Source organism: Lissotriton helveticus, chromosome 9, assembly GCF_964261635.1.
Source record: "Lissotriton helveticus chromosome 9, aLisHel1.1, whole genome shotgun sequence".
Lineage (NCBI taxonomy): Eukaryota > Metazoa > Chordata > Amphibia > Caudata > Salamandridae > Lissotriton > Lissotriton helveticus.
Window position 1 is genome coordinate 523,702,572 of NC_136070.1, and position 491,430 is coordinate 524,194,001.

Here is a 491,430-nt window from a genome sequence, read left to right on the forward strand (position 1 = left end):
TGTTACGGCCATGATTCTGCAGTAATATGGTTTATAAATAGTATTGTGCCTCGACGAGTAGGCTGTAACGGCCAGATTTTGTTTCATTTATTTAAAACACATGAAAGATGCCAATTAGCAACTTTAAAATGCTGTGAAGTAAAGAAGAGTGACAAGAAAAAGGGTTTAATAAACCTTTTTTTTTTTTTCTTTTTCTTTTATAAAGAGAAATCCAGGGTAATGTAGCCAGGTACTTTACAGCCTACAAAGGCTGGAAACTCTGCTCATGAAACTGGCCTCCACGTATGTCTCATCACAGACAGTATGTATGTTCCTTTTTATGCATATAAAGGATCCATTGTATTTAAGAAACTGTCTTTGTTCACTCCTCCGGGAAGGAGGAAGTGTTGCTTATTACTTTATTGAAGATTCCCCTGGAGGAGAACGAGGGTTATAGCCAAGTAACTTTTCCTTCTGTATTGTAGTATCTCCACTGAAGTCACTGGCCCTGGAAGATTCCTGTGACTTTGTAGCTATCCTAGAAAACTCGAAATTCAAAAATCGGAATGAGGTAGTAATTTTAACAGGCTCATTTCTCTATAATTTGTTTTTTTCAGTTCAGTAAAACATAAGCTGCCACTTTAGCATGAAACCAAATGTGCAGACTAGAAGAATGTGTGTAAAAGCGCATATTAATCTTTTTACAACTACCCTTAACCCAAATTAGATGAATGATGTGTGGTATGGAGCCCTGAAAGAGGGAATTTTGCAGCAACAGAATCAGCATGTGGGAGTTTCAGAGGGACATGGTAAGTGTATTTTGTGTCTTACTGGGTTGGGTTTTAGTTGATACATTGAGAGAAGCATTGTTGTAGGACAGATGAATCCACTAGAATTGTTACCATTAATGTAGCCAAGATCAATACACTTGCTGTCAATTAAGAATGTAGAATATTGTTAGGGAATGGTATGTGGTGTTTTCAGGGTGTCTGTTCTTCACATTTTTGCTCCTGAGAACTTTAACTCTAATGCATCTTTGTTACAGTCTTCCTGGGCCCTAAATTAAGTGTTTCACAAACTTCTTTTACAATGAAGTAAAATCCTAATCATGTGCTGATAGGTAACTCAAATTCACTTTAGATGTCTTTAGGTTGTTTACTTCTCTTTTCACTCAATTAGCTTCTGTTCGATCAATTCCCAAGGTTTCTCAGGTAGTGACTGTTACTGTGCGATTATGCCTATAAAAACACTATCTGAAATATGCCAGGGGTGAGAAAATGAAGAGTAGCAACAGTGAGAGGGATCGAGAAATTTGGAGAATAAAGGACGATTCAAGAAAAACTCATGAGCAAAAACTTGCAGATACAAAGGTATGGTACTTGGAGCGCAACAATGAGTACCTGAGCACTGTGCAAAGGATTGACAAAGAAGCAACAAGAGAAGGGATGAAGGTGTCATTTTGAAACTACTGCCTATCTCTATTTTTTTCAATTATCCACAATGATTGATCATCCCCTTCTATCCTCTGCATCGGGTTATAATTGACTTCCTTTTAAAAGAAAAGTGGAATTTAATTTGTTGCCTTTATAGAGAACGGAAGACCTGTGTGTGTAATTGTCTTTTTATGTTTATCAGATGTGACTATTTCTATTGCTTACAACGCAGTGGTTTTGCAGCGTGAATCTTTCTGGATTCACTATGCTGTACATTATTCTGCCATCTAGTGATTGGGTCCGGAATTGTTGTATTTCAATTTTTTCCCCCCGTGGCCCAGGTGGGTGCCGACATACCACCATTTGGTGCCCTATCTGTGACGTCGATACTCTTCCTCCGGAAGCTCCCACCTTTTGTCGTCATCTTCAGATTCTTTTTTCCCGCCGTTGAATCTGGATCGTCAGTGAAGGAGCTCCACAACTTTGGAGAGAAGAATCCACGGAAAACAGGAAAATCGAAAAATCACCTTAGAACATACCGGACGACGAGTCGCATAACTGGGACGAAGATAAGAAAAACATCGAGAACTAAGACATTTCTACAGAGAATGCACACACAGTGGGCTCCCTGGGCGTGGTGATGGACATAACACCCTTTAAATTCTGCACCAACTGCCACCACAAGTACGCGCAGAAGGACCAACACCCAGTTTGTAATCTCTGCCTGCCGCTCGACCACCGAAGCGAGGACTGCAATGCCTGCACGGCATTCACTCCGAAGACGCTCGGAGTAAGAGAGGCAAAGAAGGGCAAAATACAACAGGCAGGGGGCACCCCCATTGCTCCGAGATTTGGGCCTCTCCAGTGGAGAAGAGGACCGCATCACTGGAGGACGCCGCAGTCGTTGAGGTCGAAAAGTAAACACTGAAGGAGGTAAGAGTTGTCGATATCCAGGCACTCCACTGATACTGGAAAGGAGCATTGCTGTCGAAACACTAGGCATCCGCAACTGCATCCAAGGACAAACAGCCTGTTGGTTCCTTAAACAAGGACTCCCAGATGGCGAAAACACAAGATAAGGCAAAGGCATCAAAGAGCAATCTCGAAAGGGACTCTTTGACGTAGAAAAATGAAGGGTTGAAAGCGGCTACGACTTCGACAACCGTGAAGAGAAAGGCCGAAACTCTCGAGGACAAGCTCGCGTCCGAGATGGAGAAGAAAAGGAAAAACTCTAGGCCGAAATGGCAAGTATCTTGCAACGCAAGAGGGACTTTGACGAAAAAATAAAACAGTACACTATTCCGCCAAAGCCCAAAGGTGCGTCAAGGACCTCAACCACAGACAACACCAGAACCAGTCGAGGGACACCTGTATTACAGCGATGCCGAAAGTGAGGAACACTAACAAACTTATCAGGGCTCGACATCCTCTGAGGCGCAGGACCTGCAATGGTAGGATCTCGACGTCGAATGCCCGGAAGAGGGAGTAGAATCCTGAGGCCTTCGCCGCCGCACGGCGTAGGAATCTATAACCAGGTCATTAAGAGGGCTGCCGACATGTATGGAGCGCAGCTAGAGGAGGAGAAGCCTCAATCTTGCTTCCTGTTGGAAACATTGTTCCCATCCCAGACGAGAAGAGAGTTCCTACCCATTCTCCCAAGTGTGCTGGACCAGGGGACGGAGGCCTTCAAGGAACTGCTAGGTGTCAAGCAGTAACTCCAAGGACTGAGAAAAAATACAAACATTCTTCTAAAGGACCCCATGTATATTAGGGGATCAGTACCGCCGGATTCAATAATAACATCTGCGGCTAGGAAGAGGGCCAATATACCCACAAATACAGGACCACCTCCAGACAAGGAGAACAGGAGAATGGACCTAATGGGGAGGAAAATGCAAAGGGGTGTTGCAATCCAATGGTGCATCACCAATTCTAATGCGCTCATCTGATAGTTTACTAGCCGCAGATTCCTTCACGTAGAATATCCCCAGGCGTGAGACTGGATCCGGAAACTTTTTTTGCCACAGCATTCCTGCGTGCCGGGACGACATCACGTGCCTCCACCCAGGCGTCGTCCGCGCAAGTGAATTCAGCGAAGTCACATTAGACCCTCCCTGGTGCGCCTACTTCAGTTTTTTACTTTTCCGCGTGCAATGCAGATCCGGCCTGTTTTGGGCCCTTTTTTCTCCCATTTCTTTTGGTGGTACAGTGTGCAAATGCCTTCGGGCTTCAAAACTTGTACGTTTTGTGGGCGTGTTGTCGGCGACGGACCTGCACCTCATTTGTATGTGATGTTTGGGGGGAGGATCACGGCACCACTGACTTTGAGGCCTGTCAATAGTTGAAGCCGAACTTTTCTCGGCGTGTCTCTCCAGGTCGACGTCCTCCCCTCTGTCTGCTTTGGCCGACGGCTTCAGGTACGGCCGTCATCCTCGCCCTTCTCCGATGTCACGTGAGCGTCGCTTCCTGGTTGGTAAATGTCGCAGTTTGTCCCTGGGGGCTGGTTTCCGGCCTGCTGGGGGCGTGGACTCTACGCGGGTGATGCGGCCCCGCCTGTCGTCCTATCCACAGTTTCCCAGTGTTTGGGCGTCGAGAGTCCAAATGGAGACATGCGGCGGCTTTGCAGGCCTCGCTGGCGTCTTCCCCTCCTGGGGCGTCGGCGGACCCCTCGCCTCGCGCAGGGCCCTCCGGCGCCAACTGGTTTGAATCCAGGCTCGGAGGACGTGGTGCTGTTGGGGAGCAGCTCCTCTGGGGTACCTCCTTCAGGGCACCTCCTTCAGGGCACGGCGTCTCTGCCTCGCTGCAAACTCCTGTGGGAGTCCCTGTGGTGTCCCAGGAGGTCGCCGGGGCTCGGGTCGAATCCCCGAGCCCCTCTCGGTCTTTTGACAAGGTGGTCCTATATAAGGCCGAGGTGACGCCGCTACGGTGCTGGCAGCAGCTGGACCGCGCAGAGCCACAGGGGTCGGTGCACCCTCTTAATCCTGCTCTGGGTCGGGTGCGGCCCCCTCGTCCCTCTCCGGGCCCCTCTCGTCCCTCCCCACAGGCGGCTGCCTCGACAGAGGGCGAGTCCGAGGTTGAATTGTCCCTGGCACCGCCTCATGGGTTGCCAAGCGATCTATGCCTCATTCTGGGCCGTGGCTGGCAGAGGGCTTCGTGCCACTCTCCAGGCCCGTCTTATTCCTACCTCGACAGGGGACGGGTCGGCGCCGCCCCTGGGCCAGTTCGACTCCAGCTCCGCTCTGCTCCGGTCTTCGGTGTGGGGCTACTTGGAGGAACCTTGTCCGGCGACGTCGGATGGTGCCGACAACCTGCCTCAGGCTGCGGACTCTACGGCTCCGCGCAGGAGTCGTACCTCGGATTCGTCTTCGGAGGCTCCTTCTCCGGAGGATGGCTGTATTTTGGTGTCATCCTCCCCGGAGACTGGTCGCTTTGTGGTGTCTTTTTCACCCACGTCGAAGGGCGGCTCCCCGCCCTTCCTGAGGCAGAGGTGTTCGTCGTAAGAGCGGCAGGTCCCTCATTCTTCGGCTCCTTCTGACTTTCAGGTCTGGCCCTTGCCCATCCCGCTTGGCCTTGGGGACGGCCGCCTTAGTTTGCAGCCTTTGCTCACTGAGGAGCTGCTTTTCCCACCAGTAGGAGGACGGATAAAACAAGTTTTCTGTACTTTACATTTCCCCCTCATTTAAAAACATTACTGCAACAATACAGTTATAAATATGGCACAGTGGCTACTGGCCACTGGGAGCAAGAAGCCTGCTGTTTGTAAATGTGACACTTTGAAATGAGAGAAAATTAAAATGAAGAGTTGAAAGCATTCAGAAACATCATTTTGTTCAGCTCCAATACGGAGTTAACAAGGACTTTTATTTAAGGGTTAAATACCTTTGTGCTTCAGTTATTCACCTCAGTGCCCCAGCCTGGGTCACAAACCTGAGTGAGGACTGCTCATTATCAAGCCTTGCTATCTGCAGGCTGATGATAATAAAGTAAAATAAACAGCCTTCCCTTAACTTTAAAAGGAAAATATAACCTTGTGCTTATTTAAAAACGAGCTCAAGGCTGTGAGCTACTTTGAATGTGTCTGGGAGTTACTGGCAGCGCATGATAAACTGGTTGTACACACCCAAGTCTATAACCAATTCAAGATGTTTATCATGTGCATAGTGCAGCCAAACACACAACCATAGAATGTAAACAATGCATGGTTTGTGCCTGATACAAACTAAATAATGCTGTATTTGCATCATAAGTTTAATCCAGTCAGACACACAAACCGCCTTTTTGACATTGTTGTATGTGCCTGGTGCAGCCACACCCAGGTTGTAATCATGCCACTCTGTATCATATGCCAAGTGTAGATATGCATCTGCTCTAAACACTGCACTGTTTATATCATGTTTTTTTTAATAGTAAAACAAGTGTCTGAAAGAGGGCACTAGTTGAGTCCTGTGCTATTTAGTCCGGCAGACAGTCTGTAAACAGTGCACTAGTTGCATTTAGTGCAGTCAGACTTACATGAATCCTGTAAACAGTGGTGCATTAGTCTGTAAATGCTGCACTGTGTGTAGCTTATCTGTAGTGCAATCATACACATTCTTAGCAGTCTACTATCTGTCACATGTTTTGTAGCACTATTTGTACCATGTGAAGTTTGTGGGTTGGCACACAGAATGTAGACAGTGCACTATTTGCATCATGTGCTTAGAGCAGGGCAGCAGCCACTGCAGTGTTTGTCATGTGCCTCCTTTAGCCACAGAAACATTCTGTAAACTGTGCATTATTGAATCATAATAGGCTTACAGCAGCCAGCAATCGCTACCTTGTGTCATGTGTACCTACACAAACAATGTAAACACTGCACTATTTGCATCATGTACTTTCAGCAGTCAGGAAGAGGCTACAACCAAGCAAATTAGAATGAATATATATATATATATATATATATATATATATATATATATATATATATATATATATATATATATTAATTAATTACATATTACCTACTGGCGGTCGCCAGTAGGTATATATAGTTAGAATTTTCAAAAATCCCATAGAGAAAAAATCCTTTGTCTAATAACTTTGGCGTTTGTGGACGGAATTGGCTGAAATTTTCAGGAAAATGGCACATTTTGTTTCTGAGCAGCCCTTGAAAATTTGGGGGGGGTTCGTCAAGGGGGGGCCGAGAAAAAAGGGGGGTCCCAAAACGTGTTTTTAACATTGAGTTTTCCATAGGGCGGTTGGCCTCACTTTTAGCCCGAACGGCTGAATGGATTTGCATGAAACTTGGCAAAATTGTAGGGACTGGTAGCCCGATGTGCCTTTTGTAGGTCTCAATATATGTGCTACAGTGGATTTTGAGAAATTAACGTTTAAAAAAAGATATATATCTGTAACAGCGGACCGGGCAGCGCTCCAGGACGCCTACTTTTCGCGCAACGGAGCTTTGTGAAGCGAAGCTGATTGGTTCTCCGGCGTCTGTCAACATTCCAAACAGTCCGTAGCGGCCGCCATCTTGTCTCTCGGTAGGATCGAGAGACAAGAGGAGGCGAAAGCGAAGGGGCAAATGACCATAAGGGGGAATAGTAGATCCTCGCTGACCCCCTAGGTTTGATGTGGAGGTTTTAAAAGGGCCCCGCGGGGCAAAAAAAAATAATAATAATAATAATCGAACGGCTGAATGGATTTGCACGAAACTTGGTAAAATATTAGGGACTGGTAGCCCGATGTGCCTTTGCTAGGTCTCAATATATGTGCTCCAGTGGATTTTGAGAAATTAACGTTCAAAAAAAGATATATATCTGTAACAGCGCTCCGCTTCGCGTAACGGAGGTTTGCGACGCTGATTGGTCATTCTGTCACTGGGCTATAGTTGGGCTACATCTGGCTGATATTTGGGCTACATTTGTTTTTTTTCGTCTCTGGCGGCCATCTTTGGGCTACATTGGGCTACATTGGGCTACATTGGGCTTCATTGGGCTACATTTGGGCTCCAACATATATATAGGCCAATGTAGCCCAATATATATTTTTCAAAGTTAATTTTCGTAAAAACCACTGGAGCATATATCTTGAGACATAGCAAAGGCACATCGGGCTACCAGTCCCTACAATTTTGCCAAGTTTCGTGGAAATCCATTCAGCCGTTCGAGCTAAAAGTGAGTCCAACCGCCCTATGGAAATGAAGGAAATGAATGGGTAATTTGTAATTAGCAAATAGCTCATCGCAAACTAGGAATGGTAAAGAATCGCTATTTATTCGTTAAAGTTCGCTATTTAGGAAATGCAAAAAACTTTGATGATACATATGGCGGTTCATCTCTAACAAGATAAGAAGCATAGGGATAGATTTATGATGACTGGCGCATCACCAGGGATGTGTTAGTCATTCTGTGCCGCTGTTCCGTCACCTATGGTGTGCTGCATTTACAATGCGGCGCATCATGGGGCAAAAACAGCACAGATGCGTGATGTATCTGTGCCGTAAAGGTGGCGCATTGCTGGAGTTGTATCGCAAGTGTGATGAAGCTCCAGCAAGGGTCGGGGGTGCCCCTGTCGCAGGGTTTCTGTTCTCACACAGAACTGTGGACAGAGGATTGGAACCTCGGCGAATTAGGGTGCCCCAAAACTCACCTTAGTAATCAAAAACCCCTTAGCAAGCTAGGTACAGTGTCACATTGGATATAACAAACTCTCAATGTTTAGACAATCCAGAATATGAAATTATAGTACCTCAGGATACGTGGAACTCATGAACAGTCGGTCGTTATATATTTCTTAGAAACCAGAACATGGAGTTAAGAAGAACACATGTGTATTTGAAGTGTTTATTTACTAATGCCGTCTTCTCAGGCGTAGTATCTTAGATAATACAAGTACACATATTATCAGTAGCAAAATTACCAGCATAGTTACTAGTACATAAAAAGCGAATGGTGACAGTATGTTAACATGCTGTAAATGAATAAGAGTTAGCAACACTTATAAGCAGCCACGGGCCGTGGAGGGAGTTACGGTGGGGCAGGGAGGCGGGGAGGGGGAGGGGCAGGGTGGAGAGGGCTCCACCCTGCTTCTCCCCCTCCCCGCCTCCCTGCCTCACCGTAACTCCCCCCGCGGCTGCTTATATCTCACCCTCCCTAATACACATATTAAATTATTTGCTAAGAAGGTCTCTTTGTGTTGGTTTAGGGCGTGCCCATACTTTAGTGTCTTAGATTTGAAGGAATCACATCAGCATACACCAGCTCTCTCTTCATGTGAACCGCATCAACTGTTGTGTATGTGTGTTCGGCAAAGCAATATAAAACCCGCCTCATGCCCAGAATTGGCAGAAGTTGCACTTATGTTATGAGTATGAAGTCGTGGAGATCAGACCTCATAACAATTCTGTATCGTGTTGTTCTTGAAACTTCAGCACTCGCTGTACAGATATAGTTTAACAAGCAAAGCAGATAGTAGAGCAATAACATATTATTCTCATGTAAACCACGATGAACTACTAGGTTGAAAGCTAAAGCAACAACTAAGTGTCGTGTGCAGAAGTTGCAAAAAAGGAAAAATGGCGTTTAAACCGGTAATGAGCCCATGCTAACTTAACACGGTGTAAAGATATCCAGGACCTAGATGACACCTCCCCATGATCCGGAAACGAACTGAATAAGATAATAGAAGTGCCATCTCATGAGAGCAGATTGCAAGTTTATATGTGGACGGTCCGCAAGGTAAAACATTAAAAACTAGGAAAATTTAATGCTAAAGAAAAATAAAACAGCCAAGTACTTTATCGAGTCTTAAGCCAATAGGCAAGCTAAATAATAAAAACTTGACAAATAAGTCAATGAATTGTCAATGAAATGCTAGTACTCAGCATATCAAACATGAAAAAGGTCTATGACATAACTGTGTATGCAAAATAAGCTGCAACAGCCTCCAATAGGAAGTCACCGTCTTCATCCGAAAAGAGTTCAGCCATCCAATTTAAAAGCGGAAAAGAACATACGTGCTCTCCCAGCACCGGATCCTCTATCACCATCAGAGGACAGCTCGGTGGGTTTTCAAGAAAGCTCTGTTCCAAGAAAGACTGTGTTGCCGCCAGTAAATTCCAGGGACCAATTAGTCCATGCATCAATGCCACAGCCATAATCCTTTCGCCAGGACAAACCAACTCGTGAGTAATGATAGGAGTCATCAGCTGATTAAAGTCGACGTCAGGAGAAACCGGTCCGCAGAGACACAAATCAATGGCCCAATCGAAATCACAGGTCAGGCAGTGAAATACAGGCTGGACACAGGTGAAGTAGGAGAATCGAAAAGATAATCCATATGCCGTGCTTAATATCGCCAACGGCATTGTGCCATAATATTCTAGCATGCGATTGCGGAACAGTGTCAGCAGCTGCAGGGCGGGAGCTTGCAGAGGAGGGACATCCATATTTAAAAATGTAAAAAAGCACAAGAGCGTCCGCTGGTAATGCAAGTAAAAATGGGAATCCACGAAGCAGAGTGGAAAAAATAGAATGAAAGAAAGCAGGGATGACTCCAAAGATTTTCTCAAATGAAGTCACGAGACCACTGGTAACTACTTTAAAAAAGTGCGCCAGGGCCTTTGTGGAGGACGCGTTAAAGATAGTCCGAACCATCTTGCTGAAATGGAAAGGCAAATCTGTATTGAAAAGGGTCTGCACCTCTGTACGGGTGTTCGCTATGTGAAGCACGAAAGTTTCACGGGCCGAACTCAAGGCCACCTCTCTGAGACAAAAGAGCTCTTATTCTTGCCATCCCGTTGAAATCTGCTCCCAAGGTTGGTATTTGTGGCGAGATTGAAAACTCCCTATGTTCATGTGTGGGAGGAAATAGAACATTTCTGCAGCAAATAACCCGTTCACTTACTGTTACGATAAAAGGAATACTTTTAATTAACCTAGAACAATCTTCATTATTGAGCATCAAATAACTACCATTTTCCAAGAACTTGAACGTGGGGATGATAGCAGGAACTGGCGTGCCTTGCAACACGCAAGCCATATTTGGTCGGTGTTTGTTGCATGAACCGTGTAACTGTATGTGCCTACACATTAGTGAATGATCTGGCGTCTCAGTGCATTCCTCTCCATTCAGATAAACTTCTTGATCATCTTTGAAACATCTGTATGTGTATGGAAGCGACCAGACCTCATGAAGAAAAGCACTACCTAAAGGTTCATAACGACCTATTGGTATATATTTCATACAATTTGAAAACTTATATAAAGCAAAAGGCAGCGTTATTAAACCGTGGATAAGGCACGTTGCCAAAAAACCCGCAATCCTCTGCTGATGATGTCACTGAGCATGTCATGAATGATGTAATATGTGACATCATCAGCAGTGGATTACGGGTAATAGTATCTCTAGTTTACTCCCCTATAGCTGTCTTTCTTTTAACATAAGTGTCTGTTTCCTTCCCTTATACTTACTGTTCTTTTTTTAAAAAAAAATTTTTGGTTCACTTCCGGTTCGCGTACCGGCGAGCGAACTACGAGAAATAGAGGTTGGCACAGTTCCAAATATTGTACCAATTTTTTAATAACGGGGAGGTAGTTCTGAAAAGAACTTTTTTTTTATTGTTTTTGTTGTTTTATATATTTTTTATTATTTTTCTGAACATATTTTTACTTTTTTTGAATTTTTCTGAACAGTTTTATATTTTTTTGGTTTTTTCTTGGAGGGGGCAATGAAAACGATTCATTGTAAAGGGCTCAACAGGAGCAACAAAACAAAAAAAAAGTATTTATTATTTGGGGCGTTTCGTACAAACTTGCATATGATAGTCAATAGCTCTGTTGATCAGAGTGATGCTTCTTTCTCCGTAGCAAATGAATCCACTGCAATGTACGCAGACTTGTTTTACTTCACCAAATCTCATTTGTATATTTGGCACCATCTCCCTGCCCTCTGGTCCCGTTACTTCCGGTACAACAGATCTTCTGGCCATAATAGGGAGATTATCTAGGTCGTTCCGAAACTGTGCAGCACTGTAGTTGTTAGGATGCCACCTAGTCATATGGCGATGCATTGTGTAGTTTCCGAAGCTGTATTTTTTGTCGGTCCCTCTGGACAGTCTATCTTGACATATAAGGCAAGTTACGTATCTTGCATTTACTTTTTTCTGACCTTTGGGAATTTTAAAAAATTGCCAAATGAAGTTTTCTTTCCGGTGAGACGTCCTGGGCTCCTCAGGCAAAAACTGCCTCTCTTCGTGCTCGTCGTCCTGTTCCTCTTCTTCCTCTTCTTGTTGAATTATAACTTGAGCAGGTGGTCCACTCTTCCTTGGATGTGGTGGAGGTGGTGGGGAAGCACCAGCTGAAGCTACTAAAGAAGCCATTGCTCACTGGTAACAAAGGGTCTTTCTCTCACAATGATGAAAGTCAGAGTGAGGAAAGAAGGAGGGATTTTCATCATTTGGGAAAAACAAGAGTTCTCAACCAATGAAAAGTGTTCATTTTAGATTATATGACCTAGTCTTACATCATTAGGAAACCAAAAGTGAAATGAACCAATGAAAAGTGTTATTACCAAGTCACATGACCTGCTGTGTTTACGTTAAGCGCTTTGCAGGGCCCCCCGGTTTGCTTCCAGAAACCTGCGCTTTGCGACTCGCTTCGCGTACCAGTTCGCTAACGTAGCACGTCATATGACGTATCACGCGACAACGTGAAACGTCATGCGGACGGGAGGCGTCACGATGTTGTTTTCTAACGCGGCAGTTGCGGTAAAGAAACGTTTACCGGCTCGCGGTCTATTTCGCGGCATCAAGGTCAGCTAACGGGAAGCTTCCCGATTCGCGAAGCGGGGACGAAGAAAAAAAAATATTAAAAAAAAAAAATTATTCATAAACATATAAAATATATTTTTGGATTTAAAGAAGAATACATTTTACAGCTACAGATATTAGCTGTTAAAAAACCAATGAAATTCACTGAAAAAACCATAGGTTATAGACCATATATAGTTAGGAATTAGCATTTACAAAACCTTGAAAATTCACTGAAAAAACCATAGGTTATAGACCATATATAGTTAGGAATTAGCATTTACAAAACCTTATTTTACTCACACAAAACCATTGAAATTCCATATATAGTTAGTTGCACTAACTATATATCGCGCACCCGCAATCCACTGCTGATGATGTCACATATTACATCATTCATGACATGGTCAGTGACATCACTGATGACATCTCAAATGACATCACTGATGACATCACTGATGACATCTCATTTGACATCAATGACCACATCACTGATGATATCATTCATGTGACAATACAATGCATCTCCTCACATTTTAATATAACCTCTGTTTCACCCAGTGTTAAATACAGAGTATAATTTTTGAAACCATTGACACACCAATACTAGTTACTACATACGCACTCACTGATTCCTATGTCTACACACACATTCACTCATTCACCCATACAATCATTCATACATACAATCACTCATCTTTACAACACTATCATATGCACTCATACACCTATACAGACACTCAGTCTGCCACTCATCCATGGAGTTACTCACACACCTAGTCAGTCCTGTAAAGAATCAATGACACTTCCATTTTCTTGTCTATACAGTTAAACATAGAGCACCTTACATTTTCAAACATATACTAACACATACTTACCTTCTTATACAATCATTGATACAAGTACACATTGATCTGCACAGAGTCACACACCTCCCAGCCAGCCACACACACACACACACACACACACACACACTCAGTCTCCCATACAAATACTTGGATAATCAATCAGTAACCCATATAGTTAATCATATAGCTACTGATCAACACATGCAGCAGTTTACAGAACAACAGACATAATGATGCACAAATTAAGACAGTTTAGTCACTAACCCATGCACTCAGTGAGACACATTTAATCACTCACTCATACATTCAGTCATGCACCTACTAAATCCTTTGTCCAGACACTTATACTTCCACTCATTCTTCAATATGTAAGACACATTTTAACTTTACAGAAACATACAGTCACTGGATGTTGTCATCAGTGATGTCATTTGAGATGTCATCAGTGATGTCACTGACCATGTCATGAATGATGTAATATGTGACATCATCAGCAGTGGATTGCGGGTGCGCGATATATAGTTAGTGCAACTAACTATATATGGAATTTCAATGGTTTTGTGTGAGTAAAATAAGGTTTTGTAAATGCTAATTCCTAACTATATATGGTCTATAACCTATGGTTTTTTCAGTGAATATATATATATATATATATAGACACACACACACACACACATATATATATATATATATATATATATATATATATATATATATATATATATATATATATATATATACATACATACACACCCCTACCAACTTGCGGTCGCCAGTAGGTAGTTCTAGTTAGGACCATGTTGCCATAGGAAAAGCATTTTTTTTACTTGCCTATTTATTTGGTGCCGTTTAAAAGTTCTTCACAAATGTTTCCCCAAAAAAGTGTGCCAGTGATTCTTGTTGCTAATGGATAGTTTCGGGGTGGTCAGGCAGGGGTGAGAAAGGGGGAGACTGCGTTCATGGATAATGTGTGACGAATCTCAAGTGAATGCACCAACAGGAGTGCTGTGATATACTGGCCACAACCTGAACAGAGTTGCGGCTGCCAGTCGCCGGGGCTTAAACAAAATAGCAGAAAGTGGTCAGGTTGGATATGACCTGACCTCATGTCTGTAATATAGGGGTGTATGAAGGACTTCTTATGTTTATCTTATTTTTATTTATTTTATTTTAAGAGTTTTATATAGCGCTGGCTAGACCCGGAGGTATCAGAGCGATTTACATGAGGTTCCACAAGGTTACAAGATTACATCAGTTCCAATTTACATCAGTTGCTAGACAAACAATTACAAGAGCATAGAAAACGAGATAGGTGAAGTGTAGAGGGGAAGGGTAAAGGGGTGGGAGGGAGATACGGCAGAAAGACGAAGGAAAGTCTGCCCAAAGTCCGGCTGGGTAGGGGACGGTCGAGGGGGGAAGTCCCAAAACCCATCTCCTCTATAGCTATCAGGTAGCTCCATCGGGCTTTGGCCAAATAGCTAGGCCTCCAAAGGAAACATTTAAAGAACATGGAGGGCAAAATAAACGGAGCGTAGAGGGGAGGGAACAGGGAAGGTGAGAAAGGGAGGATAGGGGAAGAGACCAAAAGGAGAGACGAAATTAAGTCTGTCTAAAGGCCGACTGGGTAGGTGACGACCAAGGAGGGAGTCCACTGCCCATCTCCCCTATAGCTAAACCAGGTAGCTCCATCGGGCATCAGACAAAATAGTTCAGTCTCAATACATTGAGAGAGGAGAGAAAGAGAGACATAAATAGAGGGAGGATGCGAGAAGAGACGACAGGAGAGACGAAAGGAAGTCTGGCTAAAGACCAACTGGGTAGGTGACGTCCAAGGAGGGAATCCCCGACCTGTCTCCCCTATAGCTAAACCAGGTAGCTCCATCGGGCATCAGACAAAATAGCTAGATCTCAAATGACGAGGGAAAATTCACAGGTAAACAGGGTGGGGACTAGGGCCAGGACAGGTGAGGGCAGAGGTCAGTAGCAGGAAAGTGGAGAGGAGTAGAGCGGGTAGGGGGGTAGGTAGTTCGGTAAAAGTTGCATGGTTACAAACAGTTACTGGAGCATGGTGATGCATACTCAAAAAAGACAAATGCAATGTTACACAGGTACATGATACTAGACGAATGTGGCATGGGAGGGAGAGGGGTGAGGTTAGGGATCAGAGGTAGGGGTAGAGACGAGGAGAAATATGTCCAAGGTCTGGCTGGGTAGGTGACGGCCAAGGGGGTGACCCAGAGTCGATCTCCTCTATAGCTGTCTAGGCAGCTCCACCGGACAACGACCTAGTTGATCAGTCTCTTTGTGCTTAGGAGTTTGTGTAAAATTTCGTTTGTGGGGGAGGCTCAGGCTCACTTATTTCTTGCATTCTCTGCTGTGTGATTGGGTAGTGAGTTGATTATTCAAAGTTTGCCGAGGCCACTAAGCTGATCCCCATATTCGGTTATGCATTCGGCAGGGGAAGGCTTCCATTTTTAGGGGCAGGCATCATCCTTCCAGGACCTGGAGTGCTGCTGCTTTTGGGCAATAGCCTGGCTGACTGGTGACTGCCGCACTCCTGAGGCCATGTGGCCATGTGAAATAGTCTCAAGACGTCCCCTCCTTGCCCGCTGGGAGGGTCGTAACCTGCTTTCGGCGGGGGGTCAGTTACCATTTTAGGATCCGGTATGATCCTTCCTGGACCCTTTATACTGCTGCTTTTAGGTCGAAAACAACGGATAGCTCCACGTGTCAGTGGCGGCCATCTTAGGGTCAGGCATTGTATGTCGAGAAGGATTGCGTTACATACCCCGTAAGCATCTGTTCTTGGAATGTAGTGCTGTAAATTCACGTGCTTTTCATACTCCTGCAATTTAATGTTGGGCTTTTCTTCAAAGAAGTCTTCCGATTCACAAGGTAAGGTGACTCCTCCTCTTGGTGATAACGCACATGGGCATCTACTCCATTGTTAGATTGTTTTCCAGCAGGAGGTTGAGAATAGAGTATAATTAAGTATCAGTAAAGAGACATCAGTAGTTATTATTGTATCTGATGTAACTTGTAACGCAACAATCCTAAATGTAAAGCGCTCTGATACCCTCATGGGTGAAGTTCGCGCTATAGAAAACTTTATAAATAAATATGAAAGTATAAATAGGAACTGCAATGACCATAGGTGTCCGAGGAGGAGGGTGGGTGCATGTGAATCTACAGAACTAAATGCCAAGAACAGATGCTTACCGGGTAAATAACATATTCGGTTTGAGGTAGGTGTGGCTGTAGATACACCTGCTTTGCATAGACTGTATAGCAGTGCCCCCCCCACCCAAAAGCAGTGGCTAACTAGTGAGCACTGCAGTTTTTTGAAAAAATGTGGGTAGCAGCGCTTGTTCTACATTAGCTTGTTGGCATGCTAGAACATCCACACAATAGTGCTTAGTAAAAGTGTGTGGTGTAGAGCATGTAGCTGCTTTACAAATGTCAGCTATGGGGATGTTGCCCAAGAAAGCCATAGATGCCCCGATTTTGTGAGTAGTGTGTGCTCTAGGGGGTATAGTCAAAGTTCTTTTAGCTTTGATATAGCATTTCTGAATACATTTAACGATTCATCTTAGAAATACCAGATTTAGAAATGGGCTTTCCTTTATGAAGGGGTGCAAAAGCAACAGAGTGGTTTAGTTTTGCGAAATTCTTTGGTTCTTTCAATATAATAAACTAATGCTCTTTTGACATCTAGTGCATGAAGAGCACTTTCTGCCACTGAATCTGGTTCAGGGAAGAATACAGGTAGTTCAACCGACTTGTTAAGGTGGAAAGGGGACACGGGACACTCCCTTTGGAAGGAATTTTGGGTTGGTACAAAGAACCACCCTTTCCATCCCTATGTAGTTGGAAGACCGGTTCTTCTAAATTTAGTGCCTGGAGTTTACCAACAGGCCTACGTAAAGTGATGGCAATTAAGAAAGTAACCTTCCACAATAGAAATTGGAGAGAGCAATTGTGTAATTTGTTGAAAGGGTGGAAGCATACGTCGTTTGAACAATATTGAGATTCCACACGGGTGCAGCTGGGACTCTAGGTGGAATTACTCTTTTAAGGCCTTCCATGAATGCCTTAATAACTGACACTTTGAACAAAAATAAGTGTTGCGTATTTTGTAGATGGGCAGCTCCTACTGCAAGATGTAAACCTATGGAAATATAAGCAAGGCCAGAGCGCTGTAAATGCAAAAGGTACCAAATAATGTTCTGTACAGATGCTTTGAATGGTTCGATATTTTGGTTACGACAGGAAAAAAATATATCTTTTCCACTTGGCTGCATAACAAGTTCTATTGGTAGGCTTATGTGCTTCCTTAAGACTGGTCATCCACTCTGGTGACAAATTTGAGTATGGAAATTCTATTACTTCAGGAGACTAATCACAAGGTGTAGCTCTGTAGGGTTAGGATGTCTGGTTTCACCATGATCTGAGCGAGAAGATCCAGGTTGAAGTGCAGCTTCTCGTATGGAACTACTGAGAGTTCGAGGAGTGTGGTGAACCAAGGTTGACAATCTCATAGGGGAGCCACCAGAATGAGGGTGAGAGACGTTTGCCTGAGCTTCTGAACCAGAAACAGAAGAGGAAGAAAAGAGTAGCCAAATATTCCTGATCAACTCTTTCATAGTGAATGGCCTTTGGATAGGGGGTGCAGGAAACGAGGCCAAGTTAGGGCATTTTGCTGTCTGTGCTTTTGCAAAGAGGTCTATTTGTGGAAACACCCATTTATGGAAGTATGGGGGGAGGGGGAGGAGTTCCTTCCTACTCATAGACTTGTTGCCGTATCCTGCGGAGGTCAGCAAAATCATTGTCTGTACCCAGATGATGTTCCACTAACATTATTTTTGAGATGTATCTCCCCGTTTTTGTACATAGTACATGGCTGTCATATGGTCTTTCCGGACTACGACAATATTGCCTATGAAATGAGGTAGAAATGATCAGGTGAAGCATGAAATGCTAGGCGAACAGCTTGAATCTCTAAGTAGTTGATGTGGAGATTGTGGTGTTTTCTTTGACAGAGACCCTGAACTGTTAGATCTTGTAGATGAACATCCCACCCTATGAGGGATGTATCTGGTGTTGGCACAATCTGTGGAATAGGGTTGATGAACTTCTGCCCTTTTAACAGGTTTTGTGTGCTCTGCCGCTGCTGAGCGTGATAAGTGCGGCTGTCTACCAACACTAGATCATCCAGTTTACCCTGTGACTGAGTCCATTGTTGTGCTAAACATTCTTGTATAGGACACATGTGCAGTCTTGCATGAGGCACTATGGTAATGCACCATGCCATTATTCCCAAAAGATACATGAACGTTTTGACTGTCAAGTATTGATTAATTTCAACGTTTTCAAACGCTGCTACCACATTTTCAATTCTGACTGCATTTGGACAAGCTAAACCGGAGTGTTGAGCATAGCTCCTAGATATGGCTGCAGCAAAGAAGATTGAACTTTTGGACATTGTGAGTAAACAGTGTGTTGACAACACAAAGTGTCTATGGGCTTTGATAATCCAGTCGTCTAGAAACTGGAAGACATGAATGTTTTGTCTGTGTAGATGCGCTGCTACCACTGCTTGGTATTTGGTGAACACTGGGTGTAGTGGTTGCTCCAAATGGAAGGACCATGAATTGGTAGTGTTTTCCTGCTATCACTAACCGGAGGTATTTGCGATGTGCTGTGTGAATGGGGATGTGAAAGTAAGTGTCCTTTAAGTCTACTGCTGACATGAAGGCACCTTGCTCTAGGAGTGGAAGCACCTGTTGAAGTGTGATCATATGGAAGTGATTTAGAGGCCGTAGATCTAAAATAAACCATAGGGAGCAGTCCTTTTGGGGGAGGGGGCGTGGGGGGGGAAGGTACAGGGAGTAGACCCTTTATGTTGCAAAGGGACTGGCTGCATAGCACCTTTGAGTAACAGAGCTTGCACTTCTGCTTTGAGCAGCTGTGATGCTCCAGAGTGAGTCTGTGGGAGAAAGCTGGAATATTGAGAGAAGTGATGATGAGCTCCAGGCAAGAACCATGTTGGATAAAGTCCAACACCCCTGATCCAATGTTAAAGACTGCCAGGTGAGAAGAAACTGCTGCAATCAACCCCCGATAGGTGTAGGGTGATCAAAGGAAGAAGTCACAGTTTATTACCGCAGGAGTCATTAAGGTTGGTGTACCTTTGCAGTTGTTACCTCTGTAGTTGCCTCTGAAACACCTTCTAGATGGAGCGGTACAAGTTTGTGATCTGTAGGGGGATGTAGAAGCATCTATAGATGCTGCTGTGGGATCTGCTCTATAAGAGGAGCGACAAAAGGAACCACGAGTAGCAGGTGTTTGAAGTGCCACCATGGATTTGACAACCTCAGTGTCCTTCATTTTATCTAAAGCCTCATCTACCTGTGGGCCGAAGAGGTGCTCTTTATCAAAAGAGACATTTAAGTGAAGTCTGTTGGACTTCTGGCTTAAACTCAGAGATTCACTGCCAGGCATGCCTGCGTAAGAAGACACTAGTATTAATACATCTGGTGGCAGTATTTGCAGTGTCAAAAGCACATCTAATGGAAGAACTGGAAATTAACGTCCCTTCCAGAACTAGTTCCTGCCTTTTCTTCTTATGTTCCTCTGAGAGATATTGGAGGAGTTCTATCGTATTTAGCCAAGAACCCTTGTGTGTTTGCAATCCACCAATGATTAGTGGACTGTGCAGCAAATTGCTTGCCTGACATATCAATAAGTTTAGATTCCTTATCAGAAGGATGTGTGTCTGCTGTAGTCAGAATTAGCCTGTTAACAGACATGTGAGACAACTAGGGAGTCAGGTGGAAGCTGGCCTCGAATAAAAATTGGGTAAGATGGTGCGGCCTCATTTTTTATTTTTTTTTATCCTGCCCTAGGGCTGATAATGCGAGCCTGTGACGTATCCTTTAAGATATCATCTGTGTGACGCATCTTTTTAAGCACTGGTAGAGGCTTAGAAGCTATGTGTGGGGTGCACAATGTCTCAAACGACAAATCTTCCTCCATGGATTATTAATGTAGTGTAACCCCCATGGTATGCTGCTGCCCTAGCAATAAACTCTTGATATAATGTATCATCAGGAGGTGAGAGGTTGGCAGGGTATATACCTGGATCAGTATCCCCAGGGGGGTGTCTGTCGTAATCCGGTCAAGGGTCTGGTGGTTATGATGCGCCGTAAGTAGCATAACACCCCCCTCCCCTGTATATATATATATATATATATATATATATATCCACACAATCCAACCAATTCGGTCGAGAAAAAACGGCAAGCACTCCGGTGTCAAGATGTTTTAAAGTCTATTTATTCTCCAAACCCCCTTCACCCCCGACAGACGCGTTTCGCAAGTAAGCTTCGTCAGTGTCAGTTTGTGCAAACATACGATTACCATTTTAAACCCACCGCCCTTAATCATTTCATCAACATAGAAGATGGTAAATTCTATGGAAATGGCGGCCATCTTGTAGTGTAGTATTACAAAGATTCTTCATTGGTTAAAATAGCAAAAGTAAAGTGCTCTAGTGCAGTATTAAAATCGTTGACAACAACAAACATTACATAGTTAATGTGCACACTCTGTTCATGTATATATTTTCCATAATACTGTATACATTCCTGTCTGTTTATATATATATATTTATATATATATATATATATATATATATATATCTCCCAGAGGTGTAGTATTTAAGGGCTCCTGTGGTGAGTGATGTGCAGAAGGTACAAATGATGGTATGTGAGATGGAGAAGTAGGAAGAATAGGGTGCAGGGGACTGGCCGCCTTGTCTTTTTTCTTCGTATGCAGTGCCAAATTAATGGTGCCTTGAAAAGAAGATTGCTGCTTTGAAGAAGAAGGCACTGACCCAGTCTTTGCAATACTGCGGCAAATATAAGGATGGATATGGATCTGTTTGGTATCGAGCCTCTCCAGCATGGTTTACAAAATAGGCTCTGGAAGCGTAACGGGAGACAATTTTGTTTTGGGTACTGAAGATTTTGGAACAACCCTATTTTGGCTTTCGGAACTGAAGTGGTCTGAGTCGACGAGGTGGAGTCTCGGCTTGGAAACGCAGAACTCCGCAAAGTGCAAAAAAAAAAAAAAAGCTGCCGCGATACGCGGAGCTCCACAAGCGGCGAAGTGCGGTGGATAAATGCCGTTCGCAGTGATTTTCAGTGCTAGGTGCTTGTCTGCACTGTGCAATTATCGCGAATGGCACCATGCACAGCGCAAGTAGGCGCTGCTTCTTTTCTGCCGCTCAAGTAGATTTTTACTCTAGCGGCAGCTTTCTCAACAAGAGAGGAACACTTTCTCAACGCGAGCATACGCGACCACTCGCTTGAGAAATCACTCTGGGAGGTTGATTTTCCGCGCTCGCCAATTTGACGTGGACTAACGTGAGCAAGGGAAATAACTAGCAGGGCGGATTTTTTTAGAACTCTGCAAGCTCTGCGTAACGCGGAAATCTGCGCCAGCGGAGTTCACCGCCCAGACTTAAAATGAAGTACAGTGCTTTCAATATTAATCTAATCTACACTTCAAAGTCTTGTCTCAAAACGGGACCAGTTGCGGTGATGCCTCACTGATGGTGCAACTCTACAATGTACAGCATCAGAGGAGGGTAAGTTGGGTTTATGTTAAGAAGGGAATGCTGGTCTAAAGTTTCTTCTTTCCAGTCCTTAAATTCATCAAAATACAATAAAAAAAAATTTAATGACCAAGTGATATTTAGTATACTGCAGGAACTTGTCAGTGCCTCAACTGCTAGTTGATTCTGACGGAAGCTGCGCCCTCACAGGCGTGGACAATTTGTGTCACTCATTCATTTCTACCAAAGTCCACCTAATCTGAGGGATGGCAGATAGCCCATGATTAGTTTACTTCCCTCTTGAATCCTTGTTACCCACGCGTGTTTTTTGTCGAACACTGTTCCACATTTTACCATCGAGAGGACAGTCACAGGGATTTCCCCTAGGACCTCTGCCTGTTGGGCCATCTTGGTTACCTCCAAAGTACTAACATTCCTGGACTTAGATCTGTGGATACATTTTGACTTCTGTCCGACACCAAGACACTCTGGTTCGCCTACGTTTTTAGCACGCTGAAAAAGGTGCAACCCATTTGTTAGGTCAAATATCGAAACGCGCGTCGGCGCACTAAAGAGACCACCTTAAACAGAAACGTTGTAGAAGACACTCCCCGTAGCAATGATAAATATTGTCACTCAGAACTGTACTTCGCCAGGATACTGAATCATCCCCATTGTGATACAACAGCCTTATTGTTAGCTTTTGACATAAGTGTAAGATACTGAGACCAATCTAACAATACATAAGATGCTCTTTTATCCTGGGTTAAACTTGTATTATAGTACTAGGATGGTCCCCGTAAAGTGGTTTATTTCTTCATGTTGTTTTTAGGTCTCGCTAGCGAACGCAGCGCATGCGCTTCACGCACTCCACAGAGTAAACAACAACATTTTATGAGATCAGATTTGTGCTTGCAGTACGACGTCCAGTGATGTTGTAGGCGCAAGCATTCTTTAGTAGAGGGGATGAATATTTTCAACCTAGCAGGTGGAAAACTAACAGATAATCCGGATTTGCATTGTCCAATTAATTAATTTATTTAAAAGTTCTTCCTTATCCCATCCCTTAAAAACATTAAGCGGCCTTTCGTCACCAACAGAAAACTATGTATTTCTTTCCTCCCCTGTGTTGCATCCGCGAGCAGTGATCCATATCTACACATCCAAACTCCCAGATGAGCCATGTCAGCCCCAGCCCTGAGTGTGGATTGTAATTACACTGGAAAAAGTTGCAGCACCGAAGCAAGTGCCTGCTAACGTGACATGGGCCCCAGTATCATTTACATTTGTTATTGCCAGGGCCACTGCAATTATGCGGCAGGGGTGAGTAAATTGTGACAAGAAAAACAAATAAAACAGCATCTTTTGACACATTTTGTAATTGTATTACTTCATTATTTTGTCATTTTCAAACTTGTTAACATTGTCTGGACCTCATTACTACCAGTTCAAACCCCAAATATAGCAATAAGCAACACAAATGTACTAGTCAACCTTTGCAAAGGGCAGTTCAATGCATTTTAAGTAAGTTTGAGCTACAAACCATTTTTTTTGTTGTTAATCTGCTGAATGTGGAAGATGATGGATTATGTGGCAAATGCAGCAAATTTATAGTTATTGCAAAAAAACACTGTGGCCGCACTTCACATAATTCCAGTAGCCCTGGGTAGGCATGGGTGCATCAGTTTAGAGGAAAATAACTGACAAGGTTTGCATGACTACTTGCAGTGGGGCCGGCCCGTTTGTTGTCTAACATGGTTACTCAGTTGTGGTTTTGGTTACTACTTCCAGGCCTCAGTGGACTATCTTTCCCCCCTGTCCACTGGTCCCTAACTGCTGTAACACACCCTAGAGCACTTAAGCCTGAAAGCCATTGGCCACATTTTGGTTTGTAGCGCTAAAAACATTCTTTACCACACATCCATTCCTATATGTGACCTGTAGAGCCACGTTTTAAAGTTCTGTAGCTTTCGGAGCCTCTCTGCCTTGTACATTTTTGTAGCCCTGCCTGAAAGTCACACCGAAGTCCTGTAGAGCCAGACCCAACCTTCGAGACTGAGCCATCACTTCTAGGGTGCAAGACGCCTGGAAACTTGGCTGAAGATATCGTGTCATCAGTTTATCACCTCCCAGCCCTAACACATATCTTTTTCACGTACATGAGTGGAAGCTTTGTGTGCCTGGAAAATAACCTGTTTCTAAATGCCCACTACCCTGATAACCCACTTTTAGCGCCTGGTCTGTATAGCAAACAGCATGTCGGTGCTTAATGCATTATAGTTACTTACAACCCCCATCCCCAAACCCACCAATAGCATTTAAAGTATTGATGAAGTCCTGTGTGTGAATGATGCAAAGTTAATCATCCTTCTGGGAGGCTGTTACTTTTGATAGCTTGGAGAAGTTTTGAGTACATCTTTATGGCCATTTTGCTAGCCCAGCACCCATGTCTTTAAAAGATGTAGGAAGGGCATTGTCTCTGCCCTATATATCAATCCATGGCCACTAAGAAGCATTTGCAATACAATAGGTCTCACTTTTGCAAGAGTTTGAACTATTCGCATTGTAAATGACAATGCCTTTTATTTGTGTTTTGAAAACTTGCAAGTGGTGCCGAAACATGCACTCTGTACTTATAGCCGTTGCTTATGAGAAGCAAGGCTGGCAATAACTGCGCCTCTTTTACTGCCAGCCTTGCTTCTTGTAAGCAAGCACTATCGTGTTTACGCACTGCTTGCAGGTTTTCAAAACACATAAATAAAAGGCATTGTCATTTACAATGTCAATAGCTCAAACTCTTGCAAATGCGAGACCTATTGCATTGCAAATGCTTGTTAGAATGTGGTATGTTTGAAAGTGTGAGATCAGATATGGAGATTTTTTTTCTGTGTCTTGGTGTCATTGTCTCTATTAATGAACTCACTGTATTATGTTTTTTTATCATATGCTTAGTTTGATTGCTTTGATATGAATAAAAATAAGAACAATCTTTGCTTATGTGCTGTGACCCATTTGAACGGATTCCACTGTACTTTCATTAGCCAAATACCCTGTGATCAGAATCCTGCTAGGCTCATGTTGTTATTCGTTAGAGCACTTTATAGACCTGTTTTTCCGTCATTCGAAGCATTTTGCGGACAGGGTCATTCTTTTCTTCTAGTACTGCAGGGACTTGACCCAAGCCCTTGCAGTCGGAGGTTCAGGACGGGCAGAGTTACGGCCAGAGCTGCAGACAATGGTGCTGAGAAACTGGGTTCGAGTTATGGCGTCGGCACATCCTGTGCAAATCACTTAATCTCCCTGTTCCTCCAAAAAAAATACATGTCCTTGTGTAAAGTAACGGACGCTCATGTATAGAGCTCTAATACATTCGGTTGGTGTTTGTACTATACAGAACTGCATTTAAAAGGTTAAATAGAGATACTTAGTGTACTGCAGTACATTGACTCAAGCCCTTGTAGTTGGTTGTTCAGGACAGGCAGAGTTACAGAACCATTCCATTTGGGAGGATGCATGGCAAAATGCGGCGGTCAACACATACCATTTGAATAGAAAAAACAGCTTAACTGCCAGAGGAACTAAGAAAAATGAAAAAGTAATCCCAAAACAATGCCTTATAATGGCCGCTGCATATGTCTAACAGTGGTGAGACAGATCTCTCAGGCAGGGCTTAACACCAAAGAGGCACAACGTATGCATGCCCTTGACAAATGGGGAGAAGGCAAAATGGATCAACAATGGTGCCAGCAAATAGGAAGCCACTGGGCGGGCTGTAACCCATGATGTAGATACAGTGCATGCACGAGCAGTCTAGAGCGGAGACCAAAAAATGTAAGATCGGGTTTTATTTTCTGCACTATCAGAGAGTGCAAAGTTGAAAAGGCTACAGTCAATGGTTGCTTTTAAAACAAAGGAAAGAAATGTGGGAGGAGGTTTTTGCAAAAAAGATTGTTACCCAAAAATTGCACACTTTCAGCTTGAAGGTGCTTTCACACAGAGAAATAGGTTTCTATGAGTGTTCGGACCGCTTGAGCTCAGCTAGTTTGTCCTCAAAGGCGAGGGAAATTGTATGGTTAAGTGTATGTCTTACAAGCAGTTGAAACAGAGTACTAAAGTATTTTTCAGAAATACAGTACCTCGCAGAATTTGATTTAAAAAGTAGAGATATTCTGAAAGCTAATATGTTGGATACATACTGCCCAAGAAGAAGTCCACATCTTGAAAACATGTAGCTCTTTCAAGTACTTCAATATTACACATATAGAAGCAATGTTACTGAATACATAGAAGAAGGAAGATATGCAGTACTTGGATGTTAAGGATCTTTGGTGAGACACACCAAAGGAAATCTAATTAACCACCTGAAACTTAGTTGCCAAACCCCAGAACAAAGAGCTTTAGTACTTAGCACTTTTGCAGTTATTTAAGCCATGGCGTGCTGAATCAGATTTACTCTGACAATATGACTCTTTCAACTCTCTGAAAGACAGCTTTGAGTGTTCAATCTTTCCAACCTATTTGCAAATGTTAAAAAAGATTAAATTGAACAGGAAGAAACCATTGCTGTTGAGATAGCTAAGAAGAGTTCACAAAGTTCTGCACCATTCAGTCGAGATCCTCTAGGAGAACCAATAATTCAAAATGAAGCAGCTATAGTAATGCATGAGGTGGAGAATACAATGCAGAAAGCAAGAGGACACTGGATTTTGAACAGTTACTAGTACAACTTAAAAATGAACCATAAGAAATGTACAACAAAGTTAAATAGAGCATGAATTGCTCAACTAGAAGAAACAATGTGAATGTTTTCATATAACCCAATATTACTTATCAGTGGTCAAGCTGGCACTGGAAAAAGCTTTCTAATAAAAGTTCTCACAGATTATCTACAGACTCAAATTTGTCATGTGTTAGGAACAGTACCAACAGGATTAGCTGCACATAATATTAAAGGAATTACTCTACATTGATTACTAATGCTTCCTGTTGAACATGACTAACTGGAGTATCAGAAATTATCTGGTGATGCTTGCCATGAGGTATCAAGAGTACTAAAGAAATTGAAGCTTCTAATCATTGATGAATTGAGCATGGTATTCTTGCCTCCATACACGTAAGAATGCAGCAGATTTTAAGAAACTACTATCTACTCTTTGGAGAAAAGCATTGAATTGTGTTTGGTGACCTACTGCAACTTACTCCAGTGAAAAGACAGCCTGTTTACAAAACACTTGTGCATAATGAAACAAGAAATTCCTTGGAGAGTATTGGCAATGTAAATATTTGGTTATACTTCGAATATAAGGAACTAGTAAAAAAAAAAAAAACATCAAGCATCTGATGTGGAATATGGAGATTATACTAAAGGACATTATAGTAGGAGTTCTGACAAAAGAGGAGAATCGTGCTTTGGGATGTTGCCTTATCAAGACATTATTTCCATCTAACATTAGAGCACCAGAACAAATGTACACATTTATTAAAGAACAGAATTCTATTGTTTGTTTAATGGCTTCACTTGAAGATTGCTACATCTTTAATGAAAAATTACTACAACTGGAGAAGGAAGATATTTTGGAAATTACAGCGGTTGATAAAATGGAACATCAGGGAGTCAGGATATTACTTGGACATAAACTAGTCAATATCCAAAACAGCAGGACTAGAAAAACGTTTACGTATCAGTAAAAATTGGCGAGTAATTTTGCACCGTAATTTAAATGCAGAAGGGCTAGTAAATGGTGCAATTGTTAAAGTTATTGATTTCATTAGTTTTCCAAATAGAGATCAGGCTCAATACCTGGTCATAAAACTTGGTCAAATTGATTACGTGAAGCAGATTGGTCCATGTATTGTACGTTTTTGTCAGTGAAAGACTTCTATGTAAGGCGCCAGCAGTTCTCACTCTCTCTAGCGTATGCTGGTTTAAGTGTAGATGCAGCTTTTGCTAACATTTGTAGTACTGTCTTGAAAGAAGGAATGTCACATGTAGCACTGTCGCGAGTATGAACATTGACAAGTTTGATTTTGAGGATAGTTAGTGTTGATGCAAACTGTGTAAGAAAGTACAATCTGTTAAGAAGTGTCTACGCTCCTCATTTAGGCCAATACCCTGTTCCTGAGAAACGGATAATATGTCCAAATCAGAATATTATAAAAGTGTACAGATGCTGAAGAAAGGAAACAAGGAAAATCTAGAAATTGTTAAGAAGAGAAAACTAGAAAATGACAGATTGTAGGTTACCATTTGGAAAACAGTTCAGGTGTCAACTGCCATTGAAATATTGTTCTCAATGTACTGTTTCATTTACCACATCTAGTGACTCAAATTGAACAAAAACAACATAAGAAACTGTGCTTCACTGTATCACTTATTCCAAAGTTTACTGACAGAACTGTAATTCATTCTGTTTCAGGTATTCAAGATAAAAAGACAATATATATGTGCAGGATCAGTAAGGCTTACTTTCAACAGTCAACAAAACACACACAAATTTATTATGGTTACATTTCGAATTTTAGAAGACTATGTTGATGTAAATAATTATTTTTTCAGACTGAATTACACGTGAAACTAGGACTGTGAAGATTGTGATTATTCATCTACCACTCAAATAGATTCAGAGCGTTCTCCATTCAACATTACCAGATTCCAAAACTGTTGAAGAAGGCTAACCAAAATATGACGTGCCCAAACTGCAGATCAGAGGTTAGGTGTACGTTTATCCTAACAACTGGGAAATACCTTATAGTAATGCTACAACAATGCAGAGCAGATGGTTCCAAATTGGAATTCAAATTACAAACTTCAAAGCTGGACATATATCTATGGCTGGAAGAACTTTTACTACTTTTGCCATACTCTTTCACGTAGGAATGAATACAACAGCTGGACACTGCACAGTCTATTTAAAGAGTGAAGCTGGATGGACGGAATGTAGGACAATAACCTAAAATTCAATCCATAACGTCCTTCCAAACGACCCAACGCTTATATTTTCTATCTTCAACCAAAGTTCTAACGCAAATTTGGATTTGAAAAAAAAAGTGGTATACAGTGTTTCTTCTACAAAGTTCATCAGTCTTTTAGACCGTATTCAGCTTATTGGGGGTAATGTCTTTAAAAAAAGTCTTAAAAATTCAACAGTCCTATCTTGCACAAAGGAGTTCATGCCACATCTAAATACTACACGGTCTAATTAAAGTCTGAAACTGAATAGGCATAATCCAATTACATCTGCCTTAACTTGAAAGCAAATACTATTTTTGCAAGTAAAAATAAATGGAGCCCTTGCGTTTCATCAACCAGACTTACCAAATAAATACAGCATGGGATCATCAGCATTTTTACATATCATGTACCAGGCGTGATGTTTTCGAAAGTATCAACAACAAAAAAGTGTGCTTTATATTCATTTCTAATATTGTATCAGATATAATATAAGAAATATTTTACAGGTTTGCCTAGATTACTGTACAACAGTAGAAAAAGCAAGTCTTGGATTCTCCAGATGGGATTGTATATAAAAATTTTTTTTTTTGTTTTTTTCAAATCAGACGCAATACTTTGCCTTTTAGCTGCAGGCCCCCTTATCACCAATCTTCCGGTTGTTCCTCCTGCTCCTCTGGCTGCTGTGGCACCGCCTGATTACTGCCTCCTGTTACCATTTTAGATGGTCAAAAAAAAAAAAACCCTAAGCTCATTTCTGCAGTAGTAGCACAGGACAGCTCCAAAGAATGATCCAGATATGAATTGGAAGATTCAAGAAGAGAGGAATGGGTTGGAACTTCCTTTGAAGATTAATGAAAATCTGTCTTCTCCAATCATATCCCTCTGTTTCCGGGTCACACCATGATCTTCGCAAATATCGACGGCATCGAAAATACATTAAATACATTTTTAAAGTTCTTCACATTAAAAATGATTAGCGACTTAGATGTTTAAACACTATATCAGTAAACAGCCTTTACCAAACAATTACAATATGTGTATATAGGAATTTTACACTTTTCCAATAACACACAGTGTTCGCGACTTTTCAGAGAAACTGAAACATACGTATCACGACGAATAAAAAATCTAGGAAAAAAAACAATTATTGATCCACTAACACAAGGAATAACAGAAAAATATATAAATGTGTAGTCCATTATGCAGGTGTAGTGTAGAATGTGTAGTAGACATTTGCACAATGACTAAATAGTAACTAATTTCCCAATACTAAGTAACGCAGAGAAGTGCATTTCTTCTAGAAAACCGTGGACACTTCTTATAAATAAAATAGATAGATTAAAAAAAATAATAATAATTGCATTAAGATACTGATGTTAATTTCAGATAAATTATACCTTGATGGGAAATACTTACCAATATAAACAGCAGCAGGCGCCCCAGGTAAAGCTCCACTTGAGTAAAATGGAAACAAATCTAACTTCTTAGGCTTGGTGAATAGAAAGCTAAAACGTTCTCTCTAAAATGCCATTTAGAAAAACAGAAGTGAATGCATCGTAAATATATTGGAGCATAATCTGAATTTCAGTGAGGGTGACAAATTAATTCTTTAATGACATTTCCTTCCAAGAGCAGATAGCATGGTTCTGACCTTTAGATACACTAAGTATGGAAATCCGCAAAAACCATAGCACCATTCACACAACTACTCAGACCCATAAAATCACTAAGATACCCACCCACAGATGCAAAGCAGCACTCACACTGCCACTCACAGACACACACACAGAGACTTTGACACACCCACAGAGGTATTCACACAGTCACTCACGGACCACCTCAGATAGCCTGACACACTCATAGACCCACCCACACACAGACAGACTGACACCCACTAACAGACATGCACAGGTGCGCACACATTCACTGTGAAACATTACAGGTAACCGTTATTATTTTGTTTTTATTAAAACCTTAGAAATTCATTGCAAAGAAACAAAAGTTACAGGGACATCCAAGTTACGCTCAGATTGCACTCCTACAAAACCATTGAAATTCAGCAGTTATTACCTGAGCAAACTATAACTTACCCTCTGCAATGAACTGCTCATGACCTCATATTACATCACTCTTTAGATAGTCAGTGACATCACTGATGTCATCATCCACAGAACCACTAGTTGTTAAAGGCCCTGAACAAGAGTCGGTGAGCACCTATAACGAGGGAGGGTGCTTTAACAACCAGTATAGCCTGGGTTACAAAGGCTATAAGAACATTACACCCACTGAGGATAGAATGTTCAAATTAAAAAGCGAGAAACAGGAGGACAAACATTGGAATGTCGGAGCAGAAGGCCAATATCTGCCATTATAAACCCAGAGCTACCCAATGGTCTTCAATGAGCTCCCAACATTTCAATATTCTAATAAGTGCTTCAAGAACCAAGTGCGGCTCACAAAGGTTTTGCACGTTGGCTTTTGACTATACTGAAAACATGTTGGTTCTATCACCAATGAAATTAAGCCCCCATTTGCATGTAGCCAGCATTAGATGCCTGACAGCTGTGTGCCAGAGGTGTGGGTGTTTTTACCGAGCAAGTGAATTACAATGGGGAACGACAGATCGGCGACAGCCTGGCCAAAGTTGGGCAGCAGTTTATGCAGTGGCTTTGTGCAAATATTAAAACCAGCACTGCAAGTGGGCTGAATCTTGAGAGAAGTCGAGAGTTTGTTAGGGGTGGAAGTCTTTGCCCACAATGAGTACCACCTATCTGCCAGCAAAGATGGCAATTATCTTCCCGTTATCTATGTGGATGTTATGTCTGACAACATCCAAGCGAAATTAACAAAATCCAGTTATTTTTGCAAAATTAGTAAAACGCAGGGCCACCCAAGATATTCATAGTATGCTTTAACTACAAAAGTCACAACCTTTGTCCTTGTGAAGCCGGATACTCCTCCCGTAAGCAACCATGTCCATCCATGACTAACATAGATATTGAAGGTAGTTTTCTTTTTTACGTCTTGCTTAACCTACAGCGCACCCGCCTTTATTTTTTTAGTTTAACCCTTCCCCAGAACCTACTCCTCTGTTTGCCCCAGCCCAATTTCAACAGAAAATGCCTACAAGCTCCAGGTGTGCTTTCTGCTCCTCAGACTTACTCTGACTGGGCCACTCTCACCAGTCGCAGTACAAGTCAAGGGCCACCATCCTTGCTTCTTGCTTCAGGGGGACAAGGTCACTCCGTTCTGCCATCAAATCAGGAGCGCCCACACAGAGCGAACTCCACAATGTCCTGTAACTTTTCTGATGGAGGTGAGGACCCCACTGCACGCACCAATGTCCTGAAGGCCACATCTCACTTTTTTTTTGTTGATTATTCAGCAATGGTAAAAAGTGCACCACTCCCCTCCCCCTCCCCCACCTCCCCATTCCTTAAATAACTTGTAGCTAGAACACCATGTTACTCCTCGATACGAAGTACTGCGTGTCCAGATCCTCTTGTGGTAAGCAACATGACACCGGGACCAATCAAAAACTCCAGTCTCACATCATCAGCTACCTCCGAGAGGTGTTGGACTTCTGGAAATATAGATGCCGGCCTAGCACCTGCCTAAGGGTGCTTCCAATGGCAAACTCTCCATTAATCTGAACATATCAGTTTTCGTGAATTTTGATCACAGACTTTCATTACAGCTTTTTTGTGTATCGTCACTGCTCAGAACATCAGCTTACCCTGGACACTGTTTGGTTCCAGGTGTACTATGTGATAGGGCGGTGAGGCTTTATCATGGAGTACACTCGTAGATAGCATCTTGGGTCCAGTCAGTATTGTTTACTTGTAGCTGTCGCTGCAAGCAGTAAGGCTTGGCAAATGAACTTTATGTGAAGCATTTAACAGCATCAAAAAATTAAATAAAATCACAAATTGATGATAAAAAAAAGACATCACAATTTATAAAAATAGCATATTTTTAGAGACCTTGATCATGAAAATACACCAAAGGATTCTGGAGATACAGATTTTAGAAGTTTGTAGCACTTAATGCAACAGAAAATAAGAATTGGTCAATAAAAACCTTTATAAACTTTTCAAGAGTTTGGAAAAGTTTGTGTGGGTACTCCTGCCAGAGTTGGGTGACCAAATCCAACACGGACGAGGTCTAGGGGGCCAGTATGGATGCTATCGACAGTTACCTGGCCACCTGAGTGTTTTTAGATCAAGTATCTAACTTTACAGCACAAATTCCATAGTAGTCAATGGAGTGGTCCTGATGCTAAGGGATGCAGGCAAAGATGCTCAAAAGGATGCTCCGGTTGTGGTTCCTCGGACCACTGGTGTTGTGGGGTGACTGACCACGAAGATCATGGTCCCTCAAAGTCCTCTACGGTGCAATAGTTGGACCGTCGATGCTGCATTACTGGTCCCATAGCACTGTGGTTGGATGCGGCCTCTTAGGTAAGGGGTGGGTGCGACGGATGCAGCCTCTTTGGTAAGGGGCGGTTGTCCTGGAGGTGCGACCAATCCAGCCTCTGATAGCACTCCTGGGTCCAGCAAACTCAGGTGCAAGATTTAGCTATCTACAGTGGCTACCAACTTGTCAGTTTGGGCTCTGTCAGCTCTTGTTGTCCTGGAGCTGGTTCCAGGAGATCAGTAGACTGATCCACTGCTGTTGGTGAAGATGGGAAATCGACTTTTCCCCCTTATCAGGTGTCACAGTTCTAGTCTCCCTAGCCCCTTAGTGCAGCACGTGCAGTCATCATGATGGTGCAGCCTCTCTGTGCAGCAGAGCAGTCCTTTTCACCAGGGCGAACCAAGAGGAAGGATACCAGGGGTGGGTTGAGGGGACCATGTGGTCACTAGCCAATGAGCTACTGGGTACCCTCCTCTTGTGATTAAGTTCCTGTAATTTTGGGATACGAGTGCCCCATTCAAGATGGCACAACCCTTCTTCAGTCACCTGGAACAGGGTTGCCCCCACCCTATAGGTGTAGCTACCAGTGGGCTACACGCCCAGGAAAAATAGGTTTGGCCACAGGTTTTCCTTCCTCTGCTCTGTTTCCTGATTTTCTGCAGTAACAAAAGGCATCCTGCGATGTTGTCACAAGTGGCTCATCAAAGGCTGTTTTACCTTTGAAGCTTGCCTTTTGGGCTAACACCCAGAGTGGCTATCCTGGGAGAGGAGGTTACACCTAGCTCTGTGGCAACTGCTTTTGTTCCTGGTCAGGGTGTCGCTTACAGGCAGTCAGAAACATGTAAACGTTTTAGGGCATTTGTGAGGCCACTGTATAAGCTGGAATGCAGAGTGGCAACTTTGCATAAGTTGATTAAATTTAATAGGGATTTTAAATCTGGCCTGGGCATCAGGTCGGATTTAATGCCTCAATTAATTTTATAGCTTACTCGACCTTATTAGGCAGTCCCATTCAGACGTTTGCCAGTTTGAGGTGCCAGCCGGTCACCCAGTGTTACCCAATTGGGATCCTAACATTTCCACCCCAAAACGACAATTTAGAATTGTTGCTACTAAGACATATTGAAAACCATGCGTCTTACTTCAGTATATAGACTCCCTACCAGGGCTTCATAGGCCTTCCTTAGGGGAGACTTAAATATATCCTCAAGGGAAGTGGTGGTGTCAAACACTGCGCCTTCAAACTGTATTGGCAGGCTGGCGTCCATTTTAGTTCCGTCACATGCAGGGTGGCACAAACAGTGTTGCAGCCATGAGTGAACACTCTGCTTTACATGCTCTTGGTACCATATACTACAGACTTATAAGTAAGTCAGTCCTTGCCAAATCGGTCTATCCAATTTAAACAGATTAGTGTAGGGTTATAACACTGGCACCAAGGCTTGGTTAGTAGGCTCAGTGCACTATCAGTCTCGAAAAACTAGCAGCATCAGTCCAAAAACATGGGGGTGAACATGCAAAAATAAGTATTTCCTTAAAAACACTATGTACTTTCTACTCCCTTGCCGAACACTGCCAAGGCGTTTAATCCCCCTCACCCACCTGCTTACCTGTGAGCCTACTCCTCAAAGCAAAAGTATTACCACACATGTAGATCAGTTTGCCGCCATCTGTTACCGTCTCCTAAACGCCGATTTCTTTAATATGACCCTTGAGCTTATCTTAATGGTTTGCAGGAATACAGTTTGACACAAAGATGTACTTTAATTTTAACCAAGAACCTATTTATTTTCCACTACAAATCCTTCTTGAACCCCAACCCTTACAGCGACAAATTGTACAACACAGTGGATGTTAACATTTCTCACTTGGGCATTGTGCCTGGTAGAGGGGTGCAGTGCGAACTCACTGTACTGCTTCTATTTAGGGTTTTAACTCTCAACTATTCAAAAGCCCGGTAGGTGGCATCACTGTGCAGGAATATGTTCTCTTTTAATATGCTTCCTGTGGCGGTATTGTAACCCTGCTGTCAGTCATCCAAATTGCAGTGGCAGCCGCCACAAATGTTTATGTGATTTTTAAAGCGCGTGACCACCCTTGGGCATTTCAGCGCTGACAGATAAAGGTAAAGACCGTCCACACTTAATCCAATGGGAAAAGCCAGGTCTTGAGCCTTTTTTTAAAAGCCAGTTCATTTTCAATGAGACGGATCTCTGGGTCTAGGCTGTTCCAAAGCATCGGAACCAGATGAGTGAAGGATCTTCCGCCCCATCTGGCTTCTTTGACTGGGACCGCTTTCATCAGAAATTTTAAGCTAGATCGGAGATGCCGATGCAGTAAGTAGTGCGTAATCAGTTTTTGGATGAGGACATGGCCTCTCCCATGCATGGCCCCTGTGAGCCAGACTCCGAGACTTGAATTTAATTCTGGCATGGATCGGGAGCCAATGCATTTCATTTCATTTTCATAAGTCTTCATTGCGATTCTTCATCATAAAAAGACAATAGTTATCAAAAAAATACATTACAAATATCATCCACTAATCATAATCCAAGGTTATAAAAATATAAATTCACAATTACTACACCATCACATTAATAAATACATATATACAGTGACTTGACATTATTAAGATCAATTAAAAAGTATTAAATTTAACCCAGCAAAAAGACTTAGGACATACATTAATATCATAACTATAAAATCTATTTAAAAAACATATTATAAAGTACAATGTAAATGTGAGATCAGGGACCTTACATGATTACTTTACCCACCCTTTTTTTGCACGCAAGAGCCATGCCCAGCTCAGAAACTTAGCAACTCCTACGACTACGTAATGAGTGGGGTCAGATTTCAACAATCTCTTTGCCACCATAGCTGAACTAGTGCCCATAAGCTTACACACAGGTTTCAACCAGGTACTTCTTGGCTTATGGTAGACCAGGCAAACAAATAAGAGGTGGTCTATATCTTCTATCTGATCTTTACAGTACTGGCACTTATTGCTAGTGGCAGTATCCCACATACTTGTAAGCCACCGCAAGGACAAAGTACCAACCCTAAACTGGTGGTATAATTTACGATCTAGTCGTTTCGTTACAAGATCCCAATAGGCCTCCAAATGGGGTTCATCCCTAATATCGAGGTAATCTCTTGACAATGACGGAATAACGTGGGTGGAGAATCTCTTCACTTTGATCAACTCCCAATATGCTGCTTTAAAGAGCTTTTTTGATGGAAATTCTACAGTTTCGGGGTGATCCCGGAGATTTCACATCCCCATGTCCATTAGCAGGGATTTGACACCAGAAAACCATGGGATCCTATGGGAATGGCTTAGCCCCTTAACTTCCAACAGGGCCCTGGCATATAAGTGGAGCTCTGGAGTTGTCCAGAGACGTCTCCAGAATGCCAATGGTCTGTAACGGGCAACGTCTTCCAATGCATGACAACCAAGATCGTGGAGCAGTGGGATTCTAGAAGATTGGGGTAGACCCACTATAGATCTCATGAATTTGTTCTGGGCTGTGGAGAGGGGGGATAAGTTGGTAAAACCCCAAAGTTCGGCTCCATAAAGAATTGCTGGACAGATTTTAGATGTGTAGATATTGCCAATCGGAGCAATAGGCCTGGAAAGGGACAGACTATGTTCCTTAAGCAAGGCACCAGCTAACTGAGCATGTTTTAACGCCAAGATATCTATTTGAGGCTTCCAGCTCAGTTTATCATTAAAGGTAACACCCAGATAGGTGAAAACATCGGTCTGCTCCAAGGGCTCACCATCCATAAGGACACATGCTTTTACTGGCTTAGACCCGTGGAGCACCATGAACTTGGTTTTCCCTACATTGACGACCAACTCATGCTCGCGGCAGAACACCTCAAACCGTGAACGGGCCAGTTGTAATCCCGGTCTTGTTTTTTATATTATCAAGGTGTCGTCCGCAAACATGAGGGGCACTTTCATGCCAGCCGATATCGGCGCATCCGTTGGGTAGTTGGTAAAGTACTGGACCACCCGTTAATATAGAAAACGGGGTGGAGGCAAACACACCCCTGTCGGACACTTTTGTTCACCTCGAATTTTTTGGTGACCTCACCTGGTTTGCCCCATCGTACCTGTGCATTTGTGTGTTCATGCAATTTGACTAGTATGGCAACCAACTCTTTAGACCTCCCACAGCCTTACCCTTGGGACAAGATCGAAGGCGGATTTTGAGTCCACAAATGCAGCAAAGATCATACCCCCGCCTAGAAAGACCTCCTCCAGAAGATCAAAACAAATCTAAAGGCTTGGTTGAGGGTGCCTGTGTGGGACCTAAATCCTGCCTGTAAGGGTGACAAAATATCCTCGTCCATCAACCATCCCTGTATCCTTCCCAAGATCAATTGTGCAACGATCTTTTGCATGGCGTCAATTAAGCTAATGGGCCTATAATTGGCTGGAGCAGGATGGAGGGATAGGGGCTCCTTGGGCAATGGCATTAGCTAAAAGCTTGATGTATGGGACCCATAACTCTAAATCCTGCTTGAATAAATCTGCAGGTATACAGTCAGGGCCTGGTGCCTTTCCACTCTGAATTATTTTCAGGGCAGATTCCACCTCACCATTTGTAAACTCCAGTGGACTGTCAACTTGGATAGACAGGGCAACTTCAGTGTGCTATGCAGTGCCCTAAACTGTGCTTCAAAGAAGGAAACCCAATGCTGGGGCTTAACATGATTTCCCAGGGTTTTAGCCTGCGGGCTGTTCCCCCACTTAAGTAATTCCCAGAATTTAACCATGTTCCTCCCCTGACAAGCATTTAGCAAATCCTTCCAACGGTCCTCATCCCATTCTCTCTTAGCTTGTCTTAATACTGATTTGTAGTTAGTTCTACACTGCTTAAATTGTACCTTGAAACCTTGATTTTATGGCTTCAACCAGACCTTTATGGGCAGTTCTGCACATAATATTGTACCATGATCTTGGTTTCGGCGGGTTGATCTTTTTACGCAAATAATTTTTAATGAAGAACCCTTTCAGCCCACTAAATAGGTCAGTATGAACTCCCAAGTATAGTAGAATTAAGCACTTCCTGGGACTCAAAGGCCACAAGTTTGTCCAAGGACTTTGAAACCATGGCCCTGATCTGTATAACATCTCTATCGTTGGCAGCTATCCGCGGCCACCGAACCCTTCTTAAATCATTAGAAGTAGTTAGAATGTTAGGGCAGCCAGCTTCTTCCAACGCGGGAGAACAAGAAAAGCTTTTATCATCTATTTTACAAACCAAAGGATTGTGATCACTTTCTGGTCTACTCTGTACTGCCATGTCTAGGACTAGGGGCCACAGGTCCACATTGACCAAAATATAATCAATTCGGCTTTCTGACCTACCATTGTCAAAGGTCACGGCACCATGTCTATTGGACTTTGTCCTACCATTAACCGCCCTCAGGCCCGTTCTAAACACAGCCCCTTTAATTGAAGGGCAGCCTCAGACCATTTCCTTATGGGAATGAGGTCCAGATGGGGAATCCCCCATACTGCATCTACGTCTTCACTAAGCCTTCCGTCTTCAGTGCCCAGGAGTTCGAAGGTGGTATTAAAATCACCAGCAATGATCTGTCTACTAGTGTTAACGTCCTGGATCAGGTGGTTTTCTAGGGTTGTGATGACACTAACTCCTGCAACCAGGTTGTCCCCTCGAATACACATTATAAATGGTTATGTCAAGGCCTTTTGTTGAACTAACCCTTGGGGCCAAGATATCTGGGCTATCAATATAAACCTCATCTATCCTTACACCCTCAGATTGGCGAACCCAACAAGTCAGACCTCCTACGGGTCTTCCTCTTTCGCCCCTTATAGCTGCTTTGGAGGTTAAATAGCCTACATGAAAACTCCTTCTACAGACCATGTCTCCTGGAATGCCCAAACATCCGTGCCCTCTATGAACTTGCACCATTCCGGTGACACGGTTTTCGCTTCGAGGCCTGCAATATTCCAAGAGGATAATGTCAAGACCTGCCTCGAGGGGATAGGGCCAGTATTCCCAGTAGAGATCTTTATCTCATTTGTGTTAGGTTCCATAATTAACGGATTGACTGAAGTAGTTGTATGAAGTTGAATCTCAAGGATAGTAGGATCAACCCACCGTACACTTCCTGTGCTTGCACTCCCTAAACCACTTATCAATGTTTTCCTGGAGGAGAGACACCCGCTTTCCTGTGGGCTAGTGATATTGCTTAAAGGATTCTCTAATACCATCATGTTAACCTCTCCATCTATTGCCTGCTTTTCAGTAACACTCCCTCCCAGTCAGTCTATATCTTCAAGAGTTGACAGCAGTTCAAAACGATTGCTAGTCTGGATAGGGAAGTCTAGCCTGTTAAAGGACCCTTGATGGGCACGTGCAACCCTGTTAATGGGTATAGTCCATCGATTATAGAAAAACCAGAGTGGGAGTAATCTAATTTCCTCTGCAGCAGGTGGAAAATGCCCAGCACACTCAAGGATATGACGAACTAAGAGTGGGGACCTAAAGCTTAGAACCACACAGTCACCAACCAGCGATTTGTACGAGTGGCCTACCCAGTTAACACGGCGAACCATTTTAAATTTGTCAAAAAGTTCATGACGAATCCCAGTCCTCTTACTTAGAAAATGTAGGGCCTTATTTTTGAGTGTTGACCAATGCTAGTGTGTATCTGGCGGAAGTGGAGGTACGTTCGCTAAGATGACCGTGTAGGGGGTGGCTTCTGGCAGGAGATGGAGGCTTGGTAACATGGCCAATTCCCCTTCTGAGCCTCGCTCAACTTGTCTGTGGTCGTTAACCGTTGCCCCACGCTGCTGTGTCGGGGGAGGTACATTACCTTTATTAGCACTAATATGGGAAGGACAGACTGAACTCATCAATGGGACTACCCGCTCAGCACTAATTTAAGCATTTTGGAGGCCTACCCGCGGTGTATCATATACTACCCCAGGTGAACTATGTTGTACCTCCACATTTGCATGGGCGGAAGGTTGCTCGCTATCCCTTTGGGCACTACAGGCTAAGCATTGTTCAATCTTGATTAGCCTAGCATCCACTGAGTCAAGACGCTTAAGTGTAGGGTTAATAAGAACAGCCAATTGTTTCCCCAATAAGGAGCATAATTCATCTTGATTGAACATAATATTTGGTTGCCCAGCAGAATTAGGACCAGAGGTAATTTCCTCCGGGTTTCCAAACACAAAGGAACCCACTAGATTCCGTAGTGGCAGACAGTGGTGTTTGTTTAGATGTACCCCGGCCCTTTCTTTTTTTTTTTGTAGGTGGTTCAGTTCCTGTGCCCCCCCCCCCCCACGCCGCTTTCCTTCCCCTAGTTGTTACCATAACAGGGCTATTTGAGCTGTACTGAATTAACGAGGGACCCGGGCATGTGGACGTAACACTTGTTAAGTTGGGAGGAGTTGTATTATCACTGATAATTCCTAGCTCTACAATCGTCTGTGGCAGGGGTAACTGGGCGCTAGGCAAGGAGCCACCCCCCGAGGGTAAGGGTTCAAGAGACTGTATCTCATGTATTAGGACAGACTAAGCCCTATTAAGGAAAGCGTCTAAAGTGCCCACCACCCTGTCCCCCACCTTCCTTTTACTCATAGTAGTAACCTATATACCCAGCCCAATAAAAACAAACTCCCCGTTCACCTATGAGCCCCAAATGCAGCAGTCCACAACTTACAGTTCGGGGTGGATGTAAAATGTTAGTGTTATGGCCCAGCCCGGCCTCCTCCAGGCTCTGACGGGCGCTGCGGGAGGGCCGAGGTGTTAAGCTCCTCCCGGCGCATGCAATGACACGGTGAACTCGCGCCTGGGGACTCTGGGAATTATAGTCCCGGCGCTGGAAATGCAGGCAATAAACGTTGCAGTCCCCCGGACTGGTAATGGGCTGAAGGTTCAGCGTCTAGAAAGAATGGCACACGCAGCAAGGCAGCAATTGGCAGTAAGTGGCAAGTGGCCCCTCCAACGATGTTCGCGTCGCCAATGCAATTTCCGCAGTCCTAACCTGGCTGATTGACGTCTGGGAATGCTCAGCAACATTCGAGCGGCGGCAGTCTGAACCACTTCTAATCTTTTACAACATATTTGGGTGATCCCAGAAAGAGGGAGTTGCCATAGTCCAGTCACGATGTAACTAGGGCCTGAACTATGGTTCTCCTTGCGTCCTCTGGGAGCAGAGACATGATTTTCCTAATCAGACGTATGATTCCAAAACAAGTCCCGGCTAGTTTGTTGGCCTGGACCTCCATTGATTGATATATATATATTTTTATTATTTTTCAAAGAAAAAGAGACAAATAACAGGTGATTTACAACGCGAAAGGATAAGCAGTATACATACAGGGCCCAGTAACTGAAGAAACATCAATAAAGCGTACGCAGCAGCTACACCAGGGATGTGGCCGCACTACATTCAGGATAACCAGACAAATGCCCAAGCCCACCTCCCCGGAAACAGGATAAACATGGAGCAGCAGACCAAAATAGGATGGAGGGGGAGGGTATCGCAGTGAAATGATACGAGGCTACAGCCACATCCCGAATACAACCATATGTTACGTCACCACCGACTGAGTTCTGCAATAATACCTACACCAGAACCCATCCACCCCAAAACACTAACGCGCGCCGCAATGAGACCACCGCCCACAGCCATGCCTCATCAACCCTCCATCAATTGTAGGTCAGGGCAACAACCGCCGTCAAAATCGGGCAAAAAAAAAAAAATAATAATAATTTTCTCCACATCCAGGACCGGACACTGTTGATCACCCACGGCCGATGTTATTCAACTGGAACCCGGCTGGGCCAGTACTCGAGTCCCCGGCTCACAAGCTGGTGTAGGCCCCAAATTAAAACTCGACGTAACTCCGTCCACCAAGCTGGTAAAAATCCCCGGGATCGCTCCAAAGTACAACACGAAAGTTCACACACCCGGAGGCAGGGTGTAAATTCAGGATTTATAGCAGGATTATCCGACGGAGGTCGGCGGAGCCAGGAGCCTATGCGGCCATCTTGGTTGCTAGAGTAGCTCCTCCCCGATGGACCTCCATTATTAAGTTCTGGTCCAGCGTACGCCTAGATCTTTAATGGCTGCCTTGGGGGGGGAGGCGAAGGCCCCTAGCTTGGTGATGGTGTAGTAATTTTTTCAAAAGGAACTTACCTGAAGCTGCCAGCTCTTGCGCTGCACCCCTATGTTCTTCCTGGTCACAGCAGACAGTGGGACAGCAGCACAGACTCCCTGTGCAATCCCTGCGCTGCCGTCATATGAGAACACTACGGCAATTAGCCTGAGTGGGCTGGTTTGACGCTCCGCTCTAGACAGGGAGTCTGTGCTATTTCTCCAACCTGCTAGTACAGTACAGCCTGGTTGGAAAAACCCAAGTGCACGAATGTTTGGCCGACCTAAGATGGCCGGCCAAACTCACACGCTCACTTAGAAGTGCACAAACCCGTCCTCCCCCTCCCATGGCTCCGGCCTACACAAGCTGGCTCAGCCAGCAGGTGAAAAATAAAACTATGATAGAATATAGTTTTCTTTTTCGCCTATTGGGTGACCCTCCTCCACAATGCAGAGGAGCTGCACCTGCAATGGTATCCCTTTGTTTTTTCGATAATGCAGATGCAACAAAACATTCTGCCACAGGAAAATAATTTTAAGGTCTGGCATTTTACCAAGACCTTTTGATTTTACTGTATAATATACCTACTTACTTATAGGGCCTTTCAGCAGCCCTCTACATCCACTGATCTACTATTGTAGTAACGTTTTTATTCTGTACGTTAGGACAAACAGCATGGGCTAACGTGTTACCCACTTCAGCCATTGGGTAATTTCACTGCGAGGGAGGGCATTCTGCTCTTTCACAAGGAGCACACACACAAAATAAGTCCTCCAAGTGATGGAGCAATAAGCAGTCAATAGTTTAAATTGTTTCCCCATTGACGAGCACCCTGTGGTTCCCTCAACAATCAAGTCAAAGGGATGGCAGCCAACACCTGAACGATTGGCTTTGCCAACGCACCTGTGCTTTTTTAACCGCTGCAAACAACGCGGTGGTATTACTTCCCATATTAATGGTACTCAAGGTCACCATGCGGGAACTCTAATTAACAAATGTGCAGTGATGGGCATTCAATTAGTTGAACCAACCATGCCACCAAAAGAACTGAAAATTTGCTGGAAAAAAACTTAACACACACTAAAGATGTGATGCACATGGCGACATTTAGTTCATGGTACATACTCTTTAGGCAGTGCAAGGGATTCATTCACTATTGAGATGTGTAGTCCACGATAAAAGTAGCACGTGTAAAAAAAATGTTTTTTAAAGTATATATATATATATATATATATATACACACACACACACACACACACATTTTATGACAGGCCAAACCTGTGTGCGCAGGAGTCTGTTCAGTCCGGAATCTTAGGAATACGCTGTCTAGTGGTGTGCTTGTGCACGTTTGAGTGTTGCGCGAGCTCCATGACGCCCAGCTTCAGGCTGTTTACACACTAGGAGCCGCACCCGGCCTCATTTCCATGTTAGGAAGTGGGCCTGACACCACAGCAGCGAAGGAAGGGCAGCGTGAGGCTGTACGAACAAGCGAGGCCGTTCCACAACTAGACACGCGACCACGATTTTATTTTCACTTTCAAACAAAACTAGTTTTCTGCAGCCCGTTCCAAAATATTACTGAAGCGATGGACAACTGTTTTTATCGCGACTGATTCAGACGGGATACTCGTGCTATTTCATCGATTCGCTGTTCCCAAGTAACAGTGAAGAGCCCAACTGATAGAACGAATGCCTGTAACACAACTCTGCCGTGTTATGCACATGGAGTAGAACGTTTTTGGAACAAGATCTGTCCGCCTTGTCTTCAAAATAACGACCCTGTCACCTGTATGTAAATGAAGGCTACGATTTTTTCCCCTAAACAACTTCTCCAAAGTGACACCTTAAAATATTTTCGAAAGTTTGCATCACCCCTAGGCTATGTGCAAATCATAAGAATTTTGGATAGGTTAGGAATTCCAGAATGGCATTGTTAGAACAGGCAGTCCAGTATCAGACTCTTTTTGTTGTTGCTGCTAATTCAGATCCATTTTTCACACATGCACATACTTAGACATATGCATGCAGCATTCCCGAGTGCCCTCAACTTCCCTTTATTGTTACAAAACTATAACCTCCATATCTCATTGCAGGGATCAAAACCCTGCTCAATAATTTCGTGATGAACAAGCAAAAGCCTCCTTCGAGGATTCTAGAGACTTGTCCCATCCTCATTGAATACGTTTTCAACCATGTCACCCACCTATTTAAACCACTCACGTTTCCTCCTGTTTACATCACCTATATCTTACATCCTCTAACAGTTCTCCATTAACCCCCCGCTTCTGTCCCATGTTTTTTTAAACATGTTAGTTATTTCCTTTCCATTGCCTTTTAGAAATCGTAAACCACGCAGTCATTCACAGTATGGTCTGGCATAGCAACCAAGGAACGAGTGAAAACAAGCATTGGTAAAGTCAAAAGGTCTGGTATTGGCCACCATCTTTTTGTGATGGTTTGTTTGGTCTTGTCATGGTTTTTGAAAAACGTTACTATTAGGAAAGTTGCTGGGCATTCGTCATAAACAAAAAAAAACACTAAAAACTAAAATACTACTTCAGCATCTAATGGCATATTGCCATTGTAGTCCCTGGCACTTATTGCATGTGGAGGTGTTCATTGTGAAAGGATAGAATGCTGTCACTCTCAGTGAAGTCAGCCAATGGCTGAATTGGGTTAACCTGTTGTCCCATTCTGTATGCTGTACGGATATTGTGGAGTTTTGAGAACTGCCACTGTCATCGCAAGAGTAAACCAAAACTTACAAGGCCTGTTTAGAAGTTACTAAAACCATAACACGTTATATGCCCTTTGTTTCGCACAGTATTGGTGAATGGTTGCGAGTTTCTAGTCTGTTTTACAGGAATGAGCCTTGATTAAAAACCACAAGTCTTATTTAATGTTTCAAAAGCAGCAGGTACAGTACAAGGACGGCAAGGGTGTCAAAATAAGGTAAGTCATTTGTTATTTAAAGTGCATTCTATGATGAGGGCACTTTCATCCTTACATATCTACACATTCTTTAAGGGGGAAGGTGCTCCTTTAACAGAGTTAAGCCCTTTAGTATTGGCTCTATCCAATCTGGGCTTGTGAGAAGCCAGACACATTTATAACAAAGTGCTTGTCTGAACTGGTTTTCCTGTACAAACGTTAATAAACATGGTCCGGCTGCTATAATATGCATAGGGCAAACGTATGCGACCAAATCAAGTGACCACTATTCAATGAATTATCCGGGTTGTTTGCTTTCTAGGAACGTACAGTGCTGCAAAGTTTCCCATGAAATCGTGAGAATAGGAAACGAAATTATATTTTCCTGAATTTTAACAAACTCAGCCACACATTTTTGGAAATGTGTTGGCTTTTTTGGTGACCTATATGCAGGGCCACTGAAATTACAAGATATTGCTCAAACGTTTCAAAAGGTACTAAAAAGGTGGCAACGTGTTTTCCTGCACAGTGAAAGGCCCTTTGCAAAAGTTACTAGGCATCTTTTAGTTGCTATTGCTGCATTTTGCTATGATAAAGGTACTAATGAGGTGAAATCTTTTTCCAGACAGGGTTAACACAAGTAAAAATGAAAAAATAATGAAGATATGTCATTACAAAATTTAATGCACTTTGCCGCATAATTTGCAGTTTCTTGCCATATAATTTGGTCCTCCTCTGCTGCATATGTATATAGCAAGTTAGATTTCAGAGGGGACTGTTTCCAAATTACTTCAACGTACATTTGGGAGAAAAAAAAGTGGCAGGATGTACTGTTCAATAATAAAGTAGTAGCAACAAATATTTTTATATTGAAAATAATTTGCCTTGGATAAGGTCACAACCCTTCCAAGTTTAACTCTGAAATGTATTCCCATCGTCTACTTGCTAAAATCAGTAACTTGCGCCAGTGTTATCAAAAAGCCACAGCAGCACACAATACCTTCAAGTATGACAAACATTTTAATATTCATGTCAATTTAACTCATCATAGATTAAACATGCATTCAAATGAATTGCCTTTACAGAAACATCCAAGCAATGCACATTACAAACTGTGCATAAATAGGCAACAATTTGTTTTAGTTTTTTGCATGAAGTACATTAATACACTGTTCACCCTGGGCCAAAAACAGCATGGGTAACAAAATCAATAAATAAGAAATAATGTGAAAACAGAGAAATGTTTAAAAAAAACTACAATTTGTTTAACAATCCGCCACTCATCAGGACATATGTGTTATCTTAATCAAAATGAGCAAAACAAATCAAATTCTCAGAAAGGTCCCATATGTACTCTCCTTCCTTAGCCACTGTAGATCTGAAGAATCCTTGAGGGGCAATATTCTCAATTCAAAGGTGCTCTAAAACATGGAAAGAAAGATGTGTGTATAAGTCCAGGTACAGGACACTTTAAAACAAATAAATAAAAAGATGTATTCGATTTTTGCATAAAAAGCATACACAGTAAAAATACACATTGCATGATCAGAAACTGAAAACTAAAGCCTTACTATAATTTCATTCAAATTACTATAAAAAAATTCATATAAGAATACATTTTCTTCATTGTATTAAACTTTTTAAATAGGATGCATTTGACCTCGTAAAACATTGTCTAAAAAATGCAGAAATAAAAATGCTGAACGACATTGTCTCAGACCCAGTAACCTTAAGATGGGTAATATCAATCTTTGTATTTCATACAATTTACAGAAAAAATAAATCACACGTATTGTTGATTGCTGATACATGTCATCACATGGGCAGTTGCTCAATATTTCAGACCATTCTTTTGTTGTGGGGAAACTTTTTTAAACGATGAAAAATCCCAAATTTGAAACAGGTCAGTACCAATCTCTTATCCACTTAATATGATTTTTAGGTATTGCTGAATACCACAAGTGGTCAATATCATTTAATTAGACTGTACTGATGGTCCGAATGCCTCTGCTGAGAAGCTATTTCCCTCTAAGTGCGTCATACAATATCTTTTAAAATCCCTTCTGGTGATGGAGATTATAAATGCCTGGTCATCATAATATTCAGGATGCCCAAGATCATTCATAACATCTTTTATATATCTTAACCAAGGGGTGTCAATTGCCAGCTGTAGCTTAAAGCGATCTTCTGTTCTCACGATTAAAAGTAGTTTTTGTAGAAGTCCAAATCCTGTGCCAAAGGAGGACAGGTCGGACTTTTATTAGGTCCAAGATGTACGGGATCCCTAGTTCTGAAAGCCATATATAGGTGGAGGTGCTGCCTGGGACAGCCAATGGGAATTTTAAAAAGGCGCTCACCCAGCTGAATGGGTTTAGGATCCCAGTAACCCCACACACCTGCACTGTATATAGCAGTTGTGACACTTTGCCTGATATATATGCAACAGCTCAACAGGAGGTCTTCTACCCAATTTCCTTGCAAAATTTGCTACGGCAGGCATTGCTTTCATAAATATTAACTTCTTAGTTTTGACTGTCTGGGTCCATGTCCCCTTTTAGTCAAATAAAATACCTTAATAGGGAAATATCTTCGTATATTCCACCTTTTTATTATCGATGATTATGTCCTGGCATTTTGTGCTACCTTTCCCACACTTCATAATAAAAGTTTAAGACGTATTCACTCTAAGACTCACATTTTCCAAATACAGAATATAACTGGTCAGTGCCATTTAGAGCCTCAGCTGCGTTTGGGCCATTAGGACTGCATTGTCAGCGTACAGAAGGGGATGTGGTTTTTTTTTTGGGGGGGGGGGGGGGGGGGGGTTATTTATTTGAGACCAGTCCTGGCACTAGTCCACCAAGTCTTGGCCCAGACCGTTGGTGTAGAGTGTAAATAAAAACAGTGCCAGGACACAGCCCTGCCTCACCCACTCTCCACATTGACAGTGGAGTGCATTTGCCAGTAGCCGCATAACGAACCCTTGCTTTCGCGTCATTGTAGAGCAGCCTCAGAAACCATACTAGTGGAGCTTCTACCCCCACGCCAACTAATATCTTCCATAGTTTACCATGCACTACGCAGTCAAAGGATGCCGTAAGCTCTACGAACGCCAGGTATAATCTACCCTGTTTGGCCAGTGGATATTTCCCCAGTAAGTTGTTACGGTTTAGCCCTTGTTCCACTGTACCGTGACCCTGTCGTAAGCCGAATTGTAACTCAGATATGATGTTATGATTATCTGCTCAGTCCTGTAGCCGATTAGGCACTATACACCCCACAACCTTAAACCAAAGAATCTAATACGGATATTGGCGGTAACAAGCAGGATTTTGGCTGTCACCTTTCTTGGCTATTGGAACCAACATTGATTCTGACCAGGTCTCTGTTAAACCAGTGGAGCAACAAGCTGCTAATACATGTGCTAAAAGAGGGCCGCATAAAGGTAAGTTTGATTTCAAAAGATCTACGGAAACACCATCGGGCCAGGTGCCTTCCCTCCCTTGCTAGCCTCGATTGCACAGTTAACCTCCAAGGTAAAGCAGAGGTCTATAGAATAGTTCACTGGGAGAATTGATCCCTGCAATAGGTGCGAGGAGTTCATAACACACTCATCTAATGTTTGTTTATACATTTTAGAAAAGTATCCCAACCATTGGCGTTAATCTATGGCAATCTCTAAAGTAGGTATATCTTGGGCTGTATCTTTCATGTCGCCTTTGCAAGCTTTCAGGGCCTGTTTATATTCCCCTCGACAAACTTATTTCTTGGCCATTTCTTGATGGTTCATGAAGAGCGCGTTTCATTTTTTTGTAGGCATTTGTGCATCTAGAGTTAAACCAACCTGGATTGTTCTTCTAGACTTTCTTGTTCTCTACCGTTAAAGCATTTTTTCTTTCGCAGGTAAGATTCTAAATTATCTGCGTGGGCTGTAGTTTCCTCAAGGCAAGTTAAAAATGATACTTGACAATTAGGCAGAAATTTTCTCATTAAATTCAATTGGTTGTACCCTAGACCAGCGTATGGCATTGCCATTGATTTTACTCAAGGCTATATTCTGGACAAAATTTGCTCAGTTGTCCTGGGCATTTAGCGCATTGCAGGGGAGAAAGTTATGCTGAGAAGAAAGTAGTCACTCAAGACGTTCTTATGGGTTCCAAAGCCTTTGAGTCTAGTCGTGTCTTTTAGATAGAATTATAAAATCAATAATCAATTTCATACCTATCCAATTGAACGTGTGACTAAAAGGTACTGGTGCAATACATAAATCATTAGTGATTTCTAGGTCAAATGAAAACAAAATCTCATTTAAACAAGCATTTGCAATGCAATAGGTCTCGCATTCACGAGAGTTTGAGCTATTACAATTGCAAATAACAATGCCTTTTATTTTTGTTTTCATTTTAAAAACATAAAGGGCTTTGTCATTTACAAAACCAATAGCTCCAACTTTCCTACTGCGAGACATATTGGCAACGCCAGTGCTTGTTTTTACTTTGTAACTAATTAAGAGATTAAAATAGAATGTATTTAAGGAAAGATCCCCAGCTGACAAGCTTTAAAATCAGGCACTTGCACAGTAGACTGCCAGAAAACGGCTACTTACGGTGTGCAAGAATTTGTATCTCTTTCATATAGCATATGAATCATCAATGTGGGCATACTCATCTGTATTGCTTTCCCATCCAAGGGACCTAATAAATGAACGTGCATTCATGCTATTGGTTCTTGCATCGACTGGTTTGGAGGACACGCTGTTTTGATGTTGTTGGCTCAGGTTGAAGGGAGGCACTCCATTGACCCCTAATTGCGGTGAATCCTGCCCATAAACCACCATCAGCATTATGCTTCTGCCAGGGCTGTGGGAGAGGTTTTCTAGTCAGCACCAAACCGTAATACAATAAACATTGGCAATGTCAGCATGTCTGGCTTTATTGTGCTATTCCATACAACCATGGTACAAAAGGGGGTGGTGATGGACGGAGCATCTGAATCAATCAAACACTCACACCCAGTCAAAAGATCTGGGTTTAATCCATCACTGTTCTTTAGCCCACTCTGCCACCCCAGTTCAGACATGGCTATATGCAAATCAGTCTGACCCTGTGCCTCATGGGAACAGTCCAGCCCGAACTGCCAAGCCATGTGTTCCCTGGACCGGAAACAAGCTTCCGAGGACCGGTTTCTGGCATTCCAGCCGTCTTCAGCCCGGCTTGATTGAATCCTGCCAGTGGCAAAGTGAGCAAGGGACTCACGTCTGAGCATACCCTGCCACACTTATGGCGGCCAAAAGCGGTACAAAAGGAGGTGGTGATGGACGGAGCATCTGAATCAATCAAACACTCACACCCAGTCAAAAGATCTGGGTCTAATCCATCACCGTTCTTTAGCCCACTCTGCCACCCCAGTTCAGACATGGCTATATGCAAATCAGTCTGACCCTGTGCCTCATGGGAACAGTCCAGCCCGAACTGCCAAGCCATGTCTTCCCCGGACCGGAAACAAGCTTCCATACAACCAGCATTTTTATGCCTGTGTCTCTATGCATCACCATGTTAAAGCTAGACCTATAGGTTTGCCAATGCTTGTTTTATGCAGCACGACTGTTTGGCCTTATGCATATGTGTACTCAAATTAGTTTCCTGGTTCATACAACTGTGCTGGAAAAAAACGAAAAAAAAGTACTGTTTTATGTATGCATTACTAGGGTAAGAAATTATAGAAAGGTGTACATGGAAGAATAAGAATATTCATAATAATTAGCAAGAATCCTTATAATGAATCCAGTATTTCTTTCGCATGATCAAAGATGTAAACATGGACTATTAACTATCAGAGTTATTTCGAAAGAAATGAAACGATAAAGATTTTTATCAGCCAACACGTGTTTCGGCTCGTAAGCCTGGGTCTTCCTCAAAAAAGATTATGTATGCAAAACGTAACAAATATGTAGTACAAAACATCAAGACCAGTATGTACAAACCATTTCCATACAGAATGAAAGAATGTGTAACAATAGGTCGGAGACAGCTAGGCTCTCAAGCCAGACCTAATAATAACACTAGCGCAGGTCACTAAGTTTAGTGCACTTCTCTCTGCAATAAAAAACAAGCATTTACAATGCAATGGTCTCGGCTTTGTTAAAGTTAGAGCTATTGGCATTGCAAATGGCATTTTTTCCATTTTTTTGAAAATAAAGTACCAAAAGCCTCAAGCAAAATGGGGTTCACAGAGGGCGCCAGGAGGCATACCCAACAGGGAAACTGAGAAGGAAATGAGGAAGCACTTTAAGGTGCCTGGTGAGGGCCCAAAATGCACTGATGGCAGTCCTACGTCACCCGGAGGTCCCATGCAAAGTATATATACAGAAGCTCTTCACCGCTCCCTAAGGCAGCCTCCAGCATGAGAAAGGACTGCAGAGACCTGTACGGGGCAGTCAGCCAGCTCCGGGAAGATGTGCATCTGCTGCTGCTTGGAATAGTCAAACTAATAATTTTACTTACACAAAAATCAAAAGATGCTAAAAAGCAACGTGACCACATCCTGTAAAGGATTTTGAAATACATCTGCACAAAGAAAAGAAAGCTGGTGAAGAAGGAAAGAAAAGAACAAGGCGAGAAAGAATGAAAAGTGGAGAAAGAAAGAGGGCAAGAAAGATGGGATGGAAGGAAATGGAGGCAAGTAAATAGAAAAGAGACGGGAAGTATTCGAAGGAAAAAGGGAATGCGGAGAAGGGGCGACAAAAGAAAAGAACAAAAGGGTGCCGGGAAAGAGAAAAATGACAAACTTTTTAATTATGTGTTGGTTTTGAAAACAGATAAATAAATGGCATTGTCATTTACAATGCCATTAGCTCAATCTCTCGCAAATGCGAGACCTATTGCATTTGCAATGCAATAGGTCGCGTATTTATGCGAGTTTGAGCTATTGACATTGCAAATAACAATGCCAAAACCAAAACATAATAAAAGATCTCTCACACTGCGGGAGGGAAGTTGAGAGAACGTGGAATATATAGACAGGCAGAGCGAGAGAAAAAAGCTGAGATGGCTGTCCACTCTCCCCAGGGCAGAGAGTGGGTATGGAAGTCGCACTGCTACATCCTGTGCTGCACTAGGCGCGTGTGAGGGTACCGTGCACTCTGGCTGCCACCACCTGCCCTGGACTTGTGCTGTGTGATGGAACTTTCCACCCCCGAGGCCGTGCTATAGGTAGTCGGGAGGGAGGGATGCTCGCGCTGCTGGTCCAGAGCTGCACATCTTCACTGCCTGTCCCGTGGCGCTATGCTGCATACTGTGTCGAAATGTATGCATGCATACCTACAGATGTTGGAACTTTCTACATTCATTTTGCGGGCATGTACCCTGAAGATCTCATCATTTTTAGTTCAACTAAGTATCCCTTCAACAAGCTAACATCTGGTTGTCTTATTATTGCTTTTCCATATTGTGTAACACTCGTATTAAAAACAAAGTTGATACTTCTATTTCTCTTGAATTTACTTTGATAATTTTCTTTTTTTCACTGCTTTTCCCTATTTGCAGAGCGCTGTGATGCTCCTATTGAGGTCTTGCCAAGTGGTATCTGAAAACTGTTAAGCTTAAAAAAGTAAAGGTAAACATTGGCTCCAACACTGCAAGTGCCCATTTTAAAATGATTGGAGAGGCCCGTCAGCTGACCTTCACAGACAGGGAGACACCAGAGTACCTGGGCTCCCCTCATAGGGGTTATCAAAGGAAGGGTCGGGACAGTCTGCCCGCTGCAGCTTGAAAATGTCTCTAATTTAAAAACCATACTCATCGGGAAAATAAATGTAAATTACTGCTGCTGTGTACCTGAAGTGCATTTATTAGAGAAGGCCCGAAGCACTCCACACATACTGAGCACCTGATGTCAAACTATCTACTAGCGAACAAATGCATCAGAGAAGAGCCCCGAGAAGGAGTGAAACAAACAAAGCATGTATAATTTTTTCTGGATCTCCTTAAACTACCCCAGCCACTGAGAAATACATTCCAAGGCTTGCTGTGGAGGAGGAGGTCTGTTTCCTTGTTGGTCGTATATTTTATTTTCAAAATGATATATGGAATTGTTTATTAAAAACAAGTTGTGGATGAGTGAGGCCATTTTGGTGGCATCCAAGAATGAGCATTGGTAGACCTGCAATGCTGGAGCAGCTATGACAGAATAAGAATCTGTGGGAAATCTACAAGCCTGCTTTACACTCCTTTGGGCCCATGTTTGTGCAGAGTGAGCTACAATAGAGGTGCAGCCTACCAGTACCTGAGTCCATAATCTGTGAGTAAGGGTCCCAGGAACAGACGACAACATATATACAGGAATACAGTAGTATTTGATGACCCCGCCCTGTCAAGTGGTATCACAGCAGCACACACATTCTAAGGAGGGCTCCCAGGTTCAGAAGGGCTCTCAGTCCTCACAACTCCACTTACAGAAATTGCAAGGCTCGGACACAGGTGGTGGGTACAACATAAGCCTCTACATACCTCACACTCGACCCCAAAAGAGTTGGGGACCCCAGCCAACAGATTTTGTGATCCTCTTTCTTTAGCTGATTTTTTTCATACATGTATGTTGCTGGCCATAGGCTCAGATTGAAACGCAATACATTTCAGCAATTTTTGGTTGCTTTCATTTTTTTAAAGTTTGATTATTCATTGCATTAATATTTTTGTATTCTATTCGCAATGGTCTAGTTCAAGGGTCTCCTACCAGTAGCTCTCCAGCTACATGTGAGTAGCTCGTAAGTGTGCATCTCAAGCTACTAACACGAAAGCCTGTGCTTGCTTATATTATTATTTGTACGTCAAAATTAAAAAGCATTTATTTGAGATGAAAATGTGTGTATTGTGAGAACTTATAAGCTGATGTTAACGAGAAAAATGGTTCAATTTTCAAAATAAATGTAAAGCTATTATTTGAGTTGGACATTTACTACTCGTATTACCTTGGTGCCGGGGAATTGCAGCTACAGCTGTTATGTATTACCTATGTAGATGCATTCCAAAGTGTTGGTGTTCTTTTACTTTACTGCTGACAACCCTGCCTAATCACTGATGGGATCACTGCCACGGTCTTGGATGGACTGACATCACTTACAGTAGCTCGGGATAATTTTCTTTGAACATAAGTAGCTTTTACTACAGAAACGGTTGGAAACGCCTGGTCTAGTTGCAGAAAAATCTGTATGTAGGAACATGTTTTAAAGTCCCACCGTGTTCTTCAAAATGATTGCTCGTAAAACAAGGTTCTTGGAATAAAGAGTTTGATCTTTTCGCATACGTGTTCTGACCAGAACATTTCTGCACTTGCGTTCTGATGATGCAGACATGTTGTCGGTAGCAAAAATGAGGTACTTAATGGCTGCACGAGTAAGTCCCCACGCTGGCTGCCTTTAGCAACTCGCCAGAGTACTGGTTCGGATGTTTCTGGAGCGCTGACATATGCTTTTAAATCGCAGTACTTCAACGACTGCCATTTAACGCCCAAGGAACATGGTGTGGCAGTGGGACAGCTAGAGCTACAGAAACCTGCTTAATCACTAACAGCGCTCCTAGTAAGGAATTATATTAATTTCACTGCTCCAGCTGGGTGAGGATGTGGTTTATCGGCTACAGCGGCCGACTTTGAAGCTGGGGAACTAGGTTCGAGTCTAGAGGGAGGCTCAAGCATCTTGTGATTCTGAGCAAATCACTTAATCTCCCAGTGCCTAAAAAAATGAATGTACCCCTCTGTAATGCAACTGGTCGTCATATAAAGCGCTCCGATACGTGTGGGCAGAGACCAACCGTCCCCCTCCTCTCCCTCCCTCCAGGGATCCAGCACATCTCTGCAGCACGCCACATACCACCATAGGCTCAAAAACATGCCTCCTGCCTAGAAGCCCCCGTCGGTGCTTGGTGATTTCACCAACCACAGCCTCCTGACATAGGAAGCGCCTCTTAGCGCGATAGGACCAAAGTTGGCAATGCAGTGGCGACGAGACTTTAGGAACACTGGGCACAGCCCATAGGTTTGCATCGTCCGTCCACCAAGCTTCAGTAAAGTCCGGCTCTACATCTGCACAGACTGCCGGGTCTGATGGGCCCGTTGGGTCGGTTTCAAGTGTCTTTTTAGTTCGCAATTAACATGTCTTTATGTATGTGAGACAGACCACCTGCAATCACCTACTTGCTTCTCCGAATACTACTACCAGAACAAAGTCACGGCGTGCCAGAGATGGTCTGCGTGAGTCATGACACGGGCTTTAAAGACAGCGCTGGGACTTCAAACAGCTATTCCTACAACTAACACTATCTTCGAGCTGGTCAAATCTGAGGAGCACGCACAAACCCTCTGCTTAGAAGCCCGCAGTCCTCACGCACGCTTAACGCCGTGTGCTAAAATCACGACCGGCGCCAGTGCAGCCTGCTCCGACAATATTTGTGCTTAAAAAACAACTCGCAGTGAGTGTAAGATTGGTCGCCAAGTCTGTTCAGGAAGTGCACAGAATAAGAGGAAACATGTGTTTGACTGCACAGCAACCACTACCTTAGACTTACTGCTGTTAGTAATGCGGCGGCGCACGCTCGCGTCGTATCCGGATGTGGAAAGCTTCTGCGGTGTCGCTGCCTCCAGGGGGAACACGGGCGCTACAGCACGGGCTTGATCCAGCCAACGCGGGAGGATAAACAATGGGCCCACGGCGGGGATTTCCCTCGCACGCAGTCCCTAAATTTATAGGGTGGGCACGGCAATACACCTTGGAAAATGACTGCTGCGTCACAACTTTAAAACGTGATATTTGGTACACTTTGTACCTCTAACTACCCGAATACCGGTAACCGCAGCCCAGGAATACTGGGTTACTTTACCAATACCCATACTGCGCGTGGATTCAAGGGAGATTGCTGGGGTTTGTATTTCAGTATTCTGAAATTCTGCGAGAGGGAGCCACATCCGATCGGCGCGTGGACTACATTTCCCATCGTGCCTGGCTGAATGTTAGAGAAGTAAACAAATGGAAAAGCAAGGCGGCGGCGGACGTGTTTAAAGGTGTAACCGACGTAAAAGCTGCATAGCCGGTAACGACGTAAAGGCGGCCGCCACCTTCCTTTTGTATTTAATTGCCTGCACACATGAAAAGGAGAAGGAACAAGAGGTAGCAAAAGGTACATTACAGGAGTAATAGACTGGGACCTCGGCGTGAGGGAGGGTGTAACGCCCACTACTAGAAAAGGGGAGGGGCTTAAAAAAAAAAAAAAGAGAAAAACGCCCCCGAATCGCGTTTAGACCGGGCCTGAACTGAGTGACGCCCCTCTCCTCCAATGGCTGGCCAGCATTTACGAGGCCAGCCAATGAAGAAGAGGGGCGGGTTCAAGCCTCAATACTAGACCACATAAAATCTCGGACTCCGCCCACTTCGTGGGACGCTAGTCCGAGACCTAATAAACGCCATAGGTTGAGTGCGGGTAAATATGGTCATCAGCAGAGAGGAGTTCACAATTTTCCCCTCAAATAATTCGGCACAAAGCAGGGTTAAAAACCCCGGCCCCAGACAACAAACATCTTTTACATTATCATTATGCAACTTGTTAAGGTCACTGAGAAGTCTTTTCAATACACCCACAATTTGATCAGGTGGGGAATTATTATAAAAGTTTATCAATATGATACAAGGATATTTATCGATGCGTATGGTGACAAATTGATAATAAATCTCAGATATGGTCAGGATTATCTTGACAGCATTCACATAATTTGATACATACGTACATAGGCCCCCTTTTGGCTCTCCTGGGAGTAGATGGCACCGCAGCAGTATGAAATGTCTTGTAACCGTTAATATGGATAGTATCTACCGCCCAGGTTTCTTGGAAACAGAGAATATAACATTTTCCTACAAACTCTTGCCATATGGGATGTATGAGCTATGTACGAATACCTGCAACATTTCCAGAATAGTACAGCAGTACTATTAACCTTGCCTTTACGATCATCTAGCCCATCAGATATTACTGTGCGGGTCGATGGTGCCTCTTGTATCAGACCACTATCCTGAATGGCTCTTGTACCCGAGCTAGGAGTTAAAGTGTCAGGTTTGAGTGAGTATTGCCTGAGGAACTTTCTAAAAGGTCTGCAATTGAACCATTGTCTGAGTTTATTCCAGGCTCAGAAATATGTCTGTATCCATCTAAGGGTGGATGTGAGCTGTTTATCGTTCGAGATGTGTCTCTGTGGCTGAGATATTTAGTCAGTCAATCTACCTCAGTGTTAGGAGGGAATCAAACCGGTTTTTGTCTGGTACATTTTATGTATAGTGACCATTTTCAAAATTAGCTCTTCTACTAAATCTTGTACATGCACTAAATGATGGCTGGCAAAAATAGCACAATGGCAGTAAGTGAATGCAGTGGGTCGTTATAGTGAGATTTCCCACTCTCCTAAAAATGCTTTCCACTAAATGTTGGGTTTTACAATCTCTGCCAAGCCAGCTGACTCTTCTTGCCATTTTAAACTCCATAAAAAGAGCTTCCGTTAGGCCTGTTTTGGCACCCAGCCAGTGCAAAGCCTCATTTATCAGTGAATCCCAGGATTCGGTTTCCAGGACACTTAAATATACACGTTATAAAAATCAATGGTCAGCAAAAATAAGTTAAATATTTAATGGTAAGCAATAACATTTTGACCACAAAACAAAAAAACCTATAAAAACACAAACACCTTTGTGGTTACAAAGGATGAGTACAATTTATTGATTACCTATTGTACACAACGTTGCCTGGATTTGGGATGATTCAGATATTTGTGCTTAATTAGTTGTCTTCACTTTGAAGCACACATCAACTAAACAAAATGTGCAGAGGGTTTGCACAGTAATAAAATAAGATTAAAAAAAAAAAAAAGAAGTGTAGCAACATTACACAAATGGCTCTGACAAGGCAGCCATTATCACCAGCACATAATGGTTGTAAGTTTGCACCAAAACAACTCTGCCAGTAGTGACAAGAAGCTCCCATGTACGATTACATATGGTGGTAAGGAGATGTATTTGATTCAGCTGCAGCAGATATGGTTATATAAGTTATTATATGCATAGGAGCACAATATTACGATTAACTATATTTTGGACACAATATTTACCACAATACTGTGTCTGTGATCCAGTGTAAAAATGGGTATGTACTATTTAAATTTAATATAACGTTGCTTTCCTGCATTCATTTAAACTTTTAAAAGAGAATTTCCAATTAAGGACCAACTCCCTGGGGTAGGAGCAGGCTGGGATGGGGGGTGGCAGAATAGAACAATTATCGGAGAGACCTCCGTTCCAACTCTCTTCAATTTTATTAAAGGCATTTGAGGTGCTTGATGTTATAACAGGACCGATCCATGATGCTGCAACACCCATTTACGACAGAGTAGAAATAGGTTTGTGGCATCAAAAGAATTCAATACTCTGTTTTTTGCGACCAATTCAGTCTCGATGGACATTATAAAACTTAACTGATTGTATATTATACCCCAATTACAGCTGGCCGATATTTTTTAATGGCATTCAGTTAGGTCAGTAAGTCCATACAAGGCTGAAAATTTGATTTCAGAATGTAGCTAGCAATGAAGCGGGTCGAAGGGCAGGCCAGTAATTGGCAAGAAGATAGATGAGTGATAGCTGGAGTTCATGTGTTTGAGTTCCTGTGTTGCTTTGGGAGGGGTGTTAGGAGGAGACTACGAACAGGTAGAAATAAGTTAAGTACCTGAAGGAAATGAGCGCCGGCTGGTTGGAGTGTAAAATATTGAAAAATGCATAGGCATTTCCACTCTGGAAATCTATAAAGATGACAAACTACCTTAATACAGTGGTACAGATGCTCAAGAAAGGGTATGCACTGTAGTATGAAGAATAAAAAAAAAAAAACTCAATGAGTCCACTCATTCATTGTCTTGAACACGTAACTCTTGCTCTGATAGTCAATTAATTGGCGGCACAGCAAAAAGCACTAACAGGTGTATTAGCATTCATTTATTGCGACAACTGTTTGGTGATCTTCTCCTGCAGCACAATGGCTATGCCTAGCCCGGGGCCATTTCCCATTGAAGATTGGTGTGCATGTTACGGTTCATATTGCCGTTCAGAGTGAAAGATTGTGAACCTAACCATAAACTGCAAATTTTAGTGGTTTTAATTTATAACCAAGGCTGCACTTTTACCATCGTTTTTCAAAGAATGAGTTTTTTTTCTTTCAAGTATGCACACAGGTGTCATAACCCAAGCAAATCATAACTACAATATTAACATTTCTTTTCAGTGACAAGTTTGCTTCGTGTGAGAAAGTGCCTCTTTTGACAGGGTAATTCCACACTTTTTGCCTGGAAAATGACGTGTTTTCGATTGTAGTGCACAGGGTCCCTGCCAATCAGGTTCCCTGTGCCAGTGCTTCTTACCTAAACCTGTACCATGATTGGCAACTACAACCCCCTGAAAATCCCTAGTAAATGGTACCAAGGGCATGGAAAGTGAAGAAGGTCCCCTAGGAACCCCTCACCAAGGCCATGCCACTGCAGCTTGCATGCCTTGGTGCAGTGAAAAACAACAAAGTAGACATGGCACACTACCTGTGTGACATGCCAACACAGCACTGCCTTAGGTATGGACAAGTCACCCCTCTAGCAGGCCTTACAAGCCCTAAGGCAGGGTGGTAATTTATCTCAAGTGTGGGCATATTTGTATGAGTAGATATGCCCCTACAATACATACAAGTGCCAGTGAAGCCAAAGAGAGTACATGGGCTGGAAACTTGACAACTCTGGTTCCCCAGCACCATGATGGTTTTACTGAACAAATGAGTGTTTGGTATCAAACAACTCCCTCAATAAACCCATACTGATGCCAGTGTGGGACTTATTGAAATAGGCATCCAGAGGTCACCTCAGAGGCACCCCCTTAAAACTCACCAACCCTGGTATGGTCGGACAGGCTTTAGGCAGCGTGCCACCACAAGACATGTTTCTGGGCGCCTGGGTGGAGGGCCCCTTCTCTCTGAGGTCAGAAACAAAGCCCATCCTGGGCGACTGAATCTGTAAGTAGAGCACTTACCTGTAAAATTGCATTCTTGTTTTCCTCCACAGGTTAACAGTGCAAAGCCTGAAAATTGCACTGTGTCTACCTTTTAAAGACTAAAGTTTTTTTCCTGAAAAACGTACTTACATTTTTGTGTAAATCATGGTCTTACAATAAAACTTGAAGGAAGCTTATTTTTAGGTCTCACATAGGCAGACATGCATGGTCTGTTCCGTCTATTCCGAGACATGTTGTTCCTAGAATAGGGGTTTTAAGCACAACCCGGGTTTTTCATATGGCTCCTCTTACTGTCCTTTGTAAATGAGGACTTTTGATTGGTGAATAGGCTTGGTAATCCCTCCTTATTGACTTTGGTATCCTCCCATGAGGACTGCCCCCCAGTTACATTTACTCCTACTCTTTAGGTTTCTTCTGAAACTTTGAATGCACTCTTTTTGCCTGCCTCTGCTCATGTTAATTGTTTGGTTTACTTCCTGTATGAAACGTTTGCAGCCGCTTCATTTTTCTGCTTCCCCTTTGCTTAATTTCCCTATGCCACCACCCATACCACTCAACCCTCCGAGAATGCTTGCCTGCCACCCCACCACTCCTCAGAGGTCACTGCTCGTGTCAGTGCTTCTTCAGCTTTGGCGCTCGCTGTGCCATCCCGCCCCTCACTGCTTATAGGCAGCAAGATCATTTGCATCTGTTTCTTCCCGAGTTGCCCCAGCCGCTGAGACGTGGGACTCTTCCTGCGCCGTTGCTGGTTTAAGATTATGCCTGACAACAGGGTATGAATTTGTTTTGCAGAATGCCGATTATTGTTGATCTGGTAATAATATAAAATGCATTATGTGGTTTGCTGTTTTAACCTACTGAGACAAAAGATGCCTAGAAGCACACATACTCAATGAGTTGCATAAAATCCGCTCACTGTCTACAGTAGCATTGTACCATATTGTAAACCTGTGTGTTTTAGTAGTGTGCAAGCTTAGGACCGGTGTTCCTATGCCATACCACAGCGATTTTATGTCGAGCAGGTAGGGGTGACGATCTGACAGACGATCAGATTTTTCCTCCCACGAAGGGGCGGCACAAGTCGCTACCAAGGGACTCTCCACCATTTCACGTTTCCCTGGTTGTCTCGTCGCAGAGGCCACAGAATCGCATAATTCCAGCATCAGTTTAGTAGGACCATAGCCTGGCTCATTGCCACTCTATTAAGTGGCACAGTATCCACCGACTTGACCAGGCACTGCATGGTTCTTCAAATTGGGACATGCAATAGGTCTTGCATTTGCAAGAGTTTAAGCTATTGGCATTGTAAAGGACAATGCTTTTTATTTATCAGATAAAAAAAAAAACACATAAATAAAAGGCAGTCATTTACACTGCCAATAGCTCAAACTCTCATACATGCGAGACCTATTGCATTGCAAATGCTTGTGTGAGATTTAGCTTTCGGCAAGTTGTGTGGACTCTCTTGTTCCAAGTACTTACTTGTATTCTGCTTTGCCCATTTGGATATATATTTGTTGATTTTGAGATTCCATTTGTATATTATTTTTAGATGTGTTTTAATTGAACAAACCATAGTTTCTTACCCTCCACGCTCTATTGAAAGAAGCTGTACCAGTAGCTGCCACAGACCGGGGAAGAAGGGGTATTTTGTGGCAGTGGGTGGATGCTGAAAGGGGGGGCGAGGGGGGGGGGGGGGAGAGAGAAGAGATGAGATGGTTCAGCTCAAGCCAGATCTAATTCTGACTGCACTGGGCTTATTGCATGGAGGTTAAGTAATCTTGGTCAGTCTGGGGAACTTGTCAGTGAGTAAACCTCCCTCTTATACCTGCGTTCATCGTTCTAAGCGCAGTTTTGGGTGTTAATGTACCCAGTCTCCTGCATGTGATTTGTGTCTCCTCTTACCATGCATAAAGGGGCGATGGTTCATTGGCGTGTGTCTGTGTTCAGTACAGAAAGAGTGTTCTTTTCATCGCCCTGCAGATGTCAGTTCTGTTACTTTTCAGTATTTCAAGCATCGGTTGTACTGTGCAGCATCTTTGTTTCTGCCAAGTTCAAGTACAATCTTGGTGGTTTAGGGTTGACTACATCAAATGATTTAGCATCTTCAATGGTCCAGTTTTATCATCTTCTGAGTGTCTACGAGATTCATATGTACTATCGAAGCAGTGGGTCACAGATCGAACCTCTTACATACATACTACATGTAAGCTTCGTAGCTGCTCTCTTCATGTGAGGAAGGGTATGCCCTGTTACATACATACTACATGTAAGCTTCGTAGCTGCTCTCTTCATGTGAGGAAGGGTATGCCCAGAAGTGGGTCCATTGCTCACTAAGCCACTGGAGTCAAGCTATCCTGGCTGAAGACGGCTGATAGCCAGAAACCGGTCCTAGGATGCTTGATTCCGGTCTAGGGAGGACACGGCTTGGTAGTTCGGGCTGGACTGTTCCCATGAGGTACAGGGTCAAGACTGATTTGCATGTGGCCATTTCTGAACTGGGGTGGCTTGGTGAGCAAAATAACGATGGATTAAACCAAGATCTGTGACTGGGGGTGAATGTTTTGCCATTGTGCAACATTCCGTCCACCATCTTCTGTGTTTTGCTCTTCATGTGAAGCATTAGTGCTCTACCGTATCAGACATGTGCTCTTGTCAGACAAAATATAATTTATGGATACTCTCACAATGTTAACTACATGTGAGTAACACACAGCCACGAAGTCGTGAGGTATTGCTGGTTCAGTGGTATAATTCTCGCCTGCCAAGCGGGAGGCCCGGGTTCGATTCCCGGCCAATGCAGCTTAGTTTTTGAATCATTTATTTAGTATTTTTTTAAAGTATTAGATTTTTCCATATGGTTGGCGCTTTATTTGAAAGGGGTATTGGCTATATGAAATAATTTCAGAGTAGCTTTTGGAGCAGTTCTAAAAAATAAAGTTAAAAAAAAAAGGCCCTTAAAGCCCCATGTCGGGTTTTGAGGAATGTAAAGCACAGTGCAGCGACCTCGCTGTTTGAGATTACCCACACCACTGCTCTGATGACTAAACTCATTTTTGTAACAAAAATTATGGTTTGTGCAAATGCGAGATTCGTTGAAGGTGCTTAGACACATTAAAGATGGCCCAAGGCACTAAAGCAGCAAGAGCTCTCACTGTAGGTGGACCCTCCCAATAAATATGCCAGTACATTTTGTTAGGTCTTGCTTAGGCTGCGCTTACGCGGTCTCTTAGAGACATGCTTTATCTTGGCTATGGGCTTGAAAAAACGCCCATTTTTGTATTGGTCCCTCTTGCTATCCTTCCTAAATACCTGAATTCATTGGCTAATATGCCTTGTAGTCCCTACTTTTGTAAGCTCCCATGAGGACTTTCCCTGTTACTGTGCTGTTACTCTTCATGTTAATTTACGGGACTTAAAGAGCACTCTTTTCCTTTTGTTGGCCTGCCTCTGCTCGTTCGTGCATCTTATCTTTACTTGTCTAGGCTGAAAGGCCCCTGGCTGAATCATTAATCAGTACTCCCGCTTCACAGCTGATGCTTGTTCTGCACTTCGCGGGATGTTATTTTTTTTGTTTATTTAAACTTTTACAGGCATTGATTGCACAATGTTAGGTTTTGTTTTGTTGCTTACCCTGTCCTCACTCCTCGCCACTCCCCCTCAGGGTTCCTACTGAGACTCAAACCTGGTTGCCCAGGTCTGAAGTTGGCAGCTGTGGAGCTTACGCCACAGTCCTTCTCCTGCTGGTTTACTTTTGCTTTATTTTGAAAGTTTTATATAGCGCGGACAAGATCTTTGCAGATATCAGAGTGCTTTACACAGAAGGGGTACATGAGGGAACATAGTCAAAAACAGTTAAGTCAGAGGACCATACAGTACAAATAAGTGAGGGCAAAGCCAATCATGTAAATCAGTAAATCAATAATACAAGTATTGCAAATATGCAACGGGGTCGAACAAGTAATACAGATCGGTGCCTATTCTTAAGGAGACCTAATTAACAGTTCATGTGTATTTTGCCATGAGGATAGCTTTTACTTCTTTCCTAAAGAGTGTAGTGGACGAGATGAGCCTAGTTTCGGGGGGGGGGTGAGTTCCAGATTCTGGGTGCCATTCCTGAGAAGGAGCGTTTATATGTTTTTTCCTTCCGGAATCTACGTGGTTTCAGCAGAAGATGGTTTGTGCCTATAGTGTTTCTAGCGCCGCCAGAGATTGTCAACTTCTGAGTGAGGTAGCCGGGAGAGTTCAGGTGTAGCGCCTTGTGAGTCATGCAAGCGATTTTCAGATGTATTCTGGCTTCAAAAGGCAGCCAGTTCAGGGATTTCAAGTCAGGGGTAATATGAGAGTGCTTTTTTGACCCAGTTATGAGCCTCGCTGCAGCGTTTAGAGAAGCTCTTAGGGGTGCGGTAGTAGTTAGCGGGGGAGTCCGCAGAGGGCGACGCTGCCATATTCTATTCGAGGGATGACTAGTGCTTGTACTGCGGTTTGGAAGTCATTGGCTGGGAGGAATGGTTTAAGTTTCCTCAGGGTATTGATTTGGAAATTCGCTCCCTTAGTTGCCTTGTTGATGTGTTGCTGCATGTTGAGATTGGTGTCGAGGGTTATGCCTAGAGATTTTGCTGAATCCACGATGGTGGGTTGGACATTGAGTGCAGCTAGGTGTTTGAGCCAACTTTGAGTGGTGGAGATCTTCGCTGGAGGTGAGATCAGAAGGAACTCTGTTTTCAGAGCATTGAGTTTGAGATGATTATCGGCCAGCCAGGATTGGGTGATTCTGATAGTTGAGTTCAGGAGCAAAATGTCTTTGGGGGATTGTAATTTGAGATATAGTTGGGTGTCATCGGCGTACATGTGAAAGTGTAAGTTGGATGCTTGTAGCAAGGTGGTGAGAGGTTCCATCACTAGGTTGAACAGAGTTGGGGATAGTGAGGATCCTTGGGGGACGCCCAGCGTTACAGGTATTGGCGAGGACATCAGGTTGTTGCTCTTGAATTTCTGCGACCTATTATGAAGAAAGGAAGTGAACCACTTGAGAACAGTTCCAGATAATCCCATTCTAGTGCTTAGTAGTTCGAGTAAGTTCTCATGTTTAACGGTGTCGAATGCTTAAGAGAGATCAAGAAGGATGAGGAGGCAGGTGTCGTTTTGGTCTAGCATTTGAAGTGAGTCGTCAATTATGTGAGTCATAGCAGTTTCTGTACTGTGTCCTGCTCGGAAACCTGATTGAGGAGATCAAATTGTTCAATGTGTTTAGTCAATTGTAGTTGTACGCATTTTTCCAGCAGTTTGGCGAGAGTGGGGATATTAGTGATGGGACGGTAATTGTTCAGATCAGAGGGGTCGGCTGTAGGTTTCTTTAGTAAGGGTGTGACTTGTCCAACTTTGAGGGAGTCAGGTATGGTTCCTTGTTGAAGTGAGCCGTTGATAATTCTAGTCCAGAGTGGGAGAAGCAAAGGGGGCAAAGTCTTTTACAGCGTTAGCAGGAAGGGGATCTGTGAGGTGATTGGATGGTTTCAAGGTGCTGAGCAGTTTGCCAATTTCCTCTTCAGAGTATGTGCCAAAGGCTGACCATGTCGCATTGTTTTTTGGTTCAATGTGTGCTATGCAGTGAGGTTTGGAGTAGAGGCTTGCGTCCGCGAGGAGATCGCTCTTTATATTGTCAGTTTTTTGGATAAAGAAAGCGGAGAAGTCTTCACAGGAGGGAGCTTCACGCACAGTGCAGAGTGGTTGGGGTTGTTCCTTGGATTGTGTTTTGATTAGCTCAAACAGTTTTCTCGGACGGTTTTTTGCTTGGTCAAGCTGGAGGCTGAAGAAGTCTAGTTTTGAGCGTTTTATTTTCCTGAAATAGGCGTTTCTCTTTTTCTTCAGAGTTTGTAGGTGCAGTGCAGAGGGAGCTGATCTCCAGGTGCGTTCTGCCATTCGCATGTCTCGTCTATCCTCATTGAGACTTCCGTCATACCATGGGTTGGACATTTTAGTTGACTCTTTTTAACTGCATAGGTGCCGCTTCATTTATTATTGAGGTCATAGCATTGAGGTAGTGGTCAGTCAGTGATTGAACGTCCTTGACGCCGGGCGGTGGTAGTAGGAGATTGCAGCTGTTAGGAGGCAGAGAGCTTGGGTTGAGTTTTTTCAGGTCTCTTTTCCAGACTTTGGGCTTGGAGGATTGAGCCGGGTTGGATTTAACTTTTACATTGATGAAGAATGTGACAATATGGTGATCTGACCAGTCACAAGGTTGGATAGACTCGAGTTGGATAGAGTCCTCTTTGGAGATAAGGTCGAGGGTAGAGCCTTTCTCGTGGGTCGGGCTGTTGCATATTTGGGTGAGGTCAAGGGCATTGAGGAAACTTTTAAGACAATTTACCACCGCGTCATTGCGATCGTTCCAGTGGAGGTTGAAGTCGCCAAGGTATATTTGGGTGAGCTGCCGTCCGGAGTTGGTTGAGATCATATCCATGATTTGTTGAGAAAAGGTGAGGTTGTCTCTGGGTGGGTGGTAAATGCAGTGTAGAGCGCATATCGGTTTGTCCCCACTGATAATGTCGAGGCAGATGTATTCACAGGATGTTGGGGATGATATGGAGGTGGACTTGCCTTTCAGAACGGAGAGGTTGTTCCTGTGGATGCATGCGATTCCACCACCTATTTTGCCTGGCCTGTCAAGTCTAATTATGTGGTAATTAGGTGGAACCAGAATGTCCATTATAGGTGATGAGGCTTCAGTTAGCCATGTTTCAGTCAGAATGATTAGGTCAAGGTCCAGCGCTAAGAGGAGATCAGCGATGGCGGCGGAATGTTTCGAGGCCGATCTGCAGTTAAGGAGAGTGCATTTGAGACGGGGTGTGTTGAGGGCAGTTGAGGGTTCAAGAGAGAGGGACATTTCTAAGGTTATTGGGGTTGGAGATTCTGCTGTTTAGTGTGGGGGGTCTAAGGGCATTTGAGTGTATCGTGGGAATGGTGAGGTGTGTGGTTGTGTGATTTTGGGGGGTTGGGTCATACTCACGGAGGAGAGTGAGTGTGTCGAGGTCCAAAAGAGGGTTGCAGGGGCGACGAGGGCGGTTGATGCGATTGCTAGCAGGGATTGAAGTCCAGTGTGGGGAGTGTCGAGTGAGAGGGTTAACCAAAGAGGTGGGGGACTCGTTGGGAGGAGAGGTGGAGGTGGGTGAGGGGTTGCAGGGACGACGGGGGCGGTTGTTGCGATTACGAACAGGCATTGAAGTCCGGTGTGTGGAGTGCTGAGTGAGAGTGTCAACCGGTAGGGTAGGGGACATGTTTGGGGTGGAGGTGGAGGTGAGTGAGGGGTGTATGGGGTGTGTGGAGAGTAGTTCTTTGATGCTGTGTATGTCTCCTTTGATCTGGATGAGGGTGGCCATAATCAAGTCCAATGTGGGGTGAGTGATGGAGGTGGGGGTGGAGGTCGAGGGTGGATGACTGACCAAGGAGATGTCGTGCAGGCGGGGTAGTGGGCTGGTGTTGGTGCAGGACTCCGTTATGTTTGTGTACGAGATGGTATTAGGAGGGGGAGAGTGTTTGGGCGGGTTGGGTGTGGATGAGGTGGGGAGGAGGTTGGTGGTATGAGTGTGGGCGTGAGCGTTGTTGGTAGGCGGAGGGATCAAGGTGGAGGATGGGTGTATGTTGGTGGAGCTGGGGATGCAGGAAGGATAATGGGGGCTGAGAGTGGGTGGGGAAATGGGATTGGAGATGGTCCTGTTGTGGGGGGGGGGGGGGGTTAGATTAAGAGAAGAGGTGTGTTCTGCGTAGTTAGATAGAGGGGGATGGGGACTGAGCATGGGGGGGGATAGAGGGTGGGATTTGTCTTTGTGCGTGTCGTGTAGGTGCGGAACTAGGTTAGCCGTGTTAATGTTGGTTGTGATATTCTGGGAGAGAGGCGTGAAAATGATATGTGTGGAGGAACTCGGTCCGGAAGGAGGGGTGGGGGTGCGAGTGTTGTAAGAGGGGGAAGGATCTGTGTCTGTGTTTGAGGCGTGAGTGGTTGTTACCTGGCGCTGAACTGGGAGAGAGGGGTTGTGGGTGGGAGCTGAGTAGTCTGGGGTGGTAGGTGTGTCACGGAATGCTGAGTGTGTAGCAGCTACCTGGTGCTGTGCTAGGTTAGAAGGGTTGTGCGTGGTGGGGGCTATGAGGTCAGGGGTGGTGGGACTGAGGGAAATGTGAATGTCTGACCGCGGATTGGAGAGGTGATCTTTGAAAGTGGGGAACAGGTTGTCTAGTAGTTTCAAGTTCCTGTCTGTGGCTTGAGATAGGACCATCCCGTTATTGTAAATAGTAATGGTGGCTCTACCTGGGAAGAGTTGTGATGGTGTGATGGAGAGAGTTAGGCCATGAGCGGATTTCCTGGTGGTGGAGACTGCAAGTAAGGTCAGGAATGTTTTTCTCCATTGAGCTCTGCGTGTGGTGTGGAAGATGATATCAGTGTTCAGGGATCCATTGACCGGTGAGAAGTAGGTGTCGGCAAAGGGGGTTTCCGGGTGGGATCTCAGGAAGTTGTGCTAATAGCGTTTAGCGGCTTTTTTGGTGAGTGTGGGTAGTTTATTTTATATGTGTGCTTACCGATGGGATCCATGTTAGGATGGCGAGGATGAACTAAAGTGGTACACGTGTGCAAACAACAAAACAGATGCAAACAGTAAGTTACATGGAGCCAAAAGTGATACTATTGAGCAGTCAACATAATCATAATCAGAATCAAAATACCAAAATATAGGAGGTGGTAATTGGTGCAGTCTAAGGAATAAAGTGGAATGGGTGCAGCTTACAACAAAGAAAAAGAGAAAGAAAGATATATAAAAATAAAAATAAAAATAGTAATAATAAAAGTATGAGGTAGCAGTCGGTGCAATACAGAAATAGAGGTAAAAAAGGGTGCAGCTTATAACAGTGTACAGTCTAGAAGTGTAATACTAGTGATACACTAGAAGAAAATACAGGTGTGCACAGAGTGAAATGGAGATCTAAAAATATGAGGTAGCTATCAGTGCAATACTAAATAGAAAGTGCGAAGGGTGCAATATACACATAAAAGTATAATATTAATGATATACCGGGCCAAAATACATATACAGAATACATGTGCAAACAAAAGCAGCATGAGTCAAAAATGACCCTAGTGAGCAGCCAGAAATATATGAGGTAGCGGTCAGTGCATTAAGTACACGTAGAGGTACAATACTGCAATAAACGGCAGACACTCGGTAGTTGAGATTAGTCTAAGGAGGCCAGTTCTTAGGGTATGGTCATATATTGTGAAAGACTAGTCCATGATGGCCACCAAAGAGAGAGAGAGAGAGAGAGAGAGAGAGAGAGAGAGAGAGAGAGTCAGACCACTCAAAAATGGCCGCCAAAATAGGGGAGATAGCTACGATAGTCCTCTGTTAGTTGCTGTTGCTTTAGTCACAGGGAAGGGCCGAGTCAGATTCTAGTTTCTGTTTGAGCAAGCCCAGATCCTATCTTGCTGGGAGGGGGTCTTATCTCTATTTTGGTCTTGTGTGGAGGAGTCAGACCGGGGAGCCTCGTGGGCCTCGTAGATACAGGAGGCGATTTATTACTACTGTTTTATGGCTACAGCCATTTTGAACAAAGGAAGAGGGAAATGTGTACAGGCGATCAGGGTCGATAAATACCTTCTTGTAGATTCTGCTCAGCCAATACTAAGATGTTGCCAGCAAAGTGGTGCAAAGTGAAGCATTTATCGGTCTAGACAGAAAGAAAGAACACCGCTACTGCACCGCCTTCTGGCAGGTTGATGTGTGTGCGCGGCGTGTGTTTTCCCGCGTCTGCCTCAGGGCTCAGGAGACAGACATCTCCTCCGGTCGGCAGCGCAATCCCTACAGTCACCTCAGTTCCGTGTGCAGACGGGGCAGGCTCTGGTCGGTCCGTTTTCCGTTGTCTCCCATTATCCCGTCCGCCTCACGGCTCCATTCCTGCTGCTCTCTGGGCGGCGGCGCCCCACCTCCGGTCACCTCCGACTCTCGTCGTAGGCGGTGCAGGCTCCTGTTGTGCGTCGCTGTTCCCCCGGATCCCGCACGCCTCAGGGCTCCACTCAGCTGCTCCTGTGGCAGCGCAACACGCCTCCGTTCAACTCCTGGCATCTGTGTCGTCCTTCCAGCCCACCTCCGGGATCGCCCGGCGCCTCAGTAGCAGTCAGCCAACCTCTGCAGCCGGTGCCGGTGGTGGCGCCCACAGGCGTACCGGACGCCTCTGATGGTCAGACCGTTACTGGCAGTGGTGTTTGCCGCCAAGTCGGACCCCTCCGGTGCACCGCCATACAGCTCGTCTTGCAGGCAGTCACGGGCAACCACAACGTGCACCCGTCGTCCGCCGCGGGCTCCAAGCAGCAAGCATCCGAGTCGTCGTGCTTCGTCTCAGGCCAGGGGGGGGCCCAGGGTCCGAAGAGGAAGGAGGGGGTGTCTCAGTCTTCGAGGTGTCGCCTCCGGGCAGGTCGGGGATCCTCCGCAGGTTTCGTCCTCCGTCAGACGGGTAAGGAAGCTTAAAGTTACTTTAAATCCAGTTACTCGTACTCCAGTTACGCTGTAATTGCTTTGCACAGAATGGTGAGGGATGCAGCTGGGTGCTAACGGAGATAAAGGCCAAATTGGGATCTCCAGCACTCTGAGCTCTTACCAAGAGCTCCTACCCGGCGGCCATCTTTCTTTCGATCTTGCTTGTTTTATATTCTTATTTACAGCAAGCATTTTGTGTGTTGCGTTTCTCTTGCTCCCTGCCTGCCCCACCCCACACTGCTCCTTCATGTTGGTCTGCAAATGTTGCCAGCTAGCTCTTTAGCAGCATTCCTCTCACAGCTTTTAAAAATCCTTGTTTTCTCTCGTTCCCCTACATGCCCCGTCGCTGCTTCGTTTCACCACCCTGCCCCCCTGTCTGTTTCTTCCCCTACTCCTCCCCCGCATCAACCAGTCCATGACGGCCACTGCCAGGAGGTGGACGGCAGGCACTAAATATGCGGCAAACCAGTAGGTCTAACCATTTTATAAATCAAAGTGCTTCTTCATTGGGTAAACGTGAAAAGTCAATAGTTGGATGTGTGAGTGCGCTGAAGATGAACAAAATGACAGGGTGCAAGACTCGCTGAACATATGCAAGATTAGATGAAAACAGGCTTTAGACAGTGTCACTGTTATAAACAGGACAAGAATTTCTCTGGGCTTCACAAAAAGCATGGCTGTAAATCCAGCATAAACAATCACTGAAACGATACAGAAAATGTGCTCCAGAGTCCATGTAAAGTAAACCATAAAATAACAAGCATTTACAATGCAATGGTCTCGGCAATATTATAGGTAGAGCTATTGGCATTGCTCATAATTTTTTTTTTATCCCTAAATAAAATGGCAGTCATTTCTATTGGCAATAGCTGAATTGTTTGCATATGTGAGACCTATTGCATTAGCAGAGAGAGAGTGAGGTAGTGAGATAGAGAGAGAGTGTGAGGTATTGAAATTGAGAGAGAGTGAGGTAGTGAGAGAGAGAGGTAGATAGAGAGTGAGGTAGGGAGATAGAGAGAGTGAGGTAGTGAAAGAGTGAGGTAGTGAGGGAGAGTGATGTTGTGAGGTAGTGAGATAGAGAGAGTGAAGTAGTGAAAGAGAGTGAAAGTGAGTTAATGAGATAGAAAGAGAGCAAGTGAGGTAGTGAGATAGAGAGTGAGTGAGGTAGTGAGTTAGAGAGAGAGTAAAGTCCAGAGCCATGCTACCTAGATGGAATCACCTACTCTGTAGTGACCCTAAACCTTGAAGTGTACCTTTGATATTGCTTTCCTTCCTGTAACTCCCTGCAGAACCTGTCCTATTAGTGGTGCGAAACATCAGAAGAACAACTGACTCTGTTCTGAAAATGCTTCATTGGTTCGTCCCCTCACTATTCACAAAACAGAATTCTTGGGGCTGCAGATCCTTGATTGATTGTTGCTGTTTTATCAGAGCACTTTACATGGACCCCAGCTGCTTTACGACTAACTGGCAAATAGGAGCCTTTTTGAAGGGATTCCTCCCCGGCTGCTGTGCTTCACCACCTGATGCAGACTCGTCACCGCACACCCCAGCAAGCAGTCAGGCATCCTGCACAGGCATTCACACTACTTGTCACCCACGCCACGTGCACTGCACCTCTAGGGCATATTGGCGCTGCTAAATCGAGGCTATTCGTTACCCAGCTCTGTGGTACTCATTGAACAACCTACACGTCTGTGACCATGATGTAACAGACATATTCGTGGTCAACTGAGTGGATTGGACTGATCGGTAGCAACGTGATATTTACATGTTTGGAAATGGAAGGAGTGTGTCATGTATCACTGCATATACAAGTAATTTCCGAATTGCAGTGATGTTCGGTTATTCCTTTAAATGTGCAATCAAATATAGGGGTCCAAACGTGACAGTGGCAGCGCTCTACTGATGTCACCAAGTCATCCTGAATCTGAAATGGGAGGGTATTTTCGAGTTATTTGAAGCCCCCCTTCCCTCCATCCAGGACAGAAATGGCGAACAATGTTACTGCTGGTCCACTACGGAAGGGCACAGAACCACTCGCCTTTCTTCCCCTGAACTTGCAGCGCAGCATTCAGTGTGATGATGTCTGTCTCCATCGGTACATAGGAAATGCTCCTAGCGAGGCTTTGTTTATGCAATTTCTTGCAGCGCGGACATTACCCCAAGTTGTGAGAGCGCTTACCATAGGATCCCGTACGCAACGTGAGGAGATTTACCCGCTTAAATGCGTTATAAGTACAAACAGACAGTTAAGAAGTAAAATCAAAATTGACTCTAAACATCAAATAGGGCTTCCCCGTGTTACGACTTCCAGGTCCCCTACCATGCATTCCCGCTGTGGTCGGTAAGTTTACCAAGAAGCCCCCGCTTTGAAATAAGACACTGACAACGGAAGGCATTGACACCACTGAATGACAATTATAAAAACTGTATTGAAGCGGTGTCTGCCTACGATGGACTTCAATTTTCTGGCAACAGTCCATAGCCACCAAGCCTGTTCCCGCCTAAGTCCCCATGCCTCGCCCCCCCCCCCCCCTTTGTGAGCCTCGCCGGCGAAGAGCGAAGCGGCATCCATACAATTTACATTCGCTCCCCCTGAGAAGGCAGTTCGCCTGTATGGTGCAATCTGCACAACGATCTCCTGCATACTTTCCGATATCTTGAATATATACTCATGGTCCTTCACGCATTCTAGGTAATTCGAATATACATGTAATACTAATAACCATTAAAGCAGCGAGTAGCCCATACGGGGATTGAACCCACGACCTGGTGAGCCGTATGTAGGTTCTCTTACTTACACTTAAGGGCAGAGAGCCGAGGCAGCTGCATGGTCGCAACAACCAAATGCTGCCTCTTCGATGGAGCCCCCTCCTGGGGACTCGAAGCAGTTATGGCCCACAAGAGCCTCTGGGCTCGAACAGAATGCAGCCTGAGCCTCCCCCTGCCCGTGCACACTCACCGGACTCTCAGGCGGAGGCTCCTCGGTGCAGGCGGCGTCCTCCTCCTCCCCCGGTCCTGCTCCTGGGACCGGGTGCTGGCAATGGCGGGGCTCTCTTCCTCGGGGGAGCCCCGCGGGGGAACCAACACGCTCCCTTTCCCTCTCCAGGCGAGGGCACCGGGCGCAGGGTAGGCTCCTGCTTGCTCCGGTGCTTAAACCGGCCGCGAGTCTTCGGTGGGAGGCGGGATAGGCTCCCGCTCTCCTACTTCCGGTTGGCCTGCCTGACTTCCTGGTCGCGGGCCGGCGGTGATAAGGGAAATCTCGCCGGGTGGGTACCGGCTTCCCAAAATAAAGCGCTCTGTGCGCTATCAATATAATTTAAAAAAGTATTTAATCAAGACTCGCGTAGGGGGACGGGACTGGCGCGGGGGGTTAAAAAATACATTTAAAAAAAATTAAATACTTACCTGACTGCCCGTGTCCGCGTCAGAGCAGAGGAAGCGGCTCTAGTGTGGGTGGAAAGCGGCAGCATAGCCTTACTCGGCGCCGGCTGGGCAACAATGGCTGCCTCAAAGCTTCTGAAATTTTTCGGATTTGGGGGCGTGTTTTGCTGTCCTGAGTGACGGACGACGTCACGAGCTAAAGAACAGCAAAAATGACGCCCCCAAATCCGAAAAAGACGGGGCTTGTTTGGAGTGACTCACTTCTCTTCCAATGGCTGGCCTCTGTTTAGGAAGCCAGCCAATGGAAGCGAACGGAGCTGAGAGGCGGGTCTAAACTGCCCTACTAACTGACATTAATTCTCCGGACCGGAAGCTGCTTCAATGCTTATAGGTCCCGAGACCTAAAAAACAATATTGCACTGAAAATTCATGAATCCATCCATAAGCGATTTCACTCTCGCGCTTTTAGTGACCTGCTCCCCTGCACATGTGGAGGGGGCCTAGCTTTACAGTGATGTGGAATTGTAATCAATCTATTTGCCAAAGTGATTGGTGCCTCATAAGTCTACTTGCCGGGGGCATGGCCAAGATGGCGGTGTGAGCAGACGTACTGTTCCCGAGCTCCCGCTGAGGGAGCTGACACAGCAGCGGCCATGGGGCCGTATTAGCCACGGTCGGGCCATATCCAGGTGCTGGAGAGGTTCCGATACCGGTGGGGCCAGCCCGGAGCGGAGACGGTGCCTGGTTATGCATCATCCCTGAAGAGAGCAGACGGCGCGCAGAGCCGTCAGGGCCGCGCAGGAGTGCTTGGGAGCCGCAGGCGGGACAGGGATGGTCCAGTGAGGCGGAGTTCTGATGTCCGATCTGCCCGGAGGGCGCTGCGGCCCTCAGAACAGACACCGGCCGGGCTGGTGGACAACGGAGCAGTGGGGCCGCAGCGGCAAGAGACCGGTGGGGTGCCACGGTGAGAGGCCCGGCCCGACATTTTGGGAGAGTGGCGTTCCTGACGCTGGGCCCGCGCGGAGGTAGTCGCGGGCCCACCAGCAAACTTTAGCGCTCTCCCGCTGGGGAAATTGCGCTGCGAGCTCGGCGGGGCCGGTGAGTGGAGGGAGCTGCTGCCCAACAAGCTGCCAGGGTGAAGAACGAGCGACGGAGCGGCCGGACCCCAATCTGCATTATTACCGATCATCGTTGGGTGATGGACAATGTGTTCCTATTTACTACTTTTGATTGTTCTTCTTGGTTTTTCTTGGGGATTTTACGGGGGAATCCGGTGTTGCAAGGGCACTTCCTTTTTAGAGTTAGTGTAGCTCCTCATACCCGCAGGGCCCGAGGTTACTGGACTTGCCAGGATTAAATTTGGCGGCTATATCCGTACGATTAGCCTATATGCTGACGATGTGTTAATATCACCTGCTACTCCGAGGAGTGCACTGCCAGCATGTCTGGCGGACTTGGATACCTTCGCACGGGCTGCAGGATTTTAAGTAAACACAGATAAAAATCAATGGCCCTGGACCTGTCCCTATCACGACCCACCCAGGAATATTTGCAAAGCCTGTTTCCCATTCAGTGGACAGCGGACGCGATCCCATATCTGGGGATCCAGCTGGCTCCCTCCCTGCGGTGGTTTCTACCAACTACGCACTATTGCGTGGGGAAATCCATCGGGAACTCGGTCAATGGACGCATTACCCCCTCACATGTCTAGGCAAAATTGTGGCGGTCAAAATGACCGTTTTACCCCAGATCCTCTATCTCTTCCGGACCATCCCTCTACGACCACCCGCAGGCTAGATACAGCAGACGCAAACAGATCTTGCTCAATTCATCTGGCGTGGTCGGAAACCACGGTTGAGGCAGACGCTGGCGATGCTTGCTCTTGAGGGGGGAGGAGTTGGAGTTCGAGATCTTCGGCTGTACTTCCAGGTGGCTCAACTGCAGCACCTGGTTGAGTGGAGCCGATGGGAATTGGAGAAACACTGGCTGTTTCAGGACCAGGCTGCGGCGGCACCCTAATGTATATGCCTCGTATATTACAGGGGTTCCCCTGGAAGTATGGGACGCTACTAATATTATACACAAACTCACAACCTTCCCGTCTCCGCTCACCCCATTAATAGACAACCCTGACTTAACTCCCGGTTTAGATACGGTTGCCTTTGTGAGTTGGGGGCCTGCTGGATGCCGCTTCTTGTATCATATGTACGATGCCGAAGGGGTCATTCCGTTTTCCCAATTTAGGTAGGAATATGGGTTCCCAGAGACGGAGAGGCTTCGATATCTACAAGTCAGGCATTGGGCGCTTCAAACCCAGGTCCGCTCAGAATCAGATAGGCACCTTTCCCCTTACAAAAGATGGCTCATTACACATACCTCAGATAAAAAGATCATCTCTGATTTATATAAGATGCTATAGGTCAAGCATAAACACATATATAATCCCAGCAAAGTGCGGTGGGAGAGGGACCTAGGCAGGACACTCAGCCATAAAGAGTGGGAAGGGATATACTGCGGCCCTGACATTCTGCGTACCACATGGGGCTCACTGAAACTCTCACGAAGGTTGTAACATACTGGTATTATACGCCGGAGCATTTACATGCGATGGACAGCACTCGGGAGGCGACATGTTGGCGTGGCTGTGGCCAAGTAGGCACCTTAGTGCACCTGTTATGGGAGTGTGGCTATGTTCAGCCCTATTGGACTCAGATGTTAGACGAGGTGGACAATAATTTTGAGACCGAGATCCCACGCTTTCCAGCATATATCCTGCTGGATCTTCCCAATCCCCTGACTTACCCACTACGATCTCGCAGAGGCAGACAGATAGCGATTGCGCTTGAGTCAGCGACACAAAACATACTCGCACACTTCTAACACCCCTACAGGCTGGCTATACCGTCTGTGGCATATATTCGGTATGGAGAAGCGGACACTTACCATGGCGGGGGAGGGATCCAGATATGATGAGCTGTGGCAACCCTTTCTGTCACTCTTAGCCACTGAATTCAGGGAGGTCACATGTCCCTGATACCTCAGTCTGCTATGCCTCACGGACTCGCAGCGGACGGTCTGACGAGGGAGGTCAATTATGGTTTAGCTTGGCTGGGGTAGTGGACATGGAACATAGGGGAGGGGGGCCTAAGGGTTTTTTCTCCTATTAAATGTTACCTCAAGTATGTGACAATAGCCTGATATGAGCCCACTGTTGAGTTTGCGCTGCAGTGTCATTGCACTGTTTATTGATAGCTAAACATACGTGGTTATATTTGTGTGTTGCAAACTCAAAGAAATGTAAACCATAAGTCTACTTACCTTGAGTAAAACAAATGTTAGCTTGTCCCTTTTGGTGCCATTCAGGGAGGCAACAAATTATGGCCGTTATCATTATATCAGAGCTCTAATAGATTCTCCGATTATTTTAGGGCACATACTTTTATCAGGGTAGGGCAAGGCTCAGATTCTGGCACGTTTCTGCAAATCCACAGGTAGTAGCTGGAAGTAGGCGAGAAGCACTAGTTACAGGATGGGACTGCAAAAACTGAATTCCGAAACGTTTACTAGGAGTAGTTTCCAGGCCTAATTTTTGTTTAGAATTCATGAAAGTTGTAAACCTGCACCAATGCACGGACATATACCGGTAGTTGGACTTTTGTAACTTTATTTAAGAAGCAGCCCTCAAACGTATTTTTCATTTGCTCATAATGGTTTTACATTAATTCTCCGTAATTAATAAATCTTGCCATGCATCAAAAAAAATTCTAAGTGATGTCTCAGAAAAGGTATTTGAAGGTGCACAATATTTTCGCAAACCTTTTTTGCAAATTCTTTTTTGTGTACATTTTACTTGGAAATCTAACAATTGCCAAACTTGCTTTTATGCTTATAATCAAGGAGCATTCAATTCGCTGAGCACTACAAAACGCTTTAAATTGTTAAATGTGCTCGTTTTTATTCCAGAACCACTGTTAATAATGCAATTCTTATGGCATATACAAGTTTGAACAACTTCTACCTACTGACACAGATCTTGCCTTAATGGAGGACAATCCTCCGTCACAGGTCTATGATGTATTACTGTAAACTGGCTGCCAAAACCTTTGTGCTGTGAAAGGCAGGGCCCACTTGCCCAGTAAACAGTAAATACATGAAAAGATGTGCTCCTTGATCCTAATCAATATGCCCTGGGTGTCAGTGGATAGGAATTCCATACCCCTACTTTTCCAAAGCAGCCAGGACACTTTCCTTTCAAAACAAGGCAGTAAAAAACAAACCATGTTCCCTTCCAGAATAAAACAAGCATTTACAATGCAACGGTCTCGCCTTTGCCAAAGTTAGAGCTATTGGCATTGTAAATGACAACATTTTTATTTATGTGTTGGTTTTGAAAACAGATAAATAAATGGCATTGTCATTTACAATGTCAATAGCCATACAACTTGTAATTGCATTACACACACAGAGGGTCACACGCACACATACAATCTTACTACCACACACAATTTCTCTCTCACACACAGTCTCTCTCTCTCCCACACAATCTGTCAGTCTCTATCGTGCACACACACTTACAATCTCACACAAACGCTCACACATAATCTCTCGATCACACACACAATAATTATCACTTTCTCACATACACACTCTCACACACAATCTTTCTGACGCAAACACTTGCAATTATTTCCACACACACAAATGATCTCTCTCACGCAGACATAATCTGTCTGTCCCATCGGTGCACCCAACAATAACTGGAAATGTGTCAGCGCTGTACAGGAGACCTCTAGCGTGATTTTTTTTAAATTATTTTTTTACAGACACCGCCTTCCAAATATTGCATTTAAAGAGAATAAAAAAATGGAGAGCATTCTATGAACCTTTGTATCTCTGTTTCTTTGTATCTAGTTTCTTTCAATGCGCAGTATATTAAGCCTTTTCTCGAACAATAAAACTCTGTGGAGGGAAAAAAGCTGGAGGCCTCTCTATACTAAAATAATTGAAAACAAAGGGGCAGGAAAACGATGACAACATTTGGAAATCACCCGTTAAATGTAAATAGATATGCGGTACCCCAAAATGAAATATTCACAGCTTACAAGGGAGGCAGGCCCTTGTACACTCGCAGTACTGTTCATTTACATCTAAGCACAGCAACATGAGGCCAGCGCCATGTTCTAAGTTTTGGCCTTTATTAATAGTAAGAGGTAGCAAACAGTGTGTAACAAGTTTGTAACAGTGTGTAAATAAGTCCCCTTTACCTTTGGTGAAGTGACTTATATACGCTGTATGTATGTACACTGTAGTAATGTTAATTGACTAAACAAAAGATTACAAATAAATTGAACTTTATAAGGGCTTCATCACAACATACATTAAGTAATGCACGAAAAGCAACATCCATCAAAGATGGAAGTCTGGCGAAAATCCAAATAACTTGGTTTTGCTCTGAAATCTAAGCCCAATCACAGCCCAAGCAGCAATTCAATGGACTATCTCAGCAAAAAGGAAACGGAGGTCGTGAGTGGGTTTTTTACGTCAATCTATGTTTGCAACTTGTGCGGACCATCAATCATTTCACAGTGACAAGAAAATCCAGCTTAAGTTAAAGAACATGGATCAACATATCGGAGTACAATGCGAGCTTCCAATACACCCCAACCACTGATTTCATTAAATTGAACTTAACCTCTCTGTTCATCCAACTTCCTCATTTTTCAGAATATGTAATCATCAAGCACCAGCCTCCATGTTATCATCAAAGCGGTAAGCAGAACTGGCATTAATATGTGCACTGCAAGAAATTCACTGAGACGCGGCCGCAGAAACGATTTCTGGCAGATCCGTTAAACCAATAAATCATCACAAACAATTGCGGGGTAACTCTCACTCGTGATTAGCCAGGGACCTTCAAAACATCCGAGATGGGGCTGTGGCAACAGAACACATCTCTCTGACCACACATACCATCATTCAAGAATCAAAACTACTCACTGCAGTGGGAATGCCTCGCTACGTATTTATGACACGAAGAATTCTGTGAACCAAAGAGGGAAAAACAACATGCCATGGAGCGTTTTCATGTCCGTGGTCAGGAAAAGCATTTTACACCATGGCGTTACAAAGCTGCTGGACCAAAATGTACTTGTCTTGCACTTTTAAAGCGACACTGGCTTTTCTCAAAACAACAAAAACAAGCGTCCGCGAACTTGAAAAACAAGAGCCTCACCGGAAGTCAGGCAAAGTCGCCTGTGACGGGGGCGGCCCTGCTTCTGGACCGGAAGAGAAGGCGGAGTGAAAGCTTCTAGCGACGCCAGAAGGAGAGCGGAGTCCCTCAGAATTCACCTGGTAAGTTGAAAAGGGCTGGGGGGGCCTCGGTTCCCTCGTTGTGTGTGTGTGTGTGTGTATGTATGTGTGTATGTGTGTATGCATGTGTGCGACGGCGGGGGAGAGGTGCACTCGTGTGTGTGTGCGCGTGTGTGTATGTGAGCGGGGGGGGGGGGGTGGGTGTCTGTATGTATGTGCGTGGGCGCTTGTGTGTGTATGCGCATGCATGTGTGCTTCCCAGGAGACGGTGCCTGACCACAGCGCTCGTTCGCGTGCCAGTTTGGAATCGCCTCCAAGGCGATGCGCGCGGCCAGGATTGTCTCCTGGGAAGCACACATGCCGACAAAAGAGCCTCGGCGGAGACGCGCTTCCGCACGTTCAGCCGAGCCCTAAAAACAACAGCTGTCTCTGCTTGAGGTAGAAAAAAAGGGGAAATTGAGAAGCAACACATGCCTTTCATGTGTACAAACATGCATGCACCAAAAAAATAGTTTTCTGTGTGAGAGGAAAGTGCACAGTGCTAATTTGCTGGTTGGGCCTCACCTGCATTTGTAAGAAGTTTGCAATGTTATGTTATATTTATTTGTACAGCCCACGGCTACTCAGAGTGTCCCAGCGCGTGAAGTGGAAAAGAAAGCTAAAGCCAAGCAGTAACTAGAAGAGAAAGGTTTTACATTTTTTCTTAAAGATTATAGGATCCTGGATGCCACACAATGGCAGTGCGTTCCAGGCCAGGCCAGCTTTCCTAACAAAAGAGCTCCCGCCAAGCCTTTGTCGGTTAAACCTAGGGGTCTGCATCAGTAATTGAGAGGAGAAACGCAGCTGTCTCCATGGGTTATAAAAAGCAAATCTTTTCTGTAGATAGATAGGGCCTGAGCCATTGAGGGCCCTATGGGCAATGGTCAGCATTTTAAATTTTGTCTGAGAATCCAGTGGGAGCAAGTGCAGTGTGTGCAGATGAGCGCACACACCACACCGATTTAACAGACCCAGTAGGAGTCTAGCTGCTGAGTTTTGGACTACTTGCAGTTTCTTTAGGAGGTAGCCAGGGATACCCACAAAGAGTGTGTTAGCATAGTCCAGACGGGACAGGATCAAGGCACGGACCACCGTTTCTTTGGCAGGTCTAGGAAGAAGACGTCTTCAGTGCTTTCAAAGTGCCAAAACAGGTCCAAGGCAGCTTCTTGACCTGTGTTGAAAAGTTCAAATTTTCATTGAACCAAACGCCAAGATTTTTTGCAGCACTTCTCCCTGCACTAGCCAGGGGGCCACAGCCTCTCTCTGAAGTTGGCAGAAAATGAACCGTATAAGAGAACCTCAGGCTTCTCTTCATTACACTTCAGCTGCGCCTGAGCAAGCCAGTGAAAATCAGAGGACAGGCAGTGTTGCGCAGCAAGGACTGAGTCATCGTCCCAACCCTAAGGGAACAGAAGCTGAGTGTCATCCATGTAGGTCATCACCGTAGCCCCTAATGATTCCGCTAGATAAACCGACGGAGTGACATAGATGTTAAAAGAAGAGGGCTAAGGGATGACTTCTGCGGGACGCCAGCGGCCACCTGCTGAGGCACCGGGGCATACGGAGGAAGCCAGACCTGCTGTGACCGGCCCTCCAGGAAAGACCTGATCCAACGCAGCACAGACCCGGATATGCCTATCTCCAAGAGGCGAGCAAGGAGTGTGGCACAGTGTTGAACGCTGCCGAGAGATCTAGCATAACCAGAGCTGCTCTCCCGCAGGGGTCCAGACACTCCTGGACACCTCTAGCAATGCTGACTCTGCTGTAAGATGGCCGGAAACCAGATTGTGCTGGGTGCAACAGACCAGATACCTCCACATGATTGGAAAGCTGATTCGTAACCACTAAGAGTAGGAAATTAGCATGGCTCCCGCCAATGCTCTCTACCTTCTATGTACAAGGGGCACTTACACCCAAGTAAACTTTGCATAACAATCAAATCCGAATGTGGTGGTATTTTGATACTACTACGACACAGTTAATATTTATTGAGGGTCAAAATTGTGTTACAGCAGATTAATGGGTGCCATTTAGGGCACAATATTAATTTGGGTAGCGACCCAATGGCACAAAGAACGCTGATCAAGAAAAACATTTACACACATGCCAATATTTGGAAGCAGATAAGAGGGAGATTAGGGTAAAAGGTATAGACAATGTAATATCCAAATTGAAGTTTCAACTTGTTACTGCAGGTAAGACTCCATCCTCTGAAGCTGCAAATTTGCTGTTTCTCACAAAAGAGGGATTTTGCTCCTGCACTACCGCAGAATTAACATGCCGCCGGCCTATTTACTGTTGCTGTAAATTGCTGCAATGTTGTGTAACAAGATTTTGTTGATTGTAAAGTCTTTTAGGACGTATTTAAAACTGTGACCTAGTGAAGTCATCCGGCCCAGCAATAATCTACAGAAACCCCTAAATACTTAATGTCTTCCTCAGGCACTATTCTACAGTCTGTTTAAGGAATGCTATTTTCAGAAGGTGTAAAAGGTTCATGGACTGGAGGCAATCACACTTCCTCAATGCAATCATTTGGAGATCAACTTGATGACCAACAAATTGACATAGAAGATATTTGGATATTTCAAGACTATTTGTTCCCAAAGCCTTGGGTCTTTTTGCAGCGAAAAAAGACAAACGCTAAGAAAACCAAGGCCCTATCGAGAGAATGTATTGGAGGGAACTCTATGATGACACCCAAGTTAGCCATATTAGTGAGGATATTCTGGATTCAACTTAACTACTTATCTTTTTCATATGGTTAGGCGTTGTTGTCTTGTACAAGAATAGTGGTGTTCTAAATTCCAAATGCAGTAAAAGGGGCTGGTGGGTACTATGCATCTTTCACCCAGACAGGCCCTTCTGGAAATACTGGAGACTTAGTGGGGACCCACGAGGAATTAACTTTGATGTGGCTGGGTGCCCTGATACAAAGGGAAACAGCTAAACGCTGGCAATCAGAGGGGACCCGCCAATGCAGAAATGCACTATGTAAGCGAACTGAAAGCAAACTCTATAAGAGCTTGGGAGGAGAGAAATGGGTGACTATGGGCTAGATGTGGTACAAGATACAAAGATAGGAATATGAGGAGTGAGGAAGAGCGGAAGGCAAAAATCTGAACAATGTAAAGGAAAAAAGTGTGGATAGGCTATGATAGGAAGGTGAGCGTGGACCACCAGCCCTTGAAAAATCATAACAAATGTTACTAGACCTGCAGGTCTAGTAGCTTGAATAATATAAGATTTTGGGATGGGTTGACCCTTAAGGTTCAATTTGAACATGCTGATATATGAGAGTTAAAAATTGGCTAAGCAAGTATAGTACTGTGCTCTACAGACCACCCTTCAAGTAGGGCTCCCTTTAAAGCATTAATCTTAGGCGTGATTACTTATATTTACGCAATGTTTTTTAAAGACACGCTCATAAGCTCCATCTAAAGTTGGCAAAATACCACATTTTAAAATGTTCATACAGCCAACTCTACCATCAAAGCTAATCAGGACTTGCCTACCAGAGACCTCACCTCTGGCACTTATTCCCAGAACACTACTCAAACCAAGAACAAGCATTTGCAATGCAACAGGTCTCGCATTTACGAGAGTTTGAGCTACTGGCAATGCAACAGCTTAAACTCTCGCAAATGCGAGACCTATTGCATTGCAAATATGTGTTTGCTTACTAGCGCCCCTGCTGCGCTTTCACATACACGGAGGCCGCGCCCCTTCCTTTAGGCAAGCAGCGTCTAAAGAAAGGAGAGTGGCCGACATTAAAATGCAGACAAGGCGGTACCAAGGAGTGCAGTGCAAGGCTTTATTGGGCAACATGGTGAAAGGTTATTAAAACGGTTTTAGGGTCTAAAGAACAGGTGTTGACTATTTGATTGCAGTGCAGGCTTGGACTGCTCTACCCACGTTGCAACGAGCCAATCATATGAAAGCTCACACTTGTGCTCTCCTTTGACGCTATGGTGTGCGTCACAAGTACACATTTGTATGATTCTCACTGGTTGGTGGGATATAAAACCTGAGAATCGCATGAGCTGCCTTTGCCAGCCCCTGCATGTGGTGCCTCAGGGCTCCAAATGGAGGTGGTAACACTGAACGGGTTGGGCCCTGCATAACAGCGCATTCCAGTTGTGCGCCACTGAACTAGCCACACGGAAGGCGACAGTCAGCCACAGCAGCAGGTCAGTTGGTGCAGCTTGCCCTCCCTGGACCTCCAGGCAGCACTAACCCAGGGTGTAAAGGTGACCTACCCAACCAATTAACAGGGAGGGCTGAGCCAAGTGTGGGTTCTGGCGCCAAGAGCCCACGTTTGAGCCGAATCTTGAAAATAGCAGACATGCAAATCATTCAACAAAATTGTATATTTAATATGCCAGATTATTTGTATTTATTAAAAGTGAGTGTTTTCAAACATGCCTGCTCTCAGTCTGATGACAATGATATTTGTGATCTAAGAGGCAAGTCATGTGTACCCTATACATGGACTGCATTCTTATGGAGGGAGCAAGATTATAGGTTATTACACACAGAACTTTGTACATATCAAATCCTGAATTCATGCATTTTGTTTGCTGAGAAAGTTGTACGTGTACGGTAAGGTAGGCTGCTTTTCTCATCACATCAGGTCACTACTGCTGTGGTTACAGAGTAAAACCCACAAAACATATGTTAGTAGTGCTTGTTGCATTGTAAAACCACTTCAAAGAACTGAAAGTCACTTAACAGTGAGTGCAGGAAGTAAGAACTAGAAATTGTATATTACGTTATAAATAAGTTGTAGGATTGTGGTTCGTCAGTGTGTGTAAAGAAAGATTGATCCCCGAGTTGAGAGAGGGCAAAAAAGAGGACTGGGGAAGATTCGGATGTGAATAAATGGAATTTTGTTGTTGAAATTTGCTTTTTATATGTGTTTACAGCACAGTCCCATCATATTGGTACTGGCTGTGCAGTATCAAAGAGTGTAAATAAATAAGCGACACCATGTACTTTTCATAAAGTGCACACAGTGCTTTAGGCACTTTATCCATTGCTCTGTTAAACCCAGTCTCATTATTTTATGTTTAGTAACCCACTCCGCAAGTTGTATTTCCTCTTTTAATATTAACAATCACTTGTGTAAAGTCTGTTTGGCTGCAAAGCCACAAAATAAGAGTGATTTGTAGTGTGGGGGCAGGGGGAACACAGGTGATTTGGCTGTGCTTCACAGGGTAGAGCTTCTCACATGCCCCATCCCTGTGCACGGGAACCACGCCGGAAAATGCCAAAAAGATATTAAGGGTTGGAGCTTGAGCACGCTGAGTCAGCAGCTCTCACTTATAAAATGTTTGTGTTGCTCAGGTGGGATGGTACAGGGTTTCATACATCAGTAGCTTCTGTGCTGCTTCATGCGAATACAACAGTTTTTTTAATGCAACAGGGTGGGGTGGTAGCACCCACCAGGGGTGAATTGAAGAAAATGCCCCCTCCAACCCCGTCCCACTAGTTCCTTTTAATTGGCACTGAAGTGTAGGTTCTGCCTGTTCATGGCTGACCACTGTCTCCCACTCTCCTGGGGTCTGATATACAGGACATAGGCCAGGAATGCATACACCCTTTGCTCCCTGTGTCTTCCTGGAATAAAAGTAACAAGCTGTGATGAGCCCTCTGGGACCAATCCACATCTATTTGGGAGAAGAGGTGTTTAATTTGAGGCGCCGGCCTGGTCTGCCGAGGTCATTAGTGGCAGTCCATGCATCACATTTGGTGGCAATTATGGTTGGCCACAATTACTTGGGTCCATGATGCTGCAAATATTTTGAAGAAAATGTATGCGAGACAGTTTGTGGGTCAAGAGTATCGCAGTTCGGTTGGATAGACAATTCAAGTCACAATGCCTGCAGGTCTGGTAATATTTTAAAGATTTTTCAAGACCAGAATGATTAAGATCACAACTTTCACTGTTGTTGAAAAGTTGGTATCATACTTAAATACATAATTAACAGAAGGTATGCTATAATTGACATACAAGCTCTATCCGATACTTCATTATAATTAAAGCCTAGCATCAAATATTTCTTGAGGTAAAACAGGAGCTCTCAATGTCCTAGGTTGCTAACCTGCACAAGCGTCCGAGTACCCCATTTCCCCCAAAAGACTTCGGGAAAAAAGGAAACAAAAGGTATCAGACTGTGTGCCACAAGCAGAATGACAAGCACAATTCTGTTGATTTCAGAACACAACAAGCAGTGGCAAAGCCCATAGGTCTCGCCTGCGCAGGACACATTGGCTTTGCCAATGTGTTTAAGCCATGTTGTACACCAGCGTGGCAGTGGCGCAGAGAGGAGTATCAGAAAACAGTGGTGTGGAATGGAGTAGAGTGGTGGAGAGGAGTGACGTAGTGTACAGTGATGGAGAATAGAGAGTAGTTGTGTAGAGTGCACTGAAGTAGGGTGCAATGGTTAAGAGTAGAGAAGCGTAGAGTGGAGTGAGGTAAAGCAGATTGTTTCAGATTGGTGCAGGGTACAGATTAGAGTGGCATACAGGTGATTGGAGAAGTGTGCAGGGCCACAGAGTTGAGTGTTATAAAGTAAAGTACTGCGGCGTAGAGTGCAGGTTTGCAGAGTAGCATAGAGTGCTGTGGCGTAGAATGGAGTTAGGCAAGGACAACAGGCTTTTATGTCCTAATGCATTCAAACATGGTGCAAATCTGTGCATGTGCCAGCATATTAAACCCAGAAGTAGTGAGGGGTCCCTTTGGATCTTTGTGCTAAAGAATATGGAAAAAAAAAGAAACAGAAAACAAAGCCACCTGTAGAGAACATGTACACTTATGGGGGATAGCTATTTATTTTTGAGATTTTTATTGCGCGACAATTACCCGCAGGTGTCTCGGCGCATGTGACTATTCAGAAGGACCAACACCCAGAAGCCTTACTGGTTGAATAACCATGTTTTAAGAAGCTTACGAAAGCTGACAAGATTCGGAGCTGTTTTAATAGTCAGAGGGAGGGCATTCCATAGCTTAGGTGTTGCTACCATGAAACGCCTGTCCCCCCAGGTCACAGTCCTGGTTCGGGGAACTGGGAGCGAACAAATGTTTGCGGATCTGAGCTGTCTTTTAGGGCTGTAAATCTGAAACCTGGGGCCCATGTTGTGGATAGCCTTGTAAGCAATACAGAGGGCCTTGAACTTGATACGATTTTCCACTTTAAGCCAGTGGAGGTGACGAATGGCTGTGGTGGTCGGATGACGTCGGGGAATGCCTAGCAGAATTCTCGCTGCCGCGTTCTGTATGGACTGAAGTTTATTTAGGACTTGTTTCTGAGTGTTAAGAAAAAGGGCATTCCCATAGTCCATCTTAGAGAATACCAACGTGGTAATAAGGGTTTTTCCTGCAGAAGTCGGAAGATAGGGCATGAGTTTCTTGATTTTCTTTAAGATAAAAAAAGCAGATGAAACAACTTTGTTTACGTGGTGATTGAAAGACAGCTTATTGTCGAAGATAACTCCCAGGTTTCTGACCTTGGCAACCGGGACAGGCGGGGGACCCATCTGACTGGGCCACCAGATGGATGACCAATCCGGGACAAGGTTGCCAAAGGTCATAACCTCGGTCTTATCCGAGTTGAGCTTCAGACAATTCGTAGACATCCAGGAGCAGACCGCAAGCATTGCTTCCTGGAATTTTGCTGCCACCACTGGACCATCCTTGTGCACCGCCAGGACTAATTGGGTGTCGTCAGCATACGATGTCAGACGCAACCCATGGGCTTTTATCACCCTCGCTAAGTCCGTCACATAGATGTTGAATAGCGTCGGACTTAGCGAGGAGCCCTGGGGAACCCCACAGGGGAGCGCAAAGATGGGGGAGTAGAAGTTGCCCAATTTCACTGTCTGCGTTCGACTAGCCAGGAAAGATGAAATGAGATCTCTGGCCAGGCCGACAACCCCCAAAGCTGCGACACGGTCGATCAAAATAGCGTGATCGACCGTGTCGAAAGCCGCGGACAAGTCCAGAAGGATAAGGACTGCCGCTCCTCCTTGGTCCATGATGGATCTAATCTCATCAGAGGCTTTTATTAGTGCAGTCTTGGTCCCATAGCCCTTCCTGAACCCAAATTGAGTATCATCAAGGAGATGGTGCGAGTCGATGAACTCTGAAAGCTGTTGGTTCATCAGTGTTTCACATATTTTGGCTGGGAAGGGGAGGCCAGCAATCGGTCTATAATTGGCCGAAACTGTGGGATCCAGCGACGACTTTTTCAACAGAGGCTTGATGACCGCATTCTTCCAGACCTCTGGGTAGATACCTGTTTGAAAGATGGTGTTGCAGATATCTGTGAGAGGAGAGGAGATCGCCTCGTTTATAGCACTCATCATTACAGGGGGACAGGGGTCAAGAGGGGAGCCCGACTTAGTAGCAGCAATGAGCCTGCTGATCTGGTCCTTAGTGACGGGATGGAAGGAAGGGAAGGCAGTGTGACAGATGGATAATTCAGAGCCTGGCTCCGTAGCCTCCCATCTAAGGATGAGTAGATGTTGGCGACCTTAGTGAAAGAAAAAAAAAAAAAGAGGCCAGTGAATTGCACAGTATTTGTGAAGGTTCGATCCCTGAACCTGAAGGGGGGGGTGGAAAGAGTATTCACCACTAAGAACAATTCCCTAGCCGACTTCTCGGCAGTCTCAATTTGGGCGGAAAAGAAGGCACTTTTTTGAGCAACGATGGCCTTTTTATAGATTGAGAGAGCATCTTTGTAGGATTGCTTGGCCGCCGGGCAGTACTGCTTTCGCCAACGCCTCTCCAGGTTCCGGCAATGCTGCCGATGGAGCCTAAGCTCCTCAGTGTACCATTGTGCTGAGGGAGAAGTTCTGTTGGGGAGAACAAATTTCTCCGGGGCCACCTGGTTAGCTGCATTCCGGATCCAGTCCTGGAATCTAGAGGATAATACATCAGGATTATCGGATCCTGTGTAGGGAGAGGAGGCTAAAATATCCGCAAATCGGGGGATGTCTGCATTTTTCCATGCCCGTATTCCTATCCTAACTCGATGTTTGGGTTGGGGGGATTAATGGCACGGGTTTGTATGGTGAAAATGATGGCCCTATGATCAGACCATACTAGTGGTAGTACATCCGCCACGGTGATATCGGGGTTGTTGGTGAACATGCCGTCCAACGTATGCCCGGCTTGATGGGTAGAACCCTTCACTAACTGTTGCAGTCCCATGATCTGCAAATCGGCAGTGAGCTGTGCAGTGTCATTGTTATCCTGATCTTCAAGGGGAAAATTAAAATCGCCCAAGATCATATACTCGGGTGATCCTATGATATGCTCATTAAGTTCAGGGAGTGTGGCTAAGAAAGAGCTGCGGGGGCCAGGGGGTCGATACAGAAGGATCCCTTTTAGAGCCTGTTTATGGTTGAAGTTAATGGCAAGGTAGCAGCTTCACAGTTTGAACACTGGATAGGGTCAAGTTTAGAGCGATATGTGTCCCTGTAAATAATGGCTAACCCACCGCCTCTTCCTATGGTTCTGTCATGCCTGGCCACACTGTAGCCTTCCGGGCTAGCTAGACAGAAGTCTGGTCCCGAGGCAGCATCCCCCCAGGTTTCCGTGACAAATAGAATGTCCAGGTCCTGGCTAAGGATACATTCCCTAATCTGTAAGCTATGACTGGGGAGAGAGCGCGTGTTAATAAGTGCTGCCCGATATTGGCGCTTGTGTGGCGCTTCAAAGCTGTGGCAGAGAGAGACACGTGATGCACGGGGGGTACAGTGCTTAGATAGGCTGGGTCGGGGCAGTTTGAAGGTACACCCAGGGCACGGGACAGGAGTGTAGGCCACATTGGTAGGGGGGGGGCCTAGCTGTACATTGTCTACCGGTGAGACCTGGATTCAGATCCCTCAATTGGGAGGGAGTGTAACAACATAAAAGACCAGAAGTGTGAGGGGCAGTAGTGCCAGGGGGGGGGGGTGGCCCTAGGCCCGATCGCGGCGCGCTTGTCTTAGGCGCGTCTTCGGCGCGCGCCCGCTGCGCTCGTCCGCTGCGCATCCTGGTTAGCGAGGGCTATATAGCTGCCTCTCGTGAAGTGTCTGAGAGGCTAGAGCGCGTCCCGACCCGTCCCAAGATGGCGGCTGGGCTCGTGGGCGGCTCTGAGAGGGTGGTGCAAATAGCGCGAACGCGGACTGAATAAAACACAGTAAGTTTGACAAATCTAAAAATACACACGTATTAAATCACAGTGTAAAAGGAATAGCAGCAAAGTGTCAGCTGTAATATGGGGGTATACTAGTTCTCCATACAGTTTCTGGACCTCAGTGAAGATTTCAGGAAACCAACCACAAATGGGATACATTCTGGCTTCAACGTTTGTAAACAGCGAAGGGCAGGGCAGACCTGGATAAAATTCAACTTTTATTAAAAGTGGTTTTAAAAAGAACCTCCGGGGAGCAGCATAGAGGTTACAGAAAAACAATAAGTGCAGCAAATCCTGTGGAGACACTCAGTCGCAGCCACAGGGTGCTAGCACCTGGCTTCTATGGCTCCCCTTCGGAACAGCAAGTAAAAGAGGGAAGTAATCCATACGAAACCTGGTCCATAAAAATCGCTTGTGGGCCGACAAAGGCCACAAAAGATATGGCTCCGTGGAGGGAGTAGTTTTGAGCATCACAAATTTACGGATGCCAGGTTTACACAGCTCTAACCCATATCTATTAAGTTTTTTTAGCAAAATAAAAGACTTCTTTACAAACTCCACGTCCGCTGCAGTAATAAGATCAGGCCTAAAAAAAAGGTTCGGCCGCCCCAGCTCGTCAAAACATCCCTTTATATATTTTAGCCATGGGATGTGAATCATGTGATCGAAGCTCGAAACCTCTCTCAGTATCTGGTGGTTCAATCAATCAATCAATCAAGCATTTGTATAGCGCGCTACTCACCCGGAGGGTCTCAAGGCGCTTGGGGGGGGGGGGGGGGGTGTCCTCTACTGTTCGAACAGCCAGGTCTTGAGTTGCTTCCTGAAGCAGAGGTGGTCTTGGGTCAGGCGGAGGTGGATAGGGAGGGAGTTCCACGTCTTGGCAGCCAGGTAGGAGAAGGATCTTCCTCCCGTAGTGGCTCTTCGGATGCGGGGAACGGCGGCGTGGGTGGTCGATCATAGCTGGCGGTGGGAGTGTAGAAGGTCAGGCGGTCGTTGAGGTATCTGGGGCCTGGGTTGTGGAGAGCTTTGTGTGCGTGGGTGAGGAGTCGGAACGTGATTCTCTTGCTGACGGGGAGCCAGTGCAGGTCTCTCAGGTGTCCGGCGATGTGGCTGTGTCGGGGGATGTCCAGGATGAGTCGTGCTGAGGCGTTCTGGATGCGCTGGAGTCTTTTCTGAAGTTTGGCTGTGGTTCCGGCGTAGAGGGAGTTGCCGTAGTCCAGTCGACTGGTGACGAGGGCCTGGGTGACCGTCTTCCTGGTTTCGGTGGGGTTCCACCGGAAGATCTTGCGAAGCATGCGTAGGATGTTGAAGCATGACGAGGAGACAGCGTTGACTTGTCTGGTCATCGAGAGGGAGGAGTCCAGGATGAAGCCCAGGTTGCGTGCGTGGTTCGTTGGTTTGGGTGCGCTGCCCAGGGCAGGGGGCCACCAGGAGTCGTCCCAGGCGGAGGGTGATGATCCCAGGATGAGGACTTCCGTCTTATCTGAGTTTAGTTTCAGGCGGCTGTTCATCATCCACTCGGCTACATCTTTCATCCCTTTGTGTAGGTTGGTTCTGGCGGTTGCGGGGTCGTTGGTGAGGGAGAGGATCAGCTGGGTGTCGTCGGCGTAGGAGATGATGTTGAGGTTGTGTTGGCGTGCGATGTTTGAGGGCTAGGTCTTTATTTAACCAACAATTGAGCCAGAAGAGCAATGGGCGCATTGCCAAGGTGTCACAAATTAATGGTAACCCTGTTTTTTCATGTACTGTTAAATTAGATGTTCCTCTAGGTACTCCCAGGAGCTGTTTTTAAAAAGTATTCTCTGCCACCTCGATACCCTCAGATGCTGCATGTCCCCATAATTCACTACCATAACTGGCAATAGCAACGCTTTTTGCCTGGTATATTTCCAACATTGCCGCAATAGGGCGCTTACTCATTTTTGCGGCAAAGTTTAAAATGGCTGTATTCGCTCTTATCACATCCCCCCTTTTTCCTCTGGACTAGGGCACCCCAATTCAGGTGCTCATCTAGTAAGACACCCAGGTATGAGAAAGTTGAGGTTATGGGCACATTCTCAGCACTCACTTTGAAGGGATACTGCTTCATGGGGCGCAACCCAACTTGCATTATATAGGATTTTGAGTTATTTATGGCTAGGTCGCGTTCAACCATAAAACTTCTAAAGGTGTCAAGCAGGGTCTGCAAACCTCTTGCGGTTCTGGCGAGGAGGACCGTGTCGTCCGCATAAATCAGGACGGGCAAACCCCTTCGCCCCACGTAAGGAAAACCGGCCCCAGTTTCTACCAAAGTCTTATCCAGGTAATTGATGTATAGATTAAAAAGAAACAGGGCGAAAATACACCCCTGCTGTACTCCCCTTTCAATGTTAAAATCCCTAGATACCCTAAGGTCCTGGGCGAATCTAATGTTTGCCTTGGTGTCCTGGTGGAGGTCTCTCAGTAAGCCAACGAGGCTAGCCTCCACCCCCATGGACTGCCACAATTTCCCCTGATTGACAATCAAAAGCGGAGGAAAGATCCATGAACGCCATGTAGATTGTACCCCGGAGGGCAACCGTGTACTTCCCGAGCATCATATATAGGTTGAGGCATTGTGCTAAGGTAGAGTTCCCTGGGCGGAACCCGTATTGGATATCAGTAGTGATCTTATTATCTTCCGTCCATGCGGCCAATCTATTAAACGTCAGTCATACTTTAGTAGAAAAGAAGGAATATATATAAAAACGGGCATTGGCAAAGCCGATGGGACTCGCCTATGGGAAAGCTATTGGATTTGCCTATCAATGTCTTATAGCCATGTTGCGGAGGAGCGAGGCGGCTGCGCAGCATGGCTAAAACTTAGAAAAAAAACATTATGGGTCAGCCAGCGGTAGCAACTTCATTGCAATATTTTTTCTTATGGATGGAGGTGGGCAACGCAAACAATGGGAGGGAGGGTGGTAGGGAACGGGAAGGGAGAGTTGAAGGCAAAGGGACGGTAAAAAAGTGATACGACGCGTTCAGCGCTAAATGTGTTATAGTGCTTTTTTTTCCCCATCGGGCAGGTGGGGGCAAGACAGATAATGGAAGGGTGGGAGTGAATAAGTAACAGAAAACGGGCGGGCGGAGAGTGGAGGCTAGAAGCAACACAGAAAACGGGAGGGCGGGGAGAAGCAGCAACACAGAAAACGGGATCGGGGGAGAAGCAGCAACACAGAAAACGGGATCGGGGGAGAAGCAGCAACACAGAAAACGGGATCGGGGGAGAAGCAGCAACACAGAAAACGGGATCGGGGAGAAGAAGCAACACAGAAAACGGGAGGGTGGAAGCAATGCAGACAAGGGTGGAGGTAGGAGGAAAAGAAGCAGAACAGACTAGCACAACAGAGGGAAAAAAATAGTACCTCAATCATAGCATGAGCAGCGGAAGGACAGTAATCAAGATGAAGCAGTCAGTAATTGGTCCATGCTCCAGATGAAAGAAGAGTAAGTGAAGCCAGCATGCACTGTTCAATTAGGAGTCAGCAAATAAGAGTGACAATGAAGCCAACGAATGGTAAGTAATGGGCAGGCTCCAAGTCCCTTGTTGTACACAATATCTATTGCAAGCAACAGCATATGGGTGCTGTCTTAGGCAAGTCCTAAAAAGGCTAAGAAAAAGAAAACTCAAGTGCTTAAGTAAACAGTAGGGGCATGACAAAGAATTAAATGGGTAATGATAGTGGTCTACTTTTTAGATATAAAATAGTCTCTTGTGAACTGAAACGGAATGTGGAAGGATACAGGCATGCAAACAATGGGAAGTGGATGATGTATATGGGTGAAGCCACAGTCCATATTATGTTAAAGGACAACAGGTCTGCAAACAGATGTGTGGTAAAGCCAAACCTAAAAAGAGTCCCTAACAGAAGCAGGCAACCTCATGAAAGGACCTCGCTTTGACTTGCACTGTAGTAAAAAAAAAAAAAGGTAGCTCACGATATTTTACCATATTAAACAATGAGAACACAAGGAACTCTGTCTCCAGGTGTGAATAGATTAAGAGGAAACAGATCTCCTGTAGCGTGAAAAAGAAGCAGCTGTTCATACTTTAATTGCCCTGCACTCTGGCATTCACAGTTACCTGGGAGTGTTTTTAAGTGTCTTTTCAGTTATTGAGAGAGTATAGCCTTTTTAATGGACAAACAAAAGTTACAAATCATATTATAAAGGCATTGCGCTGCTGTTAAGAATGACCTGTTGTGCCCTCAATCCACTTCCAAGTAGACCGTGAATACAAATAATTGCATGGTCTGTGTTCGCAACTTTTTCTACGACTATACTCGTACGAGAGTATAATAAATCATACGTCAATATCGAGGTGACGGCTAGAATTAGCATACTGAAATCAATAAAATTACTAGAGATATAGACTAGGCATTAGCAGTAAATAGACCCGCTTTAGCAGGGACTACTGCCACGTACTTCAGCAAGCAGAATAGGATGACCACAACGAAGTGACACTTCCATCTAGAGACGACCAGATAAATTTATTAGACAGCACACGGCAATACCGCACTTTAGATCAACCATACGGAAATTAGACTAATTTCCGGAAAACATTAATCTGCTAAATGAACATCGGAGTGAAGAAAAAAGTCGTCTAACCTACAGAGCTTTATAAGTAGATCCCCCAACACGCCTACAAATCACCGCTAAAGAACTTAGCCAGGTACAAGCCGAGTCACGTGACAGTCTTCAGTCTTTGACAGCAAAGTTGGGCGGGGCGGAAACAATCAATTCTGAGCACGTACCATTCGTACGTCATTACGTCAGAGCCCGCTATCGTCCTTCTTAAACCGCTCCATAAATTTAGACCTATAAATACGCCCTAGTCACCGTCAAAATCGATCCAACGTTGTCACGCAGTCCACCAGATCGTAATGACCCGCTCCGCTACCTTCTTCTGACACAACTTACCTAGAATTCAGGGGCTCCGTTTTTCCCCTCCTCCTCCTGTGCTGTAAACAGGATAGAACCCGCACAAAATGGCGTCCAGCGTTTATGTCTCGCGCATGCGCACCAAGTGCCTCAAGTCGGTTTCCAGTCTCCGCCTTGTAGACGAACATGTACTAGCGCTTCTTTTCTCCTGCCTCACTTCCGGCAGCACTTTGGTTAACTGACCAATGGGATAACTGAACCGGTGTTCCGTGCCTCTTGCCTCGCCAATAAGCATTCTCAGGTCCACATCCGGATTCCCATGGCCAGTTACATTTTGGCAAAATCTGAGCTCGCTGGTTCAGAAAACCAATCAGTGTGTTTTTCCCATAGCACCAATAACAATCCACGCTTACATTACCAGCCCTCCTTCTAACCTATCAACATTGACCATTAATTCTGACCAATGGAGATACCCAACACCCAGGCCAATCCGAACTACCGTGCTGAATCTTCAGCGTAATAACTGACCAATGGGGTTCGGGGGACTGCCGTCGGCTCGGGCTCAACAGCTTGTTATGTCTGTAGCTGCTTTCAGCTCAGAGGTGGGGGAGTGCCGCTGAACTTTCCGCCGCTGTCGTGAGGTGGGGGGCGGAGCAGCGAAGACGGGGTGTTGCAGGTAAGTGGGGTTGTCCACACGGAGTAGTACAGGGGCTAGACAGTGCGTACATTCGCGCATAGGGGACTGGAAAGACAAACCGGGGGGAGGGGCAGACCACAGGGGCCGCTGGTAGGAGGGGGGCACTGCACCGGAGACTAGCGGGAAAAGGATTCTCGGCAACAGCCGGGCCTATGTGTGCACCATACATATCTCCAAGTATAGGGGCCGGTAACACTGAACGTCACACCAAATGCTGTTCACACAGGCCATCTCGGTACGGTACGAGAAGATGGTACTTGCTTCCCCAGCACTGTGGGAGGGCCTCTGGCCCCCCGATCTCTCATCTGAACCTTCATACTTCTGCCCCCTTTCAGGTCCCGCATTGCCTACCCTTCCGGGAATCGCACACATCGACTACCTATTGCGGGAATTCGGGGAGGTGGCGACGACAGTGCAAGAGAACAGCACTAAGCTTTTTGCTACCCCCTTCGACCTCCGCCAAGACTGAACCCTTCAGCCTTAGTCGCCACGTTCAAGCCTTTGCTTCTCTTATACCGCGGCCCAGATTGCCATCCGGTCCCAAACACTTTACCCCTATCCCTCACGGATACAACCAGGACCTCATTATAATCGCCGAATAGATCCTCTAAAGCGTTACTTCGCATTAGCGATGAGAAGTAGCCACAGAGAAGCACCGGTCCACCTTCCGGTATCCTTTCGTGGAACAAGTTTTCCCAACTGCTAAGTGACAGTACCGAGAGCGCGGTTGAATCGCTGCAGTTGAAGTTTATTTGTACCTTTAGCGAAGAAGTTAAACGATGTGCCACCGCTACGATCATCTAGCGTCAAAAAGGAATGCAGTTTTCTACACTATGAACAGTGCCCAGAAACCGCACGGCGACATTCGAAGTGTCGTTTATACGTCCCTAACCTCGTTTCGTTCAATCACGGTCAGTATGACTTTCAACAAGCATCTGCTATTTCATTTCCACCTTGCCATAGCGTATGGATCTGATGGTCATTCCCTCTACTGTGCCCTTTAAGAGTGCATCCAACCAACCACAGAAATGCATGTAATTGTATAACTAGTGCTAGTTCTAACACTGTTCACAATAGTTTACGAGAACCAGCAAACCATCCTACTCAGGCACGTCTAAAGGTGACTACATTCACACGGTGTTCCTATAATCCCTGCTCTTTCTTTACGGCCCATTGTCGTTCCCCTGGGCGAATGAAACCAGTGGGTGTCCCTCCACGCAAGTACTTCTTTCCCGTATGCCACATAACATTTTCTTTAACCAACCTTGTGGTTCTCAGTCTGAGGCTTCATTGAATCTACTTCAGTGTCACATGAGGTTAAACGCACACCAGTTTAATTGTATTTCCTTGATCTCTTCTTTTATGTAGGATCCTCACAGTTAATCATTTTGCTAACTCAGCTGTGAAGAGATTGTTTAAAAATATTTCTTGAAGCAGAATAGTTGAGTTTAACTGTATTGGTATGTTTTAGATTTCTAGATCGTAGTTTCACAGATTGATCTTTCCCTTTTTGTTTCTCTTGGTTGCTTTTCCAGCAATATCAAGATAAGTAGTGTTGTGCTGGCCAAGAAAAACTTTTTTTTTGTGGCACCCAGACAGTCAAGGTGGGGGTGACAGCTTTGTAGTTGACGTTAAAGGTCCAGAAGGTGAGGAGTGTCTATGAAGTGCTTCAAATGGAGGTTGGGGGACATCTAGGCATACATGCCCAATCTCCTGAGAAGCATGGCGCAAAGTGCAAGATACTCGTCAGTGGGGTTACCGTAGAATCCAAGATGCTTCCAAGCTAGGCATCGCCACACTCTAGATGCAAGGCGACTTGGCTTAAGGAGTTATGAAAATGGTTTTATAAGTGAATAGTCTGCTTTATGCTACCTAGAATTGTGTATTTATCCAGTATCGACTGTACGCACTTTCCCTAAAGCTGAGAGAGGGAATCTTTACCCTCCTATTGCATCACACAGTTGTGATTCTTTTTAGTGGCATGGTTCAAAGAGCTTTCTTAGTCCCAACGTGCAGTCACCAAATGTTGCATTTTGCCGCCAGCCCTCCGTCTGTCTTCACTGCAGGAGAAAAATGTGTTCTTGATTACGCTTTTTCTGGCTCAACAGTTTTAAAGCCCTTTGTCACACCTATATGCACCAATAATTACCAATCGTTACGTTATCAATTCTAGAACTGCGAACTCGTTTGTTCTAATGCATAGTAACATAACTAAATGTAATTTAACTCCTGCATACGTTTTATATATCAGTTACACAGCCACCGTTTGGCTTCAAACATTAGACCCATAGAGTAAGCAGAGCATAAATGGGGCAGCATGTAGTCCAGTACCTTGCTGATGACTAGATAATTTGTGGTTGCCATACTGCAACACTCTTTCTGAAATGAAAACCCAGAGCATAGTCAACCATAAATTTGCACATGCGCCAATTAGATGAATACAAATTTTGCTTTGCCGGTTACCACTAGGCTCTCTACCGGGTTGTCATTGCACATAAAAATTGACAGCTTAAGTTGATAACTTACAAATAATTAAAACATTTTTATTTCATTTATTTGGGTCCCCCGTAAATAATCTGGTGCAAAAGCAACCAGATACCCAGCACAATTTAGCAATAGTTTTTTTGCAGTCATTATAACTGCCAACCTTAGATTACATTCTAATGCCTTTCACATAGATCAGAAGTGTAAACACCTACTATAAGCACCCTCAAGCAAGCTAAGGATGTGGCACCTTCTTTGCAGTCCTTTGCCCAACCCTGCACTTATTAAACACCTGTAGTATCTCTTGTCAGATCTTCTGCTTTATATGCTGCAGATGCCACAGCTGAACATACTTTTCATCTGCATCTCCTACCTCTGTCCTGAATAACAGTTGTTAATACCATCAACCAAATTCATAATAAACACGTCCAAAAGAAACTTCTTTTCTGACCAGGCATAATCTCCTCCCTTAAGCTGCAGCCTTGGCATAGTAAAGTCGTCTAGCGCCCACTACCCAGAAATTGCTGGTCTCTTCTTTGACCACAAACATCAGCCTGTTTTAAACCATTGCTTAACATGCACTTCCAGTCCATTTACTGGTAATGATCTGGTGCCTCAAAGGCTACCGGATTTTGTTGATCGAGAAATTAAACACAGTATGTGGCATTACCATCATCCAGAAGGAGAACTTCTTGTGCAGATCGGTCTCTACTTTGTCCTCCAAAGCTTTTGGAAGCCATAATTTTTCGATCACTCTTCCTTGCTAAAAGTACCTGCTTGCGCATCCTCTAACATGCTCCCAAATTCAAAGTTAACTTATCAGATCACTTCTTGCAAATGCTGATAAGCTAAATGTAGTTGTGTGTTTCACTGTTGTTTGAGGTAGTCAGAACTCCAAACCTCACAGCATAATAATCTAGTGTCCCTCGGCAACCTCCATCAACACTGCTCACACCCCCACATGCAACAAAGACAAAGTTCCCATCCATATCCCAGCTGACCATGACACCTTGCTCACGTATAGAAATTGATAGGTGAGACCGCTGCTGCTTCCATTTCATATCCTTACCACTAAATCGCACCATTGAGACATCGCGCCACTATAAACAAAAATGAATGTCCAAATATTTTTTTTTATGTACAAATAAAAAAAAACACCTGACAAGTTCTTAGCACTTGTTACATTTAGTCCATTTCTGCAAACGCCAGTGACACATTAAAGAAACATAGTATCCAAGCAATGGTAGTGCCTCTTCAGTTACTGTGTGTAAAAGTCTGAGCCAACTTAAGTTTACTGAATCTCTTTTGCAGTGAAAGAAAATGTAGTGGAACACACATGGCTGAACCCAAATCTATTGTGCTTAATATCAAACAAGCTGAAATCAAACTTCGTCCACAAGCAAAATGACATATCTTCTAACCCTGCATAAGTCAATCAATACGTTTTCTTATTAAGTGGGACTAATCACACGTGAGGGTCTCATGGCGCTTGGGAAAGGGTTGGGGGGGGGGATTGCTGTTCAGTCGAAGAGCATGGTTTTCAGGTCCTTCATGAATTGTTCTGGCATATTCTCTTCAATATAACGCCATCTTCAAATAAACACATTATTTTATTGACTTACTTCCAAATTTAAGAAAATTCTGCTTTTATGTTTTCAAATCCGTCCCCTGTGGCCTACCTAATTCTGCCACAAACAAAGGGGTGTCCCCAAACACTGTAAACATTGGATAGTTCATTCTTTGTCTGTAAAAAATAAAAATAAACCCATGGTCAGATCCTACTTTCATCATGATGTGTTGCATACTAGTTAAACGTCTTCATCACTAAGAAATGCCCACTTGCAGAACATCAATCTGATTTACATTGAAAGTGCCTCACTGTGAGGTTTTGATAATTAGATCATGTGGTATGATTCAAATTGAATTAATTATCTGAGATTTTTCTTCATTTGATGTGTTATACGTAAAACACCCTTGTGGCGCTGGTGCACTGTATTTAAATGTTAAATAATCGAAAGTGTTCACTGAACCACGTTCAGTCTTGCAAACCTCACTCGTGGCCCTTTCTGTTTTTTTTTGTTTGTTTTTTTATTACAAAAGAATTAAGCATCATGGTGGAGGGATTTGCGGAGTCTAAAGGTCCTAATGCCCATTTTTTTTTGTGTGAGTAGACTATTGCAGAATCACCTGTGACTTGCTCATCCACTTTTAAGTGTAACATTTAATATTAAGAAATTGAAGTGGGGCCTGGAGAGAATACTCATCTGTAATACAAGCTTTTGGTTGGCCAATGCAATTTGGAGCGTGCAAGTTTTTTTTTAAAGTATCGTTGATTTTTATTGTAAGATCAAATGGCTTTGGTACTGTTCAACCATTGGTCAACCAGAAATAGCTGAAACAACATTTCTGTACTCAGTCAGCTAACATCTAGTGCTTTTGCCCTGCCTGTACTTGACATCCATGCATTACCAGCTGGACCTTCTTCCAGCTACTATATTGAATTTGCTAGTTCTGTCCTTAAGATTTTAGGGTCATACATTAATGAACAGAAATGATGGATGATGCAAAGCCATCATTTCCATTACAAAGTTGCTCATTGTACCAGAACATTTATTTTCTTTACCACCAATATGTAGAGCATCCTAATCTGTGAACCCATACCTTTGACCAAAATCCACATACTTTCCTCTGTGTCCCTTCCACTATTTTAAATTGTGCCCAGAACTTTTCGGAGCCTTAGCTTCATGAATTGGGAATGTGGCAGAGACTAGCCGCCCAATGCCAGTTCTCGTTTAGCTCACATACATGCTGTGCATTTCAGTCCTTTCATCTGCTTTGTTGCATCATTTTCTTTTACAGTTGGTAACCAGATATCCTTCGAGCTGGAATCCCTCAAATAACCTGTAAAGATGAAGGTAAGCTGGCTGTTCATGAAAGGCAGTACATGGTATAACTTTTCTTATTGTCTAGGCAGTTGTTTTATTTTTAAACACAGCTGTTAACTGTTCAGTGAGGTAAATCCAGCCGTTTGCACGAGTTGCTATCCTGGTAGTGTAATTTAGCTTTGATAATTCTGTGGTCATTGTCGACCATCTTATTTATGTTGGTGACACATTACCTGCATGTTTTGATGATCCCTTGGGTTGATAACTTAGCGTTCTGTCTATCCCCCTTTTTTCCCCTGGGTGATTGAAATCGTGTGGCTTTGCTGTGGTCGTGAGTATCTACACTGCTTAGCTTTGTGGGTCTAGATTACTTAAGAGGAACATAATCTCTGTTGGTGAAATACCATTTGCAAAGTGTGAAGTTTGGCGGTGTTTACATTTATTGTTGGATATGCATTTTTATTTGTATTGGTTAAAACTGCCCGCATAATGCTTTCACTGCGTTTTTGTACTGTATTGCTGCTGAATTTTGTGTTTGTCAGTAGTAATAGATTTCTTGGGGTGCTCTCTGTGTTTTTTCGTATCTATTTTTTTCCATGTAAATGTATTCAGATGCTCAACTAAGCAAATTTCATTTGATAAATTCCACACTTTCATGTTACAGAAATCTCTAGCTGCAAACACAAGAAAAGTGTAGCTAATTTAAAAAAAAATGTTTGGGTGAAACAAAACTATAGATTTGGAAATTGGCCCTTGTATGGTATGTAGTCTGCCATTAATATAGCATCACTTTTCAGTAGTTTGTGGTATAACTTTCCAAATGTTTTGTCAAGGAGTAGTCAGTTGCTAACCTATTTATTTGGTTTGTATGTGGCCGTTTCAGGACTCCAAAAATCCTACAAATGTTACTAGATTTGTAGGTCTAGTGACTTAAATAATCTATTCAACATAATTCTAATGCTCTTACCCCATAAACTGGTTTCAAATTATGTGATCCTGGGCAAGTATTTGAATTCACTGAGACGTCATTTTCTTCTTTATCACATATCCAAGCCCCTTTAAATACGTGAGTTCAGCATGTCTGCTGTACATTAAACTCTTTTGTTCTTTTGTTCAATTTAATAGACTAAACCTTCGTTCCATTTATAATACAAATCAAGCCACATAGGATACACATGACCGCTGACTTCTCTGTTCATTAACGGCATTGTCAACAGTGCTGTGGCAGGAATGTTTCTCAAATCATGTTTTTAAACTGGCACTTTTATTAACTACGTAACTGAAGCATAAAGTAGCGGCACACTTGTCATTTCCACTCAACAGATTTTACATTGAAATGGCCACAGAGTTTCCAGCTGAAATGGGTTTTTAAAACTATATAGTGTGCAATGATGTCTGTTTAGAGTTTATCTTAATCTGTGCGTTTGTGAGGTGGAATGTAGTATATCCTGGATTATAGTAGTATTGTGAGCGCATTGACACCCAACAAGTGTAGAGTGTGTATGTATGCTGTGGCGTTCTAATATATGCCAATAGTCATTATTTAGGTTACATTTGGGTTCTGAGTATTAATACAATGTTGTAGGAGTTGCACACTTTTCTGGAGCATTTCTTGAACGATAATCATAGTCCTAATGATCAAAGGAAGAAAGGATAAAATAGCAAGTATTGCATATTGAGATTTGACTTTGAACCTTATACACGGCAAACAACCCCCAAAATATGGGAGCAAGCTGTTGGGCAGGGATGCATTCATAAGTTATCAGCATTTGTATAGCATCGTCAACCATTGACATGGCACCAGAATACTTTCTTTATCTAAGTCCCCTTTTCATATTGTTGGAAAGCTGGCCTTTGGAGAGACATTGAATTGCATGTGCAGGTCTATCTAATTGCCAAAGTTGGTCCTGTCCGGGATTAAAATGAACTTTCAGTAGTCTGCTTGAAGCATAATAAGCCCAGGAGGGGTGCGTTTGGTGCTTGCACTCCAACAACATCTTGTATTGTTTGTGGATCCAAAGTGATAGATTGACTCCTGCGATATGTGTCTGAGGGAAGGACAGTACAGTAGAAATTCTCAGAGATGGGGAATGACATTTTAAAACGTACACTTGGTTGCTTGAACAGCTGAATGCGAATGCAAGTGAATCTGTGCATTGGTTAGTGTATGGTAAGGAGAGAAAAAATATGGGTAGAAGTGACTGGTAGAGAGCAGATAGAAGCAGTTCACCTTTAAAAGTAACACCTGTAAATGATCAGAAAGGTGCACTTTGTAATTCAAATCCACAGACTGTGATCTTTGTGTAGGTAGTAATGCTAGTCTCCTCTAACATTGAGCATCTTTGTACTCCAAAAATCTTTCTCACATCAGAGCATACCATCATTTTATAGGTTTGCCCCTCCACCTCATCTCCCCACCAACATAGCTGCAACACTGCCGATTTAAGCTCTGTATGCAGTAACGTTTGCTTACATTTCCTGGCTGCTATAATAGGGTGTATTTAATATTTTGTCTTTGTACATTTAAAAAAAAATGATTTTTAATGACACTAGGGTCTGTACGTTCCCTTTTGAGGAGTTGCAGCCTGTTTCATGGAACACGCAGATATTCTAATTATGCTATAGCATTGAATTCAGCCCGCCTGGGGATATGACATTTTTTATTTATTTAGTTATGAGCAAAAATCTCAATTTATGCAATTGAAGACCAGCTCTCTTATTGTCTGTGTGGTCTTGTACTTTTAGATTTCACTTTTCAATGTTTTATCGGACTTTGGGTCAGCATCTGCTTATTGTGATAGAAATAATTAAGCAGTTTGAGAATCCTTTCCTTTCTGTCCCCAGTCCAACCGTTCCCCCAACTAAAATTTCATAAGAATTGACTGTATGAAAAGAAAAATGCGGCACCTGCTGATTGTACACATTTTCTCTCACAACTCTTACCCCCCCTTCTTCTCTAAAACCCAAACTCCTTGGTTGTGTGGTATACTTTGGAGCCCAAAAACTCCTTTAGTGACTAGTAACCTCATGGAGACATGAAAAATTTGGTAGTCCTTTTACCTCCGTGCTGTTAGTACTTTCTGCTTGAACAAACACGAAACGCCACATGAAATATTTCACTTAATGTACTATTCCCCATGTAAGATGACTGTAGCAATATCATGGTCTAATTTATATGTGCATTTTGTAACAAATGTGGTTTCAAATTCATTTGCTTATTCTTGGCACTTGGGTCATCTTGTCTTCTGACCTTTTTCCTAACGAATAATGCTCCATTCTAAGGTTCAACTTGAATCCGTCTTGCCAACTTGCAGGCAGTTGTAAAGCATAAACGTTGTTAATGCGCCACTGATCTGTGTCTTTGTTCTCAATTCGAAGTTACACTTGTGCTTCATGCCAGAGTTAAACACTTTGTTAGTGTCCCCTCTCCTGTTGCAGGTCTGTGAAACCACATTACTTAGGAAATCGTCAAAAGCCACTATGGCAATGATCCAATCACCAAGTTACCACATCTAATTTCTTGAAAAGGGATGTGACCCTACAACTACAGCACCATCTTGATTGATCCCGTTTGCTGCATCTACTTGTTGAACTTTCACCCACACCACCAGCAGATTTGACTACGGAAATGCCCTCTACGGAGGAACGTCGGCCAAACTCCTGAGATGACTGAAACGCATCCAGAACGCCTCGGCACGTCTGATCCTCGACATCCCCCGTCGCAGCCACATCACACCCCACCTGAGAAACCTACACTGGCTCCCCATCAACAAGAGGATAACCTTTAAACTTCTCATCCACGCACACAACGCTCTCTACAACACCGGCCCAGCATACCTCAACAGACTACTCCGCTTCTACCCGCCGGCACCGCCCTCGCCACAGTCTCCTGCATCCGAAGAATGACCGGCGGCGGCAGATCCTTCTCCCACCTCGCCGCCAAGACCTGGAACATCCCCCCCCCCCCCCACCAAGCTACGGCAGACCATAAACTACTGGCCTTCAGAAGACACTCCTCAAGACCTGGCTCTTCGATCAGTAACAGCACCCCCCCCCCCCCCCCCCCCCGGCCAGCTCCTTGAGACCCTCACGGGTAGTGCATTGATTGATTGACACCATGGCACAGAGACAGGCTGTCATTGGCATACCGGACCTCATGCTGCGTATCGTAATGCTGCTTAGAGACTACAACACCATAGCTATTCGGGCAAAAATTAAACGTTTATCTGGTCAGTGCATTTAAATAGTGAAGTCCTATATTTATTCCTTTTGCTTTATTCCATTTTACCCTTATTTACTCTTTCTTGTATTTAAACTTCCTTAATGCTCATCTTAGTGGTTTCTGCGTATCCTTGGACTCAAAGAACTGGAAGTGAATCAACACATGCCTGCCTTGTGTTCTATGTTCTCTCTGTTGTAACCTTAAATGCAAAAAGGTGTGGGAACCCGTAAGGGAAGTGAGAGCTCCACCATACTCTTGCATGTGTTTCGAACATTCTTCCCCTCAGCAGATTAGTTGGGTAGCCCGCTAGTTGATTTCCCTTATAGCTGAGTATCTGAGCTCATGAGTAGACACCTTTTTATTGCTACCATTACATTTGTAGTCTCACAAGCCTAGTAGAGGTGTAGGGTTTTTTCCTTGCCCATGCTATTGCACTCCTCAGGCCTCCACACAAATGTATTCAGAGTTTAAACTATGCCCATTGAAGGTGGAAGGGTGTGAATTGCACTTGCATGTTAATTGTTTATTTGTACACAGCTTACCGTTTCACTTTCAGTAGGTTGCACAAACAACAGTATAAAAAAAGCAAATGAAGTGCAAATGATGTAGTTTACTTGTCCGGAATCAATTAATAATTGCATATGATAGTACTGAGATCAGTAGTGTATTGATAACTAGTGCTGACGTGGTCAGCCGTTCACATCCATATGATTCTACATTCACCACAATCTCTTACACAAGATTTTAATTTGTGGTATAAAACTAAAGATAAACAGAGTAAACCCTCACTGTATCCCCAATCTCTGCTGACGGAGTGTCAGTCCTGAGTTCATAAGGGCAATTAAAGTTTATAATTCCTTATTTGCCCTATTGCTGTAATACTGATTTCACTTTGTCTATTCCCGTATGGGTACATGTAATTTGGGGAAAGCTGAAACGATAGCTCATGATAATCGCACGCATTTGGTGGTTGATCCTTCTGAGCTATAGCTCCATGAGATCAAAGTTATGATGATCTGGCTTCTGTAAAGAATCTTTTGCTCACCCATGGTTGCTTGACTTGAGCAGTAAGGATTTCCTCAGACAGTGTGTGGTAGGTTAAGATATGTAGTCTCAAAGAACTCTTCCTTAAATTAGCACTGCTAAGTTGTGTTATTCTTAAAACATTCTCACCACTTCCTGATACTGTGGTCAGTTGATTCTCTTGAGTTAAAACGCTTCTGCAGTAAAATGGATGTCTTGTGGAGATTTTATTTCTAAATACGTTGTGTTAATAATTGTAATTTGGAAAGTGTGGCAAAAACCAAGTGGGAATGAGTGCTACATTGTTCTGCATCACTGGTTTTAATCTTGAATAACTTTTCTTTCTTTAATAACTAGGCAGCTGATGAGCCTGCCTATCTAACTGTGGGGACGGATGTCAGTGCCAAATACCGAGGTGCCTTCTGTGAGGCAAAGATAAAGACCGTGAAGCGATTGGTGAAACTGAAGGTACACTTAAGACCTTGTATTTAGCATTAGTCACAGGTCTTGTGTTTTGCTTATTGTTAATGTTTTGCTGTAAAAACATATTCCGAAGACTTCTCCCGTAACAACTGTGTCTGACTTACCCAAGTTAATGTATTTCTGCATGTACATTATGTCCCATTGTTTTGGTAATGGTGTTTCTCACACTCAAGGTGGCACTGATGTTAAGTCAAAGCAAGTTACTAAAAAAGATTATGATGAGTTTTTGAGACTTTAATTTTTCTTCTTTAAATTCCCCAGACCAAAAAGGTGTTTTGTATTAATCTTGTTGGTTTTTGGTTCAGGGTTGTTGTGCAGAATATGAATAATTGCAATATGTATGTACCCAGTGTCTGTTAGACAATATTAATACTTATGCTCCTCCATGCCACAGCTGTTTGTGCTAAATTTCAGGTACACCAAAAAAAAAAAAGGAGGCTCTTGGCTGCATGTTGTACTTTCTATATAACCAAAAGTCAAAATCTCAAAAAAAAAAATCCTCTTTCACATCCTAGAGGTACGTCACTTATTGCTACTAAATTTCGATGCATTTTAGATTGGAGCAGTAGTCCTTCTAGACTGAGCCTAGGAATGCCCTGTATGTGGAGGATCTGCAAACTCCAGTCGTACTCCTCCAAAAGTTCAAAATATGGGAGTCCAGCTCTGTAAAGAAGGGCTCCTCTTTCATCTGCCAGAGGAACTCTGCACTGGCTCTCCTTGGAGACGAGTGACTTTCCCCGACCCATCATAATTAACAAAATGAGACCTTACTACCTCATCAGAACACTACGCTCTGAGGGCGGTAACTTTCAAAGTTAAATTAAATGTAAAATAACCACAGTGCGAGAATATAGACTGATATCTTGGAGCTGCTATTGAAACAATCTGCAAGACTTCCTAAGTGAGAACCCTGATTTAGTAAAATTTAAGGTATTTACTTGGGGACCACATCTTGTAACCTCTCCTCTGATGAGCAGTTAATGACCAACACTTATACACAATCTGGTTTCAGGACGGCACTTAATGTACTTCATATTATTTTGTATTTTCTGAAAATTAGATAGGGAGCTTCATCGATCTTTCTTGCTGCTTTTGATTTAATAACTTGTCTTTAATCTTTGGTTGCAAATCAAATTTTCAGGTAATTCTCAAAGAGGATAGCTCCACACTCCTAGTGCAAGATGATCAAGTGAAAGGGCCTTTACGAGTATGTATAAATACATATATATATATATTTTTTTTTTTTTCAGTGCATGACATTGTTACATTTTAAGTTGTTATCAATTTCCGTGTACTTATTGGGCTATTGTTGAATTTTAGGTGGGTGCAACGGTTGAAATGAAGTCCACTGAAGGATTGGTCCAGGAAGCTGTTGTCAGTAAATTGACAGATGCTAGTTGGTATACTGTTGGTGAGTTGACATTTTAAGCCACAACAAAGGTCTGATTGTAAAGGGATAGGTGGGTGCTTTCTCCTAAACTTAACTTGAAATAGCAAAGCTCAAACAGTATCTAAATCCAGGAGGCTGATCAAGGGCTTTAAACTAGCATTTACGTTCCAATGGAGTCGCATAACTGGTGGAAGTGATGCAGAATCCTGGAATTGACAAGCAAAGCTGCATTGCAGTTTAAAAACTCAGAAAATCTTAATAAGGGGAGAAATAATCAAGCCATTGATTTGTATAGAAATTTGGCTCCGGTTCAGTTCTGTGATATCAGCTTGGCTAAACTGTGTTGTAAAGAGTAAGAGTTAGAAAAGATCAGCATTGGACAAAGCAGTGCTGAAGACCTCGAAATGAGCTTATTTGCATGATCAACTGAGCAGTTTCCAGTTGCTTTCTGCAAAGGCGCACATTTTAATTATGGAGTACTTTTTCGTCACAGTGCTTCAAGCTGTAGCTTCTGGATGTGGAGGTTTCATGTTTTGCAAGTAGTCGCGAAGACACGTCCGAAGAGGGCCAGAAATGTATTCACTTAGTATTCATTGCATAGTTTCATTTGACACAATGCTTGTTAACTGGCTGAAGAAATTGTAGGTCCAGGAAAGACATGGCTTGGCAGTTCGGGCTGGACTGTTCACATGAGGCACAGGGTCAAGACTGATTTGCATATAGTTTTCTGAACTGGGGTGGCAAAGTGAGGTAAAGAATGATGATGGATTCAACCCAGATCTGTGATTGGGGGTGAGTATTAAAAAAGTTTCAGCACTCCGTCCATCATGTCCTTGAGTCTGATATTGTAGTAGTACACACTTTTTTTGTTCCCAAAAATGCCACTGTTGTTTTTTTTAAAATGTTTTTTATTTATCCTTGAAGTCTACCTACAGTAATTTTTTGCACTACCATGGTATAGTCTAGTTCTCAAGGGGAATAACTTAAATACCCAGTTGGAGAAGTGTACTAATCATTGGGGCCGCCTCTAGAAATTGTCCTATTAAATGTGCAATGTTTAAATATGTCTAGACTTATTTAATCATTACAGTTATGTTAAACCTTTTAAAAATGCAATAAAATACATGATAGTATGTTTGGCAATTCTGGTTAACTAGGCATTACAAACTTGTAAAATTATCCACAGTATGATTATTATTATTATCCAAATCGGTGGCAGGCACAGTTGAATAATATTTGCCTTTTTGACACATACTCCCAGGCAGATCTAAATGACTCAATGTGTTAGTAATAGCCCAATACAGAGTAGCTTACTGCTGATCATTTGTTTGTAAAAAGAGTAGACACCCCCCAGTATGCCGTGATTGCCCTCTTTGAAGCCAAGAATGACCTCAATTACATTGGGGGCCTACATTAGACGAGAAATATCCTGAGTATGTAATGGCCAGTGACGTTCGCAAACGCATCTTACTCACACTATCTCTCACAGTAAGACTCACTCCCTCTTTCTTTCATGCTCTCACCCTCAATAACTCACTCTCTCACTTACTCATTCTCACTCAAATTTCCTTTCACTCACTGCTCTTCACACCGAAGCGGACTCTCCCAACTGCTGGTGTACATGTGGCGTTGGTTTGAACTCTTGGTTTTCAGTCACTCTGCTTTAATAATTAGAGTCCAGTATGTCCAGCAATGCCCCTTGCCCTGGTGCATTTTCACCTGCTGCAGCATTGATCGCTATGGCCCGACTCACTTCTGTTCTCGTCCCTGCTCTGTCCTCCTGTTATCAAGAGCCTGGAGAGGCTTAGAGCGGACCTGCTCACTGGCATGTTTACAAAAACACTAAAGGAGTGTTTTCATAAACACTATTAATTTAAATAATTAACAGTGTGGACAGAGGCTCTGGGTTTTGTGTGGCAGCTCACAGATGACAGGGCTATGCCCTGATGCCTCTGTTGACAGGCTGACACCGTTACCTGCAACTGGCTAGATTAGCTGGTCTGCTACTGTTAATAGTTTGCAGACCATTTGTAAAATGGTAGGCAATTGTGTTGTGGACTGTTGTGAGGAGGTGACTTTGATGCTTGCATCTCTCAACGTTGTTTAAACACCTCATTTAAAAAACATTACATGACTCTAAAGCTAAGGAGTGATGTTAAGATTTACTTAATCTGAATAATAAACCTGAATCCTCTTCCAGCTTTCTAGATAATGTCATGCAATACAAATAATACCAAAATTGTAATGTCTATAATATTTTACACATTTTTAGTAGACTTTTTTTTTCAAAGTGTTCATCTTACTCGATGGGTGGAGGGGCTTACTAATCTTTGATGTCAATAGAAATACAGTAGTGTGTTAAACCCTTTTATTATTCTTATAGTATTTGATGATGGAGATGAGAGGACGTTAAGGCGAACTTCACTGTGTTTGAAGGGAGAGAGGCATTTTGCAGAAAGTGAGGTAATCCAGGCATTTCCTGCACTAAATCGTTAGTTTATAGTTGTGTGCAGTAGTGCAGGAGTCATCCTAGTTCTTTTTTCCCTCTTTCTGTTAGACTCTTGACCAACTGCCCCTAACCAATCCAGAACATTTTGGCACACCGGTGATTGGTAAGAAATCCAACAGAGGAAGGAGATCATCTCTTCCCATGTAAGTGTTTATAACATGTTGCACTAGCTCTAGAGTTATCTTTTTAATGGTATGAACATGTTACAGTCTAAGCATCCAACGTGGTAGAGGTGTGTGTGGGTTTTTATTTTATTTTCTCTGATGACTCGTGAGAAAGTGCCATCGTTCTTGCCTTGGTATGCCCCCACTTTTTTCTGAACTGCTGATGTACTTTGACTGTGTGTGCCCTGGGTCCCTGCCAATCAGGTACCCAGGGCCTGTGTTCCTTCCCTACAAAGAAAAGCTATGCTGAAACAAAATACCCAATTGGCATCTCTGGCCCCTGTCTGCCCCTAGTAAATGGTACCCTAGGTACTCAGGGCATGGTGACCAGAGAAGACCCCTGAGGGCCACAGCACTTATTGTGCCCCCCTCATGGGCCCTCTACCCTGGCACCCACACACTGCCTTTGCAGGCTGAGTGCCTAAGCACAGAACTAAAGCAAGAGTCGACATGGCACACATCCCCAGTTCGGACTGGATTGTTCCCATGAGGCAAAGGGTCAGAGCTGATTTGCATATAGCCAGTGTCTAACCCAGGGTGGTGTGGAGTGCAAAAAACGATGGATTTAGGCCCAGATCCTTGTACTGGGGTGAATGTATGACATTGTTCTACATTCTGTCCATCAACTGTGTTTTTTGCAATTTTCTCCCCGAGTGGGCTGGGTTTGCTCAGACGTGAGCCCCAGGCTCTCCACACCACTGGAGTCAAGCTATCCAGGCTGAATAAAAAAATAAAATAAAAAAAAAGTCCACATTTGTAAAGCGCACAATCACCCGTAAGGGTCTCTAGGCGCTGGGGGGCCGTCGGGAAGATTAAGCGAGCTATTGCCCAGAGTCACATGGTGCTGGGCTAACCTGCCGCCGGAGCCGGGGATCGAACCGTGGTCCCCAGATTCCAGCGTCAGTCGCCCTGGCCGCGGCGCCACACCTCTCCCACCATGAAGGCTGATAGCCAGAAACCGGTCCTTGGATGCTTGATTCCGGTCTGGGATTAACATGGCTTGGTAGTTCGGACTGGACTGTTCCCATGAGGCACAGGGTCAGAGCTGATTTGCATATAGCCAGTGTCTAACCCAGGGTGGTGTGGAGTGCAAATAAATGATGGATTTAGGCCCAGATCCTTGTACAGGGGTGAATGTATGACATTGTTCCACATTCTGTCCATCAACTGATTTTTTTGCACACATCCCTGTGTGCCATGCCCACAGAACCCACTGCCCTGGCATACTTAAGTCACCCCTCTAGCTGGGTGCCTTATGCCAGAGGTGAGGGCCCAGGTGCATGAGCCCTGTGCCCCTACAGTACCCAGGGCCATTCCTGGGCGCTGTAAGTGCAGTGCTGCCATTTAAGAGTATATGGTGCTGGGAGGTTGTCATTTACGAACTCCACAGCACCATAATGGCTTCACTGAAGACCGACAAGTTTGGTACCAAACTTCTCAGCACATTAAACCCGTACTGAGGCCAGTGTGGGATTTAATGTAAAATGCACGAGAGGGCATCTTAGAGATACCCGAACCGACAATCCACGTCTGGGCTGAGTGGCTGCAGAGGCTGCCACACAGCAGGCATGTTGCCGGACCCCTGGGTGGAGAGCCCCCCCGCTCTCCTGGGTCTGCAACAAAGCACATCCTGGGCGAGGTGCTATGTTTCCTCCCCCAGGATGGACAGGGGGAAGCTTCAAAGGCATACCGCCTCTGAGAGCTTCTCCAGACCATTTGCTGTACCCAGCAACCAGCCCCCCACCAGGCCTACCCCCACTCTGGCGGGAAGACTGGTGGGAAAAACTACGTCAGGAAGGGGGGTGCGCCAACCTGTACCAACTCCACCCCTCAGGTGGAGGAGGCGAGGTGAAGAATGACCCCGGACCCCTGCCATCTTATAGATGGGGAGTTCTGCCCAATCCCAGCTAGGCTCCTGCCCCCCTCCCACAGGAGAAGAGCAGGCTAGGGGGTGTACTCACCCCAGGACAGGGACCCATTGTTCCCTGCCCTTGCCCTACCTGTAAACGCCCCTAAATTTAGTATTTAGGGGCTCCCTGAACCTTCCTTAGATCCCGATACCAACAAGAAGAAAGAAAATCAAGAAAAAGACCCGCCGCGCAGCTGCTAACAGGACCACGACAACTGACTTGGCCCCAGCCCTACTGACCTGTTGATCCTGGAACCTGCTCCTGCCTAATCCCGGCGACCTCCGCGGACAGCAACCTTGGGATACCCAGAGGACCTGCCTACCTTGACCCTCTCGAAGATTGGGACTCCCATCCGCAGAGGCTCTGCTGCAGCAACCCACCTGGTGCCCACCAGGAAGCTCCGGACCAGCCCACTCTGCACCAGCCGGGGCCGGGCCAACCCGAACCAAGACCACAAGGACGTCCCCCCGGCACCTGGGACCCGAAGTCCAGTGCCCAAAGGCCCTCCTCGACGAACCAGCCGACGCCTGCAGACTCAGAACCAGGGGCCACCCCAACCGCGACCAGCCGAGGTTAAGCGTTTCCGACCCCTAAAGACACCCCTGAACCCCGCGGCCCCCTGTGCCTCCCTGTGGGGTACCTACCTGTGCTCCAAGATCCCAACTTACCTCTCGAACTTCTGGTCGCCCCCGGAGAGTCACCGTCCCCGAGCCTGCAGCCTTTGTTCCTTTGCCAAGATCCTCATTGGATAACATTGAGCGCCCGACGGCTCAAAAGCACCCTGCACCCAGCCGCCCGAGTGCAGCTGGCTGTGACCCCTCTGTCCTAATCTACTCGCCCCCCTTCTTGCCCTGAGCAAGTGACCAGGAGCCCAGCTCCCACAGCCGCGTGGCCTGCTAGCCAGCCGCCACCAACCGAAGGCCCCCTACCTCTCATTGACTAACATTGGGCCTAACTACCTCTGCACCCGGCCGCCCCTGTGCCGCTGAGGGTGTACTAACTGTACCTACCTGAGTCTGTGCCCAGAACCTTACCTTCACCAACAAAGTACTCACCTGGAGGCCGGTAATTCACTTACCTGCCATTGGATAACATTGCCCCATTTTTACTCGAAAACTTTCTAAGTGTGAAGTTTTGAAAACTGAAAATATTCCTATAAAATCAGCCAAAGTCCGAGCTCGAAAATACTCACCTGTGGTCAGGAGAGAGCCAGTACTGTACCTTTCAGCCTAGTACTGAACCGCCAAAGTAATCCCTAGCGGGTTTACTAGTAACCTGTATTTTTCTCCATAGGAACCCATTGTCTGCTTTTCTATGAAATTGCTTCTAAGTGTCTACTTTTGAAAACTGCAAATATTCTTAAAAAATCGTACGGAATACTGAAACTCAATTACCTACCTGTTTTGAGTTAAGACCCCAGTGCTGGCCCTATGAGACTAGTGCTGGGTTACAAAAGTAACACAATAGTACTTTATCTGTAACCTGAATTTCCTCCCATTGGATAACATTGTCAGAATCATCTTGAAAAGTTTCTAAGTGTGCACTTTTAAAACTGCGTTATATTCAAGAAAATCCAACACAGTAACTAAAACGTTTTTGCTAATCTGGTTTCAGTTTAGACCCCAGAACTGAATCCAAGACCAAGTCCTGGAACTACCAAAGTAATCCATAAAGTAATCAACTGTACTTTCCTATGAAAAACCTATTGAGCTCAATGCTGGAGTGTGTTTCAGAACTGTATTGCTCATTAGCTATCCTGTAATTATTGTATGTACAAACTTATTGCTCCTTTACAAAGTATTTACATTAGAGTACTCTTATCTCGAAGTATATTTTTATAACTGCCGGTTCTAAAAATAAAACCACTATATCTGAGGATATAATAACAATTGGCCTGGAGTTCAGTTCTTGAGTGTGTGAAACATTTTGCTGACTAGGTGTGTACAAGAAATGCTTTACACAGTCCTCTGGTACTGCCTTACTGCTCGACCAAGCTACCACTTTGGAGAGTAAGGTCAGTTCTGACTTTAACCTCTGTTAAACCTTTGGGGTTTGTGGACTCTATACACACTGTACTGCCTTATTGTCCATTATATATAGAGCCACCTTCTCACAACTCATATACCTAGTTTGTTAAAAGTTTTGTCACAGAAGTGTCCCTTGCTAGTTGGGGTAACCATGTGTATTTAAAAAATATCGCTCCAGTGTATATTAAGTGAGCTGGGTGGGCCTCATCGAGTACCATTCCATCACTAGCATAATATCTATGAGATTTTCTACAGGAGCCTTCACATAAAAATTTCATCCATTCATCTCTGATCGACTTCACCTTTATCCTCCACAAGGGACCCCCAAAATGAGCTGAATCTTTGGCCACTTGAAAACTTAGAAAGCCTTTTTTTTTTTTAAGCTATTGTTAAGCTAAAATCTTTGTCTACCTAAATGATTTCATTAGAATAATTTTTTTTCAGTCCTTCCATTGGAATAGCAGTGTACATCCTAGACACACTTTTGAAGCACAGGTATTATACTAGTGCAGGCACACATGTGATCTATACATTTTCACCCTGATCTTCATAAAGTGAAAATGCCTTTAATGGCAACGCCTTTGAGAATAGTTAGTAGGGAGCGTTGCAATCCTTTTTAACTTTTATGAGTGTATCCTCATTGAGCTAGGGCTTGTACGTGTGCAAAAAACTCCAAGGCAATATTGGTCACATCCTCATATTTGAGCTACCAAAAAAAGAGCCAGTGAATCCTATCTCTGCTTCCACAAACGGAGAAGAGGAAAGGCCTCCCAGTTAGCGATTCATCAAAAATAAGCCTGAATGTCTTAAAGAACAATTCTGCCCTGGTGGGATGAAATTGCAGCCCTCATACAAATGAGTTTTAGGAATAATATTAAAGACCAGTTCTAGTTGTATGAAAGCAGCTTTCCTTAACTTGTATTCCATAGGATTTTTTCCTTGTCCGTACTAGCATTGTCAATCGGTTTCAAACAAACATTTCTTCGGTTTCCAAAAGTTCTATTCTAAATGAGAAATAGCCTGCTCTTTTTCTGGTTTTTTACAAAGGAAGGTGAGGTGTATTCAGGAAACTCAGCAGGGCCTGTCTTACTTTAGTTGCCCAGGGACGCAGCCAACTTAGTAGTATTATAAAAAGGACTGTACTTGTGCAATCCCTCCCCAACTATAATACGTATCTCAATGGTGCTTAATTCACGCCAGCATGATCGTAAGGGGCTTTAACTGATTTGCATTGAGCAAACTTTGCCTTTGAACTCTTATTTGCAATATGGCATGGATAAAAAGGCAAAGAACCTGTTGGTAGGCACACAGACTTTGTCATATAGAGGTGGCACAGTCGTGCATGCCCCCCTGATTCTCCCCCCTCTCCCCTGCCCCAACTTCGTAGGGCACCCATGCGGAAGGTGCTCGGGGGTTAAATGGACCCACCCCCCGACATCCCCTAGAGGCAGGTGCAGTAAAGCAGGTGGATACCTTTCTCCCCCTTGTAAATAGAGACCGGTCTGATACCTGTGAAAGACTGAGGTGTGTGCAATTATTTACCAGGCACATTGTCCTTGTCTGCAACTAATTACAGGTACTCTACTGCACAAATGGGGAAAGTGTGCAAAATGTTTAATTCTGGCCCTGGAGCAATGTTGTATTAGTTATGCTACCATCTGTTTTGAATGTTAGATGGGTTGAAACTAAGGGTTTCATTCATATTGATGTTCCCTGTTTTCCCTAATAGGACAGAAGATGAGAAAGAGGAAGAAAGCAGTGAAGATGAGGATGAAGATCAGAGACGTCTTAATGATGAGCTACTAGGCAAAATTGTGAGCGTGATGTACAACAGTGAACTAACTGAAAATCCAGACTGGTATCCAGCCTTGGTAAGTAGGAACGCTTTTGTCCTTTATCTGGATATGGGTGTTCAGATTCTGTCTTGAGAATGAGTTACATTGATGGCAGCCTTACATATGGTTTCTCGCCTATGGCACAAAGCTAATAATCCCAACTGGTAGAGACTGTTTTTTAAACTCAGGTTGTCATTATTTTTATTTTTGTTTCCCTCCATTTAAAAATAAAATAAAAAATTTATTTAAAAAATCTGTTCCTCATTACAGCTTTTTGCCTTGCAGTGAGGGAAAGGAAAAAAAGGACATCACACTGCTAATTCGGGTAGACAATGTAATGCCCTTCCTTCAACGTCTCCTTCTCTGTTGGAGCAAGCTTTCCATCAACTCAGGAAACAGGGGCTCTGTCGACGGAAAGCTGATGGTTTGCTAAATAGGGCAGACAGGCGCTCATTTTGGCAGATAGGGCACTCCTTTGCAAACTATAAATCACTCCAAAGTCTGAAATTTAATCACCTGTGGTTATGCCTGCATAATGTTTAGACTTAAAACATGTTTTGGGCCCATTTATATATTTGTGTGAGGAGTAGGGGCTGAATGCCATGTTGCCATTTAAGTCTGCAGCAAGCTCTACCAATATATAGAGCTGCATATACATATGTAGTCAATTATTTTATTAACTGCCATAAAAGAAGCTAAAAACGTAATTTCTACAACAAATTTAACAAGGTCGAGCTGTTTTTAGGTCCTACTTGCCCTTTCTGGCGAGTAGGAAAACAAACCAACTTTTGTCCTCTGTCTATGAAAACGGAGCAAATGTGACAAGATAAAGATTTAAAGGCATTTTTATTGCTCACAAAGTTAATGAGCAATAAAGATGCCTTTAAATCTTGTTATCTTGTCACATTTGCACCGCTTTCAGAGACTGAGGTCAAGTAGGTTGCAGTTAGGTCGAGGACATTTTTTAAGGTACTAGTCCTGCAGGACTAGTACCATTTTTTGGGGATTTTTCGAGCCCTGGCTTTAAAAAAAAATATTGCTGTAGTCTATATTCTACTTTTTCAGTTGACCTCCTCACTGGTGTATGTTTCGCTGGTCTTTTCACTGAGTACCAGTAATGTTGTTCCTTCACTCTTCCCTTTAGTCCAATAAAGGTATGTAGTGGCCTGCAAACGTCCGACCATCCTAAGACAATAGTCTTCCTGGGTTCAGCTTCACTCCTGTTTGACAACTGACAAAATTGAATGTTCCTGAAAAGCTCTGTTTGACAACTGACAAAATTGAATGTTCCTGAAAAGCTCTCAAACAAAAAAAAAGTGGCTACTTTTCTCTGTTATGACCGTGGCCCCTGCTGAAAAGGGAAACCTGTTACTTGCCAGCATCTCGTACTGAGAGTTTTGATCCTGCCTCTTCTTTACCCGAGAAAGGGCTTTCAAAAGGGATTTGCCTTGGTGGAGGTCACACAGGCGACCAGCATTTTTTTTTCTGTGAGGTGATGTGACTCATGTCTGGAGTGGTTTGCAATTCACTTTGTTCTTGAAGGAGTGGGCTGTGGATTGAGCTTGCAAGCTTCGATAAGGGTGTCTGTTGCAATTTTATAAAAAAGAATATGGCCTTTTGGGGATATATTCTTTGCTGACTACTATAAAACGTTGATTTCATCACACTCTCATGAAGAACATTGCTATTGGAGAAATCATGCCTGCCATGCCGCGTGAATCTCTGACTCAAAAGACAACTTTCTGGACCCAGATTCTGACTTGAGGGCAGGGAAATCAAGCTCCAACTAGTTTGATATGGTCATGGTGTTTATTCATTACACAGAATGTTGTGACGGTGGCAGTTTTTACTTCAAGAGGGAGAAAATACTTTGAACAAACGAGGATTGAACCCAGGGATGAACAGGTTATCAATGCCTGTGGTGTTTCAAGTGGACAACACGATTCACTCTTGTTGTGAAACATGTATTACACTGTTGTCCCGCCCAAGAATGTTTGCCATGGAACCCAGAGTCTGTACCTTCTAACATATAGGTTATGTAGTCTCTTCACAAGGACAGAGATAAAAATATGTGCTCGTGATTTAATTGCCCTACTGCCCTATATTAGATTACAAATCCCTTGAAATGCCCCTGGTCACCAGAGCTAAGCGGTCTTGAGGAGTAGCTGTGAAGAACGTGGAGTATCGCCAGTGAATTTAAGTTATTGAGTTCACTTGAAGAAACCATGGTAAACGGTAGCAAAGCCTCAGGCCTGATGCAAACCATTTTAATCTTTTAATCTTTTAATTTCAGTTATGTTTCCTTTCCAATAAAGGTCCTCTTCGCCAAAGCGCCGGGACACTCCATTGCGAGTAGCCGTTGCGCTATAGAAGAGCCCAATTAACATAACATAACATAACATTTCCAAATCACAGGGGCTACTTTTGTTTCACCATACCGCGTGTGATGCTCTTGAAATAGATTGTGAAGTTTTCATTTATACGTATATATTTTTGGGGATATTGTGGATGGTTGGATGATGATGATTAATGTCTGCAGGGTTGATTACTCCATTTGTCTATTTAGATCATTTTTGCCAGTCTGAGCTTGTTAGTTAGGTTCCCTCTCAACACTCACCTCTACCTTCCTAGCCACGTGTTCAGTACTTCAGACTTTTGCTTCGTCTGCCCACCTGTCCACTATAAACTAGCATGCACTGCAATCCTTCTCCAATATTCTGCCTTTGAGAAGTTACAAGAAAACTATTTTCTTCCCTTGACACTCTACAATCTTCAGTGTAGCTTCTGTGAACCATGACCACTTATGTATATCCGTGCTTCTTATTTCACAGCAGACCGCACACCCACAATAGAATTTACCTGTTCTCAGTTCGATTGCCTCTTTCCTGAAAACAATCGCACTAGTTCAGTCTCAGAAGCTTCTTTGAAAAGGCTGCTTATCATGCGGCAAGGTGCCACTGGGATCATTATTCGATTTTCCCGGCCCATTCAACATATGCAAGATTCTGGTAGTTAGTCTGACTGCTTCTTGCATCCTACCTGCACAAGATGGTGATATCCTCGATGCCACCACCTCTGCCCTTTGTTAATGTGTTTTCTCCTCCTCTCTTCCCCCTTGAGCTACTTTAGCGCCAGGATGCCTGCTAGGTGACAGTGCGCTTTATAAATTGACTAAATAAATATAATGTGCCATACGACTAGGTCCTATTTGATTCTTACCTGTCCTCCTACTTTAAGTTGACTGTAGTGTTCCAAAGCTTTTCCATTACCTATGCCAGGACAATAAATCAATATATTGCATTGTTAATTTCCATTGTTGATGTTGATATACAACATATCCTGAGTAAAGTAATACGTAAGGTCATAAGCAGTGCATGGCAGAAGCGCAAGTTATAATTAGTTCAATAAACTATAACCGGCGAATATCTATGGTTTTTCTGTTTATAAACTGTAGTTTTTTTTAATTTCAGCACCTATTCAGTGAACGCGTTTGTGTATATGTATATATGTGTGTGTGTGTATGTGTATATATGTGTGTGTGTGTATGTGTATATATATGTATATGTGTATATATATATATATATATATATATATATATATATATATATATATATATATATATATATATGTGTATATATATATAATTATACAATAGGATATCCACATTCGTAAAAAAGGAAATCATCCGGCACTCGAAGGGTATTATTATTTCAGGCTTCTTTAGTTACATCAACGCGTTTCGGGAGTCAAGCTCCCTTGATCACGATGTTTTTGCCGCCATTACGGACTGATTAAATACAAAAAAGTGGTAGTAAACAGTGTAGACGGACATTCAAATCATTGTCAAGCTGTCTCATAGTGCGGTGGCCATTTTAACACTTGTAAAAGAATACATCATTCAGCATTAAAAGGACGTTTCATATCACGGTAAATGCCAATAAATATGTGTTGAAACCTAATATCCCATCTTCAACGTTTCAGAACCAATGGATATATAAACATTCAAAATAAAGTGCAAGTGTGCTTTGAAATAGATTCCATTTTCTAAAAATATATACGTGTGTTAGGGCAAGTGCCCGTATAACACAAAAGTGGAAGGGCATTTACATGTTTTTCTAGAATTCCTTATTGCATGCTGACCAACAAACCTTTACACCTGAACGTAATTATTAACCCTGGGACAGCTAACAATGAATATCAAATTGTTACACAGGGCTTTGTCTATAGGGAAAACTTTAAATGAATGGAATGTGGGCTTTTTGGTAATACAACGGATCTAACACATCCTCATTATTTTCATAAGTGCCAGTGCTTGTATGTAAACAATAATACTCTCTTACTGTAAACAATTACTATTCATATTGCACATAAGCGCAAATAAAGTGCAAGTGCTTTAATGTAAACAATAATACACTATTATATATATAAAATGTATATACATATCCTTTGTTTGACAGCTCAATGGCGTCGGGGCTTTTGGTGCCTCTTGCTGCAGTGCAGATTCCACGGCGGAGCCAAGCCGTGTAATATCCTTCCACCCTCTTTTCAGAAGAAACTGAATCGCACACACGGGCACTTTCGAAGTGTTTTCTTTTATTCTTTCAAAGTAATCTCCGGTCATCGCTAACCAACGCGTTTCAGTGTACTCTGACACCTTGATCACGGTGTCGGAGTACACTGAAACGCGAATTATGCAAATCTATGAAAGATCCAGTGCTGGAGAAGAAAGTTATTTGAGCAAGAGGAGCTCAGTTCATGTAATATGAGCAAAGCCACTGGTGACCCTCGTAACCACAGTGTTCCATTGTCTTCGAGAGAGGCCCACTACACCCAGGGAACATTTGATTGTCATTACTGCAGCTTAGTCTTTAAATTTGTTTGTCTAGTACCTAAAGTATATTGGATCTATATCTGTCCAGCTCTAGTGCTGGTGACGTCCATCCACCAGTTTTTGTCTAATTGATGTGCAACTAATATCTCGGGGAATGGGAATTATTAGCATAGTATTGGAGGACACCTTCCATCCCACAACCCCATGTAGCCGGACACTACTGTTCCTTCATTTACTCCATCTTGAGGGGTGGACAAGGTCTCAAAGTAAGTTGTCCTTCTAACGCAGTACAGAAAGAGTGCCACAGAAAGGCTTCTTTCGCTGTTCCTAAAGCACATATGTTATTATTGTCTTCTAAAATTAGTCCTCCGTTTGACATCCTAATTTAACCTAAAATATTTTAAAATAAAATATGTATCTTTTTTTCCCCCCTCCACTTATTAGGTCGTATCTCCCAGCTGCAGCGATGACAGCCAAACCGTGAAGAAGGACCAGTGTTTAGTTCGATCATTTGCGGATTCCAAATTGTAAGTAATTGGGCATTTGTGTTGTGTGCGTTAGTGTTTTTTTTTTTTTTTATTTATTTTTTTAATAGAAATTTAGTTGGCAGTTCACATTTTTTCCCCTTTGCTTAATGATACGTTATAGTGTAGAAGGGGTTTATACTGGTATGTCCTAGGCAGACTAAACAGATGTGACTCTAAACCAGTGGTAATAAATACATAAATCTGCTAAATTGGTAATGTTTAAATATGTCCAAACATATCTAAACATTGCAGTTGAGCTCTGTTACCCCTTTTTACACTTACCCCCCCACCCCCAGGATATAAGTGACAAAAGTCGTTAGTGATGGCCCATTGCAGGGCAGCTTACTGCAGCTCATGTTTTTAACAGTAAAAACAAAGCCTGATGCTTCTCTTGACACTGCCCTCCCCACCCCCGAGATCACTTAAGCCACCCCCCTCCCCCCGATTGGAAGACCTCTGCTCTAAACGAATGCTCTACTTATTTAGTGCACACTTAGCGGAGAGGCAGTTAGGCTGTCTACAAGTCACAGATCAAAACTAACTGTTCAGATTTGATACATACTTCCATAGACAATTCCATGACATCTGTCTCTCTGCACAATCTGGTGCTTGACACGTAGAGCGAAACCCTACAATAGATTGCTTATCTTCCTTCAGCAGAATCTTTCCACCAAAAAAACATACATCAGTTCTAAACAGTGTTCTGAGCAGTATTGTTCAAGAGTGTCAAGAGTGAGGGCAATGCCCATATAAATCCAAGTGTAATAGCTGGAAATGCTCCGGCTTCCCATCTTGGTTGTACAAACTATAAACAACGGTCCATGCAGTTTTCCAAAATGTGGCACGAAAAAGCTATTGTGTGACTTCCGCTCTGCAATTTCCCCTAATTTAAGCTGCATGAAGTGTAACAACCCCCCCACCAGAAAAGTATTCTTCACTGTTCTATTGCTGTAGTAACTTTTTCCTGGTGTGCATATAGCCTCTCATGGGCACCTAATATTGCCCTTATAGATTTGATGAGCCTTATGAATAAATCTGTCTTTCAACACATCGCATGGAAAGCCTACTTCTTACTGGAATCGCTGTTTCGTGTAGCTTGAGACTCTGCGTCCCCCTGCCACCACACAGTGTGTTCCGCAAAGATACAGTAGTGTTAAAACAGAATCTGTCCCTTGTGCCCAAAGTTGTCTGATTACCACGTAAACTTGACAGGTGATGCGTCTCAGTTTTCTAAAATTGAACGGCTGCAAGACTGATTAGTTTATTTACTGTGTTAATTGGAAGCCTTTGAATATGATTTAACCAACCATTTGTTTCAGAAACAAAACTGTGTTGCTGTCATAGCAGTGCTAGATTATTACAGTAGTGTTTACCAGCAACTCCCCAAGACAATCCTGAGGGTACCTTCAGCTGTTATAGAATACAACTGTTAACAGTTAAAAGAAAATCACCTGTGCTCTTTCATCTTAACTTCTTGCTTGTTCAATGCACTGTACCTCAGTAATAGCTAGGACTAGGCTTCATCAGTAAATTCCACGTCTCTTGTGAAACCTGCATTAATTTTTTTTTTTTTTAAAGCTTTATTTTTCCCAGTTTTACATATAGAAGCAGAGTAAGCAGTACATTGCAGATTATAGCATTGGCAGTAGTTAAAAAAAAAAAATCATGCATAGCAAATCAAGCGTTAAAGGCATACATTTACAAATGTAAAGGGGTAGCTAATTTTTGGCAGAAATCAATGATATCTATCAAAAACGATCAATAAGATGATATTCAATGCTAGGAGACAGTAATTTCTAAGCATCATAGACAACAGCACAAAGTCTGCGGTATTTGACAAAGGCTTATCGACCATACAGGCACCCCTTCCAAAACTCGCGTCTAGCCAACCCCTTCAGGAACAATACCGCTTGCCGTCTGCAACTGTGTATCGGAATGCTTCTTGGCAATGTAATCCCTATATGGGCCCCAGATGTCCACTGGTCTTGACGAGCTAGGGATCAGAGTGGAATATTCTTCGCAGTTTACGTTACAAAAGGCCAAGCTTCTTAGCCGTGCCTGTAGTGTGGGGGTTCTCCTGCTGCCCCACAACAGAGCAACTTCCTTTTTAGCCAACAGGAGGCACAGAGCTGCCAGCCTCCTGACCGTTCAGGGGAAATTGACGACATAACCGAATAGTGCGATCTCAGGGGTAGGCAAAAGATGCATGGAAAGTATGTCACCAAGTGTGGTATGGACCTGGGGCCAGTATTGGTGTATTTTGGGACATGTCCAGGTGAGATGAGCAAAATCAGCATACGGCGCTTTGCATATTTGACAGTGGTGAGGCCTATTGTGGTCAATTCTATGAACGTGCAGGTGTATGATGCATGCTACGAAGAAACTTAAAATTGAGTAGTTTGTGCCTGCTGTTCAAAGAGACCTCCTTGGTAGCCCTACAGCACTGTTTTCATTGGTCGTCAGTAATGGGCCTGCCCAAATCCACCTCCCAAGCCGCACGAACCTTGATGTTAGAAAAAGGCATGGAGGCTCCACATTCTTTTTATAGTTTGGAGATCAAGTGTGCGCCAGTAGGACTCTGAATAAGCAGTCAATGGTGGGGTCGGTTTGGAGCCGCAGGAAATGAAGGGAATGTGGCCCGAAGCATGGAGTGTAATCAAGACAAAAAACCTGCATTAAGTTAACATGAAGGAAGCAACTGCTTGTATATTTTGAAAGCCCAGGTTCCATGCTAAGTCTGTGAAGTTCAAGCAGCTATCTATTGGCACTGTCAATCTCTTGTTTTAATCATGTTCAAATAAATAAATAAATAAGAACGTGGCAGTCTTAGTTGTGCTTGTTCATGAGTTATTAGCTAGATCACCATGGGGATCTCAGATGCTGGTAGAGCTATTTAAGCCTTTGTTTTGTGGGTATATTCTCTCTTTCCCTCCCTCTCTCTCTTTCCCTCTTTCCCTCAGGAAGCAAGGTTCAGGGGTGCCCCTAAATACTAGATTTAGGGGTGTTACAGGTAGGTAAAAGGTAGGGACCAATAGGCCTCTCCCCTGGGGTGGGTACACCCCCTATTATGCCACCCTCCAGTGGGAGGGGAGCATGAGCCTGTCCCTGGTTGGCCGAGTCATCCAACCCCCCTCTGCAAGATGGCAGCTACTGAGAGTTGTGCTTCACCTTGCCTCCCCCACCTGAGGGCTAGAGTTGGCAGAGGTGGGCACACCTATCTTACTCACTTGTTTTTCCAGCCAGTTCTCCCACCCAAAGTGGGGGTCCGAACCAGTGGGGACCAGTTGCTGAAAGCCGCAAGTTGCCTGGGGAAGCTCACAAAAACGGCAAGCCTTTGAAGCTTCCCCTTCGTGAACCCTGCCCATCCTGGGGGTGGAGGCTTTGCACCTCATCCCAGGATGTGCATTGTTTCAGGCCCCAGAGAGCAGCAGGCTTTTGACCCAGGGGACCAGAAAGATGTCTGGTGCTGGCAGCTGAAAGCAGCCACTCCGCCTGGACGCTAGTGGTGGGTTAGTTTTCAGGGGGTATCTCTAAGATGCCCTCTGTGTGCATTTTTCATTAAACACCACACTGGCATCAGTGTGGGTTTAATGTGCTGAGAGGTTTGATACCAGTTTTCAGTGTATCCATTATGGTTCTGTTGAGTTCGTAATGACAAGCTCCGAGCACCGTATACTCTTAATGGCAATTAGACACTGTAAGGGTACAAGGCTCATGCACCTGTACCCTCACCACTGGTATAGTGCACCCAGGTAGAGGGGTGACTGGCATATGCCAGGGCAGTGGATTGTGGTGTGTGTACGTACACACATATACAGGTCCTCTAAGGGCAACAGAAACCCACTTTCCTACTCCAAGCCTCCTTCCCCAAGAGGTGCAGGGTCCACAAAGGGGAAGCTTCGAAGGATTGCTGCCTTTGTGAGCAGCAAGCCTTCGAAAGAAAACCAAGGGAGGTTAGCCCACCTTTGCCAACCCCACCCCTCAGGTGAGGGGGGGGGGGCAAGGTGAAGCACAACTCTGTCCCCGCCATCTTGCAGTTGGGGAGACCCAGCCAACCAGAGTGAGGCATATACCCCCCTCCCACTGGATGGTGGCATAAGAGGGTCTACCCACCCCAAGGATAGGGCCCATTGGCCCCTACCTTCACCTACCTGTAACACCTCTAAATCTAGTAATATGGGGCACCATTGAGCCTTGGCCCTCAGACAAGAAACTAAGAAGAAAAGAAGGACTGAAGAAGCTGAGCTAAAGCTAAGAGGACACCCACTGACTTGGTCCCAGCCCTACTGGCCTGTCCCCACCTCAAACCTGCAGAAGCAAAATCACGGGTGTGTCCTGCAGCCAGCAACTCAAGAACCCAGAGGACCTGCCCTGCCTTCCACAGAAACGACTATCTCCCGTGAGCACCGGATTTGCTCACCCACAGACTCTGGCTCCGGCCACATCTGGGAGTCTGCACCCAACGCCCATGGGCAGAGTTCGAGTAGCCCAACACCATGAGGAGGCCTCCCCGGGGATCCTGACCTGCGATCTGGTGATCTCTGAACTGCCTCGAATCTCCCAGTGAAGCCTGCATTCTCCTCCTCCTTCTGGAGGATCCCCTCCTGACCGGAGCTGGTAAGGAAAATCCGACGCCTGCATCCGAAGTCCCACGGCCTTGGGTGCCTCAACCGCCGATGTCCCAGCATCCCCAGGCATCCCAACTTACCTCTCCAGCCGGTGGTCTCCTCCAGAGGATCTCCGTCCCCGAGCCTGCAGTCTTTGTTGAAACTGGAAAATATTGATTGAAATCAACAGGGCACCTGACACTAAATCAGCACCCTACACCCAGCCGCGCCTGTGCTGCCGCTGGTGTACTTTGGGTGCTAAAATGGATCCCCCTTTGCCCTGAGCCTAACGCCAGGAGCTTTGCTCCCACAATCTTGTGGCCTGCTCGTTAGCAGCCATCAACCGTAGGACTCCTATCCCCCATTGGAGAACATTGGGCCTCTGGACTCGGCCGCCCTAGTGCTGCTGAGGGTGCATCCTCGACCCTGGGGGAACCCTGGTTCTAACCTCAGAATACCAATTCCCACAACAAAATACTTACCTTTTAACAGATCACTTACTTTCTCTCCATAGAAAGAAAATGTTTCAAGGAAAATCAGTCAATGTATAAGTGTGGAGTTGGTTTTGTATGGAAGTTTGAAAAACTGCAAAGAATTAAAGGTTACTTACTTACCTTTTCTCTAGGAAATGTCCCAGTGTCATATCTAGGTGTATCACACGGAGTAAAGAAAGTAATCCAGAAAGTGTTCTGCAAAGTAATCTAATAGTAAAATCCACTGTATTGAAAGCATTTACAAACCTATAACAGTCCTTTTCATTCAGCTTGCTTGTATTGTTCAATCTGCCTTGAAAAGTACCATATACACTTACCTGTGCCAGGCTTGCTTGGTTATAGGAGATAAATACAACTAAATATTTTTATACACATCGAATTGGTCTGAGTTCTGTATTTGAGTGTGTGACATCATTTGCTGATAGAGTGTGTACAATTAATGCTTAACACTACACTCTGATAAAGCCTTACTGCTCGCCCACACTACCACAAATAGAGAGTAAGGTGCTATCTACTTTTACCTCTGCCTACCTTTGGGATTCCATTGGACTCTGTGCACAGTATACCACATTTCTTATACTATATTCTGAGCCAGCTTCCTGCAGTATGCCATCTAAGTTATTGACAGGGGGACTGTGAACTATGTCACATATCAACAGACAGGATATCATCATTAGTTATTTGAAGGTGGACAGAAATGATACCGCAGCATCTCTTGTTGGAGTTTTTGAGGTACATTTGCCATTTGATGCACCTTATAGGACTTTGGTAACCTGTCCAACTTCTCAACCTTTATTGGAGTCCAATTTAGATGCTTCCATGCAGCAGAAGGTGCTTTCCGGTCAGAAGACTCCTTGTGAGATGGTAATCTTTCCTGAAAATGTTTGTTTAGTCTCTGAATTTGATGGGATGCACAATGAGTGGATTCCTTGCCAGATGAGGCCATGTCACTAGCTTTTATTTGAAGCAACTGAAGCAGTCTACCTTCCTGGCCATTCAGACTTCCAGCTGAAATGTTTGGCAAATCTTGCATTCTTAGGCTTGTGCTGTGGATTTAGGCAGTAAAAATCCCCCTTTTGGGTTATCAACAAATGGTTATTTGATTTCACATGTCCTGAAAAGAGCTTAGGATTTATATAAATAAAAAAACAGTAGTTTTCTGAGCAAAGGTGTACTTGAAAGCAACTAGATGAAAACTGTGTGAGTGTCCCTTTTTGACATGGTCACCACCACTTTCTGCCTGGTATCTGATGCAATTTTGACAGAAGTGCACTGGGTTCTTGCTATCCAGGTCCCCAGTGTCAGGTTCTCGTTCCCTAAACTGTACAATTGTTCCCTCAATTGGCAATAACTTTAGCACCCCTTGCGAGTCCCTAGTTAGTAATCCTCTGGGTACCTAGGACAGGGAGGCTGAAGAGGGTCCCTAAGGGCTGAAGCATGTATTGTGCCACCCTAAGGTACCCTTTGGCACCAACATGCTAACTGCCATTACAGGCTGTGTGTGTTGGTGCAGATAAAAGTGACACCATGACATGGCACACATCCCTGTGTACCATGCCTGCAGACACTGCATGCAGAATACTGGTAAGCCACCCTTACAGCAGGCCTTACAGCCCTAAGGCAGGGTGCACTATACTACATGTGTGTACATATCTACATGAGCAGATAAGGCCCCTGTGATGTCTGAGTCAATTCTTCGATATCATGCTAACAGGAAAGTCTTTTAAGTACATGTGTTGGACACTGATAAAAATGAGTTCCCCAGCTACATGATGGCTTGTAAGAAAGTGGCTCTATATATACTGGACCAAAGTAAGGTAGAGTGTGTATAGAGTCCCCAGAGGTTTGGCAGAGGCTAAAGTTGGATATCACCTTACTCACTAAAGTGGTAGCTTGGTCGAGCAGTAAGGCAGTATCAGAGGACAGTGTAAAGCGTTTGTTGTACACATTGTCAGCAAATGGTTTTACACACTCAATAACTGAACTCTAGGCCAATTATTTTCTATCAAAAGATATAGTTGTTTTATTTTAGAACCAACAAAGTATTAAAATATACTTTCTCAGAATGAGTTACTTCAGTTAAATACTTTTAAAATAGGCATTAGACTTTTTGAATGCAATAGTTACAGTTTGTTGCAATCTGCAACACAATTTCAAACACAATGCAACATTGAGCTCAAGGGGAATTTTCAGTTAAATGCAATTAATTACTTTATAGATTACTTTTCTAATCACAAGACTGGATCCTAGATTCAGTCCTGGGACATGTCCTGTAAACAGTTAAGTAAAAGCGTTTTGGTTATAAAAGTGATTTTTATTTAATATTATTGTATTTTAAAAGTTGACAGAAACTTTTTCAGTTGAAATTACCAATGTTAACCTATGGAAGGAAATTCAATTTGTAGGTAAAGTATGTTCACGTTACTATTGTAATCCAGGACTGGACTCCTAGGTTCAGCACGGGGACATCTATCTAAGACAGGTACGTAATTAGGTTTTAGTAGTTGGTACGATTTTTAAGGAATATTTGTAGATTTCAAAAATTGACACTTAGAAGAAATTTCCCAGAATAACTGTCAATGGTTTCCTATGGAAGAAAATTCTGGTTACTGGTAAGTACGGTAAAACTTACTTTTCAGGGTTGGTGCTGGGCTAAAAGAGGCAGCACTGAGGTCTCTCCTGATAACAGGTGAGTAAATCGGAATTCGTTGTTCGGCTGATTATAGGTGAATATTTTAAAGTTCCAAAACTCCACACTTAGAAGAATTCCCAAGTGAAACCATTCAATGTTAGCCTATGGAAGAAAAGTGAGTTATCGGCATTTAGGTAAGTACTTGACTTGCAGAATTAAGGTTCTAGGCATAGACTCGGGTCTCCCAGGGTCAGGTAGGTACAGTTGGTACACCCTCAGCGGCACAGGGGCAGCCGGGTGCAGAGGTAGTTAGGCCCAATGTTATACAATGAGAGGCAGGGGGCCTTCAGTTGGTGGATGCTGGCTAGCAGGCCACGCGGCTGTGGGAGCTGGGCTCCTGGTCACTTGCTCAGGGCAAATGGGGAAGTAGGATAGGACCAAGGTTGCACTGCCAGGGGCACTCTGGCGACTGGGTGCAGGGTGCTTTTGAGCCGTCGGGCGCTCAATGTTATTCAATGAAGATCTTGAAAAGGGAACAAAGGCTGCTGGTTCGGGGACGGAGGATCTTCTGGAGCGACCAACACTTCGATGGGTAAGTTGGGATCTTGGAGGGTAGGTAGGCATCCCGGAGTAGGGCACAAGGGGCCGGGGGGCTCTGGGTGCAGCAGGGGAGTAACACAGGCCCCCTCAGCCCACGCGGTGCGGGGGGTCCTCGAGCTCCAAGGGGCCCCCTCGGCACTGCACTCAGGCCAAAGAGCTCAAGATTGAGCCCGGAGGAGGCCCCTCTACGTACCGTGCAGGGAGGCCCCCCTCCGCTTTAGTTATGCCAGTAGGGTGCAGGGGTGTCTTTTGGCGTCGGGAAATCTTACCATCTGCTGGTTGCGGTTGGGGGGTTCCTGGTTCTGAGGCTGCAGGTGTCATCTGGGTCGTCGAGGAGGGTCCTTGGGCACTGGATTTCAGGTCACAATTGCCGGCGGGACGTCCTCTGGGTCCTTATCCACTCGGGCACAGGCCGGGCACAGCGGGTGCAGAGTGGGCTGGATTTGCGGTTCCTGGCAGGCACCAGGGGTGTTGATGTTTGAGCAGAACCGCTGCTCATGGGAGTCTCAGTCTTTAAGAGGTTCAAGGCAGGCAGGTCCTCCGGGGTTTTCAAGGTTGCTGTCCGCAGGAGATGCCGGGATTTAGCAGCAGCAGGTTCAAGGATAAACAGGCCTGTAGGGCTGGGGCCAAGTCAGTTGGCGGTGTCCTCTTGTTAGCAGTTGCACAGCAGGTCTTCTTTCTTGTTTTCAAATCGTGATCTGGGGAAGGAAGGTTCAGGGTGCTCCTAAATACAAAATTTAGGGGCGTTACAGGTAGGGCAAGGGCAGGGAACAATGGGTCCCTTCCTGGGGTGAATACACCCCCTATCCTGCTCCTCTCCTGTGGGAGGGGAGCAGGAGCGCCTCTCTGATTGGGCAGGGCTCCCCATCCTCAAGATGGCGAGAGCCCGGAGATGTGCTTCATCTCGCTTCCCCTGCCTGAGGGGTGGGGTTGGCAGAGGCTGGCAAACCCCCCCTTTCCTTCCTTCGGGTTTCCTGCCAGTCTTTCTGCCAAACCTGAGTTCAGAACTGGTGGGGGCCAGTTGCGGAGTACATCAAGTAGCCTGGAGGAGCTCACAAAAGGTGGCATGCCTTTGAAGCTTCCCCTGGCCATCCTGGAGGAGGAGACCTAGCACCTCGGCCAGCATGTGCATTGTTGCAGGGCCAGGAGAGCAGATGTCTCTCCACCCAGGGGTCCAGCAACATGTCTGCTGTGTGGCAGCCTCTCAGACAAGACGTGGATTGTAGGTTAGGTTCAGGGGGCAACTCTAAGTTGGGTACCTAGGGTACCATTTACAAGGGGTTGACATGTGGCCAGAGATGCCAATTGGGTTTAGGCTTTATTCAAGTTTAGGGAAGGAACACAGGCCCTGGGTACCTGATTGGCAGGGACCCAGGGCACACCAAGGAAAAGTGCATCAGTTATCAGGCAAAAAGGGGGGGGTTACTGCAACAGAAACCCACTTCCTTACAGTATACTATATAAAGAGCCAGCTTCCTACAAAAACGAGATAACTGTGTAGTGTTGTGCGTGGTCTACCCTGTAGGTAGAATCACTTGTTTGTACATTGAGACTATGCATATTTGTGTACTTTTTTTTCTTTCTTTCTATTTATATCCAAACAGTATTGAAAATAGTTTGATACACATGTTTAAAGATTAAGAACATTTGTTAAAGACTGTTCCTTTATGTTGTCCATTAAAACTAGTTGGTTACAAGCTTATCCTATTGGTGGACACACCAGCCATAAATAGGTTTGTCTGCACAAATGGAGGATGGTCTTTAGTGGAATTCATCCACATTAAATATCTCTGCTCCAAAGCAGGATCCTGCAACAGTTCCAAAGTCCAGGCCGCGGCTGCCTTGTTGGACGCGACTAAGGCATTCGATTCTCTTGAGTGGAAGTTCCTACAGGCACTCTTCACGAGAATGGGGTTCAGTAAGTTGTTTATCCAAAAAATGTGCGTCCTTTACAGTGGCCCCACGGCTAGAGTGAAAGTTAACGGAAAAGTCTCACAGCCTATACGGATCACTAGGGGGACTAGACAGGGATGCCCGTTGTCGCCGCTGCTTTTTGCGATCGCCACAGAGCCGTTAGCGGCGAGATTGAGACAACATAACACCCAGAGAAGTATAGGATTCACCTCCAGGGGTTTATTAGTGTCCATGTACGCGGACGATATAACAATCTTTATGCAAAACCCGGCTGACAATTTTGGCCCCCTGATGAGGGAATTGGTGCGATACAGCGGTTTGACGGGCATTAACGTCAACTGGTCCAAATCCACGCTTTTGCCATTGACTGATGGTACGACGCAATGCCCTACTGAATTTCCCATCACTTGGGTGGAGGATGAGGTGAAATACCTGGGAATACATATAAGCCGCTCGATACAAGACCTCTGGCTTTTCAACTATGGCACCGCCGTGGATTGGCTTGAGACAAAGGTGAAGAAATGGATCACCCTGCCGCTGTCACTGACGGGGCGTATAGCCATAACGAAAATGGTTATACTACCAAAGTTCTTATATCTATTTGCTAATGTGCCCCTGCCACTTACACGATCCTTTTTCAAACGCGTACGATCGGCCCTCCTGGAACTAGTGTGGGCGGGCAGACAGCCCAGAGTGCAGTGGAAAGTATTGACGCTCCCTTTTCGTCAGGATGGTCTGGCGGCTCCTGATTTTGAGTTATATGCCTACTGCGCCCAGGCTCAATATCTACACTTCTGGCACCACCCGGTCCCATATCAGCCCCACGTGGCGATCGAAATGGATGTATCGGCACCCACCCCTTTGAAAACAACGCTATATCACAAATACAAAAGATCGCCTGATGACGTAAACACGGTGGAAACAGTGCGATGGGCCTGGCAGGGCATCGCGAACCGGGCAGGCATCTCCGAGCTGTATGCCCCATCCATGCCGCTGAGCGGCAACCCCTTGCTAGGTCCTCTGACAGATGCGGCGATTTCTGAGAGGGCGCGACAGCGTGGTCTGGTGGTGGCGAGTGACCTATACCCAGACGACACGTTTGTGAACCTAAGGGACATCTGCGAATCGGAAGTACCTACGGCCTCTGACTTGCTGCTATACTACCAACTGCGAGCGGCATGTAAAGCCAGATACCCGATGTTCCCGGCAGTGCCTCCGTCGCTTCAGGCACTGGAGAACGTACTAACCAACGGCTCTCCTAGAAAGCTGATCACCCGGATCTATAAAATAACACAAGAAACGGCGCCGTGGGTGCGACCTACCTCGAAATCGCAATGGGAGACGGAGGCGGGAATCAACATCACCGATAAACAATGGCAATTCTGCTGCGACCAACTGGAGAACTTGTCACCTAACTATAGGCTGCGCTTGATACACTTTAATTTCCTACATAAAACGTATCGCACACCTGTGCAACTCTTTAAAATAGGATTACTGCCTGACTCTCGCTGTTGGAGATGCGGGGCTGTAGAGGCGGACTTCTTTCACCTCACATGGAGTTGCGCGCCGATGCAGCAATATTGGGTGGAGGTTTTTTCACAGTTGGGTCAGATAATAGGAGACACACTGCTTCCTGACCCAATGGTGGCTCTGCTGGGATATGTCGCCGGCATACCCAGTGTCTCAAGGAAATTAGCTGCTTTGTTACTCCTACTGGCGAAGAGACAAATTGCACTACATTGGAAGAGGAAAACTGCTCCAAACACGACGGGGTGGATAAACTCGGCACTATACTGTCGGGATCAACTGACTACGTATTGGGAGCTCCTACCACCGCGGTCTAGACCTACTGATATATGGCTGCCCCTTACGACATGGTTGGCTGGAGCAGAGATAGACGAATGAACCTGGATGTGAGAGGTTGGAGATGCCTGGTAGCGAGGGATGAATGGTGCATGGAGATTGGACATGCGTGGTGTGAGATTTCCCTAGAGGGACATTACTAAGGTTTTTGGCTGTATACAGATGGAAATCGACCATGAGACTACGTGAGTGCTTCTGGGTGGATTGAATTGAATAGTTCGGGTGCTGCGCAATTCCCCCTCACACGTGCAGTTATTCTCCACACGCACATACCCCACCACCTCTTTGACGTTAAGTACTTGGAAAGAGCCCTACTGTAAGTGTCAAAATGCCCTTTATATTGACAAATAATTTATGGCAAATGGCAAAGCGTTGTTGGTTTGGTTGTATAGGTTATTTGATAAGTTACTGACACATGATCCTAGTACATATACATGGTGCAGGACCGCAAAATATGGTCAACATGATACTAACGATGCTGCCTGCCTCCGGGTTGTTGGCTGAATAGCGGTGTACTGCATTTCAATACTGAATAAAAGTTTATAACCCAATAAAAATAAAAAAGGATCCTGCAACAGTTTACTCATTAAACTTTTTTCATTCTTAAGTATTTTGTATTCTAAGTAGGTCATAAAGGTTTTTAGGTCTCGCCTACGCATCGCGCATGCGCTGCATAGAAGGGCCTTTAGCCGTCGCTCTTCACTTTTTCAAGCACTGTACTGGTGCTTGTGGCGGCATCCACCTCGTGGGCTTGTGGCGGCATCCACCTCGGGGCCGCGCGTCTTGTTTTACTTTGCACGCACTTTATGGCTGCTCGGCGTGCCTTTACCTTGCTTCAGCACTCCTCCTCATCTCCCACCACAGAGCGCGTCTACGGAAGATGCAACTTGTTGTTACTTGAAGGCTCCTCACAGAGCTTCATGCTCAGGAGTATTTGAACTGGTTTGCTCTTTGGGTTTTTATTTTCAGTGTTAGCGAAGACTTTCTATCTTTTTTCCATCTAACTTTAATAAGGCCACCACGCCTTCACTTCTAGTGATGTCTTCTCCTTTTTTTAAAAAAAAAATTGTTTTTCAACTATAACACATATCTTCCTACCAGATGATCAGGTTGTGACCTAGTAGCCCTTCTGTCAGACTATGACGAAAATAGCTATTCCGAATGGACAGGGAATTTGCAAGAGAGCTTTCCTGAAATGCCTCCGTAACCTGCAGGCGAGTCTTCATCCAGAAGGAATACTAGAGGAGGCTATGCTTCCATATCAGTGCTGTTCGAGGGGATATTCAACCCTTCTTCTAATATCGGAAAGGAAAAATCGTACCAGCCGCTCCGTCCCGGTTACTGCTGGCTTTGGTCTACCTCTGCTTCAAACCAATCCTGGGGTTGCATACAAAGTTTGGACTAAGGACTTTAGGCCTCAATTCGTAGAGAAAGACTACACATCTATTTTGTGAGATGCAGAAAAGAGTTGGCGCACAAACACTGCAAGCTCCATCAAAAGGAGACCAAAGAAGGTACCACATTATATACCTGACCTCAGACCACTTTCTCATTCCAGAAGGCAGCTAACTGAGGGGAAAGTTCTAAAGATATGATCATGTGTTAAATTCCATTCGTCGTAAAATGCTTTAGGTGAAGCTTTTCTATGACTTCTCATAAAATCAGTTGTCCTGAGTTCCTGAGAACAAAAGCCCCAGCGATGCAACACAAAAAAACAAAGGCCCAGATCACAACATCGAAGGCCTTCAAGAAGATACCTGCTGACATTCCCAACGAACAGCCAGCAGCTCCTAACAATCGCTCAAACTCTTGCATAGGGTAGAGCATTCCAAAACAACTGAAAGAAAGACAAAGAATAACAAGACAAATAGGTGCTCCTTCTTTTCAAGAATGGCTATAATATGAGACTCAAAAACATCAACTCCTGCCAAGGTTAAACATTTGCCATACTCTGAAGTTCTTACTACAACTGTCATAGCAAACAATGGAGCAAGTACTAAGTCTGCTCAGTAAGCAGGGCTTCACTTAACATATTTTCTTGTGAGGAAAATGAGCCCAAAGGAGGCGTTCATGTCCAATTTGTAACTTGAAGCAATCAATATGTTTTTCCTTATTAGTTGGGTGCACTACAATTACAATTTTTTTGGGCCGAATGAAAGTGGGCGATGTGGCTTGGAGGCAGAATGTTTACTATAGTGCGATGCTCAATAGGAAGTGCATACAGGGAAGGGGGCTGCAGGGACTTACACCTTTCACTTAACTGTGATCACTGTAATCTTTTATGTCTAGAATGACACTGTGGTTCTAATAGGCCCTATAACGTCTTTGCAACCTATATGGGTGTGTCAGAATTTTCAAAACACTGTTTGTGAAGTTCTCTACTAAATTCTCCTAGTGCTGATGGCTTATTTGGTACCCCTTCATATTTTATATGTATTTGACTTGCCCCCCTGGTGTGTTGTTCTCAAGTAGCTTGTCCTTGGATGTTGTGATACAGAGCATTATGATGCGATCTGGGGATTGAGTGATGGTAGGTGATGTTGTATGGTAATGCAAGATCTTCGTATGTTGGTGAGGTTTGGTATGATGGTGTGTCACAATTTGTTTGACAGAATGGGAAGCAGTGCAATGGTGCGCTGTTGGATGGTATAGCGTATGATATGTTTTTATAGTGTGATTCAGTCCAATATTTGGTGTGGTTCGTATCACTTGACATATGGTATGGTAGTTTGGGGTGCTGAATGGATGTAGCTGTAAATCGTCGTCCTGGGTTGGTGAAAGTGTTATCTAAGTGAGCACAAAACAAGGGTAGCGCCTGGTCTGAATTGTGGCACACCTGTAGGTAGAGCACTTTTTGTGTACTTGGGTGAATTCTGTCTCATCCTTAAAGGGTAGACAGTCGTCTTGTTCATGTAAAGGGCTGAAATGGGCAGAGAGAAGGCATACTTGATTAGATGTTGGCAAAGGTATATTCACCATCTCAACCCACAAATGTTGAATGCCTTGCTGTTCGTACTGTTTTAACTATATGAACTATATGATATAATGTTTTGCAGCTATTCTGTATCCAGAAGAGACATCGGGCAACTTGATATTCTAAACCTTCTGAAATCCGAGATATCTTCTAATCAAGGTAAATGTAATCATGTATACTTAGATACCATTATAAAAAGTTGCATTACATTTGTTAATTTACTTCTAAGATAATTTGATTCAATATGTGCCATCTTTTATAAAGGCTTATAGTAGTCATTAGATCGGATTCCTATATCCTACAATTAACATTCTCTTTCTAAACCCAATCTGGAACTGTTGGAGCTTACAAAACCCACAGTAGATCCCACAGCATGTTAGTATTGCTCAATCTCCATTGTGTTTTTTTCTTTAATAACTCCACTATGTCAGTGTTCAATTATTTTAATGCCTAACTGTAATGGTGACATTTTCTGTATTCTTTCTTAATGTAATCCAGTAAGAATGACAGATAAACATTGTCCTCTTAAGGGTATTATGATTCTTACGCTTTGAGTGAGCAAAGCCATTCTAGTGTCCTTTGGTACATACAGTTCAGGGGGGGGGGGGGGGGGGGATTTTGGCGGTAAGATGGGTGTAGAGTAAGTTAAGCACGTACCTCTAGTGGCTGAATTGAACAATGTGAAACCAGAAAACCTGAGATTTATCCAGACTGCCCCACTTTACCAAATTCTCTGATCCTAGGCAATTGTTTAGTTGACTTTTCCCTCCGTTTTCTTCATTGACACATATTAGAGCCTCGAAATACGTGACTTTAGGATGTCTGCTGTACATAACCTTCTCCTTTGTTTCATTTAATAAACTATAATGTTGTTCATGTATAATAGGAACCCGAAGGAGTACATATAACTGAGTTCCCTCTTTAGTTCACTATTGGATGGTTGGGGAAGAGGGGGGATTAATGTTTTTTAACTGTTTGGAAACTCACACTTTTAAATTAATACTTCTCAATGCAATGATCTAATCTGATGTACTATGGTGAGAAGGTTCTGCATGCTAATTAAATACTTTTTGAGTTTTGAACAGACTTTCTAATATTTTTACACTTTTGCTGCAAGATGCCTTTAAAAATGAAGGTGATGCTAAAGTTAAGCGGTGCGAGCTCCCTAGTTACTTCATATCTTTAACATCATTTAACCATTAAATAAATAATTGCCTGTTTAATATATTTATATTGTTAGTGCCGAGTCACATTAACAGGAGCCCATCGCTTCTGTTGATCAGGGGGCTGCATGTTGAGGTCAGGAGGCCCGGAAGTGGCCCCTGCGCCGTACTTGGTTATCCATTACCTAAACTGTACCAATCGCAGAACCTTGCAGTTTGTCCTTTTGATCAGGTATTGCACCACTCCAAAAATGGGGATTCTTTGGTCGGTTTTTTCTTCCTTTCTTAGTTCTTCAGGGTCCCATGCCACATCTTCAAATACTAACTGGATAGCTAGTGAGTGCGGGATCCTGGCTTATCCCTGTAACGTAAGTGTATTACCTCGGTGTCTTCAATATCCATTCTACAGTCTCAAATGTGGGGTCTAATTGTGTATCATGCAACCATTCATTTACTGTAATCAGATAGGCTGCTGTATAGTATGAAACAGTATATGCTGCCCCAATCTCCCGTCAATTTGAGCTTTAACGCATTTTACTGAGTCTATTCTGGGAGGACCATCTTGACTATGGCTACTCTACTCATTAAAGAAAAGGGTAGAGGGACCAGAATACAATGTCACTTTGCATTCTGTCTATTTGTGGCTGGGTCTTTGTATGCCATGCAATATCCTGTCCAATGGTCACGTATATTCCCAGGTATGTAAACCCATCCATAGCGATTGTGATGCCCTGTACCCATCTAATAACCTGCTGTACCAAGCCCATCTCATGTGTTTGGCTAGGTTATAAGTGAGAAAAGTAAGCACAGCAAATATAAGGATTTGGAGTCCCCTTCGACATGACCTCTCTGGATCCTGCAGGAAAACAAGACATTCAGTTGCCAATTCCTGCTGCCAATTCAAATTGTGGTTGGCATCCGTGCGTCCATCCGCATACATTCTGCTAATAGTTCTGTGGCAATAGCAGGAGAGGCAGTGAGCAGGCCAGTCTCTTGCCTCTTTTTACTTTTTTTTTTTTTTTTACAAGTCTTTATTGAGGTTTTTTTTTTTTTTTACAAGTCTTTATTGAGGTTTTGTATCTTTTTTTCCAACATCACATTTTTTCGGGTGTATAATAAAGGTCGAAAAAAGTTTTGTAGAACTGAGCTTGTAACTTGGTGGACATTAGGATAGAGCTGGAAAGTTCAAGTGCTTTATGAGCTAGATCCTCTGTAATATCGATCCTATTTTGCCAATTATTTGCATGTTTATCCACATCGTCTGGTAATACAGCCATTAAGTCTTTATAAATATCTCCAATTTTTACCCTTGCCGAGCTGACCACGGTGTTAATTGTGGGGATTTTCTTAAAACAACCATTGAGTTCCCCCCTTTTTGAGAATAAAATCTCTTGATTGCAAAAACTTAAAAAAATCGTGCGAACTCAGCCCGTATTTATTTTTTAGCGATTCAAATGAACAAAAGCCCATGGAATCGTAAAAAGAGCTGAGTTGCGAGATTCCTAAATTAACCCATCGCCGCATACAGGAATCCCGAAAAATTGCTGGAAGATTTGTATTGTTTTCTATCGGAGTATAATATGAAAACCTACCGATCGCCAGATGTTTCCGAACCATGTTCCAAACTGTGTAAATACCCTTGAGTGTTTTAAATCGTTCTTTTTTTAGATGGCAATCATAAGGTAGTTTCCAAAGGTGGTGGTTAGAGTTATTGCCCAAGATTAGTTTCTGTGGAGTTGGAACCGGACAGATGGGCCTTGAGTCTTGTTTGGGGGTTAACAGTAGACGACTGTATTTGATGGTTGTAGCCCACCAATAGAATTTGAAATTAGGGAGGACTAGGCCACCTCCATCCCTCGAGTGTATGATATGTTTATAGGCTCTTCGTGTTTTTCCATAGCCCCAAATGAAGCGAAATAACATATCTATTTCGTTAAAAAGTGATAGGTCAAAATTAAGACAGATTGCCCGGAAGAAGTACAAAAATTTAGGCAGAAAAACCATTTTGATGAGATTGCATCTTCCGATTATTGTTAAATGCAGGTTGTGGAGTCTCAATAAGGTTTTATTTGTCTGTTTCAATAAGGGGTCTACGTTCAGGGCCACTAGATTATTCAGATCGGATGTAATATTAACACCAAGATATAATGCATTATTAGTGACTCTTGCATCGTCCACGCTGATGTTATTATTTATTACAATCTGGGTTTTAGTTTGATTTAGTTTGTACCCCGAAATCTCCCCGAACCTTTTTGCTTCTTCCTCCATTATCCTCGCTGTTGTAATTGGATCGGATGTAACAATCGCAATATCATCTACGAAGGCTAGAGTTTTAGTTTCCTCATTCGATGTCTTAATAGGTAGTATGGATGGGTTCATTTCTAGCTTTGCGATAAAAGGATCGATGTAAATGGCGAAGAGTAGGGGAGAACAAGGACACCCTGGGGTTGGATCGATCTCCTTTTTTAAAAATGGGCGCAATAATACTAGTTGACCAAGTGCTCGGGATGGTTGCATTAGTCAAATTGTTAAAAACATTACACAAAAGGGGAGCCCAAAAGTCCGGTTCATGTTTTATAAGGTCAATAGATAGCCCGTCCGGGCCTGGTGCTTTATTCCCTAGACTTTGTTGTATAGCCTCTTCAACTTCAGATATTGTTATAGTGACCTTTAGGACTTGGGTACAAATATTATTGCTGGTAGTTAAGGAAGCGGTGTAAATTCCAGCAAAGTGCTCCTCCCATAGCTCGCTAGATATGTTACAGCTTATGGGGGTGATATTTGTATCCATGGACTTCATGCTTTTAACTTCCTTCCAGAATCCATTTGTATCCTTTGAGGCAGCCTTGGCTAGATTATCCCAGCGTACTTTCAGTAACTCATCTGAGCGTGTCTTAGTAGCTTTCTTGTAGCAGGCTCTTAATGATCTAACTAGAGTTCTATCCCTGGGTGAAGCCGCTAATGCTTCACGCAGATCTCTATTGGCCCGCGAGCAAGAGCTATCGAACCACCTCGGGTTCTTGCTTATATTAGTAATAGGTTTAGAGATTATAAGTTTAATGCCAGTGCATAAACCTCTGAAAGCCTCAATAATCTCCCCGCCTGTGGAGCTGCTTGACAAACATATATCTACAAGTACGGGATACGTTCTTATCATACGTACAAGGAGGGGTTTATTATCTATCCCCTTCCATATCAACCTGAGCTTGTCGGTAGATACCACCAGGTTTTTAGCCCCTATTTCCCTTTGTGCAATGAATTTAGAGCGAAGTCTAATAGTTGTTAAAATGGGGTTATGGTCGCCTTGGCTAGTACATAAAGCCTTTACCAAAAAAAATTCCAATGAGGATGATATAAAAACATAATCTATGATAGATGAACAGCCACATCCTCTATAGATAGGCAATGGCCCCTCAGTTGGTTTTACACCAGTTTTTTCCATTACATTAATCCAATTACGAGGGGATAGAAAATTACAAAGTTCCTCCCCTCTTCTGTACTCTCCTCTACCACTAATGGAGCACTTGGGTTTGCATTGAACCCTGTACACTTTTTGGAACCCCTGCACTCTGTGCACAGTATTACCATTAACCCTGGGCATAGTTTGGGTAGTAGCGCTACGCGTAGCTACGCAAAGTGCTCTTCGCACTATGCGAACTGCCTAGTTCACTGTGCAAAATGCTGGTCGCACTGATTGCACAGTGTCTGATGCTTGTCCGCACTGTGCAATCATTGCAAACCGCATCTTGCACAGTGCAAGTGGTCGTTTTCTGCCTCTCGAGTAGATTTCTATTCGAGTGGCAGCTTTCTCATCGCGGACTGGTAGTTTTTTATTGCGAGCGGTCGCGAACATACGCGACCTTTCGCAATGAGAAACCTGAACCCCCGCGTTGAGAATCTCGCCGGGAGATTTATTTTCCACGCTCGCGATCGGCAACTTGATGTTGCTTATCGTGAACGAGGAAAAAGTCTCACCGGGATGTCATTTTGCTCGCTTGACGTTGAGGACCGTGAGCAAGCAAAAAATTACCGCTACGCATGTTTGCACTGTGCTACGTGCAATTCGCGTAGTGCGAAGTAGCGCAAACTACGCTAGCGTAGCGTAGTACTTCGCCCAGGGTTAATTACCACCTAGTGATAATTACATATGCAGAGCCAGCTCCACAGTCCTCTTCTCCTTCTCAGGTCCACCCGAGGACCAGCTCTCGAAGTTCTTCCTCCTTGCTGACGCCTGGTAAGTCACACCATAGGCGGTCAGCGCTGCAGCCTTCCGCGACTTTACTGCGTACATGCGGTGTCCCTGACACTCCTCCTATTCCTCCGATTTTTTTGATAAGGAGTGATAATCTCTACGGTACCTTCCGGTGTTTCCCGGCATCGAGGTGACTCAGGCTCAGATAAGGGAATAATATCTCTCCCATCATACCATTTTTGGTTCTCTGCCTCCCTCTGGTGCGTGTCTCAGCCCAAAGGAGGTTTTAGTGAAGCCTTGACTGACTCCAAAACTGTGGCACCTCCCTCTGTCTCAGTGAGGCCCTCTGAATCCGTGATTGAACCCTTATCAGCTCCGTGCGCGTCCCTTCATGGGTCCCACCTGTGACACCAGCACCGATCGCCCCTACTTTGTCTCCTACCAGATGCCGAGGTGACGCCTCTTCGACACCGGTCGACTTTGGGAATGGCTTTGGTTGAACAGTTCTCTTCGGACTACCTTCCTCTGCTTTCAGAGGAGCCCCCCTGCTATTTTCCCCATGCGCCACAGGTATTTTGGCGATGGCATATTTGACATGTTTGAGGCATATGTGCTGTGAAGAGATTGCTTTCTAGTGTTGGGTCCGGATATTTGCACTTTGTTTTTCTCCGGAGAAGTCTTTCTGGTCACGGGGTAGGTGGCTCCTCCTTTCAGTGATAGTGCGCATGGGCATCGACTTCATTGTTAGATTGTGTGGTTTTTTTCTACCATCTGGTTCGGATGTGAATTGTTGCGCTCTGGTACCGTTTCTTCTGATAGATACATCTGCCGTGTGGATTCCTCACCTTGTGAATACCCCTTGCGTCAGCAACATTCGGAAATTCTTTTTTCGTAGCCTCGCGCCGACGTGGACTCCTGACGTCATAGAGACACGACCTCGCTCGCGACTCCGCTGACGTCACCGACGCCTATAATAGGCCCACGCCGGCGTGATGACATCAGTTCCCTTTTTTCCGCGTCGTCGACGCTAACGGTTTCGGGATACTCTGTAGCCTTAGTACATTGTTACTTCGTTTCTTCGTTTTCTCCAATTCTCAGATATTGTCATGTCGACAAAGAAGACCGGTTTTAAGCCTTGCAGAGAATGCGGGAAGATGATGTCCGTTACGGACCCTCACCAAGACTGTATCTGGTGTTTAAGCTCGGATCATGACGTCGATGATTGTTCATCTTGTCAAAAGATGAATCCAAAGGCTCTTCGTGAGAGGGAATCTAAACTTCTTGTTGCCAAACTTAAAGCAAGTAAGGTTAAAAGATCCTCAAAGCATCCGAAGAAGTCGAGATCCAGGTCAAGGTCTCGAGAGGCGTCGGCCTCGAAGTCATCATCCGGTCATGCTTCCGGTTCCCACAAGAAGCATAAGAGGAGACACGGATCACGTCATCATTCCAGATCAAAGTCTCCCAAAAGGATGAAGTCGAAAGTGATTCCTCCTCATGAGTCGGTAGGTGAGGCTTCACCTTCGGAGTCGGTGGTCCATTCTCCGACTCCAGTTCCAGATCCGACTCCGTCTCCGGCTCCATCTCCGGCTCCGGAAGACACCGATGGAGTTCCTGTTGAGGAAGGGGCTTCGAATCCTGTTGAGGAAACAGATTCTAATGTACCTCTAGGTCAGCCTGAGCATCCACCATTTCCGACTCCAGGTCAGGACCCTTCTGCGTTTTTAAACGCGATGTATGGTGTTTTCTCGAGGTCGTGGTACCCCTCTGGAGCACCTTCGGGTCCCATGGGTCCAATGGCTTTCAATTTGGGTGTTCCACACTCATATGCTCCGGCACCCTTCATGCCGTATATGCCGGCTCCGACTCCGTTGTGGCAGTACCAAGCTCCACCGAGGTAGACGCCGATGTCGACGCCGGCTCGGCCGAAGTCGGCGACTCCGGTCCCGGCGTCATCGACTCCCTTGGATTCTATGGGGCAGCCTTCCAAGCCCTCGGAGTCGATTCCAAAGTCGGCTCCGGCGCCGTCGAATTCGGCGTTGGATTCGGCTGCACTTCGAGTCAAAATGAGATCTCGTAGAGAGGCTCAACGGCTTCTGGAGGAGCAGAGAGTTAATGATTCATCTTCTGAGGTGGAGGAAGGTGAACTGAAAGGGGATTGTTTCGAAGACCTGGCGGATGCTAGTGGTCTTGAGTTTTCTCCGGAGTGGTCTTTGCCTTCTGGACCTGATGCTCCCTCCAGAGATGTTCAACCTTATCATGTTGTCATGAAGAAGGCAGCAGGACTTTTAGGTCTGACTTTGCCCTCTGTCGAGTTTAAATCGAATTTGTTGACAGAGGTTCTCCATTCTCCTAGTTCGTCAGTAGAACCTTTGCTCCCATTTAACGATGCCTTGAAGGATCCTATAATGGAAGTTTGGAAAAAGCCTTTTTCTGCTCCTGCGGTTGCAAAAAGTGTGGCTAGGAGGTATAGAGTGGCTCCTGAGGATCCTGCTTTCTTATCTTCGCATCCTTCCCCTGAAAGTTTGGTAATTCAGGCTGCTTGCTCTAAGAAGTCTGTTGGGGCTTTTCCGCAGGTGCCTGGCGACAAAGAAGCCAAGAAACAAGATCAGATCGCGAAGAAGATTTTTTCTTCGTCCAGCATGGCTTTGAAGTCTTCTAACGCCACTTGCCTCATGGGAAGATACATCCATGCTCTTATGGACTCTATAAGTTCTTTGGTCCCTAAGGTTCCTGAGGCTAGTAGAAAGGACTTTGAAGAGGCTTTATCTGACACTCAGGCGGCGGCTCGTCAGGTCATCCAAAGTGGACTTGATACAACAGATTCTGTGGCAAGGATCATGGGCACGGCGGTTGCCACGAGGCGTTCAGCCTGGTTAAAATCCTCTGATTTTTCGGCTGATGTACAGTCTGCTTTGTTGGATCTGCCTTTCGATGGCGAGGGGCTTTTTGGGAAGAAGGCAGACACGGCCTTGGAGAGATTCAAGGACAGCAGGGCAACTGCTAGATCTCTTGGCCTTCAGGTCAGGGGTTCTACGACCAGGAAGTTTAGAGGGTTTGGTCGCTCTTCCTTTCGGTCGTATAGACCCGCTCAGCAGCAGCAGCAGCAACAACAGCAGCAGCAAAATACCTTGTATAGGTCATACAGGGGAAAACAAAGGGCACGTCCTCGAGGGCGTCAAGCCTCTTCCTCCTCCACCTCCTCCAACCCCCCAGCCACAGAAAAGCAGCCCTAGATCCGCCATTCAGGATCATGTGGGTCCAGTGGGGGGTCGGCTTACCTACTTTCTACGAGATTGGGAATCGGTTACATCAGATCTTTGGGTTCTCAATCTCGTAGAAAATGGGTATGCCCTTCCCTTTCGGGAATTCCCTCCCAATTACCCTCCTTGCCAGGGATATTGCTCAGAGGAACATCTGTTACTCCTACAGGAGGAAGTCCAAACACTTTTGAGAAAAGGTGCGATAGAGGTGGTTCCAGAGCAGGAAAGGGGTCAGGGATGCTACTCCCGGTATTTCCTGATTCCCAAGAAGGATGGCAGGCTTCGTCCGATCCTGGATCTCAGGATCTTGAATTTTTATCTGAAGCAGGAGAAATTCAAGATGCTCACCCTTGCTCAGGTTCTTCAGGCTCTGCTGGAAGAAGACTGGATGGTGTCACTCGACTTGCAGGATGCGTACTTTCACATCCCAATCCTGAAGTCGCACAGGAGGTATCTCCGTTTTACGGTTGGATCACAACACTACCAGTTTGCGGTCCTTCCGTTTGGACTTACTACTGCACCTCGGGTCTTCACCAAGGTGATGGCAGTGGTGGCGGCGCATCTCAGAAGATCGGGGATTCCGGTATTCCCGTATCTGGACGATTGGCTGATCAAAGCGGAGTCGTCAGAGGTTGTGCTTCATCATCTGCAGGAGACAACCCAGTTGTTGTACAGGTTGGGTTTTTCAATAAATGTACCCAAGTCTCACCTGGTGCCCTCCCAGCGCAACCTGTTCATAGGTGCAGTACTGGACACAACCGTATGTCGTGCATTCCCTCCCCCTCAAAGGATTCGCGACATACGGGAGATGATTCCTTTATTTTACAATGGAGCGGTCGTTCCAGTCCTGAAGGTCCTTCGCCTGCTCGGTCTGATGGCTTCATGCATTCTGTTGGTCAACCATGCACGCTGGCACATGAGGGCGCTCCAGTGGTGCCTCCGCAGGCAGTGGTATCAGCACAACGGAGATCTCAGGGAGTCGGTGAGGATCTCCAGAGAAGCTGCGGCGGATCTGTCTTGGTGGGGCGTGGAAGGCAATCTGTTCCAAGGGAAGCCTTTTCAACTTCCCCCATCGGTGGCCACGGTGATATCGGATGCATCCACTCTCGGGTGGGGTGCTCATCTGGGGGATCTGGAGGTCAAGGGCCTTTGGTCTCCAGAGGAAAGGTTGCTTCACATCAACCTTCTAGAATTGCGGGCGATACGTTTGGCGCTCAAGGCCTTCCTCCCTTCCCTTCGCGGTCAGTCTGTTCAGGTCCTAACGGACAACACGACCGCGATGTGGTACATCAACAAGCAGGGAGGAGTGGGGTCGCAGTGTCTCTGCAGAGAGGCACTGCGTCTCTGGTCCTGGGCTCAGGACCATCAGATTTGTCTGATGGCAAATCATCTGGCCGGGGTGTTGAATGTTCGTGCAGACAGTCTCAGTCGGCAGTTCTCTGCCGACCACGAGTGGAGGCTTCACCCGGAGGTTGTTCACGACATCTTTCAGATGTGGGGGACTCCTCGGGTGGACCTGTTCGCCACTCACGAGAATGCGCACTGCCTGTTTTTCTGCAGTCTCCAGTATCCGATGCAAGGAGCCTTGGGGGACGCGTTTCAGTTGAGTTGGAAAGGTCAACTCCTTTACGCGTTTCCCCCCATACCTTTGATTCCTCGGGTTCTGAGGAAGATTCGCCAAGACCGGGCCCAAGTCATATTGGTCGCCCCGGATTGGCCAAGAAGGGTGTGGTATACAGATCTACTCCACCTCTCCTCTCACCCGCCGCTCCGTCTCCCTCACAGGGCAGACCTCCTCTCTCAGATGGAGGGGCAGGTTCTACACCCCCACCTCCAGACATTGCACCTTCATGCCTGGAGATTGAGCGGGGCAACCTGATTTCCTTTTCCCTCCCGCCTGACGTTGTGGATGTTATCTTGTCAGCCAGGCGTGACTCCACTAAGTCCATCTATTCTTATAGATGGGCGAAATTTGTCTCGTGGTGTGGGGAAAGGTCTATTGATCCTTTGAAGGCCCATTTGTCTCACGTTCTCCAGTTTGCCCTTTCTCTGGCGCAACAGGGTCTTGCCGTTGCTACAGTGAAGGGCTATCTTTCTGCGCTGTCAGCTTTTCTCTGTTTGCCTGACCAGCCTTCTCTTTTTAAGTCACCTGTGGTTTTAAGGTTTTTAAAGGGCCTTATTATTAAGTTTCCTCCTGTCCCTTTAATTGTGCCTCAGTGGGACTTGAATCTGGTCTTGACCTTTTTGATGGGTGCTCCTTTCGAGCCTCTCCACAATTGTCCCTTGAGGCTTTTTACCCTTAAAACGGTCTTCCTCGTGGCAATAACCTCGGCAAGAAGGGTAAGTGAGCTTCAAGCTCTTTGTCACAAGCCCCCTTTCTTGTCCATACATGCTGATCGAATGGTTCTCAGGACCAGGGCTGCTTTTCTGCCTAAGGTGGTAACTCCCTTCCACCTAGGACAGTCCATTACTTTACCTTCCTTCTATCCTCCCCCCTCACCCTTCTAAGGAGGAAGAGAGACTGCACCGTCTGGACCCTAAGAGGGCGGTGTCCTTTTACTTGGACAGATCCAAGGACTTTCGTTTGGAAGACCAGCTCTTCGTTGGGTTTGCTGGCTGCAAGAAAGGAAGAGCGGTCCATAAAAGAACTTTATCGAGATGGATCGTCCTCTGCATAAAGATCTGCTACTCTTTGGCCGGTAAGGAACCACCAGAGGGTATAAGGGCTCATTCAACTAGAGCTAAATCTTCGACCTCTGCATTGGCTAGAGGTGTGCCTGTAGAGGATATTTGTAGAGCGGCAACTTGGTCTTCCCTCTACACTTTCGCGAAGCATTACTGCTTGGATTCCGAGGTGAGGAGGGACGGTCATTTTGCACGCTCTGTCCTTCAGGATTTCCTGGTCTAGAAGAGTGGACACCCTCCTCCGGGAGTGGGGACTGCTGTGGGACTCTATTCACAAGGTGAGGAATCCACACGGCAGATGTATCTATCAGAAGAACAAGTTACTTACCTTCGGTAACGCTTTTTCTGGTAGATACAATATCTGCCTGTGGATTCCTCACTGACCCACCCGCCTCCCCGTTTGTCCACTCTTCTTTGCCAGAGTTACTGTAATGTAATGTATATATATATATTTTGTTGTCAAGGAAATGTTCCAATTTCTTTCCTGCTTTTGCTTAACACTGTGTGTTTTGCCTTGATTATGGTGTACTGTGTATACTTGTATATTTCTACTGTCATTGGTCCGTCCGTGTGCCTCGATGGCACGGAAAAAAGGGCGGAACTGATGTCATCACGCCGGCGTGGGCCTATTATAGGCGTCGGTGACGTCAGCGGAGTCGCGAGCGAGGTCGTGTCTCTATGACGTCAGGAGTCCACGTCGGCGCGAGGCTACGAAAAAAGAATTTCCGATTGTTGTTGACGCAAGGGGTATTCACAAGGTGAGGAATCCACAGGCAGATATTGTATCTACCAGAAAAAGCGTTACCGAAGGTAAGTAACTTGTTCTTCAGGCCCCCTTCGCGCAGTCCACTCCCCTCGACGGTATTGTTTATCGACCGCGTTACCCATTCTCCGCGTATCGTTTACATTCGAAACCTTCGTCGGAACATTCGAGGAAGGCCGCTGGGCCTACCTGTGCCGGGATCTGTAGCAGTCGATGGAACGGACTCCATTCAACTTCTGTCCAGGGTTTCGCACTAAGTTTCCACGCACCGACTTGCACGAAGTGTGCAACTTTTGCCTATCGCCAGAACACGACCAGAAGGACTGCGACGCATGTTGTTCGTTACGATCGAAGAAAACGCTCCGTGACTGTCTGACTCGAATTCAAGAAATGTACCAGCAAAGTGGCTCCACACCGGATCTCCTCGGAGACTAGTCCGAACACGAAGAGTCACAAGCGCAGGAAGCCGAAATGGAGGAGGAACACATCTCCATGTCTGAAGCCAACTCCGATGCCAAAGACCTCACACCGGGACAAAGGATCTTGAGTAAAGAGACCTCCTTCCCCTATCATCATCATCTCCATAAAAAGGCTCCGGTTACCTCTCTGCCTTCAGGTCAAGGTCGATACCGATAAAAGGTTTTGAGCGCCCGCCTTCGCGCTCGGTACCGAAACATAGATAGCCTTGCGGATCTACTCGTCCCCATGCCGGTGCCGACCCGAAACCTTCTGCGTCGAAATCCAAACACCTTCTTGTATCCGTGCCACCGATCTACAAACCTAAATCTTTGGAGCCGAAAACTTCTGAACTGAAACGTTATACACCAAAACCGGTGTTTAAAGAAAGTACTTTAATATAGAGCCCCGGACTGATATTCCATCTTCGGATCCGAAACTGAAGGATATTGTGATTAATCTAGCAACTGGACTAATTCTTGCCAAACTTCCTGAGAAAAGGAAAATGTGGTTACAAGAAGACTTCCACATTCCTCTAAAAAGGAAAAATGCGAGTACTAAACCATCTCCACCTCCTTCAACCATTGATCCAAATTTACTCATTACACCTACACATTCTCCTTCACCAACATCACCTGACCCACAGGATCCAGGGAGATATAGATGACTACACACCACAGGATACAGACCCATGGAATAATTAGAATGCTGACCGTCAGCCAGATAATGATCCCGACCTATATCCATCCAGACCCTCTTCCCCAGACAATAATATTGGTTATATTGGGCTTGTTAACAGAGCTGCACAATATCCTGGAGTAGAGCTTCATAAAGAAACTTTATGGTTTAAATCTCTTTATTGAAATTTTCCAACATACACAAATATAACCATGCAGGTTTAACTGTCACATCATTGATATTGCGTAACATGTGGCTGAAATGGCCAATCAAGGTCCGCAAAGCAGAACACGGGTTGCGCCAGTGTGTGGGTATATTTTGTATTGCAGAGCCTAGCGGCTTTGCCATCTGGCGGCCTCTACGGGATCGCAGTGGATAAGTCCAAGGGTTTGGGAGGCCCAAAAGGACATATGCTGGGAAGCGTGGAATTTCTGTATTGAAGTGTTTATCCACTTCATCTATCCCCGGTTTCCAATAAGGCTGGATATATTCGCACTCCCGTAATAGGTGTACCAAAGTGCCTACGTGCTCACAGCCCCTCCAACATGTCGCCTCCCGAGTAGGGTTTAATGGGTGAAGACGCTCTGGGGTATAATACCAGTAGGTAGCTACCTTTGTGAGGGTCTCAGTTAGCTCCATTGGTATGCTGAATGGCGGGCCCTATAGTATATCCCTTCCCACTCTTTGTGGCTGAGTGTTCTGCCTAGTTCCCTCTCCCAGCGCACCCGGCCAGAATTGTAAGTGTGAGCATTTCTGGCCTGCAGCATTTTGTACATATCGGAGATTAGCTTTTTATCTGATGTGCGAGTGATAAGCCACCGTTCATAGGTGGAAAGACGTCTATCGGCCTCAGAGTGAACCTGATCGTGAAGTGCCCAATGCCGTGCCTGCAGATAGCGGAGTCTCTCAGTTTCAGGCAGCCCATATTCCTGTTTAAATTGGTGGAACGGAATAACTCCATCCGCGTCATACATATGGTACAAAAATCGGCATCCAGAGGGTCTCCATCTTGCGAAGGCAACCGCGTCCATACCCGGAGTGAAGTCTGGGTTGTCTATCAAAGGGGTGAGCGAAGACGGGAAGGTGGTGAGATCGGCCTGATATTAGTATGACCCCACACTTCTAGGGTGACTCGTGTGATATGTGAGGCATATAAATTGGGGGGGGGTCTATGGCGCTTGCGGAGGAATGGGATTTCTTACAAAGGTCTGGCCGCTACTGCCTGGTCTTGAAACAACCAGTGCTTCTCCGACTCCACTCCACCAGGTGACGCATTTGGGCCGCTTGGAAGTAGAGCCGGAGGTCCGGGATCCCGAGACCACCCCCCTCCGGAGGGAGAGTCGCTAGCATCTGTTTCAGTCGTGGCTTCTGACAGTTCCAGATGAACCGTGCAAGATCGGATTGTGTCTGCTGTATCCAACCTGGAGGCGGTCGGAGAGGGATAGTACGGAACAAATAGAGGATCTGGGGTAGAATGGTAATTTTGACCGCTACTATTTTGCCTAGCCACGAGAGAGGATAATGTTTCCACTGATCAAGCTCTCTGCGAATCTTCCGCCGCAGGTGTGCGTTGTTGGTGGAAACTATGTTCGGGAGAGAGGAAGCCAATTTAATCTCCAGATATGGGATCGTATCCGTCGCCCATTCACCTTAAACTCTGCCACCCGTGCAAAGATTTCTAGGTCTGCTAGCGCGCGACTAGGATTGGATAATGATATCAAAACGTCATCGGCGTAGAGACTGATCGTATGAGTATAGCCGCTGGATTTTATTCAGTGATCGCTGGGTTATGCCGTGTCATCTGGGCCAGAGGCTCCATATAGAAAGCAAAAAGAAGGGGCGACAGAGGGCACCCCTGTCTTGTGCCTCTCTCAATGGGGAATCGGGAGGACGTATGTCCGTTCACACGGACGGTAGCTGTCGGAAACTTATAACGGATCAAGATGTACGTGCAAAATTTTTCCCCTATCCCCACACGCTCCAGAACCTGCTCTAAATAGGGCCAGTGGACTCTATCGAAAGCCTTTTCGGTGTCGACAGCGAGCATCATATATTCTCCCCGTGTTCGCGTGGCTTTCTCAATGAGGTGTAGAGCACGTTTCGTGTTATCAGAGGTTTGGCGCTCTGGGATGAAGCCTGCTTGATCCGGATCAATAAGACGCGGCATATGGGATGCAAGGCGGGCAGTTAGGATCCCTGTATACAATTTGAGATCTATATTCAGAAGGGAGATAGAGCGATATGCTCCGCACGTGTCTTGTTTTTCCCTGGTTTGGGGATCCCCTCTATGGAGGCCTCTAGGAGGTCTCCTGGGATTGCTCCGGGGTCGGAAAGTTACAATGCAGAGTAAGGAGAGGGGCAATCAGGGCACAGAATGTCTTGTAAAAAATAGCAGAGAAGCTATCCGGCCCGGGGGCTTTTGCAAGTTTGAGGCGTGCGATGGCGGCAATGACCTCATCTGTTTGAATGTTTATGTCGAGATAGTCGGCCTGAGCTTGAGTCAGAGCTGGCAAGTCGACGGAGTCAAGGAAGGTGGCTCCATCTAAGCTCTCTAGTGGGGAACTGGCGTAAAGGCTGGCATAAAAATCACTAAACTCCTCGCCGATGTCTCCATCCTCTGAGACCAGTCTACTATCCCCTCTGCGAATCTCCTGGATCCCCTGTTTGTCGAGTCTCGCGTAGTTTGTGGGCGAGAAGGCACCCGCATCTATCTTCCCCTGTATAGTAGGCATGTCGCAGTCTCAATGCTGCAAATTCTGCCCTATCCTGGTTAAGCGCCGCAAGTTGCTGGCGCATGGCTTTAAGCTGACGCCATGCCAGAGGGGTCCCGTCCTTTGGTGCATCTGTTCCAGCTCTTTAGTTTGTTGGGTGAATTCTTCCCATTTGCGCCTGCCCTCTAAATTTTCTGCTGCTGAAATGGCTATCAATTCCCCTCTAATGACCGCCTTTAGTGCTGCCCATTGTGTTGCAAGAGTTATGTCCGTGTTAGCATTGTGGGAGAGGTAGTCTGTGATGGAGCGGTGTATACTTTTAACCACTTCCTCGCGGTGCAGTAGTGTCCCTGAGACGCCATACCTAGGAGGGCTGTTGTATGGGTGGGAGGGTGAGAGTGACAACTACCGGTGCGTGGTCTGAGAGGGAGGCTACTCCTATTTCGACCACTGTCGTCCGCGCATGTACGGTTGTGGATGCCGAAATGTAGTCTAGCCTAGCGTAGATTTTATGAGTGCTGGAGTCCTAAAAGTATTCTCGACTTTAGAGGTTAAAGCTACGCCACAAGTCTCTCAGACCCATTTCGTGCAGATTGGCCAGTCTCTCTGTGGAGAGTGCGCCTGTTTGATGTGTGCGCTAACGAGATCTGTCCATAGTGTTATCGAAAACTAGGTTCAAGTCTCCCCCTAGGAGAACGTTGCGATCTGTCTTGGCTGTTGCTTCAGTGAGGGCGGAGTGCAAGAATTGCTTTTGGCCATCATTCGGGGCGTATAGGGAGCCAATGGTGAATGTTAAGTCCATAGTCTACACCTAATTTCGGCCTCCTTATGTAAGACCTCCCCTTTAAACTGCCGAGCCACCAAGATAGCCACCCCAGCTGATTTAGTTTGGCCTGAGGAAAAACATTGGGTTGGGAATTTTCGTGACCGAAGGCAATGACAGCCCCTGGTTAAGAGGTACGTCTCCTGCAGAGCGAGCGAGAAGGGTGAGCGGAGGCCACAGCAAGCTGCACAAGCGATATCGACCCAAGGGCGAACACGCGGACCCACTTATGGATAAAGGGGGTTCTTTTAACAACAATTTCTTCTACGGGAGCCTGGTATGCACCTCAACATAAGGCTACCTGGTACAATAAAGGGAGAAAATTAATACGAAAAGTGCAAGAAGTACGCTGACCCAGACACAACCCTGATGAAATCGCCGGTAATGTATAACGCGGCGATGAAACATGTTGGTTTTTATTAGAACAGGCACACGGCAAAGAATAAAGTAGAAAGTGCTAGTGGAGCCCAGTTCTTTTCAACCGAATAGGTCCTATAACTCATAACCTGGAGATTAGGCCCTATCACTTAAGTGGGTCATTCACATAACTACACGGAGTTTCTTTTTGTGCACGGTTTTATCCCCTTTATTTTCAAGGTTGGCAACTGCTGATGATGATAAAGCGGGGAGTCAAGCGAGAACCAGTTTGACAAATCCCCCTTGGTGGTTGCTCCCGTGAGGCGTTGCCAACCTCCCCTCCCCTTTTTTCACCAGAGAAGGGTAGAGTAAGAGAGAAGTATAGCACAAGGAATTAGCTTGCACGCACACATGTGGTTTTAGACATGGATATACAAAGAAAGAGTGACATGAGACACTGAAGCTGGTAGTAGGAGTAAGATATACCCACTACTGAGGTTGTTTGAAAAACCCAAGTGAGGGGGGAGGAGCCAAGCTCGCGTCCGAGATGGCCGCGTTTTAGCTCGGCTCCGTTCGCCTGCCTGTTTTTATCATCTATCCTGCCGTTATCCTGCCCCGGGAAGCCCTCTTTGCTGTGCTGTAGTGCTAAGACGCCTTGCAGGCACTCACCTTTTGCTCCGGTGGTCCTGGGTGCCGTGGATCCTGTGCTGCGCTCCCGCTCGCTTCGAGGCCTCCGGGGCGGGCTGGCCTGGACCTTCTCGGCGGCGCCCGGACGGGACGGAGCACGATGATCGGCCCTTGATGGCGCAGTGGACGTGGTCGTGGAGGCCGTTGTGCGTGTAGGCCGGCTGTGCTTGCTGGCCGGCTCCGGTGGGCCGGAGGCCTTGGGTGGAGGCGCTGCTTTCCATTGACGGGGCTACTCGTATATCCGGCTTGCTCCCCCTTTGTTCTCCGGTCCGACCATTTTGATTTCCTCCGCCCGGACTCGGAGAACGGGACCGGCGGCACTGGGGAGCCGGTGAGTCCCCGTCTTCTGGTGGCCCCCCTTCCTGCACCGGGGTGCCCTGCCGCCGGTCGGCTGGTCTTCATTTGCCTCGCTGCTGCCCTGACGGAGGTTGGCGGCCGCCGCGGCCTCGCCGGGCTTCCAAGATGGCGGCCGACCCTGAGTGTCTCGGCCGGGCCTGGACGAGCGCTGGAGGCCCGCCGCATGGCCCGGGTGCCGGATACTGTAAAGGTTTTCCTACACTTAAGGATATCCTGGACGCCCTGTACTCCTGGCGAGCTTCTGTGGCGGTACCCGTCTTCATCCTGGAGGTGGATCCTCTCTTCGGGCCGTTCGGGCCCCCAAAACCGGGCGTGGCTTCACCGTTGCAGGGTGCGGCTGGAACTATCCTAGGAAAAGTGGCCCCGGCGACAGCTGCGTCTGTGGGTGTGCGGTGTTCCGTTGCCCTTCATCGTCCTGTGCTGTCTCCTTTGCCGCTGGTCCGGGGGCCGGATTCCGTCTGGCCTGGACTCGATGACTTTTCCTGCCTCCTTTCGCCTCGACCGACCGGCCATGGTTCCTGTGCCAACCCGGCTGGGCCGGCCTCTCTTGAACTGTCTCTGAAACTGTGCCTGCATTGTGTGCGATGTTCCATGACTTTCCTGGATCTTCCGTGTTTTACTCCACGTGTCTTATCTGGACTGCCGTCTGATCTCCCTGTTCTGTGCCTTCGGTTTTTCGCGGTCTGGTTCTTAGTGGATCGGACCACTACAACTTTGGACAAACAAGGACAGGGCTGATACAAATTTGCCTCTGTGTGCGGTAGTCTTGTACTGGTTGGATGATCGGCATGTAACGGTATGCTTATATGTGACTTTATGGTACTCCTGGAGTGTATCCTGTTACTTTTTGACTTCCCGAGGGCTCTGCCCTTTGTCTCAGGCGGGTGGGTGGGTGCAGATAATACTGTCTCTTGGCCCTCCCCCGTGTGTGTTCTTTTCCCTTTTTCCCTTCCCCTCCCCTCCCCCGTTTTTGTCTTTTGTTTCCGTCTTTTCTTTGTTCTTCTATATTTCGGGTTCTAATTAGGGCGACAGGCACGCTGCTGGGGGGTAGGCCATAGCCTTCTGCAGGTGTGCAGGGTGGGCTTGAGGGGTGGGTGGGGGGGTCTGTCACTTTGGGGGGTCTTTTTCCCCCCCCCTTTTTTTTCTCCCCTTTTTTTTGTTCTATGGCTCTTGAGTATTCGCTTTTTCGGGACCCTGTCTCGTCATGTGTCCCCCTGGGGTGTTTCTGATGCATTGCCCTTCCGGTCCTATTGTGATTATGGTTCGCTATGTGTTCTGTCATCGACTTTTAATGTATGCCGTGTACCGGTTTCTGTTTTCCTGCTTTGTCGCCGGGGGCGCGTGATTGGGTAGGAGTCCCTTCTTTTTTTTTTTTCCTTTTTCTTCCTTCCCCTCCCTCTTTCAAGGGGGGCTTCCTTCCTTTTGTTGGGGTGCGTATCGTACTGTCTTTCATGATGGGGTCTTTTTGCTTAGGTTTGTTTAAGTTGGGTTGTTGCTGTGGTGGGTGGGCGCTGGACGGCGAACGCTATTGCCTCTCCTTGTGGTACTCCAATTGTGCTTGTATTTATCGATATGTTTTCTTCGTGTTGGCTTTCTCCTGTATTTTTATGATCGCCGGATCGCGGCTCACCACGGCCCCTCCCTTGTTGTTTGACTCACTGCCCATCATGATCCTGTACTCCCCGTTCCCGTAAAAGAAAATCAACCTTCCACTATCCTGTCCCTGCTGATTGCTCTATGGCTTTTGGTTTATCTCCTGTGTTTATGCTGTCATATCCTGTGGACGACCTCGTATTGCAAATTTTGCTTCTACTTTGTGGTGGCCAGCCCGTTGGGTTGTAGGCCCGTATTTGTGAGCACTCTTTGTACAATAAAGGTTTTAAAAAAAAAAAAAAAGAAAAACCCAAGTGAAGGGATAGATCCCCTTGTTGTAAGGGCAGGCACAGTGTTTTGAGACGTCTCCTGCAGAAGACAGATGTCTTCTTGGCCTTGTTCTAGACTTGACAGAACCGCTTTGCGCTTCACCGGGTTATTTAGGCCCCTCACATTTAAGGTAAATATTTTAAGCGTGTTGGAAGGCATTCATGGTGGCAGAAAAACAGAAGGCATAGGTAAAGTGCCGGTTCTGGTACTACAGGGGCGAGGAGCAGCCGTTTGTTTTAGAGTGCCATGGTTGTATGTGTCTATGCTATCCCTAAAAGGAGAGTGGACAAGGAACACTGGACCCCCCCCCCCCCCCCCGAAAAATCCCAAAAAGGATAACGATTGAAAAAAGAGAACAGCAACGTAATGTCCATCATCCGTAGGTGATTGGAAATTAGTCAAGTTGGGGTAATCAACGAGGAATCAAATAGCCCCTTTCCCACGAACAGCCCGGGGCATGAAACAACCGGCCAATTGGAACTACAGAGTTCAGCCGGGCTGGGATTTGGCCAGTTCCGCGGAGACAGTCTCGAGAGCTGATTGCTGGCCCTTTGTTATTTGGGCAGGAGGAGGCTTCTTAGGGCGACGTCTTCGGCCCTGTTGGCGCCATCGGGGCATAGTCATCCACGTCGACTTTACGGCCCTCCACTCCGCTTTCCTCCGCGGGGGGCTCCACACCTAGCAGCCGACAAGCCTCTCACAAGGAGCGCAACTGGTACAGCTTGTTGTCCATGCAGAACATCAGGCGGAATGGATGGCCCCAGGTATAAGAAATATTGCGTTGCCGAAGATGTGTTATGATGGGATACGTTTTTGCAGAGGGAGTGCTGACAAGTCCTGGTACAAAACTGGTGTCTGGCCGCGAAACTTCAGTGGGTGCATTTGGCGAGCTTTTTGAAGGATATCTTCTTTGGTGCGGTAGTCCTGAACGCAGACCAGGATGTCTGACGGTGGGGTTGACTTGGCCCGTGGAGGGCCCACTCTGTGCGCTCGGTCTAGGTGTAGTTCCGCCTCGAGAGGTCTACCCAGGATGTGATTGAAGAGTTCCCTTGTGAACCTGAAAAGGTCACTCGTGTCGTCGTCTGTCTTCACACCTCTAATCCCGATATTGTGATGCCGGGAGCTGTTCTCTAGGTGACTGAAGATCTACCTGCTGACCATGAATCCTGAGGACCTCCTGCTGCAGTGCCGCCAGCTCCTTATCTCTCCCGTCACTCTTGTCTTCCAGCTCGGCGACCCTTTCGCTGATACCAACCACGTCCCTGTGGACATCCTTAATCTCTGCAGTGAATTCATGTTTGAGTGTTTGGATATCCTCCCTCAGTGCAACAAACATGGATTCCAGAAAGGCCTTAGTGATCGGTTCCGCGCCGTCGTCCCGCTCGGGTGTGGGGCGTGCAGCGCCCGTTGCCATGTCAGTAGCCGGTTGACCAGCCCGTGCTTTCTCAAACCAGTCCTTCAGAGTTCTGTCTTTGCGCCCCCGGGAGGAGGACATATCGTGCTACGAACCAGGTCCTGGAGAACCCCCTTTCGAGGTGGGACGGCCCCAGCCCCCCAGTTGTGCCCCCCTTCAGCACATGTGGTAATGCTTAGTAGCTGGGCGCTCCCCTTCTCACTGCCACTGGGTGCCCGGGCCCCGATGGAGGCCTTTCCGAGGTCCCGTATCCACTACCTCCGAGGATGCCGAACTCTGCTGTGTCTGGCCTCCCCTCAGCACACGGCGCTGTCTAACTTCGTGGCACAGAGGGAGGCCAGGTTAGGGTAATGCAGTGACTGTATGGCCGACAGCGGGAAACTCGGCACCTCCACCCGTTGGCCGCTTCAAAGAGATTCAGCGCCCCGGCTCCATGCTATCAGGGGCGCCCCGGTCCATTGGTGGCCAACCACTCTCAGCGGTTGTCTCCCTCGCCGCTCCTCCCCGCTGCGTGGGCGTGCTTTAAAGTTGGCACTTGCCTGAGTTAGTCCATTGTTGCCACTTCTCCGTCTGATGGACCGTGAGGCTGGTCTTCCCTCAGATGGGGCCTCACAACTGCAGACTCCGGCGCGTTAGGGCCCCGCTGGACCACTATGGCCCTTGACCAGCTCTGGGCCCGCCCATGTCGCTCTGTGTCGCTCCCCAGTGGCTGGCGGGTGGTGCTCCTCTTGTATCCCCGCTGGGGTCCCCGAGGTCTGGACACCGTGGTGGGCTCGCTGGATTGGGCCGCTCTCCGACCCCACTCAGGGACTCACCCGGCAGGGAGGCCCCAACCGAGCCGTAGGGCTTCCAACAAGTCTCAGCCTCGCCTCCCGGCTCTCCAAAATGGCTGCCGCCTCCTTTCGCGCAGTGCTTGCAGCAGGACTCTGTCTCCACACTCCCGACAGAGTAGTGAGTCCTCTGATGTCAGGCTTACCGCAGCCCGGGTCTCGGGGAGTATGCTTTGTCCGGGGCCCTCCTCCACCTCTCAGGGCTCCGGTATCTCTACTCCGGTGGTCGGTAGCCGCCCAATCCCACGTCCCCTTGTCGTCCTGTTTGGCCGTGGGCAGTTTCACCAGCCGCCCCCTCGACGGCGCCGTAGCGGGAGGGCACCGGTACCGCCACCGGGCCCTCAACCGTTCTTGTGTGTGGCTAGACCAGTGGTCTTCAATCTGTGGGGCGCGACCCCCAGGGGGGCCGTGGCGTCCTGGGAAGGGGGTCGCGCATTCCCCAGCCTTATTGTCTGCACGCAAGGATTGTTGAATGGCATCAGCTCGAGGCGGTTGTCCCAGACAGAGCCTCGCACTGGGCGCTGCTCTGAGAAGCAAACCTATTGTGCACACTCCTCACCAGCTGATGAAGGGGGATGGGTCTTGCTGTGGGGGGTCAAGTACCAGCTTAATTGAGCCCAGCACGCCTGTTAATGTACTGTGTCCACAAAGGAAGATGCGAGCGGGGCTTGGGGGTTGGAGGGGGCCGTTCTCTCTGAGGGGAAAATCGAATGGAAGTCACAGGCCTGAACCACCCAGCCACAAGGTTTTCTTACTGTTTGCCATTTGTTATTGTTCCTGTAGCATTTGAAGGCATGGATTGCTATGATGTAATCAGAACCCCTGGATGCCATTCCCTCTCATGCATCCTATATTTAAAATATCTGCTCCTTGTCGACTTTTTTTGGGTGCTCCAGATGCTTTCGAAAACACTATGAGTACCAATGTCTCCATTTTGGAGAAGACAACAAAGAGCATGTATATGTGTATAATTGTGATGATAACATTTATTCTTGGTAAAACTACTTCCAAACCAACAATACACTTTTATTTGAGGGAAGAAAAAGGCCTTTGCAAGACAAAATTCTCTTGCATCATTAGATGAGTGTTTATTTGCCCGTGCAACTTACATTTCTTATTTTGGAAGCTTTTAGTCGATTTTACCTGTTAGAAAACTGCTTCACAACTGTTCTTAGTTTGAGTGGTACATTCCTTCATTTTCTGGCCTATCTTTTTCGATGGTGGATATTGGCAATGGAAATGTGCTTACAGTCAGTGGTAATTTTACCTTCCAGAGTGGATTTTTGCAGGGAGTGAGTTTCCTTTTTCTGTAATACGCGTTGTTTTATTCTAGTGGCAATCATCAATTGCAGCTGACGGTATTTGCTTTGCATTTTTCCTGTAAAGGGAAGTAGCCCTCTTGTAGTAATGGCGCCTTCTGCATAACTTGGCCTGCATGTAATCCCAGATCCTCCATTTGCAAAAGAGCTGTGTGTTCCTGGACACATTTTTATCTACCTGCGCCACAATTGTTCTATCTACTAGTATTGGAAGCACTTACAAACAGGACAGGATTGCAGGATTGCACACAAAAATTATTGACATTTGCCTCAGGAAAGCACAGCAGGTGCTAAATAAAGGAGTGCGTGGCTATTAAAAAGTAGTTGAAGCACTTTTTGCATAGCTGATCCGGCAAGGCCTTTTTTGGGTGACATTTGCCTTTGCTGGTTTTAGCGAGATATTCATGTAGGTATCTATTTGTAGACAAGGGCATCAAGAGTTCAGGGTTCTAATCCTCCTTTGCCAAATTGAGCACACTGTGCGACCCTGCTCTCATCACCCAGACTCAATGTGCATCGATGTATTTAAAGGTACAGAGCGAATGCGCTTAGAAGCCTGCTAGTCTAAACCCAGCACCAAGCGGCGTTTAAAGTGCACAATTTGTTCAAGAAAGCAACAGGGCCCAGAAAGCAGACCCTTGGCAGTTAACTACGAGACTCGTATTGCCTGCTCATTGTTACCACTGAGAGATGAAGGATGGATGGATGAACGGGTGGATGGATGAATGATGGATGGATGGATGTGTAAAAAGATAGGTGGATGAATGATAGGTGAATGGATGGATGATGGATGTATGGATGGAAGGATGAAAGAGTGGATAGATGAAGGATGAATGTATGGATGGGAGGATGAAAGTGGATGGATGTATGAATGGATAAAAGGTTGCATGGATGAATGATGGGTGGATGGATGGATGTGTGAAAAGGTGGGTGGATGGAAGGGTGGATGGGTTAAGGATGGATGTATGGATGGAAGGATGAAAGGGTGGATGGATGATGGATGTATGGATGGATGGAAGGATGAAAGGGTGGGAGGATGAAGGATATATGGATGAAAGGGTGGATGGATGTATGGATGGATAAAAGGTTGCATGCATGAATGATGGATGGATGAGTGAAAAGGTGGGTGGGTGGATGAATGATGGGTGGATGGATGGAAGGGTGGATGGGTAAAGGATGGATGTATGGATGGGAGGATGAAAGGGTGGATGGATGTATGAATGGATAAAAGGTTGCATGGATGAATGATGGATGGATGAGTGAAAAGGTGGGTGGATGAATGATGGATGGATGGATGGATGGGTAAAGGATGGATGTATGGATGGAAGGATGAAAGGGTGGATGGATGAAGGATGGCTGGAAGGATGAAAGGGTGGATGGAAGTGTGAAAGTGTGGGTGGATGAATGATGGAGGGATGTGATGAGGTCTAACAGGCGCATTTATGGTTGTCAAAAGTTGATGATGAGGAGTACCAGTTTCTAGAAACTTTTGTCGGAAGGGGGTCCTTACGCCTGAAAAGGTTTTACAAGGGGGTCCCGGCATCAAAAAGTTTGAAGACCTCTGGGCTAGACCCTGCAGGGACGATCACAAGATGGTGGGCGAGAGCAGCCCCCACCCCCTGCAGCGCGACCTCCGCTGATGCGCCACTCCAGCACAGACGTCTGCCGTCTCCGCCACGGTGGTACGGAACCACCAATGCCGGCCGCTGCTCCGGTCAGATCTCTCAGGGCTCACCGCTCCGTCGTCCGGACAACACTCTGCACCGCTGAGTATCCCAGGGCCTCACTTCACGGCCTCACGGGACGGTCGCTCCTTCAGCCGCTCACCCCGCGCCACCGGAACTGCGCTCTCCTGAGTTCCTCCACGTAGCAGAAAAGGTTCCCTGCGAGCCCCGCGGCCAGAACAGCCCCGGTGCTCAAGCTAGCCGCAGCTAAAACGGCCAAAAACCGGTGCTTTAGCGGGCCATCCGCGGGAGAGACAGAGCAACACGTCTGCTCACGCCGCCATCTTGGCCACTCCCCCATAAAGAAACTTTAGAAGAGTATTTTTAACGTTTGACACGCTAAGTTCATCTCGGGGCTACATTCCCAATGTTAAAAGGTGTGCTTAAACATACTGACGACATCTTTAGGGACCCTGTAAGAGCGAGAATCATTACGCCCAGGGTAGAGAAAGTACAAATCGGCACCTAATGACCCTGTATAGATCAAAGGTAATTTACCGTTGGACTCTCTGGTAGTTTCCAACGCTCGTAAGAAAGCTAACTCAAAAACAGGGGAAGCTCCTCCTCCTGATAAGAGTCCAAATTTATTGACGCTTCGGGCAAAAGGATAGTGTCACAAGCAGCTAATCATTTGCGCATTGCCAATGCTCAAGCACTATTGGCAAGGTATGACAGAGCTCATTATGATGAGCTTGAAAAGCTAATTGAATTTCTTCCTGATGAACATAAGTCTAGAGGTGGTGCCCTGATTCAAGAGGGAAAATTAATAACTAATACCTCTATCAGGTGTGCTCTAGATCAGGCAGACCAAGCTGCTCGGGCAGTAAACACTAGTGTACTGCTCTGTAGACATGCTTGGTTAAGAATTTCAGGATTCAAGCTTGAGGTACAAGCCTCTATTCTTAACCAACCCTTTGACAAATAACACCTCTTTGGTCCAGCTGTCGCTACATCACTGGAAAAGATGAAAAAAAGGATACTGGCGTTGCTAAGTCCATGGAAGCCTTACAATTGCCTTCTAACGGAGGATCTTTTTGTCACTCATTTTACAGGGCTGGCTCCAAAATGGGTCTACATACAATCCCTCCTCCTGTTACAAGGGAAACAATCAGTCACCCTCTTCAAGAAGTTATTTTAAAGGTGGATATAGAGGAAACATCGGCAAGGGAAGAGACAGAGGTAACTCAACACGCACTTCATCGGCAAACACCAAACAGTGACTTCCTTTCCATGCCCCGACCAATCCACTCCTGTCGGGGGAGGTCTTTCCCAATTTCTACCCATTTGGAATACGATTATATCGGCCAAATGGGTTCTACAAACTATCCAATCTGGTTATTGCCTGGACCTTACAAACACCCCACCGAACATTCCTCCAAGGTCACACCTCGTGTCACAAGAACATCTTACCCTTCTGAAGAAAGAGGTTCTCGCTTTGTTGCAGAAAGGTGCAATAGAACCAGTCCCTTACCAGATCAGGGAGCAGGGGTGTAATCCCTCTACTTTCTGATTCCCAAAAAGGACAGCTCTCTCAGGCCTATATTAGACCTCAAAAAACTAATTTTATACATTGTCAGACCATTTTCATATGGTAACGTTCCAACAAGTGCTGCCCCTTCTTCAGCAAGGCGACTTTCTCTCCACTCTGGGGTTTAAAGGACGCTTACTTTCATATTCCAATACACCATGCGCACCGCAAATACCTCAGATTTGTGGTAGCAAGTCAGCACTATCAATTCAAAGTACTCCCATTAGGAGTAACAACCGCACCCAGGTATATCACAAAATGCTTGGCAGTAGTCGCAGCCCATCTAAGAAGGCCACATATTCATGTCTTCCTGTACTTCAACGTCTGGCTCATAAAGGCCAGCTCGGGCAACAGCTGTCTACGCCACACACCAAAAACTGTGCAATTGCTCCACGAGCTAGGATTCACAGTAAATCTGTCCATATCCCATCTCCATCCATCCACGTCTCAAGCATATATAGGGGCTACTATAAACACACACAAAGCTCTAGCATACCCAACTACTACCAGAGTGCGGACAAACCCTGATGTCTGTTTCAGCCTCAACACTCCTTACCAGCTCGAGTGTTCATGCAGTTACTGGGAATGATGGCGTCTTGCATTTTTATAGTCCCCTACCCAAGACTTCAAATGTGTCCTCTACTGGAATGCTTAGCACGTGAGTGAAATCAAGCTCATGGTCCGTTATCAGATCTAGTGTTTGTAGATGGCTGCACCCATCGCTCTCTGCAGTGGTGGAACACACAAAACCTTTTAAAAGGGCGGCCCTACAGCGACCCGGTTCCACAGATAGTACTGACAACAGACACATCACTGACAGGTTGGGAGCGCATCTCCAAACCAACACAATTCAGGGCATTTGGAGCTTGCAGCAGAAACTTCATATAAATCTAGAGCCACTAGCGATGTTTCTGACGCTGAAAGCATTTCAAGTTCAGTCAGTACGCAAGACTGTCCAAATTCGTACAGACAACATGTCAGCCATGTACTACATACAAAAACAGGGAGGGACACACTCTCTCCAGCTGTCACAGCTAACACAGACCATCTGGAAATGGGCCATACATCACCAAATATATATCCTAGCAGAACACCTTCCAGGAGTCAACAATCAGACGGCAGATTTGCTCAGTCATCAGACACAGCAAATACACGAATGGGAAATACACTGTCAAGTACTCCTCCCATTCTTCCAAATGTGGGGATTCCCACACATAGACCTGTTTGCCACACATCTAAACGCAAAATGCCTAAACTTCACGCCCAGGTATCCACACCCATTGTCCAAAGGCAATGCACCGTGGATGAATTGGTCGGGGATATTTTCTTACGCATTTCTGCCTCTCTCCCTCATTCCATTAGTGGTTCGGAAACTTAAACAAGCGTCCCTAACACTAATCCTAGTAGCTCCTGTAGGAAGGTGGATATCTGACTATGGTTACCCCCAAACTTTTTGCCTAGTGTTTAGCTGGTTTTTGACTTAGTTGGCCTGGGATCCTGCTATTCAGGGCCCCAGGCTAATTGCTCTCTCCTTAAAATGGACTCCATGTACCTTGAGTACATTACCAATTGGAACTGGTTCACCTTATTGGCCCCTGTAACAGTGTACCCTAGGTACCCAGGGCATAGGTGGTTCCAAGGCCTACCAGGGGCTGCAGCACGTATTGTGCCACCCCTGGCCTGGCCTCCATATTTGACACAACTGGCTGATCACTCAGCTGGGGTAAGTCGGTGTAACCACCCCTTACTTAGGTGTAGTATGCCTATACCTAACCCAAAATGGACACATATGTTCCTATCAGCCACTCCTATGGAAGGCCTCATCAATCCTGGAGGCAGAGTGCTTGGAAATATGTGAGATGGTGCTCTGGCATGAGCTGAGCCTGTCTGCAGCTTTCGGAACCATGTCCTTTAGCTGTTTCATGATACTGCCATACCATATACTCTTAAGTGCATTATGAACCTCGCGGTTAAATGCTATCTTTGGTTTGGCTTTATCAAAACATGTCGAGTAAGGTGTCATACGAATTGGAATACTACCCCCTCGCCAGTTCTGGCGACGGGGGTAGCATTCCACCCTTCTAGAGGGATACGACATGTACCTAACCTGAACCCCGGTTAAAGTTAAACAGAGCCTCCGCATCATAAAATGGATGCTGCCACCACAGACACACGTCTGACCTCCTGCTGCTGGGAGTCCTTCCAGCGAGGGAGGTTTGGACAAAGGGTTTCCTGCCTTGGGAGGTGCTAGCACCACCCCAGACAGGGTTTTGTGTATTGGGTAGGACAGGGCTGAATAGAATCAGACATGCCTGGGGCACACAAGGTGTCCCTGTGCATATGCCAGTTCAAACAGGTGCTGGGGCTCTCCAGCCCCAGTCTTGGCGCGAAGCTGGACAAAGGAAAGGGGGTGTAACCACCCCCCTTCCTGGTCCCACCCAGAGGAGGGACCTAGCATGTAACCCGGCCCCTAGATTTGGAATAAGAGTAGGAGCTGTGTCCCAGGACTTCAGATCATCCTGAACTCGACTTGAAACTAAGAAGAAAACTGGACTTCGACATTCTGCTGCACAGAAAACTGAAGAGAATCTCCCTTGTGGCAAAGGAGTGACCACCCTGTGAATACAGGCACCAACCAGCAACTCGACGTCTGCTTTGCCGCCACCTCCCGCCCGAGCCCAGAGCCTGACAAGACCCAGGCTCCCAGACATCTCAGAGCCCGATCCACAGTCACTGAAAAGAAGAGACCCGTGGAGGCACCGAGAGACGTGGGACCGGACATCTTGGAAGACCCCAGAAGAGCTGACTGCGCAGCACCCGAGGCACCCTCGATGCTGTGCTTTGGGGTTTGAGAAGCCCCGACACCGAGCAACATTTGCACCGAAGATCAGCCCCCCAGCATCTCCACGATCTGCGTGGGGCCCATTTTGCACTTTCCACTCGATGCGCCATCCCGGCCACTTGCCACGTGGCTAGCGGCCATCTTGGCGACGAAAACTACGATTTGCACCGCTGGTCTGGTTGCTCCAGACTGGCCCTTGCTCCCCTGAAAAGGAGCACCCGCTCTGACCTTGCTGGTCCGAGTGAGAAGCTTGCATCGATTCCTGCGTGGCTTGCTTTAGCCAAGGCCTGTTTGCTCCAATCAAGTTGCCGACACCGCCATCAGCGAGAGCCTTCGTGGGACAGCTCGTGATCGACTCCTGGACGTCCTTGACCTCTTCGTGTCCACGTCGCTGCAGAGACAATCTTCACTTCATCACCTGTTTGCACCCGACATTGCCTGGTTCCATCCTGGTTCCACGGTAGTCACTGGCTAGTGACTTTGAAAATTGTCCCCTCTGCTTTCAGGTCTTCACCTCTTCAGATCCACCCTTGGATCCACCGGAACTCTCCTCGACGACCCGCCTGCAGCATCTTCAGCTCCAAGCACCATCGACCTGCGTGACGAAACCCGACACTACTTCGCACCTGTGCACCCGCTTCCTGTGGGTGAGGTAACTCAGCAACGCCGGTGTTCCCACACTGGTGTACACCTCTAGTGCCTGTGTCTAAAGTTTTATCCTTGTAGGTCCATCGGAAGGTTCCTAAAACACTAACTTTGTAACTTTTACGCACCATTGACATTGCGTTGGTGCATGCGTGCGCTTTAAGCGCTGCACCCGAGTCCCCCGGGCCTTTCCCGACTTCATCACTGCTAGTCCCGAACAGCTCCAGCGATTCCCCCAGGCCCTAGGCCTCTTTCCTTTCCCCATAGTGGTTCTTATACCACTATTTTAGTATATGGTTTAGGTGGCTCCTAGGGCTCATCCATATTGTGCAACTTTTGTATATTTAAACTGTGTTTTGTTTTAACGCATTTGCTTCTGTGCTCATAAAGAGTATAGGGGATATTTGTAGAAATAAATCTATATATATTTTCAATATATATCTGTGTGGTGTCCTTTCATTTGGTATTCAAGGGGATTGTGTATGGTAAAACAGCTTGCTTCACATGCCTTTACAGAGTTTAGCCTAAGACTGCTTAGTCCATGCTACCCCTAGGATAGCTTGTCTATAAGGTTGACTTTACAACCTCCACCATAAGGGTTGCTTGGCATGGTACAAGATGATCACTAGAACTAGTGACCATCATATACCAGGCCAACTTCTCACAGCTCCCACATCGGCATGTCAACCTTGCTTCACAACCCTATTGGAACTCCCAATAGTTCCTCACCAAAAACTATGTCTTATACCCAATCTCCTCACACAGAGCCATGGAGACATAAGTCATCCAGACCCCAGTCAACTTAATCTGGCTTCTGAAGTCTTAGAGTTTGGCTATCTTAATCTACCGCCAGACTGCATGAATATTATCAGAGGCTAGACGTCCTACCACAAGAGCCTGCCATGCAGCAAAGTGGTAGAGGTTTGTGATTTACTGCAATAACAACCACATCAACCTGCGGGATGCTACTGTACAAAATATTGTTATTTGTTACATCTACAACGCTCCAATTTAGCATACACATCCATTCGCTTGCATCTGGCTGCGAAAACTGCATACCTCCACAATAGACAACATCTATCTCTTATTGGAGTGCCTGTCGTCAAAGTCTTTATGGGGGGACTCAAAAGAGACATTCCCCTGAGACGTCCACCTTCTCCAGTGTGGAATCTTAACATTGTTCTCCCAAGACTAATGGGTCCACCCTTTCAGCCATTGCACAAATGTGAACTGCAATTTCTCACATGGAAAGTCGCTTTCCTTGTTGCTATCACATCACTCAGAAGAGTGGATGAGCTTCACTCATTAACTATAGAAGAACCTTTTTTACAAATGCACCAAAATAAAGTGTTTCTTCGGACTAATCCTAATTTCCTTCCTAAAGTCATTTCTGCTTTTCATATCAATCAATCTGTTGAGTTGCCTGTGTTCTTCCCTCAGCCAGATTCAGTGGCAGAACGTGCCCTACACACATTAGATGTGAAGAGCATTGACTTGTTACATAGAAAGGACAAAACCTTTCCGTAACACAAATCAACTTTTTGTTGCTTTTCTCCACCACATAAAGGCATTCCCAAATCAAAATCGGGTATTGCAAGGTGGCTAGCAAAACGAACACTAATAGTTCCCCCTAGAGCGCACTCTACACGCAAACTGGGGGTTCTATGGCATTCTTAGGAAATATACCCATAGATGACATATGCAAAGCTGCAACATGGTCTACACCTCAGACATTCACAAAACACTATTGTGTAGATGTGTTAGCAAGACTACAAGCTAAAGTGGGGCAGGCAGTTTTACGTACACTATTTCAGACCACTGCAACAGATACAGGTTAGCCACCGCTGTGGGAGATAACTGCTATATAGTCTATGCACAGCTTAAGATCTACAGCTCATATGCCTTAAACGGAAAATGCTACTTACCCATTATGCATCTGTTCTTGGCATATAGAGCTGTAGATTCATATGCGCCCACCCGCCTCCCCGTGTACCTATACCTGTTGCAGTAACATCTTACATGGATTAATACATTCATGGTGTAAGAAACTGGCTCTATGTATATTACACCAAATTGAGGTATAGTGTGTATAGAGACCAAGTGTCCCCAGAGGTAGGCAGGCCAGTAACACTCCTCCCCCCCCCCCCCTCCGCCCACCTCAGTCTAACAGTCTAATATCACCATTGCCATTGCATGGTTAGTGGTAACACTGTCCGCATTGGTGACTGGGTAAGTACGCCCATTCAAATATTGCTCAGGGTTAACCAGTGTCTCTTTCACCATAGTGGCACTGGCAACTGTATCCCTCAGATCCTCTATCCTAGTTCCATTAATCCAAGAGTATTGTAAGTATTTCTTTACGTTGGGTGGCCACACAGCTACAGTGGCAAACTCAACTTCCCCCTCTGAAACTAGAACTGCTTCAGTGTGCAACCTGATTTGCTCTGAGCACACTGTTTATCCCATCTGGAGACTGGCTACACCAGGAGTAGCTGTAGCTACAGGACTAGGGGCCTTCTTGCTAGGGCAAGCCTTGTCTCCAGTTAAGTGTCTTAACTTCCTACAGTTGTTACACTAGGCCTTTGCAGGATCAAAGTTCTTCCTCCTATAGGGCTGTGGAGTATAGGGAGTGTTTTGGGACCCATCCCCCTGTGTAGGTTTTTGGAGCCCTTTAGAAGACTCAGACTTTTTATCTAGGGGATACTCACCACCTTTCCCCTGGGGAGGTTTTGTGACCCCCTTCTTTAGGTCACACCCAGTAGTTGTCTTGGTCACTCTAGTCTTGACCGAGTGGTCTGCCTTCTTTCCCATTTCTTGGGGAGAAATTAGACCTAGTTCTACCAAATGCTGATGTAACTTTTCATTTGTGCAATTACTTAACATATGTTCCTTCAGAAACAGATTGTAAAGTCCATTTAAGTCATGCACACTGTGTCCAGTTAACCACCCATCTAGTGTCTTTACTGAGTAGTCTAAAAAAATCAATCCAGGACTGGTTCTGGGATTTGTGAGCCCCTCTGAATCTAATTCTGTACTCTTCAGTTGTGAGTCCAAATCCCTCAATCCGAGTTCTCTTCATGAGGTCATAAGACCCAGCATCTGGCACAGAGAGGGCCAGGAGTCTGTCTCTGCCTCTGCAGTTACCAGATAACTGTTCCCACAGGAGTGCCCCCAAAGAGGTTTCTTCACCTTTCACATGTCACACGCCCTCTCAAAGGCTGTGAACCATTTAGTGATGGCATCACCCTCCTAAAATTTAGGGGCAATCCCTTTGTCCTTATTATTTGGATTGCTGCCACCATTGTTGGGTGCTAAACCCATCTTCTATATTTCTTTCTCTAGAGCCAGGAGTCTGGACTCTAGATCCAATCTTTTGGCCAGCCTTGCTAAAAGGCTGCCCTCCTCATTGAGGCTGTCCTCCATGCCCTCAGCAGAACCTGAACCACCTGTGTGGCCTCTAGGTCCCCAGAAGTTAACTCTTGGAAGCAAGGGTACAGGGACCCTTTCTTCCTTAGGAGGTGATGGAGGTGGGTACCTATATCCATCCTCCTCACCTCCTTCCTCTCTCTTCTAGTTGGTCATCACCATTCTCAGAAGGGTGGGCCTTAGCATACTCAGCCAACAGCAACTGGAGCCTTTGTTTGTTTGGATGTGGGCCCTTTGCTATGTTTTAAATTCTGCATAGGGACCTTACTTCCTGAAAAGACAAGTGATGGTAAGGGGTGAGGTCAAGCTCCTCAACCATGTCCTCTATGCCATTATGGTTATCTTCACAAATAGCTGGGTTCTTGTTTTGAGACATTCTGACAAAAAAAGTTCTAACCCCTCGACCCTTAACTATAATGACTTTTTATTTTCTAAAATTCTAACTAGACTTAAGCAAGGCCCTAAGAAGACTTTTAGTAGTTTGTTAAAAATGCCAATTTGAAAAAATCTGAATTCTAAAGGCAATTTAAGAGTTCTGTCGTGTGATCAGGTTGTAACCAAGTAGTCTCACAAATGCAAGATGTGTATGCCACCGCTGATCCACCACTGTAAGAAACGGGCTCTATATATACTACATCAAAATGAAGGAATAGAGTCCCCGGAGGTAGGCAGAGGTTAAAGGTAGATAGAGCCTTACTCTCTGATTGTGGTAGCTTTGTCGAGCAGTAAGGCAGTATCAGAGGACAGTTTTGAGCATTTGATGTCCACACTCAGTCAGCAAATGAATTCACACACTCAAGAACTGAACTCTAGGCCAATTGTTTTTGTTTAAAAATATACTGTTTATTTTTAGAACCAAGCAAGCATGGCACAGGTAAGCATTAAATACTTTTCAGTAATAAGTTACTGGATATAGAACAGTTTGAAAATGCAATATAAATTGTACTTTGTTTGATTTACAGGGGAGCAGTAGTATGCAACACTTAGCAAATACAGTGCCTTAAAATGAATAGGCTTTTTCGGTAAATTACAGGTAAGTTACTTTTTATGTTACTTTTCTACCTCAGTGCTGGATACCTAGATTGAACACTGGGACATTTCCTGCAAACAGGTTAAGTAAATACGTTTTGGTTATTCATGCCTATTTTTAAAGAATATTTTCAGATTGTAATACTCCACACTTAGAAAGTTTTTGGAGAAAAAGTGTCAATGTTATCCTATGGAGGAAAACTCGTTAATGGTTCACAGGTAAGTAATCGACTGTGGTAGTTAAGGTTCTGGGGGTTAGACTCGGGGGTCCCCCAGGGTCAGTGATGCACTGTTGTTGCACCCTCAGCGGCACAAGGGCAGCGGGTGCAGAGTGTTGAGGCCCAATGTTATCCAATGGGGGATAGGGGGCCTCCGTTTGGTGGCTGCTGGCAAGTAGGCCACTGAGTTGTGGGAGCAACGCTCCTAAGGTTAAGGTCAGGGCAAATGGGGAAACAAAGTAGCACCAAAGGAGCACCCTCGGCGGCACTGGGGCGGCTGGGTGCAGAGTGCTGTTTCGAGGTCGGGCGCCCTGTTTTCTATGGAGAACCTTCGGTTTGCAAAAGCACTTCAGGCAGGGAGACTAAGTACTTCTGGGTGCGACCACCACTTGGAGAGGTAAGTTGGGAAGTTAAGGGTTGGCTAGGCACCGTCTGTTTGGGCACACGAGACCGTGGGGCGTCTGGTGCAGGAGTGCCTTTTGGGGTCGGATCGTCTTACCAGCTCCTGGTCGCGTTTAGGGGGGGCCCTTCTGGTTTTAGGTTGCAGACGTCAGCTGGAGGCTTGAGGCTGGTGAGTGATTGCCGGATCTCGGGTCAGGATTGCCGGGGTGACCTCCTCGTGGTGTTTTTCCACTCAAGCTCAGGCCGGATTCGGCGGGTGCAGAATGGGCTGGATTCGCGGTGTCCGGCCGGAGCCAGAAGCTGCATTTTGAACAAGTCCGGTGTTCATGGGAGATTCAGTCTTTGAAGTGAAGGCAGCCCTGTCCTCCGGGGTTTTTGAGGTTGCTGGCTGCAGGGCACACCGGGGTTTCGCAGGAGCAGGTTCGAGGGGAGACAGGCTTATAGGGCTGGGGCCAAGTCTGTGGGTGTTGTCCTCTTGTTAGCTCTGCACAGTTCTTCAGTCCTTCTTCTTATCTTCTTTTCTTGTGGTTTCTGGATCTGAGGAAGTAAGGTTCAGGGTGCCCCTAATACTAAATGTAGGGGCATTAGAGGTAGGTAAAGGGCAGAGATCAATGTGTCCCTTCCCTGGGGTGGTTACACCCCCTATTCTGCCACTCTCCAGTGGGAGGGGGGCAGGAGCCTGTCCTGGTTGGCGGGGTCCCCTCCCCCTCCTCATGCTGGCGGGGACTCAAGGTTGTACTTCACCTCGCCTCCCCTACCTGAGGGGTGGAGTTGGCAGAGCTGAGCACACCTCTCTTCCTCTCTTGTTTTTCCTGCCTGTTCTCCCACCCAAAGTGGGGGGTAGAACCAGTTGCTGAAAGCAGCAAATGGTCTGGAGAGACTCACAAAGGCAGCATGCCTTTGAAGCTTCTCCTTCGTGAACCCTGCCCATCCTTTGGGAGGAGGCTTGGCACCTAGTCCCAAGATGTGCAATATTTCAGGCCCCAAGAACAGCTGCTCTCGTCCCAGGGGTCCAGAAACATGTCTAGTGATGGCATCCTAGGCAGCCACTGAGTCGGGTCACTATAAGTTGGTAGAATTTCAGGGGGTATCTCTACGATGCCCTCTATTGTGAATTTTACATTAAATCCCACACTGGCATCAGTGTGGGTTTAATGTGCTGAGAAGTTTGATACCAAACTTCCCAGTCTTCAGTGTAGCGATTATGGTGTTGTGGAGTTCGTAATGACAAACTCCCAGCACCATATACTCTTCATGGCAGCACTGCACTTGCAGTACCCAGGAATGAACTTGGGCACTGTAGAGGTACAGGGCTCATGCACCTGTACCCTCACCACTGGCATAGGGCACCCAGCTAGAGGGGTGACTGATGTATGCCAGGGCAGTGGGGTGTGGTCATGGAACACAGGGATTTGTGCCATGTCGACTCTTCACTTTGTTCTGCACCAAGACACGCAGCCTGCAAAGGCAGTGTGTCAGGGTACAGGGCCTCTAAGGGTGGCACAATAAGTGCTGCAGCCCTTAGAGCCTTTCTCTGGTCATAGTGCCCTGGGTGCCCGTGGTACCATTTACCAGGGGCTGACATGTGGCCAGAGATGCCAACTGGGTTTAGGCTTCAATGCAGTTTTAGGGAAGGAACATAGGCCCTGGGTACCTGATTAGCAGGAGCCCAGGGCACACTCAGTCAAAGAAGATCAGCAATTCAGCAAAAAGTGGGGGCATACCATGCAAGAAAGAGGGCACTTTCTCACACACGGACATCTTCTTTTACTGCTCTTACTAACTCCATTATCACCCTCTGTGGGAAAACAATCTAATAATGGAGTTGATGACCATGCGCACTATTACCGAAGGGTGGAGTCACCTACCTCGTGACTGGAAAGACTTCTTCGAAGAAAAACAAAGTGCAAACATCCGGACCCAACAATAGATGGCGATCTATGCACAGCATAGGTCTCTACAGCTCTATATGCCAAGAACAGATGCATACTGAGTAAGTAGCATTTTCCTTCAGCCTCCTTCCGAGTTTTATTGTGTGTCTGACTTTGGTGAGGCTAGTGGCTTGATTTTTCCTTTCTCCTCATAGCCTCACTTGGGAGTTGCTGTGATTCTGGGACTGTAGCTTCCTTCTTGGAGGTAGCCATTGATCACCTACTTGGGAGGCTTCATCCGGGCAAGATGAAGACTGAACCTGTGCTCCCCTTCAGCAAAGCCCTCTCTGATATTCTGTTGGGCAACTGCTCTAAACCTGTTTCGAGGGCTTCCATGGACCGCTCTATAGATCACATCCTGCCCCTGAAGACCCACTCTGCCTTTTCATAAAGCCTACTCCATGCAGTGTTGTGGTGCAGGCTTATACAGCTGGTCCCTTATAGCTGTCGGTGCCTATATTGCGGATTCATTGTGGCATGATTACAGACTACAACAGATTAGTCGGACGAGCCATGGCTCTTTCTGTAGCCTGTTGCTGCCGTGCCGGACTATGTACCTTTTCTTCTCTGTGGCTGTTCAGTCCGTCTTGGTGGACAGGGCCCTGATGGTCAATATCTGTGGCTCTCAAGCGGACTCTGCTTTATGCCGTTTTTGGTCTGGTTGGGGATGTCTCCTTTATTTCTTCACTCTGTAGGGTGGTGCCTGTTGGCTTCTTCCTTTTTTACTTGTTGCCTCGAGTGGCATCCGGCGTAGTGCTCCTGCACCAGGAGGTGTTTTCCTTTCTTCCTCTCTTAACCTGTCAATGGCAGGTTGTGGTCCCCGGTTGTTTTTTGAGAAAACATCATATTTCTTGGCCTGGTTGGGTTTGTATGCCGGTGGCAGCACTGTGTTCTTTTCCTTTTTTTACTCCAGTTCTCATTCGGATATTTTCACGATATTGTGCGTATGCATTGTTTCCTTGCTCCCTGTCCTACACGGTACTTTGTTTGTATGCCTTACAGCTGTTACTCCATCCTGTTTCTGAAAACGGGAAGGTACCCCTTATCGGGGTTGGAGAGGCCTACACGGGAAACATCCTTTACAACGCAACTTTTACCACGCAGTGCTTTTACATCGCAACTTTTACAACGCAAACCATTACAACGCATTGCGCTGGGGGGGGCGCTCTAGGATAGGGAATAGATTTAATTTACTATCCAACACCTTCCCTACTATCCACGGGAACTGGAGTTGGAATAGTAAATTAAACTATTCACTATCCAGCACCCCAAAGCGCTATGCGTTGTAATGGTATGCGTTGTAAAAGCATGCGATGTAAAAGCATGCGATGTAAAAGCATGCGTTGTAATGTCATACATCCGGCCTACACATGCCGTGCTTTGGGGCAACAGTGCAAGTTGGAAGATAGTGCACAGGGGTCTTTTTCCTCCTCCCCTATCCCCTTTGCTGTTGAGTGTTTCTCCACACTGGTCAAGGAGTTCTTGCATCCTCTCTGACACCCTTCTTCCCTAGCAGACACAAGGGAATGGGTATGGTTCTTGGCTTCAGGTGTTTTCTCTGACCCTGGTCTGGACGGTGTTCCTTTTCTCTCTTCAGGCGGTAGCGCTTCTGGTGCTGGCTCTCGCTATGCACGGGCAAGACTGGCTCCTGCCCCTTCTCTTGTGGATGTGCTGGGTACATATCTTGGCATGGGTGGCCTATTCTGCCAATCATTTCTCTTCTATGCCTCTGCATGGCCAGTTTTAAATCTGCTTCTGCCCTCCGCAAAGCTACTGTTACTTTTTGTTTTGATCGATGTTGTGTTGCTTGAGACGTTTCTATTACACCTCCGATGCCAACCCCTATGTTGGTACTGGCCTGGCTGATCTTCAGTTGTGCCTTCCGCCCCTTTTGGGGTTTGTGGCCATTTTTCATCTTTGTCTCTTCTTGAACATGGATTTCTTGCCATCCCAGTCTGGGTTGGTTTGTACGGAGGTTGGCGATCCCTGGGGATTCTTTTCCGTGGAGTTTTCCCTTGCTTCTCGCAAGCTCGAACACTGTTCCAACCCCCTCAGTGTTTCTCTCTCTCCCCCTGCTTAGGAGCATACCAATTATGATTTTCGGTGACGTCAGGACCCTTACTCATGGTGTCACATGACTTGTCAGGGTACAGGACGTCCTGGGTACCCGGACCTTTCTTTTTCCTTCTAACCCACATCCTCGTTAGGATGCAGGCTCTACCTCTCCATGTTTACTCTAGGTTCTTGGTTTGGACCTTTACTTGTGGCATTGGACTTTCCATGATATTTCCTCCATCCTGTCCGCTGCTTCGGCCACGTTCCTTCCCTGCCTGTTTTTCCTTCAGGCGGGGGACTAGTTATCTGCATTTGCCTCCCTGTGTTGGTCTTGTTCCACTTGATCCTTTTGCAGTTCTCAATAGTGATGGTATTTTAGCTAGATTGTTTCTCTTGCCTTTTTTTTTTTTCCCCCATTGGTCTCTTGGCCACCTTATTATCGACGCTTAGTCAGTGGTGTTTTCTACTACTTTTTCTTTTATGCAAGGCCATGTTGGTTGTCAGCCCGCCACTGTTCCATTCTTGCCCATGCCTGATATGGTGGCCATTTACATGTGCTCTTCTTGGACACCTGTTATATAGTTTTTCTTCTGTGTGTATATATATATATATATATATGTGTGTGTATATGTGTATGTATGTATGTATATATATATATATATATATATATATATGTATATGTATATATATATATATATATATATATATATATATATATATATATATGTGTGTGTGTGTGTGTATGTATATATGTGTATGTGTATGTATGTGTATATATATATGTAGAAGCAAATGTCCCTTACTGGAGAAGGAGCGACCATTCAGCTGGTGCCGGTGCCGAGTCAAGGACAAGACTCGTTTAGACTTTTGCAAAGCAATTTGAAATAAGTCACCGCACTCTTCTAGGATTTGGTTACGCTTTTTTAATCCATCAAGGAAAAAACTTCTTCACCTACGCGTTTCAAACAGATTACTGTTCTTGCTCACGGTACCGTGAGCAAGAACAGTAATCTGTTTGAAACGCGTAGGTGAAGAAGTTTTTTCCTTGATGGATTAAAAAAGCTTAACCAAATCCTAGAAGAGTGCGGTGACTTATTTCAAATTGCTTTGCAAAAATATATATATATATATATATATATATATATAAGTGTATATATTTTACAAAACTTTATACCTCCCTTTGTTAGGTACCACTATAGTGGGTAATCTTCTCCTGCCTCTTACGGAGGAGTGTTTCTGCTTAGGTTGTTGCGCTCTTCCTCCTACTAGGGGAGGCCTCCGCATGTTTGTTGTGTATCTCTCATTCTGTCTCTGTGTCTCTCTCGGTCCGTCTCGATCTGTCAGTCTCTCTCTCCTTCCTCCTACACCGCCCCCCCATTGAATTTTATTTTGATCATTCCCACAGAGGTGTGTTCCCTCTGACCACTTGTGGTCTGTAGCCTTAATTAGCCTAACTCTGGGCTATATCCTTTTTTCAAATTCGCAGACCCTCCTCCGGGATGGTTTTGCTTGTGTATCTTATTCTAAGGTAAGAAATCTGTAGATAGATGTCTCGATCGGATGAATAAGCTAATTACCTTTGGTTAAGCCTTATCTGGTAGAGACCAGATCTAGCTGCAGATTCCTTACAGGCCCACCCATCCTCCCGGCTCCACAAACTGATTCGCTTTCTAAAAAATATATGTATAAAACGGTTTAAAAAAAAGAAGATTCTTTTGGGCACACTGTCCCCATTGCAGTTCCTATATGTGGCTCCGCGTTTTAAGGCAGAAGAAACTGATGTCAGCACATCGGGGGGGCTTATATGTACTCTGCCGGCATTACATCTGGTGGATGACGCTGTGGCTGTTAACTGAACGCCCTCTACCATCGCACAGAGGTACTGCTGTAGAAAAGTTTCCAGCTTCAGTCTGGTCACTGAGGATCATTCTAAGTTAAGGAATCCGTGGCTAGCTCTCATCTCTACTAGATATGGTATTACCTAAGGTAAATAACTTATTCTGTCATCCTGGGACCTCTTAGATAAGAAGTTCAGAAGTCCAGAGAGGGCGGTCTTGGCCATTACAACTACATTAAAACAAAGACATTTTTTTAATTGGTTTTGGACCTGGACTTTTGCAGAGCTGAACGTTCTACAAACGTGCTCCCATGAGCCCATCTCCTTTTTACACCTTTGGTCATTTGGGCCGACCTTGACATATCAAGAATGCATTTTCGATGGGTTGTTATTCATTTGGAACTGCTTATGAAAAGTGGATGTTATATATTGAAATCCTATAATATTATATGTAGTACATCATAGCTTTGAAATATCTCTGAATTTGCCCAGGCCTTGTCTACGTCTCTTGTATGTTTTTACATGGAGAAATCCTGTTTCTTCCATAAATCTATTAATCCTCTGTGATCATAGGTGGGCCCATAAAGTCTGCTATTAGCCAGTAACCATTGCTATGGTGACAGTATTAAAAAACCAAAAAAAATACATTTAGATGAGCCGAATCTGGTCTGATTTTGGGCTAGGCTCTTGATCGATCCCTGGTCAAATAAAATTCTGACTACTAAAATTTACTCATGAGTTCCCATGAGTATTCGTGGATTGTCCTTGATTGGGGTCAATAGCTAGATCTTAATTATTTTTAAGATTTTTTCTCAAAGCATAATACATTTTATATAAGGGCACAGAATCCTTGTCTTATTTTAAAAAAAGTAATAAACTTGGTTTCCTTGGAGTTATGTCGGGAAAGTTGTTGTCTTCATTTAATGGGGTTATTGTACCAATGTGATGTCATGGGGTGACCTGTATCTAGACTGAGTAGGTCTTTCATGATTTGTGATAGTGTTTGTGATCTGTCCCTAGATCGATATGGCGGAATTTTCTTAAGCAGAATAAGTCTTGTCAGTATAAAAGAATTACTTCAATTAAATTTTTTTAAAGAACTGGTGCAGGAATAATGAGCTTGTTGGGTGAATTGACCCATTAAGGCTTTTATACAAAATATTTGTAGTGCATTTTTCAGTTTGCGATTGAATTAACCTGTATAAAACTTTCCAAAAATACGTTGTCACTTTGGGTTTCTCGTGGCAAGTTGTATGCAGGTCTGTTAACCCGGGGTCTAAAAATTGTCCCAAAAGTAACATTCCCCATTTTGAATCTAGCAGGAGTCTTTGCTCATTAACACAGAAAAAAATGAATGTATTTGCATCAAATTTAGGATATAAATACAATGTTACTCAAAATGCATTTGCTTGATATAAGCACATTCAGTAGGTTTTGAGAAATTAGTGTTTTAAGAGTGTTGGTTTGGGCATAAAGAGGTTGTATTTTAGAGATAACTGGACTGTTAATTTGCAGGTCCTCATATTTTCAAAAATAATTACAATCAAGGGACATAATTTGAGTAGGTATCTTTTTCTCTAGTTGAAAATTGCAGATTTGCATATCTGGCAGAGGAGCTTCAAATCTACAGCTCTCTGATTGGCTGGCATTCACAGAAAAATGTATTGAACCAGTCATTACCCATCACGGTGCAACAAGCACCATGTTTGGGGAACAATTGAAATACAACACTGAATAAGGGAGCATGATGAACTTATAATACCCATGCCTGTGTTTGTGCCCAAAAGGAATACTCTAGCAATAAACATAATTTCTTTATTTCTTTTGTATTGGGATTTCTGAGTCCCATGACGGATATACAATGATAGGACCCTCTCTGGCTCCCATGCGCTCCTCTAAGGCCCTAGGATTTGAAAATCCTGGGGAACAATAGGTATTTAGCGGACTATGGCTTTGCCTGGCCAACGGCCAACACAGAGTTTTTTCACAGACTGCAGTTTAGATGCCGGGCCTAGCATGGGTCCCTTCTCTGCTGCCAACCCCGGCTGCCATTATCAAAATGGGGTGACCCAGTGGTCCATAACCTGGGTTATATATGGTACCCAAAACAATGGTCCTGGGCCTTATTCTGTAGATGACAAATCACAGCCTACAATGGACAATTAAATATACTGTTTCTGTAGCCGGTAACCAATTGGCTCATAATAATTGATACAAAACGATCTATCAAAGTGCAACAACCAAGGGATATTTGATTTACAACAGTTTTATTCCATCATAATGTGTGCGACATTATATATCATTGCTGCAATAGTTAGTTGAGAACAGAGGGAGAATGGGGAAGGGGAGGTTGCTCCAAGGGAACGTGCAAAAAGAGGAAGTGCTCTAGTGTGGGGAGGTGAAAGGATTTCAGACAATATGATACACGGAATGGTTACAATGGTTCATTCATTAGACTGATCAAAACTGCGCAGTCTTTTATCTACCTGGCCACATTCACATAATAAAATATCAATTTGTATTTGATTCTCCGATATACAATGCAAGTCTTGTGTGGCACGTTATAGTCCGGGGTACGTGTTCCAGGTTGGATGAATATGGGCGTCGACGTTTCGACCCGACTTGGGGCACAAGGGGTAATTGTGGGTCTCGGCCTGCGGGTCTTCCTCAGGACGGGTAGGCTGTCCCACACCCGCTGATCAAGTGTAGGATGTAGGGATAACTCCAGTTAAGTTGGAGAACCGTCCTCATCCAAAAATAGACTGATAGGATACTGGCTTAGTTCCAGTGCACTGAATGCTGGAGCTGTATGTACAACAATCCTGTGTCCGTGGTCCGCCCGGGATATTGTCCAACCTGGGCACATCAGAAGCCCTGTTACAGTGGAGATTGACCACATGCTGCAGGTTGAGGGCATGGCTTGGCTGCCCAGTGCTGGAGAGGCAGTTTTTAATGCTCCATTACTAGAGTCTGAGACAGCCAATTTAAAACGGGTGCACATTTAAATGTATAGATCTGCCTGAATTTCTATTATAATTTATTAGCCATAATGTTTGTCAATCAAAATGTTACAGTACAAATACAAGCCAGTTGAGGATTCAGGATCATAGTAAAGCTATGAGTTTTGTTTAATGTTCATAATTAAATTTATGCTCTGAAGTTATACTAGTAAATCATACCACCACCACGTATCTCTTTGGATAGAACTGACAGAGCAGAAAATATTGTAAAAGCATGGCTGGAGCACTAATACTCCACTTTAAACATCTGGTGTCCAAAGCGACATTGATGGTTGCATACTACCAGATCTGTTTTAGGTTAAAAGCTTTGAGATGTGTGTGAAAATAAGGATAGTTAACCCCTATTGAACTTATTTCTTGTTAGTTTTAACAATCTTGGAAGTGCTTTGTTGCTTAATGTTTAACTTTGTGCAGTATAACATATGGTAAAACCTAGAGAAATTAAATGTGTGATCAGAAAGTAAGGTTCCAGAGAGGATACCGTCATTATATAGTGCCCAAGCAGCCTCAACAGAAACGTATTTAGAGGTGACCAACACATATTTGAGATTCAATTAGATCACAGAAAAATGGACAACTCTGCTAATACGTATACCGGGTTGCTTACTACAATCATCTGATTATGAATCCCATGTCAGGATTGTGCTGCTTTACCATCTGATACCACTAATTGATTTATAGTGTTATTTGGGTAGTAACCAAAAATCACTGAACACTGCTAAGTACTTTTAATTACTGCATTCAGAATTGTGGATGGGCTGGATAAGAAAAGGATATAGTCTCCATAAACTGCCATCTGTGACATTGGTTAAATCTGTGAAAGACTTCAATTAATTGGTTTCTGTAACTCTGTCAGAAATGTGATTATTTGCATAAAAGCAGGCTGTGTTACATCTGTATAAAAGTGTAGCTACATTTGAACTCTGCTGAAATACCAGGTCATTTTAATTTAGCACAAATAAGGGTCCATTCATGCCTGTCAAATTGTTTTTAGCATGTCTTTTTATCAAGCTAACATTAAATCAAAACTATTGGGAATTAATTTGCTATGGACTTTACAGTTTCGCTGTCCCATCCAACCCCACCACTCTACTATCACTTTTTGGCTACCTTGTTTGATGTGTACTCTCCTGACAGAACTAAACCTGAGCTCTATTCTGCAATATCCTCATGATACGTTCTCAGTAAGTATTGTGGGCCCACTCCTGCCTATCAATTTATCTTCCAAGATAATCTTGCACCTTTGTAACTATTGCTTCCCTGTGGTCTCACTCTGCCACATGAGTGATTCACTGGTGACATCCACCAATAAGGTAAATAGCCTAAGCACCATCAGCGGAACATCAGTCTGAGAAACGTTATGTATAATTTCACGATGGGAAAATGTATCAGCAGCATGGCATTTTAAATTGCATACCACAACAGATTGCAGCCACGGATTTTCATTGTGCTCACACTTTTATCTGGCTGTGCTCCAAAGTTTTGGGAACAAGTTTATACTTTGGAAAAGATAAAGTAGTAAATGGGGGAGAAAAATCCTATGAGTGTTGGTCTTCAACAACCGTGGAGTCTAATCCATTAGTTTACCTGTTACTTAAGTGAATGTACAAGGCAGGTGTTCACCCTGTTGCCTAAATGTCACCCATCTCCCTTAATGTCACATTACCAGTCTTGGTCTACAGAGCATCGCTATTTATTTTAGACAGTTATGTGCTGCCTAGCAGTAATGTATACTTTTTTAGCAGTGCCAGTGTTCCCTTACGTTCTGTCATCCAGTTTTCCTGTCCTTTTACTCTTTCTTTAGCTCTTCTAAACCCCATTTGTGTACATTCAAGCTAGGCGAGAATCTTCCTTTGCTTTTCTACTTTTATTTTTCCAGGAGCCTGGCTACAGGGCCAAAGCTATTTATCAGGAGAAATAAACAAAGTGGACATTAAGCTTCAGTTGTTGATTGTACTGCTAGCAGTTCCCTCTCTCTAGGGAGGTAAAACTATCTGATTACTGAGGAAAATTGCTTACCCTTTCTGCTATGACAGTTCTGCTCTCTGTTTGTTATGTTGAAGTCTTTACACTTTAGAATGTATTAATAATGACTTTCTAATTCAAATATTTCCACATCTTCTAAGCATCTGCCATCTACCTTTCTGAATTGTCATTTCCTTGCTACTACTTGGAAAGGTAAACTTGAATCTTGTACATACTTGAAATCAAATCATCTTTCTCAAACATCTTACTCAATTCAGTACATTGAAGTTTCTTGAAAAAAAAAATGTTCCAAGGTTTCCCCTAATGATGGTGGAGTATCTAATCCGTTAAAGTACAGAAGATTGAGAACTATGGTTACAGTTAAGTATGTTTCTGATAGATAATTCCAACTGCAGATTCCTCACCTTGTCAGCAATTCCACTTGGCACCGCTAGGTGGCATTGTGTGGCTCAGTCTTTTCTGCCCTGGAAGTGATGGTGCTACAATACAATCACCATCGAAGCGCATCAAAATTAATTCCTTTTTTTCTGCACCTTCCAATGCTGATCCGTTGCTTGCTTTCTCAATCACCTGAAAGATATTTTTTTTCTCTCAAAATATTAAATCCTTTCTGTGCTAGAGACTTACCTAAAACAGGTTTTAAACCTGGCAAGGACTGTCACAAGCAGATGTCTGTGACAAATCCTTTGTCTCTGGTATCTGGACTCCTTGCGTTACTCCAGGTTATACAGTGACTGTGCTTGGATGAATTTGAAGGCTATGTGTGACTGTAAGGCTGAGCTTTATATCACCAAGCATTGTAGCAAGGCCTGGTCACAGTCAAGGTATTCCAGAGAGAGGCCTTGGTCCCACTCCAAGTCCTCAAGGAGATCCAAGAAAAAGAAGCTCAAGAAAATGATGCCTTCGGCCCCACAGATCCATGGAAGCCTCCTGTCGAGTTAATACCAACAGTTTCGTTTCCAAACCGCTGTGTTTCTCGACCCAGCTCTGGGGCCTGCTCTGACTCCAGGGTCAGTTCCTGCTCTGACTCTTACGACACCTGGGTCCTGAGCATTGACGTAGCGGACACCAGCGGAAGAGCCTATAGTACTTTCAGACTCAAGAGAATACAATGTGACCTTGACCGAAGTCGCATCCACTCCGATCTCTCCTACAACCTAATTTAGAAATGCTTTATGCAGAATTTTAGATTTTCTGACCCAGAGCCTCTAGATGATTGTGATGATACCTCACAGTTACACGTCAAACAATTTATTTATTTTTTACCTCCCAAGAGGCCTTTGGCCTTGGTACTTCGCAATACATTGGCCTAAACTCCACCTCTACAGAGGAATGCCTCATTTACCTTTGATATTGGGCAAAAGTTGAACTACAACTTGCTTTAGTGGAAGTAAAGAGTAACTTGCTCACAGATGTACTATAGCAAGGAAAGACCTAATTAGAACCCCTTCTGCGGTCAGTGAGGCCTGGGGCTTGCAATCCGTCAACCGCCAAAAACCCAGAAGACAGTTTGGCTCCGAAGGACCAGTTTTCCTCCTGCAGCACCCAGTGCTGAAAAGCCTGGTAGTTCAAGCTTCCACCAGCCAGCTCAATCCCAGCACGTTTTTGACCACCCAGCCAGATAGTTGGAACTCATGGAAGCTTTTGGCCACTGCTTGTTCTTGTCTGCTAATGTTGCCCTCTGGTCCATAAGTTCTAGTTGTCTCCTGGGGTGTTATTCGTATATTCGTTGTGGGACATTGTGGCTGATTTTCCAGCGGTCCAGTGACCGTTTCTTTAACAATATTCCCACTTTAGAGGTTTCTAAAGAGGTTTAAAACCCACACCAGACTTTGCTTCAGCAGCAACAGACCTCCCAAGCATTTCGGGGCAGAAGTCTATGATTTGGCTACCAACATCCAGGTCAGCAGTGGCTGGAAGTACACAATCCCTGGATGAGTTTGAGATCATGGCCTCAACATCATCCTGTTGGAGTTGCGGGCAGCTCTTTGTGTTTCAAACCTTCCTTCCATTCAATAAGGTGTAATTGGTGCAAGTCCTCACAGACCACACTACCGCTATGTGATACTGCCACAAGCAGGGTGGAGTGGTACCGTACCAACAGGCTCTGCACCTCTGAAACTGGCTGGGGTGTCAGGGCTTCTTCTTGGTCATACAATACCTGACCGGATCCTTAAACGCCATGGTGGATGAACTCTGCTCTTGTTGCGTAATGGATGACGAATGGCGGCTGCACTCTGAGGTGGTACAGGGCATCTTTCAATAATGGGGTGAGCCCCGGGTTGATTCTTTCTTCACCGCCGAAAACGTGCAGGGTCTAAAAGTTTGCGTGTTGGAGTTACAACTGCAGTTTTTGCTCAGAAATGCAGTCGGTTAGACTAGAACTACTGGGCTTCTGTACACCTTCTTCAGAATCTTGGACGGGAGGGCTAGAGCTGGGCGGATCAGGAACACTGGGGCCACATCATAGTGCTCTGGATTGGGCCAGGAGAATATGGTACCTGCAAAATGTGTCCACAAACATCAGACTTTGTCACAACAGCAGGGCAGGATCCTGAACCCAAGCGAGCCTGCACAACATACACCTCCATGTGTGGAGATTGAGTGGTGACATTTGCCTGCTTTTATTATCCATCCCTAAGTAGTGAAGGTGATAATTGCATCTAAGCATCCCTCTAAAAAGGCCAGGTATGCGGAACGGTGGTGGCGATTTGATGCTTGATGTTCTCCGCGTATTCAACCCAGTTATCGGATGTTCTTTTTTTTTTTTTTTTTTTTTTTTCCTTGTCTCTTGCCCAGTAAGGTCTTCCTGTGGCAACTGTTAAAGGTTATTTGTAAGACTGTCTTTTTGTCTCGCCCTGCTGTGATGCATTTTTAAGGGCTAACCCGTATGTTCCCACCGAAACCCTTTGAGTTGCCCCAGTGGGACCTGTGTCTGGTTCTTACATTGATGTGTGCTGCATTTGAGCCAGTGCACAGTTGTCACATTATAAACCGTGTTTCTCATTATGACCATGTCAGCTTGTCATGTGAGTGAGCTGCAAGCGCTGTCCAACTGCTTTGCAACACCTTCTTCTCAAACGTTAGTGCTAATGACCAAGGTAGCATTCCTCCCAAAAGTTGTAACACCTTTCCTCATTGGGCGGTCTATCACCATATTGACGTTCTTTACTCCTCCTCCTCTTCCATCCAGGAGCAAGAGAGACTCCATTACTTAGATCCGAACAGAGCTCTGAGCTTTTATATCCGTAACACCAACGGTCACTGGGTGGAAGTCCAACGCTTTGTGGGCTTCTATGGGGCAAAGAAGGGAGAAACTGACAATCTCCAGCTGGATTGTTCTTTCTTTGTAGAAGAGGTCTGCTATGGACTTTCCAACAAACAGCCCCAGAAAGCCTGCGGCTCATTCCTGCAGAGCTAAAGCTGCTGCCACCTCCTGTTTGGGACTTATACCAGGGTGTGACATGGGTGTCAGTTCATGCTTTCACTAAGCTTTACTGCCTGGATAGCTAGGTCTGGTGGGAGGGCACTTTTCCCGCTCACCCCTACAAGTTTCTTGGTCTAAGCCATTCAGCAGACCTACCACCTGGAGGATATCCATTAGAGGACCAAGTTACTTACCTTCAGTAACTATTTTTAGGTCTCGACTATTATATCCCGCAGGGATAAATAGACGAGAGTATAGTAGGCAAACCAAGCTCTGAAACCATTGCGGATTTTGTACAGTTCGTGTGGTTCACTCGTGCAAAACACACATCCACATCAAACCCATCAGCCGCCCTCCCACAGGCATCTGAAGCTTCCCCAGCATGCGCTCTGCCTCAGGCATTCACCCCAGTGCGCGCTCAGCCTCACTTCTCCTCCACCCTAATTCACCCCTGCAGTTTCACTTTCACGGCCGTGAGGCCGTGCTCTCACTTCAAAGGAATTCGCACCCCGCCCCTGCAATGCCGAGAGCATTTCCCGGCCGCTTTGAATTTCATTCCCCCAAGCCGCATCTTGTTCCTCGCACGCTCAATGGTGAACGTGCATGTTGCGTCTCTCTTGCCCCATCCTGATTTCCGCGTCATAAAGTACGTGCCTTTAACTTGTTTTTTTAAAATTTTGGATCCATTTCACTCCAGTCTCTTGCCCCTCGTTCACTATCCCTCCTACATTTCCCCATTCCACCCCATCTCTGCCCTCCCCGTCTCCCATTCAATCCTCTTTCTCACCCACCCGATTTTCTTCTCCTAAGCCCCACCCACGTTTCTTCCACCCCTCTCTCGCTCTCCTCCTCCCTACCTCTCCGCCCCGTTACCCCCCCCCCCCCCCCCCTCTTTCTTTCTTTCTATCGGCATTTCCCCCAATAGCTTTTTAGTGGCAGGCTGTTGTATCTTATGCCGCTTTTACTTTGCCAATCCGCCAGGCTCCGGTTTTGGTCTGTGGTTTCTAAACATTTAAAATGCTTTTGTTTTACCACCCCTTTTTGAAATTATTTTGTTTTACCAGCAGCAGGTTTTGTCGCAAGTTTACTCGTGCTACTGCTCTTGTTTTAGAATTGAAGATGTTGGGTTTACTTTTTGTGAGATTCATGGTGTGGTGGTAAATGTAAGAACTTTTGGCCAGGCTATATGACTGTTGACTTGAATGGCAAAGAAGTGATCTTTGGACAAGACTTCTAGGTTGTCACATATTTCCAGGAAGCTTCTAGAGGAGGCAACAGACTTATTCTCCAACAAGACTTTTTTTATTTTTTTATTTCTGTAATGTTTTATTGTATATAAAATATATATTTACATGGAGCATAGAATATACATGGGTGGAGGGAAAAAGGAAAAGAAAGGAGAAAAAAAAGGGGGGTGAGAAGAGAAAAGAAGAAAACGCCCGGGGGGTGGGGTGGGGGGGGGGGGGGGGGAGTTCGCTACCCGCTTCCAGTCTTATTGGGGTTAGTACGATTGCCAGTCTTTCAAGTTCTGCTTGTCGATGTCGTCCTCCGCCCCTTTGCTTGCTTGGTTGACATCCTTGGTCCCACGCCCCGGAGGATAGAAAGGATAGAGAAAGGTCGAAGAAGAAAACAGAAGTCCTAAGTTACTAGGAGGAGGTTGTGGTGAAGGGCAGGCATCTGAAGCTTTCCCCAGCGTGCGCTCGGCCTCAGGCATTCAAGCGTGAAGCTTCCCCAGCGCGTGCTCTGCCTCACTTCTCCTCCCCCCTAATTCACCCCTGTTGTTGCTTCCCGGCCGCTTTTAATTTCATTATTTTCTTGTTTTTGGCACCACACAAATCTCAATATTCAATGACCTGGTGATTATTATTGTTTGTTCCCGTTACAACCGAACTATATTTACATTTTGCCATTAGATATATAAAACCACAAACATCTTCAAGGCAAGCAGGACTAGTGTTGTATAGACTAACGTTCTAGCAGTTTATTTTAAGGGCCCATATGTCAACTCGTACATCAAGTGTATATCGTGTTGTGTGACTAATGGCATTCTGGGACCCCCTCCGTTATATGACTCACTAATGTGGTCTGATCTGTCGGAGGCTCCCTCTGTTGGCTGAAATGACACTTTACCACCACAGCACCACTCAGCACCACCACAGCATCAACTCAGCACCACCACAGCATCAACTCAGCACCACCACAGCATCACTCAGCAGCACCACAGCATCACTCAGCAGCACCACAGCATCACTCAGCACCACCACAGCATCACTCAGCACCACCACAGCATCACTCCGCACCACCACAGCATCACTCAGCACCACCACAGCATCACTCAGCACCACCACAGCATCACTCAGCAGCACCACAGCATCACTCAGCAGCACCACAGCATCACTCAGCAGCACCACAGCATCACTCAGCAGCATCACTCAGCAGCACCACAGCATCACTCAGCAGCACCACAGCATCACTCAGCAGCACCACAGCATCACTCAGCAGCATCACTCAGCAGCACCACAGCATCACTCAGCAGCACCACAGCATCACTCAGCAGCACCACAGCATCACTCAGCACCACCACAGCATCACTCAGCAGCACCACCACAGCATCACTCAGCAGCACCACCACAGCATCACTCAGCAGCACCACCACAGCATCACTCAGCACCACCACAGCATCACTCAGCACCACCACAGCATCACTCAGCACCACCACATTACCGCTCAGCACCACCACAGCACCGCTCAGCACCACCACAGCACCGCTCAGCACCACCACAGCATCGCTCAGCACCGCTCAGCACCACCACATTATCACTCAGCACCACCACATTATCACACAGCACCGCTCAGCACCACCACAGCATCGCTCAGCACCGCTCAGCACCACCACATTATCACTCAGCACCACCACATTATCACACAGCACCACTCTGCATCACCACAGCACCGCTCCGCACCACCACAGCACCGCTCAGCACCGCTCAGCACCACCACAGCACCGCTCAGCACCACCACAGCACCGCTCAGCACCACCACAGGATCGCTCAGTACCACCACAGCACCGCTCAGCACCACCACAGCACCACTCAGCACCACCACATTATCACTCAGCACCACCACAGCACCAATCTGTGCAACCATTCAACAACTGGTTCAAATATGTTCTCTCAATGTTTCAAGCTTTATTACAAATGTCACAAAAAGATGTTAATATTTCACTTCTGTTCTTGGATTTTCGTCACCATAAAATACACTGAAAATAATCTTCACAAAAGTTATGTACAAAAGTTTAAGCTATTGCCATTATAAATTACAATCACTATTATTTAAGTATTAATTATTTAAAAAAATTAAAAGCCATTGTTATTTGTAATATCAATACATCCAAGTCACGTAAATACAAAACATGTTGCATTACAAATGCTATAGGTGTCACATTTGCGAAAGTTATAACTATTGGCATTGTAAATGACCACTATTAATTTAGCTATTTTCAAAACCACCACATAAATAAAAAAATTGTAATTTACAAGACCAATAGATCAAACTTTCCTAATGCGAGACCTATTGCATTGCAAATGCTTGTTCTGGTTGTTACTCTTATCTAACTGAAGAGTCCTCACTGACTCACCCATCTCCCAATTATGTGGAATGGAATCCTTTGGTCGGTACTAAAGATTTCAGATCTACACGCTGCCACAATCTGGTTACTAAGGGATCTGTGTCTGGCACAGACCGATATTGGAATGAAACTGTCCTTGATGATGGGAGGGTCATATGGAACTGCTGAGAAAAAAAATCTCTTGTTCCAATCTGGAGGCTGGAGTATTCTTTCAAGGCTAGGCATCTGCGGTAAGATATAGTATCCACCAGAAATAGCTTGACTAAAGGTAGGAAACTTGATCTTTTCTACCGTAGCAGTCGAATATTTCTCGTTTAAAAAAAAAAATACAATTTAACATTAAATCCTGTGGTTCGCTAATTGAATTGCAGACTCATTTAGGCTACGAGAGGTGGAGGTTCTAGTGTGCTGCTACATGCAGGGCTAGTTTTCCAACTGCCACCTGTGTGAGATGTCATGCTGATATTGTTGCAGGGCTTATTGTTTATTAGACATGTCTAATGCAGTTAAACATCTCATCTTAATTTGTGCATGTAAGTTTCTGATATTTTTTAACTAACATGTTGAGCATGTTGATCTTTCAGGCTTAGAAGAGGCAAGTTTCTTCTTTAAAACGAGGAGTGTCCCTGATAACTGGAAAATGGACATGAGTGAAATTTTAGAGTCTTCCAGCAGTGATGACGATGATGCTGAGGGTGAAGGAAGTGAAGATGAAAAGAGCAAGGTGGAAGAAGAAGAAAAAGTGGAGGTTGTGGTAAGCGTTGCCAGCAAGTTATGGCTGTATGCATGAATTTTTTAACCTTAAACATGCCATGGGCCTGCCTTATTATTGAATGTACAGTGGATTATGCAGCTTGGGTGACCAGAATATTAAGTGGATTTTTTGACTCCTGGTTAAAAATGTTGAAGTCTCTGGATTGAAAAATAAACTTTATATGTCCAGTGCAATTCTTCTAGGGATAGTTTTTAGTGTAACAAAAGGTATTGTTTTCTGATCTTGCACTATATCTGCTGAATGTACATTTAATGGCCTGCAAATAACTGTAGTTTAACTTTATAGTTAGGAAAGGTTTCTGCATTTATGTATGCTGCTAAATCGTATCTGATCTTGGTAACATCATCCTATGTAACTGATGAGGAGAATTAGATTTTGATTTATCTGTGCTTATGACGTCCTGCATCGTGGGGGGAGTAGGGGGGTCCGCGCCGGTTTAAATATTATTAAAATTAATGTTAATAAAGTACATGCAAAATAAAATAAAGCAAGATTGAGAATGTGAAAACATTTTCTATGTTTGATTGTGAATCCAAAATATTTAAGTATTTGATCAATTGTTTGGTATATACTTCGTAGTTCAAATAATGGAAATTGCCGGAGCCGGGAATCCCTAGGTTCTTATAATGGCCTAGTGGCGGTCCCCAGATTACAGTAATAATTCAGTTGGGGTCCACAGAAGTCAAAGGGTTAAGAAAGACTGCTCTAGATTAATGTGTTGTCCTCTTTATCATTAGCAATCAAAGCATGTCTGTCATGCTGAAACATTGTTTGAAAGCTTGGAAGCATATTTGCCCCTGTCCGTACTAGATTCGAGTACGGCCTGCCTCACTAAAATGTGCTCCTTGGTTCCTTAAGCCTTATCCCTTTCTCTGCTCAAAGGCATCAGACTTGTGTAGGACAAACTGGCATGTACTTGCATGATTTCTCCAGATGTCCTTTGCAACCAGCTTTCTCCTTCCTGAAGGATTAGTTTAATTTCCCTCCCTGCCGTTTATACTATTAGTCACCTGAGGCGAGAAAATATAGGTCCCATCAATCCCATTTTCACAAAACCCACTTGAATTACTTTTGTCTAGACTGCCTGGCTAACGTTTGGTGTTTTTTATTTTCAAATTTTTGTGAAAACTTAGTCATTTACACATTTAGACATTTATTCATTACTTGATGAATATTTCAAGCAACACAAATTTAATTTCCCCATGGAACTTGTATTTGTTACACAACCAGCACAAATTAACCCCTTGCATGCTGATGACGGCCCCCAGCCGTCATGCACTACAGTGCTCGTGTGCGGATGACGGCTGGGGGCCGTCATGACCGCACCTGCGCTGAAATCTTCCGCACAGGAGCAGAATCGCGGCAGCATGGAAGGGGTTAAGATTAGAGGCACGAAACATCTCAGGTGGCCACACTGATGCATAGCTTAATTTTCAAAAAATGAAAGCTCATCAAAGCCTTTCTGAAGTACCTGAGATTGGGGAGGCATCTTACGTGGATAGATCATTCTTTCCGAAGTCCTGAGCCTGACAACCTATGAGCTCTATGGCATTTTAACTTTGCATCTGCTATCTCCTGTAAAGAAAGTTAACTTATTATCTAAGTGCCTGAAAGGTTGTAGAGCTAGATCTTATTTATCAGGATTTTTTTTTCTGCAAGTGCCAGCCTGATTGAGACTTCTGCTTTGCTTCTGTAAAATAAATATAAAAAAGGCGAGGAATAGCTTCAGGTTTAAAAGGTCCATCTTGAGGAATATCTTGCCAGTTGCCTTAAAACGGTCATTCAAAAAAGGTGTTAAAACATGCCTGTCTGATATCGATTAGCCTAATTTTTTTTTCTTGAGGCAAGCGTGGTGCTGAAGGTGTAATTGTTCTTTTACTGTAGCTCCTCTTCATGGGTGGAGGGGTTTGTTTAGCTAAATAAGGGATCTGCTAGATAGAACAAGGTAAGGAAGAAAGAGGTGTCATTTGCTGTTGATAGAACATCCAATAAAACCGCTATAACTCTGTGGGTTCCATATTGTGGTTGGAAGCCCGATTGATATTCACCCAAGAAGCCTTGGACCTCAGCGAGTTCTTGAGACCGATCAACCTCTACCTTTTTCCAATTTAGTAAATAGCCTGTGTAACACTGATGTTGCTAGTCATCCCTGGGACAAAAGGATTGTTTTTATAGGATCGCCTTGTTGGGGAACTCTAGGTGTTGTGGTGTACACAGTGGTAAATGTAACCGTTTAAGTTTGGTTGTTACGATATTGGTGTACGTCTTAGCCACCATTGCCAGGATAGAGTCCACACAGGTTGATTGAAGAACCTTAAGCAACCAGATATCTTTCATGTGTATGCTTCAGCTATCTTTAGTGTGTATGATCCACACAAGGTACAAGACAAGTAGACGTTTGTTTCCACACGCCTCATTCCTGGTGATCAGTTTATCAAGTTCAGAAATGTCTGACTGGCAGCTGCCATGATGTAAACCGTTGCAATTTGGTCACATTGTCCAGTTACTGCAATATGAAAATCTCCTGTAAGGGAAGAGTTTACCATGACCATGCATCATTAACGCTGGATTAGCACAGGGGCTCTGGTGATGGTAAGGCGGAGTGTGTTTGACAAAGTGCAGCTTTCCACAGTTCCTGGGTTTGGTATCAACTTTAGAAAGAGGATTGTGCACCCACAGAGGAGTCCACTCAAATTGCCCAGGATCAGTTGTTGCAGTAATGATCGACAAGACTACATGGGTGGATTGAATAAAAATTTACTTTTTGGACTTAACAACCATGGAGCAAACAGTGGCATGCTGTTTAAGGAGGTGTTCACTGCACTTTGACTTTATGGAAGCCATCAGAATTATGATTTTGATCACCTGAAATGTATTGCCTATTCCCACTCTGTTTTGCAGGGCAGTAATATGCAGCAATTGGAGTGTTTGAGTGTTTCATGGATTCCAGTGCCTCTTAAAACTGTGCTCCTCAAATCTTGAGTTTTCAGAATGGTGAAAACGTGCATGCTGAACCATTAAGGTCGGTACAGAAAAAATGTGTGGCTAGATCACCTGCCAGTATTTATGCAAACCTGAAGGACTAGCCCTCGATACAGAGATACAAAGCCAGCAGCTTGGCTCAAAACATCATATAATGAAGCAGAGCTTAAATGATCCGGAATCACTACTTGAACATGTTTATAATTTTGAAGTGGAGATTGCATATCTTGGTTAAGGAATTGATCAGCTGACTAGCACTCCCTGGCGCTAGATTGCCTAGTGGTATATGAGGCGTCATAATGCCAAGCAGAAACCAGCCTTTACTGAACATGCAGACTGCTTTGCATATAAGGACAAATGTAACTCATGTCACGCGGTAAATAAAGTCTACACATTATATAGTGGATTGATTCATGTGGTGGAATGTGAGGTGGGTTTGACATTCTCACTTTTGTTTCAAGTTTTACTCTGCCTTTTTTTAAATGAATTTAAGGTATTGTAAAATAAAATCTTTCTGTATTTCCAGTTGGTTGATAAATGGAACAACTGTGTAGCTTCTCTGGCTGGACACTGACATCATTTAGATCTTTGGTTACGGAGGCAGTTTGCTTTTTGGTGACACAGGTAGTCCCAGGCATGACTGAATCTAGACTGCAACCAGGGGAACCTGTTTGATCAAGTTTTATATTGTGCTGCTGTGGTAACACTTCTACAGAGGCCACTTAGTCGGAGATTGTGGGTCCTAAATCGGATGGGGTGAGTATTCATGGAACACACAAGGATTTCCATGTGCTTGGGGTGACAGACTGTCTTCAATCCAAATTGAGAGGAGTACCATGGTAGTTTAATTGTTAACATGGGACTTGACTGATTTAGGTAACTAAATTAAGGAGCAGAACGTATTAGCATACATACATGTTTCGGAAGTAAGCATGACTTTCTGATAGAGACTTCTAACCACAGGTTACTCGCCTTTACAATATTCCTCAGGCAGCAGACTGCATCCGGAAACCTTTGCACAGTACCTCTGCATCCCAGTTGATGGCGACATGTGGATCTCCATTGATGGTCTGCTGGGCAAATGTTGTCTGGGGCCAATATAGGCACCACTCCCATGCCCTACGCCACTTACTTTTCTTTTTTTTTTCTGCCAGCAGGTCTGGAGATACCCTCAAAATGACACCGTGTGCAAGGGACTTGTCACCTCATTAGAGGGATGGAGTTTAAACCTTTTAAGGACTGTTGCAAACAAAGGTCTTATAGGTCATCACCAGGTTTGCCTATGGTGAGTGGGGTCAAGTCCCGGTTAAGGCCTGCAATAACTGCATGTCAGTGAACCTGAAAGCTCTTTGAGACTGCGACGCGAAACACTGTTGCCCAGCCCCGGAAGACACAAGTCCCTGCTCCATATAAACTTTCTTGAGCTGGGACCATCTGCTTGGCACTGTAATCCATCCATCCATCCGTCCGTCCCTCCCTCCCTCATGGTATTGCAAAAAAATAAACGTGGAGGGTATTGGGTCTTGTGGCAGTAGTCCCTATGCCACTAGAAATGGCCAGACCATCAAGGAATTTTCCTGGTGGTGAACCACCTGGCAGTACCTTTGAATGTCAGGGCAGATGAGCTCAATCATCGACGCATAGCAGATAACGAGTGTTAGTTGTACCCAGAGGTGGCGTAGGTCTCTTCTGCACATGGGGATCTTGCCTTGATCTATTCACCACCACCAAGAACTCATAATGTCAGAACTTCTACATGTGAGAGTTTCCAAGGTGTGTCGGTCTGAGAGCGTTCTGCCTAGAGTGAAACTCTGGACTCCAGTACACCTTCCCGCTCATACCTCTTCTGCCCTGAGTTTTAAAGAAGATGACGACTGATTGGGCCCAAGTCATCCTTGATTGGGCACGAAGAGTATGGAATGCTGAGTTCTTAGGTATGAACATCTGTCCTCTGGTCAGGCTCTTCTTCCAGGAGGATCTACTGTCTCAGCAACAGGGCAGGGTTCTGTACCCAGGCCTTCGCATTCTCCACCTTCGTGCTTGGAGATTGTGTAGTGACATTTGAACTCCATGGACCTTCTGAAGGCGATTTGTCATCTTGCCAGCCAGGCGTCCCTCAAGTCAGTAAAGGCCTGTTTGGACAACTGTGTGGCTTGGTGCAGCACTTGACAGATCAACCCACTCCTTCAGGCAAAGTTATTTGACGTTTTGTTTGTTTTGCCTCTTGCCTGGTAAGGCTTTGCTCTGGGTACAGTTAAAGCAGTGGTCTTCAAACTTTTTGATGCCGAGACCCCCCCATCCAAATATTTTAGGCGTAAGGACCCCCTCTCGACAAAAACTTCTAGAACCTGGTAGTCCTTATCATTGACTACCATAAGTGTTCTCCAGAGAAACGGTTAATCTGTGGTTGCACCTCGTTAGTACCAGTTTAATACCCAAATATAGCAATAAACATAAAAAAGAGGACTAGTACAGCTTTACAGAGGGCCTCCTACAGAGCGGCAACACCTGTTGCTGCCTTTTAGTAACTTTTAAACCTTTTGAGTAAATACATTTTTTTGTTAAAATCAGGTTATGCAGCAGATGATGGATTATGTGGCAAATGCAGCAAATCTATAATTATGCTAAAATAACAGCTGCCACACAATCACATAATTCCAGTGGCCCTTGGTATAATAGCTGTAATGCATGGGGTGAAACTTTATTGCACGGCAGTAGAGGAAAATCGTACTATATTTCATGGGATGCTGACGGCTTGGCATTTACAGCTGCATGTCACCGGAGGTAGCTGAACATCCTTCATCATAATCAAAACATATGTACGTTTTTTAAGTCTTTCACCATCAGTTAGCTACTTATAAAATAACGAGCAGCTTCAATGAATAATGAATACATTTTTAAAAAGTTGTTACTCAGTGAGAAATGCACTATAATAAATTATGAAACCTCTATTAGTTAATGCACTACAAAAGTCTGTTTGAAACCAGAGAGCCACAGAATGAGCTCGTAGTTAGTGCAGTGGAGAACTGTGACTTGTGTATTTTTAGTGAATATGTAAGTCATTATTTTACCTGCATTACACACAGTATAAGATAGGACGCTACAAAATGTGCAAAATGTTTTAAGATAAAATGATACCTGAAAAATATACGGGCTGCTTCCAAAATATAATGGCTTATTTATAAGCCCTTTGCTCTGCCGTTGCGCCATTTTTTATGATGCTCTGGTTGCGCAGAGAGCAAACCCATATCTACGAGGCCATGCAAAGCCACTTTGCGTGGCTTTTAATGGCCTCCTAGGTATGGTGTAAGGCAACTCAGCACAAGTCTGAGCATTGCTTTACACTGCATAAGGGGGGTGCATTCCAGGGGCGTTGCAGTGGGTTTTCCCATAGGTTTTGACACATTCCCAGATTTACAAGGATCTGCAAACCTGAGGATGCGTCAAAACTACGCTGCCCCAAGGGGATGTGTAATGAGGAGAAATATCTTTATTTTTCCTCAGTTGTTTCCTCTTTCTGTGTAGCACACAGAAAGAGGAAAAGCCCTCCATGGGTTCTTTTTGCACAGGAAGGCGTGCCTTCCTTCACAAAAACAATCCTGCCAACTATGCAGACACCATGGTGCAAGGGTGCCTGCGTTGGCGCTAGGCACCAAATTGTGTGCTGGCAGAAAGGACAGGAGTGCACCTTATCTTAGAAATACAGTCCATTGAATAGGCATAGGGCAGCGCAGCAAACATACTTGTGGAGCTGCGCTACACCATTTCATTGTAAACGAGACACATAGATTTTAGTAAAATCCACACATAGATTTTAGTAAAATCCAGACCCAATGTAATGCAATTTTTTACAGAACTGTCCTTCAACACATTTCTCAGGGATAGTAAGCGCTAAGTAAAAACAACGACATTTAAAAGCAAGTACTTCACAGGTCAGTAAACTCTGTGCACTAATACTCAAAAAGCTTCAAGTGCAACAGCACTCTTCTGAGAAAATCAAAGCCAGACAAACAGCTAAATACACCTTTCTGCCAGTGTGCTGGCCTGAAAGAAACGCAAATGTGCACGAGTTAATCTGCAAATGTAAACTCGTGCACATTTGCATTTCTTTCAGACCAGCAACACATAAGTAGAAAGGCATGTGTAGCTGTCTATCTGGCTCCCATTTCCCAGCACAGGAGAGTCCCTAAACACCACAGGGAAAGCATTTTAACTACTGGTGACCGGCTGGAATGTTTTCTTTTACCAAATGAAGAGCGCGACCCTCATCCCATGCCTTCAGGTCCCCCCTGGGGGTCGCCCCCACAGATTGAAGACCTCTGAGTTAAAGGGTATTGTGTGTCTCTCAGCCTTTTTGCTATTGCCAAACCAGCCCTCCTTGTTCAAATCGCTCGTTGTCATTTCGGTTTCTTCCCTTTCCTTTTGCCGTGCTACACTGGGACCTTAATTTGTCCTCATATTTTCCCTTTAGGCCACTTCACATCTGTCCTTTGCGGTTTCTCACCCTCAAAGTAGTTTTTCTCCGCCATACATTTGCATGGGGAGTGAGTGAGCTTCACGCTCTGTCAACCTGCCGTACGCCACTTTCTTCCGAGACTAACTGGTTCTGTGGCCAAGAGCATCCTCGTAGCAGAAAGTTATGACACCGGTCGATGTTGGTCAAAATATCACCTTACTGGTGTTCTTTGCTCTGCCTCCCCCCTCTGAGGAGAGACTCAATCGCTTGCACCTCAAGAGATCACTTTGATTTTACATTGATCACACCAAAGAACACAGTGTGCAATTAGCTCCTTGAGGTTCACTGGAACCAAAAGGCAAGGCAGTGCAAGAAAGGACCATCTCCTGGTTGATGGTGCTCTGTATTTAGGTCCGCTTCTCATTGGCCAAAAAGCAGCCTCTAGAAGGACTGCACACTCCTTCTACCAGGTCTAAAACTACGACCATTTCATTGGCACGCTTAGTTCCTGTTGTGGACATCTGCCAGGCAATTAGATGGACGTCTTTCCATATGTTCTCAAAGCACTACTGAATGGGCAGACCGGTTCGCCAAAAGGGACATTTTGCCTGCTCCGTCCTACAGGACATTTTGGTTTGAGTCCATTCCCAGGTCCACCACCAAATGGATCCTGCTTTCGTGTTTATTTGAAAGGTGTGGAATCTGTGGTTAGAAGTCTCTAGCAGAAGAACAAGTTAACTTACCTTCCTTGATGCTCTTTATGATAGAGACTAACCGCGGATTCCTCACCGACCCTTCCATCCTCCCTGTTCTGTGAATTTTACTCTATTAAATAACATCCTACGTCTAGGAACCTGCACACTGGTCGAAGCCAATTTGTTGTTGGGGCTCTGCATCTGGGAGTGCGGACAGCCTCAAAAGCAATGGACAGTGCACAAGAGTGGTATTGGCCCCACACCTCAATGCAGAGCTGCATGGCATCACCTACCAGCAACAACATATATTGGGACACCTTTCTGCCCCTAACCATTGGCACAGCTATTTTCAAAATTACAATTGCAATGGTATTTGTCTTCACACATTCCTCTTTTCCGTTTTACAAATCACTATTTTTCTCCACTAATAATCCACACTTTCACTTGAATTAATTATACTCCTCATGCAAGGAAAACACAATTTCCCTAATTTCCAATGCTCCTGCTGGGCCATCCGAACCTCTCTTCAAGAACACGACTAGAGACCAATTAATCCGTAGCAGTTTTATTAGAATCCAATGCATTTCGGGCCTCTGGGGTCCTTCCTGCATACTCTTTCACGTTTTCAGATCATAACTAAGTGAAATTAGTTTTCTCAACTCTGATGACAGCATGCCCTATTAACTAGTGCCACTATTTCCACCCATGTTTCTTTACTCACATTGGTAGTTTATCAGTTGAAAAAGCTTTTTTGAATGAAATACACTTTCAGATATAATTCCTCTCCATCACAAAGATAGATAACTACTCAAGGAAAATTGTTAAAGATTCTGTGGACGTAGAGTAGTGAATTGGATAGAGTTGAAGGTTTTTTTTGAGGGGTCTACAGTGGGTGTAAATTAATATATGGATACAAAATTATATAAAGGTATACATGTATATGGAAAATTATAGTGATATAAAGTTTTATTATATAAAGTTCTATATGTGCTCGTATTGGTAAATATTTAGAAACACACACCTTCAAATGATGTACATATAGCGAATATATTTATTTGTAGTAAAATGTTTGCGTATTTTAATTTTATTTATATTTACATTCATATTTTCTCCAATATTTCAGTAGTGAAGCACTTATAGGTACAGTTGTAATGATCGTATTTACACATTGTGATTGATAAAATAAAATACAACCAAGACCCATAAGCGTATAATCAAATAACTTCTATAATTCATCATACATTGTTATAGATAAAGTACAATAAAAACAGAGTGCCATATAGGCATATATGCTGGGGTTTGAGGTGGGGTGCCAGTCTGAAGCGGAGGTTCCGTTGTACGTATTTGGCGATCTTATTCCTGATGAAAAGTGGTCCTGTTCCAGGTATTATTTTTTGGGTGATACAAAGCAGCTTGAATGTGGATCTTCTGGCAACAGGTAAACAAGGTAGGGCCCTCAAGGCAGGGAGAGGTGGGCTTGTGATTTACACGTAGGAGTAGTCTGGCAGCATAGTTCTGTATTCATTATAGTATTTTCATAGTTGGTAAAGAAATGTGGTAGGGGCCATTGGTGTTATCAAGTTTAGACAGTACACAAGAGATTGTAGCTTGGACATTTTGTGGAAATCGTAGGTGGGGGAAGAGGTGTTGCAGAGTTTTCATAGTAATGCAGCTTGATCTTGCTAACTTACCTACCAGGCATTCATTGATAATGTGTAGTCCCTGGCAATTCCAAGGTTTCTTACTTTCTTGGATGCTTTAAGAGGTGGTCCTAGATAGTCAGCCCAGGCGCAGAGTGGGTCATAATTTTCCCATTCACCACATGTGAGTACTTCAGTTTTAGGCGCATTCAATTTTTTGATGGCTTCATGTCATCCACTGATCAACGGCTCTGAGGCAACTGAAGATTTTTGCGTTTGCAAAGTGTTTAAGGCTTTTCAGTTTAAGAATTATCTGTCTATCTTTCGCCTAGTTATAGCATGTGAGCTGAAATTAATTGACCATTGTTGGTAATGACTTTGTGTAGACGTTGAAAAGCATGGGTGAGATGATAGAGCCTTGATGAACCCCTGAATTTATGAAGTACAGTTTGGATGAGAAAGAAGTGAGTATGGAGGACAACTGTTCTGAAGGTGGGATGTGATCAAGTCAAGGGCAGTCCCCTCTGTGCCGGCTTCTTGGAGTCTATGGACTAGAGTGTCATGATCAACTGTGTCTAAGGCAGCTGAAAGGTCCAAAAGAAGTAGTCGCAACCCCATTGTGGCCTACTGTATTTTTAAGGTCATCCTAGATAACGATTTGGTCAGATTCTTTGCCTCCTCCTGGACTGAATCCTGTTTGAAAGTAGGAAAGTATGGAGTTCTCCTCAATGAATTGTGACATTTGGGTGAATGTTGCTCTTTCCATCAGTTTGCCGATCATGTCGGTCTAGGTTTGTAATTCTTCTGGAGAGAAGGGTTTTTCTCTTGGCTGTCCTTCCATACAAGCTGTAATTGTTCACTCATTTCTGAAAGAATTAACTAAAATCAGTGTTTAACCCTTTTCAAACCGATGAGCAGCAACTATTCTTTTTTAAAGATTGTCAAACCAATCTTTTGAACTTGTATTTGTGTTACCACAAACCTGAATGCTCCATGCCAAATTAACCGTTTCTACAGGTTGTAGTTCTTCCTGATAAGGTAAAAATATGCACTTGATTCAAATTACTTTCTTTACACAATATGGATGCTGTAAAGTTGCACTTAATTTTCCTCATACCAAACTGTGAATGTTGGCTATTATTTTGTATAATAAATTATGTCAACGTAATTTGTGTTTTTATGTCACTCCATACCAAAAGCAATGCCACGTGCATACTTACTCTTCTCATCCTGGGTATGTTTTTAAAGTTTATTTTCATATTCTAGCTTACTCAATTCGAATTTTAGAATATGTGAATCAGCCTTCTTCCAATCAGTCTACAGAAGCTAGTGGTCAGTTTTCTGGGTCCAGCAGGGCTGGGTGCATGGTTTGACCAGTTAGGGTGCAAGTAGTCAAACATCATTTTAAGATGGGGAAACAGAAGTACCAAGGGCTTACTGTCCACTCTGGGGTCCTTAGTGTGTACTAATCTACCTGGGGGTTGAATCTTGGAATGGATCCGTTGTGATCAAGTTTTTCTGTTGGTGGATGGTCAAGCCATGTACTCCAACTGCCCACTGGCACTAAATACTAAGGTTTTCCTTGGGAGCTGGTATTTACAATGTGACTCCAACAATGACTTTAGAAAGCACAGTCTCTTGAACTATATATGCTAGAAAGGAAGTTGAAACCGTTCTGAAATCTGTGATCAGCTGCTGCTAATAGGACACATTCCTGGTGAAGATCAAAAACCTCTTCTTTCAGTGGATAGGGACAGATCACTGGTACTATAAGGGTATTGACGGATCTAGAATTTCAGAATAACCTCTAAAATAGTTCTGGAAGTGTGTGCAGCGCATTAATCACCTGTGATGACTTCAGTTTGAGGTGATTTTGGTCATCTAGGTTGTAGGGAATCTTGTGCTCCCAAGTGACTCAGTCCCATGCGTCTCCATGCAGGTTTGTGGTCATCTTAGCCCTTATGATTGTCTTCCTGCCATTTGGATGAGGGGTATAGTCCTTGTTAGACACTTTAGCTGCCTTTCTTATCAGGTCCCACCAGTAACATGCTTCTGAAAGGTGCTTCCCCATCCTGAAAGGTAAACCACAACCTGCAAGTTCCTTCTGGTGAATGTTTAGTCAGCTCTTCTGTACAAACATCTGTTCAGCTCATGTACAAATTACTGGCTCTGGGAGGGGTGATGAGGAAGATGGTATTATTCACGCTTTGTGGACCGTGGCAGAAAGCCAGACCTAAGGAAATTGCAAGGCTGGTTTGAAGTTCTATTTTCCTCCAATCCGAAAGAAGCCTGTTGACTTTGTTTAGTTAGGGCAGGATTATTCGTGGCAGTAGTGTAGGTTGTTCTGCTCAAGACAAGTGAATGGGGTTTGTGTATTAAAAAAAGATTAGTCTGAATGGTTTACAGGCACACAAAGGGTGCTGGACAAGCCATAGAACTTTGCTGGCAGGTTAAAGCCCACACAACACAGGAGTGGAGTATTGGGGGTCGGGAATCGGAAAAGAGTTGAATGAATAGCAGTGAAGCATGTTCTACTTTATAGATGATGATCCTTCTCTCCTTCATCCCCAAGATTGTTACAGTTTTGGAAAGGTTCCTTAGTAAAGAAAAAAGCAGGATGTGCCATCCCTCAAAACGCTGGAGAACTACCATCTTGTATAACATGTATTTTTTCCCCAAATAGAAACCACTGTCCTTATACAAATCCTGCCACTGAAACCTGAAATAGGCATGCTATAGGTATCTGTGTGTGGAAAGGAAATCACCCTATTTATCGGGAACTGGGTAGACCTATACAAGGATGTGCAGAAGACTATTAAAATTTCTTGCAGTAGCCATCCTCAGAGTGAGGATGGGACCCTGTTCGGTAAGGCTAGGCCTTGCTATCGATTCCCCTCTTATTGGGAAGTGGAGAATCTCTAGTCGTCTCAAAATTGTAGAGTCAACACAGGGGAAAAATATAAAGCGGGACAGAAAAACAAGACTGGAATAGTGGCAGACCTTTTCCCAAATTCTGCAGAGGACTTCTGTCCTAACAATGGCTATGCCGAATTTGTATTGATAAATCAAGCTCCTATTTTCCCAGACACAAGAGATGTTCAAGCCGGTGAAGAGTGAACCACACACACACCTGGATTGTGCCCCATCATGGTCTCTAACTTTAGTATTTTTAAACCAAGTCATTAGCATGTTTATGTAGACCAGTTTTAATGTTGTTGTGCCTGTACAACTGTTGTGATTATTTTGCCCGGGTTTATTTCTTTACAATATGTAGCTAATGTTTATATTTGTTGCGGCAAAAAATGATGGATGGAATGCTAAATAAATCAAACATTCACCCCCATTCAGAATATCTGGGTTAAATCAATCTTTTTTTTTTTCTCACTACACCACCTCAGTTTGGACCCAGCCATATGCAAATCAGTCTTGACCCTGCTCCTCATGGGAACAGTCCTGACCAAACTGCCAAGCAGGGATGTTTGTTTCTCGTCCAGGGAGGACCTGGCCTGGCTGTTTGGTATGCACTGTTCCCATGGGGAGAAGGTTCAAGACTGATTTACACATGGCTGGGTTTAAACTGGAATGGCATGGGGAGCAATGAATCTAGGCCCAGATCTCTTACTGGGGGGAATGTTCGACATTGTTTAGCATTCTGTCCATATATAGTTTATTTGCATAATGTTTATATTTGGCATTTGTGTAGCACATCATCTACCATTGGTATGGTATTGCAGTGATTCGTGGTAATTCGGAAGGTTTTTTTCCCCTGATGGGTACCAATGTTTGCAAAAGAGGCTGGCTTCAGATTAGGTTTGTGGAAATGTGCGGTCAATAAATTGAATTATACTGTAGCTCTTACCTGAATTTGTCAGCAAGCGCTTGATGTAATAGGCCAATGACTATACCAGATAACTCATGAAAGTGAACACTTGGCATGCACAAGCTCCATTGGGTTTCTGGCTTGCAGGTGGTGGTAGAAGTGCTGTTTGGTGCATTAAAAACCACTTAATTTATACATTTCTGCTAAATTGTGTGCATGTTCACAGTTCTAACTTTATTTGTTCTCTTCTAGGATTGGTAGTGGTGAGCTCAAGTCTCCCAGCTCTGGACATTTGCAGAGTTGTTTAATGTCCAGCTCTTACTAGTCAATCTTGCTTGCACTCTCCCACCCTTTCAGCAAATACTCTGCTCTCTTATGCCCCATCTAACTCTCGCATCGGTTCCTTATTCTGTTGGATATTGAATCTGGCATGGCAGTTCTCCGCTTTAAATTTGACCCTCCAGGTGTGTGGTGTAGTTTTTAGCAGGAGACCTTGTTTGCATACTGGTTGTGTATAATTTTAGTAAAGTGAAGTATGGGAAGGCTAAAAGGAATAGCATTTCTCATCAGTGGGTAATTTAAGGCACAGAAGAGTCTTAGGAATTCCGCTAGGGTGTGCACTCCAGAATTCCACAATTTTGTGTATTTTCTTTACTTGAATTTGTGATAGAAGTTATATAGATAAACAGATTTTCACCCACTTTGTGTTTCATGCTTCGTCATATCCTCCCATCTAGCACTGAGATACGAATTTAAGTTTTGTTGTCTAGAATTTTTATTGCATACAACTATTGCTAGTGTGACGTGATCACAAACAGACCTGTATGACGTAGAAGTGCTTGGTTGTAATGGGTGTAATATAATCCATGTGATTAGTTTTGGGTGTAATGTGTCACTCCTACCTTGACAGACTTCTTTCTGCCTACACATAAGATCTTTGTTAAGAAGTCCAAATTAGGCTTTTGTCTATCTCTTCTTGCCTGTGCCTCATTATTACAACTGACTAAAACTGTGTTAGTGGGCACGTGAACATTTACTAATGCGCTCTTGAAGGCAGCCTGAAAAGGCTAAGCAGTGCTGGTCTTTCTTGTGCCTTTAGCATGCTCTATGTGCTAGGCAAGAGCTCTCCTATAGGTAACATTAGCCACCAGTCTGGCCTTATGACGGTCAACAGTTGCCAAAATCCACATTTTTCGACTGTGATAGAAAGTTGGGGGTTGTCGATGACATCTCTGGGACCCATGCCTTGGAAGCTGTGAGTAACTACACTTGCAGATTGAGGTCGAAATCCTTAGTTAAACTTTGCAAAAGTCCCTAAAACATTTCTAGAAAGGCATGACCAAATGAACCACAATGCTAGCTAGCAGGCAACAAGTATCAAAGTGTACATATTTGCTTGAGTCAGTACAAACACAATGGCTCAAACAGAACTAATGAGAAACTCTTCTTGATTATGGTAGTTCTTTGAGAGAATTTTTTCCCCAGAGTTTTATATAACAAGACCTTGACTCGAAGGTATCGGAGCGCTTTAGATGAGCACCAGTTTAGTTTCACAAGGACACGTACATTTTTGTTAGGCGCGGGGAGATTAAGTGATTTTCCCAGAATCTCAGGATGTTTAGCGTCATTGCAGAGACTCGAACCTGGTTCCCCAGATTTGCGGTTGACCGCCCTAGCCATTAGACCACATCCTCTCTTTGATTGGGTGTGTGGAATTCCTGTCGCCCGATGCTCGGGACATATTGCCGGGGCAAAGTGGAACAGCTTTTCATGTTGATTGTGCCTACTGGGCAAGGAGGCTCAAATTCCTGCAGCACTTTGGTTGCCAGTTTGCTGTACCACACTATGAATCTTTGAAAGGAAATTGCCTGGCAAACATGGGAAGGTTTGAATCCATCTGTAGAAGTTGTTGCACTTTGTGTGTATGACTCATTAATACTAAACGATTTACTAGTGAGGCAAGCGCTGTGAGCTCAGCTTGCTTCTTTGACAGTTGTTCCAGTATAAAAACCTGAATGCCTATTTGCAAAATGTAACAATTTGAAGCTACTAAAATGCTTCCAAAGTACTACCTGAAGCATGGAAGGAAGATTGATAATGGTATGCTTTTAAAGTAAAATATACATAACAAATTGCAACTTGGGGGGTGGGGTGGGCGCTTAATTCAGCTGCTGTGTAACTTGAAATAGCATTTCTTAAGCATCATGTAGGAAAACTGATTTGATGCATGCCAATTAAAAAAATTTAATAAAGTACACTGAAGGATCTGTGTAAAACCATTATGGTCAACATGAAAATAAATTGGATGCCCACTTCTTTAAGAAGGTCACAGCATTGCATCTGCTGGTGTATGTCCTTGAACTGTTGTGGCTGTATGGCCTATGTAGATCGATGAGCTATGACTGCCAAAGATTTATCTGATTAGCAGCAGATTCTGCAACCATCTGCGATTCCTTGACCTCTTCAAAATGGAATCCATGATGGTGGCATAGTGCAGCAGCACACTGCTTTGCCTGTAAACACACAATAATTCCTGCTTTAGCCCAGTGCAGAGTTTTTTTGCGCACAAAGCATGTTGAGCACCAACTAAACCTGTCAAACTGTGGTTAATGTCATTAAATAACTTTTTTGTTTATATAAATAAAAGCAGTAACATTGAACACTTGTTTTTTGATACACTTCTACCTGCAGGTTTCTCACATTGTGAGTTTCCCTAGATGCCAGACTGGACTCAGAAGCTTTTACTAGCAATTGTCTCGCCCATAGCCAGGTGACGTAGTGCAATTCCGGGCAGGTCTTTCCTGCCCTCAGATGTAAAATTGGTGCCTTGTATATGCACCGCCTCCTCGCTCTGACATCCGTTCCTGTCTTTCTGTGCCTAGTGACGCGGATTAAATTCTGTCATCTCGACAGGATTTTTAGCTGAAACGAACAGTGTGTAAAGATGTCTATTGCTGAAACTATAGGGTTTAAGGAGTGTTGACTGCCATCGACAGATGTTGGACTAACAGCGATGACATCTGTCTGTGGTGTCTTTGTTTCGAACACAACTCTGCGTTGTGTGAATGCAGTGCAGAGATGAATCGCAAAGCCATCAGCGATTGTGAAGCAACCTTTCAGTCAAACTTCACAAGAAGTCGAAGAAAGGTCCTAGTCTTACTCAAGGTAACTGATGCGCTGTCACTCCGAGGCCGCTCCTGTGTCTGATCGTTGCCAAGGTTATGGGGTATTGGTAAGTCAAAAGTTGTAAAAGAACAAAATGTCCAAAATGGGTCTCCATTGCCCCATCACTTTGAGTCGCTTGATGTCCCAGGCACCTCTGAGCAACAAAGTTGTTCCTCCCACTTCTGAACAGATTCAGGTGTTGATCCTGAGGCCCCCGACTTTTGCCAACAGGGACCCCGCTGCAGCTCCAAGAATTAGTCTTAGGCTCTATCTTTGATGGCCCTATGGGTCCTTTTGACAAACTTTTGGGCCCCAAGAATCATCCAGTGGCTGCTTCCTCTTTCGGGCTTGGCACCACAGACTGTTCCAGAGCAATATCCAACACTGCCTTTGGCAGCATAACTGGCACGCCAATCAGAGCCCTGCTACTGACACTGGAAATAGAACCAATAGTTTTGCTGGCCTTCGAAGCACGAGACTACACCAGTATGCCCATTCGTACCCAGAAACATATGCCCCTCATCATGATGATGATGTTGATGACATTGAGCCTTATTTCTGATGGGACCCTGTTTGGCTTGCAGGATGCCTTTGGCCTGCATACATCGCAACACATTGGTCTTTCCTTCTCAGACCTGACCATGGCAACAAATAATCTGTCTCCTTTGCTTCAGTGATTGGGAGAGCGGCAGAGGTGCTAGACCTACCCTGGGCTAACATCCTCCCTAACCTCTACTACCTTTCAGTGAGGCACTGACTGATGTGCTGGTGGGCACCCGGGCAAAGCCAGGATCTTACCCTAGGCTAATGTGCAAGTGGCACAGCACTATAGACCAGCTTCTGGGGCTCCTGATGTTTTGCTTCAGCACCCCACTATGGAGAGTCTGGTAGTGCAGGCCTCTCTAAGTCGCCTGAACCCCAGTGCTCACACAGACCTCTCTGCCCCAACCCCCGGCCACCCGAGTAGAAAAGGATGAAGCCATTGGCGAAGCGTGTTCTCCCTTACCAGCCTTCTGTCAACACTTCATTGCTACTGTGGTGATATTTCTATGCGGTGTGGGACAAAGTGGCGGGGGTCTTGCCAATGGTCTCGGATGATATATTATGACCACTTCAGCAGTACCTATTTATAGATGGCCAAGATGCAGCAAAATATTCCATTTGCTTGGGTTTGGACACTACAGACTGTCTGGGTGGGACATTTGGGACTAGCATGGTGCTTCGGTGCAACACCTGGATTCGCTTCACAGATTTTTCCTCCGACGTCTAGCAGTTCCTAATGAACATGCCCTTCGATGGCTCTAGACTGTTAAGAGCAAAGGTGAACTCTGCTCTGGAGAGAATCAAGGTGAGCAAAGCCACTGCTCGCTCTCTAGGCCTACCTCTGCCTCTACCTGTTCTGTAGGCCTCCCAATAACTTTGCCCCTTCTGATGCTTTGCCAGGGAATCTCAGCAGAGGAAACAACAAAGTACCTTAAGAGCAGGCCTCCAAGTTCTTTTGAGGTAGAGGCCGTGCTTAAGCAAACAGCATCCAGGCCACCTGGGCCGAAGTTCTAACGATATCCCAGCCCACCTTGCCACAAAACCTCTTTAGATCATTCTCGGCAGCTAAACGTTGCCTGGTGCGAGGACGTATCACTTTCGACCTACACAGGTGAAGAAGCACCACAACCGACCAATGGGGGTCTGACGTGCACCGATAACCACTCGCCGATCTGGTCCTCCTCCTCCGGCGGTGGCGGTGGCCTGCCTTCCGGGGGGAGGCACTTGGGTTTTGGTTACAGGATGGGATGAGACTGTAAGCCTCCGTCCCAACTTCTGCCCTGGGACTGCTGCAGGCAGCAGACTAGCCCTCCTCCTCCCCCCTCTCCTTATCCCCCTTCGCGAGCTGGACCGGTGCTGCTTCACCTACCATTGGTGTGCCAGCTCGCAATGGTGCGGCGGACCACTCTGGGAGTTGCTGGTGGCTCCAGCCGTCCCAGCTTTCTGATTATAGTACGGTGACACATCATCCCAGAGTTGCTGCGGTTGCCTGCTTTGTTGAAGCGTCTGCTGGACTGGGTCTGCTCATGCACTCCCCCACACCACCTACTCAAGAGGTGTCCTAGGTTTGACAACAGTAAACTGTGAGGAGGGCTCCTGCATGATATTCTACTGACCTGCCTGCCACTATGAGGAAGGTGGACACCAAACAGACGAAGATATCTTTTGGCCATCATCGCCAGACGTGTACAGTTGTCCAGACCCTGACGTTGCTCAGTCAAGCCACCCGCAAACAGATGGCCTATCGCAGGAGCCAAATATTACTGGATTTGTAGCATAGCCGAACAGCCATGGACACCAAGATTGATTTGCTAACAGACCGGTTTGACAGCCTAAAGGACAAAGTCAATAAACATGGCGAGCAGATAGTTCAGTTAGAAAGCCATACCTTGGATATAGAGGACAGTCACCAAGCGGCCAGTGAGACACTTTCATGAATGGAAAAGGTACTTGAAGTTATTCAGAATAAAAAGAAGACTTGGAGGTGAGATCTAGAAGAAATAACTTACAATTCGTAGGTATCCCGGAGTCTACGGCAATAGGCAGAATGGAAAATTGTTGAAATCATGTTGCAGGACTTATTTGGGGAAGCCCTCTCCGCTGATCGATGAGTGAGCCCCCCCCCTATCCCCACCTGGTCAACTGAGAGGTCCATACATGCTCACCTTCTAAACTATCGCTCCTACACTATCTTGCGCCTGGCCAGAGAATGACAGCCCTACATTACTAAAGTAATGCAGTCTCAATTTTCCTTGGCGTTACTGTTGTGATGCAGGCAGCCCGGAGAGACTTCCTTTTTCAACAGCTTATTGTAAATGAATAGCAATTATTCCAATCTGAGCAACAGATATTTTACTTAACCTACGCCTTATGCATCAAAATTTACCACCCCTACCCATGAGCCTTAGTTCTGACTGAAATGCCGGGCTTCGTTTTCAAATACTGCTCCAGACATCCCTCCCCTTAAGGCTTGCATTATAGTTGTAATTACGTGTTCCCCGTGATATCTTATATTGGAGTTCATTGTAAGAAACGGCCATTCTCTAATCAGGCAGCACACTAGCTAAGCACAGAATCTTAGTTTACGTCTTCTATACCACGCCATCTAGTACTTGAAAATGCCCCCATTTTGGTTTATATATGTTGTGTGATTTTTATTAATGCCCATTACGAATTTGTTGCATTTCCTTCTGATGCACTATTAAGGGTCTACCTCAAATTATCTGATGAAATCGTAATGTGTAACCTTTAAATCTGCACTCTTAATTTATATACCTCCCTTTATACTTTTGTATGTAATGTCAAACTTGTATTTTTTTATTTTGCTGGTTTCTCGTTTCCTATTACCTCATTGATCTATGTACTTTTTAATCTGCACTATTAATTTATATTACTCACTTTATCCTTTTCGTAATGTGAATCTTGTTCATTTTATTTGCCCTGATTTATTCTCGCTTCCTTTGAACTCACTGATCTCTCTATCAGTACTATCACCACTTCTCTCGAATAGTTTCTCTCCTTGTTGATCCCTTCTCTACTCTCACTTCTCTTAACTTTGACCTTACCTACTACTTCTTCACCTGGAATCTCCCCCCTCTCCCACTCCACCACCTTATTGCCCACCACTTTAATCTTCACTTCTGCGCGATTTGTTCACGCATTACTGAAAACTCTACCTCTCTCAGACATCCTCCCTGTTCCATTCCCGAGCTCCTACTGTCAGGGACTGTCCGGGACTATGTGGGGAACACATTCAGGGACTGGGACAAGGACTGGGAACTGGGTAGAAGACGTACACAAAAAGGAGGAGTACAGTGCTGCCCAGGATCATACAGGGAGTCAGAGGAGAAAAAGGGATCCAAAGGGGAAGCCTGTACAAGTGAACAAGATGGTTAAGACTCAGAAAGGAAGGGCACTCACAAGGCAATTTAGCATTCAGACTAACTACACCCAGGACGGACGTGCCAGACATGTATATAATACAACATTAACAATAAAGGGGGGTGTGGGGTAAAGCACTCAGGAGCTCCACATGGTAAGACTGAAGCTCAGTAAGCTTCTTACCTCAATTTGCTGACTGCAAATACCCACATGTAGCATATGCATGCAAAGGCAGGGTCTGTGGAGCTTATACCTATAGTGATGTTATAAATGTAACTCAAAGACAAAACTCGCAGTGAACAAGAAACACCACCTAGGTAGTCAGCTGAGCCCACGGATCCTGGCGATCAAACAGGAACGCGCAAGGCAGTAACAGCAAAGGGGTAGAACTAAACACAAGCACAATAGACAAGGAGCTAGCAAGAAGGAGTGCTTAACAGGAAAGGAAGGAAATGACAGGGCACACTTGGCAGAAAGCAGATAACAAACATACACGGTAACATAAGTAAGACAGCAGAATAGAAAAGCAGCAAACTAGAACTGAAACCAAGGAAATGGGAAGCAAGGCAGGGACTGGAAACGGATATACAGAAGGGGAGGCTACAAGGGTATACTAGAATAGTGCAGGTTAAGGAATCAAGAAAACAAAGTAACATCGAAGGCAGTGCTGGGGCAGGAACAAGAAGTAAGCTAAGGCTCAGGAGTCAAGGCACCACTGCAGACAGTGCTGGTTCAGGATCAGGGAACTACCAAAGCTTCAGGAGTCAAGGTAGCACTGCAGGCAATACTGGTTCAAGGAAACAGGACATAGCTACAGCTCAGGAAACAAGGAGTCAAGAGAGCAGTGCAAATCAGGAACTAGAAATAGCTACGCCCAGGAACAAAGAATAACTATAGCTCAGGAACTCAGGAAACAAGGTAGCACTGCAGGTAGTGCTAATTCAGGTACAAGGATTAGCTATAGCTCAGGAATCAAGGAACAAGGATTAACTATAGCTCAGGAATCGGGAAACAATGTAGCACTGCAAGAAGTGCTAATTCAGGAGAAGGGAAACTGCTGTAGTTCAGGAACAAGGAATACTAGGGGTCAGGGTAGCACTGCAGCCAGTGCTAATTCAGGAACAGGGAAAACAGCAGCAGGTCAGGAACAAGGCATAATTAAAGCTCAGGAAACAAGAATAGCAAAAGCTCAGGAAACTCTGGAAACAAGGATTGGTCTCACCGGTAAACCGCTACAATGACCAACCTTTGCCTGAAAGGAGCTGGGGCTTAAAAGAGCTCACAGTAATCACATGCAGCTGGTGTGAGCAGGCTAGCAGCAGCCAGCCACAGGTGAGCTGAATTCCTCCACCCATCCTTGGCCTGCAGGGGTGGAGACAAAGCAGTGAGCAGGGAATTCTGGGTAATGGAGTTTCAGGCATGAGTAAGCTGGCTTTAAGTCCAAGCAGGCTGGCTTTCACAAAACCTGGCATGGATTGGGAATGGATGTCAATTCCCAAATAGTGTCCAAATGGCTGGAAGTCGAGAAATGCATGCAGGGGAGTGCCAGGAAGCATATTAGAACACTGGAGAGTCCCACAGTTCAGCCCCCTGGTGGTGGACACGAGAGCACAGGGAGCGAATCGTGACACCTACTCCCCTTCCCCACTTCGCGCCACCCCAATCTTCCCCGCACCTGTTCCTCCCACCCTCCATTCTGACTCAGCTGACTCATCATGCCTCCCCTCATACATACTTCCTTGATGCGCGAATCACCCATCTCCAGACGCAGCCCTAACTCGTGGTCCATCCTTTACCCCTCCAACCTCTCTAAACACGGTAAGATAAATTTTAAACACAAACTTTTTATACTCCATCAAGAAACACAACTATGTGGACAACTACAGTAGCCTATCCTCCACCATAATAACCAACTACATCTTCACCAAACGCCCATCTAAATGGAAAAGCATCTTTCTCCGACACCTCCCTATCACAAATTCCAGCAAAATTCCCTATGGTCTGAAACTCTCCACCACTCCTTCCTATTTTTTTCCTGGTGAAATTGACATCTCTATATTTAAATCTGGAAATATACTTATTCAAGCGTCTGAAAAACACCTCAACATTTTTGAACACCACTTCAGCTCACTATCCCATAATCTTATACCTACTCTGAACACTAACCTCCCAACTGCAAGATACCTTCCTGTCCCCACACTTCACGACCCTCTCGCATCCATTCCCTGACCCAATAACCTTAACTGAAAGCCCTGATTCCCATAGCCACTCACAATCAACCTCGCTATCACTTGATTCTATAATCATTAATGAAAGCCTCACTCCCCAATTTCAACCACCGACTACCTCGCCAGCATCCCCCCTCTATTGATTCTCCGTCAACTCCCTCTGCCTCCCAAACCCACCCTCCTCTATCTACCGCTCCCCTTGATCCGCGATCTACTCCACTCCCCTCCCATGTCCCCCCACGACCCCCTGACATCCTTTCCCTGACTCTTTAACCTTATCTGAAAGTCCTGATCACCATATCCACTCACACGCGACCTCACTAGCTCTTAATTCTATAATCTTTATTGAAAGCCTCACTCCCAAATGTCGCCCCCCGACTACCTCGCCAACATCCCCCCTCTATTGATTCACCTTAAACTCCCTCTGCCTCCCAAACCCACCCTCCTCTATCTACTCCTCCCATAGATCCGCAATCTATTCCACTCCCCTCCCCTCCCTGTAACCCTACAAAATCGCTCCCATCCACACAAAACCTACATCCTCCCCGTTTAACACCTCCCCATATTCCCTCAAAGGCTCCTCCAATATCCCCTATTCCTTCTCCTGTAATCCCCTCTCCCCATTATCTAACCCAAACTCCCAAATTCAACTCCCAGGCCATCCTTACTTCCCCCGAGCCCCACTTTTACTCTAGGAACCCAACCTCTCACCCCTCTACTCCGACTCTACCTCCTCACCTTAACTCCCCTCTCCTCCCCCTCCTGGCTTCCCCCCTCTTCCATATTCCAGACCTCTTCCCCAACCAACATGGACTCTTCACACCTCCTTCCTGATCTACTAGCCCCCCTCCCTATCACACTGCTTACCCAATCACTCCTCAACATTGTACTGCACCTCTCGACCCTCGTATTAGAACTCTCTTCCCTCAGAAATGTAGTCACCCTCCTCACCACTAATAACCCCCCCATCACTCCTACTCCTTAGTCCCCCCTAAAATATCCATGCACCTTATGTCCAAGGAATTGTTTCCCCCACCGTCGACTCTCCTGCTAGATTTACTGACTGTTATAGTTCACTCAGCCCTCCCCTCCACCTGAGCCATCCCCCCCCCCCCCATGACCTCTAGGACCACAATAAAGTTGACCCCGTCCCCACCTCGATTTCGAACTCCCCTCCACCTCATGCATCCAAGTCCAGTCAAGTCAAGTCAAATAATGCTTTATTCGAGGTTCACTCATTAAAGCAAGTACATAAAACAAAAATTAAAATCGTTAACAATCATTACTATTAAAAAATAAGACTTTCATTTAAAATTAAGACTTGTTAGTAAAATACAATTTAGATGCATTTACAATGTAAAGTTATATGCTTAAAATTTGTTAAAAATATACAAGTATAAAAGTTTTTGAGGATAAAAAGTTTTAGATAAAATGACAGTATAAAATGCAGACCGACTAACTAGAAGGAACACAATCAAGTGGCTAACAGTCTCTGTCTAATAGACCACGCCCATCCAAGGTACTTGGCTGTAGCTATTGCTAAAGGCATTAAAGTGCTTGTGCAAATGATACGTAAGGCAACGGTACTACTGGTGGTACCCAAATTTTTACATGTTGGTGCTAGCCAAATACGTCTTGGGTCAGAGTAAGCTGTACAGGAAAATAAAAAATGACCGACTGTTTCTTTGGTGGCACCACAAGCAGGACCGCTATTGTGTAGTCCACCTCCCCACCTTCCCGACAGTGATCTAAGTGGGAGCGCGCCTGCTCTCAGTTGAAAGAGGAGCTTTCTGTCGCCTGGTCTTGTTATAGCGTCCCAGTACGGTTCAAGGCAAGGATATAACTTGGCTTCTAGAAATCCTCCGGCCATGGACGCTGCACTAGAACTACTCCAGGTCCGAACAGCTACCTTCTCCCAGTAAATTTCTTTTATGATTCTTTTTGTTGGGAAGGGGGTACCCGCTGGATCATCCCACAGTGCCTGAAGACCAAGTTCTCTCAAGGTTAGACTAAGAGTTTTAAGCCATCCGATTTTGTGGAGCACATCCCTTTTGATGATATCTAGGAAACCCTCGGCATAATGAGTAAGCTCAGGCGTAGTCCAGAGCCTTCGCCAGTACAAGATCGGACGAAGTCTAACCAAATCTGCAACCGCTTTTCTGCCCAGATTGTACCTGAGAGGCACCAATGGGGTACTCTTAGGGACACCAGTGATAGCCCGGAAAAACTTGTTTTCCGAGGTTTGGAGTGCTGCTACCTTCTCAAATCCCCACAGCTCAGCACCATTAAGTGCAGAGCCGAGAGCCTTAGCTTCATATACCTGCAAGACTGGCTTTATTGGCTTAGTCAAAGATTTTCTATGTTCTACACCAAGAGCGCCAGCCAGTTGCGTATGCCTTAATGAAGCAATATCTATATGCTGGGACCATCTGAGATCGTTAGATACATGGATTCCCAGATATGTAAAAGCATCTACTACCTCTAAAGAACGACCATTCATAGTTAACTTGGATTTAAAGCTACGGTGGGGGTTAAAAGTCATGAGTTTTGTTTCGCTCACGTTAACTTCTAGACCATGCTCCCCACAAAATTGGTTGAAAATAGACAGAGCACGCTGAAGACCGCTCGGCGTCTTCGATAAAATCAACGTGTCGTCTGCAAACATTAAAAAAGGAATTTTTGTGCCAGCTAATGAGGGAGCATCCACATTCGAAGACAACATACGAGCAACAACCCTTTTGATATATAGTGTAAAAAGTGTGGGCGCCATGGAACACCCTTGCCGGACACCACGCACAACTGGGAAATCTGCAGTCACCATTCCCTGACCCCCCCACTGGATCTTAGCGAAGTTAGCTTCGTGGAGTCTCATTATCATTGTCAGCAGCTCTTCTGGTACTCCCCGATTCCTCAACACCAGCCACAGCTTGGACCTAGGAACTAGGTCGAAGGCAGCCCGCAAATCGACAAAAGCCGCGTACAGGCTGCCCCCGCCCAGCAACACAGTCCTCCACTGAAGTAAGGTGAAGCGGAAGACCTGGTCCACCGTACTAGTAGACCTTCGAAATCCCGCTTGGAATGGGGACAGGGCATTGTTCTCCTCGGCCCAGTCAAGGAGCCTGTTTACAACTAGACGACCAACTACCTTTTGAATGGTATTGATGAGGCTTATGGGCCTGTAATTGCCCGGCTGGGATCGGTCACCTTTCTTAAACACAGGTATTATTACTGCACCCTGCCAGGATGATGGTACGGTTGTGCCCCGAGCGATTGCGTTGGTAAGTAGATAAATATACTTGCACCATCGCTCTTTATCGTTAATAAAGATGTCAGCTGGAACACCATCTAATCCTGGAGCTCTGCCACTGGACACTGTGTTGAGGGCAGTCATTATTTCTTTCGTACTAAAAGAGTCATCTTTATAGTAAACGGGACTTAAGTCGACCACCACAGTGGCATAGTGGGTCTCAGCGTATTGGGGCTTAAAATATTTTACCCACTCCTCTTCTGGCACATTATTATTAGGAGGTTCGGGTAGTCCCTCTCTGCCCCATTTTACGATGTTCCAAAAATACCTGGAATCTTTCCTATCACTTGCTGCTTTTAATTCTAACCAGTGGAGCTCGTCCCATGCTTTTTTAGCCTTTATTACACTATCCTTGTATACCTTTCTAGCAGATCGGATAGACATAGGTTGCCTCCCTTTAATAGCGGTTCCTAGAGCTAAACGGGCCTTCCTACATTGGGTATTATACCATTTTGCTGCTTACGGGGTCCCTCTCCCTTGCTACTCACAGGTTTTACAAAGTGCTTCCTAATGGCACAAAAGAGAGTATCATGAATTGCAGCTACACTGCTTGAACCTGGATTGGACAAATTAATTTGTTCAATGGCCAATATAGCTTTATCAGCTTCAGTGTTAATGCTAGCAATAGCCTGTTGATTAGTCACAACATGTGCCCATCTTAGCCTGCGCATGTCATTTGAAGGGACGATCGGAGACTGAAGAGCGCCCTCATTGTTAGAGACCACATTGGTAGAAATCCACCATTTGTGCTCTACACACAGTGGGTTGTGGTCGCTCTCAATCCGCCATTTAACCTCCATGTCACAAACCAGGGACCATATCTTTAAACTACATAAAACATAATCAATTCTGCTTCTGTGCCGCCCATTGTCAAATGTACAGGACCCAACCTTATCACTCAGAGTCCTCCCATTTAATCCTCTCAGACCCTTTTCATAACCTATGGCATTCAGACAGATGACATCCTCGGACCAACGGGAAACTGGTTTCATCTCTAATTTAGGGACTTCCCATTGCCTATCCGCCTCATCCCCAAGGAAGTCATCGTTCATTCACAAGGGTTCAAAGGTTCGGTTTAGGTCACCAGCAATCATAATATTATTATCTTGGGAATGGGTGTCAAGGAGGGAACCCAAGGCCGCTAAAACCTCTGACCTCCCACCCCTGCTATCCCTGACATAAACATTGTAGATATCAAGATGACCCAAGATACCTGAGTCAACTCTAATAAGTTGTATGGCTCCGTTTCTAGTATCTATGACCTTGACAGTTAGCGGAAGACTCTGGCGGACCCAAATGGTTAAGCCACCCATAGGTCTCCCCTTTGCACCCTTGGATGCAGGCACAGAGTAATTTAGGTATCCCTGGGCAAAAGATGGTTCACATAGCCATGTCTCCTGGAATATGCACATATCAAAACTATTAACAAAGCTTACCCATTCCTGAGAGTCTTGTTTGGAACGCAACCCTGCAATGTTCCATGAGACCAACCTCCCCAGACCATCCTTTTTGCAACCAGTCGATTTAGATGTAATAATTACAGGGGGGAGTGTGGACTGACCTTGATCTAATACACTTGGCATCTCTAAATGTGAATTGGTTTTAAAACCAGCCCTACCTCATGCATCCATCCCAGTGATCTTGGGACTTAATAGGATCCCGTCCTCTCCTGTCTCTCCTTCCATACTGACTGACCGTAGTAGCTCACTCAGCCCTCCCCCATCCCTAGCTATCTTTCCCCCATGACCTCACTGACCTCAATAAAATCCATTCTTTCTCCACCTCTTCTGCGAACTACGTCACTCAGCTATCCCAGTGATCACGGGAATTAGCAGGACCCCTTCTTCCCCAGCTTCACCCAGACTCCCTCAACAACTCACTTCTTTCCACTCCTGTTCCTCCTCTAAATACCTTGACTCGAAACCTCTCAACTGCAAGCTGCTTAACTGCCGGTCAGCCTCTTTTCATGCAACGGAAATCACTGAAACCATTCTCAGCGAAAACATTGGCATCGCCTTCTTGTCTGAAACCTGGCTCAACTCCCACTCCTCATCAATCCTTGACATGCTTTCTCCACCGGGGTACTCTGTCCTCAGGAAAGACAGAATTGATAAAATTGGAGGGAGCCTCGCTGTAATTTATAAAGATGAACTTAAACTTTCTCCGGTCCATCACCTTGACCTATCCAATTTGAATACCTCGGTGCTGAACTTACAACTCAGGGTTGCCCTCCCAACAAATACTGGGGTTCTTAATCATTCTTGCTGTCTCTGGCCATGAACTCCTCCTCTATTCACTACTTATACAGGCTCTCCTCTTCCCATAATTCACCTCATCCCTCCCTTCCACAATTTTTACCTAAATCTCTCGCCTTTTTCTAACTACTGACTTACTATATAACTCTTCTCTGTCTTCCTGATCTACTTTCTTCAATTTGCTACATGCTTTTGAATTTCTTAACTTTAGTCACTCTGAAAGCTTGACTGCCGTACCTTATTTTAGCAATTGTACTTAGTTTGGTCTGTTCTCTGTTTAACCAAATCATGAAAAGCACTCTGATACTCTTGGGTCCAGCTAGCGCTATATAAAACCTCTTAAACTAAAATAAAATAAATAAATAAAATAAATGCAACTTTACTTTCATAGTTTTAAGCTGTCCTAAACCATGAAACAACAAAGGGAGTTGACTTACTCTTTCGTGGTAAGCTTTCATGTTGTAATTCACAGAAATCAGTCCCATGTTAGCAGCTGTACTGAAACTGAGCAGACCGACACTTGACACTGTATCTTGAAGCAGCTGGATGGGTGCTTGCACCTTTGTTTTCTCGTCTTTCATTGTTGCTACAAATGAACCTTGAATTTTTATTGGCGGCAATGCAGCCCATATGTACACTCCCATTTTTGATTACCTAAGTTGTGGCATTTGAGATGATTCATTGTATTTCTCTTCAGGCATTGTTTATCGATGTACCACTGTCCATAATGAAAGTTATCAAGCAACCATTTATTTTCAGTGCAATCTTCAGGGACAATGTTTCTATGACTTGGGTGTTTTGGAATGTCTACTTTTCTTTGACAGACTTTTTTTCTTTGCATGTAGCCAGTCAAACATATTTATTTATTTATTATTTATTTATTGCACTTATAGAGCGCGAACGAAGGCCCTTGGGCATCTCGGCGCTAAGATATCTGCTATATTCAGCCAAGGAGGGGGGGGATCACTGATTAAAAAGCCAGGTCTTGAGTTGTTTTCGGAAAGACCAGAGAGACGGGCTGATTTTGATGGCTTGTGGCAGAGTGTTCCAGAGTTTAGGTGCTGACACGAGGAATCTTCTGTCACCCCATGACACCAGTTTGGTACGAGGTACCACTAACTCGTGTGAGTTGGAGGATCGCAAGGATCTGAGGGGACAGTAGGGAACAAGATTTTGAATAAGAAAGGCTGGTCCCTGGTTATGCAAGGCTTTATAAACAATGCAGAGGGTCTTAGATTTTATTCTGTTTCTGATAGAAAGCCAATGGAGTTCTCTGATGATTCCTGACACTGAGTGAAATTTGGGGACACCTCCCAAAAGCCTAGCAGCTGCATTTTGGATAGCTTGCATTTTGTTGAGAACTCTTTCTTGTGTGTTCAGGAAAAGTGCATTGCAATAATCCAAGGTGGACAGTACCAGGGACGTAATCAAGGTTTTGCCTGCTGAAGCCGGAAGGAAAGGGAGAATTTTTTTTATAAGTCGTAGCTTATGAAAAGCAGAGGAGGTGATCTGATTAGCATGCGGGAGAAAAGTGAGACGGTCATCAAACATGACTCCCAGATTCCTTACCCTGCTTACAGGTGCGGGAGGGGGACCTAATGACAGCGGCCACCAGCGGGAGGACCATACCGGGATCAGATTACCGAAGATAACTACTTCGGACTTATCGGAATTCAATTTCAGGCAATTGGAGGCCATCCAGTTCCCTATAGCTTGCATGCCCAGATTAAATTTGTCTGCAATTTTTTGGCCGTCATTTCTGATGGCAAGGACCAGCTGGGTATCGTCAGCGTAGGATGTAAGGCTCATCCCATGGGTTCGGAAGATATTGGCAAGGTCCGACACGTATATATTAAAAAGTGTCGGACTCAGGGATGAGCCTTGGGGTACTCCACATGGCAGTGATAGGGTGGAAGACTGGAACGATCCTATGGTGACCACCTGGTACGTTTCTCTGAGGTTAACATCATCATGGCCCAACCATCTTCCTCACTTTGATTGATATTGAGGCAGAAGAACTGTGTGACAATGAATTGAATGACGATCGGTGTGTCTAATTACCTTAATTGATGTCGCCATTTGGCCTTGTGGATGTGCGTCGAACGTTGCTTCTAGAATGTTCTGGAAGCAATTTTGGATTCGTGCTGTGATGCACTTTTGTTTCCCTTCACTTTCCAACCCAGTACAAAATGGTTCTCTTTCAGACTGCCTTTACAGATCAGTCCAATGGAGGGACATTTACCATTGTGAGGAAATGAAAACCCACATCTAAAACATAACTTCTTTTTACATGTAGACCTCACTTTATGTCCTTCAGTCTTTTGCTTTGGCTTACTTTTTATACTCGTATCTGAATTACTCTGGACATCTCCAGGCTCCATGTCAGCAGCTTGTCTTTCATCACTCTCCTAAGCTCTGGCAACCATCAACACTTGCTCTAGACCAAGTTTTTCTCAGCATTTGCCGTCTGAATGAATCTGGCAAGCATCTATCAATAACTCTAAGACACAGCTTCTTCATCATTAATTTCATTGATTGATTGATTGTGGGTTTCTAAAGCGCTAGAATCGACTCCCGAAGGAGTATCTCTGCGCTGTAGACCACTAGGGAACCCGTCCTGGCTTTCCCTGTGAGATGGTCCCTACTGGGTATCTCCAAGGTGAAACCAGGCATCCCCGGCATATGTGGGGGGGGCCATTGTGAAGATGAGGCAAGCTAATGCCCAGAGTTGCCGAGTGTGATCCCTAGTTAGAGTAGGCACCGAGGCGAGAATTATCGAGTCCGTAGACCCTGGTCCAAGATCATTGAGTTTACAGTGTTTGAGTGTATTGAGTCTCTCCACATATTCATCAGTGGATTTTCCAACTTTTGGGCGTTCTTGACTTAAAATGTATCTTTCGTAATCGGCTTTTGGTATTGGATTGAACTAGAGATTCGGTGTTTCTTTAATCTGACAGTATGTGATTTCTTTCAGTCCACAGTATTTTCTTTGACTTCTTTCACACCATCACCATCAAGGTTTTTGTGATACTTGTTCCTCTTTTTGTTATCCGTCTCTTCATTTGCATCAATGAATTCATCAAATGTCTCTAATCAAGCAGTCCGATCGCCAATATTTAGCTTTTTGGCTATATCAAAAGGCGGTGGCGGTTTCAGTAAGGTACAAAACACTGTAGACCGGGAGCTAATTGAAAGGGAAGGTTGAGTACCAGTGCTCCCAAAGTTAACGTGGTAATCACTAGGGGGTAGCTGTTCCTAATAGAAAAAGAAGGAGAAGCATACCTATTTGGTAGCTGAAAAGGACGTGAGTGAATGCTACTCACAGTAAAGGTTGGATTCGGATGAAGGTGGGGGAATTCCTCCTTTAGGGAAAAAAGTGCCATCACACACCCATGCGGGTGTCATGCTTCATCATCTGGTGTTTGCTCCTCGTGGCGGTGGCGCTGCTGTCCCCTTATGGGCCCCGGGAGAGGGCTATTTGTTAGAAATCTTTTTAGGAGTGACGCTGCAGTTGTGAATGCGGGTGTATGGGTCAAGAAACTGAGTGCGTGAATTAAAATTACCCCCTCTGCACCCGGAAACAGAACTTTATTCAGGAGTCCGAGTGGTAAGATTAAAACAAGCATTTGCAATGCAATAGGGCTCGCAATAGTAAAGTTTGAGGGATTATTATTGTAAATGACACATTTTTTATTTATGTTTTTGTTTTGAAATTTTGGTAAATAATAACTTTGTCATTTACAATGCTAATAGTGTTAACTTGTGGAAATGTGACACCTATAGCATTTGTAATGCAATATGTGTTGTCTTTACATGACTTAGATGTATTAATATTAAAATTAGGACATTTTTTTACCAATATTTAATAGTTAAATTCAATAATTTGTCATATATAATGGCAATAGCTGAAACATTAGCAAATAATTTTGTGGAAGATTATGTTAGCAGCAAATCACAATGTTTTAACAAGAACAGAAGTGAAAACATTTAACATCTTTTTATGACATTTGCAATAAAGCTTGAAACATTGACAGAAAATATTTTAACCAGTTGTTGTTGAATGGTTGCACAGATTGATGCTGTGGTGGCGCTGAGTGATGTTGTTTTGGGGACAAGTGATGCTGTGGCGTTCAGTAATGCTGTTGTAGCGCATAGTGATGTTGTGGTGCCCCTGAGAGATGCTGTAGTGGTGCTGAGTGGTGCTGTGGTGGTGCTGAGGTGGAAGTGTGCACTGCCGGCTAGTGGTGTGTGTGCCTGGTGGAGTTGAAGGGTGTATTTGGAGTTGAAGGGTGTATTTGGAGTTGGAGGGTGTATTTGGAGTTGGAGGGTGTATTTGGAGTTGGAGGGTGTATTTGGAGTTGGAGGGTGTATTTGGAGTTGGAGGGTGTATTTGGAGGGTGTATTTGGAGGGTGTATTTGGAGGGTGTATTTGGAGGGTGGAGTTGGAGGGTGGAGTTGGAGGGTGGAGTTGGAGGGTGGAGTTGGAGGGTGGAGTTGGAGGGTGGAGTTGGAGGGTGGAGTTGGAGGGTGGAGTTGGAGGGTGGAGTTGGAGGGTGGAGTTGGAGGGTGGAGTTGGAGGGTGGAGTTGGAGGGTGGAGTTGGAGGGTGGAGTTGGAGGGTGGAGTTGGAGGGTGGAGTTGGAGGGTGGAGTTGGAGGGTGGAGTTGGAGGGTGGAGTTGGAGGGTGGAGTTGGAGGGTGGAGTTGGAGGGTGGAGTTGGAGGGTGGAGTTGGAGGGTGGAGTTGGAGGGTGGAGTTGGAGGGTGGAGTTGGAGGGTGGAGTTGGAGGGTGGAGTTGGAGGGTGGAGTTGGAGGGTGGAGTTGGAGGGTGGAGGGTGGAGTTGGAGGGTGGAGGGTGGAGTTGGAGGGTGAGGGTGGAGTTGGAGGGTGGAGTTGGAGTTGGAGGGTGGAGTTGGAGTTGGAGGGTGGAGTTGGAGTTGGAGGGTGGAGTTGGAGTTGGAGGGTGGAGTTGGAGTTGGAGGGTGGAGTTGGAGTTGGAGGGTGGAGTTGGAGGGTGGAGTTGGAGGGTGGAGTTGGAGGGTGAAGTTGGAAGTTGGAGGGTGGAGTTGGAAGTTGGAGGGTGGAGTTGGAAGTTGGAGGGTGGAGTTGGAAGTTGGAGGGTGGAGTTGGAAGTTGGAGGGTGGAGGGTGGAGTTGGAGGGTGGAGGGTGGAGTTGGAGGGTGGAGTTGGAAGTTGGAGGGTGGAGTTGGAAGTTGGAGGGTGGATTTGGATTGGGAGGGTGTATTTGGAGGATGGAGTTGGAGGGTGGATTTGGAATTGGAGGGTGGAGTTGTAATGGAGGGTGGAGTTGTATTGGAGGGTGGAGTTGTATTGGAGGGTGGAGTTGTATTGGAGGGTGGAGCTGGAGGGTGGATTTGGAATTGGAGGGTGGAGTTGTATTGGAGGGTGGAGCTGGAGGGTGGATTTGGAATTGGAGGGTGGAGTTGTATTGGAGGGTGGAGTTGTATTGGAGGGTGGAGTTGTATTGGAGGGTGGAGTTGTATTGGAGGGTGGAGCTGGAGGGTGGATTTGGAATTGGAGGGTGGAGTTGGATTGGGAGGGTGGATTTGGAGGATGGAGTTGGAGGGTGGATTTGGAGTTGGAGGGTGGATTTGGAGTTGGAGGGTGGATTTGGAGTTGGAGGGTGGATTTGAAGGGTGGATTTGGAGTTGGAGGGTGGAGTTGGAGGGTGGAGTTGGAGGGTGGAGTTGGAGGGTGGATTTGGAGTTTGAGGGTGTGTGTGCCTGGTGAAAGCGTGCACTGACGTCTGGTGGTCTGTGTCTGCTTGGTGAAAGCGTGCACTGACGTCTGGTGGTGTGTGCCTGGTGAAAGCATGCACAGATGGCTGGTGGTGTGTATGCCTGGTGATTGGAAATGCAATAGGTCTCGCAATAGAAAAGTTTGAACTTTTGGTGTGGAAAATGTAAATATTTTGTGAAGTTTTTTTCATTTTTTTATATAAAAGTATTAATTTTGTTATTAGAAATGCCAATAGTTATGAAATTATCAAATGTTACATGTATAGCATTAGTAAAGGTACATCTTTTGTTTTCCCCTGTCTTACATGTATTGATCTTACAAATCACAATGTTTTAACAAGAACAGAAGTGAAAACATTTAACATTTTTTTTATGACATTTGTAATAAAGCTTGAAACATTGCTAGAAAATATTTGAACGAGTTGTTGTTGAATGTTTGCACAGATTGATGATGTGGTGATGCTGAGTGGCGCTGTGGTGGTGCTGAGTGATGCTGGGGTGATGCTGAGTGATGATGGTGAGTGATGCTGTGGTGGTGCTGTGGTGGTGCTGGGTGGTGCTGTGGTGGTTATGCGGTGGTGCTGAGTGGTGCTGTGGTGGTGCTGTGGTGGTTCTGAGTGGTGATGAGTGATAATGTGGTGGTGCTGAGTGGTGCTGTGGTGGTGCTGAGTGATAATGTGGTGGTGCTGAGTGATAATGTGGTGGTGCTCAGTGATAATGTGGTGGTGCTGAGTGTTGGTGCTGAGTGATGTTGTGGTGGTGCTGAGTGGTGCTGTTGTGGTGCTGAATGATAATGTGGTGGTGCTGAGTGATAATGTGGTGGTGCTGTGGTGGTGCTGAGTGATGCTGGGGTGATGCTGAGTGATGATGAGTGATGATGTGGTGATGCCGAGTGGTGCTGTGGTGGCGCTGAGTGATGCTGTGGTGGTGCTGGGTGGTGCTGGGTGGTGCTGTGGGGGTGCTGTGGTGGTGCTGAGTGGTGCTGTAGTGGTGCTGAGTGATGCTGTGATGGTGCTGAGTGATGCTGTAGTGGTGCTGAGTGATGCTGTGGTGGTGCAGAGTGGTGCTGTGGTGGTGCTAAGTGATAATGTGGTGGTGCTGAGTGATAATGTGGTGGTGCTATAATGTGGTGGTACTGAGTGATAATATGGTGTTACTGAGTGATGAAGTGGTTGCGCGGAGTGATGCTGTGGTTGTGCTGAGTGATGCTGTGGTTGTGCTGAGTGATGCTGTGGTTGTGCTGAGTGATGCTGTGGTTGTGCTGAGTGATGCTGTGGTTGGGCTGAGTGATGCTGTGGTTGCGCTGAGTGATGCTGTGGTTGCGCTGAGTGATGCTGTGGTTGCGCTGAGTGATGCTGTGGTTGCGCTGAGTGATGCTGTGGTTGCGCTGAGTGATGCTGTGGTTGCGCTGAGTGATGCTGTGGTTGCGCTGAGTGATGCTGTGGTTGCGCTGAGTGATGCTGTGGTGGTGCTGAGTGATGCTGTGGTGGTGCTGAGTGATGCTGTGGTGGTGCTGAGTGATACTCTGGTGGTGCTGAGTGATACTCTGGTGGTGCTGAGTGATGCTGTGGTGGTGCTGGGTGGTGCTGTGGTGGTGCTGGGAAAGCGTGAGACAGGGCAAGAAAACAATGAAACAGGCAGAGAGAGCAAGTCAAAAAGAGAGAGCGGGCAGAGATAGAACGTGGAAAAGTGAGAGAGGCAAAGTAGAAAAGAGAGAGACAGCGGGACAGAAAGAGAGACGGGCAGTCAGAGAGAGAGGCTGGTACAGACAGTGGAAGAGATAGAAGCAGGGACAGGCAGGGAAGAGAGAAAGAGGGGCAGAGACAGACACATTGACAAAGAAAGAGAAGCAGCAGAAGCAGAGAGCGGATCAGAGAGGGAAGGAAATACAGGGGAAACGATAGAGGGGCAGAGACAGACACAGTGGAAATCACAGAGACAGGGAGGCTGATACACAGAGCAAGGCAGAGGCGGACTGTGGAAAGATAGATACAGAGACAGACACAATTGAAAAGACAGAGACATTCAGGGGCAAAGATAGAGAGAAGCAAAGAATGACAGTGGAAAAGAGAGGGGCGCAGACTGAGGCACAGAGAGAGTCAGATAGCGACAGCTGAAAAGAGAGGCAGAGACAGGCTCAGTGGAAAAGATACAGAAGCAAAGGCACAGAGAGAGAGAGCGATAGACAGTGGAAAAGAGGGCACGAGAGAGGCAGATATATTAGAGTAGAAAGAGCGGCGAAAGAGAGAGAAAGAGGAGGAGAGACAGAAACAGGAAATATTTCTGCGGTTTGTTTTGGTTCTGGCTGGCGGCACCTCGGCCAAAAATGAAAGATAAAGGGAGAGACTGCGGCATGGGGAGCGGGGCAGAGACGGGCTGCAGAGGAGAGAGCGCGCGAGGGGGGGGGGGTGACAGACAGTCATAGAGAGACCTCCAGCAGAGTCTTACATTTAGGAAACAAAACGTGAAACTATGGTGCAGCCTCGAGAATTGGTAACATTACCTCAGGACCCAGAACATCATATGCTGCCTTCATTGAAAGGGATAATCTAACTCCTGAAATGTTCTTGATTATATAACCCAAGATCAAACAAAAACTAATTAACTATTGGAAGAAAAGCACGAGACCTTTAAAAAACACTTTCCTCCTTCACTAAAACATGAAGGTATACACCAAGTTCAATAAACTGGGTTCTAGAATATTAATTTAATGTAAATATAACTGGTGTGGCTCTGATTTTATACTTTGCTTATACTTTTTTGTTAAACAACTGTGTAAACTAAGTGTTCTGGCATCTAGATGCGACGGACCACACTGTAGAAAACCTCAAATCCAAAACCGTGGCATAATGTAAAGAACAGGAATTATTACCACGATAGCCCATTTTATTGGCTTTATAGCTAAAACAAGCAACTGTTAGATCAGTAAAAGCTAAAAACACATTGGGATTTTAACGAGAACAAAACATTAAGTGCCCACATTTTAAAAATCACTGGGATTGTTATCTCGCTATACTAATGTTTAAGAGGAAAAAAGGTCAATGAAACTCAACTGCGTGTACCAGAGATGAGGAAGAAGAACTGTTAAAGTAAAGTGAAGTAAATAATTACAAGGGAGGAGGGGCGACGAGACGCACGGAGAGCAGCAGCCTTTGATGTGCTGTCCGGCCGTGCAGTGAATAATTAAGGGAGGAGAAATGCTGGCATGTGGCCGAGCGCACGCTGGGGTTTTAGGAGAAAAACAGAGGAGGTGGGCTTAGGATACATGAAAGGAGAGACTGAGGTGGAGTGGACTGGAGGGGAAGGAGAGGCAGAGGGCAGAGAAAGGGCAAATGGAGGCAGAGCAAAGATGGAACGGCGAAAAGAGGAGGGGTGAGGTTACGTTGGGGATGGAGAACCCAGAACGGCGAAAGGCGAGCAGGAGCCTTTATGTAATATGGACTGCAGAGTGCGTTTGCTCCAATTTATATAACATAAGCAGCTAAGGGGTGCAAACAAGCATGTGCGCTATTTTTTGCACCAGTGCCAAATGTATGTGATCTGGCCCGGAAGTTGCTTAAAGAAGAGACACGTGGCTACACTACTATAACAAGGGAGGATACCCGGAGAAAAAAAACGGCAAGCTCGAGGGACAGACAACACGGCATTTTAGGACCAGTAAAGCACTCCAATTACGTTGGTCGAGTTTGCGCTTAATAGGAAAGGACGAGCCCTAAAAATATAATTTGTGGCATCACTCCCAAATAAATAAGGAGAGGAGGCAGTGGTGAAAGGTTTTGGAGTAGTCTGGTCAACATGGCATGTTGAGGGGAAGAAGCGCTGCATAGAGGAAACCAGGATTGACGCTTGTGCTGTTTAATGGGGGGCTGACGAGACGCATGGGGAGCAGCAGCCTTTGATGTGCCGGCCGGCCGGCCGGCCATGCAGTGAATAATTAGGGGAGGAGAAATGCCGGCCTGAGGCCGAGCGCAAAGCAACAGATGGCTTTGATGTGGAGGCAGGCAGCTTGGGCGAATTGAAGCGCGTTCACGAGACCTCATGCACTTGTTGAAAACCGCTTTTTGAGAGCTTAGTTTAGCTCTTAGTTTCACCACAATAGACTCGTCCTATTCATTCCTTGTGGAATGGAATAGGACGAGCCCTAAGCAGTGGACAAGGAATACCTCTTTGAAAAATATTGCAGAGAAGTGAGTATTTTCTTGCTGTTCTCATGTCAGTGAGTGTGATTGCAGGTGATAGTGAGTACATAAGGCCTACATGTTTCGCGCTTCAGTTGGGTCCCTAGTGGATCCTGTTGCGCTTCATCAGGACCGTGGTGGTGTAAAACAATAAAAATAGAAATCTGAGACTGCAACAATCTATATTCCTATGGTACCTAGATTCAGGTTATTCTGCGTCAATGTGCCTATTTGAACGTCCGGTGGGCGTTCCAGGTTCCAACCTAATGAGAAAAAAAGACAATAATATAATAATGGGATGACCGTGAGAGAGCAGGCTAGTTGCTCTGCCCACCACGAGTACATGAACGAAGCCTTCCCATGTGCCAGCAGACTCATCACTAGGTAAACGGGGACCCGGATTGCCACATCGCTGGAGCGAGGGCAAAAGCGCTCCATTTGATCTTAAACCTTTTTTGTAAAACAAAGCAAAACTAGCGCTCTATTATTATTTTTAAATACAGCAAACAGTGTTTTTAACTTTCATAGCACTCACCTGGCATTCTCCCCCCTTCCCCGGTCCATCACTGACGTAGTCAGATTGTTGTGGAGGGATGGCGAGACCGGAAGTGATTACAACTTCCCCTGGCCTGCGGCGCAGGGTAGCAGGCTAGTTGCTCTGCCCTCCACGAGTACATGAACGAAGCCTTCCCACGCGCCGGCAGACTCCTCACTAGGTAAACAGGGACCCGGATTGCCACATCGCTGGAGCGAGGACAAAGGGGCTCCATTTGATCTTAAACCTTTTTTGTAAAACAAAGCAAAACTTGCGCTCTATTATTATTTTTAAATACAGCAAACCGTGCTTTTAACTTTCATAGCGCTCACCTGGCATTCTCCCCCCTTCCCTGGTCCACCACTGACGTAGTCAGATTGTTATGGAGGGAAGGCAGGACCAGAAGTGATTACAACTTCTCCTGGCCTGAGGCGCAGGTTAGCAGGCTAGTTGCTATACCCTTTTCACCATAAAAAAACGATGCCATTCAGTTCGCGCAGCGGGCGCGCCTAAGGCAAGCCCTTCTGCACCCATCCGTGCCAGAACAGGCCCAGGGCCAGGAATAGCTGCCCCCCCCTCCCTCAGCCCCCAGGACCTACACCCGGAATTCACTACTACAATTGAGATATGCTACAAACACTACATGCCTACACTCTGTCTCCCTGGAGGAACGACAGAGAAACTGCACTCATTGCTCCTTCTCTCTATCACCATCACCAAAAACAACCTCACCCCACACCGGACATTTGGTCAGCATGGCCCTTCTGAATTGCAGCTCCCTACCCAAACACTCCATGGAAATTAATATGCTCCTCCAAGACACAGAACTAGATATTCTGTTTCTGACAGAAACCTGGCTGTCCCCAAGCTCGGAGTCAGACATCGTTCAAGCCCTCCCCCCAGGATACCTTTCCCAACACCTTGACAGAACTACTGGGCGGCGGCATCGCAATCATTTACAAAAATCACACCTCCTGCCGCATTCTAGACAGCCCGATTCTTGTTTGTGAAAACGTCCACTTTAACATCCAACTCTCCCTTTTAAAATCACTGTTGGGTATTCCCCTGTACCGCCCACCGGGAGCACAGGGACAGTTCTGCAGTTCCCTGATGGAAGCCATCATCTCGCGTGCCTGCTCCTCCCCTAATTTCACAATACTAGGAGATCTAAACATCCACTTTGATGACCCCTTAGACAAATTGGCAGGGCATCTAATGCTAGACCTGGCCTCATACCATCTTCTTTTGAACAATCACCAAGCCATGCATGTAAAAGGCCATCTATTAGTCCCCATCTTCTCAAACTTGACTGAACTAAAAACGAGTAACCTCCTCCCCACCCCTTGGTCAGACCACTTCTTGGTACCATTCAGCTGGCAAACCTTCACCGAACCTCCCCCGTGGATAATCACCCCGCGTCCCAGAACGCCCCTGGTCAAAATTAGTCCCTGATGACTGGAGACGCGAACTCGAAATCACCACCCCCTCATTCGAACCAGACCCAGTTTTAGCAGATGAACAATTCTCTACCTGGATAGAAAACTATTTAGATCAAGTATTGCCAAAAAAAAAATCCTACCGAAAAAAAGGGAAACCTTTAAATCCCCTTGGTTCACCCCAGAACTCCGCGACCAGAAAAAACATTGCAAAAAACTGGAACGCATTTGGAGGAAGGACTCGGCCAATAACAAAAAAGTAGAATACAAAGCAGCCATCAGATCCTACAAAGCCAAACTTAAAACAACTCAGGCGGCCTTCTTTAAAGAAAAAATTCAAGCCTCCGCCAACTCCTCCAGGGAAACATTTCGTATTGTCAAAACACTGCTGAAAGTTACAGACCCACCTCCTGTCACCTACCCCTCGGGTAGCAGATGCACCGAACTAGCAGAGTTTTTCTCTACTAAAATTCTAAACATTCTTAAAACACTCCCCGTCCACCCCTCGGATTCCCTCCCCCCAGCTCCCGCAATAGACGCCGCCTTCCTGGACTCCTTCTCCCCCTGACAACGGAAACGCTTCCCCAGATCCTAAACTCAATCAAAAGTGGTTCTCCACTCGACCCCGCACCTTTCAACATTCTGAAACTCGTGACACCGACCATCACCCCCCCTATCACCAACCTAATAAACACCTCCCTACAACTGGGCATCGTACCCCCAAACTGGAAAAGGGCTACAGTTAGAGCTCTGATAAAGAAATCCCACCTGGACCCCCTAGAGCTGGGCAACTACCGACCCATCTCATTACTGCCTGGAATCAGCAAGGTGGCGGAGAAATTCGTTAACCAACAGCTCTCCACATTCTTAGAATCCAACAGACTCCTACACCGCTCGCAGAGTGGCTTTCAGCCTGGCCAGGGCATAGACACCGCACTTATGGCAGTGGTCGAAGAGGCACGAATGATCCTGGATGCAGGTGGATCTGCAGCAGTGATCCTCCTGGACCTTAGTGCCGCCTTCGACACGGTGGACCACTCGATCCTTGTCCACCGTTTAAACAGAATAGGAGTTACAGGTTCAGCCCTATCCTGACTCAAATCTTTTCTAGAACACAGAACCTTTCAGGTCGCCGAAGGCAACATTCGCTCCAGAGCTGTCCCACTACAATGCGGGGTACCACAGGGGGTCATCCCTAAGCCCCACACTTTTCAATGTGTACATGTCCCTTCTGGAGGATATTGTAGCCCCATTTGGCATCAACCTGGTTACGTACGCGGAAGATACCCAACTAGTGGTCGCTCTAAACCAGACTGACCACTGCCAGGAAAACCTATGCTCCTGCCTCACAGAAATCTCCAGTTTGATGAGAAAATCTCTCCTCAAACTAAACGGAGATAAATCAGAGATCCTAGTGCTAGGCAATCAATCCAAACCCACCACCAAGCTTTTGTGGCCACCATGTATGGGACCAGTTCCCGCCCCAAAAAAAGAAATAAAAAGCCTGGGTGTCTGGCTCGATCAGGACCTCAATTTTCAAAGACATGATTTGGCCTCCTACGCACCACACGAAAAATCCTCCCCCTCTTACCTTCCCATTCCAGAAAACTGCTCATGCAAGGCCTCATCCTGTCCAGACTGGATTACGGAAACGCCCTACACCTTGGCGCCCCGACATCGGTCATAAACTTCCACTGGTCCAGAATTCAGCGATTAGGCTGCTCACAGGCACAAAAAAACGATCTTGTGCTAAGCCTGCCCTAAGCTCCCTACACTGGCTCCCAATACAGGAGAGAATCAACTTCAAAACCCTCTGTATCACACATAAAATTCTACAAGGCAAGGGCCCCCCAATTCTGCAATCTCTGATCAAATCATACAAAGCCAACAGGAATCTCAGATCCGACCACTTCACGCTAGCAAACGTCCCCTAAATCAAGAAGGCACGGTCAGGAGGACACTCCTTCTCATACAACGCCTCCAAACTCTGGAATTCCCTTCCCCTCAACATTTGCAGGGAAAACGACCTACTAAAATTATGTAAGCTCCTGAAAACATGGATGTTCCCTTAGGTCCCCTCTGCTCCCGAGCTAATTCCATGAGTCCAGCGCTGGAACGGCCCCGGGTAGCTATGCGCTCTATAAATCCATTTCCAATTCCAATGCTCATTCATTCGTGGTTGAATAGAGAATGAGTACCTGGCGTTTATATTCGTAAATGCCACATAGAGGCATGCTGGATCAAACCTACCCCTGTCAACAATGATCATTAAGGCAGTGCACGAAATCATTGCTGCACATGTGTGACCTGTACAAGTTTGGTTGTCACAGAAGGTAGTGGCACCTCAACAAAACACCAAATTGTCGAGGGTAACCCAGTGCATGCATGCAGTACACTCTTGTCATGGATACCCTATGAAGAAGGGGGCACGCCTATATCGTGTGGCAAATCAAAGCGTGGGAGCCATGGTGAGTGTGGCAGTCCATTCTACATAAATTGTAACGTTTAAAGAAATGCGGTATAATGACCATGCGTGCACCTTAAAATCGGTGAGATCAGTGCGATGAGAATGAAGACACACAATGAACATAAAACACAGAAATGTCTCCTACGCCTCAAACAGTAAAGATTGGCCTCATCGGAAAATCAGCACGGTAATGAAGAAGTAAATCTGTGGGTAGTAAAACACACCTATCAATAACCTTAAGACACACAGCTTCTTAATCATTAATTTCATTGAACTTAGTGTTTTAGTGTATCGAGTCTCTCCACATATTCATCAGTGGATTTTCCAACTTTTGGGCATTCTTGACTGAAAATGTCTCTTTCGTAATCAACGTTTGGTATTGGATTGAACTTGAGATTCAGTGTTTCTTTAATCTGACAGTATGTGATTTCTTTCAGTTCACAGTATTTTTTTTGACTTCTTTCACACCATCACCAACGAGGTTTTTGCAATACTTGTTGATCTTTTTGTTATCAGTCTCCTCATTTGCGTCAATGATTTCATCAAATGTCTCAATCCAAGAAGTCCTATCGCCAAAATTTAGCTTTTTGGCTCTATCAAAAGGCGGTGACGGTTTCAGGAAGGTGGCAGCATGATAACTAGTGAGGGTGGAGGTTTTTCTGCTACCGTTGGCTGTCCGTTTGAGCCTGCATCATTTGCTCTGTTTTGAAGGCCTTGAGATAGACCGGCCTCAGTATTGTCATGGGGACAGGAACCTTCTCCTTGGCCTCCATCACTTTCTCCTTCACTTGTAGGAGACCTCTAGAGTTGTTATGAGCCGTCCTCCTAGCAGCTTTGGTGGTGTGCCACTTCAGGTATCAGACCGCTCAATAAGCATAACCATCTTTCTTCTTCTTAAGTCTCTTTGCCTGGTGTTGAGGTCATAAAGCTCTGCTTATCAATGCTCTTGTAAGTGCAATGATAATATATGTCTCTCTTATTTTGTCAGCCAGCGCTTCTAAGTATTTTGTTAGTATTTGACTACTGACTTTTTTTGGGGGCTTTTCCCTGTATCAATCAGTAACTGCCGTTTGCAATATCTCTCCGTATAATGTACAACTTTATCTTGCTTGGCAGCGTGGTAACTTTATGTATGGCCTGACCAGCAGGTTCTCGATCTTCGACGTGTAGATTAATTTGCAACGCTCCCGTTGTCTTCACCTGCTTTGCAGTGGCTGGAGCTGCGCTTTGACTCCTCATGCGTGAAGCGCCGATTCCGTATTTCAGCAGCGACATGTGGCACGCACAGCAATTTGCTTGGACCACTTCAAACTCTCTGGGAGTTCATAGTCGTTCTTAGGGTTACTTGTCCCCTATCTTGTCACCAGTTCTAGCGTCCTCCCATCCTGGGTGCCCGCCAATGACTATGCCACGCACAGAGCTTAATATTACATGTTTTTAGGTCTCGCCTGTCGATGCGCATGCGCATCGAGCTTGCGAGACTATGGGGGCTTAACCACTCTTTACCTAACTTGCAAGGAATCGTGGCGATTCCTTGCAGTGCCCGTGACTTTTAAGCTAAATGCGCATGCGCTTAAAAGCGCGTGCACATGCCCCCAGCCGCCTGCCTGCCCCTGCTGCTTTCACACCCTCTCGCCGTCTGTTCCCCCTGCTGCGTCATCAAAGGCTTTCACGGCCAGCCGGCCGTGCTTTCAGTTTCACTGCCGGCCGGCCGTGTAAAGTGCACTTCAAAGGCCGCTCTCCCCGCTCCGCCCCCTCCCCTGCCCGCCGTGTCGCATTTCTCCTCCTCCCTCCCCTTCTCTGCCTTCCCTCCGTCTTGTATTTTCCCTCTGCTCTTTCCTTTATTCTTTTTCTCTTTCCTTTCAGATTCCGTTTCTTTCCTTCCCTAGTTTGTTTCTTTTTTCCTGTTCCATTTTAAACCTATTTAACAATTCTTCCCTTACTCATCGTTTGTTCGATCCGTGTGACTTTGCCGACTTACACCTCCCCTCCCTACTTTCTGCCCTGGCCCCTCCCCCTCTCCTTGAGGTGAGCTCGGCATCACCCTCGCTCATAGCCTCGAATCCATCGCCCTGCTTCCAGTATGCACACCCCGAGCACGTCCTTCGAAACACATTTCCATTCTGTCCATTCCTATGCATCATTCATTTATCACGCAGACACCTCTCTGATCCGTTTCAAAGCCAAACTGCAACTTTCTTGCATTTCAGTTCTAAATGATTTTGTAACGCAGGGCTGCATACCTAAACTGAATCTGTAGTTCTACAGAATTATGTCGTGCACACTAATTATCTTATTTAGATGAACATTTCTTTTAATACATTCTTTTAACTGCCAAATGTCATGGGGATTTCACAGAAGAATACAACACAGTATGTTTTGCAGCATGTCCAAGTGCAAAGCAAAGATGCACTGTCGTCATGCCCCCCTAATCCGAAACCCGCTCCGCCCCCTCCCCTGCCCGCCGTGTCGCATTTCTCCTCCCCCCTCCCCTTCTCTGCCTTCCCTCCGTCTTGTATTTTCCCTCTGCTCTTTCCTTTATTCTTTTTCTCTTTCCTTTCAGATTCCGTTTCTTTCCTTCCCTAGTTTGTTTCTTTTTTCCTGGTCCATTTTAAACCTATTTAACAATTCTTCCCTTACTCATCGTTTGTTAGATCCGTGTGACTTTGCAGACTTACACCTCCCCTCCCTACTTTCTGCCCTGGCCCCTCCCCCTCTCCTTGAGGTGAGCTCGGCATCACCCTCGCTCATAGCCTCGAATCCATCGCCCTGCTTCCAGTATGCACACACCGAGCACGTCCTTCGAAACACATTTCCATTCTGTCCATTCCTATGCATCATTCATTTATCACGCAGACACCTCTCTGATCCGTTTCAAAGCCAAACTGCAACTTTCTTGCATTTCAGTTCTAAATGATTTTGTAACGCAGGGCTGCATACCTAAACTGAATCTGTAGTTCTACAGAATTATGTCGTGCACACTAATTATCTTATTTAGATGAACATTTCTTTCAATACATTCTTTTAACTGCCAAATGTCATGGGGATTTCACAGAAGAATACAACACAGTATGTTTTGCAGCATGTCCAAGTGCAAAGCAAAAATGCACTGTCGTCATGCCCCCCTAATCCGAAATTGCATTAATAACTTACTTTAGCACATTAAAAAAAAAAGGCACCACCACCGCATCCACCACCACATCCACCACACCCACATCCACCGCATCCACCACCACCACATCCACCACCACCACATCCACCACCACATCCAACACATCCACCACCACTTCCACCACCACCGCATGCACCACCGCATCCACCACCACCGCATCCACCACCACCACCGCATCCACCACCACCACCGCATCCACCACCACCACCGCATCCACCACCACCACATCCACCACCACCACATCCACCACCACCCCCACATCCACCACCTCATCCACCACCGCATCCACCACCACATCCACCACACCCACCATCACTTCCACCACCACATCCACCACCACTTTCACCACATCCACCACCACTTTCACCACATCCACCACCACCACCACATCCACCACCACATCCACCACCACCACCACATCCACCCCCACATCCACCACCATCACCACCACATCCACCATCACCACATCCACCACCACATCCACCACCACCATATCCCCTAGATCCACCACCACCACATCTATATGTGTGTGTGTGTGTGTAGGTGCAAATGCAATGTTCTTGAATTTTCGTCACAATAAAATACACTGAACATAATCTTCACAAAAGTTATTTACAAACGTTTAAGCTATTGCCATTATAAATTACAATACATTTTATTTCAGTATTTATTATTTACAAAATTAAAAGCCATTGTTATTTGTAATATCAATACATCTAAGTCACGTAAATACAACACACATTGCATTACAAATGATATAGGTGTCACATTTGCGAAAGTTAAAACTATTGACATTGTAACTGACAAAGCTATTAATTTTGCTATTTTCAAAACCAACGCCACTCACCCACGCAACGCCACTCACCCACGCAACGCCACTCACCCACGCAACGCCACTCACCCACGCAACGCCACTCACACACGCAACGCCACTCATCCACGCAACGCCACTCATCCACGCAACGCCACTCATCCACGCAACGCCACTCATCCACGCAACGCCACTCATCCACGCAACGCCACTCATCCATTTGCAAAACGAAAAATGTAAAACTCTTCTATTGCGAGACCTATTGCATTTTCAATGCTTGTTATTCTTCTGCGTGTAACTGCGAACCCAAATTCCTAAAACAATCTTTCACTGCGTTCTGCGCTGACACCTACATCACAGCTCTGCAAACTCCGTTTGGAGGTAAAAGGGTTCTGTCCTAAAACACGCAACACACTACAGCATTAGTGGGGAAAGTTTGCCTTGACAATACTGTGGGCTATGTTAATCAAGCTGAGCATGTCTACTCCAAACTTAGACACCCACTTTCACTGGGTGGTTACGTAAAAGCTGTGCTTCCCCCTTATGGGTGTTATAACTCGCGGAAGTACAGAATGCCTGCCAGATAATGCATGAATTATGTTTGCTTAATCAAACTACTTATTTAGCTAATAAACAGTAGCAATTGTTCCTTTGTTGTGAGCTGGGAAAATCGAAAAAGCGGCTCATGGAACACTTTTTTGAGGTCTTGCTCAAATTTGGCTCTTTTATCCACGACGTTATGTTTTTATTCTGTGCATGCGACGCGTGAGGGTCGGTGTCAGCATGCAAAATATTTGCAACAGCACACAGTTTCCATTTACTTTCCAAAGTGCCTGTTATTTTCAGTCTGATGCAGGACTGCTCGTGCTTGGGGGAGGCCTCCACTGTTGCCATGGTAACACACTGTTGGTTTGAGTGAGCATGCTCAGAAGGCACAGGAAGGTTCAGCAGCGCTTGGCAGGCTGCCAGTGGAGGGCTGCCAGATGCTTTGAGATGGGTTGTCTTTTTCTTTCCCCTTCCTTTCATGTAATGTCTGATTTCTCTATATGGGAGCGACTTCAAGTAATGCAGTAGGTGCAAGTGCCGTGCATTCACCGGGGAAGCAGAATGCTCTTCTGAAACGCGCAGGCGATGAATAGTTTAAACCGAAGCAAAATGCAACATTGAAGCTTTAAAAAAATGCAGCATTAGAGGTAAGCTAGCTTCTGTGACATCGATCACTGATCGCGTGGGCCGGATTTTTTTCTTTTCTGAGAGCGTTGTAAGACCTGTACATAAAATCACGTATGTGATATACCATCATCGTCTTGTTGAAAGCTTTAAGATTTGAGCCTTGCTTATTGTCTCGCATGCCTAGCGTTTCCCCACCCAGCCATATTGGCTTTCTGATAGCAGGGGTGAGCTGTTAAATGGGGGGTGATGGCAGACGAATGGGTCTAAAAATGGTAACTATTGGATTTATTCGTATTCTGCAATCTGGTATGAATGGGCCATATACCGAGGAGTTGAAGTGTTGCAGGCTGTAATCGGTTTCCCCCAGCCTTCTCCTCGGAATGGCTCTCACCTAAGGAATGGTGCGTCTGACGGCATACCTCCCCCGCATGTTTTCCACGGGGCTTCAGCGTGCAGGCACTTTGAAACAAGCAATCTCCAAATGAAAGGTGCTTTTACATTTTAACAGGGTGTATCTTGACCAGTGAACATGTGGCTAATCCAGCCAGGAGAGGACTGCAGCAGCTATGTACTGCTTTCTTTGTTTGCAGCATGCGGAGGGGAATGGGAAAAAGTGAAATGAGGTGTACACCTCAAAGTGCACCTTATTAGCCATGGAATCGCTGGTGAGAATGCAGGTTTCTTTCTTTTTCTGGCAGTTAAGGTACATACTAAAAAACACCGTAGTTAATATGTCGAAAGTAGATTCCCGAGTGCTGAGACGTTTTGTACATGAATTGGTTCCAGATGTTTCTTATGAAAGGCTTCTGCGTCTGACTGTGTTTAACTCCACAAGGTAGATCATTCCGATTTTGATTGCACATGAATGTGAAATCCATCCACACCAGCACTGCAAAACCCATTTTGTGGTCTGGCTATCCCCCACAGTACCTGGGCAGCGTAATGGCGACATGTGCCTCGTGACAGTTTCAACACTATGGAACAAAGAGTCATTCTACATGTTTCATCTCATTATATTTAGAAATAATATTTTTTCCTCGTTTGATATTGCAGCTTTCTTGATGTTGATAGATGATGCCATGGGCGGGAGTGTCGTGTTATTGTCCTCATCACTTATCGACCTGATATTGGAGACCAACATGTACTTGGGTCTTTCCTGTTGAGTGGGGATGATCACTAATTTCACCAGGCCAAACTCGGGTGCTGGATGCGGGGCTCTTTAAGTCTGGTTCCTTAAATGTCATGTAAAGTGTCACGGTGTTTTAATCTTGGCTCCTCATGTTAAATAGTATCTTTACTATATGGTGGCAGATTCGACCATCTTTATGCACCGTTAGGCAGATGTATGTATGTTATGTTTCAGTTGTGCAAGCCTAGCAAAAAGGCAGTGGAGCGCTATACACTAATAAAGACTAGCTTCAAGCCAACGATTGAAAGGAGAGGTAGTTGGTTTGTGGCCTTTTGATGTATTGTAATGTGTAGCATTCTTTAATGAGGGTCATCTTCAACTCTTTCCTAAATTGGAGCAGTGTTGAAGCGGTCCATTTGGATACAGGGATGTTCCAGATTCTGGGTGCATGGATGAAAAAGGCCTGTTGCTCAGTTTGTTTTTTATGCTTCTTAGTCTCCAATGTGATGTCCTGGCTGTGGATGTGCCGAGAACCACCAAAGAAGGGGAGCTTGTCTGCAGAGTGTAAGTGGGAGTGCTGGTCGTGATGTCTTTGTAAATGATGCATCTGTTTTTGAAAATGATGTGGGCCAGCAAGGGGGAGCAATGGAGTCCAACGCAGATAACATTCTGCTGTAATGGTGTTGTGTTGCTGGTAGCAATGCCCGAGGAACTGGGATTGACTGTCTCACACCGTCCTAAAATTAATTATTTTGCAACCAGGACTAATGAACACTTTAGGAGCCCCCCCTGTTTTCTAAATGTTGGTTGTGTCCAATTTGCCTGTGTTAATTCTTTATTTCCGCTTCCATTTGAGAGCCTTGAAATTATGAAGTCCAGCATTGGGTCCGTGGGGCGATCAGATGGTGTTTCAGAAGACGTATAGCTAGGCTTAAACTTGAAGTGAGGCAAAGAGTGAGGGATACTATTATTTTGTCTATATTTCCCTTCCTTTTATGTGAATAATATGAGTTGGGAGAGTGTGGGTGTGTAGAGCTACCTGTATGCAAAGAGAAGGATGTCATGCACAAGATCTTGGTGAGTGCTCCAGACATGTAGCAGGAAACCTCTTGCTTCACTAGCACAGGTTTTAGCATTTGTTCTCAAATTTTGAATATAAGAATTTGGGTGTTAAACTATGTCTGCTGTAGGTGGTTGGGAAGGATAGACTGGTTTTAGTGTAGTATCTTTCTCTAAAGTAAAGGAGTCCTCTGTTTAGAAACCGCTGCATCTTACCATCCTTCTTAAATAACAGGTTATCTTAAATGTTACTTATATTTGCAGACAGTGAGTTAAGTAGCACTATCCCATATACGTAAACTGTAAATTACTGATCTGAATTTGACCAATGCTAAGACAACATCCAAATATAGGGGTCACTAATGGCGAAGAAATCCTTGTAGTGAACAAATCTACACATTTTGATGTTTTCGCTGGTTTGTAATTCAAACGTACTGGAATTCCTTGAAATGTATTTTAAAAAGGTAGAGGACAACTGTGAAACTAACAACCTGTTTAACAAGAACACTGATAGGCAGCAGTATTTGGACCTGGAAAATGCAAGACTGGACATCTTACCCGGAATTAGTTTAAATGTCCCTCTGGATAACCTAATGCACACTGAACATATTTTGTTACTGTCATTAGAAAACAAGGAGCAGTAGTAGTTAAGCCCAACTTATTAATAGAAATTCTGCTGTTAATGAGGATTTCCTCATAGCCTTTGGTAACTTTTCAAACATGCCTTGCTATAACCTTTTCCCTCCGCTTGGGAGGAATCTAATTCTAACCCTGTGGCTCAGTTTGAGTGCTGATAGGTCTGCTTCCTTAGACCTCATCATGGACAGTACATTTTACACCAAAACCTGGTATTACCAGTGTCTGCCAAAGCCAGGCCTAAACATTTTTCATTCTGTCCCTTTTGAGTAAAAAAAAAAAAAAAAAGATCCTTTGGGCAAAAACCTTTTTGTTCCGGATAGTCCAGCTGTGAAAATGGCAAACACGTGCTCCCAACTGGCCTTGTACATCGTGTTGGTAAGGGGAAATGGCAGTTCTAACCACCAATAGCATACCACTGAAAATCAAAGATCCTTTTAGCCAACTTATTAAGAAGTGTAAGGAGAGGTGGCAAAACATATATATTTTGGGCACCGGTTTTGATCAAATGTGTTCACGGCCTGGTCTGCGAATACTGTTGTGGTTACCTGCAAGCATGCTAAGAGATTTGTGAGAAAAATATTGCCTGCAAAGATTTAAAACCAATGGAGAGGGCGCTCTTTACTAGGGTCTTGCTCTGCAGCCCAGCTAATTCATCAATGTCTAAAGTTTCATGGCTATTTCAGAACATAGTATGTGAGTCGAGGGCATCCACCTCAAGCATCACCCTGTCAATGTTATTACTTTGGTCTATGCAAAGCAATTTCAGAGGAAGGAAGCTGCAAACCCCCTTGTCTTCTACATTATCTTCCAAGCTAGCAACACGTAAAGCTCTCAAATTTAAATATTTCATTCAGGACCTGCCCATTATTTTCTGGCAAAACAGAGAGCAGATCTTCTCCCTGGGTAGAGGACTTTGGTCTTATGCAAAGCCTGCCAACCCTTTTCTTTCAGGACAGGAGGCACAGACCTGAGTGATTGGACACTACCAATGGATGCATTCAAAGTTTCTTTCACCTCTGAAAGATCGTTCAGCAAAGGAATAAAACTGTGTGTATAGGAAAATGTAATTGTAAAGTGATGCTCTGCTCTCACCCTTTGCATTTCGTAGGCATTGATCCTGGAATTTGCAGTCCCATGACTAAGGACAGACTCACTGTTAACACTCTAGCCTCCAATTATGCTTCTGGTTACGCTGCAGCTTAGTGGTACTCAATTTTTGTCCCCTTGGTTAATACTGTTTTTTAAGGTATCAGAATTTAGCTTTCCCTTAGTGTTTTTTCTTCTCAGTATGGTACTGTCTTTTTTTGATTTGCCACTCGCTTCATATCTCTTCATTCTTCTGATATTAAATATTTCTCCTTCTAAATTGGATTTTTTTTATCGCCATCACTTTAACCAGAATTGTAGAGGAGCACTTCCTGTTTGCTGCTCTCCGCTTCATTTTTAGCTAGACAAGTTCGTTATGGGAGCAGGACTAAGTTTATTTAAGGTTATATCAGGTTTTTATCTGGTCTAGAAAATACACAACTGTATATCTTTCCTCCTCGAGGGAGTACCATCATATATTGGATTCAAAATTGGTTCTCGGATTTTAGGTTGCTCATACCAGAGTTCTGGTCAAAGAAAGAATTGTTTGTGGGCTCCCTGGGGCTAAAGGAAGGCCTCTATCAAAGTTGTACAAATGACGGAAAGAAGGGTTAGGGTAACATTGTGCAGTGAAGCAATGATGCTTGGGTGTTTGCCCACAGACTCTGTATTCAGACTGCCCGTTCAGCCTGGAAAAGCAAGGCTTCAAACCTGTTCACACAAATGCAGTATTCATCCTCATTTATTTACAGTGCATTTCTAAATGTGAGTGTATACGCAAATGGATCTCGTATTTCGCTAGAATGCCTGTACTCCACTATAGAATTTCTAAGGAAGGAGGTGTTCTCTAGGAAACACAGTACTAGTCCCTTAGAATTAACAATCTGGTTTGTTTTACACATTTTGTGTATTATTCAAAAAGTCTTGAGCAGATTCCGAAAATTCAGATACTGAACCTGGTGATTTTGGGTTGGCCCATCTTTAGATGGCCCAGAGGAGTCTGGTGCCAAGGCCTGTAGCCTACCAACAAGGGGATGTCAGGCTTTCAATCTTTCCACTGCTTAGTTTGCAGCCAGGGGAGGAATGACAGACTGCTCCTGCAGATGGACCAAAACATCCTACAATTATGTGTTTGGCTCCTTAGGCAGAGGTAACTTGTACGTTCATTTTTTGACTGCTCAACGTTTTGGATAATGCTGTACAAAAACACAAAAGGGATTTGAATAGTGGAGGGTTTTGCTTTGCAACTACCAAAGAAGGTTTGATGGGGGTCCTCTGTTGGGGCTATCAAATTGCTCTTTCGATTATATTTAGAAAAACTCAGTGAGTCTTATGTTTTTGATTTCTGTATTTTTGTTGTTTTTGAGGCAACTGGTAAACAGATTCACCCTCTTCCTTACATCAGAGATAAGTAGCGTTTCAAATTGATATTTACATAACTAAAGGATCTAGTCTTTAAACCAGTGCAGAGCACTCTTCTCAAGTACCTTACTGTTAACTGATTTCCTTTTGACAAGAGCTTTAACCCTTTTGGTGATTGAGTTGCAGGTCTTGTTGTACTGTTTAACCGGAAAAAACTGGCCTTGGTAAGGGCTTCCAGTCAACTTTTCAGAGCTGTCAAATACACACTGGGCAACTTTATTTTTAGTTATTGCTTATGGGCTTGTTTTTAAAGTAGTGACTGTTGTATAACAGTCAATTTTTAAGAGATTAGTCTCTGCACTAGGCAATTAAAAGCCCCTCAATAGGACTGCAGTTGATTGGGGAAAAAGTGGATCAGTATTATCTATTGTGGACAGTACCAAACCTTAGTGGGGTTACCATTGATTGCCCTACAATTTGCTTGCTTATTCGATACTTTATTTTCAATTCTTGTGTTCTCCCTCTGGAACATATCTTCTTTACCACCCGTTTGATTAGAGGCTTCCTGCTTGTGCCTTACAGGGAATCAACCGCCTCTATCTGGTACAGAGCCTTTTAAATGTTGTAATAAATTTACTGAACTACACTAAAGCGTGACCTTCTTAACATGCTCTTGATTGTCTTCTCCATAGCCTGAAGAAGAGCCCGATCCAGAAGAAAGGGACAACTTCCTCCAACAGCTTTATAAGTTTATGGAAGACCGAGGTACTACATTGTGTGTGTCTTTTGTATATGTACTTATCAACGTATCTTTCTCAAGCGCTGTGTCACTAGCAATCGCCAATAATCAGCGTTCTGGAATGTTTCTTTGATTGAGGTCTGTTGGATTTAGAGACATATAATGTGACCTCATTCACAAGATGGGCCCTTTAACTGAAAATCATCAGTAGAAGGAAAGTTAGGGTTATGATCCAAAACCTAAAAAGCTTTGATGTTCCATAGTTATGGTTGCCTTAACTCCCTTATCGTGGAGAGTATTTAAGACCTCCTATATTACATCGAAGATTACATCTTCTAGACCACCTTTGAGGGATAACCTATTTTTACCCTTTCACATGTTTATACTCATAGTGAAAAATAAATAAAACAGCCTTGACTCTTCATACTTCAAACATCTACCTGTTGAATGTGGTAATTAAATTTAGACTGGGTGCCCTTGGTGCGGTTGACGGCTTCCTGACCTTGTTAATGGAGCCACTGTTTTCATGTGATCTCACAATAACTGTTGACTAGCATTGAAGTTTTTCTTTGATTCAATATCATGAACTCTGATCAGTGTTAAGATAGCAGCTTTTCTATGGCATATCATAGGTCAGCTGGCAGTCAGTGGAAATTCAGTGTTTTATCGTGGTCATGTAATGTAAGATTTATTGTGAGATTTTTGATAATATAAGTGATGTGACCCATTATATCCTTTCCATTGGTGGTGCCATGTTGGAGGGCCGAAATAGCCAGTGGGATATGTATTGATTGTTAAACCGATTTTAGACCATTGCCGTCATGGTCAATCACATAAGGTGTTTTGAAGATTACTTTTTAGTAGCCAATCTGGGTGTCCTTGAAGCCACGTTTTGACTGTGACTGTATTGGTCTGAAATTACAACTCCTTATTTCTGGTTCAGGTCATTATAGGAAAAGTGTACATAGGATCTGTGCACACGTTCATTCCATTGACAGTATGAGTACTGTACGTGAGTAGCAAAATAACAAAATAACACAATGACAGATGTTGATAGATGTATTCTTTCGGTTTGGTTTATTTCAGATGCCCAGCCAACACGTGTTTCGTCAGGGTGTTACCCAAGATTTCTTCAGGGCTATAGGACAGCTATCAAAGCGTTGATAAATACTCTCCTCCCGTTCTACTTCCGTCCCGGCTGTGGCTAAATTCGAACAGTGTTGCCAGACTGGTCTGTCACAAAAACTGGTTAGTGCCAGATAAATGGAGCGCTAATAAAACTCAACTCTCGATCTCCAGCAGCAAGTACGCCGCCGCTATTTCGTATTCCGTGTGTGCCGTGGAAGTGATTCACTCCGGATCCAGTCTGACACTTGGGGGGATAATTCTAAAGGAAGGAATCTATAACTAATCTATTTCTCCTATAGATATATCATTACCGAAGGTAAGTAACATGTTCAAATGCATCGTCGCTGGATTGTGGAGGTCTTCTGAGCGAAGGAGATCAAATGATTCTGGTTTCCAGCAGAGGCCTGCCTCCACATCAACTTGTTGAAGTACTGGTCGATTCACTTGGCACTGAAAGTCCTGCTCCCTGTCCATCAAGGGGGAACTGGTGCTGGTCCTCGCGGACAATATCCGTCATGTGGTAGTGCAATAAGCAGGTTTGAGTGGAGTCATGGCTACTGTGCCAGGAGGCACAGTAGCCATGTAACTAGCCTCTGTAACTGCCTCTGCCTCTGTAACTGTAACTGAACTGTAACTGAACTGTAACTGAACTGTAACTGAACTGAACTGTAACTGAACTGAACTGTAACTGAACTGTAACTGAACTGTAACTGAACTGAACTGTAACTGAACTGAACTGAACTGCCTCTGTAGCCTCTGTAACTGGCTGAGTTGTGAAGGCATTTCTCTGGGTGTACACCAACTAGCAGGATCTTTAAAGCCGGGGCATACAAATTCAGTTGGCGAATGGCAATTACTTGGAAGCAGTGCACGGTGTCTTCTGGCAATGGGGAAAAACTTTACTCCATCTTTTTTAGTAGGTGGCTCTTCCGCAAGGGTACTTTCTGTCTACAGTGGAGCTCTGGAATCCTGTAAGCCTACCCGCCTCTACCTCTCTTGCCCAAAGTTCTGAAAATCAGAAACAAGTTCCAGGTCATCTTCATAGCCACAGATTGGTCTACTACAGTTTGATACCCAGAACATCTGGCCTTGAGCATCTGTTCTCCGATCCGGATACTGTTTTGGGAGGATAGTCTGTCGCAGCAACATGGCAGAGTCCTATATCTAGTTGTGCAGTCTACACCTCCATGCATAGAATGAACGGTGACAGTTAACTGCTTTTGATGTTCCTCCAGTGATAGTGAATGTTAGATTGGCAGCCAGGCCACCATCCACCTAGAGCATCTATGCTGTACCCTTGAAGTTTATCTCTTGGTGTACCTCTCTGCACATATAGCCCTTGCAAATGTATCTGTCCAATGTGGTGGTGTTTGTTCTCTCTCTATGACTCTCAATGACTTGCTGTGACTACTCTTTAAAGGTTATTTGTCTGCCCTCACAGCCTTTCCATGGTGACCTATTAATCCTTAATAGTCCTCCCGAGGCTCAGCCGGGAGAGACCTATGTAGCTCGAACTGCTCTTAATTGGTTTTAAAAATACAATTGGAGAGGTACTACTTTACTTTTTAACCTGATATCGATTTTAAAACGTACTTGCACTGTTTGCACATACCTCGCACCTTCACCGCTCTCGGTTAGAAGTGCACTGCAAGGTCTTAGCGGGACTTCCGACACCGAGGCGGACATCTTGGGGGTAACAGGTCAGCGGGTCCGCTCCCATGCCCCTGACACATTTAAGCACTCTCACCTGCGAGCGCGCAGCGTGCGCACCGACTGCCTGCCAAAGGCTAACCCGTCTGCGCCCGTCCGCACTTGTAACGCGATCAGCGCCCGCCCCCCTGGACTAAACTCCATAGGTATGTCATCATCTATAAGATACTCAGGGGAAGAAATGAAAAAACTCAATCTCCCCTCTAATAACTATAAATGTACCATCTTTCACCCTGAAGCCATACGCCACAGGGACCTTCTCAGATGCACGGGCTGTAACCTTAACATACCCAATCTCAATGCCCAGCCCAGCTCTGGCAGAAGTCATACTCAACCCCCAACTAGCCAGGACGCTTCCAAATCCCCTTGGAAATTTGCTCTTTTTAATCCCAGGTCTCTTGTGAAACATAGTTCAGAAATTGCCTTCCTCATTACGGAGGAGAGAATACACACAGCATTCATTACTGAGAGATGGGCGGATATGGCCTCTGATCCCAATCTCGTCAAAGCTACTCCTCCTGAGTATTTCTGCCACACACTTAATAGACAACAGAAACACGAAGGTGGCCTTGCCATCATTGATCATCACTCTATCACTGTCTCTTTCTCTCCGGTAACTATAGAAGACTGCGAAGCACTCGAGTTTTGTCTTAAACTTTCGTACTGCTATACATGCAAAGGCACCCTCCTTTACAGAGCACCAGGCCCAAGAGGCCCTTTTCCAACACATCTCAGCAGTATTTTAGAAGGGGGGTTATGCTCTAACTCCTACACCATTCTAGGTGATTTTAATAATCTGGAATTGCCCCTGGACCCCGATACCTCTAACCTACTTGATTTCATGAAAGGTGGCAACCTGGAAAAACTGGTCAGGGGCGCCACACATTCAGCTGGCCACACTTTGGATGGCATTTTTTCATATAATCAGCAGATCTCAATAACTAATATTTTGCCACTAATCTGGTCTGATCATTCAGCTACTTTTTTTAAGCTCATCATACCGGACCGTAAAACGTTGAAACTGTCATTGAGTCACACTAAGAATAGAGCCTGGAACAAGATAAAACCTGAGGATTTATCCCAAACTCTAATAGATACCATCACTCCTATTCCCAGTACTCTAGATGAGGAAACCAGAACATACACCAAGAGGCTGGAAACGGCAGGGAACAAGCTAGCCCCTGCAAAAAATGTTTGCCATACCAGACAGCAACCCTCGGCCCCATGGTATTCGAAGGAGCTGAAGGACCAAAAGCTGGCTTGCAAACGTCTGGAGAGAATATGGAGGGGAGGTTACAGGGAAAATAATAAAACTGAATATAAAGCCGGTCTGTCATTATACAAACAACTACTTAAAGACTCGAAAAAGGAATTTTTCAGTAACAAAATTTCATCAGCCAAAAACTCCCCCAAAGAACTTTTTAAAATAGTAAAAGCTCTGGCACGTCCTCAGACACCTCCTATTGTGGCTAGTCAAGAGCTCTGCAACAACAAAGTCAATAATATTTTTTTAACCTTCTCAGACTCATCACCTGACCATGGTATTTACCTAACAGAAGGACAGCAGCCTATTAATTCAGACAAGCCCACTCTTAACCATTTTTCTGGTCTAGAGGTAGCAGATACACACAAACTCCTGGAAAAAGTTAAATCGGGTTCTCCTACTAACCCCTGCCCATGCTCAATTATAAAAATGGCAGCTAGACCTGTTGCAACACAACTGACCCATATCATCAATAGTATATATCAAGAGGGATACTTCCATATGGAATGGAAACACGCTTCTATCCTGCCTCTTCTAAAAAAAAAAAAACGAATTTGGATGCAGGGGATCCCAACAACTTAAGACCCATCTCCAGGTTACCCTTTCCCGCTAAGCTCATAGAAAGTAACCTCAATTCCCAACTCACTAAGTTTTTACAGGACTCACAGGCCCTTGACCCAACCCAGTATGGGTTCAGAGAGGCCCATAGCACTGAAACAGCGTTCCTAAAGTCCACAGACGAAATCAGAACTATTTTAGACCATTGGGGGAGAGCCGTATTGATCATGTTGGACCTATCTGCGGCTTTCGACACGGTCCACCACAAATTGTTGATGGACCGGTTGGATAAGCTAGGAATAAAAAAGAATGCGTGGAAGCTCCTTAATTCATTTCTTACACATAGAACCCAAACTGTGACACTAGAAGGTTTTGAAGCTAAATCCTTTTCCTTGCCATATGGTGTACCGCAGGGCTCGTCATTGAGTCTTACCTTGTTCAATGTTTATGTATCCTCTCTAGCCCCCCTCATCAAGAGTTTCGGGTTCTCTCTTACCTCCTATGCTGATGACACCCAAATAGTGGTGTCCTTACTACCAGAGAACATACATGAAACTGCAATAAGGCTGCAGTAGTGTATGAAAGCAGTGGACGTTTGGATGTTTCAGAACTGCCTGAAGCTTAATTCCAGTAAAACCGAGGTGGTTCTCTTTGGAAATGACTCCACCTTCTGGACCCCTAGCTGTTGGCCAGATGAGATGGGACCACTGCCAGTGCCAATCAAAAAGGTAAAGAATCTGGGCATTCTGACCGACGACAAACTTGAGTTTTAGGAATCAAATCAACCACGTGGTCTCCACTACCTCGTACACGCTTAAATTCTGCAGAGAAATCCCGCCCCTGCTGCCTAAGGAAGCACAACAAATAGTGGTCTTGGCCCTCATAATGTCTAAATTAGACTATTGTAATAGTCTTTATCTAACGGTCCATAAAGGGTCGATGAAAAAGCTACAGATGCTGCAAAATGCTGCAGCTTGACTCATAACAGCTACACCAAAACATAAATCCATCTCATCCAAAATAAAAGAACTGCACTGGCTTACTGTTAGTAAACGTACCCAATTCAAGTCCCTGTGCTTAGTTTTTAAGGCTCTCAATGGCATTGGACCAGATTTTTTACAACAACGCCTCACCTGGTACGTGCCTAAGAGAGTACTATGATCCACTGATCAAAAATTGCCTTGATTCCTCGTATAGAAAGGGCTTGCTGGGGCAGAAGGAGTTTCACGTTTAATGCAGCAAAGGCATGGAACTCTCTACCGCTAAACATCAGAAACATTCCTGACCTTTTGCCTTTCAGAAAGGCTCTAAAAGTTTTCTCTAGTTAACTGGATGTTCCCAAGCTCAGCTCACTGGAAGTCTTCTCATAGCGCCAGGACACCTTCGGGTATCAGTTTGCGCTTTATAAATACAAATAACATTAACATTAACCCAAACCCTTGGTGATGCCACAGTGGGTCTTAATTTGGTCCTCACATTCTTGATGTGCACTCCGTTTGAGCCAATGCATGGTTAACTTTTTTTTTTTCTTTTACTTTGAAACATTGTTCCTCATAAGAAAAACTTTAGTTTACTGCGTTAGTGAGTTTCAAACATTCCACCTTCTTTTCAGGCAAAGGGGTGTGCAGGAATAGAACTGCATTCCTGCCAAAGTTGTAACATGTTTTCATAATTGCACAGTCCATTATCCGTCCGGTTTTGTTTGTTCCACCTCATCTTTTGGAACGGAGGCTACATCTGTTGAATCCCAAAAGAGCTTTTAGCTTATATACTGATCACACCAAAGAACACTGGCTGGATGATGAGCTTTTTGTTGGGTTCGCGGGAGCAAGGGAATGGTTAGGCGATGCAGAAAAGAACATTTTAATGTGGATGGTCTTCTGCATAAAGACCAGTCACACACCACACACTGGCTAAGAAGCAGCCCCCAGAGGGTGTAAGGACTCTCTGTACAAGAGCCTTGCGCTGCCGTGTAGAGTGCCTGTCTTGGACATCTGTCAAGCTGCTACGTGGGTGTCTGTTTACACGTTAATGATGCACAATGTCTTAATGGTGCAGTCTGATTGGAGGGGCACCCTTACCGTTTGGTCTTGCAGGGCATTTTGGTCTAAGCCATTTCACAGACTCACCACCTTGAGAGGAACTGCTTTGGTATCTATTCACAACGTGAAAAATCTACAGTTGGAAGTATCCATCAGAAGAACAAGTTACCTCTCTTTGGTAACGTACTTTCAAGTGGATACTCAGTGTAAAAGCAGGTATCTCGCCCACCCTCCTTTTTCCCTGTTCTGTCGACTGGTCTCTTTTCCACCTAAAAAGGTCCCAAGCTAGACATTTGCATGCAATATGGCTCTTTGTCAGACGGCACAGACGTATTTCAGAAAGAAACTGACAACACGCAGGGGTGGCAGTTATATGTGGCTCCGGTGTCCCTTCCAGGGCAGGACCGAGTCGTGACAAGAGCTGCAAAGCACCATCTGCTAGCATGCAAGAGAATTACTGAGGAAAAATCTCTGGATCTAGTCTGGTGCCTAGGGATATTCTCATGTTGAGGTATCTGCAGTTAGAGTAGCCACAGGAAAGAGTGTTACCGAAGGGAAGTAACTTGTTCGTCTAACACGAAGGAGAGCGCTATCTTGTGCTGAACTCAGATGGATTCCAATGTACTCTGGCCCTAACCAGTCCACATAAACACATAAGAACCAACACCACATTTGTGGCCATTTAATACTGATTTATGTGGTTTCAGCACCCACTGTTGCCTTGGCTCCTATTCAAAAGCTTCACATATAAATGCCTTAAGACAGGTGATTTGATTGTCTTTAAGTGTTTTATAACTAATCCTTTTGCAGCGTGAATCTTTCTGGATTCACTATGCTGTCTATATTCCGCAATCTGGTGGTTTGGTCCGGAATCGTAGTCTGTTTTTTTTTTTTTTTTTTTTCCGTAGCCCAGGTGGGCGTCGACGTCCCACCATTTGGTGTACCTTCGGTGACGTCGGCATGCTTCTGGCGGAAGCTACCACCCTTGGGCGCCATCTTCAGATTCTTTTTTCCGCAGTTGGGTCTGGATCGTCGCGTGAAGCTCCAGAAGTTTTGGAGGAGAAAAGAAGGAAATACAGCAACTCTTCGACGGTAAAGACCTGAGAAGATCGGGAGAAGAGGACCATCAGAGAAGAGACGACGAAGAAAGGAAAGAACTTCAAGATCTTCGACGTCCTTGGAGGAATGCGCACACAGGGGGCCCCCTGAGCACAGACACCCTTTAAATTCTGCAAAAACTGCCACCACAAGTTCGCGCAGAAGGACCAGCACCCGGTCTGCAACCTCTGCCTGCCAATCGACCACGAGAGCAGAGACTGCAACGCCTGCTCCGTCTTCAAGCCGAAGACACTCAAGAGTTCGAGAGAGACCGAGGACAGCTCACCACACGATGCAGGGCAAGGGCCAGGCCCCGACGCTTTACGAACTGGGCCTCTCCACCGACGACGAGGACAACATCGCCGAAGGTCCAGATGACTTCACGGTCGCAGAGACCGATAAGAAAACGCCTGACAAGGTAGGAGAGTCTATGACCCCGAAAACCCCCACAGGGTCTCGAAAGTCAGAGGCAGACTCTCGAAAGTCAGAGCCCAGAGCCACGAAAGGAGCACCGGCGCCGAAAACTTCGACGACCGAAGCTGCATCCTCCGAAAAAGAGCCCAGTGGATCCTTCGAGAAGGACTCCCGGAGGCCGAAGACCAGCACAAAGCATAGGTCATCGAAGCAAGCCCCCGAAAAAGGGACTTTGACTTCGAAGGAAAAGGAGCCGAAGAAAGTTTCGACGACGACGCCGCCGAAAAGAGCAGCCGAAACGCTCGACGACGAGCAGGCCGCAGAGATGCAGAGAAAGAAAAGAAGGCTTGAGGCCGAAATGGAGAATATCCTTCAGAGAAAGGACTTCGACGAAAAAATGAAAAGTTACAGGATCCCCTCGAAGCCGGCACCGACCGTCGCTGAGGTACAGGAGCACGAGGAGTTCGATGTCGAAGAGACGCTGAAAACTCCGGACCCCTCGGAGCACGAAAAGGAAGAAGACCTCTACTACACAGAAGGGGATTACGGGGAGCAGCAGTCAAGCTACGGCTCAGGTTCCTCGACGGTCCAAGACCAGGAATGGCAGGACATCGAGGCCGAAAACCCGGTGGAGGCTCTGGAGACATACCCCTCGAGGCCTTCGCCACCGGACGACATTGGGGCATACAATGAGGTGGTCAGGAAGGCGGCAGCAGCCTATGGAGTTAAGCTGGAAGAGGAGAAGCCAAAAGCAGATTTCCTGCTGGAGACATTGCTCCCCACACAGACAAGAAGCCAGTTCTTGCCCATGCTAAAGAGTGTCACAGACCAGGGGAAGGAAGCCTTCAAGGACCCGGCTACATGCAGATCAGTAACGCCGAGGACGGAGAAGAAATACAAATTCTCCTCCCAGGACCCAGCTTACATCAAGGGATCTGTCACAGCAGACTCAATAATCGCTGCAACGGCCAGAAAAAGGGCAAACGTCCCAACAACATCTGGACCTCCACCTGACAAGGAAAGCAGGAGGATGGATCTAACTGGCAGGAAAATAGAGAGGAACGCCGTAACGCACTGGCGGATGGCGAACTCCAATGCCCTCCTGAAGAGACATTAATACCAGCATTGGGATGAGATGGGCCAATTGCTCAAGCACCTCCCGGAACAATACCGTGAGAGGGCATCAAACCTTGTGGAAGAGGGGAAAAGCATCGCTAACTCGTGCCTCAAGACAGCCTTGGATGGGGCAGAAACAGCCAGCAGACTGATGGCTAGAGGCATCACAGAGAGAAGCCAAGCCTGGCTCAGGATCTCAGGCTTCAAGGCTGAGGTTCAGAACAACATCCTGAGCACACCCTTCAACGGTGAAACACTGTTCGGAGCCCCAGTTGATGAGAAGCTCACCCAACTGAAGGACAACGAGACGGCAAGGTCCATGGGGGCCCTGCAATTCAGGGGGATGAGAAGGGGCACTCCTACACGGAGGCCTAACGGCAGGGGTGGAAGCCAGCAAGGGCAATCACACCAGGCATTCCACCAGGGACAACAGAGTGACAACCAAAGTTACCAGGGCCAGCAGAGGCAAAACTGGAACTACCAGAGCAGGGGCCAGTCCTTTCGATCAAGAGGAAATGGACGGGGCCAGAGAAGGAGAGGCGGTGAACAACCCCCCTCTAAGTGACTTCACACGGAAAAAGGTGCTCTCCCACTCGAACCCTCCGGGGGAGGAGCACGGGAAAACAAACAGGAGAGGGCTACACGGACAAGACACAAAGGAACATGTGACGCCAGTAGGAGGAAGATTGAGATTTTTTCTCCAGGAGTGGAGAAAAATAACAGACAAGTGGATACTCAACATTATGCAGTTCAGATACTGCATAGAGTTGGAAAAGAGACCACCAAACAGAAAGCCAAAGAAAAGAGAGCACTCGGGAAGAGAGCTGCGATTACTCCAAGAGGAAGCTCAAGAACTCCTCCTCAAAGCGGCCATCGAACGGGTTCCATTCAAAGAACGGAACAGGGGAGTGTACTCAAACTACTTCCTGGTGCCAAAAGTGGACAAAAGTCTAAGACCCATCCTGGACCTACGGTTCCTAAACAAATACGTAAAGACTCAAAAATTCAAGATGACGTCCCTACAAGAGGTCATCCCGCAGATAAAGGCCGGGGACTTCTTGTCCACCATAGACCTCAAAGATGCGTACCTGCACATCCCCATGAACAGGCAGCACAATCACATGCTAAGATTCACAGTGAACAAGGATCACTACCAATTCCTAAAGTCCGCACCAAGGGTGTTCACCAAATGCCTCGCGGCAGTGGCCGCACATCTAAGAAGAATGGGGATACACGTGTACCCTTACCTCGACGACTGGCTCGTAAAGGCAAGCTGTTATAGGAAATGCAAAGATCATGCAGAACAGGTCACAAGAACTCTAGCAAGCCTGGGATTCTCCATACACTGGGAAAAATGCTCAATGGAACCAGAGCAAGTGAAAATCTTCCTGGGAGCTCAAATCGACACCGTCCAATGCAGGGTGTTACCCAGCGAAAAGAGAACACTCAGCCTACTGAGGGAGAAACGTCACTACCAGAAGGGGCGAGCTCTGACAGTGAGGACTGTGAGCAAGATCTTGGGGATGATGGCGTCATGCATACACCTGGTCCCCAATGTACGCCTACAAATGAGACCACTCCAAGAGTGGCTGCAACAGCAATGGTCACAAGCTACAGGAAGTTGGGAGGATCTAGTGGTTGTAACGCACAGGGTGCAGGAAGAAATAAGGTGGTGGACCAAGGAAAGAATAACAGTAGGGAAGCCTCTTACACCACCGGACCCAACAGTGACCATCACCACAGTCGCATCCCAGAAGGGATGGGGCGCACACATGAACAGGCTCAGTGTGAGGGGTCTGTGGAGCCCTACAGATGCAGTCAGACACATCAATTACCTGGAACTGAAAACAGTGTTGCTAGCCCTCAAGGCCTTTCAGAAATACCTGTACAGCCAGAAGGTGCTGATACAAACAGACAACACGACAACGATGTTTTACATAAACAAACAGGGGGGAACTCAATCATTCCCTCTGTCAAGCTTGGCACAGGAAATCTGGAGATGGGCAATACCACTCAAAATAGACCTGCTAGCCCTACACCTGCCAGGGAAGGACAATGTAGAAGCGGATTGGCTCAGCAGGCAGACTTCAGCGTCCCACGAGTGGGAACTCAATATTCAGGAAACAGAGAGACTATTCAGGAGATGAGGCACACCAACAATAGACCTGTTTGCAACACGCCGGAATGCAAAATGCCAATACTTTGCATCCAGGCAACCAGAGGCACTATCACAGGGGAATGCCCTATGGATAAGCTGGTCAAAAACATTTGCATACGCTTTTCCCCCGATACTACTGATCCCCAGGGTTCTCAACAAATGCATGACGAGCAACATGACGCTCATCCTGGTGGTACCACAATGGGCCAGGCAGACCTGGTACTCTCAGATAATGGAGATGGCGCAGGGCCCACCCTACAAGTTCTCAAAAAGAAGAGACCTACTCTCCATGGAAAACGGAGAAGTTCTACACCCAGAGCCGGAGAGCCTCAACCTCTCAGCCTGGCTCCTGAGGACTTAGAGTTCGCACATCTAAAACTACCAGAGAGCACCCTGCGGGTGCTGCGTGAGGCAAGAAGGCCCAGCACACGCAAGTGCTATGGGGAAAAATGGAAAAGATTCACTCAATGGTGTTGCAAGAAAAAACTCCATAGAAAACTGACCAGGGAATCTACGGTGCTAAGGTACCTCACGCACCTAATTAAAGCTAAGCTAAGCTCATCCTCGCTGAGGGTGCACCTGGCAGCGATTTTGGCATACACAAGAGGAGAAACCGGGAGAAGCTTCTTTACATCCCAAGTCGTAAAAAGATTCCTGGAAGGGGCAAAAAGAATAGCGCCACCAAAGAGAATGCCGCCACCTGCCTGGAACCTAAATGTGGTACTAACGGAGCTCATGAAAGCACCTTTCGAACCCATCCACAAAGCATCACTGCAAATGCTAACAATGAAAACTGCCTTTCTAGTAGCAATCACCTCGCTACGGAGGGTGAGCGAACTGCAGGCACTCACACTGCAGGAACCCTACATCCAGATACACAGTGACAGGGTCGTGATGAGAACAGACCCACACTTCATGCCAAAGGTGGTGTCGAGGTTCCACATGAACCAGAGTATTCAGATCCCTAGCTTCTTCCAAAACCCCACTACAAGCGCTGAGAGGTTGCTCCACACTCTAGACGCAAGAAGGGCTGTGATGCACTACATTGAAAGGACGAAGGGACACAGGAAAACAAAACAGTTCTTCCTATCCTTCGCAAACAGTTATATGGGCAAACCAGTGACTAAAAACACCATAGCCCGATGGATCGCACAGACAATACAATTCTGCCACAAACAAGCGGGACAGAAGCTAACAGGAGGGGTGCAGGCCCACTCCACCAGGAAGAAAGGAGCAAGAATTGCCTTTCTGGCAACACACCAATTCAGGACATATGCCTGGCGGCAACATGGGCTTCAGTGCACACGTTCACTAAGCACTATTGCGTGGATGTACAAATGAACAAAGAAGCACAAGTAGGACAAAAGGTGCTTCAACATATATTCAACAACCAACGCTCATCTTCCACCCAGCCGCCACAAAAGTAACGAAAACCGCTACAAGATCTATGCACAGCATAGTGAATCCAGAAAGATTCACGCTGCAAAACGAATAGTTTCTTACCTGTCGGTGTAGTTTTGCAGCTTGAAGATCTTTCTGGATTCACTAGCGAACCCACCCGCCTCAGCCAGAAAGATGAGGCTGGAGAAGAAGGTGGAAACGCATAGAAAAGAAAGCAAGTTCAAGCTAACAAGATACGTGAAAAGAATTACGTTGAAAAAAGGATTAACAAACATAGCCATGGATTCACTACAAACACAGAAAAGAAAAATAAAAAAAAAGAGAGAAAAAAAGAATCCGAAGATGGCGCCCAAGGGTGGTAGCTTCCGCCGGAAGCATGCCGACGTCACCGAAGGTACACCAAATGGTGGGACGTCGACGCCCACCTGGGCTACGGAAAAGAAAAAAAAAAGACTAAGATTCCGGACCCAACCACCAGATTGCGGAATATGCACAGCATAGTGAATCCATAAAAATCTTCAAGCTGCAAAACTACACCGACAGGTAAGAAACTATTCGTTTTGAGAGAATGCACAAAATTCCCATTTAGCTATTCTTAAACATCTGTGGATTTGAAAAGTTTGTCAAACAGTCAGATACCACTCTTTTCTGTTATTTCATGTAGATGTTGTGTTAAACGCAATGCATTTTTCCAACAGGTACGCCCATCAATAAGCCACCTGTTTTAGGCTACAAGGACCTTAATCTGTTTAAGCTTTTTCGACTTGTGTATCAACACGGAGGGTGCGACAATGTAAGTATCATTTTCTGACAGTGCTCTAGTTGGGTGATTATTAACCTTTTGTATTCAGTGGAGTCCTACTTTATCAATATTTGAAGTCCGGGACCCTTGCCTAGGCAAATTCTTCTATTTGGACCGTAAATTAAAAAAAAAACAGAAACAAATGTATATCAAACACACAAATAATGAAATTGTTTATTCAATTCATAGACAAATAACTATTCAAAAATTGAAATTTTAATGGAGAGGTTGTAGTATTTCAAAATGTGGTTTTGTTTTAAAAAGATGGAGCGATATGCTAGCCTCTGACAGGGCTTTTTTAAGGATTTATCTGCTAATGTGTCATTTTCTATACTGTTGTCGACCCCCTGTGTCCGTGTCGCAAACTCAGGTTAAGAACCGCTGCTGTAGTGTCTTTCTTACCAGTTTGGGCTGGAAGCACAGTTTTTAGTTTTTAAATAAATAAAAACCCTGTTGGTTTCGTGGGGGGCAGGGGGGGGGGGGAGTCTGAAAATGCCAACTCAACAGCACATTTTTTTATAGTTTGCTATCAAAACAACAATGACTCTGGCCCCAGGTTTAGCAAATGCATGCAAGCGGTCAAATTATGGATGGACAGAAATTGTCTAAAGCTCAGACTGAGGTCTTACTGTTTGGATCCCAAGCCTCCTTCTAGACCCCTTCCTGTTGGCCGCAGGAGCTGGACCCCTTACCATCCCCCACAAAGAAGATCCGCAATGTTGGGGTCTTGATGGATGATAAACTCTTTTACAAACCATGTCAATGTGGTAACCTCCTCTGCTTTTTTTGTATCTTGAGGACCAGTCAAAAGATCCTACCTCTTATTCCAACCCACCTTAAAAAGTCTAGTGACATCTTATTATGAATAAATTGGACTATTAAAATTGTCTATTTCTCACTGCCAACCAATATGTACTAAACAAATTGCAAACTTCACAAAACGTAGCGGGCAAGCTTTTTTTTTTTTTTTTTAGGAGCCCCAAATATCATTCAGTAGCGAACGCCATTAGACAATTGCATTGGCTCCCTATCAGACACAGAATAACATTCAAAGTACTTTGCATCGCTTATAAAGCATTGCACAGACTGGGTCCATTCTCTTTACAACAGAGTTTCATACCTTAAACTCCAAGTAGAACCTTCCGCTGAGCTTCTGCTAAACTAACAGAATCTTCCAGGTTTAAACAGGTAACCTGGGGAGGAAAGAGCATTGTACTTGTAGCCACAAAAGCTTGTAATATACTTCCGCTGCATATTGTGGTGGCTCCCAACGTACTAGGCTTCAGGAAGTTATTGAAATCCAGATTATTCAACTCTCTGTAGCCCTCTTCTGGCCCGATCGTTTACACAGTTTTTTGAGCCAGCGCCAAGACGTCCCTGGGTATTAAAGAGCTTTAGAAAATGATATAACAATGTTTTAAAATAATGCGAATTGTCAAAGGTGAGAATTTTGCTTTTAAAAGGAACAGAATCTTTAAATAACTTCTTGAAAGAAAAGGTTATTCTTTATTTTTACTATTAGCTTCTTTACACGGAATATGTCATTGGGTAGACTGACCCAGAAATTATTTGCGTGTTTCATAAAAACGATATTTGTTTATATGCATTGGGTACGGTCATACTGTTTCTACAAGAAACCATGTCAACTAAATGATACTAAATAACTCAGTTAGTTTATATGGGTACACCTTGGAGATATAGTCTATTGTCCTTTGCTTGGTGATAGAAGACTGACCGAGATTGCAAACCTAGAATACTTACACAGATTATATAAGACACCCTGCTCTTTTACAGCACAGAATTGGAGGGGGGGGGAGTCAGAATGGATGTCTATTTTGAGGAAGGTAGAGTGGGATAGATTTGGGTATTGTCTGCAATGGTCTTTAACTGAGCTTTATAATGCTTTTGACTAATGAACTTATTGCACACATTGCAGCTTTAAAAACCTTGACGAGGTTATCCTGATATATATAAAATATATATACTTTTTTAAAATAAGTTTGGATTTCAGTTTGGGAGAGTACTTGTGCCATGTACTCCATAAAACAGCTTCATCCTCCCTGCTCCCTAGCTTCCATTAAAAGTGTTACTGATGAGCTGAATACGTTTTTATCCAGTATTAGGGGTGTCTTTCATAGATTCACATGCCTGAATCATTCTCCATCGTCGGAATGGGAGTCCCCGGTATATAAATAAAGTAATGTCCCATAGACATTAGTAACCTATCCCTGTCCTTTTGTAGAAAGGACCAAACTCTAGAAAAGAGCTAATCAGCTGTCACCTCCCTCTAGAATCCTTCTGGAAGGAGCCTCAGTCACTCAGATTTTCTACCGCACGTTGTGCTAAAGGAGTCTCCTCTGAGCTCTGCTCCGGTTTTTCTTCACAACTGGTTTCCAGTGTTGTTTGGTATTTTATTCTGTTCCATCTGTGATTGCTGATATCATCATGGCTGAAACACCAAAAAAGGGTCTTTTTAGGTCCTGTGGAAAGAAAAGGCTGCATATAGGTGACCAACATCAAGACTGTCTGAGGTTGCTGTACCTAAATATACAGTAAACAACCTCACACTGCACCCTTTTAACAATACCAGCCGAGGGCTTAATACATTTTTATTTTTCCACACCCTACGAGCCAGGTATTTTTTAAACTATCACGTTTCACCACTCACACTTAACCACTCTCCACACACCGACACATAGTACATCTGAAGTGCTCCTACGCAGCCGTTAGTCGTAGCACACCGCATTCCGTAGAGGGGTGCGAAGACCCCAATGATGGTAGAATGACACCAAGGGGCCTGTTGGTGTGTGAGGGGTATTCTAACAACACGCTGTGCTCCCCACCACTGTAGGGAACAGCATCACTACCAGAGTGGATTCTATTTTGTTTATGTGAATCATCTGGGGAGAACGAATCCACTTTTCTCTCCCTCCCTCCTTTGTTACAAATATGTAATTTAAGAATAAGCATACCAATTCAGTATTCAAGACCTGATCAAATCAACAATTGCTCAAACATTTGAGGTGTACTGCTGTTTTGTTTTGGTTTGATTGCCACTGCATTTATGTAAGCGTGAAGTTTTGTATCTCAAGTGTTCAGCAAAGAGCTATTTTGGGTTTTAGTTTAGGTTTGTAATCCCATTTGGTAAGAGTCAAGTCATGAGTGGATTTGGAATGAGCTCTGTGGAGGGTAGATGAGAAGAATTTCAGTCTTTAGAGGGTTAGGCTCTGGATTGTGAAAACTCATCCACAACTAAGGACCTATATTTTGTAGTGGGCTCCACCCATTATCAGTTTATGGCCCTTCTATTTGGGCTAATATCAGCCCATTGTATTTTCACAAAGGTCATGCTGATGGTTGTGGTGAGTCTTCACAGGTTGAGGATTTGTCTATTGCTATACTTTGATGATTGCCAGCTGAAGATGGCTTGCTGTAGCTGTCCAACTATGTTCAGATCACGAGCACAGTGCTCTTTGACCTGGGATTTGCAATCCAATTCCCCAAGCCTTACCTCTAGCTCCCTCAGCTGCGCTACCATAAAGAGGAGATGCATGGCACTGTGTATCAGACGGGCTTACCTCTTCCCCAACGAGCCAGAGATGTTGAGTTTATGATCCTGACATTTCGGGTGGAAGTTATCCTATCGGCAGCAACAGTCCTATGCTCGCTGCTTGCATTTTGCTGGTTCCCCGTGCTTGGTGGCACATGCAGGCACTTAAATTACGTTTGTATTTTCAGTGTGTTCAGCACTGGGTGGGGAAGTGGAGTAGAGGTGTTCTAACCAGTGCTTAATTTGCCAAACAATTAGTGCTGGGTTCAACGTTTTGGTCCGAAGCCCACAGCCCACTATGAATATTTGGGGTGCCTACTACCAAGGTTGATAGTCTGGATTCCACCTGATGCCTCTTTCATCCACCACAAGACCCCATGTTCCTTTATCTCACTGTTACAGGTTATTTTTTAATCCCTGCTCTCCTTTTGGCACTGTTTTTCTATCAGTCTCTAGGGACAAATGAAGTGTTGACTTTGAGTGGTCCCATAAAGTCTTTGTTAATAAAATCAGTCTATTCTCAAACTTCTTTTGTAGGAAAGTGCCCCTTTTTGCATTGTTGCCCCTATCATTTTGCCAGATATCTGATGCCAACTTGACTGTTTGTGCGGGAACCTGCTAACCAGGCCCCAGCACCTGTGTTCTTTCCTAAAACTGTACCTTTGTATCCTCTATTTGGCACACATTTGTGCCACCTATAAGTCTATTGTAAAAGGTACCCCTGGTACCAAGGACCTTGTGACCAGAGAAGGCCTCTGGGGGCTGCAGCATGTATTATGCCACCCTCCTAGACCTCTCACATTAACATCCCTACCCTGCCAGTGCAAACTGGGTGTTTTGGTGCAGACCAAACCATAGAGTTGGCATGGCACACATTCCTGTGTGTCATGCCAACCAAAACTGCCTGTGGCATGGGTAAGTCCTCCCTTTGGCAGGCATTATAGCCCTAAAGGCAGGGTGCAGGGGTCAGGTGAGGGCATGGCTGCAAGAGCCATATGCTCCTACAGTGTCTGTGCCATTCACAGACATTGCAAGTGCAGTGAAGCCATTTTGAGTAAATGGGCTGGGAGTTTGTCAACACAAACCCCACAGCTCCATGATGGCTTTACTGAAGTCTGGAAGTTTGGTAGCAAACATCCTCGCACATTAAACCCACACTGATGCCACTGTTTGGATTTAATGTAAAATGCACACAGAGGGCATCTTAGAGATGCCCCCTGAAAAACAACCAAGTCTGGTGTGATTTCTGACTGGCTCCCAGGCATCTGCCACCGCAAGCAGGTTTCTGGGCCCCTGGGTTGAGAGCCCTTCCCTCTCTGGGTCCGGGAACAAAGGTGTCCTGCTTCCTCCCCCAGGATGGGCATGGTCCTCTAAGAGGGAGTTTCAAAGGCCTGCTGCCTTTGTTGGCCACTCCCAGACTTGCAAAAACCGACGGGAAAACCTAGCCAGGAAGGGAGGTGTGCAAACCTTTGCCAACCCCACCCCTCGGGTGGAGGAGGCGAGGTGAAGCACACATCTCAGTCCCCACCATCGTGTGGATGGGGGCACCCCTCCAATCAGGAAGGAGATCATTCCCCCCTCCCACTGGAGGGTGGCATACTTGGTGTGGATCCCAGGGAAGGGACTCATTGGTCCCAACCTGCACACCCCGGTAAAGCCCCTAAATCTAGTATTTAGGGGCACCCTCTTCAGATTCGACGTGACAAGAACAAGACCGAAGAGCTGTGATGCAGATGAGGATGACTAGGAAAGCTGCATTGGCACCAGCCCTACTGGCCTGTCTCCTGCTCTGAACTCCTACAAGCTGAACCTGACGTGTGCTGCAGCAAGCAGCCTCCAAGATCCCAGGGGACCTGGCCTGCCTTCTAAAAGAACTCTGATCTGCCGTAGACACCGGATTTGACCAACACTAACCCAGGATTCCAGATCCAGAGAGATCCGCGAGTCCTCACCACTCTGCACCCGATGGCCACGGCCTGAGTCGGAGTGGCCCAACACCCCAGCGAGGTCCCCCCCAGCGATCCTGACCTGAGTGCCAGCGTTAGACGACCACCATCGACCACCTCCACCACACCTGCAGCCTCATCCCGAAGGGTCTCCGCGACTAGAACCAATGAGAAGAATCTGACCTGAAAACACACCCCTGCACCCACAACTCCTGAGGTGCCCGACCGATTGTGTCCTGGTGTCCAGCTACACTTCATGTTCATCCTCCATTCCTTCGTTCCCTTCACCCAGTCTTCGGGCTCCAGCCTGCAGTCCTTTTCTGTGTCCGGCATCCTCCATCGGAAAGCATTGGGCTGCCGGCATGTCCTGAGCACCCTGCACCTGGCCACCCCTGCACCGCTGGTGGTGTGGACTTGGTACCAACCTGGGACCTGCTTTGCCCTTACCTTAACCCTAGGAGCTAGGCTCCTGAGACCTTGTGGCCTGCCTGTGAGCAGTCCCCAACCAAGGTGCCCTACTGGCTAACATTGGCTCCCTGCACTTTGCACCCGGCCACCTTAGTGCCAATGGTGGTGCCCCTTGAGTGCCAACCTGAAACTTGGGGAATCCTGGTTATAACCCCCAAAACTCCAATCCTAAAACCGTTTTACTCACCTGTAAACTTAAAACTTTGTTTTCCCCAAAGGACTGAATGGTGGTTTTCTTTGAAAATTCTTTTAAGTTTTGAACTGTCTTGTACTGCACGAAAAGTAACCTATTGCCTTCACAAGAATTAGCCTGCTTACAAATGTCCTGTGTTGTTTAAACTGTTAGGAGTGTGTTTCATACCAAACTAGAACACTAATCTTAAAAGTACAGTTTACAAATTGTTTTCTCCATAGAAAAAGTAATCTGAATGTTCCTACAAAGTCAGTGTTAACTGTGTTTTAAAAAGTCACATTGTATGAAGAGTTGAACTTACCTGCTACTAGGTAAGTCTTGGTTCTAGAAATAAAACAACAAAGTAACTTTTTATGCAAGCAATTGGTCTGGATTCAGTCTGAGTGTGTGATATCATTTATTGCCTGAGTATGTTCAACAACTGCTTAATGCTACCCACCTGATAAGCCTGACTGCTCAACCACACTACCACAAAAGAGTAAGGTATTCTCTACTTTAGCTTCTGCCATACCTCTGGGAATCCACTAGACTCTGTGCACACTGTTGACTTTAGTGGTCCCCTGCAGTATATTCGCAAACCCCTTGTATATGCAATTTTGAACTAAAGGGCTTAAATCTGTAATTCTAGTAGACTAGTTCCCGTAATTACTTTTTATGTATCCATGAGGTTTCAGGTACTTGTACTTTTGAATTTTGTTATGCACTTTGATTGGATGCAACGCTTGGTATTATGCAAGAATGACAACATTGTGCAATATTTATAGTAATGGTGGTTCAGATGATTTAAGCACTTCCTCTTTAGTGCATCCGTATCTACCAAAATACTTTTCTTTTCCCCAGATTGACAGTGGAGCTGTGTGGAAGCAGATTTATATGGACCTTGGCATCCCTATTCTGAATTCTGCAGCATCTTACAATGTAAAAACTGCTTATAGGAAGTAAGTATTTAAAAATCTGGTTCATATTCTGGAATAAACGCATCTATATTGCATGTGCGTTCTTAATGAGCAAAGTATTTTAATGTATTTTAGGTTAAACAACCCTACATTTTCTACAGTTATTGCCAACACCCAAATGCCAGATTAGAATAACTTGGGGGTGAAGGCGACAGTCTTTCTCATGGATTTTAACTCCAAAGTTTTCATATGTAATTTTTCCCTCTGACCGCAACACACAAATTCCATCCTGACCGGGCCAGAGAATGTGCCTTTGAGATATGAGCAAATTTGGTTAATTCCTTTGATCCGAATGGGGGTGGGGCAAGCAGGGGGGGGCAAGAGGGTGAGTGGGCCTGTGGGAGTAGTTTTGACAACTAGAAACAGTTGGTGCTATACGGATACATTTGCTGCTGCTTAACTTTCCTTATCAGTCCATTGAGTAAATTTTTAATTCTGTACAGTTTGTTGCATGTTTTGTGAAATATTTGTTTTGAAAATTGAGTTTTGCAACATGTTATTCAACAGACATGAGTTCGGTAGTTGCAAGGGTATTGGCAACACTTAGAAGGCCATAAGGCAGATCGAAGGGAGGGCATGATAGGATATGGGAAGAATGGGAGTGTCAAAATATTGATCATGGAAAAGCTAATTAATTCTTTTAATAAACGGTGTGGTCACTGAAAGCGTTGTGACCACTACAGCCTGTTAAATTTAAGTAAACTTTTGTGCATAGTTAAGAATCTTACATTTGGTGTCATTAGATTCAGGCCACCCTGAATCCTTCGATTCAGGGGGTGTTTTTACATGAGTTTCTCGTTCAACAGAATAGATTCTGGTCACCTCTTACGGACCTTGCCAGTAAAATAATCCAGGAAACCAGCCTCACAAGAATTTTAAATAGGTATAATCTAATTTCAAGTTAAGGAGCATGGTCAGAACTAAGCTGGTCAAGAAAGTTTGCTTAAATGTGAAGTCAGACAGCTATCCCTATGTAAAGTGCCTTTCCTCAAGCGCCCTGATAGGCCCCTGAACCTCGCAGTCTCCCCATTTACACGCACCGTGCTGCAGGTGTGGGACACAGTGGCGACTGAATGTGGACTTACCTCCTTCCCCTCGACACTAACGCCCCCCTATTTGACAATCCGGAGTTCATGCCAGGGCTCGAAGAGCGAGCGTTCCCACAATGGCGGGCATCAGCCGGACATCTGTTTGACTTGGAAGGGTTCCTTCAGTTCTCAGAGGTGCCACAAGCATAAGATATCGAGGGACAGAAAAGATTCCAATACTTCCAAATCCTTCACTAGCGATTACACCCTGATGTGCGCCCGATGGTCGGTAGGAAACTGACTGCCTATGAGAAATGGCTCCTAAACAAAACCTCAGATAAGAGGGTGATCTCTGAACTCTATGGGCTGATATGTTCCCCGGGTCGTCCAGGGCCTTCGGCCGGGCAAAGGCGATGGGCACGGGAACTTGGGAAAGAGCTAACCGAAAAGGAATGTCGCGATATCTACTTTCGGGCGAATCACGCGGTCAGGAACACAGCAGACAGAGAAGCTGCGGTCAAGGTGGTGACCTACTGGTACTTGACACCTGCCAGACTGAACAAGGGAAATCCCGACTGCAGCCCTACATGTTGGAGGGGATGTGACGAAGAGGGTACACTGACTCACTTGCTATGGGACTGCAGGGAAGTGACTGGATACTGGACGGCGGTCCTAAACGACATAGACGAACAATTTGACTCAGAAATCCCACGCTTCCCTGCCTACACCTTGCTGGGGCTACCCAATTGGCTTACATACCCACTGAAGTCAGTTAGGGGGAAGCAAATGGGCTTGGCTCTAGGAGCAGAGGTATAACACATTCTCTCCTTATGGGGCACACAGAATAGACCAACATATATGGGATGGCTACACAAACTGTGGTACACTCTAGGCATGGAGGGAATCCAAGCTAGTCTTACACAATCCACAGACTCATTTACTACTATATGGCAACCTCGACTATACCTACTAGCGTTAGAATTCAATGAAATCACATGCCCGAAATACCTTCGCCTTCTGTAACTCACGGAAGCCCAACAACCTGAGGCAGTCTCCTGAGGCATGGTACACATGGACTCTATACGTAACAATCTACCAAAGATTTGTCATGGCACACCGGTTCGGAGAGGGGGGGAGGTGAGACATGGGGAAGGGGGGGTGGGAGTTTTTTATTCTATTAGCCATCGCTTATTGCATGGACAGGCCGGGCCTCTACCCTACCTTGCCGGCTCAAGCAGTTGATTTCCCAACAGAACTGAATGATGGTCCTCAATGCTGAGGGCCGGGTGGCTGGGAGGAGGGATGGTAGAGGACCGAAGGGGCCGAAAAAGGAATAACCTGCTGTATGTAATATGCCTTTTCACTTGTCTGCAACCCATTAAAACAAAGTTAAACATAAATGTGAAGCCGGTTCTTTTCAGAACTGCTGGCCTTGTGGTCTAGGACTGAGGCATTGAAGCAACTCTACAGATTCAAATGTTTGCAGTTTACAGACTTCATACCGTTCAATTTGGTAAATGAAAAAACTTGCTGCCTAGAGAAAATGCCCATATATGTGATATGGCTTAACATGTGCTTTCCCGCAGTGACTTAGTTTTTTGTAGTAGAAAAGTTAGCTTGATTGATAACACTTCAAGCCATTATAGCAACTTCCTTTGTTTGGGACATTTAGATAAGCTAGATTTCTGAAAGGAAGGGAATGGGTGCAATGACGCCACTGAACTTTCAAGGAGCAGATACATCTGGTGGCTTTTGATTACTTGAAGAGGAGCTAAAGCCTCAACTCCCATGTTATTAAGGTAAACACTTGCTTAGACTTTACCAAGGTCTTTAATAATTTTTGACTGAAATCCTTGGTCAGTTAAACTTGTAGCTGGGAGTCTTTTTCTTTGTTTTGGGTGATACTGTCAAAAGTTTTCTCGAGCTTTCATTCAATTGGTTAGATTGAAACCTTCATTTGGTGGAAAAGTGGGGGTGGGCCTTGTTTTAGCTTGGATATTCTCGCACTAAGTTTGACTAAGAGAGGTCTTTTCAGTTCATTTTTATGTGGGGTTTCTCCTAGAACAATGTTTGGCTGGTGACCAATCCTTGCCTTTCGCCAGCTGGTGATCTCAAATGATCTGAACACTAAGGTTCGCCCCTTCCTTTCTGTCTACCTTTGTGTCTCAAAGAGCCAATCATTAGGTCGGAGGGAATGGAAATACCCTAGTAACCCATTTTCTGGTCAGTAAACTGTTACTTAAGGTGTACTTTTTTCGACTGGTTTTGAGCTCCCCAAGCCAACCGCTCTTTGACACAATCTAACTCTGACAGCAACCTGGCCTATTAGGGCCCAACAAGTGTTGATCACTTCCAAACAGCACTTTTCCTTTACTCTCAAGTTTTGGTTAGCCTATACGCCTAGGCTCCTTTTGTACAGCACAGAACAGCCTCTGAAGCAATATGAATGGTCCCACTGCTGTTGCGGCTTCCGCATCTGGTCAAAGCTGCTCCCTTCAGCACTACAAATGTAACATGACTAATCTGCTGAGAGGAGCTGCTGTTTCCAGCATGGATATTGCCTCTAGAGTGCTGGTTTTATTTGCAGCATACTTAACATTAGGTGGCATGCGTTACACATTCCTGCCATCTAGTGTTCGGTCACAGTGCTCCAGGACATAGACTCTGTGTCTGATTGTGGTTATGATTCGGATTGAGGTTCAGACTTCTGCTTCAATGCTCCATTCAGCTGTGCACCAAAGTAAACAACAATTGACACTGAAAAAAACAGCAACATCGGAAAAGAAACCAAAACCATTCAATGCAGGACAAACTTTTGTTGGATTAAGAACTTTCCAGCAGAGTACATTTCAGATCTTTCACCTGTTTTCATCGACTCAGTGAGTGGGTTGTATGAGTGACTCATTTAGGAGGAGGTCCTGGAGAACACACATCTTAAATTTTGCCCATTCTGTAATCCGATTCCCTTAATCAGACTAAAATGGGATCCGTAAAACCTCCAATGGGACCACTAGGGAAGCACAAATTGATGACAATTTGGCACGGAGAAAATCGAAGGGGAGTGCTTTTTATTGAAATGTAAAGACATAACTACCTTGCCACTCAGCCACAGTTGCTGAGGAAGTCAAATAATTTCTCTCTCAAATGGGAAGGTCCTCCGGTAGCCCGAAAGCCAAAAGAGAAGAGTGTTGGACTCAAGAGAATCTCCAGTGACGTTCTGAAAACACACTCACAGGACAAAAACACCACCTCCTGTTTCTACTTCAGTCTGAGGGCTCAGCACCATATGGAGGAGACTGCACCGAAAGGTTTTCAGGATTGACCCTCGGGGTATTTACCTCTAGCTGAGTTTTGAATACAAACTAAGTAATGGCACAGGGTGCCATGCCTTGTTTGAGGATCTGCCCATGAAAAAATAGTCTGCTGCTCCCAGTGAGGTTCGGAGTTGATCAGCACTGAAATGAGTCTAGGAGAAGTCTAGAAACAACTTCACTCAAACGGGCAGGTTTGCTGCTGAAGAGTTTAAAACTTCACGGCGCCAAAACAGCCTTTGAAGCAGAGCTCTTCTACAAAGGTATTTATACTTGCACTGCCTTCTGCTAAACGTGAACAACCGGACAGCACACAATGTACGTCAATCCACAAAGTGACAACCTATTACCATTCCTGTAAACCCTAAACATCATCCCCCCCCTTTTAGTTACCTCAAAGAGCGCTCTTTTGAGGAGCATGTTTTGAAAGAATTGTCGGCTTATTCTCTCCTCCCCACCCCCTACTAAAAAAAGACAGTTCGAGGCATGTGGGCTGCTGAATTCATATCTATAGCATAGATTGCCGCCTAGTGTTGGGTCCGGATGATTGCACATTGTTGTCCTGGAAGAGTCTTCGAAGTATCACGAGATAGGTGGCTCCTCCCCTGGACTACAGTGCGCATGGGCATCGACTCCATCCTCAGATTGTTTTTTTCCGCCATTGGGTTCGGATGTCATTTCCTTCTCTCCAGTTCGGAATAAACATAAACTTTTTCGAGGCCAAAAGGCCTTTTTCGAACCGTCGGTATTGTTTGCGTTCGGTCCCCGGTTCAGTTCCAACTCTGTTCGAGTCGGATATCCAGGGAGTCGTGTGACTCTTCGGTGATCGAGGCCCAGTCGACGCAGCAAGACTTTCGACGGCATGGAACGGAGTCCATTCAAGAAGTGTCCCGTGTGTGGATCGAAGTATCCCCACATTGACGTCCATCCAGTGTGCAATAAGTGCCTGTCGCCGGACCACGACGAGGCCAGCTGTATGGCCTGTTCCAGGTTTCGTTCAAAGAAAACGATTCGGCTTCGGCGCGTGGCGCGCCTCGAGGCCCGGCGCTCGGCCCCGGTGGACATCTTCGACGACGATGAAGCGGACGGACAACAGGTTCAGATGCAGATTTCACCTCCAGCGGTGGACATCGAATACGACTATGAAGCGGATGTCGAAGGCCTACACGTAGAAGTCGTCGACGAGGTAGGAGACGACGATGAGGCCTATGGGGCCATGGAAGATAGCTCAAAGGAAGAGCTATGCCCCGTTCGAACAATTACAAAGGCTCAGGTCGAGAGATCGCCACATGGCCTTACCCAAGACCTTATACCAGAATCCACGGCCCGCCTTCCGGCCCGGCCACGGACACTTCGGCGGAGCCGCCATTGTCGAAACCGAAACTGAAACCATCGGTGTCGACAAAAACAAAGATGGTCGAGGCGCCATCGAAACCGAAGACGTCTGCTCCCCCATCGACGCCATCGTCTTCCGAGGTGTCGGGGCAATCGAAGCCGAAGAAAGCTGTCGACCCGGTCAAGGTGCCGAAAGGGGTCAAGGTCGTCGAGCCGAAAACAAAAAAGGCCGTCGACTCAGAGTCAAGCAAGGCCGTCGAGCCAAAGTCCAAAAAGGCCGTCGAGCCGAAGTCAGGCAAAAGCGTCGAGCCGAAGACCGGAACCCTGACGCCAGTAGTCAAGGCCGCCGATCCGAGACCGTCGGCGTCCACGTCTGCGGCCAAGGACAAAGATCGTAGCGCCCCTAAGGAGGATGCTCCTACGCCTCGATCGGAGAAGCCAAAATCATCGACGCTCGGATCTTCCCCTGGGGGTGGACCGAGGTCAACTGTCGGGTCGACGAAGCCGTCCGCTTCCTTTACGAAGCAGGTCTCGGACTCCCTCAAGCGAATTCGGGACAAGGCTTCAGCGTCGGAACCAAAGACACCTTCCACCCCGAAGCAAGCTGTCCCAACGCCAAAGACTTCGACGCCGATCCTCTTCACGTTGCCGCCGAAGGTGGCGCCGAAGGCCTTTGCACCGCGCTCGGTGCCCAAGGACTCTGTGGTGTCGAAGCCAACTCACCCGGCTGGGAGTTTGTTGCATCGGCAACCCTTACTAGAAGAGCAGTCGGAGCATTTCATCGATGCCGACACCGGGAAGCTTACGCTTTATAAAAGGAAAATCACGGCATCGCAGCCTTTGGAGTCATACACAATTCCTCTAAAGCGCAAAAAGCCTGCTCCAGAATCACCGGTCTTGGTCGAACCAATAGTTCCTCAGACTCCCAAGACTTGCAACACCCTCACCCACTTACTCTGATGGAGAGGATGCAGGAGAACAGGACGAGGAATACAATTTTCCTGCCAACACAGAGCCTGATGAACAACAGGACTCATGGGGTGGGGCAGGTGACCGAGGGGATCAGCACACCGTCCAGGACCCTCAGGTGTACAACGTCAAGACCTCTCCCACTGAGGATTCTGCGGCCTTTAATGCCTTAATTGAGAGAGCAGCTAAAAACCACGACGTGGAAATGCATGCTGACCCTGTGGAGGTGGACTTCCTCTTTGACACTTTCTCAATGAAAAAACTGTAAAGACTCTTCCAATGCTGAAGGGGGTCCTTAAGCATGCTGCGGACATTTTTAAGGAACCCACACGGTCAAGGGTAGTCAACCCTAGAATTGAGAAGAAATACAGACCGGCACCTGGCGATCCTACCTACATCAAGGGCCAGTTGCCATTGGACTCTTTGGTGGTTTCTAATGCCCGCAAAAGAGCAAATTCGCAGACCACCGGTGAAGCTCCTCCCCCAGACAAAGAGTCTAAAGTGCTGGAGGCATCGGGAAAGAGAGTAGCAGCTCAGGCGGCCAATATCTGACGTATCTCTAACACGCAGGCACTCTTGGCTAGATAAGACAGGGCACACTACGACACTCTAGAGACCCTGTTGCAGCATCTACCAGATCAATATAAAGAGGCAGGGGAGATGCTTATCCAAGAAGGGAAGCTCATCTCGAACGCTTCCATCAAATGTGCACTAGATGTTGCGGACACTGCTGCCAGGGCGATTAACACCAGTGTGATGCTAAGACGTCAAGCATGGCTTAGGATCTCCGGGTTTAAACCGGAAATACAAACTACCATCCTTAACCAGCCGGTAAACCCTGACAGATTATTTGGTCCTGAGGTGGATACCACCCTGGAGAAAATAAATAAAGATACTGAGACTGCCAAGTCCATGGGGGCACTCCAGTCCCAGCAGTTTCGGGGGAGCACTTTTCGTCGCTCAGGCAATAGAGGTGTTTCCAGGGGCCAAATGTCACAGCACACACAATTCAACAAGGGTGGTGCGCAATCCTCTTACACCAAGCAGAGTAGGGGAGGATACCGCGGCAACAGCGCCATGGGCAGAGGCAGGGGCAACAACAAGTCCCGTTCCTCCGCCCCCAGCAAACAGTGACTCCCTGTCACTGCCCCCCGACCATCCAACACCTGTCGGGGGGAGGCTCCAGCAGTTCCTGCCAGTTTGGAAATCCATCACCACAGACAGGTGGGTCAGGAAACTTATCCAGTTCGGCTATTGTTTGGAGCTAACATCCACTCCACCCAACATACCACCAAGACACCGTCCTATGTCCACAGAGCATTTGCACTTATTGCAGCAGGAGGTTCTTGTCATGCTGCAAAACGGCGCAATAGAGCTCGTGCCAGTGGAGGAAGAAGGCACAGGGGTGTATTCCCTGTACTTCTTAATCCCAAAGAAGGACGGGTCCCTCAGACCTAGTCTGGACCTAAGGCCCCTAAACCGGTACATTCTCTCAGAACACTTCCACATGCTAACACTGCAGCAGGTTCTTCCATTGCTCAATCAGGGAGACTTCCTCGCAACCTTGGATCTCAAGGATGCTTACTTTCACATCCCACTCCATCCATGCCACAGGAAATACCTCAGGTTCACCATTCAGAATCAGCATTACCAATTCAAGGTCCTTCCTTTCGGGGTGACCACAGCCCCCAGAGTGTTCACGAAATGTCTGGCGACAGTGGCAGCGCACCTCCGGAGACAAAACGTCCATGTCTATCCTTATCTGGACAACTGAATGGTTCAGGCACGGTCAGCCCAGCAGTGCGCCGCCGATATGTCCCACACCATTCACCTTCTTCACGGTCTGGGCTTCTCACTGAACTATCCGAAGTCGCACCTTCAGCCAGCCCATGTGCGGCAGTATCTGGGCGCGACGATAGACACTCTGGCAGCCACGGCTCGGCCGAATTCAGTGAGGATCGACAACATCTGGTCGCTGATCCAAAAGTTCAGACCGCAACACTCACTTCCAGCGAGAGTGTTCATGCAGTTGATAGGCATGATGGCCTCCTGCATCTTCATAGTCCCGCATGCAAGGTTGCATATGCGTCCGCTCCAAGAATGCTTGGCACATCAGTGGACTCAGGCTCAAGGGCAGTTGAACGACCTAGTGTTGGTGACCGGTCGGGCATACAAGTCTCTGCATTGGTGGACTCCACACAACCTTTGCAAGGGCCGAGCGTTCCAAGAGCCTGTGCCACAAATTATCCTGACGACGGACGCATCTCTCCAGGGATGGGGAGCTCATGTGCTCCATTACACGGTGCAGGGACTATGGACGACGCAGCAAAAGAAGATGCACATCAACTACCTAGAACTGATGGCAATCTTCATGGCACTCAAATCCTTCAAAGTACATCTGTGCAACAAAGTCGTGATGATCCGGACGGACAACATGACGGCCATGTACTACATCCAAAAGCAGGGAGGTACACACTCTCCACAGTTGTCTCATCTGGCTCAGAGCATGTGGAAGTGGGCCATTCAGAGGAACATCTTCCTCATGGCGGAACACCTCCCGGGCAAGGATAATCAAATGGCGGATCTGCTCAGCAGGTATAGCCACCAGATGCACGATTGGGAGATACATCCATCAGTACTCCGCCCGTACTTCCAGCTGTGGGGTTATCCAGAGATAGACCTGTTTGCCACAAGGGAAAACGCAAAATGCCAAAGCTTTGCCGCCAGGTTCCCTCACCCACAGTCGCAGGGCAATGCGATATGGATGAACTGGTCAGGCAGATTTGCGTACGCTTTTCCCCCAGCACCTCTCATACCGCTGGTGGCACGAAAGCTAAAGCAGCACTCGATGACACTCATCCTGGTTGCTCCAACGTGGGCACGCCAACCATGGTACACCACGTTTCTAGAACTCTCTGTGGTACCGCATCAAAGGCTGCACCTCACACCCAGGCTCTTGTCGCAGAACCATGGCGAAATTCAGCACCCAGATCCGCAACGGCTCAATCTGGCGATCTGGCTCCTGAGGTCTTAGAATTTGGCTACCTTGATTTGCCTCCTGAATGCATGGACATCATCCGGGAGGCAAGGAAGCCCACTACAAGAGCTTGCTATGCAGCTAAATGGAAGCGGTTTGTCATTTACTGTACTGAACACAACATCAACCCGCTAGATGCATCCATTCCAAATATCATCTGCTATTTGTTACATCTTTACAAATGCAATCTGGCATATGCTTCCATTCGGATACACTTATCCGCTATAGCAGCTTATCTCCAAAACAGGCAGCATCTCTCTGTTTTCAGGGTGCCTGCCATTAAAGCCTTCCTAGAAGGGCTGAAGCGGGTCATCCCTCCCAGGACCCCGCCAGCTCCTGTGTGGAACCTCAACGTGGTCCTCACCAGGTTGATGGGCCCACCTTTTGAGCCTCTCCATTCCTGTGAGATTCAGTTCTTAACATGGAAGGTGGCTTTCCTCATTGCCATTACTTCTCTACGCCGTGTTAGTGAGCTACAGGCGCTCACTGTACAAGAGCCATTTATTCAAATTCATTCCAACAGGGTGGTGCTGCGCACTAACCCTAAATTCCTTCCTAAGGTGGTTTCGCAGTTTCATGTCAATCAGACCATCGAACTGCCCGCGTTCTTTCAGAACCCTGAGACAGTAGCAGAAAGAATGCTCCACACTCTTGATGTCAAAAGAGCGGTCATGTACTACATTGACAGAACCAAGGACTTTAGAAAGACACAACAGCTCTTTGTTGCCTTCTCAGCCCAGCACAAAGGCAACCCCATTTCCAAAGCAGGGATCGCCAGGTGGATCGTTAAGTGTATTCAAATTTGCTATCACAAGGCTAAGCGCACTTTAACAGTCCCCCCCAGAGCCCACTCCACCCGCAAGTTGGGGGCCTCCATGGCGTTCCTGGGTAATATTCCTTTGGAAGATATTTGTAGAGCAGCCACATGGTCTACACCACTCACATTTACTAAACATTACTGCGTAGATGTGCACTCCAAGCAGCAGGCAGCTGTAGGACAGGCTGTTCTTAAAACACTTATTCAGACTTCTGCAGCTGGCACAGGCGGCCGCCGTTAATGGAGGGACTGCTATGTATTCTATGCTATAGATATGAATTCAGCAGCCCACATGCCTCGAACTGAATATGCTACTTACCAGTATGCATCTGTTCTTGGCATGTAGGGCTGCTGACATTCATATCGCCCGGCCCTCCTACCCGGCGCCTGTAGCGGCTGCAGACTTTCTTGCATTTACTCTTAAGCATGTCCATCGCTTACACTATTACACTCCGTCTTTGCCACAATGGCTAAAAACAATCTGAGGATGGAGTCGATGCCCATGCGCATTGTAGTCCAGGGGAGGAGCCACCTATCTCGTGATACTTCGAAGACTCTTCCAGGACAACAATGTGCAATCATCCGGACCCAACACTAGGCGGCGATCTATGCTATAGATATGAATGTCAGCAGCCCTACATGCCAAGAACAGATGCATACTGGTAAGTAGCATATTCATTCCTTTGCCTACTTCACTCCCAAATAAATCACCAAGTGTGCACCCAGATGTACATGCAGACTCTGAAAAAGAACAGGACATGGGACCAGATCTGCACCAAACGTTCCCAAAGCAGCTGCAAGGTGCCAATGCATGTGAAGAAGAGAGTGGGTATTTAATTGAAACACTCTCATAAACTGAACACACAAAACCATTTCAAAACAAAAGACCATTTTAAAAACTGAGAAGGGGGAACAAATAATTACACTTCTCAATGCCCTGTTTTTATTAGGGGACAGGGCAGCTGTGCAAAAAAGATGACGCAGTGTACTGGCAACCCACCTCCTGATAGAATCATTTGCCTGCTAATTTCCTTAAGAGCAGTCCATGGCACTGCTCACCATGTACAACTGATCAGTGAAATGAAATACATGTTAAACCCATTAGGCCTATTCAAACATATCCCTGACACCAATCGTAAAAGAGAGTGTGGAGGAAATACAAGAAATATTGAAGGCAAGTATTTGTTGTGTTGTAGGTGCAGAGGCTTCCCCCTGTGACAAATTTATACAAGCATCGTGTTGGCCTGGTTGAGGGTATCTACTTTTAAAATGGGCTAAAGAGCACCTTATTGGTTTACCCTTAACTGGTGAGTATCTGTTTGGGTGCCAAGTGGATGAGTTATTTTACAAAAACTAAGAAAGACGGACACAGCCAAAGCAGTGGATGTACTTTAATCATGGGTTCAAACATTCACAAATGCTTGTAGGAGTCGAAACAGACTCTAGAACTACAAACCTACAGTACCAGCCTCCATAAAAGGCCTTTCAAGAAAGCCAGCAGGCAGAACACTGCCTAGTATGCCACCTTTTGCAAAAAGCATGACTCCAGACAGTGTGAAATTGTTGGTGGAAGAAGTCCAAGTACTGCTCTGGAAAGGAACAGTAGTGATGGTAGCAGTAAGCGAGGCACAATTATGTACTCGTTATTCTTTCACATTCCAAAACATGGAACTGTGTGCCAAATCTTAGATCTCAAGGCTCTTTATTCATACAGTACTTGCAACTATTTCAGAATGATGATTCTACTGGACATCATTTCCCTCACAGGAAGGCTACATGGCAACACCCGACCTCGAAGAAGGCACATTTCCACATCTGTCTATCCAGCTCACCTTTAGTAGTTGAGGTTTTGTGGTAAGTGAAATGCTTTACCAATTCAAAGATCTACCATTTTGGAGTCACAGCGGCGCTGAGTGAATTCACAAAGTGTCTGGCTGTTGTGCAGGCAAATCTTAAGTGCAGTAAAATGCATGTTTTTCCATACTTGACGAGAAGCTGGAAAAGGAGATGGAACCAACCAGATTGCCTGCTCACACTTAATAGACAATTGCCATTCTACACCAGGTTAATCAAACTTTTGCCCTGAGCGAACACAAGCGATCCTAGTGATCGCATTAAATGCAGTGAGTGCAAAAGCTTATACCAATCTGCAGAGTTAAAAACTTGCACATTCCACTACCCCTTTACCAGCTGTTACAATCTCTGACCGTCACAGCAATCGTCAAACTGCTAAGAATTATGGCATTGCGCATTGTCTTAGAGCCTCATGGTAGGTTACAAGCACACTCACTCCCAAGAGTGTCTATCCAGAGAGTGGTCACATGTTACTGAGGTCTGGGAAGATATAGTGTTGGAGTAACCTAGTACTTAGCTCAAACTACAATGGTAGACTGTAAAGAATTTGTTACAGGCAGGTCATTTCTTGGTCCACGGATGCAACCCTAGTAGTCCAGTGAGCTCACCTGTTTAGACCTCACAGTCTAGGTTTCATGGTCTTGCAGCCATTTATCCTCTGCATCACTATTTTGGAACTGATAACTATGTAGCTAGCTCTCAAAGCCTACTCGCCACAAATCTGTGGCAAGGTTGTGCTGATTTGTACAGATAAACGATGGGAGCGTATTATGTAGTATAAAAAGGGAGCGCACATTCACTGCACCTCTCTTTTAGCATTTAGGACAATACATCATTAGGTTTATTTCTTCACTGTGGGGTGTTGGTGGTCTAGGAAGTGATGGCGCCCTGCTGCTTGTGTGTGTAGTAGGCGAGGTTTCTAGTGCGTATGGTGCTGATAGGTAGGGGAAACATCCTATAACCCCTAGGTATGTAAAGGAAAAGAACCTCCACAGAACAAAGAGCCGAAGTAATATGCACACTTATAACAGTTTGTAGGAGAGTAGGGTCTGCTTCCTATGGTCACCCCCACTTTTTGCTGCGATTTTCTGCTTTTTCGAATTTAGTGTGGCTGTGGGCCTGCTAATCAGACCCACAGCCCAGCTGTTCTCTCTCTAAATTCATACCATGTACTTTAGGTACATATCAGATTGGGTATTGGGTCACCTTTGTGAGCCCCTGTATAGTGTACCATAGGTACCCAGGGCATAGGTGCATCCAAGGCCTACCAGGGGCTGCAGCATGTATTATGCCACCCCTGGCTGGCCCTCCAAACTGACACCACAGGCTGATCACTCGGCTTGGGTAAGGTTGTGTAATCACCCCTTACTTAGATATAGTATACCTATATCTACCTTATATATAGACACATATGCACCTATAAGCCACTCCTATGGTAGGCCTCGACAATCCTGGAGGCAGAGTGCTTGGTTTTATGTGAGAGGGTGCCTTGCATGAGCTGAGCCCCTCTGCAGCTTTCGGAATCATCTCCTTATAGCTGTTCTATGATATAGCCATACCATATACTCTTAAGTGCATTATAATCCTCGCGGTTAATGTTAACTTTGGTTTGGCTTTATCAAAACATGTCGTGTAAGGTGTCAAACACTTTGGATTACTCCCCCCTCGTCAATTCTGGCAGCGGGGGTAGCATGCCACCCTTCTAGAGTGAAAATACATGTATGTTACTGCCCGGTTAAAATTAAACAGAGCCCCAGCATCACAAAATGGATGCTGCTGCCACAGACACAAGTCTCACCTCCTGCTGCTGGACGAAACTTCGGCAGGGGAGGCCTGGCCAATAGGTTTCCTGTCCAGGGAGGTGCCAGCACCTCCCCAGACAGGCAGATGTGTATTGGGACAGGGAGGGCTGCATCAGCAGATGCTTTTTGAGACACTGGCTAGGGCACACAAGGTGCTCCATGCATAGCCTGGTTCAAACCAGTTGCTGGGGCACTCCAGCCCCAGCTCTCTCGCGAAACTGGACAACGGGAAAGGTGTGTAACCACCCCCTTCCCAGGTCCACCCATAGCAGGGACCTAGGCAGGTAATCCAGCCCCTTAGCTTAGTATAAGTATAGGAGCTGTGTCCCCAGGTCTTTAGATTATCCTGAAAAGAAACTTTGATACAGAACATTTGGACCTTAGACATTCTAGTCTGACTAGAAGACTGAAGACCTCTCCCTTGTGGTCAAGGAGTGACCACCCTGTGCAAACAGGCACCACCAGTTTCTTGCCGGTCTGCTTTGTCGAAGCTCCTGCCGGAACCCGAAGACTCACCGACACAGGAACTGGAATCTCAGACTTTTCTTTATCTCCGACCCACATCCACAGCAAAGCTGAGACCCGTGGCGGACACGACAGACGTGGGACCGGACACCCTGGGCATCCTGCATTTTGCTAACTGCTCGACTGCCGAGGTACCCTCGCAGTTGTGCATTGGGGTACGGGAAGCCCCAGACCCGAGCGCCATTTGCACTGAAGCTCAGCTCTCCACACTCCACGAGTGTCGCGTGGGGCCTGCTCTTGCATTTCAGCTCGACGCGTCTTCCCGGTTCCTTGCCCGTTGGCTAGTGAGCCCCCTGAAAACTTTTCTTTTGAACTAAACTGCTTTCCTGGTTGCTCCAGGCTTGCTCCAGCTTCCCTTCAAAGGAGAAGCGCCACAGACCTTGCTGGTCTGCAACAGAGCCAATCTCGACATCCTGCGTGGGTTGCGTTTGCCAAGGCTTTTTGGGTCCAGTCCGGATACCGACACCGCAGTCAACTAGATCCTTCGTCGGACAGTTCGAATTTAGCCTGGTCATCGTCGATGCCTCCTGGACCTCGTGACTGAAGAGACACGCTCACCTTCTTCACCGTCAAGCACGCGACATCACCTGGTTCCTTCCTGGTCACTGGCTAGTGACCCAAACTCTGTCCCCTATACTTTCAGGTTCTTCACATCACTGATCCACCCTTGAATCCACCCGGACACTCTTCCTCTGGTCGCCTGCAGCACTTCTTTGCAGATCTCCAAAGACACCTATGCACCTGGCTTCCCTGGGTGAGGTAACACGAGTACTCCGGGGCTCACGTGGGTCTGGACTCTCGAAGTGTCCTAGTTTAAAAGGGTTCCATCCTAGTCCATCCGGAAGTGTCCTTAAACAGTAACTTTGTAACTTCTTTGTTTCCCATTACAAGTCAATGGTAACTCGCGAATGTGTTTAGACACTGCACGCGTCTCCCGTGGGCCTCCTACTTCCTAACCTTGGTTGTTTAATGTAGTCTCAGCGATTCTACAGGCCCTAGGCCTGCTGTCTAACTCTCACGTGGTTCTTATACCACTTCCTTAGTATATGGTTTGTGAGGCCCCCAGGGCATAACTGTATTTGTGCAACTTATCGTATGCTAATTGAGTAACTTGTGATGTACTTTGACCTCTGACCTCATAAAGAGTACAGAGGGGTTGTGTTAGAAATAAATACATATATATTTGAAATATACCTTGTGTGGTGTCCGTTCATTTGGTATTCAAGGGATTATAATTGGTAAAACAACTTGCTGCACATGCTCTCCGAAGTCTTAGCCTATGACTGCTGGTCCATGCTACCACTAGGATAGCATGTCTATAAGGTTGACTTTACAACCACCATCAATAAGGGTCGATTAGACTGGTGCAAGGTGCCCACTAGAATAGTGGACATCATATGCCAGGCTAACTTCTCACACCGTTCTTAATTCGAGTTCATAAAGTCATATGAGCAAAAGGATTATTAAAGTCCAAGTGGTTCTCTGTTCTATGTCTTTTATTCCATGTAACATCAAAAAGCACCCAGCCAACATGTGTTTCGTCACAATGCGAAATATCCTGCGACTTCTTCAGGGCTGGGACTGATACAATGGGTTGTATATAAACAAACACTGCATCATTTAGAAAAATGGGAGGAATAGTGCCTCTCATCCAAAATATGGTGAGTGTGAATTACCTGATACCGTGGAAACCCTAAACAAATCTTCCAACCGCATACAACAGTATGGTCGTTTAGACAGACCAGAAGTGCAAAAAGAAAAAAATGGCAATTGTATTTTGGTGATATGTGAAGTCCCGTACCTACTATATAGTGTGAACCATATAACCAGCAACAAAAAATGCACAGTTAATTACTTTACGATTCTAACACAGAACGCAAATTTGAAGTTACTATGTATTGTAGTGCACAATTTAGCCAAAAAGGTAGGTGTTTTATTGAAAGGAGTGCTACCTGTATTTCATATGCGATGATTCTTCTACGTCTAAGGCAATGAGATATTAAGACAAACCCTAATTAGGGGAAATTGTACGGAAAAGGGCAAGGAAGAAAAATAATACAGTAAAGTGCCTAAAAAGAAGTGATAAATGCCCTCCCCACTCTGCCAGTGATAATTCCGACCCGGCTGGTCAAATAGATAAAAGCGCTGTGGCAATGCTGTTGAATTAAGTGAGAAATGTCATTGATGGTACCTGAATAAATAAAGAGGTATAATAGAATTTAGAAGACTGCCACTCAGTTGTATACCAATAACTGTCAAAGTAATCTTAGGGATTTATCAAATGTCTATACAGCTCTTACCTAAGTAACGGTAATCTTGTGGGCAGGTTGAAATAATATATGTCAAAGAAAGCACCTAAAAGGATAACGAAGTTGTTTCGATTTAAATTTTAAAAAAAAATACCTATAGATAGTAACATTATAACTACCAGGAAGAGTAAAGGTTGCCAGTCTCTCTATGTCCTTACCTAGTTAACGGTGATGCTGCGTGGACCGTGCCGTAAAGTCAAAGAAGGGTTGGGTAGACCTCATTGTACGTTCCTCGATCTGGAAATTAGATCAGGTCCTTGTTACAAGGACATTCTAAACTATCTAATGCCGAATAGAATCGGCATTACACTTACATTTGGCGATATTGCAGGGCAGGACACTTACCCACAGCGAGTACTCTGAGGTCATCAACAGGTGCGTTCTCTGTTCCGGACCTGGATAGAGAAAGCACTAGGAAGTGACTTTTTATACAGTCACTCGTCTAGCATAACGACTAGAGCGTGTGGCTCCAGAGGGCTGAGTTGACTATTTAAAACTTTATTTGTCAATTGTGAAACTGAGCAGTCCGTAAATTGAGAGAAAGGTGTAATAAGTACTGAGTTTGAAGCGGAGTGGCGGCACCCCCTGGTTGTTAACACAGCGTAGAGCTGAGTGGGATGTGTGTAAAGAAGGGGGCATAAAATGTTTTAAATACTGGCGGAACATCTGCCAAGTGGACTGCAGATTCCACCAGCAGGAATCATCTGCAAACGCATGAATGGAGATAAATCCCTAGGATCTGTTTGCCACACAAGGATGCAAAATACTAAAGCTTTACCTGCAGACACTCTTACCCACGGTTCTTGGGCAATGCTGTATGGATCAACTGGTTGGGATATTTGCGTACCGTTTCTGCCACTAATCTCCTCTATCATAAGGAAAATGCAGCAGGCACCACTGACACTCACTCGTCGCCCCACCATGGGTGAGACCACCACAGTTAGCCTCACTACATGGTATGTCCAGCCACACACACAATGCTGCAGACTTGTGTGGACTTTCTAACTCAACGCTAGACGCTAATGCTCCATCTAGATTCCGAGTTCCCGAATCCAGCTATTTGGTTACGTGGTCTTAAAGGTCAGTGACTAACCGCTCCAAGAGGAGTGGATGAAAATGCTAAAAAACTAGAATACCAGTTGTTCAAGCAGGTTATGATGCAAAATTGAAGCAATTTGTGAATTACTGTACTTGTATCTGTGTACAGCCATTGCATGCAACACTCAAGAATATTGTTTGCTATGTACTATACTGCACTGGCAGAAATCAGAGCTAGCTTACACCTCCAGTAGTGTACATAGAGCTGCAGTAACCGCTTACCTCCAAAACAAAATTCTAATCCATTTTTGTTACCAAAGGCTTAATGAAAGGGCTTAAAAGTGTCTTTCATCTTATACCTCCCACTTATACCTTCATGGAATCTTAACTCTGTTCTTGCAAGCTCTCCTATTAAATCAGTGCACTCATGCGTGCTACAGTTTATTTCTTGGAACATGTAACTTCTTGTAGTGGACTTCCCTTTGCAGGGTCGATGAACTGCAGACCTTGACAGTTGAGAAGTTTTTCTTGAGATACACTAGTATGGGATTGTCAACCTTCTCGCTAAGGGAGTCTCTCCTATTTAAAGTCCATCAAGCTGTTGACCTACTTTCTTATCACGTCCTTAGTGTTATAGTAACGTCATGAAAAGTATATACAACAACTATCAGGATAACAAATCAACGGTTCGTCACTTTTGCACAATCTCTCCCAGGCAACCCAATTGTCATATTGCTAGGGGAATTAAGTACATATAAGTATAGTATGCTAAAACGAAACATGCCCTCTTTTCTTACGGCGCATTCCACTTGTACAAAGGAAGCCAACAAGGACTTGCTAGGCAACATACCATGTACTTGCTAAGAGGTGCAAATGTTACAAACTGTCTTGAAAAAATGTTTTCACACGTCTTCTATTCCTGCTTGCAAGCCACCATTTTAGTGAGAACGCACTGTTTTTTAGTCTGTGAAAAGCATGTCATCCATTCAAGAAGCAGCAAAAGATCTGAATTCCCGGAAATACTGGTCTCTCGTAGCTAAACTAACTGGTACAAAAAAAAAGTTACAAGCAATACCTGTTACTCCAAAGGACTGGGAAAATTATCTAACAGACTTATATAAAGCAAACCTAATTAACTTTGAGGGGAAAAACACAGAACAAGGCAGCGGAGACGTTGACCCTTATATATACAGAGTTACAGCTATCTCAGTGGAATGGAACATAAGAAAAGCAAGGAAAACAGGAGCTTCTGGTCCAGACCAGATCCCGATAAAGATCTATCAGGCAAATCCAATGGAATGGAGTAAATTGTTAACAAATCTATTTAACCATATTTTTAACACTGGTCAAATACCTATATCTTGGCAGGGAAGTACCATCATCCCAATATATAAAAAGGGAAGCAGGACAACCGCAGGAAACTATCGCCAAATCGCCTTAATGGATGCTGCTGGGAAAATATTCGCAGCAGAGGTATTACAAAGATTAAAAGAATGGGCTTTTTCATTGAACAAAATTCCCATGTTTCAAGCTGGCTTTCGGCCAAAACATTCAGTAACGGACAATATTGCTATAATACAAACAATAATAGATAAATACGTAACTGGTAAATCCCAGGCGGTATACGCGGTGTTCGTAGATTATTCAACGGCGTTTGATCGAGTAGATCGCCCTACTCTATGGTATAAACTCAAGGAACTTGGCATTCCAGATTTACTACTCCGAACTATAGTGAACCTCCACACTGATACCTGGTGCCAGGTCCAAATGGGAGGCGAACAGGGATTAACAGAAAGGATAAAAACATCTAATGGCCTAAAGCAAGGGTGTCTCTTGGCCCCACTATTATTTTCCTTATACCTCAGCGATTTACCTAAGCAATTACTTCAAGGCTCAAATCTATCCCCAAAAATTGCTAAACAAAATATACAAGTGCTACTCTACGCCGATGACATCGTGATGTTTGATCTTACTCCCTATGGTCTGCAACAATCCTTGGACATTCTTCATGATTACTCAAAAACTAACTTTTTAGTCCCCAATTTAAACAAAACAAAAATTGTGGTTTTTTCAAAGAAGAAATCTATTGTTAAATATAGATGGAGTATAGGTGGAGAGAAGATAGAAACAGTAAGCGAATATCCATACTTAGGCAGGATTCTCTCAAAAAATATCACGAATCAAAGTCATATAGAAAATCTAATGAGGAAGTCAGAGGTGCATACTGAGGCCCTCTTAAAGCTATATCAGACAACTGGGAATCGGCATTTCTCCTCTTTAATAAAAATATATAAAACAAAAATTCCTCCCGTTTTGTCATATGCAACAGAATACATTCCAATGACACAATGGTCATATATGGATCGCAAGGAGGGGAAAATTTTAAAAAGGATAATGAAAGTCTCTGACTCTACACCAGTTCAAGCATTACGTATAGAATTTTCGATCACGAGCTCCTATGCCACGGCGGTAGCAAATGTAATTAGGTGGAGCTACAATCTACTCCATGCAAAAGAGGGCACATTAAGATATCTGCTGAGTCAAGAAACGTTTGAGGATGCATCAAAAAATCAAACGTTTGTAAAAAATATGACAAATATATTTCAAATGGCAGAGATCACCCCGGAAATGCTAAAAGGCTGGACAAATGCTCAAATGAAACTTTTCTTAAAATGCTTCACTCCAAAGCTAAGCTATCAACTAGACTACCAACATTGTAAGAAATTGTCTATATACAAATCTTTTGTAGACTCCGTGGAATACAAACAAAAACAACCATATATTGGGTTTTCATTGTCACATGGCCCAAGGAGGACGATTACCTTGCTAAGACTGGGCACCTTACCCATACTAACTTACACAGTAAAATGGCAGCCAGGGGGATCCTCGATTTGTCCCCTGTGTGAGGGGGGAGACCAAACCTTAGAGCACCTGTTGTATGTATGCCCCAGTTTAAGGGTAACTACTGCACGGAAAAGATACCTCGCTCCGATCTATCAATCTTGTAGAATTACCCGAGTGAACGAACTAATGGATTTGTGTAAACAGCCTCCAAATGAATTTGTTTGCTATAACTTTTATAAATTTCTTAAATCTTTTTTAACATTGTATTGATTAAAACGTGCAATTACTTCTTAAATTTTTTTTCTTTTACCTATTGTTGTAAATGTAAATTTGTGGTCCTCTGTTGAGTACCTACACAAATAAAAACTTTTTGACTTTGATGTCATCCACAGTTACACATGGGTTTTAAAATGTTACTTACCTGTAACAATTAAAGTGCAACTCGTAGTTCTGTAGATTTACATAAACCCTTCCTGCATCTCGGGATGCTGGTTCACTTAGCAATGTGCAAAATATAATATTCCGACTTGCATAACCTCCCAGTTCAAACTTTTTACTGTTTAACATTTCCACTCTTGCACTTGCCGATGGGAGAAAAGCACAATTCTGTGTCCTGGTGAATTGTGGGTTTCAGGTGCAGATATCACTGGTCAAGAAGAGGTTTAAAGGTAGTAATGCTCTACTTTTATTTTTGGGTACAACGCTTGCACTGTTGTGTGTCTGCGCGCGTGTAACGCTGAGCTGATACACATGCAGTAACTTCTCAGTGCACAAAAGCCAAAATGACCAATGCTTTTTGTTGACTGACTCACATTTTCATCAGTGAATGCTATGTTTTTTGGTCAGCATGCAATGCTCCATGATTTTTACAGCCTAGGTCTTTCTGGAGCATGACATTCGCCAAAGGGTACGTCGTCACAACTCAGTAAGACTACTAGCACCTGATGCGTGGCTGTGGTGTGGCTGTTAAGTAGTAGCATTTTTTAATTTATAGATTCAAGTTTTGTTGACATGTACTCGTGGTGTGGGAGAAGCCTACAATCCATATTCATAAAATGTCCTACAATCCTCTAATAACTTATGTGAGAGGTTAGTGGCGTCCTATGTGTGGATTATAACTTGGAACTTGTGTCCGGGTTAACTGATATGACACTGACGACACATGTACAAAAGTTTTAGTCGTTGGAAACGGAGATTCAGGCTGTTTGCGACCGCTAACTAGCTTGACAGCATTTATCACCCTATTTTGCGAGTCTGTAACCTGTTACAGACTCACAAAATAGGGGTTTCTTGTAGCTATTAGGAAGAGGTGTACGATTGTTTTGCAACCTGAATGCGGTTGCAGAACAATCGCAGTTTACCGCCTACTTCAATAGATGGTCAGCCACTAGTAAACTGGGAGGGGGTCCCAGGGGAATACTTCCCCTTTGTGATTGTTAGTGAAAACGTTTAAGAGCAGGCAGTGATTCCACGGAGCACTGCCTACTCTTGAAAAATGAAACCAACTTTTAATTTGTGTTTTTTAAACGCAGCCCGTTTTTCTTTAAAGAAAACAGGCTGCATTTAATTATTTATTTATTAAGTTGCTTTATTTAAAAAGCAAGCACAGGCATGACAGTCTGCTGTCCCCAGCATGCCACCATCCCTGTGTTATTGCCCATTCCCAATGGGTCGCAAATAGCCTCATGACAATTGATTAGGCAGATCACCTTGGAAATTGCAAAATGTGTCTGAGACACATTAGTACATTCCTTTTGCGACTTGCAAATTGCAAGTTGCTAAAATTCGCAAATTGCAAGTCTCAAAAGGAAATGCTCGTACATGTGCCCTGAGTTCCTTGACAAAAAGGTATTTCCCTGACCAGTTGCTTTTCTCGCTGCACGGCCCCAAACTCCATTCTGTCGCCTGATCCATAGGTGTTTGTGTGTTACATGCCACAGATTTGTTTTCTTTTTTAGCAAGCATTGGAGTCCATGGCAACTACAATTGCCCAGGGCTTCTCCAGTAATCTACATTGATGTTTTCGCCCCACTCCCTCTCATCCATCATAAAGTAGAAGCCTATGCAAAGGTTGAGGAGGCACACTTTTGTCTATTCCCAGTTTCCCACCAGTACTTTCTAATTTGGATAATATTACTCCTTTAAACCTGTACTCTGTGATCTTCTGGGACTGGCTGCACTAGATTTGTTTGCCCACTGAAACCACCCTGTATTTTGCTCTGTTTATTAATTGGTTGGTGTCAAACCCCTGCACTGACATCAATTATTTTGTTTCCACGCCTGCTAAGGCAGATTCGGAGCGCCACAACCAACCTTGTTGATATTCCGAAGATTTCTAAAATGGGTTTGTGTGCAAGGTAACCAATTTCCCCACCTAAATAACAGGCTTCAAACCGTGCTACAACTGCAGAATATAATGTATGTCATGAACCCCCATAAGGTGTCTCTCTGTTCTCATGTATTCATACGCGATCCAGGACTTGGAGGCTGTTCAAGATAGATCAGGAGCATTTTCAGTTTTCTCTACTCACTTTCAGCTACACCAGCTCTTTCTCGACAGGTGTTGACCTACTAAACCACAAAAGTGCAACAAGTCAGTCATGCATGCCGACTTTACCAGGGCGTACAAACATGCAGTGTATCTATTATCTTTTTGTCTCTGACTTGGAACAAAGATATCCAAGGATAGAGATGATCGTGGGAATTGCAATGGATTTCTCTCACTCACTTAAATGATGTCTTCTACATGAATTTGCAAGAAGCAATTAGTCTTGACACCTCTTCTGAGGTAGGGCTTGATTCAACACTGGACCACCAGTGGAAGAAAGTCCCTCATTTGCAATAGTGACCCAGAGGGTAACAGAAATTCTAGAATTGCAGCTGCCTCCAGTTAAGAACAAAACAAATGTACTGACAGAAATTGTTATCTACTTCAGAGCCCTTTTACATGTTTACTATCTCCTCACTAAAACCTTGGGGCCTACTTGGTCAAACTCCTGTTCCTGCCCACTTGTAAATAGGCAGGTGGTTAAACATGAAGACCAGTTCCTGGTGACCCTGATTTTCTTACCAATCATCGTACTGGAGAGAGTGTGAAAGAGAGAGAGGGACTAGTGGTTCAGGCCTCAACCAGTAAAGTGAATCCTAACTCGTTCCTTACCACTCCTCTGGATGGGAAATCCAAAAGAGTTGAGGCTTTTGGCAGGCATATGTTTTCCTCCGCCAGTCTAGCATAGTGTTCAGTAAATGCTGTCCGTTTACTGGGTTGCTGTGCAGATAACCTGTGGGACATGGCCAGTGACATCTTACTGGCAGTCCCAGAAGACCATATTGCCTCTTTCCCTCACACAATGCGTGATGGACAAGAAACAGCCAAATGTTTTTTGCGTTGGTATAAATACTCCTGACTTGGCTAGGGAGGGTCACAGGATTTCCCAGCAATTCCTTCCTCATGGGTATAACCTTTGCTGGGTCACACCTTTTCGGTGCAATAGCAGAGAGGGAAGAAGAGTTACCGCTGTTCCTTAGGTCAGTTGACCCTCTCTGAATAGTTTCCACACCAATTCAAAAAGTTGAACGGCTGATCAGTAGGCAGAGACAGTCTCCCAACCTACTAATACATCAGTGTCACCCCAGTCCTATTGAGGCTTTGGCATGTCTGGTAGACCGCGCACAGGCCAGCAAATACATCACCATTCCGCTTCTCTGTCTGGAGTAACCTTTTTTTTGCCGAACTGAAGTAATTAAGGATAAGAAGCTAAAGCCAAGTAATTAATTGAAGCATCAGCTAATTTCTTCTCATTGGGAATGCACACCAGTAGCTGGGATTAGTGCACAATGCACCATGATCCTCCCTGGTCCAGGCCTTGCACAGCAGTACACACCCCTATTGAGGCATCCTCTTCCACAAAAGCTCCAGTCCGCAGTGGTCTGCCTCCATTCACTTAAGATGAAAAGCCAAAAACGTCTTGGAGAGAAGTTTATGGAGATAGAAAGGGATGGAGACTTTGAGCAAGAAAAGCTTTAAATCGCGCAGATCAGTAAGACTTAGTGAAAGGGACTGGTCTATGGAGTAAGTATATAGCATCTGGAAGTTAAGAAGATCTCATCAGCTCTCAGTGCTCTGTTACCGTGATGGTCATGTTCATGCTTTATGAAACACTATAAATGACGCTGATCTAAGCTCATTAGCAGCTCCAGCCTTGTATTGTCAGTCCTTGTCCCAGTACTACCAAGGGAGTTCCGAGTAGCTCCGCCCTTAAAGGTGGTATGTTAAAATTTAGTTTATAATGTGTTCATGAACAGTATAAAATGAGTTTGAAAAAGAATGCACTAATCCTACTCGGTTGCCCTCCCTGCAGTGGAAATGAATCTGTTAACCAGCAAGGGATGAAGGATAAAGCAAAATGAGTAGATGAAAATGATAGATTGTGCAGTTTGGCCTCACTCCAACCACATACCACAAACATGTTAAGAATGTGAGAAAGCACAAAACTCCTGTGCAACTTGAGATGCATGGGTTGAAGATAAAGTTTGATTATTGGTTGAATGGGATGAGTGCTAGAAATTATACAAACTCTTGTTGACCGAATGACTCATGATGATTAGTCAAAGGCAACACTGCCTGATTAACTCTCAAATTGATAATCCAAGGTAGCCAGCCGTAGAAGTGGGTAAGTGATGTATCAAATGGAATTAGTCAGAACAGGATCAACGGCCAAATATGCTGTGGGCGAGGGAGAAGAATCCATGATGACCTAGCCAAAACCATAATCGCTCTAAAAAGAAGACTAATCTATAAAATCATGTCATTATCTTCTCCTCATGTTCTTTCTCATCTTCTCTACAACAGGCTTTTTATTGTTTATTCAGCTTTATGCTTTAATATTTGGACAACAAGCCAACAGAACACTATTGAAGTTATGTTGAAAGCCGAAATCTTAGCATTCACTGAGTTTAGTCACATGGGACTAAGGTTGTGAATCTGTTTTCCCAACATAACGTTTTACTGATTATATGCATTGTTGTAAACTATATGCTTTGCAAATGGGTCTTAAGCTATCAGTCTGTTTATTTTTATCTTGTAGATGATAGGCCTAAAGTGTAGATATTTAGTGGATTTGTATATCTTATTTGGTGTTGCTTGGCGTGATTTTGAAGATTTAGCAATATGTAAATCTGTTAAATTGGCAGTAAGGAGCTGCTTTGCATGCAATTAGCGAATTATTGCTGTTTAATGGAGTGTATGAGGTAGCTTCCTATTTTTTGAATTTACGGGTTTAGTCCAGTTTGACCAAAAAAACTTCATCCTGAACACACTTACTTTCTGCACATAAATCCTCTTTAATGAGTGTCTGTTTTATTATGGTGCTTTTTGGCGTGATTTATTTTACTCTGTATGAGATTACCATTTGACTAATATTTGTGCGCTTTTTCACATGTAGGTATCTTTATGGATTTGAAGAATACTGTCGCTCTGCAAATATCCAGTTCAGGACTATACACCATAATGATCCTAAACCAGTGCTAGTTGAAGAGGTTAAAGAGGAAGAGCCAATGGAGGACAGAGTCCAAGTAGAACCTGAAATTCCCCCATTAGAAGTAAAGAAAGAAGTTGAAGAAAGTATTGACTCCAGCAGTGAAAGTGAAAAAGAGGAATTAGAATTTCGATCACCACGAGTAAGTATCACTTTTGGATCTTCCACCCTACATACAGTTTAATCTCGATTTACAAATAAAGTATTTTTCAGTCTGCATAAGCTCTTGCAGCAGTCCTCCATCTGTACAGCAGATCATGTTTTTTTTTTTTTGTGCTGCTGGTCTGTTGAATGCACCCATGGTAAAGAAAAGAAGTGTGGCTTAATGAAAATTTCAATTTGGCGCTCTTCATCGCCTTTTCCCAGTTTATACATTGCAGTACCGTTTTTCGGTAGAGTCTGGGCAGCGCATAAGCTGCTCTGCAAGGCTTGCTGTATTGAGGTATGTGTCATAGAAACTCCGCCCATTTCCCGCCCATCTTTTCAATTGGCTCCTGTTACTGTCCTTGCAAAATCGTTGCTTTTAATTTGTGAATAGGCTTAGTAGTCCCGCCTTGGTACCACCTTGTCTTCATTTGTAACCTCACATAACGACTGGACTTATTACTTGTGTTGTTACACGGTCTGTTATGTAATCGGCGAGCACTATTTTCTTTAATGATCTTTCCCCTATTTCATCCACAACCTCTCCGCACGCTTTTATATTCTTAGTAATGTATTTATTTCAATTACAGCGTGGTCCGCTTTAATTATAGCGGCTGCACCTATTTCATTATTTAATTACCAGCGTGGGCCACTTTCACTTTAGCAGTCACGCTACAGAAGCTTTCTTAAAAAATTTTTTTTTAATTCTCCTTTGGATGAAAGTGTCCCATACGCGCTTTCACTTTAATGTTGGCTGCGCCCCTTTCTTTAGACTCTGCTCACTGTAGTCTTAATACGGCAAGCAGCGCCTAAAGAAAGGAGTGCGGCCACCATTAAAGTGGCCTCACATTTGGGAGAGATCGCTATTGGCATTAGAAATAACAATGCCTTTTGTATATGTGTTGCTTTTAAAAACATATCAATAAAAGGCATTGTCATTTTCAATGTCAATAGCTTAATCGCTCCCAAACGCGAGACATATTTCATTGAAAATGCTTGTTTTAGTTTGTGTTATCAAGTAGTCAGTGGCTGGGTGGCTTTAACATTGTACAGTATAGTAGTAATTTTAGATTTTTATTTTTAGGTTGAGCCTAGCGCAGCGTGCATGCGCTGCTCTAGGAGAAGGCTTCTCTTAATCACTTCAGACTTTCTGCAAACTCATGTGTGTGGTGTTTGAATTTTCCACACATGCTATTGGCCTTTGCTTGTGGCTTTCAAAAATGAAAGCACACAATTGGCCAAAGGCGGCTGCATGTCCCACCTTTTCTGAAAATGTTTACTCCCACAGCCTTTAGCTGTTAGGAGCGAGCAGCGGCGCGCAGCGTGCCATCTGTTGTGGGTCATGTTTAATTTCAAGACCTTGCAGCTTTTCTTACAAGGCACGTCCCCTCCACCCCGGCCAAGGGACAGACCCCATTGCCACAGAGTACGCACTTCTTTTTCCAGCACTCTATTTTCATCTAAGTCCGCACTCTCATCCTGCACCATCATCTTTGTATTAGTAGGTTATTGTTAAGACATTTGCTGTACTCTCTAGTTGGCCTCTATATTCGCCTCTTTTTCGGTATCATCTTAAAAATTGACCGCACCTTTTAACATAAGCGTATTTTCACCACGCGTGCTTCCTTTCACACCTGCGCAGCTGTGGTGCGTGCTACCTTTGACATCTCTGAATAGTGCACAGCTGTGGTGTGTGTTTCCTTTCCCCGCATTGCTTTTAGTGCTCGCTCAATCCACGGGCGTAACGCAGGCCCCTGCTGGGGTCTTAATTTGAGCCGGTGTCTGCTGGTGCGCACATGGGCACTTAATTATTAGCACTTGCTTTTTGTGCGTGCTTACTGGCACCGGCTGCTAAATAATGCCTCTGCTTAGCTGAGGTGCGTGCTACCTTTCACATTTCTGCCCAGTGTACATCTCTGCCCAGTGTGGTGTGTGCTTCCTTTCCCTCATTGTACAGTACACAGCTTAAAAATTGACTGCACCTTTTAACATTCACGTTTTTTCAGCACCGTGGTGCGTGCTTCCTTTCACACCTCTGCGCAGCTGTGGTGTGTGCTACCTTTGACATCTCTGCACAGTGCACAGCGGTGGTGCGCGCTTCATTTCCCCCAATTGCACCGTACACAGCTGTGGCGAGTGCTTCCTTTCATCCCACTGCACAGTAGTGGCGCGTGCTTCTTTTCACAACACTGCACAGTGCAGATACCGGGTGTGTGCCTCCTTTCACCCAGTGCACAGCTGTGGTGAGTTGTTCCTTCACCCTACTGCATGTGACCCCTCCATCACACCCACGTGGTTCTCTCGTTTTCTGTTTAATAAACAAATTCCACTCGCGGTTGCCTTGGTTTGCGATGTTAGCATTTGTGTACTCACTGGACCTCGCAGCTTTTCCTCCACCCCGGCCAAGGGACAGACCCCACCGCCATAAGCTGGATTATAAAGCACCCTGGCAGACGCACCAAGGCGCTGGACCTTGCACCTTTCCTTTCAAGGCTTGTCATCTCCACCACAGCCGAGGGACAAACTCATCCGCCACAAGCTGCTGTGATAGTATGATATTATTATTACTTTTTATTATTCCTAGCAACTTTGGCATTGACATTATTGCCCTTTATTACGCTATTTGTTAGTTTTTAAATCCTCAGCAGCAACATTTGTGGCCCTGTGCTGCCCAGACAGGAAGCACACCAGTACCGCCACTGTAAGAGGAGGCAGACCCATCACCCCTCCAACACTTCAACAGACGGCTCTGCAGTAAACAGTCTGTGTATTTCTTATTGCTGCAATTTATCTCCAGTCACTGGCTCCTCACCGGCCCACTTCACTCTTCCCCCTCTCTTCCCCCTCTCTCCCTCCTACTGTCTTCCTCCCCGAGATTGGTGCAACAGACGAAAGTGTTTAGGCTCTGTTAATCTGCAGGAACGTTAATACCCTTAACAGTCCCACGCTGCCACCATTATTTTATTTTTCAGCTACACTGATTATATTGATATGCCAAAGCCATCCAAACATCCAACAAGGTGCCTACTGTACAAAATAAAGGACACAGAGAATTAAAAGATGTTTTGTTTTTGGGAATACTGTTAAATAAAGAGTTTTACGTGGGAGGCCTGCACACGGGGACAGTTCAGAAAGCCAGCGCATTTCACTCTACAGGAGGCCTACAGATCAGCCGCTGCTTACCAGGCGTCCCTTGTATTGCAGCTCCTTTGAGTGTGTTTGTTTGTAGTAGTAGTCCAGGCTTTTGGGGCTCGCTCGATCCAGTTGCGTAACGCAGGCCCTTGCTGGGGTCTTAATTTGAGCCTGTGTCTGCTGGTGCGCACAAGGGCACTTAATTATTAGCAATTTCTTTTTGTGCGTGCTTGCTGGCACCGGCTGCTAAATAATGCCTCTGCATAGCTGTGGTGCGTGCTACCCTTGACATGTCTCTACAGTGCACAGCTGGGGTGCGTGCTTCCTTTCCCCCATTGCACAGTACACAGCATCCTCTCTGCATTAGCACAGCACCATCTCCACATCAGTGCACCACCAGCAGTGCAACACCAGCACAGCATCTGCACAGCCCCACAGCAGCAGCAATTCAGAACCAACACAGCACCACTTCAGCATCAATACAGCAACACCTCAACACAGAACAAAAACAAAATCACTTGGCCCCACATAAGCACCAGTTCAGCTACACAACATCGGCATAAATCACCACCACAACATCACTCAGTACCACCTATATCATTCAGCATCACATAAGCATCACCTCGGAACCAGCACAACACCACTTAAGCATCACCTCAATATCATTCCGAATCACTTGAGCATCACCTCGGCCACTACTCACAACCACCTCAGCATCACTCCACACCACTTCAGTTTGTCATAAAAAATTGACATCTATTAATTCTACACAATTAACTCTCCACTACTCCTATCTAATTAAAAATATTATATCTGATAGGGACATCTAGCTGCAGATTCCTTAACTGAGAATATCCACAGGCATCCGACTGGATCCGGAAAACTTTCTGCAGCAGCACCTCTGCGCGCCGATGGGGCGGCTCCGCCCTGACGTCGTCCGGAGCCATATTTGCCCACGGCGCACTGACGTCAGTTTTTTTTCTTTTCCACTTCCTAGAACGGGTCCATGAAAACCAGCGGTTCCTTAACCTGTTTTTCAGCCTTTTTTGCGACGTCTTCTGTGTCGCGTAACAGTGTGTGATGCCTTCAGGCTTTAAGGCGTGTGAGACCTGCAAAGGTCTGTCACGGATCCACACGTGATTTGTATGTGCTGCCTGGGGGTGCACCACGACTCCGAGTGCGACGGCTGTCAACAGATGAAACCTAAGTCCCTCTAGGAGCATCTTATGAAGCTGCTGGCCGCCCGGATGTCCGGTCCTGCGCCTTCACGCCGCTGATCTCCCTCTAGGGATCGGGCCTCTAGGGATCGGGCCCGCTCACGGGCCGTTCCCGCGGAAGCCGTTCAGAGACGGGTAAGCACAAACGTAAGTCGTGGAGATCGTCCTCCCGGTAGTGTGAGGTTGGGGCCCGCTGCTCTTGGTGCCCAGCAGTCGTTTCCTCCATACCCACCCTTCCCAGGTGTTGGAGCGACACGGAGCCAAATGGAGGCTTATTCAAAGGCTCGCCAGTCTTTCTTTGGGTTACCTCCTCTCCCTGGTGCGCCTACGGGTCCCACAGAGGAAGAAGGTTCTCATGCCGGGTCTTCGCTGGCGGAATCGTCCTCTGCGCCGGCTGAGTGCATCGATTCGGGACACGGCCCGGAGGGGCATCCCAGTCGTCCGTCTAGCCCGCCCGTCCAGTCACCGCATAGCCCCATGCGGCTTCCGGCGCTGGCGTCGACTGCGGCACCGAGTTCGATGCCCTGTCGAACTCTTTCCTCCCCACCGGTGGAGGTAGAGTCGCCGTCCATCCATGCCCGGCTCTACTCTCCTCTGGAGGTTCTCGACGTCCAGCTGACGCCGGTGCCGGCGGCTCCTCTATTGCAGGAGGATGAGCTCCCATTGGGCTCACCAACCCCAGGGTCGTTTCACAGCCCCTTGGTGCAGGTGCCTAGTGTTCCTTGGCCTTCGGATCAACCCCAGGCTGCTCCGCCTTTAATTTCTAGTGGTCGGTGGTTGGGTTAGCTTTCAACCGTCCCCAACCGATGGTTTCTTGTCGCCTCCCAGGCCTGCGACAGAGGCTAGTGCGGCCTTCGCGAGAGCTATTCGCAGGGCTGCAGATATTCTCCGCTTGCAGCCCCTTGGGGTTTCCCTACCCACTGATCCTTTGGATCTACTCCACATGGAGCCTGTTTTGATATCCTGCTTGATACCTGGGCACGGCCCTCCTATGGTGACCCTGTGGATAGAGACTTTGCTCGCCGGCATTGCCCGGCCCCAGACGATCCGTACTGTTTGTTCCTTCACCCTAGGGCTCAGGGTGTAGTTATCCAGGTGGCTTTCGCCTTGCAGCCTACATTCGTTCTGCCATTGCTCCCTCCCACTAGGGAGTCTTGCGGGCTGGAGACATGTGGGCGCAACATTTTTGCCTCTGCCAGTTCGGGCATCCGTGCCTTAAACACGTCTTGCGTGTTAGCACGTGCTTCCTTTGCCCTTTGGGACTTGGTTGAGCCCTTTTCCTTCTCTCCCAGAAGGACCCCGAGCTGACCATCATCATCATCATCTTCTTGATTGGCCGGGGTTGGCACAATATTCCATTCCTTCGGCCCTGGACGCTACCGACTGTTAGTAGAGCAATGGCCCGGTCGGTTGCTTTGTGCTGCCATGCATGGCTGCGCGATAGACGTTTCGCTGAAAAAGTTCGGCACGCTTTGAGGGATCTGCCGGTCAATGGTGTGGACCTTTTTGATTGTCGTTCTGCTTCAGCGGTCTCCCGCCTCATGTCTGGTCTCCTGTGATTATCTGGCCCTTGCGTCTTTCTCGTCTTTGTGACCTGTCTTTCTCACATGTTGTGTGACTTTCTGTTGCTTTTTTTGATAGGCAGCGTTGCCTTCTTTGTTTTGGACCCTGGGTTCATGAGGTAATACCCAGATTGTCAGGGCGGATGCTCCGCCATTTTGCCTTGGTTGGTATAGCTGGTCGGCTGGTTCTACCTTCTTTGAAGTCCTCTGTCTGTGAGCTTTGCTCCAGAGGAGGCCCCCTTGCCGGGGTTCAAGACTAACCCTATGTGGGGTATTTGATGGCTGTTGTGTAGCTGCCTTCCTACGAGGAAGGCTTGGTACGCTCCTATGGAGTGTTTCTAACAGAAGATCTTCTTTGGATCAATCTGTCTTCTCTTTCTGTTGTATGCGACCCACAGGTTGGCGTCGCTCTATAGCACTTTCACTTAGGGTTCTCGTCTACGGTTGTCCGTAGTACTTCGAGGCTCAGTATAGGTTCCTTACTGTGAGTCTTATGCCTCGCCTGTCTTTCCCAGGTGCGTTTTCAGCATCGTTGTGCTCCTCTTTGTCCATGTTGGCTGCTCTTTTTGTCAGCCACTGTCCCTTGGGGCCCTTGTTCTGTTCTGTTCAGGCACAGTTCTTCCACGGCTGACGCCCTGAAATCGTTGGCGCCAGGGCAGAGCCGCTGTGCAGCACGCTTCTTTAGTGTTTGCGCATACTTGGAGTGCACCCTGGTATGATTCACTATCATAGCGTGTTTGTGTTCTTTCTTCCGCTTCTTACCCTCCCCTCTTCGGGATGGGTAATAGTTTCACGTACTTCAGCTCTGCCTGGACTTATTCTTGAAGTTGGAGTCTTCGCTATGTATGTCTATTCTGTACATTTCCTTGTGCCCTCCATTTCTGGGCACTTTCCCAACAGGAATTTTTTCTCTTTCCCTGTTGCTTCTGCACAGGAGTTTTCCACACTCCCGCTTTGGGTTCCTGCTGTCACACTCTCAAGGCGAGTGTTCTCTTCAAGATACTCGCTTCTTGGGTCCCTGGCCCATTAGGTTGGTCCTGACTGTTCCCACTATCATGTCTGGCTCCATCTCCTCATCTGTCTAGCGGAGGACCGTGGCTCCTCCCGGGCGGGTGGCTGATGTCGCTTACGGGTCTGGAAATTGTTCTGTCTAATTCTACTCACATGACTGTTGGTACTTTTGGCGTACCCTAGTTGTTTATTGTGTAACACATATTTTTTTTCGTATATCTTCATCTATATATGCTCTGTGCTCTTCACACAGCAGAGTCGCGCAGGCAACGTTCCTTCCTGCGGTATCCGTGGTCTTCGCCCGGTCTGCTCATACTACGAGCTCTTGTGTGGGTGTCCAGCTTGCCTGATAACACTTTTTGCAGGTTGCCATCTTACTAATGCGTCCTTCGCATCTGGGCTGCTCGCGCTACCCGACAGGTTTTTTTTTTTCCTGTACTTCGTCTGGTTCTAGTGTCCACACGGTATGCTTGTGTGTTCCTGTCTTCCACTTGACTATCATACCTACTGTAGTCCTGTTTTGGGTGCTTCTGCTTGTTGCTGTCAGCCCTCTCTCATGTCTTGTGAAAGAGGGACTGTGTATCGGAGTGTCTTTTTGTTTTTGGTACTACCAGCCCTTTCTGGCCATGGGTCGGCATCCTGCCTATCCTGCACCACGTATTTTGGCTGCTACGGGTCCGACAGTGCTTTTTTCCACGGTTGTGCATACTGAACCGGTATGCGCTGACTCTGTCATACCAGTTTATCATCTCTGTGAGTTTTATTTACAGTCGACACATCGAATCCTGCGAATCAATCACCCTAGGCTCAGTTCCTCTTCTTTGTGAAGCCATGAACACTCCCTTCGTCACTGACACATCTAGCTTATGCTTGCTTTCTCTCACCCGGCATACATACGAGGGTTTTCGTGCTGTTCTTTGACTGCTTCTGTTGCCTTTGCCTCCCATTGTGGTCTGGTGTTCCTGCGCAGGTTTTGCAGTCCCCACTGTGTTTCGTCACCTTGTTGACGGCTAAGTTCTCTCGGGAACTTCATGGGGTTCAATCGCAGACCCGCCTCCTCTAGGGGTATGGCTCTAGTATCTTTTCGAAGTTAAGGAATCTGCGGCTAGATGTCTCTATCAGATGGACGAGTTATTTACCTTCAGTAGCGATGCGTCTGTTAGAGACACAGTCTAACTGCATATTCCTTAATGGCCGCCTGTCCTCCCTTTTCTGCGAGGACCTTTTCAGGTTGGGCTTCCTACATTCGCCTCCCTCTGGGTGGCTTTGTACTTCGGCGGGGTAACATCTTTCACTCTTACACCAAATGCTTCATTCTGTTTTGCTTGCTCTACTCTGCCCTTGTTGTGATTGGGCGGTATGTTCATGTGTCTTTGTACATCCCTACGCCCTGGGTTGTCCAGTGTGGGATCTACTCATTCCACCCCTCCCCACCCCTGCTACCCACTTCTCAATCACCTTGGGGTCTCTTACCTCCCCTGCGGTACATTGGTTTGAAGTCTATTGTCTCTGCCTCGGTCTATAGGTCTCCTACTGGGGATACGACTTTCCTTTCTGGTGCAGTCTTGTGATGGATTGTCTTTAGTCATGTGTTCCGGACTTGTTGTCCTTCAGTTATACATTGTGGTTGCAGACTTTGTCGTCTGCCATGATGGTTTTCACATTTTCTTCTACCTCTGGGGGAGGTTTAGCCTTCACTTTTACAGGGTTCCTTCTCAGAGTGGTGCTCTGCTCTTTCCCTTGACTAGTTTTCAAAATGCAGTGCTTGGCACTGTCCTTTATGGTGCTGTTTTTTCACCATTCCATTTTTTTCTTTTTCATCTTTTTCGCACACTTCCCATATTCTCACAGCTTTTGGTGGTGGCTCCTCGTTGTGGCGCGGAAAAGTTTCTCAGACAAAAACTGACGTCAGCTGGGGGGGCATATATGGTTCCACTGATGTCACATCCGTGGACGACTTCAGGGCGGAGCTGTGTGGCGCCACCGCGCAGAGGTGCTGCTGCAGAAAGTTTTCCAGATCCAGTCTGACATCTGGGGATATTCTAAGTTAAGGAATCTGCGGCCAGACTGTGTCTCTACCAGATACATCGTTACCGAAGGTAAGTAACTCGTCCTTCACAACATCCACCCTCCCGTTGTTTATATCTCACACCTAACAATAAAACTTTAACAAAAATGAATTACAACAAGCAAGGAACAATTGACAGCATTGCATAAACAAATAAACTAGAACACGATTTTTTTTAATTAATTTTGGTTTTTAGTACAATACTTCAGTTGTATATAATGTTTTTTCGGTTAGATATAAGGTGACAAATATAACACTTTTTTATTATAACTTCAACATGCTGCACAACATTCACAATGCTCTACAACACACATTAAAAACGTTAACAAAGCCAATAGCTCTGTCTAAACACTTATAACTCCCCAAAGGTGAGACCTATTGGCTATGCCAATACTTGTTTCTTTAATTCACTTTACACCACAAGCTTTTTTTGCCAATTGCTCCACAAGCAATTTATCCAGATCATCCACTTGGTTAGATCTTTTTTTGAGGTCTCGCGTACATACATCTTAGATTGTGTTTAGTCAAAAATATCAAAAGACCTATTGTGTACAATATCAATACTCCAAGTTGTCTTTGGGTCAGCCCATTGCTTATCATTGGTTGGCTATCATGGCTATCATTTTCTTACTTCTCATTCAATAGATGTGATTCCTTTTCTAGTTTAAACCCCTACCCTGGTGCAAAGATGTTTTACATTGTTTTGGAATTGCAAGAAGCAAAAGGATACATCTCATGCAGTCAAGGAACTGCTTGTGTTTTTTAATTTTAGTTTTACCACTACTTTGGACATATCTTGCATATCTTTTTCATTAATATGTAGGCTTGTTTTGTTTTACCTTTGTGCCCTCGCTTTTGTGCTATGTGTTCTATCGCCCTACGACTGCGACTGCCACCCATTGTTTTTTTTACATTGCTTTTTAGCCTCCTCACTAGTTCCTCCATTGCTCAGCCTTCCTGTCCTGTTCCTCCATTGCCTTTTATCCTCCCAACCCCATCTTCCTACTCGGACCCTTCCTGCTTTTTATTTTTCGAAATTATTTTTTTTACATATGTTTTAGTCATTTTGATAAACTGACTTTATTGAGTTTTGCAGTTAAAATTTAAAAAGATCTATGTAACATATCGGAGAACCAATGCAGCATATGACCACTTACAAGCTATGAAATTATGTGATATGACCTAGAGCAACACCAGTTTGATGCTCCTGAATTGTAACCCTAGGGTAATTATCTGAGCCATTTACACCCCATACTCGACCATGTTTCAGGGGACAACCGGGCTTCATGGACTGTTATTTTGCAAGAGCCCAGCAGCTGCACAACGCCTTTCATTTTTCCGTTCTTATCTTTTTGTTGTTGTAATTTAATTAACATTTAAAAAATGGTCATTGGTGATCTTGCAACAGTAAATAAAAAAATAAAATCCAAAATGACTGCTGGTATGCATGTGTCGCGACAAGCTCATACACTGGTGCCCCCCATAAAAAGGTATTTGTTTCAGAAAAAGTTTTGAAAAGGCTGCTTGTGCATATTTATGTCATGGTGCACAGATTGTATTTGTGTGATTTAAGGAGGCGGCAAAAGAGCTTCTGTAGTTTGGCTCATACTTTCTAATAAAAATGTATTTTTTGTTTTCTTAACCTTATTGGCATCGTTTGACTATGCACAAACATTTTTAATAAAATGCCATCCACTTTGGGTTGCTCGTGGCAAGTCTCATACAGATCTGTCAAGCAGGGGGCCAATAAAAAAGAGAAGGGCCAAAAGTACTGTTTCTTATTTTATTTTCTGTATGATTCATTGCTCCTCAATAACAGAAAAAAACTGTTAAACTGACTTATACCAAATTTGTCATGAAGGTAGACTTTTACTCAGTCATTTTGCTTCATTCCATATAAATCTGTTTAATAGTTTTCAGAAACTGTGCGTTTTAAAAAGGTCGTGGGTTGGATATGAATAGGTTATATTCTATTATATCTCTGCCACCTTTGATACGGTGCCTCATCATTTTGCTTGCTCGACTCTCAAGTGTTGGGATCTCTGGCCAGGCCTGGGATTGGCTCAAATCCTTTCTAGAGGACAGGACCCAACATGTATGGCAGCCCCCGTTCTTCTCGGTCCCCAGACAGGTGACTATGGGAGTGTCACAGGGGTCTACTTTGAGCCCCCAGCTCATTAACATCTACGTCACTCCTCTGATTTACCTGGCAGAGGAGCTGGGAGCGAAGATCCTTTCCCCCGCATTTTTGGGAAACTATTGGCCTACTGATTACCCCCTGCCCAACTCTGTTGGCAACCCTGTTAAGAACCTAGGGGTTTTGTTCAGTGAAGACCTCCGATTTTCTATGCAGATTAAAAAAACTGGCGGGAGTGTGCTTTGGCACGCTAAAATCTCTTAAAGTTTTTTCCCCTGCTGACCCGACCAGCTAAGGAAATGGTGACCCATACTCTTATTCTATCACGTATCGACTGTGCCAATTCCTTATACATTGGCCTGCCCGGTTACCATGTTAGAAGACTGCAAACTATACAGAACGCGGCAGCAAGGGTTTTGCTTGGTATCCCAGGAAGATCAAGCATGAAGCAACATATCCGGGATCTTCATTGGCTTCCTGTGGCCCGTTGGGTTCAGTTCAAAGCTCTCACTTTGGTACATGGAGCTCTGCATGGCGCTGGCCCAATCTATCTTCGGAGACGTTTCTCCTTCTATGTTCCACGAAGGCAGTTGCGCTCCGCTGCTCACCGTTTGGTAGTCATTCCCCGTTTCCACCTCAACCGGATGGGAGGCAGCTCCCTTTCTTTTAAGGCGACTGAAGCCTGGAATTCCCTTCCGATAGAACTGCGCTACATTCAAGACACTAGAGTGTTTAAAAAACATCTTAAAATTCTGCTTTTCAACTAATTCCTGTTCTCTTTGTTTCCTCCACCTCCTTCTACTAGCATTTTGCACCGGGACACTCCTGAGTAGCTGTGCGCGTTATAAATGTGGTATAACATATTTTAAAGCTATGTAGACAGTTAATTTGCAACCTAGCTCCAAAAATGTCATTGGCATGGGAGATTTTCCTTCCCATCTGCTATTGTCGGTTTACAAATGCAGAGTCTGAGCCGCAAAATCAAAACAACCTGATTGGCTCACCGTAACATTGGGGAAAATGTTACACCTGCCATTACATGACATGGGGACTCTGTCTATGCAGCCTGCGAGAAATTTGAAATTCCACTATGGGACTAGTAAATAGTGCAAGACCATACAAAGTAAAACATTTTGGTGTCCGAGCTGCCCACAAATCTTTACAAAGGGTCTGACTCATGTAAGACTTCAGGATTGCACGTTTACCCTCATCTTGATAAATTGTTAAGAAATGCTTCTTCATAACATATGATTCAGTGAGCAGTTTTGATATGTTTGTCCTGTATAGTATTGTATTTTGTATATATTTTGTTTGAAATCTCTGCTGTGATGGCATTGAAAAATCAATGCATTTTTACCCAGGCACAATACATGTTCGATTCAGAAATGACAGCTAAGGTTGTATAAGTGAAATGCTCCCCTTATAAGCATAATTCAACAGTAGCCAAGTGAAGACTCCCAAGCCACCAAAGAATTACTGAATTCCAGAAGAAACTGCAGGAGTAAAGTGCAGTTGGAAAACAATTCTGCTGAACAAATAAAATATTTAAGATTCATAAACACCTGAATCTCCTGCCCCCACCATCAGTAGAATAGTGTCCAAAGATGTAATCCTCATAATTAAAATGCAAAGCTGGGCAAATACCACCTTTGCAGTTGCATTGTCTCCCAAGACATTCATGGTGCATCTACAAAAACCAACTATCTCCACCACTGAGCTATTGGTAGTTATTTCTAAGATCCCTCAGAAGACAATCCAGTCACCTGCATAAAACGCTGAAAAAGTAAGTATACCGATGACCAAGAAATATACACACTCTTGTATTAGCATCAAAAAGGTCTTCATTGGGGCCTCCTTAACCAGCAAATATTGCCACACCAACTCAAGAGACTTGTCACCCCACTCCTTGAAAATTCCCCTTATACGAAGATCACCATGACCAACATCAGAATATCATTGATTTTGCAGCGTGAATCTTTCTGGATTCACTATGCTGTGCATTATTCCGCAGTCTAGTGGTTGGGTCCGGAATCGAAGTCTTTTCTTTCTTTTTTTTTTTTTTTTTTTTTCTGCAGCCCAGGTGGGTGTCGACGTCCCACCTTTTGGTGGACTTCCTGTGACGTGGGCACGCTTCCTGCGGAAGCTCCCACCTTGGGCGCCATCTTCGGATTCTTTTTTCTGCCGTTGGGTCTGGATCGTCACCGAGAGGCTCCAGAGATTTTGGAGGAAAGAAAAGGAAAAAGACACATTTTACACAGAAAAGATTGGAGAAGATACCGAGGAACGACATCACCAAGCCGGGACGACGAAGAAGGAGGAGAACTTTGAGATCTTCAACGTCCAACGGAGAATGCGCACACAGGGGGCCTCTGAGCGCAGGAATGGACAAAATACCTTTTAAATTCTGCCGTAACTGCCACCACAAATATGCGCAAATGCTAACAATGAAGACAGCCTTTCTGGTGGCAATCACCTCACTGCGCAGGGTAAGCGAGCTACAAGCGCTAACACTGCAAGAACCCTACATTTAAATTCACAATGATAAAGTGGTAATGAGAACTGACCCACACTTTATGCCAAAGGTGGTGTCTAGGTGCCACATGAACCAGACAGTACAAATACCAAGCTTCTTTCAGAAACCATCCTCAAGCGCAGAGAGGACACTGCACACTCTGGACGCTAGAAGAGCAGTAATGCATTACATGGAAAGAACTAAGGGGCACAGGAAAACAAAGCAGTTCTTTGTGTCCTTCGCAAGCAGTTTCCTTAGTAGACCAGTAACAAAGGCCACCATCGCATGATGGATCACACAAACTATACAATTCTGCCACAAACAGGCAGGCCAAGAACTAGCAGAGGGGGCACGAACCCACTCTACCAGGAAGAAGGGAGCAACAATAGCCTTCCTGGCTAACACACCCATTCAAGACATATGCCTGGCGGCAACATGGGCTTCAGTGCACACGTTCACTAAGCACTACTGTGTGGATATACAAATGAACAAGGAAGCACAAGTAGGACAGAAGGTGCTTCAACATATATTCAACAACCAACTCTCATCTTCCACCCAGCCGCCACAAACATAACAAACCGCTACAAAGTCTATGCACAGCATAGTGAATCCAGAAAGATTCAGGCTGCAAAACGAATAGTTTCTTACCGATCAGTGTAGTTTTGTAGCATGAAGATCTTTCTCGATTCACTAGCGAACCCACCCACCTCCGCCAGAAAGATGAGGCAGGAGAAAGAGGTGAAAATAAAAGGACAACATACGAAAGACACCTTAAAAGACAATGCTGAGAAATCATTTACTTGTAGGTAAAACTAGAAAACTTTGCCAAAGGATTCACAAACAGAACACAAAAACAAGAAAAAGAATCCGCTGATGGCGCCCAAAGGTGGGAGCTTCCGCAGGAAGTACACCAAAAGGTGGGACGTCGACACCTACCTGGGATACAGAAAAAAAGAAAAATACGATTCTGGACCCAACCACTAGACCGTGGAATAATGCACAGCATAGTGAATCCAGAAAGATCTTCAAGCTGCAAAACTACACCGACAGGTGAACTATTCGATATTAAACATTGGAAATGCTGACAAACACCCAATTAAGCATCCACTTTGTAGCTCAAAACCTACGATGCAATTGGTGGGCAGATTTCAGGCCACGTTGAGGAAGAGCAGTGGGTTTTAATTGATTTGAAAAGGATTTGGCCATCAGTTAAGGAAATACAGCTACTATACAAAGGTATTGTGCTTGCTTGAATCTTTCATCATCGTGTAATTCAAGAATTGTTTTAGTCCGGAAATGGTTATCCTTTTTAACCTGCAGTCCTTCATGTCCCCGTGAATGCATTCAGCTGATCTTAACAGCATCCCAACTTATTGCATGGCCTGGCACAACCTGTATTTTACATTCTGTTTAAAGCCAGTCAATAGGCCTGCTAGTCAACATAGACATGTGGCATGCTAACTGTACCATCAGAACAATCGATGTTTATTGCTGAACACCTAAAGAGGAAAGGGAAATACTGCAAGTAAGTGTAAAAGTGACTTGAAATACACTCTTTCACCTCATCGGCAGAAGATATTAGTTGTCTATTGCTTGGGTAACCATGTGAGGAGTCAAGACAACAATCCATTGCAAAAAAGAGTGAACAAGAATGTCACTTAAAAGCGCCACTTAGACATAAAACAACCTTGAACTGATAAACATCCTAAAGGAAAAATAGTCATAGCTGGGGCAATCGTGTGACCAAAAAGATTATGGTGACATTCTGTATTGCATTGTGTTTACATTTTGTGGCCTAACTTCATAAAGCCCCAAACTTGCAACAGTCAGAACCACATTTCTGCCACAACCACAAATGAAGGGTAAGGCTCATTTTAAGCTGCAGTTTACAAAGTGCTTTGCTATTATCGGGCTTCTTCCCACGACAAATGGTATTCACCATGGAAACAATAAGGTGGAAATTTCCAGCAACGTTTGAAGAGTATGTAGACTTCTCTTTGGGTGTTATCAAATATGTTTCAAAGAAAGTAAAAAAAATTAACTGCAAGATATAATAAGAAAGTGATCACCTGATTGCACCCAACCCACCATTCTAAAGACCGTCATATTAGAAATAAAAAAGCTTTAGGTAACCAAGGATTGAAGGTCTCTATAAATAATATAATGTATGCAGAATCCTCCTGTGACTACTCATTGGACTCTGTGCTTGAAATACATCTTACCTGGCACCACACAAGAATGTCCAGTAAGTTGAGAGGGTTAGTCCCTGGATTGCCATGTCATTCCAAGTAGAACAAGAACCTCAGTACTCCATAGTAATTCGTGCATAGCTCCTCGTTGAGGATTTCAAATTAATCAATTCCATGTTGGCAGTTACATAGACTTTGAAGTGTTCCTCACAATGTTGTTGCATATCTTGACTTGTACCTCACACTTCCCCTGTACCTTGAGGAATTGGGAGGGCAATGACAAGCTATGCAGTAACAATATTCATTGATAGCCGGTCACTTAAGTGCAGAAGACCTCGAGTTATGGAGGATTACACTCTAATGTGGTGTCCCTGATGGTCAGTGATTTGCCAGGAGTAAAAGAAATGCTTGCAACAAAATTGCATGTTGTTAATAATATGCAGCCAGTAAAGAATCCCAGAGTTGGTCAATGATCAAGTCAGATGATTAGTTTATGTATCATGGTGAAGAGCTGGTGTAGGAAATGTACTGTCCTACAATTACCCTACTACTTCGTCCTTCCCTTACGTGTGCCGAAAGTTTGCATTTTTTGGGTCTGCTGCATGTGTCTGACCATAATTACAAGTTAATTCCTGCTCTCCTTGAAGGCTGCCCAAAGGTTTTTTGTTTTTTTAAAAGTGGCTTTCTAGAGTTTGATTTGGATTCTTCCGTCCTTGAATGCAGTGGCCTAAGTCATGGCAGGATACTATGCGAATTTTGTGAGCATTCAATGCAGTATCTACAAGTCCTCTTAGTCTTGTAAGTGTAGGCAATCCTGTTCTTAATGATGAACTAGTTACACCCGTTCATGATTGAATGATCGTTTCCACATCATGTCACAGCAGTTCCCCTTGCTTCAGTCAAGCAGATGATCTATGGTATGCAAACCAGAAGGAGAGTTTTTAAAGAGGCTGATGGGGAAATTTAACCTCTTCTCCCCGTTAATACAACTGAGTTCCTGAATCTCAAACCTGTGTACTTGTGTACCATCTTATTGTGGACAGTTTTGTTGTCAATAACTAGATGAACATTTATCCAAAATGTTACGTTTTGTAAATTACAACCTTCTTACTTGATTTCCCAAGGACAGGGTCATGTTGAGAACTCCAGTTGAACGCAAAGATATTCTATTTCATGGTAACCAAGATCGTGATCTACTTGCATTCCTATTGCATTTGTTGATAGCATAAAGGGCACTTCGTATGCTAAATCACAAGATAGCTTGTAATTCACAAGTGATGTCCTTTGCATGAGGTGAGCATGTCCCTGAACGGTTTGAATAAGCCAAGCTATTTGTGTAGGAAGTGGACGAAAAAGAAGAGCATTAAGTGCCGTTTTAAAATATTGATTTTAGCATGTAAGTAAAATGTTAGCTTAAATGTGTCTTTACGCAAAATTCTTACCTATGGGAGAAAAGGCATGTATAGCAGTTATTTGTGTTCGGTTTTGGGGGGGGGGGGGGTGTTATCCGGGACTTAAGGTCGTAGGCGGCCAAAGTTCTACCAGCAGATTCTGGTTACCTGCCGTGAAGTGTCTGGGGTCTGGGTGCAGAGGTGCTGGTTGTGTTGCTAGCTGAGCGAGCTACACAAGTAAAGTGAAGGGTGGGGGAGGCACCTAGAAACAGGCTGCAGAGGGGCCTTGGGGACTAGCCCAGGGGCTTCCAACGGGGTTTCGGGTCACAAGGGTCCTGGGGGCAAGGGGGCACAGCCGGTTCTTTGGTTCCCGTGCAGAGTAGTAAGGTTGGCTGGGGTCTGTGAGTCTTGGATCCTTGCGGTCTGCCGGTTGAGGGTGCAAAAATAATCAGGAAAGCTGGGTCACTCTGGAAGTGGGTCTCTGCTGTGCTGATGTCCCTCAACGGCTGCTTTGTCTTGGCTGGGCTCTCATGGTCTATGCTTGCTGCAAGGAATCCGGTAGCCCGGGTATTGGTCCTGTGCACCTCTGGTTCTTCCTGGTGTCCTCTCACTTGGTGGGGAACAGATAAGGCCTTCAGGAGCACAGGTCCTCTTCCTGGGGAGCTGCTGTGTCTGGCTGGCCAGGGAGTGGCAACTCGGTAAACCTGACTTTGTGTTTCAGTACCTGCGGACTGCGGGGGAGTAGCTCCTCTAATCCAAGGGAGATTTGCTAGCAATTTACTAAGTGTCCTGGTAGACCACCAGGGTTCTTTGCAGGAGTTCCGCTGCGTGAAGAGTCGCTGGGTTGCAATTGTCAAGACTTAGTGCAACAAAGGGTTTGGCATCAAAAGTCCACAGCAGTCTTCAGTTCTCACTCTTCCTTGCGGTGTCCTTCTCTTCTTGATCTGTCGAATTTGAGATCCTGGTGTCAGGGGTGCTATCTAAATACTCAATTTAGGGGCTTTGCAGGGAGTGACAGGTAGTAGCCAATGGACTACTTACAGCGACTGCTCCTCCGCAATGGCAAAGGAGCTTTGCTCCAGTGGCACAGAGCCAGCAGCTGAAAAATAAACTTTTATTACTGTTTTATTTTTCAGCTGCTGGCTGAACCAAGTGTGTAGGGAGGGGCTGGGCCATGGGAGGGAGATGGAATGGAATGCAATGCAATGGAGTGTAGTGCGCATGTCAGTTTGGCTGGCCATCTTAGACTGGCTAAACAGACCTGAGCAGTTAGGTTTCTCCAACACAGGTGTATTCCACAGCCAGGTGGAGAAAGGGCACAGACTCCCTGTGCCTGAGCAAGGAATAAACCAGCACGCTCAGGCCAATACCTGCACTGCTCTCATGCAGCATGAGCAGCACGGGTATTGGATGGGGAGTCTATGGTGGTGTCCCAGGGTCTGCTGGGAGCAGAAAGCAGAGGAGCACCAAGGCGCTCGGCATCATTGGGTTAACATATATTTTTTTATTAATATTCTGAATCTTCCCCCCCCCCCCCCCCCCCGCCCGCTGCTGCCCCACCATTTTTTGCCAGCAGCTGTGACTGGCTACTTACCTTTAGGGTGTCTACACCCTCTATATGACCACTTCCTGTGGGAAGTGGGCATAACCTTGACCCAGAAAGCCTAATTCTGCCAAAACTAAAATGGTGGAATTTTAAAAGCTGTGTCCACTTCAGGTGCACGTCCCATCCCACCCCTCCCCCCCCTGTCTGGGGAAGCATTGAGTTGCATATCAAAGGCAGCAGAGGCCTTTGAAGCCTCCTGTCTTGATATCCTCATCAATCAACATCTCCAGCCGGAGCAGGCATTGTTTCTGCCCTCAGAACGCGGGCTCTCACTCACCTGCAGGGGTCAGAAACAGATCTGTGGTGGCAGGCTGGTCTACACCAGTCAGCCAGCACACTAGTAGCCAGTAGGTTTTCAGAGGGCACCTCTAAGCTGCTCTCAGGGTACATGTATTAATAAATCCATCATTGGAATCATAGTGGGTTTATTAATACGACATTTTTGATTCCAAACATCTCTGGTTTCAGTGAAGCACCATGAAGCTGGGGTACTTGTAAATCCCAGTGTCTAGCACGTGTACTCAAGATGGCGTCCCTGCTCACTTGTAATATCTAAGTATTGACTTTGACATCACAGGGGCATATCTCCTCATGCAGATATGTTCTTGCATGTAGATATGTTTACACATATAGCACCCTGCCTTAGTGCTGTAATCTCTGCCTTAAGGGTGGCTCACCTATACTGCATGCAGTGTCTGCAGGCATGGCACACAGGAGGTGTACCTTGTTGGGTCTTCATTTTTCTCTGCACCATGGCACGCAGCCTGTAGTGGCAGTTTGCGTGTTGGTGCTGAGCGGGTCCCTTAAGGTGGCATAATATATGCTGCAGGTCTTAGGGACCCTCTTAAGTACTCCATACCCTAGGTACCAGGGGTACCATTTACTAGGCACTTTCAGGGGGTACCAAAGGTATTGCCAATTGGGGAACCATTGTACAGTTTTAGGGAAGGAAATCTTGCACTGAGGGCCTGGTTAGCAGGAACCCAGTGCACTTCTTTCAGAATTGCATCAGATACCAGGCAGAAAGTGGGGGTCGACGATATCAAAAAGGGGCACTTTCCTGCAATGTGGAGATAGATTTATAGGGGGTGGTGACCTTCCGAAGATTTCTTTGCCTAAAATGTCTCTGGTGTCTACAGTAGGCTAGAGGCCAAACTGCAACTGCGCCTTTCTTATGCAGCCAGCCATTCTGCTGGATCTTCAAAGCAGCAACATAGCAATATCCAAACTACCTTTCGCAATAATGCAGACTGTGTTGCCATAAAGGCTGTGATGCAAATTAGCATGTAGTGATGAACTGTTTTAGGAAGTATAAGGCTTGTCACCCACCATTTCAAACCTCATCAGATAGATATTGATTTGTACTTTTAAATAGAAAAAGAAAAGAAATTGTGCTGTTCTGTGAAAGGTTAAATACTAAAGAATACATTTCTTATAACTGTGGTACTCTTCCAGGGGAGCCTCATCAGTAAGCATTGGAATATTCCTGCCTGCGTGTGGGGACCCCAGAGCACATATTAAATATATACCATATATGTATAGCATAAAATATGAAAGTAGTACCTTAAAATGTATATCTTTATATGGGAATATTCAAATGTTTATGACTTTGACGATTACCCTGAAAGAGAACTAGGATTACAGGTATGTAAGTAATCCTTCCCCATTGTTGCTATCTTTCATGTATTGACATGTTGCTCTCTCTCTCTCTCTCTCTCTCTCTCGCTCTCTCTCTCTCGCTCTCTCTCTCTCGCTCTCTCTCTCTCGCTCTCTCTCTCTCGCTCTCTCTCTCTCTCTCTCTATATATATATATATATATATATATATATATATATATATATATATACTGCTTGGAGTTGGTCAGGTTCATGTAATTGTCATGCTTGTCACAGGTAGACATCAGCCATAAGCTCAGAAAGGCTAGTAGTTGATGCCCAGAATGTTTTCCAGGAGTTTGCACCCCAATGCATGAGGGTTTTGTGAGTAGTTAGTGCACCTGTAAAAGATGACAGTGCAGTAAAACAGTTACAGGTCACTTCATGTAGCAGATCTAGATCTTTACTGAAGATAGGAACATTTCTTCCTGGGTTCTAGAAAGGGAGAGCATCTTCATATTACACAGACACTGCATCCCTTTAGAAACAAAGTGCATTTTCCATCATTCAGTAACTCTCTTCTCCTAAATTCTGAGCATCAGTAAAAAGGTAATTAAAAGCTACCTCCCAAGCACCACCACCATTTTCTTAATATTTCCTTGTATCATCCATTGAAAATATTAACATTTGTGAAACGTATGTTTTGATAACTGGTTGGGCTACCAGGAAACCCTGACATATTGATGAGCAATTCACGTGAAAATTATATTGTTTTTTACTGTACGAAATATGTAGTGCTGAGACTTAACTTATTTTTTCTTATTTGTTCAGTTACACACAAAAAAATTTAATATTCAACTTCACAATATCTTCATAACTATAATGTGTTTATAGAACTATTTTAACTATGTATGTATAACATTTGGAAAGTTACTGGTGTTGATTATAGCAAATACCTTAATTTTTTAGATGGTGCTTTCATTGTAATGGATATCTACTGGTGCATTAACCACGACATTATTCAGTGCTTATCTTGCATGGTTCTTGTGGGCATGTACCATGCTATCATATTGCACAAGATGAGGGCTCCAATATGTTGATCCTTACTCCATTCAAGTCTTGAGCACCATAGTGCATTTTTATCCCATTATGAGAGGTACTTACTACACAATTGGTGGTTCATTTGTGATGCCTATGTACTGCATTTAGGCACATGCTTAGAATTCTGTCATGCTATTTTTACATGAGTGCTGTTTTTAATTCAATACATTTTTGCTGTGGATTGTCAGTTCATTTCTTGTTGAACTCTGTTGTCAAGTGTCCTCAAGCATGTTCCTCCCAGGGCCTACGTCTGACATTGGTTGTCACCAGCTCCTTGGATTTAGAGATGTGCATATTTCACAGGCTTTAGAAATGAGCTGGCTCTGGGCAGAACAGAAAGAACTTGTGTAATAAATTGTAAAACTGACAATGTTTGCACACTAATACTGAAGATGTTTACACAGTCAACACAACTGTCATTTAGTATATTGGAATAAAAGATTGGACTCGCTCTTTATTTGTACCGGCTTGTTTCCAGGTGTTTGTTGTCATTAATACCATGAAATATGTAATCGAGCCATTAACCCCTTGCCCGCGGCCGGAATACCGCTCCTGTGCTGGACATTCCGATCGCGGGTGTGGTCATGACTGCCCCCAGCCGTCGTCAGCACACGAGCAGTGTGTGCCATGACGGCTGGGGGCCGTCATCAGCATGGATGGGGTTAATATTGTCCCTGACGGCATCACTGCTTACTCTGCCAGATGCCTGTAACATGGTCTTATTGACAAAGCTTTTCTGATGAATAGCTTGCTGTTCTTAACTTTTGTAGTTGTTAAATCCACATTTGATAGTGTGCCCTCAAACCAAAGGACTACTGAAAGAGATAAAACTGTTATATTGTAATTCCAATACCTGGATCAGAGTGAAGATAGGAAATTTGTAGAGTGAAATATTAAAACATCTACAGGGCTTAAGCAATGCTGTGTGCTTGCTCCACTTCTATTTTACTTGTATCTATCGGAGATGACAATTGCAATGGACCAAACGGATGCCCACCCGTCAAAGTTGGGGGGCAAACTGATATCTCTCTACTGTATGCTGACGATGTGGTCCCAATAAATAAAACCCAAATTGACGTTAAAAGACTTCTTACCCAACTGGGTGTGTACATTAGCATCCTCATCATGGTGGAGATCCTTAGCAGTTAAACTTAAATAATAATCAAAATAAAGATATGAAGGCAAGGGGCCTGGTTTCTGCAAAATCAGTCGGTCGATAAAGTGTCAGAATATAATTATCTGGGTGCGGCCATAGATCGTCTGCAGCAGTTGCGGGCAAAGGCGCATGTGCTTTAACTTCAGCTTTTATTTTGCTTTATAAATCATTGAAAGGTCCTCTTTTACCTCTGATTTTGAAAGTTATGGAAGCAACATTAATTCCTACAATCAGTTAAGGCAGAAAACTACTTCAATGGCACGATGCACACACTTTGGATAAAATTGAATAGAGGTTACCTAATATTATTCCTGTTTCCAAAAGCAGCATCACCAGCAGACATTTGCGGGGAATTTGGAATTGTAAAGCAAGACATTACACGTTCCCTAAATGCTTCTTCAAACTTAAGTCAATTCAAGACCATAGTCTGAGCAAACTGCTATGGATTGATCTAACCAAAGTCAACATAACTCTCCCCGTACATCAATATATGGAAGCAGCACTGACCAATGGTCAAGTGGCAAGCTTATGGAATGCACCTGTCACTTAACAACTTAAATAAAGTAATGTTGTGATTGGTTGTTACATTTTCCTTCATTTTTAATTCTGCTATTGTAAATGCTTTTATCCCTAACGTGTAATGATTTTAAGGAATCAAACATGAATGAATTTCATTTGACATGGTCAAATCAACGCACGTTTGCTAAGCACTTGCATGTAAATGTGCTGTAAATTTTTGTTTTCCTGGAACTCTGCTAGGCAGCCGTATTGATATAGTAGGGTCTTACTAGAGGAATTTTTCAAGTATCCATCAATATGTTGAGTCACTAATGCTACTCCCTCATTGTCATGTTTCCCTGTTTGCTTTAGAAGTATTTCTGTAGTTAAAAAAAGTTAGGAAGGCTATTAACGAGAAGCCCCGTTATTAAGTCAGAAAGGCCTTGTTACACTTCACTGCCTCAACTATTTCACCCTGGATTAGTGTGAAACAAATTGAGGTTGGTGATACTGTATTGGAAAAATAAATAGATATTTTACTCTAGAGGTGGTGCAAGTATGTTACTAAAATTTGTTTGTGGGATATAAACGGAGAAAGTTCTACAAAAGTGGAAACTGAGGAGGCTTCTCCTTTGGAAGTTATTTACTTTTTGGTAGGATTTGTAAATTAGTTGAGCATCCAAAAATGTTTAATTGTATTTCTATGCTGTAGAAATCTTTTTTTTTTTTTTAATGAGGCGACTGTACTTTGCTCTGAGGCTGTGGTGTAATACTGGGAGTTTCACACATCGGAATTTTGGACAGTCAGAGTTTTATAGTGCTGTTTTCCCCTTCTTAAATCTATTGTGGCCAAACCTTTTTATCTGAGCCATATGCATGTTTGGGTTGGGCGCTAATTTCTGTCTTTAACCACTTTCTAAACGGTTTAATATGTACAAGCTAACTATGGATGCGAGTAGCATTTCCTAGGTCATTTGAAATTGTTTCATTGTAAGCTCTTTCTTAACTATAGGGGCGGCGGAAAATATTTCGAGATACAACCCCCACCAACAAGGATTTTGTAGATATTGACCAATTAAAGGAGAGTAACAAAGAAAATAAAGATACAATTGATGACACTGAAAGAAGGGATTTTGAAACACCACTTGGGAGGAGAACCATTTCCAGGTTAAAGGGAGACAGTGAAGAAAAAGAGCAAGAAGAATCCGATGGAGATTTGGATGATGATGATGATGAAGATGATGATGATGATGAAAGGAGCAGAGAAAGGTAGGTATTTGAAATAACAGATGTTCATAATGTTACTGCTTATTGTTGCTCTTTCCCAAGTTGGCAATTTTGACATTATGCTGGTGGTGAGTTGTCAGTTTTTTGTAATTATTTTGGGTTTGGAGTGTGGTGGGTGTAAGACTGATATGTACACACTAGAGAAAGTAGATATTTGTGGTTTGGAGCTATTATAACTTTCCTTTTGCCTTTTCTTTCCCCCACTTATCTATGGCATTGGCAATTGTCAACCTAAGTTATGCATGCACACCTTTTGCCTTGCTACATTTGCTTCATAGTTTGGAATCTGGGAATTACTAACCGCTTTTTGAATCCCCTACAGATAGTGCTTCACCCTGGCTGCAGCACGGTCACTAGTGGTAGCTGATCTTTGTAAACTGTAACACCATTTTGTGGCACTTGATACAGTAGATCACCACATGGTAATTTATTGATAAGATGATCACGGTTTTCATAGCCCAGCACTTCTATGGTGCAGCATTTGTGGTAGCACAGGACTCAGCCAGTGATACACTTTAACATAGTTGTATTCCTCACTGTCTTCTGTGTCTTCTTCTCCAGGGTTCAGTTTTTTCATCTTGATTACTTAATCTTTTACATTCTAATATAGGCCTATCTAATTTAGTTGTTTAGGTAAACCTTGTTAGGTCTTGTGTACAGACAAGCTACAAGTAATTAGTGTGTGTATATGTATGTGTGTGTATATGTGTGTATATGTGTATATATGTGTGTGTGTGTATGTATGTGTTTGTATATATATATATATATGTGTGTATGTGTATATATTAGTGTGTATATGTGTATGTGTGTGTGTATATATATTTTTCCACCTAAACTTGAGAACTACCCAGAGTTCTCTTCTTTTTTGCATAATTTATGCACCCCTCTATGCCTGAAAGAGGGGTGTTATGACTTATACTGGGTGCTCCATTGTGCCTGGACAAATCTATACCTCTTAGGAGCGCTAATGACAGCGAAACACGTGTCCGGGGTTGCTTTTTTTAATTTCAGGTTGGATTGGTTGGTAATTTTTCCAATTCAAAGCTGTAATACTATGCCCAGAGTGGTAAAGGGCTTTTGTCATTTTACAGCTCAGCATGGACAGCACTGTGCTAGTCCTATGATTAAAGGCTTTGCTGTAGAAATGGCAAAAGACTTTGTCCCATTCTATCTCTGCGTGGATGGCACTGTGCTAATCCTATGCTTAAAGCCTTTGATAGAAAAGCAGTTGTTTGAGGTGAGCAGATATAGAGTGTCCCTGGTGTTGAGGGTGCTCTATACAGGCTCTGCTTTCCACCTAAACTTGAGAACTTGTGTGTGTGTGCGTGCAACTGTTGTTAACATTTTTCATCTGTCCTCCAAAACATGATACTATGACTCATCTGTCTTCAGCCATTGGTTGTCTTGCACCATGAGTGACTGCAATTTTTTCTGATCATACGTGCACTTCAGCGCCTGGACTGTTGAGGCCAATCCTTTATTTTGCAAAACTTGTTCTTTCAGTTCTTTGTCCTTTATTGTTTTTTCTAGTTGTGCTTGTGTATAAACTGTCTTCAGGTTACAGTAATTCAAAGTCCATGGTATATTTTCTATAGGCTCATAACATTTTCTTGTGATGTACGTTAAAACTGAGTTTCTATTTCCTAAGTGAATTTGCTTGCTAGGAGGAACTGGGTACTGTTAAATAAAAATTGTATGCGTTGCTTATTTTTAACTTATTTTTTTATATAACCTTATGGTTTCCATGTTTACACCACAGCAGGTTTTACACAGCATTTGTTAAAATAAGTTATCTCCGCCATTCATTATTAGCATTGTATCATCAAACTCAAATATGGGACAGGGATGATGCTGATTACCCAGTAGTGGCCAGTTGAGGTGGTCTGGCCAACTTCATCTGACATGGGGTTTCTCTGCACACTATCTCCCATCAAGGATGACCATCCGAATTCTTCCTCACCGACTTCTGCCTCTGAACTGACTAACTACTCACTAATCCCATGTTATTCCTAGAGTATACCAGCCGATAGACAAAGCAAGTTGGGAGGTTGTGGATTTTAACAAACATTTAGAAATGTTTGTAGTGTACAGCAATCTATTTTCAGCTTTTGACCTTCTGGTAGTAAAAGTCATTCGGGCTCCAACTCAAACTACCGCTATCTTATTTCTGTAACTGCCTCCCAACAATTAATCTCTTTGAAATCAAATTAGTTGTCCGTCTCCAGTTAAAGCAAGTCACCTTTATCTTAATGATCTGGGAGATTTAAAAATCTCGAGATGGTGCTGCTGCAAGACTGACTGTGCTACCCTTGAATAATTGGGTTTTATTCAAAACTCTGCTCCACCTACACCGCAGCTGAAAGGGCATATGCTTGATTGGCTGTTTTTAGGAGTTGATGTTGATCTGACACTAGGTTTAACAAAACTGATCAGATTAAAATATGGTGTCTTTTCAGTTAAAATTAATACGTTTTTTAAGGAAAATGCTCAGAAAGCTGATTATTATATCCAAGAGTTATAAAACTGTCATTGCTCGAAAGCTTAGTGAAGAAGTAATGAAAAGTAAACAGAAGTTGGTTAGTTAGTCAATATCAGTGTAGTGGCAAATGGCTATGATACAATGCAGTTGTCCTTTGTAAAGAATTGACCCTTCAAATGCTTCCATTAAAAAAAAAAATATATATATATATATATATAGTTTCTGGTGCTCCCTTAGTTCCGCACTTGCGGACGAGTGCGTGGTCCTCGAGGAAGCAACGTGGCATGTAATCTCCCAACTCCAAGTAAATCCAGCACTCACAAGGGGTAAGGACAAAACTTTATTTTTCCCTGCAAGACACTGACGCTTTTCGTCACAAACTGCCTTTGTCAATGTCGGCCGGCATTACGCTTTGCATTGCTTTATGTATTGAGGTTTCAAAATCTTTACAACAATATTCATTGAAAAAGTTAAAGGACTACTGATTTGCATTGCTCGAATTGACTGGTATTATGGGCGCCATCTTGGAACTTGTAAAAACATTTGCAAAGGAGTACATTTCATCCTAGAATGTTGCTAAAAAGCTGTCAACATATATATTCCTTGTCATATTTACATATATTCAGTCATACAATGATTTTATCTACAGTTGGCAGCTAATTTACTTCAGAAATGATCTATTCAAAATTTATATTGCCCTCAATGGGCTTCCTTTGCTTAGTAATTTGGCCCTGTATGGTCATTAAACTCTGCATACAGCTCCGGCACCCACCAAACATTTGGATGACCCCTGTGTCCTACCACAGCCTGCTAAATGCTACAGGTGGATTGCTAATTCTTCACTTTTATTCAGACCATTCGGTACTTTCGTTTGCATATCTAGTAAATATCTGGATTCCAGTCGTCGAAGCCTCAACTCCCAGTTACCACCCCTTACTTCACGAGGGACATGTTCCAGACTGAAGAATTGTAATAAATTCCTGTTACTTTTATGATACAACTCAAAGTGTTGGGCTACTGAGTAAGAGCTATCCCGATGGACAATCGCTCTCAGATGCTCCAATATCCGCACCTTCGGGAGTTGCATAGTACTCCCCACGTAGCGGAGTTTACAGAGGTAGACTGAACAATACACGTATAAGGAGTATTATCAATTCATTAATTTGTTGATTTCTTCTGTTCTTTAAGACCGAGGATTTCATAGGTAAGTGTCCTACTGCTATTGGCACATGCCTTGCATTTGAGACAAGGATAGAATCCCTTCACTATTGATAATGGGGTTGCAGTTATTGGACGGGTTAAATGACTTTTCACTAGAGTATCTCTAAGAGATCTCGTTTTTTTAATGTCATTGCTGGGTACCTCGGTATATCTTTACCTATAATCTGGTCTCATCTCAAGATTGCCCAATGTCTGAAGGATCTTTTTCACCGCATTAGCCTTATTGGAAAATTCGGTGATCATCCTAACTGAATTGGTGGTGTCGTCCTGACGCCTTTCTTTCTTGCCCTGCAGTAGGTCTCTTAGTTTCTTGCTATCTACTCTGTTTGGCCCCTTGTAGTGTGCCCTTACTGTACCCTCTCACTTTCAATCTCTCTATGCAGTCTTGTGCTGCTTGTTGATAATCTTTCTCTATTTTGGTATTCCTTTTAATTTGTAACAGTTCCCCACACGGTATGCTTTCCACCAAATTGCACGGATGACTGCTGTTCACATGAAAGACTGCATTGCCCGCAGTTGGTTTTCTATACAATGAGGTGCATATTTTGTTCTCATTGACAAAAACCCGTAAATCCAAGAAGTTGATACAGGTGGGGCTAATCTCATTGGTGATCTGAGATTGATTTTGTTATTATTGAGGGCTGCTATATACTCACTCGCTCACTCCTCTGTCCCCTTCCAGGTAATCAAAAGATCGATATATCTACGCCAACTGATGGCGTTTCCCACCCAGATATCGTACGAGTCCGACCACGCCACCTGCTTCTCCCACCAGCCAACGAAAAGATTTGCGTAGCTGGGGACGAATCAGGTGCATGGCAGTACCCCGAATCTGTCTATACAGTTGATCTTCAAATATGAATGTTATTTAAGCAGAAAGCAGCAAATTCTAGCTACAGTTGGCTATGTTCATGGAATTTTAGTGGACGATCATCCAAAAAGTATCTGATAGCCTTCAGTCCATCAATATGGGCAATGCCTGTATACAGGCTTGAAACGTTCATCACAATCAACTTAAAATCAGGCTCCCACATTATTCCTTCTAGCTGATTCAGGAACTCCTTTGTATCCCAGGTCTAAGAAGCCAAATGAGAGACAAAGGAGAACAAAAAATGGTCAGCATACGATAACATGTTCTCAGTCCGCCAATTAACGAATCAATGGGACGGCCCGGTGGACGAGTTCTATCCTTGTGCACCTTGGGTAGGTGGTAGAATGTTGGTATAGTGGGGTGTGTATTCGTGAGGAATAGCTTTTCCTCTACTGTTAGCATTCCTCTGTGATACCATTTATTTATCAGTAAATGATATTGATTAATGCTCGGGTCATATTCCTTCTGTGTTAATTCAGAACTGATACCATCCACCAATTGTCATCGTGCCTCCCTTGTATAGCATTCTCTCGTATTGTAAAACAATGTCAGTCCGTGTCCCCCCCCCCCCCCCCCCCCCCTTTTATCAGAAGGTTTGCAAATGATGTCTGGATCTTTCTGTAGATTCCTCAATATTTCGCTCTGTTCTTTAGAGAAATTAATATTTGTTGTTTTTTATTTGCAACGCTTTGCAACGCAAAGGGCTAATAAATCATGATTGACACATTCTATAAAGACATCGATGGCATCTGTTGGTAGCTGGGGAATGAATTTAGAGGCTGGTTTGAAGGTGCTAAGTGCGACCACTTGTGTTACACCCAGGTCTGCGATTCTGTCCATGTTTTCCTTTTCCCCTTTGTCACCCAGGATTGGCTCTGCCTGTAGTTCTTCCAGTATGGCCAATGTTTGAATATCTGTTTCACTGCTTGGTATCTGTAGGGGTTTAGACTTTTCTTTATGTTGGAAACATTTCTGAAGTTTAAGTTTTCTTGAGAATTTTAAGAGATCTATCCTGGTTTGAGTGTACTCTAAGTTACCAGATGGGCAGAAACTTGGTCCTAATTTCAGGACATTCTCTTCTGCTGTTGTCAAAATCCTTGGTGTTAGATTAATAACCGTGAGATTCTGTTAGCAGTGTTTTGTTACTCGCTTGCTTCTCGCTCTGCGCGTTGCTGCACTGCTCATCTCATTCCCAGCCACCTCTCCTCGTTGTTTTGTGGTCCCGGTGGTTTCCCTTTTCCGCCCCGGAGCCACATTTGTCTGATCAGGTTGAACTCCTTGTGAAAAGGAGTTAATGAGGATTGCAAGGTTTGAGCTACTGGCCCTTCGTCTCCTGATTGCTCGATATCCCTTACCTCGGATTCATATGTATCGCAACTTTCCGCCAGAGTGCGATTCTTCCTGTTCCTTAATTCTCGACGGGGAGCATCATTTTTCCTTGCGAAGGTTCGTATTCTGCCCTGCTCGTAATCTCTAGCATCACAATCAAATTTCTCTTGTTTATGTTGGTTGTCCTGAATGCTCAGCCCATTCCTCAAGTAACATTGGGTCCGCGTTCTCGTAAGCTAGGACAGTACAAATTCGTAGTCCCCTTGGCGCTCTTCCCACATCGATATAATATTGTAAGGAGGTAGCCTCCCACCATTTTCGCATCTCTCTCTCTCTCTCGTATAATCTCTCCGACTTGGAGAATTTTCCTTTCAGATCATCCAGCCCTCTCGTTGTTGAGGACCCTACTGCTCCAGTTGTTGTAGTTGGTCTACGCCTAAATGTCAGTTGCCTCTTTGCGATGCTCAGCCTCTTTAAACATCATGACAGTGGTGTAAATAATAATCCAATATGTCGCGTCTTCCATGCACCCCTCTCGCTCCTGTCGCACTTCACATAGCAGTCTCTTACCGGGCTTGGGTGGCTGGTTCCACCTCCTCCAGTCGTCCAGTATGCAATCTCCTCGATGCGATGGTGCGGAAACACACGATATGTATAGCATCTGATGCTCCCTTAGTTCCGCACTCGGGTGTGGTCCACGAGGGAGCAACGTGGCATGTAATCTCCCTACTTCAAGTAAATCCAATACTCACGAGGGGTAAGGACAAAACTTTATGTTCGAGGCATATGCACCGCAGATTACACACTGTGCATAGATGGCCACCTAGTGTGGTTTCCAATGTACGCAAAAGAGCAAATTCACACATCAGGTGAAGCTCCCCCACCAGATAAAGAGTCTAAGCTCCTTGACTCATCGGGGAAAAGAACTGCGTCTCAAGCAGCAAACATGTGGCATATTGCCAATACACAAGCATTATTGGCAAGATATGACCGGGCACATTATGACGAATTAGAATCGTTAATGCAGCACCTCCCTGATAAGTACAAAGATAGAGCAAATGAGCTTATCCAAGAAGGGAAAAATATTACAAACACCTCCATTCGTTGTGCACTTGATGCAGCAGACACTGCCTCCAAAGCAGTTAACACCAGTGTTTTGTTACGTAGACATGCCTGGCTATGCATATCAGGGTTCAAACCTGAAGTCCAAAGTGCTATACTTAACCAACCCTTCGACGAGCAACACTTATTCGAACCCAATGTAGATGTATCCCTTGAAAAGATGAAAAAGGATACAGATACGGCCAAATCTATGGGAGCCCTGCAGTCGCAGGCTCCCAGACGTTAATTTCGCCGCTCATCTTACAGAGGCACCACCAGGGGATACTCTTCAGACACACCTACCTCATACAAAGCCCCCACACAATCCACCTATAGTAGGGGCTACCAAAGGGGTGGTTACAGAGGTAACAATAATAAGGGCAGAGGTAAAAACAACAACTCCCTCTCTGCCTCTACCCCTACCCAATGACTCCCCTCCCCTTCCCCCACCCCATTCCACTCCTGTCGGGTGAAGACTACAACAACACTTACCAGCCTGGGAAAACAGCACATCAGACAGGTGGGTGCTTTAAATAATTCAGTCAGGTTACTGTCTAGAACTAACATCCCCCCCCCCCCACATACCACCCAGGCAGCGTCCAATGTCACAGGAACATTTGTCACTGCTCAGGCAGGAAGTGATATCCCTCCTGCACAAAAATGCTATAGAAATAGTCCCGAGGCATCAGCAAAACAAACTCCCTATATTTCTCAATCCCAAAGAAGGACATATCTCTAAGACCTATCCTAGACCTCAGACCTCTAAACCTTTACATAAAGTCGGATCATTTGTATATGGTCACACTCCGTTTACAAAACAACGTCCTTGTCACTGTAGGTCTCAAGGACACCTACTTTCACATTCCTATCCACACAGCACACAGAAAATATCTCAGATTTGTGCTGGACGGGCAGCACTACCAGTTCAAAGTGTTCCCATTTGGAGTCACAACAGCACCAAGGGTGTTTACCAAATTCCTAGCAGTGGTAGCAGCACACTTAAGAAGACCACATATTCACGTCTTCCCATACCCAGACGACTGGCTCATAAAAGCCAGCTCATACAGCCAGTGTGTACAACACACTCACGCTACGATTCAACTGCTCCACGACTTGGGATTCACAGTAAATCACACCAAGTCGCATCTGTACCCTTCATCCATACAACAATATCTCGGCGCTACAATAAACACCCAACTAACACTAGCCTATCCCTCTCCAGCCAGGATAACAAGTGTACAAACTCTCCTAACAAGATTCCAACTACAACACTCGCTTCCAGCTCGAGTGTTCATGCAGCTCATAGGAATGATGGCATCTTGTATATTTATAGTACATCACGCAAGACTGCAAATGCGTCCACTTCAAGAGTGCCTAGCACACCAACGGAACTAGGCTCGTGGTCAATTAACAGACCTAGAGTTGGTAGACAGTCAGACTCATCGCTCTCTGCAATGGTGGAGCACCAAAAACCTTTCAAAGGGCCGATCGTTTCTAGAGCCAGTTCCTCAAATAATCATGACAGCGGACGCATCACTCTCCGGCTGGGGAGCTCACCTACTGCATCACACCATGCAAGGCAGGTGGACACCGCCAAAAAAGTTACTCCACATCAACCACTTGGAGTTACTAGCTGTTTTTCTAGCCCTAAAAGCATTCCAAAAACAAGTATCAGGCAGAGCGGTCTTAATCCGCACAGACAATATGACAGCCATGTACTACATAAACAAACAAGGGGGAACACACACTCTGCAGCTCTCTGTTAGCACAGCAGATATGGAGATGGGCTATACTACTAAAGATCTTCCTCTTAGCCCAACACGTTCCAGGAGTACAAAACACCATGGCAGATCTGCTAAGTCGACAGACACAGCAGATCCACGAGTGGTAACTTCATCCGCAAGTTCTTCAACCATTCTTTCAAATGTGGGGACAACCTCAGACCTCTTCTCCACCCACAAAAAACGCAAAATGCCCAAACTTCGCCGCCAGATATCCACACCCGCTGTCCAAAGGCAATGCGATATGGATGAACTGATCAGGACAATTTGCGTACGCTTTTCCTCCTCTCCCACTACTTCCGTTAGTGGTATGCAAGCTACAGCAACATTCCCTAACACTCGTTCTAGTTGCTCCAACTTGGGCCAGACAACTGTGGTACACCACGCTGCTGCAACTACCTGTGGTTCCACACCAGAAACTAAGCCTATCTCCATGCCTATTAACACAGAACCATTGAGAGATCAGACACCCGGACCCAGCTCCGCTCAACCTAGCGATCTGGCTCCTGAAATCATAGTTTGGTTACCTCAACCTTCCTCCAGAATTTATGAATGTTATTAAAGAAGCTAGACGTCCCACTACTAGAGCGTGGTATGCTGCTAAATGGAAACTGTTTGTGCTATACTGTCAAAACAACCACATAAATCCTTTAGATGTCTATTCAACACATCCTAGGAAACCTATTACACCTTCAAAAGTGTAATTTAGCCTACACGTCTATCAGACTACAACTTGCTGCCATTGTAGCATATTTACAAAATAGACACCATCTATCTCTTTTTAGAGTACCTGCTATTAAAGCTTTCATGGAAGGACTCAAAAGAATAATCCCTCCCAGAACGCCACCTTCACCAGTGTGGAACTTAAACATTGTTCTCACACGGTTAATGGGACCTCCCTTTGAACTGTTAAATAAATGTGAATTGCAATTCCTAACTTGGAAAGTAGCTTTCCTAGTAGCTATTATTCTCTTAGAAGAGTTAGTGAACTACAAGCATTTACCATTCAAGAACCCTTTCTGCAAATGCATCATAACATAGTGGTTCTATGTACTAATCCTAAATTCCTTCCAAAAGTCATTTCACCATTCCATCTAAATTAATCTGTTGAGCTGCCGTATTTTTCTCGCAGCCACAAACAGTCGCAGAAAGAGCTCTACACACCTTAGATGTCAAAAGAGCATTACTGTACTACATCGAAAGGTCACAAACTTTTCGTAAAACTAAACAACTTTTTGTGTCTTTTTCACCACCACATAAAGGCAACCCCATATCAAAATCGGGGATAGCTAGGTGGATTGTTAAATGCATACAAATATGTTACCAGAAAGCCAAACGTACGTTAATTATTCCTCCAAAAGCCCATTCTACAAGGAAAATAGGGGCTTCAATGGCATTCTTGGGGAACATTCCCCTGGATGATATATGCAAAGCAGCTACATGGTCTACACCACACACATTCACAAAACACTATTGTGTAGATGTGCAAACTAAACAACAAGCCACTGTGGGCCAGACTGTACTAAAAACTCTGTTTCAAACAACTGCAACAGATACGGGTAGTCGCCGCTAAAGGTGGGTACTGCTATACAATCTATGCACAGTGTGTAATCTGCAGCTCATATGCCTCGAACGGAAAATTATACTTACCAGTATGCATCTGTTCTTGGCATGTAGAGCTGCAGAGTTACACACGCCCACCCGCCTCCCCGGCTGCCTTTAACTGTTCCAGTATTATCTTAATTAGATACAAATCACATGGACATCACTACTTCTTGTACAGCTCCATCACTTCCCTAATGGCGAAAAACAATCTGGGGATAGAGCCGATGCCCATGCGCAGTATGATCCAAAGGAGGAGTCACCTGTCCCGTGACTTCCAAAGACTTTTCTACAACAAAAACAAACTGCAAACAATTTCGGCCGGCATTACGTTTTACTTTGCTTAATGTATCGCGGTTTCAAAATCATTACAACAGCATTTATTAACATAGCTAAAGGACTACTGATTTGCATTGCTCAAATTGACTGGTATTAGGGGCGCCATCTTGGAACTTGAAGAGACTATACGAGAGAGAGATCCGAAAGTGGTATTAGGCTACCTCCTTACAACATTATATCGATTTGTGAAGAGTGCCAAGGGGACTACGAATTATACAAAATTCCGAATTCTGTCTACCCACAATTTAAAAAATGTGGAGGATGAAAGTGGCAGGATTCCGGGAACGTATGGTGCTGAAGCTCAGGGCAATGAGTAAGCAATAAAAGAATGCAATTATGCAAACACTAAGGCACAAAACTGTAAATGTTCCAGCTTCTCCAGTATCTGTCCCTAGTGGACATAGAGCGGACGACTGCACAATTGACTGTTGTAACTTTGTTCAGGATTACTTTCTACAAAAGTTGTAATGGACTATATTGGGCATCTCCTTGTTAGAGGCTGACCCCAGGAAAACCAAAACTGAGTGATAAGGGCAGATAAAGGCCAGTATTACCTTCCAGGAGGTGACTCTGGAAGATGCTATTCTCCGTATAGAGACCCCAAAGTACAAAAGGGTCATGCAGTGCCAGAGCTGGCGATGCCCAGAATTGCTGGTTTAGTCATTTGCACTGTAAACATTGTGGTTCTTTGTACTTGGCAAGGAAAAGGGTGCATGAAAGTCGAATCCCCCTCTCTATAGAACACAATGAAATGCATCCATGGCTTGAAGTCCCAAGCAATTGATTAGATGCAGGTACCTCTTGGGGTGGTATCCATATATGTTACAATGTGTTTACTTTTATAAATGTAGGCCGCGTGATTTGGGAGGAGCAGACAGCGGTCCAGGTGGGCTGCTTCTTTCTCCCCCTTGATGTCCCTTTTCATCATGGCATTTTATTTTTAAATTGAAGCTTTCTCTGTGTAAATGTCAGGTCTTGCAGACCTGCATTCAGATGAATTATCAAATGAAATGCTGATCTTTCATTAATATTAATAGTACAGGTTTCTGCAAATCCTTCGAATGTCATTTTTGTGTTGTGAATGAGAAGTACATCCATCTCAAAATATTTTGGTATCACATCAGTCTGCAAAAAGCTGCATTTATGATGTGATATGATAATGCTACATCGAGACCGAAGGCTTTTATCCCACATCCTCGGAGGTAAATTCCTGTCCTTTGCGGTAGATGAACTTCCCCCAACGAACAACTGACCTATTTCAATAAATGCTTGAAATGGCAAGCCACTGAGCCTCCAAGAGCACATACAACCAAATGTGCTCCTGGTAGGGAAGCGATCTAGTCTTGTTGGACACTTAAACCTCCATCTTTAGGAATGTTGATTCAGGTTATTTAGCACCATTGATGCTCCTAGACTTTACCACCCTTGACCATCCCAACCTTAATTTTACATGCCAAAATCAGACTATGAAGGAAGTGGGTTAATAATGTAATGGAAAACAGACTAAGGGCATGGTTAGAAGGGCCTTGACCTTTATGGTCTTTGAAGGCCAGCATATTTTACAAGCAGAGTAAGAGATAAGGACATTTCTTCAGTTAAATGTGTAGAATACAATATCGACAGACGTTCGTATTTTGTTTAAATCGGTTTTCCTCTTGACATTTGCATCTAGGGCCTAATTTAAAAGGTATTTGGCTGTTCGATCGCGGGCTTTCTGCGCATACACTATTTTACAACAGTCCACCACAAGAAATTGATAATTTTGTTGTAAGTTGCTCAGGAGAGATTGGTTAGCTAACTTTAACTTGTCTTCTGTAATGTAAGTCTCTGTGCCCTACCCTCTAGTATTTCAAGCAATGTTTTTACATCAGTTCACCTCCGAGCCCTTTAAGGCACCTTTTTTTCAGTTGGCTTAAGTTCTGCCCTCTGTATGGCTCATTTATTATAGTAGCACCATATTAGTATTTCTAGTGCTTAGAAGCTGCCCAAACTGGTGTTAAGCACTTTATATATACATTCTGTGTAAAACTGTTATCTATAGAATTGGGGGCCACATGATCTTTTCATTCGTTTAGTCTTTGACAAGGATGACTTTCTCTTTATTTCGGGTAACACAGGAAAAGACCTGTGTTGGCCGAGCATGACTGCACCACTACTAGTTGGTTTAGAAGTAGATGCCACTGCCTAGACTATGGTAAGATTGTCTTTCAGAAAGGACTTTATTACGCTTAGAACTTGTGGAAATGCTGTGTTCTTAAATTTGAGATCGCTGTACATCTTCGCACCTGAACTGGGCTCGCTTTGAGCTGGATCAGTTTTGTATTCTTGTAAAAGACCAATAAAAAGATTTTGACACAAAAGGGAGTTTATTTTGCTGCAGCAGTCTTTCAAAAGAGAAGTCTGTTAAAGATGTATCCGTTAGAAAAGGAAGGGGCTTTTCTTTGGTAGTACGGTTTCTGGTTGACATTCGATCTTCTGCAAAATCTTGAGTTATCCCATTGTCCAGGCAGGTTCTACACAAATTGAAGTAAGTGATACTCTTTTCACATCTGAAGAAGCGAGCCTTGGACGTGATTAATTTTAAACTTCTCCTTATGTACATGCCTAAACCCCAGCAATTTGGAGTTGGCTGAAAGACAGTGGCATTTCAGTTATTGATTATTGAATCAGCACTTTGTCTGTGTTCTCTAGACCAAGTTTCATTCCAAATGGCGAACATCTGTTTTGGCTTTTCTATTGGAGGCCTTTTGAATTATGACCAGTGACTATCATGGGCCTTTTGCCCCTGCCTGTGGCCTTTGACATCCTGGTCTATCTATTCCAGTAGCTCTGTGTGAAATACTGCAATTTTTGGCCAGTATCAATCACCGCATCATGACTCACTTCTATCTTGCACTTCTGACTTGCAGCAAATTACATGGAGATGACCTGGGGGTGCTCCCTGTACCCAAGGTTGTGCAATCCCATGAATTTCACTGGCTTTCACTTTTACATGTAGTCTGGTGATATTCACCCTTTACAGGAGGTATGGGGAGGGGCAAGCCGGTTGGGTCAGCAGTGCGCAATGGGAATCTGGGACTTACTGGCAGCTGTTGACTCAAACTGAACACACACGTCGGATCATGGTTTGGATGCAGGAGTGCCCATTGGGTCCAACTTCATGCGTACTGAGGAGTAGATAGGTGACTTGGGGATATGAGTGGTGAGGATATGGTGTGAATACCTACTGTGATCTAGCCTGCAAATGAGCAACTTCCCTCCTATTTTTGGAAAAGGATTAAATCTCAAAGACGAGCTTAGACTGAGCTTTTGGACTCTTCCCAGCTCCTTGCTGTACATTTGAACACTGCTGATTTATTGATGGCAGCAGATGCTAGTGTTTTGAACAACTACAGTGTCGGGAAGCAGCTGGCTCATTCATGCACTGCAGTTGCGAGCCTTATTCTCTTGGTTGAGATTGTGACTGCACAAATGCCCTCTCAAAGGATGAAATTCAGTTACTCCTTAGAACAACCACCAATGAATTTGATGTATGCCTTAGTACTAAATTAATTAAATGTTTTATTAAGGTGCTTGGAAGAATGTAAACTACCTTTACCACTCAAAATCAAAGGTGTGTTTCAGCCGGAGTCTTTCCTCTTACGGTGTTGTGTAAGATCTTGCCCTGGCTTGAACATCCTGCTCTGCTTTAGCAGTACTAGAGTTGTGTGCTCATCACAATGACATGAATGCTCTGTACTTCGGGCTCTAAATGTCTTCCATGCTGGTTTCAACTAATTGAAATTCCAGCAGCCTGCCTTTGAGGCGCCGATAAAATTGAGCCGGCTTTGCTACTAATTTGGTTATTGTGTTGGCCTTTTTTGGCCAGCAGAGTTACATTCAAGGTCCTCTCTGGGATACGTAATACCATTTATGGTGCAGTCACACCTTCTTTCGCAAAAAAAACTCCATGTTGATTTGTTGCTTCCTTTCACTGTGGCGTAGGTTACATTGGTAGCATGGCGATTTTGATGATAGAGAAGAGAGGTTCCGGCTCATTTCTGGTCTCTCCCTCGTGGAACAGCCTGTCTCATGTCTTCAGAGCCACCGACAACCTACTGTATGTCAGTAAAAGATTCTAACATTGTCTCTTTGTCTCAAATGCAGAGTTGCTATTAGTCTCTGAAGGAGCCATACGACTAATAGTTTTGGTGCCAAGTGACCACTAGTAATGTGCACTTTGAAAATCTGGAACATCCATATTTATTATTATACTCTTAATGAGATGTCTTAGGCTATCTGAGTCTTCAGTTCTAGAGTAGGGCTGGGAGATTATTTGCATTGTATACCAGGCAAACATCTGCACTGGTTGTGCAAGCATTCCCAGCCTTTGGGGGGGTGCGCTTCAGCCACCAAGATCCCCTGGTGCGACTGATCAACCTTTTTTGGTATTTTTTTTTAGCTTTTCGCTGATCAGTCCTAGTTCATTCCTGGGATATTTCAATAAAAAAGAATACACATTAAGACGTTGAGTCCTTCGGAAATTATGTTTTAACAGTAAGAAACGTGTCCTACTACCGTTTTAAATGAGTCCTGTTCCTTGAGCACACACACACACATCTGGATGCTGTGTAGAAAAAGGACATCCTGTTTTTTTTTTGTTCGTTTGAATTGCTAGTTGGATAAAATGTGTTGGATGATTGTTAAAAGCATTTGTGTAGCTCCTATGGCCTACTTGTATTGTCCTGAAGTGCTTTCGGAGTCTTGGTTCACACTACATGCACTGGAATTTTTGATGACAAGTCACAGCGGGTCAGTGACATTGTCTTTGGTTGCGTTTAGTGATGGCCCTGTGTCCAAAACGTTAAGGGCATACATAACAATGAGGTAACTTACCGTTGTCTGCGCATTAACTCCTTATTTACTTCCATAGTTTAATACCCAGTGTACGGTACATTGTCTTTGGTTGCGTTTAGTGATGGCCCTGTGTCCAAAACGTTAAGGGCATACATAACAATGAGGTAACTTACCGTTGTCTGCGCATTAACTCCTTATTTACTTCCATAGTTTAATACCCAGTGTACGGTTCTGCTTGCAGCAAAGAAACTGAACTCAGAGGGTCGGATGGCGAGGATGACTGCGACGATTCGGACTCTTCCTTAACGGGAACCAAAGTGAAAGTAAAATATGGTCGCGGGAAGACACAGAAAATCTATGAAGCCAACATTAAAAGTACCGAAACGGACAACGGCGAGGTTCTATACTTGGTTCACTACTATGGGTGGAATGTCAGGTAAGGACGGTGCTGGATCTTGTATGTGGAGAGTTTTTCTATTGCGATGCCTCTGACACGTATACTGGTTATTTGGGTAACACTGAATGTGTCAAAAGCTTGTAATAGCGAGCCCCAAAATGTATGGCTTTATAATGTACACAAATGTTTGTCATTGTCGGGGTGAGGCAATCAATAAATCAGTGTTTTTTAGTGCAACTACTCCCCCGTAGTGTCTCGAGGCGCTGGGGGAGGGGATGGGAGAGCAGGGGGTGGGATCTGCTGTTCCATCGAAGAGCCAGGTCTTGAGGTCCTTCCTGGATTGAGGCAGAGATTATTGCCCGAAATGCAGAGGAAGGGAGTTGCAGGTCCTTGCAGCGAGGGATGTTCAGAATTAGTCCGGCGTAGAGTATGTTGCCGTACTAGAGTCTGCTGCTGCCGAGTGCGTGTGTGACTTTTTCCTTGTCACTGTGAAATCCACTAGAAGATCTTTCGGAGCAGGAGGGCGTTTCATTGAGAGCGAGGAGTGAGTGGTCCGTGGGTGTTTTGGGGGGGGGATTCAGAGTGCTGCGTGCCACCAGTAGTCGACCCAGGCAGAGGGGTTTGAGCCTAGGATGAGAACTTTGGTTGTGTCTGCGTTGAGCTTGAGGCAGCTGTCCTTCATCCGGGTGGCTTCTGCCTTCCTTCCGCTGTGGAAGTTCTTCTTGGCAACTGTGGGTTCTTCCGAGAGGGACAGAATTAGCCAAGTGTTGTCAGCGTAGGAGACGGAGTCTGTGGTCTCTAACGATGGTTGCAAGCGGGGCCATGTAAATGTTGAAAAGGGTGGGGCTCAGGGGGGAGCTCTGTGTCACTCCACAGCTAATTTCTGTGGGTTCTGAGAGAAAAGGTGGAAATCTGACTCTATCTGGCCAGTGAGGAAGGAGCGGATCCAGTCAAGGGCTTTGTTGTGGATTCTAACGTTGTTAAGTCTAGTGCAGAAGGTGTCGTGGGAGTCTGTGAAAGTGGCTGTGAGGTCCAAGGGGGATGAGTGCTGCAGTTTTGCCTCTGTTTAGGAGGATACGGATGTAGTCTCTGGCAGTGAAGAGATCGGTCTTCGTGCTGTGGTTGCTTCTGAATCCCCATTGGGAGAGGTCCAGGATGTTGTGTAATTGAATTAACTCTGAGAGTTAGGTGTCGATGGCATTCTCAATGACTTTGGCTGGGAAGGGGAGCAGGGAGAAGGATCTGTAGTTCTTGAGGTCTGTTGGGTCGTCATATGGTTTCTTTGGTAGGGGGTTGATCTTGGTGTGTTTCCCAGTCTTCAAGGAAGGTGGGGGATTCATTGGAGCAGTTGATTGTGCAGCAGAGTTCTGTGCAGTGGAGGCGCTGGCTCTGAATATGTGGTGGGGCAGGGATCTGAGGGGGCTCCAGAGTGAATGCTCTTCATGAACTTGAGGATATCGGCGGTGAGGGAGGTCCAGTTGAGTAGGGTCTGCTGGGGTCTGGGTCCATTGGGTGCGGTGGTTTCGCTTGAGTCGGTGGGTTTGGTTAGTGAACTTGTTGTAGATCGGTTTGATCTTGTGGTGGCCAAGTTGTTGCAGAGGTCTTGGGGTGGGGGGATGTCTATCGTCTCCGTGCTGGGTTTGGTGAACTCTTTGACCAGGGTGAAGATTAGGTTGCCGTTGTGTGCGTTGGCGTTGATGTGTTCTTGTATAGCTGTTTTCTTAGTTGATTTGATGAGGTGGAGGTGGGGGGGAGGGGGGTCTGTGATTGCGTTTTTTTTCGAAGGCCACATTGTGTGTCGAGGCCTTGCTGCTTCCCCACCTTTTTTTGAGCCGTCTGCAGGTGTGCCTGGAATCTCTGAGGGCGGGAGACGACCACCTGGCCTTCTTGGAAGGTTGCTTGTTTGAGGGTTTCCTTAGGGGTGCCAGTGTGTTGGCGCAGTTGAAGATCCATGAGTGGAGGTTGTGTGCAGAGACGTTGGTGTCTGTGGATGTCGGCGGTGAGGGTGGTGGCGAGTTGGTCTTCGGTGACCTTGTTCCAGCTTCTGCGTGGGTGGCAGTGGACGTGCTGGTGTGCGGTGGGTTTGGTGAAGAAGAAATGGACGCAACGGTGATCGGTCAACTGTAGTTAGGAAGTGTGGCTAAAGGATTTGTTGCTGCTTGCGGAGAACATTGGGTTGTGTGTGTCCTGAGAGGGTTGAAGAGGTGACCAGTTGCTTGAGTCCGATGGTGGCGAGGTTCTCCAGTAGGGATGATGTGTTGTGGTCATCAAGGTTGCCCAGGTGGAAATTGATGTCTTCAAAGAATATGTGGTCCGTGGAGGTGAGAGCAGGGTGTAGGATTAAGTCGACTATTTATTTATTTTATTTATTTATTTATTTTTATTTTTGAGATTTTTTATTGCGCGACAATTACCCGAAGGTGTCTCTGCACATGTGACTATTCAGAAGGACCAATACCCAGAAGCCTTACTGGTTGAATAACCATGTTTTAAGAATCTTACGAAAGCTGACAAGATTCGGAGCTGTTTTAATAGTCAGAGGGAGGGCATTCCATAGCTTAGGTGTTGCTACCATGAAACGCCTGTCCCCCCAGGTCACAGTTCTGGTTCGGGGAACTGGGAGCAAACAAATGTTTGCGGATCTGAGCTGTCTTTTAGGGCTGTAAATCTGAAAGGCCTTCATCAGAAACCTGGGGCCCATGTCGTGGATAGCCTTGTAAGCAATACAGAGGGCCTTAAACTTGATACGATTTTCCACTTTAAGCCAGTGGAGGTGACGAATGGCTGTGGTGGTCAGATGACGTCGGGGATGCCTAGCAAAATTCTCGCTGCCGCGTTCTGTATGGACTGAAGTTTATTTAGGACTTGTTTCTGAGTGTTAAGAAAAAGGGCGTTCCCATAGTCCATCTTAGAGACTAGGGATTCGCTGAACGGTGGGGCAGGGCCCGGGAGGTCTGTAGATTAGGGTGATGTTCAGGTTGGTTTGGATCTGGAAGCGGAGGTTCTCCATGGTGGTAGGGTTGTCGTCCGAGCTAGTTGTGATGTTCAGAGTGTTCTTGTGTACGATGGCGATTCCTGGTCAGTGGAGAGGTCCTTGTGGATGATTTTGTAGCCTTCCTGGATGGTGTTGTCTGGGATGAGGTGGCATTCATCCAGGTTGCCGTGATGAAGGCAATGTTGGGGGAGACCGAGTCAGGGAGATCCCACATCTCCATGGCATGTTTGCGTAGGGGGCGTGTGTTGATTAGGATACAGCTGAGGTGATCACGTCTGGTTTGTGTGGGTGGTGCTGTGGGTCGGTTTGGTGTGCGGTGGCAGGCGAAGGTGCCGCTGCAATTGCAACAGGAGAAAGGGCCTGAGTGTCTGTTTTTTGTTGTTGTTTTTTTTTAGTTTTATATAGTGCAAACTTGACCTGTATCGGAGCGCTTTACATAGCACCAGTTGCATTACATGAGGACACATTCATTTTTTGTTAGGCACGTGGAGATTAAGTGATTTGCCCAGAATCACAGGATGCTCAGCGTTATTGCCGAGACTCGAACCCAGTTTCCCAAATTCGAGGTCGACCGCCCTAGCCGTTTGGCGACACGAGTTGGCAGGTGGAGTGGCATCTGATGTTAAGGCCTGGAAGGTGCTGGCGTCATAGCGGTGTGTGGTCCGAGGACCAGGGGCCGTGGTGCTGAGCGCAGTCAGGACCTGGGTGTGCATCTACCGGCCTTGCACACTGTCCTGCTGTGCTAGTTTGAGAGCCAACTTGAGCCGGTGGTTTCCGGTGCTCGACACAGTCAATAAATTGTCAACACTGGAACTTATGATAGTCTGCCACATGGTGGCGCTGTTTAACTAATTTATGGTCGAGCAGAGCACAACAGTTGTTTAGCAGTCGATATACTCTGAAAATGACTAACGCCTGTCTCCCAAGCCATTCTCATAGCTTTGGGGTGGCCAGGGATGGTCTGACTTGTCACTGTTGTAGGCGTGTGGTGTTAATTTTGTGTGGGTACTGACGAGGACTCAATCACATTGTTTTTCACGTTTTTTTGTTTTTTTTTTTTTTTTTTACAAATTAAGCATTATTGGGAGCCGTTCCTTCACACGAATATCTCTGAATTTCTGCTCCTTGTGTAGCCTACTCTTTCTTGACTTTTCTTGCTTGAGTTTGAGAAAAGTGCGAAATGTGCCTCTAGCCTCAGTGAACGTTCAATGCCAGCTGTTTGACCCCGCTGTTCGGAGAAGGGAACACCCTACTACAGGCAGCGGGGAGCCTGCTGTGAGTGTGCATGGTGATCGTGGGGTGGGTGCAAGAAAATGACAAGAATGTAGTCATGGACGGTTGGTGTAGAACTCCCTTTAAGAATGATGTGCTGCTTCGGATCTACGGTGTGCTCATTCTACTAGTTATGTGGCAAAGCAGTTAGAATGAAAGACCACGCGTGGGACATTGTGCGGAAGCGCGGCTCGGTCTTTTATGTGCAGGTGCCATCGGTGCAGCAAGTTCAGTGGCGCCAGGGCTCATCGAACCCTAACAATTGCTGTATTTTCTACACTATGTGAAAATCAAACGTCCAGTTTCCTTGCTTGCACCAGGGCCCATGCTGCGCTGCGGTTTGAATGTTGCCCAAGTACCGTCCCTGGATTTGGACGCTCTTTAACCACATTTCGCGCGTCAAGAAATATTCTTGAAAGCAGTAATTGAACGATGTCACATGGGCGCCATTCATTTTGCTGTAAACAAATTGTAAAATATAAAAGCCGTTATTTTAGTATGCTTCTCAATGGTACTTGGTATATCACCAGCATTTTCCGGCCCCGGTTTCGGGAACGCCAAGCTAGGTTGTGGACAGCCTATACAACTTGTGCTAATGCCACTGAGCTATATTTTTTCAGCCACTTCTCGTCTTGAGCTAGTCTCAAATAATAAAACGTACTCCATGACAGTCCCTAGCCATGTCTGGTAGAATTCGAGGCACGCAAGTGTTACTCTGTGGGGTATTCAGGCGTGTCATTTGACGCCCTCCAAGCTCGGATATCTTATTTGTATTTAGTACTATTCATACCTTGCATCTGGCACTTCGGAGTGCAGGTAGTGCCCAAGGGCGGCAGGCGAACATATTCAAATGGAAATTAAGCGGCTCTATTCAGCAGGTCGCCCTGCGTTGTGGCCCCATGGTTTAGGAAATCGTGGCTGACAAGAGCCCCAGCCTCCTTAATGTGTTCAGCACTGACCTCGTTTGCCTCTTTTGTGTTTCTGATGCGCTCGTTACCCGCCATTCATAGGTGCGAGAAGGTGTTAAACTGTCCCCAGGGGAACAAGATAAGCGAAGGGGCTAGGGAAAGAAATGGCGCCGTGTAGGATTGGTTTCAGCCCGCTTGAATTGTCTAGCCCCAGACCGCAAGTTCCAACTGAAATTATAAAATGATGGTTAGTTCGATAGTTTTAGCTTCCTTTCGGTGTCGCAATAGGCTGCGTTTCGGGAGACACCTTCTCTTTGTCACCTCCGGTATTTCAGTTCATGTTTTGCTGCGCTAACAAACTAGGGTGACCAGAATTTTAAAGCCAAAAACCGGGATATTTTCCAAAAGTAGAAAGACTACAATTCTACTTTAACCCAGCGCACAGAATGACAGTGCTTCTTAGCAGATAATTACAGAAGAGGCAGTAAGAACATACATAAAATGCAATGTTTAAAGCCAGTAGCATGCCTGTTAATTAGATTGACTTCTTATTTCAGGAAAAAACTGAAAACGCTGCTATTCCCAAAATAAAGTCCCCTCCTTTTCTCCTCTGGTCTCCACAAATGTTATAGCGCAGGGATGCCTCCGGGTCACCAGGCGCTCTACAAATCGCTAAAATAAAATAAAATAAAATAAATAAAATAACAGCTGCTAACTATCCCTGCTTTGCAAAACATAAAAAAATTCCTCCCACGGTTTTCAGTCGACCCTCTCTAAAACTAGGACTTTGCCGGAAAATCCGGGACGCCTGGTCACCCTATATAACAAAGGCCAGTCTAGTATACAGGAATACGGGATTGTGAGAGGGCCCAATATGAACGAACCCGTGTTTTCATGAAGAGCTGCTACGGCCCATCCCTAGTTTATCACTTTCAAGTAACCGGCGCTCAAAATGTATTCGTTTGTGGACCGTCATCATGGTTGCTTCTGACCTGTTAAACTGCCTTTAGCACAATGCAGAATTTCCCCAAGATTGGTAGATTAGGGGTTAAAAAGAATGCGCCGAGAAGTCGCTGGCTGCTCACGTGTCCTACGTTCACGCGCATCATTTAGCAGTTGTTTATGACCCAAACTGCAGGTCTGTTAAAAAAAAAAAAAAAAAAATTTCAAAAGATTAGAAAATCTGCTTTCACTTTTGACACCGACGTTTTTTTTTTTTTTTTTTTTTTTTTTTTTTTTTTTAGCTTTGGGCTTTGACAGACTTCAACTCCCACAATGCAGCGTCTGAGTCCGTAAAACCAAGAGCCTGAAAATGAGGGTTGGAATTCTCGTTGAATGCACCGCACCCCCTCCTCAGCCACCCGACCCGAGATAATCTGTTTAGTATGTGTCCCGAAACTGGGCTAATGTCGCACCCCCTCCTCAGCCACCCGACCCGAGATAATCTGTTTAGTATGTGTCCCGAAACTGGGCTAATGTATACATATGCACTAATGGAGACGTGTTGCAATAGGCATGCAGAGGATAATCCGCTCGTCCTGTCTCTCATGTTTAGAAGAAACGCGCGAAGTGTAGAAACCGTGTGTGGAAGTGTTAAGGCAAAGGGGGTGGTGGGTTCCAGGAGGCGCGGGCGCAGTGTTGGAGCCGTGACTAAATACACACATAGAACAAACGTGCAGCGGGGTGAGCCGTGTTTGAATAAGTGTGCACTTTGTGCGTACGTAATGAAAGCGCTGTTACTACGGAGTAGGTCGATAGGCCTTTTATTCAACGCACACTACGCAGGAGGCAGTGTATCGTCCTTCGCCTCTAGGCTGGCGCGCCACGGGACCCGCTCAGGGGGAGGGGCCCAGTGTCTGCCCCAGAGAGGTCACATAAATGCATTTGAGGGCAGTGGTGGGCGAGCACACCTGGAGCCGGACCCCTCCCCTCTCAGCCCGCTGGAGCGGGGGCCCAGAGATCCGCGGACCAGCCCACCACGGACCGGGCTCTGCGTGGGTCACCTCGGGGTAAGTATGCGCAGGTGCACGGGGGAGGGGAGGGTCACTGGAGGCCAGCCGGTCAAGTAAACAGGCTCGAGAGCGGGAGCAAGTGCGGCAGATAACACTTACGCCGCCGGCCTTGCAATGCGAGTTACCGCCTTGTTTACAGGCGAATTGTCACTCTTCAGGGGCAGTATAGCCCTTCATTCAGTATAGCGTGGGCGGCTTGTGTGCATCCAGAGCCTGGCTACTTAAGTGCACCATGGATGTCTCCTTAGCGCATTTCCACGACTCCCAGGCCTTCCGCCTTTCCCTTGCACTGCGATGTTTGCAGCCCTCAAGGCGAGGAAAGCCACTCTCCAGCCATGCCGTTGTTATCTGTTTGGGTTGGAAGCGATCCAATGAGAGGGTCCTGCCCCACTTCCACTTTCCTCTTCGGTACTCACGCAAAGTTTACAACTTAACGCTAACTGCGAAGGGACATTAACCGTAAATGCACTGTGGGATGTTCCAACTCAGTCTCAGGACGAGAAAGAAGTGATTTTCATGCATCTATGCAAGACATAATCTCTACCGTAAATAAAGACCAAAGAAAATGTGGGCGGGGAGGTAGATTCAGGTGGGCGGCTGGTGGTGGCAGGGATGGAAGGCAAGCAGAGAAAAGCGTGGGTGGCACGAGTTTTATATCTGGTTGTTGTGGCGCGAGTGGCTTCCAGAAAGCCAGGAAAAGGAGTAGGCAATGAAAGTATAAATGGGGAGAGAAAATAGGCCAGGCCATCGGGGAAGTTTGTAGATATTGAGCATTCAACAGTCAGGGCAGACAGAAAATGGCAGGGGGTGTGCGGAAGAGGTGAGGTAAGGTAGGAGCAGGCAAACGACGGGGTGTTTGAATGGCGCTTATTGAAACTGTTGGGGGGAGCAGAACGAGAAAGAAACACGAAGACCGTTTGGAAACAACAGACCATTTTTTACCCCCTGGTTAGCTCTATAGAATTAGTGTTTGAACTCACAACGAATCATATGGTGCCCAAATTGTAATTGGTTACGCCACTTGTTTAGCAGTACCGTTAGACGCCTCAGTATAGCCTGCTCTCCGGTTTGTTTTGACACGAGCGGGGAGTGCTGGCCGTTGTCTTTCGTATGGTAATGAAACGCACACAGACGGAAGTTGGGGTAAGCTTAAAAACTGTTGGCTCTGCCTAAGAGTGCCTCGATCTTTTGTTCACTGCCGCCCAGTGTTAGTTAGCCAGGCGCGGTAGGAGGGCTTTATGCAAAACCACGCATTCAATTAAATGGCCTGGAGAGAAAGCGCCTAGAGTCTAGGCTAGGGCATAGACACAGAAAATCACATGGTGCAGAGACTCAGCAGCGCCCGAGCAACCACACATACGCTGGGTATACTGGAAGCACGTGGTATACAAAATCCATTATTAGGTCGCACAAAATTATATAAGCAGAGTTGAAATTGAGCCCGGGCGCTTGTAAAGCTTCAGAATGCGGGACACTGTCTTTTCTCTAACGTTTGTAATTTATTGTGCACACGGAGATGCCAGTGGCGAGACTTATTGTATTTTATCACACGGCGTTATATGGCATTGGAAGCGTGTGTGCGTGCAGCGCTGACATTCATTTAGTATGGGCTTGTTATTGCTGATGGTTTGCAAAGCATTTTTCATTACAGTTACAAAGGCGTGCTTGGGCAGAGCGTACATCACACTGTCTCTGGCTTTGTTCCTTAAATATGTAGAGATCGGGTGCTATAGAGACACGCCGCCAAATCTATTAACTGACTGCAATATCTTCATTGACCTGGGGGGAAGGTGAAAGCTGCTTTATAGAACAAGCATTTCGCAGTGTTTAAGCTATTGGCACTGTAAATGGAAATGCCTTTTATTTATCGTTTTTGATAATTAACACAGATATGACATTGTCATTTACAATGCCAATAGCTCAAACTCTTGTAAATGCGAGACCTATATATATTTTTTTTTTAAGCTGCCGCCATTGTCCTGGGCTGCTTGGAAAGTGAAAGTACGTCTGTTGCGGGAAAGCATGTCGTGCCTGCAGTAGTAGTAGCTCATTAAAGAAAATAGTGCTTACAGATTAGTCCTCATGGGAGGTTACAAATGAAGGCAATGCGGTACTAAGGAGGGACTAACAAGCCTATTAATGAATCAGAATCCAGCATTTACAGAGGACAGTGAGACAAGCCAATTAGAAATATGGGTGGAGTGGGCGGGGCTTCAAGTCCATACTCTAATACAGCATGCCTGCTATGTTATGTTACTGTATTTTTATAATGCGCCAAGCTACCCAACAAGGGTTTCCCAGCGCAGCGTATGTGTTGCCCAGGCTTGAACTAAGAAGAACAACAAACCAATTTCTCCCCAAAATGTTGCCCTGTTATGCCGTTGCTTTCAGGTGATGATTAGCGGATCTGCAGGGAATGGCTGACCTGGTAATTCCGATGGGGTCGCTAAGTCATAATCACCCACATTGAAATTGCCATGCCCTAAAGTGAGGTCCTTCATTGGTATTTGTTAAAAAAAATTTGAAGAGAATGCAGGGGATAATTGTGCTAACTTAAATGTCAATTTTTGCATGTTTATTGACACCTACTTTTAATAAATGTTCCATTTGGTTATTTTCAACGTACGTTTTTTTTTTAGGTATGATGAATGGGTGAAAGCAGACCGAATTATCTGGCTGTCTGATAAAGGTGGACCAAAGCGAAAACAAAGGCGGAAAATAAAAGTAATTTTACAGTCTGTTTCCTTTTCCCGCTTTAGTACGATGCTGTCTCTGCACTTCCATTGTTTTTGATGAATGAAGATACATAACTTTAAAGGCTACTTTGCTAGTTGGACAACAAATGTTTTTGTGTGTTTAGAGCAAAGAAGGAAGTGAAGTGGATGAAAGAAAGGAGGAGGAGAAACTGAAATCCAAACGTGGGCGCCCTCCGCTGAAATCTACCCTTCTTACCAACCTGGCTTGTTGTTTGTCCAAAATGCCTAGTAGTGAAGGAAAATTGGGTTGTCGAAATGCACGAAACAATATGCAAGACAGCTCACCACTATCAAATGGAACTGAAGGTATGTTCACCATTTTTCTCCTTGCAAGTAGACTTTTAGGGCAAGCAAAAGCTCCAGTCTTTAATCAAACAGTTTGACTTAAAACGACTGAAGCATCAACAACTTTAGCCTACTCCAAACCACTTTATTTTTTAGACAGCCATAGCAAATTGTCACATCATATAGTGGTGGCTTTGGCTATCTTTGTAAGAGTATGCAATGAGCTATCACTTACAATTCTTTATAGCGCAAAGTTGTGTTTAGAGCAGCTGTGGAGGAAATTGGATCTATCTATGCTAAACATTTATATGGAATCTGTATATATAGTGCTCTTGACTTCTCCGCATGGCCTTAAAAGTGTGTGTATTTGGAATGTATCGTCAACCCACCCACCCCTCCCCCAATCCACTTCACTAGTGAATTGTCACGGTATGTCTCTTTGTATCTGTTCTTCTCTGTTCATTTTCTCTTAAGAAGTATTAATTTTAAGTGTAAAATCAAATGGTAGGAGATATATAGTAGCTTTTCTGTTAATACTTTGATCTTAGGAATGTAGTAGTTATATGCTAATTGATACATTGTTAGCCCATGACTCGTAGGTGATAATCTTGTTCAATGTTTATCTAATTGTAAACATATCATGGATTTTTACATTGTAGGGACATTTAGGAGAAGGACCAGGCATAACTCCGGATTGTTTGACTCCGATCAAGGATCAAATGGTGAGTTTTTTTGTAACACTTGAGCTAATATTAAATTCCTTTGAGGAGCGAGATGCAGGAGTCTATTCTGTTGCAAAAACTCGCAGAACCATGTATGCATTCCACACAGTGCCATTCAGCCACTTGCCATATTACATTATATTTTTAAATTCTGCTTGATTGAAATATAATAGTTTTTAAGAATAGAGATTTTAGTTTCCCTGCACCTGTAAAAGTTACTTGATATACCCATGGTGATTCATGGAAAGCTACTTCTCTTTGTTTTCGACACAATTGATATCCTCCTAGATTGGCTAGTAGTAATTCGGACTACTGTAATTGTTGTACGTATATTTTCTTGGTAAACCTGTCATTTGTTTTTATGCCCTGCTCTTTATGATCTGACCAGAAATATGTATTTTGATTCTCAGAATATTAGGGCTGCAACCTGGTATTCGAAAGTAAGGTCTTAGGACTCCTAGGCATTTGTAATATCTCCAACACGTAACAAAAGGTCTTCCACCTCCTCACTGTTTTTCAGGTCTTGTCTAGGCAGTACTTGCGCTGTTTCTTTGAGACCTGTTGTATTCAGAATATGGGATTTAAGGAGCTCTCATTTTCCTTCCCTTGTATTTTATTGGCTCCTTTGACTGTCTTTTCAGACTAGTTTATTTTTATTGGTTAATTTGTTTAGTAGTCCCTCATTAGTAACTCCTTTTCTCCTGTTTTAGCCTCCCATAAGGACTGCTCCTCTTACATGTGTTGTTACTCAGTATGTTTTATTTACAAGGTGGAACACTATTTTCTTAATGACTTTCTCCTAGCTGCTGTTGCAGGCACAACACGCTCTTCCGCTTCCACAAAGCTTAGTCCACCCCTTTTCCTGGCTCAGCACTGCACTAATCATGGGCGCTGCACTTCTTTTAGAAACGCTCCTTCCACGTCCGGTGTGTACAGTTTATCTGTGTATGATTTATTTATGCAGTGGTACTCTGCGCTTCATCCTCAATAATGGCGGTCTCGCCCCTTTGTTCTCTTCTGCATGTCTCGCCAAAACTGTTATTTTCCCAATATTCCTGTTTTTTTAAAAGCACCACTCTTCAGTAATGGCGGACGCTTCTTTTATATACAGCCCCACACAGCTCTGCGTCTTCAAAGCAGCACGCCACGCTTCAGCATTAGAGTAAAGGGACACAAGATACCGCTATGAATGAGAATAGCAAACTAATTTTAGTTTTTTTGGGTGGCGCCGGCAAAGAGTGCGTTTTTGTAGTTGCGCTTGCTCCTGATGAACAGGCAGAGCATGTGGAAGGAGAAGGAAGAGGATGAGAGAGCGTTCATTTGGCAGTTCCATTGAGACCGAGGAGTCGAGGATGATGGTGAGGTTGCGTGGGGGGAGAGGGGTCCCAGCACTGCGAGCCACCAAGAGTTGTCCGTGGTGGAGAGAATGGTGCCCAGGTGCCTCCATCTCGTTGTGAAAGTTGCTTTTAGCGGCTGCAGGTTAGTCGATGTGAGAGAGAATCAGCTGGATGTTGTCGGCATAGGAGACTATGTTGAGTCTTTTTTTTTTACGATGGGTGCAAGCAGAACCATGTAGATGATAAAGAGGGTGGTGCTCAAAGAGGAACCCTGAGGGACTCTGCAGCTGATTTCTATAGGTTCTAAGAACGGTGAGTGCTTGACTCTCGGTCTGCATGTGAGGAAGGAGAGGATCCACTCTAGGTTATGCAACAAGTGCCGGCGTTGTGCAGTCTTGTGCAGAGGGTGCGGTAGGAGACAGTGTCGTAGGTGGCAGAGAGGTCCAGGAGGATGAGGGCTGCGGTTTCGCCTCGCAGAGGAGAGTGTGGGTGTCTTCTGTTGTGGCAAGGAGTGCAGTCTCTGCTGTTTCTTCTGAAGCCTGGTTGGGAGGGGTGTGTATGGTTTGTTTCGATGAATTCGGTGACTTGGCTGTTGAGAAGGCCATCAATTATTTAAGCGGGGAAGGGGAGCAGAGAGATGGGTCTGTTATTCTTGAAGTCTGTTGGGTCGGCAGAGGGTTTTTTCAGCATGGGTTGATCTCTGCATGCTTCCAGTCTTCATGGAAGGTGGCTGACTCAATGGAGCAGTTGATGGCGCAGCAGATTTCGGGGCGATGGTGGGTGCCATCTCAGTTGAAAATGTAGTAGGGTCAGGGGTCCACGGGGGCTACAGAGTAGATGCTCGCAGACACTTTTGCATCCTCAACAACGCCCACGCCAACACTCTTATAATGCAGTCAGCAAATTAAATTATTCTTAACTCATTCTGTCACATTTTATCTGGTAGAAAAGCTATTAAAAAATGCCAAATCACTCAGCTGCAAACAAAAAACATAAGACAAAACATTATCATTTACAACGCCGATAGCTCTAACTTTCACAAATATGAGACCTTTGGCATTGCAAGTGCTTGTTTCTTTTGCCTTTGTGAAAGTGGGAACCGGGCGGTCATCACGAACATTGCCACTTTCTCCATATACTTTTACTCACTTGACCCATGTGTGAACAGCAGCCAACTTGAAAGAGAATTACCTTTTTAAATGGAGATGATTTGTCATGTGGGTATATTATACATATCACACTTGCAGTTAAGCTCCACTGTGCTCCCCTTCTAATGATGGCATCTCAAGCCTGAAGGAAATTAATTTCTGTAATGTAAAAATATGCCTGGTCGCCATCTGGTCTTGGAAAATAGTCCATGCCATGATCTTGCATTTTTAGAAAAAATGGTTTTATCTTTTTTTATGAACTTGGCTCTAAGTTAGGTGTGCAGTTTTTTACATGTCATCCATCTCCAAGCTCACTCAGTTTATCTTCTTTAATTGTTTCTTTTATTTGAATGTGAGTAAAGTGCACTTTACAGCTAAAATGTTATGGCGCATCTCTGCCTTTCACCTAATACTTTGTTTGGCAATATAGCCATGTCGATTTTCCAAGAATATTTACCTGTGGAGACTAGGGCAAAATATATATTACACTAGGCTGAATTTGGCTACATAGATAATCGTCTTTTGGTGGAGTAGTTAAGTTTTGTCTACTAACTTGCATTTCTCCAATTCAGATGAACAGATGCAACCACCACAGTTGAGAACCTAATACACTTGTTTTTATATACTCTGCTGCAAAAGAAAGGCCACCCACCTCCTTCCTTTCAAAGCCTATTAGGAGAGGAGGCAACCTTTTTCCACCCTCTTTATCCTACCTCACGCCCACAGTTGGTTATGTAGCTCCAATGTAGCAACCAAGTCAGTAATGTTTGATTAAATGTGTTCCACATTTGATAAGCTTTGAATTTCCCCCCTTTTTTCAAATCTGAAGTATGTCCCACTTCAATCAACCTTTGTCCCTACTGCTTAATGTTGTATTTTAAGCCACACAGGGATTAATGTTCGCATGCCCGTTTCAAAGTATCTAGCACGAAGACACCATGATTTGTTGGTCTTCAATATAAATGTGAACCAATGTCATATGGATAATTGGACAATGAAATGGATATCAGGAATTGGGCATGTAAAAAGACATCATATAAATGCAGGCCTGTTTACCATCTACGATCAAATGGTTGCAGTGTTTTTATTTGGGGGGGAACTGTTGCAAACGGGAAGAGCTGTTAGGAGAAAAAGGTGGAGGTTTATAGGCAATGTATTTGGACCCGAAGTCTGGTGCTCACCCACTTCAAAATGGGACCCCATGTCTGGTAATAGATTTCTGATAGATAAGTGCTACTCAAATACGGCCCGGCCCTTTGGGCCTTTGCATGCGGCTCTCCGGACCTTTGCATGCAGCTCACTGGGCAACATCAGCACTGGGCTGCTGTTTACTCGACTCATCAATAACATTTTTAAAAAAGCGAAATAAGCGAACAATAATTTATTTTAAGGTTAATTGAAGTTACAGAAAACAAGTAACTAGGGTGTCCTGCACTGCTAAACTTTAGAACTATCTTCTTGATTTTAAAGGCATCTTGCAGCAAAAGTATGAATGTCTTTTCAAATTACGAAAAGTTTATTTCATTAACATGCAGAACCTTTTTTCACTTTAGTTCATCAGATGATATCAGTTCGTTTTTTTTTAAAGTGATCATTTTAAACATAAATTTAGAAACATTCATACTTTCATCCACCCATACAACAATGCCAATAGTGAACTAAAAGGCAAGTCATTTGTCATGTGAACTCTTTGGGTGACCTGGATTTCTATTATACATGCACATTATAGTTTATTAAATCAAACAGGTTTTGTGACACATTCTGAAGTCATGTTTGTGATAATGAAGAAAAAGGAGGCAAAGTGAAATAAAACAATTGCCTAGGATCACACAATTTGGTTAAGTGGAGAAGCCGGAATTAATCCTACGATTTTGGTTTCACATTGTGTAATTCAGACACTACATGTAGGTTTTGCTTCCCCTACACCCACCTTGCCAAACCCTCCCACACCCCATTTGCCCCCCTCTCCCGATCGCCACCCTGCTAGTATCAATGGGCCCTCGATCACATCACAGACCAAACATTGTGGCCCACGGGAAAATGTTTACGAGTACCCATGTGACCGATACTTCTAACGGCAGAGTCTACGCCTTCAAAGTATTATTACCAGGAGCCAACTGGATCTGGAGATTTTCAAGCATTGGCTCCAAATATCTTTACAGCAACACCTGCACTGCCCAGAAGTGACTCAGTAGAGCGGCATACTTTCACCCCGCACAGATATTAGTTTCTTTCTATACGATAGAGACATCTAGCTGCAGATTCCTTACCATTGGACTTCCCAAGCGTCAGACTGGATCCGGAAGATTTTTCTTGACTTTTGATGGCTCATATCTCTTTGAAGATAGAGTGAACACATCATCTGATAGACTACTAGCCGCAGATTCCTTAACGTAGAATTATCCCCAGGCGTGAGACTGGATCCGGAAAGCCTTTTTGCCACAGCATCCCTGCGCTGGGGGGGACTGCACCACCTGACTCCGCCCTGACGTCGTCCGCGTTCGTGACTTCACGAGGATACGTAAGTCTCACCCCGGCACGCCTACGTCAGTTTTTCTCTTTGCTGCATGCAACGCGGATCCAGATTGTGTCCTGGCCTGTTTCCAGGCCTTCTATACCTTTTCACGCTTGGCGTTTCAGTGGAACAGTGTGCAAATGCCTTCAGATTTCAAGACGTGTACGTCTTGTGCACGTCCCATGTCGTCGACAGACCCTCACCCGATGTGCATCTGGTGCCTGGGTTGAGCACCACGACTCGGAGAGTTGAGACGCCTGCCAACACCGTAAGCCTAAATCACGGCGGGAGCGCCGGATGTAGTTGCTGTCAGCGCGCTTGTCCAGGTTGGTGTCGCCCCAGCGTTCGTCCCCTACCTCGGAGGCGAGGAGCTGCCGGTTTCGTCTGCAGAATCTTCTTTCGCCACGGCCCTTTGGGCGTGGCTCATCGGCTGGTAGGTCCTTCAGTGCGTCTCCGAGGCCCTCTCCTTCTTCCGCGGTGGGCGCCGACTCCCCCCGGGACGCGCGCCCCTGCCTGTCGCTTCCCTACCCGGAGCGCAGGCGACTAGGGTCCAAATGAAAGCCTACGCTACGCTGTGGCTCTGCAGGCTTCTTTTAGCCCTTCCTCCACCTCCTGAGATGTCCGCGGATCCCTTGCCTCGAGCAGGGACTTCCGTGGAGTTGCTGGCGGCTCCGGCGCCGAAGGTTTCGGCTCCTGGTCGTAGGAGAGTGGCGTCATGGGGGTGTGGTCCTTCGGGGCTCCCCTCTTTGGCACCTAGCGTCCCTGGCTCGCTGCAAATCCCTACGGGGCTCCCTGTGGCGTTGCAGGTGATCGCCGGGACTCCGGGCGTCCCCCCGAGCCCATCCGGTCCTCTGAGCAGGTAGCTGCCTCACCAGAGTACGAGTCGGCACCGTTTTGGCGCCAAGAGCCTTCCTTCCTGGCTCCGGTCGAGTCGCAGGTGGAGGCCGGGCCCTGGGGCTCCTTCCGGAGTCCCTCTTGGCGCGGGTGGCTGGCCCATCTGAGGCCGGCGCCTTTTCGGCGCTTCGACGGTCTGGCTAGCCTCGCCCCATTCTCCTGGAGAGCAAGTGGTGTGGCAGGAGTCGGTCCAACGCCACGGAGGCCCATTCCCGCTCCGATGGCGGACTTCACGGAGCCGTGCCAGGTTCTGAATTAGTCTCCTGAGGTCCCTTCGTCTTCTGAGGTCCTTCATCTGTTGATGTGTTCCTCCCCGGAGACAGGGCACAGTGTAGTTGCATCTTCCAGGGAAGGCTCTTCGCCGTCCCCACGGCCAAAATCCTCGAACCCTTCTTTCAGTGGCTCGCGGCTGGCTTCTTCACCGGCCTCTCCACCTTCCCCTGGGGACCCTCAGGTTCCCCATTCCTTTGTGGCTCCTCCTCTATGCCGGGGCTGGCCGCTTCCCCTTGGACTTGGGGATGGGCAGCTCAGTCTGCAACAGTCACCCACGGAGGAATCGCTTTCACCTCCGCGGCGCCCTACTGAGGCCAGTGTTGCCTTTGTTAGGGCTATTTCCATGGCTGCTGGTATTCTGAGGATGGGTGAACCTGTCACTCCATTTCCTACAGACAACCTCTTGGAGATTCTCCACCAGGGCTCTGGTGGACGGGAGTTGTTCCTTCCTTTCGAAGCGTCACTCCATAATTCTATTATGGGGGCACCCTGCCACGGGCCATCTGGTGCCTCAGGCACTTCTGCATCGCCATCGTCCTGCTCCGCATGACCCGGTCTGTCTTTCTTTCCATCCTTCTACTCAAGGCGCTCTACTGCGAAATGCCTTTCCGTGTTTGCCTGTGGTGTTCCCTCCGTCTTGGGAGGCCCGGTGGTTAGATTCTTAGGGACGTAATGTCTTCGCTTCTTCCAGTGCTGCCTTGAGGGCGCTTAACACTTTGTGTGTGCTGACCAGGGCTACTTCTAGCCTGTGGGATTCTGTGGAGTCCCTTCTTTCTCAGGTCTCATGAGGGTGCCCGTGCGGATCTGCGGAGCCATCTGTTGGATGATAGGGAGTTGGCCGTGTTTATTCTTCATGCGGCCTTGGATGTTGCCGATGCTTTCGGCCGTGCTATGGCCACTTCTGTGGCTCTCCGTCGCAGTGCTTGGCTATATGATGCTGTTTTTCCAGAAAATATTAGAGAGCGTCTGGTTGGGGTCCTGCTGTTTATTAATACTCATTCAGACTCCGCCATTCAGCGTCTTCTTTCAGGGCTCCGTCCTCCTCCTCCTCAGTAAGTTGGTTTGCTGATCCTTCGGGTCTTGGTCGGAGACGTTATTCCACTTGTTCCTGGTATTTGGTTTTTGGAGTGACTATTAGACTTTCTGTGAGGGTTACTGTGCCCTCTGGGTCCTTTGGTTGGCCGCTCTCTTCTGTTGGCTGCTTGTTCAGCCTCCTTCTTGGGTACAAATGTACCTTTTGGCTGATTACTAAGCCTTCTGTGGTTTCTGCCGCAGGTTTATAATTTGTTCTCTGATGCAGGATTATCTTCCCTAAGAGTGGTTCCCATGCTTCTTTGGGACGTGTCCTACCCTATTTGGGGTACTGGTAGCTATTGTATAGCCCTGTCTTATGCTGGGAGGGTGTGGACTCCTCCTTGCGGGTTCCTCACCTTTCATGGTGTTGTTGTATTACGCTGGTGCGGCCCTTGGTCCTTACTTGAGCGTGGCCTAGCCATCTATGGCATGGTGCTGCAGGGTTTTTGCCCTTTGTCTGCCGTTTGGCCTGGTCCTCTGTCTGGTGTTTCTGAGGGGATAATTTCTTGTGTTGACGGACTGGTCCGTCCTACTGGTCTCCTCTTATATTCTTGCTGATAGCACTTGTTCGTGGTTTGATTCTGTCCGGAGCGGTCCCCTTTTAGGGGTCGTTCGGGATTTTTCTGGCCTTGCCCTTGCTCTGAGACCGACGTGGTCTGGCCGTTTAATTCATGGCGCTTGTCAGCAACTGGCTGTACCCGCCTGCTCTTCTGTGGCCGGGGGCCTTGGCGTGGGCTCTGGCAACCCCGCTTCTTGTTCTGTGGGAATCTTGTGAGATCACACTCTTCTTCTCCTGCCTACCTTTATTGCTGGCCGCCTTTCTGTCTTGTCTGCTGACTTCCAGCTGTGATAGGCTCTGCTGCCCTCTTCACTCGGTGTGTTTTCCGGTGGAGGGCTTTGCCTGCGTTTCTGCCTCTTCTCCTTGGAGTCTGTGGGTGGCTCTTCTTCCTCTGTACTCCTCTGGTGGAGATCCCTGGTTCCTTGGTTGGGCTTGGGGTGCACTGGCCTCCTTTCGCCTTGTCCTTGCCTCCTCCTGCTTGAGGAGGGTTGGGCCGCCTCTTTTTGTCGTCATCGCGCACCCAGTCTGGATCCGGTGTTCTTCAGTGGTGAAGAGGTTCTCTTCTGCCTGGGGAGACTGGGCTATTCTCCCTGTCCCTGTGACTCATCCCCTATTGGGGCCCTGCTTCGTACAGGCTGGTGAGGTCCTTTAGCAGACCCTCCTCCCTCTTGGGTATGGCTAGTGTATCTATTCTAAGTTAAGGAATCTGCGGCTAGTAGTCTCTATCCGATGTACGAGTTACTTACCTTCGGTAACGATGTATCTGGTAGAGACGATTCTAGCCACAGATTCCTTCACGACCCGCCCTGCCTCCCCGTTCTGAGAGGACCTTTCTTTGGTCTTCGGCACTCGCCCTTCTCCGGGTGGTTGTTTTCTGCGAGTGCCTTTTCTTACTCCCTCCCTAGGGTAATGCTAGTCTTGTTGTTGGCTCCATTTCTACCCTTCTGGTGCTTGGTTGATGATTACGTGGGTGCTTCTACGCCCCTGTTCCCTATTCTCCAGTGTGGGCTCTTCTTCCTCTCGTTGCTTGCACTTCTGGCCCCTTTGCAGTTATGAAGGTTGAGGTCCCTTGGCCGGGTCTCGACTCTTAGTTCTTGTAGATGTCTCTTCCTGTTGATGTTGTCTGGGGGTGAATTGTCATTCCTCTTCGGTTCTGGCCTTGATGCCCTTCTCGGTTCTGGGATGTGGTTGCAGACTTCTTTGTCTGCTATGTCATTTTTCACATGCTTCCTGCCCCCTGGGAGGCTGTCCTATTGTTTGCAGCCTTGCTTGCAGTAGCTGTGCTCTGTTCTTTCCTTTCATGACTTCTGGTGCCACAGTGTCTGGCACTATTCTGGATGGGGCGGTTCCACGCCATTCGTTTTTTCCCTTTTCTGTTAGCGAATTTTTTTGCACATTGTTCCCATATTCTCAGTTTTTGTTGTGATGGCTTCGCGTTGTGGCGCGGAAAAGTCCTCAGAAGAAAACTGACGTAGGTGCGCCGGGGTGGGACTTATGTATCCTCGCGGACGACGTTAAGGCGGAGTCACAAGGTACCGTCCTTCTGACGCGCAGGGATGCTGTGGCAAAAGGGTTTTCCGGATCCAGTCTCATGCCTGGGGATAATTCTACGTTAAGGAATCTGCGTCTAGAATCCTCTCTACCAGATACATCGTTACCGAAGGTAAGTAACTCGTACGTTTGAGCGCTTCAAGGAGTCGCGGACTACAGCTGAGACCATGGTCCTCTATCTTCTCTGCCCCTCCCCCTCCACCTCCAGACCCTCCTGGTCCAAACCCCAGTGGGTGGCAGGATTACGCCATCTCCTCTACCACTGTCGGGGCATCACCTCGGACAGGTGGGTTCTCCAAATAGTCCAAAGGATCTACTCCCTCCCCTTTGAGGCTACCCCTCCCTCCATGCCTTGTACATACAGCCAGCTGACAGAGGATCGCCTTGCTTTACTTCGAGAGGAAGTTGCGACTCTATTGACCAAGGGAGCCATAGAGAGGGTTCCTGTGCAGGAAGTAGGCTGTGGTTGCTATTCACTCTACTTTCTGGTCAACAGAAAGGATGGAGGCCTTCGACCGCAGAGCCCCCAACTACTTCCTCAAAAAAGAGACATTCAAGATGCCCACTCTGGCTCAGGTTCTCTCTGCCCTAGACCCAGGACACTGGATGGTAGTGCTGGACTTACTGAACGCTGACTTCCAGATCTCCGTCCTTCCTTCCAATCATCGCTACTTGCCGTTTCCAGTGGGCCATGAGTATTTTCAGTTTGCCATTCTCCACTTCGGCCTGACTGGCACCTCCGGTGTTCGCCAAAGTGATTGCAGATCATCTGTGAAGATCAGCAGTTACAGTATTCCCCTAGCTCGACGACTATCTGTTGAAAGCGAGCTCATCCCAGAAGGTAGTCTCCCACCTCCAGACTATGGCATACCTCCTGCATTTGCTGGGGTTCGCCATCAACATGCCAAAGTCATACCTGACCGCTTCTCAGGCGCTCCCTTCATCTGAGCTGCTTTGCACACGGTGTAGTTTAGGGCATATACCCCCGAACGGCAGGCCAGGATTTTCAGGCTATGATACTGATGTTTCAACTCTATCTTAGATTTCAGGTGAGAATGACTCTGAGGCTGCTGGGCCTCCTGCATCCTGCTAGTGACCCATGCCATGTGGCACGTGGGCTCTGCAGTGGGACCTGAAGTTCTAGTGGGCGCAGGATCGGGGAAATCTCACAGACCTGGCCCAGATCTCAGGGAGAAATGGCAAGAGCTCTGCAGTGGTGGTTGACAAACCGTAAATGGGTTATAGGCAGACCCCTCCCCCTTCCCCAACCAGATCTCAAGGTAGTGACAGACGCGTCACTCCTGGGATAGGGTGGTCGTTTTGGGGAGGTGGAGATCAGAGGACTCCTGCACCCCTTTCCGCCCATACCACTCTTGCCCAGAGTTCTCAAGAAGATCAGGAACGACCGGGTCCAAGTCATCCTTGTGGCTCCGGACTGGGCATGGAGAGTCTGGTATCCCGAGCTTCTACACATCAGCATTGGCCCGCCGATCAGGCTACACATTTGGGAGGATCTTCTGTCGCGGCAGCAGGGGAGGGTCCTCCACCTGAACCTGTCAACTCTTCGATTTCTTGGGTGAAGACTGAGTGGCGGCAGTTTATCGCTTTCCACCTTCCTCCCGAAGCTCCACATCAACCTGTTTGAGTTTCGTGTGATTCATCTGGCACTGCAAGCCTTCTTACCGTCTATCAATGGATGGCTGGTTCATGTGTTCAGACAACCCCTTCGACTTGTAGTACTGCAACAAACAGGGCGGTATGAGGTCGTTGACACTTTGTCAGGCGGTCCTGCGCCTCTGGAATTGGCTGGAACAACAGGGTGTATCCCTGGTGGTTCAACCCCTATCCGGTTCCCTGAACGCCAGGGCAGACAAGCTCAGTCGGTGCCTAGCGTATCACGAGTGGCTTCGCCATCCAGAGGTGGTGCTAGTACTCTTTCAGCAGTGGGGACAACCTTGGTTAGATCTGTTAACCTCCTTCAAATGTTCAATGTCGGCAGTTTTGCGCATCGGAATTTCCAGGACGGCTCTTGCTCTGCAACACTTTCGTCTTGATTGGAGCTCAGGCCTCTTTTCCGCCCATACCACTCCTGCCCAGAGTGCTCAAGAAGATCAGGAGCGACTGGGCACAAGTCATTCTTGTGGCTCTTGACTGGGCCCAGAGAGGTTGATCTCCTGAGCTACAAATGAGCATTGTTACTTCGATCAGCCTGTCCCTTCAGGAGGATCTTACGCTAAGTCTGTATACGCCCACCGATGGCAAAAAGTTTGTAAATATTGTACAGAATGGTCTAACAACCCTTTGTCTCCCTTTCGCACATGCTCCTGTTCATCTTCTTGTCCAGCAGGGCTCTGCTCTGGGCACAGATAAACGGTCACTTTTCAGTCCCCCCTTGTACATAGATTCTTGAAGGAGCTTGCACATTTGTTGCCCCATCTATTTTGATCATGCCCCAAGGGGGCCTTAACTTGGTCCTCACTTATCTGATGTGTGCCGCAGGGTCACTATGGTAAGTCACAGACCTTATTTCATTATTCAAAGTATCACACACTGTACTAAGAAGAATGAACATTTTAAGTAAAAAGTATTTATTAGTTCAGGAATCTTTTTCTCAATATATCTAAAACATCTACATAGAATTTTCTAATAACAGCAAGCAGACACGCTATAAGTAATGAGAATAAAATAAGCATTTCTACCATGTTTTAAAATGTCATCTAAAACCCTAGCATCCACTTATATGCGCAATGCTAAAAGAGCATGGAAGGCTGAGCAACTTGTAGTCTAGAGTTTCATAGGTAGAAGAGATTCACTGCATACCTTGTTGACAGCAAAGGCTGTCTTTATCAGCGGAGGTGTGAAGCTTGTGTTCCCAGGGAAGAACAAACACTCTGCAGTTATCCTCCAGGACTCGACCGTTATCTGCTTCAGGCAAGATGTAGCATCTGCAAAGTGTGCTGGCAGCATGTGAGGCAGTCTCTGGTAGAATCTGGGCAAAGTACATCTCGTATAAGTGGTTACGTGGTAGTCATTATTTACTAAATCTTTTCAGAAAAATTAATTTGACTTAAGTTTAGGAAAGTCTGGCTAAATTATGTGCATCAAGGAGTGTGTCCCATAAATTTCATTCAGAACATGTAAGGTAAAAGTATGGCCATTCAAACAAAACTTTTTTGGTTATTTGTCTGTATGTGTTCTTTTTTTCATCATGACCTGGTAAAAAGTAGACATTTGACACAAGCCAATGTTGCATTTAATTGTTGTAGCTGTCATCCATCTAATGGCTTGACGCTTTCACGGTTCTTCGAAAGATACGGTCAGGCGACATCTGAGTCTAATAGCAGACATGACCATGATTCTGCATAAATCTGGAAAGATGGTGACTTCTTTTAATCAAGATATGGAAGATGGCGACCTCCATTAGCCAAGATGGAGTTGGGATCTACATAAAATGGAGTCGGCCCTTTGGGGCTTTACATCAGTTTATCAGTATCTTTTTAATCAGGAAACTTGTACGTATCTCTCTGGAACTGAGGAAACTGCACTGCCTTTTGGTCAGCCAAAAGACTGCCTGATCAGAGACTGGTAGTTCAGGGAAATTGTTGTGATTCCATAGTTCAATACTGAAATAACCAGAGGAAGCTTTTCTATGGTGTCCTCCAACCTATCGAACACCCTCCATCTTTCCTCAGCCTATAAAGTGAACACCATTAAATCCTTTCTTATGAACAACAGGAGGCCTCTGGGAAGTGAACACTGTGTTAAACAAAGCAAATTTAATTTGTTACGTGTGGAGGGTGCTTACACAGTTAATCAAGCTGGGCAAAAAGAGGATTCTTAACCTGTGGGAGGGTATTGGATATAATAGCCCTTCACGCTCTCTGTTTGTGACCGTGAGTTCATACCTCTGATTAACAGCTTTTCAAACACATCAATTGCCAGCTGGATATTTAACCTACAGTCCAATCGTATTCCTTTTAGGGGACTTTATTCCAAGCCCCCCCTTGCCCCCCTCCACACACACACACACACACACACCCCACCACCACAGCCCCCAGGCTCTCTATCTCGTCATTTTACGGCACCACAAATGTGGCTTTAGCCTTGCAGACCATTTGCATAATCTGTCCTATTTGTCCAAAGTTATGTTCATATTGAAGAGAAGCCCAGAGGGGAGACAAACTCACGCTACTCTTGAACGAAACGAGAAAATAAACATTCGAAAGTATAACGTTTAGTAGCCTTTGTTGCGTGTAGGGCTGATGAACAGCCAATCACAGTATCTTTGTTCTCTTTACCTTCCTATCCTTCAATTCAGAGAGGCAGTACTGAGGTTGCTTGAAAGGTTGCAGCTATTTCCGACGCTTATAACTTCCTCAACTGTAGCTCCTACTTACCCCGATGCGTTCTCACTTCGTCATTGTACATGCAAGGTGCCAAATGCAGTAAATATCTTGAGTTTAATTAATTTGTACAAAATTATGCACATGCATGGGTGGTATATTGTTTCTCCTGCTCTGTTTTCAAAGGAGCGCGTACAACCCCCGTCCTATTTAGACATTTTATGTTTGTATAGTTGGCCATGCCCATTTCAGTGTCTTCTTGTGGTATATTGAAAATGTCTGATATATTAATTTTGTTTATTCATACAAAATAATACATTGTATGTATTTTTGGTAGATTTGAGCATATCTGACAGTGAATCGGATGAAGCTTCAGAAAAGATGTCGGTGAAAGAAGAATTTGCTCTTGCTGTCAATAAAGAACTTGAGGACTTTGGAAAAACAGATGACTTGTTTGGAAAAACAGATGACCTCGAACAAGAAACAAGGAATGAAATGTCACTTTTGATGAAAGAAAATGAAAGAACTGCAACACAAGCTTTAGAAATTTTGAAGCAGGATGTTGAAGAAAGTGAGCAAATTGTACAGATTTATGAAAATAAAATGGACCCTGTAGAAGAAATGGGGAAAGTTGTGGAAAAATCACCAAAAGTGAAAGGCAAAAGAACAAGAACAAAAGAGCACTTTACGGAAAGTACAAATGTTTCACCAACAAACCAGGATGAGGCAACAGAGTCTGAAAGTGAGCTTGAAACATTAGAGCCCCCCTTTTTGGAGAGCAAAGAACTACTCCCTTGTCCTGATGAAGGAAGTGACACAGCTTCTGATGTAATAACAAAAGACAAAGTTTTGAAGAGAAGGCCATTGGAACAGTTATCCCCTGAGAAAAAAATGCGCATTGAATGTGAACCTGAAGTGCCAAATATTGTTGGGGAGGACAAACCTGACAAATGTGTTCGTATTGAGGATTGTAAAGATGTGGATGAAGAGTTGCTTGAAAGTGAAAGTAAAGAAATGCCTTCTTTGACAGCAGAATCAGATCAGCACCTACAAGACCCAATGAATGAAGATTTCGAAACACCTCCCAGGGAAATCGACAGCATTCCATACAAAGGACAAGAAGATGAGGAGGACGATGACACAATGCCTCAGATTGGGCCAGAAACACTGGTCTGTCATGAAGTAGATCTGGATGACTTTGATGAAAAGTACAAAGACTGCGAGGAAACTGTTACAGAAAAGTCTGAGCCCAACACACCAACGTCCGATCCACCTGCTTTACCACCTTCAGTTCAGCCGAACTATTCAGAGGCTTTGCTTGCTCTCAGTCAGGATGAGTCGCACAGTATAAAGAGTGAAAGTGATATAACGATTGAGGTAGACAGTGTGGCAGAGGAGTCTCAAGAAGGACTATGTGAAAGTGAATCGGCTAATGGCTTTGAGGCTAGCACCACGTCGAGTAATTGTAGTATAACCACCCAGGAGAAAGAGATTAAAGAGAAGGGTAAGTTTATTGAAGTCCTCTGTTTGTGTGCTGTTTGGAGTATTTACTTTCCAATCATAGATATTTTATGTAATACCACACCAGAAGTCTGGAGCTTAACACTCTAAACGGACTGAGTTTATAAACTGTTTTTAGGGAATTGTGGGGAGTAGATGGGCAATGAAAAATGGTCCCTCTGGTGCAACAGTGCCACAGCATACATGTTGAACAGGATACTGCTGCTTACGAAAGTGTGTAAATCAAACTCATAATTTTGAATGACTTAAAAATGAAACCTAAACCTATGCTCAAGGTTTTGGAATTTCATCTCAAGGGTAATTCACCTCTACAGAGGCAGGAACAATTTGTTTGCAAGTGAAAGGAGCTTGATTTTTGTTTTAGAAAAATATAAAACCGTACACCGCAGTAAGATTGGAGTGTTTTACACTTTATCTAACACCCTAAAATGTTGGAAACGCCCACAAATGCTCCCCTATTTATTTTTTTAGGTCAGAAAAGATCAAGTGATGGTAATAGTGGATCCACAGCTAAGAAGCAGAAGCGTAATGCCAAGCGATCGAGTGCTACCTCAAAGATTGAAAAGAATGGAACAGGTAAAACATTTGCCACTTGGCCTGTATAGTGATGAAGTGATAGTAATTCTTGCATGGTAACCATTACTTATGGACATTTGATTAGTTTTTAGACTTGCAAATTACACTTATGTTTATTTTACTTGGGTAGCATCAGAATAATTCTTATTCCATTTGATTGATAAGTAAAAACCAACCCTTGATTAACCCACATGATGGAACATAGTAGATAAGTACGAGTTAGAGAGATGACCTCTTTTGTAGGCTTATTGTAGTGAACAGTCTAATCTAATAGCAGCACCACTAAAATATCAGAAAAATCAAAGCCAAACAGTCTCAGAAAATTTGAACACAAATTGTCAAAGGTCTCTTATTTTCGGGTGCAATATAGAAATTAAATGAATAACCGGCATTGGCAAAGCCAATAGATCTCGTCTTTGAGTTTGTTTTTCTCTCTTTTTTTTAATTTGTGCATTAGCTCTGGAGGCATCCTTTTAATAACTATTTTTAGCTATGCTGCACAGCAGCCAAATTGTTATAAAGCAAGGCTACAAATCATTCAAATTCCACTGAGGAGCATGAAAAATAGGCAAGGGCATATCTAATAATCTTGAAAGTGAAATCCTTTGGCTTTGCCAAAGCTTGTTAGGGCTAGGAAACAACCCCTGTGGTTCTGAGCAAAGTGGTTAATGTCCCCATGCATGGAAATAAAATGTAATTTTGCAAAAAGTCTATCGCATGAAGCAATTGCGCTCATGTCTTAATGAAAATAAATTTGGAGCCAGATCACACCTGTTGTCCCAATGAAAGCAGATAACATGTGTTATCAAAATAAACATCAATTTCAAAGGAGAAAATGGCTTCTTTGAAGTGTGTGTGGCATAGTAAAACATAGTGACAAATGGCAAGAGGTTCAACAAGGATGACGGAAGAAGAAAAATAATAGTAGTACCTCAATCACAGCGCAATTAGCAGGACAACAATCATGCTGAATCAATCCATACTTGGTCCATGCTCCAGCCAAAAGAGAAGGAAGTGAATCCACCCCACGCTGGCTAATTAAAAGGCAGCAAAAAAGTGCAGAGTGAATGAGGATAACAAATGTTATACAGTGGGCGGCAAGCCCCTTATAAACACAAGCCCCTTATAAACACAGTTGTAAACAAAACCTAGAAAGTACATGTAGCACAATATATAGCCTTCAAAAAGTATCTGGAATCATCTGCAAGTTCAAATTGACCAGTTGGATCATGTGCTCAATCAGTCACAGAAGTGAGTTGCCATATGTGCATGTAGCCATTTACCCCTTCCATTTTAATTGAAACCCTGCTGGCCTAGCACGTTTCTTTTACAGCATGTCATTGACTTGGAATGTAGATCGCCAAATGTAAGGTGTTTTGGAGTGGGGCAACTGGCCAATGCCCAAATGTCGCTTTGGTGTGCTGTGGTGGAGAGCCAAGTGGCAAAGCAAGAACAGACAATGCTACCTGAATCTGCACCACAGCACCCCACACCAGGACTTTTTTATGGGTGGTGTATTTTCCTGCTTTAAGGTGGAGGCACCAGTGAATCCTCCTGTCCTTGTGGAAAAGTCATGACAGGGATCTCCTTAAAGGACTTTCACGCTGGGCATATGTGGCACATTACCCCACCACTCAGCTGTGCCAGCATTCTTGGCATGCATTTATATACACAACACTGCCTTTTGGCCTAGCCATATAGTCATGGCACCAAGGCTCATCTTCCCTAACACAGGCATGATCTCAGGATTTTTCTTTCTTTCAAGGCAGTACATCTGTACATGACATTACATAGTACTACTTGGCTACACTATTTCAGTCTTATTTTTCTGCATACACTCATTATGTTGGGAATTTGCATACTCTGGCATTTGTAGTGGTGCCATCTAGTGTTGGGCACGGACTCTTCAAGTTGTTTTTGTCAAGGATGTTTTATGATCGGCGCCGTGCGTGGTTCAAATGTGCATTAGACAGTGCTGGCACTGCTGGAAGGGGCATCAATGTATCAATAATGCTCCATGGACATGTGTGGCTACGCATATCTGGGTTCAAGTAGAGGTGCGGCAGCACATTCTAAATGTCCCATTCAATGGGGGAACCCTCAATAGGACCGCTGTGTACACGCATGGCTATAGAAAATAAAGGACACTGCCAAGTACATGGGTGACATACAGACCATGCCCTTTCGGCATTGCGAGGGGTAGCAAAAGCGTCTTCCCCCAGAAAATACCACACAATCTGCGGCAGCAACAGCAGTACAACTAGTCACACATCTGCAATCGGGTTAGGAAGTGCCTAAGATGGTCTTGACAGTTTGATTGTATGGGTCTTGAGAGAGTGCATTTTTTATATTGCTTTTAAGATATTTGGCTGCAGGACCATGAAGGCATTTGAAAGTCAGAGAGAGTATTTTGAAGGTGATTCTGACTTGTAACCAATGAAGATTTCTTATGTAGTGAGTGACATGTTGGCTTTTACTCAGGCCACGGATGAGACGTCCACCGGTACTCTGGACTTTTTGTTTCCATTAGTTCAGGCACTTGGAGTCTGGTGAAATGGTTTTCAGCTCCTATGACTCTAAAACAGAATTCAGAGACATCAGCTTATGAGTGAAATTGAGGATAGAATGAATGTATGAGATTAATAAGTACCTGCACATAAAGGTTCTGGCCTTTATCTAGTCTCATACTTCACAGGTACAGCTCTACAACTTCAATACAATCAACACTTAGGCCTTCCCTACCAATTGCTGGGAGTGGTAACACTTAGGGATACCGCTTTGGGCAACTACTAATGGTTTGGTGATTCTATACACCAAATTTCCAGGGCTAGAAACACTGACCTGGTTTTACCGGGTACAGACACACACATGGTATATCTACAGGTGATGAGGGGCAGGGGCTGCAGGGTACAAGTGCAATCCAGCCCCAGCTGTCTCCACCAGCGCCACCTGATTGAGAAGACAACTATTCCCAAGTGTGACCCTAGCCTCCTCTCACCTCGGACACTCAGACTGCCTCTACCCACCCAATACACCCTAACTGCATGGACCCATCACTGGTATTTGCCTCCTAGTTATTTGCCATTCTTAGAACTAACGTTTTTTATAACCAGCTGTAGATGCAAAGATGCTGTTCAGAATGGAAGATTTCAGTCCCTGAAATATACAAATCCTAAATCTGGAAAAACTCATAACGAGGACTTTATTTATCCAAGCCTTTACAGCACTGATATAGTTCACTGGTCCACGCCAAATAAAGCTACTATCTTTAGAATTTGTTGTGAGATATATATATATATATATATATATATATATATATATATATATATATATATATATATATATATATATATATATATATATATATATATATATATCTATATATATATCTATATCTCACAACAAATACTAAAGATAGTAGCTTTATTATATGAAGAATGCCAAAACCTCAGAGTATTTTTGTTTCTAGAGAAGCATGTGACAGAAGAAGAGGATGGAAAGAATTAAGAGGCTCATACAGAGCTTGATGGGTGTCCCCCAGCCCATCAGACCATAAGACGCTATTGCCTTCACTACTTTAATGTAGAGCCATCACCATGTTTGGAGATTCTCACAATGAAGGTAGGGATCTCTGTGCCTTGAGGTCTGATGCATCTGATGATGTGCTTCTGTGTAATATCTATCCTTCAATGCCCTATTTTTTGGAACATCATCCCCTCCTCTCCAGAAGTGAAGATGTCTTTCTGAGATTTCAGAGCACTCAGAGAACTTAACTTTCCTGGAAGTGTCTAACAAAGACCATCTCCGGGGGGGGGGGGGGGGGGGGGGGGGTGTTAGACAGTTGCATTGGACCTGCCTCTCTGCAGCCCATGACCCTGTTGGCATCAGAGCGATAGATTTCATTTTACATTCCTCCTTTTTCTATGATGTGCTTTGAAATGACTGCCAAGACGTTTAGATGGTGTTCAAAGACTTGAATGAATAAAATAAGATCAGCTTGAGTGAACTCCGGGCCCATTCGCCCAGTCTGCGCTAAGGCACTTCAGCAGAGTCTTCTCCCTCGTGACTTATTGCGCATTTTCCATTGGACCTGCCTCTCTGCAGCCCATGACCCTGTTGGCATCAGAGCGATAGATTTCATTTTACATTCCTCCTTTTTCTATGATGTGCTTTGAAATGACTGCCAAGACGTTTAGATGGTGTTCAAAGACTTGAATGAATAAAATAAGATCAGCTTGAGTGAACTCCGGGCCCATTCGCCCAGTCTGCGCTAAGGCACTTCAGCAGAGTCTTCTCCCTCGTGACTTATTGCGCATTTTCCATTGAGCGCCAGGATAAAATGGATGCTGCCTCTATGCCAAGTATAATTTAATGCCCCTCTATGCTGCTGGGTAAATACTGAAACACATATTTATGATATTAGGGCAATTCAGAGAGGAACCAGCAAAAACTCTCCTCACGGACACGGATCCTTTGAACCAGAGAAAGTGAATCCAGTAGTATCACCATAATGAAGCTTTTGCACTGGCTATATCTTTGTCTACGCAATACATTTGCAGGTCAGTGTCATATTTCGATTGCAGTGCATCTGCACATCGCCATGGCGTCACCTGCAGAATCTGTGCGCTGCACCGCAGCATGGTAATTGCTGAGTGTGTGTGAGTCCAGTAAGCACCACAGCCATACTTACCGGAATTGGCAGCATTATGGCTTGGGACAATGCCTGTGCTGTAGCAGGCAGGGTCACAGCTAGCTGAGCAGTGGATGCCAATACCGTCGCCATCCCTGGACCTACTAATTACAGGCAGAACTAGCAGTGACATCACCTGCTGTGCTCGAGCAGCCGTCTGTTCCGCAACTACAAGTAATACAATCTAGTGATGGCTTACTTTATATGCAGTATGATTTCACCCATGAGAAAGAACTTGCGGCAAGTCCAGTGCCAACAATGCTTGCCTTTTTTGTCAGACTTGTATTTGTTAGATTCCCAAAACCATATTTTCTGTGAGTGCAAGAGACTAGTTAACAACAAAAAGGGAATTTCCACTCCTAGCGAACTACACACACACTAATAAGTGACTCCAATTTGGGAGTATACTATCCCTGCGAGTACTAGTTAGTTTAATTTTAACTAAAGTAGGGGACCTCCAGAATAAAGTCTCTCTTCCCTAAATTTATTTTAAACCACTCATACACGTCTACGCGTTACTGCCCCCCCACCCCCGCACTTCATCTATACGGCAGTTGGATAAAAGATCTCCGCCAAAGAGCCCCTCTTTGAGGTGTTGCCCGTTGGGTATTGCACCGCCGACCCAACGAGGAGCAAGCCCAGATGATGAAGCATGACACCTGAAAGGGTGTGTGAGGGCATTAGCATTACATCCAACAAAATGGATGCCCAATCGTAGGACTCCATGATACCCTACAACATACCACACTTTTTGAGTCTTGTACATTCATGATTAATCTTTAGGAACAGCCCAGCACTTTTTGTAATTACTCTAGTGCAAGAGACTAACCAGGAAACTTAAATAAAAAATGGTTCATTAAATTCCGATTGCTCAACATTGGTTCCGTTTTCTCAACATGAAACCGGAAAGGTACCTCGGTGATTTGTTGTCTCACTTTTTGTTTTGAATTATGTTCCTAACTGTTACAATGCGGTTCAACTGTTATAAAAAGTATTGTAAAGCGTTCTGATATCCTTCTGGATCAAGTTCGCGCTACATAAAACTTTATAAATAAATAAAAAATGCATGCCTTTCCCTGTTTAGACGGCTGGCTGATCAAGAGTCCAACCCAAGCCAAATGTCTAATAGACACTCAAAACACAATCAACCTACTATACCAATTGTCTTTCACTATCAATGCAACAAAATTGCATCTCAAACCGCTCCAGGTCCAACCATACTTTGGAGCAATACTCAAATCAGTATCAGGAACAGCTTACCCCAATCCCCAATGAGTTCTTAATCTCCAGAATCAAGTGGATCTTTTTCAGCCACATCGTCGCCTACCATTCAAAACAGTGATGCGCATACTAGCGATGATTGCATCATGGATAGCTTTAGTGCCACATGCACGACTACACATGAGACCTTTCCAAGAGTGTTTATCAATGCATGTGTCACAAACGGGCGGTGGGTACATTGAATATCTAGTGTTGGTTTCACCCAAGGTCCATCTGGCTCTACAAAGGAGGGAAGAGCCTTCAAAGGCCTGATCCCTTAAGTGATGATTACAATCGATGCATCACTCGTAGGGTGCTCATACGAAGGTCATAGTGGTTCAGGAACACTGGACCTCACAACAGGCACTGCACATCAACATGCTGGAGTTTTTAGCCATCTACATGGCTCTCAAAGCTCTCCTAACAAGCATTGCAATATGACTGCAATGCATTACATTCTGAAATTGATGGGGGAATTCCAAACAGCTGTCGCAACTAGCGCAGGAAACAGCAACATGTTCACGAGTGGGATATACGCACTCCGTTACTGCAGCAATACATCCACCTGGTGAGGAATCTCCTCATTAGACCTGTTCGCTACCACCGCAAACTCTAAATGCCTAAACTCATCCAGATACCCACACTTACTACTGTGGATGAACAGGTCAGGAATATTTACTAATGCTTTTCCTCCTCTCCCACTCACTCCATACGTGGCCAGAAAACTCACAAACCTCATTGATCCGAATATTAATTGCTTATACATGGGATTGTCATCCATGGTACACAACACTCCTAGAGCTATCCCTAGTACCTTATGAGAAGCTACCCAACTATCCAAACCTTCTCACTCACAGTGGAGGAAGGGTGAGCCATCCCAATACACAACTGCTCAATCTTGCAATCAGGCTTCTGAGGTCATAGTTTGGGCACTTAAATCTACCTCCAGAGCGCATGACTATTCTAAAGGAGACCAGAAGGCCGACCATAAGGGCTGGCTATGCAGAAAAATTAAAGCATTTTGTCCACTGCTGTGCATCCTTAAACATTAACCCTTCTTCACCAACAGAACAACTACAAAACTGACATTTACAACAGGCACATTTGGCATATACCTCCATACATCTACATTTAGCAGCTATTGCTGCATATCTACAAAACCGAAAGCACCAATCACTTTCCCGCATTCATGTCATCAAAGCCTTCATGGAAGGATTAAAACAAGTAATTCTACCTCATGCATCTAGTGCCAGCGTGGAACTTAAATATTGTCCTAACACGACACATGGGGCCACTGGTTGAACAACTGCATAAATGTCAAATACAATTCTTAACATGGAAGGTGACCTTCCTTGTAGCAATAGCCTCTCTACGAAGGGTTAGCGAAATTCATGCGCAAACTATTGAAGAACCATACTTCCAAATGTTCCCAAACAAGGTGTGTTTTCGCACAATCCCAAAGTTCTTACCTAATGTTTTATCACCCTTCCATTTAAATCAGACTTTAAAGTTACCGGTTTTCTTTCCAAAACCAGAGACAATCGCAGAGCGTGCTTTACATACACTTGATGTTAAACATTCCCTTTTGTACTATTTGAAATGTACAAAACCCTTTAGGCCAACGCAACAACCGTTTTTCGTTTGCAAATCCAGGTAAAGGTAATGCTATTTCAAAATCAGGAATAGCATTTACAACTATACCAAAGGCTCATTCTACAAGGGGAAAAAAGGAGCAACTATGGCCTTTTTAGGGAATATCCCTCTGTGACATTTGCAAAGCAGCAACATTGGTGACCCCACACACATTTACAAAACATTGTGTGGATTTTTAAGCAAGACGACAAACTGTAGTTAGACAAACAACCCTTCAAGCATTATTTAAAAAAAAATGCACAGTCTCATACCTAAAGCCACTGTGAGAGGGTACTGCTTTACAATCTATGCATAACATGTGTGTCTGCAGCCAACACATGATACAAATTAATTGTTACTTGCCTATTCGTAGCCTGTAGTGGTGCAGATTCACATGTACCCTCCCGCCTCCCAGGCAGGTATTAGATGGTTAGAAGAATAAAAACAAACACAGCATGTTCAAAAGCAAACACAAACTTAGCAGACTATATCCTCACTCCATATATGGCATGGGGAAAAAAACATTTACAAAGTAGCTATTGAACATGCGCAATACCTCGAGGGGGAGGAGAAACGACGCAGATCATAAAACTTCCATGAGAAAAACTTGAACAGCCCGGGCCCAAACTAGATGGCAGGAGTATGCATAGCACGTGAATCTGCAGCAATACACTCTACGAATAGATGCTTAAAGGGCAAGTAACATACCCCATTCCCAGTGCAGGGAAATACATTTTTCTGTATTTTTAAAGGAAGGACTTGCATAATATTTTTTCACATGCTGTAATTTGAGACTATCCACCACAACTCAATTTGTGCATATTCAATAGTTTTGAACAGATTAAATAATTTCGAAATTTCCAGCAGGGGCCCTTTGCTTTATTGGTCTTGTAGATTAAAATGGTAAAAGGTGATGTCATTAAGATCACACGCCTAATTAGTCCAAATAAGCTAACATAAATCTCCTAAAAAGATAATTGCTATTTGGAAGAAAGTTTCATGAACACTTGCTTATAAACACTTGCTTTTTTTACAGGACAAAGCAGTGATAGTGAAGACCTTCCTGCTTTTGAGAATAAATGCACACCCATTAAACACGCAAATATATCAAAACCGCAGAAGCTGACAAGATCTCCCGCTAGAGTGACATCACCTCACATCAAAGATATGGAGAAGGATAAGCATCGAGAAAAATCACAGAATGCCCCTACTAGAACATACAAATGGAGTTTTCAAAACGGTAAGAAACTGTTTTGTTTTGCATGCAAATAGGATGTTGGATGTAGCATTTCCAAGTCCCACCCAATGGATTTTTTTCCTTCTTTGTAGTCCTTTAAAAGTCCTAGGTATGCATGTCCAGTTTCACATACAAAGGTTTGAAACTCAGTTAAAGAATTTGTGTAAATTCCAGAGTTTCCAGAGAGTCCCAGAAAATCTCCACAATTATGCATATAAATCTCATTTCTATCCATATTCAGCCTCCAATGTCCCCTTTGCGAACAGACGTTAAAAGTATAATCTTCACAAGTACATTCAGTGGAATTGGGAATTGTAATACTTTAGAAAGAATATTATGCTCTCAAAGTAGCAATCTCAAAGTATGAAGTGATTTATCTCACAATTTTCCACAGGTATAATAATATATTTTAAAGATGTTTCACCAGAGAAAAAAATTGAAATATTAAAAATACTTGTCGGTTTGCTTTAGCCCTCTGAAGCTATATTGCTCCATGACAAATCAAGTACCTATGTACGGAAGTGTCCAGTAAAAAGCTCATATTTGTGCCAATAGGGAAACACTTGGTACTCCATTTGAAGAAATGACTATGGAAATATTATCAAATGATAGTAGCTGAAGGAGACTTTTATCTGTACATGCTTTAGCTTAGAATAGTACCCAAGTGTCAGGCTGGTTCCTGAAAATTTTGAGCAGTACCCCTGCTCTTTAGTAGTCATTTATTCAACACCCTGTTAAACAGTCACTTGGTGTTCAAGTAGGCATTATTAACCAACTGTGTAATAATATCTGAAAGAAACACGTAGTGATAGATTCCTTACCTTAGAATTACCCCCAGGCGTCAGATTGGATCTGGAAAGTTTTCGTCAGCCATATCCCTGCGGGTCGGTAGGTGGCGTCGTGCGGCTCCACGTGCGTCGTTGGTGCCGGGATGACGTCGCTGGAGCTACTTAGACGTGCCCTCGTCAGTTTGTTTTTTTTCACGCCAGCAAGCGCAGATCCGGGAAGAGCAAGTCCCCCCCCGTCATTTTTTGACTGAGTTTATTTGAGGCCTTTTACCTCATTTCTTCTGAGCCGATCGACTCCTGGTGTTGTAGGGATGCCCGGCTTCAAGAACTGCGGGGACTGTCACCCCGTTATGTCAGTGACGGACCCGCACCGCGTGTGTCTCTACTGCCTGGGGTGCGGCGACAACTCGGGCCCCGACTGCTGGGCCATTGCGCCAAAGACTTTGCGGGAGCGGTCCCGGAAGTTGCTGTAAGTCCGGCAGTCGGATCCACGCCGCTCAAGGTCCCGGTCCCGTGGGAGGTCGAAGGACCGGTCGCGGAGCCGTCACCATCGTTCCCTCTGGATCTAAGTCTTCTTACTCTGGGTCAGGTAAGTCTAAGCATTCCAAGAAGAAGTTGAAGAAGCGCCTTCACTCCTCGACTTTCCGTCACGCGACGTGGGTGCGGGTGGTGCCACCCCGGGGCTCCGGCGGAGCTTGCGATGTTGCCGCCGGCCTACCCACCCTTTCCTGGGTCTGTCGGCGACGCCTGCACTGGTGCAAGAGCTTCTTGCTGCCATGGCCTGACTCTTTGGGCCTTCGGGCCCGACTAGGAGTCCTGCCCTTGCGACACTGGTTGGCCTGATAACAACTCCACCGGTGTCGACCCCACCTCCGACGTCGTGTGGTACCACCGCACTTGGTCCAGGCCCAACACAGGGGTTCCTGTGGACAGGAACATGGCCCGACGCCATCGCCCGGCTCCTTGCGACCCCCTCTTTCTTTCCCAACACCCCACTCCTGAGAGCTTGGTTGTCCAAGCCTCTGCATTCCAGAGCGCATTCCCTTCCGCACCCCTGGATAGGTAATCCAAGAAGCTGGAGAAGCTTGGCAAGAAGCTGTTTTCATCTGCCAGCTTAGGGCTGCGGTCGTGAACATTGCATGCCTCTTGGGCCGTTACTCCCACTCTGTGTGGGACACGGTTGCGCAGGTGCTGCCCAGCTGTCTGGAAGAGGCCCAGACAGTACTCTCCCAAGCTATTGCAGCTGGAAGCAGCACAGCTAAGTTCACTATTCGTTGTGGGCTTGATACCGCCTGGCTGAGGACCACTGGCTTCTCGGGGATGTCCAGAACACTTTGATGGACATGCCCTTTGATTGCATTCGCCTTTTTGGCAATAAAGCGGATAGTGCGTTGGAGCGCTTTAAGGACTCACAGGCTATGGCCAAGTCCTTGGGCCTGTCGGCCACTCGGCCTCCTCCGCCTTCTGCTTTTCGCGGCCACGGAACGATTGCCCCAACATGTTCATTCCAGAGCCACAGGCCTGCGCAGGCAACAAACTCAGCGTGGGTGTGGGAACCCCGAGGCAGTTCTGGGGGCCAGCGGGTGGGTCAGTCGACCTCCACCCCCGCAGCATCCACTTCAAAGCCTTCCTAGTCCGACCATTCAGGCCCATCAAACGCCAGTGGGCTGCAGAATAAGCCATCCTCTCCCCCACTGGGCAACATCACCCCGGACAGGTGGGTTCTGCAAATAGTGCGAAGGGTCTACTCCCTCCCCTCGAGACTACCCCTCCATCCATGCCACCTCAGTACCACCGCATGTCGGGGGACCATCTTGCTCTTCAGCATGAAGTTACAGCCCTCTTGGCCAAGGGGCCCATCGAACGCGTTCCTGGGCCAAAAGTAGGTCATGGTTGTTATTCCCACTACTTTCTGGTCCCCAAGAAGGACAAGGGCCTGCGTCCTATCTCGGACCTCAGGGACATCCACGGCTTCCTCCGGAAGAAGTTCAAGATTTTGACACTAGCTAAGGTCTTGTCTGCTCTGGACCCTGGAGACTGGATGGTAGCTTTGGACTTGCAGGACGCATATTTTCACATCCTCGTTGTGCCGGCCCACAGGCATTACCTGCGGTTCTCGGTAGGCCACGAGCACTTTCAGTTTACCGTGCTCCCATCCATCAACGTGCCAAAGTCACACCTAATTACCTAGCAGAAGCTCCTCTTCATCGGAGCGGTTCTGGACTCGGGGCAGTTTCAGGTTTATCCTCCCGAGCAGCAAGTCTGGGATATTCAGGCTATGATTCCGAACTTTCAGCCTCTATTCCGGGTTTCAGTCAGGATGATCCTCCGGCTACTGGGCCTGATGGGTTCCTGCATCCTGCTAGTGGATCATGCCAGATGGCAAAAGCGAGCTCTGCAGTGGGACCTGAAGCTACAGTGGGCACAGCATCAGGGCAACCTGTCCGATCACGTCCAGATCTCGGAGGGCACTGCATGACAATTGCAGTGGTGGCTGAAGAATCGCAATTGGGTCAATGGCAGATCCCTCTCCCTTCCCCAACTGGCACATACCGTAGTGACTGACGCGTCCTTCCTGGGATGGGGCGGCCACATTGGAGAGGCGGAAATAAGAGGCCTCTGGTCTCCGGTGGAGTCTTGGCTCCATGTCAACCTTCTGGAGCTTCGGGCGATATGACTTACACTAAAGGCATTCCTTCCCTCTGCCGTGGGGAGGGTAATGCAGGTGTTCACGGACAACACCACTGCCATGTGGTACTGCAACAAACAAGGCGGGTTGGGGTCGTGGAACCTATGTTAGGAGGCCCTGCGCCTCTGGACATGGCTGGAACATCAGGGCATTTCCCTGGTGGTTCTCTGAACACCAGATTGGACGAACTCAGCCACCAGTGCATGATGGATCACGAATGGTGTCTGGACTCGGACGTGGAGCAAGGTCTCTTTCAGCAGTGGGGAGAGCCTTAGTTAGAACTATTCGCCACCGAAGAGAACGCGCAATGTCATCAGTTCTGCGTGTTGGAATTTCCAAGGCGGCACTCACTAGACTACACTTTTTGTCTCGTGGAGTTGCGGTCTACTATACGCCTTTCCCCCTATACCACTTCTACCCAGAGTGCTGAAGAAGATCAAGCGCGACCAGGCCCAAGTCATTCTTGTGGCTCCGGACTGGGCTCGAAGAGTATGGTATCCCGAGCTACTCAGTATGGCGATTGATCCCCTGCTCCTACTGCCTCTTCGGGAGGATCTTCTGTCGCAGCTGCAGGGGAGGGTCCTCCACCTGAACCTGTCCAGCCTCCTCCTCCTTGCGTGGAGATGCCTCCCGAAGTCTGTGATGTTATCTTGGCAGCCGGGCATCCCTCCACAAAAACGGTATACGCCTGCAGGTGGAATACATTTGTGGCATGGTGCACAGCATAGGCTGTGAATCCCCGTTTTGGCCCTCTTTGAGGTCCTTCTATTTCTCCTTTCCTTGGCCCAGCAGGGCTCTGCTCTGGGCACTATCAAGGGCTATCTCTCGGCCATGTCAGCCTTTTTAATGTTTCCAAATCAGCCTTCCCTTTTCAAGTTCCCTGTTGTAAATAGATTTTTAAAAGGCATTACTCATCTTTTCCCTCCTGTTCCTTTCATAATGCCTCAGTGGGACTTGAACCTGGTTCTGACCTATCTGATGTGCGCTCCCTTTGAGCCACTTCACAACTGTCCTGTTCGTCTTCTCACTTTAAAGACTGATTTCCTGGTTGCCATCACTTCTGCCAGAAGAGTGAGTAAGCTCCAGCGTCTTTCTTCTAAACCTCCTTTTCCTCTCTGTCCATCTGGACAAAGTTGTTCTAAGGACTCGTCCATCTTTTCTGCCAAAGGTTGTCACTGCCTTTCACATCGGGCAGAACATCACTTTGCCCACCTTATTTCCGCCTCCGCATCCCTCAAAAGAGGAAGAGAGGCTCCACCGTCTGGACCCAATTGTGCGCTCTGATTTTACCTCAACCGCGCACAAAAGTTCCCGGGGGGATGACCAGCTCTTTGTTGGCTACGTGGGTGCCAAGAAAGGTCAGGCTGTGCACAAGCTGACCTTCTCACGATGGGTCGTTCTGTGCATAAGGCTTGCTATTCTTTGGCTAAAAAGGAGCCTCCGATGGGGCTACGCGCCCATTCTACCAGGGCGACGGCAGCCACTATTGCTTTGAGACGGGGAGTCCCCTTGTATAACATCTGTCTAGCAGCTACTTGGGCCTCGATGCACACGTTTACCAAGCATTACTGCCTGGACAGCCAAGTCCGGAGAGGCTGCATCTTTGGCCGTTCTGTTCTCCAGGACTTTCTGGTGTGATCTTGGTTCGCAGACCCACCACCAGAGTTGGTATTGCTTGGTTATCTATTCTAAGGTAAGGAATCTATCATTACGCGTTTCTTTCAGATGCACAAGTTACTTACCTTCGGTAACGATATATCTGTAAAAAACATTAGTAGTGATAGATTCCTTACCGCCCCACCCATCCTCCCCATTCTGCGAGCTGATTTCTAGGGTTAAGGTCATCCCTTTCAGGGCCCTAGTTTCATGGCAACAGTGGTCAGTTTCTTGCATAGCTCTGCATTCCTGGTGTGGAAAGTCGTGTACAGAACCGACGTCAACGCGCGTGTAAGTAGCTCCAGTCATTCCGGTGCCACCGACTGACGCGGACCCGCACGACAACGCCTGCAGTGGTACTGCTGGCAAAATCTTTACGGATCCAGTCTGACGCCTGGGAGTAATTGCTTTATCAACCATCAAGTCAAGACATTTGAGTCTGCAGAAAAATCATTAAATCGCAGCACCTTTGTGTGGCCAGCAAATACAAATAGACATGTGTAACAGAAACTTACCACAGATGTCTTGCAGCGTAAAAAAGCACGACTGTTTGATTCTGAGGAAGGAATGGCATCCTGTGTACTGTACCCCATGTACATTTGTATCCAAGCTTCACCCCCTCATACAAAAATGGTTTGATTCCAAACCATCCCCTCATCCTACAAAATCCTTAATGTAATCTGATCTTTAAGCTGACACGAGTTCTCCATATGCACAATGTTCAACATTGGAATTGAGTAATGCACGGTCCAATGCTTTGAATGGTTAATATCCAGCAAGAAAATATTTTTAAAAAAGAATGAATTTCTGATACATCTGCCAGTGGATTCCTCACCTTGTGAATATCCTCTTGCGCCAGCAACATTCGGAAATTCTTTTTTGTAGCTTCGCGCCGACGTGGACGACGTCAGAGGCACGACACCGCGCGCAACTCCGCTGACGTCACCGACCCCATAATAGACCCACGCCGGCGTGATGACATCAGTTCCCTTTTTTCCGTGTCGTCGACGCTAACGGTTTTCAAGGGATCGTCTGTAGCTGTATTGTTACTTTGTATTTCTACTGGTATTTTCTTTGTCTTCTGTCGTGATGACTTCGAAGAAGACTGGATTTAAAGCGTGCGGAGGATGTGGCAAGACGATGTCTATCACTGATCCACACGAGTGCTGTGTTTGGTGCTTGAGCTCCGATCATGGCATTGAGGATTGCCCTTCTTGTAAGAAGATGACTCCGAAGGCTCTCCGGGAGAGGGAGACGAAACTCCTCGTAGCGAAGTTGAAGAGCAAAAAGGATAAAAAGAGTTTGAGGTCGCGAACGCAGCGTTTGAGGTCTCGTTCGAGGTCGCACTCTGATTCGTCTTCGGCGCATGCTTTGAGGTCTTCGAGGAAGAACATAAGAAGAGGAGTCATGAATCTCGCCATCATTCTGAGAAAGACTCGAGTTCAAAGCCGAAGTCACAGGTGAAGTTACCTCGAAAGGAGGCGGTGGCCTCGGCTTCGGAAGTACAGGTCTCCGAGGGTGAGGCTTCGCGTGCGGATTCGCCTGTGTCACCGAAGCAGTTACCGAATCTTTCTCCGAATCCATCCCATCCTTCTGGTCAAGAAGATGAAGAAGATGGTGATGAGGAAGAAGGTGAGGGCGAGGCTTTGTTGCCTGCGGGTTCGTCGACCCCGGTGCATCAGCCCGAGGTGGATGCTGAAGTCGAGAAGACTCCGCTCCCTCAAGAGCATCCTGGGGGCTTTTATCCAGCCTTTCCGGCTCCAGGTCAGGATCCTTCTCAGTTCCTGAATGCCATGTTTGGAGTTTACTCCAGTGCTATGTACCCCTCTGGTGCACCGGTTGGTCCTACGGGTCCATTGGCGTTTAATCTGGGTGTCCCCCAGGCTTATGCTCCTGCGCCTTTTATGCCTTTCATGCCGGTTCCAGCTCTGCATTGGCAGGTTCCGGCACCGTCTAAGCCTCCGACGCCGGTTCCATCGATGCTGAATCCATCGACGCCGATACCCTCGACTCCGATGCCGAATCCAGTTCGTCCTCGGGTTATGCTGCCTCTTCCGACTTGGAGTTCGGCGTCGGCTCCGGTGGGGTCGGTCCCGGATCCGTCGACTTCGTTTATGAAGGAGAGGTCGAGGCGTGAAGCACAGAGGCTTCTGGAAGAGGAGAGGTATCGGGATGAAAATTTGGAGGAAGGTGAACTGCAGGATTCGGAGGATCCTTTTGATGACCTGAGAGAGGCTAGTGGTCTTGAGCTGTCTCCTGAGTGGAATTTGGCCTCTGTATCTGACGTGCCTTCCAAGGATATAACGCCATACCACGTTGTTATTAAGAAGGCTGCAGACTTGTTAAATATTACTCTGCCTACTGCTGAATACAAGTCTAACATTCTAACTGAGGTCCTTCACTCGCCTTCCTCCGTTATTGAACCAATGCTTCCATTTAATGGCGCTTTGGCTGAGCCTATTTATGAAGTGTGGAAAAAACCTCTGACCGCTCCGGCTGTTTCAAGGGCTGTTGCAATGAGGTATAGAGTGGCACCTGGTGACCCGGACTTTTTGTCAACGCACCCCCTGCTGAAGAGTTTGGTTGTGCAGGCTGCCTGCTCAAAGGTCTACGGGTGCTTTTCCGCAGGTTCCTGGGGAAAAGGAAACCAGGAAACAAGACCAGGCGGCAAAGAAAATCTTTATCAGCCAGTATGGCGCTAAAGTCTACAAATGCAACCTGCCTGATGGGTAGATACATCCATGCTTTGATGGATTCCGTCAAACAGTTGGTGCCTAAAATTCCTGGGAACGATAGAAAGGATTTTCAGGAGGTTATTTCTGACACTCAGGCTGCGGCAAGGCAGGTAATCCAGAGTGGGCTGGACACGGCTGATTCAGTGGCGAGAGTGATGGGCCACAAGGAGAGCTGCGTGGTTGAGATCTTCGGAATTTTCTGTGGATGTTCAGTCTGCTTTGATGGATTTGCCCTTTGAGGGGTCAGGATTGTTTGGTAAGAAGGCTGACGCTGCTTTAGAGCGGTTTAAAGGCAGCAGAGCGACAGCGAAGTCTTTGGCCTTCAGACCAGGGGCTCTTTGGTTTTCCCGTATCTGGACGATTGACTGATCAAAGCAGAATCTCCAGAGATAGTGCTCCATCATCTGCAAGAGACAACTCAGTTGTTGCACAGGTTGGGTTTTTCGATAAATGTACCCAAATCTCACCTGGTGCCCTCCCATCGCAATCTGTTCATAGGTGCGGTACTGGACACTTCTGTGTGTCGTGCATTCCCTCCTCCTCAAAGGATTTGCGACATACAGGAAATGATTCCTTTATTTTACAATGGAGCTGTCGTTCCAGTCCTGAAGGTCCTTCGCCTGCTCGGTCTGATGGCTTCTTGCATTCTGTTGGTCAACCATGCACGCTGGCACATGAGGGCACTCCAGTGGTGCCTCCGCAGGCAGTGGTATCAGCACAGCGGAGATCTCAGGGAGTCAGTCAGGATCTCGAGAGAAACTGCAGCGGATCTGTCTTGGTGGAGCGTGGAAGGCAATCTGTCACAAGGAAAGCCTTTTCAACTACCTCCATCGGTGGCCACAGTGATAACAGATGCATCCACTCTAGGGTGGGGTGCTCATCTGGGAGATCTGGAGGTGAAAGGTCTTTGGTCTCCAGAGAAAAGGTTGCTTCACATCAACCTTCTAGAGTTGCAGGCGATACTTTTAGCGCTCACGACCGCGGTGTGGTATGTCAACAAGCAGGGAGGAGTGGGGTCGCAGTGTCTCTGCAGATTCAGGACCATCAGATTTGTCTGATGGCAAATTATCTGGCCGGAGTTCTGAACGTTCGTGCAGACAGTCTCAGTCGGCAGTTCTCCGCCAACCACGAGTGGAGGCTTCATCCAGAGGTAGTTCGTCACCTCTTTCGGACGTGGGGGACTCCTTGGGTGGACCTGTTCGCCACTCGCGAGAATGCTCACTGCCTGTCATTCTGCAGCCTCCAGTTTCCGATACAGGGAGCCTTGGGGGACACGTTTCAGTTGAGTTGGGACTCATCTCCTTTACGCGTTTCCTCCCATACCCTTGATTCCTCGGGTACTGAGGAAGGTTCGCCAAGACCGGGCCCAAGTTATATTGATCGCCCCGGATTGGCCAAGAAGGGTGTGGTACACAGATCTTCTCCACCTCTCCTCGTGCCCTCCGCTCCGTCTCCCTCACAGGGCAGATCTCCTCTCCCAGATGGAGGGGCAGGTTCTACACCCCCCACCTCCAGACCTTACACCTTCATGCCTGGAGATTGAGCGGGGCAATCTGATTTTCTTTTCTCTCCTACACGATGTGGTGATGTCATCTTATCGGCCAGGCGTGACTCCACCAAGTCCATTTATTCTTATAGGTGGTCTAAATTTGTTGCTTGGTGTAGGGAGAAGTCCATTGACCCTTTAAGGGCTCGTTTGTCCAATATACTTCAATTTGCACTTTCTTTGGCCCAGCAGGGTTTTGCGGTGGCAACTATCAAAGGTTATTTGTCTGCCTTATCGGCTTTCCTTTGTTTGCCGGATCAGCCCTCTTTGTTTAAATCTCCTATTGTATTATGATTTATTAAGGGCCTTACCAATACATTTCCTCCAACACCTTTTATTGTGCCTCAATGGGACTTGAACCTTGTTCTTACGTTCTTGATGGGTTCGCCTTTTGAACCTTTACATAAGTGTCCCTTGAGACTTTTGTCTTTTAAGACTATTTTTCTAGTGGTAATTACCTCGGCAAGGAGGGTAAGTGAGCTTCAAGCTCTTAGTTTAAAGCCCCCATTTTTGTCCATTCATGCTGAGAGAATGGTTCTCAGGACCGGACCAGGACTGCTTTTTTGCCTAAGGTGGTAACTCCCTTCCATCTGGGGCAGTCCGTTACCCTCCCTACCTTCTATCCTCCCCCTCACCCTTCCAAGGAGGAGAAGAGGCTTCACTGTTTGGACCCTAAGAGGGCGGTGAGCTTTTACCTGGACAGGACGAGAGAGTTCAGGCTGGATGACAAGCTGTTTGTTGGATTTGCTGGCTGCAAGAAGAGGAAGGCGGTGCACAAGCGCACGCTCTCGAGATGGATTATCCTCTGCATTAAGATCTGCTACGCCCTGGCGGGTAAGGAACCTCCAGAGGGTATAAGAGTTCACTCTACTAGAGCAAAGTCATCAACATCTGCTTTGTCTAGGGGTGTACCTGTTGAGGATATTTGTAGAGTGGCGACTTGGGCCTCCCTCCACACTTTCGCGAAGCATTACTGCTTGGATAACGAAGTGAGGAGGGAGGGCCTATTTGCGCGCTCTGTCCTCTAGGACTTTCTGGTATAGAAGAGTGGACACCCTCCTCCGGGAGTGGGTACTGCTGTGGGACTCTATTCACAAGGTGAGGAATCCACTGGCAGATGCATCTATCAGAAGAACAAGTTACTTACCTTCGGTAATGCTTTTTCTGGTAGATACAATATATGCCTGTGGATTCCTCACTGACCCACCCGCCTCCACGTTGTCCTCTCTTCTATGCCAGAGTTACTGTAATGTATATATTTTTCATATCAAAGGAAATGTTTATTGCAATTTGTTTTCTTGCATTGGTTTCACACTGTGGGTTATCATAACATTTGTGTACTATGTATACTGTGTATATATCTGCTGTCATCGGTCCGTCTGTGTGCCTCGAAGGCACGGAAAAAAGGGCGGAACTGATGTCATTACGCCGGCGTGGGCCTATTATGGTGTCGGTGACGTCAGCGGAGTCGCGCGCGGTGTCGTGCCTCTGTGACATCGTCGGCGCGAAGCTACAAGAAAAGAATTTCCAAATGTTGCTGACGCAAGGGGATATTCACAAGGTGAGGAATCCACAGGCAGATATTGTATCTACCAGAAAAAGCGTTACCGAAGGTAAGTAACTTGTTCAGCAGTTTATTTTCTGACAGTAAAATGGGACACACTAAATATTAGTGCTGCCCAGTTCTCCTTTACAAATGTAATGAATATAGTGGCAAAATGCTATTGGCTGTCTGTGGCACTTGTAAGATGGCTATGGGAGCTTAAGTCTTCTTGACTGAACAGCGTTTTGCACTGATTGCAAAACCGGGACACCAACCTACTCGCGAGACAAAGTTAATTATTTGATATAAACAGTTGTGTGATTAATGAAAATGATCTGATTCTTTTTTTGTGGGTAGATGGTTTGTAAGGCAAGGATCATCATTTTAAGAAAAGGTAAACTGTATTGTCAAAATAAAAACCATTTTAGAGCACACATTTGTTGCTGAGTGATTTAAAACACTGGATTCTAGATAGGAGGTTATGGAGATTGAAGATAAAGATGTTTTCAACATATAAGGGATGTGAAATTAACTTAATTTATTTTATTTTTCTCTCACCCCAGAGGAACTGGACAATATGACTAGTTCCGAACGGATAGCCTTTTTACAAGACAAACTTCAGGAAATTCGTAAATATTACCTTTCATTGAAATCAGAAGTTGCATCCATAGACCGACGGAGGAAGCGATTAAAAAAGAAGGACCGAGAAGGTAGCTTAATTATTATATCCACCCCAGTTTTATTTTTGTTTTGAATTGAAATCCAAAAATGCCATAAGAGTGCTAAATGGATGTAGGTTGTGTCTTGATCACTAAAAGTGTATCATGGGTATAAAAAACTTTTTTCTACTATCATGTTCTACTGTTAGCTTGTTGTGCTGCACTGCATTCATTAATGTATTATCTAGCTCATGTCCACTAGGGCAGTGACCACATGCTGGCCTTGAGTAGGGTTTTGACAACCTTTTACGCTGCAGGTCTTGGGTCATTCCAATAATGTTTTTGAACTCCTAAGATGAGACAGATCAACCTTGATAAACTTAAACACTACAATAGCCATGCATGAAGCAGTTGTGGACCTGGTCCCCAAGGTTGAGAAGGACGCTGAGGACCTCACATAAGCCCCTGTCAAAGCTCAATGTGGACACAAATGTGCTGGCTCCAGGTTATTGTCCAGGTGGGGGGAGTATTTGTGCACGTTTCATGGTCGAAACACCATGATGAACCTCTGGCGATTCCTCCATGTTCTCACTTCCATGAAGGCCATTGTGCTTGAGGGGGCCTTGGTGTCCCCTGATGCTAAAAAGGACTTGGACTCCTTAGGTTAGAACAACATGATTACGGTTCTGATCAAGATGGGCTTTTGACCCTCATTCCTGAAATGGTTCAATCAGTCAATCATATCATTTGTAAAGCGCACTACTCACCCGTGAGGGTCTCAAGGCGCTGGGGTGGGGAATGCTGCTACTGCTCGAAAAGCCAGGTCTTGAGGAGTTTTATGAAGGTCAGAAGGTCTTGGGTCTGCCGTAGGTGGATGGGGAGGGTGTTCCAGGTCTTGGTGGCAAGGTGGGAGAACGATCTGCCGCCTGAGGCCGCTCTTCGGAAGCGGGGGACTATAGCGAGGGCTAGGTCGGCGGAGCGGAGCTGGCGGGTGGGGGTGTAGAAGCAGAGTAGTCTGTTGCGGTGCGTTGGTCCGGTGTTGTGGAGTGCCTTATGTGCGTGGGTGAGGAGCTTGAAGGTTATCCTCTTGTTGACCGGGAGCCAGTGCAGGTCTCTCAGGTGGGGTGTGATGTGGCTGCGGCAAGGGATGTCGAGGATCAGGCGTGCAGAGGCGTTCTGGTTGCGTTGGAGCCGTCTCAGGAGTTTGGCCGAGGCTCCTGCGTAGAGGGCGTTTCCATAGTCCAACCTGCTGCTGACAAGGTCCTGGGTGACTGTTCTTCTCGTTTCAGTGGGGATCCACTTGTAGATCCTACGAAGCATACGGAGGGTGTTGAAGCAGGAGGAGGAGACGGCGTTGACCTGTTTAGTCATGGAGAGAGTGGAGTCGAGGATGACCCCTAGGTTGCGTGTGTGGTCGGTGGGCGTTGGAGCGGTTCCCAGTGTGGTCGGCCACCAGGAGTCATCCCAGGCCGAAGGGTTGGATCAGAGGATGAGGAACTCTGTCTTGTCCGAGTTAAGCTTCAGTCGGCTGTTCCTCATTCATTCAGCAACGGCCTTCATTCTTTCGTGAAGGTTGGTTTTGGTGGTGTGGGGGTCCTTGGTGAGGGAGAGTATCCGCGACGTGGGCGAGCGGTGCCATGTAGATGTTAAACAGGGTTGGGCTGAGGGATGAGCCCTGTGGCACGCCGCAGATGATCTCTGTGGCTTCGGAGCGGAAGGAAGGAAGGCGGACGCTCTGTGTTCTGCCGGAGAGGAAGGAGGTGGTCCAGTCCAGGGTCTTCTCTTGGATCCCAGCGTTGTGGAGGCGTGTTTGTAGTGTATGGTGACAGACCGTGTCGAAGGCCGCTGACAGGTCCAGGAGGATGAGGGCCGCCGTTTCTCTGTTGTCCAGCAGGGACTTGATGTCATCGATGGCGGCGATGAGGGCAGTCTCAAAGCTGTGGTTGCTGCGGAACCCATACTGGGAAGCGTCCAGGATGTTGTTCTCCTCGAGGTAGCGGGTCAGTTGTTCGTTGACGGTCTTCTCGATGACCTTTGCCGGGAACGGGAGCAGGGAGATGGGCCGGAAGTTCTTGAGGTCCTTGGGGTCTGCCTTGGGTTTCTTGAGTAAGGCACTGATCTTGGCGTACTTCCAGCTCTCCGGGAAGGTTGCTGTCTCGAAGGAGGTGTTGATGACTTTCCGGAGATGCGGTGCGATGGATGTGCTGGCTTTGTTGAAGATGTCGTGTGGGCATGGATCTGACGGAGATCCGGAGTGGCTGGTGTTCATGATCTTGGTGTCATCGTCGTTGATGTTGGTCCAGTAGAGCAGGCGGATGGTGGTCGTGGGGGCGGAGGTCTCAGTGGTTGTCGGGGCGGTTGTGGCGTTGAAACTGTCGTGGATGTCTGTGATCTTGCGGTGGAAGAAGGTGGCCAGCGAGTCGCAGAGGTCTTGCGAGGGTGGGACGTCGTTGGTGTTGGAGCTGGGGTTGGAGAGTTCCTTCACGATGTTGAAGAGCTCTTTGCTGTTAAGCGCGTTGTTGTCTAGGTGGTCTTTGAAGGAGGCCCTTTTGGCGGATCTGATGAGGTGATGGTGTCTGCGGGTGGCATTCTTGTAGGCGGCGTGGCTGTCCGGTGTTCGTTCACGGAGCCAGATCTTCTCCAGCTTTCGGCAGGTTTGCTTGGAGGCCCGGAGGTCTTCAGTGAACCAGCTGGCTTTCTTGTTGGTATGATTGTGGAGGGTTTCTTGATCGGGGAGAGGGTGTTGGCGCAGTCGTTGATCCACTGTCTGAGGTTGCGGTGTCGGGGTCGGTATGGTCGGCGGGTGGGCTCTGGGCGAGGGTGGTGGTTAGCTGGTCTTCGGTGACTTTGTTCCAGCAGCGGTGCTGCATCTGTGTGGTGCGTGGTGGGTTTCTTGAAGGTGAAGTGGATGCAGCGGTGGTCGGTCCAGTGGAGTTCGGTGGTATGGTTGGAGACGTGGGGGCTTGCGGAGAAGATGGGGTCAAGCGTGTGACCGGCGGAGTGGGTGGGTGTTGTGACGAGTTGTCTGAGTCCGAGGTTGGCTAGGTTGTCTATCAGGGTGGTGGAGTTGGTGTCGTCATTGTTCTCGAGGTGGAAGTTCAGGTCCCCGAGGAGCATGTAGTCCATGGAGGTGAGGGCGTGTGTGCTGACGAAGTCGGCGATAAAGTCGCTGAACTGTGGTCGGGGTCCGGGCGGTCTGTAGATGAGGGTTCCTCTGAGGGTGGTGTTGAGGTCGGTGTGGATCTGGAAGTGCAGGTGTTCGGAGGTGCTGAGGGTGTCGTCGGTGTTGGTCGAGACTCTGAGAGTGTTCCTGTGGACGATGGTGATTCCTCCTCCTACTCTGTTGGTGCGGTCCTTGGGGGTGATCTTGTAGCCTTCCGCGATGGCTATGGCTATGTCGGGTGCCGAAGCGGGGTTCAGCCAGGTCTCCGTCAGGAAGGCGACGTCTGGGGAGGTTGAGTAGGTCCCAGAGTTCAACGGCATGTTTTCGGGCAGAGCGGGTGTTGAGAAGGATGCATCTGAGGTGGTTGGGTTCTTTCCTGGCCGGCAGCTTGGTGGGGCGGATGCTTGTGAAGCTGCAGTTCCGGCAGGTGAAAGCTCAGTGGGTGCGCTTCGGAGCAAGTGTGTGATCGTCCGGTGTTGAGTGCATGGAGGGTTCTGGCATCGTAGCGGTGTCGGGCGTCGTGGTGTCCAGGGGTCCTGGCGCTGGGTGCGGTGCAGGCACGGGCGGGCACAGGCGGGCTTGCCTTAGGTGCGCCATCGACGCGGCCGTGTAGCGGCTTCCATATGCGGGGATGTGGGAGGGAGGAGCAGCTGGGAGGCGGGAGCGGGGCGGCGAATGGGATTGCAGGTGGGCGGGGACGCAGCGGCGGGAAAAACGGGCGGGGGCCATGGGAGAACTGGGCACAGGAAGGAAAAACAAGTTTAGGCAAGAAAACAAATACAGGCACAGAGGAATAAAAACAAGTCTGCGCAAGAAAGCAAGTTAGGCACAGGGGAAAAATACAAGATTAGGCAAAAACAATGCAGGCAGAGCCGTGCAGCAGTGTGGGGAGCTCCTTTATGAGGGCTTACCGCTACAGTGCGCTCAGGAGGTAGGCTTTTACGCCGATGGAATATAGAAAGGGGCCCGCAACAAAGTTGCCCTGTTCTGCCACCAGTTTTCCTTTCCCATGGAGCCATCCGACTCCGTCAAGCGATGCAAGCCTGGGGGGGTGAGGGTGGGTAATGCTCTACACATCGTCTCCATGTACAGCGACAACACTTTGTTGTATTTGACCAAGGAGGCTACTCAGTGCTCTTTCTGGAACTAGAGACTCGCTTTGCTTTGGCCCTAGGGTGAGCAAACAGATAACAGTCCTGTTCTCATATTCCTACTGGGTGGAAAATTCTAGATGCCTTACCAGATGTTGGTATCCTGTTGGAGCAAAGGTTCTTCCATTACCTGGGTATTTGTGTGACTTAATCTGCAACCCTGCACTACCTACTGAATGTCTGCAGGATCTCGCTGTGCCTCAGAGCTTCGATAGACTACAGGAACTTCCTTCCACGATCTACCATAAGTAGAGTGGCTCTTGCGAAAATGGTTCCACTGCTCCACTGGCTCCATGCTTTGCAGAACATTTTATATCTGGTGCCAAGTGAGGTTTTCCGAGAACAGGGTACACTCCTGGTCTCCTTGGTGCGGGTAGGAAGGCATAAATGGAAGTGCTGAAACTAGACAAGGAGCCGAGAGACCTGGGACTACTGGACCTTGAACTTTACTATCTCGCCGGCAGCTGCAACATGCTCCTAAATAGTGATGAACAGATTTGTGATCTGCAACTCCTGGGAGGGATTGTGGAAGATGACACACTGCCAGTTTTCCTGGTAAGGGTTACAAAACACCAGACTGTCACCCCAGAGGTGGTTAAGCATTGTGGCTGGGGTGTGGGAGAGAACAGTTTACTGGGTGCTGTGATGTCCCACGTGCAGCAGATCCTTAACGGTTGATTGACTGCGGCTGTTTCGAGAAGTAATGTCACTAACGGCCTGGAGGAAGGTCGCTGCATGACAGGGGTATGTTTCTATATCAATGGGGCTGATTCCTGACATTCGAAGATGCTAAGGAGGTGTTCGGTGTTCTGGACAGACAATTCCTACATTTTGCGAAACCAACCCGTATCTCCAGGGAAATATGGAGTGGCTTCCCTGATAAACCACCAACTACAGGGACCCTGTATTTCCTACTGGAAGGCGGGTGGGGGAGAGGTCTAGTGTTGCAAATGACGTTGAAACAGGATAGGGTCTGTACAACGAGGGATATGGTCCTGCAGGACCCACCAACTGATACAGAATGGGAATAAACTTGCACACAGGTTTAAGGGGTTTCAAGTAACTTTAGATTTCAGCTCAGCCACTTCCTACATTGAACATATACAACGCTGGTAAGACTGTATAAAATGTGTCCCAACCGGCCATCTGGATGCCATAAAAATTCATGAAGCGTGACGCTACATTCTTACATACGAAATTGGCTTGTGGTGGGGCGGAGGAGTTTTAGGAAGCCGTGTAGTGACATGTTGCAAAAGAGTAACCTATGTCCTGATCCAATAATCCATCAGACGTTGTGTATCACAAAACAAAAATATTCCTGAGAACGTTTTCATTGGAATAAGAGAAAGAGGGAAGGGCCTATGGGGGTGGAGATCACTGGGTGGGGTCCGATGATAAACCTAACCTAGTTTATTTTAAATCGGGTGATAGTTTGTATTCTAAAGTGGAATATTGAAAGTATGTATGTTTGTAGGTTTTGGGTATAATTTAGAAAATAGTCTGTCAAAAAATGCATCCATTAAACCTCACAGAACTAGGTTTCCATAAGTAAACACCCCTGCAGCCATGGGTGCTTCCTGTGCCCATCCAACAAAACCTTCCTCTAGAACACTTAACAAAAAAGAATGGTGGTGGGGAGGGGTTGGAAGGTATGCGCTCCTTGCACACCCAAACACCAAGCCTATAGTACAGGTGTCTGTTTATTTATCTCAGCACCACAAAGTGCATTAACTTCATCAGATTTCATGACTCCTTTTATTGGCCCCTGAAATTCAGTGTCCATGCGTGATTAAAATATTTGACCTGCAGGTCTCTAGGCGAGCACTCTGCCCACTCAGCTATGTTAGATCGGATTTTGAGAATTTTGGCCATCCTTATTTTGCAGGCTGTTATAGGAAGCAAATAGTTAATGCTTAAAATAGTCTTCGTTTGATGCTTTGCGAAGCACGGGCAGTACTTTGACTGCCCTTCTAGTGATTTCATTCTTTAATACTATCTGAAGTTGATTTTTTGCCCTTTGCTACCATTCCTTTAGTCGGAATGCTAAAGTGCATATCATAATTATTGCTCTGACTTTAGGCTACATTTATTTTCGCATTGGGCCGAGGAGCAATTCTGACCATACTTGGTTCCCAAGGGAAAACTTGGCTTTGATTAGCTTGGTGTTTGTAATTTAGCAACTCCAAAACTCCTTTACTCCAACTAATTGTAAGCCAGGAGTCTCCACGTGTATCAGAAAATACTTTGTTCTTGAATGTGAAGTCTCTTATTTGGTATACATCTGAAACCTCCAGTCTAATCGACTACGTTGTAAAAGAAGGACTTCAAAACGGTTATAAGAGTGAATATGTGCGCATCTAGTGACTAAGACAAACATGATGTCGCTCTGCATATTAAAGTTTCTACTGACTGTAACTTTCTGGAAAAAGTAAAGCAAATTAACAATAGTTAGTCTAAGCCCTCAAGGCATGTCGATGTTCTCATGCAGTCATTGGAGGTAGTTGTGGACTTGTAGTCATAACGTTCAAACTATAGTTTGATACATAATAGGTTTCTGTGTTATTGGTACAGATCCATTAATTAGTCCATTATTAATCTCTGGGGATTAATACCGGAGTAATTAATTTCAGATTCCTGACGTTTGCTTTGTAAAAATATTTTAGAGTGCACCTTTTAATGTCCCTTGTTAGGTGGGAGTTTTTGTAATGGTTTCCTGATATTTTTGTAATTTTTTTGTATTCTACCTAGAACAAAAGCACCAAATATTAGATGATCACAACCGGCATATTGTGAGCTGTTTTTGAGGCGCTGCCTAGTGAAATTCCAGAAAGACTAACAGCCATCTAGAAATTACAAGTGGATACTCTATTGTGGAGGGTTATCTTTTCAATATTTAATCTAAAGTTTGACGGTTTTCTCTTTGCAGTGTCCCATCCTGGTGCATCCATGTCATCTGCCTCCTCAGAAACTGGAATGAGTCCATCATCCTCTTCCCCGCCACAAAACACAGTCACAGTTGAGTGCAGGTGATGAACATTCATGATGCCTTTCCAGCAATCTGCTGCCCTGAATGCAAAAAGAGACATTTCTCCGTTGCTCCCATTTCCAAAAACAACCATAAAACTCAATTGGTTTGGCGATGCCAAGAATATCCATTCTTTTTCTACTGCTGGACTGAAAGCTTTTCCCACCTTTTCTGTTACTGTTAAAGCTGATTGTCTAATAGACATCTGGTAGGCAGCTTGGCACTTTTGTCTTCATGTTTTATTTCATGTTTTCAAGGATGCTTTTGTCAACTGAGAGAATTAGTATGAGAGGGGCACTTTTATCGCAGGTGAGAGATGTCTGAATGAAGCCGTCGCGTCGTTATGTAAGTCGCAAAGCAGCAAGTGTGCTGAGCAAACATCAGAATGCTAGCAAATGGAATGTAGTTACTTCTGCACTTTGACCTAGCTGTATTTTAGCCCCGATGCGTAGTCCTTTATGTAGGAAGCACTTGCTATATATGGAACTGCCAAAGTATGTGTTCAGCGGAGGGCCCAGTTTTTAAGCTGTCTATGGGACAAAATAAATTGTGAATGGAAGTGTAGTTAACTGAAAACTACAGTTGTAAGAAGTCTTCCACTTTTTATAGGATTTTTGAGCACACGATTATGCAAATATTTTAATGTTTTCATGTTTACAGTGGAATAGTGAATCAGTTTTCAGTGGACTATCATATCCCTTGACAAATATATTTTGTCTTTTTTGTATGTAATTAAAGAGTTTTTATTTTGTTACAAAGACAAAAAATAAAAATATATAACAATGAAGTTATTTAACAAGATTTCTAAAGCTGATCTTTTTTTGTAAAATAAGGTATTATCTTCCTTGTTAAATATATTTATTCAGACATTGGATGTTGTATTTTTATGTATTTTTTAAAATATAATAAAATGGAAAAAAAGAGCATTCTAGGTTAGTTCACTCTTCCAATAACACATAACTTCAGTCGTAGTTCTTGCAGGGGGTTCTAACCAGTAGCCATACCTGTATGAAGTGGGTCTTTCTATTCTACAGGTTATCTAAAGTGCAGAGCAAATAGAATTAAAGTATGACTTGTTTCAAACTTTGGCAGTCCTAGTATGCAAATTGTTTCAAGGAACTGATTTTATTGGGGTGCCCTTATGATGCTTTGTCACAGTTTCTGTTTGCTATACTGCCGAATGAATTTACATCTCCTGAAGTTGAGATGCAACAGTAAAGCAACTATGTATGCTTTATCTGGATTGTCCCATGGACTGATACATTTGTAAATAATTATTCCAAAACCATGTATTTAAAACAGTTTGCATATACGATATGTATAAAAGTGATTTTTTTATCAATTTTTTATTCATGTTTGTACAGTCATGTTTTTTTGCTCACCCTTTTTTGGTGTTTAGTATGCTGTAAAATAACAGCTTAGATGCTCTGGACTGTATCAGGATGTAATGGTTCACAACAGCAGAACTTCAGAGCAATACTCTAGTGATGAGTAGCATTACTAAAATCAATGTGTTCCATTAAATTTTGTTTTGCCGCATTGTGAACTCGTGATTCAGATTCCTTCCATTTTGCAGAAAATTAAATAAGTTTTTTGTGAAACCTACTTTGTCTTTCCTTAAGCCCAGCAGTATTAAAGTTTAAATCTGAGCTATGTTAATGTAAAATGTGTAACGTTTCATGGTACTTCAGGTTATTTCATTTGTGGGCTTGATTTGTAACCATCTTAGGTAAATTCGCTAGTATTTAAAAACAATTTAATTTCTGGTTTGTTGCTTTACCATGTTATACTCTTCGCAAACCGTAAGCTGTAACTCTATCAACGGTTATCTTGTTATGGGTGTTTCTGATTAGGAAACTATTTTAATAGTGCATAAACAGTCACACTGAAATATAATGTGCACTTGTGCATGCCCGCAAATGTGTATTGGCACCACCCGTGCTTTTGTGAAACCTCATCCCAGACTTGAACATTCGTTCAGATTTTTTGTAAACCCTGATTTGCACCTGAACTTCCATCATTCCTTACTCCTCCAATGTAACTCCATGGTTCCCAAGCCATTTTTGTGATTTATAAGTTGTGTTCTATAGAAGAAAGGTGTTTTCTTTCAGTGTCTTTCATGTCTTGATCGAAAAACGTAATGAGAAGGATCTTCGAGTTTCCTAGATAACGTAATGTGGATTGACACGAACATGGGCATTGACATGCTTTAGTTTTTGCTAATTGCAAATAGACGAAAGAATTTTAATTTCCATGAATCTGTGGAAATAAAAAAACTGCTTTAGCAAATTGCATTAATTCCTTTCCACAAAAAACTTCCACCTTGTAATGCTCCTTTGTCTCTGCAATGCATCATTTAATCATATAACTTCTGAAGAGATTGGGAAACTATCATTTTTTTCCCCCGACGAAAGCAGAGAACTACAGCAGAATTATACCCCCCCCCCCCTCTCCCCCGGAAATTATCCAGGTGTAGCCTTGGATGCTGCACAATAACACAGACTCTTATACCTGAACCGGAAACGAGCATCCTGGGACCAGTTTCGGGGGGAAACACCATCAACCTGAAACTTTTCAGATACTCACCCCCATCACAGACACCGAAACTGGTCCCAGGATGCTTGTTTTCGGTTCAGGGAAGAACAGTTCGGGCTGGACTGTTCCCATGAGGCACAGGGTCCAGACTGATTTACATATAGCTGGGGCTGAACTGAGGTGGGGAAGTGAGCTAAAGAAAGATGATGGATTCAACCCAGATCTGTGACTGGGGTGAGTGTCTGAAAAGTTTCAGTGCTCTGTCCCATCATCTCCTTGTGCAGGCTTAATCCTACACTGTCTTGAAGGGTTCGACACTAACATTTAAACAGCAGTAATATAGCATCCCTAAAAATTGTGCACAGGCAGAAACCAAATCACCTAATTGAAAAAGACCCACTCTGAAAGCAGTGATGTGAGTGAGATGAATTCCCGCATCCACTATCTTAAATTTTGACTCCACATTCTGTGAGAAGAGTGACCGCACAGCTGGTCTCTTCTTAAGATAAGTGACCAATTTAACTTTCTTTCCTACCCAGCATAATACCCAACACTAGAACCACCCCTAGTTCAGCTGATTTCCTTTTTTTGCATGTTAAGACAAGGGTCTTTTTCCCTCTATTGTTGAGTGTCCTAAGAAGGATCTTTTCAGGTCATGCACGATTTGTGTCTTGAAGAAACTCTTCTACTCCTAACAGAAGTATTTTTGCTTCAGTTCCAAGAATTGTAAGAGCTGCAAGTTCTCTGGAAATACTCAGGAACAAAAAAACGGACTTTTGTAATTCCAGAAAAAAGTTTAGCCATTCTAGGACAACAGTGGAGTGGTATCCCTACACCTTCCAAAATGGCTCAAAAAGAGGTAAATTGGAATTTTCTAAATCTGATCTCCCTGTAAAGGTAGCGCCTGAGAATGTCTCCTACCTCCATAAAATCGCAACGGAATGCATTTAAAAAGTCAAAAGCTCTCTAAATCCTTGTCTGAGAAAAGAAAGACACTCTTTACAACCATCAAACAAGGGCAACAGTGGTGAAGTCCATTGTTGTCTCATCAGCGACCAACGTGTCTCTGGCCTCTGTCAGGCTGACCTCGCAGTCTTTCCACTTGTCACTTCAGAACGTCAAGTCCCCAGGTGTAGGATCATCTGTGCACCCTGCAGACTGCCTGTACACAACCGGTGACACCCGCACATGCCACATCCTCCAACTCTGCTTGCTGCTTAATCAGTGGCTCTGCCTTTTTCTATCTTGTAAGACTTTTGTTTTAAACTGTTTCCTGTCAAGAGCACAGTGCCCACCCTCTGCCCTTCTTGATTATGTTCTTGTCACCTATGTAAAAGACAGACTGGTGGTCCTCTTGGAACCAGGCAGAATCATGAGTTGGAGACGTGTCTCCTCTACCCTAGCACACTTTACCTAGCAGCATGTTGTTAGCTGAGCAATCAGTTAAACTGTTAGACACAAAAGCAGAGTTTAAAGGGCATTACTGACTGGCCCCTATACCAGGTTTCATTATACATAAATTCCTAGAATATCAAAGAAAAGAAACGGCAACAGGATTGATACTTTGCCACCAGGGACACATATTTACAAGAGCTTGAGGATCAGGATTGGCGTTAAGGTAATCTCTCAATGACCTCTGTTAAGGGAGGCCACCTATCCTACGAAATATGGCCACCACTTAGCAATTCCTGGCACTGGTAACTTCCACAGTCCAGTTCTTCAGATCGCTACTAAGGATGTCTTCTGCCATTCCTCACTGCTACATCAGCATGTGACAACTACAGAAGGAATAGATAGTCAATGGCACGAAGACTGTCCTTAGAGGGCAGGGTAAGAATACTGTCTTGTAAGAAGGATGCAATTGGATGTTTGTGCCAGAGACCCCCTATCGCACCTGAGAATCTAGATCCAGATCTTACGTTGCTCATAACAATAACGCATCAATGAACAGCTGGGGCGCTCACCTGAAAAAACTTCCAGTGCATGAGACACAGCTCCACATTAATAGCTCGGAACTGTAAGCCATTATGGTGAGTATACCAGCATCTCTACCACAGATTCAGAGTTCATCAATTATGAGAATTTCATTCGTAATTGTACTAGTGATCTTGATGGCCAAGAGAGTCGGTGAGTTTCAAGCACTGGTAATAAAACAAGAACAGAGTGATTTTGCATTCCAATCCAAAATGTATTCCTAAAGATTGCTATTACATTGACATCAATCAACCAGTGGTACAGAGGTCCTTCTTTTGAAACCCTACTACTGCCATTGAAAGGTCTTTTTGCTCCAATGTGCCAGATACCTCAATTTTTTTTAAGCCAAGCAAATTGAACATTTCAAGCTTGCAGATAAACACTTTGGTGAAGCTAAACGCCCTGGCCAACCTGTTTCAAAGAAATGCTTAATTTTCTATGCTTTCTGTTACACAAGCCTACTGCTAGCTCTGAAGGAGAGTGACCGCCCACTTGACAAGAAGCAGTGCTGCAATGACACCCTATATGTTTGGTGTTCAACAAGAGGATATTTGCAGGGCAGTAATATTAAAGAGATGTCAATCCGTAAGCAAGCACAATTACTGGAAGGCAGAATTTGCAAAAAACTTCAGTGGGGCATGCAGTTTCTTGCAACCTCTTAAAAAGTATTTTTTTTCCTGTTCCCTTTTTCCTCTTAAGTTACTTGAGAACTATGATTACAATCTGAAAGAGACACGTTAGTGATAGATTTCTTACCTTAGAATATCCCCAGGAGTCAAGACTGAATCCGGAAAGTTTTCGTCAGCAGTACCCTGCGCATTGGAAGGTGGCATCGTGCGGCTCCGCGTCTGTCGCTGGCGTCGTAGTCGCCGAGATGACGTCACAGAGACTACTTAGGCGCCACCCATGTGCGCTGATGTCAGTCCTTTCTTTTTCCGCGCCAGCAATCGCAGATCCGGTTAGAGCACGTACCCTAGTCACTTTTTAGGTCTTGCCTAGCGATGCAGCGCTATGCGTTGCTCGCAAAGCGAGACTTATTGTCGCTGTGTAGGCTGCGAAGTGGGACATCACGTGCACGAGCTCAATAAACCCATTGCAGTCAATGGCAGTGACCGCGCGCTTTAGGAGACACGTGCTGTGAACGCGTGCGTCTCTTCTCGCGCTCTCCCACACTTTCACAGCACGTGTCTCCTAAAGCGCGCGGTCACAGCCATTCTCTGCAATGTAGCAGGCGATGTACGGCCCGGTGCTGTGATCCTGCCCGGCAGCTACAGAAAACGTGCATGAAAGGCAGGAGCGGATATGTGAGTTTTTTTTGCTTGCGCACGGCTCATGCCGTATCTTGTGTGCTCTCTATCTGCCTTCTGACCCCATCTCTCATACCTCACTCCATGTCTTTCCACGTCCCAGCGCTCCTTTTCTCTCTCTTCCTTGACCCAGCTCGTCTTCGTAGCCTTTCCTTCCTCCTGCTTCGCTCCTGACACCACTGGGCGGCTAAGTGAGTTATTTATCCAGTTAATACGCTTTACTCAAGCTATCAGAATATGGTTTTTTTGTACTTTCACATAGCACAAACTTTACCCGGAGGTGTTGGAGTGCTTTAGATGAGCACCAACCAGTTACATCACACGAGGAAACGTACTGTGGACTCCCACTAAATAATTACCGGATTCCGAGCCTCAGCACGCGTCATTATTGTAAGCTCATTTCGATGACTTGAACCTCAAAACAATATACAACAAGCCACCGCCCACCCTCTCATTGCCTCGCTCTGTACCCTAGCACGCCCACGCGGACACAGCTTCTCATTCAGATGCACGGTTTGACCCTGGCCTCTTTGGCCTCACCGCCCTTGTGCTCCAATGTTGTGGAATGAGGAATACGTTCCCTCTGAGGAATTACTAAATTATTAAACCGTATCTACGTCCCGTGCCCCACTGTCCATCTCTGCCCCCATCTCCTCCCACCCCCGGTTTCCCGCCTAGGCCCTCCACTCTCTCAGCCTCATCTTTTTCACTCCCACGCTTGCCTCTCTCCTCCCGGACCTCTTTCCTGTGGTCGCCCCTCTTATCCCGCTGACCTCTCGTGCTTTTTGCCATCTACTACTGCTTTCTGCTCCGACTACTGCGCTACCTATTTCTCCCTGCCCTTTTCCCACCCTTCTCCGTTACCCTCCGCTTCTACACTCCCTCCCTCCCACCCAACTCTTCTCTCTCTAACTCCCATCGCACTTGCTTTTAGCCATCTGTATTCTCAGCTTCTCCTGAGTCCCCTCCCCCTTCTAGTAGCTCACCTGTCTCTCCTTAATTATCCTCGCCTCATCCAACCTTGCCTTTAATTGTTTTCTAGATTCATTCTCTGGCCTCTCCACCCCGCCGCCACCTCCATTTGTACCTTCCTGTTGTGTAACGTCATCTTCTATGCCTCTCCCAGACCCCTTCCTTCCCTCAGTCCATCCCTGTCCTGTGTCTCCAACTTTACTTCTTCCATGCCATTCTTACCTCTCCCTTACTATCATTCTGCCCATAGCGCTTTCTTCTCATCTCCATCTCTTCTAGCCACACTTTAGATTCGACTTCACTCTCCCTTCTCCCTGAACAAGCATTTGCAATGCAATACGTCTCGCCTCTACGAGAGTTTAAGCTATTGGCAATGTAAATGAAAATGCCTTTCTATTTATTTTTTAAAAACCAAATCATAAATAAACTGCATTCTAATTTACAATGCCAGTAGCTTAAACTCATGAACTGCGAGACCTATTGCATTGCAAATGCTTGTTGACTATACTTTTGAGACTTGTCTTCACTTTTTTCAGTCTTTGACTCCTGGTGCCATGTAGGGATGCCTGGGTTTAAATCCTGCCGGTCCTGTTGCCGTACGATATCGGTGGCTGACCCCCATGGCATCTGTCTCTACTGTCTGGAGCGCTTTCATGACTCCCGGTCATGTTCCAACTGTCTGGCCATGGCTCCGAAGGTGTTACGGAAGTGGTCCCATAAGCTACTGGAGGCCTGCCAGTTGTCGCCGCGCCGTCCGAGGTCCAAGGGTCGATCCAGGGACCTATTGCAGAGCCGTCATCATCGCTCCTTTGGGTCGAAGTCATCACACTCCGAATCGGGTAAGACACGTCATAAGAAGTCGTCGAAGAAGCGTATCCTCTCTCTGACAATCCCCCGTAGGTCTCCGGATGAGGTGGCCGGGGGTACCACCCCCGCAGCTCCTTTGGTGCCTGAGAGTCCAGCGGCCTACCCACCTTATCCGGGTTTCTCTCCGACTCCTGCCCAGGTGCAAGATTTTCAGGCCTCTGGCTCCCGTCGGCGCGCCTTAGAGCCCAACTGTCCCAGTAGAGGGCCCTCCCTTGCCGCCGCCGGCTCTGGCCTCAGCACCGCAGGGACCTCCGCAAGCAGCTCCGGTGCCACCCACGGCTCTGATTCCGGCGCTGCAGTGGGTTCTGTTCGTCCCGCCAACGCCTTTGCCTGGGTTTCCCGACAATTTTGCCCCAGGTTGGGAAACTGAGCCCCTCCCCCTCCTCCACAACCTGTTCCACGAGCAGTGGAAGAAGAGGACGACTGGGAGGGTTCTGAGGACCCTCTCGCACGGCAGTGCGGGATGGAACAGGAATGGACGGAAGAGCATGAGGATGCGGTGGCCTTGACTTCTCCTCTGACCCTAGTTTTCTTTCTCCTCCTGCTATGGCTATGGAGGAGGGTGCTTCAAACTCTGTGGTGCTCCGTAGAGCAGCTGAGGCCCTTGACCTGCCTACAGTGACCCTCAAAACTAATCTCTGAAGTGCTTCAGCCGGCGGCAAGCACTTTGGAGCCCCTGCTACCGTTCAATGAGGCCATGACTAACGTCTTGATGGACACTTGGTTTATACCAGTCACGGGGGTTCCAGTGGATAAGAATGTAGCCAGGCGCCACCGCCCAGCTCCGGGTGACCCTGCTTTTCTGTCCACTCACCCAACCCTGGAGAGCCTCCACTTCCCAAAGCGCATTCCCTATCGCTCCGCCGGATAAGGAATCCAAGAAGCTGGAACAGTTCGTCAAGAAACAGTTTTAATCTGCCAGCTTAGGGTTGCGGTTGGTGAACACTGGATGCCTCTTGGGCCGCTATTCCCATGTGGGACACGGTTGCGCAGGCGCTGCCTCAGTGTCCGTAGGAGGTTCAGACAGTTCTTTCCGAGGCTGTTGCTGAGGGGAAAGATGCAGCAAAGTTCGCCATCAGGTGTGGACTGGACACTGCAACCTCTGCTCGGCCGCGGACATGGTTCCCACCGAAGCGGGACAGGAGGCCAGCGTGCGGGTCAGTCCACCTCCGCTCCGGCAGCATCCGCCTCAAAGCTTTTCCAGTCCGAGCTTTGGGGTGCACCACACGCCGGTGGGCGGCAGGATTCGCCATCACCTTCCCCACTGGCGCTCTTTTACCTCGGACAGGTGGGTGCTGCAAATCGTCCGATGGGGCTACTCCCTCCCTTTCAAGACTGCCCCTCCAGCCATGCCACCTCAGTTCCACCGTATGTCTGGACTATTTTGCGCTACTCCAGCAGGAAGTCACGGCCCTCTTTGCCAAGGGGGCCATCGAGCGCGTTCCTGGGCCAGAAGTAGGGCATGGTTGTTGTTACCACTACTTTCTGGTCCCCATGAAGGAGAAAGGGGACCTGCGTCCCATCTTGGACCTCAGGAACGTCAATCGCTTCCTCCGGAAGGAGAAGTTCAAGATGTTGACTCTAGCTCAGGGCTTGGCTGCCCTCGACCCTGGCGACTGGATGGTAGCATTGGACTTGCAGGACGCATATTTTCATATCTCCATCCTGCCGGCTCACCGCCGTCCTTGCTTACTCATTGGGTTCCTTTGTCTCTGTAAAAACCCAGTAGGCCAAGAGCACTTTCAGTTTGCTGTGCTCCCCTTCGGCCTTACCAGTGCCCCTCAGGTGTTCTGTTCACAAAAGTGATGGCGATGGTCGCAGATCTGAAAGAGACATGTTAGTGATAGATTCCTTACCATAGAATATCCCAAGCGTCAGACTGGATCCGAAAAGTTTTTCATCAGCAGTACCCCTGAGCGACGGTAGGTGGCATTGTGCGGCTCTGCGTCCGTCGCTGGCGTCTTAAGTGCCGAGATGATGTCACGGAGACTACTTAGGCGCCACCCATGCACGCTGACGTCAGTTCTTTCTTTTTCCCCGCCAGCATGCGCAGATCCGATTATAGCATGTACCCTAGTCACTTTTTGACTGACTTTTTTGAGACTTTTGGCTCTACTTCTTTTGAGTCTTTGACTCCTGGTGCCGCATAGGGATGCCTTGGTTTAAATCCTATGGGGCCTGTCGCTGTACGATGTTAGTGGCCGACCCCCATGGCGTCTGTCTCTACTGTCTGGAGTGCAACCATGACCCCCGGTCATGTTCCGACTTTCTGGCCATGGCTCCGAAGGCTTTGCGGGAGCTGTCCCGAAAGCTGCTGGAGGCCCGGCAGTCGTCTCCGCGCCGTTCAAGATCCAGGGTTCGATCGAGGGACCGACCGTGGAGCCATCACCATCGCTCCTCTGGGTCTAAGTCTTCATACTCTGAATCAGGTAAGAGGCGCCTAAGAAATAGTCGAAGAAGCGTTTGTGCTCTCCAACGTCCTGCTGTCGGTCTCCGGACGCAGATGAGGGGGCCAGGATACTTCCCCCGTGGTTCCGTTGGAGCCTATGAGTCCCGTGGCCTACCCACCTTATCCCGGTCCGTCGGCGACTTCGGCCCAGGTGCAAGAATTTCTTGCTGCCATGGATTGCTTTTTCATGCCTCGGGCTCCTGCTGGCACACACTCGGTCCCCGGTCCCAGCTGAGGGCCCTTGCTTGCCTACGGCTCTGGCGCTGCAAGGCCCTCCGCCGGCGTGTAGTGTAGTTCCTATATTCCCGATAGGCTCTGCGCATTAGAATAATAGACTATAGTTTTGACATAGTACTGAGGTCAGTATGTCTCTATCGAGTACAATTAACTTAATTACTAGTGTGTGCCAGATAACTCAGAGGTCACTAGAAACTTTTTGAATGAACAAGAAGGGATTCGTTTCTGACAACCGCATAAACAGGACAACTTTGTTTTCCTTCGAGTCGGAACAATCTCAGAATCGTGGAAACAATAGATAACCGTTTCACTACTCAGTCAATCGTGCATGCTTTGTTTCTAGAGAGTTGCACAGAAATAGAAAGCGTTTCAATCATAAGGGTTTAGTGAACAGTTATTTCTCATGCAAGAGATATGAACTGCTATATTCGACAGAATGCGAAGTATAATACGTACATCGTTTGCAGTAAGATAAAATAATACTGTAATAGCATGGTTTGTAGCTGTGACATATATTCATGAAAATACATACATAAATAACACAGGCTAAAATACCCAGTGTACCTAACCTAAGTGCAGTCCGAGGGAAGAAGTAGGTGCTGTTTAGCTATAGTCCAGTTTTGCCAAGAGTTGCCAAAAGTTTCTCTAGGTTCTAGTCTGCTCCATACCTTAGAATGAGAGAGGTTGGAATCTCTTTCCCGGGACTCGATCTCTAACACCCCGCAATGGGAGTCGGAAACACTGGAGCTGGATTCTCTGTGAGGAGGATGGCAGCGTCTGGTCAGTGCGTCAGACTTAACTGCCTTCCAAACTTGCCATGGCGAGCCCGTCGTGCAAGTAGGCAGTCGAACCGTGGACCGAACCGTGGTTTGCCATGGCAAGTAAAGGTATATTTATACCTTGAAGGTGTTTAGTCTGGCATAAGAACGTCATGAATGAACCCCTAAGGAATAGATGTTCATGAATAATAAATGAGTTATTGGCGAAATCAATATCCAAGCAAGGGGAAGTCCTAAAGGCTTAAGAGTCTTGTTTTCCAAGAACTCGTAACGTAGATGAACGGATGTAAGTAGCCATGCCTGTATTTGGTTAGCATTAGCAATGCCTAAATAAGGGCTGGATTTCTATGCCTAAATAAGGGCAATGTGAATTGTACCTATATAAGGGCATGAATCTGGAAATTCATACGGAATCTAAATCGACACACAACAACCACTCCACTTTCTTATGAACGACATTACTAAATCCTAAACATGTTAAACATATCTAAAACATAGTTTCGCATGATTTGCTAAAATATGTCAAAAACATATCACAAAAGCATTTAAGTGTTGCTGTATGCATTAAAGCAATGCTTCATTCTAAGCATATGTAGATGTTTGAATGCTTAATTTTATTTTAGCATCTTTTTATTAAGATTTTCTTCTGATTACATACAGCACAATATAAACAGATCGTACAGTACAACAATTATTGATTGATTGATTGATTGCTTTATTTCGATATGCATATATCATAAAAGCAGTACAAAAGATAAAAACAGCATGTCGAAAAAAAGTATGACTGTACATTCGGTGAAAGAATAAAACACATTAGATCAGCATAAATTAATTAAAAAAGAGGATTAAATTGATATGGACAGTCTTCTATGTCTAATCAACCAAGCCCATTTTAAAAATTTGGCAACAGCACAAACAATGGGAGGGGCTGTATTGGTTAAAAGAATCCGGAGGGCAACAGAGTGCTGGCGGGTACCCAATTCTCTGCAGATAGGACCAAGCCAACGTGATCTTGGGCGACCATAGTCCGGGCATTCGAAAAGAAAGTGTGGCACCGTCTCTGGTTTATCGGGACAAAGAGCACAAAAGCATGATGGGGACTGGGGTTTATTCCACCTGGAGCAGAAGTTGGCCAAGGGTAGGGTTCCTAGCCGGAATTTGATGTACAAGGACCGATCCATGGCAATTGTTATTAGGTCAATGTACGGCTCGTAGGTGACGACATCTTTTAACAACAGAAAAGCTGCGGTGGTTTTGCAGTGCTGCTGGCTACTGATGCGCTTCACACAAACCCACTCCCCAAAAAGTTTTTTTAAGGTCTCCTTCGGGGGAGCGGAGTGGCTATGCCAGCAGGAGTCCAGGCCTAGGTCCCCTAAAAGGTGTTTAATGTCCTTCAGCCATTTAATGCTATGCCAACCGTCGGAGTGCATCACCTCAGCTAGACCATTGGCATAAGATTTTAGCTCAGGGACCCTCCACAGGCGAGCCCAGAGCAAGAGGGGTCGAAGACGGGCCTGATCCCTTATAGCTTTACAGCCGGTATCCATGAGCACTGGGATAGTCGGACTACTTGACGGAATAGCAAGGAGATCTTTAATGAATTTGTTTTCGGCCTTGCTCAGTAGGTCCACTTTGCCCAGGCCCCACAGTTCGGCTCCATAGAGTGACGCAGGGACCGCACGTGCTTTGTATATGTCTAGTAGAGGGGCAACACAGTGTTTTGTCGAGTTGTTGAACTCCTTGAGGAGGCCCCCCCCCCACCCTTTTGTGGGCCATTGTCATTTTATTGATGTGGGCGGTCCAGCTCATCGCGTCGTTAAGTCGAATTCCCAAGTAGTCGAATTCTGCCACTCTTTCAAGGGGTACGGAGTTCAGAATGGGAGGGCGGCCAAGTTTGCGTGGTGGATGCATGACTAGGTACTTGGTTTTTTCCACGTTGATGACAAGTCCCTTGGTGGTGCAAAAGTCCTGAAAGCGGTTCAGTAATGTCTGGAGACCTTGGGGGGTTTTAGAGATGAGGAGGGTGTCGTCGGCGAACAGCAAAGTTGGAATTTTTACGCCTCCCAAAGTGGGAGCGTCTGCTGGTTCGCCGAGTAGATGGTCTACCACTCCATTGATATAGAGGGAGAATAGGGTAGGGGCCAGGACACAACCCTGCCTTACTCCCCTCTCGACCCTGATCTTATCGGTCTTTTCCCCGTTCAACCCCCATCTGACCTGGGCATAGGTGTTGTTGTGCAGTTTGATAAGGAGGTTTAATATATACGGGGGCATCCCTAGTCCGTGAAGCACCCTCCAAAGTTCCTCCCTAGGAACCAGGTCAAAGGCAGTCTTTAGGTCAATAAAGGCCAAGTAAAGACTGCCTTTGCCCAGCTCCACCACCTTCCAGTATAGTAGCAGGAGCCTAAAGACCTGTTCGATAGTTCCTGTGCCTGAACGGAACCCGGCTTGCATATCGGACAGGATGTGGTTATCGTCCACCCATTGAGAGATCCTCCCCAAAATGGCTTTCCCCGCCAGTTTCTGGCTCGAGTCTATTAGGCTTATGGGCCTGTAATTCCCAGGTAAATCCCGGCTGCCCTTTTTGTAGATGGGGACCACCTCCGCACCTCTCCAGGAATCTGGCACAGGGCCTCCCACAACGATTGCATTGAGGAGTGCAGAGATTAGTACCCCCCATTCTTCCGGATATGCTCGGAGGATATCGCCTGGTAAGCCATCCGGACCAGCTGCTTTTAATGGTACCAAGGTTTTAATCTGCTTTGTAACATCCAAAACAGAAAAAAATTCCAGGTCTTGAACTAGGGTAAAGGGCGGGAGGTTAAAAGGGTTGTTTAGTGGGCCTTCAGCGGCAGAATAAAGTTTTTGGAAGTGGGAGAACCATGTATGGGCATTGATGGTACAGGTCCTCAGGGTGTCATCGGGACGGTTCCTATTGCCCACCAAGTCCCAAAAACCTTTGGCGTCTTTCCCACGACTGGCAGCCAGGAGGTCCTGCCAGAAATTATCCTCCCACTCCATCTTAGCGTTTTTTTGGCAGAGTGCATAGTGTCTCCTGGCCACCCTAGTCTTGGACGGTAGTTTGGACTTGACTGCTTCAATGAGAAGTGACTTCGCCTCCCTGCACTTCTGGTTGTACCAGCCCTGTCTAGCTCGTGAGCTTGGTTTCCTTCTGTTCGTATTAGCTGGAACTACAAAGAGGTCACTAATAGCCTGGGTTATGGTACAAAATCTTGGGGCCACCTCCAGCAACCCATCCTCTTGGGGGTCAAGATTGTCTAGGGCTGAGGCAAGAAGCTGCCTGATGGCAGAAGTTTTCTCCTCTGAAAGTGCCAACTTCGCCCACTTTAGCCGCCGTCCATAGTTGGCGACTACTGACAGGTCCGGGGCGGGGTTACGAGAAGTTCTGCTCACAGTGCTAGTTAGCCGCCTGTGAGACAAGGTGAGAGAGAGGAGGTTGTGATCACTCTCGACAGATGGTATAATCACCATGTCCTCCACCATGCTCCACAGGTGTATGTCAAGGAGAAAGTAATCAATCCGTGACGTATGCCCTGGCCTATTGTAGGTATGGGCCCCTACTTTGTCGGACCTAGTCCTACCATTGGCAGCCCTCAGACCAAACTCCATAGCTAATGAGTTGATCTGGAGGGCCACTTCTGTCCACTTTTTGATGGGACTGAGTTCAAGGGACGGAATCCCCCACCTGATGTCATGTTCCTCTTGATCAGTTAGAATTTCAAGGTCCAGGGGCTCAAAGGTACAATTGAAATCGCCCGCCAACAAGGTACAAGACCTATAAGGTGACGAGCGAAGCTGGGCTTCTAGACAGGCTATTACTGGAGATTCTCTACCCCCCTTTGTGCCTCGGGCGTAAATGTTAAAAATATTTAAGATGACTCGGCCCTGGGGATTTTTCAGCAATATATTGAGGAGATCCGGGCATTTGGTATCCCGCTCCACCACCCTGCAGTTGAGTTCTGAAGCCACCCAAATTAAGAGGCCACCCGAAGGGCGGCCCCTACCAGTTGCACTATGAACTGCTGGCAAAAAGTGGGTGGAATATCCTGCCTTGTGCAGGGGCACCCCACTCCAGGTTTCCTGAAACAGGCATATGGAGTGTTGCTCCACTAGCGCGTTCCAGTCCGGCAGCGCTAGCTTCCTCTCGAGGCCCGCCACATTCCAGCTGAAAACCCTAATCGGGGGGTCCGTCACAGCCGTAATGCTACAGTCCTCGACAGGGTGCGGCGTGTCCACAGCACCCACACCAGGGAGGCTAACCAGAAGGTCAGAAGATGCCCCGGTCTCCCCTTGCTCTTTTACAAACTCGGCAGTAACCTGGCTTTGTGATGTAATCGAGGGGCTACGGGTTTTAAGGAGGGGTGTAGGCTCGGCAGCGGGACTCAAAACCACAAGGGCCTCCCCGGGAGCGTCACAGAGTCAGCAACCCCAGGAACCCCAATTCTGTATCACTGGAGCTGGATATAACTGCTGTGAAAAGACTCCCGGGGAAGGGTGACCGTGGACGATGTTTTCTACGAGAAAATGGCCCCCAGGACTGCTATTATAAGGGAGTTGTCCAAGGTGGATGGTAGGAGTGGTCGTGATAGTCCGTGGGTAGAAGAATGTTAAGTCGACTGCATCGACACCCGTTCCAGCCGTGGATCGCCCTTGGGAGCATATCAAATGGGCGACTCTTGCGTCTTGGAAATTAACCACCACACAATCCCCTTCAAGAGATTTTTTCCCGTGACCAATCCATCCCACCCTGCGTACGCCAAGAATTATGCCATCCACTCCCGGAGGGAGGGGCCTGTTGATTTTCAGCCAATGGATGACCTTATTCTTAAGCGCCTGGTGGTTTTCCTGCTGGGTACTCCTAATAGGGGGGACCTTGGTGAGGACAACAACAAACGGGTGGCACTCAGGGGGGAGGTTAACTGGGGGACACTTTCGTATAGGTTTCTGCGAAAAAGCCAATGGAGAAGGGTTTTTGGGCGGAAGGGTGGTGGGTGTAGCCTTAAGGGTTGTCGCTGTACCACCAGTTTTGGCGTGTAAAGCGGCCCCAGGTTGTGAAGTTGGACCCGTCCCTCCCTTCTGATGTTTCCTTTGGCCTAGGTTAGGCACAGGGGTTGTTACAACTGGGGGAGGAATAGCATGCACTTGGGCAGCATGAGTGGAGACATTCGACCTTGACTGCCTCGGGCCATCCTGGGAGGCAACCGCGGAAGCGTTCCCAGAAACTGGTCGCATGGGCGGCTGTGTCAACTGTTCTCCTGGAGGATGACTCACTAAAACCTCTTTCCCAGTGTTCCTATCTGTCCTATCCTCGCTGGGCTTCGGCTGTAATTTGAACAGGGTTTTCAGGGAGAAGAAATTGTCCCTGGTAACCTGTTCAAAACGGTCAAGCCTGTCCCCCAAGCTTTTGACTTGGTCGATAAGTGGTACCAAAAGAGACCTGACCAGTTTCTCGATCGGCTCCAGAAAGAGCCCCTCGTTGGCTAGGTCAGGTACTGCTGGGACCAGCAGGGGGGGTAGCACTGTCAGCTACGATTGGAGGGGCATTAGAGTTCCCAGGTGGTGCAGGTCCTCCGGCACCTGGGAGTGTGGGGCCCCTCTGGGGCTGATACCTGGCGTGCTTAATAACCGTGGGGTGACGGCCCTTTCGGGTGATGGTCGCCCTTTTCCCCTTCCTTTTCATAGGCCCCTGGATAGATCGAGTCTTGGGCGGAAGTTGTGGATCGGGTGTAGGAGCGTCAGAGCAGTATTGGGACTGAATGCCAGGAGAACCGGCTGGGGGAAGGTCGGGGTGGGACTCTACAACCACGGTACAAGGGCTGACGAGGTGAGGATCAATCAGCAAACTTTCTACCCCATCTGTTCCAACCTCTAGTGGTGCAATATGAGAATCCCCAGGTAAATCCCCAAGCAAGGGTGCAGGGGAAATGGAGATTGATGAGGACATCACTAATGCCGAAGAAGGACTTTTGGAAGGGGGAAAGTCAAAAGAGAGGCGCCGTTCTGATATGGCGAGCTCATTGTCAATAACAGCCGCCACCCTGGTGAGGAATTTGTCCATAGAACCGAACATGGCGCCCCCTGGGGCACTTTCACCGCCACCCCTCAAGGCCTTACCGGAACGGGTTGACATGCTGGATTCCGGACCCACAGTGAAGCACCACGAACTAGGACCTGTTGCAGTAGATGTAAGAGGGGTGGCCCAGCCCTGCCTCCTCCTGCCCCGGACAGCCACAGACGGCCCGCCCTTTGCCCGGGCTTCGCCCGGCGCTCCCGCGCGCTCCCGCGACGCGGGGGGTGGGAGATGTTTAAATGCGCCTCCGGGCGCTCCAGTCGCGTCGTCAGGGTGCGCCGCCGCAGGTGGTGCCGGGAAAGCGAGTCCTCCGCTCGGCGGCCACTAGAGTGTGAGAAGCGGCGGCGGGAGGACTCGCAGTGCAGGGCGCTGGTCCCGTGAGGCTTGAACAAAAGAACAGGAGCCGGTACTTGTCAGGTACAGTCTCTGACCCAAATGGCAATTCAGCTATTCTGGCAAGGGAGCCCGCTTCCGCCGGGGGTGGGAGATGTTTAAATGCACCTCCGGGCGCTCCAGTCGCGTCGTCAGGGTGCGCCGCCGCAGGTGGTGCCGGGAAAGCGAGTCCTCCGCTCGGCGGCCACTAGAGTGTGAGAAGCGGCGGCGGGAGGACTCGCAGTGCAGGGCGCTGGTCCCGTGAGGCTTGAACAAAAGAACAGGAGCCGGTACTTGTCAGGTACAGTCTCTGACCCAAATGGCAATTCAGCTATTCTGGCAAGGGAGCCCGCTTCCGCCGGGGGTGGGAGATGTTTAAATGCACCTCCGGGCGCTCCAGTCGCGTCGTCAGGGTGTGCCGCCGCAGGTGGTGCCGGGAAAGCGAGTCCTCCGCTCGGCGGCCACTAGAGTGTGAGAAGCGGCGGCGGGAGGACTCGCAGTGCAGGGCGCTGGTCCCCTGAGGCTTGAACAAAAGAACAGGAGCCGGTACTTGTCAGGTACAGTCTCTGACCCAAATGGCAATTCAGCTATTCTGGCAATTATACGTCATTATAGGGAGCTCAAAAAAAAATCTCCATATGCAACCTGCGAAAAGCATGTTGTGGAACAGGTGACAGGGTGTGTGCATGGACCAATGAGCTGTAACAGCTGAAGAGACGACCAAGAAATACCATGCTAATAGTGTGGTGTTTGGTGGGGGCAGCGTCTCGTAGCGGACTTTCTGTTCATGTCTCAAACCTGCCTAGCATTAACCAAGAATATCTTGTAAAATGAGAGAGAATAGGGGGGAGGGGGAGTAGACTGCGTCGGGGCCTCTTATCTCGTTGGGGGGTTACGTGCAGTGTGCTGCTGTGTCCGTCTGTGTGAGCACTTTAAGAAAAGTGTCCCAGGTCTGCGCAATCTGATATTTGCGCAGACCCGCAGTTTCCTCCTTGTGCAGCGTGGCACTCTCAGCCTGTGCCCAGATAAGACGTTTGAATGCTTCATGAATGAATCATAAGCATTATACATGATGAAATGGCTCGTAAATACAGAAGAAAAAGGCCAAAATCATTTCATTTCAGATTACATAATCATTTTGTTGTGGACATGGTCATATACTGTCTCTGGAAGTGTTCAAAGAATTCTTGTTCTCTATGAATAGTTCTACTATAAGCAGATTACTTGTGCCAAAAATGAAAAATACAAATTTGGAAGAAAAAAAAAAGTAATCATAGGAAAAAGTTCCAAAGTTTGTCCCTTGTTTTTAAAAATGAAGGTCAAATTCAAAGTCTCTCCGATCACTGCGTGCCAAAATCAAAAGTCAGTGTTAGGGCTTGGAGAAAACATGAAATCTTCTATGTCTGTAGACAAAAAGTCATCTACTGTTGTAGGTGAAAGTTGGATTACCTCGTTTAGAAGACTAACCAGCAATGTTCGTATCGGATGTTACCTGCACGCCTGTTGTTTCCTCTCGTACCTCAGCAGTAGCATTTTACGTCTGTGAGATCTCAATGAATGCCGACGTCAGGATTGGTAGCCGCTGGGGACAACACAGAGCTTGGGCCGTTACCGGGTCCAGCAGAGTATCGATATCTGTAGGCATGATTGATGGGAGTGTTAGACAGATGTCTAGCACGCATTTTTCACCGCAAAGCAGGCCGCATAGAACAGGTAAGATGCAATCTTGCCAGATTGGTCTGGATGACAGAAACCATGTGGTATTTAATTCTCGTAGACGAGGTAAACCTAGAATTTGGACGATGCGCTTCAAGCACCATAGAGAGAGCTCTATTGGAGATGGAGTGACGTTGGTGATTTGGCTTGCCATATCTTAGCAGTAGGAACAAAATAGGATCCCTGCAACGTGTCCAAAAAGTAGTGGCAGTCCACCAAACACAAAGTGCACAAAGTTGGGAAATATTCCGAGGACTGCTTGAAACGGTGCTAACAGTCCTGGACACACAATCTTAAATACATGTACAATACCGCTCGTATCAGACGTGTTTAAGATACGTTCCAAAATTTCTGAGAAATGTATAGGGCAGTTTGTATTCAAAAGGGCATGTATCACTGCAGAAGTCCTTGCGACTTGTAGATCATAGGTTTTGCTGAGGTCAGTGGCAAAGTTTTTTGTAAAAGAATGGCTTTCATTCTGCTTAAAGTATCAATTTGTATAGAAGAGATGTTCAGTGAAGGCCATAGATGCGACTCCCTGGCTGTCTTGGTTTGTGAAAACAATACTTGCATACAGTAAGTGACCCTGGATGAAGCAGTCACTAGATATGGGATACCTGGCAACATGTCCCCTCCTCCCGCCCTCCCCCTACCGCTGCCTCCGCTTATCTACTTAATACCCGCTCTGCAGTTAAACACCAGACAGCACTTTTCAATCTTTTGGTTACTGATTCCCCTGATTTTCTTTTTCTGACTGAAACTTGGTTTACTGCTGATTCCCTCCCAGATCTTCTAGCCATCTTCCCCGATACCTACTACGCCCTCCGAGCTGACCGCCCGGATGGCAAGGCTGGGGGAGGAGTGGCAATGATCGTTCGGTCGACCTTCAAATTCCAACTTCTTTCTCACCCCCCTATACCTAATGTGGACTACCTGGTGGCCCGCTCCCTCAACCTTCCTGCCCCCTTTACTGTTGTCCTTGTCTACCGTCCCCCTCAATCTATGCCTTCTTTTGTAGCTTCCCTTCAGGACCTTTTGGCCACCTTGGTGGTCAACCACTCTTCTGTCCTATTGCTCGGCGACTTTAACTTCTGGCCGGGTGATCCTAGGGAAGATTTTCCCTCTAAAGATTTTTCTGCCACCCTCCAATGCTTGAATCTCACATCTTATGTTACAGTTCCCACCCATGTTCAAGGTCACATCTTAGATCAAATCTGGTCTTCTTGTCCTCTCGTTTCACCTCCTTCTATATCTCCTTGCATCTGGTCGGATCACTTTATTATTTCCTTTTCTATTCACTTGGGTGTGGTCGACAAGCCCTCCCTTCCTAAAAACATCTCAGCCCGCAACTGGAATCAGACCGACTTGGACTCTCTTTCATGCTCTTTGGCTTCATCCGCCCCTGACCTCACTGATCTTCCCCTCGAATCTCAGGTCAACGCCATCAGCACATGGCTATCTTCTTCGTGTGACCTAGTGGCCCCGCTCAGAAAGATCAAAGCGGTTCACCCCTATGATTCGCACAAATGGTTCTCTCCAGAGCTTAAAGCGTTAAAACTCGACCTTAGACGGTCGGAACGCCTCTGGAGACGGAAGTATTGCCCCTCTCTGCGCACCAGATACAAACAACTTCTCATCGATTACAAAAAAGCAATTTTAGCGGCCAAAACCTCTTATTTCAAGGAGAGAGTAGCTCTCTCCGCCAACAAATCCCGTGAAATTTTCTCCTTGGTTCACAATCTTGCCACTTCTGATCGTTCCTCCCCTAGTTTGGTTCCCTCTCAGTCCCTCTGCTTGTCACTCAATGACTTTTTCATTGACAAGATTGTGAAGATTAAAGCTAACATTCCCACTGTGCCTCAACCCAGCCTCACCCATCCCCTCCCTTGTCCTCCTTTGTTCTTTTCCCCCCTATTTCCCTTGATTTATTTCTTAAATATCTGATCAAAGTCAAGTCGGGCTCTCCTGCGGACTGTGCACCGGCATGCATTCTTAAAACCCTCTTCACTAACTGTTCTGCCCCCCCTCTTGCTCTACTCAATTCTTCTTTGGCTCTTGGTTCTGTTCCTTTATCTTTTAAATCTGCAATCGTTCTTCCCATTCTAAAAAAAACTGGTCTGGATCCCTCTCTCCCTTCTAATTTTCGACCCATTTCCCTTCTTCCTTACCTCGGCAAGATCCTCGAGGTCCATGTTACCTCTTGCCTCTCCTCGTACATCGAGGAGAACGGTCTCTTGGCATCCCACCAGGCGGGCTTCCGCCCGGGCCACTCTACGGAGACAGTGGTCCTCGCGGTTCTGGATGAACTCAAGGGGAAGGCTGACTCTAACCTTCCCCAAGCCTTGGTCCTTCTCGATTTGTCCGCTGCGTTTGACACGGTTGACCATTCCATTCTTCTAGACCGTGTCAGCGCAGCGGGCATTCAGGGCGCGGGCCTATCCTGGCTCGCGTCCTTCCTTCGGGATAGGTCCCAGGCTGTTCACCTTTCCGGTTTCTCTGCCCCTTCCCGCCCGGTCATCTGTGGAGTGCCCCAAGGTTCCTCCCTCTCCCCCCTTCTCTTTAATCTCTATATCCATCCTCTCATCTCTTCCCTTCTTGAGCTGTGGGTCTCTGTGTACAATTACGCCGATGACCTCCAGCTCATCTTCGACCTTTCTTCTCCGGACTCTATTCCTAAATTTCGTTTCACCTTAACTTTCATTTCCGAGTGGATGAGCGCTAACCATCTTAAGCTTAACCCTGACCAGACGGAACTTGTCCTCACTGGTGGTCCCTCTAACCCTTGGTCCCCTGCACATTGGCCCCTTTCTTTTGGCCCCCCCCTCACCTGTCCCCTCTGTTCGTACCCTTGGCATTAAAGTCAGTCATGACTTATCCATGCACAGTCAGATCAGTTCCATCGTGTCTTCTTGTTTTCTATCCCTCCGCCTCATCCGAAAAATCTCGCGATTTTTCTCCATCGATGCACTCAAAACCATAGTCATGGCTTTAGTCACCTCTCGCCTTGACTATGGGAATGGCCTGTACGTGGGCATACTTGCCTACGAAATCCGTCGGCTCCAGGCCATCCAAAATCAGGCTGCCCGCCTCATTTTGTCCCTTCCCAAATTCTCCCATATCACTCCCGCTTTCAAATCCCTTCACTGGCTTCCTATTCGTTTCAGATCCTTCTTTAAACTGGCTTGCTTAGCCTTTCGGGCTCTTTCTCGCTCTGCCCCCTCTTTCATCACTTCTCTCATCTCCTCTCACGCCCCCAGTCGCACCCTTCGTTCCTCCTCTCTCTCTCTTTTGCACATCCCCCGCTTTCGCAAATCCAGAACGGGAGGCACCCGGTTTTCGGTCTTGGCCCCCCAGTTCTGGAACAGCCTCCCACTTTCTATTCGTTCTATTCCCATTTATACTCGCTTTCGTAAGGCCCTCAAAACTTTCCTTTTTTCTCAGGCATTCCCTTCTTAGTTTCCCCGGTTTCCTTCTGTGAGCTCTGATCAGGTCCCCAGCGCCAGGAAGCCGCTTGGCCGCAGTGCGCTTTATCAAATACTTTTTTCTTTCATTTCATTCATTCATGTCACAGCAGCTGTGATAATTTAATATGAGGTAACTTCCATTAGAAAGTAGTCCAAAAATTGGATTAATCACTGCAGCTGGTGAACCTTGCAGGTGACCGGATAAGTTTGTAGTGGAACCATCGCAGGTCCCGTGTAAATTAATACCCTGACAAAGGAGAGAACCGCTTAGTACGTTTTCACATTCTGATTGATACATCTGCCTGTGGATTCTTCACCTTATGAATATCCCCTGCGCCAGCATTCCGCGGAAATTTTTGGTAGCTCTCTGCGCCGACGAGGTCATCATAGCGTCATGGCTCCGCACGCGGCTCTGCATGACGTCACCGGAGCCATAAGAAGACCACATCGGCGTGATGACGCCAGTTTTTTTTTTTCCGTGCTGTCAACGCTAACAGTTTTTTCTGGGACTCTCCATACTTCGTTTGGATACCCTGTATTTGTGATTGTATCTCTTACTTTATTTGTCATGTCTGCTCCGAGGAAGTCAGGGTTTAAACCTTGCAGAGAATGCAGTAAACATTTGTCGATCACAGACCCGCATGAGGACTGCCTTTTGTGTTTTTCTTCAGACCATGACGTTGAGGGATGTGCAGGAAGATGAACCCGAAGGCGTTAAAGGAGCGAGAAGCCAAACTTTACACGGCCAAGGCGAAAAAAAAGAATAGGAGTCGAAAAAGATCGAAGTCTAGGTCTTCGGTGTCGCACGACTCTAAGAAGAAGCATAAGAAAAAGAGGAGACCTGCTTCTCTACGTCGTTCTTCGAAGTCGGTGGCGTCAAGAAAAGGACTTTGTTTCTCCTTCTCCTTCTGTGTCTCCTTAGACGACTCCAGTTCGTTCTCCTTCTCGCCATCGAATCTGGCTGTTGAAGATGAGGTTTCTTCGACTCCGGCTGTTCTACCTGTGGCTCCAGCGGCTCCGATACCAGAGTTACCTCAATCAGATCCGGAACCGGCTTCATACCCTCAGTTTCCGACGTCTGGTTCCGATCTTTTTTAAATGCGATGTATGGTGTTTTCACCAGGGCCTCGTACCCCTCTGGAGCACCTTCCGGTCCCATGTGTCCATTGGCTTATAATTTGGGTGTGCCTCATCACGGTCCTCGGGCCCCCTTTATGCCGTGTATGCCAGCGACGTCGTTCTGGTCTTTTCCGGCTCCGAGGATGTCGACACCGTATGGACAGTCTCTGGCTTCATCCCGTGAAGCCTCTCTGATTCGATCCACGCTAGCTATGGATCAACCTTCGACGCCGCTCTAGGAGCAGTCGACGCCGTGTGTGGCGGCGCCGCCGACGCCGCTACCGAAAATGCGCTCGAGAAGAGAGGCGCAGAGGTTAGTGGAGGAAGAACAGTACCGGGATGAAGAGAGAAAGGAACGAGAAGTGTATGACACTTAGGATGCTTTTGAAGACTTGTGTGAAGCAAGCGGACTAGACACTTCCCCAGAGTGGGACTTTGTTTCTCAAAAGGCTTCTCCCTCTAAGGATGTTGTGCCATATCAGTTATTAGGAAGGCTGCAGAACTTTTGGACTTGCAGCTTCTTGTAGCAGAGTATAAACCTAATATTCTCACCAAAGTGCTTCATTCTCCATCTTCGGTTATTGAGCCTCTTCTGCCGTTTAATGATGCTCTAACTGAGCCGATACTTGAGGTGTGGCGCAATCCTCTTTCAGCACCTGAAGTTTCGAGGACCGTCTCGAATGTATAGACCTGCTCCAGGAGATCCGGTTTTCCTGTCCTCTCACCTGTCTCCTGAAAGTCTGATGGTGCAGTCTTCTTGTTCAAAGCAGTCAACAGGGGCGTTTTTGCAGGCCCCCGCAGACAGGGACTCTAAGAAGCTGGAGCAGTCTGCGGAAAAAGGTATTTTCTTCAGCCAGTATGGCATTAAAATCTACCAACGCCACTTGTCTCTTGGGCAGGTATATTCATGCTTTAATGGACTCTGCGAAACAGCTTCTCCTTAAGTTATCTGAGGAGGACAAGGAGAATCTGAGTGAGGTGTTGGTGGATGCTCAAGCGGCTGCTCGCCAGGTTATCAGGTCTGGATACTGTGGATTCTGTTGCCAGGGTCATGGGCTAGTCTATTGCTACAAGGAGGCACGCTTGGTTTAAATCTTCAGGGTTCTCTCCTGATGTGCAGCCTGCACTTATTGATCTGCCATTTGATGGTTCCAAGCTTTTTGGTGAAAAGGCGTACTCTGCCCTGCAGAAATTCAAGGATAGTAAAGCAACTGCAAGGTCTTTGGGTCTGCAGACTCAAACAAGAGGCTATGGGTATAAAAGACAGGGTCCAGACAGCCTCAGCAAAACCCTTTGTATAAGAGCTACAGGGGTAAAAGCAGAGGTCATAATGGAGCCGGACTTCAACCCTCTTCCTCCTCTACCTCCTCAACCCCTCCTGGTAATGCAGGAAAGCAGCCCTAGATCTGCCATCCTGGTTCAAGTGGGTCCTGTGGGAGGCCGGCTTACCCATTTTCTACAAGATTGGAGAATATTACTTCGGACCTTTGGGTTTTAGATCTTGTGGAAAATGGGTACGCCCTTCCCTTCAGGGAATTTCCTCCTCCTTACCAGGGGTTTTGCACTGAGGGTTATTTGCTTCTCCTTCAGAAAGAGGTTCTTACCCTGTTACAAAAAGGTGCGATAGAGGTGGTTCCGGAGCAGGAAAAGGGTCAGGGATGCTACTCCCGGTATTTCCTGATTCCCTAGAAGGATGGCAGGTTACGTCCTATCCTGGACCTCAGAATCTTGAATCTGTTTCTGAAACAGGAGAGAATCAAGATGCTCACCCTAGCGCAGGTTCTTCAGGCGCTGCAACAAGAGGACTGGATGGTGTCCATCGACTTGCAGGATGTGTATTTCCACATTCCAATCCTGAAGTCGCACAGGCAGTATTTCCGTTTCACGGTTGGGTCACAACACTACCAGGTTGCGGTCCTCCCGTTTGGTCTTACTACCGCACCTTGAGTCTTCACCAAGGTGATGGCAGTGGTGGCTGCCCATCTCAGGAGGTCGGGGATTCCAGTTTTCCCCTACCTGGACGACTGGCTGTTGAAGGCAGAGTCTCCAGAGATGGTGAGTCATTTGCAGGACACATCCCAGCTGTTGTACAAAATGTTTTTTTTTATAAATGTACCCAAGTCTCACCTGGTGCCCTCACAGCGCAACCTGTTCATAGGGGCAGTACTGGATACCACTTTATGTCGAGCTTTCCCGCCTTCACAAAGGATCCTCAATATTCAGGAAATTATTCACTTATTTTACGATGGAGCGGTTATTCCAGTTCTGAAGGTCCTTCGCCTGCTCAGTCTGTTCGCTTCCTGCATTCTGCTGGTCAACCATGCTCGCTGGCACATGAGGGCGCTCCAGTGGTGTCTCCGCAGGCAGTGGTATCAGCACAACGGAGATCTTAGGGAGTCTGTTAGGGTCTCCAGAGAAGCTGCAGCTGATCTGTCTTCGTTGAGCATGGAGGGCAATCTGTCTTGAGGAAAGCCCTCCACCAACGGTGGCCACAGTGATAACGGATGCCTCTACCCTAGGGTGGGATGCACATCTGGGGGATCTGGAGATCAAAGTTCTTTGGTCTCCGGAGGAAATGTTGCTTCACATCAACCTTTTGGAATTGCGGGCGATACGTTTGGCACTCAAGACCTTCCTCCCTTCGATCCGCAGTCAGTCTGTTCAAGTCCTGACGGACAACACTGCGGCAGTGTGGTATGCCAACAAGCAGGGAGGAGTAGGGTTGCAGCGTCTCTGCAGAGAGGCGTTGCAGCGCCGGTCCTGGGCTCAGACTCATCGCATTTGCTTGATGGCAAACCATCTGGCCAGGGTGCTGAACGTGCGTGCGGACAGTCTTAGTCGGCAGTTTTCCGCCGACCACGAGTGGAGGCTTCATCCAGAGGTAGTTCGGCACATCTTCCAGAGGTGGGGAACTCCTCAGGTGGACCTATTGGCCACTCTCAACAACGTGCACTGCCCGTCATTCTGCAGTCTCCAGTATCCGAGGCAGGGAGCGTTGGACGCATTTCAGTTGAGTTGGAGCTCGCAACTCCTTTACGCGTTTCCTCCCATACCCTTGATTCCTCGGGTTCAGAGGAAGATTCGCCAAGACCGGGCCCAACTTATATTGATTGCCCTGGATTGGCCAAGAAGGGTCTGGTACACAGATCTTCTTCACCTCTCGTTGCATTCTCCGCTCCGTCTTGCTTTCCGGGCAGACCTCCTCTCTCAGATGGAGGGGCAAGTTCTACACCCCCACCTCCAGAGCCTGCACCTTCATGCCTGGAGATTGAACAGAGCAACTTGAATTATTTTTCTCTCCCGCCTGACGTGGTGGAAGTTATACTGTCGGCCAGGCGACACTCCACCAAGTCTGTCTACTCTTACAGGTGGTCTAAATTTGTTAAGTGGTGCGGAGAGAAATCTGTTGATCTCTTAAAAGCTCATCTTTCTGATGTTCTTTGTTTTCTCTTCATTTGGCCCAGCAGGTTGGGCTGTGGCCACTGTAAAGGATATTTGTCTGCATTTTTTTGTTTACCTGATCAGCCTTCCTTATTTATTTCTCCTATAGTCTTAAGATTCATTAAGGGGCTGACAAACATGTTTCCTCCCACTCCTTTTATTATGCCCCAGTGGGATTTGAATCTGGTGTTAACTTTTTTAATGCGTTCTACGTTCGAACCTATGCATAGTTGTCCGTTGAGGCTTTTGACTTTTAAAACGGTCTTTCTGGTAGCTATCACTTCAGCCAGGAGTGTGAGTGAGCTCCAGGCTTTGAGTTCAAAGCCTCCTTTTCTGACCATACCATGCTGAAAGGATGGTGCTCGGGACCAGGGCTGCTTTTTTGCCTAAGGTGGTGACTCCCTTTCACCTTGGTCAGTCCATTACCCTTCCTACTTTCTATCCTCACCCATACAAAGAGGAGGAAAGACTTCATCGTTTGGATCCAAAGAGGGCGATTAACTTCTATTTGGACAGAACAAAGGACTTCCGTCAGGATGACCAGCTCTTTGTTGGATATGCTGGTCGTATGAAGGGCAAGGCGGTGCACAAGCGTACTTTATCCAGGTGGATTATCTTGTGCATCAAGATATGCTACTCTCTGGCTGGTAAGGAGCCTCCTGTAGGCATTAGAGCTCATTCCGCCAGGGCTAAATCGGCTACTTCTGCATTGTCTAGAGGTGTTCCTGTTTTGGACATATGTAAAGCTGCAACTTGGGCCTCCCTCCACACCTCCGCGAAGCATTACTGCTTAGATTCCGGGGTGAGGAAGGATGGCTTTTTTGTGCGCACTGTTTTGCAGGACGTTTTGGTATAGAAGGGTGGACACCCTCCTCCTGGTGGGGTACTGCTGTGGGATTCTATTCAAAAGGTGAGGAATCCACAGGCAGATGTATCTATCAGAAGAACAAGTTACTTACCTTCGGTAACGCTTTTTCTAGTGGATACAGTATCTGCCTGTGGATTCTTCACTGATCCACCCACCTACCCGTTGTCCACCCTTTTATGACATAAAAGCTGAGGTATTAGTTATTATGCATTGTCCCTATGGTCGGTTCGCCTGTTTTGCCTCGGTGGCACGGACAAAATGGGTGGAACTGACATCACGCCGACGTGGTCTTCTTATGGCTCCGGTGTCGTCATGCGGAGCCACGACTCTGACTACCTCGTCGGCGCGGAGAGCTACGAAAGATTTCTGCGGAGTGCTGGTGCATGGGATATTCATGAGGTGAGGAATCCACAGGCAGATACTGTATCCACCAGAAAAAGTGTTACCGAAGGTAAGTAACTTGTTCGTTAGAACCGCTAAGAAACACTTCACGTCCCCCACTCCAACATCTGCGTGTGTGATAAATCCCAGGATGTCTTGATGTTTTCTTTACCCAACCTTTCATATTTGCCTGCTGGTATGTGTTTTAGGCAATACTGAAAATGGAAAATTGTAACAGGCAGAGTAATTTTACCATGTATGATCCACTCAGTAGCTGGTTTTTTTGCCACTGTGAATGGTAATTTTTCCAGTTTTTAATGCTCCGCACCATATAGTCTGCTCCCCTTTGTGCCAGTTTGATCTGTTTATCAGTGAGATTGAGTCCTGAAAACAGTGACGTAGTGTTGATTAAACGCCAAGGCACATTGCCTGCACGCATGTTTTGTAGCATCCAGCCTAATAGCATGATAGAATGTAATTGAGACCGACCATGTTGCAGCATGACCAAGTCCTGTTCCATGATGTCTATGGCAAAAGACACAATGCTGTCCAATGAATATATCCTGGACGACAGAGTCATTAACCCATTGTCTACTACAAAGAGATTTCTCTAAATTAATACGATCAATTTCTCTAAATTAATACGATCAATTTCTCGTATTCGTTCTGCAGTCTCTGCTTGGGTAATTTTCCATATTTCTTTATAAGCAGCATAGATACCGGCATATATGACATGTTTTTGATGCAGTTTTCTTGGTCCTAGCAAGAATTCCCTAAGGACTGCGCCATCTTTAAGTAAAGATAAGTGTTGTTTTACATCCTCAAGTGTATATTTCTGTAGCCAATCAAGGCATAGTTTCCCCTACTCTGTATGTTGTTACTACCCCAGGATGCTGTCTTTGAACATATCTTGGGTCTGGCCTATTGATCGTAAAAGCCTGTCTTTTGTTCAGGAATCGATCTTGACAGTTGTTTGTGTCTGTGGGCCAGAGCAACCATTTTTTCTATTCTGGATCTGATCTGTTGTGATGCAAAATATTATGTACGTCGACCTCCCCCTGTGTAGTGCTATTACTTGCAGGTGTAGGTATGGTCGGTGTGTTCATGTCTTTGATCTTGGCTAACCCAAGGCAAGATGTTTGTTGGACAGTGACATTCAAAAACATAATTTGCTCAGGGATGATACATGCTCTGAACAAAGCTTCTACCCCCTGCACTTGCCAATCTTTTGTACCCTAGACAGTTTTTGTCTCAATGTTGTCTTTCCAAAAGTCGAAACACTGTCTAGATAGTTGGGCAATAAAGGCTGCAGAATAAATCTGTTTTGTATTGGTTAACATATTTTTCGTTTCTGTCTTGTTCATATTTTTAAAAAAAAATGATTCAGCATTGGATACATTGAACCCTGAAAAATATGGAAATTTCATTGCGAACGTTTTTGAGCTACTCTTTGGAGGTGTAGGACAATGTTCCCATTGGTTATACATATATACATTTCTAGGCATTGCAGAATTGTGCAAGAAATGATGACCATAATGGTTATAACAATACATTTGTTCATAGTCTGATGAACCCTCTAAATATTCATAATTTGTGAATACTGCAGACATTTCTAGATTAGACATCATGTTATTAACAGTCTCGAAAGTCCCAATCATCAGATAGGTACTAGAGGTAATAAAGTCACTTACTGAAATCTTGAATAAGTGTGGAATCTTTAAAAGCTCCGACGGTCCAAAAATGTTATATTCAGTTCTGTCCCAAACTATACCACCTAGTATAGGAACGGCTGTGATGTTCACTGCTGACAAGTCTCTTTGTTCACGATGGGATGATTTGTGTGGCTGGAGAAGTAAGTTCACTTTTTTACTTCCTGTGTCCATTTGAATATATCTACCATTTATCAGCATACCCAGAGTTATTACCAGAGCTAACCAAAGTAGAAAGAAGAAAATTCCCAAAACAATCCATAGTTCAATCCATGGTGAAACCAGATAAGTCTTTTTCAGGAGATAAAAAAAAATCTGTAGCTTGTTCTTTGAAAGTTCTTTGTGCTGGCGTCGTTTCAGGTTCGCTGGGATCCTCAGAAAACATATCTAAGTTAATGAAATAGCCAGAGGCAGTTCTGTCAATGGTTGGAATTGTATTCAGATTTGTTGAAATCGCTGGAACTGCATGATCACTTGTTACTTCGTTGTAGACCGGTTTATCAGGACTAACTGTTAATTGGGTCTCGAGGGACGAGTTCCATAGCTTTATTGCATAGTCCTTCTTTTCTCACTGTAGAATCTTCAAAGGTGATGAGTCTCTCAGTTTGAACCTCTTGTATTGTAGCTAGAGGAGTAAGTCTGCTACATTGTCGGAGTCCACTTGGCCTACTGTTTAGTATCGGCCACATAATGTGGTTTGATCAGGTTGATGGACACAAATCTTTTCTCCTTTTTACCAGCAAGGAGCGGCAGTAGTATTGTTCTTGATCCGTGGGTTGCTAGGACAGGTACTGGTTGTAAGAAGGCCCAAATTCCTTCTTGTCCGCAATCTTTTCTCTGAGTAGATCACCAAGCTTTGGGATCCAGACAGGCCTTGCTGGGATGGTTGTTTTTTCCCCTGTGGTGGTTTGCTTCAGGAACACGTTGCTTTGTTTCGGTCTTAGCTCATTTAAGTCCTGTAAAACAGCCAAACTATCTTTGATATCAAATTTCTTATTTTCCACCACTGATCCATGACAATCAAGATCCGGAACTAACATTCTTGTCCGAAATAGGACCTCATATGGAGTGACACCCCCTAGAGAACTTCTTGGCAAATTGTTTAAACTAAGTTGGACCCCATAAAGATGTTTGACCCATCCATCACCCGAACCGAATACCTTAGCTGTTATAGGCTGCTTTATGTCCCGGTTTTTTCTTTCCACAACAGTATTTCCCTCACGATGGAATGGAGAAGAATACCGCAATTCAACGCCCAAACTGGCCATGGCTTCTTTGTAAGCTCGAGAGCTAAACACAGGGCCCTGGACAGAGTGTAGTGTGCCTATTGCGTATGTGCCGATAAAGACGCGCAAATCTTTTATAACAGTTCGAGCGTCAGCCGAGCGCTGTGGCCACATCCAAATGAACCTGATTTAGTGTTTGTGGGACTGCATTCGTCCATTAGGACGCCGGCATGTAGATAGTCTAATGCTGTCTAACAATGGTGTCTGAACTGGGCTGGCTACACTGTAGTCCGGTATCTGCTGGCGTTCTGGGCTGCGATCTCTATTGCAGTTTATGCAGTAAGTGACGAAGATGTGAATATGTGCATTCATCCCTGGCCACCAGTATGTCTCTTTTAATGCTAATATTGTTCTAGAGATCCCCTGATGTATCAGACCCTCTCCCAGATGTGCTTTGTACATCAAAGCTGTCCTACGTTCCATGTTTGGAATGACACTATCCCCCACTCCAGGGATTCGAGCAAACAGAACATTGTTCGCATGAATTATATGAGTTTTTGAGTGGAAACTTTTTAGGTAACACTGCACCGCTGCCTTTGCTTGAAGCATTGACAGCCAGTATTATTTCACTGTCTATTTTCGTTTTTGAATGAGTGATTGCAGCTACGTTTGCACAGCCCCCTTCGCGGCTTCATCAGCCAATGAATTCCCTTCAACGTGAACGCCATCACGTTGATGACTCTGCATGTGTATCACGTGAGTGTCTTCTAGTCCGTTTGGCAACTGAACTACTTGTTCCCAAAGCGTTTTATGCTTTATTGTGCAACCTTTTGCATCTTTTAAACCGTTTTGAAGCCAATTCTGTAAATATTCATTGTAAGATTTAACACAGTAAAAGGAATCGCACACTAGGAGTGTGGGGAATTTGCGGTCCGTATATTCAAGGCCATTATGAATGCTTGAAGATCAGCTCGCTGAGCTGTACAATCTCCTAGAGATTGAATTTTTTGACCATAGGTCTGAATTTGCGATCACGCATATGACCTTTAATGATCACGCATGCAGCACTATAAGCTTGCTTGCCCCGTAGCGGGTTGTGCTGATCCGTCAGTATAAATTATACATGTATACTGGTCTAGAGGTAGAATTTCAGTAGGCAGAGGACTTCGGTGTTCGTATTGCAGGAATGCTTGTGTTTTTAAATAAGGATCAAAACGTATTCAACGGCAGCGGCGGGGAAACATGGCGGCGGCGTGCTGAGCTGCCGCGGTGCTCCAGGCTCGGGCTCGGGCTCCCGTCGAGGGCTCTTTTTTTCTGTCTGTGCTATGGTTGATCGTTGTTTTTGAAAGCATCTTTTTCACTCTTCAAAGTGTGGCTCTGAAAGTTTGAATTTCGGCGAAATTATTGACTTATCGGCACCTTTGGGTGCCGCACTTACTCTCTCCACTTCCCGTGAAGGGGAGGTCTGTTTTCTATCAATGTGCGGGGAGGCATGTACAACTGCGGACGAGTGTTCACGGCCGGCGGCGGCGCTGATTTCTCCGTTCCTCCCGATAGAGCCAGAGCCACCGACCCGGTTGGGTCTGCGGCGCTGGTCTTTGGCCGCCCTGGAGCTCAGGCGGGGTAGAAGACTTTGTAGTCTTCTGCATTCTTCCCGCCGCAGCGGCTGCACTGGATTCCCGGTCGGCAGAGAGATCTTTCACAGGATAGAAACGAAGGTGGCGAAGGGACCTGAGGGCTCCAGTGAGAACGGTGAGAGTATTGCCTCCCTTATAGCCCCAACATTTTTACTGCCTCCAAATTGTTCACCGCTATCTGTAAGGAAGAGAGGTAAGCGGGGGTTTAAAAAGAAAGTATTTGAAGGGATTAACACCAAAGGCAAAGTTACGACTTCTGAGCAGGGTCCTATTGTAGTTACTGTGGGTACAGGTTTTAGTGTGAGCCCAGACTCGGAGACTGCTAAGAAGAAAGTCTCTACATACTTGTGTGCAGAAGTGAAGGCAAAGCGCGCAAAGAATAGTAAGGTGGCAAAGAGACTTAATGCTATTGTCAACCCTGGGTCCAAAATCACTCCGTCCCTTCGGTCTTATTTCAAAGTTATGCCACAGGTTCTAGATCTCTCAGAAGACCGGGTTACAACCAAATCTGCTCCTAAAACTGATTCTACTGACTCAACCTTAAGTTTTGTGGGCTTACCCTATACCGTTGTAATGGCATCACGCCCTTCCATTGGAAGGGTTGGAGAAGTTGGGGCCACTGAGGAGAGTGTGTCGCTAGTGGGATTGGCATCAGAGATGTCTAACTCGCAGTTGCCTTCACAACTGTTACTGACGTTGGTGTCCCCTAACAATGTAAGGGATGATACACTTAGCGGGAGCGCCTTGGGATCATCGGAGGAGAAGGAGGTTGAAGTGGAAGTGGATGTGGAAGTGGTCGAGGAAGAGGTGGAGGAAGTAACCCCGGTGGCTCAGGGGTTACAGAGTCTACAAGGAATTATTCCAAATGTGCCTATAGTTCCTGGCATTGCAATATCGGATGTCAATATGGATGTGATGGCTTCATCCTTACAACATATGTTTGCCTCATTGTCCGCTGATATTAAACAAGGCTTTGACGCGTCCTCGGTTAACCAGAAGGAGATTAGGGATTTCTGTGAATCTCTAGAAAATAAGTTTGATGGTCTGGCTGCTAGGACTTCAGCATTGGAGGAAACTGTAGCTGGCCTCTCTCTGCATTTAGATCAGGCTAAGGAGGATATTATTAAACTCAAAAGGGAAGATCTGGACTTGTCTGAAAGGATGGAGACGCTGGAAAATAATGCCAGACGGAGTAATCTGCGTATCCTTCATTTCCCGGAGGGGAGTGAGGGTACTGACATTAAACAATATGTGATTTCGCTCTTGAAGGAATCTTTGAGTTTGGCCTACTCGGTGGAAGAGCTGACTATGGATATACAACGTATCCACAGGGATCCCTTCAGAAGGAATCCACAAAGGACAAAACCTAGAAAGATCCTTGTAAATTTCCATACATACACCTTTAAGGAGTCTATTCTCAATTTAGCTTTAAAACCGAAATCCTTGGCAGGGAAAGGTTTTACCTTCCAGATTAGATCTGATTTATCCAGGGTTACCCTTGAAAAGCAATGGGAGTTCGGAAGGCGGCTGGATGCATTTAGGAAGTTGGGTGCGACGGTGCAACTCATGTTCCCTGCTGCTCTGAAAATAATGCAAAATAATAAAATGCATAATATTAGATCGATTCAGGCAGCAGATAAGTTGTTATGGGCCTTAGGTAATGAGAAGAGACCCACGGGTTAAAATCATGACATGGGCTACTACTATTACTACCACTACTATTACTGTAGTCTCCCTCTTGCCTGAGGTCTAGTTTTTAATACAGCAGTATTAGCTAAACAATCTCCCTGTTTTGTCTTTTTTTTTCTTTTTCTTATATAACTTCCAAGCCTATAATAATGTAGAAGGGTTGAATTAGAAACTCAAACAAAGGTGAAGGTTTTGGAACACATAAGTAAAAAGGTTTAAAAACAAAAACAAAGAAAAGTGGCAAAGAAAAAATTATTATATTTTGTTTTTACACAGTATAAACTTTTGATACACAGGAGCTTGATGGGAGCCTGGGAGGGGGTGCTATCTTCTGGACGTGTTCCGGACAGATAGATCAAGGGTCTCCCAGGGGGGTGGAAGGGGTAGCTTAGGGCACTGGGTTAAGGGGGTGGTGGGGTTTGAGAGAAAATTAAAAATGTCCTCATTTTTTTGCCTGGTTCTTCAGAGTTTTAGCATAAAGAAAGACAGGTTTGGTGATGCAGTGATACAGTTATTGCTGGTTTGTGTCGAATCCTCATATAGGTGTGCCACTCTGGCGGTTGTGTTAATCTGTAATGGGTAGTTTGAAAATCCTTTCCTGGAACGTTAATGGCCTCCGCACCAAACCTAGAGCTGATCAGAGTTTGCAATATCTACGAGATGCGGATGCGCAGAGCATTATCCTCCAGGAGACACATATGACTGAAACTGAAATGCTCTCGCTAGTTAAAATAAATGGTTGGATTGATTTCTCTGTATCAACTACGCAAGCTATGAATATTAGAGTGGTGACAATTATTTTTAAGAGACCACTAAAAGCTAGGTTGGTTTCACGGTTGGTAGACCCTGGTGGCAGGTGGGTTATCACCACAGTAATTATTGACGGGGATCAAATTACGATTTTGGGTTACTATGGGCTCAACCAAGATGATCCCTCTGTGTTGGAGTCTATTTTTTTCCTTGGATAAGACTCCCAGTAGTAGACCTCAAGTCCACTCTAAAACTGGGGCCTTCTTACTTAATAGCATGAAGCAATATGGTTGCAAGGATATTTGGTGAAAGAGGTCGGGGTTGATGCAGGGTAACTCCTTTCGGAATCATATATATCATCATCAGTCAAGAATTATTTTAGGAATTTGTAAAGCGCAACTGTCACCATAGCAGGCTTCCTGGCGCTGACAGAGTCTGAGGAGGATTGGGGAAGGGAACAGCGGGAGAGTTGTCTAAGAGGGGAAAAACATGGGCTAGCCCGGGAAGAGCCAAGTCTTGACCTTTTTTCTGAAAGGTAAGAGTTCATCGATATGTCTGATCTCGGTGGGGAGGGTGTTCCAGAGTCTAGCGGCGGTCACCTCAAAAGATCTACCTCCAGATCTGACCTTCTTGAATCTGGGGGTGACTACCAGCTTTGCATCAGAAGAGCGGAGTTGTCTGGTAGGAGCATACCACAGAAACTTAGATTGTAGAGGGGCTGGGCCTGAGCCGTGGAGGGCCCTAAAAACAATACAGAGGGCCTTGAATTGCACTCTCTGTCTAAGAGGGAGCCAATGCAATTGTGCCAGGGCGGATGGGCCATGGGATCGCCTCGGGAGCCCCAAGGCCAGTTTTGCAACCGCAGATTGAACTCTTTGGAGCCTATCTAATAGATACTCCGGGGCCCCGAGCAGGAGGGCATTGCAGTAGTCCAGCCTGCTCAGGATGGGGCATCTAACTACTTGGGCGCGGGCCTGGGTAGGTAGGAGGGGCAGAACCTTCCTTAAGGAGCGCAGAATGCCATAGCAGAAGGCAGAGGTTTTCTGAACATGGGTCTCCATGCTGAGCTTGTGGTCAAGCATGACCCCTAAGTTGCGGACAGAGACTGCAGGCTGTACAATAGACGCTGTTTCCGGGGGCCAGAAGTTGCTGGGGAATGGACGGGGGATCCTCGAGCCACTGTTAAAAAGCACCTCGGTTTTCCCTGCATTGAACTGGAGTGAATCATTCTTCAGCCACCTTGATGTCTCCCGCAGGCAATTATGTAGGACCTCAATGGAGATAGAGTCCTCTCCATCCAGGGAGAGGATCATCTGCGTGTCATCAGCGTAATTAATGGTTTTGATGCCGAAGCTTTTGATCAGGAGAATAAGTGGCCTAAGGTAAATATTAAAAAGTATTGGGCTAATGGCAGAGCCCTGTGGGACTCCGTGCGTAACCGGGGAGAAAACAGATTGGAAAGGGGGTAGAGATACTGCTTGTTGCCTGTCAAACAAAAAAGAGCGGAACCAGTGCAGTGCCGTATCCCTCACTCCTGCCTCCCAAAGGCGTCTCAGTAAGATCTTGTGATTCACCGTGTCAAAGGCGGCAGACATATCGAGCAGAATCAAAAATGATGCCCGACTTCTGTCTGCTCGCCTTTGAAGTTCGTTCATGGCTATAATAAGGGCAGTTTCGGTTCCATGGGCAGGCCGGAAACCGAATTGGTCCCCATCCAGTAGTAGGTGATGTTCCAGGTGGTTGGAAAGGGTTTTGCTGATCACCCGTTCCACTATCTTGGCAGGGAACGGCAACAATGAGATGGGCCTGTAACTTTTTGAGCAGTCCGGGTCCAGTGAAGGTTTCTTCAGCAAAGGGGAGACTAGCGCTCGTTTCCAGTGGGCAGGGACAGTGCCGGTCAGCAAGGATTGCTGACAGATTAGATGGAGCGGGGGGAAGAATTCTGCTTCGAATTCTTTCCAGATTTTCGGGGGTACTGGGTCCAGTGGAGACCCAGACACGATCCCTCTAGCTACCTTAGTAAAGAGGTCGAAGGTTAGCGGTGGCCACCTGCAGAGGAGTTCTTCTGGAGGCACAACTAGGTTAGATGCTAGATTCTCCAAAGTGACAGTGTTCAAGGAAGGGGAATTTCCAGCAGTCAGAGGAGTATCCAGATCTTTAAGGATAAGTTCAATTTTCTCCTTGAAGAATATGGCCAGGTTGTCACAGAGTTCTTGGGACAGGACGAACGCATTTTTACAAGACTCCGGGTTAGTGACGCTGTTTAGGATGCTAAAAATGCTCCTGGAATTGTTGGTGTTACAGATCAGGGAGGAATAGTAATCGGCTTTGGATTTTTTGATGAGAGTTTTATACGCGTGGACCTTGGTTTTCCACGAGTCTTTACAAGTTTTGTTATAATCCCGTCTCCACCTTCTCTCTGCTTGTTTACAATCCAGTTTTAGCAGTTTAAGGTCGGCGTTAAACCAAGGGGCAGAGTCTTTACACCTGCAGGTTCGGTTTTTGAGGGGGGCAAGGGTGTCGACCACCTTAGAGATACTGGAGACAAGGGAACTATAATTGTCGTCTGTGCTTTTGTTCGCATCAAAGAGTTGTTGCAGATGGAACAATTCGCCCGAAGGATGTGCGCGTGAGAGAGCCCTCCAGTCTCTGCATATAATTTCCTTGGTCGGTGCCTGGGCCTTGCAAGGGTCAGTCGTCCTGTGAAGAAAGAATTTAACCAATGAGTGATCAGTCCACTCCATTGGAAGAATGTCTCCCATTACCACCAAGTCAGGTGCCGCAAAGATCAGGTCAAGCAAATGACCCGCTTTATGGGTGGCCTTGTAGGTCAACTGAGAGAGGCCAAAACTGTCGCAGGTAGAGAGTAGGTTCTTGAGAGCTGAGTCAAGGATGCCGTTTGGCCAAAGATTAAAGTCACCAAGTAAAAACAGCTTCTGATGAGATAAGGCGATATTGGTTAGGGTAGTGATTAGTGCTTGTTGCTGCTGAAGGCTAAAGGCCCCTGGAGGGCGATAGCACAGAATCCCTGTGACTGTGTTTCCGGCGTGGGTCTGAATTGAGAGTCCTAGTGACTCGATACCCAGAGTAGGGTCAAGAGTAAGGATTTTAATGTTGCAGGAGGCTCTGAAAATGACTCCCACACCTCCGCCTCTACCAGTTAAACCCGGAGGGGCAGGCAAATCCCGTTTCGACCAAACAATCTGGACGCGTCCAAGTTTCTGTCATGAAGAGGATGTCCAGTTCATGAAAGTCAATCAGTAGTTGGATCTCTGTGCAGTGTTCGGGCAGGGACCTGACGTTTAATAGCCCACAATACAGAACATCATCACAAAATACATTTAGACTATATACTAATTAGTCATAAACTTGTGGATTCCGTCAGGAGTATTCACTACCTGACTTGTCATGTATCTGATCATTCAGCAGTATCTTTGCAGCTTATTGAATTTCCTAAAGCCTCTCTTAGAGCTTGATCTTTTGACCGTTCGTTACTATCGTCTCCAGAAGATATTTCATTTTTAATGTCGAAGGCTCAAAGCTTCATGCATAATAACCCTGGGTCAGCTGCATATGGGATCATTTGGGATTCTTTTAAGACCTATTTGAGAGGTCTTATTACAAACAAGGTCTCATATCGGAGGAGACAGTATAGGGAAGAAGTGTCCTTTATTGAGGCCGAGATACTCAAAACTCAATCTAACATCAATTTGGGTACTGCTTCCCCTGATACTGTTGTACTAACATTACACAATAGGCTACTCTCGTTAAAGGGTCAGCTGACGTCAGTCTTAAATCAGAGAATTCTTAAGAAGTGGGAGGTGAGTAAATTGGCTCATTTTGAGTATGGTGAGGGAGCAGGGAAGCTATTAGCCTGGAAGGCAAAAACGGATCAGGTCCGCAATAATAATCTCTCTATCACCTCTAACAATATGGTATCCTCTTCAGATGAGGATATCAGGAGAACTTTTAGGGAATTTTTCCAAGCCATTTATCATGAGGATAAGAAGGTCGATTTGGAGAATGTTGAGGGTTGGTTGAGAGAGATCTCTCTGCCCTCGTTATCCTCTGAGCAACAAACCTTTCTGGATCGTATTATTACAGAAGAAGAGGTTAGGGTGGCTATTAAAAACAGTAAGAAGGGTAAGGCTGCAGGCCCTGATGGCCTCCCAGTAGAAATGTATAGGGCCTTAGAACAAGAAATAGTCCCTTTTTTGACTATACTGTTTCATCAAATCTTGCAGGAGGGCTTGTCACCTCCAGCATCTTGGGATAGGGCTGCCATAACCCTGATCTTAAAACCGGGAAAGCCTCCCACATGTTGCGGGTCATATAGGCCAATCTCCATATTGAATGTGGATTATAAAATCTTTGCCACTGTCTTGGCTCGGAGGTTGGGCCTAGTTGTACCAGATATTCTTAATCATGACCAGAAGGGATTTGTCAAGGGCCGTCAATTATTGGAGCTGACATATGATTTGATAGGGGCTATTGACATGGCTACAACAGACTCCCTTCCTCTGTCTGTTTTGACACTTGACGCAACCAAGGCCTTCGACAGGGTGAATTGGTCATACCTGTCGGGGGCCTTGGCTAAATTTAACATCGGGGAAGGCTTTTGTCGTGCCGTTAGTCTTCTTTATCAGAATCCTACAGCCTCTGTACTAGTAAATGGAGATCTTTCAGACCCTTTTTCTATCACAAGGGGGACGCGGCAGGGCTGCCCTCTCTCCCCTCTCCTATTTGATTTATATATAGAACCCTTCGCTCAGGGTTTGAGTTCAGAAATCAACATCAAACCTTTTATCTATAGGGGATGGGAGAGAAAAGTGGCCTTGTACGCTGATGATATCTTGATCTTCTCCTCAGATATACAGAAAGCTTTTCCAACAGCCATTGATCTGGCCCTGGAATTCGGGGAAATCTCAGGATATGAGGTTAATGCCTCTAAAACAGAGGTAATGGTGTGGAATGATGACGTAGGCAATCTAAACATACATTCCAGTTCTAGCTTGCGTTATTTAGGTCTTAATATAGTTAAAGATATCAACAAAATAGCAATAACTAATCTTGCAGCTGTTGCAAAAGACTGTCGCAAACTCATGCAATCATGGTCGCAACTCCCGTTATCAATGTTGGGTAGAGTTAATCTTATTAAAATGACTATTCTTCCGAAATTTTCTTTTTTATTTAACACAATTCCTCTTTACTTTGATCCGACATTTTTGTTAAAACTACAGGGAGAAATTACCTCTTTTATCTGGGATAAACATATCCCAAGAATCGCATGGAAAAAACTTAGGCGACGTAGGGAGAAGGGAGGGCTAGCAGTCCCTGATCTGCAAATTTACGCATGGGCGTTTCAACTTTCCCACGCTTGAATGCTCTTAAATATACCTATTGATCATGGTATTGGTAGCTTGTTTGTAGCTTTGCTTAAAGGCGAAGGCATAGCCCAGGCTGGTTTCCTGTTTAAGTTTGGAGATCCCAAATATTTTAAGAAGGTTAAATTGAAGGTTTTGCAGGGATTGGCAAGAACATGGGCTAGACTGAGGAACTCATTAAAAATGGGGTACTTTTCTAGTAGGTCACCTTTGTGGGAAGGCCCAGGGAGCCCAGCTTGTTTGGGAGATAGTCTGGCTTTGCCCTTAAAAGATGGAGGTCTGGGGGGATCTGTTTGTGGAGGGGTGTCTGCTTCCTTGGGAAGTTTAAAAAAACCTAATTGGGCCAAATTTCTCTAGATTCAAATACATACAGATAGCCAGCTGGGCCCACTCTTTCACTTCACAACACACACGCAGTAGTAGATATCCATTAGGAGGGGGCTGCCATCTGGAGTCTTTACTGTTAGATAAACCCCCGGTTAAAAAGGAGATCTCCCTATGGTACAATCTGATTCAGGAAGAACTTGATGGCGACTTCCACCTGCCAGAGCAGTTATGGGGCTCCAATTTGACTGGTCATAATGTACAAGATCTGTGGTTTACATCATGTAAGGTTCTGTGGGACATAGTTAAGCCGGCTTGGCTATGCTGGAATCATCTTTTTACTCTACACAGAGCCTATTATTCCCCACAAAGACTGTCTAAATTCTCTCAAGGAGCCCCGGTGGCATGTGCCAGATGCAGTTTCGTGGCTTCCTCTGATGCCCACATGTTTTTTGAATGTCATCTTCTGACCTCTTTCTGGGTCTCCTTAGGCAACCTACTAACATCCTCTCTGGGTTTCCAAGTTGTGATCGATCTCCCTCTTGTTATCTTTGGAGTTATCGACGGTGCCAGGAGTCCAGCGAAAAACCTTCTTTTCTATTCTATCTTACTGGCCAGAAGGGAAATTTGCAAAAAATGGAAAGACCCAATACCACCTTCCCTGATGGATTGGCGTGCTTCAGCCTTACAGACATCCAAGTTGGACCTGGCTAGGGCAGGAAACCAAAATAAAAGAGCTTTTTGGTATCTGCTGAAGTAGGATCAATATGTTGACCGCCCCCCCCCCCCGGTCCAATGATTAGGCTGTTGTGGTTTAACTCTTCCCAGTTTGGCGTGCTCTGGTCTTATTTCGGGTACGATGGCAGCACTTCCTTGGTCTACTCTTGGTTTCATGGACACAGGCCTTGAAGAACTCGATGTTGCTGTGGATTTATGGAATTTCGTACACTAATCCCCTCCAGTTTTATACTGCGACAGTAAATCTATCTCTTTTGGCCGTTACACTTGAAGCCATGGTGGAAAATGAGGACAAAAAAAAAACTTATTCAACATCAGTTGCAGCAAGAGAATTAACCATCTTGGATGTAAAGCTTTTGCATTCGGAATGTGCGCTTTTGTAACTGCCTCTAAGGCTGATACAGGAGTTACGACCATAATGCGTTTCCCCTCTGCTAGGGCTCTTTCTTTTGCTACAGCGGTTTGAACTGCAGTCAGAATTTTTTTTGTCGATGTAAATTTAATTTCTGATTGCATGTACAAATGTGATTTGTATGCAATTGGTATTTTTTCACCTTCATTAAAAGTTAAGTAGGTGAATCCGCAGAATAATTTGGATCACTTAATTGCGTACGTTTACGCGTGTTTGTAAATGTTTAGTTGCTAACATGTCTGTCTGGAGTGAACGCAAAATTTATGTGTGTTCTTTTGTCCAATGTATATTTTTTAAATCAGGTTTGATTAATTCGTGGAGAGGTTTAACCCTTTCCGTGTAGTTTAGAATGTAAAATTCAGGAAACATAGAATCGACTACGTTTTTCAGCCTTCTTGGAGGTTGGAGCAGCGCACACTTTTCTAAAAAGTTGGCTGCCAGGCTTTTGCCTTCACTTGATAGTTCATATCCTAGAAAAAGGACGTTGAGATGGGCAGTTCTTGATTTTTTTTAAATTGAATTTATACCCTCATAAGCAAAGCCCAGTATAATGGTGTTCACTCTGTTCAAGTGCCTGTTCAGGTCATCGTCTGTCATATAGATATCTTCGACATATGACAATGCCTCGTCATCATAAGTTTGTAGTAACTCTGTTACCCTTGCTGAGAATAACCCAGACTATTCTTGAATCCTTGAGGCAGACGACAGAATTGACGGTGGGTCCCCCATTATTGAGAAAGTGGTCAAATGCCTACTTTCAGGTGCAATGTTTTGACAAAAGAAACCGTTAGAAATATCTAATGTGGTTTTATATTTTTTACGCACAATGTTATTCATTAATGTGTACTGTGTGCATTTTGCACTGCAAATATTTTACAACAAGAGTTTAGGTGTCTGTAATCCAAAACTAGACAATGTGTATTGTCTGGTTTGGAAACAGGAAACAAAGGATTGTTTATTGATGGGGTGCATGTTTCAATCACCCCTGACCTGTGTTTTGGCTTCTTGCTTAATTGGATACTGCCTTGGTGCAGTTGGTTAATTTTTTAACTGTATTGTGTGGTGAGGTGAGTCCTCATCCCATCCTACATGATTTTTATATAATGCTGAGACTTGGGCGACAGCCCATTTCCTGGCATAAGTATATTTTAAATGTACTGGAACATTGTTGGAGAAGGCTGATATAATGATGTCTTCGCCATGTGGGCACTCCCTGACAAATTCTGGTGGCCAGTCACATTCTGCTAGAAGTATATCGTAACACATTGTTCGTCCCTCCCAAAAGAGTGCTTTTATTTTTCTTGGTATCTCCCTCCATCCGCAGTGTTATTTCATATAACCTGTGTGGAGAGCTTACCCTGGTGTCAGCAGTTTCAACTTGAATGTCTTCATTCAGGTCCACGGTCTCCAGAAGTCCCTTCAGGTCTGGCGAGCTATGATTCTTCTGCTGCGCTGTCCAACATTGTCTGAGCCCATTCTCCGTTCCTGAGCTGTGTTCTCAGGATCCTCGGCATGTCTAATCTTTAGACCTGCTACTTTCTTCTTGGAGAATTGAGGTTTTGGTGTTCTGAACGTGTTGATCATCTTTGAATTTCACACATTCTTCTATTTGATCTGACCATCCTCTTCTTTTGGATGTCTGTGACGATATCTGAAAAGTACAAGAGGAACGTGTATAAGTATCTTGATACCTGTCAGGTTTTTTCAAATTATCCCTATTCCTGAGGTTATACATCCTTTCAGAGTGCTCCTTTTGAGGAGACCTACCTCGGGATTGAGAATCTTTCTCTTTTGAATGTTGTTTGTTATTTTCCCACTTCTTTTTAGAAGATGTAGAATTGTTTTTAGTAAAGGCCTTTTCAGGACTTTCAGACAGTTGTGGTTTTACTGTATAGTTCTATTAATCTTTATATATTACTAAGTAATTCATCGTCCGACATTGCTTCAATGTCAGGGTCAGGTGTATAGCAGGTTAAAACAGGCCATGTTGCTCCTCGTCTACCTAGTGGACCGAGCCTGTTAATGTGATTTAAATGTTTTAGGGCGCCTTTAAACCAGAGATTATGCTCCTGGTATGTGAGTGGAATTTCAATGTCCTCAAACTGAATATATTCCATATGTGGTTCATCTTCTTTGTAGAAGTGAAACACGTGTGTTACAGGATTTGATTCTAGCAATACTATCCATGAGTAGAATACCTCTGTCTGGTGATATTCATGTGTCTCTATCACAAAAGCTGCTCTACCACCTCTTGGTGTTAGGCCATGTTTTATAAGTTTTAAAGTAATGGCCTTCCTTAAATTTGGAGGAATGTTTATAGCATTCTCATCGGTTTCATCAAAACCTGTATAATTGAAAGCTACTTCGGCTTGGTCAGCCGCAGCTCCACTGGTTTCGGTGTTATTGGCGTCGTCGGCCATTGTTTAATGAAAGTGGCAGAGCAAGTTTCAAGGGAACAAAGATATGGTGCACAATATTTTGGAACACTGTATCCTTCAACGTTGAACAAACCAAAAAGCTAATACATAGGATTTTTGTCCTACTCAGCTATGGCGGATATTCTCCCTACCCGCTCCAGATGTCTTATGGAGTATTATGAGTAGGGGTCTCTTTGAAAAGCACGACTGAGTTACTTCAGTATCTAGCGTTAAATTAGTGCCTTACCAAACCGTTGGGCGCCATGTAGTGTAGTTCCTATATCCCTGATAGGCTCTGCGCATTGGAATAATATACACTATAGTTTTGACATAGGACTGAGGTCAGTATGTCTCTATCGAGTACATTAAACTTAAATACTTGTGTGTGCCAGCTAACTCGGAGGTCACTAGAAACTTCTTGAATGAAGAAGAAGGGATTAGTTTCTGACAACCGCATATACGTGACAACTTTGTTTCCCTTGGAGTCGGAACAATCTCAGAATCGTGTAAACAATAGATAACCGTTTCACTCAGTCAATCGTGCATGCTTCGTTTCTAGAGTGTTGCACAAAAAATAGATAGACTGGCGTTTCAATATAAAGGGTTTATTGAACAGTCTTATTTCTCATGCAAGAGATATGAACTGCTATAATCGGAAGACAGAATGCGAAGTATAATACGTACAGTGTTTGCAGTAAGATAAAATAATACTGTAAAAGCATAGTTTATAGCTATGACATATATTCATAAAAATACATACATAAATAACAGGCTAAAATACTCATCTGGTGCTTCTAAAATAATCCTACCCCAGTGTACCTAACCTAAGTGCAAGACGCCGGCGCTGCCCAGCATGAATGTGAGAAGGGAGAACCAGATGATCGTGGGCTGAGGTGGCCGGGTTGCCTGTGACGGTGAATGCAAGACGCGTTGTTATCGCATGCTCCCCACACTGAATCAAGAGCTGCTGATTTGACTTGCCCATTGAGAAGCTGGGGGACCCAGGCCACTAAGGACTTTACGGATCAAAACCGCAAAGCGGATATAAAGTACAATTGGATAGTCGAGGTGTTGGCAAACAGGGAGCTGTGGAGTCTCATGTCTGCCATAAATCCTGATTGGTGCAGGGCCCACTCCAAACTACGGAGAGAGCTATGAGGTGGGTCTGCTGCGTTGCTGGGGCCCGCGTTGTGGACGGCTGATTAAGGGGGTTTAAATATACCAGAAAATACGGCAGAACTCATTGCTGGTTTGCGACTGAACCCCCCTGGTTCCCTTTCAAGCTGCCGATTTAATAAACCCCCCAAAAAATATCGGGCTGAACACCTACACCATTGACACTGGTGCTGGTGTTGCACGACCTGAAGAGGATCTACCCGGCGCGGACCTCTCACTGCTCCTGTCTATACACAGAGGCGACGGCGCTACCCAGGGCAAAATTCATCAATTTAATATTCCCATTGCTCATGGTGACCCTGACAAGGTGACTTATACATTGGGGCACTGGTTAGACATACTGGATCATGGTGTACAGAGGATCTGAAATACAGCGGATAGTTTGAGATACGGGCAATCCCGGCGGCCTGATTCAAAGATGGCAGCTCCTGGGATGGCGATGCGGGTCGGAAGCCGGCCCTCCTCTCCACTGTGAAGAGGCTCCAACCACGAGGTAGACAAGAGTCAGCAAGTGATAGTCAGCACTGGCAGAGCTGGGGAGGAGCGGTGATGCGCCCGATGCAGGTCGCAGGATCGGTAATGGCGCCTCACCGCCCTGCTGCACTGCTTGAGCCTTGTGAGGGTGGCTCCTAGAGGAAAGACACAGATTACTCGGGCACGCTTAACAAATGCTGTGCCCACACTAGCCCCCAAAGTTTCAGCGAACTCTTACTCATTGTGATCGAGACCAGGGCCAGTGCCTGACTCCAAGATGGCACCCGTTGTGAATGTATAGGGGTAAGTAGCGCATTTTAACAGTTAAGGGAAGCAGTGTGGCATTACTGAGATTCCACCTGACATATAGATATGGCCCACGGTCCTTGTTGAAGCCAATATTTTCTTTGCTGAGCCTTCCCAGGGCAGTGCCTGATCACATGATGGCGACTGGGACCAATCCTGATCAACACCGCGAGGGTCCCCTGAGGCACCGGGGCACTCCCAAACTGAGCTGTTGTGACTTTCCATCTGGACCCCCTTACATCGGCGCTCTATTCTGTTGCTATTTCTGTGACATGGTTTCTCCTGTAAGATCTGGCCATGACAACGCCTGACCCCATGATGGTGCCCACCTTCGGACTCCGTACTGACCCCAGTTTTTCTCCGGCTCGCAGGCGGCTTCCTCTCCCAGACACCGAGCCTCCTGCTGATTGCGCCTTGATAACCACCAAAAAAATATCCCCTTTCCCATCTCTCCTATTCCCTTGTTTGATTTCAGCATTCTTAGACTATACCTGACCCTCTCCTGACAGCGGAGCACGAGTATTATGGCCGTTGGAGCTGCCTTGACAGCTATAGAGGAGATCGGCCCTGGTTTATCTCCTCGGCCGTCACCTACCCAGCCGGACATTGGACACAATTTCTCCCCATCTCTCTGTTTTTGTCTCCTTCCCCCTCATCCCTCTGACGTATAACCGCAACATTGCTTTTTTTATCCCATGATGACTATGCTTCTGTAACATGTGTAACTTGTAACCTATAACTCATGATCTTCATGTAAAGTGCTTTGATACCCCCGGGTATAGCAGTCTCTCCATCGCATTCTCCCTCCCACCCCTTTACTTCACCCCCTTTCTCCTTTACGCTCCATTTATCCCTCCTCTTTGCTCTTTATTTGTTTTCCCATTGAGACCTAGCTATTTCACTGATGCCCGGTGGAGCTACCTGATAGCTATAGAGGAGATGGGCTGCGGACTTCCCCCTCGGCCGTCACCTACCCAGCCGGACTTTGGGCAGACTCTTCTTCGTCTCTCCATCCCATCTCTCTCTTACCCCTTTACCCCACCCCCTTACCCTCCAAGCTCCATTTATTTCATCTTCCATGCTCTTGAAATGTTTTTCTAGTCAATGATGTAATTTGTAATTGATGTAATCTTGTAACTTTGTGGAACCTTATGTAAAGCGCTCTGATACCTCCGGGTCTAGCCAGCGCTATATAAAACTCAAATAAATAAATAAATAAATATAGTCTAGCTTTGCCAAGAGTTGCCAAAAGTTTCTCTAGGTTCTATTATGCTTCATACCTTGGAATGAGAGAGCTTAGAATCTCTTTCCTGGGTCTCCATCTCGAACACCCCGCAAGGGGAGTCAGAAACACTGGAGCTGGATTCTCTGCGAGGAGGATGGCAGCGTCTGGTCAGTGCGGCAGTTGGGGACTTGACTTCCTTCCGAATTTGCCGTGGCGAGCTGCGTCGTGTAGGTAGGCAGTCGAACCGTGGACCGAACCGTGGTTTGCCATGGCAAGTGAAGGTATATTTATACCTTGAAGGTGTTTAGGAATGCCAGCATTGACGTAAAAGTCGGGCATAAGAACGTCATGAATGAACCCCTAAGGAATAGATGTTCAGGAATAATAAATGAGTTCTTGGAGAAATCAATATCCAAGCAAGGGGAAGTCCTAGAGGCTTAAGAGTCTGGTTTTCCAAGAACTCGTTGTGACGTAGATTAACGGATGGAAGTAGCCATGCCTGTATTTGGTTAGCATGAGCAATGCCTAAATAAGGGCTGGATTTCTATGCCTAAATAAGGGCAATGTGAATTGTACCGATATAAGGGCATGAATCGGGAAATTCCTACGGAATCTAAATCGACACACAACAGGCGGACCCCAGCGCCGCAGGGTCCTCCGCCGGCGGCTCCGGCCCGGCACCTCCAGCTGCTCCATTCCCGGTGCCGCAATGGGTCCCGTTCCTCCCACCTACGCCCTTGCCCGGGTTTCCGGAAAACTTTGCTCCGGGTTGGGACCCCAATTGGGACATGGTGCCATTCGACCATTTGTATTCCCCTGTCCCTCCCCTGCTGCAGCAGCCTGTGCCTCGGGCGGTGGAGGAGGGGGACCACTGGGAGGGGTCTGAGGACCCTCTTGCATGGCAGTGCGAGTCTGAACAGGAGTGGGCGGAGGAGTTGGAGGATGCTGGTGGCCTTGACCTCTCCTCTGAGCCTGGTTTTCTGTCTCCTCCTGCTGTCATGGAGAAGGGCGCCACATATACTGTGGTGCTCCGTAGAGCAGCTGAGGCCCTTGACCTTGTTCTGCCTACTGTCACTCTCAAAACCAACCTCCTCACTGAAGTTCTTCAGCCGGCGGCAAGTTCGATGGAGCCTCTGCTTTCGTTCAATGAGGCGTTAACGGATGTTTTGATGGGCACCTGGTCTAGACCAGCCACAGGGGTTCCTGTGGATAAGAACATGGTCAGGCGTCATCGCCCAGCACTGGGTGAACCTGCCTTTTTAACGAACCATACAACTCCGGAGAGCCTGGTCATCCAGGCCTCCACTTCCCAAAGCGCATTCCCTACCGCCCTGCCGGATAAGGAATCAAAGAAGCTGGAACAGTTTGGCAAGAAATTGTTTTCCTCTGGCAGCTTGGGGCTGAGGTCAGTCAACATTGCATGACTCTTGGGCCGCTACTCTCACGGTGTGTGGGACACGGTGGCGCAGACGCTGCCCCAGTGTTCAGAGGAGGTTCGGGCTATACTTCCCCAAGCTGTTGTGGAGGGGAAAGACGCCGCAAAGTTCGCCATCCGGTGTGGGCTGGACACCGCAGACTCTCTGGGTAGGGCGATCTCCACGACAGTGGCACTACGTCGCCATGCCTGGCAGCGGTCCACGGAGTTTTCAGGGGATGTTCAGAGTCCCCTCATGAACATGCCCTTTGATGGTACTCTCCTGTTTGGCGATAAGGCAGACAGTGCGCTGGAGCTTTTTAAGGACTCTAGGGCTACAGCCAAGTCCTTGGGTCTCTCCACCACACACCCAGCCACGTCTGCCTTTCGTGGCCACGGAAGGGGCGCCCCTACACATTCTTTCAGCCAGAAGCCTCTGCAGAACCAACATCAGCGCTGACGTGGTGGCTGCCGTGGTGGCACAGAGGGGCCAGCGTGCGGGTCAGTCCACCTCCGCTCCCGCAGCATCCGCCTCAAACCCCTCCTAGTCCGATCTTTGGGGTGCACCCCACGCCGGTGGGTGGCAGGATTCAACATCACCTCCCCCACTTGCGTTATGTCATTTTGGACAGTTGGGTGCTGCAAATCGTCCGCAGGGGCTACTCCCTCCCCTTCGACTCTTCCCCCCCAGCCATGCCACCTCAGTTCCACCGCATGTCGAGGGATCACTTTGCGCTTCTCCAACAGGAAGTCACAGCCGTCTTGGCCAAGGGGGCCATCGAGAGCATTCCTGGGCCAGAAGTAGGACTGGGTTGTTACTCCCACTACTTTCTGGTCCCCAAGAAGGAGAAAGGGGGCCTGCACCTCATCTTGGACCTGAGGAACATCAATCGTTCGAGATGTTGACTCTGGCTCAGGTCTTGGATGCCCTCGACCCTGGAGACTGGATGGTAGTATTGGACTTGCAGGACGCATATTTTCATATTCCTGTCTTACCGGCCCACCGGCGTTACCTGCAGTTCACGGTAGGCCAGGAGCATTTTCAGTTTGCCGTGCTCCCCTTCAGCCTTACCAGTGCCCCTTGGGTGATCACGAAAGTGATGGCGGTGGTCGTAGTCACCTGCGCAGATTAGGGGTGTCAGTCTTCCCCTATCTCGACGACTGGCTGTTGAAGGCAGGCTCACCCCAGACAGTCGTTTCCGACCTCCAGACTACGGCTGACCTCCGGCACGTTGATGGAGAACCCCAGCAAATGCAGAAGTCGTACCTGAGTCCCTCTCAGAAGCTCGCCTTCATTGGAGCGGTTCTGGATGCGACACGGTTTCGGGTTTATCCTCACGAGCAGCGAGTCCGGGATATTCAAGCTAGGATTCGGATCTTTCAGCCTCTATCCTGGGTTTCAGTCAGGATGACCCTCCGTCTCCTGGGCCTTATGGCCTCCTGCATCCTGCTAGTGCAACATGCCAGATGGCATATGCGGGCTCTGCAGTGGGACCTGAAGTTCCAGTGGGCACAGCATCAGGGCAACCTGTCCGATCACGTCCAGATCGCGGAGGGCACTGCACGACAATTGCAGTGGTGGCTCACGAATCGTGATTGGGTCAATGGCAGTTCCCTCTCCCTTCCCCAACTGGAGCACACAGTGGTGACGGATGCGTCCCTCCTGGGATGGGATGGCCACATGGTAGAGGCGGAGATCAGAGGCCTCTGGTCTCCGGCGGAGTCCCAGCTCCATATCAACCTTTTGGAGCTTCGGGCGATCTGACTTTTGCTGAAAGCATTCCTTCCCTCTGTCCGGGGGGGTGTAGTTCAGGTGTTCACAGACAACACCACCGCCATGTGGTAGTGCAACAAACATGGTGGGGTCGTGGACCCTATGTCAGGAGGCTCTGCACCTCTGGACATGGCTGGAACATAAAGGCATTACCTTGGTGGTTCAACACCTGGCAGGATCTCTGAATGCCGGGGCAGACTAACTCAGCCACCGCTGCATGATGGATCACGAATGTCACAAGGTCTCTTTCTGCAGTGGGGAGAGCCTTGGTTAGATCTATTCGCCACCGAAGAGAACACGTAATGTCATCAGTCCTGCTTGTTGGAATATCCAAGGCGGCACTCGCTCTGCAACGCTTTTCATTGCGAGTGGAGCTGCGGTCTGTTGTACGCCTTTCCGCTTATACCACTTCTGCCCAGAGTGCTGAAGAAGATTAGGCACGACCGGGCCCAAGTCATCCTTGTGGCTCCGGATTGTGCACGAAGATACTGGTATCCCGAGCTACTCAGCATGGCTATCGATCCCCCGATCCGACTGCCTCTTCCAGAGGATCTTCTGCCGCTGCAGCAGGGGATGGTCCTCCACGCGAACCTATCCAGCCTCCGCCTCCATGCGTGGAGATTGAGCAGCGACAGTTGACAGCTTTCGATCTTCCTCCGAAGTCTGTGATGTCATTCTGGCAGCCAGGCGTCCCTCCACTAAGACGGTATGCGCCTGCAGGTAGAACAAGTTTGTGGCATGGTGCACAGTGAAGGCTGTGGATCCCCTTTCTGCCCGTCTTTCCGAGGTCTTTCTGTTCCTTCTTTCGTTGGCCCAGCAGGGCTCTGGGCACTATCAAAGGTAATCTTTTGGCCATCTTCGCCTTTCTACGGTTTCAGATAAGCCTCCTCTTTTTAAGTCCCCGGTTGTTAACCGCTTCCTCAAGGGCATTACACACACGTTTCCTCCCGTGCCTTTCATAATGCCTCAATGGGACTTAAATCTTGTCTTGACCTATCTGATGTGCGCTCCCTTTGAGCCCCTTCATAACTGTCCATTACGTCTTCTCACTCTAAAGACGGCTTTCCTGGTAGCCATCACCTCTGCCAGAAGAGTGAGTGAGCTCCAGGCTCTTTCTTCCAAACCTCCTTTCCTTTCTGTTCATCCGGACAAGGTGGTTTTACGGACCCGTCCTTCTTTCTTGTCAAAGGTTGTTACTGTCTTCCACATCGGGCAGACCATCACTTTGCCCACCTTCTTTACGCCTCTGCATCCTTCGAAAGAGGAAGAGAGGCTTCACTGTCTGGACCCAAAATGTGCGCTCTTGTTCTATCTGAAGCGCACACAACAGTTCCGGGTGGATGAGCAACATTTTGTTGGCTACATTGTCGCCAAAAAAGGTCGGACCGTGCACAAACGGACCATCTCTTGAAGGGTCGTTCTGTGCATTAAAGCCTGTTACTCGTTGGCTAAGAAGGAGCCTCCTGTAGGGCTGCGTGCCCATTCTACCAGGGCAACTGCAGCCACTACTGCTTTGGGACGCAGCGTTCCCTTGCAGGACATCTGTCAGGCAGCTACGTGGGCCTCGCTGCACACTTTTACCAGGCACTACTGCCTGGACAGTCAAGTCCGGAGAGATGGCTTCCTCGGCCGTTCTGTTCTCCGGGACTTTCTGGTGTGATCTTAGTTCATAGACCCACCACTGGGGTTGGTATTGCTGGGGTATCTAAGGTAAGGAATCTATCACTAACGTGTCTCTTTCAGATGCACACGTTATTTACTTGTGTAATGATATATCTGTAAGAGACATTAGTTAGTGATAGATTCCTTACTGCCCAACCCATCCTCCCTGTTCTGCGAACTGATTTCTAGGGTTAAGGTCATCCCTTTCAGGGCCCTAGTTTCATGGCACCAGTGGTCAGTTTCTTGCACGGCTCTGCGTTCCTGGCGCGGAAAGTCGTGTACAGAACTGACGTCCGCGTGCATGGGTGGCGCCTAAGTTGTCTCCATGACGTCATCTCGGCGCCTACGACGCCAGCGACAGACGCGGAGCCACACAACGCCACCTTCCGACTCGCAGGGGTACTGCTGACGAAAACTTTCCGGACCCAGTCTGACGCCTGGGGATATTCTAAGGTAAGGAATCTATCACTAACTAATGTCCCTTACAGATATATCTTTACACAAGTAAGTAACTTGTGCGATAAGCATGGCCACTGAAATTATGCTGTGGGTATGACAAAATTAGGTGGCCATATTGAGTAAGTTATGCAACAAGAAAAGGCAAATCACGCAGCATAAGGCCGCACATTTTGTGATGGTGGTACTTCCTTAATTTGCCATCTTTACACATGTTAATACAGTCTGGGCAAAGTTTCATGACGGCTCTTCCTGGTTTGTTGATGCGGTCGCAGTGGTTGCTCTTGTATCCATCCAGGACGGCTGCTGCACACAAATACAGCAATAAGCAACAGAAAGGAGCCCTGGCCCAGCTCCTCACATACCTGGACTGATCCTCTGACTAGTCAACGCCCTTTCAGAGCCAGCTCCGCCTTCCTGCTGCTGACCGCTCACTCTCTCCGTACTCTCCCACCCTTTTCACTCTTGCTGGGTTTTTTGGCTTTGCCTCTATCGCTTTGGTTTTTTCCCCCCCTATTCACTCGTATTTTCTTGTACTCACTCTTTTCAGCTTTTGCCTCAATTCTTCTGTTCACTTGTGAGAAAAGAGAAATAGTGCAATAAAACACAGCTTTTTTGACTCCATTCACCCCTTTTTGCTGCTCCTCACCCCCTTTATGCTGCTCCTCACCCCCTTTATGCTGCTCCCACCACTATTCACCTGCTCCTCGCTCCCACCTCTCCCGTTCATTACCTATTCTTCCGTGTGTCTTCCTGCCTCACAAGCCCTGCGCCCGCCCACCCCCAAGACCTACTTAACACTATCTGCAGTGCAGTCCCATTGAGCAGGTGCTCAGGCTTAACTCCCCACTTACCTGGCCTTTTCGTACCAAGCGCTGCATTTTCACCGCTGAGCACACGCTCTCTCTGTACTCTCACCCTATTCACTCTCAGCGTTGCTGCTCTGTGCCCCTTTTTAGCCCTGTCCCCCTTTTGCCCATTCCACTCTTGTTTTCTTTGTTCTCAGTCTTGCTCTATCCAGCTTTTGTCTTTGTCGGTCTGTGCCTCAATTATTTCGCTCACGTTTCATTGCGCTCAATCTAGCTCTTTTCTCTCCGCTTTTTCGAATCCGTTCGCCACTTTTCTCTTCTTTTGCCTTTTTTTTATCTCACCCCTTTTTGCTGCCACCACGGACGTTTACCTGCTTCCCACTCTCCTTACCCGTTCTCCTGTGCAGCTTCTTACCTCGCAAGCCCTGCCCCTGCACCCCACACACATCCTAGGACCTACGTAATCGGGGCTGGTGCAACAAAGGCAAACCAGTACTGCATGGATTGCGCCCACTGGCACAAACAAGGAAAAAGCCCTTGCAGGAAGAATCAAAACCAACCTCTGCAACAACAGTTATTCGCGATCGACTAGGAGTTCTCCTACCCCTTAGCCACAGCAAACAAAGTACCCCTTCGCAAGAATAGTGACAGTGTTGATGATTTCTTTCACGACAAGATGACTAAAATCTACCACAACTTCAAGCCTCAACCGAAGCCGTCCGACTTAATCTACCTCCTCACCAGCACGACAGACCCCCGCCAAATCACCTACCATCATGAAAATAGTTCAGGGGCCACGGCCACTGACCCCACCACGTGTTCAACTTCAATGGACCCAAGAGCTCATGAACATCCCAGATGACTGGAAACATGCAGAGGTCAATGTCCCCCCCAAAGAAACCATCAGCAACCTAAAAAACTACAGACTAGTCTCACTACTTCCTTTTCAGGCAAAAGTCCTGGAGAAAGCAAAGCAACCAGCAACTACCCAAACACCTTCCGTGTCCTTGTGGGGCAGGTGAGACCCATTTTGGAGGACCTATTTAAGGCGGTCCTTGGGTGTGTTTCGCCCTGTTTTGGACACACTTGCCCGGAGGGGCGGCTCAGCATTTGCTCGTAGCGCTGCTCGGCAGCGCGCTTCATTTTAAAACTTCCTGTTTGTATATTTGTTTTATTTTTTATTTTTTTTCCCTTGTTTTTAATTAGGACGGCCCCCTGACTCCATATAATTGTAACTCACCGCTCTTTTAGCGGGTCCGGGTTCTGGGGCGGTTGGGCTCAGCAGCGTCTTGATTTTGGCCGCCATATTGGAATGGTCAGTGGCGCTCTGGTAGCGCCATCTTTAGTGTCCTTGTGGGGCAGGTGAGACCCATTCTGGAGGACCTATTTAAACCGTTCCTCTTCGCGCAGCGGGATCGCGCAGCGGGGTTGCCCTCGCGTTTGCCTGAGTCTTGCCAGAGTCCTGCCCGTCTGCGCCCGTCAGCGTCTCGGAGGCGGCGGAGCGACGGAAGGGACTGGTGGGTCTTTCTATTCTCGGGTAAGATGATTTGCTATTCTGCTAGGGAACTCTGCGCTTTGCAAAAACACTCCTGTGCCTGCCGTTCGGTGTTTCCGGCCCGCTATAGGGGTAAACGGTTGTGCCCCGGTTGTGGCTGGTTGCCTAATTATGCCCCCGTCGTTTCACGAGGGAGAGGAGATGATCGTGTGAGACATCTTGGCCTGCTCCTCAATACTAGATCAGTAGGTAAGCATGCCTTGGAAATCTTCGATCTTCTCGTCAGAGAAAAACCTTTATTTCTTCTGCTGACTGAAACATGGCTGGGGGAGATGTCCAATCCGGACATCATGGTGGCAATTCCACCAGATTACAACATCTTCCGGCAAGATAGGGTCAAAGGCAGAGGAGGCGGGGTGGCGGTGGTAGTGAATAAGTCAGCACCCTGCTCTATTCTTTCTCTTAACACCATTGCAGGATCGGAATCCTTGGCATTCACTATTAGACTGACCCCGCAACAAGCCGTGAAAGGGCTGGTGGTGTATAGACCCCCTGGTCCAGTGGGTTCCTTCTTCGACGACCTTCAGGCCGCCATTGCTGGTCTGGCCTTGAGTGCGCAGCACTGCCTGTTGGCGGGAGACTTTAATTTTCATATGGATGTTGGCGACGATGTGGACGCCAACAAACTGTTGGACATTACGGCTCCCCTGGGTCTTGTCCCGTTCCTTATAGGCCCCACTCATGATAAAGGACACACTTTGGACCAGGTTTTTTCCTCGCTCCCTCTGGTCGACATTGAGCTCCTTCCGGTGCTCTGGACTGACCATAGGCTGGCCAGATTTTCTATCTTGGCTAGCGAAAATCTTCCGTGTAGCACGCCCAGACAGAATGGCCCTGCCAGGAGGGCCTTGCATAGAGTCACGCCTGAATTGTTAGCCCAGGCCGCTGTGGACCATCCGTGCCCTCTTATAGGCGATTTAGAGCAGGACGTTGAGTCCCTGCAGGGATGGTTGACGGAGAGGCTGAATGATCTGGCCCCCCCAATGGCCCTGCGGGATACGGCTAAGAGGGTTTCGGCCCCGTGGTTCACTGAGGCATTGCGGGCTACTCGCCGCCGGTGCAAGGTGGCGGAGAGGACATGGCGCCTCCGCTATGATCTGGAGGCTAGGCTGGCCTACAAGTCTATGGTTAAAGAATACCATCGGGACATTCTCCGGGAGAAAAGAGACTATTTGGCCAGGAGGATTGATGTCGCCTCCAACTCATGTAAAGAGATCTTTACGGTGGTCAGGGAGTTTATGGCCTCCAGATCTAACCTGCCCCTAGGGGTTCCATCGGAGGCGTGGGTCTGTGATCTGGCCAAATTCTTCACGGATAAGATTAAGTCTATCCAGGACTCCTTCACAGTGGGGCCTGCTGGGGTGGGTGTTAGTTTGGTGACTGTACCGGCGCGGTCGCCCGCGCAGGCTGCGGTTCTCGCAGAGTTTCCTACTATTTCCATCGAGGCCTCCCTAGCGCTTTTGGCCAATCTTAAATCGGGTTCGCCCTTAGACCCCTGTCCGGCCAAATTTTTGGCTAAGATGGCTATGGTGGTCAACCCACTGGTCAACCCACTTGTGAATCTGTCTCTCAGTGAGGGTAAGGTCCCGTTGCCATGGAAAAGTGCTATGGTGATCCCCCTCCTTAAGAAGCCCGGTTCGGACCCAGAGGTTTTGGCCAATTACAGGCCGATCTCCCTTCTCCCGGCCTTGGCTAAGATCACGGAGAAGCATGTGCATGGCGTCCTCTCCAGCTATCTAGAATCCAGTGATCTGCTTCACCCTTCGCAGTCCGGTTTCCGTCCTAACTTAAGAACGGAGACTGCACTGTTGGAGGTGTCTGAGATCATCAGGGAGACACTGGATGCTGGAGGTAGGGCCATGCTAGTCATGCTTGATCTATCGGCGGCCTTTGACACCGTCCCCCACGAGGTGCTCCTCGCCAGACTTTATGACATCGGTCTGAGGGGGAAGGTGTTCAATTGGTTTACATCTTTTCTTGAGGGCCGCGGACAAACGGTCTGGGCCTCTCCGAGCTCCGCCGAGATGCCGCCTTTGGGAGTCGGTGTTCCGCAGGGTTCTGTGTTGAGCCCGACTCTTTTTAACGTCTTTATGACACCTTTAGCAGCACTGGTGGAGTCTTTTGGGGCCCGGATCGTGTCCTACGCGGATGACACGCAATTGCTTTTTGCGTGTGGAAAGGATCAGGCCTTCGATGGAGAGAATATCCGGGGGTGTTTGGAGCTGGTCTTTAGCTGGTTTCAGTCTAACAGCCTCAAGGCCAACTCCAACAAATCGGAGGTGTTGTTCTTCGGCTGCTCCTCTGACCCCGACTGGCGGGCGTGGTGGCCCATGGATATGTGTCCCCCTGCCCAGGCATCGTTGGTGGCCAAAAACCTGGGAGTAAAGATGGACAATAGTCTGTCACTGATCTCACATATTCAGGGCCTGACTGGCACCTGCTATGGGATACTTAAGATGCTCCGGAAGTTCCTACCTTTGCTCACAGAAGAGCACAGGAAGATCACTGTGCAAGCTTTAGTGGGCTCTAGACTGGACTATGCGAACGTCCTGTATATAGGTCTTCCCGAGTATCTTGTCCAGCGGCTGCAGGGTGTGCAGAACTCCGCGGCCCGCGCCATTTTTGGCCTTCACAGGCGAGTGAGAGCTTCCGGTTTGGTGCAGTCGCTTCACTGGCTGCCCATCCGGAAGCGGATCATGTTTAAGGTTTTGACCCTGACGCATAAAGCGCTATTTGGCGCGGGAGCAAAGTACCTACAACGCAGGTTGGCCTTTTATCGTCCCACTAGATCGCTGCGGTCAGAGTCTTTGTTTCTGGCGGTGGTGCCACGTGTGAGGAAGGCACGTACTGGGGGACGCTCTTTTAGCATGAGGGCTCCCCAACTGTGGAACACCTTGCCTCTGGCTCTACGGTCCTCCCCGAACCTGCTCCTGTTTAGGAAAAGCCTGAAGACTTGGCTTTTTAAACTCTAGGTTTCGTGTCTTTTTTTCTTTCCCTTGTCTGCTGTCTGCTGAATGGTGTTATGTTTTTTATTCTGACCTGCCTCGATAAAGCGCCGGGACATTCCTCTGGAGTAGCCGTGCGCTATAGAAATAAATATATAACATAACACCTGGAACACTACGTACTCCTGTACAGCTCACAAACCGGTTTTCCAGCAACCAAAGCATTGAAACCGCCCTCATTGCAGCTACTGGCAACATCCACACCATACTCTACTGAGGCGAGACAGCTGCATTACTCCTCCTCGATCTCTCTTCAGCTTTCGACAGTCTCACTCCATATTTTCGTCGCCCGACTCCACCAGACACAGGGAACAGCACTTAAGTGGATCACCTCCGTTCTCACTGGAAGAACCCAGAGTATGCAGCCTCCTTCACCTTTGAACCCAAGGAAATCATCCGCGGCTTCCCAAAGAGATAATGTTTCAGCCCTACCCTATTCAATATCTACATGATTCCATTAGCCAACATAGTCAGATCCCATGGACTTAACATCCTATCCTTCGCCGATGACACATAACTCATCCTCTCCCTCCCTGAAGACCCCACCAACACCAGAAACAACTTTCACTATTGCATGACCAGCGTGGCAGGCTTGTTGAAGTACTGCCCGAAGCTCAACACTGACAAGACGGAGTTGCTGATTTTCAGAAGCAAGAACTCCCCATGGGACTCCTCCTGGTGATCCTCAGAGCTTAGTCCCACACAACCCCGACTGAATACGGCAGAAACCTTGGAATCATCCCCAACAGCAAACTGTCCATGGTATCACAAATCATTGCCATCACATCTTCCTGCTTCTTCATCCTGCGAATGCTATGCAAGATCTTTAAGTGGTTACTCCAGCTTTCAAAGCTCAGTCACAAGCTCAATTTATTATGGCAACACACTCTGTAAGAATACCAGCTCACCTACTCCAAAGACTCCAGACCATCCAGAATGCCGCCACCAGACTGATCTTTGACCTCCCTCATCATACCCACATCATCACCCACCTCAGGCAGCTGCACTGGCTCCTGGTGAGGAAACGATGCCAGTTGAAGCTCCTCCCACATGCATTCAAGGCTCTGCACAACACCGGACACTCCTTCCTCAACCACTACCTCAACTTCCACCAACTCTACAGGCACCTTCGCTCTACCTCTCACCCGGCCACGGACACAGAAGCCAATCCTCCTCCCACCTTGCAGTGAAGCCCTAGAACAACCTCCACATCAGGACCTCAATGTCACTTCTGGAATTCCAAAAGAAGCTGAAGACCTGGCTTTTCGACTAGTACACTTGCCCCTCCAACGTCCTCAGCGAGACTCTGATAACACCCGCCTAGTGCCTGTACACCACCATTGGTGATAAGCTGCGCTTTATAAATCCACTAACATCACATAACATAACAAAGGGGACCAGTCAGCCTTTGCAAGGGGCCTTCCACTACGTAGAAAAACACGTGTCACTGCGATTTTAGTAAATTTTGCTGTGTTAGAGCTAGAAACAAAATGTTTTTTTTATTAAATCAGTGGAATATGCAGCAGATGATAATGTGGTGAATCCATAGAATCACATGATTCCTGTGGGTACTTAACTTTTCTGATGGATTCTCCCACTTGCATATTCCTCGCCTTATGTATCTATCCCAGGCAATTGAAAAAGCTTTCCTGTGCTGATAGGTGGTGCTTCGGCTGTGGCTCAGTTTAGTCCCAAACTGACAATTTATAAGCCACCCCAGTGCAGTGATGTCCGCTACACGTCCTTTTCAACTTGCCCTCGGAAGCAGAGACTAAGATGATTAAATTGTTCAAAGTCCTTCTTGAGACACTATTAAAAGATCCATGTCCACTACTCAAAAGCAGGCAGAATTCGTGGAGAAATCTGAAGGTAAATGTAGTATCCACCAGAAAGATCATTACCACAGGTAAGAAACTTGTAGGTAAAGTTCCCCTTTTGACATAGTTACCCCCCACTTTCTGCCTGGTATCTGATCCAACTTTGACTGAATGTGTACTTAGTTACTGCCTACTAGGTCCCCAGCACCAGTGTTCTTTCCCTAAACTGTAAAATTATTCCACAGTTGGCACCTCTATAGGATCCCTGTAAGTTCCTAGTAAGTAGTACCCCTGGTACCTAGGGACATGAAACTAAAGGGGGTCCATAAGGACTGCAGCACAAATTGAGCGTCCATAAGGGATACCTCACCAAGCTCTTCCAAAATGCCATTGCAGCCTGCATGTCTTTTTGCAGACAAAACCGAAGAGTCGACATGGCACTGCCAGCACTACATGCGATATAGTTAAGTCACCACTGTGGCAGGCCTTACAGACCTAAGGCAGGGAGCTTTATACCCATGTGGGGGCATATCTGCAGCAGTGGGTATATCCCGGTAATAAAGTTCACCAGAGGATATTACCAGTGCACAGGTCATATAGAGTACATGGGCTGGACACTTCCTTCTCCGTAGTGCCAGCTATCGGCATCACCAGCACTCTGCTCCCGGTAGAACTTGGGCAGTTCCTGAAGAACTGCTGGGTAGTACTTTGAAACATGGCTCACTTCTATTCCAATCCCAGAAGGTGAACTCCTGAAACCAAATGAGGAGAGGAGTTGGCCTAACGGCTAAGGCGGTGGACCTTAAATCTGGGGAACTGGGTTCGAGTCTTGGCAATGACATAGAACATCCTGTGATTCTGGGCAAATCACGTAATCTCCCTGTGCCTAACAAAAATGAATGTGTCCTCATGTAACGCAGATTGCTATGTAAAGCGCTCTGATACCCCATACCGGGACAAGTTCGCACTATAAAAAACTGTGTTAAAAAAAACCTGTACATACCTTTATGCATCTTTGACTTTTCCTTCAGTAGGATTGCATTGTGCGTAAAAGCGCATATGTTTGAACGTTTAACTTACCTGTGAATATTTCTATCAAAAACTGTACTTACCTTTGAACAAAGTTCTTGAGTTTAAATCATAAAGAGAAGTGTTATTTTTCTAATTAGGTCTCGGATTTATTCTTTGAGTGTCTCATTTATTGCTTTTCTGAGTACAACAGATGCTTAGCACTACCCTCTGATAAGCGTATTGCTTGCCCACGCTACCATAAAAGAACGTTGGTATTATCTACTTGTGCCACTGTAAAGCAATTGGTGACCCACTGGACTCTCTGAACAGTGTATTTTGTTATAGTGCACTATATAGAGAGCCAGCTTCCTAAATTGTTGGATCAGCGGTGGGGTCTACAAATTTGCTTTTGCTGATACCACTTGATCAATAAGTAACTACACAAGTAAATCCAAATATTGCTTGTAGCTACAAATTGATTTTATTCGAATTTGTTGATCCAAACCCTGCATTCTTAAAATTAACTGTTGGGGCCTTGGTTAAGTCCCTCAAGTTTAAAACGGTTTACGATTTATAAAGTACTCTAGTTAGGATTAGGAAAACTTATTTTAGGGGTTTTCTAGCTCCAAAGAGGTCTCAACATTAGTACAATACTGAATACCGCAGGGGATGTAGCTTAGAAGCTCGACCTTACCCCTATCTGCAGCTTACATTCAAGCAGTTAAGGACGCTCTGCAAATGTTACAAAATAAAAACTGTCTCAAACCCTACCATTGTCATGCTTCAGAAGCTGTGGGCAGAGTATGAGCTGACCCATCCTATGGATGAGGCCACCAACCCTGAGAACCAGGATGAAGCGAGTGAGGAGGATGACCCAAACATGACCCATCTCAAAGGTGAGGACACTGTACCTCTACCCCAAAACCGAACTAATGTGCCCCCGCTTCTAGTTAGGATGACTCGGGTCTCACAAGGTACACAGAAGATCCCTCAGAAGAGGAGATCCTTCTAAAGAGATTGGCCTGCAGAATAGCCCAAGAGTACAGGATACTGGCTGTAGAAAGGGAAAGTTCAGATATGGGTTTAGGACCCATAAACGGTAGCAGAATATAATACATAAGGGCAGAGAGGAAACCTTTGAACCTAAAATCCCCAAAGGGATTTCCAAAGGTGAGGACAACACAAAATGGTTCACAGCATTCAAGAGAGCCTGTAGAGCAAGGGCGGTCAGACAGAAGTATTGAAGCTCTATCCTTTGGGAACTGTTGTGTGGTAAGTGCAGGGATAGACTCCTGACACTGACAGGAACAGAAGCTGAGTCCTATGACCACATGAATGGGACCCTGATTAAGGGCTTTGGACTCACCACTGAAGAATACAGTATCCGGTTCAGGGAGACTTGAAAAACCCAGAGTCAGACCTGGCTAGATTTTGTAGCCTTTTCAATGAAAACACTAAGTGGCTGGTTGAAAGGTAACAATGTGCATGACTATGATGGGCTTTATAATTTAATTATGAAAGAACGCCTGTTAAGTAATTGTTATCAAGTAAAGTTGCACCAGTACTTGGTAGACTTAGGTTAAATTTCTCCCCAAGAATTGAGAAAGAAGGCTGACCACTAGGTCAAGACTAGGGTGACCAAAACTACCACTGGTGGGGTGACCAAAGGGTTTATTTACCAAGCCTCCACAGGGAAAAGAGGGTGAACATTCTAAGGATAAAAGTAAAGAGTCTTCTAAAGCCCCCCAACAACCTGCTAAGGGGAGTGGGCCCCAGAACTCTTAACAACAAAAAACTGGGTACCAAGGTAAGAATTGGGGATCCCAAAAATGCATAGAATCACAATTGTCAAAAGACTGGACACCGAACTGGAGAGTCTGTCTGTCCCAAAATTAATCCCCCCTAGTACTGCTCCAGTTAGCACTGGTATAGCAAGTTCCCAAGTGGTATCCCTAGTGTACCCTGAGCAAATCGGCGTGCTCACAGAAGCTACAATAGTTTCTGGGGGTGGGGTGGACCTTGCAACGTTAGCGGTTTGGCCTACTAATATGGAAAAATACAAACAGCAGCCCTTGATTGATGGGATTAGGGTAGAAGCCTTGCGAGGTACACGGTGCCAGTGTCACCATGGTGACAGAGAAACTGGTTTCTCCAGGACGTACCCAACTGGGCAGACTTATCCAGTCACCAATGCTGATAATGTCATTAAGATCCATCCCATGGTAATGGTGTCCTTAGAATGGGAAGGAGTTACTGGCCTGAAACAGGTAGTTGTCTCTTCTGCAATCCTGGTTGAAGGTCTGCTAGGGAAGGATGTGGAGTCCTCAGCTTGGGCTGAGGTCAAGAGTAGGTCCAATGCAGCCATTCTGGGATTTCCTGAATGGGTGTGTGTAAAAACCAGAGCACAAAGCAAGGCCCAGGGTGACAAAAAGGTGTTGGAGCCTGACATGACAGACTAACCTTCTTTGGACTTCTGAACTTGGGAACTCTGGGAAACCAGCTTCTGAGCAGCCACAAGCTTGGGTCCCCTCTCCCCAGGAAGAAGACCTGTCAGCCCCAGAGGGAACTGAACCTGAGGAACTTGGGCCTTACACGGCACAGCTCCTAGGCTCAGGGGTAACCTCTAGAGCTGTGCCAAGGACAGAGGACCTGTCCTACTCTTAAAAGTCTGAGATGGCAAGCTGCTGCACAGGAACAGGGAGATGTCAGTGGCTCCCGCAGGACCTATTGGGAGGAAGATCTCCTGTACACTGAGGCCAGAGACCCCAAACCTGGTGCCACCAGGCGAGTGGTAGTTTCTCCTCACTTTGGCACATGGCATCCCCTAGCCGGGCATCTTGGCCTAAGCAAGACTTTGAGCAGGCTCGTCAGCCACTTCTGCGTGCTAAACATGCAGAGGAAGGTGAAGGAGTTTGCAACTCCTGCGCCTCCTGCCAAGCCAGGGTCCTTCTACCATGCCTACTTTTTGCTTACAGTTTAGTGCCACAGAAGGGAGTAGATTTCCCCCCTTTGAACTTCTACTTGGCCGTCCTGTGATGGAATCACTTTGTCTGGTTAAGGAAGGCTAGCAGAGACCTCTCAAAGAGCCTAAAGAAGATATTGTGGACTGTGTACTACGACTACGTTCCAGTATGGGAGAGTATATGGAAAAAGCAAGCAAAAACCTTGAGGCCAGCCAAGAGCTTTAAAAACTCAGGGGTTACCAAAGACTGCCATGGTGAAGTTCCAACTAGGGCAGAAGGTATGATATGGGTGTTGAAGCCTGGGGCATCGAGGGCAGTCCAGGACAAATGGAGTGGTCCCTACCCTATCCTTGAAATGTCAGCTATTTGGCTGACCATGGCGCTTGCAGAAGCCCCAAAAGGGTCATCCATGTTCACCACCTTAAACTTTTCCACAACAGGGCTGAAGTGACCATGCTGATGGTCACTGATGTGGATCAGGAACCAGAGAGTGAACCTCTGTCTGAATTTTCCAGCAGATCCAAAGATGGGTCTGTGGATGGAGTTATCTGTTTGGACTCCCTCTCTGCCCAACAGCAAGCCAACTGCAGGCAAGTCCTAGAGCAGTATGCTGGGCTTTTCTCCTAAACCCCTGGACATACACACTGATCTACCCATGATGTGGACACTGGAGACAGCTTGTCTGTCTAAAACAAGATCTATCAACAGTCTGACATTGTTAAGGAGAGCATCAAATCTTAATTCAGCAAGATGTTGGAGTTAGGGGTTATTGAACCCTCTGTCAGCCCCTGGGCTAGCCAAGTGGTTTAAGTCCCCAAGCCTCACTCCAAGGATGGGAAACCAGAAAGGAGGTTTTTCGTGGACTACAGAGGTCTCATGCTGTCACTAAGACAGATGCTCACCCCATACCCAGACCAGATGAGTTGAAAGACAAATTGGGAGGAGCCAAATTTATCAGCACCTTTGACAAACTCAAGGTATTGGCATAGCTCCAGGAGAAAAAGAAAAGTCTGCATTCTCCACTCCAGATGGGCAGTTTCAGTTCACTGTTATGCCCTGTGGCTTAAAGAATGCCCCTCCCACCTTCCAAAGGTTTGGGGAACCAAGCCCTTGCTGGGCTGGCAGCTTTCAGTGCAGCATATCTTGATGATATTGCTGTCTGTAGTTCCTCCTGGCAGGATCCCCTTATCTGCCGTGTCAAGGTTTTGCAGGCCTCACTATCAAGGAATCCAAATGCCAGATATGTTAGGGCACAGTTGTTACTTGGACCACATGGTAGGTGGAGGCCAAGTTTAACCCTTACAACCCAAATCCCAGACCATTCTGCATTGGAAAGCTCCAGCCACTGAGACTCAATTCAGGGCATTCCTTGGCTTGACTGGGAATTACACGAGGTGTGTGAGGAGGTATGGTTCCATTGCGGCAGCCCTCACAGAACTCACCTCCAAGAAAATGCCTGAGAAGGTAAACTGGAACGTTAGTTGGCAAAAGGCTTTTGACACCCTGAAAAAGGCAATGTGCTCAGCATACATTCACAGAGCTCCGGATTACTCTAGACAGTTGATTGTGCAGAGTGACACCTCTGAGCAAGGGATAGGAGCGGTCCTATCCCAAACCAATAATGATTGCCATTGCCATGACCAACCTGTTGGTTTTATAAGCAGGAGGTTACTCCCCAGAGAACAGCTTTGGAGTGCCCTTGAAAGGGAAGCCTAAGCCTTTGCTGTGATTTCGTCCCCGAAGAAGCGGAGACCATACCTGTTTGGTACTCACTTCCTTGTTCAAACCAACCACAGACCTCTCAGATGGCTTATGCAGATGAAAGGTGAAAACCCAAAGCTTTTGAGGTGGTTCATCTCCCTACAGGGACCATGCCAATGCAGATGGCCTTTCCAGGTTCTTCCACTTAGATAATGAAGACTTTCTTGGCAAATGTTTTGTCTCATCCTCCTTTATTTTGCGGGGAGATTGTGTAGGAAAGTGCCACTTTTGACATGACTACCCTCCACTTTTTGCCTCATATCTGGTGCAACTTTGATTGAGTGTGTTCTGGGTTCCAGCTAACCTGGTCCCCAGTACAAGTCTCTTTTCCTAAACTGTATGATTTTTCCACAATTGGCACCCCTTTAGGATCCCTGCAGGTCCCTAGTAAGTGGTACTCCCTGGTCCCTAGGGCCTTGGAACTAAAGGGTGTCCCTAAGGGCTGCAGCAAAATTTATGCCACCCTAAGGGACCCCCCACCAAGTTCATGCAAACTGCCATTGCAGCCTGCGTGTCTTGGTACAGAGAAAACTAGAATCGGCATGGCCATGCCTGCCAGCATAACACGTGGCATAGGTACTTCACCCCTACAACAGGCCTTACAGCCCTATGGCAGAGTGCACAATATCCATTTGTGGGCATTTCTGCGGGAGTGGATATGTCCCAGTGATATCTAAGTTTTCCCTTAGATAGTGCCAGTGCACAGGGCCATAACGAGTACATGGGCTGGACCTTCGTCATTACGAGTTCCCCAGCTACATGATGGCTTCATGTTATCCCAAGGCGTTCTGTACCAAACACCTCATCTTAATAAACTCTCAGTGATTACAGTGCTGCATTTGTTAATAAATGAACGCAGAGGGCACCTTAGGGTTGTATGACAGAGGCACGCAAGGCTAAACCACGCAGCCCGAACTATGAATCCGTCTGAAGAACGCATGCCTTTACTACGCATTTTTGCGGTTAAAGCATGATTGGTATAGGGATGTGTGGTAAAGATCCTACCCTATGCCACCTACCATTAGTCTGAATACCTACCCCGAGCCCTAGAAAAGTACCCCAACCCCACCATGCGCCCTAAAAAAAACATCTCCGACCCCCTGAGCCCTAAAAAGTACTCTAATCCCCAAGCCTTAACTACTACCCTGACTCCCTGAGCCCTAAAAAGTACAGTGACCCCACACAGCCTTAAAACCTAACCCAACCCCCCCAGCCCTAACAACTACCTGAACCCGCGAGCCCTTAAAAGTACACCGACCCGACCCAGAGCCCTAAAAACTAACCTGGCCCCCTTGAGCCCTAAAAACTACCTGAGCCCTAAAAACTCTTCTGACCCCCTGAGCCCTAAAAACAACCCTGATACCCCAGCCCTAAAAATAACCTGCCCACAGCCCTTAAAACGAGACCCTTAAAAACGACACCTCATGTCCCAAAATGCCAGCCCCAGCCCCACTTACCTCACTGCGTCTTCTCCCAGTCTTTCCTGTTCCTGGGACCACCCATCTCGCCATCTAGACCGCGCATATGCCTTAACTACGCATATGCATGGTTAAGGCAAGCTTGGTTTCGCTTACATGGGAACGGCAGGTGTTGTTCAGGCCGTTAGCCCCCCTTGTGCATTAGAGGTGCCATCTGAAACCCTACAGTGTGTTGACTGACTGACCTTGACCAGCCAGACACCATAGACCGGTTGCTGACCCCCTTAGGTGAGAGCAGTCGCTCTCGGAACTCAGGAACAAAGCCTACTGTGGGCATAGTTATTCACATCTTCTCCATGCAGGATAGGCATTCCATAGCAGGAAGTGTCAAAGGTCCTGCCGCCTTTGTTATGTGACCATGGGCCTCTCCAGATAGTGGAGGTACCCACCCCCACTTTTTGGCAGAAAGACAGACGGGGAAAGTTAGTAAGATTAGGAGGTATGCCCACATTGCAGCAAGTACCACCCCTAGGGCAGGCTAGCTGATGTGGACCCCACTTTTCAGATTCCTCCAAGTTTATTTATTTAAACACTTATAAAGCGCAACGAAGGCCCATGGGCATCTCGGCGCTAAGAATCTGCTGAATTCAGCCCTACAGGAGGATGTGATCATTGGTCAAATAGCCACGTTTTGAGGTGCTTTCGAAAGGACAATAGAGAGGGGCTACTCTTTATGGACAGTGGCAAAGTGTTCCAGAGCTTGGGTGCTGAAACGAGGAATCGTCTGTCACCCCATGAAACCAGTTTGGTACGGGGTACTTCCAGCTGGAAGCGATCAGAGGACCGCAGGGACCTGGTGGGCCGGTAGGGAACAAGTTGTTGAGTGAGAAAGACTGGTCCCTGGTTGTGCAACGCCTTATAAACAATGCACAGAGCCTTAAACTTAGTTCTGTTCCTGATGGAAAGCCAGTGAAGTTCTCTGATGGTTCCTGAGACTGATTGAAATTTGGGGATATCACCCAGCAGTCTGGCAGCAGCATTTTGAATGGTTTGCAGCTTATTAAGGACTTTTTCTTGAGAGTTCAAGAATAGGGCATTGCAATAGTCCAAGGTGGACAAAACCAAGGACGTGATCAAGGTTTTACCAGCTGAGGCAGGAAGAAAAGGGAGGATTTTTTTTATGATTCGTAGCTTATAGAAAGCAGAGGAGGCAATCTGATTTGCGTGAGGGAGGAAAGTGAGACGGTCGTCAAACATGACACCTAGGTTCCTCACTTTGCTGACGGGAGTGGGGGGAGGGCCCATGGACTGTGGCCACCAGCGGGAGGACCATTCTGGGGTTAAGTTTCCAAAGATAACTACCTCGGACTTATCCGAGTTCAATTTAAGGCAATTGGAGGCCATCCAATTCCCTATGGCCTGCATGCCCAGATTGAAATTATCGGCGATTTTTTGGCCGTCATTTCTGATGGCCAAAACCAATTGGGTGTCGTCAGCATAGGATGTAAGGCTCATCCCATGAGCTCGAGTGGTATTGGCAAGGTCCGACACGTATATATTGAAAAGTGTCGGACTCAGGGATGAGCCTTGGGGTACTCCGCACGGCAGGGACAGGGTGGTGGACTGAAAAGGCCCTATGGTGACCACCTGAGTTCTTTCAGCAAGAAAGGAAGCCAGGAGAGTCCTAGCCTTGTGCCTAATCCCCAGGCCTTCGACACGGTCGATCAAGATAGCATGATCGACCGTGTCGAACGCCGCTGACAGGTCCAGCAGTATCAAGACTGCTGTACCACCCGCATCGCGAATGGTTCTGATGTCCTCTTTTGCCTTGATCAGGGCCGTCTCCGTCCCATGATGTTGGCGAAAACCAAACTGGGAATCATGCAGTAGATGGTGAGTTTCTATAAAGGCTGACAGTTGGACATTTAGGGCCTTCTCGACAACTTTAGCCAAAATAGGCAGATTGGCAATAGGCCGGTAATTTTTGAGCTCATCCCTATCTAGGTTTGGTTTTTTCAGCAGCGGCTTTAGTAGTGTCTTTTTTAGATCGGAGGGGTAAACTCCTGTGTTAATCAAAGTGTTGCAGATGGTAGTGATGGCTGGGAGCAGCACTTCCGAGACTGGAAGCAATACTTTAAAAGGGCAGGGATCAAGGGCAGAGCCTGATTTGATGGATGACAAAATACCCCTGACCTGAGTGATAGAGACCTCCTTAAACTGAGAAAGAGAAGGGCCAGCCATGGAGGGACTCGCCATCTCAGGGGCAGTGTTTAGCGGCATTTTTACGCAGTTGGCAAAGACAGCATAAATGTCATTGACTTTGTTGTAAAAATAATTTGCCAATGCATCACAGAATGATTGGGAAGAGGGGGGTTGTAGATTAGGCAAGCAGCCGGCCAACTGTTTGGTGGTCTCAAACAAAGCCTTGTTTGAATTTTTGGAGAGTTCAATTTTCTCAGAAAAGAACTTCTTCTTGGCATCTAGGATCATGTTTTTGTATATGATGACCGAGTGCTTGTATGTTATTTTAGCCTCTTCGGAATAGTGTCTGCGCCAATTCCTTTCATTCCTCCGACACAGCTGCTTTTGTGTCCTTAGAGTTTCCGAGTACCATGGGGCGGACGGGGATGATCTGTTTCGGGAGCTTTGTTTTGACTGGACCAAGAGGGTGGTCGCAGATGCAACCCATTCATTGTATTGAGTAATTGCCAAATTGGGATCATATGACAGAGGTGGACTGGTTTTAATCAACAGTGATTGTAAGCTGTTACTGTCAATATTTTTCCAATCCAGGAAAGTCTGACGATGATTACCATTTTCCATAGCTGTTCCTGGGGCATGGTTGATTAGAGTGGCCGTTATGACAAAGTTGGTTTGAACAGGATTAGCCTATGGCCAGTGTTATGCTCACTTCCCACAGGAAGTGGCCATATGGAGGATGTAGACACCCTAAAGGTAGGTAGCCTATTAACTACTACCTGTTGCGCCCGTCAACACTCCTAAATTGAGTATTTAGGTTGGCCTCCTGAATCCAAGAACTCGACTTCGATGAATCAACAGAAGGACGAAGAAGAGTCACTGCCTGGCGAGAACTGCAGCAGGACTTTTGAGGAAACCCTGCCGTCCTCAGCCCCCTCGACAATCGCAACAGTGACACATCCTGCGAACTGGAGTACTACCAAAGCCTTGGGTAGCCTGCCAGCACTTCAAAAATCACAGTCTCTCTTGGAATAGAGGAGCTACTCCCCTGATGTCCGCAGGCACCGGCAAGTAGAGTCCGGTCCCCAGCCTTGCAGGTCCCTTGCCCTGCCAGATGTCGCAGACAACCAGGAGAAGGTACTCATGCTCTGGAAGGTCAAATCTGTCTCCCCACTGAGGTTGAAGACACCAGGACCAACCAGAGCCGTGCAGCACCAAATCCCTGGGGTACCGGACACCCTGCACCAAACACCAACAGTGAGAATGCAGTCCAGATTCTCACTGCACCATGACCAAGCAGCGGTCAAGGAATGTCCATATCCCGGAGACCCACTTCGAGAGTGGTCCAGCTGTTTTGATTTTGCCCTTTCCAGCTGTTTGTCCCGGACTATGAGGTGCATCTTTGAGCACCCTGCTCAGCCGACCTAACCACACTACGCAAAAGACAGAGTTGGTATCAAATACCTTCACCTCTGTACACCATTTGGGGACCCACTGGACTCTGCACAGTGTCCTTTGTTTGAATGCACTATATAGAGAGCCAGCTACCTACACTTGTACTTAGATGAATTCTTCTATCTGCTGTCTCCTTATCACTTGATTCAGTACTCAGAGGGCAACTCTGAGGGATGGGTGTGAGGAGGTCCTCTCAGAACCCCAAAGCGGCCGTTCCACCCCGGATATGACATCACCAATTTCAGTACCTCCCCTCACGGCACACTTTGATGCAGATGCAGTTTCTGTCTTCTAAACATTTTATACAATTGTTTTGAAGTTGTTACTCTCAGGAACCGCACAATGACTGTCTGTGGGACCAGAGCCTAAATCCCAGGTTGTGAGAAAAATATGCCCTCATTTACTTTGAGTTGTCAAAGAATGAGAGGCAAAGCTCTTTGTGGCGTGGGCCAGTGATGTTTGCCAGTCCAGATCCGGGTCCTTGTCCAGCTCACCTTCCACCATCAAGGCTGCTTCCAAGGACAAGTTATCCAGGGGAAAAACACAAGACCTACCACAAGACTTACTCACCAGCTTTGTAGCATTGCTCCCCCTTATGGGGTAGGTCTTCCAGTCAGCTGGCCCATTCCCCGACTCTTGCTTCAATGTCCTCTTCTGAGCTAGTTTTGGTGGAGAGGCAGTCCGCACCAGATTTGGGGCCAGTAGCTTTTAATTCTATTTCCAAGAGTTTCCATCGGCTGACGCTGACCCCACACAAACTGTAGCTGTAACCCAGGCTAAGCTGGTCCTCTTTTACTCCGCCTGGCTCCATTTGGTGCCATTTTTTGTGTGGCGGGCACTAGGCCTACCCACACAAGTGAGGTACCATCTTTATCAGGAGACTATGGGGAAACCATTTGGTGGCTCCAATTGAGCTTTTAACTCAATTGCCAATAGTTTGTATCTTCTGTCTCTGACCATAAGCAAACTGCAGCTTCCACCCAGGCTATGCTGCTCCCTCTTGTGCTCCACCTGGCCCCCTCTTGTGCTGCTGAGGGTCCCAAGAAGTCATCGGAACACCCGACTGGGCATAGATGACAGCTCCACCCCAGCACTGGTTTACCCTACTCAACTGCCTCCTGTTGAGAGTTGGCCACAGCCAGAACTCTTCTCCCACATAAGTCCTTGCTGGCTGCCCCAGTGCAATCTCAGATGCCACATGCGCCGACTTCAGATTCGTTAAAGAAACACATTTGCTAAAGACAAAGGTCATCCTATTCAGATCCAGACAAACAACACAGTAGTTGTTCGGGAGGAGTTCCTCTACTGGCCCTTGTATCACGGTGAGTGTTATAGCAGGCAGGAGGGGCTCCTTGACCCCAAATCGGGCCCAACATTGTTTATAACAATGAGAGCAGTAAGGTGGGAAATCGTTTCCTTATGAGCACGGTTATGGGGACTAACCTTGCTTGAACGCCTCTTCCGAGCTGGGGCGTGAGTATCCTATAACTCCCACTCTTTGAAAGAAATAGCTTCAATAGTCATTAATTTGAGATAGTTTTGCAGAGATCATGCGTAATGGGTAAGACTCAGCCACAGAGCCCCTCCGCTCTAGCCAGATATGGTGGATTCAGTGGCACCGTCCATGGGCTCTTCTGTTATCCGTTGCCATTCCTGGTTGCGTTCCACTGGCTTTTCAAGAATTTTCCAGGATAACCTTATGGACATGCTCTTTGATAGAGCTTTGCTGAGAAGGGCGACTCTGCACTGGAGCCCTTCAGACAGGATCTGTCTTTGAGGCTGGCTTTAACTGCTTGATAGTTTCACCAACAGAACCGCAAGTTCAGATGACGTTCCTGGGGTCTGCCATTTTGGCGAAACTAGTTCAGCAACCCAACATGTTGTTTCCTGCAACAAGGGATATGATGGATCCAAAGACTGTGGAGGACAATAGTAACAGTCCTCCTCTTCTCTGGCTCCTTCTGCAAAACCGCTTTAATTTGCCCGGGGGAGGGAGGGCGGCACGTGCAGCATCTCGAGGGCAGGGTCCGATGGGACGGTCATTTAATTTCCCATGTTGGCAGTCCAAACAGACTGTGCCACCCTTCAGATCGTCAGACATGGTAGGCTCCTCCCTTTAAGCAAGTGCCTCCTTCTGCGGTTCCTGCGTTCTCAGCCACGTCAGACAAGCATGCTTGCGTTCTGTAGCAGGGGGCTCTTGGTCTATTGAGCAAAGTGGAACTGGTTCGAGACATCGGACCAGGGTACTATTTACATTATTTTCTTGGGCTCAAGAAAGACTCTGGCCTTCATCTCATTCTGGATGTTTTCATTCAAAACATTTTTTTCCAGCAAGGAGAGGTCTGCAATGTGTCCTAAAACTTGTAGAACACGTATTTTCAGGTAGCGATCCTGCAGCCGCACATTGTGTATCTGTGTTTTTCATAGTGGGCTCCACCTACTTTAATTTTGCTGGACTTTCATGTAGTGTAACTTTAGGCACCTGAATATTCACTTATGTGTTGTCTGGTTGCGGCACACCATCACCGTTCGGTGATCTGTGTTTTCCTGTACCCCGACAGGCTACTGTAGGAGAGACCACATAAGAAAAACTGTAGGCAAATGCTTTGGGGTGATGAAAACTCTGACCCGAACCCTTGACCTGTTACCCATCAATTCTAGGCGTACCATGACGCAAGCACTGATAACGTCCCGTATTGATTACGGAAACGTGCTGCTCATGGGGTCAACTGAGAAAAACATCAAAAAGCTACAGGTTCTACAAAATTCGGCAGCTCGCCTGGTCTTAAGGCTTCCCCGCAGAGCTCCATCACGCCCCTCTCTGGAAGCCCTCCACTGGCTACCAATCAGGAAGAGGATTGATTTCAAAGCTATGCTATGGTGCCATAAAATAATTCATAACAGAGCACCGGCTTATATGTCGGACTTGGCATCTGTTTATGAACCTAGCAGGTCGCTTAGATCTAAAGGAATGGGTCTGCTCAGAACTACATGCCCCAAAAAAGCTAGAATGGGAGGCAGATCATTCCGCACTTTAGCTGCTAGGAAGTGGAACCTTCTTCCTTTGGATATTAGGATGGAGAATAATGAAACTATGTTTAGGAAGAAGTTTAAAACCTGCCTCTTTACCTTGTGATTGGTTCCTCTACACTATCTCACACTCTCTCCACAGCGCGGGGACACGCCGGGAGGCGTCACCAGGCGCTCTACAAACTCCTTTAAATTAAATTAAAAATTAAATCACCACTGCTGGTATACAACCACCTGTAGGCTGCGATCCCCCTGCTCTTTGACCTGGGATTTTCACCTTCCCCAAGTTGGACCTCCAGCCCTTCTAGTGTCTCGTTTACGTCATGGCGGAGATGGACACTTGTCTCTCAAGGCCTTCCTGCCTCCTTAGCATTTTTGGGGCGTTATCTCAATGGGAAGCTCTTCTTCCAGCCCTGAAAATCCTCAGTCTTTTGGAACTGTTTTCTCTTGCAGTGTCTGTTTTCAGCAGGGACCGCACTGATGAGCCAAGACCGACCGTATTTGAATTTTACCAAGAACTGGCTAAAGACCTGTATTAGTAGTTGGTGACAGACCACCTTACATACTGGAAGCCCTACTCCCCTCCACTGCCAGTGACCATGGTAGTAGCTGATGCATCTACACCCCCCCCCCTCCTTTTGATGGGGTAGCCTTCTCGATGCATTGGAGGTCATAGGCATGTGGTCTCCCAGGGAGCAGAAATATTAGTACATCCACTTGTTTGAGCTTCGGGCTGCCTGCCTGGCCCTTTGGGTGTTCTGCCTTCCATCTGCAGATGGTCCAGTTAGGTCGTGACAAACAACACAAGCTCAATTTGGTATGCCAACAAACCGGGTAGTGTGGGCTTGCATCCCCTATGCTTGGAAGTGATTAGGTTTTGGGTTCAGGTGCATAATGTCTGGCTGGTTGTGAACCACTTGGTGGACTCGAGTGCAGACCAGCAATCTCAGTCTGTACCATCTTGCTGATCACTAGTGCCATCTTCACCTGAGGTGGTTTGGTCCATCTGCACCCTTTTCGGCAATTGTGCAGTGGACTTTTTCCACTCACGAGAACCAGCACTACTTGCTGTTCTGCACCCTACTTCCACTACACTTTTCCCGCCATCCCTCTGATTACTCAGGGTCTGCGAGTGATGAAATGATTACGCACTTGTATAGCGCACGACTACCCCTAGGCATCTCGGCGCTTATACGAATACCGCAGAGGAACCCTTCCTGGCCTTTCTCTCTGAGGAGCCCACTCCTGGGCACCCCCAAGGTGAAGTCAGGCATCCTCACTGTTGTTAGGGCTGTTGTAGAGATTAAGCAAGCTATTGCCCAGAGGTGCAGAGTGGGACTCATGATTAGAATAGGCACCGAGGCGAGAATTATCAGGTCCGAGGAAATTGAGCCCGAGACCCGCCGAGGCGGGAATTGAACCCTGGTCCCGGCCAGACTACTGCATCAGGGTCTGCCGTTCTAACTATTGAGCCACACTTCTCTACTGTGATTCATCAGGATAGTGTGCAGTTTCTCTTAAGAGTGCCAGACTGGCCAAGACATTAGGGTATTAAATAGTGATGTTCTCCACCTGTCCCTGTGGCTTCCTTTTCCCCTTAGGTTGAACCTCTCCTCACAGTGGGGGCGGGAGTGGTGAAGGTTGCCAGCTAGGCACCAAGCTCACTGTGCCCAGAGAGCTTTGGAAAAATCTGACCTATGGATCAGCACTAGTGTCCAAATAGGTACCTGAGAATGACCACAAGAAGGGTGGTTGAGGTCCCCCCCCCCCCCACAGAGAGAAGGCAGCCTGTATAATATATAAAAGATCCCTTCTTTCTTTTGTTTTTCTTGATTGCTTTTCTTTCTTTCTCTTTCTTTCCATCTTTTCCTCTCCTTTCTTCTTTTCAAAAGGCGCAAGAAACTTGCAAGAAAATGACAGACCAATTAGCTTTTTTAAGCCTATGTCAGCCAAGACCGTTTGATTTTACTAGAATTATGTGTATAACATAGGTACATATAGGGGCTTCAGCCAGACTTCGTCAATGAGTCTGTGATTCTGTCAATCATATTTTTACTCCTCCTGCTCCAGTATGCATCAAGGTGCAATGTGTCAAACGACTTTAGGGTTTCGCTGACTTCCCTCTGAGCTCCAGCATCACAAGCAGCACATCTAAGAACAAAGTAGTTCCCTTCAGTGCCAGGCAGCACTATGGCAAAGTGTGCTTCTTGAGAAAAACTTTTTTGCCTTTAGCCAATGTTTTGGTTTAGATAGATGAGGGCCCAGCCACTTCTCAAACAGCAAAGGGTTTGACAAAACCATGATAAAACAAAAGAAGAATTGCCAAAGCCAGGCGGCCAACTCCAGACCTATTGACGTTGCCATTGCTTGCTTAAGTTTCTGTTCATGAACCTCTCTTTCTCTCAACTTAGCGTTGAAGCAACCGTTTTTGTATACTTTAAGGTGATTTTTGCGATCTAGTGTTTGAATAGACGGCACAAAGCTGGGCTATGCATTTGTTATTTGTGTCCAAATGACACAATATTGGAGTGGGTCATATGTCTTTACCCGTCCAATGTATGATCTTTTCTGAAGTAAAATCCCTCCAGGAGATAGGGTTTAACTGTTAGCAGCTGTTCGCTTTGCACGCTTCTCGGTGTTCATGGTGTCTCAGGAAGTTCTACCAAAAGAGTATCTGTTGAGCAGCATGATCATTCTCAGTTCTAGTGATGATTTTATAGGAAGCAAAATATATAAAGGCCTCAGCTGTTACAAAAGTGTAATCAAGTACTACATTTCGATATCTTGAATTGGTTCATGAGATTAGAAGTATGAAGTCTGCTGTTGAATGATCGTAAATTGCCAAATTAAAAAAATCTCAGCAACTTGAATCGTGAAGCCTCAGAGCATTGCAAAGGTTCATCCCATTTACAATCTGCATATATACAAATCAGCATCATAAGCAAAATTGCGTGCCTAATTAAGGTCTCCCCTTAATAGAATTCACACAATTTTTTGACCATCTAAAAACATATTCAAGACAGAAATCAGTGTTGGAACGTTCCTGTGGATAAATTTAAAAGAAAGGTTGATATAAACATTAATCAGTAGCAGGGTATCGATTCTCCCTGAAGTTCTCTTGAGGTTTTCATTCAAGGGCCTGAATAGTAAGTCTCAGTAACTAGATCAATTGCGATAAGCATGCAATCTAATCAGTCGGAGACCCACATTTCCAAGCCACCTTTTTCTCCGCTCTTAATATTTATCTATATAGGCCAACCATCTCCGATCTTCTCCCTTTCTGGTGAAGAAGCAGTCTTTCTGATGGATTGAGTGCTCCAATAAATGGGCAGCTAACTTTTTGGAGGTGTGAAAGTAGAACTCTGTTGAGCTCCTAATAATACAGATAGGGCTCCAGTTTTTGCAGTTTTGCGATGTGTTGATGAAAGGTGTTAGCTATCCGCGGACAGGGTTAGGCTAGTTTGATTCCCCAAGATGCAAACAATAACTTGCACCCCTAAATCAGATGATCCACCAGTGAGTTAATCGAAGTAACTTTCATGGTTTCATTTCACGAGTGTGAGCCTTGTTTTATAAACTCTGTCCCAATACTACTAGACTTTAGATATTTTAGTTCAGAATGTTAGTGTAGCAGGCCAAAATGTAGCAGGCTAAAATTGTTTCCACTGTTTTAAAGTGCCTTGACGGCCCTTAATTTGTATTGCGGTGTAAACAGGAGTATGAAGGATTAACATCTTCTGGAAAAATAGGGCACCCCTTTTAAGGCACTATACATGCCTAGCAGGCCCTTCAAGGGCCAGAAGAAACATGATCACATCACTCCTGTTGGAGCCTTCAATATCTGCAAACCAGATTCGTCGTCTAGAAACTCATCATCACTGTCATACCTGGTTAATTGGCTGAGAAGCTCACCATCTCCCTTGGCTCTCTGCAAACCCACAGCCTGGACACCATCAGATCTGACTCAAGCAAAAATGGGGAAAAAAGCAGGTCACAAAGCCTTCTCCATCTATTCAGCCAGGGTCTTGAATGAATCAGGAACATCCCAACTTTGCTCTAATTTAAGGAAAAGTTGATGTCCCGTTTCTAACACGTCAGATTACGAACTAAATATAGCCCACCTCCGCTCTCAGAACCCAGCTTCCCCTCCAATGAGTCACTGTGATCTGCTGCCTTTTGGATAGGTTTGCACACTACAAATAGTTTATTTATACCTCAAAGAGAGGTTATATGTTTTGTTGTGTAATCCAGAGGTGGCAGTATTAGTTTAACTTGATAATACTCCAATGATCGTTTGTTTATTCTTAAGTGCATATCTGGAGACACAAGATATGTTCTAAGATCATTAGTAACTTACAGGTCTGTGGAGCACTCTTTTCCGGTGCCTTTGCACTTCGGTTAATAGACTTGTTTATTATTTATTCCTGAGTGCTCCATAATGGATGGCAAAGGAAACCTCAGACTGTGTGCCTTGAATGTACAACAAACATGGTACAGGCATCTTCATCAGGCTTCTGACCTTCTGGGATCTAGTTTGAGTCCTAGCTAGAGGAAGAGCATTCTGTGACGCAGTTGGGAATGTCGAAAGAGCAAATTACTTACCCTTTTAACATTGTAACATTGTCCTTTTAATTGGTGCACCATTGGTCTTAATACAGATTAAAGGGTAGTTCTACTTTACGTCCCCACAAAACACAAACCGGACATTAGCGTGAAACGAGGGGTGAGAAACTTAGCAGCTTTGGAAACAATGGGGCATATTTACGCTATTTTGACATAGGGCAGCGTCGCAAGACTTCTAACTGCGCTGCCCCTCTTCAAAAGAAAAGGGCGCAGAAATGCGCTGTATCTACAAGATATGGTGCACTCCTGTTTCTGCCAACACCGGTGCACAAACTGCAGCTGAGCGCCAACCATGGTGTCTGTGTTGTTGGCATGATTGTTTTTGTGCAGGAATGGACACCTTCCTGCACAAAATGAATCAAAGGAGGCGTCAAAAAGAGGAAAAAATTAGGGAAACTGTAAACATTTCTCCTTGTTATGGCTGCTTGGGGAAGGCATTAGTTTTGGTGCTGCCGCAGATTTATACTATGTTGTAAATCTGAGGCAGTGTCAAAAACTATGGGTGCTGCTTGGAAACACCCCCAGCAACACTTAAGTAACACACCTTCCATGCAGATTAAGGCCTTGCCGTACTCCATATTTACAAGGTGGGGAAAATCCACACACGGTGGCTTTGCGTGGCCTTGTAAATATGGGCCGGCATACTGCACCTCCGGAGCATCATATAAGTGACGATACGGCAGGGTAAAAGTGCTGCAGGGGCATTGTAAATATGCCCCAATGTACGTTTGTAAATTGGAAAGAGTTGGTACTTTGGAGATCTGGGTTTCATTTTAGAAAATCTAGGGAACATTGGGGCATATTACCAACAACTAGCGATAATTATCGCTATGTTGGCTTAGCTGCAATAATTTTATCGCCGTGTTGCGGCGATTTTTATCGCTTAAGAGCCTTGCTATTATCAAGGTTTATCTCCTAAGCGATAAAAATCGTCTGAAATGCATAAATATCTCTGTAAAGTCAGCGATATTCATGCATTACCGAGCTAATGCTCTTAGCCATGTTATCCACCTCCCATTGGATAACATGGCTAAGAACTGCTCAGGGCAGGTGTTAGCTTTTGGAGATATTCGGACTTAGCGCGAATATCTCCAAAAGTTGGTAATAGGAGATAGCGATGTTAGCGACTGTTTCCAGTCGCTAACATCTTGGCACGCCCACTTTGCATGTCATTAGTGATAGATATCTCTGACATGCAAAGCGGGGCCCAAGATGGTCGCTATCTCCTACTAGCTGTCACTAACTGGTGTTAGCGACAGCTAGGTAATAGGGAGATCATTTTATCTCCGCTTTCTTGGCTTTTAAAACCTAAAAAGCGGAGATAAATCCCTTGATAATATGCCCCATTATTCTCATTTACTTTTAGTTATTAACATGTCTCGGAGAGCAAGCCTTTAATGGTGATACAACCAGAGAACACATTATTTTCCTCATCATCTCATACCTTGATATTTCTACGGCTTTGCTTAAAATTAAAATGGTGTACTTTGCAGACTCACGCCCAATATGGTTTTAGCAATCAAACAAACCGACTTATTGTAAACCCAGCAGTGTCTAAATTCCACTAGAACATGCTTTGTGTCGTATAAACAAAGAACGTGAAGCCTCGACAAAGAAATTTGAACAAGGATCATTGCAGCACAAAAGACAACTAAAAACAGCGTTTCAGACAAATCTTTCAAGAGGGCAAGGATGTAGGGGCTGAAAAAGTTGTGATCAAAGGGTTAGAGACAAATTAAAGTCTTCCTGATGGAAAACGAAAGCTTTTAAAAGAAATTGATTTTTTTTGTAAACTCTTATTGATTTTAAAGGCGCAGTGCAATGCATACCGTAAAGTCAGATAAAACTCTAATTGTACAGAAGAACCTCCCCTCACTGACTCCCTTGATTGGGGTTTGTGCCCTCAGTTTGATACTTTGCCGTCTCCTGGGAGCTCCCGCAACTCATCAAGACAATAATACTCTCGCCATGGTCCTCACACTTAATCACACTCTACAGGGCACCCCCACTCCCCTAAGACCACTCTTTCTGCTTCCATTCACGTGTTAATTTCCTCTTTCCACCCTGTTACTGTTGGGACATGTACCTCTCCCCAAAATCTAGCCACATCTCTCTTAGCCTACAGGAGCCTCAGCATGCAGAACCGCGAGGATCTACACGGTATGTCCACATCGTTTGGAATCCCAAGTATCAACAAGCATTTACAATGCAATGGTCTCGGCATTATTGAAGGTAGAGCTATTGGCATTGCTCATGACTTTTTATTTTTTTAAATTTTTATTAAATCATAAATAAATGGCATTGTCATTTACAATGCCAATAGCTTAATCGTTAAATAAATGGCATTGTCATTTACAATGCCAATAGCTTAATCGCTTGCAAATGCATGACCTATTGCATTTACACCCACACAGAGCCACACACAAAGCCACCCACCCACACACACAGAGCCACCCACACAGTCAGTCACATAGAGCCACCTACACAGAGCCACCCTCACACAGAGCCACCCACACATAGAGCCACCTACAAAAAAAGCTATCTACACAGAGCCACACACACACAAAGAGCCACACATAGAGCCACACACACACAACCACACACACAGAGCCACACACACACAGAGCCACATACACACAGAGCCACACACACACAGAGCCACACACACAGAGCCACACACACACAGAACCACACACACACACAGAGCCACACACACACAGAGCCACCATTCCCCAGTTCTTGGTGGCTCCCCACCCCCCACGGTATTCCCTCTGACTTCTTGCCAATAGGCCCAAATCTTACTGTGTTCATTGTGGCAGCTCCAGTTTGTGTATTAAGCTAAACAACACCACACAGAACCAGCAGTGTCTAAATTCCACCAGAACATGCTTTGTGTCGTATAAACAAAGGACGTGAAGCCTCGACAAAGAAATTTGAACAAGGATTATTGCAGCACAAAAGACAACTAAAAACAGCGTTTCAGACAAATCTTTCAAGAGGGCAAGGATGTAGGGGCTGAAAGAGTTGTGATCAAAGGGTTAGAGACAAATAAAAGTCTTACTGATGGAAAACGAACGGTTTTAAAAGAAATTGTTTTTTTTATGTAAACTCTTATTGATTTTAAAGGCGCAGTGCAATGCACACCGTAAAGTCAGATACAACTTTAATTGTACAGAAGAACCTCCCCTCACTGACTCCCTCGATTGGGGTTTGTGTCCTCAGTTTGATACTTCGCCGTCTCCTAGGAGCTCCCGCAACTCATCAAGACAATAATACTCTCGCCATGGTCCGCACACTTAATCACACTCTACAGGGCACCCCCACTCTCCTAAAACCACTCTTTCTGCTTCCATGCACATGTTAATTTCCTCTTTCCACCCTGTTACTGTTGGGACATGTACCTCTCCCCAAAATCTAGCCACATCTCTCTTAGCCTACAGGAGCCTCAGCATGCAGAACCGCGAGGATCTACACGGTATGTCCACATCGTTTGGAATCCCAAGTATCAACAAGCATTTACAATGCAATGGTCTCGGCATTATTGAAGGTAGAGCTATTGGCATTGCTCATGACTTTTTATTTTTTTAAATTTTTATTAAATCATAAATAAATGGCATTGTCATTTACAATGCCAATAGCTTAATCGTTAAATAAATGGCATTGTCATTTACAATGCCAATAGCTTAATCGCTTGCAAATGCATGACCTATTGCATTTACACCCACACAGAGCCACACACAAAGCCACCCACCCACACACACAGAGCCACCCACACAGTCAGTCACATAGAGCCACCTACACAGAGCCACCCTCACACAGAGCCACCCACACATAGAGCCACCTACAAAAAAAAGCTATCTACACAGAGCCACACACACACAAAGAGCCACACATAGAGCCACACACACACAACCACACACACAGCCACACACACACAGAGCCACATACACACAGAGCCACACACACAGAGCCACACACACACAGAACCACACACACACACAGAGCCACACACACACAGAGCCACACACACACACACACACAGAGCCACCATTCCCCAGTTCTTGGTGGCTCCCCACCCCCCACGGTATTCCCTCTGACTTCTTGCCAATAGGCCCAAATCTTACTGTGTTCATTGTGGCAGCTCCAGTTTGTGTATTAAGCTAAACAACACCAAATGTCGCCCCAGTAGCTGACAGATGTGCGCTTCTATGAAAAGCAGGTTATCAGGAACAGTGAACACCCCAAAACACAGCAACCTGAGTATACATCTATTTTGTGAGGTCCCACATGCTTCGTGGCTTTAATGTCAAAAGACATAATTCATGCTAGATCAGAACTCTATGTCCAGCCAGTGGTGGTCCAGAAAAAGATTTCATACAGATACTTGATAATGGAAATCTTGGCAATGAGCTGAAAGAACTTAAGATATTGAGTATGAAAGAGCTGTTTGGGGTGCAATGCAGGATACAGTCCAACTTGCGAGAATATAAGAAACTTTACTCGCGATGAGTCTGGGTTATCAGTCGTACACTGGCACAAAGATTGCCAATAATTACTAACTGTGTGAAACCACAAGGAAGAGTTACAATAAACTCATATATCCAAACCGGCGGAAGTCGCTAGTAAAGTTTCTTCTATTTACACTATACTTCCCAAGACCCACCTCACCCCTCTGCAATCAGGTCTACATTCAGCAGCATGCTTCATCCATGGGGTGAAAAGAAACAACCTTATCTAACCAATGCTTGTCACTCATTGCTGGCTCCCCATAGAAGCCAGGGTGATGCATAAGTATGCTTGTGTCACCCACAAGGCCTTGCATACTCCTCGCTATCTAGCAAATAAATTGAAACTTTTGAGAGGGTCCAGACTATTGTGAAATGCACAAGCAATGTTGTTAGAACCTTCGACCTTTACAAAGGAACGACTCGTGTCTCCCTCTTTCACGGATAGTGCGACTAGAATATTGAACTCCCTGTCCCCGTAACTATGCTCCACCGCCTCATTGCTGGTCTTCAAAATGGAGCTGAAAGCCCTTCTCCTACAAATACATTTTGCCCAGTTGTCCTGTTAGCCAACCTCCCCGAAGATAATTTACCCTCCCAAGACTGAGATGAACTGCACTACTCCTGTCTCACCTAATCTAACATTGCTGCTGCTACCTACAATACGTACCTCCTCTTACAATCTGTAAATCTGTGCCTTTGTAATGATCGAAACGAGCAAATATCCATATGTTGCGACTTGAAACTTTGTGCCTCTTGTAATGATCGTAACTAGCAGCAGTTTGTAACTTTTTATCTCTTGTAATTAAACCTGTTTATTATAAAGCACTCTTAACACCTTTGGGTAATCTCCATGGTTATATATAAATAAATAAATCCACTGGACCTTGTAATTACTATTATGTCCAGAATAGAAGGGCCCAGGCATCACCAGAAGAATAAGAAAGTCACAGAAAAATGATGATTAAATTGGTTAGAGTACCCTTACTTTGGCAGAGGCCCGAAGGGGAAGAGTTCGGCAGTGTGAGAGGTATGCTTCAGTGTAAACATGTATACAGTATGTGAAAAGCAAAACTGCAATTGTGTCAGTATGCAGTGCACAGGCCACAACGTGATTGGCGCGCGCCAATCCGCAAGCACGACAAACAGACTCTTCCATCACGCATGCTGCATTACACCACACACTCACACTACCAACCACGCACGACAAACACCGCCCAGCCATATTCAAACTGTTGAACAATTACAAACCAATGCAAGTGAGTAACCAGAAGACCGGAAGACCACTCAAATCTAACGCGGCGAGAGTTAAACTTCAGCTACTGAGGAAAATGGGAAGGCGAGCGGGTTATCCATGCAAGACCAAACATTTCAGAATGCACGAATCATGATTCACACCCGCACAAGCTGCTCACACAGGACATGCTCATCTTGGGAGCTCTGTGAAAACTGCACTGAGTCACTCACGGTGTAGTTCCCGTATTCAATGTCTGTAGAGCATTTTTGTTTGAGGCGCTTGGAAAATACAGAAGTGTACGTACATACAGCAGGTACCTGGAAAGGCGCGTCCTGTTCCCGTGGTGGGAATGGGTGCTACACAATGCCCCCCTCCCCCTCGTGACGGTCTCTTCGCGCAGCTCGGGGAGGAGAGAGCCTCTCTCACACCCCGGTCGCCGCGAGTGTTTCTGTGATCGGAGTTTGAAGTCAAGCCTCGTTGCCTCGTTACCTCGTTACCCGTCCCAGGCTTTGAAATGCTGCCTTTTTGTCGGACACTCACGAAGTTCAAGCCGGGCCATTTTGTATTCGTTTGTTTGTGATTTCTGCTGGTAAACCCACCGGCGAGAACCCCTAAGAGCTCTGAGTGTCGGCGCGTGCATATTTTCAGATAATTCAATTATTTCTCTGCTTAAGTACAACTCCACCAGAGGGGCACAGTGAACGTGACTAATATGAAAAAACCTGCACACAGACATTTAACAAGAAACACAGGAAGTAGCTTTAAACAGTCTAGCGTCAAAAATAGAAAACAAGCGCTCACCGTGTTCTGTAAACAGAAATGGCTTCCAAAAAGCCACGACATTTTCAGATTCGTGGGCGTGGTTTTCTTTCTCTACTCTTCCCATTGGCTGGAAGGTAAAATTCCAGCCAATAGGAAGAGGAGAGAAAGTAAATAGAAAGAAGCTTAAAAAAACGCCCCCGAATCCGAAAAAGACGGGGCTTGAACCGAGTGACGCCCCTCTCCTCCAATGGCTGGCCTCCGTTTAGTAAGCCAGCCAATGGAGAAGAGGGGCGGGTTCCAAGCCCCCTCTAAGAAACATTAAATCTTCGGAGCTCTGCCCACTGCTTACACAGTGCGACGGAGTCCTCGACCTAAAAATTGGGGTGCTCCCGGGAGGACCAGAACTACCTCCAGTTCCCTTATCACCCCCTCCAATAGTCACGGAGTTTCGGGCATCCCCATGTTGTATGTAAGAATGTGCCCTCTTCGGTAACCCATATCAGGCAATTGGGACTGCTTGCCCTTAACATACTTGATAATTTGCTACGATTGTAGTAAACCCGATGCAGTATTTTAAGTTGTACTAATCGCAGCTTAGCCTTAATGCCCAACAACCTAGGATGCATCAAGGCCGGCTCCCAATCAATATCCTCCAGCACACCAATCTCCGCAACTCATGTGGCCCACAGGTTTTGGAGGCCATCTGAGGTGTGGTTTATTAAAATACGATAAATTCACAATACTTGTCTCTGGTCTATCACTCACTGTAGCACCCAGGCTTCCAGAGGGGTATGTTCTGGGACGTCGGTCCAGCTTTCCACCTCCTTTCAGAGTGCATGAGTCAGCAGTATGTAGTTATATCTTTGGGAGTGTGCTACCTGGAATCTCTTTTGTAGGTCTTAGATGGAGTTCACCGGTAGCACATCTCCCAGTCTCTATACCCACCAATTCCCATTTTTTGAAACTTGATGGGTTACCGATTTCCTTTAGAGCCACCCCCTTCCACAATGGAGTGGCTAACATAAGTGTCCTATGCCATCTGATTGCTCTGTGGGCCTCATCCCACACTTTTAGAGTCTCTTTGGTCAGAGTGGGGAGGTGTTTTCATTACAATTTACCATATAAGTGGTGAATGTGTGTGGCCTGCACCAATCAATCAATTAGAGCATTTGTAAAGCGCGCTACTCACCCAAGAGGGTCTCAAGGAGCTGGGGGTGCTGCTACTGCTCGAATAGCAGTAGTCTTCTGAAGGTTAGCAGGTGGCGAGGGCGTGGTCGGCGGAGCGGAGCTGGCGGTTGGGGGTGTAGAAGGTGAGTCGTCTGTTGAGGTATGCTGGTCCGGTGTTGTGGAGTGCCTTGTGTGCGTGGGTGAGGAGCTTGAAGGTGATCCTCTTGTTGATGAGAAGCCAGTGCAGGTCTCTCAGGTAGGGTGTGATTTGGTTGCGGCAAGGGATGTCGAGGATCAGGCGTGCAGAGGCGTTCTGAATGCATTGTAGTTGTTTCAGGAGTTTGGCCGAGGCTCCTGCCTAGAGGGCGTTTCCGTAGTCCAGCCTGCTGCTGACGAGGGCCTGGATGACCGATCTTGTTTCGGTAGGGATCCACCTGTATATCTTGCGGAGCATGCGAAGGGTGTTGAAGCAAGAGGACGAGACGGCGTTGACATGATTTGTCATGGAGAGGGTGGAGTCGAGGATGAACCCCAGGTTGCGTGCGTGGTCGGTGGGTGTTGGTGCTGTTCCCAGTGCGGTAGGCCACCAGGAGTCGTCCCAGACCGAGGGGGTGGAGCCGGGGATGAGTCCGAGGTCCGAGTTTAGCTTCAGACGGCTGTTCCTCATCCACTTCGCGATGGCTTTCATTCCTTCGTGGAGGTTGGTTTTGGCGGTGAGGGGGTCCTTGGTAAGGGAGAGGATCAGCTGGGTGTCGTCGGCGTAGGAGATGATGTTGGGGTCGTGCAGTCGGGCGACGTGGGCGAGCGGTGCCATGTTGATGTTGAACAATGTCGGTCTGAGGGATGAGCCCTTGGGTACGCCGCAGATGATCTCGGTGGCTTCGGACCGGAAAGGGGGGAGGCGGACGCTCTGGGTTCTGCCAGAGAGGAAGGAGGTGGTCCAGTCCAGACCCTTGTCTCGGAGTCCAGCGTCATGGAGGCATGTGCGTAGGGTGCGGTGGCAGACAGTGTCGAAGGCGGCTGACAGGTCCAGGAGGATGAGGGCCACAGTTTCGCCGTTGTCCAGCAGGGCCCTGATGTCAGCAGTGGCGGCGATGAGGGCAGTTTCGGTGCTGTGGTTGCTGCGGAACCCGGACTGGGACGGATCCAGGATGCTGTTCTCCTCGAGGTTGCGGGTCAGTTGTCTGTTGACGGTCTTCTCGATGACCTTCGCCGGGAACAGGATCAGGGAGATGGGTCGGAAGTTCTTGAGGTCCTTAGGGTCAGCCTTGGGTTTTTTGAGCAAGGCGTTGATCTCAGTGTGGTTCCAGCTCTCCGGGAAGGTTGCTGTCTCGAAGGAGATGTTGATGGCTTTCTGGAGTTGGGGTGCAATGGTGGTGCCGGCTTTGTTTAAGATGTGCTGTAGGCATGGGTCTGACGGCGAGCTGGACTGGATGGTGTTCATAATTTTGATGGTGTCGTCGTCGTTTATGTTGGTCCAGAAGAGCAGGGGATAGGTGAGGATGGTGGCCGAGGGGACGGTGGTCTTAGTGGCTTTCGGGCTGGTCATGACGTTTAAGCTGTCGTGGATGCCTGTGATCTTGTGATAGAAGAAGGTAGCAAGGGAGTCTTGCGAAGGTGGGATGTCGTTGGTGTTCGAGCTCGAGAGTTCATTCACGATGTTGAAGAGCTCTTTGCTGTTGTGTGCGTTGTTGTCTAGGCGGTCTTTGAAGGAGGCCTTTTTGGGGGATCTGATGAGGTGATGGTGTCTGCGGGTGGCGTTCTTGTGGGCTGCGTAACTGTCTGGTGTTTGTTCACGGTGCCATTTTTCTCTAGTTTCCGGCAGGTTTGCTTAGAGGCGTGGAGGTCCTCGGTGAACCAGCTGGCTTTCTTGCTGGTGTATCTGTTGGAGGGTTTCTTGATCGGGGCGAAAGTGTTGGCGCAGTCATCGATCCACTGTCTGAGGTTGCGGGTGGCGGTGTCGGCGGGTGGGCTCCGGGCGAGGGTGGTGGTTAGCTGGTCTTAGGTCACTTTTCTCCAGCAGCGGTGAGGGATCTGTTGGGTGCGGTGGTGCATGGTGGGTTTCCGGAAGGTGAAGTGGATGCAGCGATGGTTGTTCCAAAGCTTGCTGAGAAGATGGGGTCAAGCGTGTGGCCGGCAGAGTGGGTAGGTGTTGTGACGAGCTATCTGAGCCCGAGGTTGTCAATCAAGGTGGTGGAGTTGGTGTTGTTGTTGTTGTTCTCGAGGTGGAAGCTCAAGTTCCAGAGGAGGATGTAGTCTGTGGAGGCGAGGGTGTGTGTACTGACGAAGTCGTCGATGGAGTCGCTGAACTGTGGCCGGGATCCGGGGGCTCTGTAGACGAGGGTTCCTCTGAGGGTGGTGTTGGGATCGGTGTGGATCTGGAAGTGCAGGTGTTCGGCGGTGCTGAGGGTGTCGTCGGTGCTGGTTGAGACTCTGAGAGTGTTCCTGTGGATGATGGTGATTCCTCCTCCTACTCCGTTGGTGCGGTCCCTGCGGGTGATCTTGTAGCTGTCCGGGATGGCTATGACTATGTCGGGTGCGGGGAGGGGTTCATCCAGGTCTCTGTCAGGAAGGCGGGGTCTGGGGAGGTTGAGTCAAGTAGGTCCCAGAGTTCAACGGCGTGTTTGCGGGCGGAGCGGGTGTTGAGAAGAATGCATCTGAGGAGGTTGCGTTCTTTCCTGGTGGGTGGATTGGTGTAGCGGATGCTGGTGAAGCTGCATTTCCACGAGGAGAAGGGTCCTTGGGTGCGCTTCGGGGCGGCCAGGCAGCAGGCGTGTGATCGTCCGATGTTGAGTGCGTGGAGGGTGCTGGCATCGTAGCGGTGTTGGATGTAGTGGCATTCGCGGGGGCCAGGGGGTCGGGCACGATCCAGGCGCGGACGGGTGCAGACGGGCTTGCCTTAGGTGTGCCTTTGACGCGGCCGCACAGTGGCCACCATATAATGGGACAGGGAGGCCCTGTCCATGAGTGTTAAGAGCAACGTACCCCATCTATTCAAATCTACCCTGAACTCGAGAACTCTGCCTAAAATCCCTTCTAGGAATCTAACATTATCCATGGTATTTGAATCTTACGCTTGGGGCTTGTAACCCCCTAGTTACACCCTTCAGAACCTTCCCAGTCTCCCACCTGGACAGGGTTGATTTGTCCCAGTTAATACAATATCCAGAGTACCCCTCGAAAACTCGACCGGTCGAGAGGACTGCTGGGATTGCTGTACTGGACTTTTATGGTAGAGCAGGTCATCATCTGCGTATAGTGACATTTTTCGGGTACGCCCATCACCTTCAGGAATCCGGAGATGTCGACCCTGCAGCGCACCCAGCTCACCAGCAGCTCCATGCACAGCCCAAATGGTAACGGGGAGAGCGGACACCCCTGCCTCGTCCCTCTTCCCAATTTAAATGTATATGTAGGAGACTTTGCCCTATTTACCCTCACTGCTGCCGTGGGGTTTCCGTAGAACAGGGCCACGCACTTGCAGAACTTGGGCCCAAACCAGAATCATCTCAGGGTCATATGAAGGTAGTCTATAGAATCAAAAGTCTTTTCGGCATCCAGAGAAAGAATGGCTCTGGGCTCCAGGCACCCCTTCATTCTATCTAGTCACACCTGCAGCTGTCTAATGTTAAAACAGTAGGCCCGTCTTGGCATGAATTCCATCTGATCCTTGTGGTGATTACCATGGCCAGTCTAGTAGCCATTATCTCAGCTAATATTTTACTCTATGTTCAGGTAGAGAGATTGGCCTGTAAGAGGCACATTGATCCCTAGGTTTCCCTGATTTGGGAATCTCACCGATAAGTGCATGGTTCAAATCTTGCAAGCGTTGCCCCTCTTTAGCCGCGTAGAACTAGTTCTTGAGTTGCGGCTTTGGAAGCAGAGCCAGGAGTTTAAATAATTCCATCAGGAAGCAATTGCCTTCCCAGAATTCATGGCCACCAGGGCCTTTCCAATCTCTTCCCCCAAAGAGAACAGTCTCCAATGCCTCCCGGTCTGTCACCCCTAGCACCGGTAATGGTACTTGCAGGAAGGCATCTGTATTGGAGGCCGTTCTTGTATGCCTGGCTGTGTATAATTGCGTATAATAATGTGTGAATGCTCTGCTATAGAGTCCAGACTATCTACCCCACCTCCGTTCACTCCTCCACCGCCCATCTTGCCTCCTCCCCTCTTCTAACAAGCCACGTCAACAGAGAACCCGTTCTATCACTGGGTTCATATAATTTCCTCTGTTTAGAGAGGTAAAAGTTGCATGCTGCGTCATGTAGGAGATTACGGTACTGTTCTCTGATCACCATTAACTGTAGATATCTCTTGGAGTCCCCTGTGTGTCCAATTTTTTCCAAATCTAGGGAACGAGCGGCACCTCCCTTTCCTTGCTCCTACTTTTTTGGGCTATCATATTCTGAACTTTATCTCTGAGTATAGCCTTGTAACCCTCCCAAAGCTTTACTGAGGAGTCCACAATCCCCTCATTGTTAGTGGAATTTTGCTGGGCTGCTCCTCCCAGGGCTCAAATGGTGTCCCTGTCTCTTAGAGCCCACGCAGCTAATCTCCACCCACTAGTCCCGCCCTCACTTTGTGCACCCAGTGGAACCTTAAGTGGCGAGTGGTCAGATATGCCTCTTTCCAGATATGTCGCCTCCCTCACCCAGAGAAGTTGTTCCATTTGGAGAAACACGTAGTCCAACTGCGACAGGGACCCATGCCAGAGATGAGTATTTTCATTGAGGAGTGTTTGACGTGCCAAGCGTCCACCAGTCCCATGGCTTTTATAAAAACCACCAAATCTGTAGGCGTTCTCTGTGGCAGGTCCAGGATTGCATTTCGATCCATGGCCCGCACATCACCTTGTTATAGTCTCCTCCAATCATATGGAGGTCCGCTGCCAGAGCCAGCAAAATGGTCCTATCTCATCTAGGACCCTTTGGTGAATCCTGGGTGGTGCATAAATATTAAACAGCAGAAGTGCCTTCCTGTTCCATCCACCTTGTACTACCACACATTGACTTTCTGGGTCAATCCACCATCTCTCCACCTGGAAAGAAGGCTGTTGCTTAGCTAAAATTGTCACACCTTTGGACCATCCTGTGTATCCCGCATGTGCCAGCAAGATATATCTGCCTCTCTCAAGACATTGGCAATTGTTCCCCAGGAGATGGGTTTCCTGCAGTAGCACCATGTCCGGGGATAGGCGACGGAGGTATTGCGCAATTACCCCCCCTTTGATCTTACACCCGATCCATTCATGTTACAAGATAAAATCATAAGCAGGTCTTCCAGATGTCTCTGGTTTTGCTTCCCTATCATGTTGGATGTGTATGCAGTGCCTATAACTCTTTTACCTGTAACTTAAACAACTGATGTTCGTCCCCCACCCAACATTTCTTAACAGTGAGCTCAAAACTATCCAACTTCGGAAAGATCTGTCGTTCCCCCCAGCCCTCATGCAGAATAGTTCAACTCTATGTGAGACACAAATATTGCCTCTGAACTTCCCTACCGCTTAACAACAATATGCGTAACACTCATCACACCAGTGTTTCATTATGCATGGTTAATCATTGGAATCCAGGATCCTTTCTGGGAGAACGTCCCTCTACCCATCCGAGTCATTGTCCCTGGTGTCTGTTTCAGAGGCACGTTCCCTGACAAAGTCACAAGCCGATTTCCTGGTCGAAGTTCCCCATCTCCACCTGGAGCCATATCAGCATCTTCGGGAAGTGTGCTGCCTCTGCCTGCCCGTCTCAACTTTCCTTTCCTCATTGGTTGGGAGCTTGGAGGATGGGACCCACTGTTTGTTACATGGGGGTCTCTCCTCAACCCATTCCCATTCCTGGTCTGGATAATTAAAGAAAGGGGGTTTTCCATGGAAGGAGACTCAAAGTTTGGCCGGGTAAAGCAGTATATTCCGGATCACCATAGCTCTCATTTTCTGCTTCATGTGTTCAAATAACATCCTTTACTTTTGCACCAAGTATAGTCCAGGAAAATTAGTATCCCCTGGGTTTCGGATGCAAGTTCCCCTATGGTTCAGCCCATGATTAGCACCAGGTCCCTGTGCACTTTCTATGAGAAAATAGGGTGACATCTGGTTCTCCGGTAGGAAAGAACATTATCAATTCTCTATTGTGGTCCCTCAGGGGAAAAACCAAAAAATATAGAAAAAATGTAGGAGGGGTCTGCCCTGAAGACATAGGTCAACCCCTTTTGGGGCTCATTTTTAAATTAATTTTTATAAATGTGTGTTTCCCCCGGTAAGCGATTGCATCTTCATGGAAAAACACATTCATAGATAATGATTTTTTTTAAAAAAAGCCACACTGTAAATATGTGGTCATTTTATTGGCCTGCAGTGGCAGATCCTGAACAAAGTTGACTGGTCACATTTGAGGTTGCTTATTTCTGTATTTGGTTGCTATACTGATAGTAAAATGAGGTGACATCTTAGCCAAGGCCTTATTATTATGTTTTAAAATCACAAAATGACGTAATACAAAAAAAAAGTGCTGCATAATTTAGTCAACCATGTTGCATAATTGGGTGCTCTCCCGCTGCATAATTCTAGTGACTCTGGTGATAGCACTGTGTGTTTTTACAAGAAGCATGCCTGCGTACAAAGTTGCAGGGGCTAATATGTGAATGTGAGCTTCTTGAGATCAACAGTAGAGTTTTAGCTTCAGGAAATTTGCTTTTTTTTATTTTTTTTATTTAAATTTGTTTTTATTGTTGCAGTAAAGTATCTCAGTATAGCATAAACAGTCCGCCGATGTGGCCTCAACATTCAGCCACGATCAGCTATGTGCGCAACATTTTCTTGCTACATAGAACTGGTACACATAAACATGACTTCGACGAGTCCGGGCATTATAATCACGTAAAGGCCCCTGCAGGCGGAGCGGTAATAGGACGGTATCGCCACAGGGGCGATGAAGAAGATCAGATGGGCACTCTCATGCCACAACTGCACTGGATCTGGATTTGTACCGTGCACTTAACAGTGTAACCAGTGAACCGGGGGGTAACAGAACTGTGGGAGGGAAGCATGCAGGCGCTAGCAGGGTCTAAGTAGGGGGAGGACGGCAGCGGGTGTCGAGGCGGGGGGGGGGGGGGGGGGGAAGAAGCCCACGGATGGCCGGACATGCAAGAGGTTGCCCAGGACGTAGAGGGTTATCAGGGTCTGACTCTGGGGTGACTCACTTCAAGTGAAGGCTACTGGTCTCCTTGGGTGGGGGGAGGGGAAGGGTCAGGCGGGTCACCAGCCTGTGTGGACTGGCGGAAGCTGTGAAGGAGCATGGCCCATTCCATGGAGATGGGAAGTTTGCGCGCGCCCTTGGTTTCTTCCTCCCTTAAAGCGTCTTCCTCCGCTGCCGCCCATTTGCTAACCGCCCCCTTCCATTGTGCTATGGGGGGACCCTCTGGGGACCGCCAGCGCATGGTTATACATCTATTGGCTAGTAGGAGCGCTAAGGACACGAAGCGCCGCCGCACCGGTTCACGCTTAGAGATGTGGAGGATGCCTAATGCACTAGTCTCCCAGGTGGCTAGTGTAGTGAGGCCCGTTAGTTCCCGCAGTGTGTTGTGTACCCCTTGCCAGAAAGGTCGAAGATTGGGACAGTCCCAGAACATGTGACGGAAGTTCGCAGCTGGGATACAGCATCTGGGGCACAGGAAAGGCGTGGAGGGGTAGAACTTCTGTAATCGCGCTGGGGTGAGATATGCCCTGTGCAATATATAATATTGAATATTTTTGAAGCGGGCATTCCTAGAGACGCGCTTAGGGGCCTCGAGAGCTTTAGTCCACTCCGAGTCGTGCAAAATACGGCCTATGTCCTCTTCCCAAGCAGCTCGTAGGGTCGCCAGGGGGGTGTATGAGAGTTCCCGGATGGATTTGTAGAGCCATGTGACCAGGTGGCGACCCACCCCCATATGTAGAATAGTATGTATTACTGGATGCGTGTCTGGCTCGCCATTTTGAAGATTGAAATGGGGTCGGTATCCGTCGAGTAATTGTCTATACCTGAGGAATTGGCCTGGGGAGAGCCCGTACTCCGCGATCAGGCGGTCCAGCGGTTTCAGTTGACCTTCCTCGAAGAGTGACTCCAGGTCCGTGATACCACAGCGGGACCAGTCGGCGAGTAGTGGGGCCGCAAAGTAGGACTCCTGCTTGGGGCCGCCTATTAGCGGCAGCAGCGGGGAGTATGGGGGCCTAGCGGTGGACAGCCGGTGTATCCGCAGCATACATCGGCGCGCGATCGTCACCTGAAGGGGGTAAGTGCGCCGCGGCTTGGTGCCCGGAAGGAGCAGACGGGTGAGTTCCGGGGTTGTAATTCTACCTGTAGGAGTAACCGTTTCCTGAGGGTAACGGTCCGCTGTCCAGTAGGACAGCCACTGGAGTTGTGCTGCGAGGAAATATGCCTCGAAGGATGGAGCTCCGAGTCCCCCCTGTGTTGTGGGGAGTTGAAGAGTTTTCAGGGCGACTCTGTGGCGGCCGGTTCCCCAGATGAGAGTTCCCAAGAGGGAATCAACGTCGCGAAAGAAGGACCTGGGAGGTATCACCGGCAGGTTTGTGAAATGGTAGAGGAGCCGGGGGAGCATCACCATTTTAGCAAGGGCTATCCGTCCAATCGGGGCCAATGGTAATTTATTCCAGAAGGCGACCGCCGGCCGCAGACTCTCGAGTACCGCGCGGTGATTGCCCTCAAGGATGTCCGTCGGAGAATGATATAGGCGGACGCCAAGGTATCGGGGAGCTTCCGCGGACCATGAAAGACTATGTGGTCCGAGGTCAATGTCTCGGGGGGGTAGGTCCGGGTGTAGGGGGTAAACCACGGACTTGTCCCAGTTGACTTGGAGACCCGAGGCAGTTGCAAAGTCCGCCAATGTGGCCCCTATGGGGGTCAGGTCCATTGCAATGTCCCGGACATATATGAGGAGATCATCCGCGTACATGGACACACAGTGGGTCCCATCTGCAAGCGGTACTCCCCAGTCCTCGCCATCCCGACGCAGTCGAACCGCCAGCGGCTCGACCGCTAGCGCGAACAAGAGGGGCGACAAGGGGCAACCTTGTCTTGTGCCTCGTCGGACTGCAAACGCCGGTGAGATACGTTTCCCGATACGAACTCGAGTAGTGAGGTCGGTGTATAGGAGGCGAGTATATGCCATGAGCGTCGGGCCGAGATTAAGGCGACGCAGGACCGAAAACAGGTAGGGCCAGGTGAGGGTGTCAAACGCCTTCTCCAGGTCCATAATGAGGCAGGCAGCGCGGGGAAATCTGTCGCGTACCTGATCTTGGATATGGAAGACTCGGCGAAGGTTCTGGGAGGTATTCCTCCCGGGGACGAAGCCGCATTGGTCGGGGTGGACCAACGGGCGTATGATCCGCGCATAACGTTCAGCTAGGCTCTTCCCCAGTATCTTACAATCAGCCGACAGGAGGGTGATAGGCCGGTATGACCCCATGTGAAGCGGATCTCTGTGGGGCTTAAGAAAGGTGACAATCACGGATTCCCGTAGCGACTGGGGTAGTTTCCCCAGGTGGAGTGACGCCCCGAACATCCGTGACAGACGGGGAACCACCAGGGGAGAGAATGTGGCGTAGTATTCTAGCGGGAAGCCGTCCAGTCCCGGTGCTTTATTTCGGGACATGGCACGCATCGCCTGGGTGATGTCAGAGGGAATTATCTTGGTGTCCAATGTGCGCTTGTCGGAATCCGATATTGTGGGCAGCGTGAGAGGGTCTAAAAACTGATCCGCGGTAGACAGGGTACAGCATGCCGGGGCTTCGTACACTCTTGCATAATGGCGTTGGAATGCCAGGAGAATCTCATCTTGTGATTGCACCAGTACACCCTCTGGGTTGAGAATGTCCGTGATCGGCTTGATTTCGGTGTCCTGCTTCGCCATCCAGGCCAGAAGCGCCCCGGTTTTGTCTCTGTCTTTGTGCACCCGAGAAGCGTAAGCCCTGAAATTATACTTACGGAGGTCAGCGCAGGCAGTTTGATATTCCGTCTTGGCCTCCGCCGTGAGTACGGCGTGTTCCTCCGAGTCATCAGGCCGCTTGGTGAGAGCAGCTAGAGCCTGTTCCGTCGTTAAGAGCGATCGCTCTAAGGTGCGGCGTACCCCTACTATCTGTTGGATGCATTCTCCTCTCGCCACCACTTTATACGCGTCCCACTCCACTAGTATCGAAGACGCTGTGTTCTCGTTGTGTATAAAGTAGTCGCGTATGCAGGTTTTGTGCGCGTCCTGAAAGACCGGGTCCGCCAGGCAGTCCCTGGGGAGGCGCCAGGTGGGGACCGGTGGATGTGGGGGGCGCCAGGTAAGCCGTATTATGTGGGCATCATGATCCGAGAGGATCCGTCCCAGGTAATCTGTAGATGTAACCTTAGAGAGGATCGGAGCAGAGCAGAGGAAACGGTCCAGGCGGACCCGAAGGTTGTGTGGAATCGAGTGGAAGGAGTAGATGCGAGCCAGTGGGTGTAAGTGTCGCCATACATCCGTGAGCGCCCAGTGTGTGGTCCATGCCTTGAAGAGGGCCGCCTGCCGGGGGGCCGGGGAGTGCGTGGGGGGAGGATGTGAGCGGTCCAGCAGGGGGTCTAGTGTGCAGTTAAAGTCGCCTCCCAGCACCCATGGGACTGTGGTAAACTGGGCTAGGACGCCCGTAAGGTGATCCCAGAATCGGTCCTGATCTATATTAGGGGCGTATATGCTGCCCAGAAGCACCCCCTGCCCATCAAGAATCCCCTCCAGTAGCGCATATCTGCCCTCTCTATCAACTACTCGCCGGAGCGCCCGGAAGGGAGTACCAGGTCTCACCCAGATCAATGCGCCGCGTGCAAACGCTGAATATTGTGTGGCGCAGATGGTCCCTCGCCATTTGGCCTGTAGGCGAATGAGTTCAGTAGCGTTAATGTGCGTCTCTTGTAAGAACGTAATGTTGGCCGCCATGCGCCGTATGTAGGAGTATACAGAGTAGCGCTTGCTGGGCGTGTGTAGGCCCCGTACATTCAGTGTAAGGATACTAACGTCAGAGTGGGGGACAGCCATTTCTAGGGTGACGTGGTCGGGGGAGGGGCACCGCTACAGTTCCCGCGTGCCGCCCATGTGTGCGTGTCGTATGTGTTCCTGCGCGCAAAGCTTCCTTAAACGTGGGGGGGGGACTGGGGGAATTAACAACAACTAGAACCTTGGGTGGGCAACTGTCCCAATACTGAGGATACGTCACTGGGGGTGGCATATCCAAACTAGTGTTCCACTAGGGGAGAATACCAACAGAAATTTGCGGGGGTGGCAGCATGTGTCGCTGCTGGGCCTGTGCGCGGGTCGGGCTCTAGCAGGAGAAATGTGTATCGCTCGCTGGAGCTCGCATTTATCTAGTATAGTAGTCTGGGCTTCTAGAAGTCGCGCATTACAACAGGCAATCACGGAAAGGATATGTCAGTAGACAGTTCAGGTGTTCACGAAGAGGTGGTAGGCTGGCTGGCCAGGGCAGCGTCCAATGTGTGTGTCACCACGAGGGGGGAAGAGACTGGGCCACATCCCGACATAGTTCCATCACTGTCCCGGTCTTTCTCTGGAGTGAATAGGTGCGGCTGACCCTCCAGGTCCGAAGCCGGGGGCGACGAGTGCAGTCCGGTCGCCGCCCGTAGGGCGTCCCGCCGCTCCTGTATGATTTCCGCGAGGTCGGGTGAGCCCGCCTGGGAGGACGCCCGGCTCTTGGAGCGTCCAGATCGCCCACGGCTCGCGCCCCGTCTCCTGGGTCGTCTGGAGTCATTGTTGCGTGCCTTCTGGGGTCCGGGTTTAGGGATCAGTGGGCAATGGAATTCAGTCCAATCCTGCGCGTCCGCCGCCGTATCGAAGAAGAGGGCTTTCCCTTTGTGGATTACCTTGAGGCGGGCGGGGAACAGTAGGGAATATTGAAGATCGTTTGCGCGGAGGCGTCTTTTGACTTCCAGAAACGTGGATCGTCGCTGTTGGACCTCTCGGGCATAGTCCGGGAACACCATGACGTGCTGGTCTTCCACCCGCAGGGGGCCCGCCGTCCGGGCCGCGCGGAGCACCGCATCCCGGTCTCGGAAGTGTAGGAACTTGGCCAGCATGGGTCGGGGGGGAAGACCAGGTTTGGGCGCCCGGGCTGGGACCCTGTGGGCCCTCTCGATGGAGAAGAACGGCGATCGGTCGCAGTCCGGGGTGAACGATTTAGTCCAGGATTCCATGTATGTCAGGGGGTCCGAGTTTTCAATCCCCTCCGGCAGGCCCAGGACACGAATGTTACAGCGTCTCGAGCGCCCCTCCAAATCCACTGTTCGCTCCTCCAGGGTCGTCACGCGGCGCAGGATCTCCTGCATGTCTGCCTCTTGCGATTTCACCGCTGGTCGTAGTTCGGTCACAATCCGCTCACCCTCTTTCACCCTGTCTGCCAGTTTACGGTGTTCATCCCGAATTAGGCTGATGTCTGTAGTCAGGGTGCCCAATCGCTCCTCCATCGAGAGGCGAGACATTTCTATCGCTGCCAACACCTGGTCCAGCTTCGCTGATAGCGTAGGATCGGCTTGCGACGTGTTGGTTTGCGTCCATGCTCTCGTCTGTGGCATCTTCTCGGCGGCTGTTTCCGGGACCGCCGTCATCTGTGTGGCTCTCGGCTTCCCCATGGGTGCTGCTAGGAGGGAGAGGGGGGTTCCCCTTGGTCGTTGCGTGTCCCGGGGGAGATAGGTCGTCGCCCCGCAGTGTTGCCGGGTGGCGGCAGTCGGGTGCTGGTCAGTTCCCTCGGTCCTTTCCAGGTCCAAGGCGAGGCCTGCTCCTCCTCGGGGAGCCCCCACCAGGGGCGTCAGGGGAGGTTTGCGGTCGCCAGGGGCCGGCCACTCTGACCACGTGAGGATTCCCTCTGTTCCGTGGGGTGAGGTCGTATGCTCTGGGCGCAGCAGGTCAACGTGGCTGGGTCAGGGGGCAGTTTAACATCTGCCGGTCTCTCCTGTCCCCTCAGGGTCTGGGGCGGCTTCCCCTCGTCCCAGAGCAACAAAGGCGTGCGGGTCTCCCTCAGCGTGCGGCCCAGCGTCAGTAGCAGCCGATGGGGCCAGAGGACAGGTGGTGAAGGTTCGAGGGGATCCCAGTGGTGAGGCTCGCGCGGCACAGATGGACTGGGATGTGTACCCCCTCGTCAGGTAGGGGCTCCTTGTCGCCCACAGTGATGCTGTGTGGGGGCGGCAGAGTCCGGACCCACCGTCCGGTACACAGAGTGGTCAATGCCCCGATGTCAAGTGGCAGGGCCCCTGGGGTCCTGGTGCGGCGGGAGGTCGTCCTCGGTGTGGCGGGCGGCCGCCGCTGATCTGAGGGTGCCGCCGCTCTCAAAGTGGGGACAAGGCAGCACACATCGAGCCCGGTGCCGAGGTCCCCTCAGGCGCCATGTTGGAGTCAGGCAGTGCGGTCCGGAGGGTCGCCTCCGGGTCCAGGGATGCTTCGGTCCTTCCGCCTGGGGGTTGGAGGGGCAGGCGTCCCCCGATGAGTCCCGGAAGGTGTGGGGGGCCGCTGGGGCACCGGAGCCAGAGTCCCCGGGTGGGGGGGGGGAGCAGGCACTCACCGCCCAGAGGAGTCGCGGTTGTCTGCAGGGTCCGACGCCGCGGAGCAGGTACAGTCAAGCCCTGGAGGCAGGCGGGGTCGACGTGGAGGTTGGGTCCGACTCCCGTCTAGGACCAGGCGCAGGCAATGTGGGGCCTCGGAGCTGCGGCCGCCATCTTGCTCTCGAGCGAGGAGCTCCGGCGGGGAGCCCAGTCGCGACTGCACCACATGGGGCCGGCCACGGTCCACAGCTCGGGTCTCCCTGGCGGTCGGTCGGCCGCACCGTTCGGGGCTTCCGTTCAGGTGATGCAGGCATACAGTTGCGCTGGTCTCAGCGGAGCGGAGCCGCGACCGCCATTTTGCAGCTCGGTGCGCGGCTCCGGCGGGAGGCGCCACTGGGGGATTCCGCACGGTAGCGCGGTCCGCACCGTACCAGGGGGGTGCCGCTGGATGTGGGGGCACCCCGGGTGCCGAATTTGGAAGTAGAGGCTCCCGGCGATCACTGGGACAGGGCTGGATGCTAGCCCGACCGCGGAGCCTCAGCAGAGCACAGCCACCATCGTGGCTTGCTAAGCCACGCCCCCTCAGGAAATTTGCTTTATACAGCGAAAGGCACTGCAGCTCCCCCAACAAAGCTTTGCATAAACCATGACAAAAGTATGCTGTGGTATTGAGTATGTAGGAAGGTGAAGTAATACTGTTGTCTTTGTTTTTAATTTTTTTAGTGCCTTTGGTGACCCTGCAGACTCAACAAACAAGATAAGTAATTTTGTGTTTTCTTACTGTTGCACACATTCACACACCCACTGACTGATTTAGAACAATACTTCTGCCTTATACACAGGAGTGTTTTGGAAGGAAGTGTCATATAGATATACTTTGCCTATGTGCTGTGTTAAGTTAGCATGAGCTTATTAGAAGTTTAAACGCCATTTTACCTTTCTGCTGCTTCTGCACACGACACATAACTGTTGCTTTAGCTTTGAGCCTAGTAGAATGTTTTGATTCATGCGAGAATAATATGTTGTTACTCTGATATCAGCCTTGCTTGGTGAGTTGTGTCTGTACAGTGAGTGCAGAAACCTTCAAGGATATCTCAACACCGTAGTTGTTATGAGGTCTGATCTTCGCACGTTCCTAGACATAACATACATGCAGCTGCGGCCAAATTCTGGCTTTAGGCGAGTTTTATATTGCTTTGCACAAGAGCATACAAACACACTTGATGGTGCTTCGCATGCAGAGAGCTGGTGGAAGATGATGTGATCCCTTACCACTAGGATCTTGAGGTATGGGGCCGCCCTGCTAAAAACCCAAAGAGACCTTCTTAGATATAATATAATATACTAGCTAGGGAGGGTGAGAATTAGGTGTTACTGAACCCTATTCGTTTTAGCATTTTACCATGCTTTCACCTTTTGTGTTCTATGGACTAGTGACTATGCTGATTACTTTGTTTCTTATAATATGTTTGTTTGTATTAGCTAAGATACTGCGTTTGAGAACACTGCATTAGTGAATAAACATTTCAAATATGCACGTGTCCTCTTTTACTCCTTGTTCTGGATTGAAATGATTGTATAACGAAAGAGTGTTCATGTGTTCCACGTTACCTGAGGTGTACTAAGTCCATGTTCTGGTTTGTCTAAGCATTGGGGGTTTGTGATCACCAATGAGACACTGTAGCTAGTCTGGTAGGGGATTTTGGGTACTAAGGTGAGTTTCGGCACACCCTATCTCACTGAGGTTCCAAGTCTCTATGCACAGATCTGTATGAGAACGGAATCCCTGCGACATGGCGCCCAACCGTTGGTGGTCTTATTACATGATACTTGAGTAGTAGAACTTTCAGTCCTTAACCCCATCACTATTGTTTCCGGTTAACGGTAGTGTCGGACAAACGTACCTATATTTACATAGGTCTTTTCAAGCTTGAATCTTTCTAAACGGTTTCCTTGAATTACTATCCAGTTGTGCTATAATGTTTGCTTTGTACCGCTTTCTTTCTGTGTCAATATGGCCGCGGTGGACATTGCGCAACATAGCCGCATTGCGGTGCGCAATCATTTGCAGACTTATAATGTCCCCGAAGATGGCATGGCCGTGATAATGGTAGTGAGTGCAGAGGTGGCTTACCCGTATGAGATTTTCTACTCATGGGTGACCTTCCCAGCTATGAACGCAAATACTCGTGTGTTCGACACGTACACTCCCACGGCTGTTCCACAAGAATATGCACCATATAGGGCACAGGAGATTCCTATAGATACTTGGCAGCATCGCGTTTGGTTTGATGGCGCCCTACCCCATACTTTAGCAGCTCCGAGGTTAGGTCCTTTGTCCATTCCGGGCGCAAATTGGCCTGTTTTGGCTGGATTTACGCCTCATCCTCAACACTGGGCATGTACCGTGATTGAGTTAAGACGGCTACATGTAGTCGCAATTAGCGTGATTAGGTCGTTAGTGCAATACATTACCCGTAATCTCCCGGAAGGGGCCCCGGGTGTGCGGCGCTTCCTGCCGGACAGGGCGGAATGAAACTCAGTCCCGTTATGGTCAACGCTGTGATGGGCAAGCGCCCCCAAGAAAAGGATGATTTTCCTTTCTGGCTTGCCGAGAAATTTGACCAGCTGGAAGCAGTATTTCCTAACACGACTCCTGGCGAAAAACACAGGATTCTGACAATTAGCTTACCGAAAGACTTGACCCCTGAAATCGGTGACTGTGAGACCTGGGGTAAGACATTTGTGGCGGTCTACACGAGGTGTTACGGCACTCCGTCTATGACTGTCCTGCCAACGGTCCTTAAACGTGTTCAGGATGAGCACGGACCTGAGGCTGCGGTTGAATTGGGTATGCGCCTCTGTGGCACTTTTGATGTGGTTTCCGATCTCATACTTGCTAATGTCAAGGGGGATGCGGTGAACTTTCAGGTTGCCAATGCTTTGCAGGCAATTCCTGATGCCGACAAACTCCGACAGTTGGCGAGGATTATTGTGGCGGCTTATAAAACCGTGGGCCGCAATAGTAGGGGTCTTAAGCCCTTTTCTACTAAGGAGAAAAAACAACCCCAAGGGCATAAGTCAGAAACTGACGAACAGCCCAAGACCAAAAAACAAAATTGGCCGAAAAAATAAAAACAGGGAAAGCAACAACAACAACAGAAACAGGAGTCTCGTCCTGCGTCTCCATTGCCTGC

At 46.0% G+C, this 491,430-nt stretch overlaps 1 protein-coding gene and 1 long non-coding RNA gene across 2 annotated transcripts; one reads left to right on the forward strand and one right to left on the reverse strand.

Annotated features, from left to right (window-relative positions):
• Positions 1-46,123: 46,123 nt before the first annotated feature.
• LOC144782817 (uncharacterized) lies at positions 46,124-95,839 on the reverse strand. Its single transcript, XR_013601275.1, has 2 exons — positions 95,582-95,839; positions 46,124-46,543 (listed from the first exon to the last, which is right to left on the reverse strand). It is a non-coding gene; the product is annotated as an uncharacterized LOC144782817 (long non-coding RNA).
• A 190-nt stretch (positions 95,840-96,029) lies between these two features.
• Positions 96,030-389,607, forward strand: ARID4A (AT-rich interaction domain 4A). The gene is made up of 25 exons (XM_078660374.1): positions 96,030-96,218; positions 101,583-101,638; positions 107,211-107,321; positions 108,478-108,543; positions 108,657-108,747; positions 111,110-111,189; positions 111,284-111,378; positions 117,066-117,207; positions 122,447-122,529; positions 137,696-137,772; positions 191,514-191,683; positions 245,673-245,745; positions 259,307-259,401; positions 266,408-266,505; positions 292,837-293,071; positions 317,261-317,517; positions 333,336-333,530; positions 343,318-343,402; positions 343,539-343,740; positions 344,379-344,441; positions 358,473-359,639; positions 360,128-360,232; positions 368,851-369,054; positions 380,572-380,718; positions 387,908-389,607. Exons 2-25 carry the CDS (start codon positions 101,633-101,635, stop codon positions 388,009-388,011), a joined length of 3,951 nt encoding a protein of 1,316 aa, XP_078516500.1. The 5' UTR covers positions 96,030-96,218; positions 101,583-101,632; the 3' UTR covers positions 388,012-389,607.
• Positions 389,608-491,430: the final 101,823 nt, after the last annotated feature.

What these genes read in the sequence shown, in the direction of transcription:
- ARID4A (XM_078660374.1), top strand. An exon ending in GATGAAAGGAGCAGAGAAAG is followed by an intron (nt 317,518 to 333,335) that starts GTAGGTATTTGA and finishes TTCTGCTTGCAG; the next exon opens with CAAAGAAACTGAACTCAGAG. An exon ending in GATTGAAAAGAATGGAACAG is followed by an intron (nt 360,233 to 368,850) that starts GTAAAACATTTG and finishes CTTTTTTTACAG; the next exon opens with GACAAAGCAGTGATAGTGAA.